Raw genomic sequence first — 576,716 nt, forward strand, 5'->3', positions numbered from 1 at the left:
GGTTGTTGTGCCCCAGTTGCAAGATCCGCCACTTGGCCTTGTTGAACTTCATACAGTTGGCCTCAGCCCATCGGTGCAGCCTATCCAGATTCTCCTGCAGAGCCTTCCTACCCTAGAGCAGATCGACATACATGGTGTCATCTGCAAACTTACTGAGGGTGCACTCGATCCCCTCATCAAGATCATCAATAAAGATATTAAAGAGAACTGGCTCTAGTGGGACTCCACTAGTGACCAGCCTACGACTAACTAACTCCATTCACCATGACTTTTTGGGCCTGGCTACCCCACCAATTTTTAACCCAATGAAGAGTGTGCCAGTCCAAACCACAAGCAGACAGTTTCTTGAGGAGAATGCTGTGGGAAACAGTGTCAAAAGCCTTACTGAAGTCAAGGTAGACCACATCCACAGCCTTTCCCTCATCTATCAACACATCACTTTGTCATAGAAGGAGATCAGGTTTGTCAAGCAGGACCTGCCTTTCATTTTGCACAGATGCTTCCCATATTTTACCATAGGTGGAAAGTTTTTTTTTTTCTTTTTTTCTTTTTTTCTTTTTTTTTTTTTTTCTGGTATTTCTCTTTTCTAATAAGAAGTACATGTACATTCATACTCTCATTTACAAACCACACATAAGAAAGAACTAAAAAGTAAAACATGTTAAAGTGAAAATTGCAGATTTAACTTTCTGTTCTATTAGACATTAAGTCTTATTATGAGATATTAATTGACCTCAACTGGTTTACTGCTGACTTTGAGGGCCATCAGGGAGTGTGAGTGAGAGATAGACTTGTGGAGTAACTCCCTGCAGGGCCTCAAGGGGAGGTACCGAGGTGAGACTCCTCAAATGGGGGTGGACCCCCTGCCCTGTAGCCGTCGGGCAGAGGGAGGGGATTTGGGAGCTGAGGAGGAATGGAAACAGGTCCCTGCTCGACATCGCAGGTGACGCCCTCCCCTTCCGGCCCCGCATTCCCAGGTGCCCTTACACAACAGGTTCGAGGCCCTGGAGCTCGACAGACCAGTAGCTGAGGAAGAGGTAGCAAATGTTCCCAGGAGGATGCCTAGGGCGAGGAGGTCGACTCCACGCCTCAGGACTGCCTCCATCAAGAAAGACAGGAGGGTTATTGTTGTGGGAGACTCTCTTCTTAGGGAAACAAAGGGCCCTATTTGTCGGCCTGACCCTACCCGTAGGGAAGTCTGCTGTCTCCCTGGGGCCAGGGTCAGGGACGTTGCCAGGAAGCTTCCCAACCTGGTACGCCCCTCTGACTATTACCCTCTTTTGATAGTCCAGGTGGGCAGTGACAACATCGAAGAGAGAAGCCTGAAGGCTATCAAAAGAGACTTTAGGGGACTGGGTCGGTTAGTGGATGGAGCGGGAGTGCAGGTGGTGTTTTTGTCCATCCCTACGGTGGCAGGGAGGGGTTCAGAGAGGACACGGAAAGCCCACCTGTTAAACACATGGCTCCGGGGCTGGTGCCAACGCAGAAATCTTGTTTTTTTTGATCATGGGGCACTTTACTCAGCACCTGGCCTGATGGCCACAGACGGGTCCCTATCTTTTAGGGGAAAAAGGATCCTGGGCCAGGAGCTGGCAGGGCTCATTGAGAGGGCTTTAAACTAGGTAGGAAGGGGGATGGGGCTGAAGCTAGGATTGTTGGGGCTGTGCCAGGGGGAACAATGGCAAGGCTGGAGGATAAGGCAATGGCCCAGCTGAAGTGCATCTACACCAATGCACGCAGCATGGGTAACAAACAGGAGGAGCTGGAAGCCATCGTGCGGCAGGCAGGCTACGACTTGGTTGCCATCACGGAGACGTGGTGGGACCAGTCTCATGACTGGAGTGCTGCAATGCCTGGCTATAAGCTCTATAGAAGGGACAGGCAGCAGAGAAGGGGTGGTGGTGTGGCTCTCTATATTAGAGAGTCTTTCGAGGTTGTAGAACTCGAGGCTGGGAATGACAAGGTCGAGTCCCTTTGGGTTAGGATCAGCAGGGACAACAAGGCTAGTGTCCTGGTCGGGGTCTGCTATAGACCGCCGAACCAGGATGAGGAGACGGATGAGGAATTCTACAGGCAGCTGACAGAAGTTGCAAAATCTTCAGCGCTTGTACTCGTGGGGGACTTCAACTTCCCTGACATATCCTGGAAGCACAACACAGCCCTGAGAAAGCAGTCTAGGAGGTTTCTGGAGAGCGTGGAAGATAGCTTCCTGATGCAGCTGGTTAGTGAACCTACCAAGGGTAGTGCCCCGCTAGACCTTGTCTTCACAAACAGAGAAGGACTGGTGGAGGATGTGATTGTCGGGAGCTGTCTTGAGCAAAGTGACCACGAAATGGTGGAGTTCGCTATTCTTGGCGAGGCCAGGAAGGGGACCAGTAAAACCGCTGTATTGGACTTTCGGAGGGCTGACTTTGAGCTGCTCAGGGCACTGGTTGGTGGAGTCCCTTGGGAGGTGGTTCTGAAGGGCAGAGGGGTTCAGGAAGGCTGGGCGCTCTTCAAGAGGGAAATCTTAATGGCGCAGGAACGGTCTGTCCCCACGTGCCCAAAGACGAGCTGGCAGGGAAGAAGACCAGCCTGGCTCAACAGAGAATTGTGGCTTGATCTTAGGAGAAAAAAGAGGGTTTATAATCTTTGGAAACATGGGCAGGCCACTAGGGAGGACTTTAAAGATGTAGCGAGGCTGTGCAGGGATAAAATTAGGAAGGCCAAAGCTCATCTGGAGCTCAATCTGGCTACTGCCGTTAAAGATAACAAAAAACGTTTCTATAAATACATCAACACAAAAAGGAGGACTAAGGAGAATCTCCATCCTTTACTGGATGCGGGGGGAAACTTAGTTACAAGAGATGAGGAAAAGGCGGAGGTGCTCAATGCCTTCTTTGCCTCAGTCTTTAGCGGCAATACCGGTTGTTCTCTGGATACTCAGTACCCTGAGCTGGTGGAAGGGGATGGGGAGCAGGATGTGGCCCTCACTATCCACGAAGAACTGGTTGGTGACCTGCTACGGCACTTGGATGTGTACAAGTCGATGGGGCCGGATGGGATCCACCCAAGGGTACTGAGGGAACTGGCAGAGGAGCTGGCCAAGCCACTATCCATCATTTATCAACAGTCCTGGCTATCGGGGGAGGTCCCAGTTGACTGGCGGCTAGCAAATGTGACGCCCATCTACAAGAAGGGCCGGAGGGCAGACCCGGGAAACTACAGGCCTGTCAGTTTGACCTCAGTGACAGGGAAGCTCATGGAGCAGATCCTCCTGAGAGTCATCACGCAGCACTTGCAGGGCAAGCAGGCGATCAGGCCTAGTCAGCATGGGTTTATGAAAGGCAGGACCTGCTTGATAAACCTGATCTCCTTCTATGACAAAGTGACACGCTGGGTGGATGAGGGAAAGGCTGTGGATGTGGTCTACCTTGACTTCAGCAAGGCTTTTGACACCATCTCCCACAGCATTCTCCTCAAGAAACTGGCTGCTCTTGGCTTGGACTGGCGCACGCTTCGTTGGGTTGGAAACTGGCTGGATAGCTGGGCCCAAAGAGTCGTGGTGAATGGAGTCAAGTCCAGTCGGAGGCCAGTCACTAGTGGCGTCCCCCAGGGCTCGGTGCTGGGGCCGGTCCTCTTTAATATCTTTATTGATGATCTGGATGATGGGATTGAGTGCACCCTCAGTAAGTTTGCAGATGACACCAAGTTAGGTGCGTGTGTCGATCTGCTTGAGGGTAGGAAAGCTCTGCAGGAGGATCTGGATAGGCTGCACCGATGGGCTGAGGTCAACTGCATGAAGTTCAACAAGGCCAAGTGCCGGGTCCTGCACCTGGGGCGCAATAACCCCAAGCAGAGCTACAGGCTGGGAGAGGAATGGTTGGAGAGCTGCCAGGCAGAGAAGGACCTGGGAGTGATGGTGGATAGTCAGCTGAATATGAGCCAGCAGTGTGCTCAGGTGGCCAAGAAGGCCAACAGCATCCTGGCTTGCATCAGAAACAGTGTGACCAGCAGGGCTAGGGAGGTGATCGTCCCTCTGTACTCGGCTCTGGTGAGGCCGCACCTCAAGTACTGTGTTCAGTTTTGGGCCCCTTGCTACAAGAAGGACATGGAGGTGCTTGAGCGGGTGCAGAGCAGGGCGACGAAGCTGGTGAGGGGCCTGGAGAACAAGTCCTACGAGGAGCGGCTGAGGGAGCTGGGCTTCTTCAGCCTGGAGAAGAGGAGGCTCAGGGGTGACCTTACCGCTCTCTGTAGGTACCTCAAGGGAGGCTGTAGCGAGGTGGGTGTTGGTCTGTTCTCCCACATGCCTGGTGACAGGACGAGGGGGAATGGGCTTAAGTTGCACTAGGGGAGTTTTAGGTTAGATGTTAGGAAGAACTTCTTCACTGAAAGGGTTGTGAGGCATTGGAACAGGCTGCCCAGGGAAGTGGTGGAGTCACCATCCCTGGAAGTCTTTAAAAGACGTTTAGATGTAGAGCTTAGGGATATGGTTTAGTGGGGACTGCTAGCGTTAGGTCAGAGGTTGGACTCGATGATCTTGAGGTCTCTTCCAACCTAGAAATTCTGTGATTCTGTGATTCTTTAGAGTGAATGTCTAAAACCTTATTACAATATTAAAGAGTACAATTGATCTTCTAGGTTCTACCTTCCAATATACAAATGTGCTTTTGGAGCATGAATTACATTTTAAAAAGAAACTTTGTCTTCTTTATGTGTGATGTATCCAATACAATGCCTGGAAATTAGTTCTTTGCGAATGGTTTGTTTGTTTGTTTGTTTGTTTATTTATTTATTTATGTAGTAGTCAAATTAGGAGCAGCCAGCTAGAAATTTGCAGTGCTGTTAAGCACATCGGTGTTGACAGAGGTAATGAAGAACGGAATTCTGATGAGCTCAGATCTGCCAACATTCAGTTTTTCTTGACAAACTTGTTAGCAAATGTAAGTCATGCCAAAAGGCAGGATGAGAAGAAAACATTTAGATAGGGTGTTAAGAAACAAAAACTAATAATAATAATAATAACAACAATAACAATAAAAACAATAATAATAATAATAAACAACTATAATAATAATAATAAAAACATAAAAAAATGTGTTTCTGAAAATTGAAAACAAACCAAACCAAAACAAACAAACAAACAAAAAACTGACAAAATCCAGGAAATAATTGAGGAAACATTAAAAATAAAATAAAATGAGAATTTTAACCTGTGCAGGAAGAATGTTGCTTCATAGCACAATGACCATACTTAATTGTCCTTGTAATAACTTCCATTGAGTAGTTCTAACTCAATTAAAATATACCTGTGTACAGGGAATACAAATAATCGCCCAATGAATAGTTCAAGACACCTAAATTCAGCAGTAGAACAGTACAGAGAAAACCAAACCACAAAGCAAAGCAAAATAAAACAAAACAAAATCCTAAACAACAGAAAATCTTAACAGAAAGTAGGATTATGTTTTTTATATCTACATATCTTAAATCTATATAGAGAGATATATACTATACCATGAATACTCCTTAGATGATCCTTCAAGGATATGTTAAGTCTTAAGTAGATATATTGACCTGAATTTGACTGGTGCTCTATGTGAATATATTAAGGGTGTGTCATGTCTTTCATAATCTGACAAGATCTCATGAAGTATTTACCAAGCATGACAATTTAGAGATGTGAAAACTACCATTGGTAGGATGTGTTGTATTTACAGACATAGATTTTTTTAGTTCTGGATCTGGGCTGGCTCAGAATTTCCAAGATGAACCTTTAAAAAAATTTCAGAGTGAAAATGATCAATGTAGGTTATTTCTATAATAATCTTATATTAATAGGATTTATGAATCTCTGTTCATATAAAGGTAATTATATATATATATATATATTGTGTGTGTGTGTGTGTGTGTGAGGGTGGTGCTGTGTCATCTATGACTAAGTACAATTTTCTGCACAAAATTCAGTACAATTTGTAGAAAAATATGACCAAAGCAGCAGCACTTACTACGAGTGGTTACAAATACAATAAGATGCAGTTACAAGAGCAACTGCATCTTATAAATGAACTTTAGGACTTGTTTCATCTTATATTTTAACTTGCTGGCAAAGTTGCAAATTGTCATTGCTGTTGTTGGCTTTTGTTTTCTAAATGCTACAGAATCTCCTTCCTGTTCTACAACAACAAACAAATGCATTGTGCTGTTTTACTATTTGACGGTCTCAGATAAAGTAAAAGATCAATATTTTCTACTTAACAGTATTTATTAAAAAAAAAAAAAATGTCTGGGAGAGACAATCTGCAGCCAATAACACAGGCTTAGGTGAGTAATCAGTGAAGTAACATTTTTATTTGCGATTGCAATGGTGGGTGTTCTGCAAGAAGGAGCACACAACAGAAGTATATCATAACCTTATATCCCCTATTACCCAGTGCTTGATTCCTCCACTGTCTCCTTATTGGTTGAGTTCTACAGGTTCATAACCTTAACTCCTGTTAGTATACCATATATGTACAATTTTATTTGACCAACCTTTAATTTTATATATATATATATATATTATATATATATATATATATATATATATATATATATATATATATATATATATTTCCCATTTCTTTCTGTTTTCTTCTCTTATGACAGGAGGGTCCTGTGATTTTTTGTTTTTGCTGATTCTGCAACTTCTTGACTTTTTTTCTCTTATTCATACTCCTTATTTTGGGACAGTGGGGTCTTCCACTCTCCCTTTAACATAACCCCCACTGTTATGCCACTTATGCCTGCACAATCACTTTTGAATTTTCAAGATTACTGGAATTTTCCACCGCAAAACCACAACTTTATTTCTCACATGTCCTTGCATAAAGAAGTTTATCAATAAATGAAAACACATTTAAATTCCATTAGTAGTAGGAATTTTGCATATAGATTTCATGGCTGAAGAAAGAAAGAGAAGGCATGCAAATGAATCTTTACTTCCATTGAGATCAATGATGTAAGTGAATATTTGTTATTCGCACTTTAATCTGGGACTGATATTTTAGTTATATGAAAAGATTTATTATACTTCAGAATACACATAAGTAGTCTTTAAAGATTTGCTTCTGGTTCTTTAAAGATTTACATTTACTAATAATTCTCTCCAATCTGAATAATGCGTTGTAGATTGATTAGTTCTATGAAAATCCAGGAAAGAATTCTAAGCTACTTTACTTGCAGTATCAGAGCCAATGTCTCTTAACTCATTCGCAATGGACCTGTGCTTCTATGATTTGATACAAGACCTAGCATTCTAGAACTGAAGCCAAATGTACTATTCCTTCAATACAGAAAAAATGTACGTTTTTCTCAAAGCCCATATGTATACACATAAATGTGTCCAGAATGTTAAATGAGTGGGAAATATCAGAAAAATATCTTTACATTCTTACTGTGAATACTTATTATTATACGAATAATAAAATATATTTTGCTCTCCCATTGGGTTCACATCATTCTCTCATAAAATAAATAAATAATGTGGAGTTTTCTTCCACTTTTTATTTCAAGTCTTAACTCTAAAATATGTAGGCAATCCTACTTTTTGTTAAATTGTTCACAAAAATTGAAAAAAGTGATCCAAAATCTCAGTATGTTCTTTCCATTGCCATTATAATTTCTGAAAATGTTTACTCTTATTTATTTTATTCATTTTTTTTTGTTAGCATTTTTATTTTTAATTAACCTTTCCAGAAACTCCAAAACCCTTGATCTTGAACATCAGGTTCAGGTTTCTGTGAAAGTTCCAGTTTGAATAGATTAAGTATGCCAAAACTTCAGTGGCATATTTGGTAAGCTCAATTACAGAGAACATTTTTTTTCTGCTCTGCTTATTCATATAAATATATACTTACAGATTCATAGAATTTTATGTAGATGTTACTTTCATACATGAAAATATTATCAGAGTGATTTGGATTTTAAAATCTTAGACTTGAATTTCAGTGTTTCAACTTTTGTGGTGTAAACTTCATCTGTTTTAGACACAGGTCAGAAATGGACTTCGTGACTCATTTGAAATTCTCTGGCTATGTAAGGACAATGTCTTATATGCTGAGCTGCACATAGAATTTGCTGTAATCCTAACACAATAATGCTTCAAATTGGAAAACATCTAGACATAGTTAAAATGCACAGGTAGTGCAATATCTGTGCATTCATTGTGGAGTAATTGCCTAAAAGGAAAATTAAACTAATATTCACCTTTTAAAGAAAATGTACAGCATTGAAAAAGCTTTCAGGGTGGAGGGTAGCTTCATTGTATAAGCGTTCCCTAGGTTTCCAACCTTAGATCATATTACACTACGGGAACCTGGTGTGCTGACTCTAAGGAAGCGTACAGAGTGTAGAGTGCAGCGGAGACACCAAGGTTAGGCTCTGTGTCAAGATGGGGACTTGATTTTACTTGTGCACATCAAGACCAATGAGCTATATATTTGCTACCTTGAGCAAATGACCTGTTATGTTTCTGACTAAATGTTGTACTCTAGTGAACTTTTACTCATTATAATATGAAATCATAGAATCATAGAATCATAGAATATCCCGAGTTTGAAGGGACTCTTAAGGATCTTTGAGTCCAACTCCTGTCAGCAAACAGGTCTACCCAAAATTTTAGACCATGTTACTAAGTGCACAGTCCAATTGCTTCTTAAATTCAGACAGGTTTGGTGCAGTGACTAGTTCCCTGGGAAACCCCGGGACAAACGGACAAGACGACCAGCGTTCTGTGCTGTAAGCCAATTTATTACTGCGCAACATCGTCTTATATAATGTCAAAGCGTCCCGCCCCAGAACCCAGGACCCCACCCGCTGTGCTTGTAGGCAAACCCCTCCCTTCGTGCATGCAGGCACAACCCAGAATAATCCCACACCAACATATGCTTGACTAGAGCTCCACCTAAAAGATAGAAAATAATATAAATTGGCTTAAGAGAAAAGGGTTAGTAGAGAAGATACCAGCACAAAGGATACCTTCTGACTTCCGGGATCAGTCAACAGGCTGAACCTCTCTTTCCCCCACAATGGGATGCTGTGGGGTAAGATTTGAACACTTGGTTATACCAGGTGTCTCAGCAAATACTTACAAATGTCTAGAGTCTTTGTGCCTTTTAATGTGTTGATAGCCAGGCTGTGTACTTGTGTATTTCATGCATGCTAGCTCGCTTTTGCAGACAGTAAATTATCACCTGCAATCCAAATAACCTGTGTACCTGTTGCTGTAATAAATTGCACTTAACTGCGTTGTTCGTAGCTGTGATAGTTCTCATTGAACGTGACTAGAGTAAGGGCGATTACACATTACTGGTGAGTTCAGTGCTCTGAATCCGACCAGACCCATATCGGTTAATGCATTATTGGTGAATCTGTGATTGTGATAGTTCAGTACCCTGAATCCAACTGGGCCCATAATGGTTAATTGACTACAGCCCTTAACACAGTATTTACTTGACTTTGTTAATGACTTTTGCCTTTTCTTCAAAAGCAATAATGTAATGGAAAGATCACATGTAATCTAGGACTAAAAGATCACATGTAACCTAGGACTAAAAGTCAGCAATGACCACAATTGTACTATTTTTCATAGCTGTACAGCTATGTGTTGAAGAAAATTTATAAAGTATTTATCCAGAATCTCTCCTTGTTTACTGCAGTATATCGTAAAGTATTTCTTTGATTAGAAATACATACTGGGAGGATGTTGTTGCTTCAGATAAGGTCTTAAATGTTTTTCCAAAGGATCTGTCTTTGTGACACTAAAAAGATTATTTAAACCGTAATTATTTTAATTAAATCTTTCTTTGCATAAACATTTTTTTCACGTTTTTATAATTTGCCATATACTGTTAACAAAGCCCAGGCTATTTTGTATTCCATTTCATATTCAGCTATGACTGATTAGTTCAATAACATTGCAGGATCATGCATATACATTGACATATTTTTCATCATTCTCTCTTCAGATCTGGCAAGTTTTGTCTGGAGGTAGACGATCTTAACTAATGAGGTGTACATTTCTTTGTGCAAATCAAGGAAAAACAGCAGCAGCAGCAACAACAACAAAAACATAATGACAAAACAAACACACAAACAAGCAAAAAGAGCTTCTTTAATCAGAAATCTGCCTAACCCTATACAATTGACAAAACTGCAGGACTGACTCTTAACTTCAGATTTGCTATTTTTTTAGGCAGTTCTGTTGGAGAGTAGTCAGGAGTTGTAACCTCTTTTCAAAATAGATTTTCAGGCAATAAACACTGTAAAACTAAACTACAGCACTGTTGCAAGTTCAAGTCCATGTGACCTGGTTGCATATTACAGAAGGAGAGACAAAGGATTTTGTCCTGAGAAGGGTTTTAGATAGAAAATAATGTAACAGGACAAAGGTAATAGAGTTGTTATTCAGTAGAATGAATTCAATACCATCATGCTGAAAAAAAAAAAAAAAAAAAAAAAAGCAAAAAAAGAAAAAGCACATTTTTGCTTAAATATGCTTTGTGATAGTCAGATTTTGGTTGAATTCCTCTCAATATTGAGAACATTCAGATCTTTTTATACTATTGTTTCTGACCTGGGTAGGTGTTTTTAATTTGTTGTTGTTGATGTTGTTTTGTTCTATTTTATATTTTCTTCTTCATTTTTTTTCTCCTCCTGCATTATTTGTTCTAGGATTTTTTTTTTTTTTTGAGTTAATATTTATATCCTTTGTGTACTATGTATTATAAATGTGTACTGTGTAAATGTGTGCTGTGTACTGAAATTGAAATATCATGTAAAGTTTACTAGTTGAATTAATTTAATTGAATGTCTTTACATTTCGCAGAAACACATTTCAAAAAAAGTATTGAGGTATTTGATCTCTTGGGAATTTTTTTTTATCCTCTTTTTTTTTTTTTTTCATTTCTATTTCTAGCTATCTCAGATAGGTGTTTAAATGTCTAACACTAGTCAAGGTTCTGAATTTTTTTATAAGTCATTTTTATTAGAGTGACTGATGTGAGAAGTAGTTAGTGCTAGAATAAAAGTCATTGAATAAAGTTTGAATAAACATATCCTGACTGACTAATGCTAGTTATCAAAAGCATAAAAAAGTAGATAGGAAGATAGGAGTCTCAGTGCAGCTGTACCACAAGGTACATACAGAATCATAACAAAAAGAGGTGGAATGGATGTTCAGAAGGCCCAAGCCACATCATCTCACATTTTTCAGCTTGTAACTTAGTATGACTGTGGTTACTTTTCTATTATTCTCTTGTTATTTGAAAACTTTCCTCATTTATGGGCTACAATCTTGCCATGCACAAATAGCAGTCCAAGCAAATAAATCTAGACCAATCAAAACCTTTTGTACAACTCCTTTCCCATAAGTTTCAAAGTCTAGATATTTATAAATACCTGAAAAGAGGGTGCAAAGATGACAAACTGTTCTCACTGACAGTGAAATGGGCACAAACTGGAACACAAGAGGTTTAATGTGAACAGCAGTAAGGACTTTACTGTATGGCTCATTGAACACTGGTAGAGGTTATCTAGGCAGTAGTGGAGTCTCGCTCCTTGGAGATTTTAAAAAACTACTTGGATATGGCCCAGGGCAACATGCTGTATATGTCCCTGCTTGAGCAGGGTGGTCGGGCCAAAGGACCTCTAGAAGTCCCCTACAATCTCAATCATTCTGTGGTTTTGTGATTCTGTGAAAATTTTCCTTAGTGCAGATTTTGCCTTAGCCTCACAATCACAATCACAGAATGTTAGGTGTTGGAAGGGATCTTAAAATATCATCTAGTCCAGTCCCCCTTCTGGAGCAGGAACACCTACATCAGGTCACAGAAGAGCGTGTCCAGGTGGGTTTTGAATGTATTCAGGGAAGGAGACTCCAAACCTGCCCTAGACAGCCTGTTCCAGTGTTCTGTCACCCTCACTGTGAAAAAAAGGTTCTTATATATAACTGAAACCTCTTACACTTTTATCCTTTAAATACCTAGATAAAATGTCAAGGATAAGTTGTTCCATCACCTCTCCAGGGATGGAGATGAGGATGACTGATCTATAGTTACCTGGGTCCTCCTTCTCAACCTTTTTGAAGACTGGAGTGATTGTTTTCCTCCAGTCCTCTGGCACCTCTCCCATTCCCCATGACTTACCAAAGATGGTGGGAAGTGGCCTAGCAATAACTTCCACCATCTCCCTCAGCCCCCATGGGTGCATCCCGTCAGGATCCACGGAGTTATGGATGTTCATCTTACTTAATTTTTCCTTAACCCAGTCCTCATTAACTGAGACAAACTCCTCCTTTATTCCAACTTCCTCTGGGGCCTCAGGGGTATGGGGCTCCTCAGGACAGCCTCCAGCAATACTTGCAATAACATTCGTTGTTGTTGGTTAACATTTATAATTTTACCTTTGACAGACAGTTTTACTGGCAAACTTACTTGAAAAGGGTTGAGCTAAAAAAGTAATTTAAACTTTCAATCGGTTGAGTTTCTGTAAAATATCTACTTAGAAGACTAGGAAATTTGGGGGAAGCATATGAATATGTCTGGATTTTGTATGGTGAAGGTAACAGTATAGTATGATGTGGTATTATATGGTATGATGTGGTATGGTATGGTAGGCTAGGCTAGGCTAGGCTAGGCAAGGCTAGGCAAGGGTACACTAGGGTCTGGTAGGGTAGGGTCCGGTAGGGTATGGTAGGGTAGGGTCCAGTAGGGTATGGTCCAGTAGGCTAGGGTACTGTAGTGTCCGGTAAGGTAGGATCCGGTAGGGTGGGATACGGTAAGGTAGGGTAGGGTCTCGTAGGGTAGGGTAGGGTCCGGTAGGGTAGGGTACAGTAGGGTACAGTAGCGTAGGGTAGCGTAGGGTACGGTATGGTATGGTATGGTATGGTATGGTATGGTATGGTATGGTATGGTATGGTATGGTATGGTAATGGTTTCTTAACAAAATGTAACTAGTTGATGAGTATGTCTATTATACTTTCTTTGAGTTCTTCATGAGATTATTCCAACCACACAGACAAATCTGAATGGAGATAAACATCAGAGTTTTTATTCAGTCATTTGAATGAATAATTACTGTATTTTATTGTATTGTACTGTTTTGTATTGTGTTGTATCGCCAGTGCAATTACTAAATTCATATAGACGACACATTCTAGAGTAAAAGTGGCTCACTTCTGCTTTATAAACTTGCAAAACAGAAGTTATAGGTTAAACTGTAAATTTGCAATGGGAACCAGTTGTATTGCTACTAGAATTCCTACCCACCCCAAAAAATAAAAAAATAAAAAAATAGAGAGAGAATTTGAACACTGGAACTGTAACTATACTCTAAACTGTGCTTATTCTTGAAATCAATATCTATACTACAATGCTTTCATTATCCATGTTAGCTTCTGATTCTCTGTTCCGCACACCCAGTTAAAAGGATTTGTAATGTACTTTGCATTCATAACACTGTTGCTGAATGTCAGCGTTTATTTATTTTATTTTCTCACCCATCCTTGAAATTTCATCTTCAGCTTAAACAAAGGGTCCAAGGATTACTCAAAGCTTCTGCTGGATTTTTCTTGGCTTCATACTTCATAATTATAATTATAATTATCATTGTTGTTGTTGTTGTTGTTATTATTATTATTATTATTATTATTATGGTCTAAGACTGTAAAATAGAAAATTCTATTTTATTTATTTATTTATTGCAACGATCATTCTGCAACTCTAATCAAAATTATAAATGGTTTATTCATAAACTAAGGAATAGTTTTCAGAACTGTAATTTTACATGACCATAGAGTAAGAAACATGAGTAAAAATACAATGTAAAACATATAACCATATAATTAAGATTTTTCAATGAGTCATTAAAATTAGATATACTTGTATTAATTATTTTGAAGAATCAATCTTAAGCCTTTACTTTTGACCTCACTGAGGCAAGAATACATCCTCTAAACAATGGAGACATCTGAAGCCAGGAAAGACTGATAAAGAATTTTAATGTATTAGCTACCCTCTCTAGACTTCTACTCTTACTTAGATGTTTCAACACTAAATTACAATGTGTTTGCTTGTATGTTATTTGAAATATGTGCATACATATATATTATAGAAGAAGAAGAAGAAGAAGAAGAAGAAGAAGAAGAAGAAGGAGAAGGAGAAGGAGAAGGAGAAGGAGAAATATATCTATATATTTATTATATATAGATAAGGTATAAATCAGATTTGTGATGATGTTGGTAATTGTAATAAGAAGATTATAAAATCTTAAGCCATTTAAATTGAAAAGCCTATTACAACAATATAAGACATTCCACCATCTATATTGTTTTGGACATAATTACTAAAGCTTTTGGACAGGTACATCATTTATAAATATTTGTGTTCAGAAAAATCATTGCTTTCTTTTTGTTACTGTATCATTTTCTAGCATACATAATCAGTTTGACATTAGAAAACATAAAACTAGAGGATACTTTCAGCTGAATTTGTATACACAAAAAACTAACAACCTCTTTCTTTTCTGATGCTTCCTCATTCATGTAATTCTGCCTGAGCAGTGGGGATCTTTTCAGGATATATTCAGGGTTTTTAGCTGTTGGAACTATCTCTGCCTGACTGCAGAAGTTGTTAAAATGTAAAAATGCATTTCTCGCCTTTTATGCTCCAGGGCAACGCTAGCTGTTTCATTACAGATTCTTAAATTAATGATGACCTGAGAAGCTTTATTTTGCTTTTAGTTTTTTGTCATGCTATTTTTTCTTTTCTTTAAGGGTAAGGTGAGGGGTAGAGGGTGGAGGTAGAGGGGTCGTGCAGGAAAGGAAAAGACTTACTTATTTTCTTTGATCCCTAAATTCTCTTTTATCCTTTGTTTGGTAGAACATTATCAATTTTTCATGTTTGAAGTAGTTTCTAGCTCAGATCTTTCCAACCTTGCAATGGTAATAGTTGCTAATCGGTGGGTTACATGTCATTCTGACTAATCTAGTTGCATTAACTTTGCTTTTAATGCTTCTGAAACTAGCACAAGACACAACTTTTGGAGATGACACTTATTTCCAAGGCTGAAATCACTTTTCATTTTCCACATGAAGTTTAGTTCCTTAGGAACATTCTCTATAGTTAATGACTACATCCAGGCTGGGCTCTCAATGGATCTTATGTGTGAAGAGGAGAAAAGGAACAGAAGCAGAGAGGAGAAAATAAAATAAAATAAAATAAAATAAAATAAAATAAAATAAAATAAAATAAAATAAAATAAAATAAAATAAAATAAAATAAAATAAAATAAAATAAAAATAAAATAAAATAAAATGAAATAAAATAAAATAAAATAAAATAAAATAAAATAAAATAAAATAAAATAAAATAAAATAAAATAAAATAAAATAAAATAAAATAAAATAAAATAATAAAATATATATACATATATTTTAAACAACTATTTTTGATGCTTTTTGAAATGCAACTTTTCTACTGTTTCTTTGTCTTCCAAAGTCATTTAGCAGATTTCTGTCTTTTGAAATGTTCTCAAGCTTCTTGCTTTAAGCTTCTTTTAGCTTAGAAAGTAAAAAAAAATAAATATTTTCATACCATGTGGTAGTGGTCTTTCATTTGTTCTTTATTGCATTCTTCAGCATACAGTGCCATGCACTAACATGCACTATTAGCATGCTAAAGATGCATGAAATTCTTAAAAATAATAATAATAATAAAAAAGAAAACTTCTTCGCAGTACCTTAGTTTGGAAAGAAAGGTAAATGTTTAAATCGCAAAAGCAGACTATATTATGTATATGCTTTTCTGAATGAAGAAAGAGGAAAATTTAACAAAACAGGTTAAATATTTTCAGAAACTTCCCTCAGATATAAAAATCTGAAGAAAAAGAGTAAACATCAAAGGAATCAATATCACTGGTGCATAAGTCAAATTTGTAATTCACTAACTTTGGAAAAAAAAAAATCCTGGATTTATTTATTTATTTATTTTTCTTAGAAGTGTATGAAGTACACTATTTCTCATCATTATACTGCAAACTGCAGAATTTTAATAAATAAATAAATATACTTTGTTATAAAGTGTTGTAAGGTAAAAAAAATATATATATTATATATGGAATGCACATTATGAATAACATTTTTTACTGAGAAATATAATCGAGAAATATGAAATATGTAGACAAACTCTTGAGAGGTTAAAAAGAAACAAGAACATAAAACAATCTCTTGACATCTGGAACATTTCTGTTTGAAAGGCCTGATATTCTTATGATTATTCATTTCCATTTTTTGTTGTTTATATACCAGATCTAAAGATTTGAGTTTTAATATGGAACAGAAAGCTTTCTCTACACAAAAGCAACTAAAATCTCAGATTTCAGTGAGAAAATTTTCAGTAGACCTTCTCCTTTTTGATTCTGATAATTCTGATTATCTAATTTAATGTTCAAGTGCATTAGACTCTAGAGACCGTGAGTCTGACCGTGCTGGGTTAGTCTGGCTAACAGCCAATGCCCACCCAGCCACACACTCACTCCTCCCTGTGACTCAGCAGCATGATAGGAAGAAAATAGGATCAAGAAAGCTTGTGGACTGAGATAAAGACAAAGAGATTGTATACCAGTTATTGTTGTAGGAAAAATAGATACTGTTTGGGGAAAATAAAATTACCACCAATTAAAAGAAAAATGTAATTTCTAATTGGGGTTGTTGAAAACAGAAACACAATCACAGAAATGTAGAATATCCTGAGTTAGAAGGGACCCACAAGGATCACCAAATCCAATACCTGGCTCCACGCAGAGTGGAAATCAAACCATATGTCTGGGAGCATTGTGCAAATGCATGCTGAACTCTGACAGGCTCAGTTCCATGACACCTTCCCTGAGAAGCCTGTCCCAGTGCCCAAGCACACTCTCAGTGAAGAATCTTTTCCTTAACACCCTGTACCTCCACATCACACTTTCATGTTGTTCCCTCATAACATGTCACTGGCACCAGAGAGGAGAGATCAGTGCCTGCCCCTCTGCTCCCCCTTCTGAAGAAGCTGTAGATTATGTGTGACAAGGTTTCCTCTCGGTCTCCTCTTCTTTAGGCTGAACAAACCAAGCAACTCAAGCAACTTCAGCCACTCCTAATGCATCTTCCCCTCTAGACCCTTCACCACTTTTGTTGTCCTCATTTGGACATGCTCAAATATTTTTATATCATTCTTTGATTGTGGTTACAATAAAAAATACTGCACAGAGTACTTATAGGAAGGCAACGCTACCACAGACAAATCTTAAAACTGACATTTCCTTCATTCTTTCTCATGCTATTGTGGTTTAACCTGGCCAGCAGCTAAGCACCACACAGCCATTTGCTCACCCTCCCCCCTTCCTCTCTGTGACTGGGGAAAGAAACATGAAAATGAAGCTTGTGGGTTGAGATAAAGACAGTTCATTAAGACAGGAAAAAATAAATAAATTATAATAGTACTACTACTAACAATATGTACAAACAAGTGATGCACAGTGCAATTGCTCATCACCTGCTGACCCATGCCCAGCCTAACCCTGAGCCTATCCGTGGCTCTCCACCCCTATATATTGTTTAGCATGATGTCAGATGATATGGAATACCCCTTTGGCTAGTTTGGGTCAGCTGTCCTGGGTCTGTCCCCTCCCAGCTCCTGCTGCACCCCTAGCCTGCCTTCTGGCAGGACAGAGTGAGAAGCTGAAAAGTCCTTGGCTTAGTGTTAAGCACTGCTCTGCAGCAATTAAAACATCAGTGTGTTATTGACACTCTTCTTATCCTAATCCAAAACATAGCACCCTACCAGCTACTAGGAAGAAAATTAACTCTATCCTAGATTATACCAGGACACATGCTACACATGCTTATCTTCACTCCTTCACTGCAGACACAACTACTCTCCTCTTGCTCTGACCTTGGCATTGTCTGTTCTGTTCTCACACTTTTTGTTCCCTCTTCATCTGCCTGTCTGACATTTTCTTTCCTTTCTTGAATATTTTTACAACAGTACCATACATGTGGCTGATGGTCTCTGCAGTGTTTTCCTTGCATCTAGCTAGGGCAGACTATGTCCACCATGGGGCAACTCTTGGACTCCACCCCTCCAACAACCTCCATGCCAATACCTTGTCATAAACATTTCCAACACAGTGACTTAAAATGGCAATCATGATACTGTTTTCTTTGTCTCCATTCACAAATGACTTTTTTATAAGTATCAGTTGAAACTAAAATGTCTGGGCTAAAAGTTTGGATGTCCTTGAAGACTGGATATATTTCATTCACAAGCTTTGATTTGGACTGTCTGCAAACTTTTAATGTAATATTTTTATACATAATCAATTACAAGAAAAAATAAAATCGAAACCCTATCATCATCACATCAGACTTCTGAACTTTCTAACCTAGACTCCTTCCAATGACATCATCACCGAATCCTACCAAAGTACCTAAATGTAATAATGAGCTTATTGAAATATTATTTTTCAACTCTGCTCATGAAAAAAAAAAAAAACAAAAAAAACAATTTATTTAAATAAATCACTGCTTCAATGAATCATATGCATACATTGCCATTCAGCCATATGCCAGCTATAGCCCTTTAAATGACAATATGAATTAAACAAACAAGCAAACAAACACAAACACACACACAAAATAAATAAAATTTTCAAAAAATAATAAACTTTAAACTAAAAAGCCTTTTGAAATCAATATCTGCTGTAAAGCAGAAATAAACATTAGACTTGTGGACTTACATGATGCAGTGTAAATATGTTCTTTATTTGTAGACAAAATGAATTATTGCTGCTAATAAGGCATAACGTTATTACTGGTATGACACTTCAAAAGACTAAAAAGGTTATACAAAACTACTTATAAAGTAGTTATCTACCCGTAACTTGTACAATTATACTTTGCTTGTATCATTGTACCTGTAGAGCAGTGAGCAAGGGACATTAAGCAACACGTGTGATGGTTTTCTTTTGTAAGGGAAGGACCAAGAAGAGAGAGAAGAAAATGCTCTTGATCCTGTAAGAAAAGAAAACTCAGGTGGTGTAAGGCTGTTGTGAGGAGGTAATGGGAGAATGTGTGCTCTGGATGTTTGGTTACTGCTGTGGCAGCTGAGGCTGCCACAACCTTGAGGGTTTTCAGAACCAGTGCCTCCATGGGAGTGTTAGGACACTATTAGCAAGGCTATTTTAACTTGTGTCTCAAGAGATTGCCCAGGGTAAGGAAAAAGGACAGTAGCTGGGCAAGCAGGGTACAACTTGTTGAGCTGTTAAACTACAGACAGCCTCAGATCAGCTTTCCCTTTACTTTTTTTTTTTTTTTTTTTTTTTTTTTCCCTATGAGTCTGAGTATTTCTCACCATCTACTAACTAACTTAATATAAATAGAGTAAGGTTAGAGAATAGTACACTTAATCATCCTCTCCAAGAACAAACTAAACTAATAAAAACATCCAAAACAGATCTCCAAAACATATCACAGTGAGTAGAAGCTTCCCAATAACATGGGAACAGTCAATCTTAATTGTAGATGTTACTAGCTGGGGAGTTTCTACTCAAGTACATAGACTGAGTATGAGGACTGAGGGCTGAAGACTAAATGGTAGGTAGCTTGCAAGTTGAATCTGAAGGTTGAGGACCTTATGAAATAGGGCACTTCTGATGTGGGGAAAAGCTAATAGTCACGGGTACATACAGCACCAAGGGTGTAGAGAAGAGTAGAAAGGACATTCCAGAGGCTTACCTTAGGATGATAGGTGGAGGCTGAAGCTAAGAAACTGCATCATTTGAAATACTAACATTTGCACATGAGAAGTCTAGGATGTAGCGAGAGATCTGGAGTTTCACATTTGGAGGAGATAATTACATAGAAAGGAGTATTTCAGGCATGTTTTATACTTATGAATCCTCTGGAAAAAAAGACTTGATCTGGAAGGAAAGGTTACACTTTAATTTTACATTTTTATCTGATACAGACTGATACAAATCAATAATAAAAAGGTCACAGGCAAGTGCTGGTGGAAGAAAACTGACAGACACAGAAGAGTGTCTGGTTTGAGCTGACATAACCAAACCTAACATTTAATGTGTTTCTGAAAAGTATAAGAGGGAAATAAATTAATAATTACAATAAATAAGGCAGAAAAATTAGATACCTTAATGCCAGTTGAATGGAACATGCAATGTTAAGTGGTTAGGTGAAATGCAAACTTACCATTGCTGAGTGATATGGAGGATCTTAAAGTGGAACACTAGAATGCTTGACATCAAACAACTACTCTGATTTAATAGTATCACAGTCCTGGTGGAAGGAGAATAATTAGTATGATACAGTGTTGCCTGGCTAGTTGAAAATGTGAATTAGGGTGTATAAGAGTGAGAGATTTCAGCTATCCATTTCAAGGCAGTTTCAGTGACACAACAGGATGAGATGTAGAAATAATATTTTGGATTCAGTGACAGACTACAGTAAAAGGGACTATTCTGTTGTTCTCTTTTGGTTAGATGCTCAGAGACTAATCTGAGAGATTAGTGGGAACACTGCTCAGTATAGTTAAATATTAGACTGAAGTAGTGAGAATAGGCCAAACAAATAGATCACATAGACATTGAGTTTCAAGATAGACCTACATAAACATGACTTACTTGGAAAAATGAGAACAATAAGTAAAAGCAACAACCACAGCAATAAACAAGCAAACAAAAAACATAAATTCTGAAAGGAGCAGTGCAAAAATAGGCTTGGAGACTGCTGGAGACTTATAAACACATGTTTTTATAGAAGTCCATTTAAACTGAATATCAAAACTCTAAAAGAAAAGAAACAAACAAACAAACAAACAAAGCAATAACAAAAGCTTAGGAGTCACAAAGACAAACTTAAGAAGGATCTGCCAGGAAGAAAGAATGGCTTTTGAAAGTTAGAGGGCATGCCCTAACAAAAATTGGAAGCCTCATGAAATACAATGTATTAAATATGAGCATTAAATTAAGAGGACTAGAAAACTGTAGAATAATGCTTTGAAGGAAAGAAATAATTTTACAATGAAGGGGGGATTGTACTGTGATAAAATATAATCCTTACAGTATTTAAGGATTCTTAGAGTAGCAGTAAGGCCTTTATACTGGACAGAGAGAGGACAGTGCTTAAATGTTTTGAGATAAAAGAAAATGGAGTACATTTTACTATCTGTTGTATCTGTTACTGTCTTATCTCTGGTAAGCAGCTAAGCACCACACAGCCATTTATTCGCTCCACATTTATTCACAGTGGGGAAGAGAATCAGAATAGAAACAGATAAACCCTGACTCTGTGCAAGCACTGCTCAGCAACAACCGAAATCTCAGTAGACCAATAACACTATTCTTCATTACAGATCCAAAACACATCACCACAAGAGCCTCCATGAAGAAAACCAACCTTGTCCTAGGCAAAAGCAGGAAGCTTTTTTTTGTTGTTTTTAAATTTTCTTCCCAATTTATATATATACATATTATATACATAATTATATATAAAATACAATATAAAAATATATAAAATATATAATTACATATAATATATTATATATTATATATACTATATATGAATATATATGTAATACATTATGTTATTTATTTATTTTATATATATATATATATGCACACACACATATATATAATTTTATTTTTTTCCTGTCTCTCCTGTGGTGTCTTTTTCAATAATTTAGACAGGTCCATGAAATAGTACTTACAGAATAAATTTAAAGAAATTACTTTCACTATAATTACTCAGCTATGCACCAAATTGTGCTCAAGATTTGAAAGCCATCTGAAGTGATTCATTATATTTGCTAAATTTAGTTGGATAGAAATTAAGTGATCATGAAAAACATGGAGGTGAATTGCATGAAAAGCATTGGTTGGTCGTATTATTTTCCTAGTATACAAGTTGGACTGTCTTTTGCAAACCATGCATTTAATTTAATATGAAAAAGGGCAAATCTTAAAATAGAACCTCTCTTTTCTGATGTCTCTGAACATCTTTCTTCTGTATTGAGTATCAGAAGGAATTAGGGTGGGCAGGCAGTGATTGTGTTTTTTCCACTTCCTATTCCAAACTCTTGCATCTTAAAGATATCTACATGCTCTTCTGTTTGGGAATAGCTTGGGAATGCAAATGAATTTACATTAATTTGTTATCGTTGTTTTGAAGAGCTTCAACCTACAAAAGTGGAACCAGAAATTTACACTGAAATATGGCTGAACAACTCTGTTGTTCTTCATAATATATATTATTTTTCAAAGTCATATTTTAAAGTTGAAGTGTGATTTTTGAATATATTTAATCATCTTCATACATCTTTGTCTTCAAAATAAATTACCTTGTAACTGCCTCCCTGTAAAATAAAAGAAACTTGCCGCATTATCATTCCTTGATTTAGACTAAGATGAACATAATTTCTTCGTGCTTTGTTATAATCTTTAAAAATTCACATATTTTCACATGTCAATTATATACCATATTCAGTGATTCATTTTTTTCCTAATAAGGAGGGACATGATTTGAAAACAGCTAGTGTGACATCCTTGAAGTACTCAAATGAGCTAAAGTTCAATCTGGAAAAATTTAGAATACCACTGCCTTTATTTAAGTGGGCCAAAATAAATTCATATTATACCAGAAAACATTAAAATCTTCAGTTCAGTATACAGCTAATGTGACTATGCTGTGGGATATCTCTGAAGAAAGGGTTACCTCATTTAAGCAGTATTTTTTAATGGAAAACTCCTGTGTAATCACTACTGCAGATTTGGGCAGATATAACCTTTTTACCTTTTTGAGGAATTAATATACTTCTCTATTGTATTCCATAGATTTTTAAAGTCATTCTGAAAACAAACAAACAAAGAAAACAACAAAACAAAAACAACAAAAAACCCTATTTTTACTAGAATTCCACCTTACATTTTCCATGCCTTGTAGTAAATTCCTGTTTTAAAAATTCACAGTACATAACCTAGGAACAGATAAGGAAGCATAGAACCAGGAAAATACCTTTGTTTTTCCTGTTTCAAATATCTACCAAAAACTTAAAAACAAACAAACAATAAATAAATAAATAAAAACCCACCCCCATTGCCTTCTTCTCAAACTTAAAAACTTAAAGATCGTGAAGTCACTTACAAAGAAACAAAAACCAAATCCTCTGCCTCCTAACCATGTGCATATCAATATCAATATATTACCCTCTTAAATTAACTGTTAAAATAACTTTGGCACTAACATACATTGATTATAAAAAGTATCCTGAGTATCTGAAAAAAGGGAATATGTGTTTCTAGTTCAGGACACAGTACTGTCTTGTTAAAAAAAATGACCTTTTTTGAAATAAGCTTCAGCTTAAGATCACACCCAGAGTACTGCATTCAGCTCTTGGACCCCCAATATATGGATATGTATATGGACATATTAGAGAGAGTCCAGAGAAGGGCAATGAGGATGATCAGAGGGCTGAAACACCTCTTATGAGGACAGGTTGAGAGAGCTGGCCTGTTTGGCCTGAAGAAGAAAAGGCTCCAGGGAGACCTTATTGCAGCTTTTCAATACTTAAGCGGGGTGTAAAAAAAAGACGGAGACCAAATTTTTACTTAGGCAGATAGTGATAAGGTAAGGGGGAACAGTTTTAAACTGAAAGAAAGGAGAATTTGTTTAGATGTTAGGAGGAAATTCTTCTCTCAGAAGATGGTGAGACACTGTAAAGGTTGCCCAGAAAAGTTGTGGTTATCTTTAATACTCTGGGGGTGTTCAAGGACGGGTTGGATGGGGCCGTGGACAACTTGATCTGACAATGGCAGGGTGGTTGGAACTAGATGATCTTTAAGATCCCTTCCAATCCAAACCATTCGACAATTCTATGATTCTACGATCTGCCATATGTATAATGAATGGGATGACAAGAACAAGAGTCCTTCAAGAAACAGAATGACAACTAAATATTTCATTTTGTTCCACTTCAGTTTCTGAAGGATATCTTATGTTTTATTCTATTTATAATGTACTGTATGAAATGCAAATACGATTTCTAAAGCTATTGTTTATAGATAGAGAAATAAGCAGGCATACATTTGTTAGCACATAAACACTTGACAAACAGTCTAACAAACAGTCATCAAAAAGTTTTGATAACAGAATAAGGACTTTTTCTTCTGTCTTCTTATTTTGCAGACTTTTCACTTTCCTCCTTCTGGCTTTCTTATTTGTACTTTCTCCTAGAACTTTCATCCAAATTTTACTTATTTATTTATTTATTTATTATGGTTGTCCAATATTTCCAGATATTGAACCTTCTAACTACTGTAGTTGCAAAAGCTACTGTAACCACTGACCATATATGACATGGATCATATGCTGCAAAGAAATTAACTTTTTGCATTCATGTACAATTGTTAATTTTCAACTGTACAATAGCTATAAAGCAGTAAATGGATTTGCTGCACATTCACGTAGTAATTTTACATGCATAGCAATGTATACATAACACTTAAATATTAGGTCTGAAGTGTCACTGTGTTGTTGGGATTACTCTCTCCTAATAGACAACCAGAAATTTTTGTTGAAATACAGAACTCTGATTTCTAATAAACTGGTCTTTTACAAAAAAAAAAAAAAAAAGAGTAATTTTACATGCTGATTAATCGATACTGTACAAAATAGAAAGCTTTCTTATGTGTGTAGAAAAGACATTATCCTCTTAATTGGTCTTAAGTGAAGCAGCTCTTTCACAAACACGATAAAGAACAAACAAGGGAAACTGTGAGGAAGTTGCACTTAATCTTTGACCTGTCTCACTACATTTGAGACATCAGATTATATGCGAAGATAAGGCTGCTAGTTATAAAATAAAAATTATATGTGGGTAGTCTGACCTAACTACAGTTAGTAGTGAGAACTAACTCACATAATTAAAGAGGTATACTGTCTGTAATGAGGACATTGATTCAGCTGCAAAATACGCATAATAACCTACAGATAGAAAGGTATTGTCTTATTCTTATTTTCTTCACTCTTTGTTGAGGTCTAACCTTGCAGGTAGCTGTTCACTTCCCTCTCAGTGTTTCCCTTCCCTCCCAGTGGAATGGGGGAGAGAATCAGAAAAACAAAACAAAACAAAAAAAAAAACTTATGGGTTGAGATAAGGACAGTTTAATAGGACTGAAAAGAAAAGTAAATGATGATGATGATGGTGATGATAACATAATGTACAAAGAAAGTGATGCACAATGCAGTTACTTATCACCTGCTAAGGAATGCCCAGCCCATACCTGAGCAATGGTTCCCCCCACCCTGGCCAGCTTCCCCCCTGCTTGACACTATGGTTCAGCATGACACTATGAAGTATGGAATATTCCTTTGGCCAGTTTGGGTCAGCTGCCCTGATTCTGTCACCTCTCAGCTTCTTGTACTACCACAGCCTCCTTACTGTCAGGGTAGTATGAAAAACGGAAAAGACCTTGACTTGTAAGCAATGCTCTGCAACAGCTAAAACATCAGTGTTATCAGTACCATTCTTATCCTAAATCCAAAACACAGCACCATATCACCTACCAGGAGGAAAATTCACTCTATCGTAACTGAAATCAGGATGCTTTTATATCCTGATTTTTTTCCCAAGTCTCAGGATTATAATTCATAGTTTGCGTGTGAATATATGTGCTGATGAACAGAAATGGTATGCATCAACTGAAAGGTTTTACTAACAGAAGAAATAATAATGAAATTATAATAAAAATTAAAAAGAAAGTTTTTAATTAATTAGATTATTTTTTAAAAATCTAACAAATTGCAACAGAGTGGAAGAAAGAAAAAGGAAAGATACATTTCATATAATTCACAAGTTATTCAACAGAGTGATGTGGCATGTACAATGTGCTTCTGTATTTCACCTACTATTTTCAGCAGAAAATGGTACTTCCTTCACGATGTTTTAAAAGGAACAATAATGAATGGTTCCAAGGAGGAAACAATTTATATCACTCACAGCTTAAAATGTATTTTATTTTCATGAGTTAAGAAGACCTTTGCTTTCCTCTTTAGTTTCAGAATGAAATGGAGACACAGGGAACGGATGGCCTTAAAGAAGAAAAGTAAAATGTGCGGACTACCACAAGTGTTATTGCATTTTGTTTTTGTAATATTGGTATATAATTATATTTCATCTCTGTTAATAATTTTTTCCCTGTGAAATTGTGTTTGCAATGGAAATGTTTTTTGTTGTTTTGATTTTCCTGTAGATTTTTTTCTCACACGTGGCCAGGTCCTTTTAAAGATGGCAGTATTTTGAATGACAGAATTTATTCTTGGAGTGAATTACAATTTTACAAAAGAGCTGAGAGAAAATGTAGTAAAAGAAGAAGTTACAATTTTACTGTTGTTTGTTTGTTTTTCAGTATAATAACTGTTGTTTTTAATATTATTAAATAATGATCACAGAAACACAGAATCAAACAATGTTAGGGATTGGAAGGGACCTTAAAAGATCATCTAGTCCAATCCCCCTGCCAGAGCAGCAACACCTACATCAGGTCACAGAGGAATGCATCCAGGCTTGTTTTGAATGTCTTCAGGGAAGGAGACTCCACACCTGCCCTAGGCAGCCTGTTCCAGCATACCCGCCCTAGGCAGCCTGGATAGCAGCACAGCCTTCCGGAGTATCAGCCACTCCTCCCAGCTTAGTGTCATCACCAATCGTGATGACAGTTCACTCTATTCCCTCACCCAAGTCACTGATGAATATATTGAATAATATTTGTTTCAGTACCCCAACCCTTGAGGGACTCCACTAGATATAGGCCTCTAACTAGACTCTGTCTCATTGACTACAACCCTCTCACTTCTTCCCTTCAACCAGTTCACAGTCCACCTATCTACCCGATCATCCAGATTACACTTCCTCAGTTTAGTTGCAAGGATGCTGTAGGAGATGGTGTCAAATGCTTTACTGAAATCAAGTAAATCCTTTCCTCCACTCTTTATTCGTATCCTCTCCTTCCATACTCCCTGTCCCCCACACACACTCACACACTTGTTTCTGTTGTCTTTACTTTTTTCCTCTGGATACCTTCAAGAGTTAAAATACACATCTTAGTTTTAATTCAGATGATAAAACATGTAAAAATATAAATTGCATAGTAAAAATGGGAATTTAAAAGAAAAATATTCATACAAACTGTACTAGGCTTCTGGGATGGCTTATTTCAACAGGAGTGGTTGACATGAAGTGTTAGAATTGTTAGGAACCAGAACATGTGGTCAGAAGAGGATCTGTAGAGATAGATGAAAACAGAGAGAACATGTCTGACAACAAGATTCTTTGCACATATGCTCTATTGAATTTGATGGAAAAATGTTAGCCTGTATCAGCTAAAGGCCTGGCCATAGAGCTTAAGAAATGACTGAGAACTTCAAGAAAAAATATTTAGATGTAAGAAGAATTAGTGGGGCTATGAAGATTATTTTAGCAAACTAGTTATGAAATGAATACATGGAATGTATGTGGTAAGAAACTCCAGTTGTCAGGATGAACGATAGTGAAAGCATGGCTGAGATGATTATTTTCTAAATCTAAATTGCTCATTTCAAGCACCTAACCTTTTAATCTTCTGTGTAAGTATAATTATGTATTTGCAGCTTTGTGATTTATGCAAAAACAGTAGGAGGACATCTGGTGAACCATTTTTCAGGACAGAATATCTATATTCATGAGTTGCTTCAAATGCCAGAAGGTCTGTAAACATACGGAATAGTGGTAGTCTACTGGGTTGTTGTTAAGGAAATCATTGTCACCAGAGCAGTTCTTATGCAAAGACTGAGTGTATAAAAAACTGACAAAAACAAATAAACAAAAAACTGTGCTTACTGTAAGCAAAACATGGATTTCTGTCTGGGATAAGATTCAGTAATTTTACTGAAAGTTCTGCAAATTCTAAGGAATTTAGAAATTTTCACTTTATTTCTTTTTAACTGAAAAAAAAAAAAAAGAAAGAAAGAAAAAAAAAAAAAGAAAGAAAAAAAAAAAAAGCAGCTCCATAGACTTATCCAGATCTCCAGACATTTGGAGATTTATGATTCTGTCTATTTTTTGTTTTGTGTCCTTTATCTTTTGTTTCCATTCCATATTAGTACTGTCATTTTGCATTTTTTTTTTTTTGCAATAATAATCATCATATCTAATTCTACAGTAGTGATACCTGTGGTATCTTAAAACTTTTGGTGTCACAGTTGTAACCATTTTTATATACTGTAGACAAGTATATAAATAGCTAAATGAAGATTGTTACTGAAAGAAAGTAGAATATGCAGAAATCTTTTGTCATAGTGATATTTTATTTTGTCTTACTTTGTGTATGTTAATATATGTTTTACAATTATTTTCTTGTTTATCTTCTTGAAGTTTTACTTTCTGTTGATAGAAACATTAAAAAAAATCCTCTTCAAATAGTGTAAATAAGTAATTAACACCTACTAGGGTATGTGAAAGGAGAGAGGCTGCTCCTTTAATGGTCAATGTCTAGGATATTTTCAATGCAAAAAGTGATAATAAGAAAAAGAGGAAACCATAAACAAAACACACAAGCAGACAAACTGAAAATGATAAGGGAAATAGTGATCAAAACTGATCAGTCATACTCATTGACAAGGGCAAATGCATGTGAATGTCCTGACCTAGGACCGTAGCAATGGGGAAACTAAGGGGAAACCATAAACAAAATACACAGAAAAAACAGACCAATCAAAAAAAGCATGGAGAAAATAAACAAACCTTGCTCGTCACACTGACTGGTGGGCAATCAAGAATCTACAGATGCCAGGAAGAAAAACCTAAATCACACAGAATCACAGAATTTCTAGGTTGGAAGAGACCTCAAGATCATCGAGTCCAACCTCTGACCTAATGCTAACAGTCCCCACTAAACCATATCCCTAAGCTCTACATCTAAACGTCTTTTAAAGACTTCCAGGGATGGTGACTCCACCACTTCCCTGGGCAGCCTGTTCCAATGCCTCACAACCCTTTCAGTAAAGAAGTTCTTCCTAACATCCAACCTAAAACTCCCCTGGCTCAACTTAAGCCCATTCCTCCTCGTCCTGTCACCAGGCACATGGGAGAACAGACCAACCCCCACCTCGCTACAGCCTCCTTTAAGGTATCTGTAAAGAGCAATAAGGTCACCCCTGAGCCTCCTTTTCTCCAGGCTGAACAAGCCCAGCTCCCTCAGCCGCTCCTCATAGGACTTGTTCTCCAGGCCCCTCACCAGCTTTGTCGCCTTTCTCTGCACCTGCTCAAGCACCTCAATGTCCTTCTTGTAGCGAGGGGCCCAAAACTGAAAACAGTACTCGAGGTGCGGCCTCACCAGAGCTGAGTACAGAGGGACGATCACCTCCCTAGCCCTGCTGGTTACACTGTTTCTGATAGAAGCCAGGATGCTGTTGGCCTTCTTGGCCACCTGAGCACACTGCTGGCTCATATTCAGCCGACTATCAACCATCACTCCCAGGTCGTTCTCTGCCTGGCAGCTCTCCAACCATTCCTCTCCCAGCCTGTAGCTCTGCTTGGGGTTATTGTGCCCCAGGTGCAGGACCCGGCACTTGGCCTTGTTGAACATCATGCAGCTAAAGAAAGTCCAGCAGGATCAACCTGGATGTCGTAACTGATTGTGAACCAGGAGGTCCCCAGGCTGAGAGGGTTACAGAAACCAGTACAGCTCTGCATAGCCATGGGGGTTTGTGAAGAGGGAGTGGGGAAGAACAAAGTGGGGACAGACAGAATGGGGCTTAAAGGGAACCAGTGATGCATAAGACGGGGTGGTTAATGTGCTTGTCTGGCTGAGCCCTGACCATAGCAGTCTATCCTATTTCATTATATAATCTCATTCTTTATGTGTGCTAAAAAGATTCAATCCCAGCTGCTGGTCAGGTGTGCATGTTTGTGTGCATATGTCTGTCCCTAGCCTATGGTGCCATACAGGAGCCAGGTAAGATTTTTACCTCCAGCCACATGGATGGGAGTGGTATGTGTCCCAGGAAACAGCTACTGGACTGAGGTGAAAAGGCATGAGTGAGACAAGCAAGTCTATGCACTGGTGACTGGAGCAGGACTGTGGGTCAGTCTGTGCTGATGTGTGTGGTGTGTGCATGTGCATATGGTAGTAAACTTTAAGCTGGACTGGCTGTGAGTAGCAGGGGCCTCAGGTACCAAGGTACCAGGCAGGCAGGAGGTCTGTGTGGTAGGTTGAGTTGTGTGCATACTGCTTGTGTGCAGTAAACATCAAGATGGATCAGCTGGCAAGCAGGGAACCCAAGGGACAGAGGAGAGGCCTGAGGTACAGTCAGGAGTACAGGGCAGGCAGAGAAGCTATGATGGTGCAGGGGAGATCATTAAAGGCCTTTCATTAAGTGACTTAAGGGGGCCCTACAATAAAGGAGGGACTCTATATCAGGACAAGGAGTGATGGTTTTAAACGAAAAGAGTAGCTTTAAATAGTAGATATTAGGAAGAAATTCTTTATTATGGGGATGGTGAGGCAATGAAACAAGACAACCAGAGAAGATGTGGATCCCTGCAAATGTTTAAGGCCAGGCTGGATGGTGTTTTGGGCAACCTGATCTAGTGGGAGGTGTCCCTTCCTATGGCAGGGGTTTTGAAACTGGATGATTTTTAAGGTTCCTTCCAACTCAAACCATTTCATAATTCTATGATTCTATGAAATACGTGTGTGCTGGTGAGCCTGCAGACATCATGCTTGTGCTTGTACCTTCTGTCTCTGACAGCCCAAGAAGGACTGCGCTGTCTGTGCTTATGTTTTCTGTGAGTATTGTGTGTGAATATTTTTTCAGCAATACAGTTGATTAACATATAATCACTGCTGTGTATAAACAGAGCTCTGCTTGAGGAGTCCAACAGGTAACATGAAGGACCTTATCTTCAGTGACAGTACTTTTGCAAATGTTACTTTATTGTTACTTAATTAAGTGAACGTGTGAAATAGAAATTCTTAAATTCTTTAAAAAGACTGTTAAACCCTCTTTAACCTGACCAATTGTACTGGGATGGAGTTGGGATGGAGTCAGTTTTCTTCATAGCAGACGGTATGATGCTATGTTTTCGATTTTTTGAAGAAAATTGTTTTAGTTATTCCTGAAAGATGCTTATCGAATCACAGAATCACAGTATCATAGTATGGCCAAGGTTGGAAGGGATCTCTGAAAATCATCTAGTCCAACCCTCCTTCTGAGTAGTATCTTGGTTTCAGTTAGAACAGAATTAGTTTTCTTCCTAGTAGCTGGTGGAATGCGGTGTTTTGGCTTAGGATGAGAAGAGTGCTGATAACACCCCAATGTTTTCATTGTTGCAGAGCAGTGCTTATACCAAGCCAAGGATGTCTCAGCTTCTTGCTCTGTCCTGCCAACAGGCAGGCTGGGGGTGCAGTAAGAGCTGGGAGGGGACAGACCCAGGACAGGTGACCCAAACTAGCCAAAGGGGTATTCCATACCATCTGACGTCATGCTAAACAATATATAGGGGTAGGTAGCCGGGGGAGGAGGGCCGGACTGCTCGGGGTTAGGCTGGGCATCGGTCAGCAGGTGGTGAGCAATTGCATTGTGCATCACTTGTTTGTACACATTATTAGTAGTAGTACTATTATCATCATTGTTGTTATTATTATTATTGTTATTATTATATTCCTGTCTTAATAAACTGTCTTTATCTCAACTCACAGGCTTCACTTTCCCGTTTTTCTCCCCCATCCCAGAGAGGGAGAGGGGATGGTGAGCAAACGGCTGCCTGGTGTTTAGCTGCCAGCCAGGATAAACCACAACACAAGGATTTTGTATATGACGGGCAACAGGGATGGCCTGTGTGAGCAGAGCCTAGAAGATGCTCTCTGTCAGTTAAGACGCAGTCCCAGCCAGTTCCAAAAGGGACTCACCACTGGCGAAAGCCAAGCCAATAACCAACGTTGGGCCTCTGGGAGAGCAGATATCAGAAAGGGAAAAAGCTGCTGTGTAACAGCAGCTGAGAGAGCAAGGAGTGAGAAACAGCCCTGCAGACACCAGATTCAGTGAAGTAGGAGGGCAGGAGATGCTCCAGGCACCAGAGGAGATGTTCCTCTGTGACTTGAAGAGAGGCCCATGATGGAGCACACTGTCCTCCTGCAGCCTATGGAGTACTGTGGCAGAGCAGACTTCCACACTGAAGCCCAAGGAGGAGCCCATGGTGTAACAGATGCATCTGGTCTGAAGAAAGCTGAAGCCTATGGAGAGCCCCCACCAGAGCAGACTCTAGGGCAGAGCTGCAGCCCATGGAAAGAAGCGCATAGAGGAGCAGGAGGCCTTGAGGTAGCTCCTGCCTGTGGAGGACCTGTGCTGGAGTAGTTTGCTCCTGATGGATGGACCCTGTGATACAGACCTATATTGGAGCAGTTCTTGAAGAGCTGCTGCCTGTGGGAAGGCCATACAGGATCATTTCAGGAAGGACAGCATCCCTTGGCAAGGACACAATGCTGCAGCAGGGGCAGAGAGTGACTGTGAAGGAGCAGCAGAGACGTAGTGTTAGGGACTGTCCGCAGCCCCCATTCCGCTGTGCTGCTCAGGGAAAGGAGATGGTGCAAGAGTGTAGATGGGTTAAGGTGTTTTTAGTTTGTTTTCTTTGTTTTTCACTGCTCTAGCTTGTTAGTAATAAGTAATAAATTTCACTAATCTTTCTGTGCTGAGTCTATTCTGTTCATCGCGATAATTGTTGAGTGATCTCCCTGTCCTTATCTCAGCCCTTGAGCCCTTTTCATCATATTATCTTCCCCTTCCTTTTAATTCTAATTCAAGGGTGCTTTTTTGTTGTTGTTTGTTTGTTTGTTTTTTGTATGCCGAAGTTTTTCATACCACATAAAATTAAATTACTACTGTCAGTATCCAGGACTTCATCACTATAGAACACCAAGAAAGAGATAAAAATCATTGATAATATATCCAAATTTAATTTAAATAGCTTTATATGTTATCCACTGGGATAACAAGACCATGTCTGTTCCTGCTATTAAACTAAAAAGATGAGGAAAGAAAGAAAAAAAGGGAAGGAAGGAAGGAAGGAAGGAAGGAAGGAAGGAAGGAAGGAAGGAAGGAAGGAAGGAAGGAAGGAAGGAAGGAAAGAAGGAAGGCAGGCAGGGAGGGAGGGAGGGAGGAAGTATTTTCCTCACTTAATTTTGTGTTAGATCAAAAAATACTTTCTTCATCATTTGACAAGTCGTATTTTATTTTTCTTTTATTCATCTCAGAATTTCTGTGTGTATACTCCCAATTTGCAGATGTTTTGGGAAGAGCAGAACAGGAGATGTCCTCATATTCTTTTGAATTAACTTGAATTCCCAGAGGAAGGTGTGTATGTGTGTTTGTGTGCAGATATATATATTTTAGCTTTTTGTCCTATTTTTAATTTTTTTAATGCAAGTAACATTTTAAAACTTTTTCATTTTAAACCCATATAATTTTATCCTTAACTTAAGTAGAAAGGGTATTTGTTTTCCATTTCCTAAGCATCTAGTAACTCTGGACTTTATTTTTGTTGTTGTTGTTTGTTTGTTTGTTCGTTTGTTCTTCTAATTTTAAATTTTTATTTTTTTATTTTTTTTTTTAATAAATGTTAATTATTTTTATTACTGCTTATTATTTAATCATTACCCCAGAATCCTTAAAATACAAATAACCTATATCTGTGTCAAAAAGCGTGTACTTAACGGCACCAATTCTGGAAAGATTTGTACATATAAAAAAACATTACTAATGTTTTACTAAGGTCCATTAACTGGAATGAAGTTACTCATGTTTAAAGCAATATATGATGGAATTGGCCCTATATGACTTTTACCCAGACAGTGTTCCACTAAAGAAGTTGATGTTAAATAAATGTGCTATTTAATTAAATAAGCAGAAGTATAAAATATTATAAATTCATTCTTCTCCAGCTCTGTTTGGGATACATTCTCAAAAGCCTTTTAGAGAGTTTTTTAACACAGTCTGAACACCAAAACCCCCTGGACAGTTTCCAGAAGCTGAAGTATAGTTGCACTTCTTGTATTTTATAATTTACATCTGTAGAAACAAGGTTCATCTGCATTTGTCTCCTGACAAAACAGATAGACCACATACTTGGACTTCCTTAAAATAAGCTAATTTCACAGACTTTATGAATCACTTAAATTAATCTTGAGAAATTAAACAAGTTTAAAATTACCCATCCCCACTAGAATCACAGACATTACATACATTAAAGACTAAAAGTGAAAGAAATATATCTATTACAACTGGAAATTACAATCAAGATACTGATTTTGAGATAGAATTCAATTCTTAACTCCATTAGCATTTGAGGGTTTGTCCATTCTCTGTTTGGCTCTTCTGCATATCTCCCAGTCTGAAGATTTATTTTGGGGTTACTTTGCTTTTTGATCAAAGTTATTGATTAGCTGAGGAAGGAAAAAAAAAAAATACTGGGAAGGACAGGATAATCACTTTAATGTCAATGGAACTTTGTCCTAAAATTCTGGGAGGGGCAGACATTTCCTGGCAAGTCACCACGTAGGCAGAGAACCATATACACGTATACTGAAAGGCAAAAACTAGACTGTTTTCTCAGCTAGAATAAATAGCTATTTACCACATTATGAAGCTTAGCTAATAGTGATAGGAGCATAATCCAGAACTGGAACTGTTTAGTACATAAAATATTTACAGAAAACAATCTCAATAAGACTTTATGCCACTACCGCATGTTTTCACAAGCTCCAGTGAGATCCCTTGCATCTTTCCAAAAGCTTCTGCTTTCTTACCTTTTTTTTCTTTTATTGTTGTTGTTTTGTTTTGTTTTGTTTTTAAAGTGTGTCATGGCTGTTCTTTGGAGGTATTTTGATTTGTGTTTTTTTTTTTTTTCCATTACACTTTAAGTGCATGTATACAAAAATACCTTACTTCACATTTTATTTTATGGTATTTTATAACTGATCCTATCAGAATCATGAACAGGGATTTTGTGATTTATACATATATACGTATATATATATATATACCTATTTTATACATACATATATATATACATATTACTCATTATTTTCACAGTACCTTATTTGGCAGCCACACCAAATATTAGACAGATATAGCTTACTATCTTTCAAGACAGTTCTCAACAAATTCAAGAATGAAATGAGACAAGACCTGGAGACTTCCAGACAAAAGAAAGATTGCTATTCCCCCACAGTAAATAAAGAGATAAATAAATAAATAAATAAAAAGGAAAAAAAAAAGAAAAAAGAAAAAAAAAAAAAAAAAGAAAATTGAAACAACTCTCTCCTCTTTCACATTCTATTTCAATACTTTATGCCCAAACTGCAGTGATGTTATATTCTCACCACTTTTTTAATATACATGATCAGGAACAGTAAAAAATATCAATCTTTAAAAATCTAGCTACCAGAAAAATGTCATTTAATATTAGTCTTCCTCTTGAACACAAAGGGCGGTGTCTGTGTGTGTAACTGTCATTTAAATCTACATCAAACTTTTTCTGATTAATTTTTACTACACTGAATTATTTCCATGCAAGAACTGCAGTTAAACATAACTCTGGATGAATGAGACTTCACTACTGATCTTTTTCAGTTATAATCTCAGCACTTCAAACAACATTGATGAGATATTATCATAATAATCTTTACTGAAAGATACGTATTAAATAGAATACCAAAATTGGCATCCATTTTTTTCCCACAGAATTTTGACTGCAGATCAAATATTTGATCAACCAGATAATATCACAAAAACAAACAAGAATTTAGGCTTTATCAAGTATAGTAAAAGAAGGTATATTTTCCAAAGCGGGGGGGTGGGGGTGGGGGGTGGGGGGAGGAAGGCAAGTATGTTTTTCATCTTTCATGGATAAAATCATAGTTAAAGAAGAGAGGACTCTTAATTTAACAAGTAAAAGAAAGTGTAGATATTTAAAAATAATAATTCTAGTTTTTCACATTATGCAAGATTATTCAGTTCATTAAGACTCTTCAACAGACCTTCTCTATGTGTCTTTTCACAGAACCACACAATCACAGAATTGTAGGTGTTGGAAGGGACATCAAAAGATTGGCAGGTCCAACTCCCCTGCCAGAGCAGGTTCCCTAGATCTGGTTGCACAGGTAGGTGTCCAGAAGAGAATCCACAACCTCCCTGGGCAGCTTGTTCCAGTGCTCCATCACCATCTCTGTGAAGAAGTTCTTTTGCATGTTGGTGGGGGAACTTCCTGTGATCCATTTTGTGGCCATTGCTCCTTGTCCTGTCCTCACAAACCACTGAAAAGAGGTTGGCAATAAATAAATAAATAAATAAATATATGTATATGTATATATTTATATGTATATATTTATATTTTATATATTTATATATTTTATAATATATATATATTTATAAATAAATAAATAAATAAATAAAAAGACGTTGTCTGTGTCTCCCACATTTAAGATATTTATAAACATTGATGAGATCCCCCCTCAGTCTTCTCTTCTCAAGGCTGAACAGACCCAGATCTTTCAGCTTTTCCTCACAGGGGAGATTTTTCATATTTTGCTTGCTCTTCCTCTGTCGTCTGGTGATCCCCTCAGAATATCTTGCTCATCTCACCCTGTACAACTGCATTCTGCCATGCCTGATATTTAAATTTTAAGCTATTGCTTCTAAGATATCACAAATCTGTAATAACATTATATGATCATTTATATTTTAGAGAAATCTAACTAATATCTAAACTCTTATAACTGTCCTCTGAGTTTCATTTTTAACATAGGAGAGCAACACTGATCCTCATAGGAAAATAGCATACCTTACATCTTTCTTAACTTGGAATAAAATAAACAAACAAAACTTGCACTCAGATTTAACATACTGGCAAGTGTTAACCCCTGTTGGAAAATAAATAAATAAATGTGAACAGTAGAAGATCATTTATGGTGGCCTCAATGTGTGTCCACAGAAATTAATGGAGTATTTGCCATTGATTTCAGTGGAAGAAAAACTGAACCCTTAATAAACAGGTTTTCATCTCAGTGAAAATGGTGTGAATTTGACCAAAGGTAAATAATGATTTTGTCTGTAGGTACAACTTTATCTTTTATTCCTATATTTTACTGTTTATCTTTCTAACATTGTAACTTGGGGTTTCAAGTTAAAAAGATGCAATTCTATGATGACTTAGAAAACTGTAATTTTCCAATATAACCCTGCAGAATAATGATTTTACTTGAATTGGATAGTAATTTTAAAGTTGATTGCTTTCTTTAACATCATTATTTTTGTTATATTTTATGATAAAAGCTCATCTGTACACTCTCCAAGGAGAATAGCAGCAATGTGGGGGAGAGAGTGAGTGAGTGAGTGAGTCTGTGTGTGTGTCTGTGTTTGTTTTTGTGGCTTCTTCTAGGCTCACTGAAGAAACATCAGATGTCACACAAGCTCAAAGAGGCAGGGGAGTACAGTGGCAGGCAGGAAAGGACATTATTTCAGGTGCCCTCCCAGGGTTGTCACAGTATCCAGGTGTGAAAAATATCACCATGAGTACTGAGTCATGAGGAGCATGTCTCTGGACTGACTTTCATAGTAAGGATGGTGGAGGGTGGGGGAAATTGCTTCCCAGGGGGTTGCGTCATACATAGATGGAATCATAGAATAATTAAGGTTGGAAAAGACCTCAAAGATCATCTGGTCCAACCATCCCCCTACCATCAGTATCACCCACTAAACCATGCCCCTAAGTACTATGTCCAACCTTCCTTAAACATCCCCAGGGGAGGTGACTCCCTGGGCAACACGTTCCAATGCCTGACTCTGGCTGAGAAGAAATGTCTCCTAATTAGAACCTGAACCTCTCCGGTGAAGCTTGAGGCCATTCCCTTTTGTCCTATTGTTAGTTATCTGTGAGAAGAGGCTGACCCCCAGCTCTCCACAACCTCTTTTCAGGTAGTTGTAGAGAGCAATAAGGCCTCCCCTGACTGTCCTCTTCCCCAGACTAAACACCCACTCCTGATAAAAACCCTTCACTAGCTTCATAGGCCTCCAGGGCCTTGATGTCCTTCTTCTACTGAGGGGCCCAAAAACAAACACTGTACTTGAGGTGCAGACTCACCAAAGCATAGTACAGGGGAATGATCATCTTGCTGGTCATGCTGGTTACACTATTCCTTATCCGAGCCAGGATGCCTTTGGCCTTCTTGGCCACCTGGGCATACTATCGGTTCATGCTCAGGCAAGCATCAATCAACACCCCCAGATTCTTTTCCTCTGCACAGCTTCCCAGCCACTCTGCCCCAGGCCTATGGTGTTGCATAGAGTTGTTGTGGCTAAAGTGTAGGACACAGCATTTAGCCATGTTGAACCTCATCCCATTGTCTTCTGTCCATCAACCCATCCTGTCCAGATCCCTCTGTAAGGCCTTCCTACCCTCTGGCAGATCGACACTTCCCTCCAGCTTGGTGTTGTCTGCAGACTTACTGAGGATGTGCTCAATTTCCTCATCCAAACCACCAATGACAATATTAAAGAGAATGGGTCCCAGTGCCAAGCCCTTGGGAACACCACTTGTGTCATGTTATTGGATGCCAGGGAAGAGCATTTGCTGAGTGCCCAGGATTTATTATGGGACATTGGATGTTTAGGAAATGGACCAAAGAGAATAAAATGGAGGAGTATAGGGGATTTATGTAGGAACTAGTGTGGGGAAATAGAGGGGTAAGGAGATAGAAAGGGCATAAAGAGAGGATGGTGTCAGTATGCTTGTTTGGATATAGAAGCTTTCTAAAATTATATTTTTTATAGAGAAAAAGAGACAGGATCCAGAGACTTTTCTGTTTTCTCAGTTCTATATAGCATTAAATCTTTAGAGCTTTTCTCTTACAGCTATGCAAATAGCAACTGATTGTTAGTGCGTTTTGTGCTTTATTCCCCTTTACTTTAGTTAAATACACTAATATACACTAGACAGACATTTATAGATTTACATTTATAAATATGAGCTAGATAAAACTTCATTTATTTATTTATTTTTCTGGCAGAGATGACATATATAGGTGTGGTTCTCTATGAAGCCTGTGCTTGCACAGAGTGAAGACTAATAAAATGAATCTGACATAAAAAAAGGCAGATAAAGTTTATAATCTAGGCTTTTTGCCAATAATCATAATCATATATACATATATATGATATATATGATATATATACTATAATCATATATACATATATATATATAATTCATAGTTTTTCACAATGCTCTTCACTTACTCTTCATTGGTATTTGTTTCCTTAGTCCCTTGACACTAATTTATTTTTGACACACTGTGCTTTCTGTCTTTTTGTCATGTGAGAAGTCTGACTTGCTTGAACTGACTAGGCAGGTTGCTGGATGCTTCTTTGTGCCTGTGACTTGAGTGACCTTACTATCTCTATGTCTTTTAGTGCTGCCTGAAGAGAACATACATTTTTTTCTCTGTGTAGCTGTTCCCTGTGTGTCATTCATGCTGGCTATCTCTAAGTCATATACTTTTTAAGTAAGGCAATTAGTCTTTTGCTATTACTTGCACTCTCCCTTTCTTGCTAAGGTCTGTTCAGTAAGCACTCTGCTCCTTCTATAACAGCATCATACTGCAAAGGACTGAGAATATGACTTCCCTTTTACCTCAGAATTCTCGTCCTCTTTAAAGTAGGCTCAGTATGTTCCTTAGGTTTATTCTGAAAACTGCAATTGTGCTAACAGATATGGCAGTACACATCTTAGTCATTCAACAAGTATCAAAGCATTAACATGGAAGTTTTTCCCCAGAGTGTCATCCTATGTGGATCTTGCCTATTACCACTGACACTTACAAAAACCTGACAAACACCACTCAGTCTGGTGAAAAATCCAGAAATCAAAGGCTAAGAAAAAATAATGTAATAGAGACTAGCGAGAGGGCCTTATATCCTGATGATAGGACAAGAACTCATACAATATTTTTACTGAAGGACTTGATAACTGACATAATGGCTTATCTTTCCACATTTTCGCACTTTTTGTATGCATATAACAACGTTTTATATGGACTATGGTGCTTATAAGTAGGTATAATCTGGTTATGCAATTGAAAATACTAAACATACTTTAGGAACTTGATTTTTTTGTCTTGCAGCTTTTGTAGTTTTAATTTTTGAAACATATTTTTAATTGCAGTATTGGTGCTCAGTCATCTGATATTTAGTTTTTATATTATTGCATTTTCTACTTAGCTTGGAAGAAAGCTGTCTTATAAGCTCTGTACTCTAATATACAACATATATATGAGCATATATATGAGTATATGGGTCTGTGAGTCAGCAAGTTGGGCACAAGTATATTGGGGAGCAAGCTCTCTGGACTGATTACCAGGGGTTTAAACTAGGTTGGATGAGGGAAGGGAGGGGTGTTAGAAGTGACAGAGGAGGACTGGAGGATGTTGTCACTGCAGTCACTATTGAAGATAATAGGTAAAAACCTCTGAATTGTTCCATAGGATCATGCAAAGGCTCCTGAGAGATGGTAATATTCCCAATACCCCATTCGGAATCTTCTTCTTGCGTCCCTCTAGGGGTGACTGCACCTGCTGCTTCCCTTAAGTGCCTGTATATCAATGTATGAAGCATTGGAAATAAACAGCCTGAGGTCTGTGTACGGTCGCTGTCTCTTTGCAATAACGGAGACATGGTGGGACAGCTCACTTGACTGGAACGCTGTCATGGAGGGCTACATACTTTTTAGGAAAGACAGGCTGGGAAACTGAGGGGGAGGAGATGCCCTTTATGTGAGGGAGCTATTAGAATGTACCCAGTTGAACCTGTGGGAGGGTAAAGAACAAGTGGAGAGCTTGATCCTGAGAATTAAGGAGTGGGCTGGTATGGGTGTACTACAGATCACCAGATCAGGAGAAGGAGGTTGATGAGGAAGCTAGAAGTAGCCTTTTGATCCTGGACACTGGATCTCATGGGGGAATTAATCATCCAGGCATAGAATTGTAGAATCATAGAATATCCTGAGTTGGAAGGGATCCATAAGGATCATTGAGTCCAACTCCTGGCACCACACAGGTCTACTCAAAAATTTTAGATCATGTGACTAAGTGCACAGTCCAAATGCTTCTTAAACTCCGACAGGCTTCGTGCAGTGACTATTTCTCTGGGTAGCCTGTTCCAGTGTGCGACAATCTTCTCAGTGAAGAACTTATTTCTGATGTCTAGCCTGAACCTCCCCTGCCTCAGCTTGGCACTATTCCTGTAAGCCCTATCACTGGTGACCAAAGATAATAGATTGGCACCTGTACCTCCACTTTCTCTCATAAGGAAGCTGTATGTCGTGGTGAGGTCTTCCCTGAGCCTCCTATTCTCCAGGCTGAGCAGACCAAGTGACCTTAGCTGCTCCTCATACATCTTCCCCTCTAGGCTCTTCAGTATCTTTGCAGCCCTTCTCTGAACACTCTTCAAAGGTTTTACATGCTTTTTGTACTGTGGTGCCCAGAACTGCACACAGTACTTGAAGTGAGGCCGCACCAGTGCAGAGTAGAGCAGGACAATCACTGCCCTCGACCAACTAGCGATGCCGTGTTTGATGCAGCCCAGGATATGGTTGGCCCTCCTGGCTGCCAGGGCACACTGCTGGCTCATATTCAACTTTCTATCAACCACAATCCCCAGATCTCTCTCTGTGGGGATGCTGTCCAGCATCTCGTCACCCATTCTGTACGTGTAGCCAGGGTTGCCCCATACCACATGCAGGACTTGCTCTTGTTAAACTTCATGTGGTTGGTGATTGCCCAGCTCTCCAGTCTGTCCAGATTTCTCTGCAAGGCCTTTCCACCCTCATCAGAGTCCACAACTCCTCCAAGTTTGGTCTCATCAGCAAATTTGCTCAAAACACCTTCTAGTCCTACATCCAAATCATTTACAAAAATATTGAAGAGGACTGGCCCTAAAATGGAATCTTGGCGATCCCACTAGCGACCACCCACCAGTCTGATGTGGCCCCATTTACCACAACACTTTGAGCCCTGCCCGTCAGCCAATTGCTCAGCAATTGTATGACGTTTCTGCTAAGTTGTATGCTGGACATTTTATCCAGTAGGATCCTATGGGAAACCATGTCAAAAGCCTTGCTGAACTCCAGAAAGATCACATCATCTGGTTTCCCTTGATCAACTGGTTGGGTGATCTTATCATAAAAGGAAATCAAGTTAGTCAAAGAGGACCTACCTTCATGAGCCCATGTTGGCTGGGACCAATGACTGCATTGTCCCCCACATGCACCTCAATAACTTCAAGAATCATCTTCTCCATAATTTTATGAGGCTCTGACATGAGACTGACAGGCCTGTAATTGCTAGGGTTTTCTTTCTTACCCTTCCTGAAAACTGGTACAACATTTGCCAGCTTCCAGTCTACTGGGACCTCTCCAGATTCCCAAGATCGTTGAAAAATAATTGAGAGAGGTCCTGCAATGACATCAGCCAGCTCTTTAAGCACCCTGGAATGGACCCATGGACTTGTATGGGTCCAGGTGGAGCAGCAAATCCTGTACACCTTCAAGGTCAGCTGGGAGTTTGTCATTCCCACTGTTATGGTCCTCCAGCTCAGGGCACCCAGGGTCCCAAAATTCATCATCAGCATTAAAGACCGAGGTGAAGAAGGCATTAAACATCTCTGCTTTACTTATGTCCTCATCTGTGAGGTGACCTTACCCATCAAGTAGCAGACCTTTGTTTTCCTCGGTTCTCCTTTTTCTGTTCATATATCTAAAAAAAATGCCTTTAATTGTCTCCCACAGCTTCAACTGGCCAGCTTCAACTCTAGTTGGGCTTTTACCACATGAGTTTTCTCCCTACAAATGCAAACAGCATCCCTGTATTCTTATCGTGTTGCCTGACACACCTTCCAGCAGCCGTACATTTTTTTTTTTCTCCTAATCTCCAGTAAAAATTCCCTGGTCAGCCAGGCTGGCCTTCTGCCCCACGTGCTTGACTTCCAATATTTTGGAATTGCCTGATCCAGTGCTTCTAAGAGGTAGTGCTTAAAGACTGACCAGCACTGATGGATGCCAATGCCTTCAAAAGCAGTTTCCCAGGGGACCTTGCTAACTAGTTCCCTAAGCAGCCTGAAATCTCCTTTCCCCATATCCAGGGCTGAAGTTTTGGTGGCAGTTTTCCTTCTGTCACCAAAATTTTATACACAACCCCTTCGTGGTCACTCTAGCTGACATGGCCTCCAATTGCCATGTCCCCCACAAGACCCTCTCTGTTTTCCAGCAACAGATCAAGGAGGGCACCTTTCCTAGTTGGCTCCCTTAGCACCTGCACCAAGAAGTTATCATCTAGGTGCTTTATGAACCTCCTGGACTTGCTCGTGTCAAAAGTATGGTAATCCCAATTGATGCCTGGCAAGTTGAAGTCCCCCAAGGGGAGTTGATCTTGAGGCATCTCTTAGTTCCACAAGGAATAACTCATCAACATTGTTGACCTAGCTGGGTGGTCTGTAATAGACTCCCTGAACAACATCCCCTTTATTTGTTCGTCCCTTAATCCTTACCCAGAGGCTCTCAATTTTGCCATCGCCAATTTGAAATTTCACACAGTCCAGATCCTGCTTCACGTACGTCGCCACCCCCACTACCCACACCCCTTCCTGTGGGAAGGCCATACAGGATCATTTCAGGAAGGACGGCATCCCTTGGCAAGGACCCAATGCTGTAGCAGGGGCAGAGAGTGACCGTGAAGGAGAGGCAGAGACGTAGTGTTAGGGACTGTCCGCAGCCCCCATTCCCCTGCACCACTCAGGGGGGAAGAGACAGAAGAGAGTGGATGTGAGGGAAAGGTGGCTTTAGTTTGCTTTTCATTTCTCAGTGTTCTAGTCTGTGAGTGATGGACATTAAATTACATTAATCTCCCCGTGCTAAGGTTTTTTTTTGCCCATATTAATAATTGGTGGGGGATCTCCCTCTCCTTAACTGAGCCATTGAGCTGTTTTTATCATATTTTCTGTCCATTTTCCTTTGAGGAGAGGAAATGAGAGAAGAGTTGTGGTGGAGTTCAGATGCCCAATGGGTAAAACCACCAGAATATGGAACCTGGAACATACTAAGGACTATCCCTAGAGTTCAGAGTTTTTGTTAATCATCAGAGAAAAGCTGTAAATTTGTGCAAGGGAGATATCCTAGACAGCTTCAAAACTTAAGTGCTACTGTTTGTGTCTTATACATGTGTTTATGAAGACCATAATTTCTCCAATGAATGGAGTAGGGAACCAAGAATGTTTGGTCTAGGGGAAGCATCCATCTAGAACATGTAATTCAGAACAACCTGAAAGTGATTAGTGATTTTATTGTGCCCTTGCATTTAAGCTTCAGTGCAGATGTACAACATGTTAACCAGCTGAGTACAGGAATACTATTGTGGTTATACTGCTCATGGATATGCTATCAGTTCCAGATGAGCTGTCATGTAGCTTACATTTGCTCCATCCTGATCACCTGTCTTTGACATGGGACATATTTCACTAGTTCCACTCCTTAGGTTAAGCATAACTGAATCAATCTGTTTTCGCTTATGACAGAGAAGCTGTTTATAACAGCAAAGGGCTGAGATTAGCATTAAAGATATATTCTACTGAATTTGATATTCCTGAGTTCTCAGTGTCACACACTGGAGTCATTTTATTTTTGAGTCCAAAGTGTCTTGGTATTAGACTCTAACACCTATACAAGCAATAAAGACTTAATACAAATGTTGGCTGAGATCTAAGTTTTGCTAATTTATATATATATATATATATATATATATATATATATATATATACACACACATACACACACACATAAATATATATTTAGCTCATAGGTTCTGTTATACATAACTGCTAAAGGGGCTGAAATCATAGCAGAGCAATATCCCTGAGGTCAAGAGATTTTTTTTTTTCTGACTTCCTTTTAAAGAAGCTTGTTAGTCTTTGTTCTATTAGTCTTTTAAATTATTCAAAAACCCAATTACGGAATGAATGCTACATTGTGTACTTGTTGGAATATTCTTTCTATTTGATCATGTGAAATGATGTCTTCCTACTTTTTTTTGTCTCCATTACTTCAGATGTATCTTAATTCCAGTCATTATCCTGCAAACAGCAATATATGTACCTTTACTCCTGTAATGACACTTTTAAAATAATTTATGTATATTTAAAATCATATGGATTGTGATTTAGTACTAACTCACTGTCTTCTCTTAATTTGATTATAGTTATATAGCAGCCTACCATCAGCCAGACTGAATATCTTTCTGTTAATTATATGTGCAAAATGCTGTAATTGTCATGTATTTAGAATCATAGAATCATTCAGGTTGAAAAAAAGACTTCAAGATCATCAACTCCAACCATCAGCTTGGTTAACCACATCCAATCACTAACCCATGTCCCTTAGTGCCATGTCCACATGTCTCTGAAATACCACCAGGAATGGTGACTCCACTACTTCTCTGGGAAGCCTGCTCCAGTGTTTGATCACCCCTTCCATGAAGAAATTATTCCCAATGTTCAATCTAAATCTCCGCTGGCACAATTTGAGGCTGTGTTCTCACCTCCTATTGCTTGTCACCTGAGAAAAGAAAAGAACAACATCCTCCTCACTGCAACCTTCTTTCAGGTAGTTGTAGAGAGTGATGCTGTCTAAGTATTACATTTGTTTAACAGTTGCTGGTCACAGTGTTGATTTATCTGCTCCCAAAATTTTCTTATTTGCTCTCAAAATTGTTTTATGTAACCAATCTCTTTTTGACTATCAGCCCTGAGGGCTGGCCTAACTTTCTTTATGGTTTTATCAGTTTGCATATAGCATACACTCATGTTACACTGACCATGAACCTAATCCAGTACTTCTACTCAGTATTGCAGTCATCCTTGTACTTCAGTAACTGTCTTGTGGAAACTGTTAATGAGTGCACTTCTTATTTGTTCTCTAGCTTGGGAACAAAGCAGTGGGAACACCTTCCCCTTCCATTTCCCTTCTCTTTCTCCTTCCCTTTCCATTTATCTGCCAGGCAAGTTACGATAGCTCTTGAGAATTTTGCATGTTCTTGGGATGCTCAAACCAGCATGATCCTATTGCTATGTCTCCTGCATGTGTTTCTGGTTTTGTCTTCAGGTGAAACAGCTGTTTAAGAAAACCACACAGAGATCTGTCCCAAGGCAGCATGGTTATGAGTGGCAAGGGGTGTGGTAGGATATGGAAGGTATCTACCAACCCTGTTAATGCTAGATATCTACAGCTTGTTTTGCTGTCCTTTGTCCTGACCTTCACCTATCAAAGAACAAACAACATTATTCAGCACCCTCAAGGGGAAGAGAATGTCTCTGGACATGATTAGAGTAGCCAGGAATTGGACGGCAAGGAAGCCATCTGCTGGGATCCTTCACTAGGGAAAAAGTAATTGACAAAGTGATTAGAAAAGGTGCACAGGCCCTCTGCCTGTCTGGTTACTCCTGTAAGGCATGAAGGAAAGGTATTCCTTCAAGGGAGGCACTGTACATGTATGTCCACGCAAGTGGACCACCATGGAAAGAGGTATCCAGTACCTGAGAGAATTAGCCATGCTGGAGGATATGGTGACCTGGACAACAACCAGCTAAAAAAGATCCAGAGAAAAGTCAGTGCCCACAGTCCACATTGAAGAAATGTGTACAGGGTGCATCACTGTCATTTACCAGCTTGCTGGCAGTAATGTCCTGGAAAGATGAAGAGGAACAAACACTGCATTGGCTGGGCAACTCAGAATGACAGAATCAGAATTGTCTAGGTAGGAAAAGACCTCCAAGATTATCTAGTCCAACCTCTGACCCAACACTAACAAGTCCTCCACTAAACCATATCACTAAATTCTACACCTAAACATCTTTTAAAGAACTCCAGGGATGGTGACTCAACCACTTCTCTGGGTAGCCCATTTCAATGCCTAACAACCCTCTCAGTAAAGAAGTTCTTCCTAATATCCAACTTAAAACACCCCTGGTGCAACTTTAGCCCATTCCCCCTCATCCTGTCACCAGTCACATGGGAGAACAGAACCAATCCCCACCTTGCTACAGCCTCCTTTAATGTACCTATAGAGAGCAATAAGGTCACCCCTGAGCCTCCTTTTCTCCAGACTGAGCAATCCTAGCTCCCTTGTAAGGCCGCTCCTTGTAAGGCTTGATCTCCAGACCCCTCACCAGCTTTGTTGCCCTTCTCTAGATTTGCTTGAGCACCTCAATGTCCTTCTTCTAGTGAGGGGCCCAAAACTGCACACAGTACTCGAGGTGCGGACTCACCAGAACTGAGTACGGGGGGACAATCACTTCCCTAGTCCTGCTGGCCATACTGTTTCTTATGCAAGTGTCGTGTTTTAACCCAGTCAGCAGCTAAACACCACAGAGCTGTTCACTCACCCTTCCCCCTCCCTCTCTGGGATGGGGGAGAGAAACGGGAAAGTGAAACCTGTGAGTTGAGATAAAGACAGTTCATTAAGACAGGAAAATAATAATAACAATAATAATAATAACAATAATAATGATAATAGTACTACTACTAATAATGTGTACAAACAAGTGATGCACAATGCAATTGCTCACCACCTGCTGACCGATGCCCCGAGCCTAACCCCGAGCAGTCCGGCCCTCCTCCCCCGTCTACCCACCTCTATATATTGTTTAGCATGACGTCAGATTGTATGAAATACTACTTTGAGCAATTTGGGTCACCTGTCCTGGGTCTGTCCCCTCCCAGCTCCTGCTGCACTCCCAGCCTACCCATTGGCAGGACAGAGCAAGAAGCTGAGACGTCCTTGGCTTGCTGTAAGCGCTGCTCTACAACAATTAAAACATCGGGGTGTTATTAGCACTCTTCTCATCCTAAACCAAAACATAGTATTCTACCAGCTACTAGGAAGAAAATTAACTCTGTCCTAACTGAAACCAGGACAGCAAGCCAGGATGCTGTTGGCCTTCTTGGCCACCTGAGCACACTGCTGGCTCATACTCAACCAACTATCAAATAATACTCCCAGGTCCTTCTCTGACAGGCTGACTTATTCCAACCACTCATCTCCCAGCCTGTAGCTCTGCTTGGGGTTGTTTTGCCTAGGTGCAGGACCTGGGCCTTGTTGAACTTCATAGAGTTGGCCTCAGCCCATCAGTCCAGCCTATCCAGATTCTCCTGCAGAGCCTTCCTACCCTCAAGCAGATTGACACACATGGTGTCGCCTGCAAACTTACTGAGGGTGCACTCGATCCCATCATCCAGATCATCGATGAAGATATTAAAGAGAACTGGCCCTAGTAGTGAGCCCTGAGGGACTCCACTAGTGACCAGCCTCCAACTGGTTTTAACTCCATTCACCACGACTCTTTGGGCCTGGCTACCCAGACAGTTTCTAACCCAACAAAGCATACGCCAGTCCAAGCCATGAGCAGCCAGTTTCTTGAGGAGAATGCTGTGGGAAACAGTGTCAAAGCCTTACTGAAGTCAAGGTAGACCATATCCACAGCTTTTCACTCATCCACCAAGTGCATCGCTTTGTCATAGAAGGAGATCGGGTTTGTCAAACATGACCTGCTTTTCATAAACCCATGCTGACTGGGCCTGATCACCTGGTTGCCCTGCAAGTGCTGCGTGATGATACTCAAAGTAATCTGCTTCATGAGCTTCCCTTGTACTGAGGTCAAACTAACAGGCCTATAGTTTCCTGGGTCAACCTTCTGGCCCTTCTTGTAGATGGGCATCACATTTGCTAGCCACCAGGCAACTGGGACCTCTCCTGATAACCAGGACTGCTGATAAATGATGGAAAGCTGCTTGGCCAGTTCTTCCACTTGTTCTCACAGTACCCTTCAGTGGATCCCATCCAGCCCCACTGACTTGCATACATCTAAGTGCTGTAGCAGGTCACCAACCATTTCCTTGTGAATTGTGAGGGCCACATCCTGCTCCCCATACCCTTCTACCAGCTCAGGGTACTGGGTATCCAGAGAACAACTAGTCTTGCCGCTAAAGACTGAGGAAAAGATGACATTAAGCACCTCAGCCTTTTCCTCATCCCTTGTAACTAAGTTTCCCCCCGCATCCAGTAAAGGATGGAGATCCTCCTTAGTCCTTCTTTTCGTGTTAACGTGTTTATAAAAACATTGTTAAAAACATTAACAATAGCTAGATTGAGCTCCAGATGAGCTTTTGCTTTTCTAATGTTGTCCCTACACATTCTTACAATATCCTTATAATCCTTCTGAGTGGCCTGCCCTTTTTTCCGAAGATTATAAACCAAAGATTTTTATTTTTTTTCCTAAACTCTAGCCACAACTCTCTGTTCAGCCAGGCCAGTCTTCTTCCATGCCAGCTCGTCTTTGGGCACATGGGGACAGACCACTCCTGAGCCATTAGGATTTCCTTCTTGAGGAGTGCCCAGCCTTCCCAGACTCCTCTGCCCTTCAGAACCACCTCCTAAGGGACTCTGCCAACCAGTGTCCTGAACAGCTCAAAGTCTTCTCTCCAGAAGTCCAAGACAGCTATTTTACTGATCCCCCTCCTGACTTCACCAAGAATAGAGAACTCCACCATTTCATGGTCACTCTGCTCAAGACACCTCCTGACCACCATATCTCCCACCAGTGCTTCTCTGTTTGTGAACAGAAGGTCTAGTGGGGCACCCCCCCTGGTAGTCTCGATAACCAGCTGCATCAGGAAACTATCTTCCATGCTCTCCAAAAACCACCTAGACTGCTTCCTCTGAGCTGTATTGAATTTCCAGGATATGTCTGGGAAGTTGAAGTCCCCCGTGAGAACAAGTGCTGACAATTTTGCAACTTCTGCCAGCTGCCTGTAGATCTCCTTATCTGTCTTCTCAACCTGGTTTGGTGTTCTATAACAGATCCCCACTGTGATGTTTGCCTTGTTGACCTTCCTAACCCATAGGGACTCAACATTATTATTCCCAGTCTCAGCCTTGAGTTCCAAAACATCAAAACTCTCTAATATAGAGAGACACACCACCACCCCTTCTGTGTTACCTGTCCCTTCTGAAGAGCCTATAGCCAGTCATTGCAGCACTCCAGGATACTGGGTATCCAGAGAACAACTAGTCTTGCCGCTAAAGACTGAGGAAAAGATGGCATTAAGCACTTCAGCCTTTTCCTCATAGGAGTGGTGCCACCGTGTTTCAATGATAGTAACCAAGTCATAGCATTCCTGCTGCACAATGGCTTCCAGCTCCTCTTGTTTGTTACCCATGCTGCATGCATTAGTGTAGATGCACTTCAGCTGGGCCATTGCCTGCTCCCCTGGCCCTGATACTGTTCCCCCTGGCACACCTCTAACAAGCCTTATTCCCTCCCCATCCACCTTCCTACCTAGTTTAAAGCCTTCTCAATGAGCCCTGCCAGCTCCTGCGCTAGTATCCGTTTTCCCCTTAGAGACAGGTGGGACCAATCTGCAGTTAGCAGGCTGGGTGCCAAGTAAAGCACCCCATGGTCAAAAAAAACCACAAAATTTCTGCATTGGCTTGAGTACAGAAAGAATATCTCTTTTTCACCACAACTATGGACCAGTATTTCAACTTAGTCAAATAGTAGGAGTTGGTTTTAAAAATATGCTACTGACAAAAACCAAGTTGTATAAAGAAATATGTTTAGTCATTTTAGAAATGCCCTCATGAGGGCATCGGAGGCAGGTAATTCTCACCAGTTGTGGTGGTGAGAATTGGAAATGAGAAGACAAAAAAAAATAAATAAATCAAAGAGTACTAAAAGATCAAATACTTTTTAAGGAACTGAATTTTTGAGATTAGAGATAGTGAAAGTTTGGATAAGAAGATGAGGGAGGTAAAATTGTAAATCAAAGAGCTCATAGACTGATAGCAGAAAGAAATTGGGGAAATAATTGTGAGAGGAACATGAAGTGAGTAGGCATAAAAATGGGTCATATATAAAAGAGAGGAAAAAAAGGTACCTTTGTAAATGAGTTATAAAATGAAATTCACAACCATCTAGAATAGCTATAGTTAAACCAAATTGTGTTAACCACCATATGTTGCAATAATTTTTTTTTTGTTTGTTGATTTTTAAATGTTTTTCGTGTCTTCATGCTTGGGCTAAATAACACTGTTTCCTCGTTTTGTACATTTATTTCTTATTTTATTTTCCAATTAAAATAAAATATTTGTTTTATACAATTACAGTAACACTTAGTGTCCCAATACTTATAATACAATTAGTCTGATATCAATGAATGTGTGTAGATTATGTGGACAGTCTTAGATACAGATGTTGCTTAACAATATATTTAAATTAAAAATATAAGAGTTTTCTGTAGCCTATGGAGAGATTTTCCTTTTAATTTTCCTTTTAAAATGAAAATTACCATTTGATTATATTTCAAAAGTTCTTTCAAAATATAAAATAAACATATAATTTCCATTGCACGTAGATCATGGTAAGAACATTGAAAACACAGTATCACATTGTTGATTAATATTTTTTTCCTATTTCCTATACTAAAAGAATTTTGTATGTGGCAATACATAAAATTTGTATGAAATATAATAAAGAAGAATCTTTTGCAAAGAAAATTTCGTAATGTTTTACTAGTGATTTTATATATAAACTGAATTTTATGAAGCATGTTTTAAAGGGTTTGGTACCTAAAGTGTTATATTAGAAATAACAGTCTTAGAGGAATTTATGTCCTTAAACTCCAGTAATCTCTGTCAAGACTTCTAAGACATGGTGTTAATGCATTTGGAGTAAGTGGTTAAGCAAAGCTGAAAAAAAATAAATAATAATCACTTGACTGAATTACCCAAAAGACTAAGGTTATTCTCTGAAAAGAAAATGAGTCTGAAGTGATAGATTTTTAAATGTCATTACTATATTTTGCCTGAAAAATATTTAAATTTGTCCACTAATTAATTGCTTGAACAAAGTAGGTAATTGCATATAAATGCATTTTTTTCACATAATGTATCACTCAGAGGTGAAAAAGATACTGATGTTGATCTTTGGAAAGATTTGTTAATGTTGCTTAAGATTTCATTTTCTAGTATGGAAACTCAAGTGAAATTTTAGTATACATTAAAATTAAAAGTATCTGAATAGCATTAGTAACTTGTTAAATATAACAAGTTACAATAACTTGTCTTGCATGAGAACGGTCACATAAAAACAAAGTAACAGACATATAGCTTTACAGTGGAACTTTAGTTATCAACCTCAGAACAAGCAACAGTTCCATTCTTCACTTGAGCTAACAAGATGTGTAGGTTAATTACAAAATGAGACATATGATCACCTATGTGTGATAGAACTGGAAGCATATCTCTTTGTTCTTTAACCTGTGTCTTACCAGTTCTGCCTACTTTGTTGTTGTTGATGATGATTGTCAATTTTTAACTACAGTACTATTGTATTCAAGCCTTGTCACTTCAGTTAATTCCCAGTGACAACAAACATGATACCAAATAATATTTTGAACTTATTTCTAGTTCAGTAGAATCAAGAACATTCACAGCCATTAAACTCTCTGATTTTAGAGCAGAAGCATATTGTCTTTGAATAGTAACAGAAACACTGTTAATTATTGATGTGGTATTTTCATTCTAATGTGTAGAATAAAAATATATTCATAAATTCATTGATTTATTTTAGAACTATAGAATCATACAATCATAGAACAGCCCAGGATGGAAGGGACCTCAAAAGATAAGCAGGTCAAACCTCTCATGGGAAAGGGAATCTTAGATGAAATTATCTAGCACCATAACTGCACCATGAAAGTCTCAAGAGACCACAATTCTGCTACATCCCTGGGATGGTTGCACCAGTGATTAATTGTTCTTATTGTAACAAAAAAAAAAAAAAATTGCTTTCTTTTATCACGACAAAACCACTCTCAGTACAGTTTGTCTTCTGCATGTGCCTCCCTGTAAAGAAAGCCTCCATCGTCTTTACACCCATCCTCTAAGAAGTGGAACACAGTGATGACATTGCCCTGAACCTATTGCCCTGAATCTTCACCAGGGTGAAAGGACCTACCTCCTTCAGTCTTTCCTTGTAGGACAGGTTATCCAGCCCTTTGATAATAATTATGCCACTCTAATGCCTTCTTTAATCTGCCTGTGTGATTTTTGAATGGCGGGGACCACAATTAGACACAGCACTCCAGCTATGACTTGACAAGCACTGAGTAGACAGAGATGATCTCTGTTTATAGTATCACCTGTGGATGCAGCCCAGTATGCAATTTGACGTTGTTGCTGCAGTGATGCATTGCTGAGTCATATTCAGCTGGTTGTTCACTGTGATCTCCACATTCCTGTAGGCAGGGACACTCTCCAGTCACACAGCTCCTAGTCTGTACTGGACTTTTTGGTTGTGTTGTCTCCTCAGTGCAAGGTCTTGCACCTGTGTGTATTAAATTTCACAAAGTTCTTGCTTGTCCACTCTTCAAGCCTGTTTAGATCTCTCTGTAAGATGGTTCTCCTTTCTGCCTTGTCCATCTCACAGCCCACTTTAGTGTTATCAGCAAACTTGATGAGGGTGTTTTCAATCTGATCATGCAGATCATCCATGAAGATATTAAACAGTATAGAATTATAGAAATACAAAATCATAGAATGGGTCTGGAAGGAACCTTAAAGACCATCTAATTCTAACCCCTCTGCCATGGTCATGGACATCTTCCAGTAGGCCAGGTTGCTCAAAGCCCCATCCAACCTAGCCTTAAACACTTACAGACATGGGGCATTCACAGCTTCTCTAGGCATCATGTTCCAGTGCTTCGCCACCCACTAAGTAAATATTTTCTTATTTATGTCTAATCTAAATCTACCCTCTTTTAGTTTACAACCATAACCCCTTGTCCTGTAACTGCACTCCTTGTTAAAGAAACCTTCCCCAACTTTCCTGTAGGCCCACTTTAGGTATTAGAAGGCCACTGTATAGTCTCCCCAGAGCCTTCTCTTCTCCAGTCTAAAAAAACTCAACTCCCTCAGCCTTTCTTTGTAGGATAGATGCTCTATCCCCTTTATCTTCTTTCTGGTCCTCCTCTGGACTTGTTCTAATACTTCTATATCCTTCTTGTGCTGGAGGCCCCAGAACTGAAAACAGTGCTTCAGGTGGGGCCTCATGATAGCAGAGTAGAAGAGGAAAATCACCTCCCTCAAACTGCTGGCCACTCTTGGTTTGATGCAGCCCCGGATACATGTACAGGTGACTTTCTGGGCTGCCAGCACACATTTCCAGGTCATGTCAAGCTTCTCATCAAACAACACCCCCAAGTACTTCTCATCAAGGCTGCTCTCAGTCTCTACCTAGCCTGTAGTTGTGTTTGGGATTGCCTTGGCCTTGATGCCACTTTGCCTTGTTGAACTTCATGAGGTTCACACAGGCCCACTTCAAGCCTGTCTGTCTCTCTCTGGATGGCATTCCTTCCCTACAGCATGTTGACCTCACCACGCAGCTTGGTGTCATTGGCAAATTTGCTGAGGGTGCACTCAATTTTTCTGTTCATGCCACTGATAAAGATGTTAAATGGTGCCAGTTCCAATACTCACCCCTGAGGAAGACCACAAATTACTGATCCCCACCGGAACATTGAACATTTGACCACAATACTTTGAGAGCAACCATCCAGCCAATTCCTTACCCACTGAGTGGTCCATCCATCAAATCCATGTTCCTTCAATTTAGAGACAAGGATATCATGTGGACTAGTGTCAAATGCTTTGCACAAGTCCAGGTAGATGGTGTCTCTTGATTGTCCCCTATCCACTAGGGCTGTAACCCCATTGTAGAAGACCACCAGATTTGTCAGGCACAATCTGCCCTCAGGGAAGCCATGTTGGCTGTCCCCAGTTGCCTCCTTATTTTTCATGTGTCTTAGCATAGTTTCCAGGAGGATCTGCTCCATGATCTTGCCAGGCACAGAAGTGATATCGACTGACTTGTAGTTCTACAAGTCTTCCTCTTTCCCTTTTTAAAAACGGGAGTTATGTTTCCCTTCTTCCAGTCAGTGGAAATTTCACCAGACTGCAGTGACTTCTTAAATATGATGGATAGTGGCTTATCTGGCTTAACTACATTCACCAGTTCCCTCAGGACCCTCAAAGTGTGTACTTTAAACAACTTGCAAATTGACTTAGCCTAAATTAAGCTGTTGTCCAGACCTGAAACAAACTTGTGGTCGAGGGTATTTTTGCTGACTATGTACAACTAAATCAAGTTTCAGAAACCGGGGAATTTAAACAGAAGTTTCTGGAATACTTTGTTTTCTCAGTGAATAATCTTCTTCTTAGAGAAGAAAAGTTTTTTTGGGGGGGGCGGAGGGGGGGAAGAGAGAGAAAAAAAAAAAAATCAAGGAAAGTCAAGGAAGTCAAGGAAGAAAAAAATATAAGCAAATTGTCCTTTATATCTGTGTTGGAGAAATGTGCTTAAGACTGTACCTTCTTGTGTGATCCTAAAGAGAACAAGAGAACAGTGATACTGCTATGTAACCTCTCTGTTTCATATCATTTAGTAAACAAATAATTAATATCAAGGAAAAAAAGTTTTTATAGACATCTGCTTATCTTTCCTTCTATCAAGTTATATGTCAGGCTGAGAAATCACAAGGTAAGCTGTCATTATTTCATCTGGTTAAAACATCACTTTGATGTCAGTAACACCACAATGCAATCTAACCCAGAAGACTTACTCCCATCTGTGTTCTTGAGGTCAACTACGTTCAATCTAAACCTGCACTCATCTTGCTTGTTACTTTAGCACAGTCAAATTAATCTATTGATGATTCTTCTTACACATATCCGTCTTCATCTACAATAAACTCCTTATTGTATGTAGGAATATGCTCCAATACCTTTTAAAATTTAGAATCATTGAACTGTGCAACCTAATACAGAAAAAAAAAATCTAAAAAAAAAAAAAAAGCTTTACAAAAAACAAAATGAAGTGAAATATAAAAAAAAATATATATTTTTTTTGTAGTCCTTCCAAAGGAATATTTTCTGTTCAATGATCTTCCATTCCATGCTAGTAAATTTAATGGAATATCAAATTCCAGTAAATAGCTGGAAAGAAAGAGTTAGTGGTATCCTTGAAACTACTCCAATAAGGATCAAATTCAATAAATTAAAGCTTTGTATTTTCTTCTGTGTGAAACTGAATTTATTGCCGAGTTCATAAAAATATGCTTTCAAATAGCATTAGATAACCAGTAAATTACTTTATATTACTAGAATGATAAATTTTGCCTCAATATTGGATACCTTTTTAGTTAACATTATCTATCGTTTATTTGTCTGTTTATTTTCAGTTTTAGTAAAATATTGAACAATTTCCTCATTTTTCTCTACTTTTGTTATGACTGCCATTTTGGTATTTTACTTCTAATTAAACTGTAATGAACCTGCTAACAACCTTCATAGTTCAAGATTAAGCTGTTTCTGTTCAGGAAAAGGATTTTGTTTCGACACTAGAATCTGTCATTCTACTCATGAAAAAGAAAACAAGTTTTCAGAATGGAGGGAATTTTCTCAGTGTTTCACTTGAGAAAATTCATAAATAGTGGTTTCTTAGGGCAATTATCTGCTCTTAACCTATGCAGGCTGCTCCTATTGACATATTTGGTATTTTGTTTTTGGTGAAGGGCAACATATCATCAAAAAGTCAAAAGTCCTTCCCTTCCTGTCGCATTTCTGAAGAAATAAAACAAAGATAACTGATTATAAAAGTCCCTGTGTTTCTTTGCATTCTGAAGTTTATATTTTGAGTGGCAAATTACACACCTGCTATGGTTTTGAGACTCACTATAAAACTTTCAAATTACTTTTATCCAACAAATAAAATAGTATCAGCTGTAATCCCATACTAAAATATTTGACATGACTCCCACATTTTAAATTCTACTAGACTCTTGTCTGAATACAGATGATCCATCAGCTTAATTTGTTGTTCTTTTGTTCATTCATGACTTCTGTTAAGAACTTCTGGTAGGACAAACTAATGCTTCTGCATAAAGCCATATTCAGATTTTTAAAATGGTGTTTCTTTCAGATGTGAAATACAATATGTTGTTACTACCTTTGATTGTTTCTTCTGAAACTTCTTTGTTCCACCATTTGTAATTAGAAGATTAAAAAAAAAAAAAAAAAAAGGAGTTTTAATTCGGGTTAATACTGGTAGACCTTTCTTTCTGACTTAATAAAATGCCTTGTATTTGCAAGGTTCTGTGATTGAATTCTGTGATTCTGTGATGAAATACACACAAATCATAATGTATTGACTTTCATGGCAGATCAAGTTCCAATGAAATTTGCAGGTAAATTGTAACTAGTTTTACTTTCATGAGGATACTCAATGTCTTTGCATGATAATTCCAGAAAGATCTCAGAAATGTTCCATACAATTTTTGTGTTTTCACAAGCATTAATTTCCTTGAAAGCACGTATTTGAAGACCACAGTTTTCATATACAAAATGAAATAACAGATTTGGTGAGTTTATTTCAGCACTGTGTGTAAGAAATCTAAAAATGTGTTAAAGCTCACAAAATGAATTAAGAATAAATAAATGTATTTACTTTAGTCATTAGGTCTATATATATTCTCTGTCACCTTTGATTAAGTAGAATATTTTGATTTCTTCTCAGATCTTCGTAAGATTATAGTTGAGATTATACGCAAGAGACTGAATATTTCAGTTTTTGAAATATCAGAAAGGTTAAATTTAATTTGATCCTGTGCCTGCAGCTTCTTACAGAGCAGTACCTTACAGATTCTCAGAAATTTAGTTACAACATACACACCTATTACCAGTTCATATGTAGTTATCACGGAAGTTTTAAATTGTAACAATGCTAATAAAAACTCTATTTAAACATTTGATTAGCAAGGTAAGATTATGTGTGAATAGTTCACTGTGACTTTCTTCACATGGTTTATAAAATCTTTCAAGCTGTCTTTTGTGGCTCCAGAAGTTTAGAGCTATAGTATCATATATAATAACATCTGGTTTCTAAGGAGCACCACCTCTATGTACTTATTATCGCCTTGTATGAAAGAACACAAATGCTAACAATTACAAAAGTACTGTGGGAAAACAGAAATGCATTTATGTCATATGACTTCTGTGGTGGGGCAGCTGAGCTTTACCACAACTGTTCTCTCATTCCCCCTCCTCAAAGGGAAAGCAAGAGAAAAATACAATGAAAAAGGCTCAAGGGATGACATAAAGACAGGGATATCACTCAACATGAGTACTATGATCGCTTAGTTAATGAACACTGTAACCAGAACGAGAGGGGTCCTACCTCCAGCAAGGTAGAGGAAAGGGGCAACTGGGTTTATTGGACTATGTGGAATTGATGGCCTGGCCATCAAAAAAAAAACTAGACTCACAGAAGTATAAGGCTCCAGTGGACACCAGTACACAGTGTACCCTAATGCCATCAGATTACCAAAGGACAGGATCCATCTGTATTTCTGGAGTGACAGGGGGATCCCAACAGTTAGCTGTTCTGAAGGCTGAAGAGAGTCTAACTGGGAAGAAATGGCAAAAGCACTCCATTGTGACTGGCCCAGAGGCTCTGTGATCTTTGGTATAGATTGCCTCAGCAGAGGGTAGTTCAAGGACACAAAAGGGTACCAGTGGGCTTTTGACATAAGTGCTTTGGACAAGAAAAGTGAGAAACAAAGGAAAGAAAACAAAAAACACCTTCCTCTCATCCACCCTCTTCCTCTTCCTCCCCCCAAGCAGCAAAGGAGAACAGGGGAATGGGGGTTGCGGTCAGTCTATAGTACTTTTCTTCACAGTCACTCTCTTCCCCTGCTCCAATGTGTAGTCTCACCCATGGGATGCTGTCCACTGTTTCCGTGTGGGTTTCCCACAGGCAGAAGCTCTTCAAGAACTGCTCCAGGTATGTGTCTGTACCATGCAGTCCATCCACCAGGAGCAAACTACTCCAGCATGGGTCCCCCACAGGCAGCAGCTACTGTCAGGTCACCTGCTCCTGCATGGGTCCCTCTCCGTGGGCTACAGGTCCGACCTGGAATCTACTCCAGCAGGGGTTCTCCACAGGTTGCAGCCTCCTTCAGGTCAGATTCACCTGTTTCACTGTAGGCTCTTCCATGGGCTGCAGTGTGGAAATCTGCCCCACTGTGGTACACCATGGGCTGCACGGGGACAGCCTGCTTCACCGTGGTCCTATCCACAGTCCACAGGGGATCTTTGTCTCTGGCACCTGGAGCACCCCCTCCCTTTCGTTCTTCACTGACTGACCTTGGTGTCTACAAAGGTGTTTCTCACCCCTTTTTCACCTAGCTGTTGTTGTACAGCATTATTATTTTTTTAATTTCTTAAATCTCCTCTCACAGAGGTCCAAACAACATTGCTTATTGGCTCATCTCTGGCCAGCAGCAGGTCCCTTATCTAACATGGGACAGTTTCTGGATTCTTCTCGCAGAAGCCAAGACGACAGCCCCCTGTTACCAAAACTTTTCCACATAAACCCACTATGTGCCAGCATTTCTGTACTTTTCCCAGGGCACATGGCCCTGTTTCCACTCTCTGTGCATTTTCTTCTTTAACCTAAATTTGACCAGCTGATTCTTATTCAGCCATGCCAGTTTCCTACCTTCCGTGCTTCATTTATTACATATGGAAATAGAGAGCTTTTGCGCTCCAAGGAAAATATCCTTAAAGTGTTGCCAGCTCTGATGTGATCTTCTATCCTAAGGACCACGTCCCACAGGATCCCATCCACTAATTCTTTGAACAGATGGAATTCCACTCTTCTGAAATTCAGGGTCCTGACTTTATTCTTAGTCAGACCCATATCCCTTGAGATCACAAACTCAACCAGGGCATGGTCACTGCAAGCTAGGCTTCCTCCAATCTTAACTTCTTTAATGAGCTCTTCTGTATTGTTGAGCACCAGGTCCAGTAATGCTTCTCCTCTAGTTGGTTTTGTCTAATATGTGAACAAGAAAGTAGTCCTCTATGGACTCCAAGTGTCTCTTGAATTGCTTATTTTCCACCACATGGCTTTCCCAACAAACATCCAGGTGAATTCCCCAGGAGGATGACAACATGTAAGTATGATTCTTCCTGTAGTTGGAGCAGTAAGGCCTCATCAACAGACTCCTCTTGATTGGCTAGCCTGTCATAGACTCCAGTTGCAAGATGGCCTTTGTTGGTCCGGTCTTTAATTTTTACGCTTACGCTCTCCACCTCCTCTTGGCTCTTTCCCAGAGGGAACTCTTCAAAATCTATCAACTTCTTAACATAGAAGGCAACACCCCCACCCTTCCTTCCCTGATTGATTCTCCTGTAAAGCTTGTAGCCATCTATTCCAATGCTCCAGATGTGTGATTTGTTCCACCACATTTCTGTGACAGCAATTAGGTCATAGTTTTCTAATTACACTGTGGCTTACAACTCCTCTTGCTTGTTTATCATTCTATATACATTGGTGTAGAAGCACTTCATCTGGGCTATGGGCTACATTGCCTTTTTAGAGGAGTTTTTCTGAACTTCTATGGGACAATTCACAGGTGTTTTCCTGCTGTTTAAAATACAGGCATTCAAGGGTTCTTCTGAGTCAATTACAGGTACATCCCATTCCCCCACTGAATCTACTTCAGTAAGAATGAAGTTTATGCATTCGGAACAGGGCAAACTTGGCTATTCATACAGACGGGGGATGCTGGTTGGAAAGCAGCCCCATAGAAAGATGTTTACAGATTTTGGTTTATGTCAAGTTACCATGAGTCAACAGTGTGCCCTGGCAGCCAACAGGGCCAAAAGTATTCTGGAGTGCAGCAACCACAGCATTGATTTCCATCCAAGGGAAGTGTAATGTCCTGCAGTCACCTCTGTACTCACCACCAGTACAGTGTGCAGTTTGGTGCACCACAGTAAAAGAAGGACATAAAACTATTGGAGAGTGTTCAAAGGAAGGCAATAAAGCTGGTAAAGTATCTACAAAGGAAGGCATATGAGGAAAGTATGAGGCCGTTTGTTTTGTTCAGCTGAGAGGAGAGAAAAGTGAGGGGTGATGTCATTGTGGTCTGCAGCTTCCTCATGAGGGGGAGTAGAGGGAGAGAGAAGTACCTGTCTCTTCTCTGGTGACCAGTGACAGGACCCAAGGGAATGACATGATGTTGTGTCATCAGAGGTTCACATTGTATGTTAGGAAACAGTTCTTCACTGAGAAGGTGGTCAGGCACTGGAACAGGTTCCCCAGGGAAGCAGTCATGACATCAAGCCTGCTGGAGTTCAAGAAGCGTTTGGACAATGTTCTTAGATCTATTGTTTGATTTCATGTAACCCTGTGTAGAGTTGGACTCAATGATCCTTATGGATGTTTTCCAGCTTAGGGTATTCTATGATTTTATGATTCTATATCATATAATTTGACTACGTATTCTGCACTAATCTGCTTATTTTCCCTAATACGTTTTTAGAAACACTTAGTTTTCCACTTTGAAGAAGACATGTAAATTATGTACTGTGAATATGGGGAAAATCGAGTGCATAGTTAACAGTGGAATATTAGTGTGTAAAATAAATTTCAATTCTTAGGCCCAAATTTCTGAGGCCTAAGAGTTCAGAACCAGATGTAAATGTAAGTAAATAAAATAAACAAGCAAACAAACAAGAAAACACACACACACAAAACAAACAAACAAACAAACATGCACACACACACACACAAACAAACAATGACAACAAAAAAGAAAACACCACCAACAACAACAAGAAAACACCATAGAACAGAAATCACTGTCATACTCAGTTTCTGTCTTTTGCCTCTTAATCTAAAAAAAAATATATCCTGGACACCTATGAAAAGTAAAAAAATATATCGTGGACATCTATATATAAACCATATTATTAAAATCATGTTTTAGTTTCATTACTTTTTAATTCTCTTTTTATCTATTGGAATAATTAAGACAAACATGGTTAAAATTAAAATGGTTTTCCATGCTTATGATAACAGAAATGTTTAGTGTTCAGAGAAAAAAAAAAAAAGCAGAATCAGTTCTATCATTAAAAATGTGATAGATATTTACATTGAAATCATTGTTTTAATGACTATTGATATGTCAGTACAGAGATAGGTGCTACATGTCCCAAATCAAATTCATTCAGTAAAGTCATGCTCATGGATGTTTTTTTCTTCTGCTAATAAACATTCTAAGCAAAGTAGAGCTCCTGCAGATACAAGTAAGATGCTTTTATTTATCCTACATTTCTTGTTAGCCTATGAGGTAATCAGAAGGAGAGCCTAAGAGTTAGAGGAGAAAATTGAATCTTAGATTAGTACATCATACACAAGTACTCTCATTGTGAACTATTAAATCACATACGCTGCCATATAGTTTCACCCCTTTGTACAGCAAAATACTGACAAAAAATCCTAACTTCATGAAAAAGTCAAAGTTTAAGACCCAATGTAAAATTGTTTTTACCTTGTTCCTCAAAACAAAGACCATACTAGGAATGTCCTGCAATACACTCCGTCTTTCCAGTGACAAGTAACAAGTAACTTAATAACTGTACCTGCATAGGTTTCACAGGAATTTCTCTCTTAAGTACCAAATTCTACATAATGTAAGAAAAAAAGATAAAATAGTAGAGGAGTAGGAAAGATAATCTGGATTTTATTTTTTTATGTACTTATTAATATTTATATGGATCTTACTTTGAAATGCTGATTCTGAAAACTTATGACCAAAGTTGTTTTTTTGTTTTTGTTGTTGTTTGTTTGTTTGTTTGTTTGTGAGCATTAGCTTATCATGAAAACAAAATTTGGTCATAAATTAATATTCACAAAATTTAAATTGATAGAAGTAAAACTACTGCAGTCATACTCAAATCCTATTGACTTGTTGTTATAATATATATCTGCTTGTAATATTTTTTGTTGGTTTGCTTTTTTTTCCCCAAATGGTGATGCATTGATTTGGAATTAAAACTCTCCTTCTATAGCAAGGCTGTAGCAAATGTGTCCTGTGAATCATCTTAGGTAAATTATGACTGTGAATAGGCTGAAATAAAACTAATCACAAAACATAATACCAGTAATATAAACTAAAACCTTATTGCAGAATTTTCCATTCCTTTTCCCAGATGTTTATTTATTTATCTTTTATTTATTTTTGTTTTTTCTCTGAGTATATTTCCCTGCAAATTTATCTTATGAAAGGTTTTGTTTCGTTGATTGGTTGGTTGGTTGGTTTTATTTTGTTTTCCCCTTTCATGGAGTGTCAGAGAACTGAATCAAAATATTCATACAAAATTATTAATACAAAATATTCACATATAATATACGATATATATATATATTTCTTACATAGAACTTTTCAAAATAATTTGCCACAATTTCTGAACAGAACAAGGAAGCTGATATTGTTTTATGATTTGTATGAATTTGTACAGAAGAATATGCTAAACTATGTAGACTACAGGCAATTTTGCACAAAGCACAGTCCTTTTCATTTAAAATATAAGTGAACAGCTAAATCATTATTCTTGTCTCATAAAAACTGCATTTCTCTTGCTGAAGTTTAGGCAAGTTTCAAAAGACGTAGCCTTCACCACCACCCCAAAGTCTTGCAACGTCTGATTTTCTAGAGAACTCCAAGAATACAAAAACTATTATGTGATGGGAAGAGGTCTTCCTAACATCTAACTCCAGCAACACAATGACAGCTGAAATAACTCTAGTTGTGGTACTCATAAAATATCTTTGATTTATTTTCAATAGTAAAATTTTAACTTTTTGAAACATGAATGTCCAAAGAAAAGGGGAGAAGAATGTGGAAGAATTTTTGTAGTTTGCATTCAAGCAAACAAACACACATTTTTTTTTTTTTAATTGCCTCTTAATACTTTGGAAACCACTGTGTAGTCTTGGATAAGTCATAGTTACTTGTGCTTTACTGGAATGTGTTGCTGAAGAATGCATGCTTTCTTTATGATTATCTTTAAAGTATATTGCAGCCAAAAATTTTGAGGATTATCAAAATGATGTCTACCTTCACACACTATCAAATCATCTTTTCTCTGAAAATATCTGAAAATAATGGTTTTCAATGCCATAACCTAAAACTTTCATGAAACCCAACAGTTCTTTTATAGTTATAGAAGCACAGAATCATTTAAGTTGGAAAAGACCTCTAAGATCATTAAGTCCAACCAGTAACCTAGCACTGTTAGATCTACTATTAAACCCTGTCTCTAAGCACTTTTGCATGCCTTTTAAATATTTCCAAGGATGGTGACTCAATCACTTCCTTAGTAAGTCTGTTCCAATATTTCATAACCCTTTCAGTGCAGATTTTCTTCCTATTATCCAAACTAAACCTCCCCTGGCACAACTTGAGACTATTTTGTCTCTTCCTATTGCTTGTTTGGGAGAAGAGATCTGGAGTTTCCCCAGGACAATGCTGTGGGAAACAATGTAAAAAGCTTTACAAAAGTCTAGTTGGACAATATCCAGCCTTTCCCTCATCCACTAAGCCTGTCAGTTTGTCACAGAAAGAGATCAGGTTGGTCAAAAAGGACCTGCCTTTTCATAAACCAATGCTGACAGGGCCTGATCACCTAGTTGTCCTGTATGTTTCTCTTGATGGCACTCACATGACCTGTTTCTCCATAACTTTCCCTTTCACCTAGGTCAGACTCAAGAGTATATAATGCCCTGTATCCTCCACCTCCCCGTCTTGTTGATGGGTGTCACATTTGCTAGGTACCAGTCAGCTAGGACCTCCCTGGATGGCCATGACTACTGATGACAGAAAGTGAGCCAGCTTCTGCTACATCCTTTGGGTGGATCCCATCTGGCTCCATAGACTTGTGCACATCTAAGTGGTGTTGCAGGTTGCTAACCATTTCCCCTGGGATTATAGGGACTTCATGCTGTTCCCTGACCCTATCTTCTAGCTCAGGGGACTGGGTACCCAGAGAACATTTATTTTTTCTACCAAAGACAGAAGCAAAGAAGATATTAAGTGCCTCAGCCTTTTCTTTATCCTTTGTCATTATATTTCCTCCCACATCCAATAAACGATGGAGATTTTCCTTAGTCCTTCTTTTGTTACTAATGTACTTATTGGAGCATTTTAATTGTCTTTAATAGCAGTAGTCAAATTAAGTTCCATCTAGGCTTTGACCCCTCTAGTTTTCTTCCTGCATAGCCTCACAAACATTTATAGTTGTCTTTGTAGTCCTCCTGAGTGGTCTGCTGTCACAGTTTTGGCTGTGACGGAGTTAATATTCTTTGTAGAGGTTCTCAGAATGCTGTGGTTTGGATTCTTTATCAAAAAAGTGGTCATATCATACCAATGCTTTTAGTTGTTGCAGAGCAGTGCTTGCACAATACCAAGGACTTTTCTGCTTCTTGTGTTGTACCGTCAGTGAGGAGGCTGGGGATGCACAAGAAGCTGGGAGGGGACACAACCAGAACAGGTGATCCAGACTGACCAAAAAGATATTTCGTATCATATGGTATCATGTTCAGCTATAAATGCTAGGCTAAAGAAGAGGCAAGTGGGGGACTTTTGGAGTGATGGTGTGTGCCTTCCCAAGTAACCATTATGTGTGATGAGCCCTGCTTTCCAGGAAGTGTCTGAATACCTTCCTGACAATAGGAAGTAGTGAATGAATTCCTTGTTTTGCTTTGCTTGTAGGTGCATTTTTTGCTTTACCTAGTGTCTGTCTTTATTTCAATCCATAAATTCTTGAACTTTCACCATAACGATTTTCTGTCCCTTGCCACTGTCTGCAGGGCCAAGTGACTGAGTGATTGTGTGGTACTTAGCACCTTTAAGAATTCTTTCTTCAAGTGTGTCCAGCCTTCCTGGATTCTTTTTCCCTTGAAGACTGCGTTCCAAGGGGCTGTGTCAACCAGACTCCTAAACAGGCCGAAGTGCTCTCCAAAAGTCCAAGTTGGAAGTTCTGTTAAACATCCTCCAACAGTTCTAACCCTTTTCAATCATAAACCTTATTATACTTTCACAATCTTTATGCCCAAGACAGCCTCCAACATTCAAATCACCCACAAGTCTTTCACTGTTCGCAAGAAAACAATCCAGTGGGGCACTTTCCCGAGTTGGCTCACTCACCAGATGTATCAGGAAACTATCTTCCACACACTCCAGGAACCTCCTAGACTGTTTTCTCTTCACTGTATTGCATTTCCAGCAGACATCTGGTAAGTTGAAGTTCTCCAAGGACAAGGGCTAGCAATTGTGAGACTTCTCCCAGCTCTTTATAGAATACTTTATCTGCCTCTTCATCCTGGTTGGGCAGTCTATAATGTACTTCCACCATGACAATCCTGTTGGCCTCCCCCTTAAACACTCAACTCTATCATCATCATCATTAAGCTCAAGACAATCAAAACACTCCCTAACATACAAGGCTATGCCCCTGCCTATCTTCTAGCCTATACCTTCTGAAAAAGTTTATAGACATCCATTGCAGCACTCCACTTGTGCAAGCCATCCCACCATGTTTCTGTGATGACAACTAAAACATAGTTTTCCTGTTGTACAATGGCTTCCAGCTCCTTCTGTTTGTTGTTTCTGATGTGTGCATTTTGTAGATGAGCTTCAGTACGGTATTTTTTATTTTATATTTTAATCATCTTTCATAGCGTCACAGAACTGAGGTATCTGAATTCTGTTCAAGGTTGACAGAAAACAGACAGCGATTTGGAATTCAGTCCTGGAAGGGAACAAATGTGTCTTTGGCTCACCTTAAGTCAGAAGAATTGTAGAACAAAGATTGGTTTCTGAAAGGTAATGATACTTGAACAAGAAAGAACAAACTGATGATGTTTCTATAATTCACACTTTCTATTAAACATTTATTTGTGAGGTGAACAACACAACAACCCACAAATCTCAGATTGAGTTTTCATTCCTGGTGGAAACAGATACATAATTTATTTATTTATTTATTTTTAATATCATCTGTATATTCCCAAATATTTTTGAGATAAGATATAAAAAATACATGTGGTTTGTTTTGTAATTTTAGTAATGTTCATGGAACTAAAAGAGTATAGTCAATTCATCATTTGCCAAAGTACTGGGGAATTTAAAGAGAAGATTTAGTGAATAATGAAGGAATAATAATATTTTAAGAAATGAGTGCCTAGAAAGTAATTCAATCATGAGTTTTATTGACATATGTCTGGCTAGAACTTGATGCCAGACTTTTAAAAATAAACATTTATGCAATCATTATTTAGATGGTGCATCTGCAGTCTTACAAGGTGCTAAGCACTATTATGTAAGGAAACAATCATAAGGTTTTTGTTTGTTATTTGCTTGTTTTGAATAAGACATTCTGAGAGACAAAAATAAATAAACATAAACATAAACATAAACATAAACATAAACATAAACATAAACATAAAAATAGGTCTCTGTTCAGAAAAGTTGTAAGGTACTTACCACTGTGCCTAAACATCTACTTCACCCAGTCATAGAATCATAGAATCATACCATCGTAGAAAACATCATGGAATCATAGCATGATTTGGGTTGGAAAGGACCTTAAAGATCATATAATTCCAACCTCCTACCATGGTCAGGGTTACTTTACAATAGATCAGGTTGCCCAAAGTCCCATTCAAATTGGTCTTAAGCACTTCAAGGGATGGTGCATCTGCAACTTCTCTGGGCAACCCTTTCAAGTGCCTTGCCACCCTCTGAGTAAAGAACTTCTACCTAAAGAGTTTTCTACCTTTCACTTCATGAACCACATGTGAAAAATCCATACACAGTTGTACACATAAGTTGGGAGTGTATATGCACACAACATAAATTCAGGTTGCCCAAAGCATCACCCAACCTGTCCTTGAACACTTCCAGGCATGGGACATCAACAATTTCTCCGGTCAACCTGTTCCAGTACCTCATCCTCTGAGTAAAGAATTTCTTCTGAATATCTAATCTAAACTTACCTTCTTTAAAGTCATCCACCCTTGTCATATCACTACAGTTTCTGATAATGAGTCTTTCTCCAGAATTCTTGTATCCTTTTGAGCCTTCTCTTTAGGCTGAACAACCCCAAATTCTCTAAGCATTCCTTCACAGGAGAATTGTTCCAGCCCCCTAATCATCTTTTTGGCCCTCTTCTGGACTTGCTCCAACAAGCGCCTGTATTCCTTATGCTGAGGAACTGTTGTGACTTAACCTGTCCACACAGCCATTCACACACTCCCCCTCTCTGACTCATGCACCTTGTCCTTGTTTAACCACATGTTGTTTGCACAGGTCAACCTCTGAAGCCTGTAAAGGTTCATTTGGATGGCATTCCCTCCATCCAGTGTTACAACCACAGCACTCAGCTTGGTGTTATTTGCAAACTTTCTGAAGACATAATCAAACTCACCTCTCGTGTAGGCGATTGACTCCGGGGCAGATGCGTTCTGCAGCGAAGTGGGGAATGGAGGCAGGCAGGGTTTTTTTTCAGCATCAAGGCCACTTGAAGCAGCCGAGGGAGCCAACAAGCCACAGCAGCCCCCGTGAGGGAGGCTGACAAGGTGTAGGCAGAGCCTACAGCTTTCCACATGTCTAACTTAAGAGATATTAAAAAAAGCACTGACAGAAATATTTAGGAATCTAAAAATATGAAGAATCATAATAACTCAAATGTTGCAGACAATGATGTTGGTAGATTAATCACCTGTTATTGATGTTAATCCACATTTTGTTTAAATATGTGTAACTATTTATACTATGTTTTATACAGCCCTCATTCATTCTGCAGAGAAACCTAACAAAAAAAAAAAAAAAAAAAAAAAAAACAGAAATGTGATTTTTCTCCAGCCTAAATATTTAATTTTTAGGTTTATTATATCAGTGCACAGGCATTCTAGATTGACAGCTTACAACATTTATGGTTTATACATTCTGATAATACTTACAGAGTGGTACACATCAGGCTTTATAAGAAATGGCATTAAAAGCCCAGACTGTAAATCTGAAGAAGAAACAAAACAAAAGATGATGTAACAAAATATGTTCATTTAAATATACAGTTATGAGATGTTATTTTTATAGAATATCATCCTAGCTAAGAAGTAAATGGAGTTAAACCTTTGAGACTGAAAAGCTGAATCAATGAAAAATAAAATAACAAAACCCAAACTCCCATTCATTTGGATCTGAGCTTTTTGCTGTGGGCATGATTAATGTTCCATCAAGCTGGAGGCAACTATGGACATCTAAAGTTATTTAGATATGGTAAAACCAATGACCCTTAACACCACAGCTATAGTAAAGAACCAAATTATGTTGTGATATGACTTTGCCTGCAACTAAGTGTTATCCACTGTTATAAATGGCTCAGGATTCAAATTAGGATTAAATAAAAAAATAGGATTTATTGAAAGAATATAAAGGAATAGAGGTAAGCAAACAGCGCTGGGTGCACCGGGAGTCTCCGCTCCATCAGGACGCACACCAGTTACATCAAGCAGCTGATTTTTATGCTCCTAGACTAATACATATTCATTACTACTTCTAAAAAAAAATAGATTATTAAAATTAGCTTCCAGGGTGCAGTCCCTCCTACTGGAGCATGCGCAGTCTCCTCTGGGGTCTCTTCTGGGGGTCTCTAGGGGTCTTCCGTGCTGAAGGCTCGCAGTCTTCCTCTTCCCCTTTGTACTTACTGGGCACCATCCCAAGTTTACAGAACACCTTCTTCAAAACACCTTCTTCAAATCTTGTCTCCCAGCCGCTTTTCAGCTTCTTTCTCGGCCCCCCCCTAACCAGATACCAAAGATCCACATAGTATCCCATAACAGTCACTAGTTGTTATCAGTTGTTCTGAAACTCCCAGACACACGGGTAATTAAAACATTCTTCCCCAGCCATTCACAGACACATCTATAGCAGTGTTAGAAATAGAAGTCCGGAATAACAAAAGCAAACAGGTTCATAAATTTAAGAAGTGATAAATTGGCTAGAATGAGGAATGAGGGGGAGACTGGGACACACTGCAGCTGTGGTTCAAGCATTGAATTGCCAGTGCAGGGCCCAGAGGCAGACAGGATTCAAACATTTCAAACAGAATTGTTCTTTATGGACACGAATTGTTAAAACATTCCTCACAATCCCTTATCTTCTTTTCAATATCCCCAATTCGTGTCTCTTCTGTTATTAATAATTGGATTTCATCAGTTTGTTCTTGGAGGGTCCAATTCTTAAACATCATAATTGACATATCCCCTTCCCTTTTTAATGAAGTTATTAAAAATGTACTATTTATCAGCCGGTGTATTAATAATGTAAGACAAGGTATCATACAAGGTATATACAATAACATAATTACACCACATGACAATAAAAATAACACTCTTTTAACCCATGGTCCACCAGGCAGCCATGAAAATAAATCCCATTCCATATCCTTCCAGGTTTGTGTTTGCTCGCTCACCTCCCCCCCTTCCTTCTCTGGGATGAGAGAGAGAAATGGGAAAGTGAAGCCTGTGAGTTGAGATAAAAACAAGAAAATAATAACAATAATAATAATAACAATAATGATGATAATAGTACTACTAGTAATAATGTGTACGAAACAAGTGATGCACAATGCAATTGCTCACCACCTGCTGTCCGATGCCCAACCTAACCCCGAGCAGTCCGGCTCTCCTCCCAGCCTGCCTGCTGACAGGACAGTGAGAAGCTGAATTTGGCTTGGTCCTTGGCTTGGTGTAAGCACTGCTCTGTAACAATTAAAAACAATTAAAACACCAGCATATTATTAACATTCTTCTCATCCTAAACCAGAACATAACATTCTATCAGTTACTAGGAAGAAACACCCTTTTTATCAATCTTTAAACAGCAATTACTAAAGCTAAATTTTCCACAGACTTCTCCTTCTTGTGCTAGTAAATAATCCAAAGCTAGGCAATTTTGATACAAAGCAGTTCTCATCTTTATAACTCATTTAAATCAGTTCTCATCATTTATAACATCCACAAAATTAACTGACAGCTTCAAGACAATCACCAAATAATATAACTAATTTGCTTACGTGTAGAGATTATTTCTGTAATTAAACTCAATACATATCCAAACATATTCATAGCAGATTTTTGAACAGGAATACATGGAAATTCATTCTATTTTTTTTTCAGCATTTCATATAATTAGTTCATTTTATTTCAAAAGCTCATTTTATTTCATGAGTGTTTGCACCCACTCAAAATACTTGCTTTTGTTTTTGTTGTTTCTCCTGTAAATAACCTAAATAACAATTTGGAATGTGTTGAGATGAAATGGTACACTGTGCACGCTTATGAAAGCACATCATGATTTTTTACAAGTTTAAGAAACCCTACTGTTGAAGAATGATTTCATATAGTATAGTCTGAACAAACAATACTTTTGACACTTACCAAATTCTATGCACAGCTTCCTCAACTATAAATCAGAAAATGGCTCATTTCCTACTTATTTACTTAAGCCTGTTACTTACTCCTTTACGTCTACTTGCTGGTCCAGAAATATACTCAATATTCCAGGTGCATCCTCACTAATGCTGAGTAGGAAAGATCGTCTGCCTTGACCTGCTGGTGATACTTTGCTCAATGCACCCAAGAATATTCTTGGCTTCCTTAGTGGCAAGATCACATTACTGACTCATGTCCAACTTGGTGTCCACCAACACCCCAAGATCCTTTTCTGCAGAGCTCCTTTCCCATATGAGTGGTCCCCAGCATGTATTGGTGCCTGGGGTTGTTCTTTCCTGGGTGCAGTTTCCCAGTATGGGAAGTTTCCCAGTCTCGTATTACCTTATCAAGTGACAGAGATGTCACTCTTATCAAGTGACAGAGATGAAGATGTTTTTAACATCTTCAGTGTGTTGAAGGAACATGTACTACTGTGAAATATTAATATCAATAGAAAAATAAACACAAATTAAATTTGAAAGAATGAAGAACAATACAGGTTAGTACTGTGAAAACTAGCGTCCTGCAATAGAACAGACATTTGCATTTTCCATGTAAAACATTTTCTCCTATGCTGTGCTGCAGAAGTTTGTATAGGTGCTGATAAACAAACAAACAAACAAAACCAACCAAACAAAAAAACACTAAAGAACATTAGAGCTAGGTGTTTTGTAAAGAAAGATATATAATATGACTTAGATATTCTATTTTGGTTTTATAGAATAAGGTTAATAAGCATGTTTATGTTCACACCATTACCACTACATCCTATAAAAAGGTTTATTACAAATTAGAGAAAAAGAATAGAATTCCACATATTAACTTGATTTTTCTAAAGAAAATATACATTAATATATGTTCTGAAATAGACTTGTTGAAATTAAAGATTCTAAAGACTCTTAACAGACACCAAGTCAAAGAATAAATGTGTCTGTGAGGTGAATCAAGAGTAAAGCTCTTCTCACTAATGTGCTTGTATTGTGTTTATGTTAACAGAATAATAGGTATATTTATACTTATAGTCACATACACACGGAAATGTAGGCAAATTAGAAATCTAAAAATATTTTCACCAGAAAAATTATTAAATGAAATGAAAAAGAACAATATGAATCTGTAGCTAGGAAAAAAAAAAAAAAAAAAAAAAAAGTATTGTAGGAGCAAAAATAAATTCTGTGATGGTATAGATTCTTTGTTATATGGAAACATAGAATGATAGAATATCCTGAGTTGGAAGGGACCCATAAGTATCATCAAGTCCAACTCCAGAATCCACAGAGGTCTACCAAAAAATTCAGACCATATGACTAAGAGCATAGTCCAAAAGCAACAGGCTTGGTGCCATAGCTACGTTCCTGGGGAACCCGTTCCAGTGTATGTCCACCTCTCACTTAAGAACCTCTTCCTGATATACAGTCTGAACCTCCCCTGTTATAGCTTGACTCCATTCCCTTGGGTCCTATCACTGGTCACTAAAGAGAATAGATTGGCACCTGCCTCTCTGCTGTCCCTCATGGAAGCTGTAGACTGCAATGAGGTCTCCCCTCAGCTTCCTCTTTTCCAGGCTGAACAGACCAAGTGACCTCAGCTGCTCCTCATAAGTCTTCCCCTCGGGGCCCTTCACCATCTTTGTCGCCCTCCTCTGGACACTGCAACAGTTTCACGTCCTTTTGTGCTGCAGTCCCCAAAAGCTCACACAGTACTTGAGGTGAGGCCGCACCAGCTCTGAGTAGAGCGGCACGATCACTTTCCTCGACCGACTAGCGATGTCGTGCTTGATGCACCCCAGTTGGCCCTCTTGGCTGCCAAGGCACACTGCTAGCTCATATTCAACTTGCCGTCAACTGTAACCCCTAGATCCCTCTCTGCGGGGGAGCTATCCAGCATCTTGTCCCTCAGTATATCCAGCATCTTGTCCCTCCTATATCCAGGATTGCCTCTTCCCAGGTGCAGCAACAGGCACTTGCTCTTGTTAAACTTCATGTGGCTGGTGATCGCCCAGCTTTCCAATCTGTCCAGATCTCACTGCAAGGCCTTTCCACCCTTGACAGAGTCAACAGCTCCTCCCTGCTTAGTATCATCAGAAAACTTACACAAAACATCTTCTAGTCCTATATTCAAATTATTTATGAAAATATTCAAAAGAACTGGCCCTAAAATGGAACCTTGGGGGACCCCACTCTTGACTGCCCACCAGATTGATTTAATCCCATTTTCCATAATTCCTTGGACCCTAACCATCAGCCAACTGTTCAACCATCATATGATATTATTATCTAGCTATATGCTGGACTTTTTGTCCAGTAGGATCCTATGAGAAACAGTATTGAAAGCTTTACTGAAATCCAAAAAGATTACATCATCTAGTTTCCCTTGATCGACTAAATGGGTGATCTTATCATAAAAGGAAATTAAATTTGTTAAACAGGACCTACCCCTTGTGAACCTATGTTGACTAGGACCAATGACTGCATTGTTCCTCAGGTGAGCTTCTGTAACTCCCAGGCTAATCTCTATAATTTTACCAGGCACTAACGTGAGACTGACAGGCCTGTAATTGCTAGGGTCTTCTTTCTTGCCCTTGTTGAAAATTGGCATATTTTCCAGCTTCCAGTCTACTGGGACCTCTCCAGATTCCCACGATCATTGAAAAATAATTGAGAGAGTTCCTGCAATGACATCAACCAGCTCTCTGAGCACCCTGGGATGAATCTCATCTGGCCCCATGGACTTGTATGGATCCAGGTGGAGCAGCAAATCCTTCACACATTCAGGGTCAGCTCAGAGTTTACCACTTCCACCATCACAGTGCTCCAGCTCAGGGCAGCCTGAGTCCTGAAGCTCATCATCAGCATTGAAGACAGATGTGAAGGCATTAAACATCATTCCATTGCCTATGTCCCTGTTGAGAAGTGACCATCACCATCAAGTAGTGGAGCTACGTTTTCTCTGGTTATCCTTTTTCTGCTCACATTAAAATAAAATAAAATAAAATAAAATAAAATAAAATAAAATAAAATATAAAATAAAATAAAATAAAATAAAATAAAATAAAATAAAATAAAATAAAAAATAAAATGTTTTTTTTTGTTGTCTCCCACAGACCTGGCCAACTTCAACTCTAATTGGACTATGGCCACACAAATTTTCTCCTTACAAAGGCGAGCAGTGTCCTTGTATTCCTTCCATGTTGCATGACCCTGCTTCCAGCAGCCATACACTTTCTTTTTATGCCTAAACTCCAGAAGAAGATCCCTGGTCAGCCAGGCCAGCCTTCTGCCCCACCTGCCTGACTTCAGATGTTTTGGAATTACCTGATCCTGTGCTTTTAGGAGGCAGTGCTTAAAGACTGACCAACATTGATGGATGCTGACACCTTCAAAAGTAGTTTCCCGGGGGACCTTACTAACTGTGGTGGTTTTACTCAGGTGGGCAGCCAAACTCCACCACAACCACTCTCTCACTCTCCGTCCTCAAAGCGAAAGGGGGAGAAAATACAACACAAAGGGCTCAAGGTTTGAGATAAGGATGGGGAAAAGGAAGAAGGAAAAACAAAAAAACACACACACAAAACAAGGCGGTGTGGAAGCACAGAGAGAAAAGCAGGTACTCTCTGCTTCCCATCAATGAGCGACATTTGGCCATGGTTGCTTGGGATGACAGATGTTTTCACAACGAGAGGTTCCCTCCCTCATTTCTTTCTCCCCTCTCCACTCCTTCCCCTTTCCCACATTTTTTTGCTGTTTGTGACATCAGATAACATGGAATATTCCTTTGGTCGATTTAGGTCAGCTGCCCTGATGATATCCCCTCCCCATCTCTTGTCCACCCACAGCCTACTGGCTCTTGGGGGGTTGGAGGGAGTCCTGATGCACAGCCAGTATTGTGCAGCAAAACCAAAACACTTGTGTGGTACCAGTACTGTTCTAGCTACAAGTGCAAAGTACAGAACTGTATGGTCTGCTGCAGGGAAAGTTAATTCCATCCCAGCCAGACCCAGCTTCCCAGTTCCCTGAAAAGCCTGAAGTCTGCTCTCTCCATATGCAAAGTTGAAGTTTTGGTGTCAGTTTTCCTCCTGTCACCAAAAATTTTAAACTTAACCACTTCATGGTCACTATGACCAATATGTCTGCCAATTGCAGTCACCCACAAGACTCTCCCTGTTCTCAAGCAACAGATCTAGGAGGGTACCTTTTCTAATTGGCTCCCTTGAAGTGTTTTAAAAGCCACCTGAACCTGCTTGTGTTGGCTGTGTGACATTCCCACTTAATGTCTAGCAAGTTGAAGTCCCCCATAACAACAAGGACAGTTGATCTTGAGGTGTATCTTAGTTCTTCAAAGACTAATTCATTGGTGTTATCATCCTGGCTGTGTGGTCAGTGATTCCTTGTGCTGCATGCACTGGTGTAGAAACACTTCAAATATGCCTCATTGTATACAGAACCTTGTGGAGCAGACATAAGGACCTCACTAGTACACAGTCCCTCTGATTTTGGCATGCCATCCCATAGCCAAACCAATGGGCCTGGTTTTATCCCTTTCCCCCTTCGACTCTAGTTTAAAGCACTATCGATCAGCCCTGCTAACTCCTAGGCAAAAATCCTTTTCCTGCTCTCAGAGAGGTACATCTCATCTGGTGCCAGCAGGCCTGATGTTGTGCAGACCTTCCTGTGATGAAAAAACACAAGTTCTGCCAGTGGCACCAGTCTCGGAGCCACGCATTTATTGATGAGCTGAGTCTGCCTGTTGAGTCTGCTACCAGAAGGACAGAGGCAAACACAACCTGTGCCTCTGATCTTTTAACCAGTCTCCCTAAAGGCCTAAAGTCCCTTTTGATTACCTATATACAGTAAAAATACTGACAATAATGCAAAAGAATTCAGAAGGGTTAGATTTATGGTTATTATTAGGGAAAAGAGCCACCTGAAAAAAAAATAATACAGCAGACCGAATGGAGCAAGTTAGGTTTTTTAGAGCTGTGGTTAGGGGAATTTTCACGCAAAAAGCTTTAAGGAAGATGATGGAGAACCTTCTTAGAGTATTAATATTAGTATTCTGTAAGTTTTAAAATATCAAAGAAGCTTCAAAGGGGTACAAAAACAAACAAACAAAAAACAAACCAAACAAAACAAAAACACAGTCTTGTGCCAGTATTTTACAATGGTAAAAGGGTGACTTAGGTACTTGTAGGCCTGTCAATTTTTTCGTTGATTCCAGAGACTAATAATAGAAATGGTGAGTCAGGACATTCTGTATGGAGAACTGATTGTCAGCATCATAGTAATGATGGCTGGATTATTTATGGAAAACAGGTTTTGTCAAATATTATTTATTTATTTATTGTTGATAATAATAACTTATTGCACATGACACATCTCACTTTAGGGAAGGTTTGATCTAATAATTACAATGTTTCAAAGATCAAGATAGTACAAAGTAAGTCCATTAATTCTGTTTAAGTGTTACTTCTCAAAATAAAATAAAATTGGGAATTATTATTAAGTTGTTATATACATAAGGTTGTTAGGTAATAGGACAGTTCGTGTTTTACCTAAGGACACAGAAATCAAAGTTTAAGACAATATTAAAATTACACACAAAATATACATAGTAGTCAGAACAGGTTTAAGAGAGCAAACTGACTGAATTTTTTTTTAGAAATTTAACAATATAAAATCTAGTTATATTATTTATTAATTATATAACAATTAATAGATGATATTGGTCTGTCTATTAGTGTAATAAATGGTTAAGTCCCAAACAGGATTACAATCAAAGTTTACAATGTATTAAACAAATAGAGGTAAGCAAACAGCTCTGGGTGTGCCGGGAGTCTCTTCTTCACCAAGACACACCCAAGTGACATCAGATGGCTGGTTTTTATGCTCCTAGTCTAATACATATTCATTACTACTTCTAGAAAAGGCAGGGTAATTGTAATTAGTTCTTGGAATCTGAACCCTCCCACTGGTGCATGCGTTTCAGTCTCTGGTGGTCCCTCTGGGGGTCTCTCGTGCTGAAGGCTTGTAGTCTTCCTCCCAGGCTTTTTCTTTGTCCTTCTCCTTTATCTATCTTGGCTGGATGTCAGAGACTTGCACAGCATCCCATGTAAGCTTTGTCTTTTAGTTGTCCTTCAGCTTTTTCCCTTCTCCTTAATCTCTTGGCCACATAGCAGAGACTTGCATAGTGTCCCATGCAACTGTCATAATAGTTAGCAGTTATTCTGAAACCCCTTTGTTCTCTTATCCCCTATTGACATGAATTGCTGGACCATTCCTTTGCAAGACACAAGAAATATATATATTAACCACTCTGTTTTTCTTAGACTTGTAGTTATACAAGGATATGTAAGACAGAAGGTCACATTTCATCATATCATGTGGCCCTAGCATTGTTCCATATTGACACGAATCAGATGAACACATTTCATAATTAGTAAGGTTACAAATTATACCAAAATCTAAATGAAAACTTAATAAGTTTTTCAACTTTTTTTTTTTTTGAGAAATATGGGAAATGAGTTAGTGCCAATAAATGTTTCAAAAGTCTGAAGTTAAACAAGTTGTTTCTCTCTTTTTCTTGGTTCACTTGTGATTCACTACTTTATTACCAGATATCATATTAAAAAGATCATGTGTTACTGCTAAATAAGTAGAAATTATCTCAGGTCATTACCCATTACATACTGTTCTAAGATAAAAGTTGCGTGTAAGTACAGAAAGTACTAAAACATTTATTTAGTGTACTCCTTTCAGTATAAGCTTTTCCTTTCATGATAGGGACATTCATTTATTTTATCCATTTAATCAAGGTATGTGGAAAAGCTTCTAGAGTTTTCTTTTGCTAATATCTACCAAATTTCAGGTAATGTTGTTGCTTTGCCCAATTCCATCATCATCCTTTATTTTACTTTGTTGAATAAAAAGTCATTTTTCTGATTGTGGAAACTATTACCTTAATACGTGGGTATTATTGTTACATAGAAAAAAAATGTGCATTTTTGTTTTTCCCTTAAATCTAGCGGTTAATCAATATCGACAAATTAACATCTCAGTTTAGCTATCAAATTTAATAAACATTCTTCCAACAATCATTTCTAAAGATTACAAAATTGAATGAGTGTAGTTCAGAAATATATGAGATAGGTTTTCAACATAAATAACAAACACGCATACAAAAAAAAAAAAAAAAAGAGAATTCTTTAATGTTAATTGTCATGATTGAAGGCTTTAAGAAATAATGTTAGTTTCTAATCAGCCAACAGATTGGTATCTACTTTTTTTATAATAGAAATCAAAACACATGCAGCTTGGTTTGTCTAACAATTGCATGCATATTTCACTTACAGTCACCGTTACTGCTGTTTTTTCCTTCAAAATGAGTGAAAAATTAATCACTGTGTATAGAATAGTTGACCTCTTTAATTGCTGGGTCTAATTAACATCTCACAGCTCAGATCTACAAATCCATGTGAAATAAGTTATCATATTAAGAAGTAATTTTAAAATCTTACTAATGAAAATAAATCTTTTTATATGATTTTATTTTTCTCTCCAGAATGTTTTTTACAGGCTGAATTTCTTATTCCCTTTCCCATTTCCATTTCTTTGTCTGCAAGTCTGATTGTCATATAACATCCAATAAGAAAGTGTCTAAGATGATTTCCTTCTGTAACCTTCTATAACTTCTTCTCTGTACTACATTAACAAATTCAAGTTTGGCCAAAATTCTGTTTTTGATGATGACAGATATTGTGCAGCCCCTAATACTGATATGTAATGTAATAAAGTGCAATATTTATCTAGTTATTTCAATATAGGGATAACTAGATAAGTTTATTGTAGTCAATTGTTTAAATCACTTCTGTGCCCTTCTATAGAAATGAACTAGTAAGTAAGTAATTTTCTTTCTGAAATTTTAAATGTGTCCATAGGTGAAATTCAGAAACTAGAAAACACCCACTGCCATAAAAGCAAGACACCACTGTTTGGCTCTTAAGTGTTTTCATCTTGAGCTTAGTTAACAAGTATTTTCAGCCTAAACTTCTAGTTTCTGTTAAGATCACAGCTTTGAAAGATAATATTCAAGTTGCTGTGGTCCTTGATCTTTCTAATCTTTCAGTAGTACAAGTGCCTCTTTATCAAAATGAAGGCTTAGCACCTTCTTGTCAGCTGTGATTGAACTAATCAGGAGATTGCTGAGAGATTGCCTAGATAATTAAATGCTAATTATTTTCCCATTATATCTATATCCTTAACTGGATGTTATTAAATAAGTTGCTCTTTCTGCTTTTCTGTAAAGAGGCAAAATAGTAAATTGATATGAATTTAAAGTTCTGTAGAGTCACATTTAAGCAAGGTATTGTAAACCTAAGGCTTAATAGTATATGGTTATTCAACAATCTGGTTAATATTGTTGAATTAATCAAGTGGTCTAATGAAAAGCTTTAGATTAAGAACATGTTTGCATTTTCCTTAAGATGTAAGTATTTAAGGAGAGACTTTCAAAGCTCTGTAAGCACAGTATATAGCAATTTCAATTGAGAGATATTCATAACTATTTCAATCAAAACTTAAAGGCAATGTAACCCAGGTTTGGAAATAAATGTCAAAGCCAGACATTACAAAAAAAAAAAAAAAAAAAAAAAAAAAAGGCAATACTGTTACAGAGCCAGTGGTCAAAATAAATAAACCAACAAATAAATAAATAGTACCTTAAACTTCAAGGTAAAACAGCAACATATTCAACCTCTTCTATGATGGTCACCCATGGTGGTGGCTGTAATGTATGTACAGGGAACATTGGCACTTAGTTCCAGTTGAGACAAATGAAACACTAGATCTTCTGATTATTTGTCAACTGTAGTCTTCTTGAGGATCTGAAATTGATTACATATTGACAGCTCACATTGGTGGATGGCTGTATTAATCCTTTAGGATGTGTGTTACTCTGTCAGAAACAATGTTGTCAGAATGGCCATGCAGGTGGGAAATTTCCATTAAGAGCAGTTAAATGATTTACTAATGGAAAAAATGATAAAAAGACATTTTTATCATTTGGCTATCTTACACCGATATAGCTGTGTAAGATAGTCAAGTTTAATTACACATTATTAGTTTAAAGCAAGACATATCCTAAATGAAGGGGTTTATTGTTATTATGTTATTAAAAACAGATGCAATCTTATTGGAACATAATATGCTATTAAATACAAAAACAAACAAACAAACAAACAAACAAAAACAACAACAAACATTTAAAGTTATTTACAATGAAATAGAAATGTGAATTTTGGCACCTTGATATTGATCATAGCTTTATTATGGAGATGGTAAATCTGTTGATCAATTGGAAGCCATATTTATGAATTGTGATATTCTTCTGAAGATAAAGAAACAAGAGAGAGAAACGTGTTGGGAGAGAGTGTTTAACGTATATGCTTATTTAACAGTTATAGAATCATAAAATATTTTGAGTTGGAAGTGACCATAAAGATCCATATAGTTCCAAGACCCCTGCCATGGACACAAACACCTTCCACTAAATCAGTTTAGTCAAATCCCCGTCCATCTTGGCATTTTGGAGGTTTTAGGTTGGATAGTAGGAAGAATTTCTTTACCGAAAGGGTTGTTAGGCATTGGGATAGGTTGCCCAGGGAAGTGGTTGAGTTACCATCCCTAAAGGTCTTTAAAAGACGTTTAGATATAGAGCTTAGTGATATGGTTTAGAGGAGGACTTGTTAGTGTTGGGTCAGAGGTTGGACTAGATGATCTTGGAGATCTCTTCCAACCTAGACGATTCTGTGTTTCTCTGATATATATACATAGAAAGGCAGTAATAATTCTATTTTGGAAGTTAAATATCTGAAATGTGTTTTAAGCTGTTCTGAGATAATTTGTGTTGATACAGTATCTTCTGGAATATATATATATATTCCTTTTCATTCATTATAATAACACTTCTAGGGCTTTGTCTGCACTTTCTTTTGGCAGTGGAAATTTGTTGTTTGAACAATATGTAGATTATTATTCAATTGAAGACTCCTAGTGAAAATGTGTTAGTACAATAGACCAACAAAACAGTAATAAAAAAATAAGAGTTTTGTTAGTCTTTATTGATTTATATCTACTTTTTAAGAAGTTTCTTAAAATATTCCTTTCAGCAGGTGTACTTAGTACAATTTTGAACTTGAATGAACTCAGCTTATCAGCACCTTAACATTAAACACTTTTCCTGTAAAGACAGAGATAAGCCTTCTATTTACATTTTTCTGTTTAACCTGTGTTGTCTCATATTTTTCTATTAATGGCTAAAATGCTGAATATGAACATGTTGCTGCCAAACAAGTTCAATTCTTGGAATATATGAGGATTAAACTGAATATCAATAGATCTTATGTATGTAAAGACACTTTAAGATCAGAATTTAGATTGAAAGAGATAAGATTGCTCTGCACTTCACATATATCATCTTTTTATTTTTATTATATTCTGCAGAGATATCTTGTAAAAAATATTTGACTAATATTTTTATAATTTCTTTATATTCTTCACACAATGTTTCATGTCAGCAATTGAACCTGTACAGTAATATGGGTAAATTCTGTGATCAGGAAACAACACAAAAATGTAGCTCTTCAAGTTAGTCATTTGTGGCTAACAGATTGTACAATTTTAATTTAGCTTGTATTATCTTGTATATAAACAGATATGATTAGCAAGCTAGTGTATATATTTGGCCATTTAATAAGTTAAAACATAATGTATTTTGGTGAGTATGTCACTAAGTATGTATCATGGCAAATCACAAAACAATTTCTAGCCAATATATATATTTATATATATATTTATATATTATATACATATTTATATTATATATATATATTTATATATATATATAAATTATTATATATATATATTATATATAAATTATAAATTATATATATATATATGTGTATGTATATAAATTAACACATTCTATTCAGGATTTAATAACATTATCCCATAAATCATACTTAAAAACAAAACAAAGCCCCGAACCAAGTATATCCTAAAAATGCGTCTTCGGTTAATTTTATATCCTAATATAAATATAAATATAATTTTATATTTATTTTATTTTATATTTATTTTATTTTATATTTATTTTTTTATTTTATATTTATATTTAAATATAAATACAAATATAATTTTATATCCTAATATAGTTTACTTCTCTTGCAAGTGCAGTATCCACTGATCTTTCAGGGCTGTCACCAATATCATTTCAAATACTGACATGATTGTAGGCCTCACCTGAGGCCTACAAAACAGTCATGTCTACATGACACTTCTTTAATGCCATCAGGCTAGCTTAAATTAATGATATAATAGAAGGATATTAAAATCTGTTTAAAACTTGAATTAATATTGACATAGTTGAATATCATCATTGCCTTATTCACAGCTGTATTTGGTTAATGGCTGAGTTCAATGACTATGAGATCTATTTTCAGAACATCTACTGAAAGGGAAAGAAAAGATTAAGATGAATATATTAATTTCTAAAAAAAATAAAATAAAATAAATACACAGGCACACACACACAAACACCTGAAAAACAACACAAAACTACAAAACAAAACAAACAAACAAACAAAAACAACAACAAAAATAAGTTTATTTTTATTTGTATGCAATTGTATGTCCGAACTGTATCTAGATTAGCTATTTCCAATTTTGGCATTCAACACTTTCTTAAACTTTAATGACAATTTTCCTCTATAATGATATAACAAATTCACTTTTATTTATGATATTCAATATCCCAACTCTGTAGGAGAGTACAAAACTGAACAGGAAGAAAATGAAACTAAAATAAATAATTACTGAAAAAGTCTTCAGAAGGTGAAAATTACAAGATTGCCAACCAACAACAAAGATACAATATTTGAGAATTATTCACTGAGAATTTAAATACAAAACTGAGATTTCATATACAGTCCCAGAAACTACTTTCAGGTAGTTACTTTCAGTTCAACCTGATAATAGAGGTCTGAATGATCTGGTATATTTAAACTGTCAGATAATCTTGGAATAATGCCTCACTTTTAGTTATGACTAGTTTCTTACTGATTTGTTGAATACCATCAAAAATAGATGGCTTAGTACTCAGTAAAATATCCAATGTTCATACCTCTAGCCATGCAGGAAAAAAATAATCTGATATTTACCAGCTGGTATTTTATATTTGTATGGCCCACAGCCAACTGGCTGTCATTTATTCAGTCACTGTGGAATGGGAAACAAGTTTCTTGCTGTACATGCATACACACTTCTATTTGTACATTGCCCCAGGAATAAACTAATTGCTGCTGTAAAACACTGTTTACATCTTACCCAGAATTCATATATGAACCCTGGGAGAGAGGGATGTAAAATTATGCCAGCTGGCCTTTTGGCTTTGAGTAGCCAATTAATAGTTGGCTGCCAATTAGCTGTTCACACTGGAATAGTTGAGAAAGAAAAAGTCTATTGACATGTAAATTATATCCAGCATCTACTGCTCATTCACTATTTTTTTGTTGAATCTTAGTCACTGTAGCTGAAAAAGAATCAATGTCTTGTCATCTCTCTCCCTGCCAATGCAAGATTATTTTTTATTACACATTTACAGGGTGCTGTCCAGACTAGTTATGTTTCAAGTTATCTCTCTCCTAATGTTTCTTTCTTGGATTTAATCTGAAATTGAGAGCATTCTGCTTACTTAGAATACAACTTGTCTTGTTGTTTTGTTTTGTTTTAGTTTCTTAATAGTCAGCCTGATTATTTGACGCAGTTGTATTTTCTTCTTCCTTTCACTGCAAACAAATTTCTGTCATCAATATATGGGCACACACTGTCCATACACAAGAAAAAGCTCTGTTTCTGGAAAATAAGTTCTTACACAAAGACAGTTTGTGTAGCACTTTGTGTAGCAATACTATTAATTGTTTTTACCAGGTTTGACTTAGAACTTAAGATGTGACTCTACTCCGATTTATCAGATTTAATATGATTTTAATAAAAGCTATGACTTTCAAAAGATTAAAGGATAAATTTGATTAGTTCTTTTCAAAACAAACAAAAAAAAATGCAGGTAATTCCCTCCCAGATGAAATACCATCAGTCATCAGCCATTTGATGCCATGTGAATTAGAAATGACTCATTTTCTGAAGTCTCTGAAATATTTAAATTTCTCTTATACTTAGGATCTCATTGGTTCTCAGGGCTGTATAACATTCTAAAGGTCTGAGATAGCATTATACATTTTCCTTTATGTGGAGCACACATCTGAGTTTGGTGTCAGGTGCTCAATAAATAACAAAACAGTTCTACTAGTGTCACAGTTACAAGGGCAGGAGTGTAAATCCTTAAGTGGTAGGAAAAGACTACTTAGTATTTCTGATTCAGCTGACAAAACATTCTCCAGAGACTTCTATCTTTCAAACAGCAACTGAACAGGTTAATCAATACAAATTCTTTCTGACTATTATTTTTGTTTTGTTTTGTGTGTGTTTGTTTTTAGAAAGAAAAAGAAAGCCATTTTACGGGATGACTGATTATGTAGCAATTATTTTATAGAGACAGGAAGGCAGGTATTTTACAAAGCATTATATTATTTCAGATCATCTATATTATCAGAAGAACAAGACAACCACAAGGAAGGTATATGAAATACTATGTACAATTCTTATTATGTTTGTTCAGGAAAGATAAATTCCATTTCAGACAGGTCAGGAAAAGGGGGTTGGTGTAATAAAGGGAATTGACAACCTATATTAAAATCTGTAGAGTTTAAAATGGTAATTACTAAAAAAAAAATAGAGGAAAGAATGGACCTTTATGAACTTATCTCTGAAGAGGCAGTAAGACAAAAATGAGGGGAAAGAAATAGTAATGGACATTCTAGGCACTGAAATGGATACTCACAAGTTCAAGAATTAAAGTTGTGGTTTTGCATTGCAAAAATTCATTAGCTTTGCATATTCAAAAGTGAGTGCACAGTCACTGTTTTTGCATAACAGTAGGATGTGTGGTGCAGTTGCCTGAAATACCTAGGAAAATAAAACTAACATTCATATTTTAACGTAAATGTACAGCATTTAAGAGGTTTTCAGGGTAGGGCGTAACTGCATTACCTGAGTGTTCCCTAGGCTTCCAACCTTAGATGCTATCGTGCTGGGGGAACCTGGTGTGCTCATTCTAAGGAATAGTACGGAGCATAGAGTGGAGTGGAGACTCCATGGCTAGGCTCTGTGACCAGGTGGGGACTCGATTATTCTTGTGCACACTGAGACCAATAAGCTGCACTTTTTGCTACCCTCAACCAAGGACCTGTCATGTCTTGACAAATGCTGTACCCTAGTGTACTTTTGCTCATTATCAAAGTATCATTATGATATCAAAACACACCTCCTTCCCAAAAGCTACCCGCCTCCAAGGTGCAACCACCCCTCACTGGGTATGCGCTCTGAATTTCTCGGAGCCTATTACTTGAAATGGAGATGGGAGAACTTCTCACTGATCATAATTAAGATATGCTTGACTAGAATCACTCAAGCTCCACCTAAAATACAGAAAACAATATAAATTGACCTAAGAGAGAGGGGATGTCAGGGAAGATACCATTGTTAAGATACCACCATCAGGGGAGATACCATCCCAAGGGAATACAACATCCCGAGGACCTCCTGAGTCCTAGGATCAGTCGATGGGCTGATCCTCTCTTCCTCTCACATTGGGAAGCCTTTGGGTGAGATTTGAACACTTGGTTATACTGTGTGTCCCTGTGGAAACTTAGAAATCTCTATAGAGTCTTTGTGCCTTTTAACATGTTAATTTTCGGGCTGTGCATCTGTGTCACCTGTGTATTTCATGCATGCTAGTTTGCTTTTGCAGACAGTAACTATCACCGGCAGTCCAAAGAACCTGTGTACCTGTTGCTGTAATAAATTGCACTTGATTTCATTGTTCCTAGTCATGACAGTTCTCACTAAAAATGACTAGAGTAAGGGTGGTTATATGTTATTGGTGAATCCATGACCGTGGTAGTTCAGTGCTCTGAATCTAACCAGACCTCTAGAGGTTAATGCGTTATTGGTGAATCTGACCGGACCCCTAAGGGTTAATTGGTGAATCTGTTATTGTGATAGTTTAGTACTCTGAATCCGACTGGGACCATAATGGTTACTCAGCTGCACTCCTTAACGTGACAGAGAAATTGTATTTATAATATTTTTAGTTTTTTTTTTTCTTTTAAGTATAAATAAATAAATAAATATTTAGATTTAAAAAATATTTTTAATAATTCTGTATTTTTAACCATATTTAAAGCTTTTGTATTCTGGCAACTTTTGTTTGTTTGTTTGTCCTGTACCCTTCAAAATTCAGCAAAATTCAATATTGCTGCCATTCTCAGTTACACTATCTGTGATTTAAAAATAAAAAATAATAATTTGATTACATTTCTTTGCTCACACGGTCAAATCATAAAAACATTATGCCACTTTCTTTATCCATTAAGCACTTTTAGAATAATAGCTTGTGTCATTCTGAATTTATATTCATATGTTTCTCTAAATAACACATACGTTTATTGTCAGTGATGATACTGTAAAATAGACAGAATCAAAACCTGATTGCTATTGCAAATGCTGTTTCTGGGTGGAACTTGTTCATTTCTTATTAAATAAAAGCAATATGAAAAGATAGATAAAATATTAAGCATATTAAAAACTCCATAAACAACATTTATGGCTAAGATTAGAAAGCATAGAGTAGAGACAAGTAGTATGCCAGTGTTATTTTCATGTCTAAATTGATGACAAATATAAAAGTAGTATAAATGCCCCTTTTTTAATACTAATAGTTAGTTATAATTAATAATTAATAATGCTGCAATTCATATTTATTTCATTAACAAATGGTGCAGACTTCAATGTAGCTTTAATTATTTCTGTTATATACTTTTATCATATATATTGAAAAAATTAAACAATAGAAAGGTAACTGTGACTACTATTCAAGGAATGATTCAAAGCATGGAAAAGATTAAGTAAAAGAAGTAACTAGGGAAAGGGGAAGGGGAGAGGGAAGGGAAGGGAAGGGAAGGGAAGGGAAGGGAAGGGAAGGGAAGGGAAGGGAAGGGAAGGGAAGGGAAGGGAAGGGAAGGGAAGGGAAGGGAAGGGAAGGGAAGGGAAGGGAAGGGAAGGGAAGGGAAGGGAAGGGAAGGGAAGGGAAGGGAAGGGAAGGGAAGGGAAGGGAAGGGAAGGGAAGGGAAGGGAAGGGAAGGGAAGGGAAGGGAAGGGAAGGGAAGGGGCAAGGAAACAGAGGAAAGGAAATAGAGGAAAGGGGAGGGGAAGGGAGGAGAGGGGAGGGGAGGTAGGGAGAGTGGAGGCAAGGCAAGGCGAGGAGACGAACACATTAGTAAAACTGAACAATATATAAAATTGATTTATTACCACTCTCTTTTTATAGTTGGGTTCTGATAGTAGTTCTTTTCACCCATGTCAATGCAGGAAAAGTTTTGTACGAAAGCTTGCATACAAAGAAGTAAAATGTCTATTCAAATACCTCAGCAGAACACTGTGCTCAAACTCCCACTCCTACTCTCATTGTATCCCTTTATGTGATGCTTGGAGGCTGCCTTGGACATAGGCAACATGAAAAAATAGAAGTTTTGATCTTTGGTGAAGTAAAGAAAACATTTAGCAGATCTGCTATCTTCAATTTCCAGAGGATATAATTTGGCCTATTTAGTCACCTGGTTCATGAGTTCTTTGAGAAGTGCTGTGGTGGTAGGGGTGTTGCTTCCAGCAAGGTAGAGTAAAGGGGCAACTGAGTTTATTGGACTATGTGGAATTGATGGCCTGGCCATCAAAAAAAAAACTAGACTCACAGAAGTATAAGGCTCCAGTGGACACCAGTACACAGTGTACCCTAATGCCATCAGATTACCAAAGGACAGGATCCATCTGTATTTCTGGAGTGACAGGGGGATCCCAACAGTTAGCTGTTCTGAAGGCTGAAGAGAGCCTAACTGGGAAGAAATGGCAAAAGCACTCCATTGTGACTGGCCCAGAGGCTCTGTGATCTTTGGTATAGATTACCTCAGCAGAGGGTAGTTCAGGGACACAAAAGGGTACCAGTGGGCTTTTGACATAAGTGCTTTGGACAAGAAAAGTGAGAAACAAAGGAAAGAAAACAAAAAACACCTTCCTCTCATCCACCCTCTTCCTCTTCCTCCCCCCAAGCAGCAAAGGAGAACAGGGGAATGGGGGTTGCGGTCAGTCTATAGTACTTTTCTTCACAGTCACTCTCTTCCCCTGCTCCAATGTGTAGTCTCACCCATGGGATGCTGTCCACTGTTTCCGTGTGGGTTTCCCACAGGCAGAAGCTCTTCAAGAACTGCTCCAGGTATGTGTCTGTACCATGCAGTCCATCCACCAGGAGCAAACTACTCCAGCATGGGTCCCCCACAGGCAGCAGCTACTGTCAGGTCACCTGCTCCTGCATGGGTCCCTCTCCGTGGGCTACAGGTCCGACCTGGAATCTACTCCAGCAGGGGTTCTCCACAGGTTGCAGCCTCCTTCAGGTCAGATTCACCTGTTTCACTGTAGGCTCTTCCATGGGCTGCAGTGTGGAAATCTGCCCCACTGTAGTACACCATGGGCTGCACGGGGACAGCCTGCTTCACCGTGGTCCTATCCACAGTCCACAGGGGATCTTTGTCTCTGGCACCTGGAGCACCCCCTCCCTTTCGTTCTTCACTGACTGACCTTGGTGTCTACAAAGCTGATTTTCACTCCTCTCTCCTAGCTGCTGTTGTGCAGCATTATTATTATTATTTTTTTTAATTTCTTAAATCTCCTCTCACAGAGGTCCAAACAACATTGCTTATTGGCACATCTCTGGCCAGCAGCAGGTCCCTTATCTAACATGGGACAGCTTCTGGATTCTTCTCACAGAAGCCAAGACGACAGCCCCCTGTTACCAAAACCTAGCCACATAAACCCATTAAACATATGTAAGCTGGTTCATTAGCTGGAAAGCCAAGGACTGATCAGCAAGAGTCACTCATACTTTAATAGTCCCACATGGCCACTGCAAAAATCTAGTAGAAAGTGGAGACTAACAGTGAACTATTGTGGCCTGAATGAAGTCACACCACTGAGTGCTGCAGTGCTGGACATGCTAATTCTTCCGTACGAACTGGAGTCAAGAGCAGCCAAGTGATATGCAACAACTTATACAGCTCATGCATTTTTCTTAGTTCCTCTGACAGCAGGACCCATTTTGTGTTCATTTGGAGAGATATTCAGTTCACCTGGAATTGACAACTCCAGCAGTGGAGATACATCCCTAGCACATGCCATGGACTGATCCAGACTGCACCAGAACAGGGGGAAACTGCTGAACACCTGCACCTGATTTATAACATCATAATGTAGGGCAACACAGCAGAAGTTTTTTGAGAAAGGGAAGAGAATAGTCAAAATCCTTCTGAAATCCATTTTTGCCACAAAAGGTAAAGTCAAAGGATTTACACAGGAGATGGTGTTTTGGGGAATAAAATGGCACGATGGACATTGTCAGATCCAAAAGGATGTGATCAACAAAATTCTAGCTATATCTCCACCAATTGAGAAAATGTAAATACAAGTTTTCTTAGGTGTTGCCAGTTTTCGGAGGATTCCAGTTCCAAGCTGTATTTCTTGGTAAAATAAATAAATAATAATAATTTAAAAAATCTCGTCTTCCCAGGTATTCTAGGTTCAGAGACGAATTTATGGTGATAATGTTTTTGAAATTAAAAAATAAATAAATTAAAAACAAAAATGAAGACTGCCTGTTTCCTCACAAAATAAAACCTTGTGCTTCTCAGAGCTTCTCAATGCATAGCAGCTTGCTCTCACTAAATCTGTATTTTAAGAAGAAAGGTTTTTCCTAGGCAACATTTGGTAACAATTTTCTCACAGTTTCAATTTAAGCTATCCTATAGGCAAACCAGCACGGTTTGTGTTTCCAACAGCTTGTGATATTACTCAAAAAAAGCTTGTGATATTACTCAGTGAAGAGAATTCATAGCAAAGACATGTTTCATGGAAGTACTAGAATGAGTCTTGGAAGTATTAGAACAAATCTTAGAAGTATTAGAATGAGTCTAGAGGAGGTCCACAAAGATGATCAAATGGCTTCTTCTCTTCTCTTATGAGGACAGGCTGAGGAAGTTGGTGTTGTTCAGCCCATAGAAGAGAAGGCTCCAGACAGACCTTATAGCAGTTTTCCAGTACCTAAAAGGCAGCTGGCTACAGGAAAGCTGAGGATGGGTTCTTTGTCAGGCAGTGGTAGGGCAAGGATCAATGGCTTTAAACAAAAAGAAGGTAGGTTTAGGTTAGATACAAGGAGGAATTTCTTTACTTTCAGGGTGGTAAGGCACTAGAATAAATTACCCAGAGAAGTTGTGGCTGCCTCATTCCCAGGACTGTTTAAGGTCAGATTGGATGGATCTTTGAACAACCAAATCTAGTGTTTTTTTGTGTCTTTGTCCATGGCAGAGGTTTTGGAACTAGATGATCTTTAAAGTCCCTTCCAACCCAAACCATTCTATGATTCTGTTTTCAAAATCATTTTCACTAGTAAAGAAGCAAGGACAGGATGTCTGTGTAACTTGCTTTATTTATGTATTTATTTGAGAGTGTGTGCAGATTTAAAGATAAAGATTTAAATTGTATTCCCACTGTTCCTATTAGCATTTCGACTTTAGTTTTAGAGTACAGTATTCTTACATCTAATGCATATTAGTCTTTTGAAGCTCTAATTATTGAACAATGTAGGAAGAAAAGTTCATGGTTATAATCACAGAATCACAGAATCACAGATTTTCTAGGTTGGAAGAGACCTCAAGATCATCGAGTCCAACCTCTGACCAAACGCTAACAGTCCCCACTAAACCATATCCCTAAGCTCTACATCTAAACATCTTTTAAAGACCTCCAGGGATGGTGACTCCACCACTTCCCTGGGCAGCCTGTTCCAATGTCTAACAACCCTTTCGGTAAAGAAGTTCTTCCTAACATCCAGCCTAAAATTCCCCTGGCGCAACTTAAGCCCATTCCCCCTCGTCCAGTCACCAGGCACGTGGGAGAATAGACCAACCCCCACATCTCTACAGCCTCCTTTAAGGTAAAGAGCAATAAGGTCACCCCTGAGCCTCCTTTTCTCCAGGCTGAACAAGCCCAGCTCCCTCAGCCACTCCTCATAGGACTTGTTCTCCAGGCCCCTCACCAGCTTCGTCGCCCTTCTCTGGACTGTATCAAGCACCTCCATGTCCTTCTTGTAGCGAGGGGCCCAAAACTGAACACAGTACTCGAGGTGCGGCCTCACCAGAGCTGAGTACAGGGGGACAATCACTTTCCTAGTCCTGCTGGCCATACTGTTCCTAATACAAGCCAGGATGCTGCTGGCCTTCTTGGCCACTTGAGCACTTTGCTGGCTCATATTCAGCTGACTATCAACCATCACTCCCAGGTCGTTCTCCGCCTGGCAGCTCTCCAACCATTCCTCTCCCAGCCTGTAGCTCTGCTTGGGGTTATTGCGCCCCAGGTGCAGGACCCGGCACTTGGCCTTGTTGAACTTCATGCAGTTGACCTCAGCCCATCGGTGCAGCCTATTCAGATCCTCCTGCAGAGCCTTCCTACTCTCAAGCAGATCGACACACGCGCATAGCTTGGTGTCGTCTGCAAACTTACTGAGGGTGCACTCAATCACAGCTTCAAATCACAGAATCAAAAAATCACAGAATTGTTTAGGTTGGAAGAGACCTCAAGATCATCGAGTCCAACCTCTGACCTAACACTAACAAGTCCTCCACTAAACCATATCGCTAACATCTATGTTAAAGAAAAAAAAAAAAGAAAAGTGTTTCTTATTTTTTTTTTTTTGGGGGTGGGGGGAAGGGTGAGGCAGAAGGTTAATATTTACTGTTTTCGTTCAGATGTGATAATCTGCAAAAATTGTTTTACCGATATATGTGTTAGTAAACAGGTAGGTAAAGATAGGTGTTATTTTTGACACCTATGTGCCACAGGTGGGTTTACATAGAAGACCTGTGAAGTAAAAGCTTTGAAAAAGCCAGTCATGCAATCTCAAATGCCTAAAATGCCTACTGAACAATTTAGTATTCTATACAAGTAATGCATTCTACAAAAAAGTCGTAGAACTTTATAACTTATGAATTATTATGAACATGAAGTACCCTGAAGGTATAAATAAACATATTTGCTGTGACCTTCAGACAGAGTTCTTCCTTGCTTTAAACATAATATATTCAAAAATATTTCCTCTGCTTTTATATATTAATATGGTTTAACATTTGACTTGTTGATTTGTAGCCTGTACATCAGCATTTGGAAGATAATGTAGACCTGTAGACACTGATTACTGTTAAAGAGAGTATATACAGCATAAATACAGCTGTCAAAACTTCATTTCACACTTTATCATGTATTGAGATTTTTTTTTTAGTCTCTTATTTTACACACCACAGAAAATAATAATCAAATAAGAATATCTTGTTAAGATTGTTCTCTGCTCTGTCCACATGACTTTTAAGGATGTCTCCTGTAGATACCTAAAATGATTTCATGCTAAAATATGTCTTGAAATGAAATCAAACATTAAAAGAAAAATTTACAGTCAGTAAAACAAACAAACAAAAAAATAAATATAAAGAAAAAGTTACTTTAATAAAGCTGCTGAAAATCAGCATCACAATCACAAATACACTTTGTTAGTTCTTGGATCAAACTTGTGTTGATCAAACTTCTGATCTTAATAATTAGTATTAGAGTGAATGACACCAGTCAGAAGCCCCTTGCTGCCTTGTCCTGCTTGATTAGGAAGGAGACAGGTTTGTTTGAATTTCTGGGTCAGAGGGTGAGACAGTATGAGTCTTTCAGAGTTTCAGCAAAGATAAACTTTTACAGATAATTTGCTGAAGAATTATTAGGGGCTTGGCAACATCCACATACATTCCAAATAAAAATAAAATAGGAAGGGGAGTGGAGGGCAGGAGGGAGGTGGGGGGGTGGGGAGTGGGAGAGAAGGACCCACCCATGAATCCTGCATTGACTTGTACTCTTCAGGTTCTGGGTGGTGGTGGTGATGATGGGCACACACACAGATACTCTAGAATCAGGGTCTTTAAAGCATAGTTCCTGCCTCTTTGGGCATGTTCAGGGCCCTTTGCAACCCTGGGCATGTGTTTCATATTGGGGAATGCTCAAGAAATGAGTCTGGGGTTGTTCTTGGCAGTTTTCAGCCACCTCTTCTATTTCAGGTGCAGGCACAGTCAGGCAGCTTAATTTTGCTGAGGTTGTAAAATGGGAAAATAGGTCATCAGACACACTATTCTGCCTACATGAGATCTGCTCCCTCTCCATTGTTTGCTTTCAAGGTGGATGGTTAAGACATAATGAAGACTGTGTTGCAATTGCTTGGAGCTGTACTCCACACCTCCTCACAGTTTGTGCTGCTTTTGAAAAATAGAAAACAAAAAGAAAAAATTTGTCACCTGCCATCAGTAATTGTTATAAATGGCTCAGGATTCAAATTAGGATTAAAATAAAAATAGGATTTATTGAAAGAATATAAAGGAATAGAGGTAAGCAAACAGCGCTGGGTGCACCGGGAGTCTCCGCTCCACCAGGACGCACACCAGTTACATCAAGCAGCTGATTTTTATGCTCCTAGACTAATACATATTCATTACTACTTCTAAAAAAAATAGATTATTAAAATTAGCTTCCGGGGTGCAGTCCCTCCTACTGGAGCATGCGCAGTCTCCTCTGGGGTCTCTTCTGGGGGTCTCTAGGGGTCTTTCATGCTGAAGGCTCGTAGTCTTCCTCTCCACCTTTGTACTTACTGGGCACCATACCAAGTTTACGGAACATCTTCTTCAAGTCTTGTCTCCCAGCCGCCCTTCAGCTTCTTTCTCCTTCCTCTTTATCTCTCGGCCCCCCCTAACCAGATACCAAAGATCCACATAGTATCCCATAACAGTCACTAGTTGTTATCAGTTGTTCTGAAACTCCCAGACACACGAGTAATTAAAACATTCTTCCCCAGCCATTCACAGACACATCTATAGCAGTGTTAGAAATAGAAGTCCGGAATAACAAAAGCAAACAGGTTCATAAATTTAAGAAGTGATAAATTGACTAGAATGAGGGGGAGACTGGGACACACTGCATCTGTGGTTCAAGAATTAAATTGCCAGTGCAGGGCCCAGAGGCAGACAGGATTCAAACAGAATTGTTCTTTATGGACACGAATTGTTAAAACATTCCTCACAAGTAATTTTACTAAATTATCTTTTCTTTCATTCTGTATTTCTTCCTTACTAACTTTCTGAATCCTTTGAATATTTATTTTTTTTTTAAAGGAGGAAAAGAAAAAAGAAAAAACACAGAACTTCTCTGTTACAGAATGCCTTCATGAATATTGAATGAATAATTCAGCAAGAGATCATTACCTTGTATTATGAATTGGATGTTTTCTATTGTCAGCACTTTTTTTTTTTTTTCATACTCACCTTTCTAAAAATGCAAAACATTAGGAAAATATTTCACCTTAATGACTTCTAATAACTGTATTAACCATATAGTGTTGACTGACCAGCAGCTAAGCCCCCACCCAGTCACTCTCTTATTCCCGCTTTGTTGGATGTGCCTACTTTGTTGGAAAGAAATGGTCATAATGATAACAACCAGCATGTGAAACACTAGCCAATACAAAGCATGTCAGAAGTTAAGCTGTCTGCATCAAGGGGCTCAAAGCATTTTAAGCTGAATACGAATGTTGAGAACTGTATATTAATCTCAGGGAATCTGGAGAAAGATTCCTTGAGAATTCCTGCAAGAGCAGGCAGAATTAAACAGATGAAGCCGGCAGAAATTAACAAAGACAGAAGACAGATGAGATGAGAAACATTAACAGCTTAGAAAATGTTCTTGACAAAAAAGAGAAAGAAAAAAAGATTGGCAAGAGACATGCAAATGCAAACACAAATATTCTGGCTGCACTTTGTTTATTCTGCTCTGAGAAGTATGGTAAACAAGGAAGAAATATTAGTTTTTCCTCCTCACAGAAATACCAAACATCCCAAATAATGGCTAACTACTTGAGATACGTGGATAGATATATTTATATTTAAGAATTCTTTTTAAGGATTGTCTTTCTTTAAATTTATTTTGAATTATATTATTTTGTAATATATCCTATTGCAGGCATCAGAGGTACTGGTGATTTTATTTTTTTTTATAAAATCAAAAATAAATTTAAAAAGAGTTATACAATGAAATAATTAAGTTTGTAGATTGCTGTGTAAAGAAGCATATAGGTAGCTGAATGTCGTGTTTTAACCCGGCCGGCAGCTAAACACCACGCAGCCGTTCGCTCATCCTCCCCCCTCCCTCATTCTTCTTACAGGTTACTTGGTAGAGCGGGTTTACAATCAGACTGTAATTTGGGATGTGCATTCTCCAAAACCCCACAACACCTAGGAAAGTCTGTGTTTCTTTTTTGTTAGTTGGTGGAGACATAGCTGTTATTTTGTTGATCACATCCATTGGGATTTGACGACGTCCATCTTGCCATTTTATTCCTAAAAACTGGATCTCTCGTGCAGGTCCTTTGACTTTATTTTGTTTTATGGCAAAACCGGCTTTCAGAAGGATTTGGACTATTTTCTTCCCTTTCTCGAAAACTTCCTCTGCTGTATCACCCCACACAATAATGTCATAGATGTCCTGCAGGTGTTCAGGAGCTTCCCCCTGCTCTAGCGCAGACTGGATCAGCCCATGGCAAATGGTAGGGCTGTGTTTCCACCCCTGGGGCAGCCGATTCCAAGTATATTGGACTCCCCTCCAAGTGAAGGCAAACTGTGGCCTGCACTCTGCTGCTAGAGGGATGGAGAAAAATGCATTAGCGATATCAATTGTGGCGTACCACTTGGCTGCCTTCGATTCAAGTTCGTACTGAAGTTCCAGCATGTCTGGCACTGCAGCACTCAGTGGTGGCATCACTTCGTTCAGGCCACGATAGTCCACTGTTAGTCTCCACTCGCCATTAGACTTTCGCACTGGCCATATGGGACTATTGAAAGGTGAATGAGTCTTGCTGATCACTCCTTGGCTCTCCAATTGACGAATTAGCTTATGGATGGGAATCAGGGAGTCTCGGTTAGTGCGATATTGCCGCCGGTGCACAGTTGTGGTAGCGACTGGCACTTGCTGTTCTTCGACCCTCAGCAACCCCACAACAGAGGGGTCCTCTGAGAGACCAGGCAAGGTAGATAATTCTTTAATGCCCTCTGTCTCTAAGGCAGCTATACCAAAAGCCCACCGGAACCCTTTTGGGTTCTTGCAATATCCTCTTCTAAGATAGTCTATGCCAAGGATACACGGAGCATCCGGGCCAGTCACAATGCGGTGCTTTTCCCACTCATTCCCAGTCAGACTCACTTCAGCCTCCAATACAGTCAACTGCTGAGATCCCCCTGTCACTCCACAAATATAGATGGGCTCTGGTCCTTTATAGCTCAATGACATTATAGTACATTGTGCACCGGTGTCTACTAAAGCCTTATACTTCTGTGCGTCTGACGTGCCAGGCCATCGAATCCACACAGTCCGATAAACTCGATTGTCCCTTTCCTCCCCCTGGCTGGAGACAGGGCCTCCCTAATCCTGGTCAGAATCTTCTTTGTTTCTGTGTTTGAAGGACTGTCTGCTGGAAGTTGGAGCAGCAAACTTTTCAGAGAATCCCATTTTCTTGATTGTTTTCTTTTGCAACTCACGTACCCGTGCCTCTAGGGTCGCGGTAGATTTTCCATCCCATTTTCTCATGTCCTCTCCATGGTCTCGTAAGTAAAACCACAGGGTGGCACGGGGTGAGTACCCACCATATCGTCTTCCTTGTGTGGATGAACGACTACCCCTGATAGCTGAGACACTGCTCTGTACAGGTACGGAGGAGAATAATCTCTCTTCAAGTTGGTGAACCTTTTCAGAAAGTTTCTCCACAGTGTTCTCTTTTGGTCGGTGGACACTGGTTGGTTCAGGTGGGGAAGAAGATAGATTCTCTTTAAGTTGGTGGAACTCTTCAGAAAGCTTCTCCACAGCTGAGACGCAGGCCTGTAAGGAAGAGGAGAGACTTTCTTCGTACTGCCGGAGTTGTTTAGCCACTTCATCCACTGTGGGTTCCTCATCCTCTTTCCAGGCCATTATTGCCAATGAGCTGGCATATGATGATGGTGCACTCCGTACAAACTTCTGCCACATGGGTCGTGTACACCTGACTTCATCTGGATCTTTGGATGTTTGTCTGAGTTCTGGATCCTCATAAATCACTTCCTGTACGGCTAATTCTCTCAGGTACTGGATTCCCTTCTGCATAGTGGTCCACTTGCCTGGTAGACATAAAAGTTCTTCCTTGAAGGGATACCTTTCCCTCACAGCTGAGAGGAGACGCCTCCAGAGGCTGTGAGACTGTGCTCCATCTGCAATTGCTTTGTCAATGCCTGCATCTCTAGCAAGGGATCCCAGTCGCTTGGCTTCCCTGCCGTCCAATACCACACAATTGGCTCCAGTGTCCCAGCATCGGAGCAGCCAGGTGACAAGCTGCTCACCTATACAGCGACCAAAATCTTTTTGCACATCTCGTAACTCACGCTCGTTTAGGCTTCGGGTAGTTACTGTTGATTTTTCGGCATCCTCATCTTCCTCCTCCTGAATCCTTGATGGCCCAGCGTCATCGTTGTCTCCATCGTCTCTATACCTAGATTTGGCAGAAGATTCTCTGCGTTCTAAACGACCTGAATCTCTATACCATTTTTTCACCTTCTCTACAGGGGCAGCTTGCACTGCTACTGCTCGTTTCTCTGACCTTGTTACAGGGTCTGCCACAGAGGTTGGAATACCCTCTGCAGGGTCAACTTGCACTGCTACAGCTCATTTCTCTGACCCAGCCACAGGAGCTGGAGCGGCTGCAGGAGCTGGAGCAGCTGCAGGAACCGGAGCTGGAGCAGCTGCAGGAGCTGGAACTGGTGCGGCGGCAGGAGTTTGAACTGGAGCAGCTGCAGGAACCGGAGCTGGAGCAGCTGCAGGAGCTGGAACTGGAGCGGCTGCAGGAACTGGAGCTGGAGCGGCTGCAGGAACTGGGGCTGGAGCGGCTGCAGGAGCTGGGACTGGAGCAGCTGCAGGAACCAGAGCTGGAGCGGCTGCAGGAACTGGAGCTGGAGCGGCTGCAGGAACTGGGACTGGGGCGGCTGCAGGAGCTGTGACTGGGGCGGCTTCAGGAGTTGGGACTGGAGCGGCTGCAGGAACTGGGACTGGAGCGGCTGCAGGAGCTGGGACTGGAGCGGCTGCAGGAGCTGGGACTGGAGCAGCTGCAGGAACCGGAGCTGGAACGGCTGCAGGAGCTGGAACTGGAGCGGCTGCAGGAACTGAAGCTGGAGCGGCTACAGGAATAGGGCTGGAGCGGCTGCAGGAGCTGGAACTGGAGCAGCTGCAGGAGCTGGGACTGGAGCAGCTGCAGGAACCAAAGCTGGAGCGGCTGCAGGAACTGGAGCTGGAGCGGCTGCAGGAACTGGGACTGGGGCGGTTGCAGGAGCTGGGACTGGAGCAGCTTCAGGAGCTGGGACTGGAGCGGCTGCAGGAACTGGGACTGGAGCGGCTTCAGGAACTGGGACTGGAGCGGCTGCAGGAACTGGGACTGGAGTGGCTGCAGGAGCATCTGCAGCCACTCCATTGGAGCATCTGCAGAAGCTGGGACTGGAGCGACTGCAGAGTCCACCGTAGGGGTCACAGTGACCGTTGGATCTGTCACGGGACTTGGAGTGGCCGCAGGGTCTGTCACTAAGTTGATAGCAGTATCCATGGCAGCTCGATAGGCATGAGCCAGGCCCCAGCATGTTACAATGACTTGTGTTACTTTGGAACTTCCCGAATCACGACACCTTTTATTCTAGCATTCTGCTAGTTTTTGAGGATTTTGCAGTTGTTCAGGGGTGAATTTCCAAAACACTGGGGGTGCCAACTGCTCTAGATGCCTGCCCATATCCTCCCATACTCCCTGCCACCCACAACTATACTGCCTCCGGGCAGATCTCCGGATGAGCTTCCTAAGTAGTTGTTTAACTTTAAGCAGAATCTGAAGTGCATTCAGGAGGCAGAACAACAAGACTATGCTGGTCTGAGTAGCCCAAGAATATTCAGTATCTTGGAGAGCTATTGTAACAAGCTCGGAGGGTAAGAGGGTGGTGAAGGAGGAAGGCAGAGTGATCCAGGAGGATACAGGGGTGGTGAAGGAGAAAGGGAGAGTAATCAAGTAAGAAAAATTATCTTCCCCTTTCCCCTCCACAGATTGACTCCCTAATGGAAAAAAAAACAATAGGTATAATTGCTAATAGTTTCCAAGATACAGTTTCCAAAATACAGAGTCGACGATGTTACTGAGTACAAATACCAAGTTAGAGTCATGACCAGATATCTCATCGTCTCGTAAGCCATTGCTACAACACTCAGTACCATAACGATCTGAAACCAGGGCCCGGAGAGGATAAACAACATGACAGAGAGCAAATATGGAAAATAATGTACTATAATACTCAATTTGGAAAACAGGCGCAGCAGAGTTGAGATTAAAGCAATCAGCATTATGACAAGTGACTATTAAGCAGGTCTAATACTTACACCAATTTTAGTTTAACACACTCTGGTCAGATCTGCCGTTATCTCAACCTTTCATGCCCCATGTTGGGCGCCAAAAAGACTAAAAGACTGTTGTGGTTTAACCCGGCCGGCAGCTAAACACCACGCAGCCGTTCGCTCACCCTCCCCCCTCCCTCTCTGGGACGGGGGAGAGAAATGGAAAGTGAAGCCCGTGAGTTGAGATAAAGACAGTTTAATAAGACAGGAAAATAATAATAATAATAATAATAATAATAATAATAATAATAATAATAATAATAATAATAATAATAATAATAATAATACAATGATGATAATAGTACTACTACTAATAATATGTACAAACAAGTGATGCACAATGCAATTGCTCACCACCCGCTGACCGATGCCCAGCTTAACCCCGAGCAGTCCGGCCCCCTCCCCCCGGCTAGCCACCCCTATATATTGTTTAGCATGACGTCAGATGGTATGGAATACCCCTTTGGCTGGTTCGGGTCACCTGTCCTGGGTCTGTCCCCTCCCAGCTCTTACTGCACCCCCAGCCTGCCTGTTGGCAGGACAGAGCAAAAGTCTGAGGTGTCCTTGGCTTGGTATAAGCACTGCTCTGCAACAGTTAAAACATCGGGGTGTTATCAGCACTCTTCTCATCCTAAGCCAAAACACAGCATTCCACCAGCTACTAGGAAGAAAATTAATTCTGTTGTATCTGAAACTTCTGTTCTAACTGAAACCAGGACACTGAATTTGAAAAGGATTTATTTTTCATTCAGTAAAATGTTGACATTCAAGAAGTACAAAGTTGTACATCGTAATGACAGCAAAAGAGCAAATTGATGCTGTTAGCTATTATTATTATTATTATTAAATCATACATAAATCAACATTTAGACCGAAATAAGAAATACTTTTGGGCATATATAGCTGGGTGTTATTAATAAGCAATGTTGTGCAAAGAGTCAAGAAATACTTTAAACTTAAATATCTGCCTAAGGTAAAAGTACAATCAGGTATAACATATCTCAACATTGTGGGGAATCTTACATCTGAATTCAGGTTGTGGAATTAGCTCTCCTAGTTTTTAAAATGTATGAAATGTAGGATCTGAACACTAACACTGGAAGGGGAAATGCTAATGGGTGAACTACCTTACATATAAAAATTCTTCAATGACAATAGATTAGTGTTCCCAAAGATTTTCTACAACTTTCTAAAGAGATTTGTTGCAAATGTGACCCTTAATTTAGGATACAACTTGTACATTATCTATTTGTAATTCATTAGGGATAGGATATATTTTTGATCCTTGGTGTTGTTCACTTTTTAACTTTTCAAAGGGAATAATATTCTGTTGAATTATCATGGCATACTGATACATTTGGACCTTTGTATGTATAAATCAAGCAGACCTATAAACCTATTTCTGAGCCTTTCATTTCTCCAGGTAAGAAGAAGAAATATGTCATATCATCACTCTGTGATCTGTTCCAAAAAAAATAAATAATTTCACAGAATTTCTAGGTTGGAAGAGACCTCAAGATCATCGAGTCCAACCTCTGACCTAACGCTAGCAGTCCCCACTAAATCATATCCCTAAGCTCTACATCTAAACGTCTTTTAAAGACCTCCAGGGATGGTGACTCCACCATTTCCCTGGGCAGCCTGTTCCAATGCCTCACAACCCTTTCAGTAAAGAAGTTCTGCCTAACATCTAACCTAAAACTCCCCTGGCTCAACTTAAGCCGATTCCCCCTCGTCCTGTCACCAGGCACGTGGGAGAACAGACCAACCCCCACCTCGCTACAGCCTCCCTTGAGGTACCTACAGAGAGCGATAAGGTCACCCCTGAGCCTCCTCTTCTCCAGGCTGAAGAAGCCCAGCTCCCTCAGCCGCTCATCTGGACCCGCTCAAGTACCTCGATGTCCTTCTTGTAGCGAGGGGCCCAAAACTGAACACAGTACTCGAGGTGCGGTCTCACCAGAGCTGAGTACAGGGGGACGATCACCTCCCTAGACCTGCTGGCCACACTGTTCCTAATACAAGCCAGGATGCTGTTGGCCTTCTTGGCCACCTGAGCACACTGCTGGCTCATATTCAGCTGACTATCCACCATCACTCCCAGGTCCTTCTCTGCCTGGCAGCTCTCCAACCATTCCTCTCCCAGCCTGTAGCTCTGCTTGGGGTTATTGCGCCCCAGGTGCAGGACCCGGCACTTGGCCTTGTTGAACTTCATGCAGTTGACATCAGCCCATCGGTGCAGCCTATCCAGATCCTCCTGCAGAGCTTTCCTACCCTCAAACAGATCGACACACGCACCTAACTTGGTGTCATCTACGAACTTACCGAGGGTGCACTCGATGCCCTCGTCCAGATCATTGATGAAGATATTAAAGAGGACTGGCCCCAGCACCGAGCCCTGGGGGACACCACTAGTGACTGGCCTCCAGCTGGACTTGACTCCATTCACTACGACTCTTTGGGACCGTCTATCCAGCCAGTTTCCAACCCAACGAAGCGTGTGCCAGTCCAAGCCAAGAGCAGCCAGTTTCTTGAGGAGAATGCTGTGGGAGACGGTGTCAAAAGCCTTGCTGAAGTCAAGGTAGACCACATCCACAGCCTTTCCCTCGTCCACCCAGCATGTCACTTTGTCATAGAAGGAGATCAGGTTCGTCAAGCAGGACCTGCCTTTCATAAACCCATGCTGACTAGGCCTGATCGCCTGCTTGCCCTGCAAGTGCTGCGTGATGACTCTCAGGAGGATCTGCTCCATGAGCTTCCCTGTCACTGAGGTCAAACTGACAGGCCTGTAGTTTCCCGGGTCTGCCCTCCGGCCCTTCTTGTAGATGGGCGTCACATTTGCTAGCCGCCAGTCAACTGGGACCTCCCCCGATCGCCAGGACTGCTGATAAATGATGGACAGTGGCTTGGCCAGCTCCTCTGCCAGTTCTCTCAGTACCCTTGGGGGGATCCCAGCCGGCCCCATCAACTTGTGCACATCCAAGTGCCGTAGCAGGTCACCAACCAGTTCTTCATGGATAGTGAGGGCCACATCCTGCTCCCCATCCCCTTCCACCAGCTCAGGGTACTGAGTATCCAGAGAACAACCGGTATTGCTGCTAAAGACTGAGGCAAAGAAGGCATTGATCACCTCCGCCTTTTCCTCATCTCTTGTAACTAAGTTTCCCCCCGCATCCAGTAAAGGATGGAGATTCTCCTTAGTCCTCCTTTTTGTGTTGATGTATTTATAGAAACGTTTTTTGTTATCTTTAACGGCAGTAGCCAGATTGAGCTCCAGATGAGCTTTGGCCTTCCTAATTTTGTCCCTGCACAGCCTCGCTACATCCTTAAAGTCCTCCCTAGTGGCCTGCCCACTTTTCCAAAGATTATAAACCCTCTTTTTTCTCCTAAGCTCAAGCCACAATTCTCTGTTGAGCCAGGCTGGTCTTCTTCCCTGCCAGCTCGTCTTTGGGCACGTGGGGACAGACCGTTCCTGCACCATTAAGATTTCCCTCTTGAAGAGCGCCCAGCCTTCCTGAACCCCTCTGCCCTTCAGAACCGCCTCCCAAGGGACTCCATCAACCAGTGTCCTGAGCAGCTCAAAGTCAGCCCTCCGAAAGTCCAATACAGTGGTTTTACTGGTCATAATATATATATATATTAACCATTGGCTGTGTAATACTACAGTATTACACAGTACATTACTACATTACTACAGTAATACTACAGTATTACTACATTACATTACTATATTACTAATGTATTACTACAGTATCACACAGCCAATGATTAATATATATATGTATTTATTAACTATATAATATATGTAACATAAATATAATATATAATTTAGTATTAAATTGCACAGCCAATGGTTACATATATATTAATATATCAAAATATTATATATTATATATAAATTATATATATATTACATATTATATATAATTTAGTACTAAATTGCACAGCCAATGGTTAAATATATATGTATGCATTTACTCAGAAACAAACAAACAAACAAAACAAAACAAAACAGAAACAGAATTTATTTTTAGAAACATTAGAAATAGCTGGTGTTCAGCAAAAAGCAGTATTGCTCTTGAATGTAATAAAAGTCAGTTCTTTCTCCCACTTCAGTGTTCTTCTTGGAGATATATCAGAAGAAGCTGTGTCTCTAGAAGGATTTTTTCTTTAAGAAGAGGATGTCTTGTCATTATTATTATCATCATCATCATCATCATCATCATCATCATCATCATCATCATCATCATCATCATTATCTCAGCTAATTAGTTTTATGTTAATATAATTTTTATAGCTTGTTTTTTAAATTGCATAGTGTGCTTTTTTCCTCCCCTTGTTCATAAGGGTAGGTGCTCTGAAACAGTTGCCTGGTAAGAATAAATAGCTGTAGCCTTAATAATGTAAGCTTAATGAGTCTGACAAAACACAGTGAAGTGTGGCTGGGTTCAGCTGAAATATATCCTACCTACCACCAGTCTTTCTGCCATGTAAACTTAAAAAATACAAAGTTTCCAACCTGTTGTGAATTATTACCTGGTGACATTAGGTATCATTCTGCATTTAAAGAGATACTTTCATATAGCTGCAGTTGCAAGTCTTTGAGGGGAAAGGTGTGATTTTAATGTATGTATTTATTTATTTATTAAACCTAAACGATTAGATTTACTCATAAATGTAAAATGAGGTATCTCTTTCAAGTGGACTTCTTTGCAGAAAGTACTGAGGTATGAAATATGCGTGTTAGCAGCATTTTAGGAGACAGGAGAATAAATATAACCAAGAAGTAAAAGAGAAAAGTATATTTCATACTTTAATTAGAGCTGTTGAAAATTTTTTCTGTGATAGGAAAAAGCTACCTTAAGCTTATTACACCTTTCTACAAAGCAGCTTGGTAAGTCTGTCTCACTTTCTGTGTGTTTATCTGTCATTTACACTGCCTATCTCCTGGCAGGGAGATGGACGAAGATTTGAAAAACAAACAAACAAACAAAAACTTTTTGATTGGTTTTCTAATACAGCTCAGAATTAAAGTGATAACATAAAATAAATCAGCTTATACATTCTATGAATGGAATGACCAATTCCCTTTAAGATTTATTTTTAATAGAAAAATATGATTAGATAATTTTATGAGAATAAATAATGTTAGTGTTCTTAATTCTTTGCACTTTTAAACCTACTTTATTATTATTATTATTTTTTCCAGTAATGACTAGAAGACATATACTCTTGATGAATGCTTTTAGTAAATTTTCAATCTTGTTGTCTCTCTCTCTTTTTTTTTTTCTCTTTTTTCTTTTTTTTTTTTTTTTTTTTTTTTTTTTTTCAGGTTGACTGTAAAAACATTTCAAGTGCAAAGATGGTAGGAGTATGGTCTACATTAAAGTACCCCACTATTTTGTATTTTTATACAGAAAAAACTACTAGTTTATATTACAGTAAATATTTAATAGAGACACATTACCTTAAGATCAGCTAGTATTAAAAGTTTTGATACAAAAATCAACGGCTTGATCAGCTTCAGTTTAACTTTGCCATGTGACTACTTATTTAATATGGCTGTACCTGTGTGAGTAATGGTCACAGTTAAGAAGTATAACAAATTTAATTTATTTTTATAACTACAGCACTATATCCCATCACTTTCTGTCAATACTACCACTGCCGCAGCTACAATTTACCTGGAAAGTTTATTAGATTATTCTTAAAGCTGATTACATGAGGGTGTAAAATGTATTAAAAAAAAAAATAAAAAAATAGTCCAACCCCCCTTGCTGAGCAGGATCACCTAGAGCACATTACACAGGATGGCATTCAAGTGGGTTATGAAAGTCAGAGAAGTAATTCTGTGCTTAGTCAACACATGAATACAATGATCAAGCCCCTATCTTTCTGTAATCCTGTTTTGAGTGATAATGAATATTAAATTTCATCAAGAACCAAGATGTCATGGCATGGGGGGTACTGTTGTGGTTGTCTACTACAGGCCAACAGATCAGGATGAGGAAGTTGACAAGGCCTTCTACAGGCAGCTGAGAGCAGCTTCGTGATCACAGGCCCTGGTTATTGTGAGGGATTTTAACTCCCTGACATTTGCTGGAAGGCCTACTCAGCCAGCCATCTGCAGTCCGGGAGGTTCCTTTGGTGTACTGATGATAACTTCTCGGTACAAATGATGGATATGCCAACTAGGAGAGGAGTGCTGCTGGCTCTTGTCCTCACTAACAAGGAGGGGCTAGTTGAAGCGATGAAGGTTGAGGGCAGCCTTGGTTGCAGTGACCATGAGATGGTGGAGTTTTGGATCTCATATGGCAGGAACAGAATACCAAGCAGAATCACAACTCAGGATTTCAGTCAGGCTGACTTTGGCCTTTTCAAGCATTTGCTAGGGAAAATCCCATGGCACAAGGTACTTGAAGGAAAAGGAGCCCAAGATAGCTGGTTAGCATTCAAGGACTTCTTCCGAGCTCAAGAACAGAGCATCCCAACAGGTAGAAAGTCAGGAAAGAGAGCCGGGAGACCTACATGGTTAAACAGGGAATCGCTGGGCAAACTCAGGAGGAAGAGGAGAGTCTACAGATCACGGAAAGAGGGGCTGTCCACTTGGGAGATATATGAGGCTGTAGTCAGAAGATATAGGGAGGCAACTAGGAACACTAAGACCTCCTTAGAATTAAACCTTGCAAGAGGGGTCAAGGACAATAGAAAGGGCTTCTTCAAATACATTGTGGATAAAACTAACACTCTAGTGGGCAATGTAGACCAACTAATGAATGAGGTAAGTGCCCTGGTAACAGAAGATAAAGAGAAGGCAGAGTTATTGAATTTTCTTTACTGAATCTTTTTCTCTGTCTATAATGTCAGAGGCTGTACTGAGGAGCCCCATAACCCTGGGGCCCCAGAGGAAATTGGAATAAAGAAGGAGTTTGCCTTGGTTAAGGGCTGGGTTAAGGATAGATCAAGCAAGTTGGACATCCATAAGTCCATGGGTCCTGATGGGATGCACACGTGGAGGCTGAGGGAGATGGTGGAAGTTATTGCTAGGCAACTTCCCACCATCTTTGGTAAGTCATGGGCATTGGGAGAGGTACCAGAGGACTGGAGGAAAGCAAATGTCACTCCGGTCTCCAAAAATGGCAAGAAGGAGGACCCAGGTAACTACAGACTGGTCAGCCTCACCTCTGTCCCTGTAAAGGTGATGGAACAACCTTATGCCACAATCCGTGGCATTTTCTGTAGGCATATAAAGGATAAAAGGTCATTAGAGGCAGTCAATATGGCTTTAACAAGGAGAAGTCATGCTTGACCAACCTGATAGGCATTTATGAGGACAAAACCAGGTGGATAGATGATGGAAAAGCAGTGGACGTGGTCTATCTTGATTTCAGTAAAGCATTCGACACCGTCTCCCACAGCATTCTCACCATTAAACTGAGGAAGTGTAGCCTGGATGATTAGAGACTGAGGTGGGCTGTAAACTGGCTGAAGGAAGAAGCCAGAGGGTTGTGGTTAATGGGACAGAGTCAAGGTGGAATCCTGTATCTAGTGGAGTCCCTCAAGGGTCGGTACTGGGACCCATGTTGTTCAATATATTCATCAAGGACTTGGATGAGGGAATAGAGTGCACCATCAGCAAGTTTACTGATGATACAAAACTGGAAGAAGTGACTGACCCTCCATAAGTCTGTGCTACCATCCAGTGGGACCTAGACAGGCTGGAGTGTTGGTTGGACAGAAATTTAATGTAATATAACAAGGGCAGGTGTAGAGTCCTGCATCTGTGCAAGAACGACTTCAGACACCAGTATAAGTTGGTGAATGCCATGTTGGATAGTAGTGAAGGGGAGAGGAACCTGGGGGGTCCTGGTGGATAGTGGGATGATCATGAGCCAACACTGTACCCTTGTGGCCAAGAAGGACAATGGCATCCGGAGGTGTATTAGAAGGGGTATGGTTAAAAAAGAACCTCTTATTGAAAGAGTGTCCATGATTCAGTTAGAACAGAATTAATTTTCTTCCTAGTAGCTGGTGGAATGCTGTGTTTTGGCTTAGGATGAGAAGAGTGCTGATAACACCCCGATGTTTTCATTGTTGCAGAGCAGTGCTTATACCAAGCCAAGGACATCTCAACCTTTTGCTCTGTCCTGCCAACAGGCAGGCTGGGGGTGCAGTAAGAGCTGGGAGGGGACAGACCCAGGACAGGTGACCCGAACCAGCCAAAGGGGTATTCCATACCATCTGACGTCATGCTAAACAATATATAGGGGGTGGCTAGCCGGGGGAGGGGGCCGGACTGCTCGGGGTTAAGCTGGGCATCGGTCAGCGGGTGGTGAGCAATTGCATTGTGCACCACTTGTTTGTACATATTATTAGTAGTAGTACTATTATCATCATTGTATTATTATTATTATTATTATTATTATTATTATTATTATTATTATTATTATTATTATTATTATTATTATTATTATTATTATCCTGTCTTATTAAACTGTCTTTATCTCAACTCACGGGCTTCACTTTCCATTTCTCTCCCCCGTCCCAGAGAGGGAGGGGGAGGGTAAGCGAACGGCTGCGTGGTGTTTAGCTGCCAGCCGGGTTAAACCACGACAGTCTTTTTGGCGCCCAACGTGGGGCTCGAAAGGTTGAGATAACGGCAGATCTGACCAGAGTGTGTTAAACTAAAATTGGTGTAAGTATTAGACCTGCTTAATAGTCACTTGTCATAATGCTGATTGCTTTGATCTCAACTCTGCTGCGCCTGTTTTCCAAATTGAGTATTATAGCACGTTATTTTCCGTATGTGCTCTCTGTCATGTTGTTTATCCTCTCCGGGCCCTGGTTTCAGACCATTATGGTACTGTGTGTTGTATCAGTGGCTTATGAGATGATGAAATATCTGGCCATGACTCTAACCTGGTATTTGTACTCAGTAACATCTTCGATTCTATACTTTGGAAACTGTATTTTGGAAACTACTAGCAATTATATCTGTTGCCTTTTTTCATTAGGGAGTCAATTTGTGGAGGGGAAAGGGGAAGATAATTTTTCTTACTTGATCACTCTCCCTTTCTCCTTCACCACCCCTGTATCCTCCTGGATCACTTTGCCTTCCTCCTTCACCACCCTCTTATCCTCCGAGCTTGTTACAATAGCTCTCCAAGATACTGAATATCCTTGGGATACTCAGACCAGCATAGTCCTGTTGTTCTGCCTCAGAATGCGCTTCAGGTTTTGCTTAAAGTTAAACAACTACTTAGGAAGCTCATCCGGAGATCTGCCCGGAGGCAGTATAGTTGTGGGTGGCAGGGAGTATGGGAGGATATGGGCAGGCATCTAGAGCAGTTGGCACCCCCAGTGTTTTGGAAATTCACCCCTGAACAACTGCAAAATCCTCAAAAACTAGCAGAATGCTAGAATAAAAGGTGTCGCGATTCGGGAAGTTCCAAAGTAACACAAGTCATTGTAACATGCTGGGGCCTGGCTCATGCCTATCGAGCTGCCATGGATACTGCTATCAACTTAGTGACAGACCCTGCGGCCACTCCAAGTCCCGTGACAGATCCAACGGTCACTGTGACCCCTACGGTGGACTCTGCAGTCGCTCCAGTCCCAGCTTCTGCAGATGCTCCAATGGAGTGGCTGCAGATGCTCCTGCAGCCACTCCAGTCCCAGTTCCTGCAGCCGCTCCAGTCCCAGTTCCTGAAGCCGCTCCAGTCCCAGTTCCTGCAGCCGCTCCAGTCCCAGCTCCTGAAGCTGCTCCAGTCCCAGCTCCTGCAACCGCCCCAGTCCCAGTTCCTGCAGCCGCTCCAGCTCCAGTTCCTGCAGCCGCTCCAGCTTTGGTTCCTGCAGCTGCTCCAGTCCCAGCTCCTGCAGCTGCTCCAGTTCCAGCTCCTGCAGCCGCTCCAGCCCTATTCCTGTAGCCGCTCCAGCTTCAGTTCCTGCAGCCGCTCCAGTTCCAGCTCCTGCAGCCGTTCCAGCTCCGGTTCCTGCAGCTGCTCCAGTCCCAGCTCCTGCAGCCGCTCCAGTCCCAGCTCCTGCAGCCGCTCCAGTCCCAGTTCCTGCAGCCGCTCCAGTCCCAACTCCTGAAGCCGCCCCAGTCACAGCTCCTGCAGCCGCCCCAGTCACAGCTCCTGCAGCCGCCCCAGTCCCAGTTCCTGCAGCCGCTCCAGCTCCAGTTCCTGCAGCCGCTCCAGCTCTGGTTCCTGCAGCTGCTCCAGTCCCAGCTTCTGCAGCTGCTCCAGTCCCAGCTCCTGCAGCCGCTCCAGCCCCAGTTCCTGCAGCCGCTCCAGCTCCAGTTCCTGCAGCCGCTCCAGTTCCAGCTCTTGCAGCTGCTCCAGCTCCGGTTCCTGCAGCTGCTCCAGTTCAAACTCCTGCCGCCGCACCAGTTCCAGCTCCTGCAGCTGCTCCAGCTCCGGTTCCTGCAGCTGCTCCAGCTCCTGCAGCCGCTCCAGCTCCTGTGGCTGGGTCAGAGAAACGAGCTGTAGCAGTGCAAGTTGACCCTGCAGAGGGTATTCCAACCTCTGTGGCAGACCCTATAACAAGGTCAGAGAAACGAGCAGTAGCAGTGCAAGCTGCCCCTGTAGAGAAGGTGAAAAAATGGTATAGAGATTCAGGTCGTTTAGAACGCAGAGAATCTTCTGCCAAATCTAGGTATAGAGACGACGGAGAGGACGACGACGCTGGGCCATCAAGGGTTCAGGAGGAGGAAGATGAGGATGCCGAAAAATCAACAGTAACTACCCGAAGCCTAAACGAGCGTGAGTTACGAGATGTGCGAAAAGATTTTGGTCGCTGTATAGGTGAGCAGCTTGTCACCTGGCTGCTCCAATGCTGGGACACTGGAGCCAATTGTGTGGAATTAGATGGCAGGGGAGCCAAGCGACTGGGATCCCTTGCTAGAGATGCAGGCATTGACAAAGCAATTGCAGATGGAGCACAATCTCACAGCCTCTGGAGGCGTCTCCTCTCAGCTGTGAGGGAAAGGTATCCCTTCAAGGAAGAACTTTTATGTCTACCAGGCAAGTGGACCACTATGCAGAAGGGAATCCAGTACCTGAGAGAATTAGCCGTATGGGAAGTGATTTATGAGGATCCAGACCTCAGACAAACATCCAAAGATCCAGATGAAGTCAGGTGTACGCGACCCATGTGGCAGAAGTTTGTACGGAGTGCACCATCATCATATGCCAGCTCATTGGCAATAATGGCCTGGAAAGAGGATGAGGAACCCACAGTGGATGAAGTGGCTAAACAACTCCGGCAGTACGAAGAAAGTCTCTCCTCTTCCTTACAGGCCTGCGTCTCAGCTGTGGAGAAACTTTCTGAAGAGTTCCACCAACTTAAAGAGAATCTATCTTCCTCCCCACCTGAACCAACCAGTGTCCACCGACCAAAAGAGAACACTGTGGAGAAACTTTCTGAAAAGGTTCACCAACTTGAAGAGAGATTATTCTCCTCTGTACCTGTACAGAGCAGTGTCTCAGCTATCAGGGGTAGTCGTTCATCCACACAAGGAAGACGATATGGTGGGTACTCACCCCGTGCCACCCTGTGGTTTTACGTACGAGACCGTGGAGAGGACATGAGAAAATGGGATGGAAAATCTACCGCGACCCTAGAGGCACGGGTACGTGAGTTGCAAAAGAAAACAATCAGGAAAAAGGGGTTCTCTGAAAAGTTTGCTGCTCCAACTTCCAGCAGACAGTCCTTCAAACACAGAAACAAAGAAGATTCTGACCAGGATTAGGGAGGCCCTGCCTCCAGCCAGGGGGAGGAAAGGGATAATCGAGTTTATTGGACTGTGTGGATTCGATGGCCTGGCACATCAGACGCACAGAAGTATAAGGCTTTAGTAGACACCGGTGCACAATGCACTATAATGCCATCGAGCTATAAAGGACCAGAGCCCATCTATATTTGTGGAGTGACAGGGGGATCTCAGCAGTTGACTGTATTGGAGGCTGAAGTGAGTCTGACTGGGAATGAGTGGGAAAAGCACTGTATTGTGACTGGCCCGGATGCTCCGTGTATCCTTGGCATAGACTATCTTAGAAGAGGATATTGCAAGGACCCAAAAGGGTTCCGGTGGGCTTTTGGTATAGCTGCCTTAGAGACAGAGGGCATTAAACAATTATCTACCTTGCCTGGTCTCTCAGAGGACCCCTCTGTTGTGGGGTTGCTGAGGGTCGAAGAACAGCAAGTGCCAATCGCTACCACAACTGTGCACCGGCGGCAATATCGCACTAACCGGGACTCCCTGATTCCCATCCATAAGCTAATTTGTCAATTGGAGAGCCAAGGAGTGATCAGCAAGACTCATTCACCTTTCAATAGTCCCATATGGCCAGTGCGAAAGTCTAATGGCGAGTGGAGACTAACAGTGGACTATCGTGGCCTGAACGAAGTGACGCCACCACTGAGTGCTGCAGTGCCGGACATGCTGGAACTTCAGTACGAACTTGAATCGAAGGCAGCCAAGTGGTACGCCACAATTGATATCGCTAATGCATTTTTCTCCATCCCTCTAGCAGCAGAGTGCAGGCCACAGTTTGCCTTCACTTGGAGGGGAGTCCAATATACTTGGAATCGGCTGCCCCAGGGGTGGAAACACAGCCCTACCATTTGCCATGGACTGATCCAGTCTGCGCTGGAGCAGGGGGAAGCTCCTGAACACCTGCAGTACATCGATGACATTATTGTGTGGGGTGACACAGCAGAGGAAGTTTTCGAGAAAGGGAAGAAAATAGTCCAAATCCTTCTGAAAGCCGGTTTTGCCATAAAACAAAATAAAGTCAAAGGACCTGCACGAGAGATCCAGTTTTTAGGAATAAAATGGCAAGATGGACGTCGTCAAATCCCAATGGATGTGATCAACAAAATAACAGCTATGTCTCCACCAACTAACAAAAAAGAAACACAGACTTTCCTAGGTGTTGTGGGGTTTTGGAGAATGTACATCCCAAATTACAGTCTGATTGTAAACCCGCTCTACCAAGTAACCCGTAAGAAGGATGAGTTTGAATGGGGCCCTGAACAACGACAAGCCTTTGAACAAATTAAGCAGGAAATAGTCCATGCAGTAGCCCTTGGGCCAGTTCGAACAGGACCAGATGTAAAGAATGTGCTCTACACTGCAGCCGGGGAGAACGGCCCCACCTGGAGCCTCTGGCAGAAAGAACCTGGGGAAACTCGAGGTCGGCCCCTGGGGTTTTGGAGCCGGGGATACAGAGGGTCTGAGGCCCGCTATACTCCAACTGAAAAGGAGATACTGGCAGCATATGAAGGAGTTTGATCTGCTTCAGAGGTGGTCGGTACTGAAGCGCAGCTCCTCCTAGCACCCCGATTGCCAGTACTAGGCTGGATGTTCAAGGGAAGCGTATCTTCTACGCATCATGCAACTGATGCTACATGGAGCAAGTGGGTTGCACTGATTACTCAGCCGGCTCGAATAGGAAACCCCAGTCGCCCAGGAATATTGGAAGTGATTATGGACTGGCCAGAAGGTAAATACTTTGGGATATCATCAGAGGAGGAGGTGGGTCGTGCTGAAGAAGCCCCACTGTACTACCAGTTACCAGAAAATGAAAAGAAATATGCCCTGTTCACTGATGGGTCCTGTCGTATTGTCGGGAAGCATCGGAGATGGAAGGCTGCTGTATGGAGTCCTACATGACGAGTTGCAGAAGCTGCTGAGGGAGAAGGTGAATCGAGTCAGTTTGCAGAAGTGAAGGCCATTCAGCTGGCTTTAGACATTGCTGAACGAGAAAAATGGCCAGTTCTCTATCTCTACACCGATTCATGGATGGTAGCAAATGCCCTGTGGGGATGGTTACAACAATGGAAGCAAAACAACTGGCAGCGTAGGGGCAAACCCATCTGGGCTGCTGCATTGTGGCAAGATATTGCTGCTCGGGTAGAGAACCTGGCTGTGAAAGTACGTCACGTAGATGCTCATGTGCCCAAGAATCGGGCTACTGAAGAACATCACAACAACCAGCAGGTGGATCAGGCTGCTAAGATTGAAGTAGCTCAGGTGGACCTGGATTGACAGCATAAAGGCGAATTATTTATAGCCTGATGGGCCCATGACACCTCAGGCCATCAAGGTAGAGATGCAACATACAGATGGGCTCGTGATCGAGGGGTGGACCTGACCATGGACGCTATAGCACAGGTTATTCATGACTGTGAAACATGTGCTGCAATCAAGCAAGCCAAACGGTCAAAGCCTCTTTGGTATGGAGGACAATGGCTGAAATATAAATATGGAGAGGCCGGGCAGATTGATTACATCACACTCCCTCAAACTCGCAATGGCAAGCGCCACATACTTACAATGGTGGAAGCAACCACCGGATGGCTGGAAACATATCCTGTGCCTCATGCCACCGCCCGGAACACTATCCTGGGCCTTGAAAAGCAAGTCCTATTGCGACATGGTACCCCAGAAAGAATAGAGTCAGACAATGGAACTCATTTCTGAAACAACCTTATAGACACTTGGGCCAAAGAACATGGTATTGAGTGGGTGTATCACATCCCCTATCATGCACCAGCCTCCGGGAAAGTTGAACGATACAACGGACTGTTAAAGACTACATTGAAAGCAATGGGCGCTGGGACATTCAAAAACTGGGATACGCATTTGGCAAAGGCCACCTGGCTAGTCAATACTAGGGGATCTGCCAACCGAGCTGGACCTGCCCAATCAAACTTGTTACGTACTGTAGATGGGGATAAAGTTCCTGTAGTGCATGTAAGAAATATGCTGGGTAAAACAGTCTGGGCTACTCCTGCCTCAGGAAAAGGCAAACCCATTCGTGGAATTGTTTTCGCTCAGGGACCTGGATACACTTGGTGGGTGATGCAAAAGAACGGAGAGGTCTGGTGTGTACCTCAAGGAGATTTAATACTGGGTGAGAATAGCCCATGAACTGAATTGTACCATGTTAATTACTATATAATACTGTATGTTACCACTACCATGACTACTATAGGTGACTAATTAGAATGTACGGAAAAGAGTGTAACCTGAGCATGACATAAATGGTATGGAATAAGGGGTGGATAGATGTCCTGGTTTCAGTTAGAACAGAATTAATTTTCTTCCTAGTAGCTGGTGGAATGCGGTGTTTTGGCTTAGGATGAGAAGAGTGCTGATAACACCCCGATGTTTTCATTGTTGCAGAGCAGTGCTTATACCAAGCCAAGGACACCTCAGCCTTTTGCTCTGTCCTGCCAACAGGCAGGCTGGGGGTGCAGTAAGAGCTGGGAGGGGACAGACCCAGGACAGGTGACCCGAACTAGCCAAAGGGGTATTCCATACCACCTGACGTCATGCTAAACAATATATAGGGGTGGCTAGCCGGGGGGAGGGGGCCGGACTGCTCGGGGTTAGGCTGGGCATCGGTCAGCGGGTGGTGAGCAATTGCATTGTGCATCACTTGTTTGTACATATTATTAGTAGTAGTACTATTATCATCATTGTATTATTATTATTATTATTATTATTATTATTATTATTATTATTATTATTATTATTATTATTATTATTATTATTATTATTATTATTATTATTTTCCTGTCTTATTAAACTGTCTTTATCTCAACTCACGGGCTTCACTTTCCATTTCTCTCCCCCGTCCCAGAGAGGGAGGGGGGAGGGTGAGCGAACAGCTGCATGGTGTTTAGCTGCCAGCCGGGTTAAACCACGACAAAGAGGTTCTTCTCCCCCTCTATTCTGCCCTAGTGAGACCACATCTAGAATATTGCATCCAGTTCTGGGCCCCTCTATTCAAGAAGGACAGGGAACTGCTTGAGAGAGTCCAGCGCAGAGTTATAAGAATGATTAAGGGAATGGAGTATCTCCCTTACAAGGTAAGGCTTGAGGGATCTGTGTCTCTTTAGCTTTGAGAAGACGAGACTGTGGGGTGACCTTATTAATGTTTATAAATATGTAAAGGGTGAGTGTCAGGAGGATGGAGCCAGGCTCTTCTTGGTGACATCCAATGACAGGACAAGGGACAATGGGTGGAAGATGGAACATAGGAGTTTCCGCTTAAATATGAGACAAAGTTTGAGATTCTGATATAGAGATAGAGATGCTTGATGTTTCTGATGCCCAATCTTTCATGCAGGTGCCGATTTATTCCCTTTAGTGACCAGTGGCAGGACCCAAGGGAGTGGAGGCAAGCTGCCACAGAGAAGGTTCACTTTGGATATTAGAAAAAGGTTCTTCACTGAGAAGGTGGTTGCACACTGGAATGGGCTTCCCAGGAATGTAGTTATGGTACCAAGCCTGTCAGAGTTTAAGAAGCATTTGGACTATGCTCTTAGTCATATGAATTGGACTCGATGACCCATGTGGGTCCCTTCCAACCCAAGATATTCTATGAGCCTATGATTCTGATTCTGCTATGGAAGAATCAAATATTGAACCAGTTTAACTGAAAAAGTCAGTGAATTAAATGTTGTTTTAATTATAGCTTCTTTCTAACTTTAACTTTTCTTTGTCAAGTGTAGATATTTTTATTGGTAACATTATAAACTTAGGTTCTTTTTATTTTTTCAGATAGAAAATATTTAAAGTGAGCATAGTCAATATCAAAACTTTTGCATTAATCATATTTAGCTATGTGCTTGCCCTGAGGTTGAAGAGAACTTGATATTTCCTTTCATGTTTATCTTTCTGCTGGTGTAGACATCAATGGTCTGTCTGGCAATCATTTTGTTCCATTCCCACACATACCGAAGTTGGTCAGTGCCAGCCAACTCCCAAATTCAGAGTAGCAGTCATATTATGATAATGATTTTACTTTTGTAACACTTTTACTAATGAGAACAGTCATTGTATCTCTGTAAAAATCAGTTCTAAATGTGTCTTATTTGCTAAAAACACTTAAACTCTACTCCTGCAGAGAAAAATATTAGTTTTTTTTTTGTTTGTTTGTTTTGTTTTGTGTTTTTTTTTTTTTTTGGTTGGTTGGTTGGTTTTAGTTGGTTGGTTGGTTGGTTGGATTTTTCCCTATGTGGTATGATTTGTACATATAAAGTGGAGAAGAAAGACAAATTCAAAAAACAGCCCTTTATTCAGATTCTGTCTTGGATAGGTAAGTTATATTCTGCTTCAGAAAGTTGTTTACCTTCTTATTTATTTCTTGTGAACCTTAAAAGGTGCATAATGTATGTATCTAACAGTTATAATCTGACTTAACAAGCTTTAGTGGAAAAAGAAAAGTGTTTTTCTACCTACAGATTTTCTCTGGTTTATGAACCTGAGTTGCTCTGATCTAACTTTGGAATTTCAACTTCTGTTTTAAGGCAAGGTTAATCTACTCAAACTTCACATATTTTTTAATGAACCACATCTAGTCCTTAAATATTTTCTTGTTTAATTTTTTCTATATTAGTTGGGAACTGCTGGTTGTAAAAATCATGAACAAATTGTTCTGAAAGAGCTTGAAAAGTGTAATAATATTTAAGATTTATTGAAGTTCAAAATGAAGTTCTGTCAATGAAAATTCTGCATAAATTATTCATAAGATACTATGATGCATGAATAATTCAAGCAACAACTTTAATTAGATGTTAAAAAAAAGGCTCTGTAGCAGACATTTTTTTCTTTTTTTTTTTTTTTTATGATCTACAAGCAGATCAAGTTTGAAAAACAAAGAACTTTTGTTGAGAATAAAATTAACAGGCAATTATTAAACCACTCATTGCAATTGAACTACTATCAATACAATTTATATCCACAATCCTACCATTCATTATGATGTATAATATTTATGAGATGCCAATAACATGGAGCCCAAACAATTAGATTTTTAATGAAAACACAGTACCATTTATAGACTCTTATTAGCACTGTAAAAAATGAGCCATGAATAATAAGCTTTTCAGGCCTAACCTTAGGGGATAATAGAATACTGTATATGAGAACACAATAGTCATTTCTTGTTTCTATTAATAAACCTCTTTAAGTGTTCATTATATACATTAATTAACTTTTATATGTGAATATATATATATATTGCATCTTGCTCTTCACTTCACATATAAAAGTTAATTAGTGTAAAGCAGTATTACATCTTTCATAAAAAGCAGGAGTGGAACAGTGTTAGAAAATTCATTTACAAAATCACCCTCCTATGGATCATCCTGAACTACAATAACCCTATTTATCACCCAGTCTCTCAAACAGGACAGATATTTACCCATTTTTTAATTGTTTCATATTTATTTATTTATTTATTTATTAATAAAGGCAGATACGCTTCAGTGTCTCTATTTTAAGCTACATTTTCTAAGTGTTTATTTTCTTGACTTTTCTTGGTTCATTTATCAGTGTATGCAGGGCCAGTGATTGTCTACTGAAGTTGCAGTTTAGTGCAACAGCCTTGATAAAATACAAATACCCAAGAACACCTGGGAGCAGAGTTTTTGACATTTTGTTTTATTTGTTTGGTTTACTATCTTGATATTCATCCTTCAAATATTGTCTGGTTTACCTTTCAGGTGTTTAAATTATTGTAAGGAATTTAAGTTGGTAACACAAGTCTTTCCATATGAATGATCATAATGTTATCCTGTGTTGAGGGAATAATCACTCCATATAATGATGTTTACTGTTGAATACATCTGTGAAATAATACAATACAAAGAAAATTGACAAATTAAAGGAAAAATAAAAAAGAGCATTTTCATATATTAAATGCTCAAATTGCTTTCAGTAGTTGACAGCTACCCTTCATAAAATTATTTCAAGATATTGTAAAAGGATAAAAAAAGGATAAAAGAATAAAGACTTACCGACAAAGGTCTATGGAAGTTTTTACTGTACATCTTTTGAAATCATTTTCAATTTACTACCTGCTACTGAATAAAAACACCTCAAACAGCAAGGTTTTGGACCTTCTTTCTGCCAAGACACATATTTTAACCTCTGATGTTTTTTTCATTAAATATTCCAGCAGTTATGGAGAGCAAAGTATAACAAAAAGTTTATAATTTCATAAAAAAAAATGAGGCCAAAGAGTCCTCAATGTCTGTCCTCCTCAAATCATGAAGATATAAACATTAGGCTTACAAGCAACATTCTGTGCTGTTCTCTAATCACTGTCTCTTTTTGTTTGTTTTCTGTTTTCTGTTTTCTGTTTTCTGTTTTTTGTTGTTGTTGTTGTTGTTGTTGTTGTTTTTTCCTTTATGATCCCTGGAAAATTATGTTATTTATTTCAAAAGTGAAATTAAATGTAATGATAGCATTATTTTTAATAAAATCAAGTGGGAAATTTTGAAGAAAAAAAAAATCAGAGATGGAGGAATAAAGGTCATAGAAGCAGAAACATTAAATTATTATTTAATGATAGAAGTGGTAATAATGAGAGTCCTCAATAGCATTTATTAGGTGCAAGCAAACATTCAGCAAAATGTGAATTAATTGGAAGGTCTAAAGTATTGTAAAGCCTTATTCTAAAGATTCCCATAAGCTGCTCGTTCCTGGGAAATAAAATTAAAGGAAAAAAAAAAATAAAAATTAAGAGGTATTGAAAAAGTTCTTACTTGCTCCTTAACAAAGATTAAGAGGAAAAAAAAAAAAAAAAAAAAAAAAAGATGAGAAATTTACCAAAGCTTTGTTGCTTATGTGTTTTGTTTGGTTGTTGCTTTTGTTTGGTTGTTGTTTCTATGGAAAAAAAATAGTGAATTATTACAAATAACAAAAAAGCAAACAAACAAAGAAAAAAAAATCTCTGCACAAAGTCAGTATAATAAATTCTAATAGTTATATTCTTTCCATAGATATCTCAGGAACAAAACACAAACAACTTTTGTCTTGATTCTCACACAGGTGTTGTTTAGGAATCCTGATTTAACAATCTTCATTGGCAAATAAGTCTTTATTTTGATGGAATTTTTCAACATGGATAATTAAAATAGAACATCTGCTATGAACAGATTTGTTCTACTTCTTCCCTTCTTCAACCACTGAATTGGAGTAAATTTGGTAATTATTTTGCATATAAAGTATGCAAAATGTAGTTTCTTACTGTCAACTTTTTCAGAGGAAACTAGACTGAGAAAAAAAATAAAACATAAATTATTAAAGGAAAAATAAAACATAATTATTTATATTGCTTAAGTATTGCTTTTCATAACAGGACAGGATACCAGAATGGCCATAAAATAGCCTGCTTGGTAGCTTTATTGATGTTTCTATTTTTCTCTCAGAAATTTTCCACACTAATGACATACTATATATTTAATTGTTTCAGCTGTAATTGCTCTTCTGGCTTTTAGATGCTATTTGTGTCATGCCTGCATGACCTTATCATGCCGCTTCTCTACAGAGTAAGCAAAACAGATACAAATTGATCATAAAGTCATGATATTCATTTTATTTTATTTTATTTTATTTTATTTTATTTTATTTTATTTTATTTTATTTTATTTTATTTTATTTTATTTATTTAAAATCTACTATTAGGACAGAACTTAGAAAAGATCTTGTAACATTTCAGTGGTATCTACTTGGAAGCACTTCATCACAAAGGCTTTCATTTATGTAATGCTCATTCCAAGTTTACTTTGATGTGCTGTGATTTTCCTACAGCCTTTATTTTTTGTCAGGTTTCACTCTATCTCTACTCAAAATGGCTACACTACCTCATAATGACAGGCAATTTTGTGCAGACTGAAGATGAAAGCAAGTATTTCTGTTGTGGAAGTAGCTGAAAAAGTCTTTCAAATATTGTTCTGAAATTCTGATGTATTCAATGGTGTTACTGTCTGAAAGTCTTGTATAACGGAGTTGGTAAAGTTGAAAGAAGATCTAAGAAAAATGCAAGGAAAAAACAAACAAACAAACAAACAAAATAACACCTATGTGTGAGGCATCTAGAAAGAAGGTCAAGGAAAGGAAAAGGTGTGGAGTTAGGAAATTGCTGGAAGAGTAAGCTATATAAAGTAAATTTTGATCAATGGAGTAACTAAAAAAGGATAATTGATGCTGAGGGAGAAAAATGAAATCTTCCTAAATAACTGTTTAGATGGTAGAAGGAGTTAATTAAAAGAACTCAGGTATTCTGTAGAGTTTATTTTTTTATTGAGGCGCTTTTGTTTTGTTTGTTTGTTTGTTTGTTTCAAATGGCAAGCTGTGAGTTTAGGAAGTTTTCTCCTTAAATAGAAAATTAGACTGGGGTTCACATTATGTGCTTCTCCAGGGATAAAAATGCCAATGAGAACATGCCTACAGATGGAGACAATATGTATTATGGACACAAAGGCTTCCTTTGGCTTGTATCTCTTTCATTCTTTGAAATATAGATTAGCCTGTTAGGACCAATTTAAGTTAGAAAGCAACCTACAGTACTAATGTGACCACTTTGAAATAGATTAAGTAATCTGGTCCATTACACAGAGAATCACAGAATCATAGAATGATGATTTTGTGAATCTATGATTCTATGATACTCTTTGTTATGGACCGGATTATTTTAGCTAGCTAGACTTGAAAAACGTAATTGCTTTTCTGGCATTTAACTGTTCTTTGTTTATTTGTTTTTACATTATACTGATAATGTTGTCCCTTTTGAAGTCTTTGACACATAGGTTTTTGTAATGCTTTAAAAAAGGGCATTGTTTTATTCCTACCACTTCAACACAGAAAATAAACAAAAAACAGCTGACAAATTGCTCCAAAATCTGCCACTCTACTAGAAAGCTACAGGGGAACTAATTTATTTTGCTCCCTGATCAACAGGTGTGGAATGCAACTTGTATCTTTCAGATTGTTCAACCTAGCTCTCAAGCAAGACCATAAAACACCCTTCTAGTACTTAAAAGGAAAGATACAGAAGGACTCTTTATCACAGATTAAAATGAAAGGAAAAGTACTAATGGGTTTAAACTAAAAAAAGTTAGATTTAGATCAGATAATAAGAAGAAATTCTTTACTCTGAGGGTGGTGCAGCACTAGACAGTTTGTCAAGTGGATGGCACATTCCTGGGATTGTTCAAGGCCAAATTTGATTTGAGCAACCTGATTTAGTGGAAAGTGCCCCTGCCCATATAAGGATTTTTGGAACTGGATGATCTTTTAGCTCCTTTCCAACTCAAACCACTCTATGATTCTGTGAAAATCATCTGTGCATGGGCTTAATCATGGGGTTAATTTTTCCTTTTTCTCTGTTTCTGTTTTACTTAGATGAGGTACTTTTAACATGGTTTTAGTCATTATAAAATTCTCATTTCACAGTGAACAAATCAGGCTATGATTTAGTCTGCCTGTTTACTGGGATTTCACAGCTTCATTCTGTCTTTAAGTACACTATGACAGTTATATATTTATATACATTTATATATTTGTTCCTTGCATCTCCTGCTTAATAACATTTAGGAAGGAAAGGTGGTAGAGTGATTAGAGGACTAGCAAAGACATGAAATTCATATCTACATTTTTGCCACTGACTATTTGTGTAGGAAGAAAGAATTGCCTCAGAATCAGAAACTTTCAAATTTCAGACTCTGTGGACCCATGGCAGTGAGGACTGGAGCAGTTTCAATGCTCTCTGCCATTTACAGAAACAAGTATTCTTGGAGACTCAACTCTCTAGCTAGTTGTGATCAACAGGCAAGATAACATGACCTAATGAATAGCTGTCCTGTGTGTCTTATAAAGTTACTAATGTAGGAAGCCTGTGTATTTACCTCAGAAAGCAGATTACAAGGTGTAAAAGATCATTTTACTTGTTCTTATATTCTTAAAATATTAAAACGACATTTCCTCTAGGATTTCCAGTTCAGGTCCATGGGACTAAAACCAGCTAAATTCCTCAGAAAATAAAACACTTCTTTTTTTTTACCTAGAGATGACCACTCTCATCTTTCTATCATTTTAGAATTTTTCAAGGGGAGTACAGATGATCTTAGAGAAATTGTTCCCAAGAAAACATCAACAAACTTTTTGAAGGGCCTGAATAATTTCATGACAAATTTGGTGTAGATGTGGTAAGGCCACCTTTATAGAAGCCCTCCATTTTACCTTATTTTCATTTTAACCATTGTTTCTGAATTGCTGAGGAATTTGTAATAACATTATTTCAGTAGTAATCATTGATACTGTATTTCATAGTTCAGTTCTTCAAACAAAATGTCTGAACCATTTTGTCATGTAAATGGTCCTGTCTCTTTTCTACCTTTCCACTAATAAATAGTTACTTGTTTTATATAACACTTTATATAAGAATTTATATATATATTATATATATATTACTTAGTATATATCAGTAATATTAGTAATATAGTATATATTACTTATATATACTTTACATATAAATTTATATAAGTAATATAATTATTATTATATAATAATATTATATATTATATACATAGCATGTACTATATATATTATATATATATTTATATATTTATATAGTATATATATATAGTATATGTACAGATAAATATATGTATATAGATATATATATATAATATAGGTATGTACAGATTAATATTATATATTATACAATATATAAAAATATAGCATATAATTATAAAATATTATTATTATATGTGTTATATGTGTTATTATATTATATTAAAGTTAATATAATACAATACAATACAACACTATATATATATTACAATATAATTATAATATATATATAGTATTATATTATAATTATATTTTACATATAATATATAATATATGATACATAATATATTATATATTATCGATAACATGTATATAATATTATAATTACATTACATTACATTATATTATATTACATTATATTATATTATATATAATTTATATAATAATACTGTATATTTATATTATTTATATTTTTATAATTTATATTTTTATATTTTTTATTATATTTATATTAATATAACACTAGTGTAAAATAATTATCCATGCCATTTGTATCTAAAATTGGATTTATTTTTTTTTCAGTAAACAAAATAAACCTTCTTCTTCAAAAATAATCTTGTCTTGGAGCCTTTTCTTTTTGATTATCTTATTCTTCATTCAGATTATCTAGACATGAATACCTTACTGTTTCTCTGAGGACATTGTTAACATCTTTTTCTAGTTAAAGTGACAATAAATATCAAAATATCTGTTATGTGGTTGGTAATACATGTATAGTAATATTAATATATAGTAATGATAATAATAGTGTAGTAATAGTAAAATATTTATATTTCTCTTTTAAATAGTACAAATAGTACAATGGTTGTGTTATTCTGGCTACAAAAACAAATAAGCACACAAAAGCTTGTAACTCAAACAAGAAGACCACGTTATCTCTCCTTGGGAGAAGAATAGGGAGTCATGTAAAAAGGGAGTATGTAAATAAAGTTATGTAAAAAGGGAGTTATGTAAAATGAGCCAATTATTGAAAACAACGAGAATAAAGGAATAAGTATGTAGAGCCTTAGATAAAAACGGAGTAACTGTTTGCTAATCATGTTGTGTATTATCTAAGAATAGCTCTGCATGACATAACTTGAAGAAAAAAATGCAAGAGCAATCATTCAGGCTTAAAATTAAATAGACTAAGGCTGATACATGAGGAAGACATAGCTGTCTATGACAAACTTTAAACAGATTTATTTACCATGCCCACCACCATCACCCCAAAACAAAATAAAAAAAAAAAAATGCTAGAAACAAGAAACAAAAAGGTGCTTCTGGAAGTGTTTGCTCATTGACTTATGTCACTGTTTGGCCCAGTTTGCTACTCTGGCATACATGTAAAGCAGAACATAAGCTTTCAAGAGATAGCTGCTAAACTCATTGTCCTCTCCAAGTCTGAGCCAACTCCTGGACATTTATCAGTATCAGGGTACTTCTAGGTACCCTGAAACACAGATGAAATACCTTTCTCTCAATTTATTTAAGATGAAAATCCTGAAATTTGATAGTAATACTTCATTGTCAGTGTAATCCGTATGAATGATAACTATTTTAAAATGCTTCAGCTTAAGTAGTTAGGAATGGGTAGCTAAATAGTCAGAAATAGGTATTTTTGGGGGAACTGTTATAAGTTTATTTCAATAGCAAGCTGAATTTCTATTAGGCTTATCTAACTGCAATGTTACAAGTTTATAGGATGAAAATAAAAACAGTATTTACTCCATCTGAATAGGAAATTTGATCTATGGAAGACTTTGATCTAGGATTTTGAGTTCCTTGTTTATAAAGGAGTCATATCTTTCCCTTCCGTTAGTTTCCCTACCCTCATTAGTTCTCTAAGAAGCAAGTAAAAAAAATAAATATACTAACATTACAAATGTTGTAAATACTTTATTGATTACTGCCACTGAAAACTTTGGTGAAGTTGATAATGTAATTTTTAGATTAAAGTTTGAAGACTATGTATTGTCTCCTAAATCATGAGGGGCAAAAGACAACCAATGAAATAAAATCAAATAATAAGTATGTGCTCATTATATTACCAACGAGGCAAGGGGATAAAACAAATAATTATAGGTTATGAAACTGGTATTTCATATAGTAAGGGATATAGACAAAGTTATAGTCTCCAAGTTAAAAATTTATCATTGAATTTTCTAGCTTTACGTTTCTTGTTTCCAATATAATTGCAATGTTATTGTCCAATGAGAATAACATTAAATATTATTTATAAAGTCTGTTTTACATTTTAATACTCCTTTAATTTTGGAAGTTGCTGTTGATTATATTGGTTATGAAAGAGACATATTGGATAACATTTTTTCAAAAAGTTGGAAAATATTTTTTAAATCTTTAATTAATTTTGATTTTTTTTAATCTTTTCACAAATCTCAAGCATGACGCAATAAAATTGAAGATTATCTTTGCAATCTCTCTCAAATTAACTTTAATAAGATTGTAAGTGGAAATAATATGACAAAACACACCGATTTAAAATATTGCATCTTAGGTCTTTTCCGTTGTACCCCTTAAGTACTCTGAGGTGATTTGACCTAACACTAACTTCTTATAATATTTCATAGCAAACTTGATAGACTGATAAGGAAAAAGAATATCACATAAAACTGGTATAAGAATATTAAATAACTATATCAGTTATTTTTGTTTTGCACAATAATTTAATTCTCACTGAGACTTTTAGAATTCTCTTTCACATGTCTTAAGTTCTATATTGTCAAGTTAATGGGAATAACTAATATTACTTGTGGTTACTTGCTTAATGAAATTAAGCATCGGTACACTGTATTTGACATACCACTTTTCTTCTTATTATCAGTGATTACTCAAAGTTATGGAAAACACTATTTGCAGAGAAAACATGTATAAAGATAAACCTTAAGAAAATTTAAAGCAGTAATATTGTCCTATATAAGACTCTCATCTTTGGGAAATCTTCACCTGTTACAAATATTGATCTAGACATGGTGATATGGTATATAAACTTCTTTCACAGAGATATATACAGGGATATAATATATATATATACAGAGATATATACAGGGATATAATAAATATTCAGGTGTTTTATTATATTTGTAAGTACATATAGTCTTTTCTCGAATTTTCTAGTTTTATCATACTGGCCAAGTATCTCACAAACCTTCGTAAAATAGCCCTCATAATGCCAACAAGAAAGGAAATAATAGTCCCTCCTGTTTTAGGCATGAAATCTAAGCAGTGATTTATTGATTTATATAATATTTCAGAAGTCTCTGAAGCGGTAATCATAACCTTGATCACCATGAATCTATGGCTAGTAACCTAGTATATATAGCAAGTGTATCATTCTTCCTCTCAGATTATTTAAAATGTATTATTATTACATTTCAAATCTATGTTAAAAGGAAGCTTATTTGGGCTAGAAATTCAAAGATTCACAGGGTAGGTAATAAAAAATTTTAGATTCTCCTATTTCCTTTCTGTGCTAAAGCTTTTAATGAATATCAGGTACATGTCAAAAGCACTTTCTTAATGAATGCCAAATGAATAATTCTTTAATAAGAGGAGTAGGATAGAGGACTGTTGGAAAAATAGTTTTTTGTTTTGTTTTGTTTTGTTTTGTTTTGTTTTCCTACCCTTTGTGTGGATATGGGGCACTTATGCAGGATAAACAGATTACAACATGGGAATTAGAGTAAGTAGAATCTCCTTTTCATTAATTCTTGCCTTAAGTAATTCTTGCCTTAAGTAACGTAAAAGAAAACTTACCATTAATGAATACTTGCACAAACTACATGGTTCAGTATACACACCCTACCACTCATAAGCAATCTTTCCAGTGCATCTGGGCTGTATCGTTAAATTTTTTGGCATCTGGGCTGTATCATTAAAATTTTTGGACTGCCATTCTTTGAGAATAATTAAAAAATTGTCATACATATATATATATATATATATATTTGACATATATATGTATATTATCATCAGTAGAGCAAATAAATTCATTCACAAAAAAAAAAAAAAAAAAAAGGTCAAATGGTGTTTTTAGGAATCATAAAGTACCATTAGCTGTTATTATACTAATCCAGAAGACAAAGACGTTGAAAAAAAAATGTTAATAAAGTCAATTGGAATTGTAAGTGGGTGAAATCTAAAACTACATGTATGTTTTATACTTTTGATAGCAAAGCTTGTATTGAAGGTTACATAAGCCTGTTTCTTTTATGTGTAAGAGTATGCAGAAAGACAGTGTCTACTCCTTTAAGGATACTCAGTCAAAAACCTCTTCCAAGGAAACAAGAAATAATAAGAAAGAGAGGCAGTGGTAGGAACCAAGTCAGGTCAATCAAGCTAATCGATGAAAGCATGTAAGATTTAGCATGTAGAAATGTTTATTCCAGCAGGATTATTTGACTGAGAACTTCTACACTGGGGGACAATCACATGAAACAAACCATCTTTCTTAACCATCTCTCTGTGTATTCACACTTTCTCTCCTGTATGTTATGTATGCTGCAAGGACTATGTGCCAGATGCTGGCAAGACCTGTACATGTGTGAGAGAAATTAGTGCTATCTGGAGTCAGACCATGGTCATAGGACTTGTGGACTGTGGTATGAGCTACTGAAGATCTTGTGGGTCTTGGAGTCAATAGCTGGAGTGGACATAGCTCTCCAGATCTGAAAAGGTCCCATAGACCTTTTCTGGGACCTCTGGTCCAAGAGTGCCAGCTACTGAGATGACCAGTGTGAGTGGACAAGGTGCCACTTATTGAAGTTAAACCAGGGCTGTAGGTGCCCCTGTCCTGTGTTGCCAGCTACTGGAGAGGGTGCGCGTACTAGCATCAGTAGTTGGAGAGTCCTTTCTGGACCTAGAGAGGGCTTCACAGTCTTTGAGTCACACCTACTGGGGTACTGGCATGAGTGGATTGTATGTCAGACATTGGGGTATGGAAGGAATAAGGCATTGTTGTATGTTCCCAAACTAGCTACTGGTGAAGAATGGCGTGAGTGAGGTGAGTATGAGACTCTGCACTGGTGGCTGGAGTGTTGGGGCCCAGGTGCCTGGTACAAGCTGATGGGTGTACATGGGGATGCAAACATTTGTCTTCCTCAAGGCTGGTTTGTATGAGGTGTATGTATTTGCTAGCAAACTTTAAGCTGGACTAGCTGATGGGTAGTGAGGGACTCAGGTACAGGCCAGGGTACAGGCAGGCAAAGAGGTGCATGTGGTACACCCAGGGAGTCTTGTGAATGGGGTATGCATGAGGGAAGAGAGTGTGTGTGTACGGCATGCTCACAGCAAACTTCAAGGTGGGACAGCTGGTGTGTAAGTGACCTGTGAATCAGGTAAGGGGACTGGGATTTGTGCAGGGGTTCTGAACGGACAAAGAGGCTGTGACAGGCACTTGAAAGAATGTGAGCACTTGTGAACCCAGAGAATTCTTTCTGTGTGTGCCTGAAACAGTGAACTTTTCCATTTAGCAGTCAAAAAGGTGGAAGGGGACTTGGCTGCCTATATTTAATGTGAGTCCTGTGTTTAAGTGCTGTTGAACAACATCCCTTGGCTGAGACAATCTCGATGATTAGTCATGTTAGCATCCAGTCTCAGTGTGTGTCTAGGACATGCGCTCAATTTTGCTATTGATTGGACCTGCAAAATGGAAAGACATATCCCCAAGTCTAGACAGGAACCCCGGGTCCCCAGTTACCGGCCTGAGCCCCAACAACCTAGCAGGAATTATCCTGAGCTGGAATGGAGGCAGCTGTGCACTTTACACCATTTAATATCATATATGTAAATCTTCGAGTTGACCAAACAAAATTACAGGATTGCTGTTACTGTTTTGGATGAGAAAATATATAGAAACCTATCAAAATACACTGAGCTAAACTAATTCTTCCAATAAATATTCTTATAACACTGTGTAAGGGAAAAAAATAATATTTTTGATTACAGGTGCAGCACAGTTGCCTATACTTGTATGCTAATATTCTTTGTTATGTTAATGATCTCTATACAATCAGTATCATAATGCCAGGTATCCCTGGACAATGGGAAGGAATAAGTGAATTAAAGCCAGCTCAGATCTTTCACACCCTCTAAGATCTTTGAGGTGCCTTTTAACTTTGAATATTAAAATATAGGCCTGAATATTGAAATATAAGACACATATACATCTCAGAACAGGTCTAATAATTTGACAGGCATTGCAGAGCTATTATTTTTCCACCCAGGGAACAACTTATGATGAAACAAATTCAAGGTTTCAAATTTGCACACAGGATTAGGTTATTCAGAAGACACAGGGGAATTCAACAGCTCCCTGGAGTTATTGGAATAAAAGATTTTTGTGGCTTTGCACACAGCTACTGGTATTCAGGAGAACTGCATGATTCTGTCCTTCAAATGGGTTCAGTGTATGGGAGGTTATAGTGCAGTCACAACCCCTAATCCACCTGTTCTTGCAGAAGGATAGTTATGCGACAATCAGAACCCTTAAAACAGTCAATGCTATTTGGGCCATGGACCTAGCTCAGTAGCTCCACAAATGTCAAGTCTGAAAGTATATAATGTCATATATATATAATACATGGTAGCAACCATAGTATCACATAGTATCACATATCACATTGATAGAGAGGAAAACACCTAGTATATGAAATAATACAACAGAATATATTAGTTGTTTAGTTGCAATTTCTGTAAACATTTAAATATATTTAATGTTGGCTGTTACGAATCACATCCCTGTCTTCTGTATGCCTTAATATGGTTTCCAGGTTGTCCTGGTTTCAGTTAGAACAGAATTAATTTTCTTCCTAGTAGCTGGTGGAATGCGGTGTTTTGGCTTAGGATGAGAAGAATGCTGATAACACCCCGATGTTTTCATTGTTGCAGAGCAGTGCTTATACCAAGCCAAGGACATCTCAGCCTTTTGCTCTGTCCTGCCAACAGGCAGGCTGGGGGTGCAGTAAGAGCTGGGAGGGGACAGACCCAGGACAGGTGACCCGAACTAGCCAAAGGGGTATTCCATACCATCTGACGTCATGCTAAACAATATATAGGGGTGGCTAGCCAGGGGGAGGGGGCTGGACTGCTCGGGGTTAGGCTGGGCATCGGTCAGTGGGTGGTGAGCAATTGCATTGTGCATCACTTGTTTGTACATATTATTATTATTATTTTCCTATTATCACCATTGTATTATTATTATTATTGTTATTGTTATTATTACTTTTGTTATTATTACTTTTGTTATTATTATTTTCCTGTCTTATTAAACTGTCTTTATCTCAACTCATGGGCTTCACTTTCCATTTCTCTCCCCCGTCCCAGAGAGGGAGGGGGAGGGTGAGCGAACGGCTGCGTGGTGTTTAGCTGCCAGCCGGGTTAAACCACAACAGTCTTTTTGGCGCCCAACATGGGGCGTGAAAGGTTGAGATAATGGCAGATCTGACCAGAGTGTGTTAAACTAAAATTGGTGTAAGTATTAGACCTGCTTAATAGTCACTTGTCATAATGCTGATTGCTTTAATCTCAACTCTGCTGCGCCTGTTTTCCAAATTGAGTATTATAGTACATTATTTTCCGTATTTGCTCTCTGTCATGTTATTTATCCTCTCCGGGCCCTGTTTTCAGATCATTATGGTACTGAGTGTTGTAGCAATGGCTTACGAGACGATGAGATATCTGGTCATGACTCTAACTTGGTATTTGTACTCAGTAACATCGTCGACTCTGTATTTTGGAAACTGTATCTTGGAAACTATTAGCAATTATACCTATTGTTTTTTTTTTCCATTAGGGAGTCAATCGGGGGAGGGGAAAGGGGAAGATAATTTTTCTTACTTGATTACTCTCCCTTTCTCCTTCACCACCCCTGTATCCTCCTGGATCACTCTGCCTTCCTCCTTCACCACCCTCTTACCCTCCGAGCTTGTTACAATAGCTCTCCAAGATACTGAATATTCTTGGGCTACTCAGACCAGCATAGTCTTGTTGTTCTGCCTCCTGAATGCACTTCAGATTCTGCTTAAAGTTAAACAACTACTTAGGAAGCTCATCCGGAGATCTGCCCGGAGGCAGTATAGTTGTGGGTGGCAGGGAGTATGGGAGGATATGGGCAGGCATCTAGAGCAGTTGGCACCCCCAGTGTTTTGGAAATTCACCCCTGAACAACTGCAAAATCCTCAAAAACTGGCAGAATGCTTGAGAAAAAGGTGTCACGATTCGGGAAGTTCCAAAGTAACACAAATCATTGTAACATGCTGGGGCCTGGCTCATGCCTATCGAGCTGCCATTGATACTGCTATCAACTTAGTGACAGACCCTGCGGCCACTCCAAGCCCTGTGACAGATCCAACGGCCACTGTGACCCCTACGGTGGACTCTGCAGCCGCTCCAGTTCCAGCTCCTGCAGCCGCTCCAGTTCCAGCTCCTGCAGCTGCTCCAGTTCCAGCTCCTGCCGCTACTCCAGTCCCAGCTCCTACAACTGCTCCAAATCCAGTTCCTGCAGCCGCTCCAGCTCCAGCTCCTGCAGCTGCTCCAGCTCCTGCAGCCACTCCAGCTCCTGTGGCTGGGTAAGAGAAAAGAGCTGTAGCAGTGCAAGTTGACCCTGCCGAGGGTATTCCAACCTCTGTGGCAGACCCTGTAACGGGGTCAGAGAAACGAGCTGTAGCAGTGCAAGTTGACCCTGTAGAGAAGGTGAGAAAATGGTATAGAGATTCAGGTCATTTAGAACGCAGAGAGTCTTCTGCCAAATCTAGGTATAGAGACGACGGAGACGACAACGATGCTGGGCCATTAAGGATTCAGGAGGAGGAAGATGAGGATGCCGAAAAATCAACAGTAACTACCCGAAGCCTAAACGAGCATGAGTTATGAGATGTGCAAAAAGATTTTGGTCGCTGTATAGGTGAGCAGCTTGTCACCTGGCTGCTCCGATGCTGGGACTCTGGAGCCAATTGTGTGGAATTAGATGGCAGGGAAGCCAAGCGACTGGGTTCCCTTGCTAGAGATGCAGGCATTGACAAAGCAATTGCAGATGGAGCACAATCTCACAGCCTCTGGAGGCGTCTCCTCTCAGCTGTGAGGGAAAGGTATCCCTTCAAGGAAGAACTTTTATGTCTACCAGGCAAGTGGACCACTATGGAGAAGGGAATCCAGTACCTGAGAGAATTAGCCATACAGGAAGTGATTTATGAGGATCCAGACCTCAGACAAACATCCAAAGATCCAGATGAAGTCAGGTGTACACGACCCATGTGGCGGAAGTTTGTACGGAGTGCACCATCATCATATGCCAGCTCATTGGCAATAATGACCTGGAAAGAGGATGAGGAACCCACAGTGGATGAAGTGGCTAAACAACTCCGGCAGTACGAAGAAAGTCTCTCCTCTTCCTTACAGGCCTGCGTCTCAGCTGTGGAGAAACTTTGTGAAGAGTTCCACCAACTTAAAGAGAATCTATCTTCTTCCCCACCTGAACCAACCAGTATCCACCAACCAAAAGAGAACACTGTGGAGAAACTTTCTGAAAAGGTTCACCAACTTGAAGAGAGATTATTCTCCTCCGCACCTGTACAGAGCAGTGTCTCAGCTATCAGGGGTAGGCGTTTATCCACACAAGGAAGACGATATGGTGGGTACTCACCCCGTGCCACCCTGTGGTTTTACTTACGAGACCGTGGAGAGGACATGAGAAAATGGGATGGAAAATCTACCGCGACCCTAGAGGCACGGGTACGTGAGTTGCAAAAGAAAACAATCAGGAAAAAGGGGTTCTCTGAAAAGTTTGCTGCTCCAACTTCCAGCAGACAGTCCTTCAAACACAGAAACAAAGAAGATTCTGACCAGGATTAGGGAGGCCCTGCCTCCAGCCAGGGGGAGGAAAGGGATAATCGAGTTTATTGGACTGTGTGGATTCGATGGCCTGGCACATCAGACGCTGTCGTGGTTCCGCTCGAGTGGGCAGCCGAGCTCCACCACAGCCGCTCTCTCACTCCCCCTCCTCAAAGAGGAATGGGGAGAAAATATGTGAAAAGGGCTCAAGGATTGAGATAAGGACAAGAAAATCACGCAATAATTATTGTAACGGGCAAAACAGACTCAGCATAAGGAGATAGTAAGATTTATTGCCTATTACTTTACAAGTGAGAGAAGTGAGAAAACAAAGGAAAAAGCAAACCAAAAGCACCTTCCCCCCCCCATCCACCCTCTTCCACCTCCTCCCCCCGAGCGGCGCAGGGGAACGGGGAATGGGGGTTATGGTCAGTCTACAGCACTTCTTCTCTGCCGCTCCTTCTCGGTCACTCTCGTCCCCTGTGCTGTGGGGTCCCACCCACGGGATGCAGTCCTTGATGAACTGATCTGGTGTGGGCTTCCCACAGGCAGCAGCTCTTCCAGAACTGCTCCAGATATGGGTCCGTACCACGGGGTCCATCCCTCAGGAGAAAACTGCTCCACCCTGGCTCCCCCACGGGCAGCAGCTCCTGCCAGGTCACCTGCTCCTGCGTGGGCTCCTCTCCACGGGCTACAGGTCCGGCCTGGAATCTGCTCCGGCAGGGGTCTTCCACAGGCGGCAGCCTCCATCGGTGCAGGGCCACCTGCTCCACCGTGGTCTCCTCCACGGGCTGCAGCGTGGAACCCTGCTCCACTGTGGTACTCCATGGGCTGCAGGGGGACATCCTGCTTCACCATGGTCCTCACCACAAGCCACAGGGGACTTCTGCTCCGGCGCCTGGAGCACATCTCCCCCTCCCTCTACACTGACCTTGGCACCTGCAGGCTGTTTCTCACTCCCTTGACTCTCCTGGCTGCTGTGTGGCGCAGCGTTTTTTTCCCTGTCTTAAATATGCTCTCACAGAGGCGCAAACAACATCGCTTATTGGCTCAGCTCTGGAAAACAATGGGGCCCTTCCCAAACATGGGGCAGCTTCTAGATCTTTCTCACAGAAACCACCCCTATAGCCCCCTGCTACCAAAAACTTGCCACGTAAACCCACTACAGAAGTATAAGGCTTTAGTAGACACCGGTGCACAATGCACTATAATGCCATCGAGCTATAAAGGACCAGAGCCCATCTATATTTGTGGAGTGACAGGGGGATCTCAGCAGTTGACTGTATTGGAGGCTGAAGTGAGTCTGACTGGGAATGAGTGGGAAAAGCACTGTATTGTGACTGGCCCGGATGCTCCGTGTATCCTTGGCATAGACTATCTTAGAAGAGGATATTGCAAGGACCCAAAAGGGTTCCGGTGGGCTTTTGGTATAGCTGCCTTAGAGACAGAGGGCATTAAAGAATTATCTACCTTGCCTGGTCTCTCAGAGGACCCCTCTGTTGTGGGGTTGCTGAGGGTCGAAGAACAGCAAGTGCCAATCGCTACCACAACTGTGCACCGGCGGCAATATCGCACTAACCGGGACTCCCTGATTCCCATCCATAAGCTAATTTGTCAATTGGAGAGCCAAGGAGTGATCAGCAAGACTCATTCACCTTTCAATAGTCCCATATGGCCAGTGCGAAAGTCTAATGGCGAGTGGAGACTAACAGTGGACTATCGTGGCCTGAACGAAGTGACGCCACCACTGAGTGCTGCAGTGCCAAACATGCTGGAACTTCAGTACGAACTTGAATCGAAGGCAGCCAAGTGGTACGCCACAACTGATATCGCTAATGCATTTTTCTCCATCCCTCTAGCAGCAGAGTTCAGGCCACAGTTTGCTTTCACTGAAAAGGAGATATTGGCAGCATATGAAGGAGTTCGATCTGCTTCGGAGGTGGTCAGTACTGAAGCGCAGCTCCTCCTAGCACCCCGATTGCCGGTACTAGGCTGGATGTTCAAGGGAAGGGTCTCTTCTACACATCACGCAACTGATGCTACATGGAGCAAGTGGGTTGCACTGATTACTCAGCCGGCTCGAATAGGAAACCCCAGTCGCCCAGGAATATTGGAAGTGATTATGGACTGGCCAGAAGACAAATACTTTGGGATATCATCAGAGGAGGAGGTGGGTCATGCTGAAGAAGCCCCACTGTACTACCAGTTACCAGAGAATGAAAAGAAATATGCCCTGTTCACTGATGGGTCCTGTCGTATTGTGGGGAAGCATCGGAGATGGAAGGCTGCTGTATGGAGTCCTACATGACGAGTTGCAGAAGCTGCTGAGGGAGAAGGTGAATTGAGTCAGTTTGCAGAAGTGAAAGCCATTCAGCTGGCTTTAGACATTGCTGAACGAGAAAAATGGCCAGTTCTCTATCTCTACACCGATTCATGGATGGTAGCAAATGCCCTGTGGGGATGGTTACAACAATGGAAGCAAAACAACTGGCAGTGTAGGGGCAAACCCATCTGGGCTGCTGCATTGTGGCAAGATATTGCTGCTCGGGTAGAGAACCTGGCTGTGAAAGTACGCCACGTGCCCACGTCTGGAATAAAAGGCAGCAGCTTGTACTCAATGTTTATCGTTTTTGGAGCGTACCTCTTGATGTATTCAAAGAGTTCCTTAATTTCGGGCGACACTTGCAGGTAGTCACACTCGGCTAGGTTGTAGTCACCGCTCATGTGCCCAAGAATCGGGCTACTGAAGAACATCAAAACAACCAGCAGGGGGATCAGGCTGCTAAGATTGAAGTAGCTCAGGTGGACCTGGATTGACAGCATAAAGGCGAATTATTTATAGCCCGATGGGCCCATGACACCTCAGGCCATCAAGGTAGAGATGCAACATACAGATGGGCTCGTGATCGAGGGGTGGACCTGACCATGGACGCTATAGCACAGGTTATTCATGACTGTGAAACATGTGCTGCAATCAAGCAAGCCAAACGGTCAAAGCCTCTTTGGTATGGAGGACGATGGCTGAAATATAAATATGGAGAGGCCGGGCAGATTGATTACATCACACTCCCTCAAACTTGCAATGGCAAGCGCCACATACTTACAATGGTGGAAACAACCACCGGATGGCTAGAAACATATCCTGTGCCTCATGCCACCGCCCGGAACACTATCCTGGGCCTTGAAAAGCAAGTCCTATGGCGACATGGTACCCCAGAAAGAATAGAGTCAGACAATGGAACTCATTTCTGAAACAACCTTATAGACACTTGGGCCAAAGAACATGGTATTGAGTGGGTGTATCACATCTCCTATCATGCTCCAGCCTCCGGGAAAGTTAAACGATACAACGGACTGTTAAAGACTACATTGAAAGCAATGGGCGCTGGGACATTCAAAAATTGGGATACGCATTTGGCAAGGGCCACCTGGCTAGTCAATACTAGGGGATCTGCCAACCGAGCTGGACCTGCCCAATCAAACTTGTTACGTACTGTAGATGGGGATAAAGTTCCTGTAGTGCATGTAAGAAATATGCTGTGTAAAACAGTCTGGGCTACTCCTGCCTCAGGAAAAGGCAAACCTATTCATGGAATTGTTTTCGCTCAGGGACCTGGATACACTTGGTGGGTGATGCAAAAGAACTGAGAGGTCTGGTGTGTACCTCAAGGGGATTTAATACTGGGTGAGAATAGCCCATGAACTGAATTGTACCATGTTAATTACTATATAATACTGTATGTTACCACTACCATGACTACTATAGGTGACTAATTAGAATGTACGGAAAAGAGTGTAACCTGAGCATGACATAAATGGTATGGAATAAGGGGTGGATAGATGTCCTGGTTTCAGTTAGAACAGAATTAATTTTCTTCCTAGTAGCTGGTGGAATGCGGTGTTTTGGCTTAGGATGAGAAGTGTGCTGATAACACCCCGATGTTTTCATTGTTGCAGAGCAGTGCTTATACCAAGCCAAGGACATCTCAGCCTTTCGCTCTGTCCTGCCAACAGGCAGGCTGGGGGTGCAGTAAGAGCTGGGAGGGGACAGACCCAGGACAGGTGACCCGAACTAGCCAAAGGGGTATTCCATACCATCTGACGTCATGCTAAACAATATATAGGGGTGGTTAGCCAGGGGGAGGGGGCTGGACTGCTCAGGGTTAGGCTGGGCATCGGTCAGCGGGTGGTGAGCAATTGCATTGTGCATCACTTGTTTGTACATATTTTTATTACTTTCCTATTATCACCATTGTATTATTATTATTATTATTATTATTATTGTTATTGTTATTTTTGTTATTATTATTTTCCTGTCTTATTAAACTGTCTTTATCTCAACTCACGGGCTTCACTTTCCATTTCTCTCCCCCGTCCCAGAGAGGGAGGGGGGAGGGTGAGCGAACGGCTGCGTGGTGTTTAGCTGCCGGCCGGGTTAAACCGCGACACAGGTGGAGTAGTTTTATGATCTTTCCAGGTACAGAGTAGTTCCTCAGGTCCTTTTTTCTGCCCTTTTAAAAACTGATGTTTTGGTTCCCCTTTTTCAATGACTGTTGGCTTCACCTGAGTGCCATGACATTTCAAATATGATGGAGAGTAACTTGGCAACTGTGAGAAAAATCTCAAATAATTTTCTTCAGACAGGATCTTCTGTGAAGCTTATTTTATTCGCAATCACAATGGCAGGTGTCCTGTCAATCAGGAGCACAATTTATACAATTTATACTTTTTACAATTTATACAATTTAAACAATTTATAACTTTTTAGTCCCTATTACCTGAGGCCTGATCACCTCCCCTGTTTCCTCATTGGCTGAGTACAAGTTCACGAGCTACTCAACGCTCCTCTATATGTACAATTTTTTGTTGTTGTTGTTGTTTTTTTTTTTTGTTTTTCAATCCTTTTATTTCTCTTTTCTTATGTTTTGAAAACTTGTGGTCTTTATTTTACTGTTCTCATACTGCTCATCCTGTTTTTCTCAAGCTTCTATCTTATTTTGGAACAGTGAGGCCTTCTACTGTCCACTTATCTACTTAACATTTCTCCTCATTATGACTACACAACTACCTTGGAATACAGAAAATTAGTTCTCTACTGCAAAAACACAACTTAGTTTCTCACAGCAACTACATCAGCCAGTTCCCTCAGGACCCTGGGATATATGTCATTAGGCTCCATAGACTTATACATCTTCAGTTTCATCAGCTGGTCTTGAACCTGCTCTTCTCTTCCCCAACCCTTACCTAGAGGTTCAGGGACTTGAGATATGTGGGAAGCCTAATTAGCAGTGAAGTGTGAGGCAAAGAAGTTGTTGAGTACCTCAGCCTTCTCCATGTCTATTACCAGTTCTCCCTTCTCATTCATTAGAGGGGGTACACTCTCCTTGAATTTTCTTTTTTGGCCAATATATCTATGGAATCCATACTTGTTATTTTTTGCATCCCTTGCCAAGCACAGTTCTGTCTGACTTTGGCTTTCCTAATTCCATTCTTGCACATCGGACAGCATCCCTGTAATCTTCCGAGGCCATATGTCCACTGCCACTTGTCCACTGCCTTTACAATTACTTCTTACACCTAAGTTTGACTAGAAGTGGGTCCTTGCACAGCCATGCTGGTTTGCTGTCTTCTATGCTTGCTTTCTTACACAGGGGAATGGAGAGTTATTGTTGTGTGAGAAAAGTAGATAGTGTGAAAAATATATAATTGTAAAATAATAAAAAATTATGAGGTATTGCAGCACAATAGAGTTGTCTGTTCCTTATTTCTCTAATGTGAACTAGGCATCATTAGTTTGTCTTGAAAATAACTTGTTCCAGTGATATAACCAAGTAGGAAGAAATGTCATGATCAAGCCCATAGATCCAACAGATACTGAACTATAAATGGTAAGAAACTATTCTGTAATCTCTTAAAGGATTATTTTGTTTGCTTCCCACTTTTTTTTTTTCTTTTTTTTTTCTTTTTTCCCCTGTAAAAATGAATTAACTTTAAATATATATATGCAAGCAATCAAGAGTGTGGTCTGGTTGAGATTAGATTTTTTTATATTTTATATTTTATATTTTATTTTATTTTATTTTATTTTATTTTATTTTATTTTATTTTATTTTATTTTATTTTATTTTATTTTATTTTATTTTATTTTATTTTATTGTCTGAACCTGTCCCTGTATATCTTAGTTTCTGATTTTTAACTTCTTTAGCATATTTTCTGAAAGGGCTGTCAATGATTCATAAGCGTCTGAAAGTGGTACTAGTGCACCTTAAAGAGAACAACATGATACAATTTTGTATGATGTGAAGGATTCTGAAGACTGAAAACAAAATCTACAGTTTCTGGATTAACATTTCAAAACAGATTAATCATATATAAGCTATATTTTTTCAAACTATCATTTATCATCTGTTTACTTTTTAATTATTGTTGTTGACGTTTTTAATAGCTTTTTATGTGGATGAAAATATCGTTTATTATATGACGTATAGCAGTACTCTCAGTTTTTGAAACCATACTTTTGAAAAAAAAATAGATTTGGAGTCATTCAAAGGCAAGCTTTAAACAAACATTGTTAATGACAAAGTTTTAACATCTAGTATTTGCTATAGTTACTGAAAGATACTTTAAATCTTGGTAACTGAACTTTAATATTAAATTCAGATGCTCAACTAATTTTAATATTGAACAAACCTTTAATGTCATTATTTCACCATGAATTCCCTGTCAAAGCTGCCTGGTGGTTGATGGCTGTTACAGTTCCTTTGAATGTGTAGCAGTTAACTAGGTCTCTGCTCACTTTTGTGTACCTAGAGATTCAGGGGAAAACATAGTCTGAGTAAAGAGCATATCTCTAAGCTCTTAGCAAAAATGCAATTAATTTATTTATAGAAGGTGCACCTTGGGCTGAAGATGAAGCTCTCTCCTAGCTACAAAACTGCATCTTCTTGCAGTCTGCTTCATTGGCTAGAATAGATTGCTGCCTGTTTATCACAGAACTGTGTCTGTGTGATTATCCACTTAAAAATTGTGGAGTTGACAGTGTAGGCTTTTCTCGCATTCCTTAATGACTCAATTTCCTCACCTAGTAAACAGAATTTCCACATCAAGTGAAGGGCAACATACTTTACACCTTAGCAGAAATTCCAATATGCATGAGCCCAATTCAGACAGATAGTTAGCTAGCTAGTTGAAAGATTAATCCATGTAATCTAGCAACAAAGTTTGTGCTGGAGTTCACACAAGGTGTCAGTAATGACAGGGTCACATGATGTCGTGCTACTGATACTCAAAGCAAAACAAATAATGAAAACTATAAAGGGAATTTTTGCAGGTTCTGTTGATCAGAATCAGTCTTTTCTGAGGAGAAAGAGCAGGCATCAATGAAAGTCAATTCAAGGACCACCTAGGAGATGTAAATGCAATCAGTAGATTTCTCTATGAGTATGGAATTCTTTTTGTATCAGGGCAATGAATATTTCTCATGGCCAAAGGCACACTGTGGCCTGTCAAATGCCTTCAACATGGCAGCAGACAACCTCTGGAAAGTCCTAAGAACAGAGGTCAGAGGGTGCAAGGCAAAGAAGTAAGGGTGCTCGGAACAGTCTCTGAGAGACAAGTGCAGATGTGCAGAGCAGCTGGAATGGGCAGAAATTGTCATCCAGAGAATGACTGTTGTCTTTGGCAAGCTCAATACAATTTTCTGGGACAATTAATAGCCAAGCGTGAAACAAGTAACACATTCTTTATAACTCTTCTATTCCTCGTTAACGGTGGCAGGGTCAACATCAGAAATGTATGTGTAGCCAGCTATGGACAGCTATACATTTTGCCCAAACTTGTGCATGACAGGTCCTTGGCTCAGGGTAGCAAAAAGTGCAGCTTATCGGTCTCGGTGTGCACAAGAACAATCGAGTCCCCACCTGGTCACAGAGCCTAGCCGTAGTGTCTCCACTCCACTCTACGTTCTGTGCTGTTCCTTAGGGCTAGCACACCAGGTTCCCCCAGCATGATAGCATCTAAGGTTGGAAGCCTAGGGAACACTTAGGTAATGCAGCTATTCCCTACTCTGAAAGCTTCTTCAGTGCTGTACATTTTCTTTAAAATGTGAATGTTAGTTTTATTTTCCTAGGTACTTCAGGCAATTGCACCACAGTGAGAAGATATCAAAGTAAGAAAAATAGCAAAAGTATGTATAGATATAAAAAGAAGAATAATATAAGTACTACAGTACACTGTTGTTCTTAATGACACCGAATAGCAGTTGGAGGTATAAACCTTCTCTGCTTCCAACAAGAGTTTCCTTTGGATGATCATGCATATGCAGTGAAACAGAAATACGAAGTTGAAAAACAAACAAACAAACAAAGTAAAAATAGTAAAATATGCAAAACATTGAAAGGGGATTTTTTTTTTTTTTTTTTTAAGAAGTACTGTCAGGCTGAAAGCTACATTTAGGACATTTTTTTTCAATTGTTTCTTTTCTCCTGTTGAATGTATAACTTCAGAGACCTGTGGTTTTCCAAAACACTTAATTATTCAGATTTTATCCACAAGCCATGTAATCAAAAGACAGAAATGATTTATATAGTGATCGTGAGTGGAAGACCATTTTTTATATAAGTGATTTACATTAGGGGTAACCTGACTAGGCCTACTGCTACCTTCAGGTTGTTCTGTGCTGCAGAAATCCTCTTGCTGCAGGATAAACTCACCCACCTTATGGTAATAGAGGAGGGTCCAGGTAACTCCCACTCAATACCAGTGATTATGACAAAGGCATGGTGTTTCTGTTTGTTTTTTTTTGTATCTAACAGTGCAACAAGAAGTTCTCATGATAACATCCTTTCTGTTTGACTGTAAAAATGATGAGTAGAGTTGTTTCCTGATAAGAAAATCTTGTAATAAATTGAACAACTGGAAGGGGAGGCCTTCTGCTGTGGATGGGTTCAGCTATGAGTAATAAGAATCCTGTTCCCTGATATTTCTTATGGCTCCCAACATCCAAAGGGACATAAGATTTTCTGTGATTTTTTTTTTTTTTTTCCTTACTACGGTGCCAGCTGTAATACACTATGTTGAAAATGGGAATCATAACATAATGGAGCAACAACTTCTGGTGCAAAACAGCTCAAAAATATACTCGTCAATGCATTTTGTTTTTAAATTGCATGTCTGTCTATGTTTAAAATTCTTATCCTTTTTTAACTAAAAATGCTTCCTCAGTTTCAGCTTCTTTTATAGGTATCTTTTTCATCTGACTTGTGGTGATCATATTTAGTTTTTTAAAAATTCTTTAATGAAGTTGAACCCCAAATCTTTCCATCTCTTGCATTACCTTTACCACTCAGCTTAGTGTCATCTGCAAACTTGCTAAAGGTTCAGTCAATCCTATTATCTATGTCATTGATAGAGATATAAAACAACACTGGTCTCAAAACAGGCCCCTGTGGGACACCGCTCATTACCAGCCTCCACTTGGACATAGAGCCAATGACCACTGTATGTGGACTTTATGACAATTTTGTATCTGCCGAATGGTCCATCCATCAAATAAATATCTCTCCATTTTAGAGATCAGGATGTCATATGGGATCATGTCAAAGACCTTGAAGAAGTCCAGGTAACTTCTCCTAAGGCATCTTTAACTCAGGCTAATATATTTCTTTGAACTGTTAGCAACAAGTAGCCAGCAAAAGAGTATTGATGTCAGGAATAACAGACTTGTCTGAAGCATGTTACAAAAATGATGCATTATTGATCTTTATCCATATTTCAAAAGTTGGTGTGGACTTCTTTTACATTCGTAGGTCAATTATATTTAAAAAATCCATATGTTGATCTTAAGACACTGCCACCACTACAATAGTCAACCTTAACTACTTTTAACAGTCACAATGCAAAGTAATAAATAAATAAATAAATAAATAAATAAATCACCCTTGGTTTTTATTGCTGAACATGACATTATGGATATAGAGTATCCTTTTGATCAATCTGGGACATTTTTTCCTGCTATGTGCCCTTCCAACCCCTTGCTCACCTCCTGTCTATTCCATGAGGCAGGGAAGTGTGAGAAACAGAGGCTTAAATGCTGTGCAAATACTGTTCAGCAAGAGCTGCAATATCATGTGTTATCAGCACTGTTTTAATCACAAATCCAGAACACAGCACCATATGGGCTACTATGAAAAAAAAAAAAAAAAAAAAAAAAAAGGCTCAAATACATCTCTATGTTAAGAAGATTTAAGTTCTCATTTGTAATATGTTTCACTTAAACTACTTTTCCATGAGATGACCAAGAGATGACATAGTCCTAGGCAACCTGCTCTGTGTGTTTCAGCGGGGATCACAGAATATTGTGAGCTGAAAAGGATGCACAAGAATCACTAAGAACAACTCTTGGCTCCACAATGGACTACCTCAAAATTAAAGCTTATGTCTAGGAGTATTGTGATAACACTTCTTGGACTCCAGCAGGCTTGATGTCATGATTACTTCCCTGGGGAGCCTGTTCTAATGCCTGACCACTCTCTCAGTGAAGAACCTTCTCCCTGTCTTGACTCTTTTGAGGTCTTTCTCATAAGGGCAATTAACCTCACAGCTTTGCACAGCCTATGAAGCTGAAAATCAGGATGTTATTCTGCAGCCTAACACACCTTTCAGCATGCCAAATCAAACTGATGACTTTCAGTTTCCTACGGCTTAAGGGTCTGGCAGCCTAGCATTATATGAACCTGAAGCAGACATGTACCAGGGGACTCAGAATACGATGATAAGTCCTGAGAAACTGAAACACAACCATAAATACATTTATAAGCATTTGAAGTACTTATTTGATAAAAAGCAATAAATTTTTAAGAACAGAAGTTTCCAAGATGTTAAAATCAGGACATTTATTTTAGTATCCTATTTGTTTTGTTTTCTGTCAAAACATAAATTAAAAATATACATTTTTTTAATTAATAAAATGAGCATACTTAAATTTTTCAACCTTCATCTAGAGAAAATTATAATATTATGATTTGATGTATGTAATTCTACTAATACTGGGTGGATTCATTGAGCTATCTAGAGGGCACTCCTTGCTCCAAAGCACAAAAAAATAAATCACAGTATCACAGAACAGCCAAGGTTGTAAGGCATCTGTGAAGATTATCTAATCCAATCTCCTTGCTGAGCAGGATCACTTAAGAGTACATTGCAAAGGATGGCATCCAGGAGGCTTTGAATATCTCCAGAGAAGGAGACTCCACAATCTCTCTGGGAAACTTGTTCCAGTGCTCTGTTACCCTCACAGTAAAGAAGTGCCCCTTCATATTCAGCCGTAACCTCCTGTGCTTCAGTTTGTGCCCACTGCCTCTCATCCTCTTGCTTGGCACAACTGAAAAGAGTCTGGCTCCAACCTCTTAACACCCTCCCTTCATATATTTATATACATTAATGAGGTCTCCCTTCAGTCTTCTTTTTTCCAGTTTAAACAGGCCCAGTTCTCTCAGCCTGTCTTCCCACGACAGGTGCTCCCGTTCACTAATCATCTTCATAGCCCACCTCTGAACTCATTCCAGTAATTGTACGTCTCTCCTGTAGAGGGGAGCCCAGAACTGGACACAATACTCCATGTGTGGCCTCATCAAGGCTGAGCAGAGGGGGAGGATTACCTTCCTTGACCTGCTGGCAACACTTCCAAATGCATCCCAGGATACCGTTGGCCTTCTTGGCCACAAGGGCGCATTGCTGGCTCATGGTCAGCCTGCTGGTGTACAGCAGGACTCCCAGGTCTCTCTCCACAGAACTGCAGTCCAGCAGGTCAGCCCCCAGCCTACAGTAGTGCTTGGGGTTATTCCTTCCTATTCTTCCCTCCTGCAAGACCCTGCACTTGCCTTTGTTAAACATCATGAGGTTCCTCTTGGCCCAGCCCTCCATCCTGTCGAGGTTTCTCTGAATGGCAGCACATCCCTCTGTATTATCAGGCACTCCTCTGAGCTTTGTGTCATCAGAAAACTTGCTGAGGGTGACTTCGTTCCCTTGTCTAGGTTGCTGAATAAGTTGAACAACACTGGATCCAGTACTGACACCTGGGGGACACAGCTAACTACAGGCCTCCAACTAGATTCTGTACCACTGAACAACCCTCTGAGCTCTGCCATCCAGCCAATTACCAGTCCACCTCTCTGTCTACTCATCAGCCCACACTTCCTTCATAATCTTCAAAGAATGAAATAGAGTTTTTTGTTTGTTTGTTTGTTTGTTTATTTATATATATATGTATATATATTATTATTTTATTTTTTTCAGCATTTCTTACTATTGTCTGCTGGCCTAATGGCTTAAGCTTTTTACATAGTTGAATTATTCAGGTTTATCCAGAGCTGGATACTTACCATAAAAACATTGTTTGTAGAGACAAAATCTTCAAAATAAAAACCCACTACCAACAAAAACGCACAATTATGACAAATTCTCTAAAAAAAAAATTGTTCATGACCAGACCATCATTGCCTCTGTTATCACCTGTCTCTTTTACTTTCAGTTACATAATTAATGATAGATGGCTTTGACAGATTGAACTTCAGAATAAAATTAAAAACAAACAAATAAATAAATAAACATAAAAACTAGCAGATAGAATAAATGGACTTTAAGCCACATGAAAAAGTACACCACTTGAAGCAAATACAAAAATAAGTCACAGTCGTAAACTACACTTTTTTCTCTCCTTTCTAGGCTATACTGTGATAGGGAGTACAGCTCTTTGTACTACCATGGCTCACCTTTTGCAGTAGCCTATTTTGAGCAGTGCTGACTGTAATGTCACTTACACAGATTTTTCTTTGCCTGCTTCTTTAATAAGGCAACCCCTTTCAGGGTATGGCAGTGATCACCTAAAGCATACAGAGTATATACACTGCCATAGCTTGAATGAGCCCACATAGTATTAAAGCAGGTATTAAATCTAACCCAATAATTAAAGAAAAACACATTAATTAATTAATTAATTTATTGATTGATTGATTTTTTTAATCAACCTTATACCTTCTACTTTCTGAATTTCTGGAACATCAGCTTAGTTCACTCAGATGTTGTCACAAAGTCTGAAAGGAAACTCATATTGTTTACTTGGTGGACAAGAGCTTTTTTTCTTGCTGTTTGACTTTGAGCCAATAGACTTTGTATGTCCCTTTTTCTGCTCCATTGCCCATTTATATATCTAATTTCTATAGGATCTCTTCAAAACTTAAATAAAAAAAAAATAAATAAAAATAAATAAATAACGATGAAAAAAAAAATCCATGTCCCTCATCACCTTATTCCACTCCATTGCCTTCCTATTATCATATTAATTGATTACTTGTTGGATGTATAACTGAAGCAAAGTATGATAATAGTTAATCTCCTTCTTTCATATAAGGTGGAAATTAGGGCAAATTTCAACAAAACAGTATTTTGAAGTGACAATGAAATGTACTGTCCTTTTTAACCTTCATAAAGATGGATTTCATCTACTTTTCCACATTGTAAAGAAAACATATGCAGAGACAACAGAAGTTCTTTCACCATAACAATGGATTTATGGATTTTTATCATTACAAATATTCCGTTGTCCTATTATTGTACTACTGTCTTTTTGGCTTTGTATGCTCAGTAAATTTCGCAGTATATTCAATTTTTGGTCTTTTTGCTGAGGCATTATCAAGGCTGCCAGTTAGTGTCAGTTTGATTGAAATAGCAATTTCTCTTACATTGGCTACCTGCACTGCAAATATCCTTGCCTCATTCATTAGTTCCACAAAGGTTAAGAAATATTATCCCTGAAGCAAACTAAACAATGGCTGGCTTGGACACTGACTGGCTTGGTCTTTTACTTCAGACCAGAAGTAAAGAAAGTCTGTGTAACATATCTTAATAACATAATTTCTTTATTTGTATGTAATTACAGTGTATTAGTGTTGTGATTTAACCTGTCTGGAAGCCAAGCACCACACAGTCATTCACTCACCCTCCCCCATCCCTCTTTGGGATGGGGGAAAGAATCAGAAAAAAAAAATGAAGCCTGTGTGTTGAGATAGATATGGTTTATTAGGACAGAAAAGAAAGGAAAATAGTAATAATAATAATAGTACTACTACTAATGTGTCCAAAACAGGTGATGCACAACACAATTGCTCACCACTCGCTGACCAATGCCCAGCCTATCCCCGAGCAGCCGTGCCCCCACCCTCATCCCAGCTAGCCAACCCTACATATTGTTTAGCATGCCGTCAGATGGTATGGAATGCCCCTTTGAGCCGTTTGGGTCAGCTATCCTGGGTCTGTCCCCTTCCAACTCCTGCTGCATACCCAGTCTGCCCACTGGCAGAAAAGATTGAGAAGCTGAAAAGTCCTTGGCTTAGTGCAAGCACTGCTCTGCAGCAATTAAAACATTGGTGTGTTATCAACGTTGTTCTCATCCTAAATCCAAAACACAGCACCATATCAGTTACTAGGAGGAAAATTAACACTATTCTAATTGAAACCAGGACAATTAGGCACCAGGTCACCCCTTTCATTCAAGGAATACTATGTCTCACAGATGAAACTGTAAAACTTTGCTTTCACAAAATATAACAGACCAAAATGTACTGGTAAAGCTTTCCCAGTTCATTAATTTATTCAGTGACTTAGGAAAATTATTCAATACATTAACTTCTGTTTTCAGAATTCATTCAGATACTCTTCTCTTCCAGCTTTTGATTGTGAGGGAATATAATTTGAGTTACAAAAACTTGTGGTTCATTACCAGTATAAGTAACTTAAGTTCAACAAGGCCAAGTGCAAAGTCATGCACAAAGTCATGGTCTGGGGCAATCCAGGCACAAATACAGGCTGGGTTGATAATAGATTGAGAGCAGCTCAGATGAGAACGTCTTGGGGATACTGATAGATGAAAAACAACGTCCGCCCACAATATGCACTCCCAGCCCAGAAAGCCAACTATCTCCTGGACTACATCAAAAGAAGCATGACTTGCAGACAAAGGGAGGTGATTTTCCTCCTCTGCTCCACCCTCATGAGGCTCCACTTGGAGTACTGCATTTAACTCTGAGCTCCCAAAATAAGAAGGATATGGGCCTTTTAGAGATTGTCCAGAGAAGGACATCAAGGATGATCAAAGGGCTTGAACACCTCTCCTATGAAGACAGACTAAAGGAGTTGGAGTTGTTTGGTTTGGAGGAGAGAAGGCTCCAGCAAGACCTTATAGCATCCTTCCTATACTTAAAGGGGGCTACATACAAGAAAGCTGAAGAAAGACTCTTTATCAGAGAGTTTATTAATAGGACAAGGAGCAATGGTTTTATACTTGTAAAGGGAAGATTTAGATTAGATATAAGGAATAATTAATAATTAGATATAAGGAATAATTCTTTACTCTGAGAGTGGTGAGGCTCTGGAACAGGTTGCCCAGAGAAGTAGTGAATGCTCCATGCCTGAAAGTGTTTAATGCCAGGTTGGATGGGACTTTGAGCAACCAGGTCTGTGGAAAGTTTCCAGGGTGGAGAGGGAGTGGTAGTAGTATCGTTTAGATAATATTTAAAGTGCCTTCCAATCCATACCATTCAGTGATCCAGTTCTATGCTTCTATAGTCTAGTATATTGTAGCATTTTCTTCAGTGTAGAAAAGTTTAACCCCTTCCAACAATTTGTTTTTCTCTTTTCAGTTCTGAAAGCAAAAGTGACACACTGAGATTTGTTTCAAGAATGAACAGACCTTTACAGGGGATGGGAAAACAGAAACAACAACAACAAAAACAATAACAAAAAATCCCCCCAAAATAAAGTTTAAAGGATGTAACTAAATATTATGAGCACAGAAATTCAAAGTATGACAGTGTGGTGGTTTTACCGTGCTGGGCAGCTAAACCCCACAACCTCTCTCTCACTCCCCCTCCTTTAGATGAGGAGGGGGAGAAGTAAAGCAAAGAACAACTCACGGGTTGAGATAAGGATAATTTAATTAAAGGGAAATAATTATAATAATTAAATAAAGACTACCATGAACTAAACAATTTAACTAAGGGGAAGTAAAAGGGAAAAGGGGAAAAAGGGAGGAAAACAAACAAACAAAATAAATGAAAGCTATATGGAAGTGCAGAGGAAAGAAATTACTCTCTACTTCCCACAAATGAGCGATGATTGACCACGTCCTTGAAGCAAGGCCTCAACGCACGCAGCCGGTGTTCGAGAGGAGGACCGACGTCTTCTCAACGAGAGCCCACCCCTCCCCTCTTCTTCCTGTTTCCACCTTTTATTGCTGAGTGTGACACCCCATGGTATGGAATATCCCTTTGATTGGTTTAGGTCAGCTGCCCTAGTGATGTTTCTCTCCTCACTTTTTGCCCACCCCTTAGGAGGGTTAAAGAGAGGCCCAATGCTGTGCCACTGCTGCTCAGCAGTAGACACAACACTGGTGTGATAACACTGCTGTTCCAGCTACAAGTACAGAGTACTGCACTGTATGGGCTGCTGCCGGGAAAGTTAACATTCCAGCCAGACCCAGTACAGACAGGAAAAGTTAAACATGAAGAAGCAAGAGGGAGAGCATGGGGAAGAAAAATGATAAACATAAAGGCTAACAAAAATAGTAATAATTTATTTTACATGTTTGTTCTTCTATATATTTATATCTGCTTTTGTCTTGTCAGCAATTTACTTAGTTGTGTTTGCTCACTGTCATATTGCCCAGGTAAGTAAAAAGAAAACAGAACATAAAATATTTCAATTTTGTATATTCCAAAGGCAAACTATCCTTAATATCCTTTTTTTTTTTTTTTTTTTTTTTATCATACCTTCACTTTTTTTATCTCACCTTCACTTTTTTAACTGCATTATCTTAACTTATCTTAACTGCAATATCTTTCTCATCTTTTACCTTCACCTCTTCCTTCATTGTTTCTTACCTTTCAAAACTCCATTGACGCTTTTTCTTCCAATTTTATCCATCCTTCAAAGACCATGCAGTCTTTTCCTATTGTGTTCCCCTGTCATTAGAGTATCTGAAATCATTGATTTTTCCTTCCTTACCTAGCTTGCCCCAGATTTAGTAAAGTTTTATTTTATCTTCTAAGACTCCAATATAATCATAACACGGTACTCCAGCTTCCTTTTACTTGATTGAGATTTGACTCCATTTTTTACTTGGCATCCAACCCTACTTTTGGCTTTTAAACTCTTCACTTTGCCTTCTTCACTTCTTTCCTCCTGTGCCTTTGATTTTTCCTCCACTACGTCCTCATCTTCTGAGTAGTTTGCCCTTTTTTGCCTCCTTTTCTTTTGCAATACTTCTTATAATCTTGTCAACATAACATTTCCCTTCCGACTAGAATGATCAGTGGCAACATAGTTCTTATCTCTCTTTTTCTTCTATTCCATATTTTCATTCTCTTGTTATGGCCCTTTTATTTTTGTTGCTTGCTTTCTATTGCTTGTCCAAACAAGAAGATGAAAGGACAGTGCAGTTTATAGTATTTACAAATGTTGAATATAAAAATTTATTCTGCTTTATGCTATCTGCAATCCCAAAGCTGTAATTTTTGACAAGAGTAATACGCAGAAATATCAAAGCATTAGTACTGATTGTATGAAGAAATACATGATAAAAATCTTTAAAATATAATAAACTGTCTCACAGAATTCTAATCCTGTATTATTGTTGACCTTTATATGTAGTTAAGACAAAACAAAATATAAGTAAAGCAGTTCAGTGTATGAAACAGAATTAATTGTAGTTGAGAAATATAACCAATATTTAATGCTATCAAAGACATTTAATAATAATAAGACAAAAACATTTAATGCCCACAAAGGGGACAGAACCAGGTTCTCATTTGCACATGTGGTATATCACACACTAGTATTCATACAGTCCAAAGTTTCCTCTTCTTGTATTAGCTGTGGCTGTGTGACTATTTCAGGCAAAGTCAAGCATGTGTTGTTTTAATCATTTTCTTTAGTAGCTTAAAATAAATTATTTTGTCTGAACAGCAATGGCCAATTTGCAATACATATCTTCACATCATTAGTCCTTGGGTCTTCACTGAGTACAATTATATGCTGGTTAACTAATTGTGGGAGATACTGAAAACAGCTTATATAAATAATTCTCATAAAGTCCATTACAGGAGAGTTGCAGTCACTTTCTTCGTACCATTAAGATTTTTTAATAAAATTCCTGTTTATATGATGTCAGCCTATGTCCAGGCTTTTTGTATGTCAAGTGCTGACGATCTTTTGATATGTAGCTATGACTGAAAAAGTGGTAAGGAACATAAATGAGTGTTTTTGTAGACATATCCTAGCAATGTCTACAAATGACTACAAGGTAGTCAGTAGTATTGTCAGGGAGACTTCAGGTAGTAGTCAGTAAGCTTAAATGATGCTTATTTATCTTTACTTCAGGACAGTCTCTCTTCACATTTTTTCCTTAAGTACTGACAACTTATCTTCCCTGTCAGCCCTGCTTGTCACCTACATCACTGCGGGCTGTTATCTTGGATTCATTATTGAATTATTTATAAAATAGATTATCTAACAGAAATGATACCTTTCACAAAGTGAAAGTGTCCTGGTTCAATTTTTCATATGATGAACGATACTCATTCCAGTTTGGAGAAAAAATTGTAAAGACAGAGCTCTGGCTAAAAGTATGTTGCCACAAGTTTCCATTTCCGCATTCTTTTACCTCTGAATATCCCCTTTAGGTTACATACTATAATGTAAGTATAAAAGTAAGCAAGGACTACTTTCAGTTTAGAGGCTGATACTGGTTTGCTAACTCTAAGAGGAACAGTACAGAGTATAAAGCAAAGTGGAGACACCACAGCTAGGCTCTATGACAAGATGGGAACTTGATTGTTCTTGTGCACACTGAGACCAATAAGCTGCACATTCACTACATTTGCACATTTGCACATTTTCAAATTACCTTCATGTTTTGACAAAATTCTGTATGCTAGTGAATTTTGCTTATTATAGTGTCATTATAACACCAAAACACACCTGCATCACAAAATCTGCCTGCCTCTGAGATGCAACCATTCCTCACTGAGCACACCCTCTGAATTTCTTGGAGCCTATACCTTTAAACAGAAATGAGAAAACATTGCACCAATCATAACCAAGATATGCATGACTAGAGTCACTGTAGCTCCACCTCAAAGATAAAGAAAATAAAATAAAATAACATACATTGGCATAGGATAGAGGGATATTAGGGAAGATACCTTTGTGACCTCTATGATCAGTCAATGGTCTGAGTCTCTTTTTTTTCCCCCATTGGGATGCCTCTGGGTAAGATTTGTACACTTGGTGATACCAAATGCCACCCTGAAAAACTTAGAAATCTGTGTAGAGTCTTGGTGCCTTTCAACAGATTAATAACCAGGTTCTGTTACTCATACTTTTGGTATTTGATGGTGCTCTGCAGACAGTGAATTAATCATCGTCAAACCAAAGAATCGGTGTACCTGTTGCTTTAATAAATTGCACTAGATTTTGTTGAACCTAGCCATGATAATTCTCATTGAACGTGAGCAAACTCTTTAAGTGTGTCTGTGGTAGTTCATGGAATGCAACTAGAGTGAGGGTGTGCTTTGTTATTTGTGAATTCGTAGTTGTAGTAGCTCAGTACCCTGAGTGCAACCGGACTTAAAACGGCTGATTGGCTACACCCTTAATGCAACAAACTGTTACAGGAATTTTGATTTTAAACGTTCCAACAGAGGTTTTCATGAAGTTAGTGATATACCTCAGGCTCTTAAAACAATGTTTTAACATTGTTGTGGATGATCAACAAGGAATTCTGAAAATATTATTGCTTAAAAAATGATAAAAATAAAAGTAATCAAATCTATGTCTGTAAATATATATAAAAATATTATTTTAAAATACTTGTTATTCCTTATAGTAGGTTAAAATTATTTTTACAGTCCTTTAATGTGATTCCTTACACACAAGAAATCAAAAAAAAACCACATTCATTTCAGCCATAATAACATCCTATTCCTTCCTTCCTTCCTTCCTTCCTTCCTTCCTTCCTTCCTTCCTTCCTTCCTTCCTTCCTTCCTTCCTTCCTTCCTTCCTTCCTTCCTTCCTTCCTTCCTTCCTTCCTTCCTTCCTTTCTTCCTTTCTTCCTTCCTTCCTTCCTTCCTTCCTTCCTTCCTTCCTTCCTTCCTTCCTTCCTTCCTTCCTTCCTTCCTTCCTTCCTTCCTTCCTTCCTTTCTTCCTTTCTTCCTTTCTTCCTTCCTTCCTTCCTTCCTTCCTTCCTTCCTTCCTTCCTTCCTTCCTTCCTTCCTTCCTTCCTTCCTTCCTTCCTTCCTTCCTTCCTTCCTTCCTTCCTTCCTTCCTTCCTTCCTTCCTTTCCCTTCCTCTTTCTTTCTTTCTTTCTTTCTTTCTTTCTTTCTTTCTTTCTTTCTTTCTTTCTTTCTTTCTTTCTTTCTTTCTTTCTTTCTTTCTTTCTTCCTTTCTTCCTTTCTTCCTTTCTTCCTTTCTTCCTTTCTTCCTTTCTTCCTTTCTTCCTTTCTTCCTTTCTTCCTTTCTTCCTTTCTTCCTTTCTTCCTTTCTTCCTTCCTTCCTTTCTTCCTTCCTTCCTTCCTTCCTTCCTTCCTTCCTTCCTTCCTTCCTTCCTTCCTTCCTTCCTTCCTTCCTTCCTTCCTTCCTTCCTTCCTTCCTTCCTTCCTTCCTTCCTTTATTCCTTTCTCAATTGTGTGAGGGCTGAAGATAGTGATGATTTGTTACCATAAAAATAATTTAAACTGTCACAATTATTGTAGAATTGGTCTGGCATAATAATAATAAAAATAAATAAATAAATAAATTTTAGATTTTTGGAGGTATCACTATGCTCTGTTTGCCTGTTGTTTTTAAAAATGCAAATGGGTTTGTTGTTCTACATTACCAGGTTAGTCTGTTTTCAGAATCTTTGTTCCGTCAACAGTTTCTTTCAAGATCATTGTGACAAATTCAAAGTTCACTATAACTTCTTAGTAAGGGCATGAGATAAACTTTTTGGTCTGAATTATGAAATTTAAATATATTTGAAATGTCTGCAGACTGTGGGCTGAGTTAGTGAATTATTGGAGATATATCTTTGGACGACAGAGAGTGGAGCCATAGAGTTGTAAATATACTATATGTAAGAGAAAACATGTGGACTTGTCTACCACTTCTATTTGATGGGTATTCTTGCCAAAGAAGGAAACCAAAGATGTAAAGAATGTATAACCACAAAAGACTTAGCCTGTTTTAAAAAGTATGCTACCCCCAGTAGAAGCAGATATTTCAAAAACTGAGGCAATTTCTCTCAAGTGAAAAAAAAAAAAAAAAAAAGAAGATGAGAACTCATAGACAACTGGGATGTGCAAAGTACATCTGTCTTGGTTGCTCTGGACAACAGAATACCTGGTAGGTAAAACTTCACCATGTTCATATATTCTCAACAAAATACATAGCAGGTGCTCTTTAATGGCACACCAAAACCCATAGGTCACAATCTTGCATAGCAGAAGGGGAAACATATGCATCCAGACATAGAATACCGCAGCCAGCAGGGCTAGGAAAGTGATTGTCCCCCTGTACTTGGCTCTGGTGAGGCCACAGCTCGAGTACTGTGTTCAGTTTTGGGACCCTCACTACAAGAAGGACATTGAGGTGCTCGAGAGAGCCCAGAGAAGGGCCGCGAAGCTGGTGAGGGGCTGGGAGAACAAGGCTTACGAGGAGCAGCTGAGGGAGCTGGGTTTGTTCAGCCTGGAGAAAAGGAGGCTCAGTGGCAACCTTATCGCCCTCTACAGGTCCCTTAAAGGAGGCTTTAGTGAGGTGGGGGTTGGTCTATTCTCCCAAGTGCCTGGTGACAGGATGAGGGGGAATGGGCTAAAGTTGTGCCAGGGGAGTTTTAGGTTGGATCTTAGGAAGAACTTCTTTACCGAAAGGGTTGTTAGGCATTGGAATGGGCTGCCCAGGGAAGTGGTGGAGTCACCATCCCTGGAGGTCTTTAAAAGACATTTTGATGTAGAGCTTAGTGATATGGTTTAGGGGAGGACTTGTTAGTGTTAGGTCAGAGGTTGGACTAGATGATCTTGGAGGTCTTTTCCAGTCTAGATGATTCGTTGATTCTGTGGTCTATTGCCCCTGCATGTAGTTTGAGAATTGGAGCAGTTTCTTTTAGTCCACTAGGAAGAATCCCAGTTTCAGCAGCAGTAAAAGAGAACATAAAGGACTTCTCAGGAGATCTGATGAAGTAGGCATGTATAACCCTGAACCACTGTATTGGTAGCAGTAGTGAGATTATTATAGCTTTGATTTACCAGATATGAAAGCATTTCACCTTGCTACCTTTCATAAAATGATATTTACTTCCATTTATGTTTTATTCCTTTATATTAAATAAAATGTCTTCCTTCTGGAAAGAAAGATTGATAAGTTGAAAAACAAGACTGGTCAGCTAGTAGATTTAGACAGGAAAAATAAAAAGAACAGATGAACTCTTAAGAGACATCAATAATTACTAATGGTTTTGTTTTTTCCTGTGCATATGTTCTATATCAGGGAATACATATATATATACACATACAATATATTAATATGTTAATTATTAATACATTAAATTAATGTTTATTTTTAAAATATATAATTTTTATATAGCATATATTTTTATATTTTTATGTATATTAATTACATTTAAATACATATTATTTAATATATATATCTTTTTTTTTTTTTTGAGGTCCAAGAAGATATATCAGGAGAACACTTAAGATTTCTCGAAAGGGATGTTGGGTATCAGCCCTAACAGACCTTTCTTTAATGAATTAACCACATTTAAATACTTGTAAGGATTTGGTAGTATAACACATTTTAATAAAGGTCAAATTTTGTTTCAAGCTTGCACTGAAAGCCATATGCAGCTGTCACTGCTAAAAATAAATAATTGTTTTTCTTGTTAGGAAGACAAAGTTGGTAAGATGCCATACTGGCAGGATGACTGACTCCCTAGTAACTGTTGACCATAATGACAAGTTGTTGTATCAGTCTCCCAGCTGTGCAACTCACTTGACTGACCTTTGATCATCTAACGTTATATTGCCCAAACGTTATTATTTCAATTTAAGTAAATAAATAAATAAATACATAGTACATCAATTTATTCAATTCTAAGACACCTTTTAAAACCTATTCATAATATTTCCTTCCTAGTATTTTGTAATAAAAAAAAAAAAAAAATCTGGGGGTGGTATCTAATCTCAGGAGACTTGTTTCAATGTTGTACATACCATATTTCATATGGGAAATAATAGCAGGATTCTTGTTAGACTGAATGAAGGATCTGGGATGCCACAGAGAGTAAGAAAAACTCAGGGACAGAATTAAAAGGGATGCAATTAATCTCTTCATTCCAGAAAATAAACAGCCACACAGCAAAAACTTTGTGCTGATCACTTTGCAATGCTATCTTGTAATACGCAGACAAAAGTAACATATAAATCCTGAGGGAAATCCTTATCATACCAGCTGAATGCAAAAGATTGATGGCTTATTAGCATTGCAGACTGAGAGCATATAGTGTAAGAAAATATATGTAACATCTATTTTGGTTGCAGGGTGAGCAGGGAGTGTGGAGTACCCCTCCCCACTGCAGAGACTGGTTCACCTATCAGCGGCCTCCCAGACAAAAAACAAACAAACAACAACAACAACAAAAAAAAACAGCCACGGTCTCCACTAGGCAGAAATCTCTTACCAAAAAGACTGTGGCAACCTAGACTGACTGACTGCTATCGTGGTTCTGCTCGAGTGGGCAGCCGAGCTCCACCACAGCCGCTCTCTCACTCCCCCTCCTCAAAGAGGAATGGGGAGAAAATATGTGAAAAGGGCTCAAGGATTGAGATAAGGACAAGAAAATCACGCAATAATTATTGTAACGGGCAAAACAGACTCGGCATAAGGAGATAGTAAGATTTATTGCCTACAACTAACAAGCGAGAGAAGTGAGAAAACAAAGAAAAAAAAACAAACCAAAAGCACCTTCCCCCCCCCATCCACCCTCTTCCACCTCCTCCCCCCGAGCGGCGCAGGGGAACGGGGAATGGGGGTTATGGTCAGTCTACAGCACTTCTTCTCTGCCACTCCTTCTCGGTCACTCTCGTCCCCTGTGCTGTGGGGTCCCACCCACGGGATGCAGTCCTTGATGAACTGATCTGGTGTGGGCTTCCCACAGGCAGCAGCTCTTCCAGAACTGCTCCAGATATGGGTCCATACCACAGAGTCCATCCCTCAGGAGAAAACTGCTCAAACCTGGCTCCCCTACGGGCAGCAGCTCCTGCCAGGTCACCTGCTCCTGCGTGGGCTCCTCTCCACGGGCTACAGGTCCGGCCCGGAATCTGCTCCAGCAGGGGTCTTCCACAAGCGGCAGCCTCCATCGGTGCAGGGCCACCTGCTCCACCGTGGTCTCCTCCACGGGCTGCAGCGTGGAACCCTGCTCCACTGTGGTACTCCATGGGCTGCAGGGGGACATCCTGCTTCACCATGGTCCTCACCACAGGCCGCAGGGGACTTCTGCTCCGGCGCCTGGAGCACCTCTCCCCCTCCCTCTACACTGACCTTGGCACCTGCAGGCTGTTTCTCACTCCCTTGACTCTCCCGACTGCTGTGTGGTGCAGCGTTTTTTTCCCTGTCTTAAATATGCTCTCACAGAGGCGCAAACAACATCGCTTATTGGCTCAGCTCTGGAAAACAATGGGGCCCTTCCCAAACATGGGGCAGCTTCTAGATCTTTCTCACAGAAACCACCCCTATAGCCCCCTGCTACCAAAACCTTGCCACGTAAACCCACTACAACTGCCCAAAGATGCAGTTGTTCAGATCTCCAGATTCAGGGAGTGCCTGAGCCTGTTGCTACTAATGGAGGGTGGCAGAGATTCTGCCTGCGTGAGGTGTGAGCAGATGAAGGATCTGATCAGCCTGCTGCCAGAGCTCAAGGAGGAGGTGAAGAAATTAAGAACCACAAGGGAGTGTGAGCAGGAGTTAGACTAGTGGAGCCAGTCATACTGGCAAGAAAGGCACAGGAGTCACACTCCCAAAGTAGTGGTGGGCTCCTAAAATAGTAGTGGACTTCCTGCCCTGTCACTGTTGGGCGGAGGAGGGGACCTGGGAGATAAGGAGAAATGGAAACTGGTCCCTGCTCAGTGTCACAGGCAAGCTCCCTCCGTACCCACCTCGTCTTCCCAGGTGCCTTTACATTATAGGTTTGAGGTTCTGAAGCTTGAGGGACAGGTAAGTGAGGATTTGGGCAAGGTCCACCTTGGAGGTTGTCTAAGACAAGAAAGTTGACTTCATGCCTCAAGACTGACTCCACCAAGAAGGAAAGAAAGGTAATTGTCAGAGGCAACTAACTTCCTTCTGAGGGGAAAAGAAGGCCCCGTATGTCAGCCAGACCCTACCTGTAGGGAAGTATGCAGCCTCCCTGTGGCCTGGGTTAGGCAAATCATCAGAAAACTTCCTGCCCTGTTTTGTCTCTCTGAATATTGTCCCTTAGAGATAATTCAGGCTGTCAGCACTGAAATCACTGAGAAGCCTGAAAGAAAGCTATCAAAAGGGACTTCAGAGGGCTGGGGCAGTTACAGTTGGATAGAGGAGGAGTCCAGGTGGTGTTTTCCTCTATTCCTTTAGTGACAGGGAGGGATACTGTGATGACCAAGAAAACCCATCTGATAAATACATGGCTGAGAGGCTGGTGCAATTGCAGGAATATTTTTGTTTGCTTGTTTTGTTTGTGTTGTGGTTTAACCCATCTGGAAGCCAAGCACCACATAGTTGTTTGCTCAAACTCCCCCGTCCCTCTCTGGGATGGGGAAGAGAATCAGGAAAATGAAGCCTGTGGGTTGAGATAGAGATGGTTTATTAGGACAGGAAAATAATAATTACAAAACAATAATAACAATAACAATACTACTACTACTAATAATAATAATAATGTGTACGAAACAAGTGATGCACAACACAATTACTCACTGTCTGCTGACCAATGTCTAGCCTATTCCAGAGCAGCTGTCCCCCTCATCCCTGGCTAGCCACCCCTATTGTTTAGCATGACGTCAGATGGTATGGAATACCCCTTTGAGCAGTTTGGGTCAGCTATCCTGGGTCTGTCCCCTCCCAGCTCCTGCTGCACCCCCAGCCTGCCCGCTGGCAGAACAGAGCGAGAAGCTGAAAGTCCTTATCTTACTGTAAGCACTGCTCTGCAACAATTAGAACATCTGTGTGTTATCAACATCATTCTCATCCTAAACCCAACACACAGCATCCTACCAACTACTACAAGGAAAATTATTCTAGCTGAAACCAGGACAGTTTGTTTGTTTGTTTGTTGTTTTGCTTGCTTGCTTTTGTTGTTGTTGTTGTTGTTGTTGTTTTGTTTTGTTTTGTTTTGTTTTTGAACATGGGGTGATTTACTTGATACCTGGCCTGATAGTTGCAGACAGATCTCTCTTGTCTCCAAGGGGGAAACAGATCCTAACCCAGGAGCCGTAAGGTCTCATTGAGAAGTCTTTAATCTAGGTACAAAGGGGGATGGGGATGAAATGTGGCTTGATAGAGCTGAGCCTGGGGGAGCAATGCCGGCATTGGGGATGACAGTAATGGCACAACTGAAGTGCATCTGCAGCAATATACGCCTCATGGGCAACAAACAGGAAGAGCTGGAAGCCATTGTGTGGCAGGCAAACTACGAGTAGCCACCATCACTGAAACATGGTGGGATGACTCCCATGACAGGAGTGCTGCAGTGGATGGCTACAAGCTATTCAGGAGGGACAGGCAGTGGAAGGGCAGTGGCATGGCTCTCTATATTAGATAATGTTTCAACGTTGTTGAGCTTGGGGTTGGGAATGATAAGTTAGGGTCCCTATAAATAGGTATCAAGGGGATGGCCAACAAGGCAGATATCCTGGTGGGGGTCTGTTATAGATCTCAAAACCAGGATGAAGAGAAGAATGAGGCATAGTAGAAGTAGCTGGCAGAAGTCATGCAATCAACAGCACTTGTTCTCACGACAGATTTCAACTACATGGGCATATGCTAGAAATACAATACAGCCCTGAGGAAGCAGTCTAGGAGGTTCCTGGAGTGCACGGAAGATAGCTTGTGACTCAGCTGGTTATTGAGCCTACTGGAGGAAGTGCACCCTCAGACAACACCAAGCTGTGTGGAAGTGTTCCACAGAGGGTAGGTGTTCTACCAGAGGGTAGGAGGGCCCTGTATGGTGGTTTTACTCAGGTGAGTGGCTGAACTCCACCACAACAGCTCTCACTCACCCTCCTCAAAGAGAAATGGGGAGAAAATATGATAAAAAAGGCTCAAGGGTTGAGATAAGGATGAGGAGACTGCACAGTCATAACTGTGAAGGGCAAAACAGACTCAGCACAGGGAGATAGCAAGATTTATTACCTATTACTAACAAGCTAGAGAAAGAAGAAAAAAAAAAGGAAAGAAACCAAAAGCACCTTCCCCCCCATCCACCCTCTTCCACCTCCTCCCCTTGAGTGGCACAGGGGAACAGGGGAATGGGGGTTATGGTCAGTCTATAGCACTTCTTCTCCACCACTTCATCTCAGTCACTCTTGTCCCCTGTGCTGTGGGGTCCCTCCCATGGTATGCAGTCCTTGATGAACTGATCTGGCGTGGGCTTCCCACAGGCAGCAGCTCTTCCAGAACTGCTCCAGATATGGGTCCATACCACAGAGTCCATCCCTCAGGAGAAAACTGCTCCAACCTGGGTCCCCCATGGGCAGCAGCTCCTGCCAGGTCACCTGTTCCTGCGTGGTCTCCTCTCCACGGGCTACAGGTCCGGCCCGGAATCTGCTCCGGCAGGGGTCTTCCACAGGCTGCAGCCTCCATCAGTGCAGGTCCACCTACTCCACTATTGTCTCCTCCACAGGCTGCAGCATGAAGTCCTGCTCCACCGTGGTACTCCATGGGCTGCAGGGGGACTGTTATAAGTTGCCCCCTTAATTAATTTTCAGAGAGCATTGCATTAATAATAGAAAGGAATTTATTGAGTAAGCAACAGCAAGCAAAACAGCGCTGGGCGGCCGGGGAGTCTCGGCTCCGCCAACGGCGCGCACCTCACCCCCGCCAGGGTCCCTTTTTATATCTTGGTAATTCCGGGATTACGCAGCACATCCTGGTATATTCTGCGACTGCGCGCACTGTTGCTAGGGGGTCATCTCTGTCCCTCTGGTGGTTGTGAAGATGAAGGCCGTAGTCTTCCTCCGCGTTGTGGTTCAACTTCTTTTTTTATTTGGTCATGTTGGCCCAGCCTGAGACAGGAAGGCAGGATGTTGATACACTAGTTTAGCAACTTATCAGGAGATGGTTACATGAGCTTTGCAGCAGTGTCTTTGAACAAAAGAGGCAACTGAGATGCAGAAGGAGAGAAGGGGAGGGGGTTCTCCTTTTGTTACATTAAGCAAAAGAATTAGGGCATCGAGTGCACCCTCAGTAAGTTCGCAGATGACACCAAGTTAGGTGCGTGTGTCGATCTGCTTGAGGGTAGGAAAGCTCTGCAGGAGGATCCGGATAGGCTGCACCGATGGGCTGAGGTCAACTGCATGAAGTTCAACAAGGCCAAGTGCCGGGTCCTGCACCTGGGGCGCAATAACCCCAAGCAGAGCTACAGGCTGGGAGAGGAATGGTTGGAGAGCTGCCAGGCAGAGAAGGACCTGGGAGTGATGGTGGATAGTCGGCTGAATATGAGCCAGCAGTGTGCTCAGGTGGCCAAGAAGGCCAACGGCATCCTGGCTTGTATCAGGAACAGCGTGACCAGCAGGGCTAGGGAGGTGATCGTCCCCCTGTACTCAGCTCTGGTGAGGCCACACCTCGAGTACTGTGTTCAGTTTTGGGCCCCTCGCTACAAGAAGGACATCGAGGTGCTTGAGCGGGTGCAGAGAAGGGCGACGAAGCTGGTGAGGGGCCTGGAGAACAAGTCCTACGAGGAGCGGCTGAGGGAGCTGGGCTTGTTCAGCCTGGAGAAGAGGAGGCTCAGGGGTGACCTTATCGCTCTTTTTAGGTACCTCAAGGGAGGCTGTAGCGAGGTGGGGGTTGGCCTGTTCTCCCACGTGCCTGGTGACAGGACGAGGGGGAATGGGCTTAAGTTGAGCCAGGGGAGTTTTAGGTTAGATGTTAGGCAGAACTTCTTCACTGAAAGGGTTGTTAGACATTGGAACAGGCTGCCCAGGGAAGTGGTGGAGTCACCATCCCTGGAAGTCTTCAAAAGACGTTTAGATGTAGAGCTTAGGGATATGGTTTAGTGGAGGGCTGTTAGCGTTAGGTTGGAGGTTGGACTCGATGATCTTGAGGTCTCTTCCAACCTAGAAATTCTGTGATTCTGTGATTCTGTGATTCTGTGAATTTTCATAGTGTCTAGCGAAGTATTATACATCTTACTTGCAACAGCTTTTGCAACTCCTGCTCCTCAAACGGAACTCCTTGTTTTATAATACAAAAGGCAATGAACAAACATTTATTGTGTATTACAGGGACAACCTGCTTCACCATGGTTCTCACCAAAGGCCACAGGGGACTTCTGCTCTGGTTCTTGGAGCATCTCTCCCCCTGCTTCTTCACTGACCTTGGCACCTGCAAGGCTGTTTCTCACTCCTCACACTCTCCCAGTTGCTGTGAGGCACAGCATTTTTTTGTTTTGTTTTGTTTTGTTTTGTTTTCTCCCTGTCTTAAATATACTTTCACAGAGGTGCAAAACAACATTGCTTTTTGACTCGGCTCTGGTCAGCAGCAGGGTCTTATGGGGCAGCTTCTAGATTCTTCTCACAGAAGCCACCTCTATGGCCCTCTGCTAGCAAAACCTTGCCACGTAAATCCACTACACCCTACAGAGGGACCTGGACTGGATGGGTTGATGGGCACAATCCAGTGGGATAAGGCTTGAGGCTAAGTGCTGGGTCCTGCACTTTGGCCACAACAAGCCCATCCAAAGCTACAGACTTGGGGCAGGGTGGCTGGAAAGCTGTGCAGAGGAAAAGGATCTGAAGGTGCTGATTGATGCTTGCCTGAACATGAGCCAGCAGTGTGCACAGGTGGGCAAGAAGTCCAACAGCATCCTTCCTTGTGTCAGGAATAGTGTAGCCAGCAGGACCAGGGAGGTGGTCTTTCCTCTGTACCCAGCTCTGGTGAGGCTGCACCTCAAGCACTGTGTTCAGCTTTGGACCTCTCAGTACAAGAAGGACATGGAGACCCTGGAACATGCCCAGAGAAGGGCTACAAAGCTGGTGAAGAGCCTGGAACACAAGTCCTATGACGAGCAGCCGAGAGAACTGGGTTTGTTTAGTCTTGGGAAGAGGAGGCTCGGGGGAGACCTTATTGCTCTTTACAACTACCTGAAAGGAAGGCATGGGGAGCTGGGGGTTGGCCTCTTATCACAGATAACTAGCATCAGGACTAGAGGGAATGGCTTCAAGTTGCACTAGAGGAGGTTCAGTTTGGAAATTAGGAGACATTTCTTCTCAGAAAGAGTAGTCAGGTACTGAAACGGGTTGCCCAGGGAGGCAGTGGTGTCATCATCCTTGGGATGTTTAAGGAAAAGTTGGACGTTGTGCTTAGGGACATGACTCAGTGGGTGATATTGGTGGTAGGGAAATAGTTGGACCATATGATCTTTGAGGTCTTTTCCTACCTTACCAATTCTATGATTCTATAATTCTATGATCTTCCTAGCAAAACAAATTGACCACAGAAAGGTGAAAAAAAAACAACTGGAAACATTGTTTGTGATTGTCGTGGTTTAACCCGGCCGGCAGCTAAACACCACGCAGCCGTTCGCTCACCCTCCCCCCTCCCTCTCTGGGACGGGGGAGAGAAATGGAAAGTGAAGCCCGTGAGTTGAGATAAAGACAGTTTAATAAGACAGGAAAATAATAATAATAATAATAATAATAATAATAATAATAATAATAATAATAATAATACAATGATGATAATAGTACTACTACTAATAATATGTACAAACAAGTGATGCACAATGCAATTGCTCACCACCCGCTGACCGATGCCCAGCCTAACCCCGAGCAGTCCGGCCCCCTCCCCCCGGCTAGCCACCCCTATATATTGTTTAGCATGACGTCAGGTGGTATGGAATACCCCTTTGGCTAGTTCGGGTCACCTGTCCTGGGTCTGTCCCCTCCCAGCTCTTACTGCACCCCCAGCCTGCCTGTTGGCAGGACAGAGCAAAAGGCTGAGGTGTCCTTGGCTTGGTATAAGCACTGCTCTGCAACAGTTAAAACATCGGGGTGTTATCAGCACTCTTCTCATCCTAAGCCAAAACACCGCATTCCACCAGCTACTAGGAAGAAAATTAATTCTGTTCTAACTGAAACCAGGACATCTATCCACCCCTTATTCCATACCATTTATGTCATGCTCAGGTTACACTCTTTTCCATACATTCTAATTAGTCACCTATAGTAGTCATGGTAGTGGTAACATACAGTATTATATAGCAATTAACATGGTACAATTCAGTTCATGGGCTATTCTCACCCAGTATTAAATCTCCTTGAGGTACACACCAGACCTCTCCGTTCTTTTGCATCACCCACCAAGTGTATCCAGGTCCCTGAGCGAAAACAATTCCACGAATGGGTTTGCCTTTTCCTGAGGCAGGAGTAGCCCAGACTGTTTTACCCAGCATATTTTTTACATGCACTACAGGAACTTTATCCCCATCTACAGTACGTAACAGGTTTGATTGGGCAGGTCCAGCTCGGTTGGCAGATCCCCTAGTATTGACTAACCAGGTGGCCTTTGCCAAATGCGTATCCCAGTTTTTGAATGTCCCAGCGCCCCTTGCTTTCAATGTAGTCTTTAACAGTCCATTGTATCGTTCAACTTTCCCGGAGGCTGGTGCATGATAGGGGATGTGATACACCCACTCAATACCATGTTCTTTGGCCCAAGTGTCTATAAGGTTGTTTCGGAAATGAGTTCCATTGTCTGACTCTATTCTTTCTGGGGTGCCATGTCGCCATAGGACTTGCTTTTCAAGGCCCAGGATAGTGTTCCGGGCGGTGGCATGAGGCACAGGGTATGTTTCCAGCCATCCAGTGGTTGCTTCCACCATTGTAAGTACGTGGCGCTTGCCATTGCGAGTTTGAGGGAGTGTGATGTAATCAATCTGCCAGGCCTCTCCATATTTATATTTCAGCCATCGTCCTCCATACCAAAGAGGCTTTGACCGTTTGGCTTGCTTGATTGCAGCACATGTTTCACAGTCATGAATAACCTGTGCTATAGCGTCCATGGTCAGGTCCACCCCTCGATCACGAGCCCATCTGTATGTTGCATCTCTACCTTGATGGCCTGAGGTGTCATGGGCCCATCGGGCTATAAATAATTCACCTTTATGCTGCCAATCCAGGTCCACCTGAGCTACTTCAATCTTAGCAGCCTGATCCACCTGCTGGTTGTTTTGATGTTCTTCAGTAGCCCGATTCTTGGGCACATGAGCATCTACGTGACGTACTTTCACAGCCAGGTTCTCTACCCGAGCAGCAATATCTTGCCACAATGCAGCAGCCCAGATGGGTTTGCCCCTATGCTGCCAGTTGTTTTGCTTCCATTGTTGTAACCATCCCCACAGGGCATTTGCTACCATCCATGAATCGGTGTAGAGATAGAGAACTGGCCATTTTTCTCGTTCAGCAATGTCTAAAGCCAGCTGAATGGCCTTCACTTCTGCAAACTGACTCGATTCACCTTCTCCCTCAGCAGCTTCTGCAACTCGTCGTGTAGGACTCCATACAGCAGCCTTCCATCTCCGATGCTTCCCCACAATACGACAGGACCCATCAGTGAACAGGGCATATTTCTTTTCATTTTCTGGTAACTGGTTGTACAGTGGGGCTTCTTCAGCACGACCCACCTCCTCCTCTGATGATATCCCAAAGTATTTACCTTCTGGCCAGTCCATAATCACTTCCAATATTCCTGGGCGACTGGGGTTTCCTATTCGAGCCGGCTGAGTAATCAGTGCAACCCACTTGCTCCATGTAGCATCAGTTGCATGATGCGTAGAAGATACCCTTCCCTTGAACATCCAGCCTAGTACCGGCAATCGGGGTGCTAGGAGGAGCTGCGCTTCAGTACCGACCACCTCTGAAGCAGATCGAACTCCTTCATATGCTGCCAGTATCTCCTTTTCAGTTGGAGTATAGCGGGCCTCAGACCCTCTGTATCCCCGGCTCCAAAACCCCAGGGGCCGACCTCGAGTTTCCCCAGGTTCTTTCTGCCAGAGGCTCCAGGTGGGGCCGTTCTCCCCGGCTGCAGTGTAGAGCACATTCTTTACATCTGGTCCTGTTCGAACTGGCCCAAGGGCTACTGCATGGACTATTTCCTGCTTAATTTGTTCAAAGGCTTGTCGTTGTTCAGGGCCCCATTCAAACTCATTCTTCTTACGGGTTACTTGGTAGAGCGGGTTTACAATCAGACTGTAATTTGGGATATACATTCTCCAAAACCCCACAACACCTAGGAAAGTCTGTGTTTCTTTTTTGTTAGTTGGTGGAGACATAGCTGTTATTTTGTTGATCACATCCATTGGGATTTGACGACGTCCATCTTGCCATTTTATTCCTAAAAACTGGATCTCTCGTGCAGGTCCTTTGACTTTATTTTGTTTTATGGCAAAACCGGCTTTCAGAAGGATTTGGACTATTTTCTTCCCTTTCTCGAAAACTTCCTCTGCTGTGTCACCCCACACAATAATGTCATCGATGTACTGCAGGTGTTCAGGAGCTTCCCCCTGCTCCAGCGCAGACTGGATCAGTCCATGGCAAATGGTAGGGCTGTGTTTCCACCCCTGGGGCAGCCGATTCCAAGTATATTGGACTCCCCTCCAAGTGAAGGCAAACTGTGGCCTGCACTCTGCTGCTAGAGGGATGGAGAAAAATGCATTAGCGATATCAATTGTGGCGTACCACTTGGCTGCCTTCGATTCAAGTTCGTACTGAAGTTCCAGCATGTCCGGCACTGCAGCACTCAGTGGTGGCGTCACTTCGTTCAGGCCACGATAGTCCACTGTTAGTCTCCACTCGCCATTAGACTTTCGCACTGGCCATATGGGACTATTGAAAGGTGAATGAGTCTTGCTGATCACTCCTTGGCTCTCCAATTGACAAATTAGCTTATGGATGGGAATCAGGGAGTCCCGGTTAGTGCGATATTGCCGCCGGTGCACAGTTGTGGTAGCGATTGGCACTTGCTGTTCTTCGACCCTCAGCAACCCCACAACAGAGGGGTCCTCTGAGAGACCAGGCAAGGTAGATAATTCTTTAATGCCCTCTGTCTCTAAGGCAGCTATACCAAAAGCCCACCGGAACCCTTTTGGGTCCTTGCAATATCCTCTTCTGAGATAGTCTATGCCAAGGATACATGGAGCATCCGGGCCAGTCACAATACGGTGCTTTTCCCACTCATTCCCAGTCAGACTCACTTCAGCCTCCAATACAGTCAACTGCTGAGATCCCCCTGTCACTCCACAAATATAGATGGGCTCTGGTCCTTTATAGCTTGATGGCATTATAGTGCATTGTGCACCGGTGTCTACTAAAGCCTTATACTTCTGTGCGTCTGATGTGCCAGGCCATCGAATCCACACAGTCCAATAAACTCGATTATCCCTTTCCTCCCCCTGGCTGGAGGCAGGGCCTCCCTAATCCTGGTCAGAATCTTCTTTGTTTCTGTGTTTGAAGGACTGTCTGCTGGAAGTTGGAGCAGCAAACTTTTCAGAGAACCCCTTTTTCCTGATTGTTTTCTTTTGCAACTCACGTACCCGTGCCTCTAGGGTCGCGGTAGATTTTCCATCCCATTTTCTCATGTCCTCTCCACGGTCTCGTAAGTAAAACCACAGGGTGGCACGGGGTGAGTACCCACCATATCGTCTTCCTTGTGTGGATGAACGACTACCCCTGATAGCTGAGACACTGCTCTGTACAGGTACGGAGGAGAATAATCTCTCTTCAAGTTGGTGAACCTTTTCAGAAAGTTTCTCCACAGTGTTCTCTTTTGGTCGGTGGACACTGGTTGGTTCAGGTGGGGATGTAGATAGATTCTCTTTAAGTTGGTGGAACTCTTCAGAAAGTTTCTCCACAGCTGAGACGCAGGCCTGTAAGGAAGAGGAGAGACTTTCTTCGTACTGCCGGAGTTGTTTAGCCACTTCATCCACTGTGGGTTCCTCATCCTCTTTCCAGGTCATTATTGCCAATGAGCTGGCATATGATGATGGTGCACTCCGTACAAACATCCGCCACATGGGTCGCGTACACCTGACTTCATCTGGATCTTTGGATGTTTGTCTGAGTTCTGGATCCTCATAAATCACTTCCCGTACGGCTAATTCCCTCAGATACTGGATTCCCTTCTGCATAGTGGTCCACTTGCCTGGTAGACATAAAAGTTCTTCCTTGAAGGGATACCTTTCCCTCACAGCTGAGAGGAGACGCCTCCAGAGGCTGTGAGATTGTGCTCCATCTGCAATTGCTTTGTCAATGCCTGCATCTCTAGCAAGGGATCCCAGTCGCTTGGCTTCCCTGCCATCTAATTCCACACAATTGGCTCCAGTGTCCCAGCATCGGAGCAGCCAGGTGACAAGCTGCTCACCTATACAGCGACCAAAATCTTTTCGCACATCTCGTAACTCACGCTCGTTTAGGCTTCGGGTAGTTACTGTTGATTTTTCAGCATCCTCATCTTCCTCCTCCTGAACCCTTGATGGCCCAGCGTCGTCGTCGTCTCCGTCGTCTCTATACCTAGATTTGGCAGAAGATTCTCTGCGTTCTAAACGACCTGAATCTCTATACCATTTTTTCACCTTCTCTACAGGGGCAGCTTGCACTGCTACTGCTCGTTTCTCTGACCTTGTTACAGGGTCTGCCACAGAGGTTGGAATACCCTCCACAGGGTCAACTTGCACTGCTACAGCCCGTTTCTCTGACCTTGTTATAGGGTCTGCCACAGAGGTTGGAATACCCTCTGCAGGGTCAACTTGCACTGCTACAGCTCGTTTCTCTGACCCAGCTACAGGAGCTGGAGCGGCTGCAGGAGCTGAAGCAGCTGCAGGAACCGGAGCTGGAGCAGCTGCAGGAGCTTGAACTGGAGCAGCTGCAGGAGCTGGGACTGGAGCGGCTGCAGGAACTGGAGCTGGAGCGGCTGCAGGAACTGGGACTGGGGCTGCTGCAGGAGCTGGGACTGGAGCGGCTTCAGGAGCTGGGACTGGAGCGGCTGCAGGAGCTGGGACTGGAGCGGCTGCAGGAGCTGGAGCTGGAGCGGCTTCAGGAGCTGGGACTGGAGCAGCTTCAGGAGCTGGGACTGGAGCGGCTGCAGGAGCTGGGATTGGAGCATCTGCAGAAGCTGGGACTGGAGCGGCTGCAGAGTCCACCGTAGGGGTCACAGTGGCCGTTGGATCTGTCATGGGACTTGGAGTGGCCGCAGGGTCTGTCACTAAGTTGATAGCAGTATCAATGGCAGCTCGATAGGCATGAGCCAGGCCCCAGCATGTTACAATGACTTGTGTTACTTTGGAACTTCCCGAATCGCGACACCTTTTATTCTAGCATTCTGCCAGTTTTTGAGGATTTTGCAGTTGTTCAGGGGTGAATTTCCAAAACACTGGGGGTGCCAACTGCTCTAGATGCCTGCCCATATCCTCCCATACTCCCTGCCACCCACAACTATACTGCCTCCGGGCAGATCTCCGGATGAGCTTCCTAAGTAGTTGTTTAACTTTAAGCAGAATCTGAAGTGCATTCAGGAGGCAGAACAACAGGACTATGCTGGTCTGAGTATCCCAAGGATATTCAATATCTTGGAGAGCTATTGTAATAAACTCGGAGGATAAGAGGGTGGTGAAGGAGGAAGGGAGAGTGATCAAGGAGGGTACAGGGTTGGTGAAGGAGAAAGGGAGAGTGATCAAGTAAGAAAAATTATCTTCCCCTTTCCCCTCCACAGATTGACTCCCTAATGAAAAAAGGCAACAGATACAATTGCTAGTAGTTTCCAAAATACAGTTTCCAAAGTATAGAATCGAAGATGTTACTGAGTACAAATACCAGGTTAGAGTCATGGCCAGATGTTTCATCATCTCATAAGCCACTGATACAACACACAGTACCATAATGGTCTGAAACCAGGGCCCGGAGAGGATAAACAACATGACAGAGAGCACATACGGAAAATAACGTGCTATAATACTCAATTTGGAAAACAGGCGCAGCAGAGTTGAGATTAAAGCAATCAGCATTATGACAAGTGACTATTAAGCAGGTCTAATACTTATACCAATTTTAGTTTAACACACTCTGGTCAGATCTGCCGTTATCTCAACCTTTCGGGCCCCACGTTGGGCGCCAAAAAGACTGTCGTGGTTTAACCCGGCCGGCAGCTAAACACCACGCAGCCGTTCGCTTACCCTCCCCCTCCCTCTCTGGGACGGGGGAGAGAAATGGAAAGTTAAGCCCGTGAGTTGAGATAAAGACAGTTTAATAAGACAGGATAATAATAATAATAATAATAATAATAATAATAATAATAATAATAATAATAATAATAATAATAATACAATGATGATAATAGTACTACTACTAATAATATGTACAAACAAGTGATGCACAATGCAATTGCTCACCACCCGCTGACCGATGCCCAGCTTAACCCCGAGCAGTCCGGCCCCCTCCCCCTGGCTAGCCACCCCTATATATTGTTTAGCATGACGTCAGATGGTATGGAATACCCCTTTGGCTAGTTCGGGTCACCTGTCCTGGGTCTGTCCCCTCCCAGCTCTTACTGCACCCCCAGCCTGCCTGTTGGCAGGACAGAGCAAAAGTCTGAGGTGTCCTTGGCTTGGTATAAGCACTGCTCTGCAACAATTAAAACATCGGGGTGTTATCAGCACTCTTCTCATCCTAAGCCAAAACACAGCATTCCACCAGCTACTAGGAAGAAAATTAATTCTGTTCTAACTGAAACCAGGACAGTGATATGCTGAAGAATCATAAAATATTTAGGAGATAATCATAGTTCTTATTTCAAATTAAGAACAAAAAATATAACTTGTGCTGCAAAACAATGCACATGATAAAGATACTTTGTGTTATTCTACACTTTCAGGACATGTAAAGTCTTATTTTCCCAAACAATTTTCATATCATTACTTATACGTGGATAAAATGATAACCTGTGCCTGAAATCTGTCAAAACCAGTCAACTAACCCAGTCCCATTGACACCTGTCCGTACTAGTCCATACCTTCATATGAATTCTAGCTATTATTTACTAAACAAATTCATGAACATGCAAATAATTATATAATACTATATAATATATATTATATATGCTGATAAGTATATTCTTATATATGTATATATATGCATTCTATATGCTAATAACTATAAAATGGAAAAACTATAATAATATATATACACTATGCATTACAGCTGTCACTAAACAATATTAAACAAATTCATTACCCACCTGTTAACCTCAGGGGTCTATCCTGGGACTGGTACAATTTAATACCTTTATCAATGACATAGACAGCAGGATCAAGTGCACCTTCAGTAGTTTGCAGATGACACCAAACTGAGTGGTGCAGTTAACACAACAGAAGTAAGGAAAGCCATTCAAAGGGACCTGCACAAGCAGGCCCACATGAACCTCATGAGGTTCAACAAGTCTAAGCCCAGGGTACTGCACTTGGGTCAGGGCAATCCCAGACATGAGTACAGACTGGGAAAAGAACTCATTAAGAGGACTTGGGGGTTCTGGTGGATGAAAAGCAGTGTGCACTTGCAGACCAACTGCATCCTGGGCTGCATTGAAAGAGGAGTGGCCAGCAGGTCGAGGGAAGTGATTGCCCCCCTATACTCTGCCCTGGTGAAGACCCATTTGGAGTACTGTGTCTAGATCTGGGGACAGAGCACAAGAAGGGTGTTGATCTGTTAGAGTGGGTCCAGAGGAGAGCCATGGAGATGATCAGAGGGCTGCTATGAAGAAAGGCTGAGAGAGCTGGGGCTGTTCAGCCTGAAGAAGAGAAGGCTGCAGGGTGACCTCACTGTATCTTTTCAGTACTTAAAGGGGCTTATAAAAAAGGCAGAGAACAACTTTTTTCTCAATCAGATAATGTCAGGACAAGGAGAAATGGTTTTAAACTAAAAGAGGAGAGATTTAGATTACATATAGGGAGGATATTCTTCACTCAGAGGGTGGTTAGGCAGTAGAACAGTTTGCCCAGAGAAGCTGTGGATGCCCCACCCCTGGAGGTGTTCAAGACCAGGTTAGATGAGGCCCTGGGCAGCCTGACCTACTGGTATCCCTGCCTATGGCGGAAGGTTTGGAGTTAGATGATCTTTAATGACTCTTCCAACCCAAGGCATTCTATGATTCTATAATGCATCCATCCATTGCTAACATCTCAAGTCCTTTATGTTTCAGGACTACCTAGACTAGGAGTGCTCTCACTATTTTCTCTGTAGGAAATTTTATTTGGAATGAGTAATCCTGCAAGTTCCAGGGGAAATGCTAAAAAGCTCTAGGTTACATTTAATATCACTCTGCTTTCAACTGCTGATAAATGTGTAGCTATGAATAAACATTACATTAACTATGTATCTATAATAAGCAAACGCATAGGTATTAGTTAAACACCTGCAACTAGTGCCCTGTAAACAACTACCCAGAAAATGTAATGGGATCATTAGATTTTGTATACATTCAATATCTGAATAAAACCTTAGAGGGAAAGGTTTTTCAAGGAAGCTTTGTATTCAGCATGTAGAAGTTGTGAACTATGAGTTTTAATATCTGGAAAAGAAATTGAGTATCATACTATATATAAAAATGTATGTATTTTTTAATTTCAAGGCTCATTACATCAGGCAAGAGAATGCAACTAACCCTGTAGCACTGTCAGCTGTAGGCTGCAGAATATATATACATATATACATATGTATATATACATGTATATATATACATATATATATATATGTATATATATATACATACATATATATATATGTATATGAATATATATATTTGAAGCTATAAATTGCAGAAAATCACACCAAAATACTTCATAAATTATCTGAAACAGTACCCTTTAAATAATAGGGAGCCTCAAAATACCCACTTAATGTTTTCATAGACAGATATGTATAAACTTTATACAAAATTACTCCTTCGTCTAAGCTTCATAGCTCAGAAAATCCATAATGGTCTCTCTGTGTTTTGTTTTGTTTTAACTTCTAGTTAACGTCTATTTATATAATTAATTTTCCACTTCTTTCCATTTTCTTATTCATTTAAACAGAAAACAAAAACAAACAAACAAACAAACAAAAACAGATATTCTTTTGCAAGACAGAGAGAAAAGCATATTATAATTACTCAAAGCTAAAGATTTAAAAGGGAGGGGATTTTGTGGTCTTTTCTTTGCGTCTTTCTCTCTGTTTTCAATTGAATAGGACTAAGTTAACAACCATTAAAAAAAAAAAAATCAAATTAAAAAACAAACAAATGAACAAACATAAAATCACACTGAACATTTAATTGCTAGCTGTGCCAAAACTCCTAAGTAAGTTTGACAGGTACACATTATTTTATAAATCTGACTTTGAATTGCCACAATGATGTCTTAAAAAAAAAAAAAAAAAAGAAGTACTAAAGAAATGGCTTTGTTATTTCCATACCAACATTTGTTCTTTAGTATTTAAGTTCAAATGTATTATTCTTACTCTTTGGTAGTAAAAATAGTAAAATAAAAACAGTTAAGCTTTTTATCCTTGTATTCTGCCTAGGAGAAACACAAAGACTGACCACATGAAATGAAAGTTACTCGTAAGTCTGTTATAGTTCTTTTTTCTAGAAGATAATAAGAGACAGAGACGGAAAACAGACAGAGAGAGAAAGAAAAGGCACTGGTGTTACCGCTTCCACGGTTCTCAGGTTCAGATTGGTCTGAAACATCTCTTAAATTCAGAAAATGAGACCTAATGGATCCTGACATATCCAATATAAGGAAATGGTGGAGCTCAGATAGGTTTTTTCCTATTATCAGTGTCAAATCACAGAAAGGTGGTAGTAAACTTAGCCAATTCTCTTATTTTTTTTCAAGCTCATAGTGCATTTTTAATATAAAAATGCATATATATATATAAATTTATATATATTATATATAATATATATACAAATATATACATTTTAATTAATTTTCAATCCAACAAAACTAATACTCACTGAAGTTTATCTTGATAAGAATTTTGTCTCTTGTATTATACTAAATTAGGGGGAGGTTATATTTAATTATATTAACTGTTATAGTTTAACACCTGCTGCTTTTGGCAATAAATTAGTCTGAGCTAGGGTTTGTTAGTTGGAACAGAATTTCTGATTATTATCATAGAATCATAGAATCATAGAATATCCTGAGTTGGAAGGGACCCTTAAGGATCATCAAGTCCAACCCTTGACACCGCACAGGTCTACCCAAAAGTTCAGACCATGTGACTAAGTGCACAGTCTAATCTCTTCTTAAATTCAGACAGGCTCGGTGCAGTGACCACTTCCCTGGGGAGCCTGTTCCAGTGTGCAACCACCCTCTCTGTGAAGAACCCCCTCCTGATGTCAAGCCTAAATTTCCCCTGCCTCAGCTTAACCCCGTTCCCGCAGGTCCTGTCACTGGTGTTAATGGAGAAAAGGTCTCCTGCCTCTCGACACCCCCTTACGAGGAAGTTGTAGACTGTGATGAGGTCTCCCCTCAGCCTCCTCTTCTCCAGGCTGAACAGGCCCAGTGACCTCAGCCGTTCTTCGTACGTCTTCCCCTCCAGGCCTTTCACCATCTTCGTAGCCCTCCTCTGGACACTTTCCAACAGTTTCATGTCCTTTTTATACTGTGGTGCCCAGAACTGCACACAGTACTCGAGGTGAGGCCGCACCAGCGCAGAGTAGAGCGGGACAATCACCTCCCTTGACCTACTAGCGATGCCGTGCTTGATGCACCCCAGGACACGGTTGGCCCTCCTGGCTGCCAGGGCACACTGCTGGCTCATATTCAACTTGCTGTCTACCACAACCCCCAGATCCCTCTCTTCTAGGCTGCTCTCCAGCGTCTCATGGCCCAGTCTGTACATGCAGCCAGGGTTTCCCCGTCCCAGGTGCAGGACCCGGCACTTGCTCTTATTGAACTTCATGCGGTTGGTGATCGCCCAGCTCTCCAACCTGTCCAGATCCCTCTGTAAGGCCTTTACGCCCTCATTTGAGTCCACAACTCCTCCAAGTTTGGTGTCATCAGCAAACTTGCTCAAAATACCCTCTATTCCTACATCCAGATCGTTTATAAAAATATTGAAAAGTACCGGCCCTAAAATGGAGCCTTGAGGGACCCCACTGGTGACCGCCCGCCAGCCTGACACAGCCCCATTTACCATAACCCTTTGGGCCCTGCCCGATAGCCAATTGCTCACCCATCATATGATGTTTTTATTTAGCTGTATGGTGGACATTTTGTCCAATAGGATCCTATGGGAAACTGTGTCAAAAGCCTTGCTGAAGTCCAAAAAAATCACATCAGCTGGTTTCCCTTGGTCCACCATACGGGTGATCTTATCATAAAAGGAAATCAGGTTAGTTAGGCAGGACCTACCCTTCACAAACCCATGCTGGCTGGGACCAATGACTGCTTTGTCCCCCAGGTGCGCCTCAATAAGTCCGAGAACCAACTTCTCCATGATTTTACCAGGCACTGACGTGAGACTGACAGGCCTGTAATTGCTAGGATCTTCTTTCTGACCCTTCTTGAAAATTGGCACAACATTTGCCAGCTTCCAGTCTACCGGGACCTCTCCAAATTCCCAGGATCGTTGAAAAATAATTGAAAGAGGTTCCGCGATGACGTCCGCCAGCTCTTTCAGCACCCGGGGATGAATCCCATCCGGACCCATGGACTTGTAGGGATCCAGGTGGAGTAGCAAATCCCGCACACGTTCAGGGTCAGTTGGGAGTTTGTCATCCCCACCGTCCCGGCCCTCCAGCTCAGGGCACCCTGGGTCCCGAAGCCCATCATCGGTATTGAAGACAGAGGCAAAGAAGGCGTTAAGCGTCTCTGCTTTGCCTATGTCATCGTCTGTGAGGAGACCTTCCCTATCAAGGAGCGGCCCTATGTATTCTTTAGTTCTCCTTTTTCATTCACATATCTAAAAAAACCCTTTTTATTTTCTCTCACAGACACAGCCAGCTTCAACTCTAGGTGTGCTTTGGCCACACGAACTTTCTCCCTACAAACACGAACAGCACCCCTGTATTCTTTCCATGACGCCTGGCCCTCCTTTCAGTAGCGAAACACTCTCTGTTTCCGCCTAATCTCCATTAGAATGTTCCTGGTCAGCCACGCCAGCCTCCTACCCCACCTGCCTGACTTGCGATATTTAGGAATTGCCTGATCTTGTGCTTCTAGGAGGCATCGCTTAAAGAATGACCAGCACTGGTGGACATCGAGGCCTTCAAGAGCAGTTTCCCAGGGGACCTTGCTGACTAGTTCCCTGAGCAGCCTGAAGTCCACTTTCCCCATATCTAGGGATGAGGTTTTGGTGGCACTTTTCCTTCTGTCACCATAAATTTTGAACTCAACCACTTCATGGTCGCTATGACCGAGGCAGCCAATTATTATTATTTTTTTTTCATTACATTTCAGACTTTTAAGCTATGACTAATATTTCCCAAATGGGCATGGGAAGAGATGCTTGAATGTATAAGAGTATTCAGGAACTTGACTTATGTTGAGTGGTGCAGTTGATACTCCAGAGAGAAGGTATGCAATCCAGATAGACCTTGACAGGCTTCAAAGGTGGACCCATGTGACCACCAAGAACTTCAAAAACAATTATAAGATCTTGCACCTGGGTTGAGACAACCCCCAAAATTAGTACATTAATGATGAATGGGTTGAGAGCAGCACTGAGAAGAAGAACTTGTGGATACCTGTGGATGAAAAATAAAACATGAGCCAATTATATGTGCTTGCAGCCCAGGAAGCCAATTTTATTTGGGGCTGCATCAAAAGAAGCTCGGCCATCAGCTCAAGGGAGATAATTACCACTCTAATCTACTCTCCCTCTCCCCTCTCCCCTCCCCTCGCCTCCCCTCCCCTCCCCTCGCCTCCCCTCCCCCTCCCTCCCCTCCCCTCCCCTCTCCCCCCCGCTCCCCTCCCCCTCCCCTCCCCTCTCCCCCCGCTCCCCTCTCCTCCCCTCTCCCCCCTGCCTCCCCTCCCCTCCCCTCCCCTCACCCCCCTCCCCTCCCCTCCCCTCCCCTCCCCTCCCCTCCCCTCCCCTCCCCTCCCCTCCCCTCCCCTGCCCTCCCCTCCCCTCCCCTCTCCCCCCCGCTCCCCTCCCCTCCCCTCCCCTCCCCTCCCCTCCCCTCCCCTCCCCTCCCCTCCCCTCCCTCCCCTCCCCTCCCCTCCCCTCCCCTCCCCTCTCCCCCCCCACTCCCCTCTCCTCCCCTCCCCTCCCCTCCCCTCCCCTCCCTCCCCTCCCCTCCCCTCCCCCTCCCCTCCCCTCCCCTCCCCTCCCCTCCCCTCCCCTCCCCTCCCCTCCCCTCCCCCTCCCCTCCCCTCCCCTCCCCTCCCCTCCCCTCCCCTCCCCCCTCCCCTCCCCTCCCCCCCCCTCCCCTCCCCTCCCCTCCCCCCTCCCCTCCCCTCCCCCCCCCTCCCCCCCCCTCCCCTTCCCTCCTCTCCTCTCCTCTCCTCTCCTCTCCTCTCCTCTTCTCCTCTCCTCTCCTCTCCTCTCCTCTCCTCTCCTCTCCTCTCCTCTCCTCTCCTCTCCTCTCCTCTCCTCTCCTCTCCTCTCCTCTCCTCTCCTCTCCTCTCCTCTCCTCTCCTCTCCTCTCCTCTCCTCTCCTCTCCTCTCCTCTCCTCTCCTCTCCTCTCCTCTCCTCTCCTCTCTGCCCCTGCCCCTGCCCCTGCCCCTGCCCCTTCTCCTCCATACATGGAAGGTATGAACAAGAAGTCAAAAATAGTTTGTAGGTATCATTTGTTTAAGAATAACACTCTTCTTTCCTTCAGTTAATAAATGTTGCAATGAATCTCCAAGTAGTTATTGGGTTAGCACCATTGTTCTTTATGGATATGCTTTTAAAAAATCATTATTGTGTATTACTGAACTTTTTTTTTTTCTTAATTTTCTTATAAAGTGTATTCTCAAATTTTATTTTAAGGAAGAGATAATGATTCCTACTTTAATTAGAATTTCAATAGCCCGGTCTTTTCTAAGATCAAAGCATTGAGTCTATATCTTCTCCCATAATTAATAGGGTAACTGAATTTTTTTAAACTGCAGTGGAAAAACAAAACAAAACTTAACTAAACTAAACAGTGGGGGAAATATTAGAAAAATGTGTGTCATCTTTAACTTTATCCCCCTAAACAACTGTTGAAAATATAAAGAGAAAAAAATAATCTTGATTGGGAGAAGATACAGCATTAAAGAGGCCATTGAGGTATAATTAGAGTACAATTCCAATTATCCAAATGTCACTTATCTGAAGATTCTCATTATCTGAAACACATCTGTATTTTTCTCACTTTTAGGAAGAAACCTAATACTGAAAGTAGTTAATAGATGGACAGATATGTTTACACCATAAGTGAGGAGAAGACATCTAGGTGGAGAGGTTCTAGGGAGGACATAGAGAGTGCAGGGTTATGAAGTACATTTACAAAGTTCATAGCACTGTACGTAAATTGAAGCCTCTTCCTGTGTGCAACATCTAAAAGCTTAATGACATAAAGATTCTTGCAAACATTTTAAAAGTTAATAAAGATCAATAGCTGCCTCTCCTGCTCACAATAGGCAAGCTAAGAGTGAGTTAAGTTTGTACTTAATAGATCCACTCTGTGGTAGACTTTGCAACCTCTTAAGAGAATTACGTCTAAACTAGATTTGTCATGTCTAAGCAGAGTATAATACAATCACTCTGAACACAGATGACTCATGAGTGGTAGGAGTCTTGCAGCAGCAATACAGACTTCAGCATAGGCCAGTTTTGATTGAATTGTTTTATGGCCTATTACTGCATACAGACTTGTCTGTGGCCTTGAAATGGGTTCAACCTGTACCTGGTGTCAGACCAGCCAGCTGAAGCTGTGGCATATAGTCCAGATGTATCAGGTTCATGGGGTCGTAGTAGTCATACTTCATGGGGTCATACTTCTACCTTTAATTTCAAATTCTACAAAGTTGTTCTTGCTAGTTACCTGAAACCACAATAATTAATTTAACTATTGAAAGCAAACAATTTTTTTTTTTAAGTGAAAAAATCTACAAACATGTAAGAGAATTTTTACATGTAAAACTTTTTTTTTTTTTTTTTTTGTATTAGCTTTATAGAAGTTCCAAATCATTAAGAATGTCTTTCAGTTAGCATTTGTTCAGACATAAATTTCATTTCCTGCTTCTACATAGTACTGTAAAAATTTTGGGCACTAGTGTTATCTGAATGCTCGGAGTTTTAGTATCAAGCTGCATACAGGCATTCTTGCTATCTTAGTCATCAGGCTATGCAATAATAAAAATGTAATTAGAATGTAAAAAAGTCAACAAAATAAATATAGACATTCATTGACTATGCTGAAAAAGGCTTTTCAGTGATTAACTACTTGTGATTATTAGGGCTACTGACATAAAATTTTGAGCCAACGAGAGTCAATGAGATGAGCTTATACCAAAAAGCATAATCAAGATCCATTTTATCTTTTGAAGAACACTAAAGCTGATGAAAATCTCAACAAGATCGCTTACTGGTTTGCAAGTCCCAGGTAAAAAAAAAAAAACAGAAAAATAATGAGAGAGGCAAAATCAGAAGAAGGAGAGGACAAGTGTGACAAAAGGAAATAAAACATTAATAGGTTAGAGACTTGAGAATAAAAGGTACATAAAAATATTAGAAAATGAAAACTAAAACTTCTTGGAGTTCTACATTTTGTTTGAATGACTAAAAGTTAAGTTAGGAATTTTTTTATTTCAACATGCATAGCAAATCTAGCATTCTCTGATTTTCTTTTGTTAGAAAGTGTACTGAATATATCAGAGAATGTTTTACATTTCAGTATTTCTTAGTTGTTTTTTTTTTTTTTTTTCACTCATTTTTCAAACTGTTTCCTTAATAGAAATACTTCAAAATTTACATCAAAATATAACTCAATTTTATTACTACTAATAAAAAATGTGTGGTTGGTTTAAGATCTGAACAACGGTTTGCATCAATTCTTACTTTTCCGAAAAGGTTGGGTAATAGGTCACTGCCACTGAAAAAAGGTAGAGGAGGTTTTTACACATCCTAAAGGATCTTCCCTAAAGGAATAAAGTGCTTTGTGTCAAGCAATGAAACGGTACATTTCTATCTGTGTTATGAATGCACTTCTCTTTTATTCACAGGGAAAAAAAAAAAAAAAAATGTTTTAGGTTTGGTAGATGCTAAAATGCAACTCTGCATTTCCTGAAACATTAATCAATAAGATTCTTCCTTCAATGGTAATATAAACAGGTACATCAGAGGCAGTTTTATTTTCAATATTGATAAAAGGTTTGGTACAATTTCATCGCACACTATTATTCATAAGTCATTTCCTACTCCAGTGTGGAAATTGTCTGTAAGGAGGCAGGAGATTTCTTATCTTTAGCTAGTTGAGTTCTGACAGCCACTAAAAGACACTTATTTCAAGTTCAGCCTTCTGGATTACTGATCATTAGAAATATTTAATAAGAAAAATTGTTCAAATGAACAGAATCCTGGCTCAGTTACACAGCCAGAGAAAGCAGATGAATAGCGATGGGAATGATTCGTCTCTCTCTTCTGTCTTCTGTCTCCTTAGAACCATCATTAGTAGCATCAGAATAAATAAATGAATAAATAGATTTTTTTGAAAAAAAAAAAAAAAAAAAAAAAACACCTTATTTTCAACTACTAAAAAGCATTCAATTCAACAGACATGAAAGGAAGATATTCTACATTGATATTCTCAATATTCTAGATTAGAGTTTTAAGTAATTAGTAAACTCTATATTGCTCAAATTCAAAATATTTAGAAAATATGAAGAAATGCTTTTCAGTTCTCCCTCAGGAGGTCAAGGATTTGACCATCATTTTAATAATGTAAATACATTTTAATTTGTGTTTTTGTCCTTTTTTCCTCATCCTATGGCTAACAGTACAATTACAGGATGACATGCAAGGAACCAGATTTCCTATCCTCCTGCAGCAAATACAATTTAAGTTTCACTCATTCCAAAATCTTTGTGGAATCATTTAAATCTCTTTGGTATGTGGTTGAATATGAAAGAATGCAAATGACTGAAAGCCAGAAACATGTTACCATACCACTTTTTAGGAAAACAAACAAACAAACAAACAAACAAAACAAAACAAAAACAGGGAGAGATGGAGAGAGAGAAACTACAGTGAAAGACATTTAAATATGCCCTTCTTGTAGTGAAGGACCCAAAACTGGACACAGCACTCGAGGTGTGGCCTCACCAGAGCTGTATACAGGGGGATGATCACCTCCCTGGTCATGCTGGCTACACTATTCCTGACAAAATCCAGGATACCATAGCCCTTTTATTCATAAACAGCCTGAATTTGCTATTTAGTAAACCTTCTTGAAAACTGAAAGAAATTTGGCAAGTAACTTTGCAGAACAAATGAGCTATTAACTGCAGATCAGTCGACTTCAGTTCTAACCATTTTAAATCAAAGGGTAAAAGAAATGACACCCGTTGGAGCTCTTCCCCACCAAAATGCCTTGGAAATATTACATCTCATTGTCTTTGTGCCAGATAGTGCAGACTGCTTTGCAGTAACAAAGTTAATGTCACAGATTTCTGTTTTAGAAAGCTACTCTTACATTCCGTATTGAAACTCGTATGTATGTGGTAGAAAAGATCAAGAACTTTCAGCAAGGTATTTTGCAGCACAAGGTCTTTAGAATGAAATGGAGGCAAATCATATTGACATTAATGACCACATATCACAGAATCACAGAATTTTCTAGGTTGGAAGAGACCTCAAGATCATCGAGTCCAACCTCTGACCTAACGCTAACAGTCCCCACTAAACCATTTCCCTAAGCTCTACATCTAAACGTCTTTTGAAGACTTCCAGGGATGGTGACTCCACCACTTCCCTGGGCAGCCTGTTCTAGTGCCTCACAACCCTTTCAGTGAAGAAGTTCTTCCTAACATCTAACCTAAAACTCCCCTGGCTCAACTTAAGCCCATTCCCCCTCGTCCTGTCACTAGGCACGTGGGAGAACAGACCAACCCCCACCTCGCTACAGCCTCCCTTGAGGTACCCATAGAGAGCGATAAGGTCGCCCCTGAGCCTCCTCTTCTCCAGGCTGAACAAGCCCAGCTCCCTCCGCCGCTCCTCGTAGGACTTGTTCTCCAGGCCCCTCACCAGCTTCGTTGCCCTTCTCTGCACCCGCTCAAGCACCTCCATGTCCTTCTTGTAGCGAGGGGCCCAAAACTGAACACAGTACTCGAGGTGCGGCCTCACCAGAGCTGAGTACAGGGGGACGATCACCTCCCTAGCCCTGCTGGTCACACTGTTCCTGATACAAGCCAGGATGCCGTTGGCATTCTTGGCCACCTGAGCACACTGCTGGCTCATATTCAGCCGACTATCCACCATCACTCCCAGGTCCTTCTCTGCCTGGCAGCTCTCCAACCATTCCTCTCCCAGCCTGTAGCTCTGCTTGGGGTTATTGCGCCCCAGCTGCAGGACCTGGCACTTGGCCTTGTTGAACTTCATGCAGTTGACCTCAGCCCATCGGTGCAGCCTATCCAGATCTTCCTGCAGAGCTTTCCTACCCTCAAGCAGATCGACACACGCACCTAACTTGGTGTCATCTGCGAACTTACTGAGGGTGCACTCGATGCCCTCATCCAGATCATCGATGAAGATATTAAAGAGGACCGGCCCCAGCACCGAGCCCTGGGGGACGCCACTAGTGACTGGCCTCCAACTGGACTTGGCTCCATTCACTACGACTCTTTGGGCCCGGCTATCCAGCCAGTTTCTAACCCAACGAAGCGTGCGCCAGTCCAAGTCAAGAGCAGCCTGTTTCTTGAGGAGAATGCTGTGGGAGACGGTGTCAAAAGCCTTGCTGAAGTCAAGGTAGACCACATCCACAGCCTTTCCCTCGTCCACCCAGCGCATCACTTTGTCATAGAAGGAAATCAGGTTCGTCAGGCATGACCTGCCTTTCACAAAGCCATGCTGACTGGGCCTGATCGCCTGCTTCCCCTGCAAGTGCTGCATGATGACTCTCAGGAGGATCTGCTCCATGAGCTTTCCTGGCACTGAGGTCAAACTGACGGGCCTGTAGTTTCCCGGGTCTGCCCTCCGGCCCTTCTTGTAGATGGGCGTCACGTTTTCTAGCCGCCAGTCGATTGGGACCTCCCCCGATAGCCAGGACTGCTGATAAATGATGGATAGTGGCTTGGCCAGCTCCTGTGCCAGTTCCCTCAGTATCCGGCCCCATCGACTTGTGCACATCTAAGTGCCATAGCAGGTCACCAACCAGTTCTTCATGGATAATGAGGGCCACATCCTGCTCCTCATCCCCTTCCACCAGCTCAGGGTACTGAGTATCCAGAGAACATCCGGTATTGCCGCTAAAGACTGAGGCAAAGAAGGCATTGAGCACCTCCGCCTTTTCCTCATCTCTTGTAACTAAGTTTCCCCCCGCATCCAGTAAAGGATGGAGATTCTCCTTAGTCCTCCTTTTTGGGTTGATGTATTTATAGAAACGTTTTTCGTTATCTTTAACGGCAGTAGCCAGATTGAGCTCCAGATGAGCTTTGGCCTTCCTAATTTTGTCCCTGCACAGCCTCGCTACTTCTTTAAAGTCCTCCTTAGTGGCCTGCCCACTTTTCCAAAGCTTATAAACCCTCTTTTTCCTCCTAAGATCAAGCCACAATTCTCTGTTGAGCCAGGCCGGTCTTCTTCCCCGCCAGCTCATCTTTGGGCACGTGGGGACAGACAGTTCCTGCGCCATTAAGACTTCCCTCTTGAAGAGCGCCCAGCCTTCCTGGACTCCTCTGCCCTTCAGAACCGCCTCCCAAGGGACTCCACCAACCAGTGTCCTGAGCAGCTCAAAGTCAGCCCTCCGAAAGTCCAATACAGCGGTTTTACTGGTCCCCTTCCTGGCCTCGCCAAGAATAGTGAACTCCATCATTGCGTGGTCACTCTGCCCAAGACAGCTCCCGACAATCACATCCTCCACCAGTCCTTCTCTGTTTGTGAAGAGAAGGTCTAGCAGGGCACCACCCCTGGTAGGTTCACTAACCAGCTGCGTCAGGAAGCTATCTTCCACGCTCTCCAGAAACCTCCTAGACTGCTTTCTCAGGGCTGTGTTGTGCTTCCAGGATATGTCAGGGAAGTTGAAGTCCCCCACGAGTACAAGAGCTGACGATTTTGCAACCTCTGTCAGCTGCCTGTAGAATTCCTCATCCGTCTCCTCATCCTGGTTCGGCGGTCTATAGCAGACCCCGACCAGGACACTAGCCTTGTTGTCCCTGCTGATCCTAACCCAAAGGGACTCGAACTTGTCATTCCCAACCTCGAGTTCTACAACCTCGAAAGACTCTCTAATATAGAGAGCCACACCACCACCCCTTCTATGCTGCCTGTCCCTTCTATAGAGCTTATAGCCAGGCATTGCAGCACTGCAGTCATGAGACTGGTCCCACCACGTCTCCGTGATGGCAACCAAGTCGTAGCCTGCCTGCCGCACGATGGCTTCCAGCTCCTCCTGTTTGTTACCCATGCTGCGTGCATTGGTGTAGATGCACTTCAGCTGGGCCATTGCCTTATCCTCCGGCCTTGCCATTGTTCCCCCTAGCACAGCCCCAACAATCCTAGCCTAAGCCCCATCCCCCTTCCTACCTAGTTTAAAGCCCTCTCAATGAGCCCTGCCAGCTCCTGGCCCAGGATCCTTTTTCCCCTAAAAGATAGAGACCCGTCTGCGGCCATCATGCCAGGTGCTGAGTAAAGTGCCCCATGATCAAAAAAAACAAGATTTCTGCGTTGGCACCAGCCCCGGAGCCACGTGTTTAACAGGTGGGCTTTCCGTGTCCTCCCTGAACCCCTCCCTGCCACCGTAGGGATGGACGAAAACACCACCTGCACTCCCGCTCCATCCACTAACCGACCCAGTCCCCTAAAGTCCCTTTTGATAGCCTTGAGGCTTCTCTCTTCGATGTTATCACTGCCCGCCTGGACTATCAAAAGGGGTTAATAGTCAGAGGGGCGTACCAGGTTAGGAAGCTTCCTGGCAACGTCCCTGACCCTGGCCCCAGGGAGGCAGCAGACTTCCCTACGGGTAGGGTCAGGCCGACAAATAGGGCCCTCTGTTCCCCTAAGAATCGAGTCACCAACAACAATAACCCTCCTGTCTTTCTTGGTGGAGGCAGTCCTGAGGTGTGGAGTTGACCTCCTCGCCCCAGGCATCCTCCTGGGAACATTTGCTACCTCTTCCTCACACACCGGCCTCTCAATCTCTAGGGCCTCAAACCTGTTGCGCAAGGGCACCTGGGAAGGTGGGGCCGGAAGGGGAGGGCATCGCCTGCGATGTCGAGCAGGGACCTGTTTCCATTCCTCCTCAGCTCCCAGATCCCCTCCCTCTGCCCGACGGGGACAGGGCAGGGGGTCCGCCCCCATTTGAGGAGTCTCACCTCGGCACCTCCCCTTGAGGCCCTGCAGGGAGTTACTCCAGAAGTCTATCTCCCGCTCACACTCCCTGATGGCCCTCAACCTCTCCACCTCCTCCTTGAGCTCCGCCACCATGCGGACCAGATCATCCACCTGCTCGCACCTCACGCACGCAGTTTCTCTGCCTCCCGCCGATGGCAGCAACAGGCTCAGACACTCTTTGCATCCGGTGACCTGAACTGTGGCATTTTTTAACGGGTAGTCGGTCTGGGTGTGTACCGACTTTCTGGAGAGCGCGCCGTGCCTGGTGGCGACCATTATCACCTAGTTACGGCTGTTGTTAAGGAGGTGTTGTTTGTGTGTAGGGGGAGCGCTCTGCCCTTCCTGCGCGCCCTGCCTGCGCGAACTGCCGCGCTAACTGCCGCGCCACTCCCTTCTGACGCTCCACGCCCTGTTTCCCCGCCCTGTTCGCTGCGCTTCTGGTCGCTCGCGCTCCCTAGGGGCAGCTTTTGAACGGCTGGGGAGGGGGCGCTGCTGGCTCCGCCTTCGCCCCGTCAGCCTCCTTCACAAGGGCTGCCGGGTCCTGGCGGCTCCCTCAAGTAGGCTCGATGCCAGAAAAAATTAGCCCTGCCTGGCCCGATCCCCCGCTCCGCTGCAGAATGCGTCTGCCCCGGAGCCGATCGCCTCGGCAAAATATGTAATGCTTCCTACAGCAACATGTAATGCTTCCTACAGCAAGTTATAGCTTGCTACAACAAAAACAGCAATAATGACAATAATAACAAAAACAATGGCATGTTAAAAAAAATAGCCAAGAGTAGGGTCGTCAAGGTCATTTTGCTTTCCCAAATGTACACTAAACATTTATTTCTGATTAATTCATTCTAATCAGCAAACTACATCTGGAACAAAACTCTGCCCTTGGGAGGCCCCACTTGGAGTACTGCATCCAGGTCTGGGACCCACAGCACAAGAAGGATTAGTTAGGATCTGATAGAAGGATCTGTTAGAGCGGGCCCAGAGGAGGGCCACATAATGATCAAAGGGATGAAGCACCTCTACTATGCAGAAAGGCTGAGGGACCTGGGGCTATTCATCTTGGAGAAGACAAGGCTCAAGTGTGACCTGATTGCAACCTTTCAGTAGTTTAAGGAGACTTATAAGAAAGATGGAGAGCAACTCTGTGTTCAATCAGATGTGAGAAATAAAGTTGTGTTTTTGCTGTTTTTGCAGTGGAAAATTCCACTAACCTTGCAAAACAGTGGCATAACAGTGAGGGGTATGTTAAGCAGATAAGATCCCTCTGTCACAAAAAAAAAAAAAAAAAAAAAAAAAAGGTGAAATTAACGGTCGGTTAAATACAATTCTATATATACAGTATACTGACATACGTCAGTTGTTTGTGAGCCTGTAGTACCCATCCAATGAGGAATCCAGATGTAGTACTCATCCAGGAGGAATCAAGTGTCAGGCAATAGGGAATATAAGGTTATGAAATACTTTTTCTGTGTGCTCCTGCTTCCAATATGGACAGATTGGAGAGCTGGGCGATCACCAACCACATGAAATTTAATAAAAGCAAGTGCCAGGTCCTGCACCAGGGAAGGGGCAACCCTGGCTATACGTACGGACTGGGCAAAGAGACGCTGGAGGGATCTGGGGGTTGTGGTTGATAGCAAGTTGAATATGAGCCACGAGTGTGCCCTGGCAGCCATGAGGACCAACTGTATCCTGGGTTGCATCAAGCACGGCATTGCTAGTCGGTCGAGGGAGGTGATTGTCCCACTCTGTCCTAGTGTGGCCTCACCTTGAGTACTGTGTGCAGCTCTGGGCACCACAATACAAAAAGGACATTAAACTGTTGGAGTGTCCAGAGGAGGGTGACAAAGATGGTGAAGGGCATAGAGGGGAAGATGTATGAGGAGCGGCTGAGGTCACCGGGCCTGTTCAGCCCAGGAGGCTGAGGGGAGATGTCATTGCAGTCTACAACTTCCTTGCGAGGGAGAGTGAAGAGGCAGGTGACCTATTCTCCATAATCACTAGGACCCATGGGAATGGTGTTAAACTGAGGCAGGGGAAGTTTAGGCTGGACATCATGAAGAGGTTCTTCACTGAGAGGGTGGTCACACACTGGAGCAGGTTCCCCAGTGAAGTAGTTACTGCACCAAGCCTGTCTGAATTTAAGAAGGGATTGGACTGAGCACTTAGTTGCATAGTCTAAACTTTTGGGTAGACCTGTGTGGTGCCAGGAGTTGGACTTGATGATCCTTATGGATTCCTTCCAACTCGGAATATTCTATGATTCTATGATTGCAATCACAACTAAAAATGCTACTTCACCAAGATCCTTGCCTGAACCTGTGTTATTGGCTACAGATTGTTTCTCACACAGATAGTGACAGGACAAAGGGAAATGGTTATAAACTAAAAGAGGGGAGGTTTAGATGGACATTATGTGCAGATTCTTTACTCATAGGGTGGTGAGTACCACCCTATGAAAAAAAAATGGTTGTCCAGAGAGGTTGTGGACACCTCATCCCTGTAGGTGTTCAAGACCAGGTTAGATGAGGCCTTGAGTAACCTGATCTAGTGGGTGGTGTCCCTGACTATGGCATGGTGATTGGAACTAGATCCCTTCCAACCCAAGCCAGCCATTCTATGATTCTATTATTCTATGAACTAAGAAATTTGTTCAGAAAGTATTGTGAGTATTATAGTCATGTTTTCACTAATGTAGATCAAAACCTAATTGTTTTCAGTTGGACGACTCTTTTCGCTCCTGCACTGTCAATTCTATAGATTTAGTCTGGTATCTCAAAGCTAAACGAATTACCTGAGTGATACATAAATGGGGTATAGGTCTTGTTTGAAAGATTTGAAGACATTAAAGCTGCCTCCAAAATGAAATGAGAAGAAAAACTTTCCTAATTAATCATTTACTGACAGTGCTTTAGCCCATAGTTCCATAGCTGATTTACTCAAGCATCTTTTGTTAAATGTGCACTTTAAAATAAGGTCCTGAAATATTCTGAAATATTCTGAAATATCCCTCAACTTGAGAAAAGTGAAATTACATAATACAAGTGTAAAGCTTGGAAAAACTTTGAAGGTACAGTCTTTGACTAATTCAATATTGCTTATCAAAAGAGAGAACATTGTTTAAGGATTAGCATTACCAAAATTCTCATTCACAATGTAACACAAAATTTTGAGCAGTTTACTTATGGGTAAGCTAAAGTTTGAGATACTGAGAAGTTTGCATTTAATTTATATGAGCTTTGTTACATGTTTTAATTCAGCAGAGTATATTGAACACATATATTAGGAACATAATCAAAACATCAACAATAATTTTTAAATAGAACTGGTGTAGACTACTTAATTATTCTGTTGATTCTAACAGAAAGCAAATAATAGTACATATTAGTCAGTGGATATGAAAAGTGGCATTTTAAATACATAGATAACAGATACATAAAACAGTTCACTTATATATATATATTATTTAAATCAAAATTTAAAAGCTTTGAAATCTCTGAGAAAAGCTCTGAAATCATGAGATTTCAGAGTTGGACCCATACCTTCAGTGACTCTGAAATTACAACCAAAAAATAGAGGTTGCAGAAGAGGAAATTAAAGAACCAATGATCCTCTTCTCCTCCTTCTCCAGCACTTCCCACCCACCCCCCAAAAAAAAACACCAACAACAAAAAAACAACAAAACTATCAATTTAAGGCATGAATAGAAAGTTCATCTGCAAGGAGTATTTTTCTAGGTGGACATATTAAAATATTTTTGTAGAGATAATATTTTAGAACAAGAGTAATCATCAGTTTCTTTTATCTATGGAGTTTTGACAAATAATTTACATGAAGCTGTCCACAGTATACATCAGCTTTTTGGTAGATGGATTAAACCACATCTTCCTACAACTGCAAGTTATTTCAATATCAGGTATCCAATAAGAAAATGTAGTTATAGTTAATAGTACAACCACGAACATCAAAGGGTAGAAAAGGAAGGTTCATTTAATGGACATAATAGGAAAAAAAGGGAAGTTTGCCACACAGTAACAAGCAAAAAACATTCAAGTACTATGAAGAATGTGGAGTCTACAAAATGGAGAGTTCAGGGAAGTTATTTGAGAAAATTAATAGAATATTTTAAAACATTACTGTTTATTGTTTCAATCATTAAATATTATAATGTTTCTTATTAATTATCTTGTTAAAATATTAGGGTATTTATCTGAACATATAAAAATAGTAGTTATAAAGCATTATTTGAGGCCAATATTATAAAACAAAGCATTTTGATTTTTATTAACATTTATATGATTGTAATTAGAATACAAAAAACAATTTCTGGTCCAAGATTTATGTCATTTAAACAAATCAACAAATCGCCATTTGATGCTCATTTGCTTATATCATTCCATTTCAAATTTCAAAAGATACAATTTCAGAATGACTGTATTTTAAATTCATTGCTTAAAGAACTTATTGTCATTTAATGAGTGTTTCCAAAAATTTCATTGCTATGTTTTTTTTTGTTTTGTTTTGTTTTGTTTTGTTTTTACATTGCTGTAGCTGTAATGTATTTGCTGCAAAAATTTAGTACGTGAATGTTTAATAGCACAAATATCTCCTGGCTTCTGTCTTCCAAATTCCTCCCACATCCGGATAAAAACACAGATTAAGACAATTTAAATGAAAATTAAGACAATTAAGACAATATAAAATTACGTAACTCGTATTTCAAGTTCTTCTGAACTTACTGGGTAGTCCTACCACAATAAGAAACAATCACCTTTGTGGATGGTAACAACATCCACATTTTTAAGCATCCATCCTTGCCTTCTTGACAAAAATTCTTACATTTGCGTCTGTTAGTGATTTTCAGTGTACTTTAAGATATCTCTGCCATTAAAATACACTTTTAAATTAAGAAGCACTACAATAACATGTTGTCAGAAATTTTTAGTGATTGTTTGTGCATTGCAAACATTTGTAGTGAGTGGAATCTGGTCTAGAGATGTTATATTATTATTATTATTATCATTATTATTAATGTCTTTAATGACTTTGTATTAGTTTTGTTTGTTTGTTTGTTTGTTTATTTGTTTCCAAATTGTAATAGAGGTAATTCTCAGATTTAGGTAAGATTTAGGTCAGGTAACTAAGCCCAGTGTTTCAATAATGAAAAAGTGTTAAAGCACTTTTTTTTTTTTTTTAATATATATATATAAGCTTATATAGTAATAAGCTTTTTTGTCTTCAAAGGTTTTAAAATAGTTTTAACACAAAATGTTACAATATGCATAAACCCTTTGAGGGTAAAGCTAGAACCAGGATAAACTTCATATGGAAATTCTCCATATATGTGGGGATCTATTATAACTCACGGCACATCTTATGGTAAATAGTAGATGTTAGGGTAGATAGTAGATAGTAGTGTGTGGTTTCAGAGCAACTATTTCCAAATCAAGAAAGTTGTGCAATTAGTTTAAAAGCAAATGTCCCCATGCAGCTTTAATTATAGCATTCCTTAGCTTTTAGCTCCTGTAATCTGAATTCAATTTAATAATATTATGTGTGATAGACAAATATCTATATTTTATGTATGTTTCATTTATACTTAACATCCTGGTCTCAGATAGATGTTATGGCAGAAAAAAAAATCAGAATAAGATTCATTCAACTCATCTTTTTGATCTGAATTCAGGCTCCTAAAGGAAATCATTTTCATGACCCACTTAAATCTAATCTAAACACTCCACTCAAACTGAATCCAGTTTCAATGCATTCTGCTTGTTACACCTATCTTATTTTTCTTGTTTTCCTTCCTGATTTTCATTTCATTATGTGTGTATTCTGAGAATAAGGTATTGATATACTAAATCATTGGAAGACCTGAAGGTAGTTTTTAAGATGCAAATGAGTCAAATCAGTTTACAGAGAAAGAATAGAGGACAACATTCCTATTTTTTTTCTTCCATACATTTATACAGTCTACTTTTCTATTCTCAAGAATATATTAAAAGATATAAAAGAATGTCTTTGTACTCTCAAATCATAATCTCAGCACAAAATGAAGTGTTTAACTGGACATGTTTTTAAAGCTGATGGCATAACATGAGATATTGATTTGAATAGAAAACATTATATATTGAGGCATATTGCCTTAATAATCTTTGCACTGAGAACCGTTAAGAACAGTCTATAAAGTACCTAAGATTCTTCAGAGAAGGTATTAACACTTCTTCTTTAGAGGAAGGGAGAAAATAAATGCAGGTAAAAAAATTAAAAAAAAAAAATAGGGAAAGAATTATTTATATTAATGTTTGCAGAACTCAGAAACATTATTTTTTAAAGCTTAAAACAAAAAATATTATTCTGACTTGCTTAACACATTATCTATGAGCTGAAATGCACAATCTTACTACGTAGTAAGAAAAAAGACTGTGAATTTAGTATCCATTACTGCGGTGTAAAATGGTATACAGAGGCAATTACCAAGGCCTAGCTGGCCCACATTAATTTGCTACCTAGAGTTAACATGTTCATATGTCAAAACAGGAGGTTTGAAGAAAATAATTGGCTTGCTTATTAAAGCCAAATCAATTGTCTGTCTGTTAGGTCTGTAGAAATAATATTAATTTATTAAAGGGTCTTTGTGGTTCGAATTCATCTAAGTGTAAAGCAGACTCACAGCTGAGGAACTGAGTTAGATATACATTCAGCAGAGCATTTTGTTAGGCTTTTGATTTTAAGCAATTTGTATAATGGTAAATTAGAGGAGGGAATATAGTTTATTACATCTTCAAATGCATTGCAGTGAATCGTAATGAGGCTGCACCTCGAGTACTGTATTCAGTTTTGGGCCCCTCGCTACAAGAAGGACATCAAGGTGCTCAAAAGAATCCAGAGAAGGGCGACGAAGCTGGTGAGGGGCCTGGAGAACAAGTCCTACGAGGAGCGGCGGAGGGAGCTGGGTTTGTTCAGCCTGGAGAAAAGGAGGCTCAGGGGCGACCTTATCGCTCTCTATAAGTACATTAAAGGAGGCTGTAGTGAGGTGGAGGTTGGTCTATTCTCCCACATGCCTGGTGACAGGACAAGGGAGAACAGGCTAAAGTTTTTTTAAAGGTTTAAAGGTTTTTTAGGTTGGATACTAAGAAGAACTTCTTTACTGAGAGGGTTGTTAGGCATTGGAATGGGCTGCCCAGGGAAGTGATGGAGTCACCATCCCTGGAGGTCTTTAAAAGACGTTCAGATGTTGAGCTTAGCAATATGGTTTAGTGGAGGACTTGTTAATGTTAGGTCAGAGGTTGGACTCGATAATCTTGAGGTCTCTTCCAACCTAGACAATTCTGTGATTCTGTGATAAACACAGTGTCATCAGTGCTCTCTGCTAAGGCAAATATGTGTCTAACTTTAATTGTATGCTTTATCTTTTTATACAGTGTACTGTGATTGTATACAAACTAGACTTAAAATAAGGGTTCATCTGGAATTATAAAAAAAAATAAAAATAAAAATCCAATATAATGAAGTACAACATCTATAAACTTTGAGTGGTAATATATTTCTTTGACCTAATATTTAATAGTAATTTAACAATATCCAAAATATATCTGTTTATTAGACCTGAAACTCAAACCTGAAACCCAGAGGATCTCAAATCTTAGCTGTTTTCAAGATTCTGCCTTTTTTTAGCCAATCTTTGAAATACGTTATGTACAAACATTCTGTCTGGAAAAAAAAAAAAAAAGGAATTTAATTTTATTTGATTGATTTAATTGATTCATTTAATTGATTTAACATACGTTATATACATATATATATAAAATATATTTTTGTGTGTGTGATGATGTGTTGGTTTCACTGAGGTGGGAAGCTGAGTTCCATCACAACCGCTCTCTCATTCCCCCCTCCTCAAAGGGAAAGGGGGAGAAGATACAATGAAAAGGGCTCAAGGGTTAGTGTAAGGACAGGGAGATCATTCAAAAATTATCATCATAGGCCAAACAGATACAGTGTAGGAAAATTAGTAAAAGTTGTTGCCTATTATTAACAAGCTAAAGTGAGAAACAAAGCAAACAAACAAACAAACAAACAAAACACAAAAACACCTTCCCCCCCATCCACCCTCTTCCTCTCAGGCAGCACTCTTCAAGAACTGCTCCAAATATGTGTCCGTACCATGGAGTTCAGGAGCAAACTACTCTAACACAGGTTCCCCACATGCAGCAGCTCCCCCCTGACCTTCTGCTCCTGCATGGGCTCCTCTCCAGGGGCTGCAGCCCCGGCCCGGGGCCTGCTCCTGTGGGGGCTCTCCATGGGCCACAGCCTCCCCTGGGCCTCATCCCCCTGCTCCACCGGGGGCTCCTCCTTGGGCTGTAGCGTGGAGATCTGCTCCATGTGGGACCTATAGGCTGCAGGGGGACAGTCTGCTGTGTTCCTGGAGCACCTCCTCCCCCTCCTTCACTGGCCTTGGTGTCTGCAAGCCTGTTTCTTACTCTCCCAGCAGTAACAGCAGTTACTTTCCCTTTCTTAAATCTGCTCTCACAGACGTGCAAACAACATTGCTTATTGGTGTAACTCTGACAAGATGCAGGTCACTTTTGCAGCTGGCTGAAACTGGCCCTTATCTAACATAGGATAGCATCTGGACAATTCTTACACAGGCAACCACTGCAGCCTCCTGCTACCAAAAACTTGCCACATAAACCCAGTACAACATGCCACTATCTTTACCTCTGCCGAATTTGAATATGTGAGAAGCCATTACAATCAATGAGTAGAAAATAGGAAAACGCATTTACTGTTCTTTTTAATGGTGGATCTGGGATAGTTTAATAATGAGAATGTTTGCATATTCTGTAGTCTAGAAAAAGGGAAAAAAATGTTCAAAATCATAACATTAATGATTCGCTGAAAAATTTTAGCTAAAATACCTTATGTTTCTGCCCCCTAGTCCTAGAATCATCTAATTCTTTCCTTCTTTTAGATTCTTATTTTACTCACGCTTCATTGGTTTTGTGATATTTCTGCAATTACTGATACATTTTCCTTCCATTAAACCTTGATATTCTTTTTTGTTTGTTTTTATTTTTTTTCTTGTAGAAGAACATAGAAAGTACTCAACCAGGCAAACCCTGTCTAGTCTCAGACAGTGGCCTTTAATGGAAACCTAAGAAATAAGGCAAGCAGTAACTCAGCATACACTCAAAATCTGTAGGGATATATAATTAGGGGATTAAGAGTTACATCTGAAACATGGATTCACAGTCTAAGGTTACGTTATTGGTTTTGCAGAAAAATGAATTATGATAGTTACTTATGGCAAGCGTTTATTTAGTGAGTAACTGTTCTTTAGACAAATAATTTTAATATTTAAAAATAATTTCCTTCAGTTTCAACCAATACTTTATTTCCATGACCCTATTTTCACTGCTGTCTAGTTCTGTTATTTCATGTTACAGGGCCTATTTTCCACAATAAAATGTTATATGCTAACCTATAGAAATTATTTTTATAATTACTTTAGAAATTGTTGTGGTTTAACCTGGTCTGTTGCTAAACACCACACAGCCGTTCACTCACCTTCCCCCCTCCCTCTCTGGAATGGGGGAGAGAAACGGGAAAGTGAAGCCTGTGAGTTGAAATAAAGACAGTTTATTAAGATATGATGATGATGATGATGATGATGATGATGATGATGATGATGATGATGATGATGATGATGATGATGATGATGATAACAATAATAATAATGTGTACAAAACAAGTGATACACAATGCAATTGCTCACCATCCACTGACCAATGCCCAGCCTAACCCCAAGCAGTCTGGTCCCCCTGCCCCTGGCTAGCCACCCCTATGATGTTTAGCATGACATCAGATGGCATGGAATACCCCTTTGAGCAGTTTGGGTCAGTTGTCTTGGTTCTGTCCCCTCCCAGCTCCTGCTGCACCCCCAGCCTGCCCACTGGCAGGACAGAGCAAGAATCTGAAAAGTCCTTGGCTTAGTGTAAGCACTGCTCTGCAACAATTAAAAACATAATCATGTTATCACTCTTCTCATCCTAATCCAAAACACAGCACACTACCAGGTACTAGGAGGAAAATTATCCTAACTGAAACCAGGACAGAAATAAACATGCCTCAGTTTCTAACATCATTTTTTGATAAACTAACCCTTTTAAGGAATGCAAATCCAACTTACATTTATTTTACTGTATTTCACGAAATGATTCAATCATATTAAATTCTTACGGTCATTGAATTTTTAAGGTATTCTAACAGATTCGGAAGAACATATGCATGTAGTGTTCAAAAACATAATGAAAAACCACAAAAAAATAACTGATCTACTCTGTGAATAAATGATGAAGAATAAAACTAGCAAAGTTGTGGTCTCTTTGTGGCATCTCCATAACGCAATTTAAGCATGTTGACACCTATGCAACCATGGGTCATTGGATTACAACACTGTTGGATTTTGTTAGACATCAGTAACACCATTTCCCAAATTCCTTGTATTCAAAATGTATTTGTATAATCAGTATTTCCTCTATGATGATCCATAGTTTTTGTTTGTTTGTTTGTTTGTTTGTTTTTTAATTCTGTAATCCAGAAAAAATAAAAATATCAGAATGGTTTTAGTGAAACCCAGCACTTCAAGTGATATATTTTATTTTGGATTACATAATAGGTAGGTATATCTTAAGCTTTAAATATTTATATATATTTTTTTCCAGAATTAAAAAAAGGAAACAGTATAAAAATAATTTTAATTTGTAATCTTTTTTTTTTTTTCAGAAATGATTTGAACAATACACACATAAAGTATTTTAAACATACATTTTAATTTAAAAAATGCTTTGTCCTAATATTTAATTCTGCTTGCAGAATAATAATTTATTTAATATGTAAACAAATTTATGACGAATGTATTTGATCCTGACTTTCAAAAGTATATATGTACTCCAAATTTAATTTAATTTCTTTAGTATACTTATCTTGCACATAGAAATAGATACAATAGCTTGAACTTCTTTCTTTTGCGTGTGATCTTAAGCATAATCTCATTGCCTACAGAAAAGGAGACTCCTATTGTTTCCAGGACTGCAGTTTGGACTAACAGAACAATTTGTGCATGGAAACAACTAAGGCTTTGTTTCAGTTAAGCATTTTTTTTTCTGTTTTCAAAATTATCCTCATTATCTGCTTCCTCATTGGAAAGGTGTCACTCAACGGACAATTCCTCAAGTGTGTTGGCAGATGTCAGTTTTGAAATACTTGCTGAATGACTACCAGATCAGCAAGATGTTAAATTATGTTGTTATCTGGAGAGAAGCACCAAGCTGATGAATTAGCTGTGAGGGTTAGCTGCCCAGTGACCTTTGCATAGAAATGGTGCTTCCACCTGTACATATTTAAAAGTCATAGGATTTATTCCAGTTACTCACAAAGGCTGCCATTTCACGTAAGCAAAGAGCAACTCTGTACCAATTTTTGTTACCTAGGAAATACCTCACTTTGGTATCCATTAGTATGGGTAAATTAATTCAGAACATAAAACCACTAGACTCAATAAAGTTTCAGGGCAAAAAGATTTCTATTGTTGCAGATGACTGAATTGTATCAGTATCTTTTTCATTTTTTGTTTTATGCATATGAAAATTTATACCCTGCATACTGTGAAAATCAAATCTCTTAGAAAATACAATGGCACAGAAAACTAACAGCTTGCTCTGCACTAGCTCTCACTTTGGGCTTCTGCTGTTGGGGACACTACCATGTTTGACTTGCTAGTAAACAAGTCAGTACTAGAACAGCTGCTTTTTAAGTACCTGTGTGTACACATGCCCTTACAGTTCAGTAGAAGTCCTTCCCCACTGTAGTGGGTTTACGTGGCAAGGTTTTGGTAGCAGGGGGCAATAGGGGTGGTTTCTGTGAGAAAGATCTAGAAGCTGCCCCATGTTTGGGAAGGGCCCCATTGTTTTCCAGAGCTGAGCCAATAAGCGATGTTGTTTTGCCCCTCTGTGAGAGCATATTTAAGACAGGGAAAAAAAACGCTGCACCACACAGCAGTCGGGAGAGTGAAGGGAGTGAGAAACAGCCTTGCAGGTGCCAAGGTCAGTGTAGAAGGAGGGGGAGAGGTGCTCCAGGCGCCGGAGCAGAAGTCCCCTGCGGCCTGTGGTGAGGACCATGGTGAAGCAGGATGTCCCCCTGCAGCCCATGGAGTACCACGGTGGAGCAGGGTTCCACGCTGCAGCCCGTGGAGGAGACCACGGTGGAGCAGGTGGCCCTGCACCGATGGAGGCTGCCGCTTGTGGAAAACCACTGCCGGAGCAGATTCTGGGCCGGACCTGTAGCCCGTGGAGAGGAGCCCACGCAGGAGCAGGTGACCTGGCAGGAGCTGCTGCCCGTGGGGGAGCCAGGGTGGAGCAGTTTTCTCCTGAGGGATGGACCCTGTGATACGGATCCGTATCTGGAGCAGTTCTGGAAGAGCTGCTGCCTGTGGGAAGCCCACGCCGGATCAGTTCATCAAGGACTGTATCCCGTGGGTGGGACCCCACAGCACAGGGGACGAGAGTGACCGAGAAGGAGCAACAGAGAAGAAGTGCTGTAGACTGACCATAACCCCCATTCCCCCATTCCCCTGCGCTGCTCGGGGGGAGGAGGTGGAAGAGGGTGGATGGGGGGGAAGGTGCTTTTGGTTTCTTTTCTTTGTTTTCTCACTTCTCTAACTTGTTAGTAATGAGCAATAAATCTTACTATCTTCTTATGCTGAGTCTGTTTTGCCCATTACGATAATTATTGCGTGATTTTCTTGTCCTTATCTCAACCCTTGAGCCCTTTTCACATATTTTCTCCCCATTCCTCTTTGAGGAGGGGGAGTGAGAGAGTGGCTGTGGTGGAGCTCGGCTGCCCACTCGAGCAGAACCACGACACCCACTAAACTCTTCCCCTGCTTCTATTTGTGTAAATTCCCTCCCGCTTCTTCACTGTTACAGGAACATTGTGATTTCCTAATGCATTTAAATTTAGAATATTAGGACATCTCTTATCTTTTTATAATATACATGGAAACTTTACTTAAAGGCATGGTTAAAGAATACTTAAAAACGTGGTTAAAAATGGTGAGTTTTGCTTACACAAAAGCAGAATTTTTTTAAGTGTATGGAACCTAAACATTGTTTATTTTTTCACCTACACTTGCCTGTTTAAATAGTAATGCACCAAATCTTATTTGTAGAAGTTAATGTTGAAATGACAACCCAAGAGAGGAGGGACAGTATGTTGACTTGTCAAGACAGATTCCACTTAACATTAACCCCAAGCATCAGTTACTTACTGTAATAAACAGAAATATACATATACAAACATAACTTAATACATATATGCATAACTGAAGTCAGTTTATAGAGTACAAGAGTACAAGAGAGGATAACAGCTCTGTAACAGCTTATCTTTGGGATGTATGATAACCTAAGATAAATCGTTCCTTTTTCTGTTTTTCTTTTTTTTTTTTCTTCATTTTCTTTTTTTTTTTTTTTTTTTTTTGTTCAATTTCTAATAATTCTCTAGTTTAGTTATTAGTCAAAATCAAATGATGTTATGGAATTCAATACAGTCAGAATTATTATAAAGAGTCTTTCCCCTTCTTTAAAAATTTTATTAATTAATCAATTTTGGAACTTAAAAGTGAGTTCATTTACGTATCTGTGGGGTGCTTTATAGCTCACTTTGTAACGCTGAATATTAAATGGGAGACTAGTGTCATTGGATCCTGAGATTAGTATATCCAATGTCCCTAAAGACTTGATGAAACTGGATTTTGAACTCCACACAGCTTTAAGTAACGTGGTGCTGAATGTCAAGAACAGGAGTATCTGACCCTCTGGAGTGCAACCAATGTAGTTAAAATTAACATGTTTGGACACTGCATATATTCATCATTGTTGCTGTATGTACCTGTATCACCTACAAGTTTAATCAAAAAGGTGTTAATAATCTCTTTGGTGTAAAAAGTAAAACCCTCTATAAGTTTCAGCCCAGATTCTTGCTGTGTACAACCATCCTCCAAGTTTCAGGAATACCTGAACCTAAAAAAATGTATCTTGGATATACTTTTAATAGGAATTTTACCTCATACATTGCTCAATTTCCTGTCAAATATAATACTTTAAAAATTGGCAATGTTGCTATTTCATCAGATAAGCTCACAGATCTTTAACCTTTGTACTTTGTGTGTTTTCTGTACTTTCCGTACTTCTGTACTTAAAATACATTCCAGTGTAGAGGTTTGTAGTCCACAAAAAAAGCAAATTATCCTGCAAGCAGTTATAGAATATTAAGTTTTTAAGATTGCTGTCTGTACAGGTAGTGGAAATTAAGTTAACATTCAGACTGGAAGAAGCTTTTACGGTCTCGCTTCTTAGAAGTTCTGCATTACAAAATTCATGTTGGAAGATGTTTTTCCTTACTTGTAAGAAGGAAGAAGTGAGAAAATTTAAGAAAACACATATGTTTAACAGTTCAAATTTTAGGAAATAAATGTACTATTCAGTCATTCCACCACAAAGCACTTCTCTTAAAAGGCAAGTTTTCTTAAGATAAAGTGTGTTACACATATCCACAAACACAGAGAAAGCAGTTAATGTGACGAATTGGAAACTTAGTTAAAATCGCAATATCTTAGGAAATCACTCATCAGCAAGTTTAGAAATATATGAATATTTAGAAATATGACATACATTTGAAAACAAATTATTGAGGATTATTTTAACTCCTATCACAAAACCCATAAGTTTTGACCACCATTCTATAAATTTCTGAATTCTTATAGAGAGCTTTTCTATTTTTCCTTTTTTTCCCTCTTTTTTTTTCTTCCCCCCCCCCTTTTTCTCTTTCCCCCTTTTTCCCCTTTCCCCTCTCTCCCTTTCCCTCTCCATCTTTTCCCCCCTCCCTCTTCCTATCCCCTTGTTCCCCTGTTCTCTTCTTTCCTTTCCCCTTTCCTCCTTTCATTTTCCCTCTTCTCTTTACTTTTCCCCTTTTCCCCCTTTTTCCTTCCTTCCCTTTCCTTCCCTTTCTCCCCTTTCTCCCTTTTCCTTTTTTCTCCTTTCCTCCTTTTCCCCTTTTCATAAACTATTATTTGAAATCTTGGAAGGGAACTGAAAAATTACTTCTCATTTTAAAAACAGTTTTTCCTGAGCACAATTTAAATCTAACACGCATGAATTCAGGTGGGAGAGGAAGGGGAAATGACCTCTGAAACCTATATCCTCATACACTTGTATGAAATGAAATGAAATGAAATGAAATGAAATGAATGACTAACATAACATAACATAACATAACATATCAAAATGAATTGTCTGTACAACAGCTTGTTAAAAAGCAGAACAAAAATATTTTTATGATAACTTTTATTCATGCTAAGTAAACTTGAACACTTATATTGTGTCTTGCTTACAAGTTAAAAGTAGTATAATTGCATTTTTCAGAGTGTAATCTAATGAAAATAAAGGTCTAAGTTAAAATTAAAAAAAAGAGAGATTCTGTTTCTTTTCTTTTAATCCAGAGCTAGTACCAGCAAGCTATAAACGAATAGATTTATTTCTACTTTTGTTGCTACACCTCTTTTATCATTTTTTTCCCATTCTTTATCTTTTTTCTCCCTAATTCTTGTTCAATTACCAGAAATGTTAAAATTCGAAGGAGTAACTACTCCAATTATTCAGAAATTCAACAGTAATTAGAGAGCAAGGAAATGTGGTTTGAAAGTTAAATAGTTTAAACCCACTCTAATATACAGAATAATATTTTGTCTTAAAATTTTAATTTATTTGTGTGAAGATTCATTCACCCTGTTTTTAGAACCTATCTCATACAAACAAACAAAAAATACCCCATCAATGTTTCTATTTAAAAGAAAAGCTTCACAATACAGACATAAAAAGAAATTTACGATAACAGGTAAAGTGAAAGATAATAGAAGTGCCCTAAAATGCTACAGGGTATGACAGAGAGCTGGTATGTCTTCATGAGTTGATAAAACTAGGAGATACATGAATCATCGGAGATCAGATGCAGTAGCCAGGTATTTTTTTCTACTAAGTGGGGATGGGGGTCTAGATTTCTGGTAAACAAACTTGGAAACAGCCTTCTGAGGCTGTTAACTCCTACCCCTTGGAGGAAAAAAAAAAAAAAAAAAAAAGGAAAAGTCCAGAAAAGAAGTCCAGAAATCTTAATGTGATAGGATAAGGAGACAGATCCCCTTTATAAATTTATTTTATTTTATTTTATTTTTAGGGCAAAACAGCAGGGTGTCAGCATTGAACTGAGGATTGATAGTAGAGAGAAAAAAAAGAAAGGCCACATATTAAAGACCTCTACTCAGTTATTATTGTAGACTATTAAAAATGATAACTGATATTAAAGTCCAGCTGTTTAAGCCAGTTTATCTTGTCTTCACTCTGATTTGTCCAGCATGAAGGCAAAACAAAATTGTAGGGATGGAAATAGAAGATTCATAAGCAAAGATGAAGCTAAAGCTAATACAACTATTCTGTTGCACTTAATTAGTCTTCCAAATAGATGATACAGATGATACAGAGTAACAGCAGAATAGAACACTGATTTATTTGAAGTGATCTTGAACAAACCAGCTGGTCCTGTATGTCTTTAACAAAGATGTCTTTTAAAAGTCAGACACAGAGACTCCAGACTCCAGCAGAAAATGTCACAGTAGACCTAAAATCGTTTATCAAGGAGTGGTTGTAATACCTGGGAGTACCGAGTGTATGCTGCAGAAAGTCAGAAGATGTTTCCATGTCTGTGAATATTATAGATGTATGCAATATATCATATTATTTCAGATTTAAGCTAATTTTGGTTTTGTCACAGTGAAGTCACAATTTCTGAATTACTCTGTGGGGACAGAATGTGGGACAGAATTAATTGCTGATGCCAAATTAAAATAACTAAAATGAATCTATTCTTAATTGACTTTTGAGCAAACAGAAACTCAATACTGAAAAAGAATCTTTACAGTTACTTTATGACACTTTATTAATAAAAGTTTTGACTGTTTCTAATGCAGCATACTAATATCTGAAAATACAATTCTTTGTGTCTGAACAACCAATGTTTTGCAGTCAGCACTGGAAATACAATGAAATGTTAGTAATCACAAATCTTATTAGAGTATATTATTAAAAAGCTGCATATCATAGAACTCACCTCTCATGAGTTCATGATTTAAGAAATGTTTTAAGTTGGCTGTGAACAACTGACCATGTGGACTGACAAAACTGCTTGCTAACTTCCTTTGAAATAAAGCTAGAACAAAGAAAGCTTACTGAACATTAGGCTGCTGAATTTATGATGCTTTTTCAAAGATTTTTTTTTCTTAGTTATGGTTGTATATGCTTGATTCTTTTCCAATTGCTTTTTTACTAATGGCAGATAAAAATGTTTTCAAACACTGCAGCAAGAATGCAGTGTATGGGCCATTGAGCAAGATACTGCAAGGAGTTAGGTGATCAGTTAAAGGCTGTTCTCACTAATCACCATTTCTTGTATATTTCAAATATCCAGCCATCTCATGCTTGGCCAAAGATCATGTTTTCATATGAAGTGTCCCTGACATGGAACCTAATCACGTGGAGTGGCTGCCATAAGGGTGATCCCACTGAGCTGCTTTCTGTGACCATGCATGAACCCTTATTAGAAAAGTGCTGCCTCTTCAAGTAGGATCCACAGGTCAATGCTCCATAGGACATTGTTCTCCTTGTCCTGGCAGTTTTCCCAGGGCTTACCCTGCAGCTTTTGGGGCCATCCACATTTGGAGTAGTAATAAACTGCTTTGCGTGTATTGGCTATTGTGTCAATACTTGTCAGCTGCAAACCCTGGACCTTTGGTCCCACACACGTGTTGTGGTGGAACGAAGGATAGAAATATGAAAAAATATATATTCTGAAACATATTTGAAAGCCTGAGTTCGAAATTCCTTAGATCTAGCCAAGGAAATGAGAAATCTAATAAGGAAAAAGAAAACCTTAGTTTTTAAGAAAATATATTAGTTGTCTTTATTTATTTATTTATAGCTTTTAATCTGTAGGTATTGCTACCCAATATATATATTTTAAATAAACAATGTACAAAAATAAATTAGTATTTTTATAATCAAGAAACATAAGTGAATTCCAATCTTAGAGTACTTAAGGTATCTTTTCCATCTGTAATTCGTTTAGTATTTAGAAAGATACATCCACACAACGGTAGTTAGATTATCGTGTATTGCTGGATACTTCTGATGAAGTACTTGCATAGGCATAAGAGCACACATAAGTAAAGCTTTTTTTGGTTGTCTTGTTTTTACGTTTCCAAACAATAATAGGGAAAAAAAATCACATCAGTTTTAGTTTCTTAAACTAAAAATGCAATGCTTTTCATTCATTTTTAAAAAGGATTTTCATTTTCAAATTGTCCTCGTATAGACTAAGAAGTTACTACCATAGTTGTCATAAATACTACCTGTCAAAATCATGCGAATATATTCTAGAGAGGTTAAGGTAAAAATTATTATCAGTATACAGTTCCTAAAAATTATACTGAAAGAAAAAATAGATAAAACTAAAAGTGACACTAGATGCAAAAATATGAAAATTATTGCAGTCTTTCCTTGTGTGAATATTTCTGAGATTTATAAAATTCATTTTTAACTTATAATAAATTTCATTTATTTTCCCTGTACTAACAGTAATAGCACTTCTCATTATTCTCTTGACTTCCAAAACTTTATTTGATCCTTCCAGCTTGCAATTAAGGAACATAATTTGCATGTCTGAGCTTATGTAATTAAAAAAAAAATAAAAATCATCACTCAGTCGGCAGTCCTTTATTTCACTAACCTTGGCAAGCCCAGTGGTATAGAAGAAATGCACAGCATTACTAATTAACAATCCAAAATTTAAGATAGGTGGTAGAATCCCACACTGTACACTTTTTTTATTTGCAAAATGTGCATCATAGTTTTCAATGGATAAATGAAGATCACAACATACGCATAAAATTATTACACAGTGAAAGGTTCAATGACCACGTAGAAGTGCATTTTCTTGGAAGATGGAACTCTTGGAGCTATTTATAAATCTTTTGTTTTGCTGGATACTTTGCTGGATACTAAAAAAAAGATTTATAAATCTTTTGTTTTAATTGTAATTAATTGTAATTACAATTTGGTTGGTAATGAATACCCATAAAGTGTTAGTTTGTAAATGATTTAAAAACTCCATATAGCTAGTGCTCAAAAGGAGATATGAAAAATCACTTTAGCAGGTTTCAGTTGAAAAGCTGTAATTAATTTATGTACATATGAACAGCAAAAACAGCGATGTTCATCTGCCTTAATTCTCATGAAAAGTAACAATTCAGAACAGAAATCATTACTTAGGGTGCTGCAAGTCAAGTGTGAAGTTAACTGAACATCTTACCTATTCCAAACGATGTGTCCCAGTGAAATCAATCACAAATTTTAAACACTGTCAGGCAAAATATCATCCCTAGAAACATTCCCTGGAGAGAATGCCATCCAGAGGGACCTCACCAAGCAGGAGAGGAGGGCCTTTTCAATAAGGCCAAGTGAAAGGTCCTATATCTGGGCTGCAACAATCCCAAGCACAAATACAGGCTGTATGGAGAATGGATTAAGGGCAGATCTGATAAGAAGGACCTGAGAGTATTAGTTGACAAGAAGCTCGACATGAACAGAGAATGTGCACTCGCAGCCCAGAAAGTCACTGTATCCTGGGCTTCATCAAAAGAAGCATGGCCAGCACATTGAGGAAAGTGATTCTCCCTGTCTACTCTGTTCTTGTGAATATTCCAGTACCTGGAATACTGTGTTCAGTGGTGGGGCCCCAAATATAAGAAGGACATGGGTGTACTAGAATGAGTCCAGAAGACGGCCACAAGGATGCTTAAAAGGCTGGAGCACTTCTCCTATGAAAACAGGCTGAGACAGTTGGGGTTGTTCATCCTGGAGAAGAGAAGGTCCATTGAGACCTTATAGTGATCTTCCAACATCTAAAGGAGGCCTACAAGAAAGCTGTGGAAGAACTCTTTCTCGGAGAGTGTAGTGATAGGACAAGGAGTAATGGTTTTAAACTAAAAAAGGGTAGACTGAGATAAGAAATAAATTATTTATTCAAAGCAGGTTGACACATTTGAACAGGTTGTCTAGAGAAGTTGTGGATGTCCCATGCCTGGACATATACAAGGCCAGGCTGGGGTTTTGAGCACCTGGTCTAATAGAAGGTGCCCCTGCCCAGGTCAGGGGCATTGGAATCAGATGATCTTTAAGGTCTCTTCCAATACAAACCATTCTACATTTCTGTGATTCTATTTAACCGGATTTGATGTTATTTGCAATGCTCCCAAGACCTTGTTCCACGTATGTTAGTGAAACTGGAAAGCTGGATTGTAAGCTCCTCTTTTCACATCTTGAGTTTCTTATTCAAGTCTTTTCTTTTAAAATTAGGAAAAAGATTTTTTATGATTTTTGTTTTGTTTGTTTGTTTGTTTGCCGTTACAATGATGGCTGTGCTACTTCTCTTTCTTTCAAAACCTAAAAGAACTTAATCCTTAAAGTCCTTTTCTTGAACTCTGTCAGCACTGGATCAATTTTTTTGTGCCAGTTTATTTAAATAAAAATAACAACCTGGAAGAATAATGCAACATAAATCTTTTTTGTACTTTCTATTCCTCTAAATAGTGCATTTACATCCTGCCAAATGAGAGCAGTGCCAAAATTAACTTCCCCCCATTCACACACACACACACACACACACCAATGTTAAATATTAGTATTTAATTTTATTTCTCCTTTATTTCTGTGGAAAAAAAAAAAAAAAGAAAAAAAAAGTTTGCAATTCCTTGCAGGACCATATAAGTATTATGTTCAGTATCATCTAAAATCATCTTTCTGCTTTTGCTATCAGCTTTGGATGATACTAAACTCACTTTTTGGGGGGGGGGTTATTTAAGTGAAAGTAATAGATGGGAGCTCCAGCATGTGTCAAACAAGGAGAGGCTGAGGCAGTGAAGAAGGCCTTTCTCATTCCTTCCTCATTCAGAAAAAAAGGAAGGTCAGGGAGGAAAATTACTGCTGTAGGAAGGAAGGTTCAGAAAATTCAAAGCTTGGGGTATGCATTGGTGGAAAGCGAGGTAGAAGCACTGGAAATTCCAGTTTGACATTAGAAATGTTTTGCACTCATGATAGTCAAACCACTGCTGAGGGCTGCATAGACAGACAGGGGAATCCCACTCCTTGGTGATATTGAAATATCAACCAACTGAAGCCTTGAGCAATGTTGTAGAAGTTGGTCCTATTCTGTCTGGGAGGTGGATAATGTACCTAAACTACTTCATGAATTTATAAATTAATTATAAAATACATTTCCTGAAATCTGACTATTTGTTTTCAGGTGAGTATTATTCAGGTGAGTATTATTCAGATGAGTCTAACCCTAATTTCCAGAACTATTGGAATTAATAAAGCCATTGTTCAGACCTACTTTCTCAGGAATATATATTGGAAGCCTTTCCATTGATTTTAAGCAGGGTACATATCAAAGAAATTTCCTCAAAGTAAATGTAATTCTAGGGAATCCAGATAAATCCTAGGTGAAAGTGAAAATAGAAACTAATTAGCATAAGTCTTTATACTCAGACAACTCACCAAAATGATACTCTTCCCAAAAGAGCAATAAACAATAATTAGCTATCTAGAATCTTGTTAATTTGTGTACTTCTTCTGATTATAAAAACAAAACAAAACAAAACAACAACAAAAAACCCTTGCTTCCATTTTCATTATAGATCATTAGTGGAGATCCTATTTAGCAGGTAATTCCTTCTAAGTATAAACAACTGTACAAGTGCTTCAATATTTACCAGCAATTGCTGTGCTTTGACATGACTGAAGTTCAAATTCAAGTACATATTGAAAAATAATTTATTTAAAAAAAAGTGTCAGAAATCCCCTGCAACAACTTCTTTTCTAAAGGAAAATGCATACTGTGCCACAATTTTCTCTAGTTTCTTAGGAAAGGCCCAGAGCTGAACCACGCTGGTGACAGTTAGTGGTCTCTGGGACAAAGCTGAGATTGTGAAGACCTCCCTCTGAGAAACCGCCAAGAGGCTGAGAGAAAATTAAGGGTGGGTGAAAATTAAGGACAGGACCAACAAAGGATAGCTAGTGGTTGGGGTCTACTACAGGCAACCTGATCAGGAGAAGTCAGTTGATGTGGCTTTCTTGTTCCAACTACAAGAAGTATTGCACTCACAAGCTGTCATACTCGTGGAGGATTTCAACAACCCGGATGTTTGCTGGGAAAGCCATGTGGTGGGAAGTCAGCAATCCAGGAGACTCATAGAGTCCACTGAGGACAACTTCCTCACCCAGGTATTAGACAAACCAACTAGAGGAGAAGCGGTACTGGACCTGGTGCTCACCAATACTTGGAAGACGTCTAGGCTGCAGTGTCCATTCCCTGTTTTAGTTTGTTATCTCGAGGGATATGGTCCTGGCTAAGAGCATTAGTAAAAGTGATACCTTGGACTTTCAGAGGGCAGACTGAAAAATGAATGATTGAATATTAATCATTCAAAAGCTTCTAGGCCTGTGGCCCAACACCACAGGGTTAATGACCATAATCTCCATTTATCTTCCACTGTTAAGAATCCTCCTGGGCCTCAATATTTTTGAGCTTCTTCTTCCGTTAACTTGTGACCACCCTTCTCCCCAATTCTCCACCCCCTCCACCCCCACCCTTCCCTGTTAGAGAAACTTGTCACAAATACTCAGTTTCAGTTTCCTGTGCTTGATGGGTGTATTTTTTTTTTTTTCATGCAATTTAGCTAATTCTGTGACAGTTTGGGATTTTTTTTTTTTTTGTGGTTAATGGTGGTTCTACCTTTGGGTCATCAAAAATTTACTGTTTTAATGAGAGGTCTCATTTGGGGGTTAACATTCTTCCTGTTATCTGTGCTCTTCAAATCTTCCCACAGATACAGTGGGACAGTCTTTTCAGCAATCATTAACTTCCTTGGCTAGGCTAGAATATCATGGTTTACTTTCCTACCCACTCTCTAATTGTAGTCTCAGAGTTCTTTCCCTTTCAAAAGCCTCACAGAGGCACTCTTCAAGCAATCTGTTGGTTACCCTTTAGGCATCTAAAAGCTTTTTTGTGTCCATCTCTCCCTCTTAGAGGCTAGTTCTTTCTGCAAATCCTGTAATAATTCTTGGAGAGACTCAGCACCCTATCATTCTACTTGTTTCACTGTACATTTATCCATTTGGACCACTATCAAGGCAGCTCCTAAAGCTCCACAAATAAAAGCTTTTCCTTTCCCACACTTAACTCTGTTTTCTTTTGCCAAGTCTCTAATTCTGACACCGACAATGACGAGAGATTACTAACTTCTTTCTGCCCAATCACACCCTTTAGAGGCATATCAAGCCTTGTATTCTTTTAAGAGATCTATCAATAGGAAGCAGTTGAAATCGGGCTTCTCCCAGGCAGCCACAATCTCTTGCTTGAGACATCAGGGTCAACAGAAATCAGTTCTCCTCTCTGTGGTCTGGATACTTCACAGAATCACAGAATCACTTAGGTTGGAAAGAGACTTCCAAGATCACCTAATCCAACCTCTGACCTAGCACTAACAAGTCCTCCTCTAAACCGTATCACTAAGCTCTACATCTAAACGTCTTTGAAAGACCTCCAGGGATGGTGACTCAACCATTTCCCTGGGCAGCCCATTCCAATGCCTAACAATCCTCTCAGTAAAGAAGTTTTTCCTAATATCCAACCTAAACCTTCTCTGGTGCAACTTTAGTCCATTCCCCCTCATCCTATCACCGGGCATGTGGGTGAATAGATCAATCCCCACTTCACTACAGCCTCCTTTAAGGGACCTGTAGAGGGCAATAAGGTTGCCCCTGAGCCTCCTCCAGGCTGAACAAACCCAGCTCCCTCAGCTGCTCCTCGTAAGACTTGATCTCCAGACCCCTCACCAGTTTTGTTGCCCTTGTCTGGACTGTATCAGGCACCTCAATGTCCTTCTTGTAGCAAGGGGCCCAAAACTGAATACAGTACTTGAAGTGTGGCCTCACCAGAGTTTAGTACAGGGGGACAATCACTTTCCTAGTCCTGCTGGCCACACTGCTTTTTATACACACCAGGATGCTGTTGGCCTTCTTGCCACCTGAGCACACTGCCTGCTCATATTCAGCTGACTATCAACCATCACTCCCAGGTTCTTCTCTACCAGGCAGCTTTCTGACTACTCATCTCCCAGCCTGTAGCTCTGCTTGGGGTTGTTGTGCCCCAAGTGCAGGACCAGGTAACTCAGTACCAACTGAAATCCGTTCTCCTTTCTAAGATCTCCAGCTGAGCACAGAATCACATAACCACAGAATGGCTGAGGTTGGAAGAGACCTCTGAAGATCATCTAGTCCAACCACCTTGCCAAGCAGGACCACCTAGAGCACATTCTTCCTATGTCCATCTATTCTTGTTCCTTCTTTCATCATTCCTTTATTTATTTTCCTTTATTTTTCTTTCCCTCCCTCCCTCCCCGCCCCCCCCCCCCCACTTTTCCTTTTCCTTTTCTTCTTCAGTTTCCTTTTGTTGTTGTTGTTTATTTTTATTTTTTTTCTCTCAGCAAGTCTTTGAGGAAATAAAAAAAAAAAACAACAAAAACACTTGTTATTAACAGGATAACCACTCACTCAAGCAAAACAAAAGTCAGCTAAAAAAAAAAAAAAAAAAAAAAAGAGAGAGAATTTATTTGAACTTATTTATTTTTATTTATTTGAATTTATTTGAATTTATTTATTCATTTATTTGAACTTCACCTGAGTTGCATCTGACTGATGTCCTCTCCCTTTGTTTTTCTCAAACATGTTTTGTTTGCTTTTTATGTCTTCAGCTAAACTCTAAAGTGTTCCCAGTTATGACACTGGAAGTATGTGGGGAGAATTGAATTATTAAAATCAAAACAAATTGCAACTCAAAGATAATATTTGCATGTATTCACACAGTGGTTAAAAATGTTACAATTAACTAATTAATTTGCAATAATATTTAAAATAAATGCAAAATAAATTACATTTTGTTATGCTATTAACAAGGTAAATATAAAGACTTTTTGGTATTAATGGTCTTGAATCAAAAATCTGTTTAAACTACAAAGACAAGATAGGATCCCAATTATGTATAATGCTGGTGAGAAAACGAAGCTATGGTGCTTAGAAAACAAGGTTTTCATTAATGAACATTTTTTTTTGTACAATTTCAATTGAATTGAGAGACAGCCTGAAAATGAGACTAATTAGGAGATGGTTAATGAACTAACGCTAAGGATGTGTGTACTCCTGAAGAAATTGAAAAGGCTTATCTATAACTGCATTATTAAACAATAGCAATATGTAGAGTAATGAATCATAGAATCAGAACAGCTTGAGTTGGAAGGGACCTCATAGATCATCTAGTTTCGATCTCCCTCCCGTAGACAGGGACGCCATGCACTAGATCAGATTACCCATCCTCAGATTACTAGATCAGATTACCTAATCCAATATTATCTTGAACACCTCCACAGATGGGGCATCCACAGCTTCTCTGGTCAATCTGTTCTAGTGCCTCACCACCCTCTGAGTGAAGAAATTCCTCCTAATCTAAAGGAGGGGAGATCTAATCTAAATCTCCCCTCTTTGAGTGTAAAACCATTTCCCTTGTCCTGTCATTATCTGACTAAGCAAACGGTTGCTCTCCATCTTTTTTAGAAGCCCCCTTTAAGTACTGGAAAGCTGCAATAAAGTCACCCTAGAGCCTTATCTTCTCCAGGATGAAGGGCCCCATCTCTCTCAGCCTTTCTTCACAGAAGAGGAGCTCCAACCCTCTGAGGCCTCTTCATGGCCTTTCAGTGGACCCATCCTGACAGATCCACATTATTCTTGTGCTGGTGCCCCCAGTTGTGGATGCAGTACTCCAAGTGGGGCATCAGAAGGGCAGAATAGAGGGGGGACAATCACCACCCTTGACCTGCTGGCTACTTCTTGTTTGATGCAGCCCAAGTTGCAGTTGGCCTTCTGGGCTGCAAGTGCAGACTGCTGGCTCATGTCAAGCTTCTTGTCTACGAAAACTCGGAAGTCTCTCTCTGCAGGGATGCTCTTAATGAGTTATTTTCCCAGTCTGTACTCCTGTCTGGGATTGCCCTGACACAGGCACATCATCTTGCACTTAGACTCCTGGAACCTCATAAGGTTCATGTGAGCCCACTTCTCTAGCTTGTGCAGGTCCTTTTGGATGGCTTACTTTTCTTCTCTTGTATCAACTGCACCATTCAGCTTTATTGCCATCTGCAAACTTGCTGAGGGTGTACTCAATCCCTTTGTCTATACTGTAGATAAAGATGTTCAACAGTACTGGCACAGGACAGACCCCCAAGGGCCACCACTCATCACCAGCTTCCACCTCACCATAGAGCCATTGACCACCACACAGTGGGTGCAACCTTCAAGCCACTTCCTTATCTACAGAATTGTCTACCTTTCAAACCCACATTACTACAATATGGAGATCAGGATGTCATGTGTGATGGTGTAAAAGGCGTTACAGAATTCCAGGCAGCCTGTAGTAGACCCAAACCACAAGGTGTCCTTGATTGGTCCCATCCTTAAATTTTGCCCACAAGCTTTCAATCTGCCATAGCCATTTCTCAGAGGCATTTCTTAGCAACCAACCCCTTCCCCAAGATAGAAAGCAACACCTCCACACCTCCTTTCCTGCCTATCTCTTCTGAAAAAAGTGGATGGACCACTTATGTGATCCATCCCAACACATTTCCATGATAGTGCTGCTCCTGGTTGTTTCCCGTGCTGTGTGTGCTTGTATAGGGGCACTACTGCCGGGCCATTGGTCCCATCACTTTTCCAGAAGAACCCTTCCTTATTGCTTTGGGACAGTTCACATGTATTGCCTGGTTGTTTCATAAAGTGACAATGCTCTCAGGTTTCCTTCCTTCGATCAGAGATACATTCCCTTCCCCCACCACGTCTAGTTTAAAGCCCTGTTAATAAGCCCAGCCAGCTTACATCTGAGAACATATGTGCCCCACCTGTTCAGGTGCACCCCATCCAGTGTCAGCATACCCGGTCTCTTAAAAATTAATCACAGAAACCAAAACCCTGAGCATGGCACTAGCCACACAGACAATCATTTACTTGGTCTGTTCATCTTCTTGAACTCCAGTCTCCAACTGGGAGTATGGCGAATACTACTTGCACTCCTGAACCCTTCAACATCTTTCCAAGGGACAAAAGACACAAAAGTAACTTTTGGTATTTCAGAGTCTCCTAGTTGAAGCTTTGTTTGATCCTATGTGAAAAAGTAGGAAGGGATGGTAGTCTTTAAGATCCCCCAGGCTTGGCAGCCTTTTTGTAATATAGCAAATGCAGACACCAGGCAGGATGCAAACCTCTCTGGAGAGATTATCTTCAGGTGGCAAATGGGTGCTTCAGTGCCTCTCAGAGACACGTCTCCAATTATTAACACTCTTTCTGCCTTTTTTTGTGGCACTGGCTCTGATGCAGGTAGTAGATGAGCCAACTTTTTATGGTTGCCCTTTCTGAGGTCTTTACCATTACTCACATAGTATCCTTCTTCCAGCCCTAGAGCATCATATTGGTTATGTGGGGGCACTTCAAGGGCAAGGGGAAGACTCCTCCTCCTGCTCCAGGCAGAGACTCAGGTCCAGTCTCTCTTGTTCTGTGAGTCATTTAAGTTTGTTGGTTCAGGGCTTCAGGTTTGTTTAGCTTCCTCTTGTTAGGACTTAATCAGGGCTGTTGCTTGGCCCATGTCAACACACATTTATCAATCTCCTGTTCAGATTCATGGGTGCTACATTGCCTGGTGAGCTCCTCTAGTAACATAGCCACCTGTTTGAAAAATTTATCCATCTGGGCACACTTGAACCCATGACACCCACCTCTGCTTTCATGACCTATGGGGATTTTATGATTCTGGAGTTCCCTGGAACTGAATTTCTGGGCAGCCTTTTCAGTCCCTGGGAGGTCTTTTTGATTGTAGGCATCTGCCTGGGGAGGTTGTGGCTCCTCCTTTTGGGTTTCAGCTTGAGCCTGGCAGGTACAGCAGATGGACACCATTTCAGTTTCAGTAGAAATCTCTGTCTACTGTTGTTCCCAGAATTGAAGAAGTAGCATACTTTCCTGATGCTTTGACCTGTGTTTGGTATAGTGTAGCCTGGGGACTGCTTTAACCTATAACATCTGACTATGGTCCCTAAGGACACATCATCTGTAGGTGGCTGGAGAAAAATATACACTTGTCTTTCCTTTTAATGATGAATGAACTGCAGATTATAGTGGAGTATCACTCAGGCACTCTTGTTCTCTGTCTTTTTGCCCGTTCTATATATATATATATATATATATATATTTATATTTTTATATATTTTTTCACTCTCTCTTTTTAAAACTTACACACACATACTTATGTACACATTTGGATATATTTGCCATATTGATGTAAAAGAAATTGAATGGTTCACTAGATTGATTGTCTGTTTTTCTTTGTGCACTTTTTAACATCAAATCCTGAAACCTGGTGGCTTCAAATTACCACCACATTACAATTTCAGTTAGAAGCAAACTGACTTCAAGCATCTAATAGACAATTCAAGAAAGATGAATGATATATTTTTAAACACATTACATGCAGAACAGCAATTATTAAAATCTCCAGTATTTATACAGTGTAACAGATCACATTTTCTGACAAACTGAAAAAATTCTGTCATATCCTGTTATATAAATATTCCAGAGCACTGAAATTTATTTCAGAATAACTTGGAAAGTATGATTAATGGATTACCGCAGACAAAATCTGATTTCACAAATCAACATGTTAAAGTCAAACCTTTCTTCAGCATTTATAATGAAAATTTTTCAGTTTCAAAATTTGTTGTTGAAATATGAAAGGTCAATAAAAATATGTCACGTTTGAAAGCTAGTGCCCTAACTTGCATATATATTCTGTTTTCAGAACTTCAGTTTGTTATAAAAACATTTAAAGGCAAAATACCAAACCAAACCAAATCAAAAACACTGTGATTCTCCAAACTCAATATAATCAACCAAATCTCAAATCATGTACCCCAAAATGACCGAAAGCATTGTGAGTGGTCTCAAAAACCAGTTCAGATATGAGCAGCTGTCATTTATACCTGTTAATGTATCGTGTCTTGTATGTTTTTTAGAGCATTGATTGTTTTAGGAATACGAGGTTCAATATAAAAGACATTTTCTTATTAAAGCTTATTAAATGACTCAAAGATGTAAGGAGTTGCTTAACATTCAGACAAGTAAAATAGACAACTCCCTCTCTAGTAAGTATTTGCATACTTAAGAAAATGAAAAGAAAATGAACAATCCTCAACAATCCTTGCTGAGTTAAACCAAGACTTTTCTGAGGAAGAAGAGAATTAGAATAGAAGTATGAAACAGCCAAGGAGAGCTTGGCTGTTTCCAAGGGCACACAATGTAAAATGAGCTCTAGGGACAAAGTGACTGCCTGGACAGGTACTGACAGGCTCTTCTTTCCAGTAAGTGGCTCCCACTTTCCATTTCTCCATGGAAAACTAAGTACACTATTTATTTATTTTCCCTCTCTCTCTCTCTCTCTCTCTTTTTTTTTTTTTTAAAGTAATTTTAAAAATATCTTTGTAATTAATAAATCTATTTATAAATATTAAAGTGGCAGAAAGCACTACATTAAAAACAACAACAATGTAAACAACCAATAATAACATAATTTTTTTGTATTCAAATGTCTTGCCTTAATATCCCAACCTTAACCTTAAGGTAACATTTTAAGTCAATTAAAACACTAGTAAAAAAATGAATTCCAAAATTTGGTGTTCACCAGAAATCACTTGAATGCTCAAATAATAATAATAATAATAATAACAAAAAGAAGAAGAAGAAGAAGAAGAAGAAGAAGAAGAAGAAGAAGAAGAAGAAGAAGAAGAAGAAGAAGAAGAAGAAGAAGAGGAAGAAGAAGAAAAGAACTAACAAAAACATTGGATAATTGTTGGTGTTACGATGATTCTTACCTTCACCAACCACAAATAAAGATTTCAAATCTTCCAGTTTAACTATGAGAACAAGTTTAAAGTTATTTTGCACATGGATTTTTGAAATTTAAGAGAACCATTTAATATTACATCAGCTTGTACTGGCTGCACACCTAAGAATCTATATGCCTAACAATGGGTAGAATTCTTACTTGAAAATACAGAGATGAAAGTATATAAATTTATCCCTGAGCAAACGAAAGAGGATTCTCTCTCCTAGACAGATGGAGACTGGCAACCTACATAACAGCAAATAAATTTATATAATTCCCTTTATATAATTGTCTATCTAACTGTTTAACCTTATCAAGAGCAACGTAGAGGAAGGCAGACCACAGCAGTTGAAGACAGGGTTATAGTATTTCCAGGAGGCCATGGCTGTGCAGGGTAGGAAACACCATGCAGAGATGGTGACCTATGGTCACCTATGATATTTCCAAACCTGCCACCCCATGGCATGAGCAGCAAATCCAGTTCTCAAATTTTTTTTATTTTTTATTTATTTATTTTTTTTTCCCTGTGGTTTTCTGATAAAGCTCCTCCCCTTCTTTTATTTTCAAAGCATGAGTAACCATGCCCTGGTCCTCTGTTAGGAGCTGATTTTCCCAGTTTTACTGATCAGCTCCGAGATGGCTATGGAAACTTTTTTTTTTTTTTTCCCTACACAAAACATAAAACTTAATCACCTATCTCCTATCATGATGAAGCCAACAGAACATCTGCCAATAAAAAAATAATTTACATTACTTACTTCAGACTGTAGACATTCTTCATTTATTTTTAATTCAATTTGTATAATGCATACAGACACTAGACAGAAAGAGCTGTCTGTTTCTTCATCATTTTTTTCCCAATCCTTCCTCCATCTACCACATTTAGTTTTATTGGATTTCCAATAGGTTGCTTCTTTCAACCATAAAAAATATAAGCACACACACAAATATACATATATGCCCTCAAAATGTTTACTGGGAGCTGGAATTTTTGAAAGTGAAAAAAAAAAAAAATGTATTTTTTCTTTAACAACTGGAGAGGTTGTGTACACTGATATTCAAATACATCATATTATACAAAACAGGTAAGGTGAAATTATCCATTAAGAAAATAGCATATGTTAAACTTAATGACAACTTTCTTTCATAGGTCTGAAATAGCAAGTGATATGCCAATTTTTCTTGCAAGTTATTTCATTATGTTCTGTGCAGAACAGAAAAAATATTTTTTCTAACATGCACAGAGGATCTTGATTCATATATTATGTTCATTTCGCTGCAGTGTCACAGGATCTTGATTCCTATATTATACTCATTAGCTTCAATGAAAATCTTGTTTAAACTTTGTAAGAAAATTGAAATGAAGTATACATTTCCTTCCAAACATGCCCATCCATTGACAGAAACTATCTGAAAGTTAACGGGCTCATCATCTGACCCAAAGTTTAATTCCTTATAAGAAAGATCTAATATTGATACCAAATAGTTTACTCTTTTTTTTTAATTCCTTATTAGTAAGAAAGCATTTCTTAACCAGACATAAGTACACTGGACAAACTATTACAGCCCTCTGTACAGCATTGACAAATTATTTGTCATTCACATATAAATTGAGAACATTAAATAAAAATATAACATCTCAGACAGATGAAACTGCCTCAAAAAAAAAAAAAAAAAACGTTTTCTCAGTGCCCCATCAGCAGTTTTCTGTGCCACCCTACAGAGTGTTAGACTCATGCCATTGGGCCAGACAGGCCAGGCATAGCATTGACCTGCTCTGGAAAGGCAATTTCTTCATTTCTGTTCCCTCTATTTAAACGTAATAAGGTCTCTGATCCTGTTTGGTAAAATCACTCTCTTCTTAAATTTAAGTGAGTGTTTTTTAACCTGTGCTACAGTATCACTCTAACGTTGCCTAAATTTGCTTGTACCCAAATTTATATTTAGTCCCTAGAGATGCTCTGCTGATTACGTATTCTGTTGAGATAAAACCTTTGTCCCCTTTTTTTTCCAGCACAATAGTGTTTTAGCATTGCTGACATACCAAAAGCTCAAGCCCTTCGATACTCCATTTACTGACACAAATTACTTGACACCACTTCCAGCTCAGAGCAGGAGACACGCTGGGTCATGCTGTTGGGCAGCAAAACCACTGGGGACAGCTGCACAGGCACCACACAGGCAGCATCATTCTAGGGACTGTGAAGAACTCAGGGCTTTGTAACCCTGCAAGTGGTGCCAGCCCACTGCAGGAATAAGAAGAAAAACAGAGTCTTCAGAAATTATAATGAACAAAATTCTCTGTAAATTGATATTTATTTAATTATATGGCTTAAAAAAGACTGAGGATTGGCTTTCATTCTTCTCTGACCCATCTGTGTTTAAATTGTGCATAACCCAGGCTATTCTGCTTACTCTCAGGGGAAGTTCAATTCATATTATCCAGCTACAGATGTAAACTTTTATTATGTTCTTTTTGTATTGCAATGAAACTTCAGAGCTTCAGTTAGAGATCAGGATTCTAATGTGTTATGCACTTTGCATGCACACACATCACAAAGTTCTTAAAAAATATATACTTCTTCAAATTAGTACCACACACACACAAAAGTTAAACTGGATACTCACTTGTTATATACTTGCAAAAAATTTATTTCTGATATATCTGAAAAATACATACAATCTGATGCAAACAGGTGCCACTGCCAAATATTACACCTTGATGTCACATATATAGACTCATTTTTTATTTTTCTAACAAAAGTAAACAATGCAGAATGTCCTTTTCACTGGAAGATATAATAAATAAATAAATAAATCCTACATTTCCTCACAAGTTTTAGTACATTTTAGTAGTCTTAAGGTACTTGAGCAAATATGTAAACACTTCCCTTCCTCCCCTGCAAATTAAAGTGAGACTGCCTTGTATTTTAATCATATAGGTTAAATATTTATTGTGAAAATATTTAAATATTTCCATGCCAAGAACAGCAACCTGACAGCATGTTATTTTAATCAGTTATTTCAATCAACTAGAGAATTAAACCAACTTACGAGTTTCCACATAAGAGATAACACCAATATTCTCACGTTAGATATATGGTCTAACAAATTGCCAACGAAACCCTTATCAAAAACAGTTGTCTTAGCCTTCCTTGCATGTGAATTTATCTGCTAATTTTATCTGTTCTGCAAGGAGTGAAACAGTAATATTGATTTGTTTTTAAAATACTGTTCAGTGGAAAGGGACAAAGAAAAAACTTAGCTAAGTTAAAAAAAAAAAAAATAAAATGAAACAACATAAGGAAGTATTAAAGTATATCAAACATAATATAATTTTTTTTGTTTGTTTTTATTGTTTAGGCAATGTTTTTCTTCACAGAGGCTCATACAACACTGTGCTTTGGATTTTTTCATGAAAATAGTGGTGATAACACACCGATGTTTTTAGTTGTTACAGAGAATACTTGCACAATGCCAAGGAATTTTCTGCTTCTTCTGCTGCCCTGTCAGTGAGGATGCTCTGAGTGCATGAGAAGTTGGGAGGGAGATATTCCGTACTGCGTGTCATCATGCTCAGCAATAAAAGCTGGAGCAAAGAAGGAGGAAAGGTTGATGACATTTGTCTTCCCATGAAACTATTACTTGTGATGAGCCTTACATTTATGGAAGTGAATAACTTTTTTTGCACTGCTTGCATACACCGTTTTTGCTTTACCTAGTGAACTGCCTTTAACTCAACCCATAATTTTTTTACTTTTCCAATTGTCTTCCCCTCCCACCATTAGGAGGTGGGTGATGGAGTGAGAGTGAGTGTGAGACTGTATGGCACTTAGCTGCCTGGTGTGGCTAAACCACAACAATGGTAAATAGTATTAAAGTTCCATACAGCAATGATTCTCAGGTACTCACAAAGTGCTTGTTGTATCTAGGCATTATAGACCTCCAAAAACCTCATCAGGGAAGAGTTTTTATATGAATGGGAAGAGGATCTCTTTAATATTTAGTAGCCATACTAGTACAGAAGACGTGGTGTTCAGTTACCTAAACATGAATGTTAAGGTCTCTCGGGTCCCATCATTTACTGTCTAGTCCTGAATGTCTCAGACTCTGCCATCTTGGCAGCTGAGTTCCACCCACAGACAGGTATTGAGTGAGCTCTTAACATCTGCCATTTTAATTTCTGACACTTCTTAATATATTTGCATTACTAGCATATACTCTCATATTTTGCAGATCATTAATCAAGGACTAGTAAATAAATAAAAGAATGCACTTAGTTAAATCCTGTCCACTCTGATCATTCAAGTTGTACAGGGCTGATTCAGTTTCTCTGTATTTTATATCATGGTAGAGTTTCCTAATACATAGAGGTGAAAGATAGATCAAATACTTTACCACACCAAAGACTAAACCCCTTTAGCTGTTCCTCCACTGGACCTTCTCTGCCTATAAGGATGTCAAAGAAGAATCTGAGATACATTTAAAACAAGAGGTGAAGAACCTGTTGCTTGGATATTTCCTAGGAAGACTTGTGGAGGTAATCAAAATAAAAGAAATATTATTGGATGTGGAGTTGATAACAGAAATATATGCCCAGGGGCCTAAGGAACAAATACAGTTTGGATTTTTAAACACTGAGAAAGTACTGTAGCTGTTACATTGTGGTGTAATCACCTACTACCAACACCGTGATTTCTCTTTAGTGGTCAAAAGTTTTTTTGAAAATTCAGCAAACTGTGAATTAAATTTTCCCGTTGAGGAGGCTTTAGTCAATTACACATTAACATAAAATTCCAGTAAAGACATAAGGCTTTCTAGGACCTAGGCAATTAAGTGTTTTGTTAAGACTTTAATGCCATAAGTATGGAATAGGTTTTCAAATCACAAACAAGAGGCCCTGCTGTTCTTAGGTCAGCCATTTCAGCTCACAAAACCTACAGCCGTTTAAGAATCAGAAGAGTTGCCATTCTGCATTAATTTGGTATTTGCCATATTACCTGTTCCCATGAGGAATGCAGCATGCTCCCTGGTTCATGCCAGCCACTCTGGGTTAAAGTTACAGATGGGAGATTTGTCTGCATGGTCCCCACAGTTCCCACAGGTGTCAATGGCAATTTATTTATCTATTTATTTATTTATTGTTTTTGTTTTTGTTTTTTTAATTATTTTATTTTTCCTAGTTGCTGTAGAAAATCCAGAGACAGACACATTACTAAAAAAATCTTCTGATGTACCTGCATTCTTTGCCTGTTCCCCATCTTTTATTTACTCTGAAGTATTTTTCTTTTTCTTTTTTTCTTTTTCTTTTTCTTTTTCTTTTTCTTTTTCTTTTTCTTTTTCTTTTTCTTTTTCTTTTTCTTTTTCTTTTTCTTTTTCTTTTTCTTTTTCTTCTTCTTTTTCTTCTTCTTTTTCTTTTTCTTCTTCTTCTTTTTCTTCTTCTTTTTCTTTTTCTTCTTCTTCTTTTTCTTCTTCTTTTTCTTCTTCTTTTTCTTTTTCTTCTTCTTCTTTTTCTTTTTCTTTTCTTCTTCTTTTTCTTTTTCTTTGTACCCTCTTTCTTTGTACAATGACACCCTGCTCTGTCTTTTGCTCTTGTATATTTGAAAACTTGGAAACAGCACTGAGAAAAACACATTTTTGGTACCTTTATTACAAGAACACTATGCATGCCTCACTGGTAAAAATAGAATCTCTGCAAGCTACACCGTCATAGTTTACCACATGCTCTTTCTAGCTTATGCAAGACAAGCTAATATTAAACAAAAAACATGTTATATTCATGCCACTAAAATATTTTTCCTTATATATGTTTATATGTTCGTGCACTACAAACACATTTGTTGATCCTACTTCACAAAATAATCAGTATCTTTTTTACAAAGAGGCTTTTTCTTACCTAACCTCATATGGTACTTTTAACACTTCCATTCTGCATTAGAAATAGTGAATCCATACGGTATTAAGAAACTTTAAATTCCATGGGAGCTCACATTGAGACTTGCACAGAAAAGAAGTCATTTTTCAAAATAAAACTATTTTTATTTTAGAGGGTGAGGCATGTATGGGTTTCTATTTTTTTTTTTTCTTAGTGAAATAAAGTTACAAAATCATCTGCTCTAACCACTAAATAGTTTTAAGTGAGGAAATAGAAAATATTTTGCCCTCTTAGTGAAAGTGAGGCAAATGAAAAACACATCAGGAGCAAGAAAATTAGACACCATAGAAATCTCAAACTCTTCTACATAATAAATGCATATACATGTACATATATATGTGCATAAATATAAATAATGTATATTTTAATATGCATGAATTTTGCATGACTGTTTATTGCAGAGGTCTTGGAGAAACTTTGACAATTAAATCCTAAAAAGACAACATGACTTCATGTGTTATGGTGTGTCATCTGCAAGTTTTTTCTAACGCTGTGAGCTTTTAACCCTCTTTATACAGACACAGAAGGCTATAGAATTTTTGTTCCACTATGTGTGTTTGATATTCATACTGCTGTTTCTTACAGTCCTGTACACTAATTCATCCTTAAAAATCCTCAAAATCAATTATTTGCTTGTTCCTCTCCACTTTGCACTGTATCAGTTCTAATGCAAGAATTTAGAAACTTGCTTTAATAATTTATGGTGGAGCATGGATTATGCTCCATGTGCATGTATTTGGATGTCCACTAAAATCCCTTTCACTTTTGATTAAACCTTCTTGATCATTGATCAGTCCAGTGCATATTCATACTTATTCTGGTGCACTTCTTTTCTGTGAGTCATTATCATTTCTTAAATGGCTTAATTATTAAATAAATTAACATTTTAAAATACTGACAAGTCTGCTTTAGGAAATGTAATGGTTTAAATATAATTAAAACATAAGATAATTTAGGTTGGAGTGGACCTTAAAGATCAGCTAGTTCCAGTCCTACTGCCATGGGAACCTTCTACTAGACCATGTTGCTCAAAGCCCCATCCAACCAGGTCCTGAACAGTTCTGGGGTAGGGCATCCACAGTTTCTCTGGGCAACCTCTTCCAGTGCCTCACCACCCTCTGAGTAAATAATTTCTTCTTGATGTCTAATCTAAATCCACCCTCTCTGAGTTTAAAAAAAAAAAAAAAAAGATTAGCTTGGTTTTAGTTTTAAAAGGACCTTTTTCCCTATCACTACATTCCCTGACAAAGAATCTCTCTCCAGTGTTCTTGTAGGTCTCCTTTAGTCACTAGAAGGTAGGTATAAGTTGCAAAATCATCAGCGCTTGTTCTCATGAGGGACTTCAACTTCACAGATATATCCTGGAAGCACAACACAGCCCTGAGAAAGCAGTCTAGGAGGTTTCTGGAGAGTGTAGAAGATAGCTTCCTGACACAGCTGGTTAGTGAACCTACCAGGGGAGGTGCCCTGCTAGACCTTCTGTTCACAAACAGAGAATGACTGGTGGGAGATGTGGTGGTTGGAAACTGTCTCGGGCAGAGTGACCATGAAATGGTAGAGTTCTCCATTCTTGGAGAAGCCAGGAAGGAGACCAGTAAAACCTCTGTATTGGACTTCCAGAGAGCCGACTTTGAAGTGTTCAGGACACTGGTTGGCAGAGTCCCTTGGGAGGAGGTTCTGAAGGGCAGAGGAGTCCAGGAAGGCTGGGTGCTCTTCAAGAAGGAAATCTTAATGGTGCAGGAGTGGTCTGTCTCCACGTGCCCAAAGACAAGCCGATGTGGAAGAAGATAGGCCTGGTTGAACAGAGAATTGTGGCTTGAGCTTCAGAGAGAAAATAGGGTTTATAATCTTTGGAAAAGAGGGCGGGCCACTCAGGAGGACTATAAGGATGTTGTGAGGCTGTGCAGGGACGAAATTAGAAAGGCCAAAGCTCATCTGGAGCTCAATCTGGCTACTGCCATTAAAGACAACAAAAAATTTTTTTACAAATACATCAACACAAAAAGGAGGACCAAGGAGAATCTCCATCCTTTACTGGATGCGGGGGCGAACTTGGTTACAAAAGATGAGGAAAAGGCGGAGGTCCTTAATGCCTTCTTTGTCTCAGTCTTTAGTGGCAAAACCAGTTGCTCTCTGGATACCCGGTACTCTAAACTGGTAGAAGGGGATGGGGAGCAGAATGTGGCCCTCACTATCTATGAGGAAATGGTTGGTGACCTGCTACAGCACTTAGATGTACGCAAGTCGATGGGACTGGATGGGACCCACCCGACACTGAGAACTGGTGGAGGAGCTGGCCAAGCCACTTTCCATCATTTGTAAACAGTCCTGGCTATCAGGGGAGGTCCCAGTCAAATGGCAGCTAGCAAACGTGACACCCATCTACAAGAAGGGCCGGAGGACTGACCCAGGAAACTACAGGCCTGTCAGTTTGACCTCAGTGCCAGGGAAGCTCATGGAGCAGATTATCTTGAGAGTCATCACGCGGCACTTACAGGGCAACCAGGTGATCAGGCCCAGTCAGCATGGGTTTATAAACCTGTTTGATGAACCTGATCTCTTTCTATGACAAAGTGATGCACTTGGTGGATGAGTGAAAGGCTGTGGATATGATCTACCTTGACTTCAGTAAGGCTGTTGACACTGTTTCCCACAGCATTCTCCTTAAGAAACAGGCTGTTCATGGCTTGGACTGGCATACGCTTCGTTAGGTTAAAAACTGGCTGGATAGCCAGGCCCAAAGAGTCGTAGTGAATGGAGAGTCAAATCCAGCTGGAGGCCGGTCACTAGTGGAGTTCCCCAGGGCTCAGTACTGGAGCCAGTCCTCTTTAATATCTTTATCAATGATCCGGATGAAGGGATTGAGTGCACCCTCAGTAAGTTCGCAGATGACACCAAGTTAGGTGCATGTGTCAATCTGCTCGAGGGTAGAAAGGCTCTGCAGGAGGATCTGGATAGGCTGCACCGATGGGCTGAGGTCAACTGCATGAAGTTCAACAAGGCCAAGTGCCAGGTCCTGCAGCTGGGGCGCAATAACCCCAAGCAGAGCTACAGGCTGGGAGATGAGTGGTTGGAGAGCTGCCAGGCAGAGAAGGACCTGGGAGTGATGGTTGATAGTCAGCTGAATATGAGCCAGCAGTGTGCTCAAGTGGCCAAGAAGGCCAGCAGCATCCTGGCTAGTGTCAGAAACAGTATGGCCAGCAGGACTAGGAAAGTGATTGTCCCCCTGTACTCAGCTCTGGTGAGGCCGCACCTCGAGTACTGTGTTCAGTTTTGGGCCCCTCACTACAAGAAGGACATTGAGGTGCTCGAGCGAGTCCCAAGGGCAGCGAAGCTGGTTAGGTGTCTGGAGAACAAGGCTTACGAGGAGCAGCTGAGGGAGCTGGGTTTGTTCAGCCTGGAGGAGGCTCAGGGGCAACCTTATCGCTCTCTACAGGTCTCTTAAAGGAGGCTGTAGCAAGGTGGGGGTTGGTCTATTCTCCCGCGTGCCTGGTGACAGGATGAGGGGGAATGGGCTAAAGTTGCACCAGGGGATGTTTAGGTTGGATATTAGGAAAAACTTCTTTACTGAGAGGATTGTTAGGCATTGGAATGGGCTGCCCAGGGAAGTGGTGGAGTCACCATCCCTGGAGGTCTTTAAAAGACGTTTAGATGTTGAACTTAGCAATATGGTTTAGTGGAGGACTTTTTAATGATAGATCAGAGGTTGGACTCGATTATCTTGAGGTTATTGTGCCCCAGGTGCAGGACCCAGCACTTGTTGAACTTCATACAGTTGACCTCATCTCATCGGTCCAGCTTTTCCAGATCCTTCTGCAGAGCCTTCCTACCCTCGAGCAGATCAACACATGCACCTAACTTGGTGTCATCTGTGAACTTACTGCACATTGATAAAGATATTAAAGAGAAATGGTCCTAGTACTGAGCCCTGTGGGACTCCACTAGTGATTGGCCTTAGGAGCTGTTGGCTTGGCTGAGGGTGGAAAGGCCTTACAGAGAGATCTGGACAGATTGGAGAGCTGGGAAATCACCAACTGCATGAAGTTTTACAAGAGCAAATGCCAGGTCCTGAAGCTGGGAAGGGGCAATTCTAGCCTAGACTGGGCAATGAGATGCTAGAGAGCAGCCCCACAGAGAGGGATCTCAGTGTTGTGGTTGATAGCAAGTTGAATATGAGCCAGCAGTGTGCCCTGGTAGCCAGGAGGGCCAACTGTATCCTGGGCTGCATCAAGCATGGCATTGCTAGTTGGTCGAGGGAAGTGATTGTCCTAGTTGCATAGTCTAAACTTTTGGGTAGACCTGTGCGGTGACAAGAGTTGGACTTGATGATCCTTCTGGGTCCCTTCCGACTCAGGATATTCTATGATTCTATTATTGCAATCACAAATAAAAATTTGAGGGAAGGAGGGAAGGAGGGAGAGTGGGAGAGAGGGAGAGATGGAGAGAGGGAGAGAGGGAGGGAGAGAGAGAGGGAGGAAGGTAGGAAGGTAGGAAGGTAGGAAGGAAGGAAGGAAGGAAGGAAGGAAGGAAGGAAGGAAGGAAGGAAGGAAGGAAGGAAGGAAGGAAAGAAAGAAAGAAAAAGAAAGAAAGAAAGAAAGAAAGAAAGAAAGAAAGAAAGAAAGAAAGAAAGAAAGAAAGAAAGAAAGAAAGAAAGAAAGAAAGAAAGAAAGAAAGAAAGAAAGAAAGAAAGAAAGAGAAAGAAAGAAAGAAAAAGTTTTTTTAAAAAAATACATAATACATGCATGTGAATAAATAAATGTTTTGTTTTGTTTTGTTTTAATGTAGAGAAGTATTTACATGCGCAATAGTCTTAAAGGTTTTAGAATGTAGTATTTTATTTTATTTTATTTTTACCCTACAATCTAAAAGATAAGACATGGTACATCTAGCAGTTACCAGTGGTTATGATATTAACACCCTGGTAAATAAATAATTTTTAAAATATAAAAATAAATTTTAAAAAGTAGAAAAAGTAACGAATCAGCCAAAGCTAGTAAGGAGCTAGAAATTCCACTTAAAATGCATATGTATTATGTTAACACAGGGTTAATTAATAGGCAGGAAACATTTTTCAAGAATACAGACTTTATTAGAATCCATATTTTGAATTATTTATATAACACCTACCTTTTTTACTTTAACCGTTACCCATCTAGTTCAATGAAAATGTTCTGTGTTCTAATTTGCTGATGAAAGACATGCAATCAAATCTGTACTACACCAAATAGTCCAAGGTCCTTTTTTCTCCACTTTATTCATTTGACATTCTATCTTTATATATAAAAGAACAGGAAAGTGTTATTATTTCTGACTGAAAGAAAAAGGACCATCGCTGGAAATAAATGTATTAAAATAAATAGAGATAATTAGTGTTAGTTACCATAACATTTTTTGCTCAATAAAAGATTGAATCTCATTTCTATTATGATGTTATCCATTTATATAAAGGTTTTCACCTTCAAAGGGCTTTACAAATATTAATATAATGTATATTAATATAGTATAGTCAAAGCTTCATTATTTTTCTCCCTTTTAAGAAAATGAATTGGATTTTTTTTTTTATTTTAAATTTCATTTATTATTTTTTTAAGGCCATACATATAAAGGGTGGGGTAGATATTCTTGAGCTTCTTAGAGATCACTCCAGAAATATCTGTTACTGCACAAAGGAGCTGAAAGACAGTTAATTACTTAAATAATTTGTAAACAGTCATCCATCACTGAATTCATATTATGTAGTGATAGCTGGTTTTGCAACCTTTACTTTTTTAACTCAGAAAATTTTATGATTGGACCTTTAAAGAGTGACTTTATGAATTAGGCACTTCTTCTTTTCAAAACAACAACAACAATAAAAATCATCAGCTCCTAGACTCCAAAAAGATTGCATTGGGTTTAAAATGATAAGTTCTTGCATATATCAGAATAACATGGAGGAACAAAGATCATTTTGTATCAAAATGTGTAGCATACAAAGATTACCAAGTCCTATCTATTAGTTTACTGAGTAATACATGTATTATTTTAATGATTCACGCAATGTGATCACTAGGTTCCTGATGACAAATGAATATTTGTGGAGTCTGATGTAACACTTATCGACAATTCTGATGTAAATTTTCTTGGACTTCAGAACTATTTAAAGTATCTGTTTTTTCTCCACAGACTTATGAGTCTTTCACCGATGTCCATTCTCCTACCTGACCTAAGGCAGTGAGTCTTGATACGTCCTAAATGCCAGTTAACAACATGGGAAAAAATATGCTTCTTCTGAATTAATATAAGTTGATTAAAACATTACTAATTGATTAGTATTTTTCCAAGACAAATATTGGGCAGTATCCGAAATATGCTATTTGCATATTTCAGTATGCAGTATGTGAAATATGCAGGGAGGAAGTAATATGACTGTAGTTCGTGATCAATCAAATCAGTGAAATCATTTCTCAAGTCCTAGATGCTGCAGTGGGGTGAATAGGCTAAGGGAGGTGGGGAGGGGAAAAGAGGGAGAGATATACAGTCAGTATTCATGAGAGATACTGTAACCTTTTCTTCTGTCATAAGAGATCACAGAACACTAGTTCTGTACCTCTTACTGTTCTGTAAGAAAATACCAGCTCAAGTGTTTTTATTCCATTGAAAAAACAAAACAAAACCACTGTGAAATGTTAACTATTTTGTGAAATTGATTAGGTATTTTTTCAACATTGGTGAGGGTAGTGTTTTTCAGCTCTGGACTACTTTTCAGTATTTGATACAATATAAATAGTTAAATGAAAGAATCTTAGCTCTGACTACATAGCTCTTTTACGTGCATGTGTATGTGTGTTTGTCCCCATTTGTTCACGTGTAGAGATTTTTTTAATTTATTCTTATTTTTTCCCCTGTGGACACACCACACTATTTAATAAGGAATTTAGGCATTATTTATTTAGTGTTATTTATATCTTCTTAACAATATTAAAATTTCATCAGACCAGGAAATTAGAAAATTATATGAAATTAAACTTGACTGTATGTCAGTGTTTGTAGGAAAGGCATTCTTCTCCCTGCAATGTAGGAATAATGTTTCATTTATTTCTTTAACTTTGGTGAGATCAAGGATTAAGAGGTTTGAAGAGTGTATACAAAGAACAGTGCCAGTTCTTGTCAAAAATTACTTTTCAGACAACCCTTTAAAAAAAGAGAAAGAAGTGTAGAGTCTTAGCAAATCATGTTCCATAAGCACTTTTATTTTTTTCTTTTTCTTTTTCCTCTGTAAAGCTTCTGTAAAGGAAGCTTTAGGAGTTTTAGAAAACCAGTACACCCTTCCTTCCTACTACCAACAAAAAGTTACTAGAAAAGAGTAAATTTAAATGGGAGATCCTTTCATTTAATTATTCTTTTAACAATGTTCTTGAGAAAAAAGTTTAAAACAGAACAAAACAAAACAACAAGAAAAAAACAAAACAAAACAAAACAAAACAAAAAAACACTGAGATTACTTCGATGTCTTCATACCTGTACCTTTTTATTCAGTTGTATTTAAAAAAAATATTTTTTTTTAATTCTTGTTCTTTATAAAAATGTATGATCTCATTAAGTGATCAGAAACACTATGGATTCAGTATACTTCCCAATATACAACATACCAATTCTTAGGTGTCAAGAGTCTAATTTGATGAAATATTAAAAGCGTCAATTGTGACACATTTTTTTTCATACTTATCAGAGATAATATGCATTTTACACACAGAGAATAGGGCACTACTTTTTTTTTTATTATTATGACATTTTAAAAACAGTTTTTCTGACTTAACAGATACTTTTCTGTTGCAAAGATGAATGTTCCTTTGTGCATCACATGCCTACAACTCAATCTCCTGTGTAAACATTTACAATTACTTCTCAAGGTAATTAATTTTATTTCAAAACTATATTTTCCTATTGGTCCTCTGCAGATCTTCAGTAGTTGCATTTTCTGATTTTATCTCACACTGGTATCTAAATCTAAATCTGCAACTAATTCTTCTCTAGAAGACTATGTTTTCCTTCAAACATTTTTTTCCTTGTATGCCGCTGTCATAAATAATGGTGTTGCAAATTTATATTGAATATTATTACATTTCATGTTAAATCATTCACTTAGCTAGTTACTTATTATTAATCTACAGTGGATATAGTGGAAGATGTTTTTTACAAAACCTAACTAAATTATACTTGTGCGCTAAATGTTAAGCATATATTATGACCCCTTTCTAGTTAGTGCTCACAGAAAGGTGGTGTTTTTTTGTTTTTGTTTTTGTTTTTTTTTTTTAATACACAAACATTTGTGCTATTTTTTTTTTCTTGTATGCTTAAGAAAAAAAGTTTGCCACAGAAATTGTGTCAATACATACAAAGCTCATTACATTAACACATTGTTCTCATTACATTAGCACTTTGTTCTATTACATATACATAGCCAGACACCAATATATTATGTGCACTTCTACATATTTTTACCATTAAAACAATCAGCATATTGTTGTCAGTTTTATATTTCTTAATACAAATTTTATAAAAAATATTTTCCTCACCTTATTTTAAAAAGTTTCTTTTATTATCAGAGAGGTGAAAGGTCACACATTGGAACAGAGATTCAAAAAAGGGACAGCACAATGTTGTATGATGTCTTAATGTACTTCAGTGCAACCATTTTGTTGTACCCATAGAAATGCATCAAGTAGTTGCTAATTATATATTTGTTAGTAGTTGAAACCTGTATATTTTGAATCCAGGTGACATATAATGGTCATTCTTTCTACAGATGAAAATGAGCATTTGCATTTTCAGAGAGATGTAACTATTGTATGTTACAAACCTGCAGATAGATCTTCATTCTACAAAATTAATTTGTTTATCCCCTTAGAATCCTCCACAAAACAAAATGCTGCAAAAAGGTCTTTAAATGAAATAAAATGCCATTCACACAGGTACTTATACACACTTTTTTACTTTTTTAAAAAAATTATTATTACTATTATTGTTTAGTGAAATATGGATTTTACTCTGCTTTTGACTTCCTGTTCCCTTTTAAAATGCTAAAGAATAGTGAAAGAAAACAATTATTGATTTAGAGGAAAATCAGAAGATTTTCTCTCCATCTTCCAGAGAAGATTTCCCTCCATCAAGAAATACAATAAAAATAAGCAAAAAAAAAAAAAAAGATGTTAAATCAAGTGACTGAAAAGTTAGATTTACATACTTCCAACCTGTCCTCATGTAGATACGTTTTCTTTCTCTTTCTCTCTGTCTCATAATTCATTTTAAATGTCTATTTTGTTGATCAAATATAGTATAATCACCACTACCATAAAAGTTTTGTCCCACATGGGTGTTACATCCCACCACACAGGTATTATATCCCACATGAATTAAAATTGTTAACTGCGATTCTCATGTCTTTCAATAGTATTGTTGATACGAGTCACACAAAAAGGAGTACACTGCCATAACTTTTATAGGCCCTTGAGATTTTGAAGGTTGAATTTCAGAGAAGACTATGGAAGGACTCTTCTTTAATTCAATAAAATTTAGGTTAGATCCTTGAAGAGAAGGGGTCATAATTCTCTCTTTAAAGTGTCTAGCTAGACTGACAGGAACTAAAGTAGCAAATTAAGAGTGCATTATCTAAAAAAAAAAAAAAAAAAAAAACAAATAATAATAATAATAAAAAACATCCTCATCCATTCTCATCATTTGAGAAGCATTCTTCCCTTACCTTCCTAGCTGTGTGACCCACCACTGTGTCGTGGAACACAGTGATGTATATACACACAATTCTTGATCCTAGATCCTCAGACTCAACCTTAGTCTTAAACTACAGATGCATTTAGAACTGCAAAATTCAGAAGAATGTGAAACAGTGCATACCAAGCTGAAAGTTTTCTGATTTAAGAACTTTCAAGTACCAAAAAAGGGAAATAATCTATTCCTAAAAGTGAAGTGAAGATGAGCAGAATGAAGCAGAAAAGGGAGCGTAAAATTCTGAGAATCAAAAATAAAGATCGATAGAAGAAAACAAGCTTTTAAATGTATTATCACACTCTGTGTGAATGTGAAGGACATTTCTATATACAACTACTATATATGGAAAGAAATGTAAACACCATGTCAGGTCTAAGTGCTTTTATAATATTTTTGGGCATCTATGAGAAACATTTTCTAAGCCTCGGAGCCTAAGTTTAACTCTATTTCTGAAAGAGGAGCAAATCAGTGACCGCTATCATTGCTTTCAATGGAAATAGATATAAATCAGTTTGAAAAACCCCTTAAATTCTAAACTTCCAAGTCTACAGGGACACAGAAGTCCTGATTCCTTCCTTAGATTCTAGCTCTAAGCGTACAGTCTTCTATGGAGAACATTACAACTACAATAACAAATCAATAAAGTCTTTTTTTGTGAATTAGTTATCTAAATGTTGGTATATTGTAGATTTCTTGAGGTATTCTACTTCATTCCCAGATGTCTTTTCCACAGGACACATACCTTCAGTCAATCTTGTGACATTCTTACAAGGCCACATAGATATTTCAGAGACCCTGTGGTGTCAATAGTAGCTTTACATTCTTCTGTTTAGATAACTTAAGCTTGTATTTCATATCTAGTAATTAGTTTATATAACATCACAAGCACCTATTTTTTATTCTGTCAGGATAGTAAGCATCTGATTAGTTTTTGGTGCTAGAATCAGACCTTATCTCATCTAATGTAGGTACAGTTATGGATGATGAAAAAAAAAAAATAGCAGCCACTGCGCTAGACTCTAAATTCCCTATTTCATTATCATAATAATCATAAGCAAATTCTATAATTTTGAACAACTTAATCTTGAGGTCTGGAGTAGATCATACACACACACACGATGTTTCCAGGGAATGCATGCCAGATGTACAGACCACTACAACTTCACAGAAGAAACTCTACTAATTTCTAGGGAGAATAATACCAGTCATCAGTATGTACTGTCACTCATGACAATTTAACCATTGTTAATATTTTAATTTATATTTACAAATAAAAGTTTTGTCTTTTTTGGTCCTAGTTTTATTAAAATTCTTAACTTTATCTAATTCTTATTTTTTTAAAGAATTATCTCTTAATTACTATCTTAATTATATTAAGAATTAAAATTCTTAGAATATGTATGAGTCTAACTTGATTCCATCGCTTGACTATGAGTGAAAACCAAAAAGAGATTTTACAGCATTTCAACACACTGTACACTCTTTTGTTTTAAGTCCTGCTAGACTTGTCAAACAACAACAGCAAAAAAAAAAAAAACAAAAACAAACAAACAAAAAAATTGTGGCACTGATCACCTCCCAGGGGAAAGAAGTACAATTCATTGTGGACACCTAAATCCATGGCTCACAAACAGATTCTGCAACAAGCCAACAGCAGTTCAAAAGGCATTCTCAGGTTGAGGAAGTATGATCACTATAATGCAACATAAAAAGAATTTCCTTAGTAACACAAACTATTGGAAGCTACTGTTCACCTTGACCAAAAATCCAAAATGATATTGTAAAGAGAAGGATTGGAACAGCTTTGTAGCAATTTTCTCATTTATAAATAATATTCAGGATGTACATTAAACTTCAGTTGCAGAAGGTCACATCAGAACAGTCAGAAACTACCAACAATGAAATTGGTTACAATATCTAATCCACTGTTACATAAAATGCATTTACAGTATAATAGCTAAGGAAAGCATGTAATTTAAGCCCCTATACCAATTACTGAGACTGAATTTATGCAATATAACAGGTCTCAAATCCCTTGTGTTTACTGTAGAGTGCAAGAGCTTTCTTGTCCATTGAGATCCCCTGGCTTATCAAGAAAGTCACATTATCACATTAAATTAAATCATGAATGTCAGTCAGAAGAAGTATTCCTTTTGATTTTCACCGGTAGTGTTTTGTGTACTAAGCTCACTTTTCAGTGCAGATTCAGCACTGTCTTCATTTTCAGATCCTTTTGTCTCATTTTTTGAGTATATGCTTTTTTTTTTATAAATGCGTATGGCTATAGCAGTGATGCAAAGGACGATGAATATCACAACTGCTATCACACCTGGGGGGGGAAAAAAAAAGTCAAGTAATTGCATAGGCAAGTAAAATCATATAGATCAGGGAGAGACAGAGCAGAAGAGGGTTAAGAAAAAAGGAGAAATCTGGAATTCTGAACCAGATCCTCATATCAGCTCTGTTTATGTACACCAAAAAAGAAAAGCCACAGACACTTCATGGCAAAAATGGTAGCACAGAATTTGTCCCATTCATATCCACATATCCAATACTACACACAAATTAATTCAGACTATAGACAAGTGGCAGTTCATCACAGTCACAACTAAACAATGCAGTTCATGAGAAGAATTTACAAAAGAAAAGTAGAACAGTTCATCACAGGGACTACTGTGGAAACCGGTGAGTGTTTATAGCTGCCTATCTTCAGACTAAGTGGGACAGAAATTCTAATGCTTATTTTGCCTTGTAGAAGAAAATCCCAACTGTCTTTGACTGTCTTTGTTTCATTATAAAGGGATGAAGAGTCTTTCATGATCTGTATCAGCTAGGGCTCTTATCTCTGTCTTATGTAATAAATAGATACAAGTTAAAATAATAAAATATAAAAAGCAAGGCCTACTTCATGTTCAAGATAAAATAGATTTGGTTCCTTCCTCTTAGGTCTGTGGGACTTGATCTGACATACTAGGTGTGTTTTTCAATAGCTACATGCACTGGGGTTCCTAAATAAATAGGGTTCCTGCCTAGAAAGATGGCATTGTGTAAACTTTCTTTTCCAACAGCTTTAACAACTCCATCTAATAGGGCAAAATAATTATCAATACAGCCACCTGTACTATGCTGTTCTAGCTGATGAGATAGAAAACAAATATGTATAAGCTTTATATAGGAATTTGCCAATATGTATCGCATACCTAACAAGACACTGTGTGGAATAAGCACCAGGGTATGTTGTTCCTAGTCCAGCAGATTAGGAATAGTGGGGAAAGAGATGCTTCCCACAGAGCTAAGTGTAAGTTTATGGACTTCTAGCCCTCTCCTCCCTTTCCTCATCCATCCTCTCATGATGGGCTTAGGCCCTCAAGTTCACGTATCAGAGGTTGAGGAGAGGAATTTGAGGAGAAAAGAAATAAAGGGAAGTAGAAAGTGCTTGTCAAAGTAGCAGGAAGCAAGACTAGGCTTCAGGGACAAAAAAAATAACAGCATGAGAAACAGTTGTAATGCAGTGACTCAGATGTGCTAGATGAAGGAACAATCCTCTGCATAGCCTTGGTACTATTGCAAGAAAAATAAAAATACCTACTCCTTTAGCTCTGTAAATGAGAACAGACTGTCCATTTTCAAAAAAAAAAAAAAAAATAGCACTTGCCAATTTTTTTTTAAATTTCTCATATGAGCAGCCATCCTTAAAGTTAGGAACACAGACGTGTGTGTGTTATCTCTTTCTCTGGAACAGAATCTAAAATCTGAATAAATGTTTCTTGTTTCACACTCATAGTACCTGTAAGGGCCTGTCTAAAAACATGCTTTGACTGAATTAGCTGAAGTCATACAATTCTGTTATATTGTTCTAAAGGTACTTATATTTGACTTGTACTAAGTGTTGTATAGTTTGCTTTATTTTGACTTTTAAACAGTACAAAAACTGTGAGTGCATATTCCCAAATGTCTTAATAAAAATACAATCGTAAGGTTATTATTGTCTTAAAACAACAACAACAACAAAACAACAAAAAATGTAACTATTGTATCTTGAAGTTCAAAAACAACTGTTTTTAGTACAATTTAAAATCCTCACTCACACCAAATTGCCTAGTATATAAAGTAATCCTTATCTTTTTTTTTTTTTTTTTTTTTTTCCTGAAACAGCAAAGTACTTTTTGACAGAATTAAGACACAAAATAGAACTCAGAAGCTGTATTTTAAGTTGTGACCTCAATGAATTCAATGGTAAAATTCTCAAAGTTTCCATGTATAAAAATATACAGGCATAAGCATCATTGTATGAGCATGGAATCTACAAGGTTTTATTACCTCTTATTTTAGTAGCTTTAGCACCATTGTGGTCAGTTCTTGTCTGGCCATGCAACATACTGTTAGCAAGTAATGACTAGAACAGGTATAATTCTTTAAATGGCAGACAGGTGAGTGCAGGTTGTGATATAACTTCACCTTCCATAGTCCTAAATGCTTTTATGCTCTGTAGGAAGCCTTGTCAGCTCTATTCTGCTGAACCCAACTACACCATTTGTCTGCTGAGACTCTGAAAACCTATAAAATGAAACCCATTCAGAACTTAAAGGCTTAAGGGGGATGACCCTTCCCTAACCAAACTTTCTTCCTGTTGTAGTAACTAATGGAAATCTAATCAATGAATTATACAGCAAAAATACCTTTTTCATGAGTGGAAAGTAGAGGTGAGGATTTTCTTCCCTCGCTTTCTCCCAAGAAATCAAATACAAACAGAAATTCCCATAGGGGAAAAATTCTCACAAGAGACAACGCTATTCCTCAACGGAAAAATAAATAAATAAATTAAAACTGTCAAAGCCATACACTTGCCCCAGGTGTATGTAATATAATATATATAATACAAGTGGCAGAAACTGAAATTCCCCTGAGGACTTGTGATCCCAAATGATCTCTCTTAAGGCTCTCTTGAGAGCTCTTAGTTTCTTCTAAATAAACAGAACAGGTAGGGTTCTCCACTGCAACAGAGGCGGATCTCTGCTCAAGGATGATCAGTCAGGAAAACACAGTAATGGAAAATGCGTATCCTGATTATCAGTCTACTGAACAAATGCTACTCTGTAGAGGAGTACATTCCTTTCCACATGCAGAACCTTAATGAAATGTCTTGAGGTGTCAAAGGATTCACCCAAGCAATGCAAAACCAATTTTCCCAAGAAGAAGCTGTACTGTTCAGATCTACTAAGGAAGATATTCTTCATTTTGAACTTTATTGTGTAGCAAAGACTAATGCTTTGGCATAGCCAAGGACCAATGATTTTTCTTTCTTAAATATAGGCTATTTGTCACAACATGTCCAAATAATTTAAGTCATAGATACTAACATTAGACAGTTTGGAAACCTCTTAGTACCTTGCATTTCAGGTATTTCAACAGAATATTCCAATGTATAGCAACACTTATGGCATACTTTTATTTAATAACAAAATTTGAGAGTTTCTGACTGCATTTTAAAACACTGCTTAATTTTTGTCTTTTCCAAGACTGTAGTCTCTATTACCTCCAATAATTGCAGAGTCATTTTGGCTTGCATTATTTAAGGGCTCTCCCTCATCTATCGGTCCAGAATGATCTGCAGGGAAAAAAAAAAAAAAAAAAGAAATTACAGAAAAAACAGGTTTTTGATAAATTCTGAACTAGTTACAGGTCACATACTGTACAATGGCAGTAGTATACAACTATACAACTGCAAAGAACAGTGATATAGATAATATTTTATAAAGATGAAAAATGTAAACATTCAGAGGAAAATATAAAGTCTAAAAAAAACCAGAAAGTAAGAATATATAAAAGTGAACTAGTTTTTAAACTACCCATGGTAACCCGTGGGGTAGGGGAGTAGCAGGCCAGAAAAGTAAAAGAAATTGTCGTGAGTACTCTAGATTTTGCTTCATAGATCATAAAAACTGAGAACTGATAGCATTTGCTACCTGCAAATGAATGTGTAGTTTCACTTAATGTTGAGTCAGCTCCAGTTAAAGTACCACAGCTGGATTCAGTAAAGCGTCCCTTCACAATGATGGGGGCTGAGCTGCCATGGTGCAATGCAGATTTCAAAGGAGCGATGTGATTGAACTGCACTGAAGAGAGGCATCCAGTAAAACCCTGAGAGTTTGCTTTCATTGTCTCCTCATCTACATCACTGTTTTCTGTTAATCAAACGGAACAGAATACAATCATAATGAAGATGTAGAAAATAAAGTAACAGAAGTTATTTCACATAAGTTGACCTTTCTACTGTTATGATGCTGAAGATTTCAGTTTGTTTTTTTCAAGTTCTTTTTATCAACTTTATCAAGTCTTTTATCTATTGTTGAGCTTTTTCTTTTTTTTTTCTTTTCTTTTTTTTTTTTTTTTCCCTAATCTGCCAGTTGTCTTTGTTTCAATCATAAGGTTTTTAATTTTTATCTTCTTAGTAGGAAAACATAATACACGTTTGACTTTCATAGTTAAATTTTCAGCTGGAGTTATTAACAATGTGCTTGGAACAGACTGATATAAAATTTTAAAATTATTCAATAGTTTTCTGCTGGTATGAACATTTTATGATGACCAAGATTTTTGCATTAAAAGTACTTATTGGAGTTAAAAGTAATTATACATATACTCACAGATTTCCATTGAATCATACGAGTTTATCTTTTTTTTTTTTTTTTTTTTTTTCCTTTGGTAAATGTATGGTAATATAAATGCCACTATACTGTTTTTGGAACATAAAGAAATGCAAAATTATTTTACTATTGTTTACTTAGATTCAAACTGAAGTGAGCAGGAGGAGATAGTGTTTTGTCAAAGTAACACATTTCCATACTGGGATCAAAAAGTTTGTATGATTCAACACATCCTTGATGTTGGTGTTAACTGCGTATAGTTGATCAGAGGAAAATTTAATGAAAAATATTTCAAAAAATATCTTTTTTTGTTACAAATATATATATAAGGATATATATATATATATATATATCCTTTGAGAGCACTTCAGAACACTTCAGAGGCCTTTCCTTTAATTTGTTCTTTATCTCAGCAGTTTACTGATGAAAACAAACAAACAAACAAACAAAAAGTTCAGTAAAGAAATCAAGTTGACTAACAGGGAGCAATAGATAGTTCTCTCATTGAAACTTTTTGCTGCTTTTTCAACAGTACAAATCCAGAAATGAGGAGTCACAAGTAGGAGTTAACTGTGGAACTGTCATTTGTCACACTGCTAAGTTGAGATAGATAGATAGATAGATAGATAGATAGATAGATAGATAGATAGATAGATAGATAGATAGAGATCCATCCATCCATCCATATATTCAAACTAATAGAAATGATAAAAACAGAGAAATAGACCATTAGAAGGAAAATATTTTGGCAGCCCAATTATTTCACCAAGTAAATTATCACCACCAGTCCCTGAATATTGATAAGATCATAAGACCATGGAATGGTCTTCCCCAAGTGATTATCCTGAAAAGCATCTTTATTGGGACTAAGCTTTGACAAATTTGACTGGCTAAATTAAAAATTTGGTGGGAAAACAAACAAACAGACAACAATAGATTTTTAAATGTTTTGAACTGGTTTGGTGGAGTCACCATCCCTGGATGGTGACATTTAGATGTAGAGCTTAGTGATATGGTTTAGTGGAGGACTTGTTAGTGTTAGGTCAGAGGTTGGACTCAATGATCTTGATGATCTCAATGATCTTTCTTCCAACCTAGAAAGTCTGTGATTCTGTGATTCTGTGAATAATTTTCTGGACTGCAATTAAATGTACATAAATTTATGGGAGCTGTGTAAAGAATGTATATTTTACTCTAACAGGCATATATTAAAGGCTTTCTAAAACACCTTTAAAAGATCTATTTGAAATACCAAATTGTAATAAAAGCTTCATAAAGAGAAATAATAAGATTTTTTTTTTAAGTAACTATTTTTTAGCATTTCTGTCACTTCAGCAGTGGAAAAAATACTTGTATATTTATTCCTGCAATGACTATAAATATTACATGAATTGGCTTAAAAATCACACGTTCTTTTTAAACCAGTGAAACTTTTTGTATAAATCAGATCTAAGCAACACTTACTGGAAGCATACCCTTATTTTAGTTGTCATGGAAAGATTAACAACTGCTCTTGAAGAATATCATCCCCCACAGCAATCCACACTCATTGTGGGGATACCTAGGAAACTCTCCTGGGTAACTTTGACTTTACTCAGTGGAAGTAAACAACTTCATCAGGTGAGAACTGTAAGAACTGACAGCTTTCCTGCGGTGTGGGGTGCTTCCAGACAGAGTATCATCTTAGAAATTAAATAAACATTAAAAACAACAAAACAAGACAAAACAAAACAAGTAAGAGAAACCCCAAACCCCTTGGCTTCTATCCTCTTCAATTCTCTATTTTCCCTCACAACTAAACCACCAAACACTCCATTTGTCTAACTGTTTTGTAATAACGTTATGTAAGATTGCAGTGGGTTTACATGGCAAGGTTTTGGTAGCAGGGGGCCATAGGGGTGGTTTCTGTGAGAAGGATCTAGAAGCTGCCCCATGTTTGGTAAGGGCCCCACTGCTGATCAGAGCTGATCCAATAAGCGATGTTGTTTTGTGCCTCTGTGAAAGCATATTTAAGACAGGGAAAAAAAACGCTGCACCACACAGCAGCTGGGAGAGTGAGAGGAGTTAGGTGAGAGTGAGCCTTGCAGGTGCCAAGGTCAGTGAAGAAGGAGGGGGAGAGGTGCTCCAGGTGCCAGAGCAGAAGTCCCCTGTGGCCTGTGGTGAGGACCATGGTGAAGCAGGATGTCCCCCCATGGAGTTCCACACTGCAGCCCATGGAGGAGACCATGGTGAAGCAGGTGGCCCTGCACCGATGGAGGCTGCCGCCTGTAGAAGACCCCTGCCGGAGCAGATTCTGGGCCAGACCTGTAGCCCATGGAGAGGAGCCCACACAGGAGCAGGTGACCTGGCAGGAGCTGCTGCCCGTAGGGGAGCCAGGGTGGAGCAGTTTTCTCCTGAGGGATGGACCCCGTGGTACGGACCCATATCTGGAGCAGTTCTGGGAGAGCTGCTGCCTGTGGGAAGCCCACGCCGGATCAGTTCATCAAGGACTGTATCCCGTGGGTGGGACCCCACAGCACAGGGGATGAGAGTGACCGAGAAGGAGCAACAGAGAAGAAGAGCTGTAGACTGACCATAACCCCATTCCCCTGTTCCCCTGCACTGCTCGGGGGGAGGAGATGGGAGAGGGTGGATAGGGGTTCTCCTAGGGGTGCTTTTGGTTTCTTTCCTTTGTTTCTCACTTCTCTAGCTTTTCAGTAATAAGCAATATTTTTTTAAATAAATAATTTACTTATAAAATTATACAAATAATTTTGCTTATTATAATAGTTTATAATTAAATTAAATTAAATTAAAATTAAATAATTTACTTATAAAAGTATATAAAATTATTTATAAAGATTTTTTTTGTAAATAAATTTACTATTTCCCTATGCAGAGTCTGTTTTGCCTGTTACAATAATTACTGCATGATCTTCTTGTCCTTATCTCAAACTTTGAGCCCTTTTCATCGTGTTTTCTCCCCATTCTTCTTTGAGGAGGGGGAGTGAGAGAGCGGCTGTGGTGGAGCTTGGCTGCCCACTCGAGTGGAACCACGACAAAGATATATTCAGAAACCTTTAAATTGGAATTCTTGAATTCTGGTGAGAAAGATCACATTTTTTTCTATTTTATTTTATTTTATTTTATTTTATTTTATTTTATTTTATTTTATTTTATTTTATTTTATTTTATTTTATTTTATTTTATTTTATTTTATTTTATTTTATTTTATTTCATCATTTCATTTCATTTCATTTCATTTCATTTTTTCATTTTATATATTTATATATTTTATTTTGTATTTCATTTTATATTTAATTTTACATATTTATATTCATTATATTTTTTTTCATTTAATGTGAATTAAAAATTAGTTAAGTGGCTAACTCTTAGATTTGTTTTTAACAAAATCTCGAGCTATGTGTAACTGTAGAAGAGTTCAGAAAACTGTTTCTCCAACTGAAGATAATCCTTGGAAAATACATACTTCTCTGGTTTACATTAAGATTTGAGGGTTTTTCCTAAGTGACATCTTAAAGTACAAGATTTTTTATTTTTTTTTTTGGGGGGGGGAGGGGTGATGTAACACCCATTACATTGTTATTACATGGTTTTGTTCTCTTCCATTTATTTATTTTTACACGTAGTTTCTTTGGAACAGACAACATTGGTCTTTACTTTGAAATACCCATCAAAAGAGATTGTTATTTTTCTAAGAATGTACATTCCATTATATAGAATTAAATGTTGAACAGCTAATCCTGGAAAGCATTTTGAAGGACATGAAGGCACATGAAGGCCAAGAAAATCATCAGGATTAGTCAGCTTGGATTCACCAAGGGGAATCAATGCTTGACCAACTTGATAAGCCACGAAATGACCAGCCAGAGGGATGAGGGGAGACCAGTGAGTATTGTCTACCTAGAGTCAGTGAGGGCTTTGACACTGTCTTGAACAAAATCCTCATAGACAAGCTGTTGATGTATGAGCTAAATAGGCAGACAGGAAGGTGATTAAAAACTGTCTGAATGGCCAGACCCAGAGGGCACTGATCGGTGGTGCCAGGTTGAGATGGAGGCCAGTGACTATTGGTTTAACCAAGAGTCAGTACTGGGTCCAGTCCTTCTTAACATCTTCATAAATGATTTGAATGGTGGGGTAGAGTGTACCCTCAGCAAATTTGCAGATGACATAAAACAATTTAATGGCCATATTAGAGCAAGTCTGGAGGAGGAAGGTGATCGAAGGACTGGAGCACCTCTCCTATGAAGACAGGCTCAGAAAGTTGTGAAGAGAAGGCTCTAGGGAGACTTAATTTCAGCCTTCCAGTACCTAAAAGGAGAGCAGCCTTAAAGGAGTTGGAGGTGGAGATCAGGCTCTTATCCCAAGCATTCAGTGATAAGACAAAAGAAAACGGCTTTAAGATGTGCAATGGGAAGTTTATTTTGCATGTTCGGAAAAAAAAATAAATAACTGAAAGAGTTGTGAAGTATTGAAACAAGTTGCCCAGGTAAGTAGTTGAGTCATCATCCCTCGAGGTCTTCAAAAACTGTGTAGATGTAGTGGTTAGTGACATGGTTCAATGGTGAACTTGACAGTCCTAGGTTAAATGTTGGAGCAGATAAACTTACAGGTCTTTTCCAACCTAAATGATTCTATTGATTCTATGATTTTTGTCAGGAAACGTAGTGATAGGCAAAAGAGTAATAGTTTTAAATTAAAAATTGAAAGATTTAGGTTATCACAGAATCACAGAATCACAGAATTTCTAGGTTGGAAGAGACCTCAAGATCATCGAGTACAACCTCTGACCTAACGCTAGCAGTCCCCAGGTTGGATGTTAGGAGGAAGCTCTTCATTCAAGGGTGGTGAGGCAGTGGAACAGGTTGACCAGAGAAGTTATGGCCCCATCACCAGATGAAACACAAGGCCAAGGTGGATGGGTCTTGGAGCAACCTGGTCTAGTGGAAGGTGTCCCTGCACATGGTAGGGGATTTGGAATTAGATGATCTTTAAGGTTCAACCTTCCAACCCAAGCCATTCCACAATTCTATGATAAAAATGGGAGGAGTGGCTGATACACTGAAATTTAATGCTTCAACAGAGAGGGACGTTGACAGCCTGAAGAAAGATAGGGAGCATGGGTCTTATCAATGGCAATTGATAATCAAAGAGGGAAGGCACAAAGAGGATGGAACCAGGCTCTTTTAATTGGTGCCCAGTGTCAGGTCAAGACACAACTGGCACAAAAAGAAACACAAAAGTTTCCTCTGAATATCAGGAACCAGTTCTTTACTGTATGGGTGACTGGGACAACTTGCCTAGTGAGGTTGTGGAGTCCTTGGAAGTATTCAAAAGCCATCTGGACATGGTCCTGGGCTACTGGCTCTAGATGGCCTTGCTTGAGCAAGGGTAGTGGACAAGATGACCTAAACCTAAATCATTCCATGATTCTGTGAAATGTAAAATAATACAAACTTTTGTATGGGTTTTCATAAAAGAGACATTAAATCCTTTACTTCTGTAATGGTCACTGTGGTATTACTCATATCTGTGAATGACCACAATAGAACACTTCATAAAAATAATATCAATTCCTTATTTCGTTTTATCATCAATATGTGAACTTTTGAAAGATTTTAAACATTTTTAATGTAGCAGTTTATTTTAGGTAATATAGCTTTAAATATATGTGTAAATGTATCATTCTTTTTTCCATTCTTCGTGCTACATAACATTTCTGGACTGTATGTTGTATAAAAAACATCTATTTTTCAATAGTACTACATTTCTATTCATGTTAGAAGTCCTTTAATTATTTTTCTATGCAGAAAACAGATCAATACACTGTGACTCTTTCAGACAATCACAATCAATAATTTTATTTTTTTTTAAGACCTATAAATGCGATCTTTGAATGTAACTATTTAATATGTTTTAAAATATCATTCAGTTACTGGAAATATGAAAACAATTAGGACTGTATTCATTTTATTGTATACTCAAAATATTTCTTCCAGTTCTTCTTGAGTTGAGAAACACAACTATCCTTCTACATTAGCCTTTCAACATTACTTACACTTAAGATTTAATATTCAAATCTCTCTCAGTTAATCCCCATGTGCATCTAATTATCTAAACAAGAATAATCATAAATCATTTTAATTTTGCATCTGAGTTTTCAAACTTAACTGAATGTTTCATTAATATTTTTTTCTTCCTTTCTAGCTAAGATTACATATAGGAGAGGTTATATTTGAAATTGATATGTGTGTGCATGCATGTGTCTATGTGTGAGAGCTAAACTCTCATTACTACTCAGAATAAAGCAGAAAACTCTTTTTGCTTTATTACATGTTTAGCTGTCGATTTATATTATTTGAATGTAGATAGAAATCAGAGACAGACAGACTTACTGCCTCCAATCAATAACATGATGGACACTTTTAGATAACGATTTCCTTGTCAATAGGAGACCCTGCAAATATATAGCAGTATTTCCTATGTTGGTAGTCAGGAAAGTGTTTCTAGACCTGTTACAATGTCAGAAAAATTTATTTACCAAAACTGTTATCTTATTCACAGAATCACAGAATTTCTAGGTTGGAAGAGACCTCAAGATCATCGAGTCCAACCTCTGACCTAACACTAACAAGTCCTCCACTAAACCATATCACTAAGCTCTACATCTAAACATCTCTTAAAGACCTCCAGGGATGGTGACTCAACCACTTACTGGCAGCCTATTCCAATGACTAACAACCCTTTCGGTAAAGAAGTTTTTCCTAATATCCAACCTAAACCTCCCCTGGTGCAACTTTAGCCCATTCCCCTTTGTCCTGTTGCCAGGCATATGGGAGAATAGACAATCCCCACCTCGCTACAGCCTCCTTTAATGTACCTATAGAGAGCAATAAGGTCTGGACACAGTACTCCAGGTGAGGCCTGACCAGGGAAGAGTAGATGGGAAGGATCACCTCCCTTGACCCGCTGGCCACGTTCCTTTTTATGCATGGCAGGATCCCATTGGCCCTCTTGGCTACCAGGACACACTGTTGGCTCATGGTCAACCTGTCATTCACCAGGACCCCCAGGTCCTTCTCCTCACAGCTCCTCTTCAACAAGTCATCCCCCAGCCTGTACTGATATGTCCCGTTGTTCCTTCCAAGGTAAAGGTCTCTACACTTGCTTTTATTAAACCTCATTTTAGTTTCTTCCTACCCATCTCTCTAGCCTGTCCAGGTCTTGCTGAATGGCAGCACAGCCTTCTGGCATCTCAGCTACTCTTCCAAGCTTTGTGTCATCAGTGTACTTGCTGAGGGTGGACGCTATTCCCTCATCAAGGTCATCGATGAAGATGTTAAACAAGACCACAGCCAGCACTGACCCCCGGGGAACACTGCTAGTCACAGGTCTCCAGCCAGACCCTGAGCTGCCAATCACCACCCTCTGAGCTCAGCCAGTTCTCAACCCACCTTACTGTGCACTCCTCTATCCCACACTTTCTCAGCTTTGCTATCAGGATGTCATGGGAGACAGTATCAAAAGCCTTGATAAAATCAAAGTAGATGACATCCACTGCTCTCTCCTCATCTACCCAGCTGGTCATAGAAGGCAACAAGGTTGGTCAAGCACGACTTCCCCTTGGTGAATCTGTGCTGACTACTCCTCATAACCTTCTTCTCTTCCAATTGCTTGGAGATGGCATCCAGAACAAGCTGTTCCAACACCTTTCCAGGGACAGAAGTGAGACTGACTGGCCTGTAGTTTCCTGGATCCTCCTTCTTGCCCTTCTTGAAGACTGGAGTGACATTAGCTATCCTCCAATCTTCAGGCACCTCTTGTTCTCCAGGACCTTTCAAAGATGATAGAGGGCGGTTCACCTCTGCCAACTCCCTTAGCACACGTGGATGCATCCCATCAGGACCCATGGATTTGTGTGCATTGAGCCCATTCAGACGCTCCCGAACCACTCTCTCATCAACCAGGGGGAGCCCTCCATATCCCAGCCCCTTTCTCCTCCCACCAGGGTCAAGGAGTCCTGGGGGGGAGTCCTTGAAGCAAAGACTGAAGCAAAGAAAGCATTCAGTATCTCCGCCTTCTCAGCATCTCCTGTTATCAGGACACCCCCCTCGTTCAGCAAGGGATCCACATTATCCCTAGTCTTCCTTTCACTGTTTACATACTTAAAAAAAAAAAAAAAAAAAAAAAAACTTCTTATTATCTTTTATCTCTTGCAAGACTTATCTCTAGGTGGGCTTTAGCCTTCCTTGTTGTGTCCCTGCAGGCCCTGACAACACTTCTATACTCTTCCCAAGAGGACAGGACATTTTTCCACATTTCATAAACCTTCCTCTTTCTTTTGATCTTATTGATGAGCTCCTTGCTCATCCACTCAGGTTTCCTGCCTGCTTTCCCCAGTTTCCTACTCTTAGGGATGCACCAATCCTGAGCTTGGAAGAAGTGCTGTTTAAATGTAGACCAGCTCTCACATGCACCCTTGCCTTCTAGCAACCTAGATTTCCTTCTTGAAGAGTGCCCAGCCTTCCTGGACTCCTCTGCCCTTCAGAACCACCTCCCAACAGACTCTACCAAGCAGTGTCCCGAACAGCTCAAAGTCAGCCCTGTGGAAGTCAAAGACTTCGGTTTTATTGATCCCCCTCCTGACTTCACCAAGAATAAAGAAGTACCATTTTGTGGTCACTCTGCCCAAGACAGCTCCCGATCAACACATCTCCCACAAGTCCTTCTCTGTTTGTGAAGAGAAGGTCTAGTGGGGTACCTCCCCGGGAAGGCTCACTAACCAGCTGTGTCAGGAAGCTATCTTCCACGCTCTCCAGAAACCTCCTAGACTGTTTTCTCTGGCCTGTGTTGTGCTTCCAGGATTTGTCCGGGAAGTAGAAGTTCCTCACGAGAACAAGCGCTGATGATTTCGCAATTTCTGTTAGCTGCCTGTCGAATTCCTCATCCGTCTCCTCATCCTGGTTCGGCGGTCTATAACAGACCCCCATCAGGATGCTTGCCTTGTTGGCCTTCCCACTGATCGTAACCCATAGGGATTCAACCTTATAATTCCCAACCTAAAGTTCCATGACATCAAAAAAAACCCTCTCTCTGATATAGAGAGCCACACCACCACCCCTTCTGTGCTGCCTGTCCCTTCTGAAGAGCCTATGCCAGACATTGCAGCACTCCAGGCATGAGAGTGTGTACAGAAAAAGTGGTAGATATGTGGATCCTAGAGAGGCAACGGAGTTACAAAGTAATAAAATTCCTCTAAATTAAACTACATAAAAATGAATCTGCAGAAACACTTCTTATAACTTATTTTTCGCAATAGCTTTTATATGAAACATGTAAATAGTTGCCTTAATCCTTGGAGAGCAAGATAAAATAATATATCATCTATGCTCATTTAAGATGAAAACTTAATTCTATGCCATATATTACAGTTCTCTGAATTTATTACTGAAATAATAATAATAATAATAATAATAATAATAATAATAATAATTAATAATAATAATAATAATGACTTTCTTAATACTTACTTAGAAACCTAGAAACTTACTTAGAAGGATTTTAAAAGGATGAGAAACCACCACTATTTTGCAGAAAGTTTAATGTCTAGATATTCAAGAGACTGGTGCCAACACAGAAATCTTGGGTTTTTCGACCATGGGGCACTTTATTTGGCACCTGGCCTGATGGCCGCAGATGGGTCCCTATCTTTTAGGGGAAAATGGATCCTGGGCCAGGAGCTGGCAGGGCTCATTGAGAGGGCTTTAAACTAGGTAAGAAGGGGGATGGGGCTGAAGCAAGGATTGTCCTGCCAGGCAGTGGGAGGAGACCTAGATCAAGGGGGGGGAATGGAGGCAGGTGCCTATTCGGGGTGGTAGGCGAGCCCTCTCTCTGCCCACCTCACCTTCTCATCTACCCTTAAATAATCGATATGAAGGACTAGAACAAGACAATCTGAATGACAAAGTAGATAAAAACCCGTCCCAGTTGGAGGGGGCGCCTAAGACAAGGCGACCTACACATCGCATTGCCACATCATCCTTCAAAAAAGAAAGAAGGGCTATTGTTATGGGGGGCTCCCTTCTGAAAGGGACAGAGGGACCGATATGCCGACCGGACCCAACCCGCAGAGAAGTCTGTTGCCTCCCTGGGGCTCAGGTGAGAGACTTTGCCAAGAAAATCAAGCGCCTGGTACGGCCCACTGACTACTACCCGCTACTGGTCTTTCAGGCTGGTAGCGATGAAGTAGCAACGAGAAGTCCGAAGGCAATCAAAAGAGACTTTAGGGATTTGGGGCAACTACTTAGAGGATCAGGGGCGCAGGTTGTGTTTGCCTCTGTCCTTCCGATAGGGGGGATCGAAGCTGAAAGGCGTGCTGTTCAAATAAACTCGTGGCTTCGAGACTGGTGTGACCGGCAGAATTTTGGGTTCTTTGATCATGGGAAGGTCTATGCTACACTGGGCCTGATGGCACCGGATGGGATGCGCCTCTCTCGGAGAGGGGTAAGGATCTTTGGTCAGGAGTTGGCAGGGCTGATAGATAGGGCTTTAAACTAGAGTCGAAGGGGGAAGGGGCTAAAACCAGGCACACCGGTGAAGACCTAAGGGATGGTACGCTAGAATCAGAGGGGCTGTGTGCCAGTGAGGTCCTTCGGTCAGATCCACAAGGTGCTGAGTGTAAGGAGACGCACCTGAAGTGCTTCTACACGAACGCACGCAGTATGAGGAATAAAATGGATGAGCTAGAAGTCCTGGCCCAGTCCCGCAACTACGACATCATCGGCATAAGCGAAACCTGGTGGGATGAGTCCTGTGACTGGGGTGTTGCGATAGATGGTTACAGGCTCTTCAGGAGGGACAGGCAGGGTAGGCGAGGTGGTGGGGTGGCGATGTATGTGAAGCAGGGGCTGGACTGTGTGGAACTTCAGGTCGGCAATGGCAAAGTTGAGAGCCTCTGGGTAAGGATCAAGGGGCGAACGAATAAAGGGGATGTCGTTGTGGGAGTCTATTACAGACCGCCTGGCCAGGACGATAGTGCCGATAAGTTATTCTTTACAGAACTAAGAGAGGCCTCGAGATTAACTCCCCTTGTCCTTATGGGGGACTTCAACTTGCCAGACGTTAACTGGGAGTGCCACATGGCTGACACGAGCAAGTCCAGGAGGTTCATGAAGCACCTAGATGATAACTTCTTGGTGCAGGTGCTAACGGAGCCAACTAGGAAAGGTGCCCTCCTAGACCTGTTGCTAGAAAACAGAGAGGGTCTGGTGGGAGATGTGGTGATTGGTGGCCGCCTCGGTCATAGCGACCATGAAGTGGTTGAGTTCAAAATTTACGGTGACAGAAGGAAAAGTGCCACCAAAACCTCATCCCTAGATATGGGGAAAGCGGACTTCAGGCTGCTCAGGGAACTAGTCAGCAAGGTCCCCTGGGAAACTGCTCTTGAAGGCCTCGATGTCCACCAGTGCTGGTCATTCTTTAAGCGATACCTCCTAGAAGCACAAGATCAGGCAATTCCTAAATATCGCAAGTCAGGCAGGCGGGGTAGGAGGCTGGCGTGGCTGACCAGGAACATTCTAATGGAGATTAGGCGGAAACAGAGAGTGTTTCGCTACTGGAAGGAGGGTCAGGTGTCATGGAAAGAATACAGGGATGCTGTTCGTGTTTGTAGGGAGAAAGTTCATGTGGCCAAAGCACACCTAGAGTTGAAGCTGGCTGTGTCTGTGAAAGAAAATAAAAAGGGTTTTTTTAGATATGTGAATGGAAAAAGGAGAACTAAAGAATACATAGGGCCGCTCCTTGATAGGGAAGGTCTCCTCACAGACAATGACATAGGCAAAGCAGAGACGCTTAACGCCTTCTTTGCCTCTGTCTTCAGTGCCGATGATGGGCTTCGGGACCCAGGGTGCCCTGAGCTGGAGGACCGGGACGGTGGGGATGACAAACTCCCAACCGACCCTGAACGTGTGCGGGATTTGCTACTCCACCTGGATCCCTACAAGTCCATGGGTCCGGATGGGATTCATCCCCGGGTGCTGAAAGAGCTGGCGGACGTCATCGCGGAACCTCTCTCAATTATTTTTCAACAATCCTGGGAATTTGGAGAGGTCCCGGTAGACTGGAAGCTGGCAAATGTTGTGCCGATTTTCAAGAAGGGTCAGAAAGAAGACCCTAGCAATTACAGGCCTGTCAGTCTCACGTCAGTGCCTGATAAAATCATGGAGAAGATGGTTCTTGAACTTATTGAGGCGCACCTGGGGGACAAAGCAGTCATTGGTCCCAGCCAGCATGGGTTTGTGAAGGGTAGGTCCTGCCTAACTAACCTGATTTCCTTTTATGATAAGATCACCCGTATGGTGGACCAAGGGAAACCAGCTGATGTGATTTTTTTGGACTTCAGCAAGGCTTTTGACACAGTTTCCCATAGGATCCTATTGGACAAAATGTCCACCATACAGCTAAATAAAAACATCATATGATGGGTGAGCAATTGGCTATCGGGCAGGGCCCAAAGGGTTATGGTAAATGGGGCTGCGTCAGGCTGGCGGGCGGTCACCAGTGGGGTCCCTCAAGGCTCCATTTTAGGGCCGGTACTTTTCAATATTTTTATAAACGATCTGGATGTAGGAATAGAAGGTATTTTGAGCAAGTTTGCTGATGACACCAAACTTGGAGGAGTTGTGGACTCGAATGAGGGTGGAAAGGCCTTGCAGAGGGATCTGGATAGGTTGGAGAGCTGGGCAATCACCAACCGCATGAAGTTCAATAAGAGCAAGTACCGGGTCCTGCACCTGGGACGGGGAAACCCTGGCTGCACGTACAGACTGGGCAATGAGACGCTGGAGAGCAGCCTAGAAGAGAGGGATCTGGGGGTCGTGGTAGACAGCAAGTTGAATATAAGCCGGCAGTGTGCCCTGGCAGCCAGGAGGGCCAACCGTGTCCTGGGGTGCATCAAGCACGGCATCGCTAGTAGGTCAAGGGAGGTGATTGTCCCGCTCTACTCTGCGCTGGTGCGGCCTCACCTCGAGTACTGTGTGCAGTTCTGGGCACCACAGTATAAAAAGGACATGAAACTGTTGGAGAGTGTCCAGAGGAGGGCTACGAAGATGGTGAAAGGCCTGGAGGGGAAGACGTACAAAGAACGGCTGAGGTCACTGGGCCTGTTCAGCCTGGAGAAGAGGAGGCTGAGGGGAGACCTCATCACAGTCTACAACTTCCTCGTAAGGGGGTGTCGAGAGGCAGGAGACCTTTTCTCCATTAACACCAGTGACAGGACCTGCGGGAACGGGGTTAAGCTGAGGCAGGGGAAATTTAGGCTTGACATCAGGAGGGGGTTCTTCACAGAGAGGGTGGTTGCACACTGGAACAGGCTCCCCAGGGAAGTGGTCACTGCACCGAGCCTGTCTGAATTTAAGAAGAGATTAGACTGTGCACTTAGTCACATGGTCTGAACTTTTGGGTAGACCTGTGCGGTGTCAAGAGTTGGACTTGATGATCCTTAAGGGTCCCTTCCAACTCAGGATATTCTATGATTCTATGATTCTATAAGGCAATGGCCCAGCTGAAGTGCGTCTACACCAATGCACGCAGCATGGGTAACAAACAGGAGGAGCTGGAAGCCATCGTGCAGCAGGCAGGCTACGACTTGGTTGCCATCACGGAGACATGGTGGGACCAGTCTCATGACTGGAGTGCTGCAATGCCTGGCTATAAGCTCTTCAGAAGGGACAGGCAGCACAGAAGGTGTGGTGGTGTGGCTCTCTATATTAGAGAGTCTTTCGATGTTGTAGAACTCGAGGCTGGGAATGACAAGGTTGAATCCCTTTGGGTTAGGATCATTGGGAAGGCCAACAAGGCTAGTGTTCTGGTCGGGGTCTGTTACAGACCGCCAAACCAGGATGAGGAGACGGATGAGGAATTCTACAGGCAGCTAACAGAAGTTGTGAAATCTTCAGTGCTTGTTCTCGTGGGGGACTTCAATTTCCCTGACATATCCTGGAAGTACAATACAGCCCTGAGAAAGCAGTCTAGGAGGTTTCTGCGTGGAAGATAGCTTCCTGACGCAGCTGGTTAGTGAACCTACCAGGGGTGGCGCCCTGCTAGACCTTCTCTTCACAAACAGAGAAGGACTGGTGGAGGATGTGATTGTCGGGAGCTGTCTTGGGCAGAGTGACCATGAAATGATGGAGTTCACTATTCTTGGCAAGGCCAGGAAGGGGACCAGTAAAACCGCTGTATTGGACTTCTGGAGGGCTGACTTTGAGCTGCTCAGGACACTGCTTGGTAGAGTCTGTTGGGAGGTGGTTCTGAAGGGCAGAGGAGTCCAGGAAGGCTGGGCGCTCTTCAAGAGGGAAGTCTTAATGGCGCAGGAACGGTCTGTCCCCACGTGCCCAAAGACGAGCTGGCGGGGAAGAAGACCAGCCTGGCTCAACAGAGAATTGTGGCTTGAGCTTAGGAGAAAAAAGAGGGTTTATAATCTTTGGAAAAGTGGGCAGGCCACTAGGGAGGACTTTAAGGATGTAGCGAGGCTGTGCAGGGACAAAATTAGGAAGGCCAAAGCTCATCTGAAGCTCAATCTGGCTACTGCCGTTAAAGATAACAAAAAATGTTTTTATAAATATATCAACACAGAAAGGAGGACTAAGGAGAATCTCCATCCTTTTCTGGATGCGGGGGGAAACTTAGTTACAGGAGATGAGGAAAAGGTGGAGGTGCTTAATGCCTTCTTCGCCTCAGTCTTTAGCAGCAATACCGGTTGCTCCCTGGATACCCAGTACCCTGAGCTGGTGGAAGGGGATGGGGAGCAGGATGTGGCCCTCACTATCCATGAAGAACTGGTTGGTGACCTGGTATGGCGTTTGGATGTGCACAAGTCGATGGGGCCAGATGGGATCCACCCAAGGGTACTGAGATAACTGGCAGAGGAGCTTGCCAAGCCGCTTATCATCATTTATCAGCAGTCCTGGTTATTGGGGGAGGTCCCAGTTGACTGGTGGCTAGCAAACGTGACACTTATCTACAGCAAGGGCCGGAGGACTGACCTGGGAAACTACAGGTAAATGGAGTCAAATCCAGCTGGAGGCTGGTTACTAGTGGTATTCCCCAAAGCTCGGTGCTGGGGCCGGTCCTCTTTAATATCTTCATCGATGATCTGGATGAGGGCATTGAGTGCACCCTCAGTAAGTTTGCAGATGACACCAAGTTAGGTGCGTGTGTCGATCTGCTCGAGGGTAGGAAGGCTCTGCAGGAGGATCTGGATAGGCTGCACCGATGGGCTGAGGTCAACTGTATGAAGTTCAACAAGGATAAGTGCCTGGTCCTGCACCTGGGGTGCAATAACCCCAAGCAGAGCTACAAGCTGGGAAATGAGTGGTTGGAGAGCTGCCAGGCAGAGAAGGACCTGGGAGTGATGGTTGATAGTCGGCTGAATATGAGCCAGCAGTGTGCTCAGGTGGCCAAGAAGGCCAACATCATCCTGGTTTGCATAAGAAACAGTGTGGCCAGCAGGTCTAGGGAGGTGATCGTCCCCCTGTACTCAGCTCTGGTGAGGCCGCACCTCGAGTACTGTGTTCAGTTTTGGGCCCCTCGCTACAAGAAGGACATCGAGGTGCTTAATACAGTCCAGAGAAGGGCGGCGAAGCTGGTGAAGGGCCTGAAGAACAAGTTCTACGAGGAGCAGCTGAGGGAGATGGGCTTGTTCATCCTGGAGAAAAGGAGGCTCAGGGGTGACCTTATCACTCTCTACAGGTACCTCAAAGGAGGCCGTAGCGAGGTGGGGGTTGGTCTATTCTCCCATGTGCCTGGTGACAGGATGAGGGGGAATGGGCTTAAGTTGCACTTAAGTTGCGTCTTCAAAAGACGTTTAGATGTAGAGCTTAGTGATATGGTTTAGTGGGGACTGTTAGTGTTAGGTCAGAGGTTGGACTCGATGATCTTGAGGTCTCTTCCAACCTAGAAATTCTGTGATTCTGTGAGACACCAAGTTAGCCACTTAATTTCCAAGTATTTTTTTTTATTATTTTATAAAATTTCATAAGTTATTGAATGTGTTTTTATGAAAAATTAAAAGACTTGTAGAAAATAATAATGACAACATCATGCCTTACAAACTTATAAATATTTAAGATACATTAAGATTAATAGCATTCTATGGTCTTTGTGTATGATATGATGATAAATTATTTTTTCCTGAGAGGAAAAAAAAAAAAGTTGTGTTTCATAATGTTTGATTGCAAAAATAGAATAGATAAGTGTAAAATTACTTTTAATGGAATGCACTTGCTCATTTTTTAGGAAGTACTTACACATGATTATATTTGTACTCCAATAGGACTGAAGTTCCTACCTTGATTGTAACTCAGCATCTAATTAATTCCAAGACAACAAATGTCTTTCAATGCTATTAAGTTTGCCATGGCGACATTTTGATCTACGCTTTAGAAAACCAGGTGGTGTTTCACTTACCTAAAATCTTGCCAAGTATGAGAGACTTGATTGCATTGAATTCTGTGCCTGAAGACAGAATAAATTTCATTCTTTCATTCTGGTTAACCTGCAAAATGGTGTATTGAAGAGCAAAGCAGGATAATGGAAATGACTTTAGTTAAATTTTGAAAGAAAACAGGTAAGATGTGAGTCAAAATAAATAAATGATAATAATAATAATAATAAATAAATGAAAAAGCTGAGGGAAACCTTTGTTAATTGCATCTTTTTTTTTAAAAAAAAAAAAGCTTTCTAAGCTCACTGATTATAGCTGTGATACTTCTTAAGCATTTATAAATGCTTAATAAATTAGTATTTGTTTAATTTATTTGGATGATTCCTTCTTAGTTATTATCAAAATAAACAACATTGGTAAACATCCAAAACAATGGAAAATATTCTTTTCATTATAAAAGTCACCCAACATTTATTTCATGTTTGAAGTTCAAGTATTGTACTGTAAATACTCTGCCTGCCAGTATACCTTTAGAATAGCTTGACTTCAAGCCTTGTACCAATGCATAATTAAAGAATCTCATCTCTTGCACTAAACTGTTAACTTGAAACATCCATTATTTATAAAAAAAAATAATTTAAAAATTGAGGTTTTATTAATTCAATTCTAGCAATTCTAAATAATCTAATGATTAATTGGTAAATTAAGTATTTCTATTTTATCATCTGCTATACACAAAAATAAAAAAAAATAATATATATATTTTTCTTAATAATAATATTCCATTGATGTAAAAAGGACTTGTGAGAAATAGGAAAGTAGGCTTAAGTTATTTTCTAGATATAAAAATATGTGTATTGTTGTTTGATTAATTAAAAAAAATCAAAATACAAGATCCCAAATTAATGACAGCATTCATCCAATTATATAAATTTAACAATAAAACAATTCATATAAAATGATGAGGATAAATTGCCTTTTTAAAATAGACAAGAAGAAAGCCAAAGAGAATTCCTAAACTTGACTCTTACTGAGTCTGCTAAGCTTTGCTTTATTTACTTATTTATTTAAGATATTAAAACACAGTTTATTTTGGGGTAAGTTTTCTGGTTTAACTATTTATTTCATTTTGTTTTGGATCTTATATTCTTTGGTAATACTCCTTCCCCCCCTTTTATTTTTTTTAATTATTATTATTTGGTTTGAATTGAATTACCTCTACAAGGAGCATTTCCTCCTCTCTGTCAATCTTCACATGGTGTAGCTGTCCATCAGCCATGCTTTTGAAATTGGTGGTGAAGACATCAGGATCTTGATGGCTGTCTAGTTTGTACCTGATCTGTAAACTTCCTGCAGATATAGATAGTTCAAATGGTATAGTACAATGGGTACACAAAAGACAGAGTAGATCATATACAATACCTCCCTCTTCACATATGTATTTGAAGAGCAAACCAAATGTTTAATTTATATAAGGAATTAGCTCAAATAGGAGAAATTGACTTAAGTGAAAAATGAAAGAAGAAAATAGGAAGGGTAACAACAATTTTGAAAGTAGGATGATGTAGCAAATATAGCTATAAACTGTGACAAATCTGTATAAACTGTGAACCTGTCATAATGAGTTAAAGGTTTTGCGGCATTTTATTTAGTATATCTCAGAAAGGCTTGGTCTGGTAGCTTATTTCAATGTGATTTATCAAATAAAACTCTCTACCTTACCAGTATTATTCTTGAATAATATTTACACTGTCAGACTGTAAATCTCTGACCAATCAACTGTCAAGAAAGATACAATGAATCATTTCTATCTCACTTTTCATTTCTTGTTGTTAACTCTTAGTATAGTCTCTACGCATATCCCACAAAGACTTTTTAACACAAAGGCTCCATGGTTTTCTTGTCAGAGATAGGAGTGATATCAGATATAGATATACTACAACTCTGTACTAGTCCTTTGAAAAGCAAATCCCCATCCAGACCCAGGCCAGTCATAGAACATGTTCTACTTCACATGATCAGGACTCTACAGTTATGTTCTAATGTAACTGGAAAAGCCAGACTCTTTGAGCACAAGGCCAGTACGATTGCAAACAGTCTTTAACACACTCAAATATTCATGTTATTTTTTTGTGTGTGTGTTTGTTTGTTTTTTTTTCTGTAATTAAATTTCTTAATTGAAAAAAATATCTAGGAGTAAAAGAAGGAAAATAGCCATTAAGAAATTAGTAGACAAGATGAAAGAATGCAAAACAAAGATCCAACTAACATTTCATGCTTAGTTTAAATAGAAAAAGGTAAATTCCCATCTGTCCATCTGTTATATAATGTGGATTTCCACCAGATACATTTTGAATTTCATTTCAAGTCTTAAAAAGAAAAAAACAAAACAAAACAACAAGAACAACAAAAAACACACCACCACCACCAAAAAACACTAAAGGATTTCCAGAAATAATTAATTTTGCCAAAACTATTAAAATGCAGTAAAAGTTGGAATTACAGTAAGAATTATGTTGAGATGGAAAGCATTGCTTGTAACAACAGAAAAATAAAGATACCATTTTAAGCAACAACAGGACAATGTTTAATTTGTGATTCAACTCTGGGAGTCAGGATGAATTTGAGTTGACAGCTCATTAGCATTTCCAGACAGCCAATCTGAACACTCACCATTTCTGGTTAGAATGACTGAGAGATATTCCTTGTAGAAGGAGCTAACATAAAGCAGTAGGCTTGGTGTCCGTGTTGTTCGAAAGGCAAGTGTGATTGTTTCCCTGCTCAGTGTCATGTCAGCATAGAAAGAAGAAGCATGAGAACTAGAATTTTTAGTGAAGGTGTAGTATTCTTGAAAATTGTATATCACAGAACTTCCAGTTCCAAAATAGGCAGAGATCTCTGAAATAAAAAACAATTCAAATTTTAAATATGATGCAAAACAACAGCAAAAACAGGAAAATAAAACAAAACAAAACCAAAGCAAACAAGCAAACAAAAAAAACAAACAAAAAAAAAAAAAAAAACAAGAACAAGTTTTCTTAATTGTTGTGATGCGGTTGAAAGAAATATTAACAGAAATAATACCTAGAATTATAGAGAATAACAAGACTGTGTTAGACCAAAACCACATTAGGCATGTGTCGTAAATATCTGTTGCATGAAGATGTGCTTCTTCTTGTCTGGTTTTGAGCTTGCTTCTGTGTTTTTTTATTTTTTTTTAAATTTTGTGTGTGTGTGTGTGTGTTTTGTTTTTTTTTTCCTATTTATTTATGTCCTAAAGTCCACGTTTTCTCTCCTAAGTACACTGCACACACAGAAAAATTGGTGCAGGAGTTTAAATCCTAACACACTAACACATTGACTAAACTTGTCTATGCCCAAGTGTGTGGGAGAAGATATAAAGGCCCTCTGTGTCTCCAGAACATCTCACAACAGCTTCCTATTAAAACAACTCTTAGACTATACCATTATCACACACAGACTTCAGAAAATAAATAAATTAATAAATAAATAGAAATCTGTAAATTACTGTAATGTGGCTCAGTATTTTTGAAAGAGAGTGATTAAAATTATTAAAGGTCATCCCACACTTTCAGCAACAGGATCCACTAATCAATCACTTGAAGAATAATAAGTTTGTATTGTGACCATTCTTCTTCTATTTTCTGTGGAGCTGGAAGACATCATGATAATGAATGGAAGACACTCAGTAGCATTAGTGCCACAGGGTATATGCATATGGAAGGACTTCACAAGAGTCTTTTATTTTTTTGGTGGCAGTAGTGGCTGGGTAGATGTAATGCTCATGAATTTAGAGAAACCTGGAGCAATGGCATTTAAGCCAGCAAGTACTTTGCAGAATACACGGAGGAAGAAAGCAATTTTTAACAAATTAGAGTGATTTGAAAATATTTAATTTCTAAATGAACTTCCATTTGTAAAATTCAAACTCAGTGACTGTTTATCATCCACTAGTATAACACTATTAGTGAAGAACTCAATTAGAATGGATGGAAAGATGGGTTCGCTCCTTTTGCCCATAATGTCATTTTCCTCTTGCAGTTAAAAAACAAACAATCAAAGAAAAAAATTACTTCTTGGTTTGTTTTCCAAATTTACTCATAGCTTTAGTCCTAGTTAATCCTTAAGACTTGACAAACATATTTATATAAACATATTTTTTAAACATATATATTTTATATAAAAAAATTTCCTAGCTGTACTATAATATTAAAATATGAAAGCTGCTATATAACATTAAAGAAAACATAGTGACTCTCTCACATATGGTGTTTTAATGGTGTTAAAATAAGGTGTAGAGTATAACTCTGGAAGACCGTGTTTATAAAACTAGTTACACATACTGAGCAAATTAAACTGAATGTTTGTCTACACTAGGTGAAACAAATGATTTGTAACCATTCAGACTTATCCTTAAAGAACTTATTCTGGACTGCATGCTCTTATTTTCAGTAACTGATGAAGCTAAAAGACATGCTTACCTTTCTTACAGAATGGCCCGGCATAGGCAGAGAAACTGCAGTCACAAGAGAATCCATTGTATTTCTCTCTGCATTTTCCACCATTGTGACACAGGTTACCATAGCTACTACAATGTCCAGGACATCCTGGTTCAACTCCTGGTGTTATCTTCGCTCTCTCTTCCAGGTCAAGGGCCATTCCATTTAACTGTAATGAACGAATGCATCCCAAAAATCCTTTCTGTCTAGATGCCGTCCCACCTGAAATAAATTCGTATGAGCTTTCAAAAATAAAAAAGAACCAATCTGTAGATTTAGAACAACATCTGTATATTTTACAGCCCTTGAACAGTCTATGATGAATTTCCGATATATACGTTTATGCTTTTTTTTTCTCAAGTAATTACAGTGAACTCCTGAAGCTTTTAATGGGAAAAAATATTCTGCACAGCACAGTAAGATACCAAGCAATGATGCATATTGTTATTAATTCACAAAGGAGTAACATCCAGAAATTAGGTTTTGTTGTTTTGTTTGCCTGTTTTTAAGAGAAGAGAAGGGGAGAGAAAGGGAGAGAAGGAAAGATGAAGAAATACACAACAATTAATAAAAATAAAAATAAAAATAAAAATAAAAATAAAAATAAAAATAAAAATAAAAATAAAAATAAAAATAAAAATAAAAATAAAAATAAAAATAAAAATAAAAATAAAAATAAAAATAAAAATAAAGGAGAAAAGGTTAAGGGAGGGTGATGAAGAGTAAAGTTTTACTTCTTCAAAATTCTGCTGACTGCTCAATTATTCTGCATGTCTGTCTATATGTCTGTCTCATGGTATGGATCATGATACCCCAGAGTTCATGTCTGGGATTGCATATTTTGTCCTGTGGTAGAAGCTGTGTCCAGTCTTGAATCTATTCCCTTCTCTGCTGAGTGAAGAGGCTGGTCCGTCCTGACTACGAAACATGTAAATGTTAAGAAAATATGTAAATGAATAGGAAAATCCAGAAGGTAATAATAATTGTTTCTTCATTTATTATGACTGTTCATTTTAAGACACTTCCTGACGGCCAACATTTTGTTCATTGTGATTTCTTAGCAAGGTGTGCAATATGCACAATATCTTTTCTCCTAAGCTATGTTACAGAATTTACTATGATATCTCCTGTTTCGGTTGTTGTTGCTGTCTTGTTTTTTGTTGTTGTTGTTGTTGTTGTTGTTTTCCCCTTCTTTCTCTTTTACAAAGAAAAACAGAAAATACTTCACAATATCAAAGGTTGCCAGCCACAATCCTCATGAATTTCCAGGCAGCTGTTGACTAAAAGCTTCCACAAAAAAAAATACCAGAAGCAGCAGAATAGAATCTCTGTTTCAATGTAAACTATTCATCTCTGAACACTATCTGAAAAAAACTAACTAGACAAAATTTTAAATTGACACCTCCATATAAGAGACAAATATACATAAATCTATACTAGATGTGTAAACCGTTTGACAAAGTCAGCCAATATATATATACATATTAATTATTATTTATTTATTTATTTTTCATTTGTTAAAAAGATCACCTTATTCAGTAGCCAATTATTTGACAAAATTTTCTGGGAAGTACTACTCTTAAATCAGGTTAGTACAGTTTCAGATCATTTGGAAAAAGATTTTGGATAATTATCATTAGAAAACTGTTTAGACTTGATATTGACATAAACAACTGTGGAATTTCTGTTTTGCTTCACAGGTCAGATCACATAAATTCTAAGTGATCTACTTTCAACTTTTCCTAAAGATACAGTTTATCTAGTAATACCAGGCCCCTTAACTTCCCTCCTCCCTAAGATGTAGCAAATGAAAAATAAGTTCATTTAGTACAATGTGTCTTACAGCAGATCTAGACAAAAAGTTTTGTGAAGGTAGGAGAGACTTTATATGTTTCTAGAATAGACAGCATAAAAGTACACCAAAGTTCTACCATATAAGCTGTTTTCAAAAGACCCAGTTACTTTTTGTTGCTATTTTTTTCCCTTTCACATTTTCATGATGATAATTAGAAAAGATTCTGTTAAATGGGTGCCTACCTACAAAAAGTTGGCTGTTGAGTTGCAACCGAATATGGCCATCAGGTGGAGCAGCATGAAACTTTTGAGGAAGCTGATCTACTTGTAAGGATGCATCTTTGATGTTTCGTTCAGCCTTGACATAATGCCACTGGTTGTCATTTAAGGAAGTGAGAGACTGCACTGTAACTTCACTAGGTCCATTTCCAACATCGAATGAAAAAATCACTTCAGATGGGGCTATAAAGAGGACATCGATATTTAAGTAATTGCTTGCATTATTCCATAGTTATTTAGGTCATACAAACATTAAACAGCAGAACAAGCTATTTTCAGGCCTAGTCTACTATTTCCTCTGGCAGGATAAGATAATTTTTTGGGGAGGAAAAGTAGACCTTAGGAGTCCTATCTACAAAGCTCTTTCTTCACACTCACTGACACTGAGAACAATGATTTGCCAGCAAAGTGAAAGTCAAACTGGTTGCACCCCCCAGAGAGTATCGAAGTCAAGAAATAGTGAAATGTACTAGCTTTGTTATTTTTCATTTTGGATAAAAAAGATATACCCTACTTACGTGTTAATTGATTACCATTGTTAGCTAAATTTCAACCACCAAAATTAAAATTCATCAGGTTTTATCTTCTCTTTTTTTTTTTTTTCCTTATTTATTCACACAACTCATACAATTATCAGAGTACAAATTTTGATCTAGAAAGCAGCATTGACTAATAGGAAATATCTGTCCTAACACAGATTCAAGTCATTTTCAAAATCAGTAACACAACTTTTTGAAAAGAATAAATTGATTCCAATGTATGCACCATGTTTTGATTTCTTGCAAGATTTTCAAACTTTTCTGTCTAAAATGTCCATAGAGGTTGTTATGACATTGCAAGTAAAATAAATAAATAAATTAACATCAAAACTGATGCCTGTCAAGAATATTCACTAGTCTGCAATACTGCAGAATGAGATATGTGATGGTCTTCTCCTTGGTTTGGAAGGAAACTTAAGACAATCTAGTCCACCCCCTCTGCCCTGGGTAAGGACATCTTTCATTATGTGAAGGTGTTCAAAGCCCTGTATTACACAACTTTGAAGTCTTCCATTATTGAGACATCCACAACTTCTCTGGGGAACCTGTTCTGTTGTCTCACCACCATCATGAAAAAATTTCATCCTGATATCCAATCTAAATTTTTGTTCAGTCTAAAGCCATTGCTCCTTGCCCTACCACTACAGGTTCTCCTAAAAGGCCTTTCTCCATCTTTATTATAAGCCTTGTTTATATATTGAGAAATCTCAATAAAGTCTCATATATTTTTTTTAAATGTAACCATATTCACACAATACGCTTCAGCTTATATGTTGAAGTCAACCGCGTCGTTCCCTAAGCAACATTTGCATGATAATTTGCCTAGAAAAGCATCTTGTTGTTCAGATGGGGAATATGCCAGAAATAAAAAATCTGGAAGTTATGAACTGCTCAATTAACATACTAAAGGATAAACACATATGAAGAGATCCCTAAACATGAGATTACCAGCATTTTAAATTATTACTAGAAAAAAAGACTGGAGGATGAGAAGTCTCCATGAACTGGAACCATTAAAGGTTCCAATTCATGTCATTAGACTTTCAGAGAAAAGCAAGATGGTTAGAAGTGATCAGAGGACATGAAAGACCTTCAAACATGTTATCAAACATTAATTTACAAAATAATACATTTTTTAAAAATCACAGTGAAATTGTGAAATACTTGCATTTTCTTTCCAGTTTTAAAAGATACATTAGAAATTTTAGAAAATTTACATCCACTTTGGCCAATCTTTAGACTGAATAATGCCATATGCTTGTTACCTCCAAATCTGCTCCAAATCTGATTATTATAAAGTATTTTTCTATAACAGTTTAATCTGAGAGAAAAAAATATACACAACATTTGATTTTTCAAATAAAATAAGACATAATGTGCAGTTGAGTTTTAAACAGAACTCCTTTTGTAGTAAGTGATCTCTTCCGCTTAAAAATCAACAGTGTTGTATACAATAATAAGAAATAATGGTTGCCTAAAATCTTGTCATCATTAAAATGAATTTTTGGATAATTTGTGTCATTTGATAAAGTTGAGAGCTCAGTCTCCCTGTACTGAAGGGTTAAAAAAAAAAATAACAAAAACAAAACAGTAGGAGAACAAAAGCTACAGAAACTCCATGTGACTAGGTAAAGAGAATTTCTGCTGAATGTTACCTTCTGTAGGGAGGTCTTTGTAATCCTCCGGATACTGTTGGAGTGAAGCCTGAAAACACAAATTCTGCTTTGAACTCACTGAATGTGCCTATTAAATAGCATATCAGAATGACAGATCTGATAAATAATGTGACTGATGAGATTTTAAAGGTAAGAAAACACATATAGCTTTTGAAATAACCAATGAAATAATGAATTATGTTATTAACACTAAAGAGTAATGTAATCTTGAAAAACAGAACCAGTCCCAGAAGTTGCAAAGATGGAGTTTTAAAGAGCTATGATGACCCTACTAGCATCTGGTGGACTGTCTGAAGACTGACCAGAATATGTCAGAAAAAGAGATAAATATAATCAGTTTATATTTTGTATTTAAATCAACTCTGGTTAAAACAATAGTACTGCAAGTTTAGAAGGAATTTGGCAATTATGAGCCCAGTGGTCAAACCACCTGCAGAAGGTGTGACACAGGATGTAGAGAGATGCTGACTGAGTTCTGAAATTTGTCCTCTTGTAATGAAAGACCACGACAAAGAACATTTTCATCATTTTCTTGGTAGCATGAGAAAGCTCTGTCCTGGAGCTCTTTTAATGAATAAATACTTTGTGGTCCTTACCTAACTTGGTGTTAGACAAAAAAAAAAAAAAAAAAAAATCCAGACATTGCAGGGACTCTTGAAGCTAATGAATTCAAACATAGGCAAAGCACAGGTACAGACTGGCAAAGTGGAGTGGAAGATGCAGTTGATAGTGATCATGGAGTGTGATCAGTGACTAGCTGTAGCTAAAATGACTAACAGAAAGCACAGCCAACAAGAACTACTTAGAGTACCAAGACACATACATTATATGCAGTAACATAAAGTAATTACCAAGTAATATGCTACAGAATACAATAATTAAGTACTTTCCCTAGAAAAAAAAATATGAATCCACTCATCCTGGACAATAAGTAGTGAACTTGAGCAGAAGGGGGCCTATCGCAGCTTCATACTCAGAACTCTTCAGAACTATTTCCAATAGTTCTTTCCTCAGAAGGCCCTCTAAATTACTACATAATTGTGCTCCTACTTTAAAATTCTGTTTATCTTTTTGTATTTAAATTGGAAATAATCCTTCAGTGAGCACTCGGAAAAAATAAAATAGAAACTTAGACTTCTGGCTAGAAGATATAATTTGCAGTCATATAACTATTTAATACACTGTACTGTGAAAACTTTCAGAGTTGAATTATCCTTTATGGCTTTGAAACAGTCTGCAGAACATTACAGTACCTCAGAAGAAAAGTCAAAACCTCAAGGTTTTATTTTATTTTTATATTTGCTTACAATAAATAAATAAATAAAAATAATCATATCTTGTCTAAGACTATTTAGTTTTCTGTGTTTAAAATATGATTAGGATAAATAACTATATTTTTGCAACAGCTTTTTATGTCACGTATGCACTGCAGTGTTTATAGATGTTCATAAAACCAAACAGCTTTAAACTTCACCTTTCCTAATAAGCTTGATCTGGCACTTTTGCCTTGGTAAAGTTAGTCTTAATTGTCTACAGACTATTATAGCATAAATAAAAGCATTGGATATAAAGTTTGAGAACAATCAAAAAATAAAATGCTAAGAAAAATCTCAGTGTTATCTAGTATTGTATGCCAAATATTAATCATATAATTTCTAACATCTTCATCTTAAACATGTAACCCGACATTTTCATTATCGTTATTTATTATTACATGAATCAAAGCCATTGATTTATGTAGAAACATAAATAGCATATGAAGTGTGGGTTGTTGATTTACATTCAAATCTACTGCAAAGGAGTATATAATGAAATTTAAATGATACTATACAATATGATATGTAATATATAATATGATATCAAGGTGATTAATGTGTTTGTTTGTTTGTTAAGGTAGTTGTGATAAGATAATGTATTATGAATTACTGAACGATATTACCCTTAGTATAAATACACAATTCTGGCTCCAGAACAAACAATCCTACCTATCAAAAAATAATAAGTATACCTATTCAACAATTCATGATATTTTCTGGAAGTGAAGAAATATCTGAATTTGTCCACTGTAATAATGGACAAATTCAGCCTTTCTCTTATGTTAGTCACAAGCCATACAGAGAAAAAAAATATATATATACAAGTATTCTTATATACAAAAACACAAGTTTGTGCAACTGAAGGATGTGTATGAATGAATGGGACCAGTGACATGAGCTTCTCTGCATATTATTATCATGAAGAAATAGTGATGGTCTTCTGCCAACTGCATAGATGAATTTAGTTCTCAGAAATAGTCCTGTAATGTTTCTGTAATTTAATGGTTTATTTTGAGATAGGAAAACAGGTTGCTATGAAACAATATTATAATTGTTTCAGAGAAGTAGTGACCCATTGGCTTCAGATTCACTGAAGTGGTGACCTAACACATTTTCTGTATTCGTTGGCACTGAGGTTATTATGTTACTGTGTTTTCACCTGTTCACAAAATTTAACAGGTTTATCACACTCCTTATAAACCTGGTAAAGACACTACTGAAAACAGAGTACCTTTTGAATACAGCCTGAGACAACAAAAAAACAAATTGAGAAAGCATTCTACACAATATTCCATAGTTCACCTGTCAACAGAACAACGCAGTAAGTGCTTTTCTGTTTGTTTAAATAATGTGAAACATTATAATTGGAAAAAAATGCAAGAAAAATATTTTATTTTTTTAATAAAGATGCACTAGTGTTTCTAAAATTATATTTTTATGATATAAAATACATGTACCTATTTATGTATACACCAGAAAATTATCAATGTATTTGTACAAAATAAGGAAATGTCCAATGTCAACTTTTACAAAGAAGTCTCAGAAGCACCTGTCAACTATAAAACTTTTTAAATGATCTGTAATTTCAAATAAATCCAAAATATTTTGAAACAATAATTATTCATTTTAAATAGTCTCCCTTTTAATAATGAACAATATAAGACTAAAAAAACATTGAGACAACTAAGGTAAATTCTACACGAGTCATGTTACTGAATTCAATGATACAACTTAATTTTCTCTTGTAAAAAAAAATATCTATGTGCTAAAATCTAAGTTTTTAGATATGTATGAAGGAAATCATAATGATAAAAAGATTGCTGATATTGAATTTGGGAAAAGATATAACAAAGTTAGGGTAATATGCTATAGATGGTCTGACTCACACATTGTGACTGAATGAATCTCGCAACAGCCACATGTAGTGCCTGGCTGTGAGGGATGTAAAGTAGGAACTGATTGAGCAGTAACAGGCTGATTGCTGAGATTAAGAATGCTCTGGGGCTGAAATTATCTTTGAATATATATTTGTATAATTAAATCTAATTCCAGTGCTGGGATTTTGAGAAGAATGATAAAGCTACCAAAGTAATAACTGTAATAAAAATAGAGAATATACTTTTAAATATTCCTCCTATTAGTTAACTCTAACATAGTCCTACTGAAAACTAAAATAATAATAGTAATAGTTAATGATATTAATGTTAATAATAATAATACAATGCAGTGGTGTTACTTACAGTATAACTCTATCCTTATGAAGTCTTGAATTCCCAGATTTTCTAAAAACACTCCTGAAGAAGCGGTAGTTTTAAAGAAAAATGATACATCTGCACTGAGTTCTCCATGGAGGGTGGGGAAATGCAGGTAAGATGTCTCTGTGTTGAACGATGCTGAATTCCAAAATGCTCCTGTTTGTCAAAATACATGTTAAAGTCAAAATACAATGTTGTCTAATATTGCTAGTATAAGTTTTGTAACAAACTAAGCAAAGGAAAGTACTACAAGGGATTTTCAGTGTTAAGAGCACCTGAGTTCCACAGAGGCTTCATGTTTAGTTGGTAATACAAAAAAATGGGATCCCCACAAAAGATTTATTCAGTATGAGAAGTTGTCCTCGTTTCAATGGGTATATAGCTGATTTTCTTCTAAGTAGCTGGTATGGTGCTACGTTTTAGATTTAGGATGAGAATAATGTTGATAACACACTGACATTTTAGTTGTTGATATGTTATAAACTAAGTCGAGGGCTTTGTAGCTTCTCATCAGCAAGCAGGCTGATGATACACAAGAAGCTGGGATGTGACAGAACAAGGACAGCTGACCCACACTAGCCAACAGGATATTCTGTACCATATGAATACATGTGGAACAATAAAACTGTATGGGCTGGCAGGGAAGGGAGCAGCTACTTCTTGGGAGTCTGGCTGGGCATTGGTCAGATAGTGGTCATCAATTGCATTGTACATCACTTGCTTTGATATTATTATTGTTCTTCCTCTTATTGTTGTCATTCTTTTATATTACTACTACTACTACGAATACAATCATAGTAAAAATAATTTATCTTCCTTTTCCATGCTAATAAAATGTCTTTATCTCAATTAAAAATTTCACTTTTTTTTTTTTTCTTTTTTTTTTTTTCTTTGATTCTCTTCGCAGTCCTACTGGTGTGGGGAGTGAGTGAATGGCTGCGTGCTGCTTAGCTGCCTGAAGGTTTAAACCACAGCAGAGGTTAAAAAGCTCTGCTCCAACAATAAAACTCAGTTAATAGGATATGAAATGTCTGGAATCTCAACTAGATTGTCCAGATAGAGCCTGATGTATTCTTTTGGGGAACAGATACAGCAACTTTGAACAAAGTACTATACCTTTTTGTATAAATTTTGTTTATATAAAATTTATATAATAATATATAAATATATATTATAAATATATATATATAAATATATATAATAATATATAAATTTTATATAAACAAAATTTTATATTTATATATAAATTTTGTTTGTATAAATTCCAGTACCTCGAAAAGCTATGGAGATTTCCCTGGGTAATACTGAAAGGAATTTAAAGGAATAATCAGGCATAGTCAACATGGGGTCATGAAGGGAAAGCCTTTGACCTCCTTCTATGATAAGGTCACCCATTTGGTGGATAAGGGGATGGTGGTGGATGTAATCTTTCTGAATTTTAGTAAGGTCTTTGAATCCATCCCTTACAGTATCTTTCTGAGCAAACAATCCAACTGTGAGGTGAACAAGTACATGCTACATTGAGTGATGAATTGGCTGAATAACCTGGGTGCAGGAGTTGAATGGATCTTTAACAAGTTTAGTGATCTGAACCCCCACTAAACTGGGGGGTTCTCTTGACTCTCTTGAGGGACAAGTGGCCTTGTAGAAGGATCTAAGTAGACTGCAAATTTGTGCAGTCACCAATAGCATGAAATTCAGCAAACAGAAATGCTGCATTCTGCACAAGGGACAGAGCAATGCCAATCAGAAGTACATATTCAGAGAAATTTGGCTAGGAAACCAGTAAGGATTCTAAGGGTGCTGGTTGACAGAAAGACTGACATGAGCCAGCAGTGTGCCCTGGATAAATGATGTTTTGGGATGCATTAACTACAGCATAGCCATCTGGTCAAAAGAGACTATTTTCCCACTATATTTAAAATAAGTGAGGCCTCACCTTAAATATTGTGTGGAGTTCTGGGCTTCAAAATATTAAAAGTATATTGAGGTATGTGAAAATACCAGAGGAAAGCAACAAAGCTGGTTACAGGGCTGTAAGGCTATGGATACTTGGGCTGCCAAATTTGGAGAAAAAGAGGTTAAGAGGTAACCTCACTGCTTTTTACAGCTTCCTGGGGAGGACAAATAGAGAGAGAGGCGCCATTCTCCTCTCCCTGGTAAATAATGATAGGATGTGTAGGTATGGCAAATAGTTGTATTGTGAGAGGCTCAAGCTGGGTATGAGGAAAAATTTCTTTACCATGAGGGTGGCCAAATGCTGGAACAGGTTTCCTAGCAAGGTGGTTGATGCACCATGCCTCTCAATGTTCAAGAGGCATTTGGATAATGCCCTAAATAATAGGATTTAACTTTTGGTTAGCCCTGGAGTGGTCAGGCATTTGGACCAGATGATCTTCAGAAGTCCCTTCCACCTGAACTATTCTAATTCTAATACTCATTCTAAATTATTACTGTGAGAGTCATTAAGTGCATTTCTCACATAAAGAGGAAAGGAGTTGTGCCATTGTTGCACTCCAGTCAAGTTTTGCCAGATATCGTAAAGAAGATAAGATACAGCTCCTAGTAATTCCCATAGAAGGAAATAAATATTTAAATTCTGCTAACATATCTTCTTTAATTGACTACAGTTTAAAAATTCATATGAATTCTTATTTACATGATAAATCCCATATAAACTTTACTCAAAATGTTACAAGATATTTACCTGGTTTTATATTTCCTTAAATTCATGTTTAATTATAATTTGTTGCATTTTATCTTCATTAATAAAAAGCTTATATAAAATCTCTAATAGCATTCTCTTATAATAAGAACATAATCTGCATTTATGCTGTTCAACTAGAAGTACCTTGTTATTGCTGCTGAATTCTTCCAGGTGTATCTGTATTTCTTTACTAATCTATATTGTTTTTTAAATAAAATGAGGTATTCAATGACTTCTTATGTAATTGAACAAGGACTGTGCACATTCTCCTGATAATACTGTAATCTGATTCTAAATCTTATGCTCAACTATGTTTTTTGCTTCAGGCACTCTGTTTTTAGAAATAAAATAAAATAAAATAAAATAAAATAAAATAAAATAAAATAAAATAAAATAAAATAAAATAAAATAAAATAAAATAAAATAAAATAAAATAAAAGTGTGTATGTGTGTGTGTGGGGAGAAATTTACAAGTTTCTCTCACCTACAAAACCAAACAAAGACCTGAACCACATACCACAGCAAAATCGAAGTCCATTCCCTCATCCTTCCTGACCTGATAGTTTTAATCAGAATTCAGATCCCTCACCTAGAAAACTATCATGGCAGGATATTTATATATATTCTAGTAATTTCTTGCTGTGACACTTGCCACCTGAGACTACTGCCAGCCATCAAAAGTTAGCATCAGGACAATTTTTACATGGTAGGCCAGAGCCATGAACAGGTGGCTGAGGCTGGGGGAGAAAAACATGTCTTTGCTCTTTTGTGCTGTTTGATGGGTTACTTGGTGTCACTGCAGAAGGAAGCCTATCATTCTATGCAAAGTGTCATTAGCTGAAGGAAGCACCTTAACATCTTAGGATCAATTTTAAAACTGTTCTCAGCTGTTCCAGGTCACAGCTCCCACAGAGCCAACTTCACCACAATTACGACTCAAGTATGTAACAGTTATTTAGAAAACAATGAGCTGGCTGTTACTAGTAATTCAAGTACAATAGGAAGTTTAATAATACTAATTTATACAAAACTGGTAAAACATTGCTAGTAATTAGAAGAGAGAGAACAGCAGCAGAAACAGTGAAGTAATAATACAATCAGCTTCAATGAAGCATTTGAATTATCTTAGTAAATCAGAATGGATTCCTTGGGAGAGTACAGCTTCACTGTTTCAAAAGCATTACAAGTATACAGCAAAGTAAAGAATAGATGGGCTACTCAAGAGTGGTTTTTTTTGTTTGTTTTTGTTTTTTTTTGTATGGGCAGAGACCTCCTTAGGTCTCTTCCAGTCAGAATTTAGCCGTGGTTCTGTATCATAATCCCGTGATTGCACAGTTCTATGACAGACAACAAATGTAAACTATTCACAGCTGAGTGACAAGAGATGTGAAAAGGAAGCACCCAACAGGTTTTTCTTGTTGTTGTTGTTTTGCTTTTTTTTTTTTTTCTTCCCCCATGTCTAACAAATTTTCATAAGAAAATTAGAAAGCACTGCTGTAGCACACATCTGTTAATAACTCTTCCTAATTACTCTGACAAGTCAGAGGAATGGAATCAAAGACATAAAAATAAATATTTGTTAACCTGTATTTATATATTTATGCAGTCTCCTAACTGAGCCTAAAAGTGCAGATTTTTACTGGTGTTCATTTATTTTTATTATTTTTTCTGGTGTTAATTTCATTTTATTAGTAGAAGCTAAAAATAAATTGGGAAAAAAAAAAAGATGAAAGACAAATATCAGACAACAAATAAAACAATAACTGATAATAATATGAGACTATATTAAAGAAGAGACCCACAGGATAACATTTGATGCAAAGAACTATAAAAACTATACTAACCATGCCAGTTTTCTAGCTACTAAAAGAATTGGGTAAAATTTAGTTTTTTGTTTTTTGTTTTTGTTTTTTCTTTTTTTAGTCAAAAGCCATCATTATTTAGCAAAACTCTGTAGTTGTTACTTACGGTCACCACGGCAAAGCAAAGGCCCTAGTCTGTAAGCTGCTTCAGAATTTGGTCTGTCAGTATCTGTAATCACAATTTCTGTTACTGGTAGATGTTCCTTGTAGGAAAGGAACCCAGTATCATTAGTCCTGGAAAGATAACATGAAAGCCACATTTCTGTCATGTGTTTCTGATAAACATTTTGTTATCATTGCTGGGGAAAAATAAATAATTACATTCTGAAAATATCTGTGTAAGTATGAAGGTAACAGAAGCATATGTGAATAAAAAAAATATGCTTTGGTATTAATCTCATGATTATTTGACAGGACTGAAAAAAAAATCATGAAAAGTGGGCAGGTTTATGATTGTGCATTTGACACAAATGGGTATGAATGAATCTGGGTGCATAAAACAACATCATGTCATTACGCCCATGTCATTAATTTTGTTACTTGTATCTAAAATGGCCTGTGTCTTCATCATTGAATAATGTAACTAAAGAGAAAGTCAAACAGAAAAATACAGTGTCATTCTGAGCGTACATGAAAAGAAGCATCTACTTTAAATAAGTATTTTACAGGAAAGGAAAAATATAGCCTAATATTCTGAGCACACACAGAGTACTTCTAATCTTAGAATTCATTGTTTAAAATCTTTGTTAATTTAGTGTAAGAACTGAACTATTAAGTTTCAGAAAACACCAGTTCTGACCCTATAATTTCTTCCTGTGAAACCATGGAAATATTCAGTCCATTCTGGAAAATTCATTCAATTCATGTCCATTCAATTAATGTCTAACTGAATCATCCCTTAAAGCACAACAATTCAGAGATAATGATATGAATTCAGAGAGGGGAGGCCATCTGGAATTCACTCTGCTCAGAGGTTAAACACAAGACAAACAACTCAGCAAGCACTGGGTGCCAAGCAAACTTGCAAACATCTCTGGGAACACGGCTAGGCTTTGCAAAGCACTCTCTCAGCACTCTGTGCACTAGAGCTGAGAGAATGGGAAAAAATTCCTTCCTCAGCTGAATGAAATTTGTGTGTGTGTGTGTGTGTGTGTACAATTTTTGCTCATCTGTTTTGTAACAGAGTGTACAGATAGCTGCAATTTTTCAAGAAGCATTTTTTTTAATTATTTTTTCTTAAGTGAGGAATGCAAAACATTTGAAAGTAATATTTATGTTAACTTTTGATGAAGTAAGATATTGCACATTTCTAATTAGAACATTAAAAAAAAAAAAAAAAAAAAGTTTGCTTCACTAAAACTAAGCTAAAGGAGAATTGAATAGAAATTAGCCTGCCTGCATTTTTGTAGATTTGCAGAAACATATATACACACGTTTATATATATATATAATATTTGATTGGAGATTTTTATAAATACTTTGATTACCCAGACAAGGACTTTCAGATCTAAACCCATATCCAATTTATGAAATAAGTTAGATTTCACTGTGAGCATAGGATATAAAAAACATGTTTTCAAAACCACAATATATGTAACTCTGTTTCTGTGTGCTCAGAAAGCATCTCTAACAAAACTTTTGCCTACTTTTTCTCGTCTATCATCAGAATTGAAGCAACTGATTAAAATCTGTAGTAGTCCCTGGGGAGGCAAATGTAACATTAAGAACAACTACCAAAGTAAGTGTAAATACCATAACATTGGTTAATATACCATACCATAAAATTCGTAACATTGGATTTACAGGGATAAGTTACCTCTTAAAGTGAAAATTAAAGCAACAAGTGTGGATACATACAGAAACATAAAACAGGACACATTCTATTTTCAATTTATATTTTCAATTCACTTATCAACAACTTTTTGATTCACTTACCAACATACACTAATTACCTTGATTTGTACTTATGTCATCCTTTAACTACTATATTCATAAGTATGTTAACATTGTAAATTAATCTATGTATACGAGTATTTACTAAGTGAGTGAAAATAATGAGCAAGAATATATTGCATATGCTAATAAATATTCAAAAGCCTGTCTCAAAATATATTAATTTCTTAACACATTTTTGTTGTTAGAAATCAAAAATTGCTTGTGCTGCTGTGCAACACAGTAATAGGAAAAATTCTAGTGTTCTGGGTTTTTGTATAAGACCTTTATGAGAAGAATACAGCAGGTATGACTGTGAATTTTACTGTGGATGACAATTCTTTTCCCATGCAAACCTACAGAAACTTCTGGAACTTGTAAGTTAATTGTTCTTTGACTAACTCTTCATTGTATTTTCATTTTTGTATTTGCTCATGATAATAGGATCATTTTCCAAACAAGTTCACTAGCTGTTCATTTAAAGGAAAGCTAGAGGAGAAAATGCACATTGTATACATATGTGTACATATACAGATGAATACATGAAGCTTCCCATGTACCTTCTTAATGTTTTCTATCTGCAGATGTCGATACATTTATTAATGTGCACATATTAGCTTACTCATTGAATAAGACTTATAAATGTTAGATATGCTTTAAAAGTTTAAAGACATAAAAGTTTATTCAATGGAAAATATTTTATTTGAAAAGTATCAGCCTGCTTTATACTGTCCTAGAATTGCTATTAAAAAAGCTGGATCTGGTACACTGATAATCTGAAGTTTAAAGCCAGGTTCAAATTTGACATCATGATAAGGACTTTTCTGTGATATTGCTTATTTTAATAGGACCATAAATAACATTAGATGAATTTCAAATACAAGTGGAACATCTACGTTATACAGAAACTTCCATTCACTTACAATAGGTAGTATAATGTATAAATAAATAAATTGTGCTGATAACAAGGGTGTCCAATTTTAATAATAATAAAAATTTAAAAGCCTAAACTTAAATGTAGAGTTAAAAAATTATGCTTAAAATTTCCTAGAAATTGTAACAACTCCCTCCCCCCCCCCCCATACCTTTAAGATTGGCTTTGATTATTTTTCCCATTCTAAAATACATAGCTGAAGTTATACTAAACACAAAAACTGATATCTTAAAATATAACATAAAATATTTTCTAAAACTAGAAAATCTCTGCATAAAATGAACTCCTCCTCCTACTCCTCCCCCTACTCCCTGAAATTCAGATTGAAAGAATTAACAGTAACACTTAATATATGTAGCAATATTTTTTAAGACAGTGCTCTATATCTCAAAAAAAAAAAAAAAAAAAAAAAAAAAAAGAACAGGTGTCACTATACTAATTTATACTTACAGCATTTTTGGTATTAAGAATCTGCTAAGGTTTTTATTTCTTTATTTATATTCCAAGACAATATATTGTGAATAAACAATGATAATAATAAAAATAATCACCATTCATTTCTGTCAGCATCGCAGTTGCAGTAATGCTGGGAGTCAATGCAGCTCCCCTCTATGCCACAAGCGCATTTCTGAACAGTAGGCGAGGAACCTCCCCAGTATGTCTGTGTTTCATTGGTCCTTCCAATCCACCAGCTCAATGGCAACCCATCTAAAAGGTAGGTTTGGGAAAATCAGTGCCCAGTCCTATCTTTGACTCTTCTTATTTTATTTTTTTTTATTTTTTTTAATACAAACAAGTTTCTAAAATATCCATAGAAAAATCATCCCTCAAATATAAAAACTTTAAACAGAAAAAAAAAAAAAAAAGTTATCACTGTCATTAGATAAGTAATTATTCATTGTAATACTTCATTATCAGGTATTAAATGACTGTCACAGGTATTTGCTTACATTAGTGGAAAAAGGAACTGATGGTTCCTAATATGATGGCTCAGCCAGCCATGATATTAGAATCATTTATCTTAAGCAGTCCATTTATAAAATGCATTTATAAATGGTACATGAAAAAGGAAATATCATCACCCTAGAAATCAAAGTAGTTTAAAGTCCCAAGTAAAGATCAATTCTAGATCATGGAAGTACCAGAAATAGAATCAGGAGAGTTACAGAAAAGCTTTACAGAGATGAATTCGTTCCACTGCTAAGAATACTGCAGAGTACTACTCGTATCTGTGATGCGCATTAAACAGGTGAATAGTACTATGTATTAATCAGAAATGCCCAAAAACAGACATTAATCACATATAGCAGATTCAGAATTTACATATTCAGAGACAGTAGAAATCATGTTAGTGACTAAACCTCATAAGCAAATTGATGTATCTGGTGAAGATTGGAGATGTTCCCCATCTTGATGTGTTACATCAAGCAAACACAGTGACAGAAAAAATATAAAGAACAGACAATGCCTAAAAGATATGAAGCAGAAAGACAAAAACATCTCAGGTAATAAAGAAGGCTGAAAGATGCCATGTCTTAAAGTCAGAGCATGAGAAGAAGTCAAGTACAGGTAAATTAAAGAGTTTCCTACAGAAATTTCCTTTTGCTGTTGTTGCAAACTCCAAGAAGCAGTCCCCACAAGCACAAGCAAGCTAGAATTTATCCTTCTTTCAACTTTACCTGCAACAATCACTACTTATTAAACCTTACTGTTAGATAAGACCTTTGTTATTTTGACAATCTCTTAGCTCACAAACATATTCACTACATTCATTACCACATAACTGTCAGTCCAGCAGGCCAAAAGAAGAATGCAAACAGTTTCTGGAAAAGTCAAACTTGCATAATGACATCAATGTCCAATATCAGTGTCTGTGTTTGCAAGCCATCAAAGGAGAAAGAAAACCTAGTGACAGGTTATAAATAATTTATCAGACAACATTTCAAAAATTTCCAACTAGAATTGTAAAAAACAGTACATTTCTGTTGTTACAACAGGATGCTTTAGCTTTACATTGTAGTTTTAAATTAATATTCCCAGCCTTTGGCTAGGGATATTGAAGTGTATTTAAAAGCTGGTCTCAGTTGTTTGCTCTTATGGAAGGGTGAGAAAGAGTATTTACTGAAATACTGCAAATTAATACAGATTAGTCCAGATCGTGATTCTTCTTCTATCTCTAAACATTGCCTAATCAAAATAAAGCTATTAGTAAAAAGGGTTAGAACTTTCTTCATAACAACTATATTAATATAATAACATGTAAGTTTTCTCATGACATAGTTTACAAATGCTATCTAGGCTGATTTAATATAATTTATTCTTAGTTAAGAATAGTCATATAAGAATTACTATCTGGGGACTGAATTACTATTACTGGGGCCTGCATGTCCCCAGAATATTTCATGTGATAATAATCAAAATTTTATTCAACAGGAACAGATGGCAAAGATTATAGATCACACAAGTGGTAGGGATTAAACTCAGCAGAAAATTTGTTAATGTATATATTTACATTTCAAACCCTGATATTTCATTGTGGTCATAATCAATGAGATAGAAAAAAGTAATTTGCAGTAAAATGTTACTTAATTTTGTTCCAATATCAGGTTTACTTCAGTTGTTAGCTATTTGTGATTGTTTTTTGTTTTTCAATACTGACTTTAAAGTAATTCAAAGATTCATTTATAAAAAGCAACAAATAAATTCAGAAAGGTGATCCTCAGCAGGAAGACTTGGTGAAGATTGCCCTTCTTTTGGCTGGGATAGAGTGAATTTTCTTCATAGGTGGAATGTTGTGCTTGGGATTTTCAATTAAAATAGACATGCTAGAACAGAAATCTTTTCAGCTGTCACAGGTAATTGCTTGCACAGAACCAAGGACTTTTCTGCTTCTTGTGCTGCCCTGCCAGTGAGAAGGTTTTGAGTGTACAAGAAGCAGGACACAGCCAGGCAAGCTGGCCCAGACTGGCCAAAGGAATTTTCCACACCATATGATACCATGCTCAGTAAAAGCTGGATTAAAAAGGGAGGGAAAGGAGAAGGGAGGGCAGGGGAATCCAGGAGAGGCCAGGGGAAGAACAGGATATAGCATTTGGAATGATGGCATTTATCTTTCCAAGAAACCATTAATTGTGATGAGCCCTGCTTACTTGGAAGTCACTGACCATCTGCCTTCTGATGGGAAGTAGTGAATGAGTTCTTTGTTTTGTTTTTCTCGCACACATAGCTTTTTTAATACTTTTTAAACCATTTTTACCTTAACCTATGAATTTTTGCACTTTTACCTCTCTGCTTTTCTCCTACATCCCACCTGGGGAGAGTGAGTGAGCAGCTGTGGGGTAGCTGTTACCTACCTGCTGGGGCTAAACCACAATTAAGACCACATTCAGGTGCTGAACAGATGAAATAATATCTAAGTCAGCAAGCTATTCCTTCCAAATTTGCAAATTAGATCACTTTGCTTTCCTAAAGCTTCCTCAATTTTAAAAAACATTTATTTTCCAAATAAAATTCTTATTTAGCTCTATGAACTCTTCAAAATGGGATGAACATCTTATCAAATTTAATTATAATTCACACTTATAAGTGCAACATCATTATTAAAATTTCTAATTAAACTTCTAAATGTATGAATTTATGGTACTGTGTCACACTGAGATCCTAAATGTTTGTTAGAGTTCATAACTACTGAAACAAGATAAAAATGGCATATTTAACATAAATGTATGTGACAAATATATTTCAAAGTTCTCAGAAGACCAGAACTGTATTTTCCAGCAACAGTTAAAAAAAAAAAAAAAAATCACTACAGCAAGAACAAATAATATTTTCTCTTCTCTCTCTTTTCAACTGAAATATAGATTTTGAAGAATAAAATGAAAACAAGAAAGGATCCCTAATTCCTTTGCCCTCCAAACCCCACAGCTCTCTGAAATCCAGGAGACAAATGAGAGAATTCTTTCATGCAGTGACGACCATAAAATTTTCAAAAGGTGTTAGAGTTCTAAGTTTTTCTCCTTCCATGAAAGCAAGCTGAAAAATTATACTGACAGAAAGAAAAGGATGTCAAATTTGAGGATTTGGGAATTCTTACTCTTGCAGCATCTGAGACAAAGTCCAGGATTTATATTTTGTGGTGTTCAGAGATGAAAAATATTTTTCAGTCTAAAAATACTTTAGGATATATTTACAACATGGTACTTGTAGTTAATCAGCATGCATCCAGGTTTTAACTGGTGTTTAACTGATGTAGGCACTGCCCATTTTGCTTAACAACAGATAGCTTAACTGTTTCTGAGAGCTTACTGAAATCTCTGAGAAAGATAACTCAGCAGTATTCATGCATTTAATTTTGCAGATAGCTCTGCATGACAGTTCTGTGCTAAGCTAGGTATTTAGTCTATGTAGTTTAACGGTGATTTATTAACCTGAACAGCAACTAATGTTACAACCACTAACATCTGAATTTTATTTTGAAGAAGTGATTTAATTAAGCTTGCCTAAAAAGGTATGCAAAGTTAATACATCCTCAAAAAAAGTCATAAAAATGCACCTCTGCCTGCTTTCAAACTGAAAACGTAAAAAAAAAAAAGTTCTCTTCAATAGGCGTTGTTCATTCCTCTATCAAAAACACAGGGTTGCCTTTTTTAAACAACCTTCATACCAAATCCAAGACTGATAATCAGTAGATTCTAGCTTTCTTTTACCTCAACACTCTCTTGAGATCTCTTTTTTTCTTTTTTCTTCTTCAGAACAGACTAAAGTCTACTCTTCAAAAAAGTTGCTTTTAGCATAATCTGTATTAATGTTTTAAAAAGGTAAAAAATAGTGATTTCAGAGAATCTGCAGAACGTTCAAATAACTTTCTCATGGTTATTTATACGTACCATTCAAACCTCCAAATGTTAGATGGCTTAGCAACTGATTGTGCTCCTTTAGCTTTTAACAAAAGCTGCATAGCTGTGCAGTCTTAGTGTATCTCTGCTTCTGTAAGTTTTTCCCTGCTTCCTTCTCTGACCTGTTAATTTTTCCCTTTTTTCATGATTTACAGATTGAATTCTCCAAGGAAGATGGTGAGTTGAAAAAGACTTTTTTTTTCTTAACTTACGCTGTGTAACAGAGTAATAGCTATAAAATAAATACATAAATAAATAAAGTGAAATACCTAGACAACACAATCTTAAAACCTTCTGCTTGATGTAAGCCAGGCTTTCAAATATCTAACTAAAACTTGAATTTGGAGTCGACAAGTAAAAGGGAAGTTCAATGGAACACCTTATTTAGTAGGCTCATCTTTTATGCTGCAGGGTCATTTTGGAACAGATATTCTGCCAAGAGTGAATGCTAGTCTAAGAAAAAATCCATCTATGTCCATGACAGAGATAAGGATGAAGCATATGTAAAGAAATGGTTTAAGTAAAAAAAAAAAATATTAAAAAAAATTGAACTCTGAGCCCTACTTTCTGCTTACTAGAAAACAATTCTAATAATTTAACTCGAAATGCATCAGAGTTTCTAGTCAGTTCAAATAATCTGGCTTAATTTTTCAAAAATCATCAAAAAATGCATTTTTATGTCCATGTTATATATAGTACTTAAAAAGGATTTTTATTAACCTCAGCTGTGAGTCAATGAATGTTAAGACTTAAGAAGACTACATACCTTATTTTTTTATTGAAGTATATCAGAGGATCCCCACTCATATCTATTTTTTTTTTGTTTGTATATTTGCATTCATCCACAATTTATCTATCGTTTCTTTTCCTATGATCGATTTTGTTGGACTGTGGAAATTTAATGTTATCAGTGCTTTACATAAAGCACCTATTATACAGACAATGACTGTTCAAAAAACATTCAGCAATAAACTGCTGATATCTATGCTTTAGTTTGTGTCCTTTGAAAGAGATGTTTCCTAAGTAATTCCCTCAGTAATATTTAAAACACTTGGAAATCAGACTACCAGAGTAGTAGTGTTTTTCCTGTTCAAATACCTCTCAGTAATTTACAGGATTCTGAGTACTAGCTTAATGAAGTTGTTCTTATTCTAGTGTAGCAAAAAGCCATAACCTTGATAGAAATAAATACCTTTACTAGAGACAGTGAAATAAAACACAGTATGCAGCATAACACGATTTGTCTGCTTTACTTACCTGTCTTATCTAAAAGCCTTGATTTTTTGCAGTGGTAAGCAAGCTCCTGTTCACAGTGTTCTGCATGGTTAATTGCAGCTTGAAGCTGGTCTAGGCTGGCAGAGTACTTGAAAAACACAGTGTGTGGGTTCTCTCGCTTAGCACTTTTGACTCTGGTTAAGTTGGTGTTGTTGTGCTGTATAATTGTCCATGTTGCATCTTTCAAAACATGTGAAAAATAATAAAGAATCTGAAGTAGTTGCATAAGTTGGTAATGGTAAAAATAAAGAAAAGTATGATCAAATACACCAAACTTGAAAGAGATTTCTCTAATTACAAAAAATGCATTTGTGCATTATGAAACAGAGACATAAATCATGTAGCAAAAATGAAACCAATTAATCATTGCTTCTATTTATAAGTACATTACCACACGGTGTCTGTAACTGGCATTCAGCTTCTTATGTTTATTGAGAAAGAAAACAATAAACGAAGACAATTTTTTCTCTTTTCTTAGGAAAGAGGAAGGGAAGAAGGAAGGAAAGAAGGCCAGTTTCTATCGTTATTATTTTTTTCTAGGCTTAAATTGTTTATGAAATAACACTAAATTCCATCCCACATTAAAACAATAGTACATTTGACATTAAAATTGAAATTAAGCGATTCCTCTTGAAATAAATTACATGCTGTCTTGCGGCTACATAAAGAAGCAGAAGGAGCTTGCAGATACTGTATTTAGTATAAAACTTGGGTCATACAAAAGTGTTTCTAACCATCTAAAATCAAATGTTAATCTTTATTTGCGATACTATTCAAAATCTGTATTTAGTCAAGAATTAAGAAACCCCTCTGAAAGCTTTCATAGTTCAATAGAGAGACGCCTCAAAATACCCAAGGTAATATTGATTTTTGGCACCCTTTAAATTATGCCTTTTTGACTCAGTACTGTAACACGATGAAGTAGTAGTTCAGAATTAAGAGCTGCATTTTCCTGAAAAACACATAGCTCAGATACTGCTGGGTAAGGCAGCTCTCTGCTTTATGGCATTGTGTAGAAAGCTTTTAAGATTCATTTAAAGTGGGGACATACAAAATATTAAATATATATATATTTATTCTAGAAGCAATTGAACTGTTTCTATGAGTTTTTGTTTGTTTTTCATGAACTAGTAGCAAATATTCAGTACCCCAGATGTTACTTAATATATATATGTATATCTTCTAGTGTGATGCTCTTATAATAAAAGAGCAGAAAATACTTGCATATAAATATAATTCAAATGTTTGAATGATAAACAATACATTGTACACTTATAAAAGGTACGTGTTAAGGTATGCAGTCTGCTGTGAAATCAACCTTCTCTAACTTGCAGCTATTCTACTGCATTGAGCAACCAAGCAGTTTAATAGCTTTTCAATTATGTTGATGTCACTGATAGTCTTGCATTAGAAGTCTTTTAACTTTCTATAATAATGGTTGAAAGAATTTTAATTGTAAAAACTTAACACTATGCAAAAACAAACAATGAGAACGAAAACTAACATCACAATTATATGAAGGTTTTGCCTTAAAAGCTACTGGAAGCCATATGCTAACTACTTTAATCATCAACAAATGGTTATGGGACTGGTGCCATGGCCAACGATTTGGCTACTTAGACCATGGGATTTGCTTTGAGAAACATGGTCTACTGAGGTCAGATGGGGTCTATCTCTTGGAGGAGGGAAAGAACAACTTGAGGTCCAGACTTTCCAAGCTTATGAAGAAAATTTTAAATTAAATCCACCAGGAGAGAGGAATATCAACCCACTCATTTCTTAACGATTTTAAGAAATGTTAAGATGTCAGCAATGGCTGTCCATAGATAGGAAAAAAGTTTCAGCGGGAGCTCAATTTAAATGCCCCTACAGAAATACCCATATCATGGTAATAAGCAGGGGGAACTGGAATTTTTAGCCCAGCCTCAGGGCCATGAGAGTACGTTCCAGCACTTGAAGGTTAGTAAGGAAATGCCTAGAAGGAACCATTATGGAGAAATCCCCCAAATACTTTCTAGGAACACTGCTTCCTAAGTGAGGTGCCCCTGCTGAGGTGCACCTTTTAAGTACTTTTACGCAAATAGGCACAGTATGGGGAATAAACAAGAGTACATATGCCTACAGGTCTCTGATCTTATTGGCCTTACAGAGACATAGTGGGATGACTGGAGTGTTGGAATGGAAGGATACATTTTTTTTTGGAAAGATGTTCAGGGGAGACAAGGAGGGGTTTTTGCTCTCTATGTCAGTGACCAGCTGGAGTATTCGGAACTCTGCCTGGGGATGCTTTGACTTCAGAAGAGCAGACTTTGAGACTTTGACCTCTTCAAGAATCTGCTTGGTGGAGTACCATGGGATAAAGCCCTGAAAGGAAGAGGGACCCAGAGACATTGTTTGAGCAGCCAGGGATAAAGTTAGTAAACCTAATGCCCACATAGAATCGCATCTGTCCAAGGACATCGAGAACAACAAGAAGGGCTACAGGAATGCATTGGTCACTCAGCCTTACTTATAGTTTGCATACAAGGAATATCAGACACTCTCCTTGTTTGTTCAGAGAAAAAATATCAGACACATTTCTTGTGTGTAGAGAGATTACTCCCTCAGTTTCCTTATAAGATATATATATCAATATATACAATTATATAATTGTATATATTATATACATGTATAATATAATATATACAAATATATATATGTAATTGTCCTGGTTTCAGTTAGAACAGAATTAATTTTCTTCCTAGTAGCTGGTGGAATGCTGTGTTTTGGCTTAGGATGAGAAGAGTGCTGATAACACCCCGATGTTTTAATTGTTGCAGAGCAGTGCTTATACCAAGCCAAGGACACCTCAGACTTTTGCTCTGTCCTGCCAACAGGCAGGCTGGGGGTGCAGTAAGAGCTGGGAGGGGACAGACCCAGGACAGGTGACCCGAACTGGCCAAAGGGGTATTCCATACCATCTGACGTCATGCTAAACAATATATAGGGGTGGCTAGCCGGGGGGAGGGGGCCGGACTGCTCGGGGTTAAGCTGGGCATCGGTCAGCGGGTGGTGAGCAATTGCATTGTGCATCACTTGTTTGTACATATTATTAGTAGTAGTACTATTATCATCATTGTATTATTATTATTATTATTATTATTATTATTATTATTATTATTATTATTATTATTTTCCTGTCTTATTAAACTGTCTTTATCTCAACTCACGGGCTTCACTTTCCATTTCTCTCCCCTGTCCCAGAGAGGGAGGGGGGAGGGTGAGCGAACGGCTGCGTGGTGTTTAGCTGCCAGCTGGGTTAAACCACGACAGTCTTTTTGGCGCCCAACGTGGGGCTCGAAAGGTTGAGATAACGGCAGATCTGACCAGAGTGTGTTAAACTAAAATTGGTATAAGTATTAGACCTGCTTAATAGTCACTTGTCATAATGCTGATTGCTTTAATCTCAACTCTGCTGCGCCTGTTTTCCAAATTGAGTATTATAGCACGTTATTTTCCGTATGTGCTCTCTGTCATGTTGTTTATCCTCTCCGGGCCCTGGTTTCAGACCATTATGGTACTGTGTGTTGTATCAGTGGCTTATGAGATGATGAAATATCTGGCCATGACTCTAACCTGGTATTTGTACTCAGTAACATCTTCGATTCTATACTTTGGAAACTGTATTTTGGAAACTACTAGCAATTATATCTGTTGCCTTTTTTCATTAGGGAGTCAATCTGTGGAGGGGAAAGGGGAAGATAATTTTTCTTACTTGATCACTCTCCCTTTCTCCTTCACCACCCCTGTATCCTCCTTGATCACTATCCCTTCCTCTTTCACCACCCTCTTATCCTCCAAGTTTATTACAATAGCTCTCCAAGATATTGAATATCCTTGGGATACTCAGACCAGCATAGTCCTGTTGTTCTGCCTCCTGAATGCGCTTCAGGTTCTGCTTAAAGTTAAACAACTACTTAGGAAGCTCATCCGGAGATCTGCCCGGAGGCAGTATAGTTGTGGGTGGCAGGGAGTATGGGAGGATATGGGCAGGCATCTAGAGCAGTTGGCACCCCCAGTGTTTTGGAAATTCGCCCCTGAACAACTGCAAAATCCTCAAAAACTGGCAGAATGCTAGAATAAAAGGTGTCGCGATTCGGGAAGTTCCAAAGTAACACAAATCATTGTAACATGCTGGGGCCTGGCTCATGCCTATCGAGCTGCCATGGATACTGCTATCAACTTAGTGACAGACCCTGCGGCCACTCCAAGTCCCGTGACAGATCCAACGGCCATTGTGACCCCTACGGTGGACTCTGCAGCCGCTCCAGTCCCAGCTTCTGCAGATGCTCCAATCCCAGCTCCTGCAGCCACTCCAGTTCCAGTTTCTGAAGCCGCTCCAGTCCCAGCTCCTGAAGCTGCTCCAGTCCCAGCTCCTGAAGCTGCTCCAGTCCCAGCTCCTGCAGCCGCTCCAGTCCCAACTCCTGCAGCCGCTCCAGTCACAGTTCCTGCAGCCGCTCCAGTCCCAGCTCCTGCAGCCGCTCCAGCTCCAGCTCCTGCAGCCGCTCCAGCTCCGGTTCCTGCAGCCGCTCCAGCTCTGGTTCCTGTAGCTGCTCCAGTTCAAGCTCCTGCAGCCGCACCAGTTCCAGCTCCTGCAGCTGCTCCAGCTCCGGTTCCTGCAGCTGCTCCAGCTCCTGCAGCCGCTCCAGCTCCTGTAGCTGGGTCAGAGAAACGAGCTGTAGCAGTGCAAGTTGACCCTGCAGAGGGTATTCCAACCTCTGTGGCAGACCCTGTAACAAGGTCAGAGAAACGAGCAGTAGCAGTGCAAGCTGCCCCTGTAGAGAAGGTGAAAAAATGGTATAGAGATTCAGGTCGTTTAGAACGCAGAGAATCTTCTGCCAAATCTAGGTATAGAGACGATGGAGACAACGATGACGCTGGGCCATCAAGGATTCAGGAGGAGGAAGATGAGGATGCCGAAAAATCAACAGTAACTACCCGAAGCCTAAACGAGCGTGAGTTACGAGATGTGCAAAAAGATTTTGGTCGCTGTATAGGTGAGCAGCTTGTCACCTGGCTGCTCCGATGCTGGGACACTGGAGCCAATTGTGTGGTATTGGACGGCAGGGAAGCCAAGCGACTGGGATCCCTTGCTAGAGATGCAGGCATTGACAAAGCAATTGCAGATGGAGCACAATCTCACAGCCTCTGGAGGCGTCTCCTCTCAGCTGTGACGGAAAGGTACCCCTTCAAGGAAGAACTTTTATGTCTACCAGGCAAGTGGACCACTATGCAGAAGGGAACCCAGTACCTGAGGGAATTAGCCGTACGGGAAGTGATTTATGAGGATCCAGACCTCAGACAAACATCCAAAGATCCAGATGAAGTCAGGTGTATGCGGCCCATGTGGCGGAAGTTTGTACGGAGTGCACCATCATCATATGCCAGCTCATTGGCAATAATGGCCTGGAAAGAGGATGAGGAACCCACAGTGGATGAAGTGGCTAAACAACTCCGGCAGTACGAAGAAAGTCTCTCCTCTTCCTTACAGGCCTGCGTCTCAGCTGTGGAGAAACTTTCTGAAGAGTTCCACCAACTTAAAGAGAATCTATCTTCATCCCCACCTGAACCAACCAGTGTCCACCAACCAAAAGAGAACACTGTGGAGAAACTTTCTGAAAAGGTTCACCAACTTGAAGAGAGATTATTCTCCTCCGTACCTGTACAAAGCAGTGTCTCAGCTATCAGGGGTAGTCGTTCATCCACACAAGGAAGACGATATGGTGGGTACTCACCCCGTGCCACCCTGTGGTTTTACTTACGAGACCATGGAGAGGACATGAGAAAATGGGATGGAAAATCTACCGCGACCCTAGAGGCACGGGTACGTGAGTTGCAAAAGAAAACAATCAGGAAAAAGGGGTTCTCTGAAAAGTTTGCTGCTCCAACTTCCAGCAGACAGTCCTTCAAACACAGAAACGAAGAAGATTCCGACCAGGATTAGGGAGGCCCTGCCTCCAGCCAGGGGGAGGAAAGGGATAATCGAGTTTATTGGACTGTGTGGATTCGATGGCCTGGCACATCAGACGCACAGAAGTATAAGGCTTTAGTAGACACCGGTGCACAATGCACTATAATGCCATCGAGCTATAAAGGACCAGAGCCCATCTATATTTGTGGAGTGACAGGGGGATCTCAGCAGTTGACTGTATTGGAGGCTGAAGTGAGTCTGACTGGGAATGAGTGGGAAAAGCACCATATTGTGACTGGCCTGGATGCTCCATGTATCCTTGGCATAGACTATCTCAGAAGAGGATATTGCAAGGACCCAAAAGGGTTCCGGTGGGCTTTTGGTATAGCTGCCTTAGAGACAGAGGGCATTAAAGAATTATCTACCTTGCCTGGTCTCTCAGAGGACCCCTCTGTTGTGGGGTTGCTGAGGGTCGAAGAACAGCAAGTGCCAGTCGCTACCACAACTGTGCACCGGTGGCAATATCGCACTAACCGGGACTCCCTGATTCCCATCCATAAGCTAATTCGTCAATTGGAGAGCCAAGGAGTGATCAGCAAGACTCATTCACCTTTCAATAGTCCCATATGGCCAGTGCGAAAGTCTAATGGCGAGTGGAGACTAACAGTGGACTATCGTGGCCTGAACGAAGTGACGCCACCACTGAGTGCTGCAGTGCCGGACATGCTGGAACTTCAGTACGAACTTGAATCGAAGGCAGCCAAGTGGTACGCCACAATTGATATCGCTAATGCATTTTTCTCCATCCCTCTAGCAGCAGAGTGCAGGCCACAGTTTGCCTTCACTTGGAGGGGAGTCCAATATACTTGGAATCGGCTGCCCCAGGGGTGGAAACACAGCCCTACCATTTGCCATGGACTGATCCAGTCTGCGCTGGAGCAGGGGGAAGCTCCTGAACACCTGCAGTACATCGATGACATTATTGTGTGGGGTGACACAGCAGAGGAAGTTTTCGAGAAAGGGAAGAAAATAGTCCAAATCCTTCTGAAAGCCGGTTTTGCCATAAAACAAAATAAAGTCAAAGGGCCTGCATGAGAGATCCAGTTTTTAGGAATAAAATGGCAAGATGGACGTCGTCAAATCCCAATGGATGTGATCAACAAAATAACAGCTATGTCTCCACCAACTAACAAAAAAGAAAAACAGACTTTCCTAGGTGTTGTGGGGTTTTGGAGAATGCACATCCCAAATTACAGTCTGATTGTAAACCCGCTCTACCAAGTAACCCGTAAGAAGAATGAGTTTGAATGGGGCCCTGAACAACGACAAGCCTTTGAACAAATTAAGCAGGAAATAGTCCATGCAGTAGCCCTTGGGCCAGTTTGAACAGGACCAGATGTAAAGAATGTGCTCTACACTGCAGCCGGGGAGAACGGCCCCACCTGGAGCCTCTGGCAGAAAGAACCTGGGGAAACTCGAGGTCGGCCCCTGGGGTTTTGGAGCCGGGGATACGGAGGGTCTGAGGCCCGCTATACTCCAATTGAAAAGGAGATACTGGCAGCATATGAAGGAGTTCGATCTGCTTCGGAGGTGGTCGGTACTGAAGCGCAGCTCCTCCTAGCACCCCGATTGCCGGTACTAGGCTGGATGTTCAAGGGAAGGGTCTCTTCTACGCATCATGCAACTGATGCTACATGGAGCAAGTGGGTTGCACTGATTACTCAGCGGGCTCGAATAGGAAACCCCAGTCGCCCAGGAATATTGGAAGTGATTATGGACTGGCCAGAAGGCAAAATTTTGGAATATCATCAGAGGAGGAGGTGGGTCGTGCTGAAGAAGCCCCACTGTACAACCAGTTACCAGAAAATGAAAAGAAATATGCCCTGTTCACTGATGGGTCCTGTCGTATTGTGGGGAAGCATCGGAGATGGAAGGCTGCTGTATGGAGTCCTACACGATGAGTTGCAGAAGCTGCTGAGGGAGAAGGTGAATCGAGTCAGTTTGCAGAAGTGAAGGCCATTCAGCTGGCTTTAGACATTGCTGAACGAGAAAAATGGCCAGTTCTCTATCTCTACACCGATTCATGGATGGTAGCAAATGCCCTGTGGGGATGGTTACAGCAATGGAAACAAAACAACTGGCAGCGTAGGGGCAAACCCATCTGGGCTGCTGCATTGTGGCAAGATATTGCTGCTCGGGTAGAGAACCTGGCTGTGAAAGTACGTCACGTAGATGCTCATGTGCCCAAGAATCGGGCTACTGAAGAACATCACAACAACCAGCAGGTGGATTAGGCTGCTAAGATTGAAGTAGCTCAGGTGGATCTGGATTGGCAGCATAAAGGTGAATTATTTATAGCCCGATGGGCCCATGACACCTCAGGCCATCAAGGTAGAGATGCAACATACAGATGGGCTCGTGATCGAGGGGTGGACCTGACCATGGACGCTATAGCACAGGTTATTCATGACTGTGAAACATGTGCTGCAATCAAGCAAGCCAAATGGTCAAAGCCTCTTTGGTATGGAGGACGATGGCTGAAATATAAATATGGAGAGGCCTGGCAGATTGATTACATCACACTCCCTCAAACTCGCAACGGCAAGCGCCATGTACTTACAATGGTGGAAGCAACCACTGGATGGCTGGAAACATATCCTGTGCCTCATGCCACCGCCCGGAACACTATCCTGGGCCTTGAAAAGCAAGTCCTATGGCGACATGGCACCCCAGAAAGAATAGAGTCAGACAATGGAACTCATTTCCGAAACAACCTTATAGACACTTGGGCCAAAGAACATGGTATTGAGTGGGTGTATCACATCCCCTATCATGCACCAGCCTCCGGGAAAGTTGAACGATACAACGGACTGTTAAAGACTACATTGAAAGCAATGGGCGCTGGGACATTCAAAACCTGGGATACGCATTTGGCAAAGGCCACCTGGTTAGTCAATACTAGGGGATCTGCCAACCGAGCTGGACCTGCCCAATCAAACCTGTTACGTACTGTAGATGGGGATAAAGTTCCTGTAGTGCATGTAAGAAATATGCTGTGTAAAACAGTCTGGGCTACTCCTGCCTCAGGAAAAGGCAAACCCACTCGTGGAATTGTTTTCGCTCAGGGACCTGGATACACTTGGTGGGTGATGCAAAAGAACGGAGAGGTCCGGTGTGTACCTCAAGGAGATTTAATACTGGGTGAGAATAGCCCATGAACTGAATTGTACCATGTTAATTACTATATCATACTGTATGTTACCACTACCATGACTACTATAGGTGACTAATTAGAATGTATGGAAAAGAGTGTAACCTGAGCATGACATAAATGGTATGGAATAAGGGGTGGATAGATAGTAATATAGATATATATTATGTAATAATATATACAATTACATAATTGTATATATTGATATATATTGATATAAATATATATAATTAAATAATATATCAATATATATAATGGAAGATAACTCAAATATGGGTGGCTGATAAAGACTAACATGTTAATGCTGTTTTGTACTTTGGACAAGTCTGCTTAGCTATGAAAAGAGAAATATTGAGTTTATGCTGTATGAAGAGACACACTGAGTTTGTGCCTGTGAGCATCTAACCCCCATGACTGAAATCCATGTCAAGGTAGGGGTTTGTAAGCTCTCAGGTAAAGCCAGGTTGGGGCAGTCAAGTCAAATGTAGATTCCTCTTTGTGATATTTTTGTAATTTAATAAAGAATGTATTTTAAGAAGGCATGAGAAATATATTTAAGTATGGTAGTAATACTGATTCAATTGTTATAATCAATATTGCTATCATCAGTGGCTTCAATTATAGAAAATTGCTAAAATTCCAATATTAGTGTGAATATTAGAATGCTACTTAATATTTCTAACTATTTCACAGAGTTGTACTTTATTTAATATCCTATAGACCACATGTGGTCGACACTGGAAGATGTCTATAATAAGCAAAGAACTGGCGGTCACTTAAAGAATAAGTATTCATCAGAAAACTTGAGGAAACATCACAGTGAGATACCTGTTCAAAAATACAATACAAAAAGGGGTCTACTTAAACACCTTTATCCTTATCTAATTTTCGCCAAATTACATAATACTATTAAGCATATGTTCATGGTATGAAAAAAAAAAAAAAAGCAAACATTTATTTCTGTACATGCACATGAACAAAAACATATTTAAAGGCTATTCTGAATACAAACATTAAGAGACAAACTGATCACCTATCACACTCACACACATTTTCAAATCCCTAAATTAAAAAGGAAAATTTTTTTTTTTTAACACATCACTGAAAATGTGTCATCTTAACTACCACTGTGGGCTGTTGGCTTTTCATACTGAAATTAACCTCCAAAAATAAAAGTGGGGAAAGGTGCCTACCATCTGCCAAAATATAAATCTACATGAATGTCCAGGCAGTGCTGCAAGAAATGTGGACATATGCTTTCCCTGCCTCTGGTGGGAAAAGAGGATATCAGTTATGAGAAAACTGGGAAAGGGTGCATCCTGTCTGCATCCTAAGATGAAGAACTGATCAACAAAGTTTTCCTAATGTGATGAATAGGAAGTGACTGAGGAAAACTGTAACAGCTGTTCATGGACACGCATCAGATGCTACAGACACACCTGACACATATTAAAAAAAAAAAAAAAGAAACGCAAAAAAAACTTCTTTCCGTCAGGATTATTTCGTTTCGTTTAGTCTCATAGGACACAAGGATATTTCTTTTTAAGGGAATCTGAAGTGTGTTTTCTGTGAGCTAACATAGCCTACTGCATAAGTCAAAGTCAGGAGCTGAGATGGTAAGACAAGTTAAATTACACAGATTGATTAAAACTAAGAATTTCTATTATTTCAGTATGTATAAATCTAAAAAATATATATGATCTAAATAATTTTATACTGCTGTGAAATTCAACTAATGCTATTGGCAGACAGTCCTGTCAGTCTCTCAAGAAATACATGTGACTGTGATTATTTTGCAGTAATCACAGAATCACAGAACTGTAGGGGTTGGATTGGACTTCGAAAGATCATCGGGTCCAACCCCCCTGCCAAAGCAGGTTCCTCAGAGCAGGCTAAATGTAGTTTACAAAAATTGTTTAAAAACCCAAATCACAAGATTATGAAAAGGTTTATAAGTAAAATTTCAGCACTTAGGACATAAATGAGCCAAATTCAAGCATAGCTTATTCAAGTAATCTTTTGTACAGTTAAAAATGTAAAACTGAATTGTCACGATGTATCTTTTTAAATGAAATAACTAAGTGATTTAATCCTTTTTACTGGAAGAAGATCAAATAAGGAGAAACTAAAGAAAATGAAACAACTACAAATAAAGTAATACTAATTTTCAAAAATAAATTTAAATGTAGTTTAATTGGAAGGACACACATTGATAGGCATGCATAGACAAATTAAACTGTTTGTTAACAGTCTGACTGACAACAAACTGACATCTAAAACTTCTAGCGATGTAGTCACATATAAAGAAAAGGAGGTTGTGTGCTTGAAATTGAGGCTGTGAGAATCTTACTGGTTGAATTTTCATTCTCCAAAAGATCTACTAATTGTCTGAAAAATGAATCTTAATGTCTGTATTCCTTACATCAAACAAAGGCCAGTTCTGAATTATAATTTTTCAGAAGCCTTCAGGGAAAAGTCAGTAGTATTCTCATAAAACATAACATGTTCTTAATTTATTTAAAAGTCCTCATGGAGGCTGTAACCACAATGAAAACAAAGCTGCTCCCAAAAAAATGAACTAGCATGGCATTCTCTCCTTATGGAACAAATGTCCCACTTATGCAAAGCACAACAACAAGTTTTAGATTTACAGCCTAAATCCTGTTATTATTTTAATTTCTATGCCTAATTCTTTGCCTGGTATTCTGACCCAAGGAGTCACCTTCATTTTGTTGTGCATCTATATGTCAAAATTGTGAGCTACAGAGGCTTCTTGCTTAATAAACTCTACTTCAATATAATGAGCATGTATACAGACCCAACAGAGAGTTAACACAGTTTATCACCTCACCTGTCATATTACAGTATACAAGAAACGGTCCCAAGGGGCCACTTCCATCTGAATCGATATTGTAAAAGCCTGAAGTGTTCCCTCTGTGCTTATAGGCTTCACATGATTGTTCGTAGATAGCTGTAAAAGAACATCATAAATGCAATAGCATCGTGCTATATTTTATTCTGTGAATAAAAATAAAAATGTTTGGGGCCTTTGTACGGGGGAAAGAAGTTGTGTACATTCAAAGCTAAAGAATACAGAAGAAATCACATGAAGTTTTACTTCCATTTGAATTTGTGAAGCACATTTAATTATATATAGAGGGATGATCACAAGGAACATTTTTGAGTATTTTCTTCTGTATTTCAGGATGGAAATTTCAGGAAGGAAACACTGAAATATAGATTTAAAATGAAAAAAAAAAAAAAGGGAGGGGGGTTTAGAAACAGTCATCTAATGTGAAAGCTAAGAGTATCATTTAGACCCTAGGAATCAGATTTTGAGAAGCCAAGCTTTAACAGTCTCAATTAAATCTGACATTTATTTACATGTCTTTACATACAGCAAAAAATAATCAGTGTTACTAGATATTCTAATTGTTTCCTAGTATTTTTTGACTTTCATGGTTCATGTTTTCTTCTCTTTTTCTTTACATAGTAATGTCATGGTAAATAAATTATCAGAGTATAAAAGAACAAAATAAACAGACAAAATGGAAGCTTTTCAGTCCCATGTCATGTATGTTTTATATCAGTCAATTCCTGAAGAAAAGTTTGTGACAACTTCTTTATGATCAAATAAAGTAAGTAGTTCTACTTACTTCAAATCTGTCATTACACATGTAATCAATGACAATTCCACAACTAGACCACATTAGCCAACTCATCCATAGCAAAGTCATACTATTATAGTGATTCTTTTCTGGACTGTCTGCTATAACAACAACAAGATTTGAAAATACTCTATCAAAAAGAAAGAGTCACTACATTCAGGAAAAAAATAATTATAAGGTTTAGATAATGTTGATCTAAACTGAAAAAAATAATAATAAAAAAAATAAAAGCAAGCTCATCTTCAGTTTACTCTTCTCATAGGTATAGATTATGCACTGTGGTATTCAAAAGTATGTGTACTATTTGAAAAGTCAACACAGTTGTTGAGTTTATCCAAGCAAGATTTAATAGGAGATCTTTTTGTTTATTTGTTTTGTTATGCCAGTTTTGCTGAATTCACCCTACTGGAATATCACCTAACTTGCTCACTGATTCAACAAACTATGTGTTCATGCATGTGATGATGTTTACACAAGACTGTAGTCCTACTGACATAATATATATGTATATATATTCTTGTCCTAAACAGAATTATGAATGATTTGCTGATTCATACGGTGGAACTATGGAAAGAAGATATTACCAACCATCTCATGTAACCTATTAAAACATGAAACAGACACAAATAAACAATGAGTTTATTCTGTTAACAGATTTCGAATACTCAAGGCCTTTGTTTGAACTAGCTTCTGAATGGCATGGCATTTTCTTTACATGGCAGAAAAAAATCTAATATAAATGATTAATACAGATGTCACACTTCCAGGAGGAAAGAAAAAGAGGGGAAGGATGAATCTATGACAAACAAAAACAGCTAGAAAAATCGTATACTTACGATAGTGACAAGTAGCTCCCTTGTAACCAGTATTGGTACAGTTACAGTAGAAGCTGTTCCAGGTCTGTGAACATTCTCCACCATGTTCACAGTAATTAGGCAAGCATCTAAAATGAGAAACAAACAGCATTCTCACTCTGTTTTCCTTTCTCTTACTTGGCACTTACACTTATCAGTAGAAGCAAAATCATGAAACATGATTTTGCATATGTTATATTTGCATATAACATATAACAACATGAATGAAGATATTCTTCAGTCTTTTTGAAGAAGATATCTTTAACGCTACTAGAAAAATATTTTCTCTTCAGCTTTCCCCCTATTCTTATTACCTATCAGAAAGTTACTAATTATGCAATAAACTTGTGAGACTATGCCGAGAAAAATCTATTTTTTTGGAAATAACAATTAATTGCTACAAATTTCATTACTGTTGTATATTTATCATTTATTTATTAAAAGAGAAAAAATTCCCAGGGCCACTGTCTTTTTTATATACACATACATAGCTATTACTTTATAGACCCATAAAATACTTTGTATTGAAAGGGACCTTGAAGATCAACTAATTTCCCCTCCCATTCCCCCCACCATGACAAGGGACACCTTCATAATAGGTTGCTCAAAACTCTATCCAACTTCACCTTAAACAGTTCTAGGGATAGGGCACCCACAACTTCTCTGGACTACCTGTTCCCGTGCCTCACCACCACCACAGTAACAATTTTTTTCCTAATATCTAATCTAAATGTATGTTCTTTTAGTTTAAAATCATTACTCCTTGTCTTATCACTAAATACCTTGCTATTCTGGTGTGTATTTGTTTGTTTGTTTATACAACATACTGCTGCCAAGACACTAAAAGCAGTAACTCCCAATAGGAAATCATGTTCCTGTGCAAGGCTTGATGTAATTATAATAGATTCATCTGGTACTCTCAATTCAGAGATTAAATATACTAAATTTGTAAAGCATTTAGAATGACATTTTGGCCTATTAATTTAAAGTTATTTTATCATTTGTTTATGCACAATTAGTAGTTATTAAACCAATATAGACAAAGGACCTGAGAGAAACGATATTAAACAGAAATATATTAAGAGAATTATTTGCATGCCCAAGAGGAATATGAACAATGAAGCAATATAAAGATATTAGACAATGAAAAGGCTAAATGAAGAAGGCATGTGAGAGTCATCATATTAGAAACATACGAGAAGAAATTAGAAAGGTTTTGGATCTAAGGAAAAAAAAATAAGGAAACGGTTGGGAGTTTTTGCTTGTTTAAAAATAACAGGATAATACATGAAAATGAATAAATGAATAATTATTAATCTGTCAATAAAGACTAAATATAAAGAACACTTCCTTTATGCTGAATGTTTATATATGAAAGATATAGAATGCAGTCAATATAATTATTTTCAGTTTATTTCAGATCACTATAATTATTTTCACTAATTTCAGATCACTATTTGAACGGTAATTTTTATTTGTATTCATGCACTATGTTACATTAAAACATTAAAAAAATTGTTCAACACTTTTTCTAATATCAAAGCAATCAGTAACTCCAGTATTTGGGTGGCATTTCAACATTTTGAAAGTGTAAATAACTTGAAAATGTGACGCTTATGATGAGTCAAGGATAAGTAAGTTGTATGCTTGCCCTCAGCTCTAGGAAAAGTTTCTACCATTTGGATCGTAGTGGCAAAAACACTGAGTACTTGAAAAACTAAAGACGTGTAGAAATCATTATAGTGTGAGACCATTGTCTCAAAATTATAGGATGTAAAAAATTATAAAGGCTATTGAAAACTGTTAATATGTGTAAGAAATTTTAAAGGTGACAGAAGAGAAGGAGAATACATGTTATCAGCTGCGTTTATGGTGAGATGTAGAAATAGTTTCGTAAAAAGAAACATGAATTTTGTTCCAGATAATGGAACAAAACAGCACATTTTGCAGAAGCAAACACGCAGCAAAGGCAATGGGATGTGTGAAGAAAATGGAAAGAAATACTTTTTCCCAGACAGGCTAATACAAGACCAAGAATGCTTCTAAAGAAATGGTTTATTTTCAAACAAAATATAATGTACATAATTCAATTTATCTTCATCAATTTAATTAACTTCTATTTTGTTAAGGTAGGAAGGCATATGACAATCATTGTGAAATCTGAAATTCAGAAAGAAAAGGATTAATATTGTGTCAGAAAGCTAATGAAAACATTGTGGAAAAGACTGTTTGGGAAGTTTAAGTGGTATACAAAAGCCCAAACAACAGCAACAACAAAATATTTTTATGTTTTTGACAGACACACACGCACAAAACAAAAACAAACAAAAAAAACGTATCTTATAAGAAAGACTTACACTATATATAAATATATATAATATATAATATAATATATATAATATATATATATAAAATCTTACACTATATATATAAATATGTATATATATAGCCTTTCTTATAAGATAAGAATGTTTTATATATATATATATATATATATATATATATAACATTCTTGGTACAGTACAGTTGGTACAGCAACAAAAAGTTAAACAGGTAGGCTAAAATTCTAAAAAAAACTTGCACTACTATCACTACTATAGTGGTTTTACTCAGCTGGGCAGCCAAACTCCATCACAACCATTTTCTCATTCCCCTTCCTCAAAGGGAAAGGGGGAGAAAATATGAAGGAAAGCGCTCAAGGGTTGAGATAAGAATATAAGATCACTCAACAGTTACTATTACAGAAAGAAAAAAAAAATAAAAAAAATAAGCAAAACATGGAGCATCAGGGGATTAATAAAAATTATCACTTATTACTTACAGGCTAGAGCACTGAGAAACCCAAAACAAACAAAAAATACCTCCCCGCCCCATCCAACCTCTTCTACCTCCTTCCACCAAGTGTCACAGCAGAATGGAGGTTGTGGTCAGTCCTTAACACTTCATCTCTGAACACAGTTCATCTCTCAACACTTCACGGTCATTCTCTGTCCCTGCTCCAGCATGGGGTCGCTCCCACTGGATGCCGTCCTTCCTGAACTGATCCTGAGGGGACTTCCAACATGCAGGAGTTCTTCAAAAACTGCTCCAAATACGGATCCATACCATGGGGTCCATCTGTCAGGAGTGCTCTAGCACAGGTGGGTGGCAGCCCCCCCCAGACCCCACTGATCCTCTGTGGCTTCCTCTCCGTGGGCTGCAGCTCAGGCCTGGCGCGTACTCCTGTGGGGGCTCTCCATTAGCCGCAGCCTCCTTCAGGCCACATCCACCTGCTCCACCAGGGGCTCCTCCATGGGCTGCAGTGTGGAGATCTGCTCTGCCGTGGGACCCATGGATTGCAGGGGGACAGCAGGCCCCACCCTGGGCTTCTTCACAGGCTGCAGGGGAACTTCTGCTCAAGCACGTGGAGCCCCTCCTGCACCTTCTGCTCTAACTTTGGTGTCTGCTGGTCTGTTTATCTCTCCTCACTCTCTCAGCTGCTATTGCTTAGCATTTTTTTTCCCTTTCTTAAATCTGCACTCACAGAGGCACAACCCACGTTGCTTATTGGACAGTGGTGGGTTCCTTTGGAGGCAGCTGAAACTGGCCCTTATCAAGCATGGGGTAGCTTCTGGACCCATCTTACACAGGCCACCCCTGCAGCCCCTCACTACAAAAACCTTGCCTTGTAAACACAATACATTTGCTCAGTGCAAATGCCATGCCATCTGGAACACTGTAAATAATTCTGTATTTCTGTGTGCTAGGATCCACTAACTTTATATATATAAGTCACAATTTTTTATTTTATTATAATATATATTTATTTTTTTTTATAAAACCAACATATAGTAAATGCTTTACTATGCACCAGAATATGTAAAACATACCACTTTCTCTGAATTTATTTCATAACATGTCTTTTTAATTATGGAGCAAATGATTGTTCACAAATCACAGCTCTGAGTTTAACATTTTGAGTGCTCCCTAGTTATATACATACATACAGATTCAAATATCTATGTTAAAAAGAGAAAGTAGTCAGTACCAATTAACTTATCAGTCAATTTCTTGATATTTTCTATTCAAATTCTTGTTTAGATCTCCATTTAAGTGTTCAACTAAAGAATATCATTCTTTAAACCTGACTCTGCTCCTCATTCTTACTACTAACAACAACAACAAACAAACAAAAAACACAGTGTAATGAAAATTATTCCAGAGTGTTGAAATACAGCAATATGGTGCTTTAGAAGCTAGAAGGAAGTAGGAAGTGTTACAAAGGCTATTAGAAAGGGGAAGAAGGAGATGGTGAAATAAGTGAAAAATGAGAAAATGAATCAAAAGGCTGTAGGGTAAGGTTGAGAAGAAACATATGCTATATTCCAAATAGAAATCTCTAACAGAGATTCTGTTTCCTCCACACTGAACTCCAGCAAATTCCTACCACTTGTTCTATTTTGGAGAAGGTGTATAGACGTTCCTCCTTCCAAAGGGAGGCATTAAAACTGGTCATTCTTTAAAAAAAATAAAAAATACCCTATAGTACACACTAGTTACAATTAATTCTGACCTGAGCATAAAATAAAGATTGCTCACTGTTTGTGAGGATGTTTCCACTATGTTTCTGGATGGGTAGAATATAGAAAGAGCAATCATTTGTAAAGAGCATAGGATTTCAAATGATGAATGAGATTTCAAATGTCAGAGATTTGTGTCTACAGTGTTACAAAACAAGCAACAACAACAACAACAAAATAAAAATTAGCCAGAAACGTCAAATATTTTTAACCTCAGATATCGGAAATTTATTTGCAGTGCAACAACGCCTTCTATTTGCTTTTCTATGTATACTGAAAATCTTCTGTACCATTGAATGTTTGTGAAAGAAGCATGCAATTTTGTAAGCATTTTGTTCCTGGTCATGAGGTCAGTATTTGAAACAATAACAACAACAAATCAAGTATATAAATAAATATATATAATTTTCTTACCTGTCTATAATGCCACATAAATCTATCTGAAGATCGCTGAAATTGCCAAAAATATTTTTCTGAACTGAATTCATATCCACTGCTTTGTTGCCAATAGAAATGAGCCGCATACATCCTTGAAAGCCACCAAATGAGCTTTTACATTCAGAATTGTTTCCAATGTTTGGACAGCCTGAGAGAAACATAAATCCTGGAGCTGAAAAATATTTTAATGAAAAAAACATGTATACCAGAATTTGGTAATTTTTAGGCATAGCAAATTTTGTGGCCAGGTTTATCCAGAAACACTTCTGATTTGGCACGTCTGTGCAAGAGTAAAGAAATAAGGCTGTTCAATCTTACTGTATGTGCAAATCAGTGCTACAGGGTACAGCATAACCCAAACAGCAGTTCCAAAATAATTAATGGAACCAAGATGTGAACAGATTCACCAAATGATCTTAGTCACAAAATATTGGGTTATAATGCAGGCTGACTGTGATATGGACAAATTTCAAGTCATAACTGAAGTCAAAGGAAATGAGCTACAAAGTACAAGGGGTTTTCTTCATCAAACTATCCAGAAGATTTCTGAAAAATGAGGACAATTTTTATATGTTTGTAATCAATGAACCAACTAGGAAAGGTGCTTTATTGAAAACTTCTGCTCCTAGACAAGTTAAAAAATGAAGACGTGAATATCAAGGCTAGTCTTTGTTGCATCAAACATGAGACTGTGGAGTTTAAGATCCACAGACAAGACAGTGAGAAAGCAAGCAAACAAACACAGAAGTACAGCTATGGATTTCAGAAGAGCCCATGTTGGTTTGTTCAGGGACATTTTTTGAGGATCAAATGACAAGGACCTAGGGCCGTGGGAACTGCAGAATTGTCTGAGGCCTTTTTTCTTCAGTTTTGATTGGTAAAGACTTCTCTTGTCCCAACAAAGTATGAGGTAGGGCAGCAGTAGCCACAGAAGATTAAAAAAAAAAAAAAAAAAAAAAAAAAAAAAAAGAGTCTAAGAGCTATCTGAAAGCACTGGAAGAGCTGGCCAATATCATCACAACATCCAATGTTGTCACAGTTAAACTACTAACATTTTAATCCTTAAAATAATTTGGTAATTAGGTGAGCTTCTTGATGACTGGAAAATGTTGCGCTCACTTTCAAGAATGCCAAGAAGTAGGGCCCAGAGAGCCAGGGACTAGTCAGCCTTTCCTCACTACCTGGAAAGTTCATGGAGCAAATCCTCTTATATGCTATGTGACATACAAAAAAGGTAATTAGAGACAACTGACATGGATTAACCAAGGCCAAATCATGCCTGACAAAACTTCTTTTTTTTTTTTTTTTTTTTTTTTTTGACAACAGGCACAGTGGACAGGGGGGAGAGCAGTAAACACTATATACCTTGACTTTAGCAAAACCATCAACATTTTTCTGTAATTTCCACATCATTGGATTGATGAGATGTCGGTGGGTAAGTGGACAATCAATGATGAAAGTCTAGCTGATATTCAGTGGTCTTTCAGGCATCAGTCTGTTTAAAGTCTTCATTAACAGTAGGGAAGACAGGATAGAGTGCACTCTCAGAAAGCTTGTGACTGATACTAAGTTGGGGGAAGGGGTAAATATGCTGGACGGCAAGGCAGCAACTGGGCAGGCAGAAGAAAAGGGGTGACAGAAATACCATAAAGTTTAGCAAGAACAAGTACAAGGTGTTTCTTCTGGGATAAAAGATAAAATAATCCCATGCAGCAGTGTAGGCTACTGGTAAGAGGCGGATCCACAGAGGAAGTCTTGGTGTCCTAATGGACAACAGATGCACCATGAGACATGAATGTGCATTTATGGCACAGAAGGCTAATGGCATTACCAAAAGTAGTGCCAGCAAGTCTAGACAAGTGGTCTTTCCCTCTTCCTTGGCAACTGTGAGACCACATTTGGAGTGCCATGTCCAGTTCTGGACTTCCCAATAAACAAAATACATTGATATCCTTGAGTGAGGTCACAAAGATGGTCAAGGAACCTAATGGACAGGATGTATTTTAAGGTGCTGAGAGAGCTGGGTCTGACGAGGCTTAAGACGGAAAGGTAAAGATATCTGAGAAGGAGATGCAGGGAAGGAGACAGTCTCTTTCTGTAAGTCTACAGTGATTAGAGGAGAGGAAAAAAGATAAAAATCAGAAATGGCAAATTCAAATTACATATCAGCAAAAATAAACTTTTTTTTTTTTTTTTTAACCATGAAGGTGTTCAATACAGGAACAAGTTAGGGAGATTTCCATGCTCAGAGGTGCATAATCTGATCTACATCCTGATATAATCAGATTGGTTTTGAGCAGGAGACTGGACTAGGCAACCTCTGGAGTTACTATCTATGATTGGTATTCTGAACGTATGTAATACAGTAATTTGTATATTATTTTTCTGATAACGATCCTGAAATGCAATTTGCTTATTACCAATTAAATAAACATTATTAAGAAAAGCTGATTTGGTTTAAACCGTATCAATTGAGAAGTTTTTCCCTATGATAGCTGAACACTGTATGATAAAATATGCCTTTTTATCTTCGTCTTTCTTCCAAAGGTCAATATTTATTCTGGAGCAAGGGCCATATTTGATCTTAATCAAACAATACTACTGTTTGTTTTACAATATTCAAAGAGTTTCTTGTTTCATGATGTTTGGAAGCAGAGACTGTTAAGGTACTTTTGTTTCACAGAGCAAATGGGTATTTTCTGAAGTTATGCAGATAATGTGCAGAGATTTATTTTTCCAGGAAGCAAAATGACAATGGAAACTGGTACATCTATTCAAAGGAATATGCAAAAACATAAATAAAATTGATATATTTTTAAGAAGTGTATAGTATAAAATGACTAAGTGACATAAAATAAGTAAAATAAGTAAATAAATTCTCAGTGTCTTTTTCTCTGGTGAGGTACCAAACTGTTCAAACCTGTTATTACCTTTCTAAAGGAAAATGTATATTAACTACTTTGCATATTGCTGTAAGAATAACAAATCTGTGGATTTGCTAAAATCTAAACAGGAACAGAGCAACCTTACAATATAATGAACATTTTGATAAATCAATTACAGGTCTTAAACAAATTCTCTATAGCACTATATAATAAAATGTTAAAAACAAACAAACAAACAAAAATCTGTCATTTTTGGTAAAAAACAAAACCAAAACCAAAACTGACATTCATTTGAGAGTGAAAGACTTCCAGGGGAGTCCATACCAAAAAAATAAAATAAATAAAATAAAATAAAATAAAATAAAATAAAATAAAATAAAATAAAATAAAATAAAATAAAATAAAATAAAATAGGTGAATGCAGGAAAAGTTTACATCTCTAACTTCTGGGTTCAAAAAGATTTTGCCTCAGATTTTTCTTATAATCTGCATTTTTAAAATGTTGTCTTCCAGATTTGTTAGAGAAAAGTCAACGTATAATGATTATTACTGAAAGTGAGATTCCTTATTACTATGGGCCAAATATTAATAACAGAAAGAAATAGTTAAATAATTAAATTTAATCTATGTGCTTATTGCAAATTTAAATAATGTCTTTTTTCCCTTACAGTTGCAAAGTTATTATTCCATGATCTGAGAGCTGTCATGTATTTTTGACTAGGAGTTATGCTGACATAATTCTAAATTACCTTCATGTTTATCACATTTCCTCAGATAAATTTCTGCATTTTTTTGCATATTCTGTATTCTTTAAAACAAGTAAAATGACCATTGTGTCCCCAGAGCATCTCTTCTGGAAGACTCTTATTCATATTTAAACAGCCAGCATACAGAAAAATGCTAAATATGTGTATAAACTTGCAAATGCACTGTACACATTTTGATGGTGGAATATGGAAATGTTCACTGGTGTATTCAGAAATGTGGGAACCTGGACCCATATAGAAATAAAAATCTACAAAAAGTTTTCTTGCCATTCAACATCCATATTCTGTATCTTTCTCTGATTATCAATCAGTTCAGGATGTGTCTTTACTAGAGAAGGCTAGATACCAGATCTAAAAAATCCACAGATGGTCTGGTAGCAATTCCTAGATTTACTTTCTGCTTGTGAGCATTTTTTATTTTATTTTATTTTATTTTATTTTATTTTATTTTATTTTATTTTATTTTATTTTATTTTATTTTATTTTATTTTATTTTATTTTATTTTATTTTATTTTATTTTATTTTATTATTATTATTATTTTTCCCCCAAGGGAACTAATCTGTGAACAATGACTTGGTCCAGATGCATTTAGTTTTTTATACACATTCTGATTTGTATGCATTCATTTTTTTTATTATTATTTTTAATAAATTGTTTAGTCGTAAACTAGTAAGAGACGAAGCTTTAAGGGAGAGTTAAATAATGTATTTAAATAATCTGTCTAATGTTGCTATTATGCACTCCATTCCTAACTTATCTAGGTTTATCACAACCTGTACAATTATATCAATAAACATATTAATGACAAAGTCATTTGATGAATTTATGCTTAAAAATAATATCATAGAATCATAGAGTCATAGAATCATTAAGGTTGGAAAAGACCTCCAAGATCATCTGGTCCAACCATCACCCTACTACTGATATCACCCACTAAACCATGTCCCTAAGTGCCACATCCAACCTTTGCTTAAACACTTGCAGGGATGGTGACGCCACCAAATTCCTGGGCAACCCGTTCCAGTGCCTCATTACTCTTTCTGAGAAGAAATGTCTCCTAATTTCCAAACTGAACCTCCCCATGTGCAACTTAAGGCCATTCCCTCTAGTTCTATCACTGGTTATCTGTGAGAAGAGGCTGACCCCCAGCTCCCCACAACTTCCTTTTAGGTAGATGTAGAGAGCAGTGAGGTCTCCCGTGAGCCTTCTCTTCTCCAGACTAAACAACCCCAGTTCGCTTATCCACTCCTCTTAGTTATCCACTCCTCTTAGTTCCAGGCTCTTCACCAGCTTTGTAGCCCTTCTCTGGACATCCGGGACCTCAAGTTCTTTTTGTGTTCAGGGGCCCAAAACTGAACACAGTACTTGAGGCGCAGCCTCACCAGAGCAGAGTACAAGGGGACAACCACCTTCCTGGTCTTGCTAGATACACTAATCCTGAAATAAGCCAGGATGCTTTTGGCCTTCTTGGCCACCTGGGTGCACTGCCAGCTCATGCTCAGGCCTCTAGTGAAAATAGGACACCTCAAAACCTTTTAGAGAGAAGTTATATTCTCCAAATATAGTATTGTTGTGCTACAGTGGTCATTTTTTTTTTTTTTAATTATTATTATTATTATTACTTATATTTTATGATTGTGTATTGTGCAATGAATAAGTATGGACCTAAAGAGAAAGAGGATATTTGTACAAGTAAACATGCACTTCAGGTGAAGTCCTGAAGTCAGCCCAGTGGAAGATTCTCAGAAAATATATATTAAAAAAAAAAAAAAAAAAAGAAAGAGACTTAGCAACACAAGCAACATAATGGCTGCATAACAGGAGACTTGTGTACCTATTTGATTGATTGTTGATTGTCAGTCATGCTAAATTTAATTATCAGGACACAATACTAGAAAACTATGTTCTAGAAATTGACAAAGGATTTAGGGTGGTAATTTATTCTACTTAGCATGATAAAAATTTTGAAGAAATGTGAACCCCAAAATATCATAGCAATTCCTGAAAAAATAGTACTCTAAGAGATATCTGAGTTAGACAACAAAGGCTTGAAGCAAGCCAACACATTCTTGCTATTTGATTATCTATGTCTGCAAAAATTTACATTTAACTGTGTGATATTGCCAGCATAAATAAGCAACATATTTCACCTCCAAAGTAGAATGTGTCTGCTGAATAAATTTGCAGAGATATGGAGGCATGAACAGATGAGGTCATATCGTTGTCCACTATTAAGCTGATACGATTTCTTTTGGCAGAGAAGAATACAGAATGCCACTGACCATTATTTAATCCAGCACCTAGGAGGGAAACAAAAAGCAAAATGAAGGACAGACATCCATTATTTGTTATATTATCTGGATGTTATAAATTAGAAAGGAGAAGAGACCAGTACAGTAGCAATCATAGCTGAAATAACAACCCGAGGAGATAATGAAAGGAGAAAAAAAAAAAAAAAAAGGATTAAAGAACACAAATGTCTTTTGTGAAGACAGAGACTTTGTCCATTCCCTTGCTTCACTTCTGATTAAAAAAAAAAAAAAAAAAAAGTATTTTAGTGAATAAGCTTTACCATTGTAATGCTCCTAATTATCAGTAACTTACATTTAATGTACGGACTATGAAAAATATCCTCTGAATCTGAGGAGGTTATTACTAAGGCATTATTGTGATGGTTGATACAGTATTTAACATATAATACACATTTTTATTGCACTGTCACAAGGTATTTCTTCATCTTTTAAAATCAAAGGTAGATTGCATGTAAATCTATTTATATGTAAATAATTGTAAATTACATTACAATGCAGAAAAATAACTGTACCATGTAGATGTAAAAAGCTTCATCAAGCATAATGTCAATGTCATTTTTTTTTTTGTTATTATTATTTTTCAGTTACTCTTAGAAATATATTGGAAAATATGGAAAATATATTGGAAATAAATGGGTAAATTTTGGAGCTACTTTCTAGGCTCTAACACCAATTTACATTATTTCTGTCTCTATGTGACAGAACATGTTCTGGAACATGCCTGCATATATAGATTTAAATACATTTTATTTTAGTCAGTACATAAACACTTACTATCTTTACGTAAGCGGTGTAAGTCAATTATGTTCCTGAGTGGTTTTAGAACTATGATACTTCTTTCAGAAGACTACAAAGAACACAGCCTTTGAGTTATTTAAAGTCTTTTATTGACTGCAATGTCTCAGATTTGTGATGTGATTTCCCTCTTTAAATTTAACGTATTTATATAGTCCTCTCTAGAATTTGCTCTATATTCTATAAATAAATATTCTGAGAGTTAACAGATTTGTTCATACAGACAGAAAAGAAATCAAAATATAAAAGTGACAGGGTTCAAACAACTAAATTGCATTATAACTAGGACTCATATATTCCAAACTACCACAGTCTAAACACAGAAATTCAGCATACAATTCAGAGATTAATCTTAAAATTACTTCTAAATTCGAATAAAATATCATTTAGAAAGTGTCTGTAATATATTAAATACAATATTAGATATATGCACCATTTATATGACTTGTTTCCTTACTTCAACTGGTATATTTGTCAGGGACTATACAAGAAGAAACCTTATCGTCTAATAATAGTAACTTTTGCTTTATGCCCATCTTAGGTGGAATTATATAAAAAAACATGGCACATAGATTACCCCTGTGTTTCACTTCAAGCAACCATTCCCTCTTCTAATAGAATCACAGAAAGTACAGAACCATAATCACAGATTTTCTGATAACATTCAGGCAATTAATTTTATTTGCAGTTTGGTATGAGAAATGTCATATGAGGATACTAACAGATGCAGTATATTTACAGTCAGGATAAAGAAGGGAAGGGAGGGAGGGGGAGAGGAGCATTAAATGTAACAAGTGGAGCCTGACTCTTTTCAGTGGAGTCTCATGAAGGCAGAGTAAAGAGGAAGAATCACCTGCCTTGCCCTGCTGGCCATGTTTATTTTGCTACAGCCCAGGATGCAGTTTACTTTGTGGGCTGCAAGCACACATTGCCAGCTCATGTGGAGCTTCTCATCAACTAACACCTCCAGTTCCTCTCCTCAGGCCTGTTTTCAATCTCTACTCAACCTGTATTTTTTCTTGGGATTGCCCTGGACCAGATGTACAACCTTGTACTTGGCCTTGTTGAACTTCATGAGGTTCACACACAACCATCTCAAGCCTGGCCGTGTTCCTCTGGATGGCATCCCTTCCGTCCAGTGTACCAGCCTCACTACACAGCTTGGTGTCATCCGCAAAGATGCTGAGCGTGCACTCAATGTCACTGTCCATGTCACCAAGAAAGATGTTAAATAGTACCAGTCCCAATACTGACCCCTGAGAAACACCATGCATAACTGACTTCCACTTGGATATTGAGCTGTTGATTGCAACTCTTTCAGTGTGATCATCCAGCCAATTACTTGCCCAAGTGGTGTATCAGTCTAATCCATGTCTCTCCAACAAGGATATCATGGCAGACAGTTTCAAATGCTTTGCACTGGTCCAGGTAGGTAATGTCACTTGCTCTTCCCCCATCCACCAGTGCTGTCACCCAATCATAGAAGGGCACCAGATTTGTTAGGCATAATCTCTCTATACTGAAGCCAGGTTGGCTGTTACCAGTTACCTCCTTATTTTCCATATACCTTAGCCTAGTTTCCATGAGGATCTGCTCCATGGTGTTGCTGGGCACAGAGGTGAGACTGACTGGTGTGCAGTTCCCTTTGTCTTCCTTTTTTTCCCTTTTTAATCATGGGGGTATATTTCCCCTCTTAGGGTGAGTGGGAACTTCACCAGACTTCCACTGCTTCTCAAATATGATGGTTAGTGGCTTAGCAACTACATTTACTGGTTCCCTTCTCCTGCAGATGTCATCAGGTCCCATGGGGTTTTACACCTTTAGGTTCCTTAGATAGTCTTGAAACCAATCTTCTCTTATACTGTATGTGGTTCATCATTCTTCTAGATCTGGCCTTTGCCTTCTGGGCTTGGGCTAAGTGGCTAGAGCTCTTGCCAATGAAGACTGAAGAAAAAAAGTAATTGAGTAACTCAGCCTTCTCCATATTTTGGGTAACCAACTCTCCAGTCTCCCTCTGGGGATAGTCCACAATTTCCCTAGACTTTCTTTTATCACTGATGTACCTATAGAAACTTTTATTTTTTCCCCTTGATGTTCCTGGACAAATTTAATTCTAATAGGGCTTTAGCCTATTAGAAGCTCTATTTAGATTTGCTAACCTGAACCCTGTCTGCACAGACAATTTCTCTGTATTTGTCCCAGGATGTTTGTCCTTGCTTCCACCCTCTGTAGACCTCCTTTCTCTGCTTCAGTTTGGCCAGGAGCTCCTTTTTCATCCATGAATCCTGGCATTTTTGCCTGACTTTGTCCTTTTTGGGATGTATTATTCCTGGTCTTGGAGAATATGACCCCTGTATATTAACTATCTATCCTGGGCCCCTCTTCCCTTCAGGGCTTTACCCTATGGTGTTCTAGCAAGCAGATCCTTGAAGAAGGGAAGGTCTGCTCTTCTGAAGTCTGAAGTGCCCAGGGTAGTGAGCTTGCTGTGCTACCTCATCACTGCCCACAGGATCCTAAATTGCACCATTTCATGGTCACTGTACCCTAGATTGCCTTGAGTTTCACATTCCCTAGCAATCCCTCCTTGTTGGTAAGAATGAGATCTGGCATAGCACTTCTCCTCACTTGCTTCTCTATCAGTTGGAGAAGGAAGATATCAACAATGCATTCCAGGAACTTCTGGATTGCCTACACCCTTCTGTGCTGTCCCTTCAGCAGATTTTGGGGTGCTTGAAAAACCAGGGCTTGTGAATTTGAGGCTGCTTCTGTCTGTATAGAAGGGCCTCATCTGCTTGGTCTTCCTGATTCATGTTAGACTAGGTAAGAGAATGTCCTACCATAAAGGAGATTGCACTAATACATAAGTAGTGCAAATAACTTATTATAGCTTAATCATTCATTAATTAATAAGCTGTTCTCCTCTTTCTTATATGGCTGAAGAGATCTCTGAAGAACTGTGCACAAAGAAATGTGCTCTGATTTAATTATCAAATTTCGCATATGTGTGAAAGACAGGTCGTAAGACTACTTGTAGGAGAAAAAACCTGTCCAGCCATCCATAATTTAATTACTCAGTCTTTAGATGTAGGCTTGATTTTCTTCAGTGAGTGTGGCAACAATAAGCACTTCAGAAACTCAAGAACAAGTCCTGCATATGGTTTTGTTAGATAACTTTTTTCTTAGAAGAAAATATGATGTTTCTCTTTCTCTTTCTCTTTGTCTTTCTCTTTCTCTTTGTCTTTGTCTTTCTCTTTCTCTTTCTCTTTCTCTTTCTCTTTCTCTTTCTCTTTCTCTTTCTCTTTCTCTTTCTCTTTCTCTTTCTCTTTCTCTTTCTCTTTCTCTTTCTCTTTCTCTTTCTCTTTCTCTTTCTCTTTCTCTTTCTCTTTCTCTTTCTCTTTCTCTTTCTTTCTTTTCCTTTTTATTTTTCTCTTTCCTTTTCTCTTTCTTTTTCTTTTTCTCTTTCTTTTTCTTTTCTCTCTCTTTTTTTTTTTTTTTTTTTTTTTTTCAGTGCTTTGCCCTCATAAAGTCAGCCACAATTCCTTCTGCTAAATATTATGAAAAGTAAGCTTATATAGAATAATAACAGAAATATAATAATTTACCAAAAGGGTTGTTAGACATTGGAACGGGCTGCCCAGGGAAGTGGTGGAGTCACCATCCCTGGAAGTCTTTAAAAGACGTTTAGATGTAGAGCTTAGGGATATGGTTTAGTGGGGACTGTTAGTGTTAGGTCAGAGGTTGGACTTGATGATCTTGAGGTCTCTTCCAACCTAGAAATTCTGTGATTCTGTGATAACATTAAATTCTATTTCAGTACAAATTGCCAAGATTTATTGTGGGGTGTTTCAGCTAATATTGTATTGCAACTTTGAATAATTTGCTCCATGTACAAGGCTACAGATGTTAAAAGTGCCACCACCTTCAACAGGTCTGTTAAAATGATGCCACATGACCCCAATTTCTTTAACATATATCATCTAACTGAACTGCAATTGAAACAGCTTCTAACAGACAAATTTATCCCTGTTAACTGCACATCATTCTTGCTAAGAAATTGACATTTTAAAATGGTGAGCCCGAAGAAGCTACTTGTCATTAAAATGATACTCTTTGTCTATCAGTTATTTTTGATTACAACAAATATCAAGGCTGATCTTAGTGTTACACACAGAAAAAAAAAAAAAAAAAAAAGTATTTAAGTAAATTTTAACATTATTCATGGTCATTACTTTCCTGAATTAAAATTTTAATTTTAACTTTTAAAATTTTATGCTTAATAATTATGTGTCTGTAGAGACACAATAAACACTGGAATTGTGAGAAACTTTTTTTTTTTTTTTTTTTTCCTTCAAAAGAATTATAATTTTGTACCAGGAATTGAAGTAAGGAACCAATCTACAATAATAATAATAATAATAATAATAATAATAATAATAATAATAATAATAGCAAGGACCTAAGATTTGGGAACTCTTAGCTTAAAATCCTGTTGTCTCTTTGCTCTACTTGCCTCTGCGTTTTGTTCTTTATCTACTTCATACTGACAAAGACATTATTCATGATAAGTGATTTTTCTTGATTACTGATTATTGATTTTGTGAATACTTTGTGCTCTTTTACATAGATTTTTTCAGTGCTGTGGGATTCAGAAAGGATTGGGGGAAAAGAAATTTTAGTGATTATTATTTTGATTATTTGTTTATCTGTTACTTATTTTAGTAATAGCTTAATTTACATACTGTACTCATTATTACTCAAGACAAACTGGAACTTTTTTGTTCATGCAGGATCTACACCAATCCCAGAGACATTTTCCTATCTTTAAATATTCTTTGGAATTCTATGTATCCATCTGAACTCTCTAGTCTTACCTGTCCTGTGTAAGAACTCATTCTGGCACTACTATTTTACCCCTCTATAACAAAAAGTTTAAACTCACTTTGTTTACACAAAGAATGAGCAGCTGGAATTCTGAGGAGAGTATACTGCTGACAAAACAATGCTAGGTATTAATATTATTACATGGTACTGCTTCTCTCCATTTTTTGAAAGAGTCATAGAATATGAAGACTTTCTCAGCTGACACTGTCCTGCTTTCACATGGCTTGAAACATACTATTAGTTTTCCAGTGGGGAAATAGTCAGAACAAGACTATTGCTCGCTGAAAATCTCAGCTCCACCCTGAAGGCTATTTTGCAACACACACTATTAAGAACATATGATCTAATCTCAATTCAGTGATTAACTAAAAAAAAAAAAAAAATAAAAAATAAATCTTTGGTTCTCAATTATTGAGTCTCCTCAACTTCTTCATTTTTTTTTTTTTTTTCTATACATCTTTTTCTTAATATAGACTCAGGCCTGCCTTAGCCCTTAGCTTCCTGGAACATGACCTGGTGTTTGGCAAGTTTTCTATATGTAGGTAATAGAAAGCTCTGTAATTGAGACTTCTAGGTAATAGAAAACAAAATATATGTACTAATATATAACTTTATATAAAAAAGAGTTACTTGATACCTTTTAAATGCACTGACAAATAGCTTCATAGAGCAAGAAATTAATTGATTACATTTCACAAATGGAAAACTTGCTTCATGCATTTCTTAGATTATACACATGAACTGTACATATCGTATACCCAAATTAAGGACTCAACTCGCAGCCTGTGTTATTACAAGTAATTTCTACTCAAATAATCACTGAGAAAAAATGTTAAAATAAACCAACAACCATAAAAGCATATACAAATCGCTAAGAAAATAAATAATTAAAAATAAATAAATAAATAAGGAATCATTAATTTGCAAGCCAAGTCAATGACACAGGTTTTAGTTAACATAGTTCTTTTTTTTTTTTTTTGCATCTCTTTTTTTTTCTCTCTCTTTTTTTTTTTTTTTTTCCATAATAATGTTTTGTTTTGTTTTGTTTTGTTGTTTTTCCTTCATTTCTATTACCTGCACTAATGTCACTCAAGGTTTTGCCTGGCTTATGAAGATTGATTTTAACTTTTCCATCACTCAGATATAACAGGAAACCACCTGAAGACCGATGTACTTTACTAGATAACAGAAGTCCCTCTTTGTTCCAGGTGCGAAATTGGAAACTGATGGATATTTCTTCTTGGCCTGAAGTGCCAGGCAGTGCCAGGTAACTCCTGGAGCTCAGAAATGTAACAGGAATCACCTGTGGCTCTAAACACAAGAAAGATATGTTGCCCTAGAAAGAAATGAAACAAGAATGGAATTAGGAATATTTAGGTAAAACTTGTCATGAGAACTTTTGCATTGACACAACATAGTTTCAAAATATTTGGCATAGAAGTTAACACTCTTGAATGTCTTAGTCTAAAAAAAAACAAGTACAAATGTATAAGAAAATCACCAGTTTGAGAAATGTTTACCTGATTCTTTGGCAAGAACAGACATAGCTGCCCAAGCAGAGTGGCAAAAACCCTTGAGTGAATGATGTAAGATCTTAAATGAAGTGATTGAACCTTCAGTAGTTAAACACCACCACTTTGAGTTTATTTTGGCTCAGTCAAAATTGCATTAGGATCTTGACAAATTTCTGAATTTCAGATGAAATCCCACAGAATGCTAGGTTTTGTATAAATATACAGTCCTGAATGCCTGTATGCAGAGAGGAAATCTGGGGTGGGTCTGTGTTTATGGCAGTGCTAAATCTGAGAGAGAAAAACAAAAAATATTCTGGACCAAGTAACAGTCATTCCTATTCAATGCAACTGGAGATGTTCACTGAGCTCAGTATTCATTTTCAGAAATAATCAGTGAAAATTACACATATAAATTCTTACTACTTACAAATGTGAAACACATACTTTATAAAAAATATCTCTTATTTTATCTGTTTATTTATTTTCCAGTGGGCCCACGTGGATCAGATTATGATTAATATTTAATTATTTAACCTTTATTTTGTACTTGACTGTTCCTGAAATCTCTGGTTCTTAGGTGCTTAAATAAATCTGAGGATGAGTTCATTGACTCTGAGCTTTAGTTGTATCTGCAGTTGTACTGATATAAATAAGAAGACAGATATATTTTTTGAGTCTGGTGTTAAAGTACGTTAATCTTTATGACTCCTGACAGTGATAAAACATGTACTATGATCTAATGACTTGCCATCATTTGAAACATAACTAAGTAGTTCTGTACAGACGATAACTGATGACAAAACAAACAGATGATAAACTTTTTAGAATTTAAAACACATCTAACAACTTTTCAACACAAACAGTTTTTAAACTTTTAAAGGCACATAAAATGTTGACCTTATAGGATAAAACTATAAAATCAATCTAAGAAAAAATCTCACTAGCCCCTGGCACGGCAAGGCATTAAAGTTTATCTGTTTTCTTTTCCTTCAAGGATCATATATAAATATATAAATGAATAAACTCATTTGTAGAGAGATGAATAGTTGACTTAACAGACTCATAGTAAAAAGACAGTCATCAGATTAAGAAACTTCGTCAAAGATTAAAAGATTTCCATCTGCAGATTCCCCCTTCTCTTTATTTGGACAATTGCCTGAAAGACCAGCAGAGTGGCTGTTTAATACGGATTCTGTAGTAACACAGATAATTTCTGGCACATATACATTATAAAACATCTAAATAGATTTGAGTAGCACAACAGTTCAGTCATTTGAGATAAAAACAATTATATTTCTTGCCAACAATTTCATAGTTTCTCATTCTCTAGTCCACAGAGAATCTTCCCAACATCTATCATCATCATGGACAGGATACAGAGGTATCAATTTAGCTAGTTATGGAGTGCTTCAATGAGGTTCAGAAAAGAAGAGATTAACTTCCTGAAATCCTTTTTTTTTTTTTTTTTTTTTCCTGGCCAGACTACCAGATCTGATTTTGTTCATCTTGTGAACTGAAATCCACATCAAACATTTTGGATATTGATAACATTTCCTATTTAGTTATTTATTTTGAACTGATACTTTCCATCATAACTCTTCTTTTGCTGGCTATTAAATCGATGAATAAATAAATAGTGAAAACAGAGATTATCCCTGAATGTTCCAAATAGAAAAAAGAAACAAAGGACAAAACAATTTGTTTGTTTGTTTGTTTAGTAGAAAACCTTCTGTAGCAGAAGGAATTTTGTTAATTATTGAAAGCATTTCTTTAAATGGTAGGGATTTGTCTACTACAGCTGTGGGCTGTGTCACAACAAATGTTTAAAACCCAACAACCTAAATTACAGCTCTTAGAAGAACAATATAAATTGACAAGCAGAACTTAATCCATCAAATTACAATGCTCTAGAGAAAACAGAATGGAATGGCATCCTCAGCAATAGCTTTAAAAATATACTGGTGATGTTTTTACTAGTCATGTACAGAAGTGAAAGACAGTGTTTGGAAGAGTTTAGGTACATCTTGTATAGCTGAATGTTACTTGTACATGTAAAACAGAGAGTTATAATACAATTTTGAGATATCACACACACCTAAATATTAGATGGAAATCTGAGAATAAAATGTATCCTGCATAATCTACTGGATGAATATCTACAACAGCAGAGATAAAACATTCCAAATAGGTGATTAATTGATTTTTCTTTAATTGAACAACAAGGATTTTATTAGAACTGTATATCAACATGTTGAATAGGGAAGTGGCTGTGTTTTTATTTTTCTTTTTCTTCTTTTTTAATGATGATGATGATGATTGTTATTATTATTTTATTTTATTTTATTTTATTTTATTTTATTTTATTTTACTTTAATTATTTATTCTTTTTGAACTATGAATCTCTTACCACAAAGGAGATCTGAGATCTATGCCTCCTGGCCAGGTCAATAATGCTCACTCCATTATAATAAATATTCTCAAAACACCCATGAAAATTCCTGCGTGATAATGCCCCTGATTTTCCAGGCACTGGGATCCCTCCAAAGCTGAGCTTAGAAAGAGAAGAGAAATCAATAATACTATTAAGTAATTTTCTAATGAAAGAAGTTACTAATAATGTAAGAGAAGAAGTCAAAGATTGTCCAGTACTGAATCCACTACTTCACGGCTATTTATTTGTATGACATTTGTGTATTAAAAGAATTGACTAACATGAATAGGGTTATATCAAGTTATACATATGCATTTTATATATATATATAAAAATATATATATAAAATCAAGTTATATGTAAGCATTATATATATAATATATATAGGATATCTATATAGATATATAGATCCTTCTTTACAGTAACTTCGTATATAGAATTATCATTTTTATGGGTCCATTACAGCCGCAAAATGAAGGACAAGGTCCAGTATGTACAGACACAGCTGGACAATGCTGAGTATTTTAGCTTCTTTAGTAAATTTGAAGCTGATCTCTCCACTATGTGTAAATCATAACTACCACAACACAGCACCAGGGTACATCAATTAAATTAGTCTGGAGTAGATTAAAAACAAAACAAAGGTAATGTTTTCCTCTCAGAATGGTTAGTTAGACTGTGCAATTCTTTGATATGATACTGTAGGTTTAACAAAGTTCAGAAATACATTGTAAGATTTGATAAAAAATAAAAATCGATTGCAAGCTAAGAAATGTAAAAATATCAGTATGTCTCAGTAAATCCCCAAGACACTAAATAATTAAAAAATAGTAATAATAATAAAATTAGAAAAGCACCACCACAAAGATGACTTGATCTATTCTCTGGTCAATTTTTTCACTCTTAGACACACTTAGGTACCATAGGATACCAGTAAAGTGAACTTTCGAACTCACTCATTTCAAAGCAATTCCATTTGGCATTCAAAATGATTGTAGGAAAGATCAGTTGAAGCTAATTATCTTTTTATTCTGAAATTTCACTTAATGCTTACAATCATTCTATATATAAAGAATGAGCTACATCATGGCATAAACATTATTCAGTTATTAAATTGAGAAATATTGGTAGCAATAAATGCAATTCTAAATACAGCTTTTCATAGTCATTTGGAAATTTTCAGGCTTTTTTCCAGTTTTTGCTTTCCTTTCTACCTTGTACTGAAAGAGAGGAAGAATAAATTCATAATATTGGTAAAATAGATACATTAGCCACTTAGTTGAAATTAACAAGCATATTTATTTATTTAGTTGTAATCCTCAAAGTATTAGCATTGTGGCTTAGACTCAGTAATTTTAAACAAAATTATAACTTCAATCTTGTGAATGATATTCTTGAGAAAAGATACTGCAGATATGGAACAGCATGAAATCTTTTTCTTAACTGCTTAAGACATTGAATAGGGAGAAAAAAAAAGAATACAAATCTGCAGGCTCAAATGATGCTCTATCATCATATCCTCCAGCAAATAGAAGGGGGAAACATAATGCATCCCATCTTCAAATTATAGACTGAAATAGTAGTTTCCTATGGTTTCTCACAGGTGGGAAACTATCACAGCAAATTACATCTACTCTTTTTCATCATTCTACAATTTGCGTAAACTAGATTTCTTTCATGATACATTTGCTAGATTTAACAGGAATTCAAGTTTTATCCCAAGCATCTCTGACACAGGTTTGTTCTGAATTTTGTAATTTTCATCAAGCCAAGAATAATAACTTAGAGCTAGGGTTAATTTCTTTTATTAAAGGGTAATATTTTTAAAGTAAAAATAATAAATAAATTTATTCAAATTATATTTACAAATTGCTTAACACATTTTCAGTGGTACTGAAATAAAATATTTAAGAAAAAAATGAATTCTGAGATGAAAAAGTTGGTCTATTAAAAACTTTCAGTTGCAGGTCCAGCACAATATTAATAATTTAAGAGTGTCTCTCTTTGGTTAATTCCAAAGTAGAAAATCCCTGAAGTCTCAACCATTAAAACTTCCTTAAGCTCTATCCCCTTTGTTTCTTGTTGTTGTTGTTGCATTTCTATAACAAAGTTAATAAATGTAATAAAGGAAAGGTAATTTTCACACCTCATAATCAAGAGCCAAATAATTGAATTCTCCTTTAGCATGAAAATGATGAGTGTGTTTATCCACTGTAAAGTTTACTTGATTGTTAAAGTGCTCAATGAGAACAGAATGCCAATGCTGATCATCCAAAAGACTGCCCAGGGTAATATTAATTTGGGTATTAGAAGAATGAGTTTTATCGTCACCTTGAGAGAAGAAAAATAAGAAATTATTAATTTCATATAAAAATATAAATATTCAAATATATACTGCTAGTTTATCATATACTGCTAGTTTATCATATTTAAATCTGCTTAATGAAATAAAATAAGTTTTAGTAAAATAATATCTAATAACTATATTTTATATATATATTAACTTGATGAGACTGTAGCTGTTACCTAAATTAATAAGAAGGGACAGCTTTCCTTTAAGTAATTCCAGGGTGATGTGGTCTCCATTTTGTCCTTCTCTGTGGAGGAGAATTCCATCACTTTGCATTGTCTTAAACTTCAGAGAAATCACATCTTTCAGTGTACTCATGAGTTTTTGATTAAATGTGTAAATTAGACAACTTTTCCCATCAAAACCAACCACCTCGGACCCTAGAAGTAAAGAAATGAAAGATAATGTATAATGCTATGTCTAAAAGGAACAGTTGTGGATTATTTCAATAAAATATGAAGTCTCACTGATACTGTTAGATTTACCTCTGCCCAGTAGAGTGTAGCTTGTTTCTGCTATTCCTGTTCTTGTCTAAATGTTAAGACTGTTCTAATGATGTCTTTATCACTTAATAATAAAGCAAGGTAAACAGAAGAGATTCTGGTTTGTGTTCCAATGTAATACCACGCCACTCAGCTTGGTGTCATCTGCAAACTTGCTGAGGGGGCACTTAATCCTATTGTCTATGTCACTGATGAAGACAGTGAAAAACACTGGTCTCAAGACAGACCCCTTGGGGGACAAAATTCATTAATATCCTCCACCTGGACATAGACCATTGACCACTACCCTCTGGGTGTGGCCATCAAGACAATTCTTATCCACTGCATTGTCCACCCAACAAATCCCTATCTTTCCAATTTAGAGATTAGGATGTTGTATGGGACCATGTCAAAGGCTTTACAAAAGTCCAAGTAGATGACATCAGTTGGTCTTGCCTTGTTGACTGATGCAGTTACTTTGTCATAGAAAGCCACCAGATTGGTTAGGCACAATTTGCCCTTGGTGAAGTCATGCTGGTTGTGTCAGATCACCTCCTTGTCCTGTATGCACCTTAACATTACCTCCAGGAGGACCTGTTGCATGATCTTGGCAGGCACAGAGGTGAAGCTCACTGGTCTGTAGTTTGCCAGGTCTTCTGTTCTACCCTTTTTTAATATGGGAGTGATATTTCCCTTTTTCCAGTCACTGGGGACTTTGCCTGACTGCCATGATTTTTAAACTGTGATGGAGAGTGGCTTGGCGACTATGTCAGACAATTCCCTCAGGACCTTGGGGTGCATATCATCAGGGCCCATAGACTTGTAGTTAGTTACTTCAGGAGGTCCTGAACTTGCTCTTTGCTTACAGTGGGGGAGACTCTGCTCCTCCTGCCCCTGCCTAGAGAGGAATTTTGGGGAGTTTGGGGACAAAAGAGATGGAGAAAGTCTGATCAGTTTGAAGACAGAGGCAAGGAAGTTTTAAGTACCTCTGCCTTCTCCTCATCTGTTGTTACCATTTCTCTGTCTTCATTTGTCGGAAGTGATACACTCTCTTTAGTCTTTCTTTTGTGGTCAGTGTACCCGTAGAACCCCTTCTTGTTATTCTTTGCATCTCTCACCAAATTTAGTTCTGTCAGTGCCTTGGCTTTCCTGCACCCATCCCTACACATCTGAAAAGCATTTCTGTCTCTTCCCTTCTGCCTCAGTCTGACCAGCAGGTCCTTGCTCACCCATGCCAGTTTTCTGCCCTTCCTGATTATAACACAGGGGAATGGAGAGTTATTGTTCTCTAAGGAAAAAAAATCCTTGATGGGTTTTTTAGGATCACATCCAGCTCTGATGTGATCCTAAGGACCATGTCCCATGAAATTTCATCCACTAATTCTTTGAACAGCTGGAAGTTCACTCTTCTGAAGTTCAAGGTGCTGACTTTGCTCTTAGTCAGGCCTATATCCCTCAAGATCAGGGCATTGTCACTGCACCCCAGACTTCCTCCAGTCTTAACCTCTTTAATAAGCTCTTCTGTATTGGTGAGCACCAGGTCCAGTACTGCTTCTCCTCTGGTTGTTTTGTCTAATACCTGGATGAAAAAGTTGTCCTCAGTGGACTCCATGAGTCATGGATTGCTTACCACCACATGGTTTTCCTGGTAAACATCTGGCTGGTTGAAACCCCCCAGGAGGATGAGAGTCTCTGAGCATGATGCTTCCTGTAGTTGAAGCAAGAAGTCCTTTTCAACAGGCTCCTCCTGATAGGGTGGCCTGTAGTAGACCCCAACCAAAGGATGTCCTTCTTTGGTCTGGTCCTTAATTTTCAGCTACAGGCTCTCAACCTGCACTTGGCTGTCTCTCTGAGGGAACTCTTCACAATCTATCCATTTCTTAACATAGAGGGCAACACTTCCTTCACTGTCTGTCTCACTTTTAAAGCTTTTAGCTCTCTGTTTCAACATTCCATGTGCGTGAATCACCCTACCACATTTCCGTGATAGCAATTAGATCATCATTTTCTAAGTGCAATGTCGCTTCCAGCTCCTGCTTGCTTCCCATGCTGCATGCACTGGTGTAGAGGCACTTCAGCTGGGCTAAGGGCCATGTCACCTTTTTAGAGTCCCTCCTAATTCCTGTGGGATGATTCACATGTGTTTCCCTGCCATTTATAAAGTATTGGCATTCAGTGGTTCTCCTACACTTAAAGGTACATCATCTCTCCCCCATCAAATGTACTTTAAAGCCCTGCTAGAGTCTAGCCAGCTTTCTGCCCAAAACACTCTTGCCCCATTTGATTAGGTGTGTCCCATCCTGTAGCAGCATGTCCAGTCTCTCAAAAACACACCTGAGATCATAGAACCCGAAACCTTGATCATGGCACCAGCTATGCAGCCACCCATTCAAGTTATCCATATGCTGCCTCCTCTGTGGGTCCCAGTCTCCAGCTGGGAGGATTAAGAAGAACAGTACTTGTGCTCCTGATCCCTTCAGAATTTTTGCAAGGGACATAAAGGCCCTTTTGATGTTTCATAGCCTCTTTCTTAAGGCTCAGTTGTCCCTACTTGAAAAAACAGAAATGGGTGATAGTCCCTCTGGCTTGATCAAGCTTGGTAGCCTCTTTGTGATGTCACAAATACAGGTCTCAGGCAGGCAGAAAACCTCTTCGGAGATACTGTCTGTGTGGCAAATGGGTGCCTTATGCCTCTCAGAGCAGAATCTCCATTTACCAACACACTCAACACTTTTTTTTATGAAACTGGTTCTTAAAGAAATGGTATGTTGGTCTACCTTTTTACAGTTACACTTTCCTGGGTCTTGACCATTACCATTGTTGTTGACATCCACTCCTTTATTGAGCCCCAGAGAATGGTATCTGTTGTGTAGGGGCACTTCTGGGGCAACAGGGAGATTCTTAACTCTGCTCAAAGCAGAGACAAGGATCCAGCTACTCTTACGCTTGTGAGTCCGTCAATTCTGCTGGCTTCAGGTTGGAAACCAATTTATCCCTCCCTTGAGGGGATTTAAGACAAGGCTGTTGCTCAGCCCCCACCAATGTTGATACCATGTGTTGATTTTGGGACTTTTGCTCTCACGATTTTTATGAATCTCTCCTGATTGACACTACCTATCAAATATAAACGATGCAGACCTCAAATGGACCTTGACCAATTCCATCGTCATTCTTAGGCACTCCCCATTAGGTCCATTGGTTTACATATCTCAAATTTGCTTAAGTGTTTTCTAACCTGATCCTCCTCCACTGAGGGTCTCCTGTGCTCTGTACTTTTCTCCTGCACTTTCAAGTACCTTAGATTCCTGAAATCAAGACTTAGCAGCAAATATTCAAGAAGACATTGATTACCTTGGCCTTGTCCATGTCTTTTAGTAGCAGATCCCCTGTTCCTAGTGCTCAGCAGTGGATCCACATTTTCCTTAGTCTTCCTTTTACTGCTGTATACCTGTAGAATCACTTCTTATTGTCTTGCATGTCCTTTAACAGATTCAAATCCAAGTGTGCTTTGGCTTTCCTAACGAAACCCCTGCATGCTTTGACAATGTCTCTGTACTCCTTCTGCATCACCTGACCTTGTTTCCACCTCTTTTACTGTTTCCACCTATTTTTCCACTGCTTTTATTGTCTGAGTTCATTTAGAAGTTCCTTGCTCATCCATGGTGATCCTTATTTGATTTTCTGTTTGGATGGACCTTTCTTGGGCTTGGAGGAAATGATTCTTTAAAATCAGCCAGTATCTCTCTTCTTTCTGTGACCGTCTTCTATGTCACGTTTCCAATTATGTCCCCGAGCATGAAAAAAAAAATTGCTCTCCTGAAGATCAGGACTGTTGTGATGCTGTCTCTCTTCTTCTCTTCTTTCAGGATCTTGAGCATCACAGTCTCATGGTTGTCATAACCAAGGATGTCTTGACTTTTACGTCCCCAATCAGTGTTTGTTTGTCTGTAAGTGTCAGTCCAGAAGAGAATATAATTTAGTCAGCTGCTTGAACACCTGCATTGGGGAATTATTATCATAGAATTCCATAAAAGACTTGGATTGTTAATTCCTTTTTGTGCTTTCCCTCTAAAAGATACCAGTGTGATTGAAGTCCCCAGTTAGAAGTAGGTCCTGAGAACCTAAGACTTCTTCCAGTTGTCTGAAGAAGGCCTCATCCATTTCTCCCATAACAGACAGTCTATACCAGACATCCACCACAATGCCAGCATTGTGCTGACGTTTGGTCTACCATCTAATCCTATATTTACTCTGATGTAGCTCATCAACAGTACCCAGGAAGAGATTCATTTATCCCTGCTGCTCTCGTAACATAAATGGCAATTGCTCTCCTCACTGCCCTGGATGATCCTGTCTAAACAACCTGTATGAATCCATGGCACCACTCCAGTAATGTGAGCTATCTCAACAAGTGTTTATGATCAAAATGAGATTGTAGTACTCAACTATGTGAAGACCTCAGTTCTTTCTCTGTGCTTGCTATGTTGTGTATGTTAGCATGCAGTTACTTCAGGGAGGTGTCTACTTGTGTTGATTTCCCAGGCAAATACATTCCCCATCATGTCATCCTCACAGCAGCAATTCCCTGCTTGTGTGCATGCACTTGAGATGTTCATTCTTGAGCCCTGGTTTGTTGTTTTCAAGGTATGTTTTCCACATCACACTGCAGCCTCTATTTTTCAAGTCTGTGACTTCACTTGATTTTGGGTCATCATCTCCCTCCCTTGTCATTTCTAGTTTAGAGCTCTCAAAAGGTTTGGTACTCTTTTGGAAAATATGCTTTTGCTCTACATGGTAAAGTGGACCTGTCTCTTCTTCCTAGCAGCCCTTGATCCTCAAAGAGTGTCCTAAGGATGTTAAACCTGAAACATTGTTGCTGATACAAACTGCACAATGAGAATCACAGGATCCACTCATTCTTCCTCAAGTACTATTCTCTTAACAGCAGAAACAATTAAATAATATAAAAGAATATCTGTCAAAATCATTACAAATTGAATGAAACACAAAGGAACAGATAACACTATAGAGTATTTGCAGTTCATAAGAAGAAAAATTCAATTGTCCTTGAAAGATACATTTGTGAAGTAAATGAAGATGTAAAAGACATTTATTTTTCAGCTGGCTGCTTAACTTTTTCCAAGACAATGGAAAACCCCATTTATTTACTAATTTTATTTAAATAAAAAAAAAAAAAAAGAGTATAAATATATAAATATATATGCACATACACACACATATAATGTGTTTATTTCTCCAAATTGTCACCATGGAAATGAACTCCATTCAAATTAACTACAGTACTTAAAGTCAGCTATTTATGTTCCATTTTCAAGAACTGTTACCAAAAGAATGCAGCTGTGTTCTGAAGTATATAGCTCTTTGATTTTCCATACATCTTGATAATGTACATCTTATGAAGAATTGATTTATGAAGAGTACAATGAATAAATATTACATTCTACCAAAAAATAAATTCTAGGATGACTATTTTACTCCATTATGTCACTGAATGAATGTAGATAGTAAAAGTATTTATCAATTTCAAATTAAAATAATGGATGTAAGTCTAATAACTTCAATAAAAAGTTCAATAATGTAACTTTGTATATTGTCAAGTATATAAGAAATCAGCTAGATAGGTATATTCTTATGAGGTAATAGTAACAGTAGGGTTTGTTTGTTTGGGAATATACTCTTGCTATAAGTTAATGAGACAAAAGTATAAATGACATTTATCCCTGGTCTCTAAAATCCTGTTCACTGTTCTGCAGCACTAGTTCCGAAGAAGCAAAATCAACTCAGCAAAATTTGGAAAATAACAGAAACAAACTTCCCCACCAGAATGCGTGAATGAAGATTGTGAAAGGACTACAGAGGTTGAGCAAAATTGTTATAAAATTTCTCATATATGTTCTAATTCCACCATCTGTTCATAATGACTAAAAATAAATTGAAAGAGTTGTGAGAGATAAAGCTTGGATCTACTGAAGTGTGTGTTATCAAGACAGAAAGAATGAGCCCAAATACCCAAGGTGTCATAATTTTTTCCTGCTTCATTTTTGCTAACACCTACCAGCTTTGAATAGCCTCTAGATTTGAACATCAATCTCTATGCACTTTCTGTGTTCCACAGAATCACAGAATGGTTAAGGTTGGAAGGAAGCTCTGGAGTTCATCTAGTCCAATGATCCTTCCAAGCAGGGTCACCTGAGAGCACTCTGCTCTCAGGAGTGCTCTGCAGGACTGCATCCTGAGTTTTGAATATCTCCAGAGTAGAAGACCACAGCCTCTCTGGGCAACCTGTTCCAGTGCTTGGATATCCTCACAGAAAGAAATGTTTTCTCACAGGGTATAAATAAGGAAAATATAAATATAAATATAAATATATATATATATAAAAGGTTGAATAACTTTATGAACTTTTTTTTTTTTTTTTTCCCCCCACAGTTTTTCCCATATGTCTTAATCAAATCAATATTATCAAAATTCTTAGTAAACTGTGAAAATATCTTTGGAAACTATGAAATGCCTTTCAGAAGCTGGAAGTCCTGGGAGCCTACTCATACATCAGATGATCAGATGTTTTAGTGGTCTTGAGCAAAAACTTTAGTTGCAATAGTTTTCTTTGGAATATGCTGATTTGTTTGTTGTTGATCTTTTCACTTAATGCAATAGTTCAGTTAATGCTCTACAGGGTAAGACTCCAAACAATGCAAACTGTCTGTCATTTTTAACTGTTTCTAGGTATCCTTATTTCTGACCAACTATATTAAAAAAAAAAAAAAAAGAAAGAAAAAAAAAAGAGAGAGAGAGAGAGAAATCTGATCACTGGCCCTTGGCAATTTGGGAAAGCAGACGTGAGAAGGTACATGAGGCTCAAAAAAGTTAGGTAAATCAAGACATAAATATTGCTTTAAACAAATCCTTGAGGAAATAAATAAATAAACATATAAATGAATAAATAAGTGATATGTTAAAATTATTCATAATAATTTAAACTATGTAATCATAATAATTTATAAATTATTTAAATTATTATATAAATCATATATAAGCATTCCAGAAGTTGGACTCAATGATCATTGTAACGATCCTTCCAACCTGGAATATTCTACAATCCTACGATTCTCTATGTAACTATATATAGAATATAATCTTAAATATACACAAACATTTAAACTAAACTATTGTGCAAACCATTATCTTGCTCATTTAATACAGTGAGGACTCTTGCAGATTGAGTACACCCTCAGAAAATTTACAGATGACACCAAGCTGAGTGGTGTGATTGATACAATAGAAAGAAGGGATGGCATCCAAAGGTGTCGTGATTCCGCTCGAGTGGGCAGCCGAGCTCCACCACAGCCGCTCTCTCACTCCCCCTCCTCAAAGAGGAATGGGGAGAAAATATGTGAAAAGGGCTCAAGGATTGAGATAAGGACGAGAAAATCACGCAGTAATTATTGTAACGGGCAAAACAGACTCGGCATAAGGAGATAGTAAGATTTATTGCCTATTACTAACAAGCGAGAGAAGTGAGAAAACAAAGGAAAAAGCAAACCAAAAGCACCTTCCCCCCCATCCACCCTCTTCCACCTCCTCCCCCCGAGCGGCACAGGGGAACGGGGGAATGGGGGTTATGGTCAGTCTACAGCACTTCTTCTCTGCCGCTCCTTCTCGGTCACTCTCATCCCCTGTGCTGTGGGGTCCCACCCACGGGATGCAGTCCTTGATGAACTGATCCGGCGTGGGCTTCCCACAGGCAGCAGCTCTCCCAGAACTGCTCCAGATATGGGTCCGTACCACGGGGTCCATCCCTCAGGAGAAAACTGCTCCAACCTGGCTCCCCTACGGGCAGCAGCTCCTGCCAGGTCACCTGCTCCTGCGTGGGCTCCTCTCCACGGGCTACAGGTCCGGCCCGGAATCTGCTCCGGCAGGGGTCTTCCACAGGCAGCAGCCTCCGTCGGTGCAGGGCCACCTGCTCCACCGTGGTCTCCTCCACGGGCTGCAGCGTGGAACCCTGCTCCACCGTGGTACTCCATGGGCTGCAGGGGGACATTCTGCTTCACCATGGTCCTCACCACAGGCCGCAGGGGACTTCTGCTCCGGCGCCTGGAGCACCTCTCCACCTCCTTCTACACTGACCTTGGTGCAAGGCTGTTCTCTCACTCCCTTGACTCTCCCGGCTGCTGTGTGGCGCAGCGTTTTTTCCCTGTCTTAAATATGCTCTCACAGAGGCGCAAAACAACATCGCTTATTGGCTCGGATCTGGAAAACAATGGGGCCCTTCCCAAACATGGGGTAGCTTCTAGATCTTTCTCACAGAAACCACCCCTATGGCTCCCTGCTACCAAAACCTTGCCACGTAAACCCACTACAAAAGGGGCCTGGACAAGCTTGAGAAGTGGGCCCACATGAACTGTATGAGGTTCAACAAGTCCAAGTGCAAGGTGCTGCACCTGGGTTGGGGCAATCCTGGACATGAGTACAGAATGGGAGAAAAAATCATTGAGAGGAGCCCTGAAGAGAAGAACTTGTGGGTTCTGATGGATTAAAAGCTTGACATGAGCCAACAGTGTGCACTTGCAATCCAGAAGGCCAACTAAATCCTGGGCTCCATCAAAAGAGGAGTGGCCAGCAGGTAGAGGCAGATGATTGCCTTTACTCTGACCTTGTGAGGCCCCACTTGGAGGGGTTACACTACTGCATGTAGGTCTGGGACCTCCAGCACAAGAAGAATGTGGATCTGTTAGAACAGGTCCAGAGGACAGCCATGAAGATGATCTAGGGTCTGGAGTACCTTTCCTATGTAGAAACTCAGAGAGAACTGGGCCTGCTAAGCCCACAGAAGAGAAGGCTCCGAGCTGATCTTGTTGCAGATTTTCAGTACTCAAAAGGGAGTTTATAGAAAAAGATGAAGAAACAAATTTTTGCTAAGGCAGACGATGATCAGACAAGGTTAAACTAAAAGAGGGGAGATTTAAATTAGAGATTAGAAGGAAATTATTCTCTCAGATGGTGGTGAATCTCTGGAACAGGCTGTCCAGATAGGTTGTGGAAGCCCCATCCCTGAAGATGTTCAAGACCAGGCTGGATGAGGTTCTGAGCAACCTGATCTAATGGGTGGCATACCTGCCCATGTCAGAGGGGTTGGAACTATATGATCTATGAGGTCTCTTCCGACCCAAGTCATTCTATGATTCTATGACCTGGGGATCCTGTTGGACACCAAGTTGAACATGGGCTAGTGGTGTGCCCTTACAGCAGAGAAGGCTCATGGTATTCTGGGCTGTGTTAAGCAAAGCACTGTCAACAGATTAAGGGAAGTAATCCTTCCTCTCTCCTCAGGACTGCTGAAGCCACACTGGAGTACTGTCCAGTTCAGAGACCTCCAGTACAAGAGAGACATGGAATTCCTGAACAGTGTCCAGTGAAAGTAAAGGAAGATGGTGGGAACTGGAGCCTCTTTCTGGTGAGGAAAGGCTGAGAGAGTGGGGACTGCTTAGTCTGGAGAAGAGAAGGGTCAGGGGTATCTTATCAATATATATGTAAATACTTGAAGGGATGGTGCAAAAGGATGTAGCCAGGCCTTTTTCATTGGTGGCCGGAGAGAGGACAGCTGGCAGTGCTCACAAACTGAAACACAGGAGGTTCCTTCTGAATATCAGGAAACACTTAATTGTTCAAGTGACTGAGCACTGCCACAGGTTGGCCAGAGAGGTTGTGGAGTCTGCCTCCTTGGAAATATTCAAAAGCCATCTACACATGGCCTGGGGCTACTGGCTGTAGGTGGCTATTGGTCTGAGCAGGGGTGTTGGACCAGATGACAACCAGAGGTTCCTTGCAACCTCTATAAATAAAAAAAAAAACTCTATAAATAAATGTGTCCTGTATTAAAAATAAATAATGAAATAAACACATGGAAATATATTAATGTTACAATAACGTGTTATATCCTATGAATGTCTATCAAAGATATCACTAATGTGAAGTCAGTAGATAAAGACAAAACATTAGTACTGATGATATGAAGCATGTATTTGCCAGGTATATTACAGAACAGGGAATTTGAGAGCAGTGCCAAAAAATGTCCTGTAAGTATTATTTTACTAAGACAGTAATTACCTCTTTTGAGTATGACACAGTATCATACTGTGGAGTAATGAGATCAACCTCACATCATCTTTGTAGTTTTAGTTTTAGTTGTGCAACTTGCAACAGATAAGACGGAAGGAAGAGGTTGCTACATTTTCGCTTCACAAACACACACAAACAAATAAATAAAAAATTAAAAAATCTCACACCATTAATACAGACACAATCTTAACCAGCCTGAAGAAAACTTACATATATGTATCAATATCACATTCTTTATGTAGTTTATTAGAGTAGATAACATATGAAGTAAATATTCTTAATTTAAACTGTTCTTAGAAGCTAAACAAATTGTCTTTTTTTTTTTTTTTTTCTTTTTTTGTTAGTTAATTAGTTTGGTTTTTTGCTTGTTTTCTTACATAATCTTTCTATAGGATCAATCCTGTGGCAAAATGTAACGTACAATAAAATACATAAAACCAAACCAAACCAAAACAAAACATAATCTTCCTCTAAAGCAGTTACTGTCACCACAAAATGAATTGTGTAAGTTCTCATTGTGCATATATATACTCATAACAGAGACACTGTCTTCTTTTTATCTTGGAGAATTTTAAGTTTTCTCTTTGCACAATGGCAATAAGGACAATAGGGATATCACACAAGAGAGAAATAAAGTATGTTGCAAGATGTGATAGAGAAAATTACAGGAGTAAATGAACACAATGAAAGTCTAGATTCTAGGCAAGTGAGAAACCAAAGCTTCAGATTGGAATTTTTTTGTGAACAAGAGACTGAATAAAGCATAAATGTTGTTGAATGTATAAGGTACAGGACCAGAAAGAAGAAAAGCTGATTATTTGTTATTGATGATCAATGGCAGGAAAGAATGCAGTCCTTCTATCAGAGAAGAAACAGGGGGGGACTCACATGAATGTTCATCTGGAAATGAAAAAGTTCAACCACATTTATTTTTTTATTAAAAAATAAAAAGTAATAAATAAATAAATAAATAGATAGATAAATTAGTCTTGGCACCTAAAAATGTGGAGGAAGTTGAATCTTGAATTTGACAGTTTAAGCAGTGTCATTATCTAGTCCAACCTTTAACCTAGTACTAAAGCATACCATTAGACCATGAAACTAACATGAAACTAAGTTCTAAATCTACACATTTCTTGAAGACCTCCAGGGATGGTGACACAACTGCTTCCCTGGGCTGCTTCTTAAAGTCACAGAATCACAGAATTTCTAGGTTGGAAGAGACCTCAAGATCATCGAGTCCAACCTCTGACCTAACGCTAGCAGTCCCCACTAAACCATATCCCTAAGCGCTACATCTAAACATCTCTTAAAGACCTCCAGGGATGGTGACTCCACCACTTCCCTGGGCAGCCTGTTCCAATGCCTCACAACCCTTTCAGTAAAGAAGTTCCTCCTAACATCTAACCTAAAACTCCCCTGGCTCAACTTAAGCCCATTCCCCCTCATCCTGTCACCAGGCACGTGGGAGAACAGACCAACCCCCACCTCGCTACAGCCTCCCTTGAGGTACCTACAGAGAGCGATAAGGTCACCCCTGAGCCTCCTCTTCTCCAGGCTGAAGAAGCCCAGCTCCCTCAGCCGCTCCTCGTAGGACTTGTTCTCCAGGCCCCTCACCAGCTTCGTTGCCCTTCTCTGGACCCGCTCAAGTACCTCGATGTCCTTCTTGTAGCGAGGGGCCCAAAACTGAACACAGTACTCGAGGTGTGGCCTCACCAGAGCTGAGTACAGGGGGATGATCACCTCCCTAGCCCTGCTGGCCACACTGTTCCTAATACAAGCCAGGATGCCGTTGGCCTTCTTGGCCACCTGAGCACACTGCTGGCTCATATTCAGCTGACTATCCACCATCACTCCCAGGTCCTTCTCCGCCTGGCAGCTCTCCAACCATTCCTCTCCCAGCCTGTAGCTCTGCTTGGGGTTATTGCGCCCCAGCTGCAGGACCCGGCACTTGGCCTTGTTGAACTTCATGCAGTTGACCTCAGCCCATCGGTGCAGCCTATCCAGATCCTCCTGCAGAGCTTTCCTACCCTCAAGCAGATCGACACATGCACCTAACTTGGTGTCATCTACGAACTTACTGAGGGTGCACTCGATGCCCTCGTCCAGATCATCGATGAAGATATTAAAGAGGACTGGCCCCAGCACCGAGCCCTGGGGGACGCCACTAGTGACTGGCCTCCAACTGGACTTGGCTCCATTCACCACGACTCTTTGGGACCGTCTATCCAGCCAGTTTCTAACCCAACGAAGCGTGCGCCAGTCCAAGCCAAGAGCAGTCAGTTTCTTGAGGAGAATGCTGTGGGAGACGGTGTCAAAAGCCTTGCTGAAGTCAAGGTAGACCACATCCACAGCCTTTCCCTCGTCCACCCAGCGTGTCACTTTGTCATAGAAGGAGATCAGGTTCGTCAAGCAGGATCTGCCTTTCATAAACCCATGCTGGCTAGGCCTGATCGCCTGCTTGCCCTGCAAGTGCTGCGTGATGACTCTCAGGAGGATCTGCTCCATGAGCTTCCCTGGCACTGAGGTCAAACTGACAGGCCTGTAGTTTCCCAGGTCTGCCCTCTGGCCCTTCTTGTAGATGGGCGTCACATTTGCTAGCTGCCAGTCAACTGGGACCTCCCCCGATCACCAGGACTGCTGATAAATGATGGACAGTGGCTTGGCCAGCTCCTCTGCCAGTTCTCTCAGTACCCTTGGGTGGATACCAGCCGGCCCCATCGACTTGTGCACATGCAAGTGCCGTAGCAGGTCACCAACCAGTTCTTCATGGATAGTGAGGGCCACATCCTGCTCCCCATCCCCTTCCACCAGCTCAGTGTACTGAGTATCCAGAGAACAACTGGTATTGCTGCTAAAGACTGAGGCAAAGAAGGCATTGATCACCTCCGCCTTTTCCTCATCTCTTGTAACTAAGTTTCCCCCCTCATCCAGTAAAGGATGGATATTCTCCTTAGTCCTCCTTTTTGTGTTGATGTATTTATAGAAACATTTTTTGTTATCTTTAACGGCAGTAGCCAGATTGAGCTCCAGATGAGCTTTGGCCTTCCTAATTTTGTCCCTGCACAGCCTCGCTACATCCTTAAAGTCCTCCCTAGTGGCCTGCCCACTTTTCCAAAGATTATAAACCCTCTTTTTTCTCCTAAGCTCAAGCCACAATTCTCTGTTGAGCCAGGCTGGTCTTCTTCCCCGCCAGCTCATCTTTGGGCACGTGGGGACAGACCGTTCCTGTGTCATTAAGATTTCCCTCTTGAAGAGCGCCCAGCCTTCCTGGACCCCTCTGCCCTTCAAAACCGCCTCCCAAGGGACTCCACCAACTAGTGTCCTGAGTAGCTCAAAGTCAGCCCTCCGAAAGTCCAATACAGCGGTTTTACTGGTCCCCTTCCTGGCCTCGCCAAGAATAGTGAACTCCACCATTTTGTGGTCACTCTGCCCAAGACAGCTCCCGACAATCACATCCTCCACCAGTCCTTCTCTGTTTGTGAAGAGAAGGTCTAGGACACTAGCCTTGTTGTCCCTGCCGATCCTAACCCAAAGAGACTCGACCTTGTCATTCCCAGCCTCGAGTTCTACAACCTCGAAAGACTCTCTAATATAGAGAGCCACACCACCACACCTTCTGTGCTGCCTGTCCCTTCTGAAGAGCTTATAGCCAGGCATTGCAGCACTCCAGTCATGAGACTGGTCCCACCATGTCTCCGTGATGGCAACCAAGTCGTAGCCTGCCTGCTGCATGATGGCTTCCAGCTCCTCCTGTTTGTTACCCATGCTGCGTGCATTGGTGTAGATGCACTTCAGCTGGGCCATTGCCTTATCCTCCGGCCTTGCCATTGTTCCCCCTAGCACAGCCCCAACAATCCTAGCCTAAGCCCCATCCCCCTTCCTACCTAGTTTAAAGTCCTCTCAATGAGCCCTGCCAGCTCCTGGCCCAGGATCCTTTTTCCCCTAAAAGATAGGGACCCGTCTGCAGCCATCAGGCCAGGTGCTGAGTAAAGTGCCCCATGATCAAAAAAAACAAGATCTCTGTGTTGGCACCAGCCCCGGAGCCACGTGTTTAACAGGTGGGCTTTCCGTGTCCTCTCTGAACCCCTCCCTGCCACCGTAGGGATGGACGAAAACACCACCTGCACTCCCGCTCCATCCACTAACCGACCCAGTCCCCTAAAGTCCCTTTTGATAGCCTTCAGGCTTCTCTCTTCGATGTTATCACTGCCCGCCTGGACTATCAAAAGAGGATAATAGTCAGAGGGGTGTACCAGGTTGGGAAGCTTCCTGGCAACGTCCTTGACCCTGGCCCCAGGGAGGCAGCAGACTTCCCTACGGGTAGGGTCAGGCCGACAAATAGGGCCCTCTGTTCCCCTAAGAATAGAGTCTCCAACAACAATAACCCTCCTGTCTTTCCTGGTGGAGGCAGTCCTGAGGTGTGGAGTCGACCTCCTGGCCCTAGGCATCCTCCTGGGAACACTTGCTACCTCTTCCTCAGCAACTGGTCTGTCGAGCTCCAGGGCCTCAAACCTGTTGTGTAAGGGCACCATGGAATGCGGGGCCGGAAGGGGAGGGCATCGCCTGCGATGTCGAGCAGGGACCTGTTTCCATTCCTCCTGAACTCCCAGATCCCCTCCCTCTGCCCGACGGCTACAGGGCAGGGGGTCCACCCCCATTTGAGGAGTCTCACCTCAGTACCTCCCCTTGAGGCCTTGCAGGGAGTTACTCCACAAGTCTATCTCTCGCTCACACTCCCTGATGGCCCTCAACCTCTCCACCTCCTCCTTGAGCTCTGCCACCATGCAGACCAGGTCATCCACCTGCTCGCACCTCACGCACGCAGTTTCTCTGCGTCCCGCTGATGGCAGCAACAGGCTCAGACAGTCCTTGCATCCGGTGACCTGAACTGCGGCATTTTTTAACGGGTAGTCGGTCTGGGTGTGTACCGACTTCTTGGAGAGCGCACCGTGCCTGGTGGAGACCATTATCACCTAGCTAACGGCTGTCGTTAAGGAGGTGTTCGTGTGGGCGGGGGGAGCGCTCTGCCCTGCCTGTGCGCCCTGCCTGCGCGAACTGCCGCGAAAGGGTTGTCACACAACCCTTTCAGTATAGAAATTTCTCCTAATCTTCTAAACCTAAGCTTTTCATGGTGCAACTTTAGTCATTTCCCCTATTCTTATCACTTGGAGCTTGGGAGAATCTCCATCTCACTATAACCTCTTTTACGGTAATTCTACATAAGGTCTCCCCTGAGCCTTCTCTTCTTTTAACTTAAAGAAAACAAAACAAACAAACAAACAAACAAACAAACAAACAAACCACCAAAACAAACAAACAAACAAAAAACCAAACAGCTCCCTTATTTGCTCCTCAAAATACTTGTTTTCTAGACCCATCACCATCTTTGTTGCCCTCTTTTGGACATGTTCCAGCAACTCATTGTTCTTCTTGTAGGGAGGGACACAAAACTGAACACAGTATTAGAGGTCTGGACTCACCAGCACTGAGTACGGAAGGACAATCACTTCCCCATTCCTGCTGGCCACACTGTTCCTGATACAAGCCAAGATGCTCTTGGCCTTCTTGGCCAACTAAGCACAATCCTGGCTCATATTCAGCCATCTATCAACCAGCATCCCCAGGTTCCTTTACACCAGGTAGCTTTCCAGCCACACTTCCCTAAGCCTATAGCAATGCATGTTTTGTTTATATTTATTTATTTATTTATTTATTTTTGTCCCTGGTGCAGGACCTAGCACTTAGTTTTGTTGAACTTCATACAGTTGGCCTCAGCCCATTGGTCCAGCCTTTCCAGACCTCTCTGCAGAACCTTCCTTCCTTTGAGCAGATTGATGGTCACACCAAATTTAATGTCATCTGCAAATTTACTGAGCGTGCACTCATTCCCCTCCAGATGATTGAATAAAATATTGAAGAGATCTGGCACCAGTACTGAGCCCTAGGGACAGCTCTAGTGACAGACTTTTAACTGGATTTAACTCAATTTACCACAACTCCTTGGGCCACCCAGACAGTTTTTAATCCAACATAGCATATAGCTATCTAAGCCTTAGGCAGCCAGCCTCTTTAGAAGAATTCTGTGGAAAGCAATGTCAAAAGCCTTTCCCAAGAACATTGGAAAAAGATCTTGCAATAACAACTGTCTGAGTTCTCTGGGATGAATCCAGCTGGGCCTCACAGACTTATATGCATCCAGATGGAGCAGCAAGTCCCACACAAGTTCAGAGTTGGCTGGGAGTTTATCTTTACCATAGTCATGGTCCTCCAACTGAGATTTCCAGGTGTCTCAGGGACCATCATTGGTGCTGAAGACAGAGACAAAGATGGCATTACATGTCTTTACTTTATCTGTGTTCTTATTTGTGAGGTGACCATCCTCATGAAGTAATGGACCAACATTACTTGGTCCATTACTTTGGCCCTCCCTTTGCAATTAACATATTATAAATAAAATAAATAAATAAATAGATAAATAGATAAATAGATAAAATTAAAGATTAAATACTCTAATTGACCTCTGGCTGCACGAACAGCAGATAGCTCTCCCTGCAAACAGCATCACTGTAGTCCTCCTATGTCACCCAATTATATACGTACAATTTATTTTTCCAACTAAGCTCAATAATAAGATCCATGCACAGCAAAGCCAACCTTCTGCTTCTTCTCCTTGACTTCTGATATTTTGTAATTGTTTGTTATTGTGCTCTTAAGAAGAGGTATTTAAGAAGAGACCAACACTGATGGACACCAATGCCTTCAAATGTAGTTTTTCAGGGGATCTTGCAAACTAGTTCACCAAACAGCTTGAACTCTGCTTTTCCCATATCCAGGGTTGAAGATTTTGTGGCAGTTTTCCTTCTGTCACCAAAGACAAACTCAACTACTTCCTGGTCACTATGGCCAAGATGGCCATCAATTGGCACTTCACCCATGAGACCCCGTCTGTGTACAGGCAGAAGGACACCTTCCCCAGTAATCTCCCTTAGTAGCTGTACCAATAAGTTATCAACAAGATGTTTTAGGAATCTCCTCAACCTGCTTATATCAGCTCTGTGGTACTCCCAGGTCATACCTGGCAAGTTCATTCCCCCAAAAGGACTGCAGGTGATCTAGACGTAAAGTTCCCTAAAGAATATTTCATTGATGTCATCATCCTGGCCAGGTGGTCTATAGTAGACTCCCACAATGACATGCCTTTATTTGTTTTTCCCTTACCCAGAGGGTCTCAACTGTGCCATCACCAACTGCAAGCTCCATACACTCTAGCCCCTCCATTATATATAGCATCACCACCTCACCTTGCCTGCCCTGCCTATACCTCCTGAAGAACCTATGGCTTTGCACCAGTTTTACTTATACCAATGACGTTGTAGCTCTGGGACTGATTTAAGGCTTTTGCCTTAAACTCTTGCTTGTTTCTCATGATACATATATTGATGTAGAAGTATTTCAAATGTGTTTAATTGTACCCAGCACCCCATGGAGTGGACTAAAAGATTTCACTAGCCTGCAGTCTCTCAGAAAAAGTTATAATGTCCAGGAAATCAATATGACAGTAACAGTCAAGCCATTGCCTGTCAAATGCAGAATCAACTGTTATTATTATTTTGTTAATGACAGAAAATATATTGTAAATGTACCACTTAAACAAATATCATCTTTGAAGTATCCGTCAACTGTGTAGAATCATCCCTTATTTCTGGTTCAATCTACTTGTACTGTTACTTGTACTGTCTTGTACTCAAGAACAAGATTATGTATATATACATTTTCAACATTTTCTTTTCAAGTAGAAAGCATGCTATGCTAAAACAAAATTTTATTTATTTATTTATTTATTTTGGTGGTGGTGGTGGTTTTTCTTTGTTGTTTGTTTGTTTATGAATATCATAAAAAGAGTTTTCATTAAATTATTTTTTGAATTACATCTATGTGCCACTCATCCCAACACAGGAGCTGGAAAATAAGCATTACATATTGCTAGATGATGCAGAAACAGTGAATTCTGCACATAAACCTATTAAATTGTTTATATTCAATATTAAAACTAAGCTTAGAATTCTACTTTCAAGTGTAATTGATACAAGAGAATACAAAAATGAATAGATGTTTCATTTAGTTGATTACGCAAAACACTTACTGTACATGCATCCATATGCTTCTATGCGCATTCCAATTCTGCCATTGGGATTCCAGTCCAAAGGCACAAAGCGGAGAAATCTTGCTTTAATGGAATGTTGAAGCTTGTAGTATACAACACTATCGGCATTTGTGTTTCCAGAAAATGCCTAGAAGAAAATTAAAAACAGATCAGTCACATCCATATCGAATATAGAAATATATTTTCTTATTGCTGATTTTTTCATTTTACACCCTCATCTGGTCAAGAACAAAAAATAATAATAATAAAAAAAAAATTGTTAGTGAATTAAATAGGAATAACCATTCAATCAAATTTGATTCTTCTAGATTAAGTCAGCTGTCTATTTAGTGCCAAATCATTAAAAACCTCAGACCTTCTGAAATTTAAGTGAATGAAACGTAATTTCTCAAACCAAACGTTCCTTTCCAAAATGTGTAGAACACCCTGGCATTTCAATGTGTTGTACTACTACCTAATATTCATAAGATGGTAGAGAAAGCTCTTTGCTTTGCTTTTGCCTAAAGGTCACTTAAATTTCATTAAAATCATATATGATGTGGAGTATGCTGAATACAAAAAAGTTCCATTTATAATTGCGGTGATGTGGAAAGGCTCTGGTTTCCAAATAAAGAAGGCAGAGTACTGTGAATGAATTTAAATTCAGTGTTCTATTGAAAAGGAAAAATACGTTTAAATTTTTTTTTCCCCCCAATGGAGGAAAAAACAAAACAAAACAAAACAAAACAAAACAAAACAAAAAAAAGAAAAAGAAAAAGAAAAAAAATATATCAGAGAGAGAGAGAAAAAAAAGCTGAATTTAACATATAAGGTTAATTTTCGTGTTGTTACATTAGGAGACATAAGGTGTTATTGTTTAACTTGACCATCAGCCCAGCAACACATTCACCCATCTTCCCCCTAGCAGTGGGATGGGGTAGAGAATTGAAAAAAAAAAAAAAAAAAAAGTAAACGCTTGTGGGTCTGTGGGTCAAGGTAAAGAGAGTTTAATAGGAACAGAGAAGAAAGAAAAGAATAATTATAATAATGATAATAGTAATAATAATGATGTGTCAAAAACAAGTGATGCACAAGGCAATTGCTCATATCCCACGGAACAATGCCCATCTTAACCCCGATGGGTTAAGATGGTCTCCCTCCACCCTGGCCAGCCACCTCATATTAATTTTTCAGCATGATATCTTATGGTATGGAATATCCCTTTGGCCAGTCTGGGTCAGCTGTCCTGGTTCTTTCTCTTCCCAGCTCCCTGATGAACCCCCAACCTCACTGGCAGAATGGTATGAGCAGCTGAAAAGTCCTTTGCTTAGTGCACTGCTCTGCAACAAGTAAAGTTATCAACATTATTCTCATCCTAAATCCAAAAAACAGCACCATACCAGCTACTAGGAGGAAAATTAACTGCATCCTAACTGAAACCGGGACATAAGAAAATATAAAACGAACATAAAAACAAGGAACTGTAATCATAAAAAATCAGTAGCAACATAAAAACTGTAGTATATTTTTGATTTTGCTGGTTACATTAAGACCTCTCTCCCCTCCCCCTCCCCCCCTTTCTTTTCCCCTCATTGCCTGTTTGTGTTATATGAAATAATTTGTTCACACAATTGGGATTTAAATATTTGATGCATAAAACATAAATAGTTTTCTGAAATGTTTTAATTAGCAGAAATAAAAAGATTATACATTTCTGGATAGATGGAAAATGCTGTTGCTCGAGTTATAAGCAACAGAGGTAGTGGCTGCAAAAGTATATAGAAAACAAAAAGTCTACACTTTTAAAGTTCACTTTACATAGCTTTTTGAAGCATAGAAGAGCTTCATTCTATTTGTTATGTATCCTTCTATGCATGAAACTTTTGAATTTCCTTCCCTTGCACTAGTTAAATTTCTGTATAAATTCTAATCTCTGAAAATTCAGTAGAAAAAAAATAATAATAAAGAAATAAAGAAATAAAGGAAAGAAAACAGAAAGCAACTAGTGAATGTGCTCATTACAGATAACCTGTTGAGCTAGTAATAAGCAATGAGAGTTAGTGACTGAATATCTATACCACTTTCAGCTTCATGCTTTGTGATTTAACTATCACAGTGGGTGAATCTGGAAAGACTGAAAAATAAACACCAGAGAACTACTATTTCCAGGGTGAGAGCACTCCAGACCTCTTGTTCCTTCAAATCCTTATTTGCAGCCTGTAACAAATGTAGTTGCTAGAGAAAGTGTCAATTAGTTTGTTGACTGAACCAGAACCCAGACCCCAGACGATTAAATACTGGAAGTAAATGAAGTGTTCAATTAAGATTTTTTTTTTTTTATTTTTATTTTTTCAAGATCATTTTAAGAGAGCAGCCACCTCATTAAAATTAGTTCTTAAATTTTAGAAAAGGAATGCATATTGCCTTTTTTTTTTTTTATGCAGTATGTACTTAACCCATGTGTTATTAATTTAAAAATATATATTTAATTCAATAACAGCCTAAAAGTAATTCACACTAGTCCTTAAATGATTCAAACTGTCCAGTTTATAAATTGATACTTTTAGTTTCCATTTTATGAAGATTTTATCTGAAAAGAGCTAATTCTTAACGTGTATCGATTGAGTATCAAATAAATTTTTATTGCTTCATTTTAAACAATTTAAAGATTAAAATACACGCTTTGAGGTTATTATTATTATTATTATTATTATTATTATACTTTTTTACAATAAAATGAAAGAGGAAGCAATCAGTTTCTCCTTCAGAACTTAAGGAATGCCTGTAGCCTAACAAATAAACTGAAGACTTTTTAGAGGAAATGTATACAAAGTATGATAAATACCTGTCTATACAGTACATCAAAATTATAGATTGATTGGGCTTGAAGAGACATTAAAGATCATACAATTTCATATAATTAACACCCCCTATCCCCAATAGGGAAACTTACCCCTACATCAGGCTGATCCCACCAGGCCTTAACATTTCCAGGCATGGGGCATCCACAGCCCACAGCTTCTCTGGGCAACCTCAACACTGTGAGGCACTGGAAAAATTACTGTATAACAGTCTGATCCAGTAATCATTTAAATACACTAAAATTAGAGCTATGTAATATGCTACCTTCCTCTCATCCCTGCCATCTTCAGATAATTCAGATCACTTCATTCTTGTACCAAATCACTCAAAGGGAACATATCATTAGTTTTAGATTATGTAGGAAGCAGAGTCTTCACAACACACACAGACATCTGATGATTTAAAAAAAATTATGTGACCCTTGGTTAACATGAATGTTACATGTAATAAGCATTGTGTTTGCATAAATATTAATGGGGTTGTAAAGCTAACCCCTCTAACACAACTGCTTACTGATTCTGATTTCCTGCTTTTAGAAACACTATATTTTACTGCTATTGGCATTACATTGGCATGAAAATGTATCATGTTTCTCAGATAAGGTTGTTTTTTAAGACATGGAAGTGCAATACTACAGTGTAAACTTAGATGGTAAAAAGAGCACTCAGCAGTACAGATATGTAAGCAGACAGCTCTTCATGTTCATGCCCTATTTTATTTCATGAAGGGAGAACACCAGGCTGGTGCAATGGCCTTAAATGGGGACCTACCCTCTGTAAGGAATGTTTTAACAATTCATGTCAATAAAGAACACTCCTGTCTGCCTCTGGGTCCTGCACTGGCAATTTAATTCTTGAACCACAGATGCAGTGTGTCCCAGTCTCCCCCTCTAGTCAAATTCTAGTCAATTTATCAAGTCTTCAGAAAATATTCCTCAACCTGTTTATGAACCTTTATGAACCTTTATGAACCTGTTTGCTTTTGTTATTCCAAACTTCTATTTCTAACAGTTACAGCCTTTTTTTTTGTCTTCTTCGAGATTAATTTAACACTGCTATAGGTGTGACTGTCCCTGTGAATGGCTGGTGAGGAATGTTTTAATTACTCGTGAAGTGTCAATAAGAAAGCTATTTGTGTTTGTATGAAGTCTTTGATGTCTGGGGGTTTCAGAACAACTGATAACAACTAGTGACTGTTATGGGATACTATGCAAGCCTCTGATATCTGGCCAGGTGGCCAAGAGATTAAGAAGAAGAAAAAAAAGAAGCTGAAGGATGGCTAGGAGACAAGACCTGCAGGGGATGCTGTGTAAACTTGACACGGTGCCAAGGAGTACAAAGGGGAAGGACAAGAAAAAAACTTGGGGAGGAAGACTACGAGCCTTCAGCATGAAAGACCCCTAGTGACCCCCAGAGGGACCACCGGAGTCTGATGCGCATGCTCCAGTAGGAGGGACTGGACCCTGGAAGCTAATTATAATAACCTATTTTTTTTAGAAGTAGTAATGAATATGTATTAGTCTAGGAGCATAAAAATCAGCTATCTGATGTAACTGGGGTGTGTCCTGGTGGAGCGGAGACTCCCAGTGCACCCAGCACTGTTTGCTTACCTCTATTCTTTTAATAAATCCTATTTTTTTATTTAATCCTATTTTGAAGACTGAGCCATTTATAACACCTCTAACCTGTTTTAACCCTCACACCCAGTATCTAACCTGCACCATCATTATTATTATTATTATTATTATTATTATTATTATTATTATTATTATTATTATACCTCAAGCTATTTTAACCCTGCTTTGAAGGTAGAATTATCTAATTTATTATGCCATCAGAGATCACTTGTGTGCTCCAGGATGTATTAGTAAAGTGAAATCTTTTGTGGATTTATAGCTCAGAAAAGTTGTGAAGGCAAGCTTATGCCAAGACAAGTTAAAAGATAAATTATTTGTTTCCCTCTCCATTCTCTATCCAGAAAGAAAGGAAATGCATTTTTAGACACAAGTGTCATGTCCTAAAGTTCTTCATGTAGTAAAAAAAAAAGCTTTCCCTTTGTGAGACATGTGTTGGGTATTCTAAGGCATACTTTAGGTATCCATAACAGATTATACTTATTAATGAATTTGATTATAGATAAACTGTAAAACATGTTATAGGACTAAATATTAGGCATAATTTTAACATATTTTGTGTATATATTGTAATAAATATTTTAATGTTTATCATATATACTACTTCATATTACATACAAATTAAAATTTAATTTTAATTTCATGTGGTTACTCTCATTTCATGTTTAATTACAAGAATTAGAACAGGACCCCAATGTAGATAATTTTATCATAAGTTCAGCAAATGAGGTAGTAAAGCTCCTAAAGAAATGTTTGCAGTTCTCACTGTTGTTTCTGAATTCTACAAAGAACACCAGTAAAAGCAGCCAACAAAATCAGTATGAAATAGATAGAGCTGTTCCTATAACATATTTGCTGGTTTTGCATGATGTTGCTCATTATTTGCAAATGCTAAGAAGCCACGTTGCCTGTACAAGTCTTTCTGTTTCTGGGAGATGCCAAAAGTACGGTTGGCATTAGTGCCAGGGGGAGTCATGAAAGGAATAAAAATCCCAGTAAATTACTGACAATTTGTTTGGCTTGGAGCATCATCCAAACTTCAGTAGGACTGTTGTAATATTAATTCATTCTGTGATCTTTTCAGAGTTCAAAACAGGGAGCTCAAAATAAAATATTTTCTTACCTAATTCCAGAGCTATATTTGGTTTCTTATATTAGGTTAACTATTTAGATCTCTGTAACAAATGGGATGCCTATTCAAGTTAACATAGCGCACAATGCAATTAACATCAATGTCAATGCAATATTCAGTTCACAAGAATCCAGTCATTTCATGGTCTGTGATCCTATCCTCCAACTCAGAATAGTCTTTTTTAGGATATATATATATATATATTTGTGTGTGTGCGTATATGTATGTATGTGTATATATATGTATTTATTTATTTATTTATTTTTCATTCAGACTCTTCCTTCCCATCCCATTAACTGTATGAAGTTATTGTTAATCTTTTGGAGTTGGTCTTGAAAGTCAAAAGGTATGAGCTGTTTAGTTATAGTGGAAATATGAATGTGAAAGTCTTTCTTTTTGACCAGAAAACAATGTACCAGATGACAACCTCCTTTACTTGATTACTTGACTGGAATTATGGCTAGGACAAAATATGACTGGAGGGGGTAATTCTGTCTCTCTACTCCACTCTTCTGAGACTCCAACTGGAGTGCTGCATTTAGTTCTGGGGCCCTCAGCACAAGAAGGACATAGGCATCTTGGACTGAGTCAAGAGGAGGGCCGTGAAGATGATCATGGCTAGAGTACCTCTTCTATGAAGACAGACTGAGGGTTTGTTTAGCCTGGAGAAGAGAATGCTCTGGGGAGAGTTTATAATGACCTTTTCAGTACCTAAAGACCTTTCAGGTCCCTTCCAACCATTAAACCACTCTATAATTCTATGACTCTGTAAAATGACCAAAGATTTATGCAAAAACTGACAGATGTGTTAGCTATAAAATACTGGTAGTGATACATTAAGCGATGCATATGTGCATTAAGTATGCATTATGTGATGCATACATCTCAGTGATGCATTAAGTTACATGCTGTACTTTATAATAGTCCTTGTCTATGAATTGTTTGTAGATATATTTGAACTGTACTAAAGTTATCTTCAGTTGACAAAAGCATATGGCTGTTGTACATACTCATAAATCCACATGAACATAAAGTATATAACATTAACATAAAAGAACATAAAATAAGGATGTATTAATCACAATATGGTTAATATATACCAGGTAAAATAAAATAAAAAATAAAATAACAAATAAAATAAAATAATAAAATAAAATAAAATAAAATAAAATAAAATAAAATAAAATAAAATAAAATAAAAAATAAAATAAAATACAATAAAATAAAATAAAATAAAATAAAATAATAGTAGAAAATGTCAAAAAATCTTGTTATAGTAAATGTCCACTGTTTGTAACATCTTCTGCTACCCCTGTAAGATCATACTCCAGTTGTCAAGTTCTAATGCATTTGCATGTTGTGCACATTAAATTCACAATGCTATGTTTGAAGGAAAAATAGCTGACTAGATACAGTAATAACATGATTACCAAGCAAAACTGTTTGGGCCTTAAAATCACTGTCATACTGCAAATGCATCACAGAATCACAGAATGGACGAGGTTCGAAGGAACCTCTGAAGATCATCTAGTACAACCCCTCTGCAGAGCAGAATCACCTTGAGCACATTGCACAAACGGCATCCAGGTGGGTTTTGAATATCTCCAGAGAAGGAGACTCCACAACCTCTCTGGGAAACCTGTTCCAGTGCTCTGTCACCCTTACAGCAAAAAAGTGCCCTCTCATATTCAGATAGAACCTCTTGTACTTCATTTTGTGCCCGTTGTCTCTTGTCTTGTCACTGGGCACAACTGAAAAGAGACTGGCTCCATCATCTCAACACCCTCCCTTCAGATATTTATATACATTAATGACGTCTCCCCTCAGTCTTCTCTTTTCCACATTAAACAGGACTGGTCTCTCAGTCTGTCCTCATATGACAGGTGCTCCAGTCCTCTAACCATCCTCACAGCCCACCTCTGAACTTGCTCCAGTAGTTCTATGTCTCTCTTGCAGTGGGGAGCCCAGAACTGAACACAGTACTCCAGGTATGGCCTCACCAGGGCTGAGAAGAAGGGGAGGATCACCTCCCTTGACCTACTGGCAACACTCTTATGAATGCACTCCAGTAAACCATCGGCCTTCTTGGCCACAAGGGCACACCGCTGATTCATGGTCAGCCTGCTGTCTACCAGGACTCCCAGGTCCCTCTCTGCAGAACTGAATTCCAGCAGGTCTGTCCCCAGCCTGTATTAGTGATTGGGGTTATTCCTCCCTAGGTGTAGAACCCTGCATTTGCCCTTGTTGAACTTCATGAGGTTCCCTTCAGCCCAACGGTCTGGTCTGTTGTGGTCCCTCTAAATGGCAGCACAGCCCTCTGGGGTATAAGCCACTTCTCCCACCTTTGTGTCATCAGCAAACTTGCTGAGTGTGTACTCTGTTCCATCGTCAAAGCCATTGATGAATAAGTTGAACAACACTGGACCCAGTACTGACCTCTGGGGGACATTGGTAGCTACAGGCCTCTGATTAGATTCTGCACCACTACGTACAGCCCTCTAAGCTCTGCCATCCAGCCAATTATCAATCTACCTTACTGTCCACTCATCCAGGCCACACTTCCTGAGCTTGTCTTTGAGAATGTTATGGCAGACATTGTCAAAAGCCTTGCTGAAGTCAAGGGAGACCACATCCACCACTCTCCACTCATCTACCCAGTCAGTCATCTCAGCGTAGAAAGATATCATATTTGTCAAAAATGACATCCCTTTGGTGAATCCATGCTGGCTCTTCCTGATCACCTTCTTATCCTCCACATGCTTAGAGATGACCTGCAGGATGAGCTGTTCCTTTTCCATTTTCAGGGATGGAGGTGAGGCTGAATGACCTGTAATTGTCTAGCTCCTCCTTCTTACCCTTTCTGAAGGCTGGTGGGATATTTGCTTTCTTATAGACCTCAGGCATCTCTCCTGTTCTCCAGGACCTTTCAAAGATGATGAAGAGTTGCCTAGAAATAACATTGGCCTGCTCCCTCAGCATCTGTGGGTGCATTCCATTGGGGCCCATGGATTTGTGGATGTCAGATTTGCTTAGATGATCTCTTTGACCACGAAAAAGTCCTCCTTTCTCCAGACTTCCTCTCTTGTCTCCAGGGTCTGAGATTCCTGAGGGCTAATTTTAGCAGTGAAGACTGAAGCAAAAAAGGCACTCATCAACTCTGTCTTCTCTGTTCCTTTGTCACAACAGCACCCGCCCCATTCTGGCCCCATTCTGCAGCAGGCCGACATTTTCCCCAGATTGCTTTTTTCTACTGATGTATTTGAAGAAGTCCTTCTAGTTGTCTTTGACATCTCTTGCCAGATTTAACTCCAAATGCACCCTGGCCTTCCTTGTCACATCTCTGTATACTCTGACAGTGCCCCTATATTCCTCCTAAGTGGCCTGTTCCTTTTTCCACATGCTGTAAATATCCTTCTGTCAGCTTCGCCAGGAGCTGCCTTCTCATCCGTGCAGGTCTCCCGCCCCCTTTGCTCATAGGGTTGCACCAACGTTGATCTTGGAGGAAGTGATGCTTGAATATTGACCAGATGTCTTGGACCCCCCTTCCTTCCAGGGCCCTAAGCCATGGGATTCTTCCAAGTAGATCCCTGGAGAGGCCAAAATTTGTTCTCCTGAACTCCAGGGTTGCAATCCTACTTTTTGCCCTGCTTCCTCCTCACAAGATCTTGAGCTCCACCATATGGCTCTAACTCACTGCAGCCAAGGCTGCCCCTGACCCTCACATCTCCAATTAGTCCTTACTGGCTTCTCCACCACCTCTGTCAAAAAGTTGTGACCAATACAATGCAGGAACCTTCTGAACTGTTTGTGCCTAGCTGTGTGGTCTTCCCAGAAGATGTCAGGGTGGTTGAAGTCCCCCATGAGAACCAGAGCTTGTGACTGAGAGGTTACTTGAAGCTGTCTGAAGGAGGCTTCATCTATGTCCTCTTCTTGATCAGGTGGCCTGTAGCAAACACCCAAAACAACGTCAGCCATTGTAGCCTGACCTTTAATCCTTTCCCATAAAGACTCAGCTAGCCTTTCATCTGCCCCTGGGCAGAACTCCACACATTCCCAGTTGCTCTCTCATTGCATTCTCTGTTGTTCTCAAGAGCACCTCCACCATCTCGCCTTCCTGGCCACTATTTTCTAAAAAGCACATAGCCTTCCATGACTGCATTCCTGTCATATGAGTTGTCCCACCATGTCTCTGTGATTGCAGTGAGATCATAGCATTGCAACTGCATCCAGATCTCCAGTTCTTCCTCTTTGTTTGCCATACTGTGTGCATTAGTATATAAGCATTTCAGGGAGCTGAAATTTTATCTCTCATGCTGCGTGTGCATGTATAGAAACACTTCAGATGTCTTTTATTAAAGTCAACCCCTCATGGGGCAAGTTAGGCCTCCCCAGCATGTAGTGCCTCAAATATTGCCATGAAGTCCCACAGTTTGTCATTGGTGGGCCTGTTTTTGTCCCCTTCCCCCTTCCTATCTAGTTTAAAGCCCTGCCAATTAGCCCTGCTAACTCCTGGGCAAAAGCCCTTTTCCTCCTCAGAGAAAAGTGCAACTCATCTGGAATCATCAGGCTTGGTGTCATGTAGACCTTCCCATGATCAAAAAAACCAAAACTGTGTCAGTAGCACCAGCCTTGGGAGCACGTATCGATCAGCTGGATCTGCCTGTTCCTTTCAGTATTGATCCCCGCTACTGGAAGAATGAAGGGAAACACTGCCTGTTCACCTGATCATTCAACTAATAACCTGTGGTGTAATTGCCTGAAGTAACTAGGAAAATAAAACTTAAAGAAAATGTACAGCATTGAAGGGGCTTTCAGGGTAGGGCATAGCTGCATTACCTGAGCGTTCCCTAGGTTTGCAACCTTAGATGCTATCGCGCTGGGGAAACTTGGTGTGCTAGCCCTAAGGAACAGTACGGAGCATAGGGTGGAGTGGAGACACCATGGCTAGGCTCTGTAACCAGGTGGGGACTCTATTGTTCTTGTGCACACCGAGACCGATAAGCTGCACTTTTTGTTACCCTGAGCCAAGCACCTGTCATGTTTTGACAAATGCTGTACCCTAGTGTACTTTTTGCTCATTATAATATCATTATAATACCAAAACACACCTCCATCCCAAAAGCTACCCGCCTCCAAGGTGCAACCACCCCTCACTGGGCATGTGCTCTGAATTTCTCAGAGCCTATTACTTTAAATGGAGACGGGAGAACTTTTCACCAATCATAACTGAGATATGCTTGACTAGAGTCACTCAAGCTCCACCTAAAAGATAGAAAATAATGTAAATTGGCCTAAGAGAGAGAGGATGTTAAGGAAGATACCACCATCAGGGGAGATACCATCCCAAGGGAACACAACGTCCCTAGGACCTCCTGACTCCTGGGATCAGTTGATGGGCTGAGCCTCTCTTCCCTCCCCACCCCACTGGGACACCTTTGGGTGAGATTTGAACACTTGGTTATAAATATCTCTAGAGTCTTTGATCCTTTTAACGCTTTCATTTCTAGGCTGCGCACCTGTAACATCTGTGTATTTCATGCATGCTAGCTTGCTTTTGCAGACAGTCATTATCGCCCATAACGGTTAATCAGCTACACCCCTTAACGCAACATAACCCCAAAGCTCTAAAGCCTCTTTTAATTGCTCCTGGCCTTCTCTTTGCCACCTCATCACTGCCAACTTGAAAAAAAACAATAAAGGATAATAATCAGAGGAATATACCAAACAAATGACTTTCCAAGAAATGTCTCTTACTCATGCCCCAGGGAGACAGCAGACTTCCCTATGGGTCAGGTCTCGATGACAAATTGGGCCCTCTGTTCCCTTCAGAAGGGAGTTCCCTATGACTATAGCCCTTCTTTTTTTTTTTTTTTTTCTTTATGGGGCTTGTTGTGATGCAGGGTATAGGTTGACTTACCCTGGGTGACTCCCCCAACATGGATGGACCATGACCTACATTGTCATTTGCTTGCCCATCAAGCTGTGGAGTCTCATACCTGTTGTGCAGGGATACATGGGAAGGCGAGGTATACAGCAGGGTGTTCACCTGCTGTGCTGAACAGGAACCTGCTTCTACTCCTCCCTGTCTCTTAAATCCATTCTCCCTGCCTGGCAGAAAGGGTTTAGGAGATCCTTCATTTCTTACAGAGTGACTGTGGCTGGCTGAGGAGCCTGCCTCAGCAATGGCAGAACTCCAACCTACCAGTCAATCTCATTCTCTGACTCCCTGATGCTCCCCAGCCTTCACACCTCCTTTTAAGGCTCTGCCACCATGTGAAGCAGTTCTTCAAACTGGACACACCTCCCACAGCTGTGCTCTCTGCTATGTACTGCCATCCTGTACAGGTGTAAGAGTAGGGCACACCAGGCAGCCTGACCCCTGGGTGGCAACATGTTCCACCTGGAGCTCTGTCAGGGAGACTGCATCAGCTGCGGTGTGTGCCAAGCTCCTTGGAGCCACAGACTTTTGCTGGGTGGTCACCATTGCTCCAAGCTGGCTAACATTCAGGGCCTTTCCTGCCCTACAAATTGCCATGCCACACCGTGGTTAACACACCAAGCCCTGTTCACCATGATTCTGATTGCTTGCACTCCCTAGAGGCTGCCTTTGTACTACAGTGGGGGCACTGCTGGCACCACCCACACCTAGTCAGACACCCTCATGAGGGCTGCTGGGTGCTGGTTGTTCCCTTGGCTGCTTTGAGAGAAACCCTCTGCCCACCTCGATCCCCTGCTCCACTTCAGAACATATCTGCCCCAGAGCCTATCGTCTTGCAAAAGGATATTATGTTTGACCTTAAATTCAGTAGGTGCCTCAATCTATCATCTTCCTTAGTTACAGTGGTGGTTTTAAAGTTTTCATGTGCCTGTTTGTTTTTAATTAATGCTGAGTTCATCACCTAGTGTTATAAACTTAAACAATGCCATTCATAATGTACAATTCCAGTTAAAAATTATGTTGTTTGAAAAATAAACAAACATTATCAGTGTTTTAATTATTAATTAAACAAAGAAATAGCATTAAAACAACTCTCTGAAAGAAGAAATTTCAAATGCTATTTCATCTATAGTTATGGTTTATTTGTTTTCTTGGTGTTTTTCTAGTCCATTAGGAATGTCTTAAGAAGAATCTTTCAGTATTTTATTTTAAATATTTTTTAATTCACTGTGTTGTAAAATTTGCCTTTAAAGTATAATTTATTCTACTTTCAGAACAGGACATCAGAATTGGATTATAGCTCGTAGCACTGAAAATGATATTTGTTTGTTTGTTTGTTTTTGTTTGTTCGTTTTCTTTACTTACAGAAAATAATGTCACTTACAAAGTGAAATACAAATCTCTCATTTAATTGCTAGCCAACTCTGAGTGCTATTAAAATTACAGAAGGTAAAAATGGGCTATTGAGTACCCTTTGGAATGTTTCAAAATATTATTTATTTTGCAACTACAGTGCTAATAGTTTTATACATGATGACCTAAGAATGTTGAAAGAGAATTTACTTAATTAAATATTACATTGTTCATAGTTATCTTCACTTCATAAGAAGTTACTAGACTGTGTTTCTGTTTGTTAGAGAATAGTAAAACTGTATTATTCTTATGTAATATGATTAAAAGCAAGAACACAGTGGATATCTTTTGAAGAAATAAAACTACGGCTACTATACTGCTAGCTTTTTCAAATTATTCAGAATCCAAAAGGATTATCTGAAACACTTCAAACCAGTGTATTAATTCCTTAGCATCTTTTACCAGAGACCAGGGGGAACACTTTGTTACATAAAATTTGTTGACCAGTATGACTGCAACCTAATACTTTATTTTTGTCTTAGATATAAAATTAAAGCATCCATTATCTATTTCACAACTTTATAATGTTACATGGACCTGTCATTTACCTATTTATGCTTCTTAAAGCTTTCTTTATCCTAGTATTCATGAATCATAGCAGCGTACAAGTGTTCTGTCTGTTTTCCAGATTTTAAAGAGAAAAACATCTTAAAATTCACTGCATGAAAGACAACGGATGATGAAGGATGCGAGAAATGCATCATACAATTAAAATGATTAGACATGATTGATATCAGCAGTGAAAATCTACTGTTGTATAGATCAAGTACACTTGATTCCTATTCAAGCTTATAAAGATATACTGTTCCTTTTGCAGTTCCCTTTCTTGGGTGTTATTTAAAATTAAATTCCCAAAGATTACAAAATCTAGGTCTTTATTCCACTTTGAAGTGCCGAAAAACAGCCAAGTGTTAAAACCAAAATAAGTCAAATTAGATACATGACCTTAAACTCTTTCTAAAATCCTAAACCTAAAGTACTTGCACACATAAATTACTGAAAAGAAAGAAGACTGGAAAATAATAATAACCTAATAATAAACTATTATAATTAATGAGATCTCTGTAAACATCAAAACACTTGAAAAAAAAAAAAAAGAAAAAAGGAAGAAGAAAAAAAAAGAGACGTCATTATTGTCATTTCTCTGATAGAAAAATTCAGAAGAAGGCAGGCTAAATGTTCAGAATACTGTCAAGCAACAGGTCAAACTCCTATATAGAATCACTTCTCCTACCTCCTACATTTAAATCACTGAACTTTTCTCTTTGTCAGTAGCAATATTTAAACATGTAGTTTGCTGTCACTGTAACTTTCATTAAAAGGTGAATACTAGGTGCTTCAAAATAAGCAAAAAGTGAAATTCAGGATCTATTTTGCTTAACTGAAAACAACTTTGTAGACTCTCCCTGTTAGGTCTTCTGTCAATAATCTAATTTCATTACTCTATGTAGTGTAAATTAATCTAGGGATGCCAGTGTTAAGGGACATATTGATATGTCAAAATATTGACATTATGTATTCCAAAAAAATGAACATATTATTGCTCTGTAGCATAATGACTCTTCAATAGATGGACAGGATGCATACTGCTGTTAGTATAATCCTTCTCATGTAAAGTTCCTCATTTATAACTTTTTGACAGACTTTTTTCACTCCATCACTTTTCCTGTCGTTGATGTACCTAACTTGGAAACAGAACTGAATAGCTAAATAGAAAACATGAAAGAAGAAACATAAGGATGTAAGGCAGAATATTCTAATACTTGTGTCTATAAAGGATAACATCTGATCAAACTCAAAAAGAACACTTTGTTCTTGGACATAAGTGTAGTAAAATTATAGGTTCACTGGTGGGTTTAATTGTCATTCATAAAAACTGGATGAACCTGTGGGCCCAGAGGGTGGAGATCAAAGAAACAAAGTCTGGGTTGAGGCTACTAATTACTGAGTACTCCAGGAAACAATACAAGGTCCAGTAATGTTTAACATTTTCATTAATAATTATTATATCATTAAATGGATGATAGGGAAGACCAAGTCTGTAGGTGACACAAAACTGAGAGGAGTGTCTTAATACAGCAGAGGATTATTCTACCATTGATAGGGACATCAACCAGTGGGAGAAATAAGCCAACAGGAACTTCTTGATGTTCATCTCAGAGAAGTGCTATGCCTGAGGAAGAACAACCCCATGCACTAATGCACCATGCTGGAGGACACCCAGCTGGAAAGCAGATTGGCAGAAAAGGACCTGGGTAGCCTATCAGACACCAAGTTGAACATGGATTAGCAGTGTGCCCTTGCAGCAGAGAAGGCTCATGGTATACTGGGCTGCATTAGACAAAGCATTGTCAACAGAGCAACCTGATCTAATGGGTGGCATACCTGCCCATGTCAGGGGGGTTGGAACTATATGATCTATGAGGTCTCTTCCGACCCAAGTCATTCTATGATTCTATGACCTGGGGATCCTGTTGGACACCAAGTTGAACATGGGCTAGTGGTGTGCCCTTACAGCAGAGAAGGCTCATGGTATTCTGGGCTGTGTTAAGCAAAGCACTGTCAACAGATTAAGGGAAGTAATCCTTCCTCTCTCCTCAGGACTGCTGAAGCCACACTGGAGTACTGTGTCCAGTTCAGAGACCTCCAGTACAAGAGAGACATGGAATTCCTGAACAGTGTCCAGTGAAAGTAAAGGAAGATGGTGGGAACTGGAGCCTCTTTCTGGTGAGGAAAGGCTGAGAGAGTGGGGACTGCTTAGTCTGGAGAAGAGAAGGCTCAGGGGTATCTTATATATGTATGTAATATATATGTAAGGGATGAAGGAAAGAATCAGGAAACACTTCACTGTTTAAGTGACTGAGCACTGTCACAGGTTGTCCAGAGAGGTTTTGGAGTCTGCCTCCTTGGAGATACATGTATTCAAAAGCCATCTGGACATGGTCCTGAGCTACTGGCTCTACGTGTCTACCAGTTTGAGAAGAGGTGTTGGACCAGATGAGTTTCAGAGGTCCCTTCCAAACTAAAATTAAATCCTGGGCCTCCCTGTCCTTTTAAAATTTTGTATTTCAATCTGAATGTTAAACACTTTGAATTTTCTGTTGTGAAGTTGCTTTTTGGTGGTTTCTCTTCCTTGGAAATAGTGAGCTGTGAATTGCAGATGGTTTGGATATTATATTTGGTGAGCGTTCATTACATGATCACCCTGTCATTTCCATTTTATATCAGTATCAGTCAAAAGTAGGACACTGGTTGAAGCTATGGCTATATTAATTTTCTTTCAGTCACTGTCTTTCTGGTATAACTTCATGTCAAGTGAATGTTTTATTTATTGGACTATTGTCTTTTTTTTTTTTTTCTGTTTTGTTTTGGTTTTTGTTTTGGTTTGTTTTTGCCTTTCATTGTGTGTTTGCAAATATCAGCATTATCATTACACAGGAAAACAACTCCACAAAAATGAGATTGCATTTACTGGGTAATTTATCAAAAGCGACAATGAGATTCGTGAAAGTTCTCAGTACTAGGGAGACAGAAAATTTTACAGTCTTTCTGTTTTGTTTTCTGTTTTGTTTTGTTTTGTTTTGTTTTGCTTTTTCCCCTTTTCCAGAAACAAACTTTGAAAGATTTTTCTTTCATATTAATATATAAAAAGAAGACTTTCACACAACAGCATATATATATATAAGTGTATATGTGTATATAATTATTATTATTATTTCAAGGCTTGGATATTCCATTTACTGTTTTTTTGTTTATTTGTTTTTGCTATTTTTCATATTTTATTTTATTATTATTTTTTTTTCCAGGGTTGTGTATGTAGGGCATGAACCTAGGGCTCTTGAACATCTGTTGCTCTATCAGCAACCTCTATCCACCAGAGGCCTCTCAGGAGTTAGCTGTGTTGTTTAGAAATTTAACCAATAAATAGTGTTTTTGTTGTCTTCCTTTCTGCCTTGTTTCCTTCCTTGTTTCTTTGTTTTCTTTCTTGTTTCCTTCCTTGTTTCCTTGTTTCCTACCTTCTTTTTTTCCTTCCTTCCTTATTTCCTTGTTTTCCTTTTTTCTTTCCTTTCACCGCTGTTACTATTGTCTATGTTTTTTAGTTATGAAATTAAAACTAACAAAAAAAGTCATTGTCTAAATGTCATGGTGTAGGGACTGATGTCCTACTACTGATGTATTCATTTAATTGTATTCATTCATCTTAATGCAAACAACAAGGGACAACTACATTTTTGTATCTTTTCAGAATCTACCTAATTTCCTGTTTCATTCATCCTTATGTAGCAATAAATTGTATGTGAAATAGTTTGTTGCCATTGGAGGGAGCCCTTGTATTAATACAACTGAGCACAACATTGACATTTGCTAATCCTCCCTAAAAAAAACAAACCAAACCAAACAAACAAACCAAAGCAAAATCAACCAACCAACCAAACAAACAAACAAAAAACAAAAACAAAAAACCTCTTCATTATTAATTTCCAATATTTAATATTTACAATATTTGATCATACAATTATGAAACATTTACATGTATGCTGTATTTATTAAAGTGTGAGCCTCACACATACTCCTTAGAAATTCAAAATGTGAATGTTTCATAATAGCATAACTGGAAGTCTAAAGAAACTTTATCACTGAAGTTGTTCAATGATTATCTAATTCTTTACCTGAAATAAATATACTCTTTATTATTATTATTATTATTATTATTATTATTTTATTTTATTTATTTTATTTTATTTTATTTTATTTTATTTTATTTTATTTTATTATTTTATTTTATTTTATTTTATTATTTATTTATTTTTAATATGGAACTGGAATTAGTGAGTTTGTATTTTGATGTTATAACAGTAACTCTGATGCTAACAACCAAGTTTGTGTAGTGTTTAATCAAAGCGCTGTGACAATTTATTCTCACTTTTATTATTATTATTATTTTTATTTTTTGATTAATGTATATGAAACAGTCTTCCGGGTGTGCAAAGATTGAATTTTGCATCTTGATTACAGTGTAACTAACTGCCCTTTCTACTTTCAAATCGGTATGAAATTTAATGTTGTTTTTATTGTTGTGTTTTTTTGTTTGTTTGTTTGTTTCCCTCAATTGCATTTAATGTTTATATTAAAGAAATAGCAAGCTTTGTAAATGTTGTGAAATGTTTGCAGAGTGCAGTAAACTGTTTAATTTATTTATTCATCTCTATTATTTAATTGTTACAAGTTTTAAAATATGTAGGAATGGCTTATTTCTCATGATATGAAATTTAGGTAGGGATCAGGAATCATGTTTGTACTCCAACAGCACATAGTATAGCGCAGATATTTGAAGAAAGAAATCACAAAGACAATTCAGCTGCCATAAGACTAAAATAGCTGTGATAAAATAGCAATATTGTCTATATCTACTGAAAGGCCACAAAGGCATGTGGAAATCCTGTTTGCTGAAAGCAACACACACACACACAAATGTCTTAATATTCCTTTGCATACAGTTTCACGCTTTGCTCTAAAATGAAATTAAATGACCAGAAAGAAAGAAAAAAATCTCATTACCTATGCAACATAGAATTCACAGAGCAAATGCAGTGTAATTCTTATGTCCTGGGGGCCATAAGCAATAATACAGTTCAATAATAAGGCTTCTTATTAAATTTATTTCCCTGGCTTTTTACTTATGAAACCTGCCTGTCCCTAACTTCAGAGAAATACCTAAGCAGATGCCTATGTTCCTATGACTTCCAAATTAGACTGTTATTTCACACATCTCATTAGAAACCTCAGTGGCAAATTATAACTTTTCTTTTTAAACATTCCTTATCATTCTGGTTACAAAGAAAACCCTTCAAAAGCAAACAGTTGACATGTTGTTTACTTTACTCTGTTGGAAGATATCGTGTAATGAAATCCCAAATGAAACTCACTGAGGAGATAAAGCTCATTGGATAGACTAAACAGTGAGTTTCAAAGACCCTTAAAAATGTAGATGTTTTAACTAATTCTGTAGTTTTAGCAGAAATATTGAGCAAATGTTTATTAAGGTTTATAAAGAGCAGCAGGAATGGGTTACTAGGAAAAATTAAATCCAATGTGGAAAATATCCCCTGTTAATATCATCTGTAGTACCAAAGCAGAGGTTCAGTTGTTCAGAAAAGTCAGCATACAATGAAAGCCACAATGAAAACAAAAGGAACAGAGCAATTCCTAAAATATGAGTATGCTGATGACGTTATCTAATTATTCTAAAGGCTGAGAGAGCTGGGGCTGTTCAGCCTGGAGAAGAGAAGGCTCAGTCATTGCAGCTTTTCAGTACTTAAAGGTAGCTTATAAAAAGGATGGAAAGCAACTTCTTGCTCAATCGGATAATGACAGGACAAGGAAGATGATTTTAAACTTAAAGAGAGGAGATTTAGATTAGAGGTCAGAAGGAAATTCTTCACTTAGAGGCTGGTGACACATTGGAACAGGTTGTCCAGATTGTTTATGGATGCCCCATTCCTGGAGGTGTTCAAGACCAGGCTGGACATGGCCCTGAGCGACCTTATCTAGTGAGCGGCACTGAAGGTGGTAACAGTATCAGATTTTTTTTTTAGTGATTCCCTTCGGAACCCAGACAGAACTGCAGAGCAGCAGAAAAGTGTTGTAGAAACTTGAATTATACAAAACAAGAAAGATTTTCTAAAGAAAGCTGTCTCTATCTGTGGAATAAAATAGTTTAAACTTCAATAACAAGTCACTTGGCCTCACAGGATTTTTCTGCTGTAGACTATTTAGGTCATATAGTCTAGTCAGATCTAGATCATCTGTAACATCTGGGCAGAAGTGTTCAGACAGTCCATAATTAAACCAAAAGGATGTGAGTTCCCAGGAGTTTTAATGTTTGGTCTCATTTATGAAGAAATGTTTCTTCACTGAGAGGGTGGTCATAAACTGGCACAAGCTCCCCAGTGAAGTGATCCTGGCATCAGTCCTGCTGAAGTCAGGAAGGACTGTTTTAGTCATATGGTTTCAACTTTGTGTAGTCCTGTGTGGAGCCAAGAGGATCACTTTATGATCCTTGTGGGTCCCTTTCAACTCAGTATATTTTATGAGTATATGATATAGACTGGTCACACCAATTTTATCAGGTGTGCCTTGGTTTCTTCGCCTACAATGGAGCTTCTTTACACTTACAAATTTGATGAACTCCATTGACAACAGGGAAAATAAATAAATTTAATGACATGCTTCATGGCCTGAAGACACATTGATAGTTACAAACTGTCTTCATAGTAGTCTATTTGGTAGAAAGCAGAAGGAATGTTAAACTACTAGTAGATTATTAACCTACTATAGAAAGTAGGTTACTTTCTGTAGAAAAGGTAAAATAGATTAACACCAGTAAAGACTAATCCTGTCTCGTCTACGGAACATGCTACTTTATCTCCTCTGTGATAAGAAAAACAAATTGGTAAATTGTATCAACTGATAATTCTTTGAATTCAGTTGGCCTCACTGTTTTTGGTCTGACAAATTTTAAAATAAGAAATGAAGCCATCTCAAATGATATACTGTTTGATTACAACTTACACTCATGTTGATTTATATCAAAGGCAATACTATTTTCTTTATAGTATTTCTACAAATATTACTAAAATCTTGTTAATGGTGTTACTGAAATGCATCACAAGAAGTCCAGGATAGGAACATGCAAGTATATGAATATCTCATATGGGATATGTGAGAATGAGGGGGAATGGGCTAAAGTTGCACCAGGGGAGGTTTAGGTTAAATAGTAGGAAAAAATTCTTTACTGAAAGGGTTGTTAGGCATTGGAATAGGCTGCCCAGGGAAGAGATAGATTCAAAATCCCTGGAGGTACATGTATTTAGAAAACATTTAGATGTAGAGCTTAGTGATATGGTTTAGTGGAGGATTTGTTAGTATTAGGTCATAGGTTGGACTCGGTGATCTTGGAGGTCTCTTCCAACCTAAGTGATTCTGTTATTCTGTGATTCTGTGATATGTCTGTGTAGGTTCTCCACAAAAAAGATAGACATAACACCCAATTTAATAATTCAAGTTTCTTTCAAGAGCTTTGCACTCTATTGGCTCCAGATAAGACCATAAATTGGGTATATGGATTCCATTTATTACATGTGACATGAATAACCATGACTCTGCTTCTTCAACAGAGGTAAGTACTATTAATATTTGAAAATAGGGCTGAAAGTTTGTCATGCTAATCAGTGTATGCCATCATGTCAAGCATTTGATTGCATCGCTACCATGGAATCATAGAATCATAGAGTCATTAAGATTGGAAAAGACCTCCAAGATCATCTGGTCCAACCATCATTCTACCACCAATATCACCCACTAAACTATGTCCCCAGGTAACACATCCAACATTCCCTTAAACACCCACAGGGACGGTGACTCCACCACCTTCCTGGGCAACCCATTCCAATGCCTGACTACTCTTTCTGAGAAGCAATGTCTCCTAATTTCTAACCTAAACCTCCCCTAATGCAGCTTGAAGCTACTCTCTCTAGTCCTACTGCTGGTTATCTGTGAGAAGAGGATGACCCCCAGCCCCCCACACCTTTCTTTCAGGTAGTTGTAGACAGCAATAAGGTCAACATTGAGCCTCCTTTTTTGCAGACTAAACAACTCTAGTTCCCTCATCCACTAGTCAGAAGACTTGTTTTTCAGGCCCTTCACCAGCTTCATAGCCCTTCTCTGGACACACTCGAGAGCCTCGATGTCTTTTTTTTACCGAGGGACCCAAAACTGAACACTGTACTTGAGGTGTGGCCTCACCAGGGTAGAATACGGAAGGATGATTACCTCCCTGGTCATGCTAGCTACACTATTCCTGATACAAGCCAGGATGCCATTGCCTTCTTGGCCACCTGCTCATACTGCCAGCTCATGTTCAGGTGAACACAGACAAACACCCCCAGATCCTTGTCCTCTGCCCAGTTTTCCAGCCACTCTTAAGCCTTTAGTGTTGCATAGGGTTGTTGTGGACAAAGTGCAGGACCTGGAACTTAGCCATGTTGAACCTCATCCCATTGGCCTGTGACCATCAACCCATCCTGTCCAGGTCCCTCTGCAGGGCATTCCTACCCTCCAGCATATTGCCACCTCCCCCCAGCTTGGTGTTGTCTGCAAATTTATTTAGAGTGCACTCAATTTCCTCATTGAAAGCATCAATAAATATATTAAAAAGGATGGGTCCCAACACCGCCCCCAGGGTACACCACTGGGAGACCATGTCAAAGGCCTTTCTGAAGTCTAGGTAGACTACATCAACAGTCATCCACCAGGAGGGTCACCTGGTCATAAAAGGAGATGAGGTTGGTCAGGCAGAATATGCCTTTCATGATTCTGTGCTGACTGTGCCTGATTCCATTGTTGTCCAACATATGCTGTGTGATTGCCTTCAAGATGACCTGTTCCATCACCTTGCCTGGCACTGGGGTAAGTTAGATAGTCCTGTAGTTCCCCAGGTCCTCCTTCCAACCCTTCTTATAGATGGGCATCACATTAGCAAGTTTCCAATAATTCGGGACCTCTCGGATGACCATGACATCATATAGATAATGGAAATCAACCCAGCAATCACATCCACCAACTCCCTCAGCACCCCTAGGTGCATCCCATTGGGACCCATAGATTTCTGTGTGTCTAGCTAGCCTAAGTAATGTCTAACCCAATCCTCTTCAACAGGGGAAGTTTTCCATTCTCCAGGTTTTCTCTCTTGTTTCTGGTCTTGGTAGTGCATGGAGGTAACCTTAGCAGTGAAGACTGAAGCAAAGAAGGCATTCAGTAACTCCACTTTCTCTGTATCTGCCATCACCAAGGCATCTATCTCACTTAGCAGCACACCCATGTTTCCCTTAGTCTTCCTTTTGCTGCTGATGTATTTAAAGAAGCCCTTGTTATCCTTGATATCTCTTGTTAAATTTAATTATAACTGGGCCTTGGCCTTCCTCATTGCATCCCTGCATTGTCTGACAATGTTCCCAAGTAGTCTGTCCCTTCTTTCACATCATGTACTCTTCCTTCTTCTATTTAAGTTTTCCCAAGAGCTCCTTGCCCATCCATGCAGGTCTCCCTCCTCCCTCGCTTGACTTCTTTCTGGTAGGGATGCACCAATCCTGAGCCTGGAGGAAGTGGTGTTTGAATATTAGCCCACTCTCCTGGGACCCCTTTCCCTCTAAAACCCTGGCCCAAGGGATTTCTCCAATTAGGTCCCTGAAGAGGTCAAAGCTCTCTTGAAATCCAGAGCTGCGGTCTTACTTTTTGTCCTGTTTCCTCCTCACAGGATCTTGAACTCAAACATCTTGTGCTCACTGCAGCGGAGACTGCCCTCAAACTTCATATTTTCAGTTAGACCATCTCTGTTAGTACCAGGTCCAACCCCTCTCCTTGTTGGCTCACCTACCACCTGGGTCAAGAAGTTATCCACAATGTTCTGTAGTAACCTTCTGGAGCATTTGTTCTGAGCTATGTCGTCTTCCCAGCAAACATCGGGATGATTAAAATCCCCCATAAGTATCAGGGCCTGCTGTCAGTAACAGTTAAGGCTAACACACAGACCAGTGAGAAAAAATGTCTTTAATAGTTGAGAGTTCGTGTAGATTGCAAAGTGCACACTACAAAGCATTTAATACTAAACATTCAACAATTTTCTTACAATAATTGCTCATCTACTGGATAAAGTGTCACTGAAAGGAGATGATCAAGATGACAAACATTTCTTTATGTTAAAAATGATCCTTCTTAAATGAAAGAACCAACAAATTCTTTTTTTACTTGCTCATCATGATGTTTCTGGAGGGAGGCTTTCATGCCAGCAACATGTTTGTGAGACAAAATCAAAGCCACACATCTCTACTGAAGTACAAATGCTGCCAGCTTCTATTATCAAAATTTCCAGCATATTTAATTTATTATCTAATATTTATGACAAAACTTGAAGGATAAGAAGCACTTAGAGTCATTTGTGTGCTGCAAAACTGGAAATTGTGATCAAATGACTACAGGTACATGGGTGGTCATAACTGTCCAGCTAAATATTCCTGTGCTCAATCATAATGTGTGTAGTCATGATATTCATTTTTCTTTCATTAAAGTAGATATTCTACATGTAAATGGAGTAAATGAGAATGTTTCTCTAGATCCTAGAGAAACAATCTCATTCCATGGTGCACTGAAATTCATCTTAAGCCATTATTTAAACTAGAGCTTAAGTGGCCTCTCATGTCTTTCCATAGGGAAGGAAAACAAAGTGATAACTACTACTAATAAAGAGAGAAAATAGATTTTTTTTTTCCTCCTACAAGAATTTTGCTAATGTGAATGATAGTTTTATGACTATTTTTTGTGACACAAGAGATGTCACAAAAGATTTGAGTGAATTTCATTAGCAATTTTAGAGATTTTTAGATGTATAGAAAGCTGAATTGGTCTGTAGGAACGTGTGGCATGTATTAGTTTTTACTGCTTTAGGCTTTCTGTAATATTTCAACCTAATGGATCTTGCTTACATTGTAACATCTTTAAATTGGCTTTGGCACACACTGGTATGATAGAGTGGGTATAAATAAAGCTGTCTCAAGTGGATAATTCAGGTTTGCTAGTTTTCTTCCTACTCTGTGCATCTGGAAAAAAAATCAACTAAGTGCAAGGCACAAGGGAATGGAGAATCAGAGAATCAGCTTCATATACCTAGGAAAACAACAACAACAACAACAACAACAAAAAACGTAAATAGATAAACTCATCCTGAAATGCTTTTGAAATGCATTAAAACTGACATCTAACTATTTGAGAACTCAGGGGGATTCAGATGCAAATTTAAATTTGAATTCTGGTAGCAGGCTCTTTTCTGTTTTGTTGTTGGTATTGTTGTTTTCCATACCTCCTCTGCAGGTTATTGAAAACACACACACACATACATGCAAACACCACAAATTATCTAAAAAATGTTTCTCAGTTTCATAGGAAACAAAATTGCAGAGTTCTGTGTTAGTATAAGTGATCTTCATCCACTTCTTAAATCTACATCAGACAAAATTAATTCTACAGACGACTGTTTTCTCTTTTGTTTTCAATTGACGCTAAGCAAATACAATTTAATTCACTGGTAGGAACAGCAATTTATTTATTTATTTATTTATTTATTTATTTATTTATTTATTTAAATTATTTAAATAATTAAATTTATTATTAGAGTTTATTTTATTTTATTTTATTTTATTTTATTTTATTTTATTTATTTCTTTTCAATGATTTGGTTTGGTTTGGTTTGGTTTGGTTTGGTTTGGTTTGGTTTGGTTTGGTTTTGCTTTGCTTTGTTTTGTTTTGTTTTGTTCATATGAGCAAAAAGAAACAAGAAAAATATTACTGTCATGTTACCACAAGAATGCTATAATGAACACAGTCTGAAGAATTTTTTATTACTACAGTTGAGGACAGCCTACTCCTTGCCTTTGATGGGTGAATTCTGGTATATAAGTGCTACAGTAGACGTTCCATTCTAATTCCCAAGGAAGATCCTGTCCTGATTTTGGCTGGGATAGAGTGAATTTTCTTCATAGTTGCTGTGTGATTTAAAAGGAAAGTAATGTTAGTAACACAGTGATGTTTTAGTTGCTTAGTGCACTTGCACTAAGTCAAGGACTTTTGGATTTTCATACTACCCTGCCAGTGAGGAGGTTGGGGGTACACAAGAAGTTTAGAGGAAACAGTCAGGACAGCTGACCCAAATTGACCAAAAGAATATTCCATACTGCATGATGTCATGTTTAGCAATAAAACTTGGGGATAGTTGACTGGGGGAGCTGCCATTGCTCACTGACCGGCTAAGCATCAGTCAGCTGGTGGTGAGCAGTTGTATTGTGCATCACTTGTTTTACGTATTCTTTTATTTATTTATTTATTTTTCCTTCCTCTTTTCTTTCCTATTAAAGTGTCTTTATCTCCACCCACAAGTTTTAGTTCTTTCTTCATGGATCTCTCCCCCATCCCATGGGAGACAGTGAGCAGCTGTTTCATGCTTAACAGCTTGCCATGCTAAACCAGAACAGATTCAAATCTGGAAATAAATAAATCAAGATAAAGATCAAAAAAAGATGCCTGACCACTATTCAGAATAGTGAATTAATTATAAAGAAGAATAATTTCTGTTGAGTACCGTGGGCACAACTTTCCAGATAATAATACAGTATATTTCAGAATCTGGAGCATCTTCCCTATGAGGAAAGACTGAGAGACCTGGGTCTGTTTGGCCTTGAGAAGAGAACACTGAGAGGGAATCTTATCAATGTTTACAAATATCCTAAGTGTGGGAGACAGTGGGATTTGGCCAACCTCTCTTCAGTGGTTTGTGGAGAAAGGACAAACGGCAATGGCCACAGAATGGGGCACAGGAAGTTCCACAACAACATGCTAAAGAACTCCTTCACAGTGAGGCGACGGAGCACTGGTTTCCCAAGGAGGTTGTGGAATCTCCTTCTCTGGAAATATTCAAAACCCATCTGGATGCCTACTTGTGCAACCTGCTTTTGGGAACCTGCTTTGGCAGGGGAGTTGGACCTGATGATCTCCTGAGGTCCCTTCTAACCCCTAAAATTCTGTGATTATGTGATTCTGTGAATCACAGAATCATCTAGGTTAGAAGAGACCTCCACGATCACCTAGTCCAACCTCTGACCTAACACTAACTAAACCTCCACTAAACCATATCACTAAGCTCTACATCTAAATGTTTTCTAAATACCTCCAGGTATTTTGACTCCACCACTTCCCTGGGCAGCCCATTCCAACGCCTGACAACTCTTTCAGTAAAGAAGTTCTTCCTACTATCCAACCTAAACCTCCCCTGGCACAACTTTAGCTCATTCCCCCTCATCCTATCACTGGGAACGTGGGAGAACAGACCAATAGCTATCTCACTGAAGCCTCCTTTAAGGCACCTATATAGAGAGATAAGGTCGCCCTTGAGCCTTCTCTTCTCTAGGCTAAACAACCCCAGCTCCCTCAGCCTCTCCTTGTAAGACTTGTTTTACAGACCCCTAACCAGCTTCATTGCCCTTCTCTGGACACACTCAAGGGCATCTATGTCTTTCTTTTATTGAGGGGCCCAAAATTGAACACAGTACTCGAGGTGCGGCCTTACCAGAGCCGAGTACAGGGGGACAATCATTTCCCTAGTCCTGCTGGCCACACTGTTTCTGATACAAGCCACACTGTTTCTGATGCTGTTGGCCTTCTTGGCCACCTGAGACCATATCTGGCTCATATTCAGTCGACTGTCAACCAATACTCCCAGGTTCTTCTCCACCAGGCAGCTTTTCAACCACTCATCTCCCAGCCTGTAGCTCTGCTTGGGGTTGTTGTGCCCCAGGTGCAGTACCTGGCACTTGGCTTTGTTGAACTTCATGCAGCTGGCCTCAGTCTATCCAGATCCTCCTGCAGAGGATCTACTAGTGACAGGCCTCCAACTGGATTTGACTCCATGCACCACAACTCTTTCTGCCCAGCTATCCATTCTGTTTCTAACCCAATGAAGAATTTACCAGTCCAAGACAAGAGAAGCTGGTTTCTTCAGGAGAATTCTGTGGGAAACAGTGTCAAAAGTTTTACTGAAATCAAGGTAGACCACATCCACAGCTTTTCCCTCATCCACTAAGTGCCTCTTTGTCATAGAAGGAGATCAGGTTCATCAAGCAGGACCTGCCTTTCTCAAACCCATGCTGACTGGGCCTGATCGCCTGGTTACCCTGCAAGTACCGCATGATGACACTCAAGATAATCTGCTCCAAGAGCTTCTCTGGCACTGAGGTCAAACTAACAGGCCTATAGTTCTCCAGGTCTACCCTCTGGCGCTTCTTGTAAGATAGGCATCACTTTTTCCAGCCACCAGTCAATTAGGACCTCCCCTAATAGCCAGGACTGCTGATAAATGATGGAAAGTGGCTTGGTCAGCTCTTCCGCCAGTTCTCTCAGTACCCTTGGGTTGATCCCATCCAGTCCCATTGACTTTTGTACATCAAAGTGCCGTAGCAGGTCACCAACTATTTCCTTGTGGATTGTGAGGTCCACATTCTGCTCCCTGTACCTTTCCACCAGATCAGGGTAATGGGTATCCAGATAACAAAACATAATAACAAAATATGAACAAAATATAATAATAATATATAATATATGTATACATATAAAATATATAACAAAATAAGATCAGAATATATTAAAGTAATTATAATCAAAGTATAATTATATAATTGTAATTAAAAATAACCTGAAGAATTAAAGAATTAAAATTAAAGAAGAATTAAAGAATAACCTGAAGAATTAAAGAAAATGATCTGAGAGTTTAATGTATTTAATAACTACAATGCTGTAAAAGTACAGATTTTACAAAAAAAAAAAAAGTGAATACTTTGTCAGTGTGTCTTATAAATAGTAGGGATGGGTCAACAAGCTAGGAAAAAAAAAAGAGATGGAAATAAGTCAGTCTGATAGCTATTGACCCACTTAAGGCAGTTGTCTTAGAGCAGTCAATTCAGACGTTCTCGATACGTATATTTCCAACACTTGGTATCTAATTCATTTTAAGAAATCAATTTAAGAATTCATTTTCTAGGACAGCTACAATATGTACCTCTTCCTACCTTCTAACTCTCCACCACTTCATTAATTATTATTATTGTTATTATTGTTATTATTGTTGTTGTTATTATTATTATTATTATTATTATCATCATCATCATCATCATCATCATCATCATCATCATCGTCATCATTATTAAATTTATTTTTAACTTTGAACCACTAAGTTTTGGATTAAGCTGTACAGTTACTGAATTAATCTTTGAAGTCTGATGTTTATAATATGCCTCTCTCTGAACTAAGAAACTGTTAGGTCCACAAAGCCTTTGTCATTACTGAATAAATCAATGATCAAGCTGATTATAAAAGGAGACTGCTTTTGCTTGGCAAATTAACATCTCAGCAATCAGAAGTGATGTTAAAATAAATACAGGAAAAGGACATAACAATTTAACAGGATATCAATTGTGTATTTTTAAATCTGTCAGAATATGGAAATAGTTCAGCTATCAAATGACATTTCAAATGTTCTTCATATAACATAGAGTAATTAAAAGATTTCTAGTACTTTTAAAATGAAAATGTAATTTATATCTTATTTACAGTATTAAAAAGAAATAATATTTTAAAATTTATTTTTCTTGCCTTGTTGTATGAATTAATTTTTTAATACCAGAAGGTAGGAAACCACTGAAATAAAAATGAATTTATAAACAAATACCATAGTTTGCTAAATGTCTTTATATAAACATAAAAATGTAACAATAAAAAATACCACGATAAGAAACAGTATAAATACAAAAGTCTTTTTACATTAAAATTAGAAGGATATGAACTCTTTCCAAATATGAATTTTGTCAGTGTTAAGCCGTTTCTTCACATAAAAGTTAAAATAATATACCGCTTTTACAATACTTCTGTTATTTTAAGCTGCACAAGTTAAAAAGGGTTTTCTGTGTGTGTACACTAATTTATTTATTATAAAATATAATTGACTGAAAATCAGAAATGAATACCCAGAAAACAAACAAACAAACAAACAAACAAACAACAACAATAAACAAACAAACAAACAAACAAACAAAAACGAACTTTGGATTTTCATATATTCACTCAGTTTGTTACTAAGTTTCTCACAGGTTATATCTGTCATTAAGTCTGTGTGAAATATTATCATAAGGGGAATCTTAGACAGGAATAAGTGGTAGCAATACCGAAGACCTTCAGACCCCTGGAGAAAGCTCCAGGGTGATTATATCTCCTCTCCTCTCCTCTCCTCTCCTCTCCTCTCCTCTCCTCTCCTCTCCTCTCCTCTCCTCTCCTCTCCTCTCCTCTCCTCTCCTCTCCTCTCCTCTCCTCTCCTCTCCTCTCCTCTCCTCTCCTCTCCTCTCCTCTCCTCTCCTCTCCTCTCCTCTCCTCTCCTCTCCTCTCCTCTCCTCTCGTCTTAAAGATGGTAAATACACAGATTTAAATTAATATCTCTCCTAGAGGAAGGACCATGCACAAATGTGGCTTCGTAATAAGTAAGGGAAAGAAGAAGGAGGAAATAATAATAATAATAATAAAATTAATTGAATATGATCACCATTTATCCACCTTGCGAAGACTCTCTCCATCATATTTGAGAAGTCCTGGCAGTCAAGTGAAGTACCTGGTGACTGGGAAAAGGGAAACATCAGTCCTATTTTTAAAAAGGGTAGAAAGGAAGACCCAGGGAACTGCACACCAGTCAGCCTTACCTTTGTGTCTGGCAAGATCATGGAAAACTTCCTCCTGGAGGCAATGTCAAGGCACATGTAAGACAAAGAGGTGATCTGAGACAGCCAGCATGGCTTTACGAAGAGTAAATAGTGCCTGACCAATTTGGTGGCCTTCTATGATGGAGTAACTGCATCGGTCAACAAGGCAAGACAAACTGATGTACTCATCTCATACAAACTCATCTACTTGGACTTCTGGAAGGCCTTTGATATGGTCCCACACGACATCCTGGTCTCCAAATTGGAGAGATACAGATATGATGGGTGGACCTTTCGGCAGATAAGGAAATGGTTGAAGGTCACACCCAGAGAGTGCTGGTCAATGGCTATATGTCCAAGTGGAGGCTGATGATGAGTGGTGTTTCTCTGGGGTCTGTCCTGGGACTGGTACTGTTTACTATCTCTATCAGTGACATAGACAGTGGGATTGCATGCACCCTCAGCAAGTTTGCAGATGACACTAAGCTGAGTGATGCAGTTTATACAAGAGAAGGAAGGGAAACCATCCAAAGGGACTTAAACAGGCTTGAAAAGTGGGCCCATATGAACTGCATGAGGTTCAACAAGTCAAAGTGCCAGGTGTTGCACCTGTGTTGGGGCAATCCCAGAAAGGAGTACGGACTGGGAGAAGAACTCATTGAAAGGATCCCTGCAGAGAAGGACTTGGGGGTACTTGGGTGGACAAAAAGCTGGACATGAGCCAACAGTGTGTGCCTGCAGACCAGAAAACCACCTGTGTCTTGGGATGCATCAACAGAGTGGCCAGCAGGGTGAGGCAGATGATTGCACCCCTCTGCTCTTCTCTTGGAGCCCCACTTGGAATGCTGTGTCCAGGTCTGGAACCCCCAGAACAAGAAGGATGTGGATCTGTTAGAATGGGTCGAGAGGAGGGCCCCTATGATAATCAAAGGGCTGGAGCACTTCTCCCACAAAGAAAGTTTTTTTAGCCTACAGGAGAGAAAGCTCCAGGGTGATTTCATTACTACCTTTCAGTATGTAAAGGGGACTTCTAAAAAAGATGTGGAACAACTTTTTGCTCAGTCATATATTGACAGGACAAATAGGAATGGTTTTAAACTGAAAGAGGAGAGAATTAGATTAGATATGAGGGGAAATTCTTCACTCATAGGGTGGTAAGGCACTGGACCAGGTTGCCAAGAGAAGTACTGGATGCCACATCTCTGGAGGCAGTCAAGACCAGGTTAGACGAGGCCTTGAACAATTTGATCTAGTAGGTGGCATCCCTGTCTATGGGAGGGGTATTGGAACTAGATGACCTTTAAGGTCCCTTCTGACCTGAGCCTTTCTATGACCTTGATTTCCATCTTGTAACCCTGATACCAATTGCCCCCAAATTAAGTACTCCTCACTGTTATATTAGATGGATAAATCAAGACATTCTATCTGACGCTTTCTCCCTAACGTCTGAGGTGACTAACAGTTTTTGGTGCTACAAATCTCAAAAGAACATTCTGAAGCAGAATTCTGTCCCTGTCTGTGAATGTACATTGGTAACACAACACAGGCTTAAGAGATGAATATAATAAAAATTATTATAGTGTAGTTAATTACTGAAATAGTAATAAGAGATGAAAGTATATAATTGTTCGTCATTGGAAATCTGAGAAAATATCCATTACCTTGTAAAGGATCTTGTAACAAACTCCTGTGAACCTCTGAACCTCTCAGTCCAAGGTGCTATATACTTGGTTCTGTCTGTGAATAACCAATGAAATAGTTGCCTAGAGCTATTGTGTAGAATGCTGAGAACATGTCTAAGCACGAGCTAAAAATCTATATATCCTTAGAATCTTGATGCATATCTTAAAAAATTCTGTGTATCTAGTTCACTCACACAACAGAGATAAGTTGCTCACATTATGAGACTACTGCAAGTTGTTTTAGAACTAACAAAGACTGGCTTTAGCAAGAGTTCTGCTGTTTTAGCAAGGTGGTGAGTGTGTGTGTGTACACATGCACACAAATTTTTTGACATTTTTTTCATGTTCTTTCTCTGATCAAGGCCACTTGTAAACTCTCCTGTAAGCTTTATTTATCTATTTATTTATTTATTTATTAAGTTTCTTTCTGGACGTTTACCCCTTACTAGCTAGATTGAGGACAGTCATTTTGGAAGTGCATCTCTGTTCAAATTCAGCTCTGTTTACGACTGTTTCATAGTTTCATAGTTTTATGGCACAATTAATATCATCATCAGAAAGGAATGAATTAGCTTACCTACTTTTACCTGAGCTCTCTGATGGAAGACATTGACCGAAACTAAACCAGAACCACCAATAACAGTTCTACTTTTTGTTTGTTTGTTTTTCTTTCAGTTGTAAGTTTTCTATGAAAAAAAAAAATTAACACATTGGTTGACTCTTGAACTTCTTATCAACAAGAATATTACAGGTAAAACTGATGCATGGCCATACTGTGCTTTACTGATATTCTCCCAACTTCGAGAAGAAAAATATTATTTTATTGTATATTTTTTTTATTATTTACACTATTCTTCTATCTATCTATCTATCTATCTATCTATCTATCTATCTATCTATCTAATCTGTTGTTGCTTTACAAATGTCAGTCACCATACAATTTTTTTTAATCTTAAAAATGCTGCCAGTACTAGAACAACACCGGGGCAATGTGCTGTATTCCTAAGGCTCACCATCACAAACAGGATTGGAGGGTTCAGAGCAATTCAAAGGACTAGATATTTTTCTAATATCAAATACCTATTTGGATGATTGCGGTTACACTCAAGTGACCTTGCAGAGGGGAATTACATAAAGTCTGGACAGTAGTAACGTAGGAAAATACATATATCATACCTATTACTATTTTTCTTTTGTGTGTTTAACAAGTAGATAATCTGTGCAGAGATAACATGGGTATTTGGTAGACTTGGAGGCACCCTACTGGATATGTTTGAGGTCCCTGCATTGGCATAGAGATCAAAGCATGGTGAAGATCAAAGCTTAGTGGTAACTATGCCTGTGTGAACCCTTGATTAACAGGTACAAACGGACAGTTTAGTGATCCTCTACCACGGACCAAGCTCAGTGGTGCCTTGTGTCCTGCTTGTGTGCCTCTGCCCATGTGTGAATGAAAATAAATATATTCTGCATTTCAGCAAAAATTCCACCTCTGGCTGTTCCTGCTGCCTCACAAGGCAAAAGCTACTACGAGAGGAAGCTTTTTCCAGTGTTAGACTGCCCTCTTAGTAACTAATTTTTTCTTAATATGCTGCCTGAAACTTCTTTCTTTTTCTGCCCTTCGCAGCAAATTAGAAAAGAAACAAGAAAAACAGAGTGCATAATTAGATGTTCTTTCATATTATGTCATTTTATTAATGGTTTGATTTTTTCCAAGATGTAAAATACTTCAGCTGTTGATGAAGTCATTTACATGAGGCATTACCTTAAGTGCTCATGTTCCAATCACCAGATTAAGTAGAATGGAGATTTAGGGAGTAATTTAGTTTTATGTTACAGCAAGTCTGTTTGAAGATAGATAAACTATAGATGTCACAGTATCTAAATAATCATATGCCAGTTTAAAAAAAGAAATAGATATTATCATGCTATGTGTCTGTTACGAGTTAAATAACCTGGGCAGTACTGTGAGGATCTTGTTTTTAATGTCACCCTCCTGGAAATAACTATGAGTTAGTCACCCAATTATTTTGAATTGATGGCCTCCAATTCCCAAATAGCATGTACAAGAAAAGAAGGTAAAAATAAAAATAAAAATTATAGATGGATAGATAGAGATCATATAGATTAGGAGAGAAGAGTCCAGAAGCTGCCATGTTAGATAAGGGACAGTTTAATCTGGCTCAAGAAGTGATCCGACACTGGCTAGAGCCAAGCCAATATGAGATGTTTGCTGCTCTGTGTGAACATATTTAAGAAAGGGGAAAAAAAGCACTGTGCAAAAGCACCAGGGAGAAAGAGGAGTGAGAACCAGCCCTGCAGACCTCAAGGTCAGTGCAGAAAGAGGGCACGAGGTACTCCAGGCACTGAAGCAGAAGTTTCCCTGAAGCTTGTGGAGATGTCCATGTGGACGTCAGAGTAGGTGGATCTGACCTGAAGGAGTCTGCAGCCTACAGAGAGTCTCTGCCAGAGCAAGCCCTGGGTCAGAATTCCAGCCTGTGGAGGGGAGCCCACAAAGTAGCAAGTGATCTGGCAGGAGCTGCCACCCATGTACAACCCATGCTAGAGCAGTTTGCTGCTGACAGATGGACCACCTGGTATGGACCCATATTTGTAGCAGTTCTTGAAAAACCTGTGGGAAGCCCACTCAAGATCAGTTAAGGAAGGATGGCATCCTGTGGTAGTGGCCCCACGCTGCAGCAGAGGCAGAGAATGACCATGAAGAAAAGGTTGAGATGGGGACTGACCGCAGCCCCCATTCCCCTGCACCATTCATGGGGAGGAGGTAGAAGCGTGTGGATGCGGGGAAGGTGATTTTAGTTTGCTTTTAGTTTCTCATCATTCTAGTCTGCTGGTGTTAGGGAATAAATTACTTTATTCTGAGCCTGTTTTGCCTGTGATATCCCTTGTTGAGTGATCTCCCTGTCTGTATCTTAACCTGTGAGCCCTTTTCATCATATTTTCTCCCTCTTGCCCATTAAGGAGGGGTAGTGAGAGAGTAGTTGTACTGGAGCTCCAGCTGGGTAAAACCACCACAGGGCAAAAAAATGATTGAGGATAGTGCATAACTGTGTTATTACTATGTAGTCAGGTTCTTAAGTGTTAACACAGAAACAAGAATAATTACCCAGTCTTTGCACTTGAAATACAAAGGTTTGTGCTGGCTTAGCTGAAGACACACAAACAACAATAGCTAACAGCCAACAGCTATCTCTTTTGCTTAATTGTTCAGGTTTGAAAGTTCACAAATCAACATAATATCATATTAAAAATGTCAGGTGAAATTTTTAACATATGCAAAGGAAGTAGTAACCCAATTAACTTGAAACAAACAAACAAACAAACAACAACAACAAAAACTGCATCTAGAGCCTAGTAATGTTTTGCAGGATCTTCAATTATCTTTGTTTTTCACCTAACTTGTCTACACAAGACAAGTTCCTTATAAATATCATGTAAAATACATATAACCATACAACATATTATACTGTATATGATACATATTAAAATATGTAGCATTAATATATAAACATACACTATATTGTATTATTACATTTTTCATAAATATAATAGTATATATACTGCATATATATTTGTACATATACATATGTGGTTTTGTTGTTTTGTTCTGTTGTTTGCTGGATTCAAATAAAATACAGATACAAGAAGACTGAAAGATTACTTAAAAATACCGAGATTCAGAGAGGCTGTGAAAGAATACCAAAATTCTTTTTTTTTTTTTTTTTAAATCTAGAGGCATTTTTTTTTTTTTTAATAAAACTTGATACCTGGTTAATTTAATGATTACAGAAATTGTTGCAAATTTTTATTTTCTTAGTCTTAGAGAGAAATCTAATTTTTTTTCACCAGATGCTGCTACAAATCTGAGGAAGTTCTCTAGGGAAAGTTCAGATACAATACTATCTGAGCAAAATAAAAAGGTGTGTTTATTATGTTCATTTGGGAAATTTTGGAAGATAATCAACAGATTGTATAAGTAAACTGAAGAATATTAATCTCCCAGTTGTGGTGCTATATTTTCCAGTATTTGTGGAGGAGGACCTTTTTTAGAGAGGTGGGAGGATGTCAAATGAAAAGAGTTAAGAAGAAAAGGCAGATATCAATGGAGAGAAAGATACATGAATGCAAAGAAAGATACATGAACTCCACACATCATGATACAGGAGGAATGGTAGAATTAGGACAAAAGATGATTTTTCAAACTATTTCAAATTTGAAAAGCAAAGAAAAATTACAGTTACTAGTAATAATAATAATAAAAAGGCATTTATAATGAAATTAGTTCTTTACAAAACTGAAAAAAAAAAAAACAAACAAACCACAATAATCTTTTTACTAAAGATGTGGATATAATTAGACTTGTTAGCACTGTTAACAAGTGTTAACAATGCATTTACAACATTTATTTATTTAATTATGGATCTAAGGGCTTTCCCACTATGGCACCTACAGTTTAACATCTCAGAATTGTTCATCTGATCAACTACCTTGACCATGGAAAGATGACTAATTGAATGACTAGAAGTTAAATAATAATAATAATAATAATAATAATAATAATAATAATAATAATAATAATAATAATAACAACAACAACAACAACAACAACAACAACAACAATAATAGTAATAATATTTTTTTTTCTATAAGATTAGAATACTGGACTATATCAGCAGAACCAATAGTGTAAACAAGGTAATGCAAGATATGTAAAAAAATGCAGGCAAAAATAGTACATCTATTTAAAAAATGATCACAAAAGGCAACTAATGAAAAAAAAAAAAAAAGTAGTGTTTTTTTTTTGTTTGTTTGTTTGTTTTTAATATCACAATATGTCTAAGAAAGAATTTCAGGAATGTAGCAACACAATTGGCTCTAATACTGAAGAGAAATAGACTGTTTTTTTATTTTCAGTTAAAAAAGTCAAATTTAAGATTTTTTATGTATTTTTTTAATTTTATTTTTTAATGTAGAAACAGAAATGTGATGAATTAATGTATTTGTAATGATAATGTCCAAACTGATAGATGTTACTCTGAAAATATGAGTGTACCTACTGTAGTTAGATCTCTTTATGAGTTTGATATCTCAGTTTTTCATGAACACTAGATTAAAGCAGTCTAAACTGTGAATATAAGCACAGCCAAATATACAAAACATTCACTTTGCATATTACGTAACACTATGTGCACATGCTTGCATTATCACCTTGTTAAGTGTTGCAGTTATCTTAATGTTCTGTAATAAGAACATAAATCACACCATTATTTCAGAATATTGTTGGACACGTTCTTAAGGACGAGATGGAAAGGAAGATTCTTAGCATTACTACCAAAAAGGGTGGAATTCTGATTTATTTCATCCTGATTTATTTTATCCTAAGCTTACTGTTAACAAGATCTAACAGATAAATAATTTCTCTCAAGATCAATAATGTAGAATCTCAGTACAAAGTTTCAGCGAAAAATAAGGAACAAGAGGTCAACAACAACAAAAAATGAAGAATAATTTTGAGATATATGAACTCTGTTGTACTATTGTACTATCTAATATATGAAGAAACATTCTCAAAATAAAGTTTATCTCTAATAATGCAAAACACAAAAACAACCAAACAAAAAACTAAGTAAGATGCTGTTGTTACTACACCTTATTAAATAAATAAATAATATTTAAATTAAGGAAGCAATTTATACTGACAATTTAGGTCACAGTTAATACTTAGACCATGATCTAGGATGTGCTTACAATACTCCAGAATAGTTTTGTAGTTATTCACAACTAACGTTAGTTCTAAAGTACTACATTGCTAATTCCTGTGTAAACTTCTCAATTAATCGAAGTTTCTATACCAATATATATCCAACCTTAGAGATAGTATCATTAATTTCTATATTCACAACTCCAAGCATTTCAAATAAATTGCTTTTGGAGAGGAAAAACGTCTTAGGCCAGAGATGGAATGGTAGGTGATGTTTTATGTTCAAGACAGAAATAGGAATATAGACTAGGAAGTTGATTTCAGTGACTGGTGAATCCAGGACAATCCTTTTCTGCTAGATGTACACAGTACCTCATGAACTAATTCTCTGATAAGGTTTGTGTAATTTCAAAAAGAACTAAACAAAAATAGTAAGAAACACCTTAGCTCTTTGTGTCTTTGCGTATGGTAATTGGGGGGGGGGGAGGGGGGAAAGGGTTGGGTTTGGACGGAGGAGTAATCTCTATCAGTAAAAAAAGAAAATTTCAAAATTTCTACTCATGATTGTGAAATAACAGTTTTACATGGGTCTGTAAATCTTGTCCCAGTACTGAACTTTGCAAAACCTGAAGCAGAAAATCAGATGTGACTTTTTTTTTTTTTTTTTTTTTTTGCTCTGAGATGTACTGGGTCTGGCTGGGATTTTAACTTTCCCTGCAGCAGCCCATACAGTGCTGTGCTCTGTACTTGGAGCTAGACCAGAGTTATCCAGTACACCAGGCAGAGTTATCACACCAGTGTTGTATCTGCTGCTGAGCAGTGCTGGCACAGCATCAGGACTCTCTCTAACCCTCCTAGGGGGTGGGCAAAAAAAGTGAGAAGCGAAACATCACCAGGGCAGCTGACCTAAACCAACCAAAGGAATATTCCATACCATATGATGTCACACTCAACAATAAAAGGTTGAAGAAGAAGAGGGGTGGGGTGGGCTCTCGTGAAAATGTCGGTCCTCCTCCCAAACACCGGCTATGTGCATTGCTTCAAGGATGTGGTCAAGCATCACTCATTTGTGGGAAGTAGAGAGTAATTTATTTCCTCTGAACTTGAACATAGCCTTTATTTTTGTTTGTTTGTTTGTTTTCCTTCCTTTTTTCCCCTTCCCCCTCCCTTCCCCTCCCCCTTTTTTTTCCCTTTAGTTAAATAGTTTAGTTAATAATATTTCCTTTTATTATTATTATTATTATTATTATTTATTATTATTATTATTATTATTATTATTATTATTATTATTATTATTATTATTATTATTATTATTATTATTTCCCTTTAATTAAATTATCTTTATCTCAACCCATGAGTTGTTCTTTACTTTACTTCTTCCCCTCCTCATCTAAGGAGGGGGAGTGAGAGAGCGGTTGTGGTGTTTAGCTGCCTAGCACGGTAAAACCACCACATGAGAAGAATGATCTTGATGTCAGTTCTTAACCCTGGCAATATTTATTGGAAATACCACTGTTTCTGCATGTGAGTCTACATTTCTGGAAGAGTTAATTAAGAATAATGTACATTCAGAAAATAGTCTGTCTTTTAGGAAGGGTAGACTGCTTTTATCCACCAACACTGAAGAACCCTACAAAAATGAGAAAGTTGTAGTCTGTAGTAAAGTCTCTAATTAGGTGGTATTAAATCCTGTCAGGAACCAAAGAAAAGCATTTCTGCTTCTGGATTTATATATTTTTTTACCTGGAGCATGGAGACACCATGCCATCAGAAATTCATGCAGAGATTTATTTGAAAACATCCTCAAAATTGTCTGAGGCAGTTGTCTGGCATTGAAAATTGTAGATAAAATGACTCAAATTTGTCACAGATAGTCTCAGAATATATAAGAATTTTATAAAGGAACATTAAGTACAGCAGGGATTGCAAGCACAATCTGTATTTTAAAATACAAACAGAAGTCTAAATAATTTGGCCTAAAATACACAATATGCTGTGATCTGGGAAAATAAGCAAGAGGTGTCACAGGTTTCCTTGTAGAATTATAAGGACAAACTGATCTGATGATTTAACGTGAAAACAAAATCAAAGGCAAGACACAAAGAGAAAAAGGGATATAAAATGCAGTGCAGAACAGTTTCCATCTTGACTGCAACTGAAGAATAGCTGTTGTTTCACAGTATATCACTTTTATTGTAGAAGTCTCTTAGCTTCTAGCACATCCCTAAGGAATATCTTGAAAAAGTAAATCAACAAAAATTAACTATAACTCAATAAAAGTGCCTTTTGAAGATTTACAATTATTTCCATAACATTTAAATCATTGCCCTCACTGCAATTGTATTTGTCGAGAGTCCATTTAATCCATAGATTGAAATCATTACTCTTCAGTACATCTTACCCAGGATAGTGACACAAAACCTGTATTTGAATTAAAATAATTGAGACAGCAAGAAATGGAAAAGGTATCTTTTCATTTCTAGATAATGAGCTTGAATTCAGTCCAGCTCAGCAATGACTAAACCTCACTATCTAAATAAAGACTGACTGATAACCTGTATAAAAGGTTTTGTTGACCTTATTTGAGTAAGTCCCTAATGGACTGGTCCAGTATTCAGTACACCAGAAAGCAGTTTGGCCACTTTAGTATTTCACCAGTTTTTACCTTGGACTGGAAACTTCAATAAAAGGTCCTTTAATGGAACTGATTCTAGGTTAGGATTGATGAACACTACTGAAGTGCAAATAGCGTCTCTACTTTGTCTGTGCTGTGTTGCATCAAAGTCAATCAAAAATGAATTGGTCCTTTTCCCAAATACAAGGTATATTAAAAATATATACAATGACATTATGTAAAAAATTTGGTGATAATACTTCTAAACATATCAATTTATATTTTTATCCAGATTCTCTACAATGGGAATATTTATTTATTTATTTATTTATCCCATATTCGTTTTATTTGATTACATATTAAATATACTGGTAAGACACTCTCTTCAATATGTTAATATATATATAACAACCATTCAGAGTATCATTTTTTTTCCTTTTTCTTGTTTGTTTTTTTTTTTTTCTTTTCAGAAAGTGAAATTTAATTAGCTGATAGTAACAAAGCTTTACAAAAAAAAAAAAAAAAAAAGAAGAAGAATTTTCTGCTTTGTATGTGTGTGTGTGTGTGTGCATAAAATTACAATAAGCCTGGAAATAAAATAACTTTTATTTTCATCTAAACAATATTAGGATAACTTATTCAACTCAGACAAGAATTTTGCATTTGTTCTTTATAGTAAAACAGATTTCCCTGCTTACAAGTATGTTCTGCTTCACTATCTGACTGAAAAACAATCTTACCTCTGTTCATAATTAGTCTTGGGAAGACTCCTACAGAGTCCTCATTAAGGGCTATTAACTATGGAAGACACATCCTTTGAACCTGTAATGTAAATTACATTAAAGCTTTGGACACAGCTGCTGCTTTTGTTTTGATATGAATATTTTAAATACCTCCTTCTTCACCAGATGTATATTATTAAGCATATTATAAAGAGAAACATCTGTTTAGTGAATATGTAGAGAAATATCTCTTTAGCTAATATCAAAGAATTCTTTTACATTTAGATCTTGTGGATGGAATTGTAGGTTATATTACTACCAGGTCAAGCTTAATTTCAATTTCCCTTATAGCAGAGTGCCCTGAAATAAATATCTTTATCATACCACAGATATTAATTTCTTTCATTCTGCTTTTTTAATATTTTTTCTTCTAAATGAGTTTCAAGATTTGATAAAACTGATCTTGATTTCTAAGAGCTGATAGACAGAAATATATGGCACCCCACAGTATCAGTTATGCAGTACTGTTATAAAAATACTATAATATGTACAGTTTAAATGCTAACATGATCAAAAGAAATTTAAGTGGCTCATAAAGCTTTTGAACAGTGTAATGTTGTTTATAGCAAGAGTTTCCATATGCCTTTTTCATCTATACTACCTTTCTCTTCTTCTGAATGCATTCTGAGAATTAAAATGGTTTTACTAAAAAGAACTTTACTGCAGTTCCTTTTTAAATAGCACTCTGTAGTGTGGAGTACTTATGCAGTAATTTGGTATTCCTGATATTTTATTACCAGGAATTAAGTCAAATCGTTTACAACAACTTCCAAGAAAACTATTGTAACATAACTGTAATTTGTTCCCTCCTCCTCTTGAATTCTACCTTGCAAGGCATTAAATCTGTTAAAGATGCAGTGAATGGATTTGTAGAAAGTGTTCAGAAGAGGAGGTTTGCATCTCTGAGTTCATGAATGTAACCAGGATTAAAATCTATTCTAGTGGTACATTTCTCTCTCTTTCTCTCTCTCTTGTTGGGACAAGACTAAGCCTTTTGATTTCCTTACCAAAGTTAAAATGGCTCTGTAGAAAATTAGAATAAATAATTGCTTTTTAGTGAAATAACATAATATTATGCACTCAATTTCTGTACACTAATTAATTGAATGTGTTTAAAAGAAATAGCAAGATTCAAGAAGTGACCCTAAAAAGCATACACATTCATCTCGCAGTCAGAAGTTATACTAGAGCTGACCATGATTAATTCAAATAATAACAGTTAATTTTCAGTGTTGTTGAAACTATAGTAATGCATGCAAACCTACTTTTGTTTCAATAAACAAGCCTGTCCTCTGTTTTACTTATTCATTTATTTATTTATTTATTTATTTATTTATTTATTTATTTATTATTTGTTTGCTTGTTTACTTTATGGCAACATTCATAAAAATGAAAAATATATTCAAGTGATTTGGAAGACTACTAGGCTTCTCAGCATGACAGCAATTTCTGTGCAGAAAATGACTCCCCAGAAATCCATGATATCTAACACTCAAGCGCATGTGGACACTGCAGTGGCAGGCAGAACAGAAATAGGTGCTTGCTATTGGGTCTAAGAGACAAACTAATTTTTTTTTTTGGTTAATTATATGCACTTATAACTTAATGGAACATTAACTATGACATATTCACAATGTATGAACAAAGGTCAAAATTTTTCAATGTGGCTGAAATTCTGCAAATTCCTCTCTGGTTAAGGTTACCTGTTCTTTGTTGGTTTGACTTTACACTAAATATAAATAATGTATAAACTTATATTTTGTAAATTGGATATTTATTTATTTATTTATTTACTTATTTTTAACTATGTCACATATTTAAATGGCATGTTAACCATGTGCTTTGGCCGACAAATGGGTCAACCATATCCTGGGGTGCATTAAGCATGGCATTGCTAGACAGTTGAGGGAAGTGATTGTCCTGCTCTGCTCTATGCTGTTGTGACTGGACAAAACTGTGTGCACTTTTGGGCACTGAAATATCAAAAGGACATAAAACTATTGGAGAGCATCCAAAGGAGGGCTTCCAAATGGTGAAGGGTCTGGAAGGCAAGATGAATGAGGAGCAGCTGAGATCCCTGTGTTGGTTCAGCCTGCAGGCGGCCTACAGCTTCCTCATGAGGGAAGCAGAGGGGCTGGTGCTGATCTCTGCTCTCTGGAGATTGTGACAAAACCCAAGGGAATGGCATGAGGCTGTGACAGGGTAGGGTCTGTCTGGAGGTGAGGAAAAGATTATTCAATGACAGGGGGCTTGGGCACTGAAACAGGCCTCCCAGTGAAGTGGTCCGGGCAGCAAGCCTGCTGAAGTTCACAAAATGTCTGGGCAATGCTCTCACACATGTGCTTTGGATTTTGGGGGCTCCTGTGTGGAGACAGGCGCTGGACTCAAGGATTCATGGGGGTCCCTTCCAGCTGGGGACATTCTAGCATTTGGTGAAGACTCCCAATCACAGACACCCATTGTGTGCCCATGCAGCAGGACAAGCTGGAACACACTGTGACCATTTCTGGCTGTCCTGCATCTCCTAGACCAGGAGGCCATTTCAGAGGGAATGGCCTGGACACCTACCTCTTCAAGAAGCCCAACAGGCACAAAGCCTGTGACTGACCAGGCCCTAGTCACCCCAGTGCCATGAAGACAACATTAATTTGTTTGATACTATGTGAAAAAATAGGAAGGGGAGGTAGTCTTTGGGACCCAGCAGCCTTGGTAGCCTCTTCATAATATCATGAATGCAGGCCCCAGGCAGGCAACAAGCCTCTCTGGAGAGATTATCTGGATATCGTGTGCCTCAGTGCCCCTCAGAGAGGTGTCTCCGATTGATAACACCCTTTATGTCTTTTTTTGTGGCACTTGTTGTGATGCAGGTGGAGGTGGTAGAATGATCTATCTTTGTGTGGCTGGCCTTTCTGAAGTCTTTACTCAGAAGGATACTCACACAGTATCCTTTTTCCAGCCCTAGAGCATCATATCAGTTGTGTAGGGGCACTTGGGGGAGACTCCTCCTCCATCACTGAGTAGAGACAAGGGTCCACTCTCCCTTGTCCTGTGAGTCTTTCAAATGTGTTTGTTCGGGGCTTCTTGATTACCTTCCCCTTGCCAGTATTTAAGGCTGGGCTGTTACTCGGACCATGTCAGTGGATAACACCATTTGTCAATCTCTTGCTCGGATTCCTGGATGTATCTAATGAGCTCCTCTCATATCAGAGCCACCTGTTGGAAAAGTTCATCTAGCTGGGCACACTTACACCCATGAAATTCCCCTCTGCTTTCAGGATTTAATAGAACTTCCACAGTCTGGAGCCTGGTCTGGGCAGTTCTTTTGATCCTCAGGAGGTCTGTTTGGGTGTAGGCATCTGCCCAGGGAGGTTGAGGCCCTTCCACCTCGGTTTCAGCCTCAGACCAGCAGCCTTGGCAGGTGGACACCATTTCTGTAGAAGTTCTGTAGAACTTCTGAAGGAACTTCAGTAGAAGTTCCTTCCTACATTATTTAAAACACATAGTTTGCAGAAGATACCAAGGATTTTTCATCTAGGTGCTAAAGTAAAACATCGTTATTTTTTCTTTTATACCATCTTCCTTTATAAGAGAATTTTAAAATTTAAATCCACAAATATGTATTTCTGACCACCTTAAACATATCAATGTTTGTTGGTGTTTTTATACAGAAATTAAACAAACTGTTTTTTTTTTTTCTTTTTTTCTTTTTTTTTTTTTCCATTTGTCACAAGACAAGATACCAAGTGAATGATAAACAAGATATGAAAAATACAGGCATATCAGAACTGACTGTGTTGAACTCATCACCATCTGTTCTGATTGTTCTGGTATAATGAAGTAATAAACATAGAAGTCCAGCAAATTAGCATGTAGGTACAGCATTTTGCTTTTACAGTGTTGAATTTTCATTCTGAGGAGTTTCACCATCCTGAAGCAGATTACAATCAAGCATCCTGATTTTTCTGCAAGGAGAATCATAGCTTCTAGCAAATACAAGAATCCCTGTGGCAAAGGCACAACAACCAACTTCAAGAAAACAGTGAAATAACTCCTCTCTATTGAACTGTGTAATGTGACTACCACAGAAAACTTGTGACTCAGTATTCCTTAACCTGGAACTTTCCATAACGGTGATCCATTATAAAGCATGGAAAGTTTCCAATAAACCCTAATATACCAAAATCTTTAAAGAGGAAGTTGAGAGTATGTGGAGCAATACATGAACACCAAATTATTCAACATTCATACAAATTTATGAATAATAGTAAATGTTAGATAGAAACTACTTCTACATAAACTCAGAAGATTTAGAAAATATTGATAAAGCAAACCTCAAGTTTTAACTGCAGCTAAGATAAATGAAATGGAAAATAGACATTAAAATTCAAACACATACGGACATAATCATAAGCATAACGGTACATTTCATTGAAAATATTCAAAGATTTGCCTTTTGGAACTGATGTTGTCTCAAATGGTCAGACTTTCACAAAATAGTTCCTAAAATTGTGTAAATATTCGATTGAATTCCTTTACTCTGGATAAGAATTTTTAAGACATTCAAAACAAATAAAATTAGATCATACTTTTAAAATGGATAAATCTCTATTCTCTCAGCAAAGTGGAATTTAAGGTTAAATGTCTACATATTTCCCTTATTTTATCAGAGGAGGAATGGGCAACTTTTAATAGAGAAATTGCACTTCTTTTCTTCTCCAAAACTGCTGCTAATGAACAGCCTTGTCATGCATGCATTTCTCTCAGAGCAGTCACTCATACTCTCACTGAAACTATCAGCAATGGGAAACCTAGTCATACAGGCTGTAAGATGCTCTCCTTTTTCTTTCTCTTGACTTTTCCTTTTGAAAATTATAGAGAAAATCTGGCCTGTTGTTACATCATTACTCTCCTTTTTAAAGTAACAAATGTTAAGGAGAGAGAGCATAGCTCTAAACAACAACAACAGCAACAACAACAACAAAACACCAATTTTGTGATGCTAAACTAATGAATGAGTTAAAACAAGAAGGTATGTTAATTAAAAAGACTATGTAGCCCTGAACAGGTAAAATAAAACACATAGATACAATATGAAATTTTTCATAGATAAAATACAGGTGATATCTAGAAAACAGATTGAAGCAGTAATAGCAATGCCACTATTAAAGGTAATTTTAGTGACAGAAATATTTTCTCAGAACTTGTGAATCTGGGGTTTACTGCATCTAAAATTTAACACTGAGAATGAAAAAATAAAAATAAAAATAAAAATAAAAATAAAAATAAAAATAAAAATAAAAATAAAAATAAAAATAAAAATAGAAATAAAAATAAAAATAGCTTCAATAGCATACACACAAAGATACATATTCCTAAGTCAAACACATTTATGTTTACAGTAAAATTAAAGAAAATCTAAAATTGATTTGCATTAATCCCTTTTCAAGATTAAACTAATCCATCTCAAACGGAAAGATTTTTAGGCATTTTATAATTAAGAACAACTATTTCACTTGGAAATTATATGCAGAACAGAATTGTGCCAACTATAAAAAAAAATGTTAATATTGATCCCACTAATTGCAGCCTAAGAACTCAAACCTTAACAGAAGTTTCAAGAACAACACAGAAAATACTGAAAAATAATTAAAAAGAAAAGAAAAAAAAAAAAAAAAAGAAAAAAAAAAGAGAGAAAGAGAGAGAGAAAAGCTGATAATTATGTCAGAGCAGAAAGAAATAAAAATCATAGAATCATAGACTATCCTGAGTTAGAAGGGTCTCATAAGGATCATCAAGTCCAACTCCCGGCACCACACAGGTCTACTGAAAAATTCAGACCACATGACTAAGTGCACAGTCGAAACACTTCTTAAACTCCAACAGATTTGGTGCAGTGACTACTTCCCTGGAGAACCTGTTCCAATGTGCAACCACCCTCTCAATTAAGAACCTCTTACTGATGTATAGCCTGAACCTCCTCTGTGGCAGGCTGACACTCTTCCTGTCCTATCACTGGTCACTAAAGAGAATAGATAGGTGCCTGCCCCTCCACTCCCTCTCATGAGTAAGCTGTAGACCACGGCGAAGTCTTCCCTCAGACTCCTCTTTTCCAGGCTGAACAGGCCAAGTGACTTCAACTGCTCCTCATACATCTTCCCCTCTAGTCCCTTCACCATCTTCGTAGCCCTCCTCTGGACACTTGCCAACAGTTTCACATCCTTTTTGTACTGTGGTGCCCAGAACTGCACACAATACTCGAGGTGAAGCCACACCAGCAGAGAGTAGTGTGGGACAATCACTTCCCTCGACCGACTAGCGATGTACCCCAGGATATGGCTGGCCCTCCTGGCTGCAAGGGCACACTGCTGTCTCATATTCAACTTGCTATCAACCACAACCCCCAGATCCCTCTCTATAGGGCTGCTCTCCAGCATCTCGTCCCCCAGTCTGTACATATAGCTAGGATTGCCCCTTCCCATGTGCAGGACCCAGTACTTGCTCTTGTTAAACTTCATGTAGTTGGTGATCACCCAGCTCTCCAATCTGTCCAGGTCTCTCTGCAAGGCCTTTCCACCTTTAATAGAGACAACGACTGCTCCCAGTTTAGTGTCACTGGCAAGTTTGCTCAAAACACCTTCTAGTCCTACATCCAAATCGTTTATAAAAACATTGAAGAGGACTGGCCCTAAAATAGAGTCTTGGGGTACCCCACTAGTGGCCATCTGCCAGACTGATGTGGCCCCATTTACCACAAGCCTTTGAGATCTGCCTCTCAGTGAATTGCTCACCCCATTGTATAATATTTTTATTAAGCTGTATGCTAGACATTTTGTCCAGTAGGTTCCTATGGGAAACCGTGTCAAAAGCCTTGCTGAAGTCCAAAAAGATCACATCAGCTGGTTTCCCTTGATTGACTAGATGGGTGATCTTATCATAAAAGGAAATCAAGTTAGTCAAACAAGACCTTCCCCTCGTGAACCCATGTTGGCTGGGACCAATGGCTGCATTGTCCTCCACATGTGTTTCAATAACTTCAAGGATTATCTTCTCTATAACTTTACCAGGTACTGACATGAGACTGACAGGTCTGTAATTGCCAGGGTCTTCTTTCTTGTCCTTCTTGAAAACTGGTTCAACCTTTGCCACTTCCAGTCTACTGGGACCTCTCAGATTCCCAAGATCATTGAAAAATTAGCAATGATGTCAGCTAGCTCTCTAAGCACCCTAGGATGAATCCCATCTGGACCCATGGACTTGTATGGATCCAGGTGGAGCAGAAAATCCCACACACGTTCAGGGCTGGTTGGGATTTTATTATTCCAATCATCATGGTTCTCCAGCTCAGGGCACCTAGGGTCCCGAAGCCCATCATTAGCATTGAAGATGGAAGCAAAGAAGGCATTAAACGCCTCTTCTTTGCCAATGTTCTTGATGTCTTTGTGAGATGACCTTCCCCATCAAGTAGTGGACATATGTTATGTTTTCTTTGTTTCTCCTTTTTCTGTTCATATATTTAACAAACAAACAAACAAACAAACAAACAAAACACTTTTTATTGTCTCCCACAGACCTGGCCAGCTTCAACTCTAATTGGGTTTTGGACACACAAATTTTCTCCCTACAAACACAAATAGCATCCCTGTATTCCTTCCACATTGTCTGACCCTGCTTCTAGCAGCCGTACACTTTCTTTTTCTGCCTAAGGTCCAGCAGAAGATGCTTGGTCAGCCAGGCCAGCCTTCTGGCCTGCCTGCTTGACTTTTGGTGTTTTAGAATTGCCTGATCCTGTGCTTTCAGGAGACAGTGCTTAAAGACTGACCAGCACGAAAAGCAGTTTCCCAGGGGACCTTGCTAACTAGTTCTCTGAGCAGCCTGATGTCTGCTCTCCCCATATCCAGGGCTGAAGTTTTGGTGGCAGTTTTCCTTCTGTTAAAGGAAATTTTAAACTCAACCACTTCATGGTCACCATGACCAAGATCGCCATCAACTGACATGTCCCCCACAAGAACCTCTCTGTTCTCCAGCAACAGATCTAGGAGGGTACCTTTCCTACTTGGCTCCCTTAGCACCTGCACCAAGAAGTTATCATTGAGGTGTTTTAGTAACCTCTTAGACTTGCTTGTGTTGGCCATGTGGTAATCTCAGTTGACGAGTTGGCAATCTCAGTTGGCAAGTTGAAGTCCCCCATAAGGACAATGGCAGTTGATCTTGAGGTATCTCTTAGTTCCTCAAAGGATAATTCATCGGTATCGTCATGCTGGCCGGGTGGTCTGTAATGGACTCCCACAACAACACCCTCTTTATTTGTTCATCTCCTAATCCTTACCCAGAGGCACTTTACCATTTCTGATTTACAGTTCCATACAGTTCAGCCCTTCCTTCACATAAACCAACACCCACCCACCTCACCTGACCTGCATGTCCCTTGTGAGGAGCCTGTAACCATCTGTTGCGACACACCATTCACAGGACTCATCCCACCAGGTTTCGCTTATGCTGATAATATCATAGCTGTGGGACTGGAACAAGACTTCTAGCTCATCCATTTTATTCCTCATACTGCATGCATTTGTGTAGAAGCACTTCAAATGTGCCTCCCTACACGCTCCTTGTGGAGCCAACTGAAGGACCTCACTAGCATACAGTCATTCTGATTCTAGCATGCAATCCCTTGGCTTGTTGCTGTCAGGCCTGTTTTTATCCCTGTCCACCTTCAACTCTAGTTTTAAGCCCTATCTATCAGTGCCGCTAATGCCTAGGCAAAAAACCTTTTCCCCCTCTGAAAGAGGTGCATTTTATCTGGTGCCAGCAAGCTCGGTGTCACGTAGACCTTCCCGTGATTAACAAACTCAAGGTTCTGCTGGTAGCACCAGTCTCGAAGTCACATTTTGACGAACTGACTCTTGCCTGTCAACATTGATCCCTCCTATCAGAAAGACAGAGGTAAACATAATGTGTGCTTCTTATCCTCTAACTAGTCATCCCAAAGCCCTAAAGTCCCTTTTAATTGCTTTAGGACTTCTCCTTGCTACTTCATTACCAGCCTGCAAAAACAGTAGTGGGTAGTACTCCAAGGGCCGTACCAGGCAAGTGACTTTCCTGGCAATGTCTCTTACCCAGCCCGCAGGGAGGCAGCAGACTTCCCTGTGGGTTGTGTCTGGATGACATATCGGGGTCTTCTGTCCCCTTCAGAAGGGAGTCCCCCATGATGATAATCCTTCTTTCCTTCTTGACAGAAGGTGTAGTGATGCAGTGGGTAGATTGCCTTGCCTTACGCAGCTTTTCCAACTGGGATGGGCTTTTGTCTACTTCATTGTTCTGACTATGGTGTTCTAGAGCCTCATACCTGTTATACAAGGGTAGATGGGAAGGTCAGGTGGACAGGGAGATGGCTCACCTACCACCCTGAGCAGAAACCTGCTTCCATTCCCCCCTTGGCCTAAGTCCTCTCCTACTTCCTGGTGGGATGGGAGAACTTTTAGGTTATGTGTAGCATGTGCCTTGTGGGATAAAAAAAAACTTTATTACTTGTGTTGTGGCAGGATTTTGAGTCTGTCTCAGGGAGGGTAGAGCATGCTTCCACCAGTCAATTTCCCTCTACGACTCCCTGCTCCTTAACCTACTCACCTCCCCCTGAAGCTCCACCAACAGGCTGAGCAATTCTTCAGCCTGGGCACATCTTCCACAGGCATATCCACTGCTGCTGCTGTCAGACACCGACAGAAGACTCGGGCACACCCTGCAGCCCAAGACATGGATGGCTACGTGTTTCCCCGAGATCTCTGTCTGGGTAGCCACATCAGTGACTGTGGCTGGAGAGGCTGCAAGAGATGCGAAGGCCATAGTTTTCTGCCTGGTGGGTACCATGGCTGGGCTCTTCACTAGCAGATTACAACCACAATTGGGAAAGACTGTTGGAAAAGAGTGGTGAGGTCTCCCTCCCCACTTAACCAGCCTGTGTGAACTGCTGCGCAAACTGCTGCGCCATGCCCTGACTGACACACCACGGTTTTTTTGCCCGTCTTGATCACTCATGCTCCCTAGGGGCTGCCTTTGTATGGCTGGAGAGGGGGCACTGCTGGCTCCTCCCACGCCTTGTGAGGGCTACCAGGCCCTGGTGGCTCCCTTGGCTGCCCCAACTGGCCTTGATGCTGGAAAAAAAAAAAGCCCTGCCTGCCTCGATCCCCCACTCCACTGCAGAACACGTCTGACCAGGAGTCAATCGCCTCGGCGATCCTGATTTATATGGCCCACTGCTGATGCTGCTGGCTTTGCCCATGCCTCATCAGCCTCCCTCCTGAGGGCTGCCGAATTGAGTATGCAGAGATTTTTGTCAAAGAAAACAACTGTTACAATAGTTAACCTATAATGAGAAGATACGTACTAACTGTAATGGCGTTAGTCTTTCAAAAGTATCTTTAGTACTTAACTTTAAAGGCCAAATGGCTTCTATGTCCTTAAAGGTGTAAAATAGCAAGTAAGGCATACATCAGTAAACTGTAAATGAAGAGACTGAGGCCAAGATACATTACATGGGTAAAGAACAGGGTTGCCACAACTCATTTTAAAACATTTCCTATTAAGCAAAGAATTAAAGATATATTTAGCAGCCAAAGAGGTGAGAGAGGTTCATCCCACTCAACTTCAGAATATTTAAATTTCACAGAATCACAGAATTTCTAGGTTGGAAGAGACCTCAAGATCATTGAGTCCAACCTCTGACCTAACACTAACAGTCCCCACTAAACCATATTCCTAAGCTCTACATCTAAACGTCTTTTAAAGACTTCCAGGGATGGTGACTCCACCACTTCCCTGGGCAGCCTGTTCCAATGTCTAACAACCCTTTCAGTAAAGAAGTTCTTCCTAACATCCAACCTAAAACTCCCCTGGCGCAACTTAAGCCCATTCCCCCTCGTCCTGTCACCAGGAATGTGGGAGAACAGACCAACCCCCACCTCGCTACAGACTCCTTTAAGGTATCTGTAGAGAGTGATAAGGTCGCCCCTGAGCCTCCTTTTCTGAAGGCTGAAGAAACCCAGCTCCCTCAGCCGCTCCTCGTAGGACTTGTTCTCCAGGCCCCTCACCAGCTTCGTCGCCCTTCTCTGGACTCGCTCAAGCACCTCGATGTCCTTCTTATAGCGAGGGACCCAAAACTGAACACAGTACTCGAGGTGTGACCTCACCAGAGCCGAGTACAGGGGGATGATCACTTCCCTAGACCTGCTGGCCACACTGTTTCTTATGCAAGCCAGGATGCTGTTGGCCTTCTTGGCCATCTGAGCACACTGCTGGCTCATATTCAGCCAACTATCAACCATCATTCCCAGGTCCTTCTCTGCCTGGCAGCTCTCCAACCACTCATCTCCCAGCCTGTAGCTCTGCTTGGGGTTATTGCGCCCCAGGTGCAGGACCCGGCACTTGGCCTTGTTGAACTTCATACAGTTGACCTCAGCCCACCGGTCCAGCCTATCCAGATCCTCCTGCAGAGCCTTCCTACCCTCGAGCAGATCAACACACGCACCTAACTTGGTGTCATCTGCGAACTTACTGAGGGTGCACTCAATGCCCTCGTCCAGATCATCGATGAAGATATTAAAGAGGACCGGCCCCAGCACCGAGCCCTGTGGAATATCACTAGTAACCAGCCTCCAACTGGATTTGACTCCATTTACCACGACTCTTTGGGCCCGGCTATCCAGCCAGTTTCTAACCCAATGAAGTGTGCGCCAGTCCAAGCCAAGAGCAACTAGTTTCTTGAGGAGAATGCTGTGAGAAACGGTGTCAAAAGCCTTGCTAATGTCAAGGTAGACCACATCCACATCCTCATCCACCCAGAGTGTCACTTTGTCATAGAATTTAAATGAGAATTTAAATTTAAATGAGAACAAACTGACAATGAGTCATTTTGTAGTTGATAGGAGGAAAACCAAAATACTTATATTGGACATGGTTCTATTCAAATATTTTTAGGGTAACCATTCTTTCAATTGGACTCTCTAAAGAAAGTTTAGACTACTACATGATTTGCAAATGCTTTGAGAGTCTTTTTTGCTTCTGTTATAAAATCTTACATTGAGTGAAAAAATTGCAAGAGAAAAGGATATGAAATAACCAGTGGCAGAATAAAACTATAAAGGACTTCCATCCACAAGTACCATTACAGTTACATGTCACATCTGTGTTTATTTAACAAGTCCCAGTGATGACAGGAGCTCCAGAACCACAAAGATAAGCCAAAAGGTGACAAAGAATATTCACAATTAACTTTTGGAAAGAAAAAAAGTAGGGAGCTATATAATTGTACAGAAAATTTGTAACATTTCTACTTGGTTTTAGAAAGTTTGGGTACAAAATTTAAATCTTTGTAGGCATTGAAGGATTCTGAAGTATTTATAGCATCATGGAATCCTCAAAACTGGACATCTCCTGTATTGCTAATGAACAGTATCAGTCCAAATAGGGGAAAAATACCTCTGGTAAGAAATCTTGCAATAAGCCAATGGCCCAATCAAAAAAAAAAATAAATAATAAAAATAATAATATTTATTATAAAATATGGGATGCTCTTGTCCGAAATGAACTCGGACACTTTGTTTAAAAAAAAGTTAACGTAAACAGATAGACACAGAAAATCTATGAAGGAAATAGAGATTTAAGAGTTTCGTTTCAAGACTATCTCTATGTTTTGGTTTAGGTGAAAATGTATTCCCTAAAAGCAGATTTCCTAAATAAAGATACATTAAATAAATAAATAAATTAATTAATTAAATAGAGTATCCTTGAAATTGATGGTTTACATCCTTGAATTATGCATCACTGCCTGCAAGCTATATCTCCAATTTTCATTGCAGGCATAAAAATATATATTTTTATTAAGTTTCAGAGCATGGAATGGCCTTACTTTTCCCCTCCTGCAGATCTAAAATAGTCCTGATATCATCAGGGTAAATACTGCATCAGTATTTAACAATTCAGGGAACTTTTGTTTGCTGTTTTACTGGTGGCAATATTCAAGAAATAACTATCTGCATCACTGTTTTCAGTAACAACATGGAATTTCAAAAATGCCCTCATTGCAGAGATCAAACATTTCCACCTCTCAGATTTGTTTTATCAGTCTGTCTGAAGATGGGCAAAGACAATATTGTAGCAGCGTATGCTCATTGAACATTTGGAAGATTGTTTTTCTTTTCTCACTCCCCACAGCCATATGGATTAGAAACTCATTTATTTCTCTTTGTTATGAAAACACAATCTGAAGCAGAAGTATGAAGCAAATTCGAAAGGAAGTGTAATTATGCAACAAGTAAGCAAATGCATAATCTCATTATACCATAGATGGGGTTTAACAATAAAAGTGTTAAGAACATTTAGAATTGAAAGTCAACAAAATTAAAAACAATAAAATGAAATACATTTTAACATAAAGTTTAACTGCAGGAAGAAACAACTGAAGCCAAAAGCCTTGTACAATTAAAAAATGAATCAGATCTCTTCTGTATGGATAGAAGAATAGAAGTACATGTAACTTGACATGATAAAATCAGAGAACAGAGATACAAAGATTATTTCTGTAGTCCAGACTGATAATCACTGAAGATCAAGGAAAGACATAAACTGTGGTCTAAATTATAATTTAATCTGATTTGGATGTTATCTGTCTGGCAGTGAGAATCCTCCAGTCTCAGTAAGTTTCATGTGAATAGAACATGATGAGAGTAGAAAGATATATTATTAACTACAAAGCTAAATGGGCTTCAACTTCAAACCAAGATTAGAATCCAGACTTAGTATTAGAGGACCAAAATTAAATCTATATGAAATGGTTCTTGCTGTATCTCTTAATATATGTGTTTCTTTTTTCAATTAAAAAAAAAAAATAGTTTGATACCGTGGGATTAATATTTTTGGAAAATAAATTTGTCATGCGTAGCAAGACAAAAGAGATTTTGCAGTCTTCAGAATACATCCCCAAGATGCTAATAGAGTAATGGTAAAGCTATTTTTTTGATGTTTGTTTGTTTTTCAATGCCCCTTATCTTGTCAAAAGCTAGAATAATTTGGATATCTAATTATTTAACCATTTTCATTGTGGTTCTTAATATTCCACTGCTTTGCAATAAGCAAATAATATTCCACTGCTTTCCACATACATCTGCAATAAGGTATAACATGAGTACTTTTAGTCTTCCTGAGAAACGTAGCTCTTATTATTAAGGAACATACCCAAGTGCTTTCTTCTTGACGATACTGCTTCCAGTTTCGTCCACTATCACTGAACATCAGAAGGTAGCTTGTTACCCAGTCGGAGCTCCCATAACCACCTTGAGTAGCAACAGCAGTTATCTCAGCTCTTTCACCAAGATCAATCTGAAGCCATTGATATTTATTGGACACAAATGGAGACCAACCACCAGCACCTTAAAAAGAATGAAAAAGAACAGAAGGAAGTTAACACTGATATATATTTATATAAATGAATTCAAGATATACTGTCACCCAAACTGTTCAGATACTATATAATACGTATTAAAAAAATTGTTGTATACATGAAGGTTATGATACAATGTAAGAATCTATAACTATTAAAACCCATCATTATTATTTTTTTTAATTTGTATAAAATTAATTTTGTAATCAAATCAAAATCAAAATAATTCTTACTCAGTTAAGACAAGCTCTTCAAATATTAACAAAAAACTTCTGAATTCCGTTTATTATTTTTATTTATTATTATTTTACTAGACACCACAGTTTTATTTTCCTTCAACTGTCTGAGTCCCTAACATCCCTTCTAACCTAAACGATTCTGTGTTCAATGAGACTTGAACATACAGATTTGTGTATGAAGAAATAAAGCACATTTGGATGACAAATTTACATTCACCTCTTAAAGTGATTAGCCAATTTATATGAAAAACAGTAAGACAGTATGATGTCTACACATGCAGTTCTAACCAGGAGACAAACTGGCTTGTGAAGATAAAATGTAACTTAAAACACACAGCTACATGAAATTCCTAAACCATTCTAAATAATCAGAAAGACATATAGAAAAATAAATAAATAAATAAATAAAATTAAAACAGACAAACAAACAAAACACAGGGCATCAGTTCAGTTTTGTCTTGCCTTCCTTAGTTTGCCTTTATTTAATCAAATAAGGCTACTAACTCCTCTATAAGTCAGACCGAAAAAAAAAAAAAAAAGAAAAATAAAAAAAAATGGACTGATCACAAACAATCTTATAAGAGTGAATGTTTTTAAATGAATATATTTTGCATTTTTTCTGCAAGCATTTATCAGAGGATAAGGTGACAAAAAATGCTAAAAGATTCATTTCGTACACACAAACTTGGATCACCTTCAGATGTTCTTGAAATATACAAAAAATACAGAAGAAGCAATACAAATAGTTTCCACAACAACAATAAGCACTATATTATTTGGAACACTTTTATGCTTGTATGGAGTTTGTTATGCTTAACGTTTTGTAAATAAAATATCACATATGGTTTAATTTTCCTCAAAGGAAAGTCAAGTTCTCAATATTACCTCCTTAAGGAAAAAGAAATAAAAGTATACTCAGACATTGAATACAGCCATTTAACAATAAAATGGTTGGAATTCACAAGCCACAAAAAGCGAGGTTCATTCTTCAGATAAAGGAAAATGGAAATAGTTTTAAAAATACATAAACCTCTATATATGTAAAAAATATTTTTTTTTCTTTTTTTTTTTTTTCTTTCTCTCCAGATATTTCTGCAATAATAGAAAACAAACAAACAAACAAACAAACACCCTCTCCCAAAAACAAACAAACAAACAAACAAAAAATGACCGACCAACCAACCAAAAAAACACCTGTAACAGATACCCACAGGTGAAATTTACAGGCTTTTGAGTTTTTTTCACTTTTTAAAAATTGTTTCTGCTCTTAATCTAAATTCAGATTTTGAACTTCATGTGAGATATTTTGCATTAAGTCCTTTGTCTGTTAGTCATTCCTCCCTATGATTACGCATCAGATGCAGGAGATACCTATATCATCTATAGTATACACATAATTTTTCTGTGGTTTCTTCATGAACTGGCTGTTTCTTATGGAAAACATAACTAAGTGGAGATCTGAGTTTTGATTTCAACATAATTAGTGATATTTATTTAGCAAACTAATTGAAAAACAGCTACAGTTAGTCTCACTAGTGACTTGAAGACCACCACTGTATCTCACCAATGTTCTTTCCCCAATACATTTAAAATACTTTTTGAAGTGATGATAGGAAAACAATTCTGAATGAATATGAGTGTAACTCAAATAATAATGTTTCTACGTGTAAATTGAAAAAATGGGCAGGAAATTAAAGTTTCAGAAAGATTCTGAGGATTCTGTCAAAACTCAGACATCTCTAATACTGAGTTCTGACACAAGCTACATTTTCCCTTAAGTGAACATATAACTGATGGCACCAAACATTTGCAGTACAGTCACGTGTCTGAAGATGGGGATCAAGAAGCAAAGAACAGAGAAATTACATAAGATTAGTATTCGGTGAAAATGAGAACAATGTAAAAGTAGTATTCTGCACTTAAAGGAAGCACAGACAAATGTATAGATTTTTTCACAGTAGTCTGTTTCAATTAGATTGTGTGTGGTAGCATGTAGAAGGTGATTAGTAATTTAAATTGAATTTCTTGCTTTGTACAATTTATTTCCCAAAATCTGCACATGAGGAAAAATGACATAAAAACAGATTTAGAAGAGTCTGTTGTTAACTATTACTATTATGGGAATTAAACAAATAATTATTTATTACATTAACAACAGTGTATAACTCAGAAAACCCAGTGAAAACATACTTCCTAATGTAGGCAAAGATCTTAAAACAAGATCATTTATATTCATCTATATTTTCTGTAATGCAAAGGACATCACTAGGTGGAAAAGTATTTATTCCTTTAAAATAAAATATTTGACTTTTGTTCCATGTTTATTTTCAATCTTCTGTGCTGTAATAATCCATTCCGCTCTGAGAAGGATCTATTCTGTCAGTACTTTAATGTCTGTCTGGAAATTCTCCACACTCAACAGCAACATAAGTCTATAGGGGTATTTATAGACAGCAATAAAACAATTTACCACTTTCAATTTCAAATAAATAAATAAAATAAAATAAAATAAAATAAAATAAAATAAAATAAAATAAAATAAAATAAAATAAAATAAAATAAAATAAAATAAAATAAAATAAAATAAAATAAAATAAAGATTTCAGATGTACAGAGAGTTAATTAATAATTTTCTACACAGAGAGCTAATTAATATTTTTGATTTTATCATAAAAGTAGAGATAATAGAGATCCCATAACAAACAGATCTGAAAAAATATATTAAAAAATAGTTTAGTAGTCCTCAGTGAATGTGAATCCCCGGTTTACAAGGCTGGTTGTTGGTCACCCATTCAGTAGCTCTTGATTTCTGTAAGTGTTTTCCATGTTTTTACTGATCTTTCTTGATCTTTCTAGAACAGTATCTGGGCTCTGAAAGTACTAATAAGCATCAGTGGCCCTGATCAGCCTTGCCCTATTTCTTGCCCATGGCATAGGACCACGACTGAGACCAAACAGCCCTTCTTAACACTGTCAGACTCCTCCAATGTTTTTTGCTTAATATCTGGAGTGAAAGAACCTCATAAAACTACTCATCACCAAATTACTTATATTATACATTACATCACTATAATTTCTAATATAGTTGTTACAGCAAAATCAAGGCTGCAAAACAGAACTTGCCAGAAGTTTTATGTCTGCAAGAAGTACCACTGAGATCACCAATATTTCTGAAGCAGTGCCCTCAGAGAAATGTGTCCCATTTAGCTTCTCCCCTGAATGCAGGCTCATGCAAAACTGCCATATTAAACTACTCTGAAAGATTACACTGAATTTAGGACAATCTCTAAACTATCTAGAAAAATCCCTCATCTTCCTTTCAGGTAAATTCAGTTCTTCATGAAAATGTCTTCTTTCCTATTTAGAAGTTTCCAACTCATATTGGTACCTTGAAGATTCCATTTGCACCATACCCATCTTTGCATAAACCTCCCCCCCCCCCTTTTTTTTTTTTCATTTGCTGCATCTGAACGGTTGTGTTGCAACCTCCACAACCTTATCTTTATATCCATACTTTTTCATCCTTTAATGACTTGCAGAGTAATCTGTCAGCATCCAGTAAGCAAGAAACATTTGTGAAAAGCCAGATCTGGAGGCTAAACAAGGACTTCACGCCCACGAGTCAGGCAGTCCACATCCATAGCATACACCAAATCTGTTGGACACAACACTCAAGACAAGTCAACCTTACTTCACTATAAAATTATGCAGTAGCACTTCCAGGCAGAGCATTATCCTGCGGTACAGAGGTATCCAAAACCTCCTCATTTCTAACACTATGTCACTATGCATCCTAGTCTGTCTGTGATGGAGCTAACTTTTCCTGCAGTTACACAAGGCTCTGCTTGCCAGAAAGTGGCTGAAGATTGCTTATTGATTGGATGGGAGATTTTATTTATTTATTTATTTATTTATCATTTATTTATTTATTTATTTATTTTTGTTTTCTCTGGTGCTTCCACAGATCCTTTACTTTTTTTTTTTTTTTCTTTTTTTTTCCTCTCTTCCTTTTCCCTTTACTTAAATTGTCCTAATCGCAAACTGTGAGCCTTTTTTTTTTTTTTTTTTTTTCTTTCCAGCATACTTTCTTCTCCCCCTCTTCTTCTGAGGAGGGGCATTGAGGCAGTGATTGTTCTGAAGGTTAGCTGCCCAGCAGGATAAATCCACCACAGTTTGGTGATAATTTTGACCTTTTCAACTGGAAGGTGGCAAGGGGTAATGTTATAGTTTGTAGAAGTCCTCAGACAGACTGTGCTGAGAATGTGATTTCTGAACACCATTTGCAAGACACATTTTTGCTTGTAGGCTGTAAAACATTTTTTCAGAATGAAGTGGTGCAGCAACAAGAAAGTCCACATTTCTGTGGGCGGGGCGGTACCTTTTTTTTTTTTTTTTTTTTTTTTTTTTTTTTTTTTTTAATCCACGAAGTAGCTTATTTCTCCTCATCATATTTCATGACATCCCCTGCAAAGAAGAAAAGAAGGCACAGATGCAAAGGCTGATGTCTGGGATAGACAGTTTGGGCTATTATAATAAAGATGTGGAAGCCCTCTGTTAGTCCAGCCCAATGTTACATGAGGCTCATACTGAATAAACATGGAGCAGAAGCTCTAAGATATCTCCAATGGCCTGTGTAAAGCAATAGCCTGGCCTGTATTCAGCAGCTGTAACATGCCTTCTACAGCAGTGCATTGCTCCTGGTCACATCTTGCCTTTGTCTGTCAAATGTTCTTCAGCATCTTACCTGCTTTCCTGTTCAGCAGCCAGGACCCTGCCTGGAGGAGCCTGCAGGCTTGTGGAGATAAAAACAGTTGCCAAGTCCTGCAGGAAGCATCATTACAGCAGGTTAGCTCTTCAGCTACCACATTCTAGTCTCCTTTTCAGTGCCCTATATTTGTATCAAAAGTTCACTATACTAATATCAGTATTAATGTTTGTACCAAACTGTACTGGTTGGCATGATATTTTTTTGTTATCACATATGTCTATGCATGTTTGTTGCATAGAAGTTAGGGGCTAAGTGGGTATTAGAATGATAAAGACTTGTCAGATGTTCATTCCAAGTGGTGTGGATGTTTCTAGTGAGATCTGGGAGTTCCTGAGGAGTCTCCATGGGGATGCTGATATGCCAGTTTGCCAGTCAAGGGTGTGCTGAAAGGTATGAATACAAAAGGCTAAAGGAAGATTTATAGGAAGAACTATGTCATTCCTACACTTTCTAATTAACTGACTTTGCAATCTTCTTGTTAATTCTCTCTCTTCTTTTTACCAGTATGTTGTGGTTCCACTCGAGTGGGCAGCCGAGCTCCACCACAGCCATTCTCTCACTCCCCCTCCTCAAAGAGGAACGGGGAGAAAATACAATGAAAAGGGCTCAAAAGTTGAGATAAGGACAAGAATATCATGCAGTAATTATTGTAATGGGCAAAACAGACTCAGCATAGGGAGATAATAAGGTTTATTGTTTATTACTAACAAGCTAGAGAAGTGAGAAACAAAGGAAGGAAACCAAAAGCACCTTCCCCCCTATCCACCCCCCATCCACTCTCTTCCACCTCCTCCCCCCGAGTGGTGCAGGGGAACAGGGGAATAGGAGTTATGGTCAGTCTACAGTGCTTCTTCTCTGCTGCTCCTTCTTGGTCACTCTCGTCCCCTGTGCTGTGGGGTCCCTCCCATGGGATGCAGTCCTTGATGAACTGACCCGGCATGGGCTTCCCACAGGCAGCAGCTCTTCCAGAACTGCTCCAGATATGGGTCTGTACCACAGGGTCCATCCCTCAGGAGAAAACTGCTCCAGCCTGGGTCCCCCATGGGCAGCAGCTCCTGCCAGGTCACCTGCTCCTGCGTGGGCTCCTCTCCATGGGCTACAGGTCCAGCCAGGAATCTGCTCCAGCAGGGGTCTTCCACAGGTGGCAGCCTTTGTCAGTGCAAGGCCACCTGCTCCACTGTGGTCTCCTTCACGGGCTGCAGTGTAGAACCCTGCTCCACTGTAGTACTCCATGGACTGCAGGGAGACATCCTGCTTCACCATGGTCCTCACCACAGGCTGCAGGGGACTTCTGCTCCAGCACCTGGAGCACCTCTCCCCCATCCTTCTTCACAGACCTTGGCACCTGCAAGGCTGTTCCTCACTCCTCTCACTCTCCCAGCTGCTGTGTGGCACAGCATTTTTTTCCCTGTCTTAAATATGCTCTCACAGAGGCGCAAAACAACATCGCTTATTGGCTCAGCTCTGGTCAGCAGTGGGGCCCTTCCCAAACATGGGGCAGCTTCTAGATCTTTCTCACAGAAACCACCCCTATGGCCCCCTGCTACCAAAACCTTGCCACGTAAACCCACTACACAGTGTTACAGTTACTTCTCACTATATTTGCTAATAACCACTAATAAAGTACCTTTCTCTCTTGTTAGCTAATGACAAAGCAGAAAAATCATTTTCATGAGGGAGACAAACTGTATCTAGAAATACTTTTTTTGTTTGTTTGTTTGTTTGTTTGTTTTGAACTTTGTCTTAAGCTGTGTTTAACATATTGTATTTTCCAAGTTCCGTAGGAATGCTGAGATTCTTTGCATGTGCTGGATTATTTGCCTGCACTGTAATAAAGATCTATACTAAAGCCACAGAAGCATGCAATTTTCATGCTTGACTTCTATTCAGAAGTAAGCATTACACAGTTACTTTTTGGAAGAACATGATGACTTAAACTTGCACACCCAGATAGTAAATAACATTTTGTTTCTACCTAGCAAGTCCATCCTTTCCTTTCCTTTCCTTTCCTTTCCTTTCCTTTCCTTTCCTTTCCTTTCCTTTCCTTTCCTTTCCTTGCCTTGCCTTGCCTTGCCTTGCCTTGCCTTGCCTTGCCTTGCCTTGCCTTGCCTTGCCTTGCCTTGCCTTGCCTTGTTATTTCTATTTTGATTCTTTGTAGAAATCTGTAAAAGTGTTTATATATATATATATTTAATATTAATTCACCAAACACATCTAGCAGTCACACATTTATTTATTTATTTATTTATTTATTTATTCTGACCTTTTCCCTTAATTCAGAAATCTCTATTTTTCAGACTTTGGTAGCAACTTGGCTGTTTGCTTTGATGATTGACAAATTAATGGAATATCTTTGGTTACCTGGAGATTTCAGACTACAAGAGATTAAATAGAAGTTTAAAGCTTCTATTAGTCACTTGTACATATTAACTGAAAAACAAAATCCTTCATTGTATACAATATTCATAAATAAACTGAATATTAACTTATGGAAATACTTTCTAAGCTTTTGAATTTTTGTATGTGTTAAGGTTGATTGATTTGTGCTAGATTTAAAACTTAGCAAATCCTGCATCTTTCATGTAATATTGAAACAAATTTTGCTTTTTGAACCTTTGTTATTTCTTTATTTCTCTTACAACATTAATTTTCAATTAATTTGCCATTTCAAATGGCAAAATAGCATTTCCTTGCATCCTTCCCCCAAGTAATGCACAATGCTTTTCTGCAGATGTCATAATGTGAGGTACTATTTATTTGAGCTATTGATTTACAATTTATTATTATTATTATTATTATTATTATTATTATTATTATTATTATTATTATTATTATTATTATTATTATTATTTACTTTTCTTAGGCACCATTTAGCTACATATCAAATTATAATCCTCTAATCTGAGTTCTGGATAGACACTATTCACAGGAAAGACTTTCTTCCCTTCAAATTTCTTACATTTCTAGATTTTGATTCTTGTGCATTTCACATATACTTCAAGTAGTATGGGCTGATTTTCTTTACTTCTGGAGGTGAAATATATTTTGCCTTCCCCACTGAACACTGATATAAATATGTCAGAATGTCAGACAATCATTAGATCCTCATTCTGATTCCTGCCTATTAGGGCATGTAAACAAACAAACAAACAAACAAACAAATAAATAATAAAAAGACACATATTTTCATAATTTCTTAGCTTCACAAAGATATCAATACCATTATAATTTGTACACTGAAAATGTATGTATTATATAATATATAGCAAAAATTAACACAGTTAATAAACAGCTACTGAAGAAATAAATAAATATGTAAATGAAAATAAAACCACATAGAATTAGCTGAGAAAAAAGCACAAAATTGCAAATACATAGAAGAAAATAGCTGAGTATTTTACAGTGGATTTATGGGGTTATATCAAATTTAAAATTTGACCTTGCTGTCAGAGAATTTGTTGACTGATATTTAAGCATTTCAACCTGGCTCTCAGCAGCTATCAGGCTGTCAAGCCTCCTTGCCTGTATGAACAGCATCTCCCTAATTTTTTATCTTTCCCTATGACTACCTAAAGAAAAAAAGACACTAAAAAAAAGACACTACTATGTGATTTCACACCGGCTTCTTCACATGCAGTTCATTCTACCATTTAGATAACATCACCATTTATTCCAATTTTAAATTCAGTCTATTTTTTGGATGTTTTATCATAATGACTACAAGCAATTTGTAGAAGTATTAAAACTAGCAGATTTAAACTAACACACATCATAAAATATGCTTTCCTTTGATTAACCAAGCTGTGTATTTCCCATATGGACCATTTAACAGAAGTTAATTTTAATTTGAAGTCAATAAAGTTTCACCAGGGATAAATTTAGCTGCACATATTACAAAACAGATATTCTACATTCAAATAATTGACAACTGAGACTTCTTACACTTACAAAAGTCAAATTAAGTGTTTTACAGCATTCAAAAAGACTAAAATATAAAATTGCAACATAATTCCTCAAGCTGAAAAGAAAGGTGTCCTCTTTCACAAAAGAAGAGTTAAAAGCTTGAATGCTTACCTTTAAGTAAATAATAGAAGGTTTTATTCTCTAAAAGTTTTTTGCTATGACTGACAACAGGGACCGGGGTCAGAGAGAACTATCTAATAAGGCGTGATGATTAGTCCTAGGTGAGATCCCTCTTTGCACCTTTGAAGAATCACCTGAGTATCAAAAGCAGGGAAGAGGATGAATGCTGGAATATAACTTTTTATTTGAAATCTTTCTCTTTGAGAAAACAGTTATCCTACACTTGAATAAGGCCAGCCAAGAAATAGAGCTTATACAATTAGAAACTTCCATTTATTCCACAATACTGCAGTGCAAGAAAAGTAACTAAGGAAGAACCTAAATAGCCAAGGAGCATAAATCACATCAGCAAACTGGCAAGAAACAACATGCAAAAGCTAAAAGCTGTTGCATCAGTGTTGTTCTCAATCATGTCTCAGTGGCAGAAAATGTGAAGCTAAGCATTAAAATTTTATGCCATGGACAAACTGCAGCAAATAAAATGAAGAAGAGGATGAGGAATTTCAGTGAGAAACACTGGACACAGACTCCTGTTTGAAAGGAGGCAGAGGCTCACTGGTAGATTTGAAGCCAACTCTGCAGTGAGTGGCCCATATTTAAAATTGCAGCACAATGTCACAATGTCTTTCAATCACATTTGATAGCTACATCATCTTTTGTCTTTGATCTAAGCAAAATACTGTTGTTTCCCATCAGACTATTTTCAGGACAGGAAAGTTTTTCTTGTACTCATGTTACCTATATTTAAAACTATCCTACTAAACTGGACTAATCCTAAGACCTAAATATCAAAAGGTGATTTGAAGCAATAAAGCTCAGTTTTCAGAAAGGGTCATAACTGCCTGAAGAAAGGTCCATATCTAGCTGGTACTAAATGGAACAACCTTTGTACCTCTGAAGTCTCATACCCTTCTTATATCAAGCTGGTGAGTTTATCAGGTACATTGTGTTCAGCTAAGAAAGAAATACTATTTTATTTAGAGATCACTAAAACAAAGTTTTGAAAAAAATGAGGAAATGAAGACTTCTATAAAGTAATTAATTTCTACATGACAGAGACACATTACTCATTTGCAGCATGCTAAAAGCAATTATGATCTGCCACTTCACAGCTCATAAGTACTTCATGGCTTTTTTGAATTCAGTATCATGGTTCAGCAATCTTGCACAACAGAAACCTGTAGAAACACAATTTCATAACTTCCCATAAATAATTTATTCTAATACTGTTTATATAAAATAAGTTGAATTTAGGAAACAAAGTATAAATTTATAGAATCACAGAAAGGCTTGCCTTGGAAAGGATCTTAAAGATCATCTAGTTTGAATGCCCCTATCTTGGGCAAGGATACCACCCATTAGACCAGGTTGCTTGGGGCTTCATCCAGACTGGTCTTCAATACCTCCAGGAATGGGACATATACAGCTTCTCTGGGCAAACTTTTCCAATGCCTCAACCACCCTCTGAGTGAAGAATTTTCTCCTAGTCTCTAATACAAATCTCCCCTCTTTTAGTTTAAAATCATCCCTCCTTGTCTTGTCATTATCTGATTGAGCAGAATGTTGTTCTCCACCTTTTGTAGAAGCCCACTTGAAGCATTGAAAAGCTGCAGTAGGTAACCCCAGAGGTTTTTTTGGATAGGTGCTGCAGCCCTCTGACTGACTTTGTGACCCTCCTCTGGACCAGTTCTAACAGATCCACATCCTTCTAGTGCTGGAGACGTCCAACCTGGATGCAGTAATCCAAGTGAGGCCTCAAAAAGACAGAATAGAGGGGGAAGCAATCACTTCCTGTGATTGCTGGCCAGTCCTCTGTTGGTCCTCTGTTGATGCAGCCCAGGTTGCAGTTGGCCTTCTGGGCTACAAGTGCACACTGTTGGCTCATGTTGAGCTTTTGTCCACTAGAACTCCTAAGTCTTTATCTGAATAGCTACTCTTAGTTCTTCTCACAGTCTGTATTCATGTCTGGGATTGCCCTGACTCAGAAGCAGCACCTAACACTTAATCTTGTTGAACCTCATGCAGTTCATGTGAGCCCACTTCTCAACCTTGTTGAGGTCTCTTTGGATGGCTTCCCTTCCTTCTCTTGTATCAACTGCACCACTCAGTTTGGTGTCATCTTCAAACTTGCTGAGGATGCACACGATCCGCTGATCATGTCTATGTCACTGATAAAGATATTAAATAGTACCTGTCCCAGTACAGACCCCTGAGGAACACCTCTCATCACCTGCCTCCACTTGGACATATAGCCATTGACTACCACTCTCTGGGTGCAAGCTTTAGGCCAATTCCTTATCCACTGAGTGGTCCACCCATCAGTCCATATCTCTCCAATTTGGCAATCAGGAAGTCATGTATGACAGTGTCAAGAGCCTTACAGAACTCCATGTAGACGACATCAGTCAGTAATCTTAAAATAATAAATAATCTTAAAACCTAACCAAAACAGAACTTCTCACTTATGAGAATACTTCATGAAGTTCTTGTTTTGAGCAAAGATTGGAAAGTCCCACAAGACTGGCATCTGATTCTGAAAGCTTTAATTAACTCCCTCTGCCATCCAGAAACTATTGAAATAGTCTTTCTTTCTAAAAGTTGGGGAGTGAGAATAAACTTTCTCTGATGAGGGATTTCTAGTAACAAGCATGGAAAGAACATCTATTTATTACTTATCCAACATAAGGAATCTGTATTTTCCCAGTACTACTTCATAGATAGCATTCAGCTATTTCTCAATGGAAATCAAAACTAGAAAATTTCAGGAACTTTTGAGCTAGGCAGAACAAGAGAAAAGCTATATGAATGCTTCAGTCGGACAGACTCTCGTCTAAGAGATGTGGGCTGATCAACTACTTCAGGGACCTCAAAGGCAGAACAAACATAATTTTGTAAGAAAATCTACCATGTTTTAAGGTACTCTGAACCTGCATTCAGTGAGGAAAGCAGTTACACTCTTTAAAGACAAAAAGCAATTGCATTCATTTTTTTCAACTTTCAAAGTATTTGATATGCAAGAATCTTAAATTTCAAAACTGTGGTGGGTATATAAAATTAATATTAGGTGTTAATAATCATTTGTGACAAGTAGCAGTTGCTATGTAAGGAGAAGTTTCAGAGGTATTTTGTATCATATTCAGTGTGATGGACAAGGGATGGGAAATGTTATTATAATTACAAAGTTTTGTTTACCTCCATGAAGACAATTAGAAGAATGTAGCTAACATTTTTTTGCCCTTTTACCTTCTGTGTTGACAATAATTTCAGTGAGTGAGTGAGTTCCATTTTGCATCTCATTTTGAGAAGGCTTTGAAGACATTACTCCTCAATCAGTCATTATTTAAGTATATCCAGGGAGACATTTCTCAAAGGTGTCTGACAATTTATCAGAAGAGCAACTTATTGGTAATGATTCAAAGAGTTATCAAAGCCATTATTTTTAATTCAGGTTTCTCATCACCATTATGCCACAAAGAGCTATTGTACTGGGTCTGGCTGGAATGTTAACTTTCCCGGCAGCAGCCCATTCAGTGCCGTACTCTGTACTTGTAGCTGGAACAGCAGTGTTATCACACCAGTGTTGTGTCTACTGCTGAGCAGCAGTGGCACAGCATTGGGCCTTTCTCTAACCCTCCTAGGGGGTGGGCAAAAAAGTGAGGAGAGAAACATCACTAGGGCAGCTGACCTAAACCAATCAAAGGGATATTCCATACCATGTGGTGTCACACTCAGCAATAAAAGGTGGAAACAGGAAGAAGAGGGGAGGGGTGGGCTCTCGTTGAGAAGACGTCGGTCCTCCTCTCGAACACCGGCTGCGTGCGTTGAGGCCTTGCTTCAAGGACGTGGTCAATCATCGCTCATTTGTGGGAAGTAGAGAGTAATTTCTTTCCTCTGCACTTCCATATCGTTTTCATTTATTTTGTTTGTTTGTTTTCCTCCCTTTTTCCCCTTTCCCTTTTATTTCCCCTTAGTTAAATTGTTTAGTTCATGGTAGTCTTTATTTAATTATTATAATTATTTCCCTTTAATTAAATTATCCTTATCTCAACCCGTGAGTTGTTCTTTGCTTTACTTCTCCCCCTCCTTATCTAAAGGAGGGGGAGTGAGAGAGCGGTTGTGGGGTTTAGCTGCCCAGCACGGTAAAACCACCACAGTCCTTTTTGGCGCCCAACGTGGGGCACGAAGGGTTGAGATAACAATAGAATTGATTAAACGCATACAACTAACACACTTGCTTGCTAGTAACCATGTTCCTTGCCCTGTTAATAATAATGGCTTTGTTCATATGTCATGCAATTCGTGTCATATTCTCCTTTCTCCTATATATCCGATCCGACCAAGTGCTACAATCTGTGTTCACTTTTTTTAATTCGTTGTGCTGCCAAGCACTGACCTTGGTTTTACTCTGGAATTCAGGCTCTGCGCTGTTATCATTTGGGTCCCATGGAAACTATCTTTCAGAGAATATTCAGAACTACACTGCCTTCCTTTTCTCATCTGGACACCAGTTTATTAATAATATCAGGAATGGTACCTTTCCCTTCTTTCACAGTGGGATAATTACAACAGTTTGGGAGTATTTTGAAGATCCATCTGTAACCCATGTATTGCTATTTCTAATTCTGAATAACAGGTTTCATTTTCTCTCTAAGATTAGTCGATTGTTTAGAAAACTTATTTGGGAATCTGTCCCGAAACAGTCTCGTGGTGAGTGGCACGGTGTGTGGGATGATGTTAGCAGATACCTGTCACGAGTGTCTCCTCCAATAGTTTTGAACTTCACCCCTGAGCAAGTGCTAAATCCTAAAAACTTGGTAGAATGTTTGAGAGTTGTATGTCCTGATCCTGATAATGCCGGAGAACAACAGCTTGCAGCATTGTGCTGGGTCCTGGTTTATTCCTATCAAACACTGTTTAACATCATCCAGCAACTTGAAGAGAGGGAGGAAGTCTCTGAATCTGATGACCAAGTAACACATGCTGTGGCTGACCCAGAGGACCAACCAACTATGGTATCAGTCGCCCCCATAGTCAAGTCAAAACAATGGAAACGGAGGTCAGCTCGTTTAGTAAGGGAAGAAGGCTCTCCTAAGAAGGAGGGAGAAGGGGAATTGGCAGGCACCTCTAAAGCAGAGCCATCACAAAAACAGCAGGAAGACGAGACGGAAATCATAAAGGAATCAGAAATCACTCGATCCTTATCCCTGAGTGAGATGCGAGAAATACGAAAGGATTATGGTCGACGCCCAGGTGAACACATCCTCACTTGGCTGCTCCGATGCTGGGATGCTGGGGCCAGTAGCCTACAATTAGAAGGCAATGAAGCCAAGCAGCTGGGATCCCTCTCTAGAGAAAGGGTAATCGACAAAATAATCGGGAGAGGAGCACAGGCCCTCAGCCTCTGGAGACGACTCCTGGCAGCTATCAAAGAAAGATATCCCCATAAGGAAGATATTGTATATCACATAGGCAAGTGGACCACTGTGGATAAAGGTCTCCAACATCTGCGGGAATTAGCTGTGCGGGAGATGATTTATAGTGATTTGGACAATGCCCAGACACCTCAAGACCCCGATGAAGTCCAGTGCACAACATCCATGTGGCGTAAATTTGTGCGGAGTGCACCAGCAGCACATGCCAGTACCCTGGCAGCAATTCACTGGGATGAGGGGATGGGACCAACAATGTATGATGTCTCCTGCCAACTTCAAAAATATGAAGACAATCTCTCTGCTCCACTACAGTCCTGTGTCTCAGCTGTGGAGAAATTGTCTAAAGGACTTGACAAGCTTGTGGAGAAAGTATATTCCCCCTCATCTAGACAGAGTGATACTTCAGCCACTAAGAATCAGCATTCGCCTGCTCAAGAGAGAGAGTACCCAAGACGTACACCACGTGGCACCTTGTGGTTTTATCTGCGTGACCATGGGGAAGATATGAGGAAATGGGATGGTGTACCTACTTCAACCCTAGCTGCTCGGGTACGTGAACTGAAAGGAAATACAGCAGCAAGAAGAGGGGCTCCTAAGAGAAATGCTGCTCCAGTTTCTATTGGGCAGTACCCCAGAGGCAGTAGAAGAGCTGATGTTATTCTTGACCACGATGAAGGGACCTCTACCTCTCATTTGCCAGAATTTGTGCATTTGCAAGAATTAAGTGGCAGACGCTCCAGCCAGGACTAGAGGGGCCCTGCCTCTGGCCAGGTAGAGGAGAGGGATAACCGGATTTATTGGACTGTGTGGATCCGATGGCCTGGAACATCAGAACCACAGGAATACAAAGCTTTAGTGGACACTGGCGCACAATGTACCATAATGCCATCAGGCTACCAAGGGACAGAACTCACTTGTATCTCTGGAGTGACAGGGGGATCCCAACAACTATCTGTACTGGAAGCTGAAGTGAGTCTAACTGGGAATGAGTGGCAAAAGCATCCCATTGTGACTGGCCCAGAGGCTCCGTGCATCCTTGGCATAGACTATCTCAAGAGAGGGTACTTCAAGGATCCAAAAGGATACCGGTGGGCTTTTGGCATAGCTGCTTTGAGCACAGAGAAGATTAGGCAGCTGTCTACCCTGCCTGGCCTTTCAGAAGACCCTTCTGTTGTAGGATTGCTGAAGGTTGAAGAACAACAGGTACCAATTGCTACCACAACGGTGCACCGACGGCAATATCGCACCAACCGAGACTCCCTGATTCCCATCCATGAGTTGGTTCACCGACTGGAGAGTCAGGGAGTAATCAGCAAGACTCGCTCACCCTTTAATAGTCCTATATGGCCAGTACGAAAGTCTAATGGCGAGTGGAGGCTAACAGTGGACTATCGAGGCCTGAATGAAGTCACGCCACCACTGAGTGCTGCAGTGCCAGACATGCTAGAACTTCAGTACGAACTAGAGTCAAAGGCAGCCAAGTGGTATGCCACAATTGATATTGCTAATGCATTTTTCTCCATCCCTTTAGCAGCAGCATGCAGGCCGCAGTTTGCTTTCACTTGGAGGGGCATCCAATACACCTGGAATCGGCTGCCCCAGGGGTGGAAACACAGCCCTACCATTTGCCATGGACTGATCCAGTCTGCACTGGAGCAAGGGGGAGCTCCTGAGCATCTTCAGTACATTGACGACATCCTCGTGTGGGGCAACACAGCAGAAGAAGTTTTTGAGAAAGGGAAGAAAATAATCCAAATTCTCCTGAAAGCTGGTTTTGCCATAAAAAAGAGCAAGGTCAAGGGGCCTACACAGGAAATCCAGTTCTTGGGGGTAAAATGGCAGGATGGACGTCGCCATATTCCAATGGATGTGATCAATAAAATAACAGCAATGTCTCCGCCAACTAGCAAAAAGGAAACGCAAGCTTTCCTAGGCCTCGTGGGATTCTGGAGAATGCATGTGCCAGGCTATAGTCAGCTTGTGAGTCCTCTATATCGAGTGACTCGAAAGAGAAACTATTTTGAGTGGGGCCCTGAGCAACAACAGGCATTTGAACAAATCAAACAAGAAATAGCTCGTGCAGTAGCCCTTGGGCCTGTCCGTACTGGACCAGCTGTGCAAAATATACTGTACACTGCAGCTGGGGAGCATGGGCTCACCTGGAGCCTTTGGCAGAAAACCCCAGAAGAAACTCGAGGTCGACCTCTGGGCTTCTGGAGTCGGGGCTATCGAGGATCAGAAGCCAATTACACCCCAACTGAAAAGGAAATACTCACAGCATATGAGGGTGTTCGAGCTGCTTCAGAAGTTGTGGGTACAGAGGCACAGCTCCTCTTGGCACCGCGGCTACCTGTGTTACATTGGATGTTCAAAGAGAAAATTCCCACTACACACCATGCAACTGATGCTACATGGAGTAAGTGGATAGCGTTAATTACACAGCGGGCTCGAATGGGAAAACCCAATCGCCCAGGAATCCTGGAAGAGATTATGGACTGGCCGGAAGGCAGAGATTTCGGAGTGCCAACAGAAGAGGTAACCCGTGCTGAAGAGGCACCACCATACAATGAGTTGCCAGAAGACAGAAAGCAGTATGCGTTGTTTACTGACGGATCCTGCCGTGTGATAGGGAGCCATCGGAAATGGAAAGCTGCTGTGTGGAGTCCCATACGACGAGTTGTGGAAGCCATGGAAGGGGAAGGTGAGTCGAGTCAGTATGCAGAAGTAAAAGCCATACAACTAGCCCTAGATATCGCCGAAAGAGAAAATTGGCCAGTATTGTATCTTTATACTGACTCATGGATGGTGGCAAATGCTCTGTGGGGGTGGCTGCAGCAATGGAAACAGAGCAACTGGCAGCGCAGAGGTAAGCCTATCTGGGCTGCTACCCTGTGGCAAGATATTGCTGCCCGGGTAGAAAACCTGGATGTTAAAGTACGTCATGTAGATGCCCACATGCCCAAGAGTCGCACTACTGAAGAACATAAGAACAACAAAGAAGTGGATCGAGCTTCGAAAATTGAAGTGGCTCAGGTGGACCTAGACTGGGAACGTAAGGGTGAGCTGTTTGTAGCTCGATGGGCCCATGAAACATCAGGACATCTGGGGAGAGATGCCACTTACAGATGGGCTCGTGATCGAGGGGTGGACTTGACCATTGAGGCCATCACACAGGTTACCCATGAGTGTGAGACCTGTGCTGCAATCAAGAAAGCCATGAAGGTAAAATCTCCCTGGAACAGGGGGAGATGGTTAGGGTTTCAATATGGTGAGGCCTGGCAAATTGACTATATCGGACCACTCCCAAAAACTCGCCAAGGCAAACGGTACATACTCACCATGGTAGAAGCAACTACTGGGTGGCTGGAAACATACCCTGTAAACCATGCCACAGCCCGAAACACTATCTTGGGCCTGGAAAGACAAGTATTGTGGCGTCATGGTACACCAGAGAGAATTGAGTCTGACAATGGGAGTCATTTCCGAAACAATCTTGTTACCTCCTGGGCAAAGAGGCATGGTATTGAGTGGGTGTACCACATCCCTTACCACCCACAAGCCTCTGGGAAGGTTGAGAGGTACAATGGACTGTTAAAGACTATGTTACGAGCATTAGGTGCTGGGACGTGGAAACAATGGGACACAAATCTACCAGAAGCCACTTGGCTAGTTAACAATAGGGGGTCTGACAGCCGTGCTGGTCCTGCCGAAACAAAACCCCTACACACTGTGAAAGGAGCTAAGGTTCCCGTAGTGCATATAGGAAGGTGGATGGGGAAGGCAGTGTGGGTTGCTCCTGCCTCGGGAAAAGGCAAACCCACTCGTGGGATTGTCTTCGCCCAAGGACCAGGGTATACCTGGTGGGTCATGCAAAAGAATGGGGATATCAAGTGTGTGCCTCAAGGAGATTTGACATTGAGAGAAAACTAATCTATAATCTAAGTTATATGTTGTAGGAAGATGCTGTAGGATCAACGACAGGTCAACTTTGCAAGGAGCCGGGCAGTGCAACAAGGACTGGTGCTGGTGTCCAGACATCCAACTCCGCCTGCCTTGAGTGGCCACTTTGGCAGATGAAGACCTAATCATCAACAGTTCTTATGAACATTTTCCAAGAAAGACTTATGGAATGAAAAGATACATCTGCCTATTAATCCTGTCCTGTTAAATCCTTGTCCTGTTAAAGGACAAGGGATAATGATGAGAATGCTTGTATGCTAAAGTATGGGGATCTGAGTGTGACACAAATGTTATGGAATAAGGGGTGGAGGTTGTACTGGGTCTGGCTGGAATGTTAACTTTCCCGGCAGCAGCCCATTCAGTGCCGTACTCTGTACTTGTAGCTGGAACAGCAGTGTTATCACACCAGTGTTGTGTCTACTGCTGAGCAGCAGTGGCACAGCATTGGGCCTTTCTCTAACCCTCCTAGGGGGTGGGCAAAAAAGTGAGGAGAGAAACATCACTAGGGCAGCTGACCTAAACCAATCAAAGGGATATTCCATACCATGTGGTGTCACACTCAGCAATAAAAGGTGGAAACAGGAAGAAGAGGGGAGGGGTGGGCTCTCGTTGAGAAGACGTCGGTCCTCCTCTCGAACACCGGCTGCGTGCGTTGAGGCCTTGCTTCAAGGACGTGGTCAATCATCGCTCATTTGTGGGAAGTAGAGAGTAATTTCTTTCCTCTGCACTTCCATATCGTTTTCATTTATTTTGTTTGTTTGTTTTCCTCCCTTTTTCCCCTTTCCCTTTTATTTCCCCTTAGTTAAATTGTTTAGTTCATGGTAGTCTTTATTTAATTATTATAATTATTTCCCTTTAATTAAATTATCCTTATCTCAACCCGTGAGTTGTTCTTTGCTTTACTTCTCCCCCTCCTTATCTAAAGGAGGGGGAGTGAGAGAGCGGTTGTGGGGTTTAGCTGCCCAGCACGGTAAAACCACCACAGCTATGAGCCAGCTGTCTACATGAGGCAACATGTTTTGGAAGTGTTGGAAAGCCCAAATCTGAGTCAAATATTGCATAATTAATCCTATTAATTGATTAATTTATGTTATAATTTTATATTATAATTATTTAAAAGATTAATTATATTAATCTTCAAAAGTAGGCCACATCTTCATTTAAGATTTTTGAGAAATGTAATGAATTGGGTATGATACACTCTGAGACTGAGTCATTTCTGCTACGTGTTAAAAAGGGATTTATTTATTTATTTATCTTTTTGTTTATTCCTGGAAGAAGACAGGTATTACAATAAATGCCCTTTAAATAGATTTCTGCTGGGAAGCAGTTCTTGTTTTTCACAATAACTCTTATGAAAAAGTATTTTAGAAAGGTGAACTTTCAGTGCAATATTTGTATCATTCTTAACTATACTCACTCACTGAAGTGATCGGCTCTGGGGCAGACGTGTTCTGCAGTGGAGTGGGGGATTACAGCATGCAGGTGTTTCCTGTATTGTGGCCACTCAAGACAGCCTAGGGAGCCACCAGTACCTGGCAGTCCTTGCAAGGGCAGCTGACAAGGCTTGGGCAGAGCCAAGAGCTCCCACCCTCTGTCACACAAAGGGCAGGCAAACAGGGCATGGTGCAGCAGTCAGGGCATGGTGCAGCAGTCAGGGTGTGGTGCAGCAGTTTGAGCATCAGTTCATGCAGGAAGTGTGAACAGGGAGGGCAGGAGATGGACTGATCTCTACCTTTTATTTGGGGAGCTGCACAAATCGGCTTTCCAGTGAGGCGACAATGGTGTCTACCTGCCGCACCTGCTGGGCAGAGGCTGAAACCCAGATGAACCACCCATGGCAGACACCTCTACCCAGACAGACCTCCCAAGGACTGCAAGAGCTTCTCAGACCCTCAGTTGGAGGGAACTGCAATGTCTGGAGAAACCCCTTGGGCCTGAAGGCAAAGCTGGAGTCATGGGTGCAAGTGTGATGAGATAGACACACTCTCTGAGCAAGTTGCCAGGTTGCAAGAGGAGCTCAGCAGGCTGCAATACATCCAGGAATCTAAGCAATACATCAACATGTGGTATAATATGCTGGTGCAGGCTGAGCAACAGCCCTGCCTTAAATCCTCACAAGGAGGTGATAAGGTCGCTTCCAACCTGAAACTGGAAGAATTGATAGACTCTCAAGACAGGTGAGGCTGGACACTCATTTCTGCTTGGAGCAGAGTGAGGAATTCCTCCCTTGTCCCTGAAGCACCCCTAATCAACAGATATGATGCTCCATGGCTCAAAAAAAAAAAAAAAAAAAAAAAAAAAAAGCTCTGTGGCTGGATGGCAGAGCTCAGAGGGCTGTACGCATTGGTGCAGAATCTAGTCAGAGGCCTGTAGCTACCAATGTCCCCCAGAGGTCAGTACTGGGTCCAGTGTTGTTCAACTTATTCATCAATGGCCTTGATGATGGAACAGAGTGAACCCTCAGCAAGTTTGCTGATGACACAAAGGTGGGAGAAGTGGCTTATACCCCAGAGGGCTGTGCTGCCATTTAGAGGGACCACAACAGACCAGACCGTTGGGCTGAAGGGAACCTCATGAAGTTCAACAAGGGCAAATGCAGGGTTCTACACCTAGGGAGGAATAACCCCAATCACTAATACAGGCTGGGGACAGACCTGCTGGAATTCAGTTCTGCAGAGAGGGACCTGGGAGTCCTGGTAGACAGCAGGCTGACCATGAATCAGCGGTGTGCCCTTGTGGCCAAGAAGGCCGATGGTTTACTGGAGTGCATTCATAAGAGTGTTGCCAGTAGGTCAAGGGAGGTGATCCTCCCCTTCTTCTCAGCCCTGGTGAGGCCATACCTAGAGTACTGTGTTCAGTTCTGGGCTCCCCACTGCAAGAGAGACATAGAACTACTGGAGCAAGTTCAGAGGTGGGCTGTGAAGATGGTTAGAGGACTGGAGAACCTGTCATATGAGGAGAGACTGAGAGACCAGTCCTGTTTAACATGGAAAAGAGAAGACTGAGGGGAGACGTCATTAATGTATATAAATATCTGAAGGGAGGGTGTTGAGATGATGGAGCCGGTCTCTTTTCAGTTGTGTCCAGAGACAAGATGAGAGGCAACACGAACAAACTGAATCACAGGACATTCCATCTGAATATGAGAGTGCATTTCTTTACTAGAATAGAGCCATACTATTTTCACTTTTGTCTAGTGATAGAATAAAAAGCATATACCACAAGATGCTCTGTATAAACATTGGAAATCACTTTACTCTGAGAGTGACAGAGCACTTGAACAGGTTGCCCAGAGAGGTTGTGAAGTCTCCTTCTCTGAAGATATTCAAAACCTGTCTGGATGTCATCCTGTACAGTGTTCAAGATGATCCTTCTAGGCAGGGTGGACTAGATGACTTTCAGAGGTCCCTTTCAACCGGGGACATTCTGTAATTCTGTGATTCTGTGAAATTCTTCATTGTAAGCATAGTGAAGTACTGGATGAGGTTGCCAAGAGAAGTTGTGGATGCCCCATCCCTGGAGGTGTTCAAGGCCAGGCTGTATGGGTCCTTGGCCAATCTGATCTAGTGGGTGGCATCCCTGCCTATGGCAAAGAGGGTGGAATTAGATGATCTCTAAGGTCCCTTCCAACCTAATCCATTCTATTATTCTAAGATTCTATTACCATACACTTTTACAGATTATCATCAGCAAACTATATCACTTACTACAAACTATTAATTTATCTTAGCTTGCAGATACACTTCTTTTTGACAGACATTATGACGATAATCCTAGGCTGAGAATAAGACACAACTTAATTTGGGGTGGTTTAATTCCTAGGGAAATTCAGTCTTACAGTAATGCTGTTCTCTTCTTTCACTAGGTATAAAGGGATGTTCTATTATTAAACACTGTAGTGTGTGAAACTTCTATCATTACTTTTCATCATCAGTCTTCTGTTACTTTTGTTTCAATCAGCAAAATTAATATTATTTTCATCCCATCATTCTGTTTTACTGTCTGAGGAAATTGTTTTGTTTATAGGTAGATGATGCCTAGAAATCTTGGTGGTCATGGTTGTGTAGGTTATTGGGGAAGAAGAAGAAGAAAAATCTTATTACCACCATCTCTTATTAAACTGCTGAGTTTAAGCAGAATTCTGATCTAGATCTCAATACTAGCACCTTTTTCTAATTGCATATACAATGTTGCAGTAGCAGATATAAACCAAATGGAGTAGAAATAGAAGTTACTAATACTTGCTACAACAAAACAAAAGTATAGCGTAACTAAATCTAATACACTGTTCCACACACTTTGATAGAGTTACGCAATTTATTTCAGTGTGATGAATTACTACATGCTCTTTACCTAGAATCTGCTTTCCAGTGAATTGAAATATCTTGTTTCCTTGCTGAGTTACCCAACAAGCTACTCTGCCATCATAACATTTAAAGCTAGGACCAAGAATTAGCCAAAGTTTTCAAAAATACCTTTGCATTGACAAAGATATCTATCTATCTATCTATTTATCTATCTATCTGTCTGTCTGTCTATATATACACACACATTATATATATACACAATATATATATATACAAACTCTTCTTTTTCTTTTTCTTTTTCTTTTTCTTTTTCTTTTTCTTTTTCTTTTTCTTTTTCTTTTTCTTTTTCTTTTTCTTTTTCTTTTTCTTTTTCTTTTTCTTTTTCTTTTTCTTTTTCTTTTTCTTTTTCTTTTTCTTTTTCTTTTTCTTTTTCTTTCTCTTTCTCTTTTTCTTTCTCTTTCTCTTTCTCTTTTTCTTTCTCTTTCTCTTTCTCTTTTTCTTTTTCTTTTTCTTTTTCTTTTTCTTTTTCTTTTTCTTTTTTCCTTGTCCTTGTCCTTGTCCTTTTTCTTTTCCTTTTCCTTTTCCTTCTTCCTTCCTGTTGCTTTTCTTTCATTCCCTCACATTTGAAGCATTCAGATGAATACCGTCAAATCAAATCAAACCTGATCTCTTCTATTGCTCACTCTTCACCTCAATCTAGCGTGTTATCCCAATATTTTACTGACTACAATCAGAATTAAGAAAGAAAGAAAAATTAAAAGCTTCTGCACTGAACACAGTTGGCCTCAGTGCATGCAACACTAGAAGCCTGTGAATACTTTGTGACATTTTGTATGTGACACTTTGACAGTATTCTTATGTTGTTTGGCAGGGAAATTAATTTAATTTTCCTAACTCAGGTTACAGTCTTCAGTAAGGTGAATTACATTAAGTAATGAAAATACATATACCCAGATTGTGTTTCTCTGACCCAGACATTCTTTTATGGTTGGTATACCTGTCCCTCAAACATAAATCCATCACAGACATTTTAACAGGAAATACTGACATTCGTTAAGAGCATACTGACACAGATATAGATAAAGAATTGGTTTTAATCATACTGAATAAATATATATATATATATTTCAGATATTCTTGTAGTATTTTCCATGATTAACTGCGTGTCACTTTGGAAAACATTAAACAATATTAGTAAACTGTAAAAAGAATGGCAAAAAAAATTAAAATAATATCACTAACTAATAATATCAATAACTAAATGTTACCCCCCACCATCCCTCACCCTCAATATTGATCACTCTATACTAATTTAAGGCTAGATAGATCATCACCAGTTGTACTTAGGAGTGATATATTTGTAGACTCTGCTAGAGAATGAGCAGAGCAGTATCTCTGAGCTTGTGTACGAACATGCTTGAGTCAGTCATTTTTATCACTACTTTAATCTCAACTCTTGATGAATGACTTTCTGATGGTGGTACTTGTGGCAATTCTATTTCAGCCCTGGAAATGATGATTCACTGACACTGTCATCTGTCTTAGTACAAACAACATGGTGCACTTAGTACAGTAATACAAACAAAATTTTGGCACCTGCAGTTTGCAAGCAAAAATATTCTAAGTGTATATATTTAATACAGAAAAGCTCTATTTTATTCCCATTATTGTGGGTATAAATTGCTACAGCAAGCATCTGGGAACAGCAGCCAACTCCGTCTGGCTGTTAGCCTGCATGTAGATCTGACATACACAAAAGAAACATGATTTTTTAAGTAAGAAAAAAGGTGCAGTGTCACCCCTCTGGTGCTTAAAGTGTATTTGTGCTTTTGTGCACAAAAACATGAATATTCTACTGTGGACTAACAGATATTCTGTAAATTAACTCAAATATTTAATCTGATCTCCACTTTGGCTCTGTGCAAACTATTATTTTTCAAATGTTGCAATGTGCATGTGCAGTTCCATTTTTGCACCTGTACATTTTGGGGAAACTCAATCTGACAAAATCATAACAGGATATAGTGAAATCATTAGGTGTTATGTTCCCTGCATAAATAATGTTTCCCTAATCTGGCATTCTATTTATGACTCCCAACCTTGTATTCACTTACAAAATTGTATATCCTGTCTTAGAAAACGAGTAGATTAATAATTAAAATATTTTTTCTCTTCTGTACACTGGCCTTTATTTCTCAGTAATTCCAAGGGTATTTAACAATTTATCCGTCTACATCTATATCTATATCTATCTACACATTATACCAAATTCTCAGCCAGGAAATTGGCATAACTGTCCTTAGGACACTGAGTTAAGTCTTCCATCATCTTTTCCATGATGGAAAATTCCAACTGAATTGTTGGTAATGCTGAAATGTTGATAAGAAATTATGAAGTTTTCAGAAAACCACAACTTAACCAGTCCATCAGCCCATCAAAGCCCCATCCCTCCCCCTGTTTTAATACTCTTATTCTTACAAAATGTATAATAATAATATGAAGTTTATTATTTATCTTCAAACCTAAGAGAATTTCTGATTTTGTGACACCTGTGTACTTCCGAATTCATAGATTTGAATGTCACTATTTCACTATAGATATAATAAATAAGTTCTTGAACACTTTAAATTAAAAGAGGACAAGAAGTGCACTTCTGGTTCTGTTTCATGAACATAGTGACTGAGAGTATAACTGCAATAGCTAGAAAAATAGCATGGGGAAAAAGCATTTGAGCTAGACTAATTGAATTTCATGATGTAGTCACATGTGGCTTGATTATCAGAAATAGAGTACAACATCTTTGTTGGCTAAATATTTAAGTTATAGATAGTACAGCTATAAATATTACCAGACTAACAAATCTATTATGATTTAATGCAACTTTGGAGTACAAAATTTATTAATAGAATTCCTAACAATGAAGAAAAGTGTAGTTATTATTATTTATCATTCAGTATTATTTATTTATTTCCCTTGCAATAAATCTTCACTTTTCAGCAATCTAGATTTTTTTTTTTTTTTTTTCCCCAACAGTATTATAATGACATTAACCCTCATTTGTGATTTTCAAAAATGTCATTACAATGTTCATGAAACTAAATCAGCCAACCAAAACACTCAAATGAGAAATTCAGGGACTTCATATTTGCATCAGTTTTACAGCAACTGGTGTATAACAAATACACAGCTAAGCTGAGTTATTTATAAATCTATGTTTAACTTAAAAGCTTTTCTCATGCTGAAAATTGTGCATTTATGCATATTCAGATCCCATCTTTTCAGAGCATCACAGCTTCTTACTTTTAATGACAGCCATTATGGAGAGCATACCTACTGGAATCAGGCTTTATAATATATGTAAAAATAAATAAATTACAGTAGTCATGTAGAAAAATTTCGATGGATTTCAGAAATGTAGTATTCTTGTTAAAAGCCTTGATGAATTGAACTATGCAGTTTTTGTGACCTACTATGATTACATCTTTATCTTTTCTTTAGAAATGTTACATTACCTAAAATATTTCAGAGAATTTTTTTACAGAAGTATCTTCAAAATGTTGGGATTTAATAATACTTATACAATATTTTCTTGCTTGGAATAATTAATTTTCTAAACTGACATTTCTTTAGCATATGTCTGATGAATTAGAACTCCATCTGGTATCAGCATGAACCCAAATCAGCAATTATCTGTTAGTAATTGTATTTTTAGGAATAAATCCATTGTCACATACTCTAAACTCTGTTCAGTGTCATGTAACTCAGGGGTAAATACAATATTAATTAATAAACTATTTTTAGAATAAAATGAAAATCAAAAAACAGATATAACCACAAATAGAAACTGATCAGATGTCTGTACTTCATTTATGTCTATATTTATGAAGTTACTAATTGTAAACTGCAAGCTGATATCTGAAATCACTGTTTCTGCTGTCTATATGCAAATATACATATGGCAGTTTTACTAACACAATATCCCCAAATACTATCCTAGATTATAGGTTATCCTAGGGTATTATAGGGTAATAGCCAGAGATGGTTATTGTATAAGAAATGGGACTGCTCTTTTGTTTTACATTTCTGAGAGGTTTGATTGCTCTCTTGTTTTCTCAAATATGTTATGGAAATATAGGAAAAATCTCTCTATATATAGAAAAAATCCTTACTGGATAGGCAATCTATCTAGATGAACATGTATATATACAATGACAAAAACATTTCTTATTAAAATCTATTTCAAGAAGCCTTCAAAATACATATAGATTATGCATATATATATACACATTTATATAATTGTAATAAATGCATCAAATAATATTGTAATTTATAAAATGGGAAACTGACAATAACTGTCAGAAAAGCATATTATATATACATGTACATTTCTAAAATGTCTTAAATTTTATCAGCATATTATTTCTCTAATTTAAGAATGACATTAGAAACAATTCCAAATGGATTTATCTATTCAAAAACTAATTTCTTACTCATAGGTAGTTGGAAATTCTTTTGTCAAGGAACAAATCAAACTTGGATAAAATCTTCCCCAAAGAACAAAATGCTTAATCTCTGCCTCAAACAGAAGTGTATTCAAGGCTTGAAATTTGGTGTTTTGATTGACACATTTGCTCATGTGAATGTGTTATATCTTTTGGCTTTGCTTGTTTCCTTCAGAAGTAATCTTGTTAACTCTGGCAGGTAAATGAAAATAAAGTGGGGTAAATATTTCTTCACAGTAAAAATGTTGATCCCTGTATTAAATAACTGAATAATAGTGAAACTGTTTATTAAATAAAAATAGTTTACTGATTATTCATTAATATTAGCATGATTTTTTCTTTGCCAATTGTAAAAGAAATATCCTCTATTGTTTGATCAGTCTTCTCTTACACGAGTATAATGAAATCACAGATAAATAGGAAGATCTCTTCCAATCACTAGGATTTAAAGTTTTGCTGGAGTCTTAAAGTTATGCAAAACTAACAAGTTGCTTGAGCTTGGAAACTTAATTTTTTTTTTTTTTTTGAGAGGTTGCATTCTACCTCTAAAGGCAAACCCAGAGCTTCCTATCCTAAGAGAGAAATGATCCTGAAACTTCACTAAAATAAATGACAATGATGGTAACATGCCAAAAGGAATTAAGATGTAGCGCATAAAATTTCAATAAAAAGATCATCATGGTATTAACCGTTGATAATCTAATATAACTGAAATTCTCAGCAAAAAGATAATCTCTGGTAAAAGTTGAAAAGTGTGCTCTAGTCAGAAAATAGTCTATTGCAATGCAGATATAATGGTTAATAAATGTTTACAAAGTGCTTACAAAGCTTTTATTCTTTTTCTTTTTTTCTTTTTTTCTTTTTTTCTTTTTTTCTTTTTTTCCATGAAGGTGTTAGTTGGTAAGCAGTGCAATAAGAATTTGCAGTTTTTTCACTAGAACTACTCTGTCCCACATCTTTCATCTCCCACTTGCTGCAAGCAGCCACAATAAATAAATAAATAAATAAATAAATAAATAAATAAATAATAAAATTAAATTAAATCAAATTAAAATTAAAAACATCATGTTACCTGAGTTTTTCCAGCTGTAAAGCTTCCATGATTTTTTTTTCTATTCAGACCTCATGGAGAGGCTTCCCTTCTGGAAGATAACTAAGATTTTTGGATAGTTATTAAATGTCGTTACCACACAAATACAAAAAAAAAAAAAAAAAAAAAAAAGTGTTCTATATTCATATTCCAGAACAAAGAATATCTATAGTATCATAGTAATTCATGGCAGGGGAAAAAAAAAATAAATAAAATATGAATGTATGTATGTATGTATATATATATATATATAATATACATGTATAAACACATATGTTTAAAATAAAATAAAATAAAATAAAATAAATAGGTTAAACTGGATGCTTTTGTAAACTGTACTGATATAGAACAAACTTGTGTCATTCTAAAATGACTAAAACAAACATAAAAATATGATTCTGTCATTGTGTCTCTCTAAAATAACTAAACTAAGCATAAAAATGTATGAATTGACTATTTAGTCTCGCTAAAAATATTTTTATATATATTAAGTATTATGCATATAAAAATAGTTAGGTACTCTTATCTCTAGATGTACAAGTTTAGTCTGTAGAAAAAGAGAAAATAAACAAATGAAAAACGTCTGCTTTTTCTATCTTTATTCAATGGCTGACAGTCTATGAGCCATCAAAAAAACTAGAGACCTGCTACCTAAAATTACCCTCCATAATACCAACTCCCTGAATAATTCAATACTAATATGTTTATTTTTGTTCACCAGATAGGATGACACACATATGGTCTTAGAGTGGGCCACAAAATCAACCACAAGCCCACCTTCAGCCAATCGTATTAATGGAGCCTTTTATAGCTAGTTGTCTTCCCATACAGTGCCTGCCAAGAGCTGTTGTGTTCTTCCTATATTATTCAGTTACTTGGAATGGAAAAGATATAGATTTGTGTTTCAAATTCACTGATCTGTAAAAAAATCAGGAAGAATTACTTTACAAGAAATTTTGGAAGCATAGTTTGTTATTAAGGTTATCAATTACTTCCAATTACAGTTCTCTGTTTCCAAGCATTTCAAGTTCTGACAGATATACAAGACTGAAATACTCTTTAGTTGTTTTAGGCTTATTTTTCTCTCTCTTTCTATCTTCTTCTTTTTCATCTAGCAAAAGCCTGTAGCAATTCTAAGATTTAGACCAGGATTTTTCTGATTATTAGGTGATTAATAGTTGTCAAGATTATGCACATACATACATACATATATATAATATATGTACATACATACATATATATAATATACATACATATACATATAATATATTTATCAACCACAACATTTAGATGTCTTATAAATCTTTGCAAGCAACATTTACTACAAGATTACTGAAGAGTCTGGCTACATTGCTTCACTGAATCAGTGCTGCTGCTAATATCTAAGGGCTAACGCTATGTACAGGAACTGGACTGAAGAAATCTGTTTTGCAGCTCATTTTCATTCTCATCTGCTTTATTTAGCTGATGCAAAAGATGAAATTCAGTACAGAAAGGCAAGAGTTGGATCAAAGATGAGAAGTTTATATTGGGACAAAGAACTCCAGTGTGATTTGAAATGGACTCAGTCAAATACATTTAGCACAACTACATTAGATCAGACATACCATGGAATCATGGAATCATTAAGGTTGGAAAAGACCTTCAAGGACTTGTGTACCAGGCCCCTCACCAACTTTGTAGCCCTTCTCTGGACATGTTCCAGGGACTCGATGTCTTTCTTGAAGTGAGGGGCCCAAGATTAACACAGTACTCGAGGTGTGGCCTCACCAGAGCAGAATGTATATGATTGCTAGGCTGTTTTTCAGCATCTATCATCAGTCATGTTCATCTGGAGAGGTTCCAGATAACTGGAGACTTACTAATGTATTTTCCATCTAAAAGAAGGGTCAAAAGGGGAACTACAGGCCTGTCAGCCTCACCTTGGTGTCAAAAAAGGTGATGGAACAGGTCATCTTGAAGGCAATCATGCAATGTATGCAGAACCACTGGGGAATCTGGCCCAGTCAACATGGGTGCATGAAAGGCAAATCCTGCCTGCCCAACCTTATCTATTTCTATGACTAGGTGACCCTCCTGGTGGATGAGGGAAAGGCTGTATATGTAGTCTACCTAGACTTCAGCAAGGCCTTTGACATGATCTCCCATAGTATCCTGAAGAAACTGGCAGTCCTTGGCTTGGACAGGTACACTCTTTGCTGGGTTAAAAACTGGCTGGACAGCTGGGGCAGAGAATGGTGGTGAAAGGAGTGAAATCCAGCCGGTGTCCGGTCACCAGTGGTGTTCTCCCAGGGCTGGTGTTGGGGCCCATCTTTTTTAATATTTTTATTTATTATTTTGATAAGGGAATTGGTCCACCCTCAGTAAGTTTGCAGATGACACCAAATTGGAGGGAAGTGTTGATTGACTGGAAGGTAGAAAGGCCCTGCAGATGGTCCTGGACAAGATGGGTTGATGAACAGAGGCCAATAGGATGAGGTTCAACATGGCTAAGTGCTGAATCCTGCACTTTGGTCACAACAACCCTATGCAATGCTCCAGGCTTGGGGAAGAGTGACTGGAAAGCTGTGCAGAGGAAAAGAATCTGGGGATGCTGATTGATGCTTGCCTGAACATGATCCAGCAGCGTGCTCAGGTGGCCAAGAAGGCCAACGGCATCCTGGCTTGTGTCAGGAATAGTGTAGCCAGGAGGACCAGGGAAGTGGTAGTTCCCCTGTACTCAGGTCTTGTGAGGCCTTACTCACCTTGAGTACTGTGTTCAGTTTTGGGCCCCTCACTGCAAGAAGGACACCAAGGCCCTGGAGCATGCCCAGAGAAGGTCTCCAAAGCTGGTGAAGGGCCTGGAACACAAGTCCTACAAGATCGGCTGAGGGAGCTAGGGTTGTTTAATCTGGAGGCTCAGGAGAAGCCATATTGCTCTTTACAACTACCTGAAAGAAAGGGGATGGGGAGGGCGGGGGGTGGGGGGGTGGGGAGTGGGGTGGAGAGGGGTGGACTGGGGATCAGCCTTTTCTCACAGGTAACTAGTGATAGGACTAGAGGCAGTGTCCTCAAGTTACACTAGAGGAAGTTCAGGTTGGATACTAGGAGAAATTTATTAGAAAATGTGGTTAGGCATTGGAACGGGTTGTCCAGGGAAGTGGTGGCATTACTGTACCTGGGAGTGTTTAAGGAAATGTGGCACGTAGGGATATGGTTTAGTGGGCAGTATTGGTGGTAGATGGATGGTTGGACTAGATCATCTTAGAGGTCCTTTCCAAATGTAATGATTCTGTGATTATATGAAATCTATCTTAGGAGAAGTTATACATTACATTCAAACCTATTTAGTCATCCTCTGAATAACTTAATGATCTTGAAAAAATGCATAGGAATTCTCAAGACTTTGTAGGGGTTGAAATTCAAATCAGAATTCTGAGTCTATTACCCAAATAATTTAGTGGGGAAAAAAATAAATAAATAAAGAGAAAGATAATTTTTACTACTGCCAAAGTCTCCGCTAGAGATAAAGACATAGTCTATTTACATCCTCGCCAGACAAGGCATCTTACTGCAAGATTTAATCCTTGTAAAAGGACTCCAAAGACTGAAATAATAAATATTTCATGTATTAATGACCAAGAATTTTGGAAAAATGTACTATCCTTATCCACTTTATCAACATTTCGTCTTTGCTGATATATTGATATGGTGTCTGTTTTTTAGACATTCCAAATTTAACAAAATATATACAATGTTTAATACTAATGGGAGCAGTATGGTACTATAAAAATATAGCTAATAAAATTTTGAAATGTAAGCCAAATTTAAAATACATAATTAATGTATTAATTCATTCATAGGTTTAAAAATATCCACAACTGTGATATCCAGTGCTGCCAGATGCATGAAGAGAGGCACAAGTCTTCTTCTCTGGAGATACTCAAAACCCACCTACATGCCATTCTGTGCAATGTGCTTTAGGGTAATCCTGCTTGTTAGGGGGGCTGACTAGATGCTTTTAAGAGGTCCCTTCCAACTTCAACTATTCTGTGATTTTGTGATCCTGTCATTTTAAGGTATGCACAATCCAGAACACGTTGATGTGAATAGAACTTCAAGCAATGCTCACTTCTGATGACAGTTGTTAAATTTCATTAATTCTGTGAAGGGAACGTTAAAGAGTAATTGTAATAATTTAATAAAAATATATATAAATAATTGTGTAAATGTACTTCATCTAAATTTTTTCATTATTACGATTCAATTTTATTTGCATTGCCCTGTGACCAAGTGAAAGTTGTGTTAATTGTTTTTAGAAATAGAGCAGCAAATGTGTGTCTTTGATAATAAAACTTGAAGCTGTAGAAAGATGGATGTCCTCATAAGAACTCAAAAAACTCTATTAATTTCAAAGTGTAAAATTCTCAAAAACAGACTGTCAAGAGATCATTGATAAATCACTTTTCTGACAGCTCTTGATATTTTGACCTCTAACATTTGAAATACAATTAAGCTGCTTCATGACAAAGTGTATCTGATTCCTAAAAATAGAATGAGGGGATGAAATTGGATCTTCTCTCTCTTTGTTGTTGAGAGGAATAAACAAATTTATATCTGACAAGAACAATCCTTTGTTTGAGGTTACTGTATGTCTGTACTTATATAGGATGTTTGAAGTTTAGGGTAATTTATAAAATGTGTAGAGTTTTGAATATAGCACAAAAACAAAAAGGTGCAAAAAGTCATGTATTACATGTAATTTATTGCATTAGCCATTACCCTAAATGCAGGTACTTAATGATTGTAACAGTACCCTAATTAAACCAAATTCAGGACTGAGAAGGGAAGAGGCAGAAATTTAAAATATATCTGATTATTAGAAATGCATTTTTTCTTGTTCTGTTTCAGCTTTTTTTCCACAATTTATGTTTGTTTCTTTTCATAAGAAACAGTGAAACTTTTACATTTCTCTTAATGTATCTTTGCAATGTTTTACATCAAAAAACTTCAAGACACCCTAAAACATGTTTTGCCAAATGAGCCATGAGAATTTAAACTGACATTTTAGCTTCATTAATCATAGTACTTCTGGGTAATGTATACAATGTTGCTTTGCTTAATCCTTTAAGACATTTTTTTTTAAGACTCTAGACCTTCAATGACTTCTCACAAATACCTTGTTAATTTCAGATTTTTATTTATTTATTTATTATCAATGAATGTGGGACACATTACTAGGAAGAGTACTGCATTCTCTTTTTAAAATGACCAGTAGTTGGCAAAATACACATCTTTAGAGATCTTAAGAAAATTACCATTCCTGTAAGAAACTGAGAGCAGAATACATCTTCCTTTTCCTTAAAACTTTTTGGCTTTACAGTTTGAAAACAAACAAACAAACAAAAAGCTAAAAATAACAATTATGATACTAATAAATACGATGATGATAAAAAAATCCGCCTCATGCCTATCACTAACAGATTGCAACATTAAGAAACTAAAAGCAAATTAAAACCACCTTCTCCCCCTTCCACCTTTTTCTACCTCCTCTCTGCAAGAGGCACAGGGGAACAGGGAATGAGGTCTGTGTTTGGTCCATAAAACTGTCTCCACCACTCTTTTGAGGTCACTCTCTTCCTTTGCTCCTATGTGGGGTTCCACCCACAGGATTACATTTTTCCCAAACTGAACTTGTGTGCTTTCCACAGGCAGCAACTTCCAAGAACTGCTCCAATATGGATCTGTACCAAGGGGTCCATACTTCAAAAGCAAACTGGTCCAGCATGGGTGGCAGGTCCCATGAGATCACATGCTCCTGCATGTGCTTCTCTCCAAAGGCTGCAGCTCTGGCTCACAGCCTGCTCCAGTGTCCTTCAGGCCAGATACCTCTGCTCTACCATGGGCTGCAGCACAGAGATCTCCTCTGCCATGGGACCCATGGGCTTCAGAGGGACAACCTACTTCACCATGGGCCTCTTCACAGGCCACAGGGGAACTTCTGTTCCATTCCTGGAGCACCTCCTGTCCTCCTTTTGCACTGACCTGTGTGTCTGCATGGACGGTTCTCACTCCTCTCTCCTACTGGTGTTGTGTAGCATTTTATTTTTCCCTTTCTTAAATCTGCTCTTTGAGACACAAACAACATCGCTCATTTGTTTGTCTCTGGCCAGTGCCAGGTCCCTTTTGGAGCCAGCTGAAACCATCTCTTACCTAAAATAGGGCAGCTTCTGGACTCCTCTCACAGAACCTATCCCTGCAGTCCCCCTGCTTTCAAGTCTTTGCCATGTAAACCCAGTATAACACATAGGAACTTAAGAGTAATCTATGACTATGCAAGATATTTTTCATGTCACAAATAAGAAGTTTTCTTTGTCCATCCTTCCCAGGACTCCTAGGAGCTTATTTGGAAACACTCTGATATGTTTTATTTTCAAAAACTGCGTTTTCAATAAGACCAAGACTTTGTGAGTTACTGTTAAGCAGTTCTCCCTCTGGTATTCATGATATTGTAGAGCTGAGAACTGAAAATTAAACAGGAGAAAATTGGCAGAGTTAAGACTGAACTGTGATTTCTGGCACATAAAATCATAACACCAGGAATTTCAGTGTGAATACTTGCAGGTCTGACCTAGTGTTAGGGTTGCAAGCAGCTGGGGCTGCCTTCTTCATGAAGACTTACATAGTGACCGACAAGAAGAATTTTCTAAATGTCAGAATTTTTCTTTACAGAAAATGAGATTCCCAGTGTTGTTTCTGGCAGTAGCTCTCAAATCCTTTTATATGTCTTTTCTACTAAATTGTCTAATCTTTTCAAAACTTTAAGACTAGAAAAGACACAGTTATCTCCATAACTTCCTAGTTGCTGAGGCAGTTTTTTTTACATAGTTACAGAGGAACTTCTGGCCTTTAAACCAGCTTTCAGATTGTCTAGATTCAATTTCACAGTTGAACTACCAGATACTCAAACCAGATCTGAAGTCACTGCACCTTGTAAGAACAGACCCTGCAGGTACAGAATATCATACCATGAAAACAATTATCAGAACAAAGTTCCTTACCCCAGAGTCTTTCTAAAAAATTGAATCTTACCTGGAGCTTATTCAGGTTTTTGTGCTGCTAAGCTTTTGACTCCTCATTGAATCAAAAGAGACAGTTTTCATCCATGTCGTAAATGTTGCCTACTGTCAATATCTGTCTGTCCTCCATTTTTGTTTATTTTTTTTCCAACATGCTTAATCTTCATTTATTTATTTACCTATTTATTTATTTATTTCCTCACAGCATTAGTAATTATGACAAACAGTCAAACACTCAGAGAACACACATTATAGAATCATAGAATAATTAAGGTTGGAAGAGACCTTCTGGATCACCTGGTCCAAACATCATCCTACTACCAATGTCACCCACTAAAAAAATTTCCCTAAGCTCTGGGTCCAACCTTTCCTCGAACACCCCAGGGACAGTAACACCATCACTTCTCTGAGCAACCCATTCCAATATCTGACTACTCTTTCTGAGAAGAAATGTCTCCTAATTTCTAACCTAAACCTCCCCTGGCACAACTTGATGCTATTCCTTCTAGTCCTATTGCTGGTTATCTGCAAGAAAAGGTTGACCCTCCAGCCCCCACACCTTCCTTTCAGGTAGTTCTAGAGTGCAATATGGTCTCCCCTGAGCCTTCTCTTCTCCACTCTAAACAACTCCAGTTCCCTCAGTTGCTTCTTGCAGGACTTGTGTTCCAGGCCCTTCACCAGCTTTGGAGACCTTCTCTGGACATGTTCCAGGGCCTCAGTGTCTGCGTGGGCCCAGTGTTTTGAGGGGCCCAAAACTGAACACAGTACTCAAGGTGAGTAAGGCCTCACAAGACCTGAGTACAGGGGAACTATCACTTCCCTGGTCCTCCTGGCTACACTATTCCTGACACAAGCCAGGATGCCGTTGGCCTTCTTGGCCACCTGAGCACGCTGCTGGATCATGTTCAGGCAAGCATCAATCAGCATCCCCAGATTCTTTTCCTCTGCACAGCTTTCCAGTCACTCTTCCCCAAGCCTGGAGCATTGCATAGGGTTGTTGTGACCAAAGTGCAGGATTCAGCACTTGTTTTTTTGAACTTAATTCCAGCCAGTGACCTCTGTCCATCGATGTCTAGGTTAATCAGTAGGGCCTTCAGGCCCTCTGAAATTTGTAAAAGTAAGTATTAATTGTTACTATAATTGTTACTAATAGTTTGGATTTTTATTTCAGATTGTTGTTTAGATCTAGTTCCTCATACAGGCTTATTTAGGACAACAGTTTTTTTTGCTAATTAGAAGCAAAACAATTTAATTTAAATTATCTTTTTTTTTTTTTTTTTTTCTTTTTTTTTTAGTTTGGTCAGAACAATGTAGAATGACCACAAATTCCAATTGTAGAATTTTGTAGAATTACCACAAATATACATATTTACTGATTTACTGTTCCTTTTTATCAGAATAATTGTACATTGAAAGAGACAGAAATTAGAAATTAGAAAACTCTCTGCTGTCTACCTATCTCAGCAGTGGCATTTCAGCAGTGGTTAAACCAGTGGCATTCTACCAGACTGAATGTCAAACTATTTAGTACATCCTCTTTATGTTATCATGAAAATGGTACAGGGAAATATCAATGAGGGAGACATCTTACCATGATTCATGATTCAGGGAGATGGCAACCTCAGTGTGCAGTGACATATTTGCTTGGGTACCTTGGGTACCCACGTCACCTCTATTCCAGACAATTCTTTACTAAAAGATCGTCTATATTAGCTAAAAGAGATAAGCAATCAGTTTCTGACCTCAAAGTATGTGTGCACGGTTGGCTTTTGCTGTAGGTGTCACTCCATTCTGGGAATAGTGTGGCTGGAATGTTAGCTTTCCCTGCAGCAACCCATACAGTGCTGTACTCTGCACATGTAGCTGGAACAGCAGTGTTATCACACCAATGATGTGTCTACTGCTGAGCAGTGCTGGCACAGCATCGGGTCTCTTTCTAACCCTCCTAGGGGGTGGGCAAAAAGTGAGAAGAGAAACATCACCTGGGCAGCTGACCTAAACCAACCAAAGGGATATTCAATATCATATGATGTCACACTCAGCAATAAAAGGTGGAAACAGGAAGAAGAGGGGAGGGGTGGGCTCTCGTTGCGAAAATGCCGATCCTTCGCCCGAACACCAGCTACGTGTGTTGAGGCTCTGCTTTAAGGGCGTGGTAAATCATCGCTCATTTGTAGGAAGTAGAGAGTAATTTCTTTCCTCTGCACTTCCACATAGCCTTCATTTGTTTTATTTGTTTTCCTTTTTTTTTTTTTCTTTTTTCCCTTTCCCCCTCCCTTTTCCCTTTTCCCTTTTTATTTGTTAAATTGTTTAGTTAATAGTAATCTTTTTTTAATCATTATTATTATTTAATCATTCTATAATTCTATATTCTCTATATATTCTACAAATCTATAATCATTAATATTATTTCGCTTTAATAAAATTATTCTTATCTCAACCCGTGAGTTGTTCTTTGCTTTACTTCTCCCCCTTCTCATCTAAGGAGGGGGAGTGAGAGAGCGGTTGTGGTGTTTAGCTGCCCAGCATGGTAAAACCACCACAAATAGCCACACAGGTTAAACACTTAAAGGAAAGTAAAAGATCAAACTGAGACCTGTGAATAAATAAATAGTATATGTATAAATAGTGCATCCTTTCTAGACATTGCCATGTTGAGTACCATACACAACTTCTTTTGTCCATTCCAAAGCACAGGAAAAAAAAAGAAAAGAAGAGAAAAAAAAATGTTAACATGCAAAACAAATAATCGTATAAAGTGATATATAATTATTTTGTCAAGAAAGAAAGTCTCTCCATCCAAGTCCATTCAAATAATTTATTACAAACTATCTGGCTATCAATCCCTCCCCCCCTCCCCCCCTCCAATAATAAAAGGTTGAGGAACCAAGGATATATTTTATTGTTCTCTGCAAATCTAGAGGAGATATAGTAGGGAATATAATGTAAAGTTATTTTACAACAATTTTCAAGATCTAACACCATTTGCTATTACTGTTCTTATACAATATCATGAGACTTAGCTGAAAATTATTAATTGAGGATATAAATTACTTTTTAGTTTTAGAAGAAAAAACAAAATGATATAAGAGTGATAGAAAAAAATGCTGTTTTTCTTTATCTTGCCTGGAGACAAATGGAATTTAATCGAAACTGTTAAATAATAAAATTTCATTGGAAGTCTAATTTCAAAAAAAACTTGGCTGAAACAGGATTAGGTTGTGTCAGTTTAAAAAGTGACTGAAAATATAAATGTCCATTTTGCATACCTAATGCCACTATTTGATATATCTATGTATCGAAGGTATTACATATAATATTGCATATTTCTTTATTATTATATTTATTAAAATATGTATTGAATAATATCATATTATCTGAAGAATTCAGGATACCTAACTTCTATTTACTTGGACAGCAAAAAGATGAGACATATTCCAGTCAATGTAACCTTCCAGTAGTCATACTTTAGGTATTAGTCAATTTTACATAATGACTCTATTACTTCCCAAAGTTATACTTTTTATAAATGTCTAATTTAATTTCAGCTCATCTGGATTATTTTCTGAAATGGTTCAATACAGGATTTTCTGAATCTTTAAGACACTTAAAGATGTAGATAAGAATGCAATATAATATGGGAAATATAAGATTATGAACATAATAGGATTTATTTGAATTGTCTGTATGTATGGCACTTCCTGTGGCTAAGTGACTAAGATATTCATAAAAATGTCACCATTTTGCAGTTTTGAGACAAATTCTGACTAGGAATTCTGAGTTCTCTGACCAGCCAGGTTGGTATGGCAGTACCGTCCCCGTGTGATGGCAGTAAGAGGAGGATCACTACAGAGTGTTGTATGCCAGTAAAATGAGCACTAATTGAAGCTAAATAGAAACATTTTAAAGGAGTTGGATACTTTAAGTTTGCATGCCACATTTTCAGAAAAGTCTGTTTTTTTTTTGTAGAGTGTAACTGGAAGAATTTTTTATATTTTTATATTGATCTTCCTTCAACTGAATAATTAAGGAATCCTTAGGAGACTGGAATTTAGGAAATTAAAATTGTTTTGGCAGTACAATTAAAATCAGTCAAGTGTATGTGGGTAATTTCCTAACCTCTTAATTTAGAAGATTAACCAAAATCTCTAATTTTGACCTGTTTAGGAGATGCTTCTGAAGTTTGTTTCATTTATTAGCAACAGAATGTCACTCCCTCTGACCTTGAATGAGTTGTAGCAAATTATTCACTTTGTTCAATTTTGTTTAGTATTCTTTTCAGCCCATTCAAGTTCATTTCTAGAAGTATTTGAATATGATATCTCAATGTATTTTTTAATTTTTATATATATATATATATGTATATATATATATATATACATATATATATATATATCTTTTTAAATTCCCATAACTATATTTCAGGTAGAAATAGAATCCCAAACAATTACAACATTTTTCCTGCTTTTTCTGTGCTTTCCATTATCATTTTGATTTCCTATTCCACAGGTGTTCTCACACATGAAATAGCTCTGGTTGAAAGTTTTTGTTATGTTTCATTATGCTAGAATGGATTTTGATTACAAAGCTGGAATTCAGCTTCTGAAAATAACTGTATAAACATTCCTAACTCCTCATAAATGTTCATGAAAGTAAAATGCTTTGTACATACTTGTAAATATTTTATACTATTTGCTTACTCCACTTAGAAATAATTTACTACTCTCTTACTACATGTTTTTGAAGCGTCAGAATTACAATTAAAAAAAAAAAAAAAAAAGTAAATTTTACTATATACAGTAATTAAAGGTTGTTGTTTCAGATCCTGTCTTCACTGAAGCTGATGTGAATCTGATCATTTCTTAAAACTCTTCCAGTACAGCTACATAGCACAGTGAATAGCACACCATGCACAATTCTGTTTATGCCCATAAGTTATTCTTTAGGTGTTTAAAACAGGTATTAAGAACATTTTCTTCAGCAAAAGTAAACTTGTTCAATGATATTAAAAAAATATAATAAAAAAAATTAAAAAAATAAAAAAACCTTTTAATAATTAATATTCTGAGCTGTTAAAAAAAAATAAAAATCAATGATTTCTCCCTCAGAAACTTACCAACACTTTGAATGGACTTTCACTTACAATACAGCAGTACGCACTATCTGTTTTTTTACGTGTTAGTCAATGTAGCCATTGATTATCTTATTCAGTTTAAGAATAAAATATTCAGAATGCCACTTTTGTCCTTTTCCCTACAGACCTGTTGAAATCAAGTAAATCATAAAAATCTAAGCCATGATGTTAGTTGGATCAACTTAGATTTGCATGTTTGCCATCAGATTAGATCTTTTTCATTCTATTTTCTTACTACCAGATTTATTGATTTTTATTTGTATATGAATGAAATTGAGAGAGTAAGTTTTTTTAATTATCTTTTGGTGACTAAAACAAAAACAAAAACTAAAACAAAACTAGTTGCTATTAAGTTCTTGATTTTGCTTTTTATTTTAATTTTCAGTATTTATTCAGTTTGTGCATGTCAAACGATCTCTTACAAAAAAAAAAAAAGTATTTATCAATAATCAATCTTTTTATTTTTTCTTATTCCATGAGAAATATTATTTTATCCATTTCAATCTACATGCTGCAAGTTCTTAAAAAGTGATAAAACTGCTGTTCTTGTAAAAAACAAACAAACAAACAAACAAAACATTAGATGAAGTTAAGAGTACCATACTGAATGAACTACCTTTCAGATATCCTATTCAGTGAAAAGGTAGGGTGAAGGGGAGGAAAGGGGAGGGAAGAAGAGGAGAGAGAAAGAAAAAAAAAGTCCAGTTCTATATGCACACCAGAGAAAAAACTCTTTTTCCTTTATTTTTTTTTTTTGGTAACTTAATGTATTCAAGTTTCTAGGACACTTTTGAATATCTGGCTATGTAAGTTGACAGCATAATTAAAATACATGGGTTACTTCCCACCTCAGTGAAAAAGAAAGCTGTAAACCAGATTTTTTTGGCTACTTAATAGCTTCTGTATTTAATTTTCTTCTGTCATATTCTAAACCAAAGTATTAGTGTATGAACGCCAAATCCCTGTCCAGCTCATTTAGCTGCACAGATATGAGGTATGCTTGCCAGGCAATTGTTTTCTGAATTTTTACCTGGTTTTACAAAAGATCATTAATTCAAAGGCAGCCCAATGTTCTTGGGTGAAGGGTTCACAGCCCCATTAATAACTATTTTCCACTGGGATTGACTGATCAGACTGCAGCCAAAAACAGAAGAAACCCTGCCCTTAGCAATGACACATTCTTCTCCTGTTTGACAGAAAAGTTCTTTCACAGGTCATTGTTGGAAAATATTTCAATAAACCTTCTCTATTTCCAGATGAAGCAAACCATCTTTAATGCCAAACTTCAGCTGAATATTCATCATAAAAGTTATTGACATTGATTGAAGAGAAACACAATGTAACAAGTTAAATGTTGGTATTCATGGTTTCTAAAACTAGAACATGTCATGATAGGCGTGTTCTCAGTGCTGGCCACTTTTGTCGTTGTTTTGGGATGTTTAATAGCTACCTATATAGAAGTATTTGTTGCCTATTTAATTTATGAGGAAAAAAAGAAAATAAAAAATCCTAAAATCCTTAAATCCTATCTGCCTTTTTCAAGCCTTTTGGTGGTCTGACAGCATGACCACTTAAAAACTATATTCTCTATTTTCTCTTTTGTGTTGTTTTGTTTCAATTTTTGTTTTCTTTGAAAAAAAGATGCATAATAATGATAATAATAATAATAAATAAATAAACTCTTCCCGTAGCATATTTTTTTCTTCCTTGTGTTCACAGTGGTGGAATTGGCATAAAAAATATCTTAATAAATAAAAACTCCTTTTATCTGTTTGTACATACAAAAGATTCCTTGTCTCTTTTTGTCAAAGAACATGGTAAAGAAATAATAGTATATTGATGGTTTAGCTCAGATCCCAGATTCATTCATAATCATAACTTTGTAGGACACAGTTGCTATCTGAGAAGTAGTGACTGGGGTCATACACTATATTCTTCTAAGCATTTAATTTTACAACCCACTTTGTTAAAGTGATTATTTCAATAGCTCAATTGATTACCATACCTATATTCTTTTGCTTTGTTGGCAGGATTATTTTCTGTTTCACCAATCCTTATGTTATTTATGCATTTCATCATAAATGATTTGTATTTACTTGTAATAATTAACAGAAGTAATCAATAAAGATGGGCTTAGAGTTTCTCCAGAGCTTCTGTGGAAACACTTTTATATAGCAAAAATAACTTTTATTTTTTTGAGATCAGCCATCCTGATCTTAATCCATATAATTTAACTGTATTGATATTTTGCTGTTATTTAAAGTTAGAATGTCATGCAACATTTAGGCAAAAGTCTATAGAAGCCCACGTATCCCTGCATTTCTGAGTTATGTACCAAATTTATACATAAACTGGGGTGTTTTGTTATTTATTGTTGATAAGGTCTACTTTTCCGTTAAAAATATTTAACTTTCATTAGCTATTTTATTTTTATTTATTTATTTATTTATTTATTTATTTATTTATTTATTTATTTATTTATTTTACTTGCATGTTGTATTTTCCATTATTTCAAACTTTCCATTATTTCAGGCAGAACTGATATTGTGGCAACTACTTTAACACTTAACAGGAGTATTTTATTGTCTGTACTTATGTATTGAATATTTGTAAAGCTTCAGGAAACCAATACACCAATATTAATGCAAAATTTTCAGAACATTTAACAATTTGTTCTTAGATGTTTTCAATTTCCTTGGCAGCCAATGAACCAAAAATCCCTTTCTGTCCTCACATAATTCAAGCATATTGTTTTTTTCCTTTATAAACAAAGACCTGAAACATACAGATATTCTATGCTTATAACATCATAGTTAGCTGTTCTACTAATATGTCTATGTTTCACCTTTTGTGCGGTCTTTGAAATCCATACTTTTTTCTTTTTTTTTCCTTTTTTTTTCCTTTTTTTTTTTCTTCAAAAAATGTAGCTTTCTTTCCCCAGTTCCTTTATCATTTCCTATTAATTTATTAAATTCAAAACTGTGTGGCTAAAGACCTCTTCTTCAGTGTAACTTCAAATATCCCTTTTATGGTTAACTTTTTGGTAATTTCTGCCTTTCATTTGGTGACTGAAATACATGTAGTGTATATTTATATACAGATTTATTTTATTTCTCTACTGATGAATTATGACAGTTTGACTTCTAAAAAATCTGTGTAAAAGCACTCTACTTTTCCTGTGTTCAATTTTCCCTAATTTTGATAGTTTAAAAAACAAGTGCATTATTGAACTGGGATAATCTACTTTTCTAAAGTGAATTTGCTTAAAGTTCAAAATCACTTCCCACCAAACACTAATAACATATCAATCTAATTCACATTGTTCTGTAACAGAATGCTTAATATCAAGTAATAATTCTCTTCTCTAAGTGCAAAAATTAAAAAAAAAAAAAAAATGAGTAATTTATTTAAGAATAATTTATTGAAGACCAAATATTTTTTTCATCTTGCCCCATCAACACAATTCAACAGAGTCATTTCTAATTGAACCAAAAATAACCTAACCAGCCTGATTACTAAACCAAATAAAATGTTTTGAATGTGCAAAATGAATAAGATCTTTACCGTGTTGCGTGCTGTGACCCTGAGATATACAAAAAGTGAAAACAGAGAGCTACGAGTCTTATAATTGGACATCCTACTGCTTTGTATCTACATGAGGTAGATAGATGCCAAGGGTAAAGCCACGATCATTTATAATGTACACATGCTTTAGAGGACAATGTGAAGGAAAAGATAATTCTAAAAAAAAAATGCATGGTACAAACAATAGTTAGTACATTAACAAAAAAAAAAAAAAAAAAAGAGTCAAATGTCTGGGTAGATGAGGGGAGAGAAGTGAATGTGGTCTATCTTGACTTCAGCAAGGCTTCAGCACTGTCTTCTGTAACATCCTTACAGACAAGCTCAAGAAGTCTGCGATAGATGTGTGGACAGTGTGGTGGTGGATCGAGAACTCTAACTGAATGGCAGAGCTCAGAGGACTGTAATCAGAGGCACAGCCTAGTTAGAGGCCTGCAGGTAGCAGAGTCCCACAGGGGTTGGTACTGGGTCCAGTCTTGTTCAATGTATTCATCATGGATTCATCACGTCGATGTATTCATCGACATGGATTACGGAAAAGAGTGCACCCTTATCAAGTTTACTGATAACTCAAAACCTGATGAATGTCTGATAACCTAGATGGGTGTGTTTCTATTCAGAGGGACCTGTACAGGGTGAAGAGTTGGGTGGAGAGGAACCTCATGAAATTTAGCAAAGGCGAGTGCAGGGTCCTTCACCTAGGGAAGAATAACCCCATGTACCAGTCAGGTTGGGGGCTGACATGATAGCAAGCAGCTCTGTGGAGAAGGACCTGGAAGTCCTGGTAGACAGCAGGTTAACTATGAGAGAAATGTGCCCTTGTGGCCAAGAAAGCTAATGGTCTCCTGGGGTGCGTTGGGAAAAGTGCTGCCAGCAGGTCAGGGGAGGTGATCCTCCCCCTCTACTCAGTCTTGGTGGTTTCTCACCTGGATTATTGCATCCAGTTCTGCGCTCCACAGTACAACAAGATGAAAGAACTATTAGAATGAGTCCAGAGGAGGACTATGGAAATTATTAGAGGGCTGAAGGACCTGTCACATGAGTAGATGTTGAGACAGCTGGGGCTGTTTAGTTTAGAGAAGAGAAGACCGGGAGGGGATCTTATCAATATGTAAAAATATCTGAAGGGATTGTGTTGGCCCTCTTCCGATAGGGCCAAACTCTATTCATTGGTGCCCAGAAACAGGGCAAAAGGCAATGGGCAAAAACTGAAACAAAGGAAGTTCCATCTGACTATGACGAAATATTTTACTATAAGGGTAATGGAGAACTTGAATAGGCTGCCCAGAAAGGTTGTGGAGTTGTCTAGTCTGGAGATATTCAAAATGCACCTGGATGTGATCCTGTGCAATGTGCTCTAGTTCACCCTGCTTGGCAATCGGGTTGGACTAGATGACCTCTAGAGGTCCCCTCCAACTTTAACCATACAATGATTCTGTGAAATGCAAACAAGTTTTTATATGTACATTTTAGGTAGATCAATATCTTTAGGAAGATACAGTTTAGTGAGAACTCAGATGTTAGGTAAGATTTTTTAGAGCACTTATTTAGAACACACCACTTATCACTGGCCACCACCTGGATATAAAGCCATTGATCACCACTCTCTGGATGTGACCTTCAAACCAATTCCTTATCCACTAAATGGCCCACCCATCAAATCTGTATCTCTCCAATTTGGAGATGAGGATGTCATGTGGAATCACAGAGATACAAGAATGGATATATTTTTGTTATTGCAAAGTATTGTTATAAGTTAATTTAGTTACATACTTATCAGCTATTTATATTGATGTCAAATGTAATATTCGAATTTAATACGGTAAACTGGTGTGGTGGTTATACCCAGCTGAGCAGCCGAGCTTCACCACAACCACTCTCTCACTCCCCCTCTTCAAAGGGAAAGGAGGAGAAAATATGATGAAAATAGCTCAAGGGTTGAGATAAGAACAGGGAGATCACTCTACATTTATCTTTATGGGCAAAACAGACTCAGCATGAGATTGATGACATTTCTTACCTATCACTAGAAGACTGGAACAATGAGAAACAGAAAAACAAACTAAAAACATCTTCTCTCCCATCCACTCTCTTCCACCTCCTCCCCTGAGCTGCTCAGGGGAACAAGGAATGGTGGCTGCAGTCAGTCTGTAGTACTTTGTCTCCACTGCTACTACACAGCCACTCTCTTGCTCTGCTCCAACACAAGCTCCCTCCCATGGGATACAGTCCTTCCTGAACTGATCCTGAGTGGGCTTCCCACAGGCAGCAGATCTTCAAGAATTGTTCCAGATATGGGTATGTACCACAGGATCCATTCATCAGGAACAAACTTCTCCAGCACGGGTCCCCCACAGGAAGCAGCTCCTGCCAGATCACCAGCTTTTGCATGGTCCACTCTCCATAGGCTAGAAGTCTGACCTGAAGTCTCCTCCAGCAGGGGTTCTCCACTGGCCATGGCCTCCTTCAGGTCATATCCGCATGCTGCACCACGGGTTCCTCCACAGGCTGCATTATGGAGATCTGCTCTGCTGTGGTACACCATGGGCAGCAAGGGAAAAGCCTAGTCCACCAGGGGCCTCTCCACAGGTGGCAGCAGAACTTCTGCTCTGGCACCTGGAACACCTCCTGCTCAACTTCTGCAGTGACACTGGGTTCAAACCTGTTTCTCACTCCTCACTCTCCCAACTGCTGTGGTGCAGCAGTTTTTTTCCTTTCTTGAATCTGCTCTCAGAGATGTGAAAATGGCACAGTTTATTGGTTGACCTCTGGGCAGAAGCTGGTCCCATATTGGAGCTGGCCAAAACTGGTGCTTATCTAACATGGGGCGGCTTTTGTACTATTCTCTCAGAGGTCTCCCCAGCAACCCCTGCTAACAAAGCCTTGCCATGTAAACCAAATACATCAGGTTTATTTGAATGTCTCTAAATAACCAGTACAGTTCTTATTGTCTGTCTTAATGCTGACACTAAAGTTAGATTGTGATATAAGACATAACATCTTAAGTGTATTTTCTTTACCTCTGAACTAATTTCTTTATTTCCTGTTGGGTAATAAATAAACAGAAGTCAGTGTCCCCAGCAACTCATTCTTAGAAAAGCCAATGTTTGCTCTTGTTCTCAGTTTACTAATTGTCAGAAAGTTGAGCTTTAAAATATCCTTGAACATAGTCTACACTTGGATCATAGCTTACAAACAACATACAAAGATGATTCAAAACAGTAACATATGCTCTTGAATATATAAACTAAATTAATTTCAAACTGAAATTTAGCTGTTTTGCCATAACTTTAAAATAGAATATTATTTTTAGGTATGTCATCAGTGAGATTTTATTTACCAATAATATATATCTTGCCAGATTTTAATAATATCCTTCCTAAAGATATTTATTATTTATTAATTCTTAGCATTAGTACTTTGATGTTAAGAACAAGAACCTCATAGGTGTGGTGGGAAAAAAATATAAACAAATAAAATAAAAAATGGAAATCTTATGTTAATGACAGGAATAACTGAGCTCCTGGACATTTGGCTAATGAGACTGACTATTGAGATTGCTCAGTATTTTGAAGTTAATTCAAACTTGATTTAATCTTTTAATGTTCAGTGCAGTTACATTTATCTTTAATGTGACTTATGAACTCATTATAAAATAGACCACCAACACAGCACAAAGTTTAACGTGATGCATCTTGACAGTTTAAAATCTTTTTTTTAATTAGTTTTATTTTTACTTTTTTTTTTGTCAGAATTTATATCAGCAAACAGATACTGTACGAACCTTCAGAAGAGATGTCTTTCACAGAGAAAATATGATAAGACTTTTGTCATTAGGAACAGAAAACATATTTACACTACTTAGAAGAAATTCTTCATTCATGTAGTAAAGATAACACTAAATACAAGATACTAGTTCCTTCAGTAAAAATGAAAAATCTCTGGATCTTGTATGACAAATGTTCAAGTGTAATAGCAAATGTCTAACAAACTTTAAGGGCATTTAACAAAAGAAAAAAATGTCCCATAATTGATCTGAAATTTTTAGTCTAAAACGACTGAAAATCTACGTTTAATTAGTAAATCAGAAAAAAAATGGATATGACATTGTGCTGTCAGCATAATATAACTGATATATAACTGTAATATAACTGATAACTTAATAACAAGGTTTCTTTTCCTTTACTAAAAAATTGGACCATATGATAGTTACATATTTTTCCACTTTCTCAGTAAATAATATAATATTAGATTCAGTGAAAAAAAAAAAATTACAATAACTAGGATCTTAAATTTCTAGGAAAAGTATCAAACATTTTCTAAAACCTATTTTCTAAATATCAGACCCTGTCTTTCCAGCTGGAATATGCATTTGTCTCTAATTCCTTACATAAAGACATTAAATGACACTCGTACCTTTGCATATCCTGTATTTCGCCTCTATGAGAAAATAGATTATTTTATTTTATTTTATTTTGTTTTGTTTTGTTTTGTTTTGTTTTGTTTAATTTTACTTAGAAACAAAAATAATTTTAAAAGATGTTTTTGGAATAGGCACAAATATATGTCCAAAGCTGTCTACGTTTAATGCTGGAAAATCACATGAAGATTTCAGATTGATTCAGGAAGAATCCCTTACATGAAAATTAGTAAAATCTTTACAAAATTTTGCCACAAAGAAAACTAAATGTAGTGAGTTATTTGAGATTAGCTATTTTACCTTTCCTCTCTCCTTAAAATAACAAATTTAAGTCTCTCCTGCCTCAGTATCCCCAAACACACTCACAAAGCATCATTTCAACTTTGTGGACAGGTAAGAAAATACGGTATTTTATTTATTTTATTTTATTAAAAAAGAAAAAAAATCAATCAACCAATAAAGCACACTCACCCTCTCTTCGATTGAGCCTTGCAAATCCAGGGCTGTGACTGCTAGACAGCTCTGATGAACTGCTGAATGATGACTGAGGCAAACCAGACACCAACTGATCATCACAATTATCTGTCAGTGAAAAATATCAAGTTTAGGTTAGTGAAGTGAACATAACCCTAGCACAAGATGTTTATTTCCTTTAAATTAAAATAATAGTAATAAAAGTAAATTAAAAACAAACAAACAAACAAAAAATAATAATTTTAAGACTTCTTAGAATGACAAACTGGAAAATCTTTTGCTTTGTTGATGTTATGCATTTGAAAAAGATGTGACACAAAATCATTAACACACAGTTATTAACATGAAAGTCCTAACACCAGGCAAAACGAAACCTTAGTTCTCTGGAAAAACAAAACAAAACAAAACAAACAAACAAAAAAACACTACACCTTAACTGTAGTTCACAATCAACGGTGCACAAAAAAGCACATGTTAATTGATACTTTGGATGTTAAATACCTCTCCAGCTCAATTACTGTCTAGGGCATGCATCCATTCTCCATTTAAATTTGCAAAATGTAAATTGAGAATCAATATATTTTATAATTTTATCTGAATGAAGACGAACTTTAAAACACTAGATATGTAAGCAATATACTGTGCTGGCATCTGTTGATTAGAAAATGTGGGGAAATTATGTAAATTATTAGTCTTTATGAAATGATTGTTTTCAGGACAAACATTCTCTGGATGTAACTGATAAGTGAAAACTCACAGGTGAGTTCTTCTACAAAGCCTTCTTTTTGTCTACCAGGTTCCCAGTGTCAAAATCACAAATGTGAATCTTTTCCTGACTCGGATAATTAAATGTTTCTGCTGATTAATTATCAATATTTCTAATTATCAGCAATCCTCTTACATAAATGTCTCCAGGGGATTATTATATATTATTGTCGTTGTTGTTATTATTATTATTATTTATTATTATTATTATTATTATTATTGTTGTTGTTGTTGTTGTTGTTGTTGTTGTTGTAATCACTTTCAAATACCTATCATTTTTCATGTTGTCTCATTTGGTTCTCTAAGCAAAAAGGGAAAGGAGCTACTTTTCTTATATGATATAAGGAAACCAGCTATCAGGAAAATGATAACAGGAGATACGAAGTAAGCGGGAATTAAACTGCAGGGAATTAAGATAGGAATTCTTCAAGTATTAAGAATTACAAATCCAAGCCACAAAGATATAGATATAAGCCATTAATTGTAGGCCAGAAATAATAGATATCATCTCGTCCACAGTCCTCAGTAACTTGGACAGAGAAGAAAGAGACAGAGACAGAGTAGAAAATAAATTATGAATTTGTACCCTGAGGATCAGGAGAAAGGAAAAAAAAATCTTTCATAAAGAAAGGAAAAAAAAGTTGATTAAAAAAAAGAAAAAGTTTACATTACATGTCCACAAGGATATATAAATACAGTAATGGGACAGAAAGCAAAATTAAACATTGCTGATTACCTGTTCTCAGACGGATATTGTAAGTCTATTGATCTAACAATACTATAAAACAATTAAATGTACTGATAAAGTACTAAATGTACTGTCTTATCATGTAAAATGGAAAATCTATAATATATTTAAAAAAAAAATATTTTAATGCAAATCAACAGCTTACATCTACAAGTATTTAAACTTTGAAAATGCATTAGAATTATTGTCCATTGTAGGACACTAGATGGACATATGTATAAACAGCCTGACCAGTTCCTGCTGTATACAGATGGTTTTATCATATTTATTTGTATATAACACAAATAAAGAATCAACTAATCAGGCTACTTATGTGGAACAATGCAAAACCCAGGTAATATGCAAGGATCATTCTTTTCCACTTATTCCTTGAGAACAATATGACAAATCTATGATGATATCTATCAAAGAAAGACAGAAAAATACTACAGTCCCTAAATGTTGTAATAGAGCTAAAATAACATAAAAATAACACTCCAAATGAATCTTCATACAGAACCACATATTTAAATTCATTAAAAAAATAATAAGACCTTTGAGACATAATTTATTTTTCAATGTACTTACAAAATTAACATTGCAGTCTGACAACTCAAGGAGAAAAAAATGTAGTTTAGGAGAAACCGTGCTTACCCTACTGAGTTCTGACTTCATTAACTAAGTTACCAACTTTTTTTTTTATGCATAAGTCAATGTTAAGTAGAACAAAAAAAAAAAAATAAATGTATGAGCTTCTAATCTTTTGTTTACTCAAGGATAGAAAATAGGAAGACAGTTTTAGGTTGAGTATGACAAAATCTTAATCTCTGAGCAAACAGTGCAACCTCAATGGTACAGCAGATAGCATAACTATGTACTCTTTTTCCTTAAAGTATATACTGGCTGGCAGAATTAGTTTGTTTTTGTTTTGTCCCTAGTTCCTTCAGTCTTTCTTCCCTCTAAGTATGAGCAGTCTTTCTGTGCTGATGGAGACGAAATCTCTTGCTGGACACTGATCTATTTAGCACAGTCTTCTCACATTTCCATACATAGTTGCATATATCATTTCAAAATCAATAGAATTGTACTCTGATCTATTCCATACATTTCTGTCCTACTTAAAGATGTGTGATTCATTGTTAAAGAAAACATATTGAATGATCTCTCATATTGAATGAATATTACATGGTGTCTAGAAAAAACACTTATTTTCATTATTTCTTAATCAGTTTATCCAGTATTAAAATAAAGTTGATTTTGTCATTCCAGTGAATGCTCCTGCCCTATTAATTTTCTCTTCAAGTGAGTACCTAGCTTTAATAACTATGTATTTCTTGCTATTATATCAACAACTTAATGTGATGGCAGGGGTTGACAGTGAGAAAAGGATTTTTATTTTTTTTCCTGACTGGCACTATCAAGTACAGAGATATTCAGATGACGTTCTGAAACAAAAGGACTAGTAAGGTTGTACCACATCAAAAAACAATCGCTGCAAAGTGCAATTACACTTGCTGTTGTCATACATATCATAAAATATTAACTTACATAAGCCAACTTTACAAGAAACACTGCTGAGTCATGAACATTGGAAATGTTCTTGGTGAAATCAACTGGTGAATGGAGTGAAATCCATCTGGAGACTGGTCATGAGTGGTGTTCCCCAGGGGTTGGTGCTGGGGTGCCATCCTCTTTAATGTCCTTATTGATGATTTAGATGGTGGAATTGAGTGCACCCTAAGTAAGTTTGCAGATGATACCAAGCTGTGGGGAAGTGTTGATCTGCTGGAGGGTAGAAAGGTCCTGGACAGAATGGGTCATTGGCCAAAGGCCAATGGGGTGAAGTTCAACAATACCAGGTCCTGCACTTTGGTCACAAGACCCTACACAAGGCTTAGGGCAGAGTGGCTTGGAATCTGTGCAGAGGAAAAGGATTTGGGGGGCTGGTTGATGCTTGCCTAAACATCAGCCAGCATTGTACCCAGGTGGCCAAGAAGACCAACGGCATCTTGGATAGCACCAGGAATAATGTAGCCAGCAGGATCAAGAAGGTGTTTGTATTCTGTTCTGTTGAAGCCACACCTTGAGTACTGTGATCAGTTTTGGGCCCCTCACTTTAGGAAGGACATTAAGGGCCTGATGCGTGTCCAGAGAAGGGCTATGAAGCTGGTGAAGGGCCTGAAATGTAAGTCTCCTGAGGAGTGGCTGAGAGAACTGGGATTATTTACTCTGGAGAAGTGAAGGCTCAGGGGAGACCTTACCATTCTCCATAACTACCTGAAAGGAAGTTGTGGGAAGCTGGGTGTCAGCCTCTTCTCACAGATAACCAGTAACAGGACTAGAGGGAATAGCCTCAAGTTGTGCATGGGGAGGTTTAGGGTGGAAATTAGAAGAAATTTATTTTATGAAAGAGTAGTCAGGCATTGAAACGGGTAGCCCAGGGAGGTGGTGGTGTCACCGTCCCTGGGGTTGTTTAAAGAAAAGTTTGATGTGGTGCATAGGGACATTTTTTAGTGGGTGACATTGGTAGAAGGGTGATGGCTGGACTGGATGACCTTGGAGGTCTTTTCTAACCTTAAAAATTCTCTGAAGTGGACGGAGGACAGGACAGAGATAATGTTACCTGTACCACAAACCACTTGCATAATCAGAAACCTGAGATGAAATCTGTAAAAAAAAAAGAGCTGCTGAGAGGTTTTTTTGATAGCTCATTATCAATGCAAAATAAATGAAGTCAATAAACTGTCCAAAGTTCCATGACTCCACAGTATCTGCTTCTAACTATTGTAAAATATAATTAAGCTAGAAAGAATAGACAGAATCACAGAATCATGGAGTCACAGAAGGGTTCGGGTTGCTGGGGACCTTTAAATTCTATTTAGACCAAAGTTCCTACCAAGGACAGGGACATCTTGTAAATTTGTGACTCCATTTTAGTGAGGATTAAAATGGAAATATTATTCTGTATGGGTTCCTTCTGGACAGTGTAAATGGAATCTATCAGTCTAACAAAGAAAACACCAATTGCCACTAGAAGTCTTAAACAAACAGACAAACAAACAAAAAAAGACACTTTCCTAACTTTCTTAATTGTCGTGACTGTCAATATCATTTATTGAAACAACCAATCTGCTTATAAAAAATGTCCATGAAGAAAGTGTCTAAAGTGCTACTGTTGTGTTTGTTGGTTTTACCCTGATGGGCAGCTGAACCACACCACAACAACTTTCTCACTCCCTCATGGAAAAAAGGGGGAGAAAATATGATGGGAAGGGCACAAGGGTTGACATAAGGACAGGGAAATAATTTAATAATTATAGTCATGGGCAAAATAGACTTGACATAGGGAAAGTAATATAGTTTATTGTCTACCACTAGAAGACTAGAACAGTGAGGAGTAAAAACAAACTAAAATCACCTTCTCCCCAGTCTACAATATTCTAACTACTCTACCCAAGTGTCACTGGGGAATGGGGGATAGGTGCTGTGGTCAGTCTCTAATGCTTCATCTCTAATGCTCCTTTATGGTCACTCTCTTCCCTTGCTGCAATATGTGGTCCCTTCCATGATATACTGTCCTTCCCAAACAGACAACAGCTCTTCAAGAACTGCTTTCTTCATCACTTATCATCTTCTGACCATCAGTGGGTCCTTTTGGAGCCAGCTGGAACTGGCTCTTATCTAACATGGGGCAGCTTCCGGATTTTTCTCTCAGAAGCCAATTCTGCAGCTCCACTGCTATCAAACCCTTGCCATGTAAACATAATACAATTAGAGAAACAGGGTAATTACAAAGAAGCTTTCTATCATTTGGGAATGCATTGTTTGTAAGAGATAAGAACTCAGCACATAGTACCTGAAGATACAATACTGAACACCCTCTCCCAAAAGGTGTGTGCAGTATGTTCTGTATTTCTGTATTTTCCACCTTTTTTTTTTTTTTTCTTATTAATATGTATATAAATTAACTATGAACTGACTCAGAACAACAACAGATCATTTTCCTTATCACCTTTAGGCAGATGCATTCATATCTGCATTCTTATCTGCAACTAAACATACTTGAGTGCTCTATAAATTCACATCTGTAATTATCCATGGACATCAATAATAAAACCATGTAAAAACTGAGCATGAAATAGAGGCCAAAGAGAGCACTTCAGTGTGAAGAACATTAGTAAGATATAAACATGTGGTAGGCATTTCTTATAGAATAAATTTTAAAAATCATGTTTTATTATAAAGAAATAGAAAAAAAAAAAGTCTTGAAGTCTTATATATATATATATATATTTGATTATTTATTTATATATATATGCAAGTACAAAGTTAGGTGTATAATATCCAAAAGAATTCACTGTCATTACATAAGAAAATATCATAAGGTTTAAGGTTTAAGGTTTAAAGTATAAAATTATTTCCTCATTTTTTTTCCTCTTTTTTCTTCTTTTCTTTTTCTTCTTTTTTCTTCTTTTTTCTTCTTTTCTCTTCCTTTTTCTTCTTTCCTTCCCTCTCCTTCCCTCTCCTTCCCTCTCCTCTCCTTCCCTCTCCTTCCCTCTCCTTCCCTCTCCTTCCCTCTCCTTCCCTCTCCTTCCCTCTCCTCCCCTCTCCTCCCCTCCCCTCTCCTCCCCTCTCCTCCCCTCCCCTCTCCTCCCCTCTCCTCTCCTCCCCTCTCCTCCCCTCTCCTCTCTCCTCCCCTCTCCTCTCCTCTCCTCTCCTCTCCTCTCCTCTCCTCTCCTCTCCTCTCCTCTCCTCTCCTCTCCTCTCCTCTCCTCTCCTCTCCTCTCCTCTCCTCTCCTCTCCTCTCCTCTCCTCTCCTCTCCTCTCCTCTCCTCTCCTCTCCTCTCCTCTCCTCTCCTCTCCTCTCCTCTCCTCTCCTCTCCTCTCCTCTCCTCTCCTCTCCTCTCCTCTCCTCTCCTCTCCTCTCCTCTCCTCTCCAAGATGGTAAATACACAGATTTAAATTAATATCTCTCCTAGAGGAAGGACCATGTTTGTTATAATCTAGCTGCATATTATGAAAGTGTAAAATTTTCTAAGTAAAAAAATGATGTCTTTCTTTTCTTCAAATATTGGGCCAGACAGGGTTATTTACTTTTAAATTTCTTTATAAAGCCTAGAAAAAACAGCTATGGAAATCTTTGTTCTGTCCATGTCAACATTCTAAATTTTGAACAGCAGTATTATATGTCAGTATGCTGGAAATTTAATTTTATCGTAACAGGGAGAAAGTCAGAAAGCCAGACATCTCAAGTGTAGTTAAAAAAAGAAAAAAAATATTCTCAAAGCTACACAAATACAGAATGAGTTTAACCACTGAGAAAAACATCACTTACTATTTTAAAGAAAGTTTCTTTTTAGTCTGAACCTTGTAGATATGTTAGAAATAACCCTTCCTCTCCTTCATGTCAAACTCCACTTTCTAATGCAGATGATCTTATAGTCTATGATCTGGTATATTATTTCTTCTTTTAGTGATATCTAAGTTATGGAAAAAAGTTACAATGAATTTTGAGAAGAAATTTCATAGAGTCTTAGTATTATAGTGTGGTTTATGTTGAAAAGATCTTTAAGATTATCTAGTTGTCCCCTGCCCCCTCATGCCCATCCCCTGCACACCACCACCACCATGGGCAGGGACACCTTCCACTAGAACAGGTTTCTCAAAGACCCATCCAACCTGGCCTTGAACATTTCCAGGGATGGGGCATCCACAAATTCTTTGGGCAACCTCTTCCAGTGTGTCTCACCACCCTCTGAGTAAAGACTTTCTTCCTTATATTTAATATCTATCTATCTATCTATACGTAAATATATATATATATATTAAAGTAACCCCCCTTATCCTATCACTACAAACCATGATAAAAAGTCCCTCTTCATATTTCCTGTAGGTTTTATTTAGGTATTTGAAGGCTGCTAAAAGGTCCCTCCAGAGCCTTCTCTTCTCCAGGTTGAACAACCACAGTCACTCATTCTTCCTTCATAGGAGGGGTGTTCCAGCTCTCTGATCATCCTCATGACCCTCCTCTGTACTTTCTCTAACAGGTCCATGTCCTTTTTGTACTAGCAAACTCAGAGCTGAACACAGTACTCTAGGTGGGGTCTCATGAGATCACAATAGAAGGTGAAAATCACCTTCTTTGACCTGCTGCTCTTCGATGCAGCCCAGGATATGGTTGGCTTTCTGGGTTGCAAGCACACATTGCCAGCTCACTGATGCTTATCAACCAACAGCCCCAAGTCCTTCTGCTTAGAGCTGCTCTGAGTCAGTTCTCCACACACCCTGCATTTGTGCTTGGGATTGCACTGGCCCAGGTGCAGGATTTACACTTAGCCTTGTTGAACTTCATGAGGCTTGCACAGACCAAACTCTCAAGCCTGTCCAGATCCCTCTGGATGGCATCCTTTCCCTCCGGCAAGTTGATGACACCAAGTAGCTTGATGAGTGAATTTAAGTTGGTTTTCATGTTCCAAATATTTTTAAACAGTCTTTTGTTTTAGGTTCATATAAAAAGGTTTTGGTAATGGAAAATATTTTAGTAGTTTAACACCAATAGATAACCATGAATGACCATGCTAGTATCTCACTCCCCTAATTGACAGAACAGGGGAAGAAAATACAGTGGGGAAAACCTACATCATCACTCTTTTCTCTTAATCTAGCATGGGCTCTATCCCATGGGATGCAGTCCTTCCTGAATTAATCCTACATGAGCTTCTCCACAAGATGCAGCATAGATACCTAATCCATCATTGTATGCTATGGGTTGCAGAGGGACAGCCTTCTCCATCATAGTCATCTCCATAGACCACTGGGGAACTTCTTCTCTGGTGCCAGGGCCACTTCCTTTCCCTTCTTCACTGACATTGGTGTCTGCAGGGCTGTTTCTCTCACATTTTCTCACTCCTTTCTCTCCCAGCTACTACCGACTACCTATGAACCATGAACTACTAGAACCAACTACTATGTTCTTTTACCATTTCTTAAATGTGGTATCATGAAGGCACAACCAGCATCACTGATGAGCTCAGCTTTGTCCAGAAGTAGATCCCTTCTTAAGTCACCTGGAACTGGAACAGGCTCCCCAGGGACGTAGTCACTGCACCAAGCCTGTGTGAATTTAAAAAGCAATCGGACTGTGCACTTAGTTACATGGTCTAAACTTTCAGATAGACATGTGCAGTGCCAGGAGTTGGACTTGATGATTCTTATGAGTCCCTTCCAACTCGGGATATTCTATGATTCTATGATTCTATGATTCTGGACTCTCCTCTCAGACCACCCCTGCAGCACTCCTGCTACCAAAACATTTAAAGGAGGCTATAACAATCAACACAGTGAGTATTTGTCACCCACTACTATTTACCAGTAATTTACCTGGTTACTATGACAGACTGCAGTTTAAGAAACACATAGAATCTTACAGTATTCTGATCTGAAAAAGCATTTTGCACTTTTATTTATTTATTTATTTATGTATTTATTTTATATGCCTGTGTGTATATATGTATATATATATATATATATATATAATTATTATTTCTGGCTGAAACTGTCCACAATTACAAGTGTAGTTTTAACATAGTCACATAAGTGGGGTTCCAAAGGAATGTTCCAAATAGAATTTCACAGTCCTTAGGAATTTCTTCTTCATCAACTGTTTTTTTTGTTTGTTTTTGTTTTTGTTTTTTTTTTTTTTTTTCCTGCACATAGCTCTATACTAACAAATGACAGGGATGAAATACAAGGGTCATAGGTACATTCCAATGTTCTCCTAAGGCTGGGTCTCCCAGGTTTAAGATTATTTTGTGTTAGAGTCCAAATAGAATACCTGAGAAAAGGAGGCATAAACAATTTTAGATGTTATCCAAATGTTCTATATTAATTAAAATATTATCTGTAATGTATATAATTAAATATATATAGAATCAGTAAATGATATTACCTTTGCTACTGTAAAATGGTACAGGTATGAAAGATAAATCTCCCCCAAATATATACATATATATTTATCTCCTTTTAAGATGTTAAACCACTTAACCAGACATATGCAAATAGCTATCAAAGTGAACGTGAATTCAAGCATCATATTCAGCGTTTCCTAAGGAAGTCATAGTGATCTATTATGATATCAATTCATTGACACTAGCTCACCAGCAGATTTTTAAATCAAGTTTTTCGTTCCTGAGTGTTCTAGTATGCACAACCACACACTGAAACATGACATAATTTAATTCCATTCAACATACATTTTCAGCACCTTTGTCAGTACCTTAGAAACAAATCCACTGAGATATTGTCAAAATATATTAGATACATCAAAACAAGAACTGTCCCCTTCATTATCTCCATCCCACATATACACTTTACTAGAGGTGAGTATTAGATCAGGGAATTCTTTCTCAAAATTTCTCAATTTATCCATATATCAAATATCTACTAAGAATACAATACATTGCTCCAAGAAAAACTGTAATGTGAAATTTGTAACTAGAAGCTGCACAATCTTTGTCATTTTAGATTTGATTTTTTTTTTTCCTTTCTGCAGATATGACACAAGATGGTGGGAAAAAAAAAAAAAAAAAAAAGCAAATTTTCTACTGTAGTATCATAAGTTCCTAAGTATAACAGAACTTAATTTCAGCAAACATATGAATCATTCCCTTACCCAGAGTTCAAAATTTAGGTCAGTCTAATTGGATATTTAAATATCTAGGAAGCTAGCAAATAGATGCAGACATTTTATAAAGGATTCAATAAATAAAAACCCTTCATTGCAGATAGTGCAAAAATATACATATTGGTCCTTATATATAATCACTTTTTACCCAGTCTCTGTCTCTTTTTTTTTTTTTAACTTCGTGGAAGGAAGGAAGGAAGGAAGGAAGGAAGGAAGGAAGGAAGGAAGGAAGGAAGGAAGGAAGGAAGGAAGGAAGGAAGGAAGGAAGGAAGGAAGGAAGGAAAATCCAAACAAAGATTTCATAGCTGACTCATGTCTCATTTAGTCAATTCTGTACTTCATTTTACTTAATTATTTATTTTTGCTACAATGGTCAGAATAACATTTTTCACAGAGTATACCATGAGTAAAATTCTGCCTTTTTCCTTTTCCTTTGACACATTTATCATTGTCATACAAACCTTTCAAAAATACATTAAGAAATGAGACTACAATGAAACTACTTATATTTGTTTTTTTGTCAGCTGGGACAAATGTATAATTCTATTTTGTTACAGAACTCTGTATCTGAATCCTCCAAACAAAGCAAAACTAAAAGACTTGTGCATGGAAAAGAGATAGAGACCAGTTATATTCAAACTATTCAACATGTTATCAATAAATGAATAGTCATCTCATTTCTTCTAAAGTTTTTATTTAATATTTGTTTAGGTAAAACTCCCATTGATTTCCCTAGGAGCTCTGGTTGAATAAAGACACTGAAATTTATTGTTGTTTTAAATTGTTTTATTTATTATTAAAATTATGGAGATTATTCTGGGAGTTATTGAAAAACACCTGAAGGACAAAGCAGTTACTGGTCAGAGCTAGCATGGGATCACTAGGGAATGGTCATATCTAATAAACTTGATTTCCTTCTAAAACAAGATCACCCCGTTAGTTGACTAAAAGAAGTTAGTCGATGACATTGTTCTGGACTTCAGTAAAGCTTCCAATACTGTCTCTCACAGTATCCTTCCAGACAAAATGACCAGAATACAGTTAGATGAAAGCATAATAAGGTGGGTGAACCATTAGCTAATTAGTCAGGCTCAGATGTTTCTTGTAAGTAGGGTTACAACAGGCTGTCGACCTGTCACTAGTAGGGTTCCACAGATATCTGTTTTAGGACCAGTCCTCTTTAGTGTTTTCATAAAAAAATTTGGATGAAGGACTTGAATGTTTTTTTGAGCAAGCTCATGCATGATACCAAATCGGGTGGAGCTGTTGGTCAGAGGTCAGTCATCAAAGGTGGTGAGGCCTTGCAGAGGTATCTTGACAAATTAGACAGCTGGGCAATCACCAACAGCATGAAGTTTAACAAGAGCAAGTGCCAGATTCTGCACCTGGGAAGGGGCAACTGCAGTTAAATGTATAGACTGGAGGACAAGATGCTGGAGATCAGCCCCCACACAAAGCTATTTAGGGGTTTTGATCAACAGCAAGCTGAACACGAGCCAATAGAGTTCATTGGTAGCCAGGAGGGCCAACCACATCATGGGGTGCATTGTCAGCCAATCAAAGGAAGCGATTGTCCTGCTGATGTGGCCTCACCTTGAGTACTGTGTGCAGTTTTGGGTGCCACAGTATAAGAAAGATATAAAGCTTTTAAAGGTTGTCCAAATGAGGACAATAAAGATGGCAAATGGTCTAGAGGGGAAGATGTATGAGAAGCAGCTAAAATCACTTGGATAGTTCAGCGTGGAAAAGAGGAGGCTGAGGTATGTCCTCATTGCAGTCTACAACTTCTTCATGAGGAAGAAGTGTAGAGTCAAATGTTGATCCCTTCTCTGGTGACTAGTAATAGGACCTGAGGGAACAGATTGAAGCTGTGACAGGGAAGGGTTGGGCTGGATATCAGGAAAAAGTTTTTCACCAAGAAGTTGTTCAGGCACTGGAACAGGCTCCCCATGGCACACAGACTGCAGGAGTTCAAGAAGCATTTGAACAATGTTCTCAGATACCTCCAATTTATTTATTTATTGGAGGGTGGTCCTTTGGGCACCCAGAAGTTGGAATTGATGATCCTTGTGAGTCCCTTACAACTTGGATATTCTATGATAGATTTATGATAGATATAATAACAAAATCCTATGTGCCAAATAGTCTTTTTTTTTTTTTTTTTTTTTTTCTTAATAACAAGGTAAAACAAAACAAATGGTATTAAAGTTACACTATTATTACAAAACTATTTCAAACTAGACAGGTGCATAGGTAGTGGTATTCGAGAAATAACACTTAGAGACACAGTTTGTTGCGTTGGAGTATAAAAGGTTTTCCTATCTTCTCTAGTAAGAGCCTATAACTGTCATTATATGCTGGTTGGTAAAAAAAAAAAAAAAAAAAAAAAAAGTTTTCAAATAAAAACAACAAGATACTTTTATCTGTTTTATCACTGTTATCTAGACTCACAGTCATAACTAGTGATAAGACAAATTCTACACTGCAAAGTGTCTTATACTAGAAAACTAACATTCCATTAATTATTTTTTTTTCTTCTATCTTTTGCATGAATTCTTTACTACTATATTCTCTCCACATACTATAAAGGGACTTAACTACCTCAGAGGCAGACATCCAGGTTTCAGGTCTTTAATTTTAGACAGATATATATATATATTTTTCCCTCTCTAGAAACCATTTGAGTTCATCACATTGTCCAAGAGTAAGACCAATTTGTTAATTTATAAAGCAGTAAAAAATCAGGAAAAATTTACATTCTGCATCTCCTTCTAGTTACTTTTCAATGAAAATATCTTCCAGATTCTAATTAGTATTTTCTTATTATTGCTGTATAATTTTAAACATCATATGCCCTCCCCATAATTTGTAATATTGGGAAAAGAAATGTCCCCTGTCCTCTCTTCAAAACTTTCAGATGATTACAGAATATCTATGTTGAGTATATCCAATCTAATATAGCAGAGCATAAAGCACAGTGCTGCAGGTGAATTAACCAGAGTCTTCCTATATGGAGGGTGCCTTCTTCTTGGTGCCTGCTTGCAGCACTTTTTTTATATTGCACATCACTCTCTGAAAATTTTACTCTCACTATCTTGTTCAAAATCTCTGCCCCAGAGCTGGAACAACCACCTCTTCTATTTGCTGTACTAGTAAGGTTCTTTATTAGTTTACACATCATATAAATCATGATATTTTTTCCCTCTTGTTTAACTACATTTTTCATGACAATTTTGTTTGCTTGTTTTGTTTAGCTTAGAACATGTTAAGCAGACACAGCTGGGAATTAGTGGAGGACAAACTTCAAATATACTGGGCAAAAAAAAGATCTTTAGAAAATCACATTTTTAAGAACAATTATGTTTTGGGAAAAATTTCTATTTGAATTTAAAATTAGGCACATCAAACCCTTAAAAGAGCAAGATCTACTTCAGTTAACATCTGAATAAAGAATGATATTAAGTAATAAAAATAAATTCAAATATTTCATCATGATGTTTCTAATCTAAATTTCCCTCAAGACCACATACGTAATTATGTTAATTACTAAAAGTTTGTTATAGAAGCAAATAGGTACTCTACCGACAAGAAATAAGCAGTAACTTATTTTGAACACTATCAAGGAAGAAGATATAATTAATAAAAAAGTAACTAGACCTAACACATAAATTTCCTAAAAATGTTTTATTTGTTTATATGTTTGTTATATCAATCTTTTGTGATTTAAAACCTTAGACATAGGTGTTTTGTATGTCTGTTTTTGAATAGTCTGTTGAGAAGTATGTTTAAGTATTTTTTCTGTAGGTACTAATTTTAATCTGTTCAAAATGTAAAACGTTTTCAAGTTTTCAATCACTTTTAAAAATTATTTAATTGAAAATATGCCATAAGTAGTACATAAACAAATTTTTTTTCTTCTATGCCATATCATATTTTGCTTACTAAAAATTGCATAGAAATTTGTAATAAACACTGGTGAATCTGAAAAGAAAATCAAAACAAGACACCGAATATCTTCATTTCACAGTTTTAATTGAAGACTGGTGGTATAGGCTTCGACTGATGGAGGGAGACCTATAGAGTCTTTGACAAATATTAATCTGTAATGTTATACTGCTACATTCATAAAACAAACACAATAGATCATTAAGCATTAATAAGTACATAAATGTAAACCATCACAAAGATAAAAGTTCTAGTAACCAAAATCACTTATACATTAACATTCCATCATTTTTTACAAAAATGAATCAAAACAGAGCCATTTTTATAATCACAACATATATATATATATATATATATATTATAAATTATATTTTTAAGGCATATTGAAGCAGCTTTTGTCATGACAGGAAAGTAATAAATGGTATTGCATGGAAACATACATTTCTTTTTCATTTTTAACCTAGAAATCATGCACAGGCCTAGCCTGCAAAAATTTAAGTTGCAAGTTACACACACTGTAAAAATATTTTACAATAAAGAACTATCAAATATATCTGCCTTTTTTTTTTTTTACTTATATTTAACAGAGAAAAGAAAAAAGAAAAGGGAAAATAAAATACTACTAATAAAAAGGTAATAGAAATTAAAAAGAACATAAAAAAGGGCAGGGCAGGGCAGGGCAGGGCAGGGCAGGGCAGGGCAGGGCAGGGAAGGGCAGGGCAGGGCAGGGCAGGGAAGGGAAGGGAAGGGAAGGGAAGGGAAGGGAAGGGAAGGGAAGGGAAGGGAAGGGAAGGGAAGGCAAAAGTGCAAGCAATTGTACAAAAATACCAAAGCACAAAATTATCACTATTGTTTTACTTTCCTTTCCTCTTTATGACATAACTGAAAACTGAGAAGCAAGAGAAAAAAAAATCACTTTACACTACAGAACCTCTTAAAGAAGTCAATGTATACTTCTGGAGTCACTTACAGACATGACTAGTTTTAAAAGTTAGCATTTCTTTATGTTGTTGATGTCCCATCATTGGACCTGTTTAAGTCCAGGTTGGACGGGGCTTTGAGAAACCCAATCTAGTGGAAGATTTCCCTGCTCATGGGAAAACCCCAAATATTCAGTGGTTCTGTGATTCTATTATATAAACTAGAAAGCTGTCTAGTGTGTTCCAGGACATTTGAGCCCTTTGAATGGTCTCACTGCTCCACCCTCTGCTATAATCAGAAATGTTGTTAGCAACTAAAAAAGAACAAACACAAAAAAAGTACTGAGAAACTTTCCCACAAAAGAGAACTCTAACCTTTAAATATATTTCACAATAAACTTGCAAGCTTGCAAGTAGCACCAAAGTGAAAGTTCATTTCTGGAGGAAAAGACAGCCAATATTCAAAACATGGAATATTTCTCCGGCATCCAAGAGTTCTTTTTATTTATTTATTTACCGGGGGGGAGGGGGGGAAGCGGGGAGGAGGGGGGAGAGAGGGGGAGAGAGTGGGGAGGGTGGAAGGGCTGGGAGAAAGATTTGACCTATTTTTTTCCAGATGAAGGTTTTAGAATATACATTTTTTTAGCTTGCCCAAGTTTTTTTCATAAAATGAACTGATGAAGTTGCAGATATATCAGATGAGAAACACATATATGTAGCATGTCATTTTCTACTGCTACATAGACATATTCAAAAACATATTACTAAACTTGAGCATTTATACTCATATAAAATGATAGAAATATGCATTATTTTCTGAAACATGGGAAATTGAATACAACGCTTTAGTTAAAGTTGGTCTTTCTTGATGAATGTTGATACATGCTTACACGTGAAAAAAGAAAGCAGAATGGCAAATACAGTATTATCAAGATCTGAATAAGTTAGTTATTATTCTGAACCCCTTAATGTTTAACAGTACTTGAACTAAAACACATTAGATAATAACATATGATGCAAAAGCTATTACTATCACTGATAATTTCACATATAACATTCTGCTTATTTATTTATTTATTTATTTTAATTGATTCTATCCTTATTTGAGGATGTCATTACTTGTCTGTTACCATCCATCAATCATGACCAGATTTTCTCCATCCATTCCACTGACTGAGCTCAGGGACAAACATGTTTGTGGGAATTTGAGAACCTAAAGCAATGGTATGTAAAGTGTTGATTACACTCCATTTAATAGACCCAACACCTTCCTGTGAATTCTTAACCTTGAAAGTCTGAAACAAATTTTGATAGATGTTTCCATTGGCATTGGTTTCAATATAATGTTGATACAAGCTTTAGTACAGTTACTATACTAAAAACATTCAAAATATACCAGAGACATCTCTAATTCATGTAAATAACAGCCCACATGTGGCCTGCTCTCTGATAGGATCTCCATTGCTATCTCAGAGATGAAATAGTGAATAATAAACATAAGATACATAGTAATGAGGCTAAATGAGAATTAATAACATTTCTATTTTCTCCTCCTCTACATTTCACTTCAACTAGAGGTAAAAGAATTTCAATTTAATTTAAGTTGTTCCTGAGAAACAACATTTTTGTATATTTTAAATGCAATTTCATGAAGTTGTTAAAATAGAAAGAGTACTTTTCAGCACTGATGACTTACGTCCAAACAAAATTCAAAACATTTTCTAAATTACATCGCAATACTTTTCTTGTAGTAAGTAAACATCTTCACTGGTGATATTACTTGTACAGTGACTTGCATATGATAATATTATGAACATATATGATTGTGGACCCCTCTATATGAAAATCTCACTATCATTAACAGTCATTCTTTGCTGGACTTAGAGGAAGCCTTTAGCAAGAAGTCCGGCATATAGTAACAATGATGATGGTGATGACGATGATGATAATAATAAATTGTTAATAAAAATAATAATAGACATTTTGGGGTTCATAAAAATACAGTCTTTGAAGTAAAAATATGGAAATCTGAATTGAGAAAATAGAAGGTTTTGTAAAACTGAATAGTTTTACAAAGGGAAGTATAAAGAAGTGAGAATTTACATGGAAAGTCACTAATGTTTTGTTTTTAATTCCATTTACAAAATTGACATTAATAACTTTTAGTCTGTTGAGTCAATATGTGTAGAGGGTTTTATCATATTTCATGCAATATTTGAGGTTTAGAGAGTTTACAGGGAAAAAGGAAAAAAAAAGTTTAAAGAAGTTATGATTTAATACCTCATTTAAAACTATTTAAAACTCACTTTTGACCTTACACACTTTCCTGTTCACAGATGTGTATTTCAAACTTCTCAATGCTTTGGGAGTGTAATTCTTTATGAGGAAGAAAACAAAGGAAGAAGATATCAAGGAGAAGCATTACTATAGAACATTTACAAGATTTGGTTTTCCAGCAGCAATTATTACCTCTTTTGGTAGGAAAAGTTATAATTATGTTTTCAAAATGATAAAGAAAAAAAAAATCATATTAACTCTCATTTTATAGATGATGTGGATGATGTGTCTGTCATCTTCAAAATACCTAAAAATGCAACAATCATTCATTGAAAGAAGGAATCCTAAGTTTTCTTTAACACAGAAATAACTCTGAATATGTGAATATTTGGTCCAATTTTACTTTACAGAATTGACTTAGTTACTTTGGTCTTCATATATTTTATATATTTTCTTTATATCTGTTAGCCAAAGGAAGATGAAGTATTCATGATCTGGTATTAAAAAACAAACACAAAACTAAAGGAAATGGAGTTGATTACTTTAGAGGAAGAAAAAAAAAAGTATCTTATTTACTTTGATGATTGACAATCCACTATCCACGAAAATTCATGCAAGGAAACTGAATTTTACATGCTTTCATAAACATCTTTGAATATATTAATGTCTATAATAGATCTACTGAAAGTGATTTCAACTCCTGATTAACTTCTTAAGAAGAAAAGATTAAAGTTCAAATGAATATATAATGGCTGCTACATGTATTGGCTATAATCATTAGTTATGAAAAAGTTTTCTCCTGAGATTATTCTGTGAAATCTAATGCACTAAGTTCACATGTTGATACATGAGATGGAAACTGTCACTTTTAAAATAAACTAATTCTTCCAGTGAAAGGTTTATTTCCAATATAATATAATATAATATAATATAATATAATATAATATAACATGACATGATATGATATGATATATGTTTACATATATAAAAATTTTGTTTGTTTGTTTGTTTTGTGTGTGTGGTGGTTATTTATTTATTTATTTATTTATTTATCCCAGGTTAGATACTGGAATGGAGAAAGACACTAGTTTGGCCAAGCTTTCTTTTGTTCAAATGTTAACATTCATTCCTTTTTAATCCAACTTCACATTTCTACAATCAGTTTTATTTCCTGTAGAACGGGTAGAGTTCTTCCTTTCTCAGTTCAAATGAATGTTTTGACATAGTAGCTGGGATACATTCATAAATAAAATAACAAATCATTTATAAATATTAGCCGAAGTGTGAAAAATCTATTAATTCAGGTCACTCATTTTATACTGTATTTGAGTTTGGCTGATTTTGGTAAGTATTTGAAAGCCAAAAATAAATGTTTTTCATACCAGATTTATTTTATGCTTCGTAATTCTGCGTTGAGAGTAAGCAGTTTGAGTCTTTTCCTCAAATCTTGTTTCCTAAATTGTAAGAGTGACCCCTAGTGTTTTACTGCTTTGCTGTATGCTGCGTCTTTTTTTTTTTTTTTTTTTGCAACGGTTTTAATATACCTCCTTGTAATCGACTGATTTAGCTTTGTGCATACTGCCAAATGCTATTAATGTGCAATTCAATTATCATGGTCCTGTGAAAATGGATGTATTCATAAACTGTACAATGCAGAATGATGAAGAGAATTAAAGCTGTGGCTGGATTGCAGAAGGGTGTTTAACAAGAGGAACTTAGTATTCATGTTTAGGGCTACTCTATGCACTTGAGTATCAAATGAGATATCATTACTGAATGACAGCACAAGATCATTTTTGTGCTGCAGTGTGAACTTCTGGCTCATGGGAGCATGCTTGGTTTACAAACCATCCTTATGCAAAACCCTAGTCTATAGACCCACACAGCACTTCAAACTTCTCTGCCATTGTTCCAATGTTTCCAAGGAGCTGCCCCTGCCACTGGTCTGTAAGGTTATTCCTGAACATTCCTTGTTGCTTTGGCATTCACTTTCTTTCCATACAGATATTGCTTCTACCCTCACCATCCCTGTGATTCCTAGCCAGTGCCTTAACAGGAAGGAAGGAAAATATGCTCAGTTCAGATAATGAGCATCTGGTATTTAAGCAACTGTTATACCACATGTATGCAGAATTAAATCCTTCAGAATGTTTATGCTGAATCAAAAGGAACAAGTACATCTCAAAACAATTACTGAATGAGAAAAAGTCTTAAAATTAATTTCCTTGTAAGTTATTTTTCTTTTTTTTTAGATTTAAGGATGATTAACGTAATTCAACACTGAAACCAGAGGTATTTAGGATATATATCAGATTTTTGTCCTAGAGGGCAGATTCTCTTTAAAACTATAATCACTGTCTTTATTTTGTAATACCACCCTACTGGCTAACTATGATTTGCTCATTTTTTAAAAACTTTCTGATGGAACGGATAGCATAGTCTTTTTTAGCCATGAATATACAATACTCCCTATGCAAGAAATGCAGAACCCATAAAGTCTCGTTATCTGCATTTTTCATTGTTATATTTGTATTGATGTTGAACTGCATAATAATGTCAATCAGAATTATCTCAGTGCTAGCTTAATTCAGGAGATGCAGATACCAGCTTTCAAAATTATAAATTGCTAAAAAACAAGCTGATGCATTACACAATAGAGATCTGCCAGTAATTTCCATGTAAGACATAATTCCTTAGAAAAAGCTGCAATTATAAACAGAAAATAAAAATGCAAATGGGTCTGAACACATATCTCTATGTAAAATGCTTTCAGATACTCTCAGAATGTAAGGTTTATAAACAGTGTTCTGTACCTAGACACAATGAAAATCCATAGAAGGATTTTATAATATTTTCAGCCTAGTAACTTGCAGGCATGATTTCAAAACAATAAACATTAATCCCCCCAAAATATTTATTCTAAATGTAAATAAAATATACTGGAAGTTTTCAAAACACCCTGTATTGAGTTTTAAATCATATATAGTACTTACATTTATTCCCTGCCACTACCATGTTCCAGTTACGAACAGATATGAGAAACAGCAGCTTCAAGAAGATCTCAGTGACAGAATCCATGTTCACATTCACTAAGGCATCCAAAAGAACCAGAGTATTAGGAAACAGCTGCTCTGTAGTTCAGTCTTATTCTTGCCTCTTCTTCTCACTGCCTCCCTCTCTGTCTCTCTTCTCGCAGTGCTTTCCAGCAGGCAGACACCTCAATCAAACGCACTCGGCGTCTCCTCATACATGAATACACACCTCCAAATTTGTTCCCCCCCCCCCCCCGCCCCCCAACCACCACCACCACCACCACCACCACAGCAGCAGCAATCCCCGAAGAGCAGCAAGAATCTCTCCTCCAGTTTCACAGAATCATTCAGCGATAAACAGCCAGGCTACCCTGCGCAGCTCGCTTTCAGGGGCTGCACGCTCACAACGCGTCCTGGACACCCCTTGTGGTGACAGGTAGGAAATGTGAAGCTCTGACGAAAGCCAGACAATAAAACAGAGCAACCAGCACATGAGCACTAAGACAAACCTCTTGCTCTATGCTTGCTGCATGCTCGCCCTAGACAGTTCGTTTCTTCTTTCTTTCTTTCTTTCTTTCTTTCTTTCTTTCTTTCTTTCTTTCTTTCTTTCTTTCTTTCTTTCTTTCTTTCTTTCTTTCTTTCTTTCTTTCTTTCTTTCTTTCTTTCTTTCTTTCTTTCTTTCTTTCTTTCTTTCTTTCTTTCTTTCTTTCTTTCTTTCTTTCTTCTCACTCTTGCTCTCTTTCTTCCTCTCTCTCTTGCTCTCTTGCTCTCTTGTTTTCTCTTTTTCTCTTCCTCTCTTCCTTTCTTCTTTCCTTTGGATGGGAGGCAGTGTGAACATTATCTATGTGTACTGCTGTTTCTCTCTCTCCATTATATATGTTTACTGCTGTTTCTCTGTTTCTCTCTCTCTTTTTGCAAAAATGCAAAAATGCAATTCTGCATTTTTGAATTAAGTTTTATGTATGTAATAAGTATTATAAACTTATGAGTGAGAATGGTCTGCTTTCAGTGAATGAGTGTAGGCTGACTTACAGGCTGCTCCTCAGAAAAATAAATTATGAAATACCATCTGTGGGTTTATTGTTATTAATAATGACACTTAATAATTACATTTTCAGACCCTAAGAGAAAATCCTTCCAAAATAAACATAAGAATATGCTGATCTTTTCTGAAGAACTTTTATTCCAATATATACACATAAAATACATTTTATTTTGTTTGTTTGTTTGTTTGGTTGGTTGGTTTGTTCGTTCATTTGTTTGTTCATTTGTTTTCTTAAAGTGGAAGTTGTCATTGGCATGTACTAATGTTTGGAACATATATACAAGCATTTCATTTGGGAAAGAGCTGGAAAGGAATTTTAGGTCATTACATTTAAACTATATCCTTAAAGTGTTTCTTGTAACACTAGATAAATTGTTGTGTATGAAGAATAACTTGACTGTTAGCAAAGTTTTGAAACAGATGAGGACAAATGCTGTGCTAAAAGGTCTCATCAGTGGTTCCATCACTGATGCTTCTGAGGGTTTCTACTCTGCAGCATCTTAACATTTTGGAAGAAACTAGGTAAATAGTGAATTGAAAAATAACATTATGATTTATTCTGAAGTATACAGTCAACAGAGTTAGTAAATATAAATTCAGCCCAGTCACACAAACATTGTCTTCCTAATTCAGGTGTTCTGTTTAGGAGCTTTGGTATACCATATTTTTCCATCTGAAGGATGTCTGTAGATCAGACACTAGCAAGAGGAAAAAGAAAAAGAAAGAAAAAAAAAAAGACTTTTAAAAAGACTTTTAAAATGCTATCATGTTTAAAAAGACCTAGGTTAAGTTAGTATATTGTGCACATTGTCTCCTCTATATCAATTTTTGATTGTATAAAATAGGCATTTATGATCAAAGATAATATGGATCATCACCTGAGTTCTAGTTCACCTAAAGCTTCTCTTAAGTTTTAAACTCTATTTCCAGGATCTAGTTCAGCTATGAAGTAACTTGTCTGTAAACTGTCTTTCTTCGTAAAAGAAAGAACAGAAGTTCCATTGATTAATATTGACATTCTAACTAAATTAAAATGAGCATAAAAATGTCCATTCTACTGCATCTCAATTCTAAAGAATATCCCATGGGATGGTGCTGGACTCTGCATCTAGGAAAAAAAAAAAATCATGTTTAAAAAATAGGAAAAACATCACATAAAATCTTGGCAAGGTCATTCTGTAGAATGATAGTGTTTAAGATTAGCTCTCAGAACCCCAGGGCTTTGAATTAGGAAGAATTATCATTCCAGTAGTGTAATGCAAAATCAGTAAAAATGCCAATGACTTCGTGGATAAATATCTGTCTCATAAAATAGCTTACAGTAAAAAAAAGGGAAAATCTGATGGAGAAGGTCAGAGGTTTTTGTTGTTGTGTTTTTAGTTAGTTTGTTTGTTTCTTTGCTTGTTTTTATTTTTGACTCAATTGCAAATAAGTACACAGATGGATATTATGTATTTTATAATTATGGAAAAGCTGGTCTTATTTTTATAACAAAATAATATGCTGAAATGAGTACATATGCTTATGTGTGAACTGAGAATTACACAAGTCTATCTAACAGAACGTATATGGAATGTCAGGAAAATCATCTTTGTCTATTAATCTATGGTACCTAGAAGTTGCACAAAATAGGCAAGTTTGACTCACCTACTGGTGAGTCAACCTCCTCTCTGCTTTTGCATCGTAACTTATCTCCCTCCTACATCCATTAAATATTTTTGTTAAAATCAGCATATTTCTCCATTCTAACATTTAATTTCCCATACAATGCCCAGGTTTGCCATTAACTTTTGAGATCTTCTTCCTGGACCCTCCAAAAGTATTTCCCATTCCTTCTTGATTATATACATCTTTTACTTTTTTTTTTTTTTTTTTTTTAAAAAAAAAAAAAAGCCTCTTCCTATTGTCTTTTATCTCCCTCACTATTTCACTGTCCTGTTTTCTTTCTCACCTATTCTTGCAAAATGATCTGCATATATGTATCATTTAGAAAATGTGTGAGTTCTCCATAACATTGTTTTTGTTGTTGTTGTTGTTGTTTGTTTTGTTTTGTTTTATTTTTGTTTTGTTTTCCTTACAGGTTCATTCTCATTCTTGAAAATTCTGCTAAATTTGGTTGTACCAAAAATTGAGTCATCTTATTTGGATATTGTCAACCTTCATTTACAAATGAAGGTCTTTAAAATGAAGAAGTTTAAAAATATCATTATTTTTTAAATTGTTTTTAAACTGTTTCAAACTATTAGGAAAATAACTTCCATCTAAAATTATTCTGGCATAATATTTTTGGTTTACAAAATGAAAGCAATTTTTTTTTTTCTATCCATACTCATGGTGACACCACAGTCTTCTCACTAATTGTAAAACAATGTGAAAAGGTGACAAAGACATAGAACTGTTGCAGGTTGTAGCCCACAGTTAGCATTTTCCTTTGTCTGTCTCAGAAAGTCAACTTTACAGGGAATAAACAAATAAATATCATAATTATTCCTTACATTTTGCATTATAATTAAATAAATAAATAGATTCATATTTGTTTGCAAAGCACAAGAATTAGAGTAGAGTCATCAATGTCCATAAAGACCAGTTGAAAATATTTGCTTTAGTCCTCTGCAGTAAATTCCTCATTCCCTGAAGTCCTCAGAAGACAAACTTTAGAAATTAGCTATTCACTCATCACTTTCTGCATTTTATATTTTACTAATCCAACTTCATTTAGCCAACATTCTCTATAACAACCAACTATGCTACTCAATCTTTATTTCAAGAGAATAGAAAGACAGAGATATAATTTTAAACGTTTCTGTTTCTTTTATCCTAATTCATTCTGTTTCCTTGATCTTCACTCTGCTTGATGGCCCTGGTTAACCCTCCTTCTAGTGCCACCTGCTGCAGTTTTAATGCTATTACATTACATGTACTCTACGACATCTGGTCATAATGCAGCTGGAGCAAATGTGCCTTTTTAACATAAACTGAACTGTTTCAAGATCATTTTAAATCTTATTCTCGACATTGCTAGCAATCCTGCAGTAAAACACTGCTGTCTGCAAAGGCTGCAAACAACAGAAATGCACAAAGCCAAACATAAAAACAAATGAATAGAGCTATGTTACGCTATGTTATGAGCGTTTGTTAGTAATGAGGCTACATGATCTTTAAGGTCCCTTCCAAGCTGAGCCATTCCATGATTCTATGATTCTATGAAAATAAAATTCACATAAAAATAATGCTACTAAGTATATTTTTAATCATAGTAGTCCTCTATAATACAGACAGCATAGAGGAAAAAAAAAAAAAAAAAAAAAAAAAAAGCATTCCAAAAATACAGTGTAACTAATGGCCGTAAAATGATTTTTTCCCAGTAGAGGCAGAATACTACAGTTTGTCTGCTGGTTGCAAAGATGCAAGTTCCTGTGCAGCCTGTTCTTGTTAAAGAAAAAAAAATAATAATAAAAAATAAAATAAAATAAAACAACATAAAATAAAACAAAATAAAATAATATAAAATAAATAAACTAAACTAAACTAAGCTAAACTAAGCTAAAATAAAATAAAGTAAAATAAAATAAAATAAAATAAAAATAAAATAAAATAAAATAAAATAAAATAAAATTAAATTAAATTAAAATAATAAATTGTCTGTGAAGAGCACATTTTGCCAATTATTACAGTTATTTCTTTCCCAGGTAACACACAAAACTTAGAACAGAGTGTCTGTGGCCCAGATCACCTGCAGGAGGAAAAGAACACATGGAAAAGCTCTATCTGGACTGTTTAAGCACTGCCTTAACAGTGGGATTGAAGAGTGGAACAAGGTGTATAGCTGCACAGAATGTTTTTCTGCTGCTGCTGCAGGATAAATCGTATTTCCCTCCTGGAAGAATACCATGATTTACTAGAGGCATCTTTTTTGAGTTTTGTTGAAAATGCATAATTTTAGCTCTCATGATTCTTCTAATTTAACATTCAGGAGTTTTTAACCTTGTAGAGTAAACTCTTTGTGTATAATGAGTGCCAGCATAGGAAGTCATAATTTCAATAAACAGAACTGGAGAATGAATTTGTGCATTTGCTGATAAACATTTTACACAAGTCTCACATATGTATGTATAAGAAAGTAATAAAGTAATTTGTACAAATAAAATAAATGAGAAGCAGAAATTAAATAATTAATAATAATAATAATAATTAATAATAATAATAAAGATTGTAGTATTGCATAAGACTTATAGGACTTTACACTTAGCTGTTCTAGTGGCTTTACTTCTAAGTGAAAAAAAATATTGAAGGGGAGAATAACTAAAAGATACTGAAAGTTGACAGGGATGGCGTAACACATTACATGGATTTACCAAAGGTAGATCATAGTACACAAAACTGATAGCTCTGTTTTATATCTGATTCCTCCCTAAAGGAAAGAAATGCAGGTCTTCAACAAAGAACACATATGACTATGATATACTTAAGATATTTCTTTAGTAATGTAGAAAAGATGGAGTTTAGTAAAGACGATGTGCAACAAATAAGAAGGAGAATTAATATAAAAAAAAAAAAAAAAACACAAAAAGTTATCAGGATAATTATTTCATTAAAGTATAAATCATCTATATTAATTTATGACCACAGATCAAATATTAGGAACAGGCTCACCATGGTCTGGAAAACGTCCAGTAAAATATAGCCAGTGTAGGAAAGGCCTATACTATCATACACAAAGCATAGGATGACCTTCCTGAAGAATAAAAGTTAAGCAATAGTAAATAGTAAAATATGCAGAGAGCTTATTATCTAACTCTGATAATAACAGCATCAGCAGTAAATTAGAGGAGTTAATTTGGAAACGTGAGAATGGGTAAGTCCAAACTGAACTGGTCAATTGCAAATGGAATATAAGGTTCCAGTGTGACATAACCACAAAACAAACAAACAAAAAAAAACAAGTAGTAACCAGGAATTAATTTGTAGTAGAAATATAGTATAATAGTATATTTCAGCAGGAAACAAAGCTTCTGAACCTGTAATGGAGTAAAAGCCAAAGGACCTGTCAAGAACAAAGGAACTCAAGAACCTTTCTCCATTTCTGTTTTGTTGGCTGTGTCAGGGCTTGAAAATGTGGATTTGAAAATCTTCAGGGGTCATAAAGATTGTGAATACAAACACACAAAATTCCAGAAAAATAAATAAATAAATAAATAAATAACAGTAACGGAATAACTTCTGCTCCTTTTCTCTCAAAGGCAACAACCAAATCTTGTGAAGGCTCTAGACTGTGGCTCACTGAGTCATAGGTATGGTAACCTAACTCACAGAATCAGTCTGTGAATCACAGAACCATAAAATGGTTTGTATTGAAAGGGATGTAAGAGACCTTAAAGATCACCTAATTCCAACCCACCTGTCATGGGAAGGAAATTTCAGTAGGAACAGTGTATTAAGATTACTTCCTAACTTTATTGCTCCACACAGGCTAACGTGTTGTCCACTCAGTGCTGATGTCTTATCCACAGCTATCTTTCTGTGTGCATCATAGGGGGAGCTTAGTTGCATGGTTATAATGGTTGTATTTCATGCATCTGAAATCTAGACGAGATACTGCTTGTCCTGATTGTGCCCGAGGATATACCCACATAGTCTGATGCAAATGAAACTATAAAAGCATCCAGCCTGGAGCTATCTTGTGTCTACTCTCTGTATGAGAAATTTAACTCAGTTGTATTTAAAGAGATATTGCACCTGTTTAAAAGGATATTGACTGGCTTTATAGCTTAGGTTTCATTGCCAAGAAAATACTGTCAAGAAATTACAATTTGAAAATAAGCCTAGTTTTTATTCCTCTGTGCAAAGGAAAATACTAAAATCCTTCTTGAATTAGAAATGTTAGAAAAGTAAGAATTAATAGGTTGTTTATGTAAAATGTATTTTGACCATGTGGGGAAAAAAAAAAAAAAAAAAAAAAAACTTTAATTATATGTTAATTATTTCATGTTCAAAAATGCCAGTGGAAAGTAGACAAGCATCCAGCCACTATGCAGAACAAGATTTAACTTACACAAGCTCTATTTCCTCTATGTTAGGAGAAAAATCTATGTAATATGCTTTCCCTATCTTAATTTGTGTGAAATTATTCTTTTGCCAACAAAATTTATAACTGCATCAGGATGTTATGTTGTTGAAGCAATGTGTTTCAGAGAGATGATACAAAAGAAAAAAAAAAAAAGACAGTAAATAGACTTATGCAAGATGAACAAGGTCAAAAATATGGGACTCAGCTTTTCTAAAATGTGAATATCTCTAAATTGAACATGCAGATATCACCTGTATTGCAAGCACTTAAAGTAAGCTGCAAATAGCCAATGCTTCATTGATCTGGACAACATTTTAAAGACCAAGGTCAGAGTCTATATACTGTAGGTTAAATGTTGTTGACATTGTTCAATGTGTTAAGACAAACACTCAAAATTCTCTAAAGGAAAATAATTTTGTTCAATTCCTCCCTCCCTCCCCCCCTTTAAAATGTTATTTGTAGACATCATAAAAGGGAAAAACACATTACTCTTTATGTTCTTAGTACCCTCATTCATCTGTTGTAGCTTTATAGGGATCATTTGAGAAGTATCCGGCCTGAATAATTCCCAGTTTGTATCTAGATTTGCTTATATATGGTCTAATGTACATAACAGGCAGCTATAAACAATACCAGTGCCTATCTGGTAAATATAACTGATCTCTTCAAGGAGTAGAATTTCTTTACAGGTTTATGAAAGGTAGGTAATCTGGCTGTATTTCATTGTGAAACAGAAATAGTGAGAGGGAGATATTTTGAGGATACAAGCAGTGGCAGCAAGATTACCAACAACATAGGTATTTCTCCCCATCCACACAAGGAAACAATCAAACTCTGGGAAAGGCTGTTTCATTCTGAATATAAAATGAGTAATTGTCTTGTATGATTCTCTTTTATACAAAAACAAAGAGAATAATTCTTCTTTTGCTGTTTTATTACAAACATGACTGGACAAATACACTTGCTTATTTAGACCATCCCTTTTGCTGAGTACTATATCAAGAACCCAGACCAACTCTTGTCTGAGAATGACACATCCATGGGAATTATGCCTGATCTCTGAGGAAATCTCATGAGACGTGACATCTTTGTAGTGGGTTTACGTGGCAAGGTTTTGGTAGCAGGGAGCCATAGGGGTGGTTTCTGTGAGAAAGATCTAGAAGCTGCCCCATGTTTGGGAAGGGCCCCATTGTTTTCCAGATCCGAGCCAATAAGCGATGTTGTTTTTCGCCTCTGTGAGAGCATATTTAAGACAGGGAAAAAACGCTGCGCCACACAGCAGCCGGGAGAGTGAGAGGAGCGAGGAACAGCCTTGCGCCAAGGTCAGTGTAGAAGGAGGGGGAGAGGTGCTCCAGGCGCCGGAGCAGAAGTCCCCTGCGGCCTGTGGTGAGGACCATGGTGAAGCAGGATGTCCCCCTGCAGCCCATGGAGTACCACGGTGGAGCAGGGTTCCACGCTGCAGCCCGTGGAGGAGACCACGGTGGAGCAGGTGGCCCTGCACCGACGGAGGCTGCCGCCTGTGGAAGACCCCTGCCGGAGCAGATTCCGGGCCGGACCTGTAGCCCGTGGAGAGGAGCCCACGCAGGAGCAGGTGATCTGGCAGGAGCTGCTGCCCGTAGGGGAGCCAGGTTGGAGCAGTTTTCTCCTGAGGGATGGACCCCGTGGTACGGACCCATATCTGGAGCAGTTCTGAAAGAGCTGCTGCCTGTGGGAAGCCCACGCCGGATCAGTTCATCAAGGACTGCATCCCGTGGGTGGGACCCCACAGCACAGGGGACGAGAGTGACCAAGAAGGAGCGGCAGAGAAGAAGTGCTGTAGACTGACCATAACCCCCATTCCCCGTTCCCCTGCGCCGCTCGGGGGGAGGAGGTGAAAGAGGGTGGATGGGGGGGGAAGGTGCTTTTGGTTTTTTTTTCCTTTGTTTTCTCACTTCTCTCGCTTGTTAGTTGTAGGCAATAAATCTTACTATCTCCTTATGCCGAGTCTGTTTTGCCCGTTACAATAATTATTGCGTGATTTTCTCGTCCTTATCTCAATCCTTGAGCCCTTTTCACATATTTTCTCCCCATTCCTCTTTGAGGAGGGGGAGTGAGAGAGCGGCTGTGGTGGAGCTCGGCTGCCCACTCGAGCGGAACCACGACAGTCTTTTTTGGCGCCCAACGTGGGGCTCGAGGAATTTGAGATAAGGATGATAGTTAGTAGAAGTAACGGGCAAAAATATGTGCAGGATGATTGTTAGGAATGTACAAGTTGTGAAGAATTTAAGAAAGCAGTAACTGTTAGTGTGGTGAAGGGACGAGGGGTGGTGTGTGTGTAAAATGTCCACCTTGTCGGTGCTGTGATGATGTTATGTTTATTTTGGTGTGGTGAATTCTTTTTCGTTTTGATTTAAGTGAATTTTGTGAAGGTTGTTGTGATAATTGTAAAGTAAGAGTATGTTGTGAGTAGTCTTAAATATGCTTTTAACAGAGGCGAGGGGTGGAATGTAGTGGGTTTACGTGGCAAGGTTTTGGTAGCAGGGAGCCATAGGGGTGGTTTCTGTGAGAAAGATCTAGAAGCTGCCCCATGTTTGGGAAGGGCCCCATTGTTTTCCAGATCCGAGCCAATAAGCGATGTTGTTTTTCGCCTCTGTGAGAGCATATTTAAGACAGGGAAAAAACGCTGCGCCACACAGCAGCCGGGAGAGTGAGAGGAGCGAGGAACAGCCTTGCGCCAAGGTCAGTGTAGAAGGAGGGGGAGAGGTGCTCCAGGCGCCGGAGCAGAAGTCCCCTGCGGCCTGTGGTGAGGACCATGGTGAAGCAGGATGTCCCCCTGCAGCCCATGGAGTACCACGGTGGAGCAGGGTTCCACGCTGCAGCCCGTGGAGGAGACCACGGTGGAGCAGGTGGCCCTGCACCGACGGAGGCTGCCGCCTGTGGAAGACCCCTGCCGGAGCAGATTCCGGGCCGGACCTGTAGCCCGTGGAGAGGAGCCCACGCAGGAGCAGGTGATCTGGCAGGAGCTGCTGCCCGTAGGGGAGCCAGGTTGGAGCAGTTTTCTCCTGAGGGATGGACCCCGTGGTACGGACCCATATCTGGAGCAGTTCTGAAAGAGCTGCTGCCTGTGGGAAGCCCACGCCGGATCAGTTCATCAAGGACTGCATCCCGTGGGTGGGACCCCACAGCACAGGGGACGAGAGTGACCAAGAAGGAGCGGCAGAGAAGAAGTGCTGTAGACTGACCATAACCCCCATTCCCCGTTCCCCTGCGCCGCTCGGGGGGAGGAGGTGAAAGAGGGTGGATGGGGGGGGAAGGTGCTTTTGGTTTTTTTTTCCTTTGTTTTCTCACTTCTCTCGCTTGTTAGTTGTAGGCAATAAATCTTACTATCTCCTTATGCCGAGTCTGTTTTGCCCGTTACAATAATTATTGCGTGATTTTCTCGTCCTTATCTCAATCCTTGAGCCCTTTTCACATATTTTCTCCCCATTCCTCTTTGAGGAGGGGGAGTGAGAGAGCGGCTGTGGTGGAGCTCGGCTGCCCACTCGAGCGGAACCACGACAATCTTAAAGTTCTGGGATGACAAACAAGATGCTATTGAATCAGAGGTGTCTAGCAGATTTTTCCAGATATTTTTTCTGTATTATGATATTACAATTATTATTTATTTCTTTATTTACTGCCACCAAGACTTTTCCCACAAGATTACTAAAACAACAGAAAAGGTAGTAGCCAGTTGATTTAGTACACAAGATCACATATCTGCACCTCGTTTGTTCTAGTGCTCAATACCTACCTCTGCACACTCAGTTTTCTCCTCATCCTCATGGATTTACTAGTCTTTTTACATAAATAACTCATGCTCCCAGTTTACTTAGAGCAGCATTAAATTTTGATTCCAAATGATTTTGTTCTTCAAAGCAAGAACTAATATGCATCTAAGAAGACAACAGCAGAACAGCCACTAAGTCTTCCACAATGCTAAAGAGAAGGATGTCTCAAAGGAGTACTCCAGAGGTTGGGTATCTGTATATTTGCAGTGGGAATCAAGACTCCCCTCAGATTCTCAAACTTGATGCAGTTACAGTTATATTCTTTAGGTGTTCCATAATGTCATTTATCTCTCCTGAAACAGTAGATAATGCTCTGGGTTTCCCACAAATCAACGCCTGATATTGATCTTTCTCAGTGCTTTTCCCATATAAAAGAATGATTTGTCTGTTATATAACCTTGATTGAGCTGCGTGCACCCCTGCTGATATCAGCAGTACCAACAGTTCGGTTAAAATGAAGCAGGTTCAGAAAACATGTAGATTTCATGGGGATGTGGAAACATTTAAACATATGACAGACAAACTGACACATGTAGACTTTAACCATGTGGTGTTGGAAAGGAAGGGAACCCTAGTATCCGGCAAAACAATCAGAATTTTGGTCTTATTTATCATTTCAGAAGCACATGGAGAATACTTTGGGCAGAGATTCCTGAGATAAGAATCAGAAACAAAGGCAAACATGTTTAGTGTCACTCCTAGCTTTACATCACTAAGGATAGTCTCAGAGTATGTCTGTTGCTGTCTTCTGAAGAAACTCTCTAACTTTAATGAAAATGAACTTAAAGAAGACCTATACTGTCTCTAATACCCAACACTGCTTTTGTACTGGAAGTCCACAAAGGGATGGTAACACACTGAAAGTAATTTACAGTGGTGATAAGTACTTTCTTCTCCTGGAAATTTCTCTGCTTTACATAACCCCTTTAAAAACTTTAAATACACAACCATTGTAATCCGGAGTGTAGAAATAGATGATACCTTATAACAGCTTTCCAATACCTAAAGGGAAAAGATGGGAAGGGATTCTTTGTTGGGGGAGGGGGGTAGTGATAGAACAAGGAGTAATGGCTTTAAACTAAAAGAGGATATATTTAGATTAGATATAAGGAAGACATTCTCTACTCAGAGGGTGGTGAGGCACTGGAACAGGTTACCCAGAGAAGCTGTGGATGCTCTGTCCTTGAAAGTATTAAAGGCTAGGTTGGATGGGGCTTTGGGCAACCTGGTTTAGTGGGAGGTGTCTCTGCCTGCCCATAGCAGGGAGGGTGGAATTAAAATCTTTGAGGTCCCTTGGAACCCAAACCATTTCGTTATTCCAAAGTTTACTTTTACTTTTATAATATCCTTAATAAAAACAATATTTACAGAATATTGAGTAAAATCATAGCCAGTGGTATATACTGGTAGATCTGCTTATTCATTTGATATTGTACATGATCAGACATTAATTTCACAGATGTCAGTTTCAGTATGTTTTATAGTTGTTCTCTTCTTTTGCTTTTTCATGCTTTAATAATAGGGAAGAAACAAATTAAGTATTCAGCTAGCTTTGCTGTGTTTTGAAATGCATCTTCACCATACATTTTCTGAATGCAAATGATAACCAGCTTTATTTCTTGTGTAACCTATGTGGGAAATTAGTATAATTAAAAATTGGGATTTTACATTGGGACAAAGTAATCAAATCTCACTGATTTGTAACTCCAAATTAATAATGCTTACTCTTTCCTTTTAATGAGTCTCTAGTTTTGAACTAATGAAACCCACGCGGACTTTGTTTCTAAATTATCTATTAAGAGATATTTCAAGGTTGTACTAATTTTCACCTCAAGTGATTTAAGTGCCAAAATTTCAGAGTATTTGCACACAACAAAAACAATCTTAAATGATCTGTCTTGTATATGAGAACAGGACTATGCTTTCAGTGTTTCCATTTCAGTCACATTGCTCTCAGAGTTTTATTATATCAGAAACTAAGCCTAAACTGAAAGACTAAAGCTAAGCCTAAACTGAAGATTAAGCCTAAACTGAAGACTAAACTGAAAGCAGAATGATACTAAAATATATAACCTTTAAAATCCAGAATAATATCTTCAAAACATCTGTCTATGATAACATTTCTGTAAATACATAGGACATATAAATAATTATTAATCATGGATATTAAGAAATCAATAGATTGTTGGTATGCAATTTAACATAACTTCCTTCACTGGGCTATCAGTTTAAAAAAAGTGACTTCCAAGCCTTTGTAAATTAGTTATCTTGGAAATTTCAGAAATCTATAATAAGCGGGAACTATTAGCCAATAATTTTGGAACTAAATAATATAGGCTATTGAGTACACTTTCCTGGCACAGCTTTCCTAACTAAGTCTGAGACATTTAGGGTGAGATCAAAAGGAAACTACTAAAGGCTTATGGGCTAGGTGTTTCATCCCAAATTACAGAGAACTAAAATTCAACCACCAGCTAGTGTTAAAATCACTTTACTCTCCAAACTGTCTTTGTATCTGTCTTCAAGAGCTGAGGAGCAAAATGGCTTTCTCATACCTGACTGAATCAAAGCATTCAATCTGCTGTATCTTTCACAGGGTAGTGATAGCTGTTGTCTAATATAAATGTAAAGGACCTAACGTTCCCTTTACCACCAACTAAATATTATGTTGGTAAAGATACATTTTGCAAAATGCAACTTCCCTTCCCTTCCCTTCCCTTCCCTTCCCTTCCCTTCCCTTCCCTTCCCTTCCCTTCCCTTCCCTTCCCTTCCCTTCCCTTCCCTTCCCTTCCCTTCCCTTCCCTTCCCTTCCCTTCCCTTCCCTTCCCTTCCCTTCCCTTCCCTTCCCTTCCCTTCCCTTCCCTTCCCTTCCCTTCCCTTCCCTTCCCTTCCCTTCCCTTCCCTTCCCTTCCCTTCCCTTCCCTTCCCTCACAGAAATATATCTGAACAGCACTCTGAACAGCCCTCTGAACAGCCATCACAGCTTCCTGAACTGTGTCTGTCTTCTAGGTGTTGACTGTTGTCCTCAATGTGCAGAAGAAAATGTCCCAGGACCAGTCTTCCCGTTAAGACACTCTGTTCCAACATCATGTCATGGTGGATAGGTTATGGAAAGGCAAGGAACACGGTGTATCTTGATTTCAGTAAAGCCTTTGACACTGTCTCCCCAGCATTCTCACAGCTAAACTGAGGAAGTGAGATCTGGATGATTGGGTAGTGAAGTGGACTGTGAACTGGCTGAAAGGAAGAAGCCAGAGAGTTGTGGTCAATGGGACAGAGTCGATCTGGAATCCTGTATGTGGTGGAGTCCCTCAAGGGTTGGTATTGGGACCAGTGTTGTTCAATATATTCATTAATGCCTTGGATGAGGGATTGGAGTGTTCTGTCAGCAAGTTTGCTGATGACACAAAACTGGGAGGAGTGGCTGACATACTGGAAAATGCTACCATCCAGCAGGACCTAGACAGACTGGAGAATTGGGCAGAGAGAATTTTAATGAAATATAATGAGGGCAAGTGTAGAGTCCTGAATCTGGGAAAGAACAACCCCAGACACCAGTATAAGTTTGGGACTGCCCTGCTGGAGAGCAGAGAAGCGGAAAGGGAGGTAGCAGTCCTGGAGGACAGTGGGATGACCATGAGCTAGCATTGTTTTCTTGTAGTCAATGGCATCCTGAGGTGTATCAGAAGGGGTGTGGTTAGTAGGTTTAGAGAGGTTCTCCTACCCCTCTACTCTGCCCTGGTGAGACTGCATCTAGAATATTGTATCCAGTTCTGGGCCCCTCAGTTCAAGTAGGACAGAGAACTGCTTAAGAGAGTCCATCCAGCACAGAGCCACAAGGATGATTAAGGGAGTGGAGCGTCTCCCTAATGAGGAAAGGCTGAGGGAGCTGAGTCTCTTTAGCCCTGAGAAGAGGAAACTACAGGGTCACCTTATTAATGTTTATAAATATGTAAAGGGTGAATGTCAAGAAGACAGAGCCAGGCTCTTCTCAGTGAAATCTAATGATAAGACAAGAGGCAATAGATGCAAGCTAGAACGTAGAAGGTTCCGCTTAAATATGAGATTAAACTTTCTTATGGTGAAAGTGACAGAACACTGGAACACGCTGCCCAGAGAGGTTTTGGAGTCTTCTTTCCCGGAGACATTCAAAACCCACCTGTACACAGTCCTGTGTGACCTGATCTACATGTTCCTGCTCTGTCAGGGGGATTGGACTAGGTGGTCTTTCAAGTCTTTTCAATCTCTAATATTCTGTGATTCTGTGATTCTATCTGAATTTTAGGCAAAGGACATCTACAGACCTGGATATTCAATCTGTTCTAGTTCCTCCTTTTTTTTTTTTTTTTTTTTTTTTTTTTTTAGTTTAGTTTAGTTTAACTAAACTAAGTTTAGTTCTGTCAGTGCCCTGGCTTTCCTGATCCCATCCCTGCACATCAGACGTCTTTTCTGTACTCTTCCCAGGGCACATGGCCTTATTCCACCATCTGTGCATTTCTGTCTTTTGCCTGTTTGACCAGCAGATCCTTATACAACCATGTCAGTTTCCTACCTTCCCTGCTTGATTTATTACATATGGGAATAGAGAGCTCTTGCGCTCCAAGGAAAATATCCTTAAAACGTTGTCAGCTCTGATCAGATCCTCTGTCTCTAAGGACTATATGCCATGGGATCTTATTCACTAATTCTTTGGACAGCTGAAAGTTGGCTCTTCTGAAATTCAGGGTCCTGACTTTTTTCTTAGCCAGGCCTGTATCCCTTGAGATCACAAACTCAGCCAGGGTGTGTCACTGTAAGCTAGGTTTCCCCAGTCTTAACTTCTTTAATGAGCTCTTCTGCACTGATGAGCACCAGGTACCATCAGTGAGCAACCAGAGTACTGCTTCTCCTCTGGTTGGTTTGTTTAATATTTGGACAAGGAAGTTGTCCTCAATGGACTCCAGGAGTCAGTCTCCTGGGTGGTTTACTTCCTGCCACGTGGCTTTCCCAGCAAACATCTGGGTGGTTGAAATCTCCGAGGAGTATGAGAGCCCTGTGAGCTCTATGCTTAATGCTAGTTGGTGCAAGGACTCATCAACAAGATCCTCTTGGCTGAGTGGCTTGTAGTAGACCCCAACCACAAGATATACTTTGTTGGTCTGCTCCTTAATGTTTACCCACAGACTCCCAAACTGCTCTTGGCTGTTTCTTAGAGGCAACTTTTCACAATCTATCCATTTTTCATCATAGCGGGAAACACCCTCACCCTTCCTCCCTGGCTGTCTGTCCTGTAAAGCTTGTAGCCCTTCATTCCAATGTTCCAGCCATGTGATCTGTCCCACCACATTTCCATGATATCAATTCAATCACAGTTTTCTAATTACACTGTGACTTCCAACTCCTCCTGCTTGTTTCCCATGCTACATGCACTATCACAGAATCACAAAATCACAGAATTTCTAGGTTGGAAGAGACCTCAAGATCATCGAGTCCAACCTCTGACCAAACACTAACAAGTCCTCCACTAAACCACATCACTAAGATATACATCTAAACATCTTTTAAAGACCTCCAGGGATGGTGACTCCACCACTTCCCTGCCCAGCCTGTTCCAATGTCTAACAACCCTTTCGGTAAAGAAGTTCTGCCTAACATCCAACCTAATACTCTCCTGATGCAACGTAAGCCCATTGCCCCTCATCCTGTCACCAGGCACATGGGAGAATAGACCAACCCCCACCTCGCTACAGCCTTCTTTGAGGTACCTATAGAGAACAATAAGGTCGCCCCTGAGCCTTCTTTCCTCCAGGCTGAACAATCCCAGCTCCCTCAGCCGCTCCTCGTAGGACTTGTTCTCCAGAGCCCTCACCAGCTTTGTCGCCCTTCTCTGGACTTGCGTGAGCACCTCCATGTCCTTTTTGTAATGAGGGGCACAAAACTGAACACAGTACTTGAGGTGTGACCTCACCAGAGCCGAGTACAGGGGGAAAATCACTTCCCTAGACCTTCTGGTCACACTGCCTCTTTTACAAGCCAGGATGCTGTTGGCCTTCTTGGCCACCTGAGTACACTGCTGGCTCATATTCAGCCGACTATCCACCATCACTCCCAGGCCCTTCTCAGCCAGGCAGCTTTTCCAGCCTGTAGCTCTGCTTGGGGTTATTGCGCCCCAGGTGCAGGACCCAGCACTTGGCCTTGTTGAACTTCATACAGTTGACCTCAGCCCATCGGCGCAGCCTATCCAGATCCTCCTGCAGAGCCTTCCTACCCTCGAGCAGATCGACACATGCACTTAACTTGATGTCATCTGCAAACTTACTGAGGGTGCACTCGATCCCCTCACCCAGATCATCGATGAAGATATTAAAGAGGACCAGCCCCAGCACCGAGCACTGGGGAACGCCACTAGTGACCAGCCTCTAACTGGACTTGGCTCCATTTACCACGACTCTTTGGGCCCGGCTATCCAGCCACTTTCTAACCCAACAAAGCGTGCACCAGTCCAAGCCAAGAGCAACCAGTTTCTTGAGGAGAATGCTGTGGGAAACGGTGTCAAAAGCTCTGCTGAAGTCAAGGTAGACTACATCCACAGCCTTTCCCTCATCCACCAAGCGTGTCACTTTGTCATAGAAGGAGATCAAGTTTATCAAGCAGGACCTGCTTTTCATAAAACCATGCTGACTGGGCTTGATCACCTGGTTGCCCTGCAAGTGCTGAGTGATGACACTCAAGATAATCTTCTCCATGAGCTTCCCTGGCACTGAGGTCAAACTAACAGGCCTATAGTTCCCTGGGTCTGCCCTCTGGCCCTTCTTGTAGATGGGCATCATGTTTGCTAGCCGCCAGTCAACTGGGACCTCCCCTGATCGCCAGAACTGCTGATAAATGATGGACAGTGGCTTGGCCAGCTCCTTTGCCAGTTCTCTCAGTACCCTTGGGTGGATCCCATCTGGCCCCATCGACTTGCGCACATCCAAGTGCTGTTGCAGGTCGCCAACCATTTCCTCATGGATAGTGAGGGTCACATTCTGCTCCCCATCCCCTTCCACCATCTCAGGGTACTGGGTATCTAGAGAACAACCGGTATTGCTGCTAAAGACTGAGGCAAAGAAGGCATTAAGCCCCTCCACCTTTTCTTCATCTTTTGTAACAAGATTTCCCCCTGCATCCAGTAAAGGATGGAGATTCTTCCTAGTCCTCCATTTTGCATTGATGTATTTGTAAAAAGATTTTTTGTTGTCTTTAACGGCGGTATCCAAATTGAGCTCCAGATGTGCTTTACCCTTTCTAATTTTGTCCCTGCACAGCCTCCTAATATCCTTATAGTCCTCCTCAGTGGCCCGTCCTTTTTTCCAAAGATTATAAACCCTCTTTTTTCTCCTAAGCTCAAGCCACAGCTCTCTGTTGAGCCAGGCCGGTCTTCTTCCACACCGGCTCGTCTTTGGGCATGTGGGAACAGACTGGTCCAGCGCCATTAAGATTTCCTTCTTGAAGAGTGCCCAGCCTTCCAGTACTTGTCTGCCCTTCAGAACCACCTCCCAATGGACTTGGCCAACCAGTGTCCTGAGCTGCTCAAAGTCAGCCCTCCAGAAATCCAATACAGAGGTTTTACTGGTCCCCTTCCTGGCCTTGCCAAGAATAGTGAACTCCACCATTTCGTGGTCACTCTGCCCAAGACAGTTTCCGACCACCACGTCTGCCACCAGTCCTCTGTTTGTGAAGAGAAGGTCTAGCAGGGCGCCACCCCTGGTAGGTTCACTAACCAGCTGCGACAGGAAGCTATCTTCCATGCTCTCCAGAAACCTCCTAGACTGCTTTCTCTGGCCTGTGTTGTGCTTCCAGGATATCTCAGGGAAGTTGAAGTCCCCCACGAGAACAAGTGCCGACGATTTCGCAACTTCTGTCAGCTGCCTGTAAAACTCCTCATCTCTCTCCTCATCCTAGTTTGGTGGTCTATAACAGACCCCGACCAGGACGCTAGCCTTGTTGTCCTTCCCACCCTTCCTAACCCACAGGGACTCAACCTTATCGTTCCCAGCCTCGGTGCTTATCATTCCCACCCTTTCTGTGCTGCCTGTCCCTTCTGAAGAGCTTATAGCCACGCATTGCAGCACTTCAGTTGTGAGAGTGGTCCCACCATGTCTCTGTGATGGCAACCATGTCATAGCTTGCCTGCGGCATGATGGCTTTCAGCTCCTCCTGTTTGTTACCCACGCTGCGTGCATTGGTGTAGATGCACTTCAGCTGGGCCATTGCCTTCTCCCCTGGCCTTGCCTTTTTTCCTCTTGGCATAGCTCCAACAAGCCTTGTTTCAGCCCCATCCTCTTTCTTACCTAGTTTAAAGCCCTCTCAATGAGCCCCACCAGCTCCTGGGCTAGGATCCTTTTTCCGCTTAGAGATAGGGATCCATCTGCGGCCATCAGGCAGGGTGCCGAGTAAAGTGCCCCATGGTCAAAAACCCTCAAATTTCTGTGCTGACACCAGCCCCTGAGCCACGTGTTTATCAGGTGGGCTTTCTGTGTCCTCTCTGTACCCCTCCCTGACACCATAGGGATAGACGAAAACACCACCTGTACTACCACTCCCTCCACTAATCATGTCAGACCCCTAAAGTCCTGTTTGATAGCCTTGAGGCTTCTCTCTTCAACATTGTCACTGCCAGCCTGGACTATCAAAAAAGGATAATTGTCAGAGGGGCAAACCAGGTTGGGAAGCTTCCTGGCAACATCCCTGACCTTCGCCCCAGGAAGACAGCAGACTTCCCTACGGGTAGGGTCAGGTCGACAAATAGGACCCTCTGTTCCCCTGAGAAGAGAGTCTCCCACAACAATCACCTTTCTTTCTTTCTTGGTGGAGGCAGTCCTGAGGCATGGAGTTGACTTCCTCACCCTAGGCATCCTTCTGGGTAGGCTTCCTACCTCATCCTCACCCACGGGTCTCTCAAGCTCCAGGGCCTCAAATCTGTTGTATAAGAGCACCTGGGAAGGTGGGGCCGGAAGGGGAGGGCATCACCTGTGAGGTTGAGCAGGGACCTGTCTCCATTCCTCCTCAACTCCCAGGTCCCCTCCCTATGCCCGACGGCAACAGAGCATGGGGTCCACCCCCATTTAGGGTGTCTCACCTTGTACCTCTCCTTGAGGCCCTGCAGGGAGTTGCTCCAGCAGTCTGTCTCCGGCTCGCACACTCTGATAGCCCTCAACCTCTCCACCTCCTCCTTGAGTTCTGCCACCATGAGGACCAGGTCGTCCACCTGCTCGCACCTCACGCACACAGTCTCTCTGCCTCCTGCTGATGGCAGCAACAGGCTCAGACACTCCCCACATCCAGTGATATAAATATCACTGAAATAAAATATAGCTAAATAAAAATAAATAAAAAGACTATAATTTTAATCATATTTTATTGGAAGTAACACTATTCAGGACAGCCAAAAAGTACATAAACCTATCCCCTTGACCACTACAGAAATCTTGTTTTTTAATCAGAATAAGCAAAGAAGAAACTTGTTCTGTGACCATAAATAGACTTACCTCCTGTAGTAACAGTATTTACCAGATACGTTAATTTCCTTTGTTTATACACTGAAGCAACTTTTTATACTTTATAATACACAGAGCCCAGCCCTTAAGTCACAGCCTTTGTCCTCATTTCCTCATTTTCCTCAGTTTTGCACCACAGGTTGATAATCAGTAAATAAATAAATAAATAATAGAAATTTAAAAATATCTGTTGAAATGAAGCTTAGAGGTACAGGTAATGTACCTGCTGTTTCCATGTCTCCCACAACTAATCTTGCATGAGTGGCGTAGTAAGGGCCACTGCTTCACTTGTATCCTCAGTTTTCTCAGACTGATATTTAAAACTGACACTTGTTTTCTTTACAAGAGGTGTTGTTTTCATAGACTGTTCTTCAGTGGTCATAGTAATAACAGCAAAAAAAGAGGGGGTAAGCCAAGCATTTTGATTGATGTTCTACAGTAATCAAAACTTACAAGGGGCAGAGTCATAGACTTTTTGCTTTTCTTATTTTTGGAGTCTATTACAAGCTACTAGCTTGTAGCTTTGAATCTGACAAATAGAAATTCAGAAAAAAAAAATATGTAAGGAAAAACAACAAAACCAAAACACATGTGAGGCAGTAATGTTAGTATTGCTCTAGTGACAAAGAACAGGCTGACTAATTAGGACAGAAATTCCTAACCCTTTACACTGACCAAAGTGGAGACATTGGAGTCTGGAGTATCCTTCTTTCTTTCTTCCTTTTTGTCTCTTACTCATATTCTCTGCCTTTTGCCTTTCTTTTTAATTTTGTGCTTCACTAGAAGTTTGTTCTTTGTCATTTTGTCCCTGATGGGTTTTGTCATGAATTTATCCTTCTAACAGAAAGACTGCTCTGATTTAGAATTGCATGCAACATACAAAACAGAATAGAAAGCTAACAGTGAAATAGAGGAGAGAGAAGCAAAAAAAGGTAATAAGATACATAAGGTGTTAAAGTCAAATTAAAACAGACATTTAAGGTGATCTAAGAAAAGAAAATTCCTGCTGAGAGAAATCTTAAAGAGATTTCTTAGACCTAAACATTCATCACCACAGAACTAATGAAGGTCCTTTAAAGATAATTACTGACCTTTTTGAATACTTAAAGTGCTGTTTAGATTCTAAGAAGCATTTAAAGGACTTAGCAGAATCATAACAAGCTAATGGATAGGAGGAAAAAAAAAAAAAAAAAAAGGAAGCTTTAAAATGGTGGTGCATTAAAACCACAATAAAAAACATATATATATATATTCACAGATTTAAAAGTTTATGGACCAAATTCGACAACAAAGAGAGTGCCATCTAAACCTAGTTTCCAGGTATAATGCATGTATGCAAAATCAGGTCTTGTGCATATAGATTTCAGAAAACAATTAGATATGCTTAATGGCTTTATATTCTGCGTCCTTGTATGGATCTGTAAGAATGGTATGGCCCTCATTCTGTCTTCTTGTGTGTGCCTAAGAGAGGTCCAGAGTACTAGGATTTACCAATTCCTGTGCTCAGAATAGAGGCATAAATCTAGTAAGCATGGCTTTCCTTTACAAAATACACAAAAAGTGGTCCCTACTATGGCTGTTTACCTGACACTTGTCCACTTGTGCCAATAACATAGTCTGTCCAAATCTCTTACTCAATACAAAGACTCAGGTGGAATCACTTGAAATTTGTGATGGAAAATATGTGAAGTATTTCTGAGTCTATTTAATTCCTGTTTTCCTGCTCAAAAATAAATTAAAAAAAAAAATAAAGAAAGAAAATTTTACAGATTTTAATTTCACAGTTTAATTTAATACTCTAAATATCTGGTCAAATTTCAAATTCTTTATTTGTTAGACTTTGCAAAAGGGAAAAGATAAACACAGCCAGCTAAACCTGACTTCTTATGCTAGCTCACCACGTGGTGATGATTATATCATATGGTGATTCATAATTGTGAATGAAGTAGATTCCCCAAAATTATACTATATCTTAAAACTATATTATCTGAAAATAATAATAATTAGGCTTGATAACTCATGCTGTAGTACATATTGACACTAGGAAAAATAAAGTATATATAATAATTTGTGTGTATTAGGATGTTTCATTTTTCAGCAAGCAAAATATCTACAAAGAACTTTTTGTTTGTTTGTTTGTTTTTGTTTTTGTTTTTCCTTGTTGAACAGCACTGTTAACATGAATGTAATGGATAGAAAATTGTCAAGCTAAATATCTTGTCAATTAGCAAAATAAAATCTAGTTTCTAAAAAAAAAATAAAAAGTATTCCTTATAATACTACCTTAAATATATATATATAGAGAGAGAGAGTTCTATTATTTCTCATCAGGCTGCTCTAAAATTTAAATTTTAAAGAACATAAAAAGTAGCATAATATATATATATATAAATATATGTATCTAAAAATAATAAAAAAATAAAGAATATATCAATTATAGAAAAAAGTGAATTTTAATCATTTATTCCATTATATATATATATATATATATATATATATATATATATATATATATATATATATATATAAATATATAAATATATATATATTTCTGTTTTATTTCATGGAACAAAGTAAATACCATTGCAAAGTTTCAAGTAACCTCACAAAAACTGATTTTGAGGAATTAAGTACCTGAATATTTAGATAATAGCGTATATGGATACCAGCTCAAAGTTAACCCCCAAAGCATTTTATACAGTATATAACTAAATGAATAAGTAAAGCCAAATATATTATAATAACCGTGTACAATAACTGAGAGATTTCCTTATATAAAAGTTTCTTGGAGCTATACTGGCCACAGAGGCACAGATTCTGTAAGTATCATAATAAAGACTGAAGAGAAATATCCCATGGAGGGAGACCCAACCAATCTCAGCTGCTTTAGATTCACAGGCTATGCACAGCACACTTATGCCAGATACCTATATTCTGTACAGCCTCACAGGAACAGAAGCACAAAGATGTCATTATATTCATCTTTTCTCAGCTACAGGTAGGGAATTCTCCCACCATGCTACAGATCCATTCTAAAGGGGAATTCCAAAACAACTCTGAAACACCATCTGCAGGATTTATTTTGCATGCTCAGAAAAGCTTTACAGACAAGCACACAAATAAATATCTAACAGATTGTCAACATTTCTTGAAGTTTGACATACAGAACTACAAGCAAAAATGTTTTCTGTTATGAATAGTGGTGCATAAGAAAGTACATAGAAATTGTTTATACATGTACAGCTGTATAAGCATTAGTTATATAACACAGGATAAGTTGCAGTTGTGTATGAAATAAATAACAGTGTATACACAGTTCCCTTGCACTAGCTGTCATTAAAAAGCACACATCAGAACAGAAATCTAGAATCAGAACAGAACCAGAAACCTAGAATCAGATCAGAATCAGAACTGAAACGTAGAATCAGAACAGAAACCTAGCCAAGTAAAAAAGGTTAAACAGATGCCATATTTAACATATTAACAAATATTAATGAGGTCACCAAGCTTACTTTTTTGGGTGGGAAGTGGAAGCTTTGAAGCTTCATAACGGGTGTTCCATGGCAAGCACAGCACCAATTCAGGCTCTAAAACCTACAGGAAAGACATTTCCACAATGATTTTTTTTTAACCTTCAGGAATTATAAAATGCTCTGACCTGAAATAACGATCCCACTCCTCTCGCTGTCCTTTCACCTCTGCCAGTGCAGGTTAGTGATGGGGCCAGCCCCTGAATTGTCAGTGGCACACAATCCCACCGTGGTGTTTTTTTGTTGGACTCGATGATCTTGAGGTCTCTTCCAACCTAGAAATTCTGTGATTCTGTGATTAACTAAATAATTATCTTTAAAGATATATATGTATGTTATAAGAAACTTAGGAGAACTTTTTTTTTTTTTTTTTTTTTTTTAATATATTTTCAAGATCAGTTTTCTTCCAGATCTAATCTCAGTTGAGTAATGGAATAAATTATTATGAAACAAACAAACAAAATTACTGGTGCTTTGAAAATGAATTAACATTGTAGCAAATTCTGTGTAGCAAAATAAGACTATTCAGCTCTCTAAAAGTCATTAATTACATGTCCTAATTTTGTCCTGAGTAGCTTGTGAAAATACAGACATATTCATCTCCTGTAAGGATTAGGTGCTTTCTTTAGCACTACTGATTTTCAGGTTTCAGTTTCCTTCACACCATGCTGTCTTAGTTTATCTGTACTACAAAGATTCAACCACAAAAATAATATGCAGATGTCCCAGGGAACAGCAAGTAGAAGTCACTACATGTAGTCAGGATTCTGAGAATATATGTCTAAGAGGAAAGTCACACCCTTAAATATTTGAACATTGCTTTACAGTCAAGATATTTTCTGAAGAGTATAAACATATGGAAATTTTGTGGGGATGTTTACTCTTCTAACTTCTTGTCAAAATGAAGATGGCTAATGTTTCACCTTAATGACTGCATGAACCTCCTATTAACTTTAATTTTTTGATTTATCAAGAAGATTAAGGTCCTGGAGACAAGTTTCAAAGTTTCTTTGAATTTACTATGTCATTTGAAAATAAAATTTAAAAAAATAATAATGTATTTACCTTGTTTAAAGAAGAATGAAATAATGCTGAATGCTATAAGAAAACAAGAAAGAGGTAATTCTTTTATGCTATTATGTGTTTTAACAGCCTATATTTTAATTTAAAAACAACTCACATTCTGCTGAAATAAGTAGTGTTCATTTAAATGGGATCAATTAGACAAATAAAACTGTAAGATACAGATGTGCTAAACTATCCATTGGTAATTTCACCTAAAGATATATCAGGATGGAAGACAAAGACTTTTGCACGTCATTTACTGAGTTAGTTAAAATACGCTCACAGAAGACCATAAAAAGGTAAATTGCCACAACTATGAAAAATAACTGTTTGTTTGTTTGTTTGTTTTTGAGGGGGCACTATATTTTTTTAATGCAAATTCCTACTGTAAATATTTCAGAAAATGTAGATGTGTCTATCCACCACCAGACTGGGTGATGAGATGATGGAGATCAGCCCCACAGAGAGGGATTGTGGGGTTGTAACCACAGAGAGGGGTTGGGGTTGTGGTTTATAGCAAGTTGAATATGAGCCACGAGTGTGCCCTGGCAGCCAGGAGGGCCAACCATATCCTGGGGTGCATCAAGCATGGCATTGCTAGTTGGTTAAGGGAAGTGATTGTCCCACTCTACTCTTCACTGGTGTGGCCTCACCTTAAGTACTGTGTGCACTTTTGGGCACCACAGTACAAAAAAAAGGATATGAAACTGTTGGAGAAGGATATGAAACTGTCCAGAGAAGGGCTACAAAGGTAGTGGATGGCTTAGAGGGGAAGTTGTATGAGGAGTGGCTGAGGTCGCTTGGCCTGTTCAACCTGGAAAAAAAGAAGGCTGAGGGGAGACCTCACCATGGTCTACAGCATCCTCATGAAGGGGAGTGGAGGGGCAGGCACCGATCAGTTCTTTTTAGTGACCAACGATAGGACTAACAGGAATGGTGTCAAGCTGCGGCATGGGAGGTTTAGATCAGTAAAGAGGTAAGAGGACCAGTAACATCAGTAAGAGGTTCTTCACTGAGAGGGTTGGCACACACTGAAACAGGCTCCCCAGGGAAGTGGTCACTGCAGCAAGCCTGTTGGAGTTTAAGAAGCATTTGGACTGTGGTCTTAGTCATATGGTCTGAATTTTTGGTTAGACCTGTGTGGAGGCAGGAGTTGAACTCGATGATCCTTGTAGGTCCCTTCCAAGTCGGGATTTTCTATGCTTCTATGATCTTCATGCTTAATTCTGATCTCTGCCCCTTTTCTGTAATTATGATATATATATATATATTTTTGAGAAAAGAGATATGAAATGTGTGCAGGTATTTACAGTCTTGCATTTGTTAACTTTGAGCATAAACAATTAAAATGAAAATTAATAATTATTACTATTACTGAAATATTATATTTTCTGGATTTTTTAAATCCTGATATGCTTTGAAATTTAGTACATTATAACCAGCACCCTAGAACCTAACACACTGTAAAATACTTGTCAAGGGCTGAGCTTTCAGAATGGTTGTAGATATCCTGAGTCTTCACCTGAACCTGCAGTATTGCCCATATTTTCCACATCTCTTGTTCTCCAGACTGATCACTTCTACAGCTATGTTATAACCTGTGTACATACTTTAACCTGCATTTCCATTTGGATGTAAGAAGCCAGTTCATTGAAAAGTTTTCTTGTTACTGACCTCTATGGTTCTGCAAAGCATATGCATGCTCTACACAATACACATGCACTCTATTCATCTCTCTGTCTATGAATGCAGTTAGGTCACACTGGTGTTAATGTTTTCAGGTAGTCCCAGAATAAAGTTTCCAAGAAATTCTTAAAACCTAAGAAAATAAAACAAACAAACAAACAAAAAAAAAACATGCTTGAAGTGTGCAGGGCACACTTAAATGTCTCATGTAAATGTCATGCAGGTGTAGATAAGGGTATTCAAATATTAAAGAAAGAGTCTTGAGTTAATTACAAAGATATGAGATATCACAGAGATATGAAAACTTGATTAAAGTTATCCTTCTTGCATGGAGTATAAATTTGGTTTAAAAAGATTTTCAGTTTTAATAGTGTTAAATATAAAATATTTAGATTTTGAAAATTATTGCTGATAAAACAATAGGTAATACTAAAATACCTAATATGAATTAGAATAATAATAATAAAAAAGTCCAAATCTGAACTCTGAACATCTCTTTGAAAATCTCGCTGAAAATCTCTCTCCCTCACCCTCTCTCCCTCTCTCACCCTCTTGCTCTCTCCTTCCCTCCATCTTCCCTCCCTCCTCATCTCTTTCCCTACCCTCCCTCTCCCCCTACCTCCCTCTCCAACTCTCTCTCCCCCTCCATCTCTCTCCACCTCTCTCCCTCTCTCCCTCTCCATCTTCCCCCATCTCTCCCCATCTCCTTCTTCCTCCCCCCTCTCCCCTCCATTTCTCTCTCCTCATCTCTCTTCCCCTCTGTTCCCCCTCTCCTTTTCTCCCTCCTGTCCTCTCTCTCCATCTCTCTCCCCACATCTCTCTATCTCTGTACTCCCACCTTTCCCTCCATCTCCCTCTCCATCTCTCTCTTCCCCATCTCTCTCTCTCTCTCCATCTGTAGATTACCTCAGCATTTGTCCTCCAACTATTGCCATCTGAGTATCCTATTGAACACAGATCTTTCTCTAGAACTTTTAATTCCACCAGGGTCCAATACCTTTCTGAAATGAAAATATCACACAAATACTGCTCCTTTGTGTATTTGCACGTACAAAAGTGTTGTGCAGACTAATTTCTCAGAGTTTCATTTCTCAGACTTTTTTTTTTTTTTTTTTTTTTTTATCTATGTAAATATACCCTGACGTTCCACCCAAAGTTCAGCTAAATTCACCTAAAATTCAGATGTTCATTTAATCACACTTCCTTCCTTGTGAACTTCATCCTTGATAACCCCATAATTATCATGTATTCCTGCATAACCTGGTTTGGAGCAATCCCAGACAGGAGTATAGACTAGGAGGACAGCTCACTGAGAGCAGTTCTGCAGAGAGAGAGTTGGAAATTATAGTTGATGTAAAACTTGACATGAGCCAGCAGTGTAAACTGGTAGCCCAGAAATCACAGAATCACAGAACTGTAGGGGTTGGAAGGGACCTCGAAAAATCATCGGGTCCAACCCCCCTGCCTAAGCAGATTCCTCAGAGCAGGCTGCCCAGGTAGGCATCCAGACAGGCCTTGAATATCGCCAGAGAAGGAGACTCCACAACCTCCCTAGGCAGCCTGTTCCAATGCTCTGTCACCCTCACTGTGAAGAAGTTCTTTCGCATGTCAGTGAGGAACTTCCTGTGTTCTAACTTGTAGCCATTTGCCCTTGTCCTATCCCCACAAACCACTGAGAAGAGGTTGGCTACATCCTTCTGTCCCCCACTCCTCAGATATTTATATACACTGAGGAGATCCCCTCTCAGTCTTCTCTTCTCCAGGCTGAACAGACCCAGTTCTCTCAGCCATTCCTCGTAAGGAAGATGCTCCAGGCCCCGTATCACCTTTGTGGCCCTCCGCTGGACTCTTTAAAGGAGATCCCTGTCTTTCTTGTACCGTAGAGCCCAGAACTGGACACAGTACTCCAGGTGACGCCTGACCAGGGCAGAGTAGAGGGGGAGATTCACCTCCCTTGACCTGCTGGCCACGCTCCTTTTAATGCACACCAGGATCCCATTGGCCCTCTTGGCCACAAGGGCACACTGCTGGCTCATGGTCAACCTGTTGTCCACCAGGACCCCCAGGTCCTTCTCCTTGGAGCTCCTCTCCAGCAGGTCGTTCCCCAGCCTGTACTGATACTTCAGGTTGTTCCTTCCCAGGTGCAGGACTCTACACTTGCTCTTATTAAATCTCATTTGGTTTCTTCCTACCCATTTCTCCAGCCGGTCCAGGTCTCGTTGAATGGCAGCACAGCCTTCTGGCGTGTCAGCCACTCCTCCCAGAATTGTGTCATCGGTGTACTTTGTGTCATCGGCGTACCCAGGAAATGCATCCTGGGCTTCATTAAAAGAGTAGGGGTCAGCAGGTAGAGGGAGGTGATCATCCCCTTCTAGTCTACCCTTCTGATGGCCCCCTTGGAGTACTGTGTTTAGGCCTGGGGGCCCCAGAACAAGAAGAATGTAGATCTGTTAGAATAAGTCCAGGAGAAGGCTATGAATTTGATCAGAGGTCTGAGCCGCCTCTCTTGTGAAGAAGAGCTGAGAGAGCTGGGGATGTTCAGCCTAAAGAAGACTCCGTGCTGACCTCATTGCAACCTTTAGGACTTATAGGAGACTTATAAAAAAAGATGTAGGGTGATTCTTTACTCAACCAGATAATGACAGGACAAGGGGAAATGGTTTTAAACTACAAGATGGGAGGTTAGGAGGAAATTCTTCACTCAGAGGGTGGTGAGGCACTAGAACAGGTTGCCCAGAGAAGTAGAGGATACCCCATCTGTGGAGGTGTACAAGACCAGGTTGGACAAGATCCTGTGCAACATGACCTAGTGGGTGGCATCCCTGCCTATGGAAGGGGATTGGAACTACGTGATCTTTTAACCCAGGCCATTCTATGATTCTATGAAGACAGATATGGACATACTGGAAAAAGTCCAATGGAGGTTCATCAGGATGATCAAGGGACTGGAGCATCTCTCCTCTAAGGAGAGGCTGGGAGGGCTATTCAGCCTGGAAAAGAGATTTTATCAATGTCTGTAAATACCTGAAAGGAGGACACAAAGAAGACAGTCATACTATTTTCACTTGTGCCCAGTGCCAGGAAGAGAGGCAATGGGCACAAAGCTTAACAGAAGATATTCTGTATAAACACTGGAAAACATTTCTTTACTGTGTGAAGTAAAGCACCCCAAAAAGGTTGCCCAGAGAGATGGTGGAATTTCCCTCCTTGGAGATTTTCAAAAGCTGTCTGGACATGGTCCTGGGCAACCTACTGTAGGTGTCCCTGCTTCAGTAGATGGTTGGACCAGATGACCTGCAGAGGTTCCTTTCAACTATAACCAATTATGTGATCCTTTAAACACTGTAGTTATTATATGCCAATGAATTCTAACTACATAACATAACTATCTGCATAATTTTGTGACTACATTAAAACTTTTTGTTTGACTTTATAAATGCAGTGCTGTCTACTGCTCAAACAATATTTATAAGATAAACACAGCAAACATAAACAAAAAAATCCTTTAGTAACATCACAACAAACACTACAGATGTAACTTGAGAAAGAATGTGGCATTTATTAGTTTGTGAGGTGCTAGACAAATGACCACTTAACTCTCTTTATTTCCTCATTACAACACTCAGGACAGTATGTGTTTTGTCAGTAACAAATGGGTTAATGGGTAATTGATTTGGAAGTTTACTGTTTTTCACAAAAACAAGCAAACAAACAAACAAACAAAAAACACATCCTGGAAGGTGCTATATTAAAAGTTTTTTTTTTTTTTAGCCTTAATTTATGTGTTGTTTTTAAGCAATAGACTGTCTTTTATAGCCAGGTCCCAATATACAATTCCTTAAGTCTCATCTAGAAATTAAAAGGGAAAGAATTGATCTTCAAAAGTGTAGATCCCTGTATTAATTGACAGTCTCCATGAAATACAGTCCTGAGGCTTTGGAAATAGTTTTAGAATTTAGTGGTGTACAGAATTTTATTTTCTGATAAGTTACTTGCAAATTTTTTGTTCTTAATACTGTGGATCGGAACTGTCGCAGAAAGTGCACAGAACTTTTTTTTTCTCACATTTATTAATCTTTTGTTTCAAATATTTATTTATTTATTTTTTTCTCCAAGACTGTCACTCTTTTGTCTAGCTATGGTCTTGATGACCATAGTTCAACACCTTCATTGACGACCTTGATGAGGGAATAGTGTCTGCCCCCAGCAAGTACGCCGATGTCACAAATCTGGGAGGAGTGGCTGACGTGCCAAAAGGCTGCACTGACATTCAGTGAGACCTGGACAGGCTGGAGAGATGGGCAGGAAGAAACCAAATGAGGTTTAACAAGAGCAAGTGTAGAGTCCTGCACCTGGGAAGGAACAACCTGAAGTATCAGTACAGGCTGGGGGATGACTTGCTGGAGAGGAGCTCTGTGGAGAAGAACCTGGGGGTCCTGGTGGACAGCCAGCAGTGTGCCCTTGTGGCCAAGAGGGCCAATGGGATCCTGGTGTGCATTAAAAGGAGCATGGCCAGCAGGTCAAGGGAGGTGAATCTCCCCCTCTACTCTGCCCCAGTCAGGCCTCATCTAGAGTACTGTGCCCAGCTCTGGGCTCCCCAGTACAAAAAGGACAGGGAAAGAGCCTGGCGGAGGGCTGCAAAGATGATGCCTGGAGAAACTTCCCTCTGGGTAAAGGCTGAGAGAACTGGGTCTGTTCAGCCTGGAGAAGAGAAGACTTAGAGGGATCTCATCAATGTGTATAAATACCTGAGGTGTGGGAGACAGAAGGATGTAGCCAACCTCTTTTCAGTGGTTTGTGGAGACAGGACAAGGGGTAATGGACACAAGACAGAGCACAGGAAGTTCTGCACCAACATGCAAAAGATCTTGTTCACAATGAGGGTGACAGAGCATTGGAACAGGCTGCCCAGATTTTTCTGCAGCTGTTAATGGTATATGTCTCCAAGTCTGAGAAAAGTCTGTCTCTCTCTCTCTCTCTCTCTCTCTTTATTTTATTATTTATTTATTTTTTAAAAAAGATGAAACTTCACAAATTTTCCTACAAGAAATATATTAGAATTCTTAAAGTCCCTTAACATTTCATGTTTTTTCCAAAAAAATAAAGAGAAAGAGAAAGAGAAAGAGAAAGAGAAAGGGAAAGGGAAAGGCAAAGGGAAAGGGAAAGGGAAAGGGAAAGGGAAAGGGAAAGGGAAAGGGAAAGGGAAAGGGAAAGGGAAAGGGAAAGGGAAAGGGAAAGGGAAAGGAAAGGAAAAAAGGAAAAAGAAAAAGAAAAAGAAAAAGAAAAAGAAAAAGAAAAAGAAAAAGAAAAAGAAAAAGAAAAAGAAAAAAAATGAAAGAAAAAATAAAAAAAAAAAGAAAAAAGAAGAAAAAATAAAAACTGAGGACTTTATTTTTATAAAGAAGTCTCTTAAACTCAATTATAATTGGCTTAAACTAATCCTTTATTTCATTGAGGTTACAACACTAAAAAGAATCAACAGAATTCATTAATTTCTGAAAATTGTATTATTTTTTTTTTAATAATTAAACATTTGGCAATTGTTTAATAAGCAGATTTAATTTCACTACAAGATTCTCCTTGCAATCCGTTGCAATAAGTAGTATTTAATTAAAAAGGAATAATTAAACAAATGGTGGTCTGTAAGAACTGCAAAACTACCAGATGTTGATTTGATACTAGTACATTTTTTTTATATATATTATTTTATTTATTTACTTTTCTGAATGTAGAGGTACATATATTATTACCCACAAGGTACTTTACTTTCAAGTGCATTTTTTGTACAGAAGGAAGCCATTTACCACTAGTGAAATATGCTGCATGTTGTCTAGAAACGCAAGTCCTTTCCACGTGGCTTTTGCAACACCTAAAATAACAAAATAATATTTAATAAGGTATGATGTTATCTAAATGATGTACCTTAATCCAAACTCTATTACATAAACAAACTCAGTAAAGCTGAAGAGAGAGATTAAATACTCCCTCTCCAGGACTATGATGTGTGTTTTTTGTTTTTGTTTGTTTGCTTGAGGTTTTTTGTTTGTTTGTTAGTTTGTTTTGTTTTTCTGTAATGTTGAGGTTGCTGTAGCCATTCGCAAATCAGAACACTGTGAGCCAAGATCTGTTCTTGTACTGTTCGAGGTCTTGTTCATGTTGTACTGACATGACAGGACCTCTGCATATGGCAACACTGGCCTGTAAATATCCTTCTAAATTTATCATATTCCCCTAATTCATTCAGTTCTGCTGCATCTAAACTTTAAACTAGGTCATTAGATGTGGCTTTAAACTGAGAATTATTGCATTTTGTGTATAGATTTAATTTCATAGATAAGAAAATAAACAATTAAATTAAAAAATAAAAAATAAAAATTAAAAAAAAAAGAAATTTCTAAAATCCTTCAGGACATACTTGCATTAAAAATTTACTGTATGGGGAAACCAGGGCACAAGTTTACAGAATGCTCCTTCTCATCCATAAAGCCAGAACACTTTACACCATTTTAAAGACCTGAAGAAAACGGCTGTAGAACAGCTGTAGAATTTGGACAGTTCTGGGAAGGGATGGTATGACTTACTACGGATGGTATGACAATATTAATAGGCTTCCTTATATTCCATAGCAATAGTTAAAACTTTCATTTTACCAAAGGCTTGTATAGAGGATTATTGGGTGCAGCACCAAGACCAATGGTTTGTAGCAATCTTGCCCCAGGAATTGTCAAAGTTGAGAGCCTGAGTTTAGGTCTCCCAGATGTCATGCAACTGCTTTGCTCAACCTACCACATTTCTTCAGTGGTTCCCATTGCACAGGCTGCAAGCACAGTCCCAGGGCATCAAGTAACAAAGAGGGTACCCACCTATTCCTTTCTAATGCAGCAGGATATCTTCCAATTATAATGTAATTTAAAGTGTTCTTTTAGACCCTGATTTTCCTGTGCCCTGATTCCTTAAATATTGAATCTCTCACCTCTTCTGCCCCATGATTCTGCCATGATGTTTGCTCTGATTCTTAAGAACTCCTGTTCTTAAACTCACAGGAAGCCCAGATCCAAAACAGTCAACTCAAATCAGACCTCCTCAGTTGTTCAGTATCATGGAAGTCTAGTATTTGAAATAAATAAATAAAATAAAATAAAAATAAAAATAAAAATAAAAATAAAAATAAAAATAAAAATAAAAATAAAAATAAAAATAAAAATAAAAATAAAAATAAAAATAAAAATAAAAATAAAAATAATAATAATAAAATGTCTCCATCAGAAATTATGGATTTATTTTCAAAGACAGAAATCACAACATCTAGCTTCTCTGGAATAGTGTGACAGCTGACATCCTCAGTATTTAACATTCCAGACCTACCCAGCTCTGGTCAGAAATATATATTGTCTATTATTGTTAAAAAAGTTGTAAGACAAAGGGGAATTAAGTTTCCAGGCAAACTTGGTCTTCAGCATAGATCCACTTGATATATTTGTACCAGGGACAAGGCTGCTATTTAGGTAAGTGATGCCAAAGAGAGAAAGGAGAATGTTGCAAGTCAGGTAAGACTTTTATTACCATCTGTTGTCTAAAGAAAGCTCTTCTACACACATGACGCTCTTTATTAGGTCTTCAGAATAACCTAAAACAACTGAAAAGGCAGACAGCAACAAATTTTAAAAACTTGTTAACCCTGCATGTCCTTCAACCCACTCTACCAAGGTAAGGTGAGAGAAAATGTACTCCATATCTGAATATACTCAGATATTTAATCTGTTAAATATTATAAAAATAGATCAGATATGAGTAAAGCAGGACACCATTCATACTTTCCTCACAAAGCATAAGTTTCAATATAGACATCTTTCAAGTGAATTCAAGGGAAACAAACAAACAAACAAACAAAACAACAAAATGTGAAGGATAAACACGGAGCATCGGCAACATGAGAGAACCAAGCTGAAATCCCTGCTCCAGTGTACATGGTTGCCACAAATTAAGCATATGTTTCAGCTGAAAAATTTCTGGTAAACCTTGGATACAGGGCAAATTACTGGAAGGTGTCAAGACACATTTAATGGAAAACTGGTGGTTTTTGAGATATCTCCAGAAGAGGAAATTTATATAACAAACTCTTTATAATATGTGTTTATATATTGAACGTTGTGTACTTGCAGCAAACAAAAAGTACTAATTTTTTTTTTTTTTTTAGTTATTTCTGTTTTTGGAAATCAAGAACAAAGCAGGAAGTTTCTTGCATTTTGAAAGTAAAAGCTTCTGTATCTCTAAGGGATTCAGAGTACTTAATAACCTTAACAGTAATAAATATTTATTTCAAGCAGATTTAAGGAGGGTGGATGAAAAGAATAGTTATGAACTATTTGCCTAAAGCCATAATGATATTTGAAAATTTACACCAAAAGGTAGAATTTTTTTTTTTTTCATTTTTTGTCATAGTAGGAGGAGGAATCACATAAATGCAGCAGAGTAAATGGAAAATAAATCTGTCATATGAACTTATTAACTTAGAAGATAAAAGAATCCCCAGATGATGCAATGTTGAGGGGGGAAATAGTAAAAAAATAAAATTAGTAATAATAATAATAATAATAATAAAAAGGTGCAGCTAGTATGGGGTAAAGGACGAAAAAATTTCAACAATTCCTTTTAGTGATTTTATCATACGTTAAGTGTAAGAATATTTACATTTAAGATGAGTAGAGAAGTTAACAGTGTCTTAACTTGAAAATAATAAGAGTAATGATGGAATTATGAAGCTCTTGTATTCCAATTTTTATTCTAATCTTTTGCCTGTCTTAATTGATTAACCCTCTATTCTGTCTTCCTCTGATGAACTAAGGAGATGCATATTATGCTCTGGCTGCAGATATGTGAAAATGTATTCATAGAATCATAGAATGGTTTCAGTTGGAAGGGACTTTAAAGGTCATGTAGTTTCAAGCCCTCTGCCATGGGCAGGGACATTTTTCACTAGATCAGGTTGTTCAAAGACCCATCCAGCTTGGTCTTAAACTCTTCCAGGGATGAGTAATCTACAGCTTCTCCGGGCAACCTGCTCCAGTGTCTCACCAATGTCATAGTGAACAGAATTTCTTCCTAATATGAAATCTAAATCTCTTTTAGCTTAAAATCATTACCCCTTCACCAATCCTGTCACTAAACTCCCTGATAAAGCGACCCTCCACAGCTTCTCTGTAGGCACAGTCTAATTACTGGAAGGCCACTATAAGGTCTCTCCGGAGCCTTCTCTTCTCCACGCTGAACAACCCCAACTCCCTCAGCCTGTCTTCATAGGAGAGATACTCCAACCCTCTGATCTTTGTGGCTCTGCTCTGGAATTGCTCTAATAAGTCCATGTCTCATGCTGGGGACTGTAGATCTGAACACAGTACTCCAGGTGGGGTCTCATGAGATCAGAGTAGAGGGGAAAAATCACCTCCCTTGACCTTCTGGCCATGCTTTTGATGCAGCTCGGGATATGATTGGCTTTCTGGGCTATGAGTGCGTATTGCCTTTTCAGTTTTTCATCCATCTGTTAAACATTCAATTTCTAAGGAACAGTCAGAATTTTAGATGACAAAGTTTTGACACCTAGTAGGAAGAGAAGAATGGAATGTCTTACGTGCCATATTTGCTATAACTTTTTTTTTTTTTTTTCTATATTACAGGAAGAACCCTATACTAACATAAACTCATTTGTTCACTAATAACAGCAAAGGAGACTAAGGAACTGATCTAGTTTTAAAATATGACTACATGTAAAGCTCAAGAACACAAAGCAGAAGCCCTAACACTGCTAAGTCTCACTAAATGTTTGTTTCCCTGCATACTTCCTGATATGCACTGTAGGATTTGACACTTCTCAAGATTTTATTGTAAATCCTGTTACACTTGTACATTTCCTGTTAGAAGGTTGGATACTGGAAGCATAGAATCAAAGAATCATTCAGGTTGGAAAAGATCTCTAAGATCCAACCTTTAATCTGGTACTAAAATCCACTACTAAACCATGCTACTAGTTCTACATCTACATATTTATTGAAGACATCCAGTAATGGTGACTCAGTGACTTCCCTGGGCAGCCTATTCTAATGCTGCACAACTCCTTAAGTGAATAAATTTCTCCTGTTATCCAACCTAAACCTCCCTTGGGACAACTTTAGGTCATTTCTCCTTTTCTTTTCACTTGGTGCTTGGGAGAAGAAAGCAATCCCCACCTCCTTTAAGGTAATTGTAAAGTCCAGTAAGGTCTCCCCTGAGCCTTCTTTTCTCCAAGCTAAACAACTCCAACTCCCTCAGCCACTCCTCATAACATTTGTCCTCTTCAACCTTCACCAGCTTTGTTGCCCTTCATGGATATGCTCCAGCACTTTGATGTCCTTCTTGTAGTGAGGGGTACAAAAGTGAACACAATATTCAGTGTGGCCTCACCAGAACAAAGGACAGAGTTTCTTATACAAGTACAGATTGTTTCTTTTACAAGCCAAAGATGATGGGAGACTTGCTAATGTGCTGCCCATCTATAAGAAGGGTCATAAGGAGGATACAAGGAACTACTGGCCTGTCAGTCTAACATGGGTGCCAGGAAAGGTTATGGAACAGGTCATCTTGAATACAATCACACAACATGTGCAAGTCAACCAGGGCATCAGACCCAGCCAGCCTGGAGAAACTGGCAGCCCATGGCCTGGACAGGTACATTCTTTGCTGGGTTAAAAACAGTCTGGATGGCCAGCTGGAAATTAGGATGGATGGTTGGAAATTAGGAGAAATTTCTTCTCAGAAAGAGTTGTTAGGCATTGGAATGGGATGCCCAGGGAGGTGGTGGTGTCACCCTTCCTGGGGGTGTTTAAGGAAAGGTTGGATGTAGTACTTAGGGACATGGTTTAGTAGGTAACATTGGTGGTAGGAGAGTGGTTGGACCAGATGATATTGGAGGTCTTTTCCAGCTTTAATGATTCTATGATTCTATGATTTATAATCTTCTCTTCCTAAAACAAAAACAAACAAACAAACAAAAACATTGAAGTAAGTTGCTCCAGAACCTCAATGTCCTTCTTGTAGTGAGGGGCACAAAAGTGAACGCAGCATTTGAGGTGCAACCTCACCAGAACCAAGTACAGAGGGACAATCTCTTCCCTTGTTCTGTTGGCCACATGGTTTCTTTTATGAGCCAGACTTGTTGGTCCTCTTGGCCACCCGAGAACACCGCTGGCTCATAATCAGTGGACTGTTGACCAATACGTCCAGGCCCTCTTCCGCCGACGAGCTTGCCAACCACTCTTTGCCAAGCCTGTAACATTGCATGGGACTGTTGCGCCCCATGTGCAGGGCCCAGCACTTAGACTTGTTGAACTTCATACAGTTGGCCTTGGCCCATCAGATTGGCCACATGGTTTCTTTTATGAGCCAGACTTGTTGGTCCTCTTGGCCACCCGAGAACACCGCTGGCTCATAATCAGTGGACTGTTGACCAATACGTCCAGGCCCTCTTCCGCCGACGAGCTTGCCAACCACTCTTTGCCAAGCCTGTAACATTGCATGGGACTGTTGCGCCCCATGTGCAGGGCCCAGCACTTAGACTTGTTGAACTTCATACAGTTGGCCTTGGCCCATCAGTTTAGCCTATCCAGATCCCTCTGCAGGGACTTTTTACCCTTAAGCAGACCAACACTAATGCCTATCTTGGTGTCATCTGCAAAATTACTGAGGGTGCACTCAATCCTCTCATCCAGATCATTGATAAAGATACTAAGGAGTACTGGCCCCAATACTGAGCCTTAGGGGACACCACCAGTGACCGACCTCCAGCTGGATTTAACTCCATTTATCACAACTCTCTGGGCCTAGGCACACAGCCAGTTTTTTACTGAGTACCCAGAGAACAACTCGTCTTGCTGCTAAAGAAGGCATTAAGTACCTCATCTCTTGTTACTATGTTCCCCACCACCACCACCACCATCCAATAAAGTCTGGAGATTCTCCATGGTCTTCCTTCTCTTGTTCATGTATTTATGAAAACATTGTTATTGTCTTTAACAGCAGCACCCAGACTGAGCTCCAGTTGGACTTTGACCTTTTTAATTTTCTCCCTGAACAGCCTAACTTCTTTATAGTTCTCCTGAGTGGTCTGCCTCTTCTTCCAAAGATTATAAACCCTCTTTTTCTTCCTGAACTCTAGCCACAGATCTCTGTTCAGACAGGATGGTTTTCTTCCTGCTATCCTCACTCCGCCCCCCTCCCTTTGGCTCATCTTCTGGCATGTGGGGATGGCCTGCTCCTATGCCTCTAGGATTTCCTTCTTGAAGAGTGTCCAGCCTTCCTGTACTCCTTTGCCCTTTAGGACTGCCTCCCAAGGGATTCTGAGAACCAATCTCTTTAACAGTCTGCCCTCTCAGTCCAGGGTGGAAGTTCTGCTAACCACTCTCCTTACTTTTCCAAGTATCGAAAACTCTGTTAATTCTTGATTGCTGTTCCCGAGACAGCATCCAGTCTTCACATCACCCACAAGTCCTTCTCTGTCTACAAACAAAAGATCAAGTGAGGCATAGTCCTGTGTTGTCTCACTCACCAGCAGTGTTCGGAAGTTATATTACACATGCTCCAGCAACCTTCTAGACTGTTTTCTCCCTGATGTGTTGTATATCCAGCATACATCTGATAAGTTGAAGTCCCACACGAGAACAAGGGCTACCTATTGAGAGACTTCTCCCAGCTTTTTATAGAATATTTCATCAGTCTCTTTATCTTTATTAGGTGGTCTATAACAGATGCCCACCAGGAAATCTGCCTCATTGGTCTTCCCCCAAATTCTTACCCATTATCATTCAGCCCTGTCCTCACCATTATTAATCTCAAGACAATTCAAATACTCCCTAACATACAGGGCTATCCCATTGCCACTTCTTCCTGGCCATCCATTCTGAAGAATTAGTAGCTATCCATTGAAGTGCTCCAGTCACACAAGAAAGGCTGTGGATGTGGTCTACCTTGACTTCAGTAAGGCTTTTAACACTGTTTCCCACAGCATTTTCCTGAAGAAAGTGGTTGCTAATGGCTTGGTCTGGCATACGCTTCATTGGGTTAAAAACTGGCTGGACAGCCAGCCACAAAGAGTTGTGGTGAATGGAGTTAAATCCAGATGGAGGCCGGTCACTAGTGGAGTCCCCCAGGGCTCAGTACTAGGGCCAGTTCTCTTTGATATCTTTATGGATGATCTGGATGAGGGCATCGAGTGCACCCTCAGTAAGTTTGCAGATGACACCAAGTTAGGTGCGTGTGTCAATCTGCTCGAGGGTAGGAAGGCTCTGCAGGAGGATCTGGATTGGCTGGACGGATGGGCCAAGACCAACTGTATGAAGTTCAACAAGGCCAAGTGCCGGGTCCTGCACCTGGGGTGCAACAATCCCAAGCGGAGTTACGGACTGGGAGATGAGTGGTTGGAAAGCTGCCTGGCAGAGAAGGGCCTGGGAGTATTGGTTGATAGTTGGCTGAATATGAGCCAGCAATGTGCTCAGGTGGCCAAGAAGGCCAACAGCATCCTGGCTTGTATAAGAAGCAGTGTGGCCAGCAGGGCTAGGGAAGTGATTTTCCCCCTGTACTCAGCTCTGGTGAGGCCGCACCTCGGGTACTGTGCTCAGTTTTGGGCCCATCGCTACAAGAAGGACATGGAGGTGTTTGAGTGAGTCCAGAGAAGGGCAACGAAGCTGGTGAGGATTCTGGAGAACAAGTCTTACAAGGAGTGGCTGAGGGAGCTGGGATTTTTCAGCCTGGCGAAAAGGGTTCCCACGTGCCTGATGACAGGACAAGGGGGAATGGGCTAAAGTTGCAACAGGGGAGGTTTAGGTTGGATATTAGGAAAAAACTTCTTTACTGAAAAGGTTGTTAGGCATTGGAATGGGCTGCCCAGGGAAGTGGTGGAGTCACCATCCCTGGAGGCCTTTAAAAGACGTTTAGATGTGGAGCTTAGTGATATGGTTTAGTGAAGGACTGGCTAGTGTTATGTCAGAGGTTGGTAGTCATCTTGGAAATCTCTTCCAACCTAGATGATTCTGTGGTTCTGTGAAGTTGTCCCATCATGTTTTGGTGATAGCATCTATGTCACAGACCTTGTGCTGCACAATTGCTTCCAGTTCCTCCTCTTTGTTGCCCATGCTGTGTGCATTGGTGTAGATGGAGTTCAGTGGGCTACAGATCCTGCCAGCTTTTGAGGGGGAAAAGCCATAAGTCCTGCATGACCATTCCCAGGCTCTTTTGTGATTTCTATCCCATTAACATCCCTTGTGTCTTTGATACTCTATGGGTCTCTAACCCCTACTTCAGAAGGGATTGTAATATACATTGCGTTGTACAAGTATATATTAAACTCACTTTCTGCCCAACGTAATAGGAATTTAAATTCAATGCTTTTACTGTTCCAGTGGTGGAGCAGGGAGGGCTGGGGCTGTGTTGGAGTGAGCTACACAAGCTGATTTGATTTTAAAGACAGTGATTTTTACAGAAATATCTTTTATCTTGACTCATGTTTTATCAGCAAACTGGGGTTAACATAACTGAATAAAGATGCTTTCCTTATAACTGACTTTATTGTAGAACATGTTGTAGTGGAGAAACAGCAATGACACTATGTCTGACAGAGAGCCAGTACAGATCATTCAGCAGTTATTCAGCTGTGTTATTCATTTTTGTTGCAGAAAAGTCTAATAACTTAGTTCAGGTGTATGATTAAGTAGCTTGTACCCACATATAGATTACTTCTGAAAATGCATTTAATTGAAACTTAAATAATATTTTTTTTTCTTTATTGAACACTAGGTAAAAAACAATTTCAGTTGGTCCCAAACCATATATGAATTAAAGATAAATTTGATAACATTTTTAACTGCAGTTTCCATTACTAAATTAAAATAATTTTAGGACCTACTCACTTTACATAATAACCCTGTGATTTAAAATAGGTCACTCATTAGTTTCTTTCACTGTAGGTTTTGATCTCCTTATTTTCTGTCAAAGTAGTACTCCATCTGTACATCTACCTGATAATTTCAACCATTTCCAATGAATATGCACTACTTAAAAATAGTAAACTTTTTTTTTGATTTCTTTGCCTGATAGTTGGGGTAGTGATGAACAGTGATAGGATAGTGATGAATATCATATGAGGTATTACCATTATTTGTTGTGATTATAGTATTTCAACTACCCTGAACAGTCTGTTATTTGCCTAAATGCACTTGAAGGCTACAGGTTCTTCTTTAGGACAGTCTATCCCTCATTGCACAGGCTTTTTAAAATATTTTTATTTTTATTTTTGATCCTTTCCCCCATCCCAACAGGAAAAAGACATCCCTACAGGAAAAACATCACTACAAGAAGGACATTGAGGTGCTCAGACATGTGGGGTTTGTAGAACAAGTCTTACGAGGAGTGGCTGAGGGAGCTGGTGTTGTTCAGCCTGGAGAAAAGGAGGCTCAGTGCGACCTTATCGTTCTCTATAGGTACCTTAAAGAATGCTGTAGCGAGGTTGGTCTGTTCTCCCATGTGCCTGGTGACAGGGCAAGGGGGAATGGGCTAAAGTTGCGCCAGGGGATGTTTAGGTGGGATATTAGGAAGAACTTCTTTACCAAAAGGGTTGTTAGGCATTGGAATAGGCAGCCCAGGAAAGTGTTTCAGTCACCATCCCTGGAAGTCTTTAAAAGAGACTTCTAAAAAAGTCTTTAAAAGACATTTAGATGTAGAGCTTAGTGATATGGTTTAGTGGAGGACTTGTGTTATGTCAGAGGTTGGACTAGGTCATCTTGGAGGTCTCTTCCAACCTAGATGAGTCTGTGATTTTGTGATCTTGTCCTGCTTGGACTGTCTCAATGTCTACTGCATGAACTATTTCCTGTTTAATTTGTTCAAAGGTTTAACAGGTTACTTGATAGAACAGGTTTATAATCAGACTATAATTTGGAATGTGCAGTCTCCAAAAACCACAACACCTGAGAAAGTTTGTGTTTCTTTTTTGCCAGTTAGTAGAGACATAGGTGTTATTTTATTGATCACATTCACTGGGATTTGATGACATCAATTTTGCCATATTTTTCTTAAAAATCACTTCTCTTGTGAAATGCCTTTGACTTTTGCTTAATGCCTTTGCTTTTGCCTTGACTTTGCTTAATTGCAAAACCATAGTTCAGAAGGCTTTGGACTATTTTCTTCCCTTTCTTTAAAACTTCCTCTGCTGCGTTAACCCTACAGGATGATGTCATCAATGTGCTACAGTAGCTTCCCCCTGCTATAGTGCAGTAGATTGTAGTGCAAGGTAGATTTTCCACCCCATTTTCTCGTGTACTCTCCATAGTCATGTACGTAAAACTATAGGGTGGCATTAGGTGTATACCCACCATATATTCTTTCTTGAAGAGAAGGACATTTACTCCTGATAGCTGAGACACTAGACCATACAGATGGGGAGGAAGATGTATTCTTTTTAAGTTGGTGGACCTCTTCAGAAACTTTCTCCACAGCCAAGACTTAGGCCTATAGGGCAGAGGAGAGACTTTGTACTGATGGAGTTGTTTAATCAATTCATCCACTGTGGGTTTCTCTTGTTTTTTTTTCCAGGTCAATATCCTTCCACACTCCCTGTCACTCATAACTATCCTGCCTCAGGACAGATCTCTGGGTGGCATTCCTAAGTAGTTGTTTAACCATAAACAAAACCTGACGTGCATTCAGAAGACATAACAATAAGAACATGCTGGTTTGAACATCCCAAGGATATTCAAAGCTTTGAAGAGATATCGTTAAGTAGCCCAGAGGAGAAAAGGGAGGTGAAGAAGAAAGAGAGAGTGAACAAGTGGGAAAAAACCTGCCTCCTCCATAAAGTGGCCCCCTAAAGATAACAGGTAAAAGATGCAATTATTAATAGTTTCTCAGATATGATTTCCAAAGCATGGAGTTGACAGTAATGCTGAGTACAAATACCAGATTAGTCTCATGATCAGTAATTTTATCATATCATAAGCCAGTGCTACACAGTACAGCAAAATAATAACTTTAAACGAGCCCCCGGAAAGGATAAACAGCATGACAGGGGACACATACAGTAAGTAATGTGTTATATAACTCAATCTGGATAACAGGCACAGCAGACCTGAGATCAAAATAAATAAATAAATAAACAAATAAATAAATAAAATGTGATTAACAACTATTAAACTGATCTAATGTTTATAGCAATTTTGTTTTGTCATGCTCTGTCTAAAAGACTGTTGTGGTTTAACCCATCTGGCAGCTAAGCATCACAGAGATGTTTGCTCACCCTCTCCTCTTCCCTCTTCTACTCTACCCATCCACCCTGTTGGGATGGGGGAAAGAATCAAAACGAAAAATAAAAAAAAAGCCTGTGGAATGAGGTAAAGACAGTTTATTAGGATAGAAAAGAAAGGAAAATAGTAATAATAGTGATAACAGTACTATCATTAATAATGATAGTGATGCACAATACAATTGCTCACCACCTACTGACCAATGCCTAGCCTATCCCTGAGCAGCCCAGTCCCACAACCTCGCCAGCCACCCCATATTAATTATGCAGCATGGCATTGTATGGTATGGAATATCTCTTTGGCCAGTTCAAGTCAGCTGTCCTGATTCTGTCCCCTACCGGCTCCTGCTGCACACCCAGCGTGCTAACTGGCAGGAGAGTGTGAGAAGCTGAAAAGTCCTTGTTTTAATGTAATCAGTGCTATGCAACAATTAAAATATCAGTGTGTTATCAACATTATTCTCATCCTAAAGCCAAAACAAGAATAGACCAATCCCCACTTCACTACAGCCTCCTTTAAGGTACCTATAGAGAACGATAAGGTCACCCTGAGCCTCCTTTTCTCCAGGCTGAACAATCCCAGCTCCCTCAGCCGCTCCTCGTAAAACTTCTTCTCCAGAATCCTCACCAGCTTCGTTGCCCTTCTCTGGACTCACTCAAACACCTCCATGTCCTTCTTGTAGCGATGGGCCCAAAACTGAGCACAGTACCCGAGGTGCGGCCTCACCAGAGCTGAGTACAGGGGGAAAATCACTTCCCTAGCCCTGCTGACCACACTGCTTCTTATACAAGCCAGGATGCTGTTGGCCTTCTTGGCCACCTGAGCACATTGCTGGCTCATATTCAGCCAACTATCAACCAATACTCCCAGGCCCTTCTCTGCCAGGCAGCTTTCCAACCACTCATCTCCCAGTCCGTAACTGCTTGGGGTTGTTGCGCCCCAGGTGCAGGACCCAGCACTTGGCCTTGTTGAACTTCATACAGTTGGCCTTGGCCTATCAGTCCAGCCAATCCAGATCCTCCTGCAGAGCCTTCCTACCCTCGAGCAGATTGACACACGCACCTAACTTGGTGTCATCTGCAAACTTACTGAGGGTGCACTCGATGCCCTCATCCAGATCATCCATAAAGATATCAAAGAGAACTGGCCCTAGTACTGAGCCCTGGGGGACTCCACTAGTGACCGGCCTCCATCTGGATTTAACTCCATTCACCACAACTCTTTGTGCCTGGCTGTCCAGCCAGTTTTTAACCCAATGAAGCGTACGCCAGACCAAGCCATTAGCAACCACTTTCTTCAGGAAAATGCTGTGGGAAACAGTGTCAAAGGCCTTACTGAAGTCAAGGTAGACCACATCCACAACCTTTTCCTCATCCACCAGGCACGTCACTTTGTCATAGAAGGAGATCAGGTTTATCAAGCAGGACCTGTCTTTCATAAACTCATGCTGACTGGGCCTGATCAGTCAGCAACTACAAAAGCAGATTACGTCATACTGCCCTGTAAGTGCTGTATTATGTAATCTGCTCCATGAGTACTGAAGTCAAACTAACAGGCCTATAGTTCCTTGGGTCTACCCACCAGCCCCTCTTTTAAGATGGGCATCATGTTTGATAGCTGCCAGTCAACTGGGACTTCCCCTGATTGATAAATCATGATTCCCATGATTTCCATGATTTATCAATCATGGAAAGTGAGTTGGTCAGCTCTTCTATCAGTTCTTTCAGTGCCCTAGGGTGGATCTCATCCAGCCCCATTGACTTGCATAGATCTAAGTTCTGTAGCAGGTCACCAACCATTTCAGCATGGATTATGAGGGCCACATTCTGCACCCCATCCCCTTCTGCCAGCTCAGGATACTGAGTATCCAGAGAACAACTGGTCTTGCTGCTAAAGACTGAGGCAAAGAAGGCATTAAACACCTCAGCTTTTTCCTCATCTCTTGTCACTAAGTTTCCCCTGGCATTCAGTAAAGGATGGAGATTCTCCTTAGTCCTCTTTTTCATGCTTGTGTATTTATAAAAACCTTTTCTGTTATCTTTAACAGCATTTTCCAGATTGAGCTCAGATTTAGCCTTTCTAATTTTGTACCTGGACATCCTTACATCATCCTTATAGTGCTCCTGAGTGGTCTTACCTCTTTTTTCCAAAGATCATAAGCCTTCTTTTTTTCCCTAAGCTCAAGCCACAGCTCTCTGTTCAGCCAGGCCAGTCTTCTTCCATGCCAGCTTGTCTTTGGGCACACGGTGACAGATTGCTCTTGAGCCATTAAGATTTCCTTCTTGAAGAGTGCCCAGCCTTCCTGGACTCCTCTGCCCTTCAGAACCACCTCCCAAGGGACTCTGCCAACCAGTGTCCTGAACAGTTCAAAGTCTGCTTTCCAGAAGTACAAGACAACAGTTTTACTGGTCCCGCTCCTGACTTCTCCAAGAATAGAGAACTCTACCATTTCATGTTCACTCTGCCCAAGACAGCTGCCGACTCCAACATCTCCCACCTGTCCTTCTCTGTTTGTGAACAGGTCTAGTGGGACACCTCCCCTGGTAGGCTCACTAACCAGCTGCATCATGAAACTATCTTCCATGCTCTACAGAAACCTCCTAGACCGCTTCCTCTGAGATGTTTTTTATTTCCAGGATATGTCTGGGAAGTTGAAGAACACGAGAACAAGAGCTGACAATTTTGCAGCTTCTGCCAGCTGCCTGTAGAACCCATCATCTGTCTCCTCATCTTGGTTTGATGGTCTATAACAGACCCCCACCAGGATGCTTGCCTTGTTGGCCTTCCTGCTGATCCTAACCCAAAGGGACTACACATTATCATTCCCAGTCTCAAGTTCCATTACATCAAAACACTCTCTAATATAAAGAGCCACACCACCACCCCTTCTGTGCTGCCTGTCTCTTCTGAATGTACAGAATGTGCTCTGCACCATAGCCAGGGAGAATGGCCCCACCTGGAGCCTCTGGGAGAAAGAGCCCAGGGAAACTTGAGGTTGACCCCTAGGGTTTTGGAATGGAGGATATAGAGGATCCGAGGCCTTCTACACTCCAGCTGAAAAAGATATTTTGGTGTGGAAGTGTTGCCATGGGGGTTGACAAGTCCCATGATTGGTGATAAAATTGGACTCTTAACAGTGAGGCCATGAGAAATGTAAAGAGCTTATAAGGAACAAAGAAGGGTGATTCAGGAGATGCCTTGCTGTCTCAAACTACTTGTTCTCCAACCATTAAGATGTGGAAGTTGCTAAATGTTTGCTGTTGTCAGGCAAAGCCGTTAACCAATGAATAGTTAGTGGAAAAGGACTCCTGTAGAGCTTATGGTATAAGAGAGCCTCTCCTCAATAACGGAAGTTGAAGTTATTGTCATCAATAAAGAATTAGAAGTTATTGATCCCTAAATGAACCCTGGTGTCCGTGTTGTCATTACACCACAATTGGCACCATATGAAGTTTAATCTGCTTTGGACGTGGTTGGTACTCAAGCAGAGCTTCTCCTGGCACCCCAACTGCTGGTACTGGGCATGATATTCAAATGCATCGTGATTGATGCTACATGGAGTAAGTAGGTTACACTGATTACTCAGTGGGCTTGAATATGAAACCATAGTCACCCAGGAATCTTGGATGTGATTGTGGACTGGCCAGAAGGCAAATATCTTGGGATGTCACCAAAGGAGAGGGTGGTCTGTGACGAAGTCCCACTGTAGACCAATCTACCAGAAAATGAGAAGCAATATGTCCTGTTCACTGATGGGTCCTGTCATATTGTGGGAAACCATCAGAGGTGAAAGACTGATTTATGGAGTCCTACACAACAAGCTGCAGAAACTGCTGAAGGAGAAGGTTAATTGATCCTATTTTCAGAAGTCAAAGACATCCAGATGGCTTTAGATATCACTGAATGAGAAAAGTGGCCAGTTCTCTATCTCTACATGTATATTGGTTCATGGATGGTAGCAAATGCCCTGAGGGGTGGTTACAGCAATGGAAGCAAAGTAACTGCTAGCACAGAGGACCAAAGGACATTCCTAGCAGGCTGTCCCACTAACATGGGAGTGTGCCGCTCCCAGGCTCATCTCTAGCAAGACTGCTTTTACCCTTTTTCCCTTCCAAATCTAGTTTAAAACAATGATGCCTGCTAACTCCTCTGAAAAAAAAATCCTTTTCCCACTTTGAGACAAGTGTACCTTGTCTGTTGCCAGAAGGCCTGGTATTGTGTAAATGACCCATGATTAAAAAAGTCCTGCCAGTGACACCAGGCTTAGAGACAGGTGGCTCTAAGATCGCAAGATCTTCTTCATCTTCCTGTTTCTCCTCTCATCATCCCCTGCAACTGGAAGGGAAAAGGAGAACACTAGTTCTGTTCCTGATCCCTTTACCAGTTGTCTGAAGGCCCTGAAATTTTTCTCAATTGTCCTTGGAATTTTTGTTGGAACTTCATCACTACCTACCTGAAAAATCAGTAATGGATAATACTCTGAGAGCTGCACCAGGGTAAGAAACATTCTCTTCATATCTCTAACCTGTCCTCTAGGGAAGCAGTAGAGTTCCTTAGAAGTTAGTCCAGTCTGCATATTGAGAATTCTGCTCCCTTCAGAAGGGAATCTCCTATGACAAATATTTATTTATTTTTTTTTTTTTCTTTGTGGAAGCAGTTTTGTTACAGGGCATAGGCTGACTTAACCTTGGCAACACCTCCAAGATAGATGAACCATTGTCTTCGTTATTGTTTGCTTCCACTTGCAGAGCCTCACCTATTACACATGGACATCTGGGAATGTAGGGTAGTCAATGGGGATACATGCCTGTTGCTTCAGGCAGGAAGCTGTCTCCATTGCTTCTTGTCCTTTGAGACACTGTGTTCAACTAAGTGGAGAGAGAATAGGAAAATTCTCCATATAAGTGTTCCTGTTTGCCTGTTGGGCCTGTCTCAGGGAAGGTAAGGAGCAATTCCAGTAGTCTATCTCTCTCTTTCACTTCCTGATACTCCTCAACCTAGACACCTCCTCCCAGAGCTCTTGTCCCTAAGCAGAGGAGTTCCTCTACCTGTACACATCTTTCATAGGTGTGCTCACTACTAACTACTAACTACTACTAACTACTAACTACTAACTACTAACATCCTGTAATGGAATAAGAGTAAGGCACATTCTGCAGCCTGACACTTGTGTAGTAGCATTCTCCCACTGGAGCTGTGTCTAGGAAGATCCATGGTGGTGGTGGGTGCAGAATTTAGAGACGCAGTGGCTTTCTGGTAGGTAGATACCATTGTTTCCTGGTTCAGTGCCCTTCCTGTGTGCTCTCCTGTGCATTCTGTCCCTTGAACCATGCCACATTCTGGATGATGCACCATACCCAGTTTACCCACCCTGGTTGCCATGCTTCAGTCATTTGTGCTCCCTAGAGGCTGCCTTTCTACATGCGGGTGTGGACACCTCTGCTTCTGACCCTTCCCCAGTCTTGTCATCTACTCTCACAAGGTCTGCTGGCTCCCAGGGCTCTCTCTGCCTTGTGGAGTTTCCTTGATGCAAGAAAACTAACTCCCTGCATGCTGTGATCCCTCACTCCACTACAGAATGCAACTGCACTGGAACTGGTTGCCTCCTAGAGTCTGTTTATACAATTATTTCATATCACTGGTTGAAAAGAACATAATAGTCTGAGAAATCATATTTTATAACAATGGTTGACTGACTAAAATTATTTCATGCATCATCATCTCTGTTAATCTCAGAAGCAAAGACATCTGAATCCCCCCAAGTGGACTTCTATATGACCTACCTGTGTCTCATTATGGTGGAACTAATACACACCATTCTCTGAGAGGACAAAAGCATCTGTGGAACAAGAAAATATAACAGGTCTCTTTTGCCAGGGTAGTTCTTAACAGAGTTTGCAGGCACCAATTCTCCCAAACATCTGAAAATGAAGCAGAAGCCTTTTCACGTCTTCTTACTTGGCTTGAATTGCATTGAATATTTGAATTGAAAGTTTAAAAGAAGCTTTGAGAAAACCATTATTATTATTATTATTATTATTATTATTATTATTAATTATTATTATTATTATTATTATTATTATTATTATTTTATTTTTCAGTGGACTATATTATTTACTAGGATCAATAATAAAGATCAGTTATTGACAAGTGATCTGAGAAGAACGTGGAAATTTTTGGTAGGATTATCAGGTTATATGTTTAAATAAAAGTAGGAATCTTTGTGGAAAAGTAAACCATTTATGTAGGACTACAACTAACCATCTCACTGACATTTTAATTTTCCCAATGTCTACCATAAAAGCATGTTAAAAAAGAGAAATATTTATTGTCTGTAATTGTGGTAGAGAAATGTCATTTTTTATTAATCACAGCTTACATTTCATTAGCAAGATCCTCTCTGAGAAGTATTATGAATATTATAAACTCAGTATTCATCTGACACCAACGCTTTATTAAAATTAAGAATTTACTAATGGTGTAAATTTATTATTCTAGCTTTATGAAGGTTGATATAATTAAGATAAGTGTGCTGAGAGAAAACTGCATCTATCAAATATCTTCAAGGTGAATGGTATCAACATGTTGATATTTTAAGCCAGGATTTGAAGATTTTACAATGTAAGTTAATGAATGAACAAGCAGAGGAGGTGTCTTTGCCTGCTATTATATAAGGATAAAAGATACTGATATTCTATTTCTGCCATGGGATAATTTTGAAAATAAAGAAACGAGCACATGTCAAATTTCTTAAACCTGCTGACTTCAAAACTATTGGATCTTGTGTAGTGGGTTTACGTGGCAAGGTTTTGGTAGCAGAGAGCCATAGGGGTGGTTTCTGTGAGAAAGATCTAGAAGCTGCCCCATGTTTGGTAAGGGCCCCACTGCTGACCAGAGCTGAGCCAATAAGTGATGTTGTTTTGCGCCTCTGTGAGAGCATATTTAAGACAGGGAAAAAAACGCTGTGCCACACAGCAGCTGGGAGAGTGAGAGGAGTGAGGAGCAGCCTTGCAGGCGTCAAGGTCAGTGAAGAAGGAGGGGGAGAGGTGCTCCAGGCGCTGGAGCAGAAGTCCCCTGCAGCCCATGGAGTACCATGGTGGAGCAGGATTCTACACTGGAACCCGTGGAGGAGACCACGGTGGAGCAGGTGGCCCTGCACTGATGAAGGCTGCTGCCTGTGGAAGACCCCTGCTGGAGCAGATTCCTGGCTGGACAAGTAACCAGTGGAGGGGAGACTATGCAGGAGCATGTGACCTGGCAGGAGCTGCTGCCCATGGGGGACCCAGGTTGAAGCAGTTTTCTCCTGAGGGATGAACCCTGTGGTACGGACCCATATCTGGAGCAGTTCTGGAAGAGCTGCTGCCTGTGGGAAGCCCATGCCGGATCAGTTCATCAAGGACTGCATCCCATGGGAGGGACCCCACAGCACAGGGGACGAGAGTGACCGAGAAGGAGCGGCAGAGAAGAAGCACTGTAGACTGACCATAACCCCTATTCCCCTGTTCCCCTGCACCACTCAGAGGGAGGAGGTGGAAGAGGGTGGATGGGGAGAAGGGGAAGGTGCTTTTGGTTTCTTTCCTTTGTTCCTCACTTCTCTAGCTTGTTAGTAATAAGCAATAAAACTTACTATCTCCCTATGCTGAGTCTGTTTTGCCCATTACAATAATTACTGCATGATCTTCTTATCCTTATCTCAACCTTTGAGCCCTTTTCATTGTATTTCCTCCCTGTTCCTCTTTGAGGAAGGGGAGTGAGAGAGTGGCTGTGGTGGAGCTCGGCTGCTCACTCGAGTGGAACCATGACATCTTGTTCCATTTATTTATTTACTTTTACGAACAAGTAAGACAGTATTAAAAAGTTACTTCTTTACCCTGCATAGCATACACATGATTTAGTTTCAAACATTCAATAAGCAAGAGACAACAAATTTTATTAATTTGTCTGGATTTCTTGCTAGTGGGCCTAGAAATACATGCTGCTTAAGAGAATCTCTCTGTTCTGTTATTTTCATGCTGTAGAATACCATATATAAAATCTACTTAATGGAACTTGTAAACATTGAAAATGGGTTAATTTTCTGTTAGATGGGAATTAATCATTGTACCATTTCCAAAGCTCATTACAATTTTTAGTACATAACTTGATTAATTTCTCCCCTTTTGTCCTCCTGGTTTAATTGTCAAGGGAATGAATTATTATGGAATACTAAGAGTATGGATATAGTTTATGAATTACAGTAGTAGACTATGATCTTTTCAACACTTGTTGCTCTGGTTGGCCATTCAACTATGAAATTTATTACTGGCTGTCACTTAGGGTCCATAAAGCTCAGTATTTTCCACTTTCAGAGAGCACTTTTATCTTTTATTTTTATGAAAATAAAATAAATAAATAAATAAATAAATAAAGATTTAAAAATCAGTGGAACAGAAACAGCAGCATCATTGGGTGAAAAATTTTCTAGTTTGCATTTAGTCTCTTAAGAGTGAGTTGAGTCTGCTAAGCATAGATTGTCCTAAAGAAGAACCTGTAGCCTTCAAGTGCATTTAGGCAAATAACAGACTGTTCAGGGTAGTTGAAATACTATAATCACAACAAATAATGGTAATACCTCATATGATATTCATCACTATCCTATCACTGTTCATCACTACCCCAACTATCAGGCAAAGAAATCAAAAAAAAAGTTTACTATTTTTAAGTAGTGCATATTCATTGGAAATGGTTGAAATTATCAGGTAGATGTACAGATGGAGTACTACTTTGACAGAAAATAAGGAGATCAAAACCTACAGTGAAAGAAACTAATGAGTGACCTATTTTAAATCACAGGGTTATTATGTAAAGTGAGTAGGTCCTAAAATTATTTTAATTTAGTAATGGAAACTGCAGTTAAAAATGTTATCAAATTTATCTTTAATTCATATATGGTTTGGGACCAACTGAAATTGTTTTTTACCTAGTGTTCAATAAAGAAAAAAAAATATTATTTAAGTTTCAATTAAATGCATTTTCAGAAGTAATCTATATGTGGGTACAAGCTACTTAATCATACACCTGAACTAAGTTATTAGACTTTTCTGCAACAAAAATGAATAACACAGCTGAATAACTGCTGAATGATCTGTACTGGCTCTCTGTCAGACATAGTGTCATTGCTGTTTCTCCACTACAACATGTTCTACAATAAAGTCAGTTATAAGGAAAGCATCTTTATTCAGTTATGTTAACCCCAGTTTGCTGATAAAACATGAGTCAAGATAAAAGATATTTCTGTAAAAATCACTGTCTTTAAAATCAAATCAGCTTGTGTAGCTCACTCCAACACAGCCCCAGCCCTCCCTGCTCCACCACTGGAACAGTAAAAGCATTGAATTTAAATTCCTATTACGTTGGGCAGAAAGTGAGTTTAATATATACTTGTACAACGCAATGTATATTACAATCCCTTCTGAAGTAGGGGTTAGAGACCCATAGAGTATCAAAGACACAAGGGATGTTAATGGGATAGAAATCACAAAAGAGCCTGGGAATGGTCATGCAGGACTTATGGCTTTTCCCCCTCAAAAGCTGGCAGGATCTGTAGCCCACTGAACTCCATCTACACCAATGCACACAGCATGGGCAACAAAGAGGAGGAACTGGAAGCAATTGTGCAGCACAAGGTCTGTGACATAGATGCTATCACCAAAACATGATGGGACAACTTCACAGAACCACAGAATCATCTAGGTTGGAAGAGATTTCCAAGATGACTACCAACCTCTGACATAACACTAGCCAGTCCTTCACTAAACCATATCACTAAGCTCCACATCTAAACGTCTTTTAAAGGCCTCCAGGGATGGTGACTCCACCACTTCCCTGGGCAGCCCATTCCAATGCCTAACAACCTTTTCAGTAAAGAAGTTTTTTCCTAATATCCAACCTAAACCTCCCCTGTTGCAACTTTAGCCCATTCCCCCTTGTCCTGTCATCAGGCACGTGGGAACCCTTTTCGCCAGGCTGAAAAATCCCAGCTCCCTCAGCCACTCCTTGTAAGACTTGTTCTCCAGAATCCTCACCAGCTTCGTTGCCCTTCTCTGGACTCACTCAAACACCTCCATGTCCTTCTTGTAGCGATGGGCCCAAAACTGAGCACAGTACCCGAGGTGCGGCCTCACCAGAGCTGAGTACAGGGGGAAAATCACTTCCCTAGCCCTGCTGGCCACACTGCTTCTTATACAAGCCAGGATGCTGTTGGCCTTCTTGGCCACCTGAGCACATTGCTGGCTCATATTCAGCCAACTATCAACCAATACTCCCAGGCCCTTCTCTGCCAGGCAGCTTTCCAACCACTCATCTCCCAGTCCGTAACTCCGCTTGGGATTGTTGCACCCCAGGTGCAGGACCCGGCACTTGGCCTTGTTGAACTTCATACAGTTGGTCTTGGCCCATCCGTCCAGCCAATCCAGATCCTCCTGCAGAGCCTTCCTACCCTCGAGCAGATTGACACACGCACCTAACTTGGTGTCATCTGCAAACTTACTGAGGGTGCACTCGATGCCCTCATCCAGATCATCCATAAAGATATCAAAGAGAACTGGCCCTAGTACTGAGCCCTGGGGGACTCCACTGGTGACCGGCCTCCATCTGGATTTAACTCCATTCACCACAACTCTTTGTGGCTGGCTGTCCAGCCAGTTTTTAACCCAATGAAGCGTATGCCAGACCAAGCCATTAGCAACCACTTTCTTCAGGAAAATGCTGTGGGAAACAGTGTTAAAAGCCTTACTGAAGTCAAGGTAGACCACATCCACAGCCTTTCTTGTGTGACTGGAGCACTTCAATGGATAGCTACTAATTCTTCAGAATGGATGGCCAGGAAGAAGTGGCAATGGGATAGCCCTGTATGTTAGGGAGTATTTGAATTGTCTTGAGATTAATAATGGTGAGGACAGGGCTGAATGATAATGGGTAAGAATTTGGGGGAAGACCAATGAGGCAGATTTCCTGGTGGGCATCTGTTATAGACCACCTAATAAAGATAAAGAGACTGATGAAATATTCTATAAAAAGCTGGGAGAAGTCTCTCAATAGGTAGCCCTTGTTCTCGTGTGGGACTTCAACTTATCAGATGTATGCTGGATATACAACACATCAGGGAGAAAACAGTCTAGAAGGTTGCTGGAGCATGTGTAATATAACTTCCGAACACTGCTGGTGAGTGAGACAACACAGGACTATGCCTCACTTGATCTTTTGTTTGTAGACAGAGAAGGACTTGTGGGTGATGTGAAGACTGGATGCTGTCTCGGGAACAGCAATCAAGAATTAACAGAGTTTTCGATACTTGGAAAAGTAAGGAGAGTGGTTAGCAGAACTTCCACCCTGGACTGAGAGGGCAGACTGTTAAAGAGATTGGTTCTCAGAATCCCTTGGGAGGCAGTCCTAAAGGGCAAAGGAGTACAGGAAGGCTGGACACTCTTCAAGAAGGAAATCCTAGAGGCATAGGAGCAGGCCATCCCCACATGCCAGAAGATGAGCCAAAGGGAGGGGGGCGGAGTGAGGATAGCAGGAAGAAAACCATCCTGTCTGAACAGAGATCTGTGGCTAGAGTTCAGGAAGAAAAAGAGGGTTTATAATCTTTGGAAGAAGAGGCAGACCACTCAGGAGAACTATAAAGAAGTTAGGCTGTTCAGGGAGAAAATTAAAAAGGTCAAAGTCCAACTGGAGCTCAGTCTGGGTGCTGCTGTTAAAGACAATAACAATGTTTTCATAAATACATGAACAAGAGAAGGAAGACCATGGAGAATCTCCAGACTTTATTGGATGGTGGTGGTGGTGGTGGGGAACATAGTAACAAGAGATGAGGTACTTAATGCCTTCTTTAGCAGCAAGACGAGTTGTTCTCTGGGTACTCAGTAAAAAACTGGCTGTGTGCCTAGGCCCAGAGAGTTGTGATAAATGGAGTTAAATCCAGCTGGAGGTCGGTCACTGGTGGTGTCCCCTAAGGCTCAGTATTGGGGCCAGTACTCCTTAGTATCTTTATCAATGATCTGGATGAGAGGATTGAGTGCACCCTCAGTAATTTTGCAGATGACACCAAGATAGGCATTAGTGTTGGTCTGCTTAAGGGTAAAAAGTCCCTGCAGAGGGATCTGGATAGGCTAAACTGATGGGCCAAGGCCAACTGTATGAAGTTCAACAAGTCTAAGTGCTGGGCCCTGCACATGGGGCGCAACAGTCCCATGCAATGTTACAGGCTTGGCAAAGAGTGGTTGGCAAGCTCGTCGGCGGAAGAGGGCCTGGACGTATTGGTCAACAGTCCACTGATTATGAGCCAGCGGTGTTCTCGGGTGGCCAAGAGGACCAACAAGTCTGGCTCATAAAAGAAACCATGTGGCCAACAGAACAAGGGAAGAGATTGTCCCTCTGTACTTGGTTCTGGTGAGGTTGCACCTCAAATGCTGCGTTCACTTTTGTGCCCCTCACTACAAGAAGGACATTGAGGTTCTGGAGCAACTTACTTCAATGTTTTTGTTTGTTTGTTTGTTTTTGTTTTAGGAAGAGAAGATTATAAATCATAGAATCATAGAATCATTAAAGCTGGAAAAGACCTCCAATATCATCTGGTCCAACCACCCTCCTACCACCAATGTTACCTACTAAACCATGTCCCTAAGTACTACATCCAACCTTTCCTTAAACACCCCCAGGAAGGGTGACACCACCACCTCCCTGGGCATCCCATTCCAATGCCTAACAACTCTTTCTGAGAAGAAATTTCTCCTAATTTCCAACCATCCATCCTAATTTCCAGCTGGCCATCCAGACTGTTTTTAACCCAGCAAAGAATGTACCTGTCCAGGCCATGGGCTGCCAGTTTCTCCAGGCTGGCTGGGTCTGATGCCCTGGTTGACTTGCACATGTTGTGTGATTGTATTCAAGATGACCTGTTCCATAACCTTTCCTGGCACCCATGTTAGACTGACAGGCCAGTAGTTCCTTGTATCCTCCTTATGACCCTTCTTATAGATGGGCAGCACATTAGCAAGTCTCCCATCATCTTTGGCTTGTAAAAGAAACAATCTGTACTTGTATAAGAAACTCTGTCCTTTGTTCTGGTGAGGCCACACTGAATATTGTGTTCACTTTTGTACCCCTCACTACAAGAAGGACATCAAAGTGCTGGAGCATATCCATGAAGGGCAACAAAGCTGGTGAAGGTTGAAGAGGACAAATGTTATGAGGAGTGGCTGAGGGAGTTGGAGTTGTTTAGCTTGGAGAAAAGAAGGCTCAGGGGAGACCTTACTGGACTTTACAATTACCTTAAAGGAGGTGGGGATTGCTTTCTTCTCCCAAGCACCAAGTGAAAAGAAAAGGAGAAATGACCTAAAGTTGTCCCAAGGGAGGTTTAGGTTGGATAACAGGAGAAATTTATTCACTTAAGGAGTTGTGCAGCATTAGAATAGGCTGCCCAGGGAAGTCACTGAGTCACCATTACTGGATGTCTTCAATAAATATGTAGATGTAGAACTAGTAGCATGGTTTAGTAGTGGATTTTAGTACCAGATTAAAGGTTGGATCTTAGAGATCTTTTCCAACCTGAATGATTCTTTGATTCTATGCTTCCAGTATCCAACCTTCTAACAGGAAATGTACAAGTGTAACAGGATTTACAATAAAATCTTGAGAAGTGTCAAATCCTACAGTGCATATCAGGAAGTATGCAGGGAAACAAACATTTAGTGAGACTTAGCAGTGTTAGGGCTTCTGCTTTGTGTTCTTGAGCTTTACATGTAGTCATATTTTAAAACTAGATCAGTTCCTTAGTCTCCTTTGCTGTTATTAGTGAACAAATGAGTTTATGTTAGTATAGGGTTCTTCCTGTAATATAGAAAAAAAAAAAAAAAAAGTTATAGCAAATATGGCACGTAAGACATTCCATTCTTCTCTTCCTACTAGGTGTCAAAACTTTGTCATCTAAAATTCTGACTGTTCCTTAGAAATTGAATGTTTAACAGATGGATGAAAAACTGAAAAGGCAATACGCACTCATAGCCCAGAAAGCCAATCATATCCCGAGCTGCATCAAAAGCATGGCCAGAAGGTCAAGGGAGGTGATTTTTCCCCTCTACTCTGATCTCATGAGACCCCACCTGGAGTACTGTGTTCAGATCTACAGTCCCCAGCATGAGACATGGACTTATTAGAGCAATTCCAGAGCAGAGCCACAAAGATCAGAGGGTTGGAGTATCTCTCCTATGAAGACAGGCTGAGGGAGTTGGGGTTGTTCAGCGTGGAGAAGAGAAGGCTCCGGAGAGACCTTATAGTGGCCTTCCAGTAATTAGACTGTGCCTACAGAGAAGCTGTGGAGGGTCGCTTTATCAGGGAGTTTAGTGACAGGATTGGTGAAGGGGTAATGATTTTAAGCTAAAAGAGATTTAGATTTCATATTAGGAAGAAATTCTGTTCACTATGACATTGGTGAGACACTGGAGCAGGTTGCCCGGAGAAGCTGTAGATTACTCATCCCTGGAAGAGTTTAAGACCAAGCTGGATGGGTCTTTGAACAACCTGATCTAGTGAAAAATGTCCCTGCCCATGGCAGAGGGCTTGAAACTACATGACCTTTAAAGTCCCTTCCAACTGAAACCATTCTATGATTCTATGAATACATTTTCACATATCTGCAGCCAGAGCATAATATGCATCTCCTTAGTTCATCAGAGGAAGACAGAATAGAGGGTTAATCAATTAAGACAGGCAAAAGATTAGAATAAAAATTGGAATACAAGAGCTTCATAATTCCATCATTACTCTTATTATTTTCAAGTTAAGACACTGTTAACTTCTCTACTCATCTTAAATGTAAATATTCTTACACTTAACGTATGATAAAATCACTAAAAGGAATTGTTGAAATTTTTTCGTCCTTTACCCCATACTAGCTGCACCTTTTTATTATTATTATTATTATTATTACTAATTTTATTTTTTTACTATTTCCCCCCTCAACATTGCATCATCTGGGGATTCTTTTATCTTCTAAGTTAATAAGTTCATATGACAGATTTATTTTCCATTTACTCTGCTGCATTTATGTGATTCCTCCTCCTACTATGACAAAAAATGAAAAAAAAAAAATTCTACCTTTTGGTGTAAATTTTCAAATATCATTATGGCTTTAGGCAAATAGTTCATAACTATTCTTTTCATCCACCCTCCTTAAATCTGCTTGAAATAAATATTTATTACTGTTAAGGTTATTAAGAGAGTATTTCCTACTAGGTGTTAAAACTTTGTCATCTAAACTTCTGACTGTTCCTTAGAAATTGAAAGTTTAACAGGTGGATGAAAATGTGTGTGTGTATATGGTTGGTGGGGGTGTGTGTGCGGCTTTGTTCCCCATCCCAGACTTCCAAGTGAAGAAGCTGAGTACTCTGAGAATAAGTTATCTAACTATTAAAAGCAGATGTAAAGAAGTTATTAAGGACCTCGTCCTTTTCCTTATCCTCAGTAATCATGTTACCCACCATATCCCATAAAGGATAGAGATTCTCCTTGGCCTTCCTCTTACTGTTAATATGTTTGTATAAACATTCATTTATTTATATATTACCACACAGGTTGAGCTCATCAAGTCTTTAGCCTTCCCCATTTTTTCTTTGCATATGCTGGCAGCTTCCTTGTACTGTCCCCTAGTTGCCTGTCTCTTCTTCCATCAGACATAAACTTTTACTCCAGGATACTCAGGTAAAGTACCCTGTTCAGCCACTCCCATCTTATTCCTTACCAGTTCATTTTATGTCACTTGGGGCCTTTAAGACTTCCTTCTTTAGGAGTGTTCAGCCTTTCTGGAACCCTCTGCCCTTCAGGACAAACTCCCAATGAACCCTCCCTGCCAGTGTCCCGAACTGTTCTAAGTCTGCTCTCCAGAAGTCCAAGATCACAGTTTTACTGCCTCCCCCTCCTGACTTCACCAACAATAGAGAATCCTACTATTTTACGGTCACTCTACCTAATATATCCTCTGACCATCTCCCACCTTCTTTGTTCATGAAGAGGAGGTGTATAAGAACAGCCCCCCACACAAGGCAGGTATCTTCCACACACTCCAGGAAGGTTCCTGGAGTAGACTGCTTCTTCAGGGCTGTATTGAATTTCAAGCATATGTCCAGGAAATTGAAGTCTCACATGAAAACAAGTGCTAGCAACAGCACAGTTTCTGCCAGCTTCTTGTAGAATACCTCATCCATCTCTTCATCCTGGTTTTGTGGTCAATAAAGGATCCCCACCAGGGATGCCTTGTTAGCCATCCCACTGATCCTTATCCCTAGGTATGGGAGTATCATCATGGAGGCTGACAAGCCCCCCCATGGTTGGTGATAACATTGGACTCTTAACAATGAGGCCATGAGAAATGTAAACAAGTTAGAAGAAACAAAAAAGGGTGATTCAGGAGACACCCTGCTGTCTCAAACTGCTTGTTCTTCAGCCATTAAGACATGGAAGTTTCAAAATGTTTGCTGTTGCCAGGCAAAGCTGTTAACCAATGAATAGTTAGTGGAAAAGGACTGCTGTAGAGCTAATGGTATAAGAAGGGAGCCTCTCCTCAATAAAGTTGAAGTCAAAGTTATTGATCCTAAAAGAACCCCGGTGTCAGTGTGGTCTTTATGCCACAAAAGAAACCTGAACAGGGAAATGAAGAACACTATGCCACACCTAATAACTCCACCTTATCATTCCCAGCCCCAAGCTCTACAACATTAAAAAACTCTAATATAGAGAGCCACACCACCACCCCTCCTTTGTTGTCTGTCCCTTCTGAAGAGCTTTTAACCATCCATTGCAGCACTCCAGTCACGGTAGTGGTCTCACCACATTTCAGTAATGGCAACTAGGTCATACTTTGTCTGCTGCACAATGGCTTCCAGCTTCTCCTGGTTTTTGCCCATCCTTTGTTCATAAGTGGAGATGTGCTTCACGTTAGCCATTGCCCAAATGTAAAACAAAGCTTTTAATTATGAAGAAACAGAATTCATTGCAAAGGGAGTTTAATGCAGATTTTTTACAGACATACAGAAGTCTCTCAAGATCTGTGTGTTCAGAGACAGACTCCTCTTCTTGCAGATATATTACACACAGTTTGAAATGTTATACTTTGTATATCAGATTGGCCAGAGGTGTTTATGACTATGAATGACTGTGAATTTGAAATAACTTACAAATCTTATTAAACCAGGAGAAACAGATTTGATGAATTTAACACAAAATTCACTAGATTCTTCAATGGTTTGCAAATATCATGACACACCCATACTAGTTTGCTCAGGCTATTTTCAGATATTTTAAATGAAGCTGTTTTAACTATATGCTCAGCTTAACAATGCACATAAATAGGTATTCTAATCTCATTTATTTAAATGTGTGTCTAATTCCGTACCAAATATCACTATTTTCTCAAAAGAATTATCAATATTGGGATACTTGTCAAAAATGAATGTTAGACACATTGGTGAATAAGAATCCATAGTTTCCATAAGGAAGAAAAACTTAAGCTTCCCTTAGCTTTTCTGGCAACAAGGAATATACGACTTTGAACAAACACTTGAAGAAATTGGTGGTATACTATGAACTTAACCAGACTTTAAAATATTATTTCCTTGAATTACTTGTGGGCTTCAGAAGAAAGGAAAAAAAATCAAGACTTTTAATACAGAAATGAATGCAAATGTTGTTATTCAGTTATGTCATAGTTGTTTCGTGTCAGTACAGCTATGGCATTTTTATGTGCACTGTTTGTTCTTTTGTTCATTTATCATAGATGTATATTGACATTTATTTTACTCTGAATTTATAGAACAAAGACTTTACTTCAGTCTGCTAAAGACATGAAATATGGCATTGTTGAGTACATTGTATGAAAGAAGAGGGTTATTATTTGAAGTTGAAAAATGGTCTTGACTTTTGATTATTTATCTACTTCTGAAGATGATTGTATAGGAAGTACTTTAGATCATGTAGTATTTTTTAATATTTTATATTTCTTGATACCTAGGAAATGGACATTTTAAGACACAAATAAGTCTAACCAATCACTGAAATCTTCACTTCCTTACATAAGGCTTTCTTAGCGTTCCCATCCTCAGATACTCTTTAGTTTTCCACAGTTCCTTTAGAACATGGAACTAATCTATCTAATGTATTTATATGTCTGGTTTCTATATTTCAACATGTTTTCCATTGTTTCTTTATTATTTTAATATTGAAAACTGTCCAGTCTCTATACAATCAAGTCTCAACACAGAAAACAGACCTTAAATAATGACAACAGAGGGTATATGAAACTCATGCATAGAATTCAGGAAGGATATGTCAGTTAAATAAATATATTTTCTGTCATAAATTAATGTACAAAATCTGAATTAAGATATGATATATAGACCCACTCTTATCAGAGTTGTTTACAACAGCTGAAATTAAAATACAAGAACAATATTTAAACACTCAAAAGTTCCTTCTGAAGTTTCTATGAAATTCAGAAAAATATGTTATCTGTAAGGGTATGTTTGTACAAACACAAAACTGAATTATTATATATATATTTCTATAGCTATAGTATCTATAACAAAAGAAGAGGTTAAAACTGAATATAAGGTGAATCTTTTTTTCCTTGAGGCCAGTCAAGAGGAAGATGAGGTTTCTTCTATCATTAGTTTTCAAGCCCAACCAGATGAGAACCTGAGCAACCTGACCTGAAATCATGACTGACCATCCTGTGAATAGGAAGTTGTACCACAAGTCTCCTGAGGTCATTCTCAGCCTGAATTATACTAAAGTTTTTACTCTTCTAGCAGTCTGAAACTGCTTGAAAAATAGGGGAAAAAAAAATTAAAAAAAAATAAAAAAAAAATTACTTCATCTAAAATCTTGAACATGTCCAAATTCAGTATCTGCAGATTATACATCCACTGCTTAATGGAGAAGATAGCCAAGTAGATTTCATTTTTTCTATTATTATTATTATTTTAAATCTAATTAATTACATGACATTCTATTTGCTTAGCAGATTCATCAACCTGCTAATTAATGGAGAGCTATTCATCTCTTAGCAGAACAACACCCTCCACAACCCCCCCAACCCAAAAAAAAAAAAGTCAGACCAAAAGAACTGTACTGACTGATGTTTTTTTTTCTCTCTCTCTATTTAATTATCAATATCTGTAATGCTTGTATAAAGAGGTAGAATCATTAAAAGGTTTTTAATACTTACTAACTAATTGAAAAGTAAAAAATTAAACATACACATTTAATAAATGTAAAACCTTGTCACAGTTAAAATATCTTTTAACTTATTATCTTGAAACACAAAGAGAAGCACCAATTATATTTAAAATGCTGTTTTATTCACCAGCCAGCCTACTCTAAGTTGCTACTAACTAAAGAATTCTAGCTTTTCTTTTAAAACTGACTAAAAATTATGAATGTAATACAAGACCACAAACAATTATTTAAGTGCAGATTTCCTTCTTGTTGTTTCATTATTAAAATTGGTTGTTTCAATCACTGTATTTAAATAAGCACATTTGAGCCACTAGACATAGGATAGTGATATCAGTAGTGAAAATTTCAACTAAAATTTAAAAATTCATGCACATTCTGGGATGACAAAGTATGAAAAGAGAGAAATGTTAAATAACAAGTTAATCGATGCATGAAATTTAATGAGAAAAAGTACTGAATTTGTGCAGGAAAAGTAACTGTAATCTTCATAAGTCTCTCTCAGCATCTTATCTTTAAAAACAAAACAAACAAACAAAAAAATAAAATAAATATTAAATAAAATAAAATAAAATAAAATAAAATAAAATAAAATAAAATAAAATAAAATAAAATAAAAAGTACATTTTGTTTCACAGTCATTTTGTAATTACGTTTAATTTCCTTTCAGAAAAAATATATTGTCCATACGTATATATGGAAATAACAATATATGGAATAATAAGGAATTATTATTATAATATATAATATAATTATATATAATATAATATATATATAATATAATAAGATAATATAATTATATAATATGTATATAAAGAGAGAAATAAAATATTTGCATTAAAACACAGGCCAGTAATTTGATTCATAAGGGCCAGATATTATCAACAATTATTCAAGCAAAACATAAGTTAAGCCTACATAATGATGGCTTATATAGATACAAACCTCATTAATTTCTTTATGTATAAATATTATTTATACATATTATTACATTAAATTTATTTGACACAAATTACCAACTTTGAGAGGTGATACACATCTTCAACAGAGGCATGAACAACAAGTTGGAGGTGCCCTCTACTCTTCCCTTGTGAGTACTCACTTAGCAGTGAGCTCACTTAGAGTGAGCATCAATCTTTGTGGCACCCAGCACAGAATACGTGGACCTGTTAGGGTGGGTCCAAATGAGGTCCCATCAAGGGGCTGGGGCTCCTCTCCTATGAAGAGAAGAGCTGGTGATGTTCAGGCTGGTGAAGAGAAGGCTCCATGGAGACCTCAGTAAGGCCTTCTGGTATTTAAACAGAGCTTATAAAAAGACAGACAGTGACTTTTTTACATCAGTACATAGTGATAGGGCAAGGGGGGAACAATTTTAAACTAATATTTAGATTAGATGTTAGGAGGAAACTTTTTTTATTTTATTTTATTTTTATTCTTTTAACAGATGAAGAAGAAGGCTGGTTTGGCTTGGCCTGGCTTAACTAAGATCTTCTAGATCTTAGTTGGAAAAGGAAAGTGTATGGACATTTGAAGCCAGGTCAAGTGACATAGGAGGATTACTGAGATGCTGTTCACTACTTTAGGGAACAAATTCTTGTGGCCATAGCTCAATTAGAGTTGAAGCTAGCAAGTACTGTGGGAGACAACAATCAGGACTTTTTTCAAGTGTGTTATAAGCAAAAGAAAGACCAGAGATAACATTGGTCTCTTATTTGGTGAGGCTGGTCACCTCACAAATATGGACTTAGACACACTTATGATCTTCCTCGACTCTGTCTTTAACGCTGAGAGTTGAAAGGCCTTTCACAGACATCTCAACAGACTAGAAGGCTGGGCAATTACCAACTGAATGAACTTTAACAAGAACAAGTACTGGATTCTGCACTTGTGACAGGGCAATCCTGGATATATATATACAGACTGGGGTATGAGAGGCTGGGGAGCATCCCTGCAGAAAGAGATCTGGGGGTTCTGCTTGATGGAATGAATCAACACTGTGCCCTGACAAACAGGAGGGCCAACTGTATTCTGGGGTGCCTCAAACACAGCATAGGTAACCAGTCAAGGAAGTGATTGTCCCAACCCTCTGCAGGTGAAGCCTCACTTCAAATACTCTGTGAATTTTTGGGTACCACAATATAAGGATAGAATACTACTAGAGAATATCCAAAAGAAGGCAACAAAAATGTATAAAGGCCTGGAGGAGACACTCAGCATGAAGCTGCATCTGCAGATATTCAGGTTGGATATTAGAAAAAGATTCTTCACTGAGAAGGTGATTGGGTTCTGGAACAGTCTCCCCAGGGAAATGGTCATTGCAGCAACCCTGACAAAGTTCAAGAAATGTTTGAACAACATTCTCAGATATAAGGTTTAACTTGTAGGTAGTCCAGTGTGGATCCATGAGTAGGACTTGATGATTTTTGTGGGTCTCTTCCAACTTGGGACATTCTATGATTTTATGATTTCTTCCTAGTGGACCACAGCATTATCAGGTCTCAAGTGAATCTGCCATGATAAATGGAAAGAGAGTTTACTAAGCCACAGATATCCAGTGGAGGTGGTCAAGCTACAGCTGTTCTCGGGCTCCATTTCTGACAACTGCCATTCTAAGAAAAAGAGAAAGTCAGCTAGTTTCCTGAAATTTCTCCTGCCTCAGGTTACTTTAAGCTAAAATTAGAAAAAAATAAATACTTATAAAGACAACATAAAATAGTCAGATATGTTGCATAAATCATTGGGTGTTGGTACAGATGAAGATAAACAAAACAAAAACAAGGACACATCTAATTACTTTCTTCTCATTCTGTTTAACAGCTAGCAGACTTTAAGCCTGAAGTTGTCAAAGTCATTGAAATTCTGTCCTCCTTTTTCCTCCAATATTCATTAACACAAGTTTAGGCCTTCCTCTCACCAAACCCATCCCTGGCACCTCTACTTTAAAGTTCTTAAAGACAGAGAGCCAAACAGTTGTCACTTACTTCATCCAAAGTCAAGATTGGATTTATCTATTCTAATTTACATCTATGGTAATTTTCTAAACTTGTTTTATGGTCAATAAAGGGAACAAGCTGCTTCAATTCATCTCATACTAAAATAGACATATAAAATAGGTTACATTAATCACTCTGCAGAAATTCCTACTTCTGAAGGGCAACTATAAAGAGGTCCCAAATGTGTATGCTCAAGGAGTTTGGAAGTGTTTGCTCCGTTAAAGATATCTAAAGGTAGATGAGACAAATATTCATATAGGTTTAATTAAATCCATTACATCCTTATAAAACATATTGATGTTTTATACATATATATGTGTATATATATAATATATATATTATTATAACATATATATATATAATAACATGTATATTTTATTATAACATATAATAAAACAAATATTATATAAACTTATATAATATTACTTGCCCTGGGACTAAATGTTCAGGTCCATATACAAACATAGTCTTGTCTACAGACACTTAACCTACTGCTCACAGAATCACATATCTAGGATTTTATACATACAGCTCACAACTGTATATTTGAACCCAAAAGTCAGTAGTTACCACAGTCTCTGAGGTGGTAACTAGGATTTCCTATTTCATTTCCCATTAAACTCTATTTTATATGAGAATTTGTAATGACAGAACTTTTGAACAGTGGCAAAAACGGTAATCCTAAATTGCTGAGGTTTTTGAAATTGTCTGATACAACACTTTCTTAAGCAGATAAATGGAATCTGTCTTATATGAAATCTCTACAAGACAGTTTGCAAAGCTATTTGTAAATGATAATCAGAAAATACTTATGAATGCGGTGTTGTAGAAGTGAAAACTTATGAGGTGAAGGATTCCACATGGTTTCTTTTAGTCTGTTAGGTTGTAAAATAAATTAAGTGCATGACACTTTTGCAGGCACTACACTGAAGAAAAATGACAATTCAGTAGAAAACATGGCTTGAGTTCACAAGAACCATAACAAAGAATCATTGAATGCAATCCCATTTTTCTGTGGAGAAAAATAAATAAATAAATAAATAAATAAAACAAAATGAACAAACAAACAAACAAACAAAACCCACTGAGAATATAAATTTCCAGTGATCTGCTTATAAAAAATAACAAATTGACAAGGCAATATAAAACAATTGTTTAGAAAATGCATAAATATAAAATCAGGTCAGCATCCTCTTGAGAGCTTGGGAAAGACTGATAAAATTAGGGTTGCTGAATTAGAAAATCAATCAATCAATTAATTAATTATAAGATAGGCTCCTAAAAATTAGAAGAGGGCAATCTCTTTCCCATTTTTAATCTTGGAATGATTAGAGGTCACAGGTTTAAATTACAGCTGGTGAGATTTGGGTTTGACATTAGGAAACTTTTCCATGTTAATAATTGTCAAACACTACTAATATATTTCCTAGGAAGCTTGATTAAAGGGAGAGAACAATTGTATCAGATATCTTAATAATTCTTTATATCAAAACATATAATAAAAAAAATAAAAATTAAGAAAAAAGGAAGGGAGAAGTTTCATGTAATTACATTAATTTTATACAATTAAACATTCTTCACTTTTACAATGTATAGATTATTTGTCTTTGGATTTTGCTGAATACAGAAAATTTCTGAGAGCTCACTGTTGAAAAATAGATTCATCATTGAAGATTAAGCTATACCAAAAATGCTGACACAAATTTACGTAAAGAGAGATGAACACTGTACTGTGATGGTAATTAGTAACAAAATAAATCAAGAGGATTGGCGGTAGTACTGCCAACTATCTATCTGTTCTATTATTTACAGTGACTGAGCACACATTTAAAAGTACTTTGCAGGGAATTTATTGTAGAATTTTGTATTAAATTAACTAGTATTCTTCATTAGTGGATGTGGTGTAAATATGACACAACAAAACTGTCTGCTTCACTTCTGATAGAACTTATGTGCTCATGAACACTGATGAAGTATTTTAAATGTTATAAATGTGGTGCATATGTGCATGAACAGTCAATCAGGCTTAGTTTTGGAAAGAAAAATTCTGAGTGTAATCAGATTATAAAATTGAGTCAGCATATTTAAGAATGAATAGAAGCAATAGAATTTCATAAAACTGTCAAACTAGAAAAAAAATATACATTTTCATAACTGCTGGATGACTTTGTTATTTCTCACACATGTCAAATTCAGTGAAGGAAGCATTGTTTTATCTTCAAATCTTAAGGAGCTTCCTGATGTAATGAACTCTTGGTTGTTAAAATTGAGACATATCCAGCATTTTTTATTTATCTATTAATGACACCATCTTCTGACAAAATAACTGCATTAAAATAACAAATATGTGCAATACCAGATTTATTAATATTTAGAGACACATTCAAATAATGTGTTGCTTTTATTAAGACCTAGACAACGTCCAGTTTATAACACAAGTGTGCAATGTATTTTTTTTGCACCATTTTTTGGTACAATGTTTCTTCTAGGTCCACTGACTTCAGCTCTACAGACCTGAGAACTATCTTCCCAATTTGACAGACTTGTTATGTTTGTAGAGAAGGTTATTCTACACTACTGCCTCAACCTCAAACTCAGCTGTGCGTGAAATTCAGAATGTCTGCGTACTGAGATAAGGAGCAGCTCTTTTGAACTTGAAAAGTAGAACAGTACTATTTCAACTGTGCCCTCACTGAGGAAGGATGAGTATTTGGCTTATTTTGAACAAAAGAACTTTCAGGAAAAATGACTATCTGTCTCTTTTCAGTTGTTGTTGTAGTAGCAGTCTGTTTTTATTTTTCTTAACTGACTTACAAGAAAACAGCATTGGTTTTTGGAAAAAAAGAAAAAAAAAGTACAACAGAATGCACAGAACTGATCTATTTAAATCTCTCTGGTGCTTGCTTTACTCATTATGTTTTGTTTTTTAATTATTATTTTTATTTTTTACTCATTTCTTGGTTTGTTTGACAGTTAAGGAACTGCAAAATTTAACCTGGCAGTAATGATTTTTGTCTTATTTGTCTCTTCTACACAAATTAACTCTACCTTAAATCCATTCCTTTCAGGTAAGAACACAAGACTGCAAGACTGCATGGTAAAATGTTTAATTAGATTGTCTTTTCCAAGTTGCTGCTCTACAGGTGTCAGATATTCAGTCTTTCCTTACCTTCAAACTTGCCTTTATGAGGAGGAAGGAGGGAGAGTAGGTATTGTAAAGTATATACATGTATATATATATATATAAATATATAATTTTGTTTATGTATTTTTAATTTATTTTTTTATTTCATAAAAAAAAAAAAAACATTTATTATGTTTTTATTACATAAGGCTATGAATGAAATTTCAGTTCAGGCACATTTAATATTAGATTTAGGTCATTTAACCATAACAAAAGGCTCAATCTGTTGCCTTTTTTCAATGCGACAAGAAATATGTTTAATCATTAACAACCTTAAACACAGAATGACTCTGCAGAGAAAGTCTACAGCTTTTTAATTCCATGAGGGTCTACTTTACCAAACCTATAGAGTTCCACTCATCTTTTATGCATTCGCCTCCCACTAGCTAGTTCACCTCCCAGTAGTTTAAAAAGTTTATTCAAAATCCGGTTTTATCTAACATATTTCACTTTCTGACAGATAAGAAAACATGATTTCCAACCTTTTTGTAATCATTACTTTGTTCAAAGTGCTGTCTGGAATTCACTCTCTTCATCACATGTTTAGAGGAGTGTTATTTTTTCTTTCACAGTTCTGAATCACCACTGTTTGAAGTAACCCATACATATGTGGTAGTTTCAGAAATGGTATTCCAATGCCAGAAAAATACTGTATCACTGGTTTCAAAATGACATTTATCAAAATATCATGTTCTCAAAGACAGTAACTAATTACTCTTGTTACATTTCATGGTCTATGCAAAGATGATATCATTCACCAAGAAAAAACATCAATACAAATATGGAAGTTATCATTCAGGATTAAAAAACAAAATGGTGTTAATACAACATTTCTGCAGACACAAGTTAAGAGTGGTTGTTTTTTTATGTGTGATGATTAATTTAATAAAGATTTCAACTTTCACAGGAAACAAACAAATAAATAAATAAAATGTGGGAGGTGGGCTTAAGAGAAGCACAATTTTCATTTAACCAAAACCAAATATTTTATCATGTTTAAAGAGATTTATGAAATATTTTGTTAAAAATAAAAAAATAATAACATACATAAAAATTCCATGAGTTTGAAATGAAGGATCATCTATTTCCATGTTTGTGCTTTGAGCAGTTAAAATTAAAATACTGGAATATTTCTTGGACAGGGAAAAAATCCTAAATTATTAGCAAAAATTTCTTTAGAAGAAAAGAACACTGTGAGAAAACATGTATATTTTACAAATGTTTTCTAAAAGTCCTGTAAAAAATAAAAATATTTTAATACAATTCTCATTCTTTTTATTTATTTAATCATTTTTTTTTTTTCTGAGAAGATTCATCGCTGCTCTTGAATAAAAAAATTAAAAGTCTTGCTTTATACTTGGGCATCAAAAATCTATCTTAAAATTTTGGATTCCAGAAGAAGCTTATCTTGCACACAAATAAATTCATTTCCATCTAAAACTGGTTCAGAAATGAGAGTCATGGTGCTTATTATGTTTTTTATATTTTTTTCCTGTTTCTACATCACTGTTCTTCAAACTGTTGAGGGCCAGATGTCATTCCAGCATCACTATAATTTCACATCTTGTGAAATCCACTGAATTTAGCTTAACTACCTGCCACTACCTGCATTTGAGGCCACTTAAGGCTTGAGTTTGATCTTTATTCACCTGATCTTAGACCTTGTTTTTTGAAAGGTATGATTGAATTAGATACCAAATTTTCTAAATTACTTGTCACTATGTATCTCAGAACAGTAAGTAACCCTTCTTCTTTTTCCTGCTTAGTGATTTAAATACCTTAACATATTTGTGATATGTCATTGTTTGCCATATTTTGTAAACATGATGAAAGTGGCAAGGTATGCAATGGCTCCTGGAAACATTAAACTACCCCATTATATAGAAGATACAGGGTTTTTCCTTTCCTATAAAAAATGCATACATATGGGAGAAAATGTCTGTTATTTACTCCCATAATATAAAAAACCTCCTTAATAATAGGGAGAAAAAGTGCAGGTATTACTCAGACACCTCACAGAATCACAGAATAACAGAACTGTATGGGTTGGAAGGGACCTCAGGAGATCATCAGGTCCAATCCCCTGCCAAAGCAGGTTCCCTACAGCAGGTTGCACTTGTTCTCTGGATAGCCAGTACCCTGAGCTGGTGGAAGGGGATGGGGAGCAGGATGTGGCCCTCAGTATCCATGAAGAAATGGTTGGTGACCTGCTACGGCACTTGCATGTGCACAAGTCGATGGGGCCGGATGGGATCCACCCAAGGGTACTGAGAGAACTGGCAGAGGAGCTGGCCAAGCCACTGTCCATCATTTATCAGCAGTCCTGGCTATCGGGGGAGGTCCCAGTTGACTGGCGGCTAGCAAATGTGACGCCCATCTACAAGAAGGGCCGGAGCGCAGACCTGGGAAACTACAGGCCTGTCAGTTTGACCTCAGTGCCAGGGAAGCGCATGGAGCAGATCCTCTTGAGAGTCATCATGCAGCACTTGCAGGGCAAGCAGGCGATCAGGCCCAGTCAGCATGGTTTTATGAAAAGCAGATCCTGCTTGACGAACCTGATCTCCTTCTATGACAAAGTGACGCGCTGGGTGGACGGGGGAAAGGCTGTGGATGTGGTCTACCTTGACTTCAGCAAGGCTTTTGACACCGTCTCCCACAGCATTCTCCTCAAGAAACTGGCTGCTCTTGGCTTGGACTGGCATACGCTTCATTGGGTTAGAAACTGGCTGGATAGCCGGGCCCAAAGAGTCGTGGTGAATGGAGTCAAGTCCAGTTGGAGGCCAGTCACTAGTGGCATCCCCCAGGGCTCGGTGCTGGGGCCGGTCCTCTTTAATATCTTCATCGATGACCTGGATGAGGGCATTGAGTGCACCCTCAGTAAGTTTGCAGATGACACCAAGTTAGGTGCATGTGTCGATCTGCTCGAGGGTAGGAAGGCTCTGCAGGAGGATTTGGATAGGCTGCACTGATGGGCTGAGGTCAACTGCATGAAGTTCAACAAGGTCAAGTGCCGGGTCCTGCAGCTGGGGCGCAATAACCCCAAGCAGAGCTACAGGCTGGGAGAGGAATGGTTGGAGACCTGCCAGGCAGAGAAGGACCTGGGAGTGATGGTGGATAGTTGGCTGAATATGAGCCAGCAGTGTGCTCAGGTGGCCAAGAAGGCCAACGGCATCCTGGCTTGTATCAGGAACAGTGTGACCAGCTGTGGTGGTTTTACCGTGCTGGGCAGCTAAACCCCACAACCGCTCTCTCACTCCCCCTCCTTTAGATAAGGAGGGGGAGAAGTAAAGCAAAGAACAACTCACGGGTTGAGATAAGGATAATTTAATTAAAGGGAAATAATTATAATAATTAAATAAAGACTACCATGAACTAAACAATTTAACTAAGGGGAAATAAAAGGGAAAGGGGAAAAAGGGAGGAAAACAAACAAACAAAATAAATGAAAGCGATATGGAAGTGCAGAGGAAAGAAATTACTCTCTACTTCCCACAAATGAGCGATGATTGACCACGTCCTTGAAGCAAGGCCTCAACGCACGCAGCCGGTGTTCGAGAGGAGGACCGACGTCTTCTCAACGAGAGCCCACCCCTCCCCTCTTCTTCCTGTTTCCACCTTTTATTGCTGAGTGTGACACCACATGGTATGGAATATCCCTTTGATTGGTTTAGGTCAGCTGCCCTAGTGATGTTTCTCTCCTCACTTTTTTGCCCACCCCCTAGGAGGGTTAGAGAAAGGCCCAATGCTGTGCCACTGCTGCTCAGCAGTAGACACAACACTGGTGTGATAACACTGCTGTTCCAGCTACAAGTACAGAGTACGGCACTGAATGGGCTGCTGCCGGGAAAGTTAACATTCCAGCCAGACCCAGTACACCAGCAGGGCTAGGGAAGTGATCGTCCCTCTGTACTCAGCTCTGGTGAGGCCGCACCTCGAGTACTGTGTTCGGTTTTGGGCCCCTCGCTACAAGAAGGACATCAAGGTACTTGAGCAGGTCCAGAGAAGGGCGACGAAGCTGGTGAGGGGTCTGGAGAACAAGTCCTGTGAGAAGCGGCTGAGGGAGCTGGGCTTGTTCAGCCTGGAGAAGAGGAGGCTCAGGGGCGACCTTATCGCTGTCTATAGGTACCTCAAGGGAGGCTGTAGCGAGGTGGGGGTTGGTCTGTTCTCCCATGTGCCTGGTGACAGGATGAGGGGGAATGGGCTTAAGTTGAGCCAGGGGAGTTTTAGGTTAGATGTTAGGAGGAACTTCTTTACTGAAAGGGTTGTGAGGCATTGGAACAGGCTGCCCAGGGAAGTGGTGGAGTCACCATCCCTGGAAGTCTTTAAAAGACGTTTAGATGTAGAGCTTAGGGATATGGTTTAGTGGGGACTGCTAGCGTTAGGTCAGAGGTTGGACTTGATGATCCTGAGGTCTCTTCCAACCTAAAAATTCTGTGATTCTGTGATTCTGTGATTCTGTGATTCTGTATGTGTCCAGACAGGCCTTGAATATCAACAGAGAAGGAGACTCCACAACCTCCCTAGGCAACCTGTTCCAGCGCTCCATCAACCTTACCATGAAGAAGTTCTTTTGTATGTTGGTGCAGAACTTCCTATGTTCCATTTTGTGGCCTTTGACCCTTGTCCTGTCCTCACAAACTACTAAAAAAAGGTTGGCCATATCCCTTTGTCTCCCACACTTAAGGTATTTATAGACGTTGATCAGATCCCCTCTCAGTTTTTGTTCCTCAACCATGAACAGTTTCTCAGTCTTTCCTCACAGGGCAGATGCTCCAGGCCCCATATCATCTTTGTGGCCCTCTGCTGGACTCTTTCCAGGAGATCCCTGTCTTTTTTGTACTGGGGAGCCCAGAACTGGACACAGTACTCCAGGTGAGGCCTGACCAGGGCAGAGTAGAGGGGGAGGATCACCTCTCTTGACCTACTGGCCACACTCTTTTTATGTACTCCAGGATCCCAGTGTGCCACCAGGACACACTGCTGGCTCACGGTCAACCTTTCGTCCACTAGCACCCCCAGGTCCTCTCCAGCAGGTCATCCCCCAGCCTGTACTGATACGTCAGGTTGTTCCTTCCCAGGTGCAGGACTCTACACTTGCTCTTGTTAAACCTCATTTAGTTTCTTCCTGCCCAGCTCTCCAGCCTGTCCAGGTCTCGCTGAATGGCAGCACAGCCTTCTAGCAAGTCAGCCACTCCTCCTAGCATTGTATCATCGGCATACTTGCTGAGGGTGGACACTGTTCCCTCATCAAGCTTGTAGATGAAGATGTTGAACAGGACCGGACTGAGCACTGACCCTTGGGGAAGACTGCTAGTCACAGGTCTCGAGCTGGACTCTGCACCACCAATCACCACCCTCTGAGCTTGGCTAGTCAGCCAGTTCTCAACCCACTTTACTGTCCACTCATCTATCCCACACTTTCTCAGCTTTGTTAGCAGGATGTCGTAGGAGACAGAATCAAAAGCCTTGCTGAAGTCATGGTAGAAGATATCCACTGCTCTCCCTTCATCTACCCAGATGGTGATGCCATCATAGAAGGCAATAAGCTTGTTCTTTAACATTTGTTCTGGATGCCATCTCCAAGCAACTGGAAGAAAAGGTTATGAAGAGTAGTCAGCATGATTCCCCAAGGGGAAGTTGTGCTCGACCAACCTTGTTGCCTTCTGCTACCAGGACACCCCCCTCATTTGGCAGGGAATCAACACTATCTCTAGTCTTGCCTTCACTGATTACATACTTAAAGAAACTCTTCTTATTGTCCTTTATCTCTTTTGCAAGCTTCATCTCCAGGTGGGCTTTAGCCTTCCTTGTCATGTCCCTACAGGCCCTGACAACACTCCTATACTCCTCCCAAGCAGACAGGCCCTTTTTCCGCATTTCATAGACCTTCCTCTTCCTTTTGATCTTGTTGATGAGCTCCTTGCTCAGGTCTCCTGCCCCCCTTCCCCGATTTCCTACTCTTAAGGATGCACTGATCCTGAGCTTGGAAGAAGTGCAATTTATATGTTGCCTAGCTCTCACAAGCACCCTTGCCTTCCAGCAATCTAGCCCATGAAATACCCCCAGGCTGGTCCCAGAAAAGGTCGAAATTGGGTCTCCAAAAATCCAGGGTAGCAATCCTAATTTTTGCCTTACTTCTTCCACCAAGTTCCATCTTGAATTCCATCATCTCATGGTTGGTGCATCCCAAGGTGCCCCCAACCTTCATATCCCTAACAAGCCCATACCTGTTGGCAAGATACCTCCACTTTAATTCTTTAACCATTAACTAAGAAAAAACATGTGGTATCATCCACATTTTGTTCTGTAATGTGGTTCACAATTTACAGTACTGATGCATTTCCAGTGCACATGATGTACACTAAAGCACATAACAAACTCATTGTCCATAACACCATGGTAAGTTTCCATACATGTTAAGTATTTTATTAATCAATCTCATTCAAAAACATTTCAACTAAATCTTTAATTTTTACATTTTATCGTATTCTTATATCTATATAAGACATGGTATAATAGACATCTAAAATTATTTGCGTATAAAAAGTACAATAATCTTGAAGCAAAATATGACTTTTATTGTTGGTTTTGATATTGTTACTGTGAGAAAACATGAGAAATAAGAAGTATTTCCAATTTATTAATTATTGTTTTTTTTATTATTATTATTATTAATTTCTTCATATTTCTTTGGAGTCTGTTGTATTTTTCAGTGCTGCACACATTTTATAAAAGTTGATTAAAAAAAATGGAAAAAAAGAAAAGAAACACTATTGTAATTTCAAAAGTTTGTTACTATCAAAATAATATCTGTATATTTAACCTTCAACCTATGCAAAATTCTTAATGAAATATATGAAGCTGCTTAGTTTCGGAGCCTAGCTGCTATTACATCTTACGTCACGATTCATCACCTTTTTCTTAAACTTGATTGGATTTCAAAATAAAACCATTTAAACTCATTTTTATATTGCTGGGTTTGTACCTAGGCTTAATTTATGGGTAGGTTGCTTAAAGATCTGACTATTCCGAATATTATTAAAAATAAATAAGTAAAAAAGAATAACAACTACTTCAACAACAACAACAACAAAAAGTTGAATTATTTATGGCAACTCTAACCATTTGTAATTGTGCCAAAATTGACCATCAGCTTATAGAGATTTTCTTTAGCACTATTCTGTTGCTGCTTTCTACACATTCGTAAACCACAGTCTAATCCTTGCATAGTCTTTAAGTTCTTCAGGCAAATACAAGCTCAGTCCCAAACTGGGAAAATGTCTAACTGGATGCCTATCACTGAAAATGTCTCTGTAATTAAGGTAATCAGTTTAAGGTAATTAGTTTGCAGAATTCAGTTTAGGTAGTTAGGAGAAGAGCCAATGTATAACACAGTAACAATGTTTTAAGTTGTATTTAAAGGGTTAAGTTCATCACTTTTCAGGAACTATTTCTCAAAAACAAAAGTTTTTTTTTTTTTTTTTTTTTTTTTTTCCCCACTATGTATATGTAATTATTTTACTGTTAGCTGAATAGAAAGAAAGAAAACACTTGATTAGTGTTTCTGATTTCCACAGTGGCAGGGGGAAATAGATAATTTGTCATTTGTAAATATATTTAATATATAACGAAATGGTTACTTATCATATCTACAACCATTTAATTGCATGTGCTTCCTGAAGGATTTGATTACCACCCATCCACCCCTGAAGGGGGGAATATATATATATACATATGTATGTATATGTATGTATATGTATAAATGCAGCCATCTAACTTATTTGTATATATACTATTGAGAACAGCAGGCTTTGCATTTCTTAACATCGTAGTACAACAAAAAATTAATAAAGAGTTAAAAGTGTCAATGGAAATAAGAGAAAAATCTTCAATTTACCTCACTCAGAATTACAATACATGAGTGTTGCAGGAAGCACGGCCGAAAGCACGACAGACACACGTAGAGTCAGATCATGCTCCATTTTATTGCCCGAATAGCCTAACTTTTATAGTGAACTTAACAGGGGCGGATAGTGTCTCACACAAGATTATTGGTCAAAAGCACTCAGACAAACAACTGCAAGAAAACAACCCCACCTGCAAGAAAACAACCCCCTTGTGATTAGCAGTCACGTAGACCTTGTCCTTGAAGACGGATGCTGGTAACAATATTTTTCTAAATTCCTCAATTGGGCGATGTGGGAACACTGTCATGGGAACTTCTCATAGTTGTCCTGGTAGCTTGGTTTGCTCAGCTGCAAGCTGAATGGGATGCAAAATGGGATTTTTGCTGTTTCAAAAAATCCTTCAACACATGAGCTTATTATTTATTTATTTATTTTTGTTTAGTGGAAACTGTGGGTCTTTCCCTAAGAAAATGAAAATTTTCACTCCCCTATATCTAAAAGGATCAAATAGTATTTTTGAAAGATAAAGCATAATTCAAATAACTTCCCCACATTCCACTGCTGGTTGTTATGCATTTTCTTTTTATGTTTTCCTTTTCTTACTCAAAAGCCATTAAAACTTAGAACTCACATGAACATCATGGATAATAGAAAAGTCATTAAGTTAGCAACAGAAGCAGGAAAACAGAAGTGAAAACTCTACATAATCAAAAATTCAGTAATTGTTTGAGATTCAGATATTTTAGACAATACATATTAATAAGTATCTGGTTTGGTATATGTTCCATTGCACTTATGCGTCTAGTGGGACACCTCCCACTAGATCAAGATGCCGACAGTGCCATCTTATTTGGCCTTCTACACTTCCAGGGATGGGGCATCCACAACCTCTCTAGGCAACCTGTTCCAGTGCCTTTACTACGAGTGCCTCATAGTAAAGAATATCTTCTTAATACCTAATCTAAATACACCCTCTTTTAGTTTGAAGTCATTACTCCTTGTCCTCTCATGACAGTGGCTTATTAAGTCCCTCTACAACCTTCTTGTAGGCTGCCTTTAGGTGCTGGAAGGCACCTTTTAATGGAAGGGGAATTGTCCAGGGGTGAATAATTAGAAAGGGAATCATTATCTTGACGTTATCAGAGAATGGCTCGGGTTGGAAGGGACATTAAAGATCAACAAACTCCAAACCCCCTGATGTAGGCAAGGATGCCAACCACTAGATCACATTAGCCAAAGCCCCATCCAGCATGGCCTTGAACACCTCCAGGGATGGGGCATCCATAACTTCTCTGGGCAATCTATTCCAGTGTCTCACCACCCTTACAGAATTTCCTCCTGATGTCTATTCTAAACCTATCCTCTTCTAATTTAAGACCATCCCCTCTTGTCCTATCATTATCTACCCAAGTAAAGAGTCTTTCTCACTCTTTTATATAAGATAATTTTAAATTTTGAAAGGCTGCAGTGAGGTCTCCCTGGAGCCTTCGTTTCTTCAGGTTGAACAGCCCCAGCTCTTTCATGTCTTCTTCACAGGACAGGTGCACCAGCCCTCTGATCATCTTTGTGGCCTCTGTTAGATGGACTAAGTCTAAAAGGTCCATTTCGTTCTTGCGCTGGGGGTCCCAAACCTGGATGCAGTAGTCCAGGTGGGGCCTCATAAGTGCAGAAAAGAGGGGTACCTTCTTCAACTTGTTGGTCACACCTCTTCTGATGCAGCCCAGAATGCAGTTGGCTTTCTAAGGTGCAAGTGCATACTGCTGGCTCATTGTGAGTCTTTCATCAGCCAGAAACCCCAAGTCCTTCATAGGACTTCTCTCAATGAGTTCTCCCATTCTCTACTCCTGTCTGTGATTGCACCAACCCAGGTGCAGCACCTTGCAATTGGACTTGTTGAACCTCATTAGGTTCAACATGGGCTCACTTCTCCAGCCTGTCCAGGTACCTTTGAATGGCATCTCTTCCTTCTTTGGTATAAACCACACCACTCAGCTTGGTGTCATCTGCAAACTTGCTGAGGGTGCACTCAATCTCTTGTTTGTCAGTGATGAAGATACGGAAAAACAACAGTCCTGAGACAAACCCCTGAAGGACTGATAATTCCAGGTGGAGGATAATTCATCATTATCGTCCACCTGGACATAGAACCATTGACCACTACTCTCTGAGTGCAGCCATTGAGCCAATTCCTTATCCACTGGGATGTCCACCCTTCAAATCCATATCTTTCCAATTTAGAGATTAGTATGTTGTGTAGGACCATGTCAAAGGTCCTACAGAATTCCAAGGAGATATATCTGTATCCCTATTCCTAACTGTAAATCAGACAGAAATACTTAAAATTGTGGTGACAGATTTTTACAAAAATTTACAGAAATATCTTCTTATCAGGTTTTGCAGCTGGACTTATTTTCTACATTCACATTGATAATACTTTTGCATAATATAACAACAAAAAAAAATTCAGAAATATAACATAAAGTATATATATGTATACATATATTAATTTGGGGGACAAAATTATATATTAAAATAGACTATAGAAGTGGTAACCTACTTTGATTATTTATTTATTTATTTGTTTGTTTATTTATTTATTTATTTTCATGTCTCTGTCATTACAATGAAATCCATAGTCAGCCTCTGGCTGAACTTCTGTGTTCATTTCTTTTTTCCAGGTAGACTAACAAAAATTTGCTTCATGTTTCTCTTACCATATCACACATACCCATCTAACCCATTATTCAGTGTCATCAAGACAAGGATTTTTTTTCTAAATTATCAACTGAAACAGATGAGTCCAATGAGTCTGTGAAGTTTCCAAAATTAGTTGATATCGAATGTAATTGCTTTGAAGTATTAATCTCTCTCTATTTCTTTTTCTATTAGATGATTCTAATTTACAATGCAAAGACTATTATGCCATCTCTGCAAACAGAGACATATTACACAATTTGTAGTTTAATGTTCTTACTATCTGGAAGAAGAGATAGTATGCTGTTGTGAGGAGAAAGACCATTGCATTAATTTATAAAATCATACAATTTATCAATGTTTCTTCTGTTAATGAACAGGCACCAAACCTCACAACTGATTAAAATCAACACACAAAACTATGGAAACACAAGTAAAAATGTAATTTAAGAGTAATTATATTTAATACCCATATAGCACATTACAAAAATTATATGATCAGTCTTCACCACAATTTTGTAAGTAGATGTTATACATCATGTTACGGGATGGGAAAATTAGTGAAAGAAGTTAGTGTGAGTTGTCTGTAAATGTACAATAAGATGATGAGATATGGGGTTGGTTCTCAGAAGCTACAGACTCTGTAAACTATTTCTCTTTTATTAAGACAAGATTGTTAGAACTCAAAATCCTGAATTCAGGAAACCTCATGCCCTACCTTGTGTGGATGTTCTTTTACATTGTGAGTTATTATGTATAATCTCAGTTACAGAGAAACAAAGCTGTTGCTGTTATTTGTTTCTTGCTTCCACTCAGCTTATGTTTGCAACTGTATATATGTAATAAGAACACTAGATATCTGACAGTGGAAACATTTTCATGGGATAACTTGATAGAAGGCTTTACTTCTGAAGAATCGATTAATCTCTGAATGGATTACTTAAATATATATATACATAGAGAGAGAGAGAGAGAGAATCATTGGGATGAGTTCATTTCCATTGCGACTGAAGAAAAAACTAGCAGACGGTAACTAAGCCAGTTTTTGACAGAGATGATTCATAACTCTTTTTATCATTTGCATAGAAATAAGTGGTGATTACGATCTTGCTCAAGATCCATGTTTGGAAATTAACAGCTTTGCCAATTATCCTGTTATGAATTTCTCAGTATCCTATAAGCATTCTCATGAGATGGAAGCAGATTGCTTTCAGAACAAGAGTCATTACCAATGGCAATGAACACTTCCAGGGATGGGGCATCCACAGCTTCTCTGGACAACTTGTTCCATTCCACCCCCTGAGCAAAGAATTTCCTCCTTATATCTAAATTAAACCTATCCCCTTTTAGCTTAAAGTCATTCACCCTTACCACTACACTGCCTGATAGAGTCCCTCTCCAGCTTTTCTGTAGACATCTTTAGGTATTGGAAAGCCACTACCTAGGTCTCCTCAGAGCCTTCTCTTCTACAGGATGAACAGCCTTACATCCCTTGGCCTGTCTTCATAGGAGAGGTGCTCCAGTCCTTTGCACATCCTTGTGGCCCTCCTATGGACTCATTCAATTACTTCCATGTCTTTCTGGTGTATTGCTCTAATACTTCCTCCTGTTTAATGGTGTATCAATATGTTCTCATTGAAGAATCTTACTGTATCAGTCAAGGAAGAGTCATTATTTACCTGGTGAAGAAATGTTGTTACACATTATCCTGTTAAAATCACCCAACATAGTTTCTTCTGGTCAATGTATATAAAGAAATATCTCAATTGTTTTTGCAAAGTTCCTTCTGTTGAAAGATGGCTAGCTGAATTATTCATAAGGATCAATTCAAGTCCTTTTTTTATTAAATACAAACTACTAAATAAAAATGTGTCTTCAGAGTGTCACATAGAAAATGCCTTAGTTTGTCCAAAACATCAGATATTGGTATTACATATCCCTGGTGATAAGACCTCATCATACTTAGTTTGGAGAATAGTTGAGCTCTTCAGTGTCACACACACACAAAAAGAGACCCTGTCCATTGCCTGGTAATAAAAGAAAATGAGTATCATCTATCGTAAAATCACAAAATATAACAGAAAATTGAGGGAAAATATTGTAATATATCACCAATTAAAAATAGAGTGTGATGGTGAGCAACAAAGATAAAGCCAAAAACATCTTCCCCCTTTCCCTTCAAGCTCCTCCCCATTCAAGTGCTGCAGTGAGGTGGGGAATGGGGATTGTGGTCAGTCCAGAACACTTAGCTACTTCTTTCTGCTCGTACTTAAGGAAGACACAGGGAACTACAGACTGGTGAGCCTCCCCTCTCTGCCAGGGAGGATCATGGAATAGATGCACCAGGAAGCAACGTTAAGGCATGAGCAAGACAAGGAAGTGATATGAGATAGCATGGCTTCACCAAGGGCGAATCATGTCTAACCAATCTGGTGGCCTTCTGTGATGGAGTGACAGCAACAGCTGACAAGGGAAGACTGACTGATGTCATTCACCTGGACTTCTGTAAGGCCTTTGATACAGTCCTAAACAGCTCTCTAATTTGGAGACATATGGATTTGTGGGGTGGACTATTCAGTCAACAAGAAATTGTCTGGATGGCTGCACTCAGAAAGCTGTGACCAGTGGTTCTATATACAGATGGAGGATGATGCAGAACAGTATCCCTCTGGGTCCATCTTGAAACCAGTGTTGTTTAACATCTGTATCAGTGGCATAGGCAGTGAGATTGAGTGCACCTTCAGCAAGTTTACAGATGATACCAAGCTGAATGGTGCTGCTGATACAGCAGGAGGAAGGGAAGACATCCAAAGGGACGTGCACAAGCTTGAGAAGTGGGACCATGTGAACCTAATAATGTTCAAGAAATCCAAGTGTAAGGTGCTGCACCTGGGCTGAGGCTATCCCAGGCTTGAATACAGACTGGAAAAAGAACTCATTGAGAGCTGTCCTGTGGAGAAGGACTTGGGGGTTCTGGTGGGTGAGAAGTTCAACGTGAGCCAGTAGTGTATGTTTTCAGCTCAGAAGGAGAACTGTATCCTAGGCTGCATCAACAATATTAAGTACCATGTGCAGTTTTGGGCACCGTAATATAAGGAGGGTATAAAACTACTAAAGAGTATCCAAAGGAGATCAACAAAAATGATGAAAATTGTGGAGGGTAAGACCTATGAGGAGTATTTGAGATCCTTTGGTTTGTTCAACTTAGGGAAGAGGAGACTGACCTCATGGTGGCCTATGACCTCCTCATGAGCAGGAGCGGAGGGGCAGGTGCTGATCTGTTCTCTCTGGTTAGCAATGATGGGACTTGAAGAAACATCATGAAGCTGCATCTGGGGAGGTTCAGTTTTGATATTAGGTAAAGTTTCTTCACCTGCTGAGTGACTGGTCACTGGAACATGTTCCTCAGGGAAGTGGTCATAGCAGCAAGCCTGGTGGAGTTCAAGTGTTTGGACAACATTCTTGGACATACTTGGTTGAACTTTTTTGGTTTAACATTCTTAATTTAACTTTTAGGTAGTCCACTGCAGAGCCATGAGATGGACTTTATCCTTTTGAGTCCCTTCAAGATTGGTATATTCTGTGATTCTTGGATTCTCTCTAAGGAGTGGAGACAGATGCTATTATTTATTTATTTATTTATTTATTTATTTGTTTATTTATTTATTTATTAAAAAAGGGTACTATTATTGTTTTGGGGTTTAGGACACCAGTTTAGACTGAGATGGTCAACCAGCACTTACTCAGCTCTATGCAGTTGTTGATAGAATGTATGGTACCTGTAACATCTCATGTAGTGTAAATGGTTTAGCAGTTTGTGTGTTTCGTAATCATCCTAATCATACTACTGGAGTAGTAGTATGACCAGATGGGCAAACCCTGTGGAAAATAAATAAATAAATAAATAAATAAATAAATAAATAAATAAAAAGGAATCATGGTACACAGAGATGTCAGCTTTGCATAATCTATTGCTCTACATCCTTTTCAATAAGCCAGATATGTTTAGAATTAATTATAGTAGTTCAAACAAAGACAAGAAAATAGTTCAGTATCATTCACCCAGTTTTTACAATAAATGGCAACAGTAAATTCTTATGTTTGTTCTACTTATAATATGAAATCCTGAAATTAGGCTCTCATGTAACATTTAAAAATTTCACAAAATCATACATTCTTTTTTTTTTTTTTTCTGCCTTGTTCCTCTTGCTTTCCCTTTTTAAAGTGAATCATCTTGCTTGATGAACTAAATTTATTCAATAACCTTACCTTTTTCTTCATGAAAAGTGCTCTCCTCTAGGTCTATAAATAGATTTTGAAAAATATACCAATTATCTTAAGACCTGTTTCTGTTCTTCTTGACTCTTCATGGACTCCATTAGCTGTCTTGAATATAATGATAGAAGAAAACAGATTTTGCTGGGGAGCAATCCTGCATAATATATATATATATATATATAGTGCTATAGGCTAGAAGATGCTATTTTCTCTAAAAGCGACAAATGACAAATTAATTTGCAGAATTCAAATGTGACAGCACTTAAAATTTAAAATAAACAAATAAACAAACAAACAAAATTATCATAATCAACAACAAGAAGTAGAAGTAACTGGAGATACATTTGAAACAAGCAGTGTACAGGTATAAAGTAGGTAACCTAAGATCTCTTTCTGCCTTTCATTTTTACCTTACCTCCTGCAGTATCTCTTTGCACTTTCTTTAAATTATTTACTGAAGATGTTATTTTTGATAGAAGTACATTTTCTTTTGGTCAACCTCCAACACACATCAGACATAATATCTACAACTTCTTTTTTAAAAGAATATCAAAGTAGTAAATATATTTTGTGCTTTCCTGGACAATTGCTTTATCTCAGCTGGAGAGATTCTTTTGTTCCCTCTATCACTTCTTGGCTCCCACTCACATTTGCATAAATGCTTTGCAATTAACTACAGTCTGGTTTTGGAGGCAAAGGTGTCAGAAAAAAAGGGTTAATGTTACCCTCAAATTTTAGGTTTGGCATCCTGTGACAAAAGAGAAAAGGGGAGTTGTTCACCTCCCCTCTACTAAAATTCTTGAAAATGAAGTGATCCTAACATTAAAACTATCTTTATATATATACTGAAGAATCCCATAAAACATTATCCAACAGTATTTTAAGCAAGATATATTTTTCACATTAGCTTGCTGTAATCAAAGAATTTTGAACGCACTCTGTGGAAAGTCATGTGGAATGAGAGTCTGCTCATTTAAAAGATACTCACTTAAAGATATCTCATCCAAAGACATTTTCAATACAAATAATAATAATAATAATAATAATAAATAAGTAAAGGAGGAAGCAATAAACAAGAACATACAGACACAAACCCGACCAATGGATGGTAAGAGATACAGTAACAAGAACCAAGCCTGGTAAGTCACGTTTATTGCTAGAATGTGGGAATGTTTATTTAAGTAGTATTACTTGACCAAGGAGGCTGTCAAACATGATGATGGGGAAGAGTTTGAGTAAATGTTGAGTAATAAATCTGAGAGATGACCATAAAGGATACAAAGGTAAGAAACAAACCTGATCAGTCACAGTAATGATGAGTTACTAAGGAACTGTAGACAAAATAGGACTTTGTGGCTGATAAGGATGCAAACCCGAGGGTCTTGGATATTGGTGGCCAGTGTAACCTTATGAAGAAGGGGGCCAAGGAGAAGTAAAGGGGAGGTAGGCAAAAGGATGTATAAAGGGGGGCTAAGGGACTGTGTTACTGTGAATGAATGGAGGTTGGTCAGTACACTTGTCTGACTGAGACCTACACCTGATAATCACAACCTTTTCTATCTTCTTATTAAATCCATTTTCAACTATCCTGTGTAATCTCACATCTACATCATCTTAATCACACATCATCCTATGTCTTTGTGTGCTGCAGGGGCTCAATGTCTTACTCTGGTCAGTGGTGACCAGAGTAAGAGAGATGAGAGAGGTACTTAGTGTCAATGGCTGGAGTAAGACAGTGAGTCACAACACCCTATGACTGCTGCCACTGCTGTCAGGAGACCAGTGTTTGTACTTCCCCCAGATTTGGTGTGCATGTGTCATTTGCTTGCAGACCTGAAACTAGACATCCCTTAATGCTATATACATTTCAAAACACTATATTCATTCTCCTCCAACAGGTAAAAAAAACAGTATTTTGTTGTTATTGGGACTGTTCATGATAACAAAACCTTCTTCTGGATAAGTGTGAATTATTAAGTGCTACATTGTTTGATATCATAATTCCCTAAGAATACCACTTTTTGCATAAAGAACCCCATTTGATTGCACTGGAGGTGAGAAAAGATACTTTACAAATTTACTTTACGTGGATTGTATCCACCTAAAGTAAATATTATTATTATATCAAGTGGATTGAGTGAGGGCAGATACCATTCGTTTTATTATGCTTCACCTTTATGAACTAACAGACCAGGTAAATGTAATTGTCAGTATGAATGACTGTTATGACTTTTTATTGTATTACAAACTCTTATTACATGCCAAACCAAACAGATAATTTTGCCAGCTGTGGTTCACACTCGACCTACTTGTTTCTTGTAATTGCACAAACACCTGATTTTTGGTCTGTAAGAGAAGTAGCACTTCTGCCTGAGCCCAGCAGGTATAGCTCAAAAATAAAAAGTTAATTCTAAATTTAAATGTAACAATAAATTCATTTCTAAAAGTATAATTAATATGACAGAGTACAGGACAGAACTTTTCTCCATATTTTAATTTAACTAGCTACTGTACTCCAAAACCATGTGTGGTCTAAGAATATCATGGGTAAGATCATCAATAAGATCCCTCTCTATAACAAACAAACAATCAAAAAAGTCCTCTCCATTTAAAGTATTTACATAACAACAGGGAGCAGAAAAACAGGTAACAGGGAATGATGAGTCATCTGAAAGCTATATTAAAAAATATATTGTTCTCACTCCTTGAGCTTGCATTTTTTCTTTCTATAGTGTACATTTTTGTTTCTATATTTTCTTTTATATATTTTCTTTCCATATTGTACATCTTCTTCAGAATGGATGCTGCAGAAAGTAGTCACGTTTTGTTTGGAGCAAGTGGAAATGACTGTTCTATCCTGACCCTTTTCTTAATCCATCGATGGGGAAATCTCAAACATTTATCTCAGATATAAATTATGATGCTGCTTTGAATCCAAAAGGTAGATGGTGATGTGAGATCAAGTGAACAAGTACACATACTGTTGTATAAGGGAATAAAAAAAAGTAATAATTTCCAAATAAAAATAAGATTGTTCTTTTGAGATTTGGATGAAGTTATTAAATTAGTTTGTTTATCTGTTGGTTTATTTATTTTGTCAGACTCAAACTGATCTCTTTAGCTTTTACATGAATAAACAATACATTAATTTTTGGTAGTGGAGTTTGCTGTATAGTAGCAAAAATATTGTCACATGTATAAAAGTACATTGTTTTGTTAAGATTTATAAAAGCAAATTGAATCCAGAATTAAATAGTGTTGTGAAACCAATATATTTTGGCTGTATCTACTGGGACTGGGACTGTGTCTATATGCATATGGTCCATATGCATGTATACATACATATATAGAGATGTAAAAATATGTATGCATATATGTATATAGTAGAATTGCATGTGTGCCTATATATTTTTATATAAGCTTTATGTATTTATAGAGTGACGGGGGGATCCCAGCAGTTAACTGTATTGGAGGCTGAAGTGAGTCTAACCGGGAATGAGAGGCAAAAGCAATGTATTGTGACTGGCCCAGATGCTCTGTGCATCCTTGGCATAGACTATCTTAGAAGAGGATATTTCAAGGACCCAAAAGGGTTCCAGTGGGCTGCCTTAGAGACAGAGGACATTAAACAATTTTCTACCTTGCCCAGTCTCTCAGACGACTCTTCTGTTTTGGGGTTGCTGAGGGTCAAAGAACAAGTGCCAATTGCTACCACAACTGTGCACCGGTGGCAATATTGCAGCAACCAAGACTCCCTGATTCCCATCCACAAGCTAATTCATCACATGGAGACCCAAGGAGTGATCAGCAAGACTCATTCACCTTTCAATAGCCCCATATGGCCAGTGGACTATCATGGCCTGAACAAAGCCACACCACCACTAAGTGCTGCAGTGACGAACATGTTGGAACTCCAGTACGAAACAGAATCAAAGGCAGCCAGGTGATACACCACAATTGATATCATTAATGCATTTTTCTCCATCCCTCTAGCAGCAGAGTGCAGACCACAGTTTGCTTTCACTTGGAGGGAAGTCCAATATACTTGGAATCAGCTGCCCCTTGGGGTGGAAACACAATCCTACCATTTTCCATGGACTGATCCAGTCTGCACTGGAGCAGGGGGAAGCTCCTGAACACCTGCAGTACATCAATGACATTGTTGTGTGGGGTGACACAGCAGAGGAAGTTTTTGTGAAAGGGAAGAAAATAGTCAAAGGACCTGCATGAAAGATCCAGATTTTAGGAATAAAATGGCAAGATGGATGTCATGAAATTCCAATGGATGTGATCAACAAAATAACAGTTATATCTCCACCAACCAGCAAAAAAAAAAAAAAAAAAAAAAGAAAGAAAAAGAAACACAAACTTTCCTAGGTGTTGTGGGGTTTTGGAGAATGTACATTCCAAATTAAAGTCTGATTGTAAACCCACTCTACCAAATAACTCGTAAGAGGAATGATTTTGAATGGGACCCTGAGCAACGACAAGGCTTTGAACAAATTAAGCAGGAAATAGTTCATGCAGTAGCCCTTGGGCTAGTCCAAACAGGACCGGATGTAAAGAATGTGCTCTACACTGAAGCTGGGGAGAATGGCCCCACCTGGAGCCTCTGGCAGAAAGAACCTGGGGAAACTCAAGGTCAACCCCTGGGGTTTTGGAGTTGGGGATACTGAGGATCTGAGGCCCGCTACACTCCAACTGAAAAGGAGATACTGGCAGCATATGAAGGAGTTCGATGTTCTTCAGGGTTGGTTGGTACTGAAGCGCAGCTCCTCCTGACACTCCAACTGCCGGTACTAGGCTGGATGTTCAAAGGAACATCCTCTACACATCATGCAACTGATGCTACATGGAGCAAGTAGGTTGCACTGATTACTCAGCGGGTTCGAATAGGAAACCTCAGTTGCCCAGGAGTCTTGGAAATGATTATGAACTGGCCAGAAAGCAAATACTTTGGGATATCATCAGAGGAGGAGGTGGTCTGTCCTGAAGAAGCCCCACCATAAAAGAAGCTACCAGAAAATGAGAATAAATATGCCCTGTTCACTGATGGGTCCTGTTGTATTGTGGGAAAGCATCAGAGATGGCTGCTGTATGGAGTCCTACGCAACGAGTTGCAGAAGCTGCTGAGGGAGAAGGTGAATCGAGTCTGAAGAAGAGAAGGCCATTCAGCTGGCTTTAGACATTGCTGAACGAGAAAAGTGGCCAGTTCTCTATCTCTACACTGATTCATGGGTGGTAGCAAGTGCCCTGTGGGGGTGGTTACAGCAATGGAAGCAAAACTGGCAGCGCAGGGGCAAACCCATCTGGGCTGCTGCATTGTGGCAAGATATTGCTGCCTGGGTAGAGAACCTGGTTGTAAAGGTATGCCACGTAGATACTCATGTGCCCAAGAATTGGGCTCCTGAAGAACATCAAAACAACCAGCAGGTGGATCAGGCTGCTAAGATTGAAGTGGCTCAAGTGGACCTGGACTGGCAACATAAAAGTGAATTATTTATAGCCCAATGGGCCCATGACACCTCAGGCCATCAAGGTAGTGATGCAACATACAGATGAGCTTGTGACTGAGGGGTGGACCTGACCATGGGCACTATAGCACAGGTTATTCATGATTGTGAAACATGTGCTGCAATCAAGCCAAATGATCAAAGCCTCTTTGGTATGGAGGATGATGGCTGAAATATTAATATGGAGGGGCCTGGCAGATTGATTGCATCACACCCCCTCAAACTCGCAATGGCAAGCGACATGTACTTTCAATGGTGGAAGCAACCACCGGATGGCTGGAAACACGTCCTGTGCCCCATGCCATCACCCAGAACACTATCGTGGGCCTTGTAAAGCAAGTCCTATAGCAACATGGCACCCCAGAAAGAATTGAGTCAGAAAATGGGACTCATTTCTGAAACAACCTTATAGACACTTGGGCGAAAGAACATGGTATTGAGTCGGTGTATCACATCCCCTATCGTGTACCAGCCTCCAGGAAAGTTGAACAATACAATGGGCTGTTAAAGACTACACTGAAAGCAATGGGATATTCAAAAATTGAGATACACTTTTGGCAAAGACCTCCTGGTTAGTCAATACTAGGGGATCTGCCAACTGAGCTGGACCTGCCCAATCAAATCACAGAATTTCTAGGTTGGAAGAGACCTCCAAGATCACCTAGTCCAATCTCATTCCTAGCACTAAAAAGTCCTCCACTAAACCATATCACTAAGCTATACATCTAAACATCTTTTAAAGACCTCCAGGGATGGTGACTCCACCACTTCCCTGCCCAGCCTGTTCCAATGTCTAACAACCCTTTCGGTAAAGAAGTTCTGCCTAACATCCAACCTAAAACCCCCCTGGTGCAACTTTAGCCCATTCCCCCTTGTCCTGTCACCAGGCACATGGGAGAATAGACCAACCCCCACCTCACTACAGCCTCCGTTGAGGTGCCTGTAGAGAGTGATAAGGTCGCCCCTGAGCCTCCTTTTCTCCAGGCTGAACAATCCCAGCTCCCTCAGTCGCTCCTTGTAAGACTTGTTCTCCAGAATCCTCACCAGCTTTGTTGCCCTTCTCTGAACTCACTCGAACACCTCCATGTCCTTCTTGTAGCGAGGGGCCCAAAACTGAACACAGTACTCGAGGTGCGGCCTCACCAGAGATGAGTACAGGGGGACGATCACTTCCCTAGCCCTGCTGGCCACACTGCTTCTTATACAAACCAGGATGCTGTTGGCCTTCTTGGCCACCTGAGCACATTGCTGGCTCATATTCAGCCAACTATCAACCAATACTCCCAGGCCCTTCTCTGCCAGGCAGCTTTCCAACCACTCATCTCCCAGTCCATAACTCTGCTTGGGGTTGTTGCGCCCCAGGTGCAGGACCCGGCACTTGGCCTTGTTGAACTTCATGCAGTTGACCTCAGCCCATCGGTGCAACCTATCCAGATCCTCCTGCAGAGCCTTCCTACCCTCAAGCAGAATGACACACGCACCTAACTTGGTGTCATCTGCAAGATGACATCCTGTATTGCACGTAAGAAACATGCTGGGTAAAACAATCTGGGCTGCTCCTGCCTCAAGAAAAGCAAACCCATTCATGGAATTGCTTTTACTCAGGGACCTGGATGCACTTAGTGGGTAATGCAAAAGAATGGGGAGATCCAGTGTGTACCTCAAGGGGATTTAATACTGAGTAAGAATAGCCCATAAGTTGAATTGTGTCATGTCAATTATTCTATAATACTGTATGTCGTCACTACCATGATTGCTATATACCATAGATGAGAATGGTGATTAATTAGAATGTATTGGAAAGAGTGTAACCTGAGCATGACATAAATGGTATGGAATAAGGTGTGGATATATGTCCTGGTTTCAGCTAGGACAGAGTTAATTTTTCTCCTAGTAGCTGGTAGGGTGCTATGTTTTGGATTAGGACGAGAAGAGTGCTGATAACATGCTGATGTTTTAGTTGTTGCAGAGAAGTGGTTACACCCGCCAAGCCAAAGATTTTTCAGCTTCTCGCTCTGTCCTGCCAGCAGGCAGGCTAGGGGTACAGCAGGAGCTGGAACAGACCCAGGGCAGCTGACCCAAACTGGCCAAAGGGGTATTCATACTATCTGACATCATGTTAAACAATATATAGGGGTGGCTAGCCAGGGTGGGGGGGCTGGCTGCTTGGGGTTAAGATGGGCATCGGTCAGCGGGTGGTGAGAAATTTCATTGTGCATCACTTGTTTTATACACATAATTATTAGTAGTGCTGTTATCATCACTATAGTTATTATTTTCCTGTCTTAATAAACTGTCTTTATCTCAATTCACAGGCTTCACTTTCCCGTTTCTCTCCCCCATCCCAGAGAGGGAGGGTGGAGGGTGAGTGAACAGCTGTGTGGTGTTTAGCTGCCGGCCGGGTTAAACCACAACAGACCACTATGAGTATTAGTGAATTAGAAAAAAAAAAAATGATTAGAAAAATGCCACACTGATAAATTATTTATAGATAAAACCATTATTAATTTAATGGATTTTTAAAGACTTATATATGCTTTTTTTTTTTTTTTTCTGTCAATTTCATGCATTTGTCAAAACTACCTGTAAATAGAAAACAATGATACCCATTTGTTGTCCAGATTGCTGACAGAAATACAATATATAAATGTTTACTTTAAAAATAAGCACCATTCTATATCAAACTATGAAACAGCTAAATACATAACAAACTAAGTAAAAATTAAGTCTCATCAAATGACACAGCCTATCTGTTCATATGGAACACATTTTAGTGTTATTTAATATTTTTAAAAGCCTGCATATAAAAGGACGTGTTTTTCTTCTAATTTTCTTCTAACTCTTAGAAGTATGCAGAGATTGGAGCTAGGATGCAAATGATTTCTTTGTGCTTTCATATATAAGCTTATTATTTTATTATTATTATTAAAAATGTTTCATGTTTTATAACACTTTTAGGTTTACAGCTATATGCTGAGTCATGGAATTTTTTGTTGTTATTTATGGAGATTGATTTTCCTGTTTGCAATGATCAAAAAAGTAAACTCTTAAAAAGCATTAATATGGCTTTTAAAAATAATCACAAACAGAGAATTGTAGGGGTTGGAAGGGACCTCAGGAGATCATCGGGTCCAATCCCCTGCCAAAGCAGGTTCCCTACAGCAGGTTGCACAGGTATGTGTCCAGACAGGCCTTGAATATCAACAGAGAAGGAGACTCCACAACCTCCCTAGGCAACCTGTTCCAGCGCTCCATCAACCTTACCATGAAGAAGTTCTTTTGTATGTTGGTGCAGAACTTCCTATGTTCCATTTTGTGGCCATTGCCCCTTGTCCTGTCCTCAAAAACTACTAAAAAATGGTTGGCCATATCCCTTTGTCTCCCACACTTAAGGTATTTATAGACGTTGATCAGATCCCCTCTCAGTTTTTGTTCCTCAATCATGAACAGTCTTTCAGTCTTTCCTCACAGGGCAGATGCTCCAGGCCCCATATCATCTTTGTGGCCCTCTGCTGGACTCTTTCCAGGAGATCCCTGTCTTTTTTGTACTGGGGAGCCCAGAACTGGACACAGTACTCCAGGTGAGGCCTGACCAGGGCAGAGTAGAGGGGGAGGATCACCTCTCTTGACCTACTGGCCACACTCTTTTTATGTACTCCAGGATCCCAGTGTGCCACCAGGACACACTGCTGGCTCACGGTCAACCTTTCGTCCACTAGCACCCCCAGGTCCTCTCCAGCAGGTCATCCCCCAGCCTGTACTGATACGTCAGGTTGTTCCTTCCCAGGTGCAGGACTCTACACTTGCTCTTGTTAAACCTCATTTGGTTTCTTCCTTCCCCCCTTAAAGGTGTTAAAATAAGAGACCTTTGTGTGATCTGTGTGAAAATATTTAATATGTTGTTATTAGAAAATAAAATGAGGAAGAAGGCTAAGACTGCAACCTTGGGGGGGCGGGGGAGGGGGAGAGTGGGGAATATATATAAAGAAAGAGATATATAATCACTAAACATTGCATAAAGTAAGAGAAAGAAAGTTCTTATCAAGGACAATCTGAAATACTAATTACAGGAGACAAAAGAAAAGCAAACGGTGTATAAAAACTAGGCTCATGAAAGCATGAAAAATATATTGTTACTGACAAAAGTAAGATGAGCTAATTCTTAGCTGGACTGTGTTGGAACCACAATTTTGTCAGTTTTGAAGATATCATATACCTTTTCAAGCATTCATTAACCACTAATTCACTTACTTTATACATTTAAAAAAAAAAAAAAAAAAAAAAGTATAATCAATAAGTTTGGAATATGAAGTGCTGTGGATCACCATTCCCAGATGCAAAATAATAATTAACAATCCTTTAACAACAATTTTCCAGAAAAATTGTATAACATACCAAAAATTCCAAGGTAATGCAAGCTTTATCTAAAGGTATATGATCATGTTTTATCAGTAGTTAACAGGTGTAGTTGTCTCTGTAATAATCCTATCTTACAAATAAGCTTCACATTAAGTGTTTGGAAGATTTTTAATAAAACTATTGATATATTTTTGTATTTTAATGGTTAATCAAAAAAGAAATTTGAACTTTGCCTATGCATGAAATGTAACATTTCAGTTGCTAGATGGTCAATAAACTAGTATTCTAAGAGTGGTTACATTTAAGTACTCACAAGAGGGGGAATGGGCTACAGTTGTGCCAGGGGAGGTTTAGGAAAAACTTAGGATGTTAGGAAAAACTTCTTTACCGAAAGAGTTCTTAGGCATTGGAATGGGCTACCCACGGAAGTGGTTGAGTCACCATCCCTGGAGGTCATTAAAAGACATTTAGATGCTTAGTGATATGGTTTAGTGGAGGACTGGTTAGTGTTATGTCAGAGGTCGTACTCAGTGATCTTGGAGGTCTCTTCCAACCTAGACGATTCTGTGATTCTATGTGATTCTGTACATTTCAGTAAAAGAGATTTCAAAACACTAAGTTTGTTAAACATATCACATATTTCACAAATGAAACTTTGAATGTGTTATTCAGAATTATGTTGGAATATTACAGTGATTATGTTAATACATTTTCTAAGAAAATAAATGTGTATATATACGTAAATTTTTGAACACATTTCATCCTGCAGTTTTGGCATGCATGCCTTTCTTTGCTTGGAGACAGACTAATGTTTTCATCAATTATTTTATGAATAACTTTGTGGGATAGGTCTGCAATTTTTATTTTTGCAGATTTTTTTTTTTTTTTCTTAAATTACAAAAATAAGTATCAACATACCACAGGGTATTTTCCTTCAGTTGCAGTCCATAGTCATCAATCTGATTAACAATCAAAACTCCCAGATGTTTGTAGATGTCACTGGAAGCATCACAGATGCTGAAAGACAAACAAGGTACACGTGCCCAATTAATTATGAGTAGTTATATAAGGCATGAATGCAATCTTGTTTTTATATCTCTGATCTTAAAAGACACATGTAGAACAAAGACTTACTAGAATACAAGGCTGGTCATTAGCACAATAAGAAGGCTGCAAGAAGCAAAACTTAGGACACTAGGTTGAACTTCAGAAAAGTTGATGTTTCCATGTATCTAGACACTGACTTTTTGAGACACTGGCTTAATCTTCACTTGATACCTTTTTGCACAATCCTTACTTCCTTTATAAAGCATATGTTTTGTGTCACTGAGGTACCTCATTTATTAATCATTTTTGTTTGTTTTGTTTGGTTTGGTTTGGTTTGGTTTGGTTATTTTATTTATTTTTTATTTTTTGAAATTTAGTGTTTGTTATTATTTTCAAAAATTGTGTATGTTATGATCCCCTTTCCTTTATCAGAATTTGTGGCACTTAGATTTTCATTAATGATTTTTTTTTTTTTTCACCTAGGCATTTCATTAATCTTCAGAAATATGTACTGACTTTGCTTGCAATATTTCCTTTCCAACTGCCATTTTCCATATGATTTTAACTGATCACCTGACTCTATTTTGTCTCCAGGAACTTTAACTTTTTTGCATTGACCTTCCACACTCTCTCCACTGTTGCTTTTGGGACTCTCATTTCTCTTTATCTTTGCCAGACTCATCACAATTGATGCTTGTTTGTCCGGTAGGCAGACCAGACGGCATACCATCTTGAATGATCCACCTTGTATGTCATCTAGCTAATTAGGGAGGCTCAATTTCTAAGGCAACAGCTTGCAGTGTCTGAAGGATCTTCTGTAACAGGCACCATCATAAATAATTATTCAGTGACATTAATTAATTGGTCTCTACCCAGGATTTACTGTTTTGACAAAGACATCACAGCATTTTATTTATATTAGTTCTCTCTCCTTTCCAGTCTATAACCAACACTATTGAGGGAGCCTAAATTTTCTTTTTCATATTGAAGAAAAATAATTTTGTAGGTCTGTTTCTGAATCGCCAGTTAATGTTTTGTTATGGACTTTAGCCTGTTAGTTAGCCACTTGGTAGACTGTCTCTTTCCCCGGTTCCATTCATCACTGTTCACAGCATATCTGGAAGGCTGTGGGATTCCTCCAGGGGTGCAGTCATTCTTTTTTTTGCTTGATCTCTTCCTGTCTTGGAAGGGAGACAAAAAACTTGAAACACAGGCAAGATTCTTTCTTCCTTTACAAAGGGGAAGGATGGTGAACAGCAGCCTAAACATGAATCTTCTTGGATAACCTTTGTTTTAAGTATTAATTTTCAAAGCTACTCCTGCAATCACCATTATTTTTTTTTTTTCTTAATAATAAGAGTGTTGTGAAAAATTTTAATATGCAACTCTGATTTTGGAACATTGAAAGACTACCCTGAAACACTGAAAGAGCAACCTTATATGGTTTAATGTAACAGTGCACATAGCAAGAATACACACCCATAGCAAATATTAAATCAAAAAAAAAAAAAAAAATCAAAAACACATTTCAGACAAAATGAACGATGATAAGTGTATCTAACAGTAATCATCATCATCATCATCATCATCATCAATCATTATCTTGTTGGAATACATAAATTCACTTCCATTAAATGGGCAGCATAGTATATACTATATATTATATAGTATATAAATATAAATTGTAACAGTTTGCAATGACCAAAACTACTTTGTAAATTCTACTTAATATATTTAGAGTTAATTTTAGATTTAGTCTTTCAACTAGAAATGGTTGTATCTTCCTAGTTGTTAAAGTAACCTTTGGGTAAACATATGCTGTAGCTTCAAGGTTACTATGAAACACTGGAATGCAATATTTCAATTAAAAGTAGAACTATAATACCTAATGCCTTAGTAGTTGTGATCTATATAATCTATGTCCTGCAGCTGGTGTAGTGGTGGTGTTTTTCATCTCATTATTTGAATTCTAGCTATCCCATTTGTAGCCATAGGGAGCATTTTTGTGATTGGGTCATGACATTTCGTTACTGAATGACTAGCCAATAATGTCCGTGTATACACATTTTCAAAAAGCCTTAACATGAGAAAATAATCTTATTTAAAAATGTAATATTTATCATTTAATTGAACATCTGTTATAGATGAGATTTATTTTATATTACGTGAGAAATCCTCTCATATCATCCACTAACATAAAATAAGTGCTTAAAAACGGTAATATATATACACTCACTCTAATATCACCAGAAATATTTATGACTTTGGCTGTTCCTCTACAATCACAGAATGGTTAAGGTTGGAAGGGACCTCTGCAAGTCATCTGATCTAACCCCCTACTCAAGCAGGGATACCTACAACAGGTAGCCCAGGACCATGTCCAAACAGCATTTGAATATCTCCAAGGAGGGAGCCTGCACAACCTCTCTGGGCAACCTGTTCCAGTGCTCTGTCACTCACAGAATAAAGTGCTTTCTGATGTTTATACAGAGCATCTTGTGGTATGTGCCTCTCATTCTAGCACTGGACACCAGAGAAAATAGCATGGCTCCGTCTTTGCATCCTCCTTTCAAGTATTTACAGACATTGCTAAAATCCCCCCCTGAGATTCCTCTTCTACAGGCGAGTAGTCCTAGCCCTCCCAGCCTCTCCTTATAGGAGAGATGATCCAGTTCCTTGATCATCTTGGTGGCTCATTAGACTCCTTCCAGTATGTCCATATCTCTCTTGTTCTCTTGTACTGGGTGGGGGGAAGGGGGCGGGGGAGCAGAATTAGACACAGAACTACAGGTGCAACCTCACCAATGATGAGCAGAGAGGAAGGATCACCTCAATTAACTTGTTAAGAACACTTAGTTTAATGCAGACAAATATACCATTAGCCTTCTTAACAAGGGAACATTGCTGACTCATATTCACCTTGTTGTCCACCAAAACTCCTGGGTCCTGCTCGGCAGAATTGTTTTCCAGGTGGGTGGCCCCCAACAGGTATTGGTGCCTGGCGGTTATTCTTCTCATGTGCAGGACTCTGCATTTCTTGTTGAATTTCATAAGAAACATGTCCAGCCTTTCAAGACCCTCTGTATATCTGTAAAGCCCCCTGGTACATTAGTCACGCCCCTCAGTGTTGTTTCATCTGGCAGTTAGTTGAGGGTTCACTCTACTTCATCGTCCAGATCATTAATGTAGATGTTCAACAGGACTGCACCCCTGGGATACTCTGCTCATTACTGGCCTCCAGCTAGACTCTGCATGACTGACCACTGCCTTCTGGGTCTGGCCATTCAGCCTGTTTTTGATCCACCTCACTACTCATCCAGCCCATACTTCCACAGCTTCTGTATGAGGATCGTACTGTGGACCTACTAAAAGTCCAAGACTTACTAAAAGTCCAAGACTTACTAAAGTCCAAGAAAATAATATCCACTGTTCCTCCCCTCCCCATCAGGTTGATCAGATGTGACTTCCCCTTGGTGAATCCATGCTGATTATTCCTGTTGATTTTTTTATCCTTTGTGTGCCCGGAAAATATTTCTAAGATTAGCTGTTCCATCACCTTTCAAGGGATCAAGGTGAGACTCGTAAGTCTGTATTTCCTTGGGTCTTCTTTCTTGCTCTTTTTGGAGATAGGAGTGACATTTTTTTTCCTATAGTCTTTAGTCACTTCTCCCAGTTGCCATGAATGAGCAAGGATTATACAGAGTGTCCTTGGATTATATAGAGTATTTTCATATTCATGTCTGTCATCTCCCTCAGCACTCATGGGTGTATCTTGTCAGGGCCCATGAATTTCTCCAGTTTCCTCAAGTATTTCCTGACCTGATACTCTTCCATCAAAGATACATCCTCCTTGCTCCAGCCTTTCAGCCTGGCCTCAGGACTGTAGGATTCCTGAAGGGCCAGTCTTGCTAGTAAAGACTAAGAAAGCATTCTGTCCTCCACCCTATTCACCATTCATGGTAACCAAATCTCCTGTTTCTTTTGGGAGAGGGCCCACATTTTCCTTAGTTTGCCTTTTGTCATTGAGGTACTTGTAGTAGTCCTGTTGTCCTTGACATCCTTGATTCAGTTCTATCTGGGCTTTAGCTTTTCTATCTTGAACCCTGGCTGCTGAGACAATGTCTCTGTATTCCTCCCAGGCTATATATTCTTGTTTCCACCCTCTATAACCTTTTTGGTTTGTTTGTTTGTTTTTGTTTGTTTGAGTTAGCTCAGGTGTTTCTTATTCATTCATGCAGGCCTCCTGGCATTTTTACATGACATCTTTGTTGGGTTACATCTGTCCTAAGCTTGGAGAAGTTGATTCTTGAATATTAACCAGCTTTATCATGCTTCTCTTCTTCCAGGGCTTAGTCACCTGGTACATTACCAAGCAGAAAGTTGAAAAGGAAAAATGCTCTCCCAGAGTCCAGTGTAGTGAACTTGTTGTGCTCCCTCCTGGCTGCTCTCAGGATCCTAAACTGCATCATTTAATGGTCAATGCAGTCAAAACTACCTTTGAATTTCACTTTCACACCAGTCCCTACTTAGTGAGTATGTGGTCCAGCATAGCACCTCACTGGCTCCTCTGTCAAGGCATAAATGCATTCCAGGAAGCTCCTGGACTGCCTGTGCCCTGCTGTGCTGTCCCTCCAACAGATATTGGAAAGATTGAAGTTCTCCATAAGGAACAGAGCTTGTGAACATGAGGCTGCTCCTAACTGAAAAGGGCCACATCTACCTGGTCTTCCTGGTCAGGTAGAGTGTAATAGACCTGTATTGTAATGTAACCCAGTCCTTTCTATCTTCTAAGCCTTACCCATAAGCTCTCAGCCAGATCCTCATCAATTCCCAGGCAGAGCTCTATGCACTGCAGCTGCTTATCGACTTGGAGGATGACACTTCTTCCTCATTCCTCTTGCCTGTCCTTCCAAAAGAGCCTCTACCCTTCCATTCCAACTCTCCAGCCATGGTAGCCATCCCACCACCTCTCCATAAGGCCAATAAAATCATAGCCCTGTAAGCATATACATCTATAACTCATCTTGTTTATATCCCTTTCACATGTATCGGTGTATAGGCACTTAGGCGTAGCACCCCAGCATGTTGTGTTCCTAGAAAGTGTTTGGTGGGTTTCTCCATAGAGCTGCCTTCTAGGAATTTCCTTGCTAACTTGCAAGACTTCCCACTTAATCCCCATTTTGTTGATTTTGTGATCCTCCTGTATCACATAACTCCATACTCCTGTTCTGCAGCCCCATGCATCACCCTTTCACAGGGCTGTTGGTTACCCTCTCTGCTTCTTCCTGGTTTGTCAAAGCTGATTGTCAAACATTAACTGTTTGGAGTTTTCAGATTGCCAATTTGTCTTGACAGATCATGGTGAACATTAGAAGTGATAAAGTAATATTCATCAGTGCACTGTAAGAAGTAGAAAAGTGATTTCAAATACGGTTTAGATATTCTAAGTTCAGGAAGGAAAATAAATAAAATAAAACAGAAGGAAAAAAAAAGGAAAGAAAAACAACAACAAAATGAAAAACAACAACAAAAATTGAACAGAACATTTTCCAATAATTTCCATGTTTAATTCTACAACTTTGGGCTGAATTAGAGGATTGTTATTTTTAAGAAAATCTCTTTAATACTGATTCCTTAAAGTATGCCATAACTGTTTTTAATTTTTTTGAGTGATAAACTTATCATTGTGCACATTAAATCTATTTTGACAATATATTAGGATTTATAAATTATAATTTTAAATGTCCATTGCTGCTTGTTATATTTTCATTTCACAAAGAGATAAACTTTCTATTAAAAAAATAAAAGTCTGTTATCCACACAAGAGAACATCTCCTTATAAAAAATGATCAAGTATCTACTTTCGATTTGTAGATCTAAGTAGGAGTAAATACAAAAAATTCTTCTTATGACCAATACTCTTGATCAAGTATTGACAGCAACCTTTATTACAAAATAATTTTTGTTCACTGTTCATTTCTCAGAGGATTACTTTGAAGGATGTTCTTCACATTTTTTTTTCAACCTTTTTTTGTTTGTCCAAATTTATGATTACGCTTTTAATGATTAGCTTAAAGAATGGAAGGAAGGAGACCATAATAAATATAACATGACAATAAAAGGTATAGAAAATAAAATATTTAAAGAACATCATAATTCAAAAAGAAAACTTGAGTAGAATAGTAAGACCTGCAGTGAAAATAAGTTTTCTGAAAAATACAGAATGAAGACAAGTAGCTATTACCCAGATGGTAAGAATGTTTGATGCCTTAAAAGTAACCTTTTCATTTTCTTCAATATAAAAGAATGGCTGTCAGGAGGAATGAAACAAGAAAACAAACAATTTAACAACAACAACAACAAAAAAATACAATAGAAAAAATAAAAACTTTCAAGTGAACTCAAATGCAGATAAGTTATAAATGTGTGTAAGAACAGACCCAAGACAGCATACAAAAGTAGCTATCAGTCCAATCATCTGTTGGTATCTTTTCTATGATACATATGTACGCTCACACTTAAAACACTTACCATTAGCCAAATGTTCACTCAAACATTCAACTTCTGCAAGAAAGATTTTTAGCGATCAGACTACAGAGAGCAGTCAAGTGTTCCAAAGAGTTTTCATATACTGAAAGCCTACAAAATTCTCTAGTTCAAAAACTTTCACAATTCTTTGCAGATATACAACAAATAAGTCAAATGGACTGGAACATTCTAACTGCAATATACTGTTTATAATTGCTGAAGATTAGTTGTAACGTAATAGAGTGTTATGACATGTTCAAAACAAACATTCCTAATTAAACTAAATGAAACTTGTGGCAACAGAAAAAAAAAAAATAAAAAAATAATAAAGAGTTACTGTTTACTGGCACTTCATTTAGGATATCTCTTGGCATATGTTTGTAATTTGCAGCAGTTCTGTGATAGCACAAATGCAAACTTGTTAATCTGATCCTGAGCAGACAGCAATATCTAACTGTAAGTATAAAACATTTTGAAGATGAATCATTGTTGACTGGTAATAGTGGATTCATACTCTGAGGTCCAGCTAAAGAATGAGTGGGAGCATATATAAGTCAAGACATCTTACTTGTAGGGACAGACCTACAAGTAAACAGTCAAGATGGTTTTTAAGACAGCTTTGTAACTCAAGTGAGCTCTTCTGGACAATAGCATCGTTTCTCTACTTAAGGTTGCACTAGATTATTTGCATGCTTGACAACACATTATTGTGCTATAAGGCAGGATGTGAATTAAAGTCACTAGATATGGAGACATATAACCTACCTGTATTCTCTAATTTCAATGTAATTTAAGGAAATTATTTAAGCTAAAATAAAGAATGACTCATTTAACAACAACAAACTCTATATTTTAGTATGGAACTAGTATTGCTGTTATGTTTTTCACATAATCATCATGTGAAAGCTAAATATAAATAAATAAATTGGTGGATCAATTACTTAATAGACCTACGTGGACCAGCTCTGACTGAAGTATTCATTCTCCTTTGTCAGGTGGACAAAAGCTTGTATGTCACTTAAATTCTTCAAGGAGACCTCACTTGGCCAATTTCAAAAACTACTTTCAAGGTTGAAAAATAGCTGAAAGTGTTCATATCAAAAATTTGCATCTAAGTATTAAAAAGTCCTTTTCATGTTCAAAAACAATTTATGTGAGCTACCTTTCATGCACAGTGAAAAGAAAGTCTTTTTTAATTAAACTTTAATTATGGTAGCACTTCAAAGTCATATTTCTGACATAAAACTAATCCATAGTTTATATTTGCTAAGCTCATTGGGAGCCCAAGAGGCTTCATGATATGTTCTCTCAGACTAAATAGAATCATTGAATTATTCACATATACTGAATTCTTACTAGCATTTTATCTGGTACATTATTTATTATATCTAAATGCCTATGACACTACAGTAAATAATAAAATTTTCTTTATAGTACAGAAGGAGTAATCTACTGTCCTTTGTAACTAAAACATTCTTAATAAACAAAAACAATCAATCAAGCAAACAAACACTACCACCAACAAAAAGCAAATATTTTTTTCTGAGGAATGAAACATCCTTTTCATTTTTACCAATGTACCTGACAAACAAAGAGAAGAAGAAGATACAAAACAATAAACATGGCAAAAAGTTGTATGTCAGCTCTAAGAGGAGCACTGCTTTAGCACAATATTCCTAACTGTTGTCTATAGAAAGAAGATTATATATACTCTCTTGCTTTTTACTTCTAACCATAAAATCTAGAAGTCTCCTGCACAATGAAAAATGTAGAAGCTAAGAATGGTTGGCTACCAACACAGAAACATCACAAATGAAAACCAACACCAAAATTCAGAGAACTACAAAAGCCTGAAAAATGGCTGAAAAAATTTCCTTTGCTGTGAGAGGAAAATGCATTTTAAGTAGTGGAGAAATGGCATTCAGGACACAAAGGAGATAAATCCACATACAAGAAAGGAAGGAGAAATAAGGAACTAAGAAATACAACTATATACTCTCATGTTTAAGACAGTTAGGATAAAAATTTCCATACAAAGGAGGAAAAGGATCAATGTGACCAGACAATATTTTTTCAGTATTTGGTATATTACACTAAAATTTTGCAAAACTACTGCTTTTACTACAGTATTTTATTTTTGCTCTGAAATTTGTAAATTTCAGAGATGATGTCATGTGCAGGTAAATGAAGTACACATAGAACTGACATTTTCCAAGAACATGAGTTAAATTATCTTTGTATAGTTACCTCAAAGATAAGTGATTCACCATGCAAATATGTCTATGTAAATATCGATTCAAAATACATATTCAGTATATTTCCCGTATTGGACTCATCTCTCATATGGAATTCCTTATGGCTAAACATAAACAAAGGCTTTCAAAGGCTTTCAAAACTGATGTGAATAAAATCCTAACCTTTGTGATTTTAAAACACTCTCAAGTCATATATGAATATGCTCAGGAGGGTAAGATCTCCTTATTTCCTAACACCAAAGTTTAACCAAATAAAGCACTTTGAATGTTAAAGTTAAAATTAACATCAGAAACATGAACTCTAAAGAGTTAATACTGTCTGAGAAAATATAAGCAAAAATGTAATCAGATCCATACTCTTAGTTACATTTATTGCGCAGACATTATCCAGCCTGGCTACCTCCAGACAATGTGTAGGGCTGGATATATTATATTCAACAAATACGGAATATAAAAATATTAAAGCAGTCTAGGGAGCATGATAAAAGAACAAAAAGGAAACTGTCTTACTCTGGGATCCCAGCACAACAAATTATCACAAGAGGAAGTTTATGAAGTTTGAGAGAAAAAAAAAAAAAAAAAGTAACAGGAAGAATACGAGTGCAATTATCTCCATTATAAGAAGATAACATTTTAGGTTCTGATTAGCAACGGAGTATAAGAAAGTATATTGTTATATCATTTTGAAAAAGCCCTATCGTTATCGATAAGGCCTTAGAGACAATGCATTTCACAAAATAATGAGCATCTCTTTATAAAGAATTTCTCATACAACATGTTTCCATGGCAGACACAGATGCCACATAAAATGTTATGCTGTCAAGGGGAAAGAAGAAAGGAAAAAATGCCATCTCGAAAGAAGTTTGATTCTGCAGAATCTTGGGAGAAGATAATCACGGGCACAATGGCTATATTCCCTGCCGATGAATTAGTTTTCAAGATCTTTCCTTTCCATTGATCACCAAAAAGTCTCTTTGAGGTGTTTATTAGGAGGAACAAAAAATGACAGCAGTAGCAGAAAATGCAAATAAAAGCAGTGTCCCAAGAACTACTTAACAAAGCAACTAATTTAATGAACTGAGACACTGGCAGATATAGTCAATGTGTTTTTTGTTTGTTTGTTGGTTTGTTTTTTAGAAATGAATCTCAAGAATCTAAACTTGTTGGATAGAGAACTGAGATTTGGAAAAGTTAACTTTCATGCTTACTCTGGGAAAGAGGAAGGGAAGGGAAGGGAAGGGAAGGGAAGGGAAGGGAAGGGAAGGGAAGGGAAGGGAAGGGAAGGGAAGGGAAGGGAAGGGAAGGGAAGGGAAGGGAAGGGAAGGGAAGGGAAGGGAAGGGAAGGGAAGGGAAGGGAAGGGAAGGGAAGGGAAGGGAAGGGAAGGGAAGGGAAGGGAAGGGAAGGGAACGATAAAAGGTAGGAAGGATAAAAGGAAGGAAGGAAGGAAGGAAGGAAGGAAGGAAGGAAGGAAGGAAGGAAGGAAGGAAGGAAGGAAGGAAGGAAGGAAGGAAGGGAGGGAGGGAGGGAGGGAGGGAGGGAGGGAGGGAGGGAGGGAGGGAGGGAGGGAGGGAGGGAGGGAGGGAGGGAGGGAGGGAGGGAGGAAGGAAGGAAGGAAGGAAGGAAGGAAGGAAGGAAGGAAGGAAGGAAGGAAGGAAGGAAGGAAGGAAGGAAGGAAGGAAGGAAGGAATATATTTGCTTTAATTTTTCTCTCTGGGGAAGACTGTTTAAATAAAATAAATTAAAAAAAAAAAAAAAAAAAAAGAAAACACTATAACACTATTTCAAAGTGTTATATTTTTGTTTCACAGTTTGAGAATAGACAAGGAACCTACTGTTACAAATAATGAGAAATGAGTTTGGTTTTTAAAAAAGAAAAAAATTTAAAAACAACTTGATATGTAAAATTCGAGTCCAATGGGTCTTGTGGAGTAATTCAGTGAAATTTCCTGGGCATATGTAGTAAATTATTTCTAAATATATGCTGAAATCAGATTAGATTTCAGCAGACCCAGTTATAATCCAGAAGAAGAATGAGATAAGGAAGACTGCAAAATTGAGTTTTGCTTTTGCAAAAATTCAGTTGCTGCCCATCTATTTTTCAAACTGAATGTCTTGAAAGGATTTTAGTAAAGGCTCAAATAAATACAAATAAAATAAGTTGATAAATTTCCAATTATGGAGTATTAAAATCAAGAACCTAAGATAAGAACTTAACCTTGAAACCTAAGATAAGAACTAACACAGCAAGAAAGGACCTGTTCATGACTTACTTAAGTGGTAGAACAAAAGCTTATGTAAATTCAGTTGTTATTTCAGAAGTAACACCCTACCAGTGCAGATAAACCTAAGAGTTGAGAGAAAGCCACCTAGTGCTCAGAGACATTCTTTTCACAGCCTTTACATGTAAGACAACAAAGCATTGCACAGGAGGAGACTAAATCATTCATGTTTTTCAAAGAGTTGTTTTTTCAAAGAAACAATTTGTGTTTTTCACATCTCCTACTGAAACACGAAATAAGAACAGCATACAATCTCAATAAATAGTATTTAAACACTGTAGGTATGCTGGAAACTTCAAAAGAGCATGAGAAAATATGTGGCATAATCACAGCTGGAAGGAATTTTTGGAGGTACAGAAGACACAGGGTTATGTCTCACCAGACAACAACATTATCAAAATCAAACAGGTTTTTGCATTTCAGTAAATAAAAACAATATCCTAGAATAGACAAAAGTCCTCCTTCACTCAATAATCCATTTTTAAATAAAAGAATAAAATATTTGTGCATTTTTGGGTACCACTATGTGGAAAAAAATAGTGAATAAATGTCAGAATTCTTCTTCAGATTTCTTAAAGAGTTGTAAAATTTAACTTAAATGTAGACAAGTAGTTGTTTTTTTTTTTTTTTTTCTTTCTATAAATATTGTCATTCTAAAGGAAAAACAAACAAACAAACAAACAAAAAACTTACAATTATAAACTACGCTAAAGCTAGAAATCTATTGAATCAATTTTCAAAGGAAAGAAAATTTACCTCTGGTTACTATACCAATCAAGTAGCAAATACAATGAATTAATCACCAAGTTGCTTAGCTGCCAAGAGGACAAAGACTCTTAAACACAGATATAATCAACATCGATTCTTTAGAAACAACATCTTAGAATTTAGGGACACAGAATCCCACTTAGTTCTGTGCAGATTTTTTCTTTAAGATAAGTCAACAAAACCTTGTGAATAGTTTAACATACAGAAAGAATTAGTTTATTCTGAGACTCCAAAGCGCATATGAAGCATGTTGGATAAACATGCTTCAACCTAAAGCATCACACTAAGAAAAACAGGACAACCACAACCACCATAAAAAAAAAATTTCACTGAGGCGATGCCTGTGACAGTGCTCCATAAATGTAATCTAAGCTACATACATTCATACAGAATTTCTCTCATAACCACTGAAGAACAGCAGAGATGGTGGAATACATCATTCTTTTCTCATCTGGTGGCTGAATTAAAATGTTCTGTAATCATTAGAATTTAGTAACAGATCCTCAGTTACTGAAAACATGAAAGCTACACTTCTGGCAAAGGAATTATACAATATTATTAGCAAATGATTTAAGTTGTGTTATATCACCAAATGAATAACACTTGAAAAATTATATGCTGTAGCATACTTTTACACAAATACTAATTCTTATGAAGGTTTTGTCATACACAGGTTATAAGAAAAGCAGATCATTCTGCATCACAGTGTAGCCACAGAGATTTTGATGAAGTTCTAACTAGTATATAAACAAAACATACACATGGAATTATGAAATGGTATTAAATGAATAAATAAATTTTAATATTGCTCTTAACATCTGCAGAATTTGACATTTTTTTGAAAAACAAAACAAAATGTTTGCATTTTACCTGATAGCTGAAGCCTTTTTTACCCTGTATGGAAGACAGATTTTTTTTTTCTATGTGGAGCTGCTTGAATGCAGGGATATAATAGTATTTTTAATAAAATAGTTAAAATATTTGTTTGTAATGAAATATATTGCTTTAAACTGAAATAGGGTAGATAAGGAAGAAATATTTCATTGGTTACCACTATTTGGCAAAACAGAAAGATGTATATCAGATTCTACCTAGAGAAAGACTTTTAGCTTCAGGAAAAAGGTATCTCAGGACCACCACATCATTTGTTATGTGAACAATATATGGCCTCTATAATCTTTATATTTCTGTCATTTTTCATTAAGTATCCTAAGAACTTTTATATTTTCAAAATTAAAAAAAAAAACAAAACAACAACAACAAAAAACATTTTTCAGTTTTGAACCATTACTCTTCTTTTCAAAAACCTGATTCAATTGTATTATTTCTATCTTTTCAGATTCAGCATGTTAAAAATTAACTTCCCTTTTTACTTTTTGTTTTTGTGTGTGAAGTCCTGGGCTTCTGTTTACATTATTGACTGCAATAAAATTTCTCACAGAGAAATCTACTTTTTAGTATCAGAGTTACTCAGGTGCAGGTAGTGTGAAAACTATTTGATCTTTACAGGATCTCCAGAGTCCAAAACTGGATTAATTATTTTCATTGAATTATTTAAAAAAAAAAAAAAAAAAGATTCTTAAATCATCATGTATAATATGAGTCTATCTCTAGTACAGTGGAAAAAATAAAATAAAATTCTAGAACTACTTATAAATGAAAACTATTTTCAAGTGTTTAAAGTGGCAAACATTTTGGCTAATCTGGAAATATTGAATATAATATTGAAAATAATATTTAAGATTATGCTGAAAATAAGAAATTAGAAGTTTATTGATTTGAATAACCAGTGTAAATTAGGGTTCTTGCAACATTTTTGTTTTGTTAGACCCAACAATACACACTTACATAAAAATAAGAAAAAGTGGTGCACAATAGAGAAACAACACACCCAACTGTCCACTGATATCGACTTTTCCCCTCCTTTGGAGAATGATAATTGAACTTAGTCTCCATGAATCCTATAACACTTTTGAGCTGAGACACCAGAAGAATTTCTCCAAAGAACCTGAATGTAAAACTAATGTCAAAAGATGAAGATAAACATTAAACTTAAAATTCAAGAATTAGGTAGAAATTATTTCATCAACTACATAGAAAAACAGTAAGAAAACAAGAATGGCTAATTGTTAGTGAAAATACAAATAAAAAAAGAGAGAAAGAGAAAGAGAAAGAGAAAGAGAAAGAGAAAGAGAAAGAGAAAGAGAAAGAGAAAGAGAAAGAGAAAGAGAAAGAGAAAGAGAAAGAGAAAGAGAAAGAGAAAGAGAAAGAGAAAGAGAAAGAGAAAGAGAAAGAGAAAGAGAAAAGTGTAACTTCTGTTATGTCCAATGCAATGCATTTATTTCAATATAAATGGCAATGGAAATCATTTTAGTAACCATGGTATACCTTGAAAATCATCACCTAATAACATTGTTTTCATAATGACTGACAAAATAGATTACAGTATTTTACACTTGTGAATTTTCTGTAAATGAGTAATGGTTATAAAATTATGCTACACATTTTAAAATGAAGTTGAATTAATAGCTATTAATAATTAATAGCTAAGTGAGTGATTAGTAAAGCAAGTTCCACAATTAAAATGAATGTATCTTCCATGTTCAGATGTTAAAATGAACATATCTTTTTAAAATGAACAGATCTTCTATTTTATTTACTTAATTCATGTTTTTCTCAATGGTTTTGAGGAACAGAGTCAAAATATATCCTATCCACTTTTTATTCCAGAAGAAATTAGGTACCCAAAAATTGAAGGAAATCTTTTAATGGATTTTCAGAGTGATTAAAAAAAAAAAAAAAAAGAAAGTTAATTAATTTCTTAATTCAAGTTTTTGTTGGAGCTCCTGACCAACTCTATCAAATTATTCCAGTCATCTCTAAAAGTCAATAACTATTTCATCTTATGACATAGTGAGATCTGAGTTTAATAGACCACAGTAATCCCCTTATTCTGTTGCATAAATATCTTTGTAAAAAAAAAAAAAAAAAAAAAAAAAACCTTTCATGATTTCATGATTTCGACACAAAAGACAAGGGTTTCTGGATTAACTGACCACAGATGAAAGTTGTAATTTTCTTAACTACAAAATAATTGATTTGTAAAATATAACTTTAGTATTTGGTTTAATGAGAAGCTATGTGCAATCAAAATGCTACTTAACTTTCAAGTACCATTTTCAGCTAAAGCTTAGAAAACATTCTAAAACATACCATGTAATTTTTTTGAGTCCTCTTATCTGGAAATTCAAGGCATAATGTAAGTAAACATACCCATTCCTTTTGGTCAGTCATAAATCTCTAGGTATCCAATCATGTATATTAATGTGTGTCAACTGCCACAAGAAAGAGGAGTGCATAATCACTAATTAAAGAATAAACACAACTTCTATCAGCTATGAGTTTAAGAAACAAACACTTTAAAACAAACTGACCTATATCATTTATTTATTTATTTATTTATTTATCCTTTTTTTTTTTTTTTAATTCTTTAAGACTGGAACCTAAATTAAAGTTATTTCAATTTCTCTCTAGCGCATTCACTTTTACTTACTGTTTGTTGTATAGAAAGGTACTGAGAGGAAGGAGGTAAAGGAAAAGGGGAGATTTACTGTAGCTGATAAATGCAGTCTAATATATAGTAAGCAGAGTACAGAGACTACGACCTCTTTCTGTATCAATGAATCTCATGACAGGTAAAAATCAATACTAAATCCTTCTCAGAAGGGCTAAAATTGAAACTAAGTGGCAACTGTCAAACACATTTCGTGAATATTCACTTGAATTTGAATGAATCAGGGTAGGTTCTCAAAATTGTTTCACTATTACAGAGAATTTGAGAAAGTTTTAACACTGAAAGTGTTTGCTTAGTTCAACCTAGTATTCATTATACAATCATAGAATCATAGAATATCCCGAGTTGGAAGAGACCCATAAGGATTATCAAGTCCAACTCCTGGCACTGCACAGGTCTACCCAAAAGTTAAGACCATGTGACCAAGAGTCCAATCGCTTCTTAAATTCTGACAGTCTTGGTGCAGTGACTACTTCACTGGGGAGCCTGTTCCAGTGTGCAACCACCCTCTCGGTGAAGAACCTCTTCCTGATGTCCTGCCTGAACCTCCCCTGCTGCAACTTGACACCATTCGCATGGGTCCTATCACTGGTGCTTACAGAGAATATGTCATCTGCCTCTCCACTCCCCCTCGCGAGGAAGTTGTAGACTGTGATGAGATCCCCCCTCATCCTCCTCTTCTCCAGGCTGAATAGGTCCAGTGCCCTCAGCTGCTCCTCATACATCTTCCCCTCTAGGCCCTTCACCATCTTTGTCACCCTCCTCTGGACACTCTCCAGAGTTTAATGAGTTAATTTAAAGAGTTTAATGTCCTTTTTGTACTGCGGTGCCCAGAACCGCACACAGTTCTCAAGGTGAGGCTGCACCAGCGCAGAGTAGAGAGGGACAATCACATCCCTCGACCAACTAGCGATGCCATGCTTGATGCACTCCAGGGCACAGTTGGCCCTCTTGGCTGCCAGGGCACACTGTTGGCTCATATTCAACTTGCTCTCAACCACAACCACCATATCCCTCTCTACAGGGCTGCTCTCCAGTACCTCATCACCCAGTTTGTACATATAGCCAGGGTTGCCCCTTCCCATGTGCAGGACCCGGCACTTGCTCTTGTTAAATTTCATGTGGTTGGTGATTGCCCAGCTCTTCAGTCTGCCCAGATCTTTCTTCAAGGCCTTTCCACCCTCATCAGAGTCCACAACTCCTCCAAGTTTGGTCTCGTCGGTAAATTTGCTCAAAACACCTTCTAGTCCTACATCCAAATCATTTATAAAGACATGGAAGAAGACTGGCCCTAAAATGGAGCCTTGAGGGACCCCACTAGTGACCATTCACCAACCAGATGTGTCTCCATTAACCACAACCCTTTAAGCCCTGCCCATCAGCCAATTGCTCACCCATCGTATGATGTTTTTATTAAGTTGTATGCTGGACATTTTGTCCAGTAGGATCCTATGGGAAACTGTGTCAAAACCCTTGCTGAAGTCCAAAAAGATCACATCAGCTGTTTTCCCTTGGTCAACTAGATGTGTGATCTTGTTGCAGGAAGAACGGCCAAAAACACGACAGACACTAGTATGGTCAGATCATGCTCTCTCTTTATTACCTTAATAGCCTGACTTTTATAGCTTAACAGGGGCAGATAGTGTCTCACACAAGATTATTGGTCAAAAGCACTCAAACAAAAAACTGCAAGAAAACAACCCCACCTGCAAGAAAACAACCCCCTTGTGATTAGAAGTCACATAGATCCCATCCTTGAAGCCAGCTGCTGGCAACAATATTTTTCTAAATTCCTCAATTGTGCAACGTGGGAACACTGTCATGGGAACTTCTCATAGTTGTCCTGGTAGCCTGGTTTGCTCAGCTGCAGCAAGTAATGGGATCTTTACTGTTTCAAAAATCCCTCAACATGATTTTATCATAAAAGGAAATCAAATTTGTTAGGCAGGACCTACCCCTTGTGAACCCATGTTGGCTGGGACCAATGACTGCATTGTCCCCCATGTGCACTTCAGTAGCTTCGAGGATCATTTTCTCCATAATTTTACCAGGCACTGACGTGAAACTGATGGGCCTGTAATTGCTAGGGTTTTCTTTCTTACCCTTCTTGAAAATTGGCACAACATTTGCCAGCTTTGTCTACTGAGACCTCTCCAGATTCCCAAGATTGTTGAAAAATAATTGAAAGAGGTCCTGCAATGACATCAGCCAGCTCTTTAAGCACCCTGGGATGAATCTCTTCAGGATCCATGGACTTGTATGGATCCAGGTGGAGCAGCAAATCTGGCACATGTTCAGGTTCAGTTGGGAGTTTGTCATTCGCACCATCATGGTCCTCCTGTTCAGGGCACCCTGGGTCCTGAAGCCCATCATCAGCATTGAAGACAGAGGTGAAGAAGACATTAAACCTTCTTCAGCCATCAGAAACAGAAATGCACAAAAAAGCAGAGATCTGTCTGTTTTCTCAGGTTCTTACACTTCAGTGTTGCTTATTAAAATAAAAGAAAAATAAATGGAAAATATAGGATGACTAAAGATGCAGAGACCCCTTTTTGCATATTGATGTGTCCAACAGTGGGAAAGTATTTCCAGTTTTCTATCATTACCTATAAAACTGCTGAAGCAAGAAAAGAACAAACAAACGAACAAACAAAAAAAGCTTAAAATGTGTTCTCTATCATTGCTTAGAAATGCACCACAGCTAATGTAATCAGAGACATTATATTTTCAAAGTCATATAGGATTTCAGCCAGCTGTCCTATTAAAGCAAATACTACCACATAATTCATAGAATCGTTTGTGTTGGAAGGGTCTTTGAAGATTATTTTGTTCCAAACACCCTGCCATGGGCAGGGACACCTCCATCTAAATCAGGTTGCTTAAAACCCTATCCTATTTGGCCTTAAACACCTCCAGGGATGGAGCATCTGAAGCTTCTCTGTTCCAATGTCTCACCATCCACTGTGTAAAAAATTTCCTCCTAATATTTAATCTAAATCTACTCTTTTTTAGTTTAAAACCATGATTCCTTGTCTTATTACTACACTCTCTGATAAAGAATCTCTCTCCTGCTTTCCTGTAGTCTTGTTTGGAAGCCCACTCTATTGAAAGACCACTGTAAGGTCTCCCCAGAGCCTTCTCATCTCCAGGATGAACAACTCCTATTCTCTCAGCCTGTATTCACAGAAGAGATGCTCCAGCCCCTTGATCATCTTTGTGGCCCTCCTCTGGACTCTTGTCTTGTCCGTCTTGTGATGAGGGCCCCAGAGCTCTAGGTGGGGTCTTACAAGAGCAGAGTAGGTTGGGAGAATGTAAAATATGTTCATTTAAATCCTCTGTTAAAGGCAAATATTTACTGACAGTAATATGCATTTTTAAATAACTATTTTATAATAATTTTCATAAGATGATTTTCTTGCTTAATGACTATGTTCCATTAATCTATTTTTTTTCCAATTAGTTATAAGCTAACTCAACTGATATTTGAAACTTTATTACTGAAAAAATTTTAAACTTAAAATAATTAATATTAGTAAAATTTAGAGAATGACATTTTACAGAGAATATTTTCCAGAAACTTTTTACAAAGTAGAACCAAATTATTAGCCTAAAGATGTATCTATAAAGGTAGATATTTTCTAGTATTTAACCAGAAATGATTGATCACTACATTATTTGTTTTTAATTAATAATTAAAGAATTTGAAGACAAACCATTCCTTATTTCTTGTCCTGAAAACTCCATTAGTTCTAAGAGAAGTGATAAAACAATAATCTTATAAGGTTACGTTTACTATTAGGCTGTTAAATATATATACCAGCTAAACACAGAACATTTGATATTAAAAACACAAAAGTATGAGTCTGTAATATCCTCTCAAATTTAGTGATTTTTTTCATTTCAGGGAAAACAACAGTCACATTTACAGTGCATTCTTTTCTCAGACTATGAAAAGAAAAGAAAAAAAAAAGTACACTCAGTGTGTTGATGAGTTGATGTGTACAGGATAGATTTTCAGAAGAGGTCAGCTTATCACTTATTGACTTCATTATTGACTTCATTGACAATATTGACTTCATTTTGGAGAGATAATAAATCCTATTATTACATAATCTTTGACAGACATGACCTAGATTAAAATTTAGAAGAAAAGACCAAATAGTCAATTAAGACAGAATTT

At 38.7% G+C, this 576,716-nt stretch overlaps 1 protein-coding gene across 1 annotated transcript; it reads right to left on the minus strand.

Moving 5' to 3' along the window:
* Positions 1–234,566: 234,566 nt before the first annotated feature.
* CNTNAP4 (contactin associated protein family member 4) lies at positions 234,567–461,895 on the minus strand (the record flags this gene model as incomplete). Its single annotated transcript, XM_084304819.1, has 24 exons — positions 234,567–234,760; positions 237,968–238,039; positions 238,398–238,616; positions 255,546–255,633; positions 256,739–256,872; positions 258,196–258,420; positions 260,025–260,264; positions 262,080–262,298; positions 267,887–268,057; positions 272,577–272,704; positions 275,888–276,044; positions 281,489–281,686; positions 293,519–293,638; positions 295,172–295,278; positions 300,163–300,334; positions 305,991–306,140; positions 312,903–313,164; positions 315,750–315,893; positions 317,920–318,104; positions 318,300–318,503; positions 336,892–337,039; positions 392,244–392,437; positions 441,498–441,608; positions 461,811–461,895. 24 exons carry the CDS (start codon positions 461,893–461,895, stop codon positions 234,567–234,569), a joined length of 3,927 nt encoding a protein of 1,308 aa, XP_084160945.1.
* Between the last annotated feature and the right edge of the window lie 114,821 nt (positions 461,896–576,716).

This window comes from Netta rufina (genome assembly GCF_964035555.1).
Source record: "Netta rufina genome assembly, chromosome: Z".
In the NCBI taxonomy this organism is placed as follows: domain Eukaryota; kingdom Metazoa; phylum Chordata; class Aves; order Anseriformes; family Anatidae; genus Netta; species Netta rufina.